Here is a 539,411-nt window from a genome sequence, read left to right as displayed (position 1 = left end):
TAAAACTAGGAAAAGAACATCTTTTTAGATAAACACAATGTTTCTGCCTTAACACAGAGTGAAAAAATTTGATATGGCTCTTGACCCCAAGACGTGATAGCAGTTAAAGAATCTTTAGATAAACTGAAGGGTCATTGGATTTGAAACACATTTCAATAGCTTTTTAGGAATTTCTTTGAGTGGAGGAGGTGTAACTGCAACCTCCTCACAGTTTTGTTTGTATAACAATCACCTGAGAGATCTGCAAAAAATGGTTCCTGGTTCTCTGGCTCTGCATGTTAAACAAGGATCCCAGGTGATTCACAGACCCCTCTTTGCTTCTGAAAAGGCCTAGAACAGCTTTCAAAACACAGTAGTGCTTAATAAATATTTAAATGAGTCCCAAAGATCTCGTTAGAGACCTCCTACATTTCTCAGACTGAGATTCCTTATCCAATCCCCAAGTTACATGTAACTTGCTAGGTTCTACTACTTAGAAAAAAGATATTTTTTCCCTGGGAGAAAGTTCATATAAATTAAATATGTAAAATTAATAGGCCTGTTCACTGAACACACTAAGTTATCACCCAAAGCCTCAAGGTTTGCAGAACTTTTCAGAGTTCAGGTTTACATAGTCAAATAAAAGCATATTTTTCATTAATTCATTTACTCAGCTGTCATTTATTGAGTATCTACTTTGTGCTTGGCCCTGCGCTGGCAGCTGCGGACAACAAAACAAACAAGGACCCTGCCCTCCTAGAACATAAATCTTTTGGTGGAAAGTGGAGGTAGACAACAATTAACTCAGCCAAGTGTGAATCAGGTAAACCAGGTGGTGGCTTGGTTAAGAGCCCAGGAGCACTTACCAGCCTGGCTGATTTTCAGTCTCAGCTCCATCACTTCCAAGCAAGAGACTCAGCCTCTGTGAGCCTCATATTCAGCTGTAAAACGGTTATAATATGGTGCCTACCTCACGGATTGCTGTGTGTGTGAAAGTACTCAGTGTAATGCTTGGCAAGTGAAGACTTGACATGTGTTAATTATTAGTATCATCCCTCACTTATACTCACCCCCTGAGACAGTCTTGTCAATTTTCTACTGACCTGTTGGGCTTTTCCACAGAGCAGTGGCCATGAAAATATGCCTGAGAGTTCCCCAACGACAGAGGGCTTAACTGACCAGCTCTTCTTGTCCAGGGTTCCTTTTAATACCTAACCCAGCGGGCTGCTGATGAGTTCAGCTCTTTGAAGGGACCATGGATCTACTCTAAAAAGCCCCGATTAGCTTCTGTTGGGGAAACAATCTCATTTTCCCTGCGCAGTTACAAGGATAGGGAGAAAAGGGTTAAAAGAAGCTAGAGAAGCTATACGGGTGAGGATGTCCACAACAATGGAGGCAGCCGGGAAAGACGCAGGAGGAAGCTGGGGGTGGGATCCTCGGTGGAATGGGCTGTGAAAATCATCAGGAAAGCAGAATCCTGGCTCTGCCCTTGCAAGAGAATGGAGCCGAGACCCGCAGAGCAGAGGGTCCCTTTGTTTGGAAGTTTGTTTTGAACTTTAAGACTCCAGAATGGAGATAAACAAGTCTCCCTCGGAAATAGTCAAATGCTCCTGGGTGTTGGAAAACCAGCTGGCAAAACCATTGGGAAACAGACTTTCCACCTTCTTCAGGGGGAAAGAGGAAAGCTGGGGGGCCAGTTTCACTCCGAGTGCTCCCCCCATAACGCTTCTCTTCTTCTCTGACTTCCTGTCGCCACACAGAGTGGTCTGGCTCCCCTCCCCACTCTCTGCCCCTTCATTGCTGTTATTGATGGACACAGCCCTAGACCCCCAGCTTTTCTTTCCCGTTGCCTTTCTCGTGTGCCCTTCCAGCTCCATCCTACACGTCTGCCCTCCACATCAGCCTGCCTCCTGTCCACTCCTGTGCTGCTCCCGTCCACTCATGGGTACGCTCTCATCCATCCTCCTCTTGAACACAAAATCCTTCTGGCCTGTGAGGGACGGGAAGGCTAGGCAGAGGTGCTTGTGATCTGAGAGTTTCTACTTGCCATCCCTAGGCTGTTTGAATATCTCATCAAGAGGGAGTACTCCCTTTATTTTTATTTGAAAAATAGTATGTAGTTTTTAACATGAGACAGATCTACATGTGGTCGTGAGGGAAGATTTTCATTGTATGTGATTAAATAAGAACATTGCAGAAACATATATATAGTATGTTCTTTTGGATAATTTATACATGTGGGTATATTTTATTATGTATGATATCATACATATATAATATAGAGAACATATAGGATATATACAATATATTGTATAAAATAGTGAAGTTACTTTTCTACAAATGGGATCCTATGTAGGTGCTACATGTATGTATACCTATAATGCATAGAGAAAGACCTGGAAGGGCACACTCCTAATTACCAGGCCCTTGGATTAAGGTAAATTTTTGGATTATGTAGGTTTAACCAAGTCAGCTGGACAAGTGTTAGATGTAAGAGATTTGGGCAGACATTAATTTGAAGGACTAAGGTTTTTAGTTCATTTTTTCATTCTTTCAACAACTTCTGATTGTTTATTCTATGCCAGGCACCATGTTGACCAGAAAGAGGGGGAGGAGTCAATACATAAGTAAACACACAGACTTATGATTACAATCTGCAAAGTAAGAGCGGAGGGGCAATCATGGACACCTGGAAACAGGTGTCTTCCTCAACGGCTGGCATTTGAGCTGAGGCTGAAGAGGAAGGAACCACCATGCTGATTTGGTGTAGGGCTGGGGGAAGGAGAGGGTGCAGAACTAAATGGCAAAAAAGAATCAGAGGTCCGTTGGGGAGGGAGGCCAGGACACAGGTGTGCCGGCTTCTTTGTGGAAGAGCTGAGTGGGAGGTACATAGTCAAGACCACATTCAGGATTAACAAACCTGGGGTGGAAATGGACTGGGAGGTCAGAGATGCTGCTTACAGTCCTGATGCAGCAGGATGTCAAAGCCTGGGGAGTGGGATACAGTGGTCTGGAGTAGAATCCCAGCTCTACTCATCACAGCTGTGTGACCTTAGGCAAGTGGCTTAACCTCTCTAGGCCACAGCTTCTCAGTGTGTGAAGAAGAGATCATAGCAGTGCCTATGTCACTGTGAGTGCTAACAGCAGGGAGACATTAACAACTTAGCACCGTGCCAGACATCTAGTAAATGCTCACACACCTGGCTTTATTCGCTTTGGAACAACCTTACTGACTTGCAAGGTGACCCTCTCTGGGCCAGAGTTTCCACATTTATACATGGAGGCTTGAACCAGATTGAGTCTCAAGGTTCCTTTCACTCTAAGCATCTGAATGTCCTGTGGCTGGAGCTGGGCAAGTCTGACCATGTTCTAGGCTGGTGCAGGGCCCTTGATCCCCCAGGGGCACCGCTGGGTTGCGCCGAGACCCAGGTCCTGAGTGGAGAGTGCTCTTCCCGCCAGGAAATGCGTGGTGCTTCCTAACTCCATGTCTGCACCTCTTTGCTTCCCGGGGGAGCCCTGAAACCTAAGGAATTGGCAGGTCGCAGGCTGGTTTTTCTAGCTGAGGCAGCTTTGTTATAGGGCCGTGCTTTTCCTCCTGTTCCTCATACTGTTTTGTGGAGAAATGTTTAGGGAAAATTAAAGGGGTTCCTGCGGTCTTTGGGAAGCTTCTGGGGGGAACAAAGGAACTGGCTTTGAGGCCAGTGGGTTGGGGGCTGCAGTGCTGGCTGTGGGGACGCTCCGGGCAGACGGTCCCACCACGGGGCTCTGCAGAGGCCTCACGCTCACATCCGACCACAACCTGAACCTCCTTCCTGCCAGCAGAAGCAAGGAGCTGGGGCGGAGCCAGCTCCGGATGGGAATCCGGGAGTCATGAGGGCTGTACTAGGGCCTGCCATTCCCTTGGCCAGCCTCCTCTGGGCTATTGCAGTGTTGGTACACCCAACCTAAAAGGGACCTCGGTGACCTTCTAAATGACTCTTCCACTTTACGGGTTAAGGGACTGACTCTTACTCGTTACTCATCCATAATTTCTCTTCCACCTGCCCTTCTCCTGGCAGAGCCCTCCTCTGCTGTGCTTCCCATGAATAAAGTCAGTCATTTCCTTAAGATCCCCTCAAGTCCCATCTGAGCCCAGAGCAGTCAGTAGGGGGGCCCACCTTATTTTATATCCCCCCTCCCCTTTGGCTCCCTGCACAGAGGGACTCCTTGGCCTTTCAGTGGGTTTGTCCATCTTGGAAACTTCACATATGCTGTTCCCTATACCTGGTTTGCTTTTCTCCTGTTTCTTTGCAAAGTTGGAATCTGCTTATCCCCAAGGTCTCACCTTAATTGCCAAGTCCCTAGAGAGGCCTTCATGACCAGCTAGCTCAGGTATCCCAGAGAGTGTCTTTACTTAATGCGTGGAGTGAAAGCCTCTCAGACAACTTGAACTTACTCATTTCTTCTTAGAGTTCAGTTACATTAATTCCCATGCCCTCTCCCCCAAAATCTGGCTCTCCTCCCTCTATTCACTTGGCTCTTTAAGACCTGAATGCTATCTCTGAATATGGTCTTCCACTAAATCCTTCAGAATCTGCTAAGGATGCATATTTCTCCTAGTTATTAAGGATTACAAATGGGTCTTCACAGCCACACAGCTGGAAAGTCCAATGCTGCCCTGTGCATGAGAACAGGACAGGGAATCAGAAGACCTGGGTTCCAGCTTTGCCCTCCCTTCCTAGCTGCATGGCCTTGGGCAACCAGTTAATCTTTGTTGTCTTAATCTACTTGGCTGTAATGAATAACAAGTCCATTAACATTATTATAAAATATATTATAATTCTCCCTTTCCTGTGTATATCTCAGGGTTGTTCCAGGAATGAAATGAGAACCTGTGTGCTTTGTAGACTAAAGTCTATGCAAAGTAGGTGGGGATTATTTCCCCCTCACTCATTATAACTTAGTTATTTACACAGAATTTTCAAAAGGTGACATCATATGCCCTGCTATCCAGGACAGCCATGGAGAAGGGCCAGCAGATCTCAGCGGCGTAAGTGCACCAGTCATCTCACCATTACAGTGTGTGCCACTGCCTGGAGGGTCACACTGCAATCCATGGGCCTTCTGCAAGCACCTCATGACCTCTGAAAGGGCATCAAACTTCCACTTGTGAGAGAACCCTACACGTACACTACCTGGGATCACAGAGTTTTAGACTGTCATTACTGTGAGAGTTTTTAGAGTTCATCAAAAACAAGTTCCTCTTTCTACAGAATCCAAAAGGCATTGGGAATTGGCAAACAGCCTGCAGCAGACTAATGGTGAGGATGGCAGTGCTGAGGCAAGGTCTCTGGGTTCTAGGTGACCGCTCGGTTGCCAGAAATTCCCACGGCTGATTCTGCTTCCATGTGGGGGTTGCATCTAAGAGCAAAGTCCTCCTTATGACACAGAGGAGCATTCACAAAGTGGGCAGAGAGGAAGTTCCATTGCAGCATTTTACTCCATATTCCATTGCACTATTTTATTTGTAATGCAAAAAAGAGTGGGAAACAGTTTAAATGACAATTCGTAGGGAGATAGACTGCGGCATATCATACTGAGAAGTGTTACACGGCGATTAGTAAAATGAGGTGGGTGTTTATATAACCTGGATAGCTATTCAAGATCTATTTTCTGGTGTGTGTGTGTGTCTGCATGTGTGCAGGGGGCGGGGTGGGGGGCAAAGACAAGTTGCAGGGCCATCACATGTAGTATGCTACAATTTATTTAAATGAACCTGTAAAAATCACACTATCTTTTCCAGGAGTACACACATATACATTTTAAGACTTAAGAAATGGTCTGGAAGGCCTCCCATTTAACTGATAGTAATAGTATTCAGCTCTAGTGGGACAGCGATGGAGAACTAACAAAATGACCAGGGTTGGAGGGGGACTCCAGAGGGCACGAGCCTTAAGGACCATGTTTTCTTTCATTTCTTTCATTTAAAAAAAGAAAAATGTATTCACAAGTCCTTGTGTGATTAAAAATTGATAACAGTTAAAAAATTAGCCCCAGGCTCTACTGAGCACTTCCTCTTGGCTGGCAGGGCCGATTCATGACCGACTAACCTTGAATGGGTCTCTGTGACTAAAGGGAAGGGAGGGTCCACTTTTCATTGCCATGCTGTCTGATCACTTGACCCCTGTGGGCTCCCTTGGCCTTTGGAGGCCTGTCCCATGCCAGGTCCTGAGAGTGAGCACAACGTGGCCAGAGTCCAGTGCGTCAGGGTCCTCCTGCAACTGACCTCCTGGTGACTCAACATGATGGACGGGTCTGCCCAGCACAGTTGACACAGAACCATGAAAACTGAGCCTGGAGACTCCAGTCTGAATCTTAGCCCTGCCTCCACCTTCCAGGGAGACGCTGGGCGAGTGCCCGCAGCCGCAGCACATGGCCTTGCCCAGGCTCTGACCGCCTCTCCTGGCATCTCCCCCTCGCTCACTCTGTTCCAGCCATGCAGGCTTCCTTTCTGTGCAGCCCGCCTCCCACACTTGCCCCAGGCATTCATGGTTGCAGTTCCTTCTGATCTGACCATCTTCTCTCCAATGTCCATGTTGATTGGCTCCTTCTCGTGGTTCAGGTCTCGTCTCTAGTGAACGTTCCTGCCTAGAGAGGCCTTCCAAGTCACCCTCCCCATAGTCCCTCTCTCACATGCACTGTTTTAAATTCCCCTGGAGAATGGGACACTGCCAGAAGTTATGTTGCTCAGTTTGTTCATGCACTTTTATCCTCTGTGTTGCCCACTGGAAGTTACAGGCAGTAGGAGCAAGCACCTGTCCTGTCCTCTTCTGCAGCCCAAGCACCAAGCAGCAAGAATGGCGTCTGGCACATAGTAGGTGCTCAGTAAAGATTATGGGAATGTGTGACCTTCGCAAGCCCAGTGAGAAGAGTGCACTTGGAGAAGAAGGACCCAAGTTTCCTTCCAGTCCCCTCCTGTCAGGAGCCAAATCCCAGAGTCAGGCAGGACTGGACGAAGGGACAAGCCCTGTGGCTCCACTTCCAAGTCGGCCATTACAAGGCTGAGGTGTGGGCCTGTGACTTAATGCCCAGATGCTCCAATCTGCTCTTCTAGAAGATGAAAGGATTGGGCTAGATGCTTCTTTTCAACTCCCAGCTTTTACTATGCTATAAAATATAAATGGTTTGTGTCCACGTGCTCAAATCAAGATACATGCTTGAATACACTTTCTTTAATATGCCCTAAATATCAGTTTAGTGTGTTTTTTTTCCATTTTCCTCTTTCTCATAAAAAATGGAATGCAGAATGTGTGGCAGGATGGTCTCTGGTGCATTGTAATACGGAGCCCTTTATGCAAAATTCATTATTGAATCAAAGGCTGCAGTTTTCTTTTCCTCATTTGTTTCTCTGCTCCCCAAACAATTTTCAGGTTTCATCTTTATTAGTGTTCTTTGGCCCTTTAGCAGAATGAAAATTCTGTATAACTAATCATGGGGGCTGTATTTTGAATATGACTAAGTGGGCACACAGAAGAATATGGAATGTTTGTTCCAAAACCCCTCGTTCCAGCACATGGAGTGGGGAGTAAGGGTGAGCTCCTGAATTTCCATGCAGCAGAAGGAGCCAGGTCAGCCTGGTCTCTGGGGTCAGATTCTGATGTCAGTACTGAGCCTCCACTTCTGGCTGGAGAGTTAACTGAGGAGGTGCCTTTGATTTGGAGGCTGGAGGCCAAACGCGTTATAAAGCCTTCTTTTGCTGAGAGCTTGCTGTGTTCCAGGCACTGGGCTAAGAGCTTTGCCTTCATTATCTCCTTTAACTTTAATTCTTTCAAGTACTCTGTGACTTGGGAATTGTTATCACCCCATTTTTTCAGATAGAGAAACTGAGGCACAGAGAGGGTAAATCAAGTAGGAGTGGAACTTAGATTTAAACCCAGGCTATCTGAGACCAGAGCCTACAGTCTTTCCCACCACCAATACTGGTACATGCGTAGTACAGGATACTATACCTATTATGCAGTACAGGCCTGGCCCTGCTAGGACAAGGTGCAGTTAATAAAAATAATCCCTAACATTCAAGTTTCTAATCAAGATTTTAAAAGTAGCAATCAATATCAGATTTAAAAAAGATCATAAGCAAGTCAGGTATTATTTATTCCTTAGATAAACACACCAGGACTTGCTATGTGTGAGGAGAATGTATATACTTTGTTGCCCCAAATAGAGAGAGTCCCTGCCCTCCTGGGGCTTATAGTCATTTGACATCAGAGGAAATGAAAGCTGAGAGATTTTGTATAATGTGCCTGTTTCCATTCAGCTTGTCTAGGGCAGAAATGACATTCAAATCTAACCACAGGACCCCTCAGCCACTAAATTTCCTGCTCAATGGGAAGTAGTAACTCTCAGGTGTCCAATTTGAACAGCTGCCTATCATCTCTTCCTTTCCTGTGATCTATGGAAACAGTTGAATAATCATTCAATAAGTTGCCAAAGATATGGATCAGCATGAGTGGACTGAATAGAGCAGGGTTTCTTGACGGTGGCACCGCTGATATTTTGGGCTGGATCATTCTTTGTGGTGGGGGCTTTCCTGTGCATTGTAGGTGGTTTAGCAGCATCTCTGGCCTCTGTCCACTGGAAGGTAGGAGCCAGCTGTGACAACTAAGAATGTCTCCGGATATTATCAAATGTCCCCCTGGAGGCAAAACTGCCTTAGGTTTAGAACCACTAGAATTGAGTAATGAAAAATAAAACACTCACCAAAAAAATCCTCCGTTGCTCCAAGCCAATGATATTTTTGCATCCATGGGACTTACATCATCAGAGGTTAGGACCCCCAGATCTCATTCAGTTAAAATAATCCTCGGAGCGACCTGGAAGCCTGGAGCTGTGGGAGGACCATAGTTTCCTCAGGTGAGATTGTTTTCCTCTGCAGCTTAAGTAACCTGCCTGTGCTGCCCTCTGCTGGTTAAGTCTGTAACTTCATTTTGGTGTGGATCAGAAGATTAAGAAAGGAGAGCTCGGCACTGAAGTCCCCCGGAGTCTACACCCGAATCCTCATCCCTGTGAAAGGAACCCCAGAGGCAGTATTTAACAAAATTTCAGCTAATCAAGATCATCTAGGAGGTATATACAGTTTTCCAGTGACTTTCTCTCCAGGGATTCTGATGCCTCTTGTGATGTCAGTGCCTAAGGAGACCTCACAGGCCCCTTTTGGAATTTTTATTTTTGGTAGGGATAGGTAATTAGGTCTATTTATTTTTACAGGAGGTACCAGGGATTGAACCCATGACCTCGTGCATGCTAAGCATACCCTCCCCCTCCCTCAGGCCCCTTTTAGAGCCCCTCCAACACGCCATACTCAGCCCTGAATTTCTCCTCCTCCTCTCTTCTCCCACCACCTTCTTCTTTTGTTTATTTACATATTTACATATTCACAACAACATATTTCATATGTGAATAACTGTTGCTAGAAACCTCAGATAACACAGAGCACTTTTAAAAGAGAGATAATGCTCTTCTCCCTTCTCCTACCAACCCCACCCCCTCACCTGGCTACAGGAGGAGGGGTGTTGTCTGCTCTGGGCTCTGCTGACCCCTCATCCAGCCCAGGGCCAGGGGCATGGGGAGGGCCCTGGATGTGCATCTGTGGAGTGAATAAACAAATCACCATCATCAGGCTGATGTGGTCTCTTTCCTGTACGTTCAAAGTCACATATATAGTGTGCTTCTGTACATAAGTGGGGCCACACTCTATCACTGTGTGCAAGTTTCTTCAGTTTTTGCATCATAATATAGCTTAGAGATCTTTCCTTGACTCTCCATCTAGACCTGCTTCATTCTTTTTCACTGATGACTAAATCCACCGTCAGTATTTGACTGTTTTCATATTGATGGGCATTGACGTCCCTTCCATTTCTTACTATTTCCAGCCATGCTGCTTGCACGGCCTGTTGGTGCCCGGGTGCGAGTGTCTCCAGGAAAGACACCTGAGGTGGCCTCGCTGGCTGGAAGGGCACCTCCTTCCTGTCCCATTCACTGGGTCAGATGCATAAAACCTGAACTTTTCTTAAAGATAAGTTGGACTCAGGAGAAATTCCTTTCCCCGGGAGTGGTGGGGAGCGTCAGACCTCGGCTTGTATCCTGACTTGGTGTGCGTGCACACACACACACACACACACACACACACACACGCACACACACACACACATGCACACCCTCCTGTCCCAGCCTGCTCACTGGGGAACCTAATCTGAAAACATGAACTGATTAGTTTAGCATGTTTTGTGGAAGCATGCTGAGCGGAGAGTCCTGAGGTCTGAGTTCTCTTATAAGAGAGGCTATAGGCTTTGCAACAAAACTGTCTGTAAGTGTTGAACACATGACTCGGTTTTCATGGGCCTCATTTTCTTTATCTTTAACATGGGCTGGGGAGTGGACCCGTTACTATAAAGACACTTTGACTGCTAACCTTTCAGGGTGAGGTGTCAGTTGCCTGCCCTTGACCTAAGGTTGGCTGTGGGAGCCAAGAAACAGGAAACTGATGTTTTGGTAAGAGCAGTCAGCAGTCCGGGTGAGGTCAGAGCTGGTGGCATGGTGACCTCTGCCCTGGTCAGCAGCCCCACCTCCTCCCCGGAGCTGCTGGGCCAGTACCTCGGCTGACCCTTGACAAGAGGAAAGTCTGGGTAACACCTCGCCCCTTGTGCAGTGACCTGTCTGCACCTCTGATGGCAGTCGGGCTACAACACAGACACTGCTGGGCCCTCCTGGCAGAGTAGTGAGGACCAGGGCCCTGCAGTCCCCTCCCGGGATCCAGCCCTGACTCTGCTTTGTCCTGTCAGCAGGTGAGTTGGGGCGAGTCACCCAGACTCTTGGTGTCCTGATCTCTAACCTGGGGACCATGTTAGTAAAGCTCTAATGGGGTGTTGTAAGGATTAAGTGAAGTTCTTTTTTCTTTTATTTTTCACTTTGTTGACCAAAATGTATTTATATTATTACATGTAATATAAAAAGAGTTTTCCTCACTAAAATATAAAATTTTAAACAAAGTGTTAGTTATAAAAACCAAAGAACTGGCATCTGGGAGTCTTGATGTGGAGGGTAGAGTAGAAAATAGTTGAGAAATAAGAGGCTGTTGGACTAGGGTTGTAGGTGAGTCTCCAGAAAGAGACCTTTCTTGCCAGGTGGGTCTTTGCTAATGCTGGACAAACGTCATTCTGAAACTTCCACAAGAGTGGGGCTCCTGGTCAGTTTCATTCCTTGCTTTGTCCCTAGTGCCTGGAAGAGTGTCCAGCACAAAGTTGGTGTTCTGTAAATATATTTGCTTTTTCTTTCTTTCTTTTGTTTTTTGGTTTTACTGTTCTTATAATTTTGTTTTTCAAAATTACTTCTGTTTTCCAGTTTTGAGATATAGGTGACCTATACTATTGTTTTCATTTTAGGTGTACAACATGATGATCTGTTATATGTATAGAACTGTGAAGTGATCACCACAATAAGTCCAGTTAACATCCATCACCTCACATAATCACAATTTTTTTCTTGTGATAGGAACTTTTAAGATCTACTCTCTCAACAACTTTCAAGTACACAATACAGCATCGTTAACTATAGGCTACATGCTGTACATTACATCCTCAGGACTTATATATATCTTATAACCAGAGGTTTGTACCTTCTGATCACCTTCACCCCCTTTGCCCACCTCCTCATTCCCTCCTCTGGCAACTACTCATCTATTCTCTGTTTCTGAGTTTGTTTTTTTAGATTTCACATGTAAGTGAGATCGTACAGTATTCGTCTCTATCTAACTTATTTCACTTAGCATAATGCCCTCAAGGTCCATCCATGTTGTTGCAAATGGCAGGATTTCCTTCTTTTTCATGGCAAGTAATATTCCATCATATCTATCTATGTCTATATATCACATTTTCTATTTATTTTTCAGTGGATACTTAAGTTGCTTACATGTCTTGGCGATTGTAAATAATGCTGCAATGAACAGATAACTTTTCAAGGAGTGATTTCATTTACTTCAGATATGTACCCAGAAGTGGGATCGCTGGATCCATCTTTCTGAGTGCTCAGACCAAAACATTAGTCACTGTTGATGCTTCTCTTTCTCCTACATCCTACACTTAATCCATCTAGAAATCTTTTAGATTTATTTGGATATATCCAGAATCAGAACACTTCTCACCATCTCCACCATCACCGAGGTCCAAGTCAAGGCCAGTAGACTCCACTCCTGCTCTTCTCTCACCCACAGCCCATTGCTACAGAACAGCCAGAGTGATTCTTTGCAAATTAAAGGTCAACATATCAATCTTCTGCTAAAAAAAATCCTGCAGTGGCTCCACATTTCAGTTAGAGTAAAATGTAATATTTTTGCGATGGCTTACCATGCTTTACAAAACCACAAGCCTCATCTCCCTCTACTCTCTCTGTCCTGGACATTCTCCTTTTGTCCCTCCGGATCCATTCTCCAGACTTTTCCCCTCTCCTTTCCTCATCAGCAGAGTGGCCACAGGAATCTTCAAACATGCTCCACTGCCTTTTGGCTTGGAGTTAGATCAGTTGGTGGCAGGCTGTGGTACTGGAAGGGGAAATGGGAGCTGAGAGAGGTTGAGGTATTTAGTCTTCTGTTTCCTTCCTTGCCAAGCCTGGTTGTGGCCATGACTCTGTTCCTTCACCAAAGACCACATCTCCTGCCAGAAGCCCTGTCCCACAGCCAGCCCCCTCGAGGTTCCAGAAATCCTGCTCTCTGCTGCCCTCTTCTGGCCTAGAAGTGCTAGAGCCATCAAGCTAGTGCTACCTCTCCAGGGCATGACCTTGCTCGTTTGTCTTAACTCTGTGCATACCTTTGCAAACAGCCTTTCTACTTAACACTCCTCAATGACCCCTTTTCAAGGTGCTCTTTGCTTCCTCCCAAACATGATTGATCCCTCACCCTGGCATACTCTGTTCAAGCAACACTTTCTACCTTGGTCTTCCTCTAGCATGCACTCCTGCCTCAGGTCTCTGCACTGGCTATTCCCATCTCCTGGCATGCTCTTCTCCTGGATGTTCACGCACCCTCCCTCACGTCCTCAAGTCTTTGGTCAGTTGTCACCTTCTCAATGACCACATCTCTCTCTGTCCTAATGAAAATTGCAGCCCTTCTACCCTGGCAGTTCCAATCTTTTTTTTTTTTTAATTAAAAAAAAAAGTACATATCCTCTTATAACTCACTACATTATTTATTCATTTATGATTTTTCACTGTCTTTATCCTCTCACTAGACTTGTAGATCTTTGAGGGCAAGGACTTCATCTGTTTTTTTCATTGATGAATCTCCACTACCTAGAATAATATCTGGGACACAGTAGGTGATAAATGCATGTTTGATGAATGAGTAAAAGTCTGAATACATCCCACTTTGTTCTTATCTCTCAATGGCACCCACCATGGTTTCCCTTGAAACGTATAACGCAAGTGCATATCTTGTAATTCCAACTAAATTGTGAGCTCTCCAAGAGGAAGAATTATTAGCGTTTATATCTGAGGTTGCAAAGAAAAGGCCCTTGGGCTGGACTTGGCCTGCAGGCAAGTTTGTTTGTACTAAAGTATCGGTCCACACAGTGTTTCAAGTATTATTTTGATTTACCTTTCCAACATTAAAAAAATGAGGATATTCACTTGAAGACATGGATTTCTGGTTTCCATGCCAAATAAGAAAGTCTGGTCATATTTTACAGCATGTTTCTCATTTTATAACAGCTGAGCGGGGTCCTCCTCCTTAGACTGGCCATGTCCCCTCCTGTGCATCAGGGCTGTACCTCTTTCTGTTGCTTCCCTGACCTCCTCTAAAGCAGGTGTCACCCAGCCAACTCCACTAACTTATGCAACTGCTTGGCCCTTGTAGACATAGAAGTTTTCAACCCCTGATGGTAAAGCATATCTCAGGGAGACAATAAATGTTTAATGATGGTGAGGTTATACTGATGATGAAGAAATATGGGTTGAATTTCTACTTTTTCTCTTCTTTTCTCTTATAACTTCTCTTCATCTACTTGTGCTCTCAGTGTTGATGTCTTCAGATACAACTGTGGATTTTTTTCTTTTTTTCAGTTACACTATTTTGCTTTTTGTATTCTCAAATTCTATTATTAGGTGCATACATATTTATGATTGTATGACTCCTGAAGAAGACGTGAAGGAGACTGAAGGAACAGAACGACACTGAGGAAACTTTCAACCAATATGTGGTTGAAGACTCAAAGGACACTATCAACCAACCTGACATAATTAACATGTATTCGACTTAACAATAGCAAAGTAAACATTCTTTTCAAGTACACATGGAACATTCACCAAAGTAAGTCACATTCTAGGCCACAAAACACACCTCTGCAAATGTATAAGGACTGAAATAACACAAAGCATGTTCTCTGACCATTACAGCATTACACTAGAAATAAAACTAGAGATACAGCCTCCAAAACTCTAAATAATTAGGAATTTAAAAATACACTCTAAATAGTAACTCATGGATCAAAGAAGGAATCACTCAGGAAATTCTAAAGTACTTTGAGTTAGACAAATGAAAACACAACATGTAAAAATTTGTGTGATACAGCTAAAGAAATGTTTTAGGAACATGTATGACATTAATTACTTTCAAAGAAGAAAAGTTTCAACAGTGATCTTAGCTGCCACCTTAAGAAATTATAAAAAAGAAAGCAAGTTAAACACAAAGGAAGCAGAAAGAAGGAAATAAAGATAAGAGCAGAAATCAACAATGTGGAAACCAGAAAAACAATAGGGAAAATCCATGAAACTATAATTTATAAATTTCTATCTGGTATGTTCAATTAAAAAAGAGAGAGAGAGAAAGTACCAGTTACCAATATCAGAAATGAAAGAGAAGATTTTATTAGAGATCCAATAGCAACTAAAAGGTTAATAAGGGAATAATATGAACAACTTTATACCAATAAATTTGAGAACTTACATGAAATCGAAAAACTGCCTGAAAGACTCAAACTCCCAAAGCTCACTCAGGAAGAAATGGGTAGTCCAAACAATGCTATACCTACTAAAAAATTAAATTTGTGGCTAAAAACTTTCCAACAAAGAAAACTCCTAGTCCACATGAGTTCAGTGGTGAATTTTACCAAACACTTCAGGGAAGAATAATACCAATTCTACAGAATTTTTTTTCCCCAAAAAATGGAAGAGGATGCAATATTTTCCAATTTGTTTTATAAATCCAGTATTAACCTGATACCAAAATTAGACAAAGACATTACATGAAAATAAATTTACAGCCCAAATATCCCTCACAAACAGAGATGCAAAAGCCCTTGGCAAAATAGTAGTAAATTAAATTGAGCAATATATAAAAAGGATAACACATAATGAAGACGAGAGTTTATCCTTGTAAGGTTAGTTCAATATTCAAAAATTAATCAATGCAATCACCATATCAACCGATAAAAAGTGATTATCTCAATAGATGCAGAAAAAAGCACTTTGGAAAAAGTCAACATTCATTCATAAAAGAATCTCCCAAGAAACTAGAAATAATAGGGAGGTTCTTCAATCTAATAAAGGTCAACTATGAAAATGTATAGCTAACATCATATTTAATGTATAAAAGACTGAATGCTTATCCCTGAGATCAGGAACAAGGCAAAGATATCCACCCTCACTACTATTCAAAGGTGTACTGAAAGAAAGAACAAAAAATAAGTAGTATTAAGATTAGAAAGGAAGAAATGAAAATTGTCTTCACTTGCAGATGACATGATTATCTATGTAGGAAATCCTAAAGACTCTACGAACAATATGTCACACCAGTACCCAAACCACAAAATACAAAGAAAAGTCTAACAACATACATGCAAGATTTATGTGCTCACGTTCATAAAACATTGATGAGAGAAACTGAACTAGACCTACACAAATGGAGAGACATGCTGCATACGTGGATTTGTCAGTGTTGTCAAGATGTCATTTCTCCCCAGATTGATCTACACGGTCAATGCAATCTCAGTCAGAGAATCAGCAGCTGGGTGTGCGCTGGTGCATGCTCCAGACACGCCTGACCACTCCAGGGAGGCTCGCGCCCAGGGCATCCTCAACACTGAAGTGGTCCTCCCAGAACATAAACTGGAACAGGATGCAGGCCTCCTTTAAAATGCTCGTGATGTTTCCACGTTGCTTTGAGAATCAAGCTCAGAATCCAAGCAGCCAGAAACACAAGCTTTGTGTTTCATGACCTGGCTCCGCCTTCGCTTAGCCTTCATCTGCTTACTCTCCCCCAAGGAGGCTCCAGGGTTGCTGAAGTTTTCTATTTTGGGACAGATTGATTTAGGAAACTCTTTCTGTCACTAAGTGGAAATCTTTCGTCCTGTAACGCTCACCCTGGATTAGACTCCCAGAGACCACAGAAGTACAATCTCTCATGAGAGCCTTTAAGCACTGAAATGTGACTGTTCCCTCTGAGTCTTTTTCTCATGTTTGCTAAATGTCCTCTGTTAACTGAGGTATTCCTTGATGATTTGCTTTGCTGAGTTATTGCCCTTTTCTCAGGAAGTTCCCGTCAATAAATGCCTATTTCAGTATCTGTCATCTAGAGCTGAATGCACAGCCCATCAGCCGGCCCAGAGCACAGCAAGGCTCGCCATCTTGTTTTCTGACACAGTAAATCTCCTCATGTGGCCTACATTGCGTTAATGTTTGGTAGCCTCATTTACGAATAAATTCATACTTGGAGCTTGAGGGTGCCTAAAACTCTGACATATTTCTTGTATGTGTTGCTTTTAGCTGTTTCCCACTCTGTACTTGTGTCATTGTATTTTAAGATTTTTACATTTATTTCATGTGCTTTTTATCTTACTGTGACATTTCCTTCGAGGTTTTTGAGATAATGGTGAATTCTGATTCTGTTTTCCTATTCACCATCTGTCCCACCTCAACAATGACTCTGACCAGCTCATGTCCAGGAGGTCCTCAACAAGTCCCTTAAACATCTCTTAATACTCTCCACTCTGCTCTCCCTGCAGTACCACAGCTTAGTTTGACCTGCCTTCATCCAGAAATAGAATGCTTATCCTAGCTGGTCCCACATATCTATTCCTGCCCCCTCTGGTCTCTTCTCCACACTGAAGCCAGGCTAATCTCTACAAAACAGAGAAATTAGTTCACAATGTCCCTCTGCTTAAAGCGCTACAAAACTCCTATTGTTCATATCCCTTACATACTCTACCAGCTTCCAACATCAGCATTCATTCATTTACTCAATATTTCTCGGTACCTACATGAGGCAGGCATGGCTCTAGGCACTGGAGACACAGCTGTGAGCAAAATAACACAAATTCTCTGCCCCCATGGAGCTTACATTCTAGCAGATGAATGCAGCTCCTCAGGGCTCCCTGCGCCCTCGCCTCAGCTCACTGGCTTTTCATTCCTTCACACTAGTCATATTCCCCCCTGGAACAGGGCTTTGGAGAGACACACTGGTCCCTCTCTCTGGAATTCTTTTTCCCTCTTGTGTTTGTAACTCTTACGTATCTTTCAGATATTAACTTAAAAATTACTTCTGTAGGGAAGTCTTCCTTGACTTCGCCACCTAGATGAAAGTCGCCTTTGATGTGCTCTTACAGGACTTCCCTTTCGCCCTGTTACAGCCGTTACTGCACAACCATTTTTCTGACACTTTGACTGACCTCTAAGTCCTCAATGGACTGTGGGTTTTTTGAGGGCAGGGGCTCTGTTTTCACTCAACAGTGTCACTCAGTGCTCAGTACAGAGTAGGCACTCATTCAACATTATTTAAAGAAATGAATTTATGCCTTCATCCAAGACTATTAAAATTTGGCCTGGAATGGAATGAGAGCCGTGACTAAGAACCTGCTCTGAAGATAGCATCCAAGAGAGCAAGGAAGTAACTTATTAGTAGTCTTTAAATCAGTCATCAATCTGTCTAACCTTATTTGGATTCAGCCCACACTTTTTCCCATCTCATTTGCAAGATCTCATGGGAGGCTTTTCCAAAGTTCAGCTCACTATGTCAACTGCTCTGCTGACTATCCAAAAGGCAAATGAGGTTTGTTTCATGCAACTAAATTTCATTCATGCACAGCCTCAACATACTTGGTCCTCCATCCTCTCACCTGTAAGATGCTGGGCTACATCAGGCGATTTCTGGGATTCCTTCTGACCAAGACTTTGGGAGCCAGGACTGGGGATTGGCTCGCTGATGCTGCTGGGGGTGAGGTGAGACGCTGCGCCCACAGCTCCAGCTTCACCCAGACAACCAAGGGAGTGTTTGCAGAGAGAGGCTGGGTGGGGAGCCCTTTCCCAGTGGCAGGCAGGTCAGTGTGGGCCAGGCCAGTCAGGGAGGGAGCAAGAACAGCAGCCTTGATTCCTGGGATGCTCTCTGCCCTCCTCCCCCACCCTGACCACCCCCACAAGAACCATACTGTGTGTCTCAATCCTAGAATGTGTGGAATGTGCCACAGCCTGATAGGCATAAGTGATCTGCAGAGAGGCAGGGAGGAGCTCTGCTCCCTAGTCAGAGGCCTGACAGTGCAAGGACTATGGGTCCTGAGGGCTGGGCTGCCCCTCCCATCCTCCCTGGGCCTCCTGCTGCAGCCAGGATATCAAAGGCTGCATTGTGCTTTGAGAAGGACCTCGAGTCCCTCATGTTTCTGGCAGGAGGTTGGAGGAGGGACATCGTTAGCAAGGCGTCCCCCCCAACACCATTCAGGCTGATGGCAGTTAGTATCTCAGCCCTGAAAGGGTGGTGCAGACAGAGGTGCCTATCTCTGCATCCCTGGGTCAGAGGGATGTAGAGCCTGTTTTTCCAAAGAAATAGCTCTTTGGTTTTGTTGATATTCTCTATTTTGCCCCAGTTTTACTGAGATAAAATGGACATACAATGCTGTATAAGTCTGTGCACAGCACAACTATTTGACTTACATATATTGTGAAATGATCATCACAGTAAGTTTAGTTAACATCTATTTATTTGTTCAATTTCTATTTGATTTCTGCTCTTACTTGTACTATTTTCTTTCTTCCTTCTCCTTACTTTTTGCTTAATTTGACTTGCTTAGGTAACTGATTTGAGACTTTCTTTTCTTCTCATATAAGCACTTAATGTTATAAAGTTCCCTTTCTAAAGCACTGCTTTTGTTGCATTCCCAAATTTTGACAGGTTGTATTTTTATTTTATTACATTCAGACTATTTTCTAGTTTCCTTCATGATTTCTCCCACATCCCCTGAGTTATTTAGGAGCGTTCTATTTAATTTGAACATATTGGGGGATTTTCCAGGTACATCTCTTTGATTAATTTCTAATTTAATTCCCCTGTCTTCAGAGAACCTATTTGTATGCTTTCAATCCTTCAAGTAATTTGGTATTTGTTTTTTTGTCCCAGAATATGTACTTTCTTGGTGAATGTTTCATATGCACTTGAAAAGACGTCTATTTTGATTGGGGGGGCATTGTTATATAAAATTCAACTAGGTCAAGTTAATTAAAAGTGTTGTTTAGGTCTTCCGTATCCTTACTGATTTTTTTTTTTCTGGTCTAATGTTCTATTAATTACTGAAAGAGAACTGCTGAAATATCCAACTAAAATGGTAGATTGTTTTCTAGTTCTTTCAGTTTTATTACTTATTTCCTCGTGTATTTTAAGCTGTGTTGTTAGCTGCACACACTTCTAATATTGTATGTCTTTTTAATGAATTAACTCCTTTATTATTAGGAAGTATCCCTATTTATCCCTGGTTATATTCCTTGCTCTGAAGCTTACTGAACTGATGGTACTACAGGTATGCCAACTTTCCTTTGATATTTAAATAGCATTTCCTTTTTCATCCTTTTACTTCTATCCTAGTTATGTCTTTATATTTATGTATCTAGGTTCCTTTCTTCAATCAGGCAATCTCCGAATTTTAAATGGGGGATGATTAGTTTTATTTATTTATTCATTCATTCATTCATTTATTCATTTATTCATTTAATGGAGGTACTGGGGATTGAACCCAGGACCTCGTGCATGCTAAGCATGTGCTCTACCACTGAGCTATACCCTCCCCCTTAAATGGAGAGGTTAGGCCATTTTCATTTAATGTAATTATTATTCGGTTGGGTTTAACTCTATCATCTTGTCATTATGTTTTCTGTTTCCATTTGCTCTTTGTTCCTTTTTTTCAACGGAATCTTCAAATTTATTCAGTTGAATTTTGTTTTTTAACAGGATTATTTTATTATTATAAGGTGTTCACATTACCTGTGAAGTGGCACAGTGTATTTGAAAATGGACTTGGATTAGTTATAGGTGTATACTGCAAACTCTAGGAAACCCACTAAAAACAAAACAGACGTATAACTAATATGCTAAGAAAGGAGAGAAAATGAAATCATATAAAATGCTCAGTTAAAACCACAAGAGGCAGAAAAAGAGTGGAAGACATAAATAGGACCAAAGAATAAAGGTAGCAAATAGAAACAGTAACAAATATGGTAGACATTAATTTAAATATATCAATAGTTGCTTTAAATTTCAATTGTCTAAATGTACCAATTAAAGACAGAATTGATTAAAAAACATGACCCAACTATACATTGTATACAACAAGCCCACTTTAAATAGAAAGACACATGTAGATTAAAAGTAAATGGATGGAGCAAAATAGACCATGATAACATTAATTAAACTATTAATTTTAGAAGTCCTTCATAATGCAATAAGGCAAGAAAAGGAAGCAAAAGGTATACAGATTGGGAAGTAAGACTTATGACATTGTTCACAGATGATATGATCATCTACATAGACAATTGAAAAGAATCAATAGAAACTCCTGGAACTAATAAGCAATTTCAGCAGGGTTGTAAGATATAAGGTTAACATACAAAAGTCAATGGCTTTTCTAAATGCCAACAATGAACAAGTGGAATTTGAAATTAAAAACACAATACCATTTATATTAGTACCTCCAATATGAAATATTTACGTATAAATTTAACAAAATATGTACCAGATCTATATGAGAAAGTCTATAAAAGTCTGATGAATAAAGTCAAAGAAGAACTAAATAAATGGAGAGAGATTCTGTGTTCATGCATAGGCAGATTCAATAGTGTCAAGATGTCAGTTCTTCTGAACTTGATCTACAGATTCAGCAGAATCCCAATCAAAATTCTAGCAAGTTATTTTAAGGATATCGACAAATTGACTCTAAAGTTTATATAGAGGCGCAAATGATTAAGAACAGCCAATACAATATTGAAGAAGAATAACAAAGTTGGAGAACTGGCACTGCCTGACTTCAAGATTCACTATAAAGCTACAGTAATCAAAACAGTTTGGTACTGGCGAAAGAAAAGACAAATATATCGATGAAACAGAATAGAGAGCCCAGGAAATAAGACTCCCATAAATACAGTCACCTGATCTTTGACAAAGGAGCAAAGGCAGTACAGTGGAGGAAAAGGAGTCTTTTCAACAAATGGAGCTGGAACCACTGAACATCTAGACCTGTGTCTATTCTAGGTATAGACTTTATAATCTTCCCATTAATTAACTCAAAATGGATCACAGTCTTAGGGGTTAAATGTGTAACTACAGAACTCTGAGAAGAGAACCTAGGAGAAGACCGACAAGACTTTGGGTATTGAGATGCCTTTTTAGATACAATACCAAAGACATGATCCATAGAAGAAATGATTAATAAGCCAGACTTCATTAAGTTAAAAACTTCTGCCTCCAGAAAAGACATTGCCAAGAGAATGAAGAGACAAGACAGAGGCTAAAAAGAAATATTTGCAAAAGACACATCTGATAAAGGATTGTTATCCCAAATATACAAATAACACTTAAAACTCAACAATAAGAAAACAAACAACCCAATTAAAAATGGTCCAAGGACCTTAATGGACACTTCACCAAAGAAGACACACAGATGGCAAATAAGCATATGAAAAGATGTTCCACATGATACGTCATCAGAGAAATGCAAATTAATACCACTGCACACCAATTCGAATGCCCCAAATCCAGAACACTGACAACACCAAATGCTAGAGGGAACCTGGAGCAACAGGAACTCTCATACATTGCTAGTGAGAATGCAAATAGTACAACCACTTTGGAAGACAGTTTGGCAGCTTCTTACAAAACTAAACATACTCTTACCATATGATCTAGCAATTACACTTCTTAGCGTTAACCCAAAGGAATCAAAAAAGTATGCTCACACAAAAACCTGCACAAGGATGTTTACAGCAGGTTTATTCATAATTGCCAAAACGTGGAAGCAACCAGGATGTCCTTCAGGAGGTGAACAAACTGTGGCATATCCAGACAATAGAGTAATTTGCTGACCCCACCTTGCTCCTTGGCTACAAATCTCCACTTGTCCCTGTTGCATTTGGAGTTGAGCCTGCAAAATCCCACTGCAGTAGACTCTTCTTGAATAAAGTCTTCCTTACCATCTTTAACAACTGTCATAAATAGTTTTTCTTTAGTATCAATTCCAAAGGCCACTGACTTCTCAATACAAACCGTAAGGGTCACTAGACTGTAAAACAACATTAATTAAAAGAGAGAGACTGTCAGAACTGATTTTAAAGAAAGTAATACCCAATTGTATGCTATTGACCAGATACATACTTTAAATTCAAAGATAAGGTAAAAGCAGTTGGATTGAAAAGATATCATGTAAGCTGTAAGTGTAATAAGGTTGGAGTGGCTGAAATTGTACACAAAAAGACATATAATCATTATTAATATGTGTACTGAAAAATAGATCTTTAAAATATACAATGAAGCAGTTGAGAGAATCAAAGGGAGAAATAGAAATTCTATAATCGCAATTGGGGATCTTAACACCCTCTCTCAACAATTAAATAACACACAATTGGAAGAACCCCCAAATTGTAAAAATAAAGATGACCTGTAAATCACACAATCATTTTACATAATTAATATTTCTGGAACACTATATCCTGTAACTATAGAATAGACATTTTTTTCCTCATGTACATGGTACATTCACTAAGATAAACCAAATTTGGGAAGATTATTACTCATGCTTAGACTCATATATCATCTGCAGATGAGCTAGACATCACAAAAAAACATATCTGTGCAAGGACATTAACTTTGTGACATTTACTTGCTTACAAATCTTCCATCACTCAGCATTTCCTACAAGGTTAATTTAAATCTCTTCAGGCTGACATACAAAACGCTGCACAGTCTGCCTGCCATTTTCACCCTCATGTCATTGACTCATTATACTCCATTTCATATCATTTTTTTGGCCACAGTTAACATGGACTCTGTATTATCTGCTAAACCGACATTGCACATTTGACTGCCAAGTTTTCATCCACTTCTTTCCCAATACTTTTATGCTCTCCTGCACATCTTCACTTAGGATTGTCTGCATCCTCTAAGGCGCAGCTCAATTATCTTTTCCTTTACTGTGTCTCCTCTGATCAGAGGCTGAAGGTTCTCTCTCCCTCTCTGCTGAGCTTCACTGAATTGAGATTCTGTCACCTGTAACACGCTGATTCAATTGACTGATTCTTGATAAAAATGACCTGGCTTTAAGGAGAAGGGACATTCAGACCATGGCTAGCTACAGTTCAAAGCAGAATTTCAGGCAAGCATGGAGCAGGCAGCCCAAGAGACAGAACAGCCAATCTGTAGAAGTTGGCATTAAGGAATTAATCTGGCTCTAAACATTACAAGAAGTAAATCCCTGAAGAGGACATAGATGGACATGGATATTTTGAAATATCCCAAATGGTCTGTAAATAAATCTAAAGCAAATGTTAACCATTCCTCTGAAATGCCATGTAAAGAATGTGGCTTCTCTGTCTCCAGGGAGATACTTTATTGGTATCTAATAAAGATAACCAATCAAAACTGGAAAAAAGTTATTGATCACCTACTAAAGGCAAGGTACTGAGACAGATGTGCAATCTCGATGGCTTCTTGAAAATAGGAACTTGTCTTGAGCAAGAGACAGTAGCAGGCCAGGGTATAAAAGTTCCAGATACTCGATGCCATAGCTTTGGGAAACAGACAGGGGAATTATCTGCTTATAGCAGGCTTAGGCAGCAGGGTTTTCCAGAGGGTAAAGAAGGATACTGGGGCACAGCACCAGTGTTGCCACGGCAGGAAATGGCTCACCCACCCTCTCCATGGAGAACGACTCATGATAGGGAAGTTATGGTTACAAAGCAAAACCAAGCAAAACAAGGGGATGCCACTTGATCTGATGAATGTTTTACATCGTCCAGAAAATACTGGCTTCATGCAGATTTATGCAGAAAGCGACCTTATGCAGAGGATAGAGGGTTAAGATAGCTCATGGTTGAAAGGAATAAGGGATTTTTCCACCTGTCATCTTGGAGATCCTTTGTTCTCCACACTAGGCGTCCCCTCCAGTGAACATTACGGACCCTCATTATTCAAAGTGTGGTCCATAGACCAGAAACCTCAGCGTGACCTGGGAGGAATGTAGAATTTCAGACTACACCTAAGAACAGCTGAAAACTGAACTCGCATTTAAGACAATTTCAGACAATTTATTTGCACATTAATGTGTACAAGAAGCACTGTGACAGTACATATCCAAGGGCCAAATCTGGACCAAAAATAGCCAGAACAGAATGAAACAGGTGTTTGCCTCTTAGAGAGCAAGCCTAGAAGGAGGGGAGTATCACTACAGATAAGCCATGTTTATAAGTGTGCTGAAAGGACTAGACATTATTATAATTTCATAGATTTCAGCCTGCTTTTTTATAAAAAAAAATCTTACTGGACACGGGATGAGGAAGAAGGTAGGGCAAACATGGATGTTGGAGTAAATCCTGACTTTTGCGTGGGCTGTGTGTAGTCCGTTTTATGGGGATTTGAGCCCAACGCAGGAGACCTTTAAGGAAGATACCAGGAAACTGCACTCAGCTTTCTAAGTCTGGAGCAATTTGGCCTGGACACATCAGTAAGCATTTGAAGAGCCCCCTAATATGTTCATAAGTGTGAAGACAATTTCAAAACAACTTACATCTCCAAACTGCTGCTCAGGAAAGCACATTCATTCTAGAAATGGTCTAGTTGCTCCCACCCCTAACCTTCTCATGGCCTTCTAATCCCACCACCAGGTGGGGCTAGTGTGCAGCCAGGGTAAGAACCCTGCTCTCAACCATCCCTTCATTTTCCTACAGGGGAAGGTGAGGACCCCAGGAGTGAAAGGGCTGAGCCTTCGGTCTGGAACCCCAGGGTCCTGACATTAGTTAAATCCACTGAGTGCTGCAACCACGGTCCTGGTGAAAGGGAGAAAGAATAGAGAGAATGGAAAATAGGGCTGGTGGGGAAGAATCTTGGAGGATGCCTCTATTTGGAGAGCAGAGGAAGGAAACAGAGCGAGAGAGACAGCAGCAGGCTGGGAGGAAGGAACCAGCCACCAGGGAGGTTGGGAGATGGTTAACACTGTTGCAGGCCTCAGAGAGGAAAGCAGGGTGGACTGAGGAAAGGCCTTTGGGACTGGCTGTTGGGAGGACATTCGGAGACAGTGCAGCTTAATGGTTTACAGAGATCCAGAGCCAGACTGCCTCAAAGGCACCCTGGGGCCACGTGAGAACATCATGTGTCCGCATTGCCTTATGAGCTCAGTGACTCTGGACACGTTAGTTTAGCTCTCTATGCCTCAGTTTTCTCATCTATAAAATGTGTATAATATTAGTACTCGCCTAATAGGATTGTCATAAGTGTAAATGACCTAATACATGTAAAGCATTCAGAATGGTGCCAGGCACAGCGCGTGTGTATGATCAATATATTTAAGTTCTTCTTATTGTTGTGGTTACTACTGGGGGTGAGTTTTGAGACACAATTTTAATTGAATGGTGGGAGTGGTGTTAGATTCTATAATGCTCTTACGGGGTTTTGCATCTTAGCTACCATTTTATGCAGAACAATCTCTTAAATTGGCAATTGCTAAAGAGTTTAGAAAGATAAGTTTAGCCCTGTGTGCAGAAGTGAGGCAGACCTAACCAGGCCTCACTGAGACCTTCTTGTGATAGAATGGATTGTCTACACTGGCACCCCAGCATCTTATACCCGACCCTGAATTTCAACAGCCTGTTACTACTAAATTAATCTGATCATCACATTTTAGCTGGCTTAGTAGTAAGAGGTACACTCACCCTGAAGAACGTCAACCCTGTCTCGCAGTGGTGACATGAGACCTTCTCCTTACTTGCACAGTGGTCCCCTGTGGGACCCCGTGCACCAGGGATTGCACGGTCAGTAGGGAAGGGGAAAGTGAGCAGGAGACAGGGAGGGATGGGAGGAGAGGAGGACTGGCTCATTGCACACCCTCAAAGCACCCTCTAGAGTACAACATCCGTGGAGTGCAGCAATCAAAGGAAAACCCTACAAACAAGCTGCTACAAGCAGCAGCCAGGGTGTGGAAGTCCTGGACATCATCCCTGTGTGCTGTGCTGGTGACCGGGCCACTAGGTGTCACTTTTAGTCTGTGTTCATTTGGTGTCAGGTTTCTGAAAATGGTCCAGCATTTGCTGAAGTCTCCATCCTCTTCCCACAGCTTCCCTCCCTGTGCTGGTGTATCTCCTCCAGCTTCCCTCCAGAAGGCGTTTCTGACCACCCAGGTGGTACATTGAGAGTAAAACTGCCCCAGAAGGGGACTTCTGATCTGCACATGGAAAGCAGCCTGTGTTAGCGAAGCAAGCAGAGTCCAGCATCAGTAACTAATTCCGCAGCAGCACTGTGTGAGGGAGAGTTCTAACTTCACTAATTTACATGCAGCTGTCCAGTTTTCCCAACACCACTTGCTGAAGCGACTGTTTTTTCTCCATTGTATGTTCTTGCCTCCTTTGTTGAAGATTAATTGACCAAAAGTCTATGGGTTTATTTCTGGGCTCTCTATTCTGTTCCATTGATTCATATGTCTGTTTCTGTACCAACACCATGCTGTTTTGATTACTGTAGCTCTGTAGTATTCTCTGAAATCTGGGAGGGTTATTTTTCCAGATTTGTTCTTTATCTTCAGTATTGCGTTGGCAATTCTGGGTCTTTTGTGATTCCATACAAATTTTAGGATTATTTGTTCTAGTTCTGTGGAAAATGTCCTGGGTAATTTGACAGGGATCACATTAAATGTGTAGATTGCTTTGGGTAGTATGGCCATTTAAACAATATTAGTTCTTCCAAACCAAGAACATGGGATATCTTTCCATTTCTTTGAATCATCTTTAATTTCCTTAATCACATACAACTTAATAACAACAACAACAAAAAATAAACAACCCAATCCAAAAATGGGCAGAAAACTTAAACAAGCAATTCTCCAATGAAGACATACAAATGGCCAATAGGCACATGAAAAATGCTAAATATCACTATTTATCAGAGAAAGGCAAATCAAAACTACAATGAGGTATTACCTCACACCAGTCAGAATGGCTATCATTAAAAAGGCTAGAAATGATGAAGGCTGGAGAGGGAATCCTTCTACACTGTTGGCAGAAGAGAATATATTCTGGTGCAGCCACTATGGAAAACAGTATGGAGATTCCTTAAAAAACAAAAATAGACTTACCATATGATCCAGCAATCCCACTCCTGGGCATATATTCCAAGTGAATTCTAATTTGAAAAGATACATGCACCCCAATGTTCACAGCAGCACTATTTACAATAACCAAGATAAGGAAACACCTAAATGTCCATCAACAATTGACTGGATAAAGATGCTGTGGTATATTTATACAATGGAATACTACTCAGCCACAAAAAAGAATAAAATAATGACATTTGCTGCAACGTGGATGCACCTGGAGACTGTCATTCTAAGTCAAGTAAGCCAGAAAGAGAAAGAAAAATACCATATGATAGCACTTATATTTGGAATCTTAAAAAAAAGACACAAATGAACTTATTTACAAAACAGAAACAGACTCACAGACATAGAAAACAAAATAATGATTACCAGGTGGGGAAGGAGGTAGGAAGGGATAAATTGGGAGTTTAAAATTTGCAGATACTAACTAACATATATAAAATAGATAAACAACAAATTTCTACTGTAGAGCACAGGGAACTGTATTAAATATCTTGTAGTAGCCTATTAAAAAAAATATGAAAATGAACATATGTATGTACATGTATGACTGAAACATTATGCTGTACACCAGAAACTGATACAACATTGTAAACTGACTATACTTCAATAAAATTTTACTTTTAAATTCTACAACAGCAGCAGGTTGAAAATGAGCCCTTAAAACACAGAAATATTTCATTGATTTTATCATTCATCATTGTTATTTCCTTCTTCCTATGTTCTGTTTTTTTATTAATTTATGTCCTTGTGTTTTGATTTAATTCTTTCATTCTATAAAACTGGACACTTAAGTGAAATGGAAATCAAACCCAGAAATGAGGATTGGGGGAAAAATCAGTATGGATAAAACCTTTAGAGAAACAGAAATCATATTTTACTTTTATTTGCCCTCTTGAGAACTTAATGAGCTTTTTCAGCCTGAAGATTCACGCTATCACTCTGGAATATTCTCAGTCATTTCCCCTGTGAATACTGACTCCCTTCCAGTCTCTCCTTTTGGAAGTTCTGCTAGATTATGTCCGACTTCTCATTCTATTCTCTGTCTTGCATGGTTAATTCTTTCGTAGTTTCTACCTTGTTTCTCCAGCTACATTCTGGGTAATTTCTGCAGATCTGTGTTCAGGTTCAGTGATTGTTTTCCTCTGCTGTGCTGACTCTTTTGTTTAACCTATCCAGTGAGTCCTGGATTGCAATGTTTTTTGTTTGTTTGTTTGTTTCTAGGAGCTGTATTTAGGTATTTATCAAATTTGTCTGCCCATAATGCTCTATTCTTTCAGTACGGTTCCTAATTTTAAAAAATCTTTTAAATTATTTTAACATACTTATTCTAAAACGTTCATTTCCAGTTCTTTTATTCCCATTCTTGCAATTCTAATTCACTGTCTAGCTGCATCTGCTGGTTTCCTCTCCAGGTAATTTCCTCAAGTGATTCATATCTAATTATGAACTACTCTGAACTAGTCTTCAACATTTGAAAAAATGGGCTTCTCATGAACCCTGCACTATCCTTATAGAGTAGTTTTTCCAATTGTGTCTGTTGCCTTTCTAGAGAATCAACATCCAAGGGCCAATTTTTGTCACTAACTTCCCTGACTGGGATTCCTGAGGAATTAGGAGTAAATTCAGATCCTACACCTTTTCAAGGAGTGGGTCTGGGGGTTTGATTTTTCCTCACAGATGCATGGCTTCTTCAGGGTGTCCTCTGAAGGCAGAAGAAAGTTTTTCCAATTCCTTTGTGATGGAAAAGCAACATTTTCAGGCTTCAAGCTTCATGCAGGGAGCACAAGTCCTGCGCTCCTGCCTTACAGAGGCCCCAGGTCATCGCTGTAAGGGGCTCAGGGGTGGGCATTAGAAGGCCAGCCCAGGTCTGAGGGCCATGTTTTCTTCCAGCCCCCTGACATTCCTTCAACCCCACTTCCCACCCCATGGTTTCATGGGGTCCCCATGGCATCTGCTCTGGCATGCACACACGACTTTGAATTCAGTGCTTGTTTTTGGCTCCCACAGATTTCCCTATCTTTAAAGCTGAATACGCATTAAAATATTAATCTTCATCACAGTTTATCCTACCTTGACCTTGAGTGATTCAGTTTATCGTCTGGTTTTCTTTATCGGATGTTTTCAAATAGGGTCCTGAGCTGTGGGAGAAAAGGAAAAGTGACAGGGTTGCTGACCCCTTCCCCACTCTACACCCTGTCCTCTACCTTGCTCTTCTTGTGCCCTGCTCTACGACAGCCCGGCAGTGTGACTCTGGCAAGCACTTCATTGCTCTGTGCCTCACTTTCTCCGTCTGTAACAAAGGAACAGTAACAGTGCTGCCTCAAAAGTCTGTTGTGAGGATTAAATGAGATAATATACACGAAGCACTCATGTCAGTGCCTGGTTCAAAATAAGCACTCAGTTAGTGATCTTTGTTATTAATTATTAAGTCCCAAGTTGTATCTCTTTAAAAAAAATGATTCTGAACTTAAAAAGTGTCTCTCTAGGTCTAGATGGGGCTTTAAAATGTATCTAGATATATTCTAGACTGGATACTTTCTAAAAAATCTTCCAGTTTGAAAATTCTTTACTTCTATGCCAACACCTTAGTAGGAAAGTTAGTTTTAGCCAAGCTTGGAACCTAGCAGGGTGGGCATAAAGATCTATTGTTTGTGATCATTTTCTTCCAGCCCCCTGACATTCCCTCAGCCCCACTTCCCATCCCTTAGCAATTCTGTGATTTTCTTAATGACTCACAACAGACTTGTTGTAACAGTGGTACAAGCTTCCTTCTGACTAGAGTCAGCCTTGCTTCATGGTTTCTCAACGTTGTGTCACCTGTCCCTAGATTTCTCCCTCAAATTGCCTAACTATAAAGAAATTTCATTTAATGGTCTCTCTCTGACCTTTACATTTAACCCCTTCTGCATTTCCCAGGAAAAGTGGGGACCATGCAGCCTCAAGGAAAAGACAGGGTGAAGGGAAGAACTGGCTTTGTTGCCTGAGAGACAGTGCTGTTGGGAGCAGCATTTTCACTCTTGCTTTGATCTAGTCAGCAGTTGTTCAGCTCAGCTCCACACTCATGAGCTGGTAACAGCTATTCTTATTTGGGAGCATGACTACATCATGAACGAATGAGATGCTGAGGCAGGGTTCAGCCGTGAGCAATGCGGGTGGATGGTCTCCCACCACATCCCAGGGTGAAGTGCAGAAAGTGGCAGGTCTGCGGCCTTAATTTGGGTGCAAGAACTCTACTTTCTTCAGCGACAAGGTGAGATGTTCTCTTTGGATCCAGGGAAGTGACAGGAAATCAGATGTGCCAGCTTCCCTGCAGGTAGCTGTGTTGATACAACATCTGCCTACTAGCTGACTGTAAGTTCCTAGTATCTTCTGAGGGTCCAAACCTCTCAAGATCAATAAGGTCTTTTTAACTGTAAATAGGGTTGTTCCAATGCTACCATGAATTTGGAGCTATGGTCACAACTGAGTTGATGACTTAGATAATAGTTGATTGGTACAACTGGTATAAAACATCCAAGGCTTCAGTGGAAGTAGGGAGAATATTAAGCCAGGTGCACCCAACCTCTTAACGCTACTGAGACTTGAGGATATGACATGATTGACAGTAGGTCAGGGGTCTCTCAGTAACAGAGGCTGTGATTATTTGAACTCACCTAGGAAGGCTGGTCAGCACCTCAGCTCATCATACAGTTTCTCAGCTCACAGCACAATCTCAGTACATTTGACACTCTAACACTTACAGAGGATTGTCAGAGCCAGTCCTGGGATGTTACAAATATCATGTCAAAGGTGAGGCAGTAGGGAAAGTGGGGGCTCTTTTTTTCCCAGTCCTTTTAAGGGCCAAAGCCTGACACTTTCTTCAGAAGGCCAGTAGCTGCCTCAATGCCAAAATAAATCAGGCTCTCCTTGGTCAAAAGCAAGGGTAAGTTTCCATCACTGTGAGTTAACTTATTTATATGATGTGAGGTAAGGATCCAGCTTCATTCTCTTGCATGTGGCCACACAGTTGTCCCAGCACCACTTGTTCAAAGAGTATTCTTTTCTCCATTGATTTGATAATCTAGTGGAAAGTCAACTGACCACAGATACACAGGTTTATTTCTAGACTCTCAATTCTATTACAGTGATTTTTCCTTAGATAGTACTGTCTTGATTTCCATTGCTTTAATAATAACTTTTGAAACTGAGAAGTGTGAATTCTCCAACTTTATCCTTCATTTTCAAGATTGTTTTGGCTATTCTGGGTCCCTAAAACGTCCACATGAATTTTAGTATCAGCTTGTCAATTTCTAACAAAAAAGAGAAAGCTGCTGGGATTTTGACAGGGACTGTATCGAATCTGCAGATTGATTGAGGCATTGCCATCTTAACACTATTAAGTCTTCCAAATCCATGAACATGAGGTTTTCCATTTACGTAGATCTTTAATTTCTTTCGACAATCTTTTGTAGTTTCCAGAGTGTAAGTTTTGCATTCCTTTTGTTAAATATATTTCTAAGCATTTTATTATTTTTGATGCTTTGGTAAATTGAATTGTTTTCTTAATTTCATCTTTGGATTGTTTGTTGCTAGTGCACAGAAAATAACTGATTTTTGTACCTTGTTCTTAATATCGTGAAAACTAGCTAAACTTGTTTACTGCTTCTAATAGTTTTTCTAAAAATTGGATTCCTTATGATTTTCCACTTACAAGATTATGACACCTGAGAACAGTTTTCCTTCTTCCTTTCTAACCTGAATGCCTTATATTTCTTTCCTTCCTTCCTTCCTTCTCTTCCTTCTCTCTCTCTGGCCCCGGTTTCCTTTAAAATCTTCAGATCTTCTGACCTCACTCATCACCTGGGGGGTGAAAGGGCAGCGCTAGCTCTGTATCCTCAGGTGCTCTCCCTCTTGCTGCCCCGTCTCCCGTCTCCCGTCTTGGCTGTAGCCACTGGCCTTGAAGGTGTGCGGACTAACAGGTGCAGGTGAGAGCAGGAGGGAGGAGCAGGCAGAGAGGATACGGGCGCCCAGATCCTCCTGCTCCTGGGACTCGACTGCCGGGCAGAAGCCAGGCTGGCAGCGCCTGCTCGCTCACACCGCCTCACACCCCGACTGTTGCAGCCCAGCAGCTCCGTAGCCCAAAGTGGGTGTGGACCATAGGGAGGCAGGGCGGGCAACGCGGCCGCTCGCTGCTGCCACCTGGTGGACGCGCCGGCGCGTACCCAGGCCCCGTCCTGCCCAGGCTTCTCCCTGGGTCCTGGGGAGTGAAGGGGAATGGCTGGGGCCTTTGTGTCCTGGGGCCAGCAAGGGGATGCCTGAGCGCTGTTTCCCCTCCCTGGGTACTGGGGTATAACGGCTAGACGATGATAGGAAAATAGACACGTCATCGGGAGGGGCTGTGAAAAAAGGATTGGCTTTGCAGGAAGACAGCGTTCGCTTCTAATCCTGCTTCTAATCAGATGGGTGTAGTCTGGTCTTGAGCACATCAGTGCCGTCTGCGACATCTTCCTCAAGTGTGGAAGGTGGCGGCTGGACAAGTGGGTGAGACATTAGGGGTTAAGAAGACTTAACTTCTGTCCCTTCCTCCCCCTTCGTACCCCTTATCACTGATTCATTTGTTACAGTTGTTTATCATCTCTGTTCCCCATGAGACTGTTAGCTTTATGAAAGAATAGATTGTGCCTGTTCACTGTACTTACTTTCCCTTCCCAACCTAGGTTAGTGAATGCCTGCCCTACAGTTGGTGCTTAATCAATACTTGTTGAATCAATCCCTCAATTCATCTTCAGTGTTTCCTCCACTCTCCATGCTCCAGGGCTCTATAAAAGAATATTGCATTATTCTTTGCCAAAGCACAAATTAGGGAAACTCCATGGTTCCCTGGTCAAGAGCCCAGCGCTGGACTCAGCCTGCCAGGTTCTGACTCCTGGCTCCATCACTTGCCAGATGTGTGACCTTTGGAAATTTACTCAGCCTCCCAGGGTCTCAGATTCTTCATCTATAGGTGGAGATAATGACAGTACTTACCTGACTGGGTGGTTGTGATGTATTAAATGAGTAAACTCATTAAAATACATAGTATAGTGCATCCATATGTCCTTCAATGTTAACTCTCAGTATCATCGTTCACTTGCACCGATCCAGCACCTCTCTCCTCGTGCCAGTCTGCTAGACCTTCCTCAGTCCATTCCTGCCTGTTTGCATTTCCCTGCCTGGGGATGTATGGTGAGCTCTGCTGCCAAGGGGATTTCCGGGTGTGGTCTTTCCTCTGGGCCAATCACAAAGTTGGTAAATAAAACTAGTCTGTATCCCTGTGTCCATCCCCTTGGGGAGAAATACTCAGACAGGGACCAGGCAAAGAGAAGCAGGCTTCTGGTTGCTTCCCTTCTTGGTCTCCAGCCCTTCTCTTGCAACTGCAGTAAGCTCTAGCCCCGCCTCTTTACTTCACAGGCTTGTGCGGCTCTGAATGAAAGTGCTTTCACAGCAGCATAAATTCATATAGGAAGGCAACATGGTCTTGAGTCCTTTCTCTCTATTCCAGGCTGAGATTAACTTCCTTCTCTGGGACCAAACATTTTCCCCAGTTGGGTGACCTTGGCTTAATGAAGCACACCCAGTGCTTCCCAGCAACTCACAATTAACAAAAAATGCTTCCGGGGATCTTTCTGATTTTCTCCTCCCAACCAGTCCATAAAACTCACAAGGCAGGGGGTACATTTTATAACTGAGGAGCCCCACCCTTGGATAGCGGCTCAGCCTCTCAGCCTCACACTGGGGCAGGGCAGCTCCAGACTTGAATGTGGGCCCCACACCTCTTTGTCTAGGGTACTTTTCACCCTGCCCAGATGGCTGTGATGAATTAGGCTGTTGAAACCTGGACCATCTAAAAACCTCAAATAACTTCAAATGAGAAAACAGTCTTCTTTCCCCTGCACAATTATAAGGACATGGAGGGGTCAACAGATATAAGATGCTATACCCATGAGGATGTCCACATCGATTGGTGGCCACTTAGCTGGGATTCTCCATGGGGCTCAGTTGAGAAAGTTGTCAGAAGACTTGTCTCTTGGGTAATTCCTGTCAAGGGAATGGAATCAAAGGATCTCTTTGTTTAGAAGTTTGTTTTGATTCCAGGAAGGGTGAGGAACAACTCCCACCCCCAAAAGGAAAATATTCCTAGACTTTGGAAAACCACCGGGACACATTTTCTCTACCTTTACCTCTGGGCCAGCTTCACCCATGGCTGTCACCTCACCTTCGTGGGCTGCCCTCACTAAGGCTCTCTGCTCCACAGAGAACTCCCATCATTCCTACTTGAGAGGTCCAGCGATAAGCCAGGTGAAACAGGCCAAGTCAGAGTTGTCACCCTCACAATGTCAGGTGATTCCAGTGCCAAGAGTGAAGCAGTGAGCAAATTAATATATGGGATAATACATATGATCCTATCAGGAATACACACACACACACACACACACACACACACACACACACACACACACCATGTGTATATAACATATGTGTACACAATCTTTCTCCCCGAAATGGGATCATCTATACAAGTGTCTGGAATGCAAAGCCAGAGGTCTGGAAGGACACTCCAAATTGCCAGTAGTTGCCTCCAGAGAGGGGACTAAACTTTGGTTGGGGGTGAGTTGGTTTGAAAGGGGACTTGCACTTTATAGCCGTATGCAGTTTGAACTTTTCCATGCATGTGTTACTACAGCAATGACGCCATTTTAAGCAGAATGCCTGGCTTTCCTGCAGGATGGTGCTTGTCTCACCCCTCCCCCTCAGCAGGGGCTCCTTCTCACCCTCCACCTTTATAAATACAACATCTGAAACTCACCTCTGCACCCTCCACCTTTCTGCTCTCTCTCTCCCTGCATCCTCCTGAATCTGCTGGACATTATTCTTAAGACCTCCTGTCACAGTCCGTCCCTGTTCTCATATCCTTTTCCACCTGCCTTGCCTCCTCATCCAGCCTGACTCTGTCACCCATTTCTGTGACTCTCTCACCAGCCCCTGAGTCTCTTGCCCCAGTGTCTCCCTGCCACGCCTGCTTTGCCAGCTGGGAACTGTCTGCTGTCCCTGCTGTGTTTCAAGGCTGCTGGAAGAAAGACATCTGCTCCCATGACTGGGCCCCTGCAAACTCCTAACAGCCAGCCCAGACCAGCACTCACTATGACCAGCACTCACTATGACCAGCAATTCTCTTATTCCTTTCTAATCAGCTTCTTACCACTCTGCCCCCATGTATCCCTTTGCCGCCCTTCTCCCTGTTTATATTGTGGCCTTACCTACGACCTACACCAGCCACCCATCTCTTTCCTTCATATTCTCCATGCTTTCATGCATCACATTCTCCTGCTGGCCCACCTCAGAAGAACGCTGTCTCCAAGACTGCTCCCCTTCCCTGCTAAGTGGAGGCCTCCAGTCACTGGAGGAATGGCTGCAGGGGAGTTGCCGACGGCTTGCTGTTCAAAGTGTGGTCCAAGGGTCAGCGCACCGGCACCACACCAAGCCCCCCCTAGAGCTCCCCGCCCTGCCTGGGCCTGGGGTGAGGATCTGCACTTCACCAGTGCCCAGGTGTATTCGTTACCTGGGGCTGTTGTAATTACAAACCTAATGGCTTAAAACCACACAAATTTCTTATCTTAAAATTCTAGATGTCAGAAGTCTGAAGTGGGTTTTACTGGGATAAATAAAATCAAGGTGTTGACAGGGCTGTATTCCTTTTGGAAGTTCTAGGGGAGAATCCATGCTTTGCTTTTTCCAGCTTTTAGAGGCTTCCCACATTCCTCGGCTCATGGTCTCTTCTTCCATCTAAAACTAGCATCATAGTATCATCTTCGGATCACTTCCTCTGACTCTGACCTCTGCTTCTAGTTCTATCTTCACAACTTCTGACTCTGACCCTCCTACCTCCCTCTTATAAAGAGCCCTATGATTACATACGGATAATCCAGTCTCCCTGTCTCAAATTCCTTATCAACAAAGTCTCTTCAGCCTGGACAGGTAACATATTCTCAGGTTCTAGGGGTTAGGTCATCTTTGGGGACCACTGTTCTTCCTACTACATCAGAGATTTTACATCCATTGTTAACGTTTGAGAAGCCCCGGCTATCCTATTTAAATGGTTTTTCTTTCCTACTTTCCCTGCATGCTCATGTGGTGTTGAAACCATTCAAGTTAAATGCATGTATGGTAAAACTGCTTTGCTTGTTTGCGTGACCCCTGCACATGTGTGGTTCTGCGTAGGTTGAAATCATTCTGATCTTTATTGTTAGACAGATGTTGATTGAGGCAGGACTTGAGGGTTGGGCACTGTGTGTATGTCTGGTTCATGGCTTCCTGGATGTCCTAAGTGGTGAAAGCTGCTGTATGTGCTGTTGCTGGCTGGAATGTTTGACAAAATCCAGCTCTGCCAATTACTAGCAATAAGACCTTGGAGAAGTCACTTGATTTCTCTCAGACAACCTTTTCATCACTTACAAAAACGTCAGGTCCAACCGCTATGTCACGGATGTGGTGTGAGGATGTAATGAGATGGAGGGATTTGTCAACGGGGAACTCCTGCACAATTGTAAGTCTTACTTGATTCTTTGTGGATCTTGAAGAATAAAAGGAACCCTTTCAGACTCTTTGCATTGAGTCCAAAGTCCCTGCATGTGCTGCCCTCTTGTGGTGACAGCTTTTAATTAACTTTGGCGTGGATCACAAGATAAGAAAGCAAAATGGGCATTCACACCCTTGCTACACCTGCCTGCCCTTCATCCCCGCGAAAGAAACCTCTCGGGGATTATTTGCCAAAGTCTGGATGCACATTAGAATCACCTGGAATGTGTCTAAAAGAAGACCTCCAATCACCCTGCTACCAGAGATAATGATACACCATGGTTGGGCAGGATCTAAGCATCTGAATTCTGGTAAATCTCTTCCAGTGAATAGAATGTGAGTGGTCTCCTGATGTAAGCTTGGGATCTATTAACAGAAGTACAGTAAGTGAAACAAAGGAGGGACAGCGCCTCGGAGCTGAAAGCAGAAGACGAAGCTGTGCGGGACAACAGGATGGAGATCTGGGTCCCCACTTTCAGAGCAGCTTGAACAGTGTTCACAGGAGCAAGACCTGAATGGTGTGGGGACTCAAAGCTACATCACCTAAGGAAGAGGGGAAAGCACTGAAGGGGAAATGGCTGACGTGCCCAAGGTCGCCCAACAAAATTTATCTACAAAACACCAGGAGAGAGAGAGAGAGAGGGAGGGAGAGAGAGATACACATTTCCTTAGATCACAAAGCCAAATATCATGATGAAAATAGTTCAGTATGAGATTTTCTTTCTTAAGTAAACACCTTGTAAAATTCCTGTCTGTTGAAAATATTAGCCAATTGAGGAGAAAGGACAGAAATGCAGCTAGGGTGCCTCGGCTGGATGCCTTTGCCTGAGGTAACAGAAAGGAATCTCTCTGATTATCTCTGAGGACAGGCAGATCTGGTTTTACTTGGAACCAAGGTTTTGTCTCTGTCACAGCTGACGGGCACATCCTGCTCATGCAGGATGCCCCTTCCTCCTCAGAGTCCTGCCGGCTCCAGATGCGAGGCGAGCACGCCTAAGACTAGTGGAACAGTGACCTGTGTGCATGCCTATGCACACACGCACTTGCACGATTTGCACAAGTGAAAAACAAGCACCCATAAACACCTTGTTATACACTCACAGCCCCTTTGTGAGGTAGAACTTTTTTGTTACCTCCACTTAATTATTATTGTTACTGTTATTTATAAAGGAAGAAATGGGCCAAAGAGCATACAGCTGGAGAATGGCAGAGCCCGGATTTGAATTCAGGTTGTCTGCCCACAAATCTAGTGCCCATGTTGACCAGTGAGGTGTAAAAACACATCAGAGTGGTGGTAAGATTTGTTTGTTACCCTTCTGGCCAGTAAGTCTGTCTTGCCAATTCCTCTGCAGAGAGAAGAGGACAAGCCCAAAGACTGGGAGGTGCTCTGGTGGGGAAGGACGTGTCCCTCAGTGTAATCCATGTAGCCAATCGTGCCATCTGCTCTTGGGTAGACTGAGCAGAGGTGTGGCACCTTCAAGAAGAGAAAAGGCTTCCTCTGCGCCCTCTGGATCCCAGCACCAGTGAGGACCCTCTAAATAGGTTGCTGGTCAGATGGAGGCACTAGATCAGGGGCAGAGGGAGTAAAGCCACGTCTGCAAGACCACAATCCCAGAATACTGTGCAGCTGTTTTCACAGCATCAGACCCAGAAGATGATCCTTGGCTTAAAGTTTTCCCCCTCTAGGGGCTGTAACCAGCTACAGGCAGCGCTGTCTGAAGGCTATCAAGAAACTGTAGGGAGTAACAGGATTTGCTATTCCTGGAATGTGCCTCCTTCCTGCTAAGATGCTGTGGACATTGTGCCTGGCAGTCTCCAACTGGTCCTTCTGTGATGCTTGGTACAAAGACCATCCCTCAAGTCAGGTCCAGAGTATGACAGCTCAAAAGTGACCCTCCACGACCACTCCTGACACACTGTTCTTATCTAGGCATCCTCCCTTCTCTTCTTCAACCTTCTCTTTGTTCCTATGTTTTTGTATTTATTATGACATCACCATGAAACATTGTGGCTGGAAAAGTTGCTATAACACAGAAGTGTGTACAAGAAAAAGACATCATGTTCCTTTCCCTTCACCCCCTCCCTCCACCTGGCTACAGGAGGCAGGGATGTTGTCTGCTCTGGGCTCTGCTGACCCCTCATCCAGCCCAGGGCCGAGGGCATGGGGAGGACCCTGGATGTGCATCTGTGGAGTGAATAAACAAATCACCATCATCAGGCTGATGTGGTCTCTTTCCTGTACGTTCAAAGTCACATATATAGTGTGCTTCTGTACATAAGTGGGGCCACACTCTATCACTGTGTGCAAGTTTCTTCAGTTTTTGCATCATAATATGGCTTGGAAATCTTTCCTTGACTCTCCATCTAGACCTGCTTCATTCTTTTTCACTGCTGACTAAATGCACTGTCAGTATTTGACTGTTTTCATATTGATGGGCATTGACGTCCCTTCCATTTCTCACTATTTCCAGCCATGCTGCTTGCACGGCCTGTTGGTGCCCGGGTGCGAGTGTCTCCAGGAAAGACACCCGAGGTGGCCTCGCTGGCTGGAAGGGCACCTCCTTCCTGTCCCATTCACTGGGTCAGATGCATAAAACCTGAACTTTTCTTAAAGATAAGTTGGACTAAGGAGAAATTCCTTTCCCCGGGAGTGGTGGGGAGTGTCAGACCTGGGCTTGTATCCTGTACTTGGTGCATGCGTGCATGCACACACACACACACCCTCCTGTCCCAGCCTGCTCACTGGGGACCCTAATCTGAAAACAGGAACTGATTAGTTTAGCATGTTTTGTGGAAGCATGCTGAGCGGAGAGTCCTGAGGTCTGAGTTCTCATATAGGCTTTGCCACAAAACTGTCTATAAGTGTTGAACACATGACTCAGTCTTTATGGGCCACAGTTTCTTTATCTTTAACACGGGCTGGGGAGTGGACCCGTTACTATAAAGACACTTTGACTGCTAACCTTTCAGGGTGAGGCGTCAGTTGCCTGCCCTTGACCTAAGGTTGGCTGTGGGAGCCAAGAAACAGGAAACTGATGTTTTGGAAAGAGAAGTCGGCAGCCCCTGGTGAGGTCAAAGCCGGCAGTGTGATGACCTCTGCCCTGGTCAGCAGCCCCACCTCCTCCCCAGAGCTGCTGGGCCAGTTCCTCGGCTGACCCTTGGCAAGAGGAAAGTGTGGGTAACTCCTCGTCCCTGGTGCAGTGACCTGTCTGCACCTCCAAGGGTGCCCAACTATACCACACAGACACGGCTGGGCCCCCCGGCAGAGTGGTGTGGACCAGGGCCCTGCAGTTCCCTCCCGGGGTTGAGCCCTGACTCTGCTGTGTCCTGTCAGCCGGGTGAGCTGGGGCGAGTCACCAGACTCTTGGTGTCCTGATCTTTAAGTAGGGGGTGAAGATTAGATGTGGAGTTTTCACATGAGCATGTAATAAGAGCTCCGTCAGCATTTCTTCTTCTTCTTCTTAATGTCTACAACTAACACCGTGCTTAAAGTAGGCAACCGGAAATGTTCACTGAATAAATAGGTCACTGATGACTGAACCAGAAACTCACAGACCTCCATCTCTGCTCTCTCCATCATCCGTCCTCGGGCTCATCTGAACCGAAGTACTGTTTCCTGAACTTGTCCCCACTGTCAATCCTAGCACCTTTGCTATGGTTTTTTTCTTCCCACCTATGTGTGCCTGTCAAAATTTCATCCTTCAAGGGCCACAGTCACACACCACCTCCTCCATGCAGCTTTCTTTGCTTTTCCCGTTGGGACATCCTCATATCTCCAGTATCTGTCTATATCCCCATGAGCCCCAAGTCTAAGTTTCCAGTAGAGGCCTTTTCCTTGAACTCTAGACTTGGGTATCCTACAGCCTGTTTCACGTCCTCCAGCGGATGGAGGATAGACTTCTCATACTCAACATGTCTACCCACCCACTCAGCCAAGCTTGCCCCCACCCCCGGATGTCTCCTCTCCAGTCACGGCTACCATGCTCCTTGCAGGCGCTCAGGCCCAAACATGGGGAACCCCCCTCACTCCTCCTTCTCTCACACCCTGTGTTTCATCCGCAGGCAGTTCTGCCTCCACCTCAAAGTAAGTCAGAATCTCGCCACATCTCACTGCCTCTGCTGCCCCCACCCTGGCCCAAGACACACTTCCTCTTACTTGGATTACTGCAGTCGCCTCCTGCTCCTACGATTCTTTCAGATCATAAATCACATCATCATTCTTCTGCCCAAACCGCTGCAGTGGCTGCCATTTCACTCAGCGTGACAGCCACGCCCCCACACTGGTCTAGCAAGCTCGGCATCCTTGGGACGCTGATCCCTCTCCCCCTGCATTGGACGGTCTTTAGTTATCCTTTGGACCCCTCTTCACCTTTCTCTCCCTTGTTCTGCTGGATGCTGGCCTTCACAGGCGTCCTCAGCTCAGCTCTCTCATCCTTTGGCTTCCAGTTGTGCTCAGTCAATGGAAGATGGGAGGTGAGAGGATGGAGCATTTATTCCTCTGGCCCCTGTGCATACATGGCCTTGGCCAGCCTGTGGCTGTGTTCCTCTATTAATGACACAGCTCCTGTCGTCAGCCCTGGCCTGCAGCCAGCTCTTGCTACGTTCTGACAGCCACTCTCTCCTCTTGTCCCTTCAGCCTTAGGGATGCTAATGGCTTTTTAGTCTTCCCAGCCCTAGGGTGCCTCACCATCCTTGCTGGTTCACTTTAACCCTGCCCACATTTTGGTGAATAGTTCTTTCTTTAAACTCCTTTAATTACTCCTTTGAGGGTGCCCTCTGCTTCCTGCCCTATTCTTACTTTGCTCAAGTTACACCCTCTCCTGCTCCTTTTCTAGCTGGGCACACTTCTGCCTCAGGGCCTTTGCACTGGCACTTCCCTTTTCCTGGCAGGGGCTCCTGCAGGATGCCCATGATCCCCCTGCCCTCTCCTCATGTCACTCATTTGTCACCTTCTCAGTGACAATTTCTCTCTCCACCCTTTTGAAAACTGCAGCCCCTCTACTCTGGCAGTTCCATTCTTTTTTTTCCATAACACTTTCTGCTATCTAACACACTGCATAAGGTACTTATATATTCTGTTTCTTGTCTTTCTTCCCTCACTAGAATGTAAGCTACACAAGGGAGAGTCTTTTGTCTGTTCTGTTCACTGCTGTATCCTTACAACTTAGATCAATGCCTGGATGTTGCAGATGCTCTGTAAATATTCGTTCATGGAATAATGTGATTGAATAAGGGACCTGTTGTTCTGATCTCTCATATGGTCTGCATTTGTTTTCTAGGTCTGCCCTCACAAGTCAGTCATGTGACTGCTCTATTTAGTGTCTTCCATTGACTCCTCTCTCACTTGGACTAAAAGCTAAAGTCTTAAATGGCCTTCAAGGTCCTACACAATCTGGCCTCCTGCTGTTTTCTCTGACCTCACATCTATATCCTGCCCTGACTCACTAGATTCCAACTATACATGCTTTTCTTTTAAAACATGCCAGGTAAGTTCCAGCCCCAGGGCCTTTGCACTTGCTGTTCTCTCTGTTTGGAAAGCTCTTTGTTCTTGCTAATTCATCTGAGCTACCCATAAGCAGAGAAGCACTGGTTTCTTGCATCCCAAGAGAAGCAATGACTTTATTGAGAATGAACCATTTATTTCAGATTTGCCAAAATGTATGTCTCAACCAACTGCCTTGGGGTGTCCTCTCTGACAGATGGCCTAGGGATCCTTCCACTGGTTGGTCTTGATCATTTACAATTTCTGACCTCTGCTGATGTGCCTGTCTAGGAATGGTGCACAGGCAAGTCAAGGAGAAATGTTAAGTCTGAGCATTTGTCATCATGTGCAAGTTAGACCTTGGTTTCTCGTCACTGATTCAAACATACCTCCCAAAGTTTTGAGTGGCTGCTTTCTAAAGAAACCCTTACCCTTTAATGTTAGGCCCAAGAAAACATCCTAATTCATACTTAAAACACTGCTTTGGTGAGGGAAAAGACATGAGATACGTTATGGAAGTGGATACTCTAAGCAGATCTATGCAGAAAAACATCCTCCATGGTGGCTTTGTGATCAGAGAGATGCTCTGCCCTGCACTCTCTTTCCTCACACCAGACCCCTCTCCCAGACCCTCCAGAAGCAGTCAGCTAGCTCTAGAAGCCTCAGTATCAGATCACCGAATCCTTCCTCATTGTAGGCATGGAGAGAGCCTGAATATCATGAAAGTGAAGTTCTTGGGCTGTGGAATCAACTAGATCTGCTCAAGCCTTAAACCTGACATTCATAAATGGTGGGGCCTTGGGCAAGTTATACATCCCTCTGCATTAGTTTCTTCACTTATAAAATAGAGATGAAAATGCTGGTATGATGAGGCTGTTACGGGATTTAAACGAAGTAATGTATGATGAGTCCCGGGGCCACAGGGAACATCCAGCCACTGGGAGTCAAGATGAGTCAGCATGGAGACTGAAGCCAGACTTCAGAGACATGGCTGAGACCCTGTCACCTGGGGCTGAGCTGATGCATGCAGCGGATGCCCCAGATCACTCCAGTGAGACAGACCCCTAGGCTGTCCTTCACATTGTCACCCCAGTGCTCCTCTCAGGATATGAACTTGATCAGGCCACCTCTCTCCTTACAGTGCTTGTGAGACTGACCTCAAGTCTAGCCTCCAAGCAGCCTGCAAGGCAGGCCACCTGGACCCTGCCTTCTCTCGACCCACAGCTCCTCACTCTTTAGATCACTCGTCACTGACCTTGGCTCCTGGCATTAGGGAAACAGTAAGTAATTAGTGATCCTTGAGCTTGGTTATTGGATCAGTCTGGCCTCTGTCTAACCTCGTTGGCATTCAATAGTATTTTCCCCATCTCTTTTAGGAGATGTCATGGGTGATTTTATGAAATTCAGCCATACTGTGTCAACTGCATACCCCTTCCCTGCTCCTTATCCAAAATGGTAAAGAGTTTGGTCTGGTGGGGCCCATTTATTGTGCATACTTGTATCCTTCACATACTTGGTCCTCCATCCTCTCACCTGTAAGATGCTGGGCTACATCAGGCGATTTCTGGGATTCCTTCTGACCAAGACTTTGGGAGCCAGGACTGGGGATTGGCTCGCTGATGCTGCTGGGGGTGAGGTGAGACGCTGCGCCCACAGCTCCAGCTTCACCCAGACAACCAAGGGAGTGTTTGCAGAGAGAGGCTGGGTGGGGAGCCCTTTCCCAGTGGCAGGCAGGTCAGTGTGGGCCAGGCCAGTCAGGGAGGGAGCAAGAACAGCAGCCTTGATTCCTGGGATGCTCTCTGCCCTCCTCCCCCACCCTGACCACCCCCACAAGAACCATACTGTGTGTCTCAATCCTAGAATGTGTGGAATGTGCCACAGCCTGATAGGCATGAAGTGATCTGCAGAGAGGCAGGGAGGAGCTCTGCTCCCTAGTCAGAGGCCTGACAGTGCAAGGACTATGGGTCCTGAGGGCTGGGCTGCCCCTCCCATCCTCCCTGGGCCTCCTGCTGCAGCCAGGATATCAAAGGCTGCATTGTGCACTGAGCGGGACTTGGTCCCTCGTGTGCCAGGGAGGAGGCGGGAGGAGGGACACCACTGGGAAGCTGTTCCCTCCCATGCTCCTCTGGCTGGTGTTCCCAGGGGCCTCGGTCCAGGGAGGATGGTACACACATGGGTGGCTGCTTCTGCATCCCGGGGGAGCCAAGTCTGTCCTGGGGCCCAGGTGAGTTTCCTGGGAGTTTCTGGCCTGTGGCTTGGCCGAGGTGGTGGGTCCAGTGAAGGCTCAGAGAACTGCTGGGTTGGGGGAACTTCTCTTCCAAAGGCAGGAGATGGTTGTGCTTTCTGGCTCCTTCTCCTCCCTCTCTCCCTTAGTGTTCGTCATTCGGGGCTTGTGAAAAGGGAGTGAGGCCTGGGGAGCATCTACTTTTCCTGAAGAAAGAGGCTTTGAGCTCGCTCTGCAAGGAGGACAGAGAGCTGCTCTTGGCTGACATTCCCAGGGCGTGACGAAGCCTTTCCTTCCTTTCTTCCCAAGATTCCCTAGGTCAGGAAGAAAGCTCAGGCAGTGAGTTCCTCTGGGACACAGGGGTGGTCTTAAATTTGGTCTCAGTCATCCAACCCTATTTTCATCAGTGTTGATGTTACTGGAGAAAAACAGGCAGTCTCCTGCCTCCTACCTCTTACAGTGTGATTTTTTTTTTCGGTGTGTCAAATTGAGGCCATTAGAGGTATTGCTCTAAGAAATTGTCATCTGAGACCAACCGTCGCAGTTTGCCTGGGGACCGAGGGCTTCCCCAGGATGTAGTCAGTGCTAAAACCGGGACAATCTCAGGCAAACTGGGGAGGTTGATCACCCTAGTGCAAGCTCCTTGCTTCTTTCCAGAGCAGGACCAAGGTCTCATGTATGGCATTCATCAGGATGAGTGGTGGCTTTGGGAGAGAAGTGTGGATTGGAGGAGGACTTGCTTGGGAGACAGAAGAGCATTACATCAAGAAATCCTTTCTAACCTTTGTTAGGATTCCACGTCTTCCTGCCATGTGTCCTTGGTGGAGGAGCCCAGGAGAACTCACAGCCAAGGCTTTGGTCTGATAGATTACTCCCCCCTGTAGTCTTAGGACCTGGCTTCGACACTGTGGAAGGTACTAGAGCTTCTAGAAGTGAACCTGAAGCAGCCATGTTTTGCTTCCTCTGCTTGAAGTCCCAGCCTAGGCACCTTGGCACCTCCAGAAGGGAGAGGCTCCCAGACTAAAACTATAAGCAAACAAACCCCCAAATAATGCCCTTGGCACAAAAGGGATGACCTTCAGCTAGGAAACATTCTGTTTCTCCAGATTTCGAAGATGTATACACTTTTCAGACCCTCCCCCTCGACCCTGTTGTCACTGCACCCCATGGGAGCAGACATTGCATGGGGGCTGGGGGAACATGAAGGATGACTGCCTGTAAGTCAGGGACCTGGGTTCTAGATCGGACTCAGTCTGCCTCCTCCTAGGCAGGTATCACTTTGTTTAGCCACCTGGCCTTTGAGGCAAGAGCATCTGGGCTTGATTGATCTTGGTTCTTTTGACTTGCCTTGAGCAATTTTATTTAACCTCTCTGTGTTTCAGTTTCCTCATCTGTAGATTTTATGGTATAATTATACCTTCCTCATAGGGCTGTGGCGATTAAGTCTACATGTGAAATACTTAAAACAACCTGGCACGTAATTAATTAAGCACAATGAATAAAACAAGCCATATTGATCACATCTTTATGACCCTAGCATATCTTACTCCCTCTGGGCCTCCCTCTGCTCACCTATAAAATGAGGGGTTTCTAAACTTGGCCAGTGTCTTGGGGAGAACTGCCTCTGCTCCCTGACCCCTACCTTCAGCCAGAACAGCTGTGCTTCTGTTTGACATCCTGTTTTCAGCCCAAGATTTCATCTAAAAGAATTCTGTAGTTCATAACCTACCAACCAACCAACCAACCAAACGGCCAACCAACTCTGAAGAAAGGATTCTCAAAGTCCTTATGACACTATCTGCCAATTATTTTGTTGTTTCACTAGACTCCTGCCATTGAATTGTTTGGCATCCTGTATTCATTTTTTCACCAAGAGTCAGCCTGATACTCATTTCTGTTGAGGTTTTTCATGCTGTCTCCCAACTGTTTTCCCTACTTGTCAGGGCGTTTCCCTAGGAAGGGTGATAGGGGTATTGTAGCTCTGAGGCCAATTGTTATAAACATCCCCTTCTAGGTTCTCCTGTTTATCCTAGAGAAATGGAACAAAGTATAAGACACATCCTGGAGTCACCTAATAATTGCGTGACTTTAGGCAAGTCTCTCATATTCTTCGAACCACAGTTTTCCAGTCTGGAAACTGGACCTAATGGTGATCCATGTGAGCCAGTATCTATCACACGGACCTTTTGTGAAGATGAAATCAGATCACTCATCTCTTGGATTTAGCACTGCCTCTAGCTTTGGACAGCCCCTCAGTAATTGTGGGCTGTTTTATTGTTAGCTAATAGGGACCACCCCACATCCCTTCTTTCTAATCCCCGACTCCACCAGAGTAGGAGTCTGTACCCGTTTCTTAGGCTACTTCTGCCATTGTGTCTGTCTCAGTGGGAGTCAACAGTGAGGACCAACAGTCCTCAGGGGTTAGGGAGGCAGGGAAGGAGAAGGCTCTTGAACCGCACTGAGCCCTGGACCACTGCCCAGCTGGTTGACCATACTGTGTCACAATGACAAACGCTGTCCCTGATGCCCCCTTGGCGTGCTGCGTTCGCATACATAGACTCTGCCTACAGCATCTGTTTCCGTGACGTTTCTCACTTGCTCACATAAATCTCCCTATTGCCCGTGGATAGGGGTGGGTTTCAGGTAACTGTCCTCATCTCTGACTTCTGGGCCCCTGGAAATTCTTGCCACTGTTAAACTACAGCTGTTCATTTAGGATCATAGAGCAAGTCATGCCAAGATTTGTTGGTCTAGAAGCTTCTAGCACTGCCCCCTTATCTTTTAACACTATCTTGAAGAAACCTGGCCGACCTACATCCTTAAACAGAGGATGTAGGAGCGATACACTTAGCTACATTGATCCCTGGTGTTTGTAACTTTCAACATTTTTGGTAAATATGAATCATCAGCATAATTATAGGAGATGGGGGTGGGTAATGAATGCTGACACCAGTAAACAATGCTTCACATTTGAACTTTTAAAAACTTGTGAGGCATTTTGAACATACTGATAATAGAGAATATTAGAATATGCAAAATTCTACTTTATGTCATATTATCTTCAGAATTTCTTTATTCCTTTCTTTTACCTTTTGGAAAAATAAAACATTACAGATACATTTAGGGTCCCCTGGTAATTTTTCCCAGTCTCATTCCCTTCTCTCCCTCTTCCAAATTAATCACATTCATGGTGGTTTTGTGCTTTGATTATATGTCTGTGTGCTTATAATCATTGCAAAGAATTTATTTTGATGATTTTTAAACTTAAAATGATGTCATTATGCAAGTTGTTTTTTCTTTGGTTCATCATTATGATCTAAGATATATTCACGTAGATGTAGCTGTAGTTCTAATTTGGCATCTGTCTCAACAAAGACAATATGGGTTTACAATATAAAAACTGCCAGTGGTAGACTTGTCTGGTCAAAGAGAAAAACTGCGGGTGGAGGAAAAACAAAACATGCAGGGAAATGTTTACTGGTTAGTTTTCTTCTTAAAGATGGGAGTGGTGGTGGATGGGAAGGATCAAAGAGAGACTGAGAGAGGAGAAATGGGGGTGAATTCTCATTTCCAGCAAGTTTCTGTGAGCGAAATATTTCCCAAGTTGGAGACCTAGACCTCAGAGTTCTGAGGTTAGGTTTCTGAAGTGGAAACAACAAGATCTGCATCCAGTGATTTGGATGGCCTCTGACTCTGTTGCTAAATTGCTGTTTGACCCCGGTAAAATCACTACTCCTCTCTGGGCCTTAGTTTCTCAACAGTAAAATTAAGAGTGGAACTCAATGACCTTTTTATTCCCTTCTAATATTCATTTTCTATAATGATTTGCTCTCCTCATTTTTAACTCTCATATTCAATATGCCAAAAGACCTTCCCTTTTCTTACTTGAAAATACAATGTCATTCACTTTATTCCCTGACTTCACATTTGTCAAGATCACAGTCCACATTCTCACACTCATACCCCTTGACTGCCATTCAGTTTTCCACCTGGCCTCCTTGCCTCTCCTCCTTGCCTCTCCCTGTGCTTCCTATGCTACCTGAGGTAGAATTTCCACTTTTGTTTTGCCACTCCCATGCTCAGGAGTGTTTCGTGGCTCCCTATTCCTTGCTATATCCATTCTAAATTCCTCCACCTTCCTTAAAATGCTCTCCCTATCCTGATTCTACTACATTTAACGATTTTAGCTCCATGATCACCTACCTCTCCAGTGTGTCCTCTGCCAGCTCATGTGCACGCAAAATTCACTCACCACTATCCTGCTGATCTCTTTATCAGTAATCCTGCTTTTCCACCACCCATATAAATCTACCAACAAAATAAAAAGGAAGCCACAGATGGGGGCATAGTATCTGTAAACCATGTATCTGATACTTGTATCAAGAACACACAAAAAATCTTATAACTCAGTAATGAGAAGGTAAACAACCCAATTAAAAAATACAGACCCTTTCATTCAGAAAATATAGGGATGGAAAATAAGCAGATGAAGGAAATCTCAACACAACTAGTTACCAGGGAAACGTAAATTGAAACAATGAGCTAAAACTGTGTGCTTACTAGAATGGCTACAACGAAAAAGAATGATACTATCAAGTGTTGGTGAGGATGTGAAGCAACTAGAACTTTCACACATTACCGATGGGAATGCAAAATGGTACAGTCACTTTGGAAAGCAGTTTGGCAGTTTTTAAATAAATTTCAGTGGTTTTTTTAATTGAATGTTAGTAACTTTCTCTGATCAATAATAACAATAAAACTGAAACTAGCTTCCAGAAAGTAATTTATTTTTATTCTATATGATAGCTTTTTCCCTCCAGTTTTATTGAGATATAACTGATATTTAGCACTGTAAAATTTTAAGGTGTATAGCATAAAGGCTTGACTTCCATACATCATGAAGTGATTATCACAATAGGTTTAGTGAACATCCAACATTTTCTACAGACACAAAGTTAAAGAAAAGGAAAAAAAATTTTCCCTTGTGATTTGGGTCCTCTCTCTTTTTTTTCTTGATGAGTCTCGCTAAAGGTTTAACATTTGTATTTATTTTTTCAAAGAACAAGCTCTTAGTTTCATCAACCTTTTCTATTGTTTGTTCCTCTTTTTCTAGTTCCTTTAGCTGTTAAGTTTAGGTTGTTTATTTGCGATTTTCCTTGTTTTTCAGGTTAGGCTTGTACTACCATAAATCTGCCTCTTAGAACTACTTTTGCTGTATCCAATAGATTTTGGATCATTGTGTTTTAGTTTTCATTTGTCTCCAGGTTTGTTTTTTTTTTTAATTTCTTCTTTGATTTTTTCAGTGATCCACTGGTTGTTTAGCAGCATATTGTTTAGCCTCTACGTGTTTGTCCTCTTTGTAGTTTTTTCCCTTGTAGTTAATTTCTAATCTTACAGTTTGGTGTTCAGAAAAGACGCTTGATACGATTTCAATTTTACTAAATTTCCTGAGACTTGTTTTGTGACCCAGCATGTGATCTACCCTACAGAATGTTCCATGTGCACTTGAAAAGAATGTGTATTCTGCTGCTTTTAGATGGAATGTTCTATATATATTATGTTCATCTTGTCTAATGTGTCACTTAAGGCTAGTGTTTCCTTATTGATTTTCTGTCTAGATGATCTGTCCATTGATATATTTGGTAGGTTCATTATGTTTCCCATCCTTGGAGTAGTGGTCTTTTGTAGGAGATGTTTTATGCATCCCAGCAGTGCACTCCCCTCTGGTCACCAGAGCTATATTTTCTGGCCAAATATTCTGGAGGTTTGCCTTTCTGATCCAGGACCCTTGGGCTGGGGAGACAAATGTGGGGCCTGGACCCCTCACTCCTGGGGGAGAACCTCCACCATTGTAATTATCCTCCCATCTGCGGGTTGCCCACCTTGGAGTGTGAGACTTGACTATATCATGTCTCTGCTTCTCCTACTTGTCTACCTGTTTTGTTGCTTCTTCTTTATATCTGTAGTTATGGAAGATTTTTCAACTAGTCTTCTGGTCTTTCTCATCAATAGTTGCTCTGTAAATAGTTGTAATTTCAGTGTGCCTGTGGGAGGAGGTGCGCTTAGGGTCTTCCTCCTCTACCATCTTGGCCATTCCCCCGTGTGATAGTTTCTTGTTGTGCTCTCTGGTTCTTTTTCAAGGCCCAGCTCAAGTCTTCGAATTCTTTCATGCTGAAATATAATTCCATGCGTAAAAGAGCTCTGTAAACTATAAATCCCTGTGCACTATTAACTGTTCTTTCTGTTACAGAGCTCACTCTGCTTTTCCAGATTTCCTTATTGTTTCCCAAGGAGCTGTCTTCTGGTTCATAGGTCCCAAGGCGTTTTGGTGCATTGGCTCTTTCTAAGAGATTCTCATACTGTAGAGAACATCAGAAACCCCTAAGGTGCTAGTTAAAAACGCATGTCTCCTGACTCTGCCCCTAGATATTCTCAGGTAGAGTTAAGTGAGGAGGGTTTCAGAAATATTTTAAAATTCATCTTTTTTTGGGGGGGGGAACCTATCATTTCTACAGAATTGTGTAAGAAATTATATGTATATAGCCTGGTAAATTTTCACAAGGTTCCTATAGCTGTTAATTCATTTTTTCTCATTGGTATACTATATTTAATCATACATATCATCATTTACTTACCTATTCTAGTGTTGATGAACATTTGAGTTGTTGCCAGGTTTGGGCTGTTATGAATTGCTACTGTTCTGAGTATTTTAGTAGATATGTTCTGGTGAACATATGTATGTATTACTTGGGATAATAGTGGGTGGAACTGCTGAATTTTATACTTGTGTATCTGTGCATATGTTTGGCTTGAGTTGATACTGTCAAACAGTTTTCCAAAGTGAAAATTATCAAACTTTATTCTCACACTTGCAGTATTCAGGAGTTCTAGTTGCTGTGTATCCTTATAAACACTTGGCTTTACCTGTTTGTTTGTTTCTTCATTTTTGCCAATCTGTGTAGTGATGTTCCATTGTGGTTTTTATTTTCATTTTCCTGATGAGCTTGAGAAAATTTTCATAAATTTATTGGCTGTTTGGATATTATCTTTGGTGAAATGCCTATTCAAGGCCTTTGCCCATTTTTCTAGTGGGTTACCTACCTATTTCCTAAATATTTTTAGCATTATTTATATACTCTGGATTTGAATTCTTTGATGAATATACATATTGTCTACAGCTCCTTCTATGCCAATATACACATTTTTTTTTGTGGGTAGTATTTTTCCATCTTGTTTAAGAAATCACTGGCTACCCCAAGTTATGCAGATACTCTTCTCTGTTTTGCTCCAAGTTTATTTGTTTGTTTTCTTTACAGATATCTTTTCTTTTAAAGCACCTAAATAATTCTAATGCAGACTATCCACAAATCACACTCTGAAAAACTTCGCAATTTTCCACTTTAAACCTCACATGTCCTTTAAGAGCTGTGCACCCCGCCCTCTCCTCCAAACCAAGGTCACCATCTTGGACTTCCTTCTTCAAGGTGGGCTAATGCCAGAGGCCCTCATGGTCCTCAGGCCACTGTCTCCTCATGTATCCTTACAACAGGGATAAACTCACAAAGCTTGCCAGGGCTGGGTGTAAATGAGTGAGCTGGCAGCTTGGGGACTATGATGGCCAGAGAACAAATGCCCCATAGAGGTGGCAGCAACCACTCAGTCCCAGATAACTGTTGCCAGATGAGCATGAGGGCCCCAGGCAATAGTTTTCCCAGTTTTCAAAGCCAAGGCAAGCATCTGGGTTATGTAAAACACCCTGATTTCTAAACTATGTAGAGCAATTCAAACTTTAAAAATTAACTCTGTGGGGAAAAAAAGAAAAAAAAATGTTCGTGGGTTTTCTGTGGCCTGTGGCCACTGGTATACCAGTTTTCAAACTTTGTCCTAGAGGAGGGAATCAGGCTGCCACTTCAAGTATGACCCTGGGACCAGAGCATCTCCTGGGAGCACATCTGAAATCCAGAAACTCAGACTTTTAACTACGAGGCACAATCTGCATTTTATCAATAATCCCAGGTGATTCATACACTCATTAAAGTCTGAAAACTTTATGTAGACGTATGGTTCTTAATAACTGGCTCAAAGAATCATTTGGGGAACTGGAGAAAAATACCTGTATGGATGTGGCAAGGCGTTCTCCTGGGCGGGGCCTACGCAGGGTCGGACGAGGGATAGACGTTCATGGCGAAAGGGGCCGCTCTTTGTTTGCGGGCCCCGGGCCTCTCCTCCCCGCCCGCTGGTGCTGTGTGGGAGGTCGCGGTGCGGAGTGCAGCCGACCTCGGTCTCCCGCCCACGCCTCAAGGTGCTGGCCGGGCGGGGGTCGCCTGACGCAGCGGGCCCTCTGGCCTGGGCGTCTCGGCGAGCCTCACGAGCGCTGCGTGCCCCCCGTCGTGCGTGCGCGCGTCTCGCCCGGCGCTCCGCGGTGCTCCCGCAGCGCTCCAGGTCGTCCCTCAGGTGCCGAGGCCGAGCGGTGGCGACGTTTTCCTGTTCCTGGCGAGCCCCTCGCGTCCCCACTGCGGTGGTGCGTCCCGTGAGCAGCTCTCTTGGGGGGTGAGACGGTAAGGGAGGCACGCCTGTCCGCCTGGTGGGGGGCAGGTGCCTCGTCGTGGTCGCCGTCACGGCTCGCCGGGCGGGACGGCCTTGGCCCCCCTCCCCTTCGCCGGGCTTGCACGCGGGCGTGTGAGAGACTGTGGAGGGCCGGGCGAAGAGAAGCGGGGGCTCTGTCAGACGTTTCAGACGAGCTCCCTTGTGAGGCAAACGGACGAGCCTGAGCGAGCGGAGGCTTTTCCCGGCGCTGACCGCGAACGCTCACGTTGGCGCCACTCTTATCCAGGCCGCAGCCCCCACCTCGCCCAGCCGGGAAGTGGCACCTATTCAGATGCCTCCGTGGGCCCGAAGGGGAGACGGTGGGTGGGGGACGACTCGCCCTCGGTGAGAAAGCCTTCCTTCTTTAGCCATCCGAGAGGGAGCTTTGAAGTACCGGACTCCCCCAGCTTCCACTCCTCCAAAGCGCGCAGTAACCACTCCTGCCGTGTAGGCAGAACCCCTCACCTTCGCTTGAGGGGTGCGCGCGCCCTGCGGTGGGGCCCAAAACCTCTCTTTAAAAAAAAGAAAAAAAAATACCTGTGACTGGGCTGCAGTACGAACGACTTAAACCAGCATTTCTGGAGATGAGGCCCAAGCACTGATATTTTCAAAAAGCAATCTGGGTGATTTGAATAGGCAGCCACGGTTGAGAAGCACTAATTTAGATTAAGCCCTCATTTATCACTGGGAACAGCGAAATCTCAAAAATAGATGAAATATCTTGATGAACGTGAATTAACTAATGTATGGGAGACTCTGATTTGTGCTTAGACTCCTATCTCATGATTCCCAAGCCAGAGCCTTTCTGCTGCAGTTACCTTTGGTTCCTGGGGGCAGAACTACAAAATGATCCTGGTCGACTACAGCTCGTTACTGCCAGCTTTCCAGCTAAGCTGCTCGCTTTCAGCACTGACCCCTAACAAGATTTACTAGATGAGGAGCTGTGAACTGATGGTCCTCTCCTTCAGCCTGTTCAAGCCAAAATCTATTTCATTCTCCCTGTTCATCACCCGCCAAAAAGTACTAACTGTTTCCACTATGAAGAAATGGAAGACCCACAGCTTGGGTCTCAAAATCCCAGTATATAGAGACAGAAGGAGGCAGACTCCTGGCAGCAATACGAGGATTTGGGTTCAGCTTTAATCAGCAGTGACTGGATGGAGTGTGATTACTTCATCCCTTATCATTTTAGGGCTGCATCAACAGAAGCACAGGTCCAGAATGCAAACCTAGTAGGTCTGCTTGACTTTGACCCATCAACATTTTACAATTGAAGAAGTTGGGTGAATTAGATGAATGACTCACAAATAGTGTTTGAGCCAAGATTCCGAACCCCTCTTTCCAGTATCAGGTAATGCTCATAATATTCTGACCCCATGGTAGAGTCCTTGAGCAGTTGCATGTTCAAAAGAACAGAGTAACGGATAGTAATGGGTTAAGAACTTGAGTTCTCTTGTTGTATTTTGAGGATACCATGAAGGAGGCCCATATTCCATACGAATAACTTGTGAAATTCCCTTGTACTCTTTTATATCTACTGCCTTGTGCTTTACGGCTTCAGTCTTCTTTTTTCAGCGCTGTGCCATCAAAATAGCCTCCTCCCTAAGCCTAGTCTGTGCCATGGTCTTCTTTCCTCTCCTTTTCACTCCAGTTTTACAGCTGCAAAGACAGGAACATTTTGGAGAGCTGGGGAGGAAAGAAGTCCCACACAGGACTGTATTTAGTGGAAAGACAGAAGGGCAGTCTGGGGACAATCATACATTTCAGGGCCATTACAACCATGCCCCAGCCATCTCCCTAAAGATTCCACTGCCCCTTGCTCTGCTCCAGTACTTCTGTTATCCACCTTGCTGTAGCCAGATCTATAATGACCTTGTAGGCTCAGCATATATCAAGCACCTTCAGTATACTAAGCCATGGGACTCAATCTGACCTATGGGGGGGAATTTTTTTTTTTTTTAATAAAGTGGGAACACCCAGGCTGCTGCAGGATTGAGATAGCATGTGTCACAGTTCTTTGATAACAGCTGAGTACTAAATAATAATAAGGCAATGTTGATAACAATTAAAATTCTTCCAGGTCACCAGCCCTGGAGAAGAAATGGCGACTTGACAAAAACTTGCAATCCTTGCTTATAACTTTCTTACACTCTCACAAATGATCTTTCATTTGATATCCTCCAGGTAAAGAAACTCCTTCCAAGGATCCAACCATATCGAGTGAGTTTATATCCTCATCTGAAAGTAAGGAAAAATGTTTCCTGCCACAGAACATGACTCCAGGTATCTAAATGCCAAAGCAAAAACTATTAAATACATTTTCCATGTAGAATATTGAAATAATCCCCTTATCAGTCCTGTCTGCAAGCTCCCTCCCTCTGATCCTTTCTAGGTGCTTCCATTAAATGCATCTTTGTAGGCATGACCTTGTCTATGATATTCACCTGCTCATAAATCTTCCAGTGCTCTGCATTGCCTATAAGATTAAGCTAAACCATCTCAAGCTGGCACTCAGAGCTCTTCACAAGCTGGCACATATTAGGAGCTCCATACATATTTGCTATATTAAATAAAGTGTATTATTGAACAGATTTTAAGGTGCTGAAGGGCAGGGGTAATTTTTTGAATAATTAAATATTCTGCATAATACCTAAAAGAGTTGCTTGTACATAATTGGTGCTCAGAAACTTTTTGGTAAATACGTACATGAATAATTGAATAAGTACATGGAGGTCATGTTTGTATTCTGTGTACTACCTAAAATAGTACCTTATACAGAGTTGGTTAAGTAAATGAATAAGTGAATGAATAAAGGGTTGAGTAAGTCGGGGAGAAATTGGCTAGCAGAAGAGTGTCTGACTCAATCTTTCAGGAGGAGAAGATTTTGAAACCTTGTACTGGAAGCTCTGAGGATAAACCTGTAAAAGGCTCAGCTGCTGTTATCCAGTACTTGGGACCATTTTTGAGGGCAAATCACATGCCAAGAGCAAGCTAAGTCATCCCTGCATCTTCTCATCTTCACACACTTACCTCTAGGAGGTGGCACCAAACTCCCCATTTCAAAGGTGGCAAACCAGAGTCTCAGAGAGGGAGGTGACCTCTGCAGTGTCACACAGTTAATACATGATGAGAAGGGGATTCGATCCCTGGTCCTTATTTTTAACCATGTTGCCTCTTTGCCCCCTGAACTTATACTTCTATCCAGCATACAAAATAGAGATTTGTGAAAAAGATTTGCATTATGAATGTTTTAAAGCATATACAGTATATAAGCAGATAGTGTATAAATGTCATGTCTTCTCAATTTCAAATTTTGTCAAACTTCTTGGTTGACAATGAGAAAAACCTGGCCCTTTATTTCTTGCTGTTGTGTCAATCTGCTTATCTGTCTGTCACCTTGGGCCATCCCTGCAAAAAGCTGAATCACCCACCATCTGTTGTTTCATGAACACAGTGGAGTCAGCATTTTGCCTTACCAGTGCACAAAGGCCAACAAACAAAGGGTACATGTAGGTGAAGCTTAACCACCTCAGCCTGAGCTTGTCCATCCTTCAGCATTTTCTGCCATGGTACTGTTTCCAGGAAGGCCGTAGAGAAGGGGAGACTCAGCTCCAGCTGCCCACTTCTTTATGTCGAAGAGTCAAAGGCAGAATCAATGAGATATATTATTATGATTAAACCACCAGTTTTCAGAAGGATCAAAGAAATGACAAAATGCACTTCACACTAAAACTAGAGTGAGCTTGATTTATTCCCCTGTCCAGTGATGCAGAGAGGGCTCTGTAGGATTCCACAGTGGGCTCCGAGGCACTTCTCTGAGTAGCAGTTCGCTTATTTAAGTCCAGGTCTTTTTAGTTTCATAACCATGGATTCAACTGCATGGCAAGGAGATTCACACCGAAGGGGCTGCCACTCATCAGGAGCTATTCCGAGACAGATTCTAGAGGGGAGTTTGGTTAAGGCTTTGGAAGGACAGGAGAGATGGGTTTGGTGAGAAGGAATTACAGAATCAGAATCAAGGTTAATTACAGTGTACAAGATGAGGGCAGCTAGCAGTAACTGCTTGAGAACTGGGGTGGGATGGGGGTTTGTGAGAGGCAACAGCCAATACATAACCTGTTTATTGAACATTTAGTATGCACCTGGCACTGAACAAAAAGCTTTATGCACATAATCTCATTTAGTAAGCCTCTTAAAACCCCTGTGGGATAGTACTGTAAAAGCCATTCTGCTAATGAGAGAAGTCAAGCTTAGAGAGGTGCTCGGGGCACAAAGTTAACAAGGGCAGAGCCAAGTCTTAAGCCCAGGTCTGCGTGACTCCTCCTCCCCGGGCTTCACCTCCTCCTAGAGATCAGTGTGCAGTGAGGCCACTACCAGACGGAGGGTTGGACCTGGATTGCCGAAGATGGAGGGCTTGCATGAGATTAGAACACAGGCCAGGGAGGAACAGAGTGGCACAAACATCCACCTGAAGAAGCTCACACCAACGTCAGGTCAGTTGGGCATATTGTATGGGAGCTGGCCTACAGCCACAGCATTTCGAGGACTTCTAGGTTAAAGATAAGCCATTTAAAGATAGGAGTCCAGGCTGCCTGTGGACTCAGGCCAGTATGACAGGGGCCGTCTCTAATGTGCTCAGGAATTTGCAAAGACCCTGGCAAGCTAGGGCTAGAAGACAGACCTCTGTGTTTATTCAGTGGACGTCTTCTCGGTTCATTGTGTTTGATAATTATTAACAGGGTCGCTACTTGTTGTCTAAAGAAGACATGGCAAAGTGCAATTATAAGATGAGCCTCCTCAGTGTGCCTTTCCTGACAAGGCTGTCTGCCCTCCAACAGCTCCATCACTGTCTCTTTACCCTATTACATTTTTTTATTCATAGCACTTTTCTCCATCTGAAATTACTGTGTTCGTGGGGTTGGTTGCTTGCCCAGGATAACAAGCTCCATGAGAATAGGACTGTGTCTTTTTTGTTTCCTGCTGTATCCCAGCACCTAAAACAGCTTCTTTTCATAGTATTGGTTGAATAAATGTGCATTTTGAAGACATTAAAGGTAGACTTTAATATGTAAACTAATTACCCATACAAACAATGAGTGCATTATCAGAAAGAAACAGGTTAGAGAAACTGTATGTGTGTATATATAATGTGTGAAGTATATAATAATTATTACATATCATAGATTTGACATATAAATACACTTCCATAATGTGAATAAATTAGTATTGTTTGGAAACTTTCACAAACCATCCAGAGGAGGAAATGTATGTCCTAGCTGGTTCTGTGTGGTACTGTTCCTACAATGCCAGGCAGCGTAGGAATAAAGCCTGTACAAACAGAAAAAAACTGACCCGCGTGCAGCAACTCCTGAGGTTCCAGAACATTCTGGACTTCAGCATTTTTTTTTTCTTTCTGGAGGTAGAGTTTAAAGGAGGTGCTCAGAGAATCATTAAGATCACTTGTAATCTCTCATTAGTGAGGACACCAATTTAGGGGTTGGGTGTGAGAAACACTGGGGCTTATCTAAGTCTTTCTTCCCTATGAGTGCATCTCATCCTGATCTTTCTCTCTTTGTTCTCTTTAAGATCTGACGCTCTCCTTCAGTGTGAAGAGCCGCTCCAGGAGGTGTGTAAATGGTCCCTTGCAGGAAGCAGCCAGGAAGAGGCTCTGGGCGCTGGAGAATGAGGACCAGGAGGTGCGTGCACTGTTTAAGGTGAGTTTTGCAGAGCGGTGCAACTCCGAGTCTTCTGTGTGTCTGTCCACTACAGGCTCCCCAGAACCTAGGACAGCACTGGAAGCAAAGTAGGCCCTCAAGAAAATACCTGACTGACTGAATGAATGAAAATGTACACATTCTCTGCTCAGCAGAAATGGCTCAACCCTTGGAATCAGAGTCAGAAAATTTTGTTTTATATCTGCCACTATTAGTTTTATGACCTTCTGCAAGTTATTTAACCACTATAGATTAGGAATCGGTAAAACACCTACCTGATAAAGTATACTTTTTAAAAAATGTGGTAAATTTGAATTTTATTTTTTATTGTGATAGAATAAACATAACAAATTTTTCCATTTTAATTATTTTAAGTGTACAGCTCAGTGATATTAAGTGCATTCACATGGTTATGCAATGATCGCCACTATCCATTCCAGAATTTTTCATCATCCCAAACTGAATCTCTGTACCCACTACACAACTCCTGCCTGTCCCCTTCCCTCAGCCACTGGTAACCACTAAGTATAATTTTTTAAGTACCAAAATTACCAGTCAAAAATTAGTAACTATAAATATTAGAATGAGAGGAGGAAAAGGCAATAATATAAATCAATTTCTCATCTTCCATAGTAGATAGATAATACCTTCAAGAGTTAAACCAAGCAGGAAGGGTATGATTAAATTATTGACAATTTAGGAGGTACTATTAGGAGAACTAAAGTCAGAAATGGTTAAAAGTTGCTGTAAGTACACATGGGGGAAGAAGAACATTGCTTTACACAATAAACTGGTATGTTCCAATTATTTTTATAGTCTACATGAGTTTGATACAAATTAAGAAGAGAAATATACCCTATAAATCTGTCATGCAGTGAAAAAAAGATAATGTCTGGTTTGTTGGGAGGAGTAAATGAGATAGTATCTGTAGAGAGCTTGGCATCGGGCTTAGATGGTGGAATGTGCTCCAGAAATAGTAGATATATTATAAACAACAGAGTGTTTTTGTTTTTCAGTCTTCAGAATTCAAGAACTTGAAGGCATTAGCTACTAACTGGCACCATAGAGTTTCTTTTAATTTGAGTAACTTTTGTCATGGGCAGGAGCTGGGTTTGGTAGAGCGAACTGAACTGCTGAGTTTTGAGCCAGGCAGGCTTGTGGGCCAAAGCTGAGCCTGGAGTCTGTTGGATCTGAGATCCAACCAGGATGTCGCAGCCTCCGTGGCACACCATGACTGTGCCCTGGCATCCTGGAGTATAAAACAGGGATAATGCCATTTTCTATTAAATCTGAGATGCTATTTAATTATATGTACATTATTTTATGTACTTCTAAGAAAGGAAACAAATGCTTCCAATTACTTATGATGCCACGCTTTCTCCTTTTTTGTTTCAGAAATGGTTAAATGTGATAAAAGTGCATTAAGTCCTATAATTACTGTGGTTATTGTGAAAGTTAAATGAGGCATTGCTCATCAAGCTTTTGGCAAAGTGCCTAGCATGTAGTAAATTCCTTGCAAGTCAGTTTTTACCTAGGACCCCTTCCCTGATTACCAGGATCTATAGATCCTCTGAGAACCCGGGGCTCCTGGGGCCTGTTGTGGGACAACCCCAGAGTTCTGACTTTGTTGAAGCAGAGGCTTTTCCTTTGGATCCTTCTGTCCTCTTCTTCTTTCCCCAGGGTCCCCTCAGAATGGAGCTCCAGGGGTCGATCTTTCATGGCAGGACCTGGCCTGGCAGGGGAGGAACGTTCAGATCATGACTTGTTATAGTCAACTCCAGAAGCTTGGACAAGTAGCAGAGAAAGATTTTAGGGGAAAACCAAGTCCAGGCAGTGATTCAGGCCTGTTTTTTTCAGATATTAGAAAAGGGGGAGTTGGTGTTGCAGGTCTTCTTGCTCTGCTTGTTAGCCTGTAAACTGGTACAGCCTTTCTGGAGGGTAGTTTGGCTCCTGCATTTTAGGATTGAAAATGTGCATTTCCCAGTTACACTTCTTGGAAGTACTAGTGTCAGAACAATCAAGAGTAGCTACAAAGATTTAGATATGGGATGTTTATCACAGTACCATTCAGGATATTAAAAAAATTTTAAATTCAAGTGTCTAGCTGTAAGAAAACATTAGGAATTATGTTAATGCAACAATGGCATATATAATGATTAAAAATGTACATTATTTAATGACATGGGAGATGGTTCACAAAACATTGTTTAGTGACAGACAATTACAGAACAGCTTTTCAGATTACATTAATATAAAAACAGCTACATGGAAACTCACATACAGGAAAAAGATTTAAGTCAATACATGCAGTTGTCAACGTTGATGATCCCTGTGGGGAGGGATTATGGATACTTTATAATTTTGTGTGCTTTGGTTTTTCTGTTTGCCAGCTTCATAAAAATAATTATTAAACATAGATTCACAAGTTGCTGTCTGTGATTCATCCTTCACCCTCTCACACATACTTTTTTTTTTAAACACGAAAGATAACATTCTCTGTACACCGTTCTACACGCTTTTTCTTGCTGCTATTGTTTCATTTAGCCGTGTATATTTGGAGCCAGTATGATTACACAAAGAGCTTCTTTATTCTTTTTTTGTGGGTGCATAATATCATAATATTCCATTGTGTGGATAAACCTTAATTTATTTTAACCAGTTTCCTATTGAACATTTAGGTTATTTCTTTCTTTCTTTCTTTTTTTTTTTTTGGTGATGTAAAAATCAATGCCAAATGGGGAGAGTGGTCAAAAGGTACAAACTTCCAATTATAAGATAAGTCAGTCCTGAAGATGTAATGGACAGCATGGTGACTATAGTTAACAGTACTATGTTGTATATTTGAAAGTTGCCAAGAGAATAGATCTTAAAAGTTCTTATCACAAGAAAAAAAATTGTAATTATGTGATATGGTGAATATTAACTAAATTTATTGTGGTGATCATTTCACAATATGTACACATGTATCATTATGTTGTACACTCAAAATTAACACAATGTTATATGTCAGTTATATCTCAATGTAAAAAAAAGTTCATACACAACAAGCTTGTTCACAAGATACTTCTGTCACCCCAGGCTGACTCACTGTTCTCTTTACTCAGGACCTCTCAGCCAGGTTGGTGGGTATCCAGTCCCAGAAGGCCCAGTTCCTCATCACCTTCAAGACCATGGAGGAAATCTGGAAGTTCTCCACCTACCTGAACTTAGGTATGACGTGGAGCAGGCAGGTAAAGGAGCACCTGCTTCTCAATTCAGCCAATTTGTAAAGCTTGACATGAAGGAATTGGTCCAGCTCTGCTAATTAAAAGTGGTAGAGCCCTAACATGGGTGGTTAACCTTTAGAATATCACAAACTGCCTGGAATGAAATCTAAAGCAAATATTGCTCTGAACGGTCACATGCAGCACTTTTCTGTGTTCAGGGACAGACTATTAGATAATCAGTCAAAAGTGGCAAGCAGTTATTGATCGTCTACCAAATTCAAAGTAGAAGTAGATATGAAATTGATGGTTAAAAAAAAAAACCAGTCTCGAGTAAGATCAAAGTAGCTGCTCAAAATAGTAAATTTCCAGATCTACGTTCCATGTTTTTACAAGAGTCAAAGAAAGAGATGAGGGAATTGTCTGCTAAAAGGGCCGCAGGATGAAGGGCTTTCTAGAAGTTAAAGAAGGATATTGGGGCACAGGTCTGGTACCAGTGTGGTGGGAAATGTTTCACCTACCCTCTCCACAGAGAGTAACTCCTGATAGGGAAGTTACAATTGCAAAGCAAAACCAAGCAAAGCAAGAGGAGGTCACTTGAGTTGGCACATGTTTTACATCTCTCATAAAATGCTGGGCTCCGTGCAGACTTACACAGGAAGCGATTTAGTGTAGGGGTGGAGGGTCAAGATGGCTCTTGGCTGGAAGGTATAAGTTCTCCTCTTGTGGCTGTGGTGACTTTCTGCTCTCCCGACCACATGTGTCCTTCTGTGACCGTGAGAGATCCTCACTATTCAAAGTGTGCTCCGTAGATCAGCCACACCAGCATCACGTGGGGCTTGTTAGAAAAGTGGAATCCTAGGCCCCACCCTGGACCTACTGAGTTGGCGTCTGTATAAGGTCCCGTGGTGACTTGTGTGCATGTCGAAGTACAAGCAGCACAACTGTGGGAGATTCACAGTCTACATCAGTGCAACAGAGAGTCAGAACAGAGACAGTTTTTGCATCTTAAGAAAGGAGCAAAATTTTAATGCAAGTAATATACATTTATAGGTGTGACAACTATCCATAATTGTTACAGTTTTGTAGTTTGCACAGTGTTTGATCTGGTTTTAACAAGTGAGATCTTACTGGGCAAGGGATGAAGGGGAGTGTCAGAGTGATGTTGAAGTAAATCCTGACTCCTTCATGGGCTGTGGAGAAACTCCCCAGCCACTGCATCATCAGGGGTCCGAGAATTTGAACCTGAGGTGAGGAGAACTTTACAGGGGGACCAGGAACTCCCAGAGTCAACATTGTAATCTTGAAAATTCCTCCATGGATGTGTTAGAAAAAATAATTTGATTTGATAATCTCATTATACTTTTATGGAGACCCACAATATGTTGAAAACAAATTTTATTTTAAAATGACTTGTAATTCCCTGCAGATCTGAGAAGAATCAATTCATTTTAGAAATTTTCTAGTTACCCCTCTTATGCTCTTCTAATTCCACTTAAGTGGAGTCAGATTAGGGAACTTCAGGAAGGTACTTGTTCACCATAATTCCCAGCTATTGGCAGAAATCATGCTGTTGAAGAATATTCTTGGCTTGACCTCGTAGGCTATGTATCTGCGTGTCTGGAGCATCTCCTCTTTGACCACAAGTACTGGCTCAACTGCCGATTGGTGGAGGATACAGAGATCCAAGTGTCAGTAGATGATAAACACCTGGAAGCAATATACCTGGGACTCCTCATCCAGGAAGGTGAGCATGGAGTAGAAGTGTGGATGGGGTTCTTATGTGAATATTTGTTATCAGAGTCCCTGAAATAATGGGGTTACAAAGGGAGGCAAAAGTCATTCAAACATGAAAATAGTTACAAATGAACCCACCTGTTATAGTATCACTTCAAACATCTTTTTCAGTTTAACATTAATATCACATGAACAGCTGTGTTGGCCAGTCTCACTGACTATCTGATGTTAGAACTACTTGGGGATTTTTAAGAAGATGCCCAGGTCAGAGCTCCATCAGGGCCAATTAATCTCCAGAGATGGGGGCCAAGCTTTGGCATTTTTTGAAAGTTGACCAGGTAATTCTAATGTGCACCCAAGACTGAGAATCACTATTCTAAACATCTGATACAATGTAATTGTAAAATAAAATTGCAAATCTTGCAAAACCTGCAGGATTTCATGAGATTGAGGAAAGCGATACTGAGGAACTGCTTGGAGCACCCACCAGTCTGTTTACAAGGAAACATCCAATCAAGGCTGTAACCAACCAGTTAATGACCAATGACATCACAGACGTTGAAAGAACCAGTTATGCGCAGATCATTTGCAAATTATTCTTTTTCCGATTGTATTGCATGAATTATATGTGAAGGAAAAGTTTTCATACTGTGTGACTATAAAATTTAGTTGGAGAAATTATATTCACCTTAATCAACTTAGTTTATTTGTTCTGGTCCTAAGATTAAGCATGAGGTTGCAGTTATAACCGAAGTTCTGTTAAATATATTTTCATAAATTTTTGTTTCATTACTTTTTCAAGGTGAAGTTGCAGTTAAACCATATTCTTAAGAATTATTCAGAAATTTTGGTATCTGTTTTAAGTGACTTCTCTCTCAGTGGCTTTTTCTCCTGGTACGTTTTCTTGGAATCACAGGGACCGTCTGTAGCACCTCCCCCTCGACTGTGTTTACTTTATCGTGAGGAAGAAAAGTGTTTGGGCTCTGGGTGGAAATGTCCATTTTGTGACACCCCCTTTTCACTTCCTACTACTCCTTGGAAAGAGCTTTTCTCATTATCTACAGGTCACTTCTTCTGCAGAGCCATGTGCTCGGTGGCTCAGCCAGCTGAGAAGGAAGGGGAGTATTTGACACTTTGCAGGAATGAGTTAATCTCGGTGAAGATAGCTGAAGGTGACCCTGAGTGGGAAGGTGTGTCCTTGGTCACGGGTCAGCGTGGCCTGGTGCCAGTGTCAGCCGTGGAACCTCTGCCTCTCCCTTTCCACCAGTGAGTAACCATTCGCATCCTGGTAGAGGGTCGTGGAGCAGACTGAGGTCTGCACAGAACAGAGAAGGCAGACTTGCAGATTTGGACACCCATGGTGCCATGGAGGCAACAAACTCTGAGAGGCTTTTTATCTTTTGTTATTTAACAGTTAAGATTTGCATAATTCAGTGAAATGGAGACAACTCAAAATTTCAGATGGAAATACACCGCCTGGTCTCCAATGCAGCGTTTCTCAGTGTGGGAACTGGGGACAATTTGTATCAGTCATCTGGGAATTTTACTGCAAGTTCACACCCCCTGGCCCTCCTCAGACTGTCTTAGGGTTGGATCCAAAAATCTTCATTTTATATCAGCTCCCCTTAAACATAAGGGGATGTTTTTCTTACTAAAGTTTAAGAATCCTTGTTGTAAGATATTGTAAACTCAAACGTACAGAGTGACAGTAAACGTGATTCCAGGCCACAGGCCCTGTGTATGGCTCTGGCAGAGAATCTGACAGTGAGAATGGAAAGGGCTCTTTTGTTATTTAACTGACAAAATAATTGCTGAGCCAGAAAACATCCTAGGCCTGCTGATGTGCCTGATACAAAGTAAGTTCTCAGTAAATGTTTTTCCACTATTATAATAAGAGTAACCAAAATAACAATAAGACTTATCATCATCACTGTCATTGTTATTTTAATGGACTATTCTGCTCACTGTTCCAACTTTTTTTTAAATCTGTGTTTGCAAACCCCATGTTTCCATTGGCAGATGGTTCCTAAAGAATTATCCAGGAATCTGTGGCCTTTCCAGAAAGAAGGATTGGACAGGCTCCTATCAGATTGGTATGGCTGAGTGGAACACAGTATTTATTATTAGGGAGATAATATTGCTCTGCCGCCTACTTTTATCTGCCGATTTGGCGTCAGTTGATGTGAATTTCTGTCTCACCTCTGCTACTGACTGGATTTGGGGAAGCCAGTTGCCATCAGTAAATGTGGGTTTCCTTGCCTATGAAATGAGAGGTCTCAGTCAAGGTTTGTAAATATAAATGCCAAAAGGGCAAGCAGAATGCACAGATGTGTGGAGGGCCTGGATGGAAGATGTTATGAAATGGTAAGGACCGTAGGGATTTAAAGATATGCAGGTTAAAAAAAAAAAAAGCCTGGGGTGGGCCAAATGTGGCCTGCAGGCTGCCTGTTTTCAATCTCTAGTCAAAACATTTCCTAATTTTGTGAAGTTAATCTTGAATTTAGGAAGATTAAGAATGCTTGGCACATAGTGGGTGCTCAGTAAATATTTGTTGAATAAATGAAATACATACATATATATGTATGTATAAATACATGCGTACATTTTAGGTAATCTCTGTATGTACATGTATGTATGTACACAGACATATACACACATACACATGTATCTGTTTTATCTTCATCCTTAGAGCTGCCTCCCCATACCTAGCACAAGTGCAATTTTAAAGTTCTAAGCTCAAATAATACTTAAAAAAAAGAGAGACAGGGAATTATGAAATCCCGATGTTAGATCTAAACCATGATTGACCATAAACAAGATGTTTAGCAATCTGAGTCAGTATGGCCTTGTAGTCAGGAACATGGGGCTGTAAAGTGTGTTCTGGGTTCAAATTCTGGCCCCACAACTTAAAACCAGCTTGACCTCAGCCAGTTCTCATGCCCTCACTATGCCACAATTTCCTTATTATAAAATGTTACCATAAAGCCAACTTCCTGTGTTGTCATGAGAAGTAAACTAAATGACATCTGTAAATCACTTAGTATGGTTTTCTCAAGTTGTAAGTGTTTAACACATGGTAGATCCTCTTTACCCACAAAGCAGTGGGGACTTCGGATTTTGAAGATATGCTCGATAGAAACTAGACCAAAATGTCAGAAAAAATAATTCAGTAGCTTTAGGATGGGAGCTAAAGTAAATACGGAAACCGAGGCACATACAAGCCACTATCTCACTATAGCTGGATCAGTGGAGAGAAGGGTTACCAGCAGTGGAGAGACAAGTTCTGGACCAAGTTTTGTCACACATGACACTCCTTGGACAAATCACGTACACTCTCTGTGCCTCTACCTTCTAATCTGTTAAAAGGGGATCTGATAGTTGCTCCAGGGAGGATCTGAGAAAATGAACATGAATGTACTTTGTAAACTGGACAGTACAGTGCTCATAAATATATCATTACTAGATCTTAACTAGGCAGCTAATTCAAACTGGGGACTGACCATAGTCAGGAGTCTTCCAGATCCCTCTGGATTACCAGCTGTCTTCTATTCGTCAATGAAAGGAATCTAACATTTATTGAGGGTTGACTGAAGGTTTGCATTTTATCTCTTTAACACTTCCTAGTATTTACAAGAGACAGGTATTCTCATTATCCCCATTTTACAGTTGGGGAGACTGAGGGTCATAGTGCCAAAGGAGCTGGAAGGAATTGGAAAGATCCTACAATGGTCCTCACTTCATCTGTGGACTTGTGCCAACCACGGCAAGTGTTTACATGATAATGGCAAGTCAGACAAAGTAGGACAATATAGTGAGCTTTCCAGTTTTCCATAAGCTAACTTTATTCCATTTTAAGGTATATCTAGTGTTTTGAGATTATCTTTCCTACATTTGTTAAATTATCTTTTCTTTCATAAAACGATGGTAAAAGTGGATGGTAGTTCCTTTTTTGAATTTCCTAGTTTGGCCAAATGAAAAGCCAATTAACCCTGTATCATTCCTGCCAAATTTTTTGTTGTGGAGAAATTTTACTGGTCCTTAAAATTCTAAAATCTGGAAACCCCTCATTTTATATTACATTGGAAGCTAGTGGAAGGCTCAGCTGTTTCTGCCTTATTTAGTTGACCTGTGCACTGTTTCCCCACAGGTAGAGGAAAATGTAAGGCCTGGAAGGAATACGAGAGAGAAGAAAAGGATGAACTGAATTTCCGCCAAGGGGAAAGCATTGAGATCATCGGCTTTGTCATTCCTGGGCTTCAGTGGTTCATTGGGAAGTCAACCCTCTCAGGAGAAGTGGGCTTTGTTCCCACCAGGAACATAGATCCTGATTCTTATTCCCCAATGTGAGTATGACAGGCCCCCTGGGATGCCCTGGAGCAGGGCCACCTTCCCACGTGGTCCTGCCCCATTCTGAGCAGATTTGCAGATGAGCTTCAGGTGGTTCAGGTACCAGGTCCCTGGTAACATGAACCCAGAGGAGCACATTCTGACAACCAAGGCCAACCTGAGGAGCGATAGGAAGGAGAAGACGAGTGATCAGGGAAGGAGTCAGGTCAGTTTGTTTCAAAGATGGTCATTGAGGCCTTCCTCTTTGCAAGGAGAGAAGTATAGGGCCTGCTCTTAGCCTTTCCCATCCAGTCAAAGGGCCCCATCAAGGAAGTGCACACACAGCTTAGTGAATGGAGAGTCCCTCCCATGCCTATGTAGGTCTGTCTGCTGAAAGCTTAATGTGTGAAGTCAGGGTTGGCCAGGATGGTGGAGTGCATCATTTGCTCTTTCTTGCCTTGAGTCTAGAAGGGCTGGTTCTGAGGGGCAGAGCCACCACGTGACCAACCAGCAGCAAGTGGCCAGCCTGCTCCACACACCCTGTCACAGAGGGGCAGGTCTGGAGCACTGCCCAGTCTCCCTGGGTGGGCTTCCTGCACTGGGATGGGAAACGATCCAGGAAGTACGAAAGGGAACGCCGAGTTAGCTGCTAACCTTGAGACACTGTAGCCTTCCACACGGGGAATATGTGGCCCAAGGAATGTCTAAGGCTCCCAACACTCAGACTGGAACTCCTTCCTTTGTGGAAAGAGCCACTGAGGAGAGTGGACCAAGGTCAGAAGCTCCCTGTAAGGCCTGTCCTTCGAAGGGTGAGGAAACAGGTCATTCTCCCTACACAGAAATGTGGGGACTCAAGTAACTCTAAACAAGGAGGGTCACTCACTGAGCTCCTGGAGAGTGTGATGAGAGTTTGTAAGGAGGAAAAAGGTGTCAAGAGAGCTTTCCTGAAAAAGGTAACATGCGAGTTCAGTTTTGAACAGCGTTAAGATATTTCAGCAGACGTAAGTGAGGAAAGGCAGTCTGAGGCAGGAAAGTGAGGGGACTTAATGACTGATGTCTTCGGAAGCAGGTCACCAGGAGGGCACTGGTATGCCAAAGTCTCAGTGGGGCCATGAGGTGGGAGACCGGGAATGCCTGTGCTACGGACCTGTCCTTCACCTGGCAGGGAATGGGGAGCCACTGAGTGTCTCTGAGCAAGGGTGACATGATGTGACTGGAACTTCTCTCTAGACAGCAACCCTGGCTTTGGGTGAGGTGGGCATGCACGTCGAGTGTCTACATTAGTTTACCAGTTGGGTGACTTTGGATATGTTAATATTTGTCCATATGATTGTTACTAGTTGAAATGAGCTAATACATGTAAAGCACTTGGATTGGTGCCTAGCACAGCATGTGTGTGTGCGTCTGGGTGTGTGTGTGATCACCATACATTAACTCTTATTATTGCTGTTACTGTTATGAGTGGTAATCTCTGAGAAGCAGTTTTAATAGAATATTGGGGACAGGTGTCAGAATTCATCAATTATATTAGAGTTCTGCACCTCATACTGTGTTTCAAAAGACAATAACCGAGTACTACTGAATTAATCTGATCATCACATTTTAGCTGGCTCAGTAGTAGAAGATACACTCACTCTGAAGAACATCATCCCCTGTATCGCAGTGGTGACATGAGACTTTCTCCTTACTTGCACAGTGGTCACCTGTGGGACCCCGTGCACCAGGGATTGCACACTCAGTAGGGAAGGGAAAAGTGAGCAGGAGACAGGGAGAGATGGGAGAAGGAGAGGAGAGGAGGACTGGCTCATTGCACACCCTCAAAGCACCCTCTAGAATATAGACATCCTGGAAATACAGCAATCAGAGGAAAACCGGACAAACAAGCTGCCACAAGCAGCAGCCAGAGTGTGGAAGTCCTGGGAATCATTCCTGTGTGCTGTGCTGGTGATTGGGCCACTGGGTGTCACTCTTAGTCTGTGTTCATTTGCTGTTAGATTTCTGAAGATGGTGCAGCATTTGCTGAAGTCTGCATCTTCTTCCCACAGCTCCTGTCCCTGTGTTAGTATGTTACTCCCTGAAGTGTTTGTATGTATGTATGTATGTATGCATTCATTCATTCAACCAAATTGGCAGTGTGTTGAGAATGAAATTTCTCAGAAGCTGTTTTCTGAGTCAGATTTAGGCTGTGCCTCTGTCACATGGGAAAAGGGATCCTGCTTATCCACTGAAGCACATTTTTGTGGGTTTCCTTTTTGATAGCCCAGATTTCAACATCAGCTACCAAAGTTTCACAGCACCAGCATCTGTAAAGCCCAGGGGTTTTTTTGTTTTTTGTTTTTTTTAATATGGAATACCCTTTCTTAAACCTGCGGCAGGCCTTCTGTTTATATAGACAGTGTTTGCATTTGGCCAAAGTGACTGGTGAATCTCACCCTTTTGGGGGTGACAGAATGCGATACCCATCCTTTTTTCTTTTTTTTTTTTTTGATGTGTTTGTGTTTGTGTGTGTGGGTATGTGTTTTAAGTGAAAAAGTCTTTAGATAATTGGAGATGCCTTTTACCCCTTTATATTTTCATCCTCTGATTCCTTTACTAGAAGCCAACACTATTTGAAGTTGATATGTATCTTTTCAGTCCTTATCCTGATACATTTAAAAAATACACATTTGTTCATAAATGAAAACACTATGGCTTTGTGTCTTAAAATTTTATTTAAATTTTTTTCTGCGCCTGGAATTTTTCTCAGTTGAAGTGTAAATTTAGGATTTATTCATGTACAAGATACAGTTCATTTTAATAAAGTGTTACTTAAAGGAAATTTATATACTTAAATTCCTAAATTTTAAAATAAGCAGGATTGAGCAATTAATACACTCAAAACCAGATAAAAGAACGTAGGAGAAAAACCAGTATTTCATAGTATTAGACATTAAAAATATTTCTTAGTTATCCCCTCTTTTATTCTTCCTATTCATCTATGTCTTCTTCATAATTCCATTTCTTGTGGCATCTGTTTTTGTTGATGAGAAGTTTACTGTGAGTTTCATAGCCATTTATTTGCAGGTAGGCAGACTTATCTCACTTTTTTTTTTAAGGTTTTCTCTTTGTTATTGGTCTTTTACAGTTGCACCATGGTATATCTAGCTCTGATATATTCTATTATTTATTTATAGCAAGTTGTCCAGTTCCTTCTCCATCATGTATACCACTGAGATACGTAGATATTTCAGTGGAGATCTGTGAGTTACAAACGTTCTCTGTTTATAGTCTTTGTCTTAAAGATAATTAAAATATTTTCTTTTTTTGCATTGAAGTACAGTTGATTTAAAATGTTTCAGGTATACAACAACATGATTCAGATACATATATGTATACATATATATACTTTTTCAAATTCTTATATAGGTCATTACAAGATGTTGAATATAGTTCCCTGTGCTATACAATAGAACCTTGTTTTTTTATCTGTTTCATGTATAGTAGTATGTATCTGTTAATCCAAAACTCCTAATTTATCCCTCCTCCACTTTCCCCTTTGGTAACCATTCATTTGTTTTCTATGTCTGAGAGTCTCTTTCTGTTTTATAAGTAAGTTCAGTTGTATCATTTTTTAAGATTCCACATATAAGTGATATATGGTATTTGTCTTTCTCTGTCTGACTTCACTTAGTGTGATAATCTCTAGGTCCATCCATATTGCTGCAAATGGCATTATTTCATTCTTTTTTTATGAATGATAATGTACTCTTGAGTGATAATTTAGTTAGGTATAGAGTAACATCTTCAAGGTGTGGAGGGGAAAATAACTATTAACACAAAATTTAAAATCCATTTTGCCAGAGTTTTCTGAATTTTATTAGTCTCCTCATAGAGCCAATTTTTCTTTTGTTGACCATATTTACTATTTCTTTTCTATTTTGTTAATTTCATACTTACCTTTATAATTTTCTTTTACTTAATTTTTATTTCATTAATTGATGTTCTTTTATCCTTTCTATTTTTTCTTTGGTAAGGGGAGGTAATTAGGTTTATTTATTTATTTATTCTTGGAGAAGGTACTGGGGACTGAACCCAGGACCTCATACATGCTGACCGTGCACCCTACCACTTGAGCTATACCCTCCTCCTTTTATCCTTTATATTTAACTCTTTCATCCCATAAGTTGAACAGTTAAGTAATAGGTAACTGAACCCAGAAAGAAGGATTAGGAGAAACAGAAAACCTGAAAAGACCTATAACCTTAGAGAAATGGAAATCATATTAAAATTGTATTATTTCTATTTATTTTGCTTAGGACTTGGTATGCTTCTTCAGTTTGAAGACTCATGTCTTTCTTCACTTCTGGAAAATTCTCAGTCATTCTTCCTTTGAATATTGCCTCTCTCTCATTCTCTTTAGTCTCTCTTCTGGAATTCCTGTTAGAAGGTATGTTGGACTTGTTCTATCCTCAATCTTGCTTAATCAGTTCCTTTATATTTTTCGTCTTTTTGCCGTGCTAGGCCACATTCTGGGTAATTTCCTCAGAATGGTCTTCAGTTTCACTAACGCTGCTGGGGCTAAACCTGCTGTTTATCTAACTCATGTCATCTCAAATGTCCTTGTCTGTATTTTCATTTCTAAAATTTGTATTTTCCTCTTTTACACATCTGCTTGTTTCTGCTCACAAAATCCCATATTTTCATTGTCACTTTTATTCATTGTTTTTATTTCATCATTTTAACCATGCTTATAAATTAAATCTTCAGATGATTGTTATTTCTAGTGTTTGTAGTATTAATTTGCCCGCTTGTGCATCTGTTGGCTCTTTTTGTCAGTAGTTCATTTTCTTGCATGGTTTGCGTTTTTGGTGACATGAGTGAATTTTCAATAAAAGGTGGTCTCCGCATGAAGCTTGGACTGAAGAAAGTATCCCAACAGAGTAGTTTTGGCAGTTGCTTTCCCTGGACACTTAGGAACTCAGTGGTCCAGGCCTGGCTGTCTGACTGTGGTACCTGCACCATGCAGTGTAAATTCAGATTCCCATACCTTCTAATGGTGTAAACGTTAAGCGTTAAATTTTTTTCCAGGGACTCAGACAGATGGAAAACATTTCTTGGCAAATTATGAGAAGTTTCCAATCCCTTCTCTACCGAAGTTGCAACCCTTCCAGACATTAGGCTATAGGGAGCTCAAAGCTATGTAGGGAGCTCCGTTCAGCTTTCCTGCTTCACATAGCTCCAGAATCGTATCTCCTGTCCCTGGGTGGCATTACCAGGTCAGCTACAGCTCTGAGGACCAATGTCCCAGCTGAGCACCCTCAACGTCTCTGTACCGTCTGTTCTCACTTGCCAGCTTGGCTTTGGTTTCTCCTTTTGTTTCTGGCTCCTAGAAATTTCCATTTCTTTCTTTCAAGTTAAAGTTATGTAATAAAATATTTATCTTGGTCACATCTTACCCACGATTTGTCTGTGTATATGGGGGAAAGTAGCCCCATGTGGAGCACTTCAACCTGCCATATTTCTAGAAGCCCAACCACACTCCTAACCCCATCTCTATGTCGGAAAGCCCTAGTGTAATTTGCCAAGTGTTTTGGACTCTGTCTAAATATCTGGGACTCAGGATGTTAGCAAATCAGCTGTGGGTCAGTGAACACAGAGGCAGAAGACCTCAGCTTCAGTCTCAATTTCACCACTTTCTAGCTGTGTAATTCTGAGCGTGCCACTGAATCTTTCTGAATCTTTATCTGCCAATATGGATACAAATACCTATAGCACAGTGTTGTTATGAGGAGTAAATGAAGTAGTAAATGAAGAAATGCTTTGTAGAATTTAAGAGTTCTCTCGAAATTTGGAATCATATTCTTTTTATCTCAAATGAGTTCAGATGAAGAATTCCATAATGTGCTCTTTTGAGAATGGAAGCTTTTATGGTGCTGGGGAGAACCTGGAGGTCAGGCCAGAGAAGTGGGGGCTCAGTAAATGTGGTGTCAAGAGCTACAATGTCAAGACACAGCTTTAGCGCCAGTTCTGCCCCTAGTTAGTGGTGTGACCTTGAGAAGTTCGCACTAGTGGCTAGTTTTCTCATCGCTGACTTTCAGACTGTCTATCTGAGCTGTGAGGACAATGGCTAAATGGCAGAACATGACATCCCATCCCAGCCCCTCCCTCAACCCTGCTTGAACTAGAGAAGCTCCCCTTATATTCTGCTCTGCCAGTCCCTGACCACCAACTTCATTTTTCTGTGCCTCGGTTTCTCCCTCTGTTTTAAAAAGGGGGATAAGAATAGTGCCTGCATCATAGGGCAACTGCAGAGATTAAATGAGTTAATAGTGTCTGATTCATAATAAGCCTCCCCTCAGAGTATGAGCTGTTATTTTTGTTTTAAAACTGGCTTTTGAGGTTAAAAAATACTTAGAACTGAAAGAGATCTTAAATGCTGATCAGATAGAGACCAGAGCGGATACTTTCTTTCCAAGGCACTTCTAGTTTTCCTATTTGGTTCTGTGACAGATCTCTAGTAAGCAAATTACTTTTAACAATTGGTTTATACAATACAGTGTGTATAAAGATCTCTACAATATGCGAGGAGGGTATAGCTCAGTGGTAGAGTGCTTGCTAAGCATGCATGTGGTCCTGGGTTCAACCCCCAGTACCTCCATTAGGAACAAATAAATACCTAATTACCTCCCCCCAATCAAACCTCCTCCTCCCAAAAAGATCTCTGTTATTTATGATCATTTCTTCCAGTCCCCTGGCCCTCCTTGTACCCCTGCCCGTGCCCTAGCCTTCTGTCCCTCTCCTAATGCTACATAACACTGTTGTTCTGTGTCATGGAATCCAGCGTCAACACCTGATGTGAAAGGTTCCTTCTGGCCATAGTCACGTTTTCTCCATTGTTCCTTTAGATTTTATCACCTATCCTGAACATTTTCTTGAAATAACCCGACAAACATCTTTTAACGGTCCTTTTCCAATCCTTATATTTAGGGCAGCCTATTTCTATTTCTCCCTTTAAAAATGGGCGCCCTGTGGTCTCAAAGAATGGGTAGGGGTGTGGGAAGGGGCTTTGCTTTTCTTGGGAGAATGTGGAGTTTTAGCAGGGTGGGTGTTTTAGGTGTTTAGCAGCGGCACAGCTCGGTTCTGCAGGGATGAGGCGCTGCCAGCGCTTGGCCCTTGGCAGTGTAAATAAATCTATTATGCAGCAGTGAGATGAGGAGATGACTTCAGCCCTGGGCACCTGAGTTAATGGCTTCTTTGTGTCCCTTCCTGCATCCCAGGGTGGAGGGAGAAGGGGCTGTGTCTGGAACCTTGCACTGATCTGTGTCCATGTCTTTTTGCCTCAATCCAGGAGCAAGAACTCTGCCTTTTTCAGTGAGGAGGAAAGATGCTCTCTGGGGGTCCTGGGAAGTGACAGGAAAGCTGAGTGTGCCGACTTCCTTCACACACTTGCTCAGACTGACATAACGTCCATCTACCGGCTGAGTGAGTGTTTGCTCCTCAAACCCCTTGAAAGCCCAAGTTCCTCAAGATGAGGGGAGTGTTCCTAACAGGAGTGGAATATCTCTGAAGTCCAATCCCATATGAATGTGGAGCTGTGCCCACTATCAGTTGATGACCTGGGTCATACTTGATTAGCAGTATTTTCACTTCAGATTTCAGACGATTCTGGGATTGTGTGGGGCTGGCGGCCTAGGATGTGTGAGATGTGATGAAATCAACTCAGTTATAGTGTGGGAGGTTGGCCATGTTGAGTCTCCCATTCTAATCATGGTAAGAAAGCTTCCTGAATTGTGGCTGAAGGTCTTCCTTTAGGGCTGAAGTAGGTCTAGCTCTACTAGCTCTAATGATAAAGGTGGGGCCATAGACCATTGCAGCTGGAAACACACTAAGGGATGATTTCTCCTCTCATTTTACAGATTAGGAGACTGAGGCCCAAGTGAATTAGTGCCTGAGCCAGGATAAGAACTGCCCTACCCTATTTTCTAGTCAAGACAATCCCTGCTTCACCACACTGCCCCAGACAAACAAAATGACATTGGACTGTTTGGTGTGTTAGCCTGGGGGAGTGAGGGTCCTCAGTGCCTCGCACAGTTTTCAGCAGTGTCTGAATGACTGACTGAACTAATGACACTCCTTTCCCTTACTTTGGGAGGGGCCTGCCGCTCTGTGTCCAGAAGTGCATTCACCCACTGACAGTGGTTTGAGGAAGAATTCTTATTTCTCCCATTCTTCAGTGGTGGTAGTAATGTGTCCACTCCTGTGTGGCCAGATTAGATGGGAACATTTCTTGGGTAGAGCCAGAGATTCTGCAGAAGGAACTCAGCTCCCAGGAGCAGAGGTGGAAGTTGGAGTCTTTCTCCATTCATAGAAACGCTTGTGAGGAGCACCGCTCCCAGGGATCAGCACCAGCCCTGGCAGCACTTTTTTGCCACAAGCAGATAACACTGTCCCACCAGACTGAGCCAGGAAGCTGAAGTGATGACCACAGCCTGGTAGGCTAGAGCCCAGGTCTGAAAAATCAAAGACTACTTGGGGTTTGCCTTGAAGGCAGGGGCGGTTGCAGACTTGGATCCAACAGTTTGCCAACTGTTGATCTGATGGTTAGAAGAGATCCAGGAGCAGGTCTCAGGCACTGCTCTTATCTACAGACCAGGAGTGCAGGGCTATGCCTTATGGCTGCACAGGCCGTTCCTGGCACCAAGGCAACCAGCAGTATTGTTAAATCCCAGCTCCCCCAAGGCCTGTGCCCTGGGGAAGAGTGCTTGTCTGTAATTTTTCCTCCCAGAGGAAGCATTTTTTTGGTAACTCATGTGCCATTTGTGCTCTCAGTGGTCCTGGCCTGGAGAAATGGCTGCAGTAAGACTGGCATGTGTCCCTCATTGTTGGCAAGGGAAAGGTGCATGAACTGCTATCCAGAGCCCAGCTCTCCAGTTCTCCTGTGTTTGGCTGTAGGACCTTTGGGGGTTGCAGATCTCAAGTATCTGCACTTACACTCACAAAAGAAGCCTCCGCCCAGAGAAGAGCAGGTGGAGGCTTTACTTGGGGAAAACCCTGCTACGCTCAAAGTTCACTGGAGAGCTCAGAGTAGGGGCACAGGTATCTGGCTGTGGCTTCTTTGCCAGGAAGAGGTAGAATCTTCTCTCTAGCAGCTAGTGTCCTATGGAGCATGAATCTGGCCTTCACCTCCACAAGCTCCACTGTGGCTGCGTTAGCCAAGGGGGTCAGCTTTGCTGCCAGACCCAAGATCTTCTTGGTTCTCACCTCATCTTATTTCATTTTTGTGATATTAGGTGGTGGCACCACAAGGCACTTTGGTCTCCGTGACTCCTCTTTCCTTCCTGACAGTGCCTTTTCAGTCTCCTTCCCTGGCTGCCATCTGCCAGTAAATGCTGAAGTTTCTCCAGCTCATTCACAAATCCCCCCTCCCCAGACCTCCCCATCCTGCTTTGCTTTTCCCTCCAAATGCTTCTCCTGGGACTTTGACCCACTCCTTATGACCTACTGTTGGTCACAAATCTATATTTGCAAGATTCAACTCTTCTTGGCCATGGATCTACTTCATTCTCTGCTAGAACTCCTGCCAGTACCGCAAACTCAAAATGTATAAACTACTTGACTCCCTCCTTCCACCTCATCCCACCAAGGTACTTCAAGGAACAGAACTTAGGAACCACAGATGCTTCTTTACTTTCTTTTCTTCATTATTCACATTTGGTTACCTGCCCAGTCAAATTTACAAAGCACTTTGTACACAAGAAATCAGTGTCTGTTGAGTGGATGGATGATGAAAGAATGGAGGAAGGAAGAAGGAGAGCTGTACACATGAAATGAGAGGCAGTGCCACGTGCCGCAAAGTGCACTGCCCTTGAGTTCTGTTCACAGCTGTCGTAAACTCACTGAGAGATTCGGACCTTCAGGTTCCATCATCTCCCCATACCCACACCTCTTGGCATAAAGCTCATGTTTCCAGGTTTTCTTCTCTGACTCTGTTCTCATTTCTACTACAGTTCCCAGCTGTAAAGTGAGTGGGTTAAACGAGACAATCTTCAGGTAACTGCAGCCCTGATGATGAAGGGGGAGAAATCCAGTTTTTTAGGGATAGCAGGTGGTCTGAAACTTAAACACAGAGTCTCCTAAGGGGCCAGTGGGCGGGATACACCTGCAGGCATAGGCATGCTGGCCCATTCTGACCTAACACAGGTCTGTCCTCCATCTCTATCCAGGTGGGTTTGAATCCATCCAGAATCTTCCAAACGATCTGAGTGGTGAGTAGAGATCATGCTAAACCTGACCTCCAGTCCTGCTGGACAGCATCCTGTCCTCTTGCCAAGACCTGGCCACTGCAGTTGCAGGTACTTAGGGTTGCTCAACTCTGCCTGTCCCTTTCAGCATCCCAGCCCGAAGTCTTCAAGGACACTCAGCCTGGCGGAGCCTGGGAGGAGCATCAGGCAGTAGGCTCCAGACAGTCCAGCAGCTCCGAGGACTCCAGCTTGGAGGAGGAGCTCCTTTCAGCTGCCTCAGACACCTACCACCTGCCAGAGCCTGATGACCTCGATGACCCAGAACTGCTCATGGACCTGAACACCTGTCAGGAGGAGGAGGAGGCTGAGAACTTCGCCCCCATATTGGCCTTTCTGGATCACAAGGGTTATGCTGACCATTTTAAGAGCCTCTATGATTTTTCCTTCTCTTTCCTCACATCTTCCTTTTACAGCTACTCTGAAGAGGATGAGCTCGTGGCCTACCTGGAGGCCTCGAGGAAGTGGGCCAAGCGGAGCCACATGACCTGGGCCCACGCCCGGCTCTGCTTCCTCCTGGGCCGTCTGAGTGTCAGGAAGGTCAAACTCTCTCAGGCCAGGGTGTACTTTGAGGAGGCCATCCACATTCTCAACGGGGCATTTGAGGACCTATCCTTGGCAGCTGCTCTGTACATCAATTTGGCGGCCATCTATTTGAGGCAGAGGCTGAGGCATAAAGGCTCGGCCCTGCTGGAAAAGGCAGGTGTCCTGTTGGCCTGCCTGCCTGATCGTGAGTCTAGTGCCAAGAGTGAGCTGGACGTGGTGGCCTATGTGCTGAGACAGGGCATCGTGTCGGGCAGTTGCCCCCTGGAGGCCAGGGCTTGCTTCCTGGCCACCCGATTGCTCCTAAGCCTTGGCCGGCATGATGAGGTCCTGCCCTTCGCCGAGCGCCTGCAGCTCCTCTCCGGACACGCCCCTGCCTCGGATGCTGCAGCCACCATCTTGAGCTTTCTCTATGACAAGAAATACCTGCCACACCTTGCAGTGGCCTCTGTCCGGCAACGTGGTACTCAGAGCACCCAAGGGATGGCCCTTCCAATTTGGCACGTCCACCTGGTCCTCCAGAATGCCTCCAAGCTCCTTGGCATCCCCTCCCCAAGCTGGGGTGAGGTTTCTGCCCTGGCCTGCCCGGCACTCAGGCAGGCGCTAGCTGCCTGTGAGGAACAGGCAGACTGGAGCACCCAGAGGGCCCTGTGTCTCATCCTGTCCAAAGTGTACCTCCAACACAGGTCTCCTGATGGTGCCATCCACTACCTGAGCCAAGCCTTGATGCTGAGCCAGCTGCTGAGTGAGCAGGAAGCTTTTGAGTCTTCTCTCTGCCTGGCATGGGCCTATCTCTTAGCCAGCCAGGCAAAGAAGGCTTTGGACGTCCTCGAGCCACTCTTATACTCCCTGAAGGAAAAAGAGAGTGTTACCCAAAAGGGAGTGGTCCATAACCTCCTGGGACTTGCACTTCAAGGTGAAGGCCGGGTGAATAAGGCAGCCAAGAGCTACCTCCGGGCCTTGAACAGAGCCCAGGAGGCGGGGGATGTGCGTAACCAAGCAGTGACTTTGGCCAATCTTGGCCACCTGACCCTTAAGTCCTGGACTCAGCAGCCGGCCAGGGACTATCTTCTGCAGGCTGTGCAACTGTATTCTAAACTCCAGGCCAGCATGGAGACAGATATGGAGTTAGTACAGGTGCTTCTCTGGTTGGCCCAAGTCCAGGTGTATGGACGCCACCTGACCAGTGGCCGCTTTTGTTATGAAATGGCATTGCTGTTTGGCTTAAGGCATCGACACCTAAAGAGTGAGTATGTCCTGTGCTGCTGAGACACTTTAAAGCTGAGTGTTAGAGCACGTTTTGCCTTTGTCTACCTCCAGTCATCTCATCCATGTCCCTGCTTTATGTTCAGGTCAGCTTCAGGTCACCAAATCCCTCTGCCATTTCTACAGCTCTGTGTCCCCAAACCCCGAGGCATGCATTACGTACCACGAGCACTGGCTGACCCTCGCTCAGCAACTCAGGGACCGGGAGATGGAGGGGAGGCTGCTGGAGTCCCTCGGGCAGCTGTATCGGAACCTAAACACTGCCAGGTGAGTCCAGGCTCAGGGCCGGTCCTGGAAACATCTTTTCTTCCTTAAATTGTTTTCCTCAGGAAGTCAAAGCCAAATGCACACGGTATGTTTATGGCATCGTGGAAAAGGACACGCGCTCTGCAGCCATCACACAGGATGCAAACCCAGTGCCACCCGTCCCTTGTTAGCTGTGGGACTTTGGGCAAGTGTTTATATTTCTCTGTGCCTCGGATTCCTCACCAGTGAATGCACATGGGACACTTGGAACAGTGCCTAACAGGCAGGAAGGGCTCAGTCATATTGGCGATGTTACAGTCACCTGTGTGTTTCCTTAACAACCCCATATGTGACCACAGCTGACAGTGCATAAATAGAGAGGTGGCAGTTATGCTGAGGACCATAGATTCCTCAGGTCTTCCTTATCTGAGGGCCATTGGTGTTAGAGAAGGACACAAAGTAAATAAGTCCATGGAAATCAGGGGTGTAAAATTTTACAGTAAATTTTGATTGGAACCTTACCTTTAAAATGAAGTTGGAAATGATGAAACTAAGTTTATTTTCACATTTTAGTTAAGAGGCCTAGGTTATAATTGCAACTATGCGCTGAGTTTTAGAATTCACATACAACAAAAGAAATGTTGGCTTTTTAGCTTAATTGTGTTGGCAGAATTGTGTAACAGCACAGTTAATCATTCTTTGTTTTGTGATTGACTTTTTGGCACCCTCTTAGAAAGACTCAATTTTGTAAAAAATATACCAGAACTTGACTGTATTACCCAGAGGCTTCTTTTCACTCTTTAATATTTAACTTTTTCTCTGGTGAACCATCCTACCATCTCTTGCTGATTTTCCCTTTTCTATCACTGGTCAAATCTGCCTGATCCTCCTTTGCTGGTGGCATGGCCTTCCGTTCTGCTCTCAGACAAGCCTTTAATTGATTCCATTAAATTCTGCATGGTTTGCAAGATACTTAGTTTCACTTTGCAACAGATTAGCATTGCAGCATTGTATTCATAATTATGAATGACTTCTAACAGAGCAGGCATAATCACTAGTGTTGAGCAGAGAGTCAATTGTGGAGAAGCTGTTTGAATGACAATTTTTGCTGTTCTAAACAACTAGTAACCTTGGGCACCTGATAAATCAGATCACAGATAATCAGATAATTAAATCTTTGTCTTTTTCTTTTTTCTGTCCTCCACTTTATCTCTCTATCCTTCACCTCTTCCATCTCTTACAAGAATCAGGTGTCTTCCAAACCTCCCGTTGCCTTTAGTCCCAAGAAGGGAGTTTTGGATCCTTGTAGCCTGTGAGCCCTGGCCCCACCCTACTTCAATTTAGGACCCCCTAGGAGTTTGGATGGTTCTGGAGCAGATCCAGAAGGCAGGCTTGAATTAACCTTAGAGATGAAATAGTCGTATTCATGGTGAGGCATTGTGGGAATGCACTTTGGGATAGTTGGCTTTTAAGGGACTGAAGCATGAGTGGCAAGTATGTGTCAGGTTTATTGCCACCCCTCCCTCTATGCAAGCTCAATCTTGGATTAATCACTGTTCCCAGTGATTAATCACCTACCCCATTGCCATCCTTTGCGCACAGCCTCCCTCTCACCTCCAATCATCAAAAACCACTGAAATCCTAAGGGGGGAAGCCAGAGAGCAAGCCCTGGATGCTGTCAACACAGAGTGCAGAAGCCTTACCAAAGGCAGTGTGAACGATCGCTGGATTTCTTTGGTAATGGGGACAGAAGAGAGCGGCGAAGGAGTGGGGCTGCAGTTGGTCCAAGAAGTGGCTGGAGGAAGTCGGAAGCCACGGAGCTGGGAGGGGAGTGGCCAAAACTGGATTAGGAACAGGAAACCTGGGCCTGCCATGAGCTAGTGACCTGTCCTTAAACAAGTCAGTTCTCCTTTTGGTTACTCCATTTATAAGGTTAAACTGAATGAGGTGCCTTCCGGTTTTAAATGTTGAGTCTAGGACCAGCCAGCTATGCTATGTTGATGCTGGCAATAGCCCTATTAGTACCAGAATTCCTGCAGCTTCCAAAGAATCTTGAATTTGAGGGGCATATTCTTAAAGTTGTGGGCCTTCTAAAGGGCCTTTTAGATCAGAGACCTAAGCTTTTGGGGCTTTGAAAGACTCTGCAGTAGCTTCAGAAGGTCTTGATATAGTGACTGTAAATTTGATGTGGGCAGATGTTGTGTCTAGCACAGAACTTGGCATAGAGGACACATACACCACGCAGTTGTGTGGTCAGCCAAGTAGTTAGTTAATTAGTTATTTTGTCCACTAGCTCACAGCCCTGAGCTGCAGCTGATTTGGCTGTCTGAGAGGAGATTAAAACAGAGAATGAGGAAGTTTGCCCTTGGTTTCTTGCTCAGGGTTCAGGTAAGGGGGAAAAGGTGCTTGCAACTTGAAGGCAGGCTTTCTGATCTTCAGTGACAGTTACAGTTCTCAGACTACTGTTACTGGAACCTCAGATGCCCTTACCAGCAGCCTGTTTAGAACCTGCCTACAGAATATTAGCTACAGAACACAGTGGGTCTATTCTTGGAGAGTTTGCACTCACAAGGAGGTAGATACCAGATAGTGAATTAAAATATTGGAGATTTCTACCCAAGTCAAAAATAAGTTTTTTTTTCTAAAGTTGTTTAAAATTCTATTATGTTTGCTTATGGTAAAAAAAAATATTAAACCAGTATTGAAGGTTATAGCTGAAAAGTAAAGATCCCCTCCCAACTTGCCTTTCCCTAAGCCTCTTCGGAAGTAACTACTTACAGATTTTTAAATATCCATCAAGAATATTCCATATGTATGAAAGATTATATATGATATATATTCTCCATATTAAATATACATTAGGTATAAATAATATGCACTTTTTAGTTAAATGGGATCTGATAAAATTTGTTATATGATACATTCTGCTGTTATTTGTTTTTTTCATTTAAAAATGTCACTATGCAATGATTCAAAATTTCATCCTACTATATGAATCCTTTTGATGTATTGGGTACTGTGATGGGTAGTGAGGAATTCAATGGTTAGATGGTCAGGAGAACAATTTTCAAAAGAACTGTCCGATAACGGAGCAGTCTACCCTATATGAGAGTGAGTGTGTCAAAATTACAAATATTCAAGCACAGGCCGGCTACTCAGGAATCTTACAGAATAATGTCCTGAAATGAGCTCTTTATAGCAGTTTATTGAGATACAATCATATAACATAAATTGAGTCTTCATAACATAAATTGAGTCTTGTAAGTATACAATTCAGTGATTTTTAGCATATTCACCGAGTTTCGTAACCATCACCACTATCTAATTTTGGAATATTTTCATAACTCCCAAAAGAAACCCTATACCCATCAGTAGTCAGTCCTCATTAATCAACCCCCACCTAGCCTGGCAACCACTATAATCTACTTTCTGTCTCTATGGATTTGCCTGTTCTGAACGTTTCATGTAAATGGAATCATACAAGATACGGCCCTTTGGGACTGGCTTCTTTGACTTAGGGTAATGTTTTCAAAGTTTATCCATGGTGTCATATGTATCGGTACTTCATTCCTTTTTCTTCTGAGTGATAGTCTACTGAAGGATGTGTCACATTTATTTATCTAGTCGTAAGTTCGTAAACACGAATTGTTTCCACTTTGTAGCTGTTATGACTAATGCTGCTGTGAACATTTGTGAACAAGTTTTTGTTTGAATATATTTTTCCGACTCTTTGAGTATGTACCTAGGAGTGGAATTTCAGGGTCATATCGTCTCTCTATATATAAACTGGGGAACTGCTAAAGTAGGTGCACAATTTTACATTCCCCTTAGCAATATTTGAGGGTTCTAATGTTTCTCACGTTCTCACCAACACTTGTTATTGTCCATCTGTTTATTTTAGCCATCAGGTATGAAGTGACATCTCATTGTGGGTTTGATTTACTTTTTCCTAATGACTAAGATGTTGAGCTCCATTTCATGTGCTTACTGGTCATTTCTGTATCTTCTTTGAAGAAATGTCTATTTAAATCATTTGTCCAGTTTTTAATCGTGTTGTCTGTCTTTTAATTGTTGAGTTGGGAGAGTTCTGTATATATTTTGGTAAAAATCTCTTATCAGATGTATGATTTGCAAATATTTTTCCCAATCCATGTTTTCTTTTCACTTCCTTGATGGCATCTTTTGAAGCTCAAATGTTTTTAATTTTGATGAAGCTCAGTTTATCTACCTAAAAAAAAAAACATTGCCTAATCCAAGGTCACAAAATTTACCCCTTTGCTTCCTTCTTAGACTTTTGTAGTTTTAGCTCTTACATTTGGGTCAGTCAGCCATTTTGAGTTAATTTTTGATTATGGTATGAGGTAGGGGTCCAGTTTCATACTTTTGTGTGAATATCCAGTTGCCCAAGTACCACTTGTTAAAAAAATTATTTTTCCCCATTGAATGTCTTTTACACCCTGTTTAAAATCAATTGACCATAAATGTAAGGGTTTATTTCTGGGTGCTAAATTCTATTCTATAGATCTATATGTCTAGACTACATATTGTGTTTATTATAGCTTCAAGGTAAGTTTTACATTGGGAGGCATGAGTCTTCCAAACTTGTTATTCTTTTTCAAGATTGTTTTGCTATTTTGGGCCTCTTGTCTTTCTATATGAAATTTTCAGTTTTTGCAAAGAAGCTAGCTGGGTTTTAATAGGGATAATGTTGAATCTGTGGATCAGTTTGGGTAGTATTGCCATCTTAACAATATCATGCCTTCCAGTTCATGAACCTGGGATGTCTTTTCATTTACATGCTTTAATCCCTTTCAACAGTGTGTTGTGGTTTTTAGAATATCACTTTTTCACTTCTTTTGCTAAATATTCTGAAGTAATTTTTGATGCTATAGTAAATGGAATTGTCTTCTTAATTTCAGTTTCAGATTATTCACTGACAGAGTTAGAAATACAGTTGACTTTTATGTGTATTCTTTTTATTTCTGTAGTTATTTCTGTTAGTGGTAATGTCCCCACTTTAGTTCCTAGTCTGTTGTCTTATTCTTTTTGGTCAGAATAACCAAAGATTTGCCTCTTAAAAATCTTTTTAAAGGAACCAACTTTTGATTTTATTGATTTTCTCTATTGTTTTTCTATCCTCTACATCATTTTCTTTCTGAATTATTATTTTTCTTTATTCTTCTGGCTTTGGGTTTACTTTGCTCTTTTTTTTTTCCCCCAAGTGTCTTAAGTTGGAATGTTAGGTTATTGATTTGAGATCTTTCTTCTTTTTTAATATACATACTTACAGCTGTAAGTTTTTCTCTGAGCACTGCTTTCACTCTGTTCGCTCCAATTTTGATATGTTGTATCTTTGTGTTCATGCATCTCAAAGTATTTTATAATAGCCCTTGTGATTTTTTTTTTGACCTCCTGGTTATATAGGAGTGTTGTTTAATTTTCACATATTTGCAAATTCCCCAAGTTTCCTTATGCTATCAGTTTCTGATTTCATTCCATTATGGTGGGAGAACATCCTTTGTATGATTTCCTTTTGAATTTGTTGAGAAGGCCTGAATTTATTGAGAAAGTCTTAACATACGGTCTTTTCTAGGGGATGTTCCCTGTACCCTTGAGACGAATGTGTATTCTGCCACTCATTGTAGTCTTATTATAAATGTCTGTTAGGTCTAGTTGATTCATAGTTAAAGTCTTCTATTTCTTTTTGTTCTTATGTCTAGTTGTTCTATCCATTATTAAAAGTGGGATGTTGAAATCTTCAGGTATGATTGTTGCATTGTCTATTTCTCCTTTCAGTTCTGTCGGCTTTTATTTCATATATTTTGAGGCTTTATTTTTAGGTGCATTATGTTTCTAATTTTTATGTCTTCCTAACAGAATAACTCTTTTATCATAAACTTATCTTCATTGTCTTTAGTGACAGGTTTGGTATTTTCATCTGATAATAGTATAGTCACTCTGTACTTTTTTTGGAGGTTTTTTTGGTGGTTTATCTTTTTTCCATGCTTTTTATCTATTTGTGTCTTTGAATCTAAAGTGTTGTCTCTTATAGACAGCATATAGTTGAATCATAATTTTTGCTGTTTTCTTTTAAAAAATCCATCCTGCCAATCTGTCTTTTGAGTGAAGTAGTCAATTTATTTATTTATTTATTTATTTATTTATTTATTTATTTATTTATATTGACATATAGTTGATTTACAGCTTTGTGTTAGTTTCTGCTGTACAGCATAGTGATTCAGTCATATATGTATATACATATACATACATATATGTATTCTTTTTCATTATAGGCTATTACAAGATATTGAATATAGTTCCCTGTGCTATCCAGTAAGACCTTGTTGTTTATCTGTTTTATATATAGTCGTTAGTATCTGCAAATCTCAAACTCCTAATTTGTCCCTCCCCCTGCTTTCCCCTTTGGTAACCATAAATTTGTTTTTTCTATATGAGTCTGTTTCTATTTTGTAAATAAGTTCATTTGTATCACTTTTTTAGATTCAGTCCATTTACATTTAATGAAACTACTGGTAAGGTAGGATTTATGTATTTTGCTGTTTTTTTTTAATGTATCGTATCTTTTGAAAATTCCTCCTCTTCCTCCTTCTTTTGTGTTAAGCAGATATTTTCTATTGTGCCACTTTAACTTCCTTGTCATTTCTTTTACTATATTTCTTTCAGCTATTTTCTTAGTGGTTACCCTGGGGGTTATAACGGATACCTTAATTTATAACAAGCTTAGGTGTTTCCTGGGCATGCACACAGTTTTGAACATGTGTGGTCTTCTAGATTCTTGGGATTATGTTGCAGCTTTTCAAAGTCTCCTATAGACATTTCATTTCCAATTTTTCCTTTTATTTATTTATTTATTTATTTATTTATTTATTTATTTAATTTGTCAGCTTCTTGTTTGCTCCAAATGTTTTCACCACCTCACGCAGCAGCAGTGTTAAACAATTGCTGCTGATCTTTTGGGACAAACACCCCAGGGAAAAGAGTGTTTTAAACTGAGCGTGCTCTGAGTTAATTTAAATAAAACAAGCTGTCAGAGTGGAGGCTTTGAGGGAACTTCCAGGCAGGTAAAATAGTGACAATTACCTGGGATTAGAATGCTGGGGAATTCCAAACTCATCGTGCCCCTTCCAGTGGTTACTAGGCTGCTTGTTTTTCCAGCTACCACAATTAAGAGACTTTTACCTTTTAAGGCTGCCACAAAGCTGGGGAGAGAAGATGCCCCTAGAGCAAGTTAAAAAGCAACAGAACTCACTATTCTTAACATGATGCAACTGTTGTTCTTCAATAACCATTCCCTGAATAGTTGCAAGTTAATTTCCAGAGTTCTGAAAAATTTGGTTGTGGCAATTTTTGCCAGTGTTCTCATAGCTTTTATGGGAGATTGATTTTTGGAGGTCCTTAATTTATTGTTCTGAAAGTGGATCCAGATTAGAGTTTTTTAATTCTAATATTCTGTAATTCTAAGATATGAGATTTTTATTTGTGTAATTGGGAGGAAATAAACATCCACTTTTCCTGCTTTCCCACTAACAAGAGTGATACTAAGAGGAAGATGGGAAGTGCCCTAGGTGTAAGAGGAAACCTCTGCAAACATAAAGTGGTTATCCCTTTGCGGGATGCTCATTTCATCAAGGAGAACATTGCTATAATGCTATATTTATTTAGCATGTATAAATCACCTACTTCTACAAAGCCCTCATGAAAAAAAAGAACAAAGACCAGCTAACAGACATAGATAAACAGGTGTTTCCATGCACCTGGAGGTGGTTACTGTAATTGAGCTGTAAGCTTCCTGGTAGCTGAGGTAAAAAGGGAAAAACCATACGAGGTTCTCACTGTCTGATTAAAGAACATAAACAAATGTATCTGTTGAAGAAAATTTTTTCCTGGCACTGATTTCTAGGAGGAACTTATTAAGTGAGTTTTGATGTAATGGACACATTTTTTTCAACTAAACTCCCCCCCATGGAATTTCCATTCTTACAAAGCTCAAAGCCGTAGCAGGAAAAGGCAGGAAATGTTCACGGGTGAGGTGGTGGACATCTGCAGGGGCAGGTTTGGAGGGAGAGGAACGAATGTTTTCAGCTGAGGGTTGGGAGATCTGTCAGGGAAAGCTTCGTGAAGGTGGTAGCATTTGAAGATGCCCTTGAGGGTTAAGAAAGATTTTGAAAAGTAAAGAAGTGTAAAAGAATAGCATTTGGGGCCAAGGGAATAGCCATAGCAATGGAAAAGTGAGGACACATTTGAAAGACATTCTGTTTAACAGACCGAGTTTGGTGTTTCTCTGAGTGTATGTATTAAAGGAGAGAGAAGAATCCAGTCTGACCCCTAGGAGGGGATGGGAGGTTGGGTAGGGGTCAGTGGTTGCAGGACGAGCACAGTCAGCATCTGTAGTGAAAATGGTGCTCATAATAGTAACAGAAGGTGTTCAGTAAGCATGCACTGATTACCAAACAATATGCAATCTCAGGATAACCATATGAGGGAGAAAGAGTTGTATAAATTGAGAGCTAAAGAAGCAAAGTAACTTGCACGAAGGCACACAGCAGAGATTTATACCCAGTCTGTGTCTAGAATAGGAGTCAGCAAACTTTTTAATGAACGTCAGATAGTAAATGTTTTAGGCTTTCTGTCCATGTGGTCTCTCTCACAAGTACTCCACTATGCAGTTGTAGCGTTAAGACAACCATAAATAATGTGTAAATGAATGTGTCTGTGTTCCCCTAAGACTTTGTTTACAAAAGCAGGTGGAAGGCTGGATTTGGCTCATGGGTCATAGTTTGCCAACCTTTTGCCTAGAGTGAGTGTTCTTAACTACTCTGTATGTATTCTGCCGGCTCAGACAATAATTTTCACTCTCCATAAGCAACAGATGTAGATGACTATATGGTGAAACCTCTCAGAATTGTATGGATGAGAACGGCCTCATTTGTTTTCTGTTGTGACCCCTGCCTGCTACAGAGGGTCTAGACTGCTTATGTTGCTGGCGATTAGGTTCTTGTCGCAGAAAGAATTCAGCGACTTGGAAGTTAAAGTAAAGTGAGGATTTATTAAGGGATAGATAGTACACTCTCGGAGAGAGAGCAGGTAGGCTTGGGTGAGCAGCTGTGCTGAGTTTCTTTGGCAAGTTGGTTACATAGGGTGTCAAAATGAATGGGTGGAATATTCATTGGGGAGGGAAGGGTTTGGGGTTGTATTCCCTGATTTCCATCCCAACTCCACTTTCCTGAGGGGAAGAGGGATTTTTGTCCTTATTTAGTCTGGATCAGAAGTATCATGGTGTCGGCATAATGGGTACTTCTAATCTGCAAGGCTAATTTTATTGTAATGAGGGCATAATGAGCATAATGTTACATTCAGACACTGGAGACTCCTGCCCTTTCCCACCTTTCTTTGCTTGCCTGCAGGACGCTTGTCAGCCCAAATGTGTGATTTCTTCTCAGTCCAGAGGTTCCTGATTTTCTCTGTCTGCCTGAGGACCCTTGCAATTTACAAAATGTATGGTTTCTTGCCATTTGGCCTGTACCCCTCCTTTTTTTCTGTCTATTCCCGCCATTTGGCGTCTCTCTTTCTCTGCTATATCTAGCTATCTGCCTGCTCTAACACTGATACCACCTGTTTTATGGCATTAGTGCAGATCCCTGACTCCTCAATTTAAGGAGGTTTTCATTACCCATACTGCCTTTCTACTCATTTGTATTCCTCCTATTTGAAAGGTTTTTCTCTAGGATTTGGTGATGGGTAATAAGGAAAGGCAAGCAGATGATGAAAACTTTGGCTCAGCCTTCAGGATTTTGCCGTGGCACACTTTGCTGTCTGTCTGTTCAATACCTTCTGAGTCTTGCTCTCTCTGTCTCCAGGGTGATAACTACAGAATCTGCTTTGATAAAGTTTTTCAGTCTCTCAGTGAGAGAGGTCTTTAGAGGGTCTTGCCTTCTGTTTCCAGGTGGCACAACACAGACTATACGATCGGCTGTCTACAGACTGAGCTCTAGAGCTGAACCAGGTGGGGTCCACGAAAACTTTGTGGCCCAATTGGATCGATTCAACAAATAACTTGCTGAGTACTTCCTATGGCCCAGACACTGCTAAAAGCTGTACAAATGAGATACAGTCCCTGAGCTCACAATGCTTGTCTTCTAGTTCAGGAAACAGACATTATGTACATAATCACCCAAGGTATCACATAAATGGTGCTCAGTGCCATAAAGGATGTACGTGTTATTTTTTGGAAAGAAAAAATGCCTTGTATGCAACGGGTCTTTACAAAACAATGATTCTTTGCATCTCAGTACAATAGGAGCCTAGAAGTCATTATTCCTGGCTTTTATTCTTATCTTGATCCTTCTAAATCCTATGGAACTGAAGGAGAAATGCTTCAACATTTGGTTTTCACTATAGCTGATACAACTAATCCGTAACATTTCTGGAATCCTAACCAAGGGAAGAATTTCCTTTGCTGACATGTTCTCATTTGGTCACAAGGCTAGGATATATATCACCACCTAGCTTTTGCAAATGAGGACAGTTTGTTCAAGGCTTGAGGTAGCTTATGTGCTTCAAAACTTTGAGATTGTTAAAGTGGAGCAAAAGCCTTCACAAAGCTGATTTCTAGGACAGATACTGAGCACTGCTTGAGGGTGTGTGTGGGACTCTGGGGTCCGATTGTCAGGGTTAGATCCTGGTTTAAGCAGGGATTATTACCTGGTCCATGTCACTTACCCTTCAAAGCCTCATTTTTCCCATTTGTAAACAGAGATAATAATAGTACTGCTCCCTTAGTGCTCCTGTGATGATTAGAGAGGATTGTGTGTGTATAGCCCCTAGCACATGCTGTTACTGTCATTGTCATTATTACAGGACAAAACAGCAGAGAGCTTAACATGACGCTTTAGAAGTGTGCAATATGAACTTGGATAAGTTTAAAAAAAACTCACTGGGTTTCTTTATTTACAAAGTGGGCTAAGAATTCTCATTGGGTTTCTATGAGGATTAAATGAGAGAATATGTACTGAAACTTTATATCTCAACACCTGGCACAGGGTCAGCCCCTGGTGAGTGGCAGTTCTTATTATGGAAACAGCACAAGACCAGTTAGTTGAAGCTGGGATCTGGCCAGAGGTCAGGCATTGATCTAGGCAAGGCAGGGATCTGGAAAACCCCAGCAGGGGTTGGTAGGAGGAAGTCTGGGAATGTAGGTGCATTGTCATCACCTGGCCATGGGCTCATGGCTGATGTCCAGGCAGGAAGGAAGAAACAAAGACTCAACCATAGAGACTAAACCCTGGGAGCAGGACAAATGAGAAAAAGAGTAGACTGAGAGTTGGAGGAGAGGCAATACCATGGCAGGGCCCAGGTGTCGCTGGCCCAGAAATGTATGAGACTTGGGTTCAAGACTGAATCGATGCTGTTCCACCCGCTGTGCTCCTTTCTTCTTTGGTTTGGGAGCTTTGTCACACTTAGAGCCTGCAGCTGGTGGCTGGAGGACTCAGGGTGCTGGGCCATTCCAGGCCAAGCCAGTGGCTCATCTGGTGGGTGAAACAGTATAGCCACTGGTAGTGAGTGGCGATAAGAAAGAACCAAGGAAGCTGGAGACCACTTCCCAATTTTAGACCATAAGGCACTTGTGTTTTACTGGAGCTGTGGATCAGGTGAAGTCTTGGTGGAGGCCTTGGTCTTTGGAAAACCCATGCACATGGAGTCCTGAGAATGCTGTGTGAGCAGCTGGGTCTTTCTAAGTCCTGCCTTTCCCCGTGGGGTTTTTCCTGGAGAGGAATACTGACATCCTCTCTGTTCAGTCGTAGTGACCTCAGAGAGAAAATGTCCAGGATCCAATGCCTGCTCTGTGAGTTTACCCCTCTGTAATACCCCAAATCTTGCTCCTTGGGGACCTGGAGAAAATGACCATAGCCCAAGGGTCTCCTAGAACAGCAAATGGTAATAAAGAGAAACAGAGCAAGAAACAGGATCGGTGTGTAAAACCTTGTGCAAGCCACTTCCCATCTCTGGGACTGGTTTTGTCTATAAGATCAGGGGAGAGTCTCAACCCAAGCTGCACAATAGAGTCACAATAGTGACTAGTAAGGACCTTGACAAAATCCTGGTCCTTTAGCCACATCCCTAGAGTGTAGGCTAGCTTGTCATGTCCACACATTGGTGACTTTGCCTGTGTCTGCATTGTAAAGGGCTTCTGGATGATTCTAACTGCTGCTGGAATTGAGACTACTATCTAGATGGTGCTCAGTGCTCCTTCTTGTTCTAGAATTCTGAACCTGTGCAGCCTGCATTACCTATGCCTCCCTTCTTCATTAATCCTTGACGTGGGGGAAGAGTTTTCTACACAATTTCCAGAAAGTTAAAGAGTACTCCATTAAACACCAAAACTTTTGCCCTTCTTTGATTTTTCTCCTTCTGCAAACTTCACAATCTTTTTGACAATTTAGTTACCACTATGGTCATTCATTTGTACATTTATTCAATAAATATACATTTGGCATCCACTGTGTTAGGTGCTTATGAAAAAAATGTTGTAGTGTAGCTGAAAGATGAATGGACTGTGGGCCAGTAATAATAGCAGTGATAACTAACATTTAAACATTTATCAAGTGCTTACTCTATGGAGGGCACTCTTCTAAGGACTCTATCTCATTTGATCCTCACAATGATCCTCTGAGCCAGGTAGAGTTATATCCCATTGTACAGATAGGGAATTGAAGCACAGAGAGGTTCTGCACTCTCTCAAGGTCACACAGCTGGTTGAGACAGACCCAGGATTCATATCAGTCCCTGGTCTCCCTGTGTGATTTGAAACAATGTTTTTCCTCCTCTGCTGAGTGACTCAGGGCCCCTTTGAACCCTCACATTCTATGAACCCATGTTTCCCCCAGGTCCCTCAGGAGGTCCCTCACCTGCATCAAGGAGAGTCTGCGTATCTTCATCGACCTGGGGGAGAAAGACAAGGCCGCTGAGGCTTGGCTTGGGGCTGGGCGACTCCACTACCTCATGCAAGAAGATGAACTGGTGGAGCTGTACTTGCAGGTAGGCCTCCGGCAGAGCTCATCTGCTGACCTGGGCAGTGGGGGGAGGCAGCTTTACCCTCCGGAGGGGTCAGCTGGAACTAGGGAGACGTGGTGTCTTTGACATTCCTTGGAGGGACAGTCAACCCTGGGCTGCTCCCTGGACACGAGATGGAAACCAGGGCAGTCTGGCAGGCTGAACACAAGCGGCAGTGAACACACTCACACTCATACAGAGACTCACACAAGAGGCAGATCCCACGTGCATGTGTGAGCTCTCAAAGAACGTGGTGGGAGGCTTGCTCATCTCTCATGTCAGTTTTATCTCTCTTTCCAAAACTCGATACACATCTCGACTTCAGAGTTTTGCTGCAGTTTGAGGCAAGGTTGTTGTATGTTGGGTGTTAACATTGTTGTTCTTTTATGATTTTTTTTGCTTGCATACCTTTAATATCTGAGATATGGCATAGTGTAGTGATTAAGGGCATGGGCTTTGCAGAAAGAAAGGCCTGGAATCAAATCACAAGGCCATCGCTTATGAACTGTGTGACCGTAAGCTTGCTACATGAGCTCTCTGGGCTCAGTTTCTTCATGGGTGGAGCTACCTCTGGGAAAGATTAGGTGTAACATTTGCACAGTAAACACATATGCATCTATAAGCATTTACTAAGTGCTTGGGACCTAGTAAATGCTTAGTAAACAGTATTTCATCATCATCATCACTGCTGTTACGTGCACAATACTGACATTGTGATGGCATATAAGAAGATTTCTTCCGTCAAAAATATGCCTGTTATCTTTTCTCCTTCTTATTTCTCATTTTCTCCCCTTTTACTTACCCTTACTCTGTTACTTACACTCACACAAATTCACTTCCACCAAGACTTAAAAATGGTTGTATAACATTGATTGAAGGCTTACTATGCACAGGAGACTTTGTTGAGCACTTCGCATGCGTGATGTAGTTTAATCCTCACTAAAATGCGGCAGCAGTTTCTGCTGAAATTCCCGTGTGACTGATGAGTCTCACTGAGGCTGAGGAGCTTGCCTGAAGTAATAGAGCTAGTGAGTGGGGAAACCTGCACACCAGCGATGTGACTTAAAGCTTTCACTCGCAGACTGTATTCTGCCTTGGGATTTTAGAGCTGGAAGAATTATCAGAATGCAGACAATTCAGTCTTGCCTTTCACTCCCTGGCAGACGAGGTCCAGAGGGAGCTTTTGGGGTTTTTCACTGCTTGGGCAGAACTGTCTCCAGGATTCCAACTCACTATCTCTGTGTAACTGCATATGCAATAAAAATAACTGAGGGGTCTTGCGCCAGGGATTCACTGATCAGAACTAGTCCCCGCCCTCCAACTCTAGGCTGCCACCTGACTTGCGCTTCTGCACTCATTTCCACCAAGGTGAGCCGTTCTCTCCCTAAGGCTATTTGAGGTCCTGTACTGCTTCCTCATCACATTTTGTTTGGGTGTGATATGAGGTAGCTTGCTTGAGTTATAAGGAGATCATAAGGGCCAGGAGAAGGGTAATGGGGTAAAGGACACTAGCACTTGTTTGCCACTAACTATTGATGTGAATTTGAAAGCTCCTTATTCTTTCTGAGCCTCAGTTTCTCCATCTGGAAAGTGTAGGTATTGAATGAGATCACTGTTTTCCAAACTTCAGTCATTTATACGTCAAGTTTATGGTTTTGCCATATTCAGATACCTCTGTGCCATTATTTTTTTTTGTAAGATATTTCTATTTATTTATTTAATTTTTTAAAATTTAATAATAGTCATTTTACAGTGCTGTGTCAAATTCCAGTGTAGTGCACAATTCTTCAGTTATACGTGAACATACGTATATTCATTGTCATATTCTTTTTCGCTGTGAGCTACCATAAGATCTTGTATATATTTCCCTGTGTTATACAGTATAATCTTCTTTATCTATTCTACATTTTGAAATCCCAGTCTGTCCCTTCCCACCCTCCACCCCTTTGGCAACCACAAGTTTGTATTCTATGTCTGTGAGTCTGTTTCTGTTTTGTATTTATGTTCTTTTTTTTTAGATTCCACATATAAGCGATCTCATATGGTATTTTTCTTTCTCTTTCTGGCTTACTTCACTTAGAATGACATTCTCTGGGAACATCCATGTTGCTGCAAATGGCGTTATGTTGTCAGTTTTTACGGCTGAATTTCTGTGCCATTATTTACTGATTTTTCTTTGACTCAACTTCACATCAACTTAGCTTTTTACACTAAACAATGCTATCTAAAATCAGAGGTTTGATTTATTATTAATCTTTTAAAAAAAACACGTTAAAATAATACTTAACTATTAAAACCAAAGAAGTTTATGTACTGCCAAAAATCATTTCTAGGGCCACCAAAGTAATCTCTCATGGCGTGATGGGGAAATGCTGAACTAGGGAATCTTGGAGGCTTCTTACCAGCCTTGAGTGTGGGAGACCATTTAGGGTTCAGGAGAGTTTAGCAGAGGGCTAAACCAGGAGATCAGGGTCTCATTCCTGCCGGTCCTGTAGACGTTCGATCATCCTTCTCTCCACCTGTGACAGCAGTCTCTGTCTCATCCAGGCAGCCATCCAGAAAGCCCTGAAGTCAGAGGAGCCCTCTCTGGCTCTCAAGCTCTACGAGGAGGCTGGTGATGTGTTCTTCAATGGGACCCGCCACAGGCATCGCGCGGTGGAGTACTACCGCGTAAGTCCCGGGTTGTAGTCCGTGGTATCCCAGACAGGCCCTGGCACAAACGTGGGCAGGGCCACGTGGACTTCGGCCTGGGGTCCCTTCCCCTCTCTTACGGTATTTCTTTGTTGTCCCTTCCACATCCAGTGCCCACATGCTCTCCCTTTCTTCAGTCTAGCAGGCTCTCAAAGAAGGAGTCGATAAACTCTGTCATTCTCAAACTTGATAAACTATCCTTCCTGGGAGAACACACCGTAATAATTACATCTTTTAGGTGCATGGTACTTCACAGTTTGTAGCACACTTCTGTGTTGGCCAGAATGTTCCTCGGTACCATTGCTGGCATGGTGGGAGATGACTGGTCCATGGAAGAACACTTTTGCTTAAGGATTTATTAAAATATATTTTAAGAATTAAAAATGTATAATACCAGCTCAGCAAACCCATGATCTCACAGATATTATTGCAAAGAATGAGGCAAGATAATAAAAGACAGTTGATCTAAGAAATAATATTTGTTAAATAAATGTCCAAATGGTAAGCAGATATTTCAAAAATCATAATAGTTGTTCATCACTGAAGTTTGGGAAACCTCGTTATTTTATTTGATCCTTAAATTTCACTTATTCAGCTATTCATTCATTTGCTTGTTCAGTTGTTTATTCAGTCATCAAACATCTATCAAGCACCCAAAATGTGCCAGGCACTGAGCTTGGGGTCAGAAGAACAAGAAACACAATCCTGACTGTTGAGGTGTCATGATCATATGTATTTTATAGATGAGAAAACCAAGACTCAGAGAGATGAAATGACCTACCCCTAATTCTATCATAATAAAAATAGTAGAAATGACTATTGGGCCCTCTCAGGCACTATGCACATACTCCGTGTGTGTACTTTGTACATTGGCACTATGGGTGCTAAGGGAGCACGTAACTGGAAGATAACTTCCCATGTGACCTTGGGGAAAGTCATCTTCTCTTTCCTGCTCTCAGTTTCAGGAGGCCTGATGACCTTTAGTTCTTCCACCTCTAAGGTCTGGGCAGAGCAGCTAAGAGCAAGGACCAGGAGAGTGGATTGAGCAAAGCCATGCGTGGAAATATCGCATCCCTCCCCCCTCATTTTAGTCACTGCCATCCCCCCTACTCCTGGCAGTAGGATATAATATAGCCTCCTAGAGTAATGTACGTACCAGTGATTCTCGGCTAGACTAAGGCTTCTTGTGACTCTGTTCTCAGGCTGGGGCTGTTCCCTTAGCAAGGAGGATGAAGGCAGTCAGAACCGAGCTTCGGATTTTCAACAAGCTGACGGAGCTGCAGATCAGCCTGGAAGGCTATGAGAAGGCTTTGGAATTTGCCACCTTGGCGGCCAGACTCAGCACCATTGCAGGTAGGTGGTCCTAACTGTCTAGTGTTTTGAATGGGAGGAGTGACGCTCCCCAAGGAGGGGCAACAAAGCCGGAACAGCATAGGTTCTGGAGCCAGACTCTGTGGGTTCAAATCCTGGATTCAACTGTTAGGGAGCCCCCAGTGAAGCAAGCTGCTTAAAGCCTATAAGCCTCACGTTTGTCATGGGCAAATCAGGATTACAAATGGTGCCCCCATCATGCAGTTGCTATGAAGACCGAATATAATCCAGGTAAAACCCTCAGCACAGTGCTTGGTACATAATAAGTCTTTGATAAGTGTTACTTGTGCACACTAATTATATTATATTTGGTATTATTCCCTCAGTACAGAGTAAATGGTATTTTAATACCATTTACTATCCTATGCACAGGCAATGCCCCATTACAAAAGCACTGTGCATTAACTTTTTAATTGGTTAATTATTAGTCAAGTGCACATTTTCCATATGGAATTGAAATGTAAATGAAGGTCAGATTACCAATGACCTAACTCATCAAGGAGCTGAAATAGCTTGCATTTACAACAAAAGCTAATGGGAAACAATATAAGTCCTTAAGACAGAAAAAAAAAAGGCAGAATAAAGAAAGATAAACTCATCTTGAATGTTGGTACTTGAGGAAAAGCAGGTTTGCTTAGAGGAGCCTTGATTAGATGTAGGGGCAAATGAAATCTTCTGTGATGATTCTGGAAGGGACTTCTGGGCAGTCTCAAGGGCACGAGATGTGGATGGAACCAGACTTTATTGTGTCTAATTGTACTTCAGAGCTCTCTCTCTTCTCTTCCTACCTTTCCCTTTACTGTAGAAAACCTTATTTGAGTGGCTGTCTGCTGATCTCAGGAAGGCCTTGGGGGCCCAGGCAGCTCTCTCCGGAGTACTCTTTATCCTTCCCTGGATGGAAGCTGAAAGGAGGCTATATCCACCTTTTTATGCACTTCCCTGTGACTGGATTCTTCCATATCAGAGAGTTTTCTCTCCCTTGGATTTTCCGGTTTTAGTTTTGGCTTTTGGCCCTTTGAAGCTTAAAAGTGATATTTTTGGATTGCATCAAGCAGCCACCTTGCAAATACTCAAGAAACAAAATTGGAAGCCTTTGTTCTCTTTAAAAGGCTACTTTGTATTAAAGGAGTTAGTTATTGAAACAACAAACCCACCAAAAACCAAAACAACACGTTCTGGATTCATTAGACACCAGGGTTCTAAAGCATGAGTTAAAAGTGAGTAGCTTATCTGAGACCAGAAGCTGGTGAAGGGTCAGAGGGTGGCGACTCCTCATGGCAGTCGCGGAGAGCTCTCTGAAGAGAGACTTTCACGTGGAGAAGACATTTGTTACATGAAGTTACTCACTGTCGGGAATTCTTAGCTACTCTATCAAGCTAGTCTTGTCACCTGTCCCATCACAGGGATTTGGAAATAATTTTTCCCCAGAATCCTGAGTTACAGGGACATCTGCAATACGGAGAAAGTTTTCTTCAGGAATCATCCAGAAAACCTCGTCAACACACGTATTCCAATTAGCCACTCTCATAGATCCCTGTGTTTTCTTTTGCAGCACGTATCACAGGTGTGCTTTTACCTTTGTGGGATTATTTGAGGGATGTCTGTGTCCTGTGCGATAATAAGCCTCATGCAGGCAGGACCTCTTCTCCTTGGTTACTGTGTCCCAAGCTTAGTCCCTGATACCCTGGAGACCTCCAGGAGATTGTACAGAGTAAATGAGTGAACCAATGCTGTAAAGTGTCAGCTGCAGGCTATCTCTCTTAGTCTTCCTTTCCTAGGAGATCAGAGGCAGGAGCTGGTGGCCTTCCACCGTCTGGCTACTGTGTACCACTCGCTGCACATGTACGAGATGGCTGAGGACTGCTACCTGAAGACTCTGTCCCTCTGTCCACCCTGGCTGCAGAGTCCCAAGGAGGCCTTATACTACGCCAAGGTGTATTATCGTCTGGGCCGACTCACCTACCACCAGCTGAAGGTAAGAGCCAGGCTCCAGGTTCATCCAAGAGCTGCTGTCCACCTATATTCTTCCCTGACCCTGAGCCTTCAGGGTAGAGTAGAGAGGGACAGATGGGGAGTGTTGTCTCTTAGGGTGGGGAGTGGCTCTTCTGGGAACACAATAGCTCTTTCCACTTAGTCCCTTTGGAGACCTTGAGGAGGCTCCTGTCTCTGCTGAGAATACAGCTCCTAGCTCCTCTCCCTCCTTTCCCTGCTGTGATTTCTGTGGCCACTTCGTCTCTCATCCAGAAATTAATGCAACATTGTAAATTGACTACACTTTAATGAAAACAAAAACGAAAACAAACAAACAAACAACAAACATGCTTAAATAAAGAAGGTGATTTATTGGCTCAAGGAACTGGGAAGTTCAGATATAAATTTAATTTCAGATAATTTAATTTCTGGCTGCTAGTACTCAAATGTCATCATGAATTTCCCCACCTCTCTCTCTATCTCTTGGCTCTGTATGTTTCTACTTCTCTTGGTATGTTGGCCTCTTCCCTTCCAGATACTGGCAGGCTCAAGCCCACATCTAAAAGGGTGAGGGACCATTTTGTCTATTAGGTCACACTTGAAAGGCCCTGGGGACAGGTCAGCTTGAGTCATTTACACACTCCTGAAGCTCTGTGCCCAAGGTGATGCTGCTTCACGATTGTCTGAGCCTGGGTAAGGTGCCACCCTTGTGCCTGGGGAGGAGGGCCACCAGGGTTAGCAATGTCACAGAACTGCAGCAGAGTGGGCGAGGGGAGTTCCCCCAAGGAACCAGGAGAAGGGAGTGGGAAAGGATGTCGGGCAGACAAAATCCAGTGTTCTCAGAGTTCCCAGCACTACCTCCCAGCCTCTCCTGGAAATGTCGGCTAATGCTGTCTCTTCTCTGCCCCCATGCCACGGGGTTAGGATGCCCACGATGCCACTGAGTACTTCTGGCTGGCCCTGGCCGCAGCGATCCTTCTGGGTGACGAGGAGCTGGAGGACACCATTAGGACCAGGCTGAACAACGTCTGCCGGAGCCCCCTGTGGCACAGCAGCCCCTCTGGGCGCTCCTCGGAGAGGGCCCGGTGGCTGAGTGGAGGGGGCCTGGCTCTCTGAGTAAGGACAGCTAAACCATCTCTGACCAGCTGCCATGGCCAGAAGCTACCTCCCTGCCCTAGGCTCTTCGACACTAATCTGGGGGATCTGATTCATCACCTGGCCCGGCCTCTCGGCTCACAGTGGGAAGAACATAGTGCAAGGGGACAGGGCTCATTCTGGGCTCCACAAGGAGTGGATGGTGGAGCAGGGATTAGGAGTCCTGGCTTTGTGGGTAGAGCCTTTCCGGTAGACTGTGGCCCTTCCACAATACAGACCGTGAAATGCATTTTCTAGACACACAGTTCTAGAGGAAATGAGAATCCTTGCCCCTTAGAAAAGCTGTCCCCTTCCCTCAGTGGAGAAATCAGGCTCTGCACTAGAGAGAAGCAAGCAGATTGCACTTTGTTCCCTTCACTGACTTTTCTCAGGGAAAGACAACCCTCCCCTTGCCAGCAGAGAAACTGGTCATTTCTTTCTTCTCTCTCTCCAGCCGGAGGAGATGCCACTCCTGCTCATAGGGACTGGCAGGCAGGGATTCAATGCTCTTAGCTCAAAAGACACAGCCTCAGAATGGCCAGTTGGAAGGCATAGGGGGTGAGGTCTGATGCGGATTCACCATCTCCATCCTGCCCTGAGGCTCTGCCCTCCCATAACCTCCCAGACACCCTGGGGAAGCTTCCCAAGGGCCAAGGCTTAAAAATTGAGCACTAAGAAAATTATGACCTAAATTACATGTAAATAGTGTATATCATTAAATATTGCTCATTTATGTTTATTCACACATGTGTCTCCTTAATAATAGGGAGAGATGAGGTAGGAGACTTGAAGGTTAAATCCCAAGGGGTATTGATTCCAGGGCTGCTCCTGCACGAAACTTCTCTATTAGTTGTCTGTCACTGCATGACACACCCAGTGGCTTGAAACATTCATTATCCCACAGCTTCTGCAGGAAGGCAGGAATCCAAGTGTGAATTAATTGGGTCCTCTGGCTCAGGGTGGCTCACAGGGCTATGATCAAGGCGTCCGCTGCACCTGTAGTCTTCTCAAGCTTAACTAGGGAAGGATCCTTCCAGACTCACATTGCTATTGGCAGGAGTAACTTCTTTTCTTGCTGTTGGCCACAGGATGCCCACAGGCCCTTCCCTTTGGGCTTCTCCATAGGACAGCTCATGATATGGCAGCCTGCTTCATCAGAGTGAGAAGGACAGGGGTGAGAGCCAGGACAGAAAGTCAGTGTCTTCTCCTAACTAATCTCAGAAGTGACATCCAACTAATTTTGCCTGTTTTATTCATTGTAAGTGAGTCGCTAGGTCTAGTCCACTCAAAAAGGGAGGGAATTACCAAGGGTGTGAATACCAGGAGGTGGGGAGTCACTGGGGGCTGTTTCAGAAGCTGCCTACCACAGTATCTGAATTCTTTGATAATGGAATCAGGAGTTCTCTGAAGCAGAATCTCTGGGCCCAGGAGCCCTAGCTTTACCCCACTCCCCAGGTGATTCTAAGGCTCACTAAAGCATGAGAAGCACTGTCCAGGGACCATGGTTCTCAGAGTATGCAAAGGGATCATCTGGGGAGCTTGCTGAGAATGAACCTTCTGGTTCTTACCCCAATAATTCAGTAGATCTAGGAGATGTCCTAGGAACATGCATCTTGAATGCACATCTCAAGTGAGCCTGATGGAGGTGGTTCACTTTTGCTCTAAAATACGGGAACATACAAGAATATCTGGCCATAGGGCTCACCACCTGACACCCAACAGCTTAGATTTTACTGTCAGGCCCTCTGCCTTACTTTTGAGCTGCTTGGGCCAACCAAATGGTTGGTGGTGGGGTGGAGTGGGAGGAGGGGGGTGAGTTGAGTCAGCATTGCATCTTCTACTCACCAAGGTTATGTACACATCAGTATATCTTATTTTCTCTTAGTAGCTTGTTGGTTGTCAAAACACCCTAGACTCTAGAGTATTATTCTCCAGGAAGGAAATGAAGTGACCTAGTTCACTACCAAGTAAGACAGATGTGGTATTGCTCTTACCACAAACCATAAAATCCCCAGGCGGGGAGGAATGTTGAAGATGAGTTTGACCTCCCATGCAGAGTCCTTTCAGCCTCATTCCAGGGAGACCAACAAGGGCACGTGCATTCCAGAATGGTTGTGCATCTTGTATTTGAAGAAGGCTTGCTTGGCCCTGGGACCCATGCCATGAACCATTCCCCATTTGTCTCAGGTTACAGACCCTCTCCCTTTTCCCCACTGACCTATTACTCTCTCTGGCCAGATGCCAATTTCTGTCCCCCTGAGTATGGTTGCTATAACTGGTATGTGCCGGTGGGCAGAGAGTACAGAGGTTCATTACTGTACTACATGTAACTATTTTAACGTTGCATTAAGGTTTTTCTTCTTTCCAGCAGCTGTGTCTCACCATTGGCTCACATTGAGCTTATGATCAGTTGAGACCTCTTCTCACATGAATCTGTTTGATTGGATCTTTCTCAATTGTTACAAATATACATACACACATAAGTACATATATATATATATGTGTGTGTGTATGTATTTAGGTGAAGGGCATAATAACTATCCATTTTAGATTTCACTGGGAAATTTGGTAAAATTTTCTGATACTGTGCACTTTGGTTTACCTATAAATCTGGTAAATTTGCCTTTAACCAGGTCAGTTATAAAAATGTTTAGCACATCTCCAAAGACAAGGATAAAACTATTTTTTTAAATGAGAAAAACATTGTTCTGTATCATTGCAGTGAATACATCCTGTATGCAAATTACTCTGCTGAAATAGTCTTTAAACGTGTCTGAAAATCCGATTTAAAAAATGTGGTAACTATATCCCCTGGAATCATGCTGATGCTGCGTTTCATGATCCACAGAGAGTGAGTGAAATGGTGTTTGGATGTGGTCTCTGTTTAAGCAGGTTTTGTTATATGTATATAGCAGCCAAAGATGAATCACTTACCCTCTTTATCCTAATCCTCCCCCACATTTAGTGGTCTGCCTGGCTCCTGGCTCCTTGCATCTAATCTAAATAAAGAACTAAGAAGGACTTACAACACTGTGGAAAACCCTGTAACATGTTTTCTCAGCTTTCAGGTATATTACTTCCTTATCCAACCGTGTTAATGCTTTGAAACCTAATATTGCTTTTATCCTTTTCTTATTTGCTCTTTCATAATTTTAAGATGTCTTTGTATTGTGTCTGTATGTGTGTGTGTGTTTGCTTGTGCTTTGTTAAGCAAAATGTAACTCATTTGACAAGTTTATCTGGGGAAGGAGGTATAAAGAGGTAGAGAGTTTCGGAAATAGAGGGAGAAACAATTCACCACGGGGTGAAGAGACCTGGATTTTAGTCTAAAATTTGACATTAAATTGCAATATGACTTTGGGCAAGTCACTTAACCTCTGTACACTTCACATGTCTGATCTCTAATATAGAAAGTGTGACTTCCTCTGGGTTCCTTTTCAGCAATGTTATTTCCATGCCGTATGAGCAGGAAGAGAGACTTGTATCTGGGAGATGAAATCATTTATTTTTATGGCCCAATTTTATTCTCTTGTTTTTACAGGTGAGTAAACTTAGAAGCAGAAAATTAAATTTTCTCCTAACCACAAAGGTAGTTGTGATAAAGATTGCAGTACCCTGGATCTCATGACTCATAGACTTAGCTGCAGAAATGTAATTCATTCAGGGTGACTTTCACAGTTGTATGCATGTGTGCATGCATGTGTATATGTGTGCATGCATGGATGTGTGCATGTATGCACGTGCCATGCACACATGCATTTATCACCATATGCGACACCTGAACAGCCACTTACCAGTTTTTTTCTAAAGGGATTTACTTCCTTTACTCATACAAAATTAATTTTATAAAGGATGACTGGTCCATGTAGAAAAAAAGACTTTTATTGCTTTCTATAAACTGAATTTCATAAATAAAAATAAATACAGTGGAAACAAAACAATGTGCTAAATTCAAGCTAGATCCTTTTGCTTATGCCAAGCGCCCAGCCTAGGCTTGATCTGGCATTATTTGAAAATAAAGAGATTAACAACTGGCAGGGAGTGTTGAAGACAGACTAATACTGTTGTTCTTGAGCAATCAGGGAAACAGAGCAAGCCGCCTGAACGACAGACCTCCTCACAATGAGAGTCAGTGCTGTTCAGTGCCAAGTCTGGGCACACTCTTCCCACTTCAGGGAAGTGGGGACTCAGTTGTATAAGAGGGAAGGGACAGATATAAATATAATCCAGGATGGGAAGCATTGTGAGGGGAGCTAATTACGGAGTGTAGTGAGAACTCAGGGGACATAACCCAGGCACAGGAGCGAGGACATTAGGTTGGGCTCCCTGGAGGAAGTGACATTTAAACTGAATCCTGAGAGAGAGAGAGATCTGCTTAATTCTAATGGCAGCCTAGGGGATTGACAGACAAGGAATGTGTCAAGAGGGCCTGGTGTTTTCTGACAACCGCAGTGAGTTGAACAAAGCTGGAGCAGAGTCAGGGAGGGAGGGAAGGGAAGTGAGAGAAAACGCTGGAGAGAGGAGCTGGAAACAGACACTGAGGGTAAGGGGGTGCCTTGAAAAGGTTATAAGCAGGAGGGAGAGGCAGGGTCAGATCTGTGCTTTGGAAAGATGAATCTGGAAGCAGCATGAAATTGGATTACAGGGCAGCAGGAGGGAAGGTGGGAGACCCATTAGGACGTGGCTATTGCAACAATACACTCCAGCTTTTATTTAAATTTCACCAGTTTTCCCAGTAAAGTCCTTTTTTTTTGAGCCAAGATCCCAGAGTACCACATTGCATTTAGCTGTCATATTTCCCTAGACATCTCTGGTCTGTGATAGTTTCTCAGTCTTTCCTTGTTTTTCATGATCTTGACTTCCTTCCCTTTTGATAGTTGCCCCCATTGAGATGTGTGGACAGGGAAAGGAAGGAAGAATAAATTCAAGGATATGAGCTCTATACTCACCAGGCAGCAGTTCCTGGTGGGTGCAAAGGAGTCAGGCATACAGGTTAGCATCTGTCTCAGTAGCTGTGTGACCTTCAGCAAGTTAATTAACTTCTCTGAGCCCAGTGTTGTCAGGATTATATCAGACAGCACATGTAAAAGTTCTGAGCACACCCAGTGCCTGGCACATAATGTGAATGCTAGATGATCTGATAGATTTGTTTACTTTCTTTGTTTCATAGATGAGAAAATGGCTGAGGCACATCTATGGGGACAAATCTTTACCCAAAGAAGAAAGAAACTTGATTCAAGACTCAAAACAAATGAGTCTGTTTTTAAAGTGAATTAATTAAATGGTTTATGTTCTAAAGAATGCCTACTATGACCCCACCCTTTATTTATTTTAAAGTTAAGATTTAATCTTAACTCTTTTTCATACTAAGTTTTATTTACCACTTTGCAATTCAGTCACATTTTGTTTCTTTCTTGGTGTAAGCCTTGAAGTTCAAAAGCGCAACGAGACTTAGCAGTTGCTGGGAATGCTGGTCCTGCATTCAAGGACACCTGGGTCTGAAGCTGGGTGAGTGACTGGGCAAGTTACTCTACACTCTTCAGCCTCAGTTTTGACTCTTCTTGGAGTTTTACTTGAGACCTCAAGTGTGGATGACTAGGTATAAGCCCTCAATTCATGGTAGCTCTCATACTGAAGCAGAACTAAGTGGAGTCTTAGGAAGCATATCTGGTTCTGGGCTCCATGTACGAAGACAGGGATGTGTGTTAGGGGTGCAGTTCTCTTGGGGCTTTTACCTCTTGGTAAGACCTCTTAGTGAGGCCTACCTCTTGGATGGGACAGCATATATTTTTTCCAGTCTGCACCCTTCTGCTCCCCCAACCCTAGTCAGTTATTTCAGAACTCAGGTGTGTTAGAGGATGGAGGCTGCTGGCAGTCCAAGCTCTGAGAACATGCAGTCAATTCACCTTCCTCTAAGGGGTATAGTCTGTCCAGAGAAGCAGGGACAGATGGCTGCTAGAGGCTGGGGAGGCTCTGCCCAGCTGTGACATGTAATGGGCCAGAGGTGGGGCCATGTGTGGCTGAGGCTCAGTCACAGGGCCACTCAGCTCAGTTTCCCAGGAGACTGTGCAAGGGAAGGACACTGTGCTTTCAAAATTATTTCAAAAGTGAGAACTCCAGCTCCCACTTCTAGTGCTGCCTTGGACTCACTGCCCAGGGCATCACAATAGCTCAAGGGGTGCATTCCCCCAGGTGAGCTTGTAGACAGGGTACAGGGAGAATGGCTGCAGTTACATGGGTAAGAAGCAAGGCTTCTGCCACTCTATGGCAGAAATCAAGAGCTCCAGCAGGGGGCAGTAAAGCCTCTCCTAAATAGCAGATAATTACCAAAGGATGTATTTAAGAGCTCTGGGTCAGCCTACAGCAGTGGCTTTCAATTTTTTTTTTTTTCTTCCTGTGACACACAATAAGGGTTACATTTTATGTTGTATCCAGTATGCATATGCACACACACACACACACACATAAACGTATACATATGTTTGACAAAATACCACGTAGTGCTTACGACATTAAACGCACTTTGAACCGTTCTATTCCATCCTATTCATTATTAAAAACATTCTATTCTAATTTATAAACATCCAGCCTATGACCTACTAAATTGATTTCCAGATTCACTAACCTGCAGTTTGAAAAGTGCTGGCCTTGGAGGGGCTCTCTGAAAAGGCACAGGAGGGCTCTGGCCTTTGTTCTTTCTTATATATCATTTGATGGACAATTTTATTGAAACCAGAGAATGTATACCTATCAAAATGAAAATAATGGTTGACATTTTTGAATGAATATTACATATGAGGCCCTGTGAAAGATCTTTCTGAGAACTCTCTCATGTAATCCAATAATGTTTCGAGGAAGATACTATTATTGTTATCTCCACTGAGGTTCAGCAAGTGGATGTGGCTTATGTCCACAGTTAGTAAGTGGCTGAAGCGAGATTTGAACTCATGTCTTCCTGATGCTGGAAGTAGACTGTGAAGCCATTACGTGATTTTGTGGGACCGTGTCAGGTGACACATCTCTGGGACAGGTACCATCACTAATGTGGTCATGAATAGAAGCAGGTTAAAACTTGTTTTAGCAGCCTGAAATATTAGGCTGAAATCAATGTGGAGGTTCTGGCAGGTCAAAAACTTAATTATTCTAGAACAGAATTGGAGAGAACTGATTTTTCTAGGAGGTCTTGAGAAAAATATGGAGGTTATCACTGACCACAGTCAGATGACAGTCTAGAAGATAGGATAAATCATCTTTCCCAAATGGAAAACGAAAGGAGGAATAGAAAGTTTATAATGGCAAAGTGGTGATAGGCCAAAGCAAACTACAAATTAGATTTTAAAGTTTCCAGGGGGAGCACAGGGTGAATTTGCAGGAGATCTATCCCTAAACTGATAGCAGAAGACTGCGGACACCTGAGGCAGCCAGGTGGATGGCGCCTTGTGGGTCTCAGTCATCATGGTACCTGTGGCTTGAATGGCAGCAGCAGAAAGGACATCACAGATGTGAGAGAATTACCTACTTTTGATATCCTGGGGAAGCTGGTGGGGATACCATCTTCCTCCAAATGTGTCTTGTGAAACAAACAGGCAGGGAGAAGCCCATGCTCATGTTGAGATGTTTGAATTCTTACGCATAAACAGTGTTAGAAACAGGTTTTTTTTTTTTTTTTGTAAACTGATTCACAATATTTAAGAATGCTTATCTATTCTCTTAACCTATTTTATTTTATTTGGAATTGCAAATTTGTACCTACTGCAAATTCTATGGAAATAATTTTTAAAATAGGCAATCTCTTCTATTTCTAACCTTTGTTTCTAACCTTTCAGATCTAGAGTATGATATTTAAACATGATGTATATGACTCTCAACTACTTTACCTTTCTGGCCTGGGCCAAATGTTATGTGTGAAGTTGACATTTTTGTTCTTGAACTTTCTTGTAAGCTGAGAACTTTGTTGTTTGTTCATCTGGGGAAATATTGGACATCTGCTTCATAGAGATGCTCATAGGAACATCCCTGACGTCTCTGTGTATTGTCCCAGACAGCAGTGACACCAGCTACATCTGCTTTCCTCCCCAGGGCGCTGCCAAGGGCCAGGCTGAAGTAACAGCTGCATGGTAACCCCAGTGACCAAACAGATACTTATTCATGAAACAAACAAAACGGACTTCTGTCTGTCCTAGACATGTAGCTTTGGGACTCTAGTGGGTGGAGGGAAGGATAGCCGAACAGAAGGATGACGTGGAGGGTATGCAATTTTGGTTGTTTAAAGTCCTAAGGGATTATGACAGTCTGACCCTCTCCCAAGTCCTGTAGCATTCTTTTCTTTCCTGTTATATAAAGTTTGTCTTTCTCTCTATTTCTTCTTGTATCCTTAGATTAGGTTCTTCCTCTTACATGTGCTTGTAGATCCCTGTATTTTTCCTTCCGGGCACTTATCACAGTTTGTAATTATACTGTCTGTGTGGCTTTAAAAAAAATTCCCGTACACCACCTAGATCGGAAGCTTCTTAAGAGTGGAGACCTTGTCTGGTCACTTACCTTCCTATTTCCTGAGTTGTTACCAATATCTGACACATGGTAGACTCTCAGTAAAGGTTTGGTGAATGGGTTAATAAAAATGAATGAATGAAACTTTGGATTCAGGTCGTGGCCCCTTCATATCATTTATGAGGGGGAGAAAGTATTAAAACCACAATCTACCTGCTTTTTGCTCATGAGTAACATAGGGGATTAGGTGATAGGGTAAGAGTATTGAGAATAATAAGCATAATTTTCATTTGTTTAGAATGAATTGCTGTAGATGCGCTGACCTCTTCCCAGCTTTCAGAGAGGAAGCAGTTATGACTAGGGATAATCATGGTCTTTAACTGAGCCCCTGCCCTCTTTACTAGGCACTGTGCTTAGTAATTCACCTGCAGTATATGACTGGATCCTCCAAATTACCCTACAAAGAAGGTGTTATTTTCCCTACTTTCCAGATGAAGGAATCAGGGCTCAGAGTAGTTAAGACACTGATAGAGATGCAAAACCAGTTCTGTCTGACCTGAAAATCAGTGCTTTTAATAACTATGTAATTCTGGTTTCACATTTCCTCTTTAGAACTTAGGATCTTGAAGGGAATGATTTGCCCTGTGAACATTTGATGGTCACCCTTTGTCTTAAGGAGGGGAATGACCAGAAAAGCTCGGAGCAAGAAACCTTATTTGTACCAGCAGTCATCTACCAAGCATCACAGGAAATCCCTTCAGGGCTGAAGGTTCTGTGGGAGAAAGGGCACTAGGGTCAGGGGACACCTTTAGGATATTTTGTGTTCTAACTGGGAAGAGATTGTTTCAGACTCACAAATCATAAATTGGGGGTGTGGTGAGATGCAGGACGGAAGACCTAGTCTCTGCCTTTGAGTATCTGTTGGTCTTTTGGGAGGGGAGTGGATACCCACGTGCGAAGCTCTAGGAGGGAAAGTCTGAGTCAGAGGGTAGCTCCTGTGGGACAGTGGAAACAAAGATGTATCCATCCATCCATCTATCCAACCAACCAATATCAAACACCTCACACTCCAGTGAGCAAGGTCGTCACAGTCCATGAATCATGAAGCCATGGGCTCCTGGGTGGACCAGGGTCCCCGGGTGAACCTCTCCATCATTCTCACCATCAGAGCTGAGATTTGAGCACTTAAACTCCAGATATTGTGCTTCAGGTGTGCTTCCATTATATCACTGGCTCCTCTTACGCAGTCTCACCCCACCCAGGAAGTAACTGTGTACTGTAATTGTTCAAATAGGACACATGAGAGAACAGGTCTAGGGAGGTTAAATGAGAGGTTAGCTTACCCAAAGTCCTGCAGGTGCAAAGTGGCAGAGTGAGGAGACCAGTCTAAGCCTAGTCCGTATTACGAGTACTGAGTCGGGATACAAATCTAAGCCTCGTCCATACCGCAGTTATTTCATAAAACTGAAGCTAGACGTTTGCTAAATGTCATGGAGCTTCAGATGGATTGATCTTATTTCACCCGAACATCCTACCCAGAATGAATTGTGGTACCATTGGAAAACTGCACTGTTTTATCAAAGGTAGGACCTCAGAGAAGTTTTTAAAGCTCTTGGTAAAGTTAGGGTGGTAACAGTATTTCTCTTGCAGGGTTCTTGTAGAGATTAAATGAGTTAATATACTTAAAGTGCTTAGACTGGTACCTGGTACATGTTGTGTAAGTGGTGGCTGTGATTGCTGTGGTTCTATTGACAGGCATTTGAGAAGAGTGTTTTATGTGAAGAAGATAATGAATTCAGCTCGGAACATGTGGCGTGCTTATATTTTGCATCCAACTGGATGTGAAACCAGTTTAATGTCCATACTGTCCACTTGACGTTATAGGCCATGAGGTCAGAGATTGGGTCACCCCTGTACCCACAGCATGAGGATAGTGCCTGACCCACACCAGGTATTCAATATTGATTTATTGGATAAATGAATGAATGAATGAATGCATGGTAGGCACTGTTTAGGGTATAAATTATACATGGATAAAATGGTGAAATAAATATGTCCCCTGAAGGACACCAGCAGATATGAAATAGAGAGGTATGAGAGTGAGTGTGGTCTTCCTGCAGAGACTCCAAATAATGTATGGCCCCCAGGGAGAAGAGGGGTCGTTCTTTTTCCAGTTCTTACATTTCAGGGCCCTGAGATGTCCTAGGCCAGGGAGTCACAGTGTCCTGGAGTTCTCTGCCAGCTAAACTATGTTGCCAGTCCCCTTTACAAGAAAGGACCTTTCTTCCTGTCCTTTGGCTTCAAACTGGGGTCAAAAGCCTTAGGCTGATGTGAAAATAAATAAAGACCCTGAGCAGACAAAGGCCATTCTGCTGCCAGCCCTCACTATAAACACTGCCCTTCCTTTCCTCTAGTCTGGAGCTTCCAGGTACTTCCCTGGGCCCATCATGACCTCACTTGGCCTAACGGCCTCGTGGTTGCAGCAGATCCTGGTGGTCTTGTGGGATGAGAAGGGGGGCTTCTGAGATAAATCAGAGGTAAGTGACAGCCGACTTTCTGAAAAAGAAAATGTGCGTGTGTGTATGCATACTAAAGGTTGTCATACATCTTGCTTTTATAAAGGATGTATGGCACACAATTTACAAATAGCAATAAAATATCAATGATTGTACTGTAAATTTCATATAACCAATTGATTCCCAGACAATACATTCAGTGATTTATGTGGAACCTTTGTATCTAGAGCCAACCATGGTTGCAGTTGGATAACAAGATTAGTTTTGACACGAATACTCATTGATATTTTCATTAACAAGTAAGACAAAAGTGAAATAACAAAGAGGTTGGAAATCACTCATTTGTCAACAGTATGAGTGGCTTTTTTTTTTTCTGAGTTCAAAAGACTGTTGCCTCATTTTTTGTGCTTATTACCATGGAACAGCTGTAGACTTAACAGACACGGTTTTAAGTATAATATGCATTATTAGCATCACTTTCTTAACTCTAGACAATCAGCAAAGCTGTAAGTGAGGTCTTGGTTTGTAGCATTTGCAAATTTCTGTCATATAAATACTCCAGCCTTGTTGATTTCAGGCTGCTAATGTGATGTCACTGAATATGGGTGGGTAGAGATGTGCACATCACCACAGAGTATTTCTCCCACACAGATTTGAAGAGCGTGAACAGCCTCAGTAGCAAAATCTACCAATCTAATTAGGAAGTGATGACTTTTAAATATTACCTCTTTTTAAGCTGATATATGTAATTATAAGTTTATATTCTTTGTGTAATTTGACTTTTAATAATGACTGTGCTTAACAACCAGCTCACCAAATTCCTGAAATTTAACACTTGGCTCTCAGGAGTGGGTTTGAGCCAGCTCTGGCATGCCACTGACCCCAGCCTTGTCAAAGAAGATAAGGTCAAGATAAGAGTGAGTGGTCACGAGGCCCAGAGGTCTGGTGCAGGAGCCAGTGCCTAGCACTAGAGATAACATGAAACAAGTAACTGCTGAGACTACAAAAATGGAAGGCAAAGAGGAGATTGACCCTTCTTGTTCAGGAAGTAAAGAAAGTTCTCCTGGAACCCTCTTGAAGGTTTGGGAAATTCTTCACTCACTTCCCTCACCCCATAACATTTACTCCCTGGTGTAGATGTTAACTTCTTTGTTGACCTTATAGGATTAAAGCTTGCCTAGAATAATATCATGTGTGCTAGTTGCTTGGCTTTCCAAGTGAGCTTTGCAAAGGCAGTGGTTATGTCAGTTTGTTTGCCTCATCAGAGCATCTCCTGCAAATGATTGCATCCTCAGTGACAAAACACGGCTGTAAGAAGTTTTGACCTCCCTGTGTTGGCACTTCCTGTTTGACCCGTGTTTAACGTGGCAGACATTTTGACCTCTGTGCTTTGGCCCTGAGGATACTTTGCTTCCATGCTTATAACTACAAGCATTTAAAGCACCAACATGGTTGAATTTTTGCCACGGAAGTATTTTTCTTAATTAAGTCTCATTAAGCCATTTTAGTGTCACGATCAGTGTTCAAATAGTGCAGTGAAATCATTTCTACTTTTTGTCATTTCTCTTCTCATTTTACCAAAATCAGTTTTAGAGATTCATGCCTTTCCATGTGAATTTTCACAAGGAAGGCTTAATTTACTGATTATGATTTATCTGTGTCAAATGTATCAAATTTTAGCTTCTGCCAGAGTGAATTTTCTATTGTGGCTTTATTTCTACTAAGTCCAATTTTCATGGTACACATTTGGTTGATGTGAACTTTGTCCGGACAGTTTGATTCTTCTGTCAGTGTTTAGTCATCAACACATTTTGCTTTGCATAGTTTTAGTTGTTGTCATTTTTATTTTGAACTGATTATTTCAATCAAAAGAGTGAGATATGAATGCCCAACCACCTTAAGCATCTATGGAGGCCAGGAGTGGGGCCAGGTGAAGGCAGACTGGGCCCGATGTGGATGAAGTGCCTTGAGCTCAGTTTTCATCCATAGCAGACAAGCAGACAGGCAGATTAGTGGTAATTACCAATGATAAAAACCCTAAGGGAAGTGGCGAAATGCCTTTCTGCGTTAAACATGAGCTGTGCGTGTAATCACCACAAAGGTGTCTCAACCCTGACAGGCCCTTGGTGCATGTTGGAAGGAACTGAGTTGATTCCATGTGGTATAGCCAAAGAGCTTGGGCTCTGGGTCAGGTGATCTGGGATCTGAACCCAGGTTTGTCGCTCCCTGCTGTGTGTACTTGGGCAAGTCCATCTCCATTGCTAGGTCTCAGTTTTACCCAATGTCAAAAGATGGGCTGGTCTCTAAAAGTCCACAGACCTTTTTGAAAATCTGAAGATATCTATGACATCTGCCTTCAGAATTACACACACCCTCATTTTGCATAGAACTTCACAGAGTTGATGGACCCTTTAATGACTACCCAAGGATGAGTTAAGAACACCCAGCCCAGGTGACCTGTCAGGACCTGTCCAGGGTTGACATGTCAGAACTTAGGCGATATATATATATCATGCACACACATACACACACACACTGTTTATGGTATAAAAATGGAGAAACCCTGAAAAGAAAGATCTGGAACCCTTAGTATGCATGACAAGTTCATTAGCATTTTCATTAATGTTATTAATGGTTAAGAGCATAGACCTGGGGGTTATGCCGCCTGGGTTAAAATCCCAATTCCATGCAAGTGTCTTGTGCAAGACACTTAACCAGTCTGGGCCTCAATTTCTGCATCTGTAAGATGGTCATATTAATGGCACCAACTTCATAAGGCTGTTCTATGTAACTGTTAGATTTTAAATTGTTACTTCTTACTCCCTCTTAAATGAACCAAGGGTCAGAGAATTTTATATCATAATAAGTGGTAACTGTTACAGTCTGTGGGCTGAGACCTCTAGTTCAGCTCTTTCACTTTACCAAGGGAGAACTAGGAAAGGGAAGAGCCTTACCCCAGGTCGCCCAACTCACCCAAGTTAGTGTTGCTCTCTGACACTACCCTTAGACTCTGGGAAGAACCTCAGCTGACATGATGTCATCGGCATGCCACTTTTCAAGGCAAGAGGAGGCCCGTCTTCTCGGACCACGTCCTGTGCGATTCTGGGCTGTGTTTGTAGAGTTCTCTGATGCCAGCTGTTACTGCTTATGCATGTAGAGTGATTCAGGGCAGGTTGGGCATCAGTGGGTATGATTTCTACAAAAGCAGTTTGCAAGAGCTTCTGATTCTACCTGGAAATTAGTCACTCCAATTCTAGTTACAAGGCTTCTATGACCCCGGCTTCTGTGACTGACTGCCCCTCTCAGAACAGGCATTTCAACCACCCAACTGCAACACCTGGGGACTGCTTAATGTCAACACCACTGCAAGAACTGGGACCTCTGGGGGAAACTCTTCTGACCTAATCACCTTACTGTCTGAGTCAAGGCAAAAACTAAGGTGGAATCCTGTCCAAAACACTTCTGAGTTCCACCAAGCCCCGGGAAATATAGGATAATCCCATGGAGACCAGGGTTAGCTTTGCTGTGGGAGGAACTGTGGATTATAGAACTGGTAGGATGGCTTGTGTTTGCACTCCTTCCTAGGAGCCCAGCAAGGGCTGCGCATTACCCGCCCGTGAGCACTTCCCTGCCCTGCTGGTTTCAGCGGCTAATAGGTGGTTTTGAGAAGAACACTGGGTCCCAGTCCTATGGAGCCCTGAGGAGGGCACTCAGCCTTGCAAGCTTTGATATCCTCGTCTCTGTGTGATAACTGTTTTGAGAATTGACTGTTAATAATTACAGATAAAACATTTTTGACACTTAATAAGCACAGTATCATTGATAAGGGTATTTACCAAGGGCTTCCATTGAGTCTTGCACTGTGTCACGTGCTTCACAGGGATGACCTCATTTAATGTTCAGAACCACGCTTTGAGGGAAGGAGGTGAGCCCTATTCTTTTTAGAGATGAGGAAACAGGCTCAGAGAGGTTCAGTGAGTTGCCCTCAACTGATGAAGAACAGGCAGGGGCTCAAACCCAGGGTCGTCTGACTCCAGACTCTGAGCACGTGTCCATTATGCTCTCTCACTGCCTCACTTTCTCTCTGCCACGTTTACTCTATGTCAGGCCTTGTAGCATCTTAAACGCACTTACAGCACGTTTATCCTCACACCCAATGTAGTGTGTGTGAAAGCTCATGGAGAGGAAAGAGTACTCTACACATGCTCATTTTTACCCCATGTGAAGTTGTCTGGCTGTCACAGTGAATGCCCCTAGTGTTTTCAAGGGCTGTGTTAAAGGTTTTTGGGGTTCAGAGGGATTGGGGTCCTGAAAGGCCTACGGAAAGTGTTGACAGTTACTCACCGAGTAACTCTTAATTTGGGTTTTAGGAAGTTAATTTTGTGTGAGACGTGGCTGGGACCTCATGTTTGAAGTCAGACAGTCTGGGCTCTGAAACTTTGTAACTTTGGGGCTTTGCAGACGCGACTTAACTTCTCTGCATCTCAGTTTTCTTATCTGGAAAAGGGGATATTCTAGAACATACCTTACAGGGTTGCTCTGAAGATTGAAATAGATAATGTATTTAAAGTAGCCCACAGCCTTGTACGTAGCAAATATTCAACAAATAATAGCTGTTGTGAGTTTTGCCCTGTGCTCTCTCTGGTGAATAACAGCAGCTGGTACTTACTGCACGCGTTGTCTCATTTCCTGCTTGAAACAACCTCCAGGGTAGGTATTACTTACATCTCCATTTTACTAATGGGAAATTGGGGCTTCAAGAATTTAAATAATTTGCCAAAGATCTTATACCTCGTGAGTCACGGGGGCGGGGTTTGAGCTCTGCTGGTCTAACCCCAGGGTCCGTGCGCTATCCTCATCTCTTTTGCTCCTGTCTTGACTTCTTCAGCAGCCTTGTTTCCAGGTAAACCTAGTCACCCGCTCAAGTCTCCTTTCAACTAATTGACAGTACAGCGTAGTGTGTGTGTGTGTGTGTGAACAAAGGCCAGCCCACCTGTGAGGAGATGCATGAACATTTACACACGAGGAAATTGAGGCCCAGAGTCACACATGTTTGCGTTTCCAAAGAGGAACTGTTGATCATCTTAGTATGAATATATTTTATTTATTTTTTGAATATACTTTAAATGACCAATGTCCTAGAGGGAAAGGGTGACTGCAGGTGTGACTATAGAAGGGAATAAGTCAGAGAAAAAGAACAGAGCAGCCCACCCCACCCCTGAGTGTTCCATCGTGAAATCTCATTTGAGGCTGTCTCAGTTTCCCAAGGATGGTTCATGTATGAGAGAATTCAGAAAAAAACTGGTTTGAAGGAGACACAGATGGAATGAGAAGAAGGGTTGTTTGGAAATGACTCGTGGAGGAAAAGCAGTCCCCGCCCCATTCAAAATGCACACACACACGTACACACACATACATACGTGTGTGCACACAAGTGCACCCCCTCTGCCAAGAACCTGTTCTTTTCTGTTGTATCACATTCTCTCCACAGTGCACATGGATTGATCCATAGGGATGGTTCCTTAATATTCTGGTTGCTACTTAGCCCATGCCAGCTGTTTCTGAGTTGCAGCTTGTTGAATATCTTAGGTCTCTTTGACTGTCTGTTGTGTCCCTGCCCAAAGTCCCCTGAATGGGTAACACCCAGCATCCATGCACTTGAAGGATGGCACAAAATCTTATAGGACAGGGAAAGTACTGGTGCAGTCTGGACAATATAGAATTATGCCAACAACTGTGCTAATATAAATAAGCACTTTGCAAATGTCAACACTGCAATCTCTTAAACTCAGATTTAAGTCCTTCCTTCAGGGTGATCCCCAAGAATACGTAGTTCTGTTGGCCAAGCTATGGTTCCTGCCCAATGACTGAATAACTAAGGTGCAATTTCTGATACGTGTGGAAATTCAGAGATGTTCCCATCTATGTTTCTGCTGCTTGAGAGGTGGTCCTAGGTTCAGATCTCAGCTCAGGGTACTTAGTATCTGTGAGGCTTTAGCAAAGCCCTTTACTGTTCAGAGTCATGGTTCTTTCAGCTGTAAAGTGGGGGTAATAAATACCTATATCACAAGATTGTAAAATTAATGAGTTAATGTGTCTAAAGCACTTAGCACAGTGCCTGTAATCTATGAGATACTACATTATGGGTATGTTTAAGCCTATAACGTAAAAAAAAAAAAAAAAAAAAGGAATCATAAAGGGAATTCAGTGACTCCAAAAGGAACCCAGAGAAATTTAAAGAAAATAAGTTACAAAACAGTGACAAGAGCAAATTCCTTCATGACCCAAGACGTTGTTTTGTATGTGTTGTATGTGGTTCTATGAGTGTGTGGTTGGGGTTGTTTTTCTTTCCCTCATGTTTGGGTTCAGCAGGACACAACTAGACTGAATAAATCAGCATCCCAAATCCAAAGAAGAAAGCAAAGTTACTACCGTTGAAAATCAGAGTTATGGGGATTATGTTTTTTGAACCGAAAGAGGGAACACATGACTTGACCTAGGATTTCTGTGCTCTTCTTTGGAGTGAGGGGCAGTCTGCCAGATGCAGATTTGACAGAATTGAAAGGTCTCCCAAATTCCTGTTTTTTAATGGAAAAATTATTTGAAATAGGGATAATGTTGAAAAACATAATTATAAGAGCTACAGACCCATAGTCACAAACGTGTATTTAGAGCCAAGTTTATAAAATTAGTTTTTAATATATTTTAAAAAACTTGAATGTTATTGTTTCACATCCAGTGAAAACCTTTTCAAATCCAATAGGAAAAAAATCCTAGCTTCAAATTTTAATTTTGAGGTATTTAAAGCAAACCCCCCAGCTATTTGTAACCCTTCACTAAGAAAGGGCAGAGTCTCACATAAATGAGCATAAATGACTTCTAAGAGCAACTAAGGGTCGTAGAAACTTGTAAAGGAATTTGAGGCAATGTTCCAGTTATTTTTCATTGCGTAACAAAGCACTCCAAAGCATTGTGACTTCAGACAACACCTTATTATCTCTCTTGATCTGTTGGGTTGACTGGATCCACCTGGGAAGTTCTCTCTTGGGGTCTGTCTTGCGGTAGCAGTCACGTGGTGGCTGGGGCTTGACCGGGCTGGGCATCCAAGATGGCTTTCTTGCAAGCTGGTGGTGGATGCTGGCCGTTGGCTGGGAGCTCAGTTGGGGCTGTGGTCACCAGGAGTGCTGAGACATGGCCTTCCCATGGGGCTTAGGCTTCTTACAGCATGGTGGCTGGGATTCCAAAAAGAGCATTCCAGAAACTGGCCTTCCAGGAGTCTAAAGTGGGAGCCACAAAACTTCTTATGACTTAGCTTTATAAGTTACACAGGGTTGCTGCTGCCTTTTGTTGGTTATGCAGATCCGACTTAGGGGGGGGGGAGGGGACTACTTGGAGGCATGAGTACTGGGATGTGTGGTTCACTGGGGGACATCTCTGAAGACAAGATACCAAAGGGGCTTTATAAGACAAGATGGTGCTCCTATCCAGGGTGGGGTTTTTGAAAATTGCTTTCATTTTCATGGAAAAAAGAGAAAGGTGCTTTGTTGCTTACTTATCACAAAATCCAGCTGGTTTTCTTCAGCCTTCCACCGTGGAGCTCCTTGCACACATGCACAGATTTTTATTATCTAGTGAGGCTTGAAGAAATCAATCTTATCTCTAAGAGATGCAAGAATGATATTAGGCAGGTCACCTCTGCCCCCAAACTGGGCAAGTGAGACTGTGCCCCTGGCCAGAGGCGGTTGCAGCAGCATCCTTAAGTCCTTCTTGTGGGCATCTGGAGGAGTGGTAGAAGTGGAGATGGACTCACCTTTAGGTGCACTTAGTATAAAAACTCAACTTGGGCTACAGAGTGATTTTTAGATAAGAAAACCCATGTTCTAAAGAACCCCCTCAGTTTTTGGATGAGGTCTAGAGTGAGGACGTGACTTGGCAAGCTTTACATATTAGTTAAGTGGTGTGGGAGTGACCAGAACTTTGTTCTTCTAAGTCTTAATCTGATGATCCTCACTGAATCATTCCACCTCCTTCATTGTAGGGTTTCCCTTTGTTTCTGTAGTGGTTCCTTGGACCTAGTTTTTTCAGTGTTTGTATGTAGTGAGGCCCTCAGAAAAGTACTGTAAGTTAGCTTGAGTGGGAAACCCAGACAAATACATGGGGTTCATATGGAATATGCCTGAGACCATGGGTGAAAAAACTATGCAGTTCTCTGGGATGGGGCTGAGAGCTGGAGGCCCAGTCTTACCTGTCTCTGAAAAGGCCGTGGGAGGGTTTCAACTTGGGTAAGTAACTCCAAATTTATACATGCATTCAGCAAATAGTTACTAGATTCCTTTTGTTAGTCCAGCACTGCTCCAGGCTCTAGAAATAGACCAGTGAGCAAAACTCGTAAAATTCCTGACCTCCAGGAACTTACACTCCAGTGAGAATATTCCTGAACATTCCCAATGGTGGAAAATGGAACCAATCTTTTTTCAGAACAAAAATGGTTGACAATTATGTATTTTTTCCTCCATACAGATAAGGTACTATGCTGAAAATTTAAATTAAATTTAGAAGCAGTTGCTTTACACATTGCTTCTAACAAGCAAGCTAATAAGAGGATTATGGAATGGACCTAAAATAAACAATTTCCAATTTTAGAATTAGGCACAATGAATTCTCATGAAAGAGATTAGTTACTGAGTTAATTCTTCATTTTCCAAAAATTATTTCATAAACAATAATTCCTTGGCATGGAACTGGGGTCTTTGAAAACTTTGCCTCTCCTCGGAATTCTTGATATGATCTCATCTTTTGCATTGTTAAATAATCTCTACCCTTTTGGGTGTAACTGATTAAACAAGTTAACACTCGATGCTGTTGAGACAACCTGTCCCTTACAGAAGCAAGACAGAGCAGGACTGGGCGATTACGGCATGGGAATGGGATTTAGGCCCCTCAAGTCAGGTTATCTGAGAAATTCTCATGCTCCCATTTGACCTGTGACACCTAGAAGTCACCCCGAGAGATGTCTTAAACAGTTGTCAGAGGTAGATACCTGTCACTTAGTTAAAGCTGTTGTGAGTATGAATTATTTGATAACATCTGTTTTTCTAGTAATCATTCAACAAACATTTACTGAGGATCTGTTATGTGCCAGACAGGACAGCTAATAGAAGTTCCTACCCTGGCAGAGCTTAACTTCCACTGGGGCCGAGAGTAAACAAATGAGTGAAGGTGGGAATTAGTAGACGAAAGTAAGATAGTGACATGTGATAGTGCATGATTGGGGGTTTTTCCATTTATGGTGGGAGCCAGCCTAGAATTTGGTTGTGTCTGATTGCTGTTCAAACCAGCTTTCAGAAGAAGATTGTGCAGGATAATGAGAGCACGGGACACACGGTTGGAAGATCTGAGTCCTCTAACTAGCTTTGCAGTGAGTAACTTTGTGTGATCTTGGCTTTTCAAGGCCTCTGTTTCTTCACAGACTGTCATTAAGAGATAGGACTTGGTGGAAGATCTTGAAGGTTCTTTTAGTTCTAACCTTTAAAAATCATGTTATCTGTGTTAACATTTAGGAATCATATGATCTGTTACTAGGTTTTAAGAATACGTGGGCTTGGTAATGTTGCCTATAGAAAGGTAAACTTCAGAGCAATGTCTGTTTTCTTATTAATGCTTAGTGTTTAACTGCTTCTGATTCCAGAGCTCTTTTCCCATACATCTTTCTCTTGATCATAAAAATCCTTTAGAGATGAAGAAACTGAAGTTTAAAGCAGCTAAGTAAGATACCCAATTTCACACGGGCAATAAACCCAGGGTCTATGGAGCAGGGCCTTAATGAGAGACAGTGATTATGACTGGATCAAAAGTGATCGACTCAAATGACAAGATTTCCTCCTTTTTTTTTTTTTAAAGACTGAATAATATTCCCTTGTGTGTTTCTACATATATAATCTCACATTTTCTTATCTATTCGTTTGGTGACAAGTGCTTTGGTTGTTTCCTTACCTTGGCAGCTGTGAATAATGCTGTAATAAACATGAAGAAAATCCTACCACTGGGGCAATAATAGTTGAACCTGGAGAGCATTATGCTATCTGAGATAAACCGGACACAGAAAGACAGATACTGCATGATGTCACTCATATATGCAACCTAAAACTGTTCCAATTCTTACACGCAGAGAGGACAGTGGTTACCAGGGACACGAAGTGTGGGAAGTGGGGAAATGTTGATCAAAGCTTCAGGTATGCAGGATGAGTAAGTTCTGGGGATCTAATGTACAGCCTGTTGACTACAGTTAACAAGGCTGTATTGTATACTTGAAACTTGCTAAGAGAGTAGATCTTAATTACCACCACCCCTCCCCCCCACACACAAAGAAAACTATGTGAGATGATTGATATGTTAATTAGCTTGATTGCAGTAAACTGTTCACAGTGTATACATGTATCAAATAATGACATTGTACCAAGTTGTACATACAGTTTTTATTCGCCAATTATACCTCAAGAGAGCTGGAAAAAAATTAAAAAATGAAAGAATAAAAAAACTCAGCCTTACTCAAAGATGTTGAACCAGTGATCTTTAACTGCCTTTCAAGCATCAGGGTTTTGCATTTGTGTCTTTTTCTCTGTGAGTCTCATGCCACAAAAATCACTATGTGATATCTGTAGATTTCTTTGCCCCTATCAAGGACATGAAGTCCCTGAAGCCTTGATGGAGATATGACTATGTAGCTAAACTTCTATAACATGACTTCCCACCTATTTTAAAATGAAGGTGACTACATTCCTGCTGGGAATGCAAAGTGAAACAGCTACTTTGGAAAATGCTTTGACAGCTCCTTATAAATTAAACATACACTTAAACCAGACTTCCACTCCTAGGTATTTATTCTAGAGACAAAAAGTCTTGTGCACATAAAAGCCTATAAAAAATGTTTATGGTGGCTTTATTCATAGTTGCCAAAACAGGAACACTGAGATGTCCTTCCACTGGTGAATGGATAAACAAACTATGGTACATACACACAGTGGAGTACTACTCAGTAACAAAAAGGGACAGATTCCTGATACCTGCAACAACTTGGATGGGTTTCAAATGTATTATGCTAATTGAAGCAAGTCAGACTCCAAAGTCTATTTACTATATGATTCCATTGATACGACATTTGGGGAAACTATAAGTTCAGAAAACAGATCTGTGGTTGCAGGTGCTGGGAGTGGGAGCAGGGCTGATTAGCAAGGGACAGGAGGGAATTGCTTGAAGTGTTGGAGTGGTTCTCTGTCTTGGTTGGGGCGGTGGTAACACAACTGAGTGCATTTTTCTAAACTCATAGAACTGTGTAACTAAAAAGGATGAATTTGACTGTATGTATATTATACTTTTATAACCCTCAAAAAAAGTAGTAATATATACTGTGTGTGTGTTGATTTTAAAATGCTTTGAGTGAATAGCTTTCTGTTAGAAAAGCACCCCATTCTTATACAGTGTCTATTTTCTGAGGACATCAGATGGGATCAGAATTAATAAACATTCCATCAGGAAGAATCTCAGTTAACCAGATCAGCTTGCCCAAGTTGGGGGGAACCAGGAAAACCAGTTTATGAATCAGTGAGTAACCATTATCACTTCAGTCTCCAGGACTCACTTTTCTTATCCTCTGTTTTGTCAACTTTTAAAATGCTACTTCTGTAATCCATTGTGCTTTTACCATCATCACTCATTTCAACCAAATATAGGTTGCAAACTGTTCGAGGTCAGGGAAGTGGGTGGAGCACAAAGCACACCAGATCACACAGGAAGCAGGTTTTCCCTTCAGAGTGTAAGTTCTCTGAGTACAGGTACCAGGAAGAAATTTACTTATGCGACCAAGCACAGTTCTTTGAGGGCAGGAACACTCACTAAACCTCTAAGCCAATGTGGACATTTACTTTTCTGGAACACATGCTGACAAATTCCTTCCCATATCCCAACCTGAAAGACCGAGCCTTGGGAGAAAATGGAACACTGCCCAGTCCAGAATGAGGCAGAGGGCTGAGTCAGGGGTTTCATGTTAGTCAAAAGGATGCACCATTTAACACATCTTCTTTCGTCTCTCCTGGCATATCTTTATCATGAATCATGAGCCCAGATGAACCCCCAGGGTTCTTCTCAGTATAGTTCTTCAGGTAGTCACTCTCAGTCCGCTGGACTTGGCATCTATATGCAGGTCCTTTTGACTGCAGGACACAGATGGTGAAGCAAACTGGCTTAAATATTTTATTTTAAATAATTAAAATAATAATAAGAAAAAAGAAATATATTGGTCCCATGTGACTTAACAACCAAGCTGGTTCCAGGAGCAGGTTGGCAGAACCTCAAAGATGTCACCATCTTGTCTCTGCTTCCCTCCGTCCCTCCTCTGTTCCCGAGTTCCAAGCAGTTTCATCATGGTGACCAGCAGCTCCACATCTTACATCCTCCTCCCCCAGGTTTGATAGTGACAGCAAAGAGAGCGTCTTATTCTACAATGCTTTGGGCCTGATGATCACTGTGGCAGGGTACAATTCCACTGTTGCGCCAGCTGGGGACGCATAGACCCAGGGATGAAGCACACAGGAAGGAGCAGCAACCCCCCAAATAAGAAAGTAGAATGTTGCTACTGGAAGGGGACCATTCAGTTTGGTGGGATGAAACCAGTGTGTCTTATATCATCTAAAATCTGATCACTCAGAGCAGTTTAGCTCCCACATACGCAGACGTAGGAAGAAGGGGGCTGCATTTGGTTTCCTAGAACATCGATCTGGGTGAACTGAGTCCCAGCATTCAGCATGCATCCGTGGAGCTGCTCCCAATCCCAGTGAATTTGTTTCTTGGTGTTCTTTGCTTACTCTCTGCCTCTTTCTGGGTCAGCTTCCACTCAGGACCTGGCCTGTCCTCTCTACCACCATGTACCTCAGGCCGTAGTCATCTTCATGGCCAGGTGACCTTCAGCAGAGATACAGTGAGAGTTTCTCAAAAGGAACTCTTACTTAAAAAGGCGATTAAAAAAAAAGGAAACCAATGAAGCAAAGTAAAACAAAATATGGTGTTTAAAATGCCTTAACAGGATGTATTTTTTACAGCGTGTGGTTTCAGATTAAGTAAAGCCTAGCCATAGAATAAATGTCAGAGCAGAAGAGGCCTTTAAGAAGTTTCCAGTTCACCCTCCTTATCTTATAGGTGGAGGCACTGAAACCCTGGGAAGGAATGTTTCCCAGATTTAACATCAGCATCAATGTCGATGTCAGCGTCAGAGCTGCTCCACGACCAACATCTTTTCCTTGTGTAGTTCAGTTTCCAGATATGATGCTTCTGCTGCTACAGCCCCGTAAAATGGTCTTTCATAAGGCCCACATATGTTGAAACGGTTCTTTTCTTTTTTTAGCAATCTCTGTGCTAGCAAAATTTTTTTTTAGCAATCTATATGAACAGATAATGCATCACCATGGTTCCCAAATAAAAAATTAACAGGTAATGGCAGAACTGCTCTCTCTCCCCTGCCCCCATTTCCCCTATCCATAGGAAATGATTTTTATTAGTTTCTTGTGTACTCTTCTAGGGATGTTTTGTGCATATATAAACAATTCCGTGACATGCTATCTCTGTTTAGACATAAATTACAGCATGCGATATTCTCTGCTTTGCATTTTGCTTTTTCCAGTCAAGTTTTTATCTTGGAAAACTTTCCATATGGGTTTATAGAGCGCATCTTCATTCATCTTTATAGCTACAAAGTTTTCCATTGCACGACTGGGATAATAGTTTATTTAGCTGGTTATTTAATGGTGTCAACTTTGATGGTTTTCAACATTTTGCTATTATAAACAGCACTGCAACAAATAACTTTATATACATTGTTTCTTGTACTTGTGATTATATATGTGAGATCAATTTCACAAAAATGAAATAGAATGCTAAGGGTATGTGTGTGTTTTTTTAATTTTTAAATTTTTTTTACTTTTTTAAATTGAGATATAGTCGTTTTACAATATTGTGTCAAATTCCAGTGTAGAGCACAATTTTTCAGTTATACATGAACATACATATATTCATTGTCAAATTTTTTTTCTCTGTGAGCTACCACAAGATCTTGTATATATTTCCCTGTGCTATACAGTATAATCTTGTTTATCTATTCTGCATATGCCTGTCAGTATCTACAAATTTTGAACTCCCAGTCTGTCCCTTCCCACCCTCCGGCCCCTTGGCAACCACAAGTCTGTATTCTACGTCTATGAGTCTGTTTCTGTTTTGTATTTATGTTCTTTTTTTGTTTTGTTTTGTTTAGATTCCACATATGAGCGATCTCATATGGTATTTTTCTTTCTCTTTCTGGCTTACTTCACTTAGAATGACATTCTCCAGGGACATCCATGTTGCTGCAAATGGCGTTATGTGTGTTTGTTGTTTCAATAGATGTTGCCAAAATACCCCCAATAGTAGTTGTGCCAGTATAGACTCCTATAATATTGAAGAGTGCTTCTTCTTCCAGGTCCTCTCCAGTGCAGCCTGATACCAAAATTTGTGCCTTTGCATGTTTGATGGTAGTGAGATGGTATCTCAACACTTTTTCAATTCAAACTATAGAACTGTAAACATTAATGACTGAATCTCCCTTCCTCATTTCTTCTGAATCTCCCTTCCAGGATAATTTCTAGGATCATTTTGATGATAGTAATTTCATTAGGTAACTTTTTTTTTTTAACTCAAAATACATCATTAGCATTATTCAAAACATACAGATCTGCCTCATTCATTCATAGGACAGTTGTTTCCTGAGCATTTATCAGGTTTTAGGCCCTGGAGATAAAGCCCTTAAAGAAGACAGAAACATTCCCTGTCTCACGGGGCTTGGGATTGGGAGACGTGAAAACGGATGAACAAATGGACTATTGTTTAAGAGAATGTTAAGTGCCCTGAACAATACCCAGGGTGAACTGGTCTAGGGGCTAAGGTGGGGGCACAGCCTGACTCCCCCAGCTCTCCCCGAGATCACTAGGAACAAATAAGATAGCAGCCCCTAAAGGAGCAGAGTGCTCTCTCAGACTTATTTTAATAGTAGTGATTTTTTTATTTATTAGCTTTGGCCTGAACTGCCCTGTTGCTTTGGTGTTATGTAGATAGAACTTTAAGATCCCCGTTAAGACGGCTCCAGAGATGCCGAGCTAGAGACAGAAAAAGCCCTTCCAGTTCCCCTAATGGGCTGGTGCTAAGGACACAAATGTCAGTCTAATTCCTGAGGACACCTGCCAGAGCTCAGTTAAGAGAAATTGATCTCCTCCCTTTCACCAAACACTAAAGAACTCATTGTCTCTGGGAGGTTTAGCAAATCCCGTTTAGATTTGGAGTCTAGCCCAGGGTGCATGACATGGATTAGGTAGTGGAAAGAGCCCTGCTCAGAGGATCAGGTACAGGGAGCTGTGTTTCTGTCCTAACCCTTGCTGCCCACGCACCTTTGGATGAGCCCTAGCAGGAGACTTAAAAGACTTCTAGGCAGGTAGCTTGATTCGAGCAGTCACTTACTGCAGTTCTGACTCTGACCTTCACCATGGGTCATGGGTCCCCCTTCAGAAACCAGCCAGATCCCCACCTTGGACTTCAGCTCTGGCATAAATCTTGCCTGTATTTAAGTCCCACCTTCTTGCAGGAGGGGACCTAGTTTAGCTCCCTCTTCTCTCCCTGTGGCCATGGTCCTGTGACCAGCTCTTAGACCTCCCAGAAGATTCTCTGGCAGTTGCCAACTACCAGGCGTGCAGTTCTATGTCCCCAAGACGTGGGGGAGGGTGGGGGGGGAGATGCCTGTCTTCTCTTCATCTTGCTGGACCTCTATCAGGCTGCTCTTTGTTTGGCTAGTCCCCGTCTCTGCCTTTTCTCAGACACTACCTTCCCAGAGTGTCTTCCCCCCTACTTTCAGCTGCCCTCAAGATGCAGGCATGTTTGGTTTCTACCTTCTTCCCCTCTGGCCTAAACCATGGCCAGAGTGACAGGTTGGACTTAAGTAGTGGCTTCCAACCAACTTTTTCTTTAGCAACGGAGCTTACTTTACACATCAACTTTTAAGTGGAACCCCCAAACAGAAAAAAATAAAACAAAAGCTTGCTCAGGCTAATTAAAACTTTCTTAAGAGAAACACATCATTGTTTGCTGAACCCAGCAAGCGCCACAGAACCCTAGAATTCTTCAAAATTTAGTTCAAACTTCTGAACTAGGTGATCTGGTCTATCCTCTTCTGTTTTCTTGACAGCCCACAAAATTCAGTGGCTTGCTAAAGTCACACAGTCAGATTGACCAAGTCCAGCCTCTAGAATGTGTTGTCCCCAAATAGAATGTGAATTCTACCCTTGAGAGTGTAGAGACCCTTGCTGCCCTGTGTTACTCCTACATCCTCAGGGTATAGTGCAATGCCTGGCACACCGTGGGTACTCCGTCAATAGTGGTGAATGAATGAATGAGTCTTTACTGAGGAGCTTTTATGTGCCGGGCTCCCAGACCTTAGCTCTCAGAATAGAGCCATGAATAAGGCTGACCAATGTGGTTCCTTCTCTTACTAAGCTTAAACAGGGACTTGAACCTGAGACCAATTATCAGTTGGGTTAATGAAATAATTACAACTGTCGGGCCCTTTAAGACAAGAGAACAGAAGCCAGGCAGGCCTAAGAGCTGCCCCCTGGAGTGAGGTGGAGAGGGGGATGGAGTTGGGTCCTGACTGCCCACCCACCCCCTGGCCCACCTGTCTCATCTTCATGCCTTGTTTTGCATCAGAGAGCTGAGCTCCATCATCTTGGCCAAGGGTGTGGCTGAAGAAGCAGTGACCTCAGCTGCTCATCTGCAGGAGCCCTGCCAAGCTCTGTTACACTTGCAGTGAGGGCTGTCTCTGCCTGGAGCCCTGGGCTGGGCAGGCACTGTCTCCACCCGTCAGCTGTATGCTCTATTCCCTAAGCCCTCCCACACTATCTATCCAAGCTGTTCTTTCTGCCTGAGGTGGCCACGTACACCTCTCATTGCTCATCAAAACCCTTTCCCCACCTCAAGGTAAAGTTGCAATACCACCTCCTTCAGGGAGCCTGCCCTGATTATCACCCCGACTTGCTTATCCAGGAGGAAGTGATTGCTTCCTCTTCTGGCCTCACATGATTCTCAGTCTCTCCCTCCCTTGTCACAACGACAGAAGCAAATTATAGATTCCCTGGTATGTTAGATCATTCATCCATTCATCCCACAACTGCTTACTGAGTTTCTACTATGGACTGGGGGTTGTAGACAAGGTGCCTACTTTCATAGAGTTTCCTTTCTGATAGGGGAATCAGGGAAAAAAAGTGAATAAACAAATGAAATATTTTCAGGTTGACAAGGGCTAAGAAAAAATGCAGTACAGTTTTGGGGTGGGGTGTGTTTACACTGGATTAGATAGGTCAGTTAGGGACCGCCTCGCTGAGGAGGTGAAATCTGAGCTGAGCTGTGAAGGGTGAGAAGCGGCCAGCTATGGAAAGAGCTGGAGCAAGGGCATTCCAGGTCGAGGGGAGAGCATATGCCAAGACCCTGAGGCAGGAAAAAGCTTGGTGTGTTTGAGAAACAGGAAGAAGCCTCTTATGGTGGCAGTGAGTGGGAGGAGCGAAGTGAGGGAGGCAGGCAGGACCCAGGTCAGGTCGGGACTTACGGGGGTTGGTAAATGTAGGGAACCGCAGGGGAGAGGTGAGAACTGACTAGTGTTCATTCATTCATTCAGTGATGACACAGGCCCCCTCTGTGACACAGAACAAGGTGCTGAGAACACAGGGACCAGGGATCCACCTGCCCACTAGGTGTGCAGGCAGAACGGAGGGACCTCCCCTGAGTAAAGTCATCCTAAGTGCAACATCTGGGTTTCTGCTTTTCTGATTCAGATACTTGGTCTGTGATCTGTCAGGTTCCTCTCATCCTTGTTATTCAGAGTGTGGTCCTTCAGTCTTTGCTGCATTAGCCAGGAGCACGTTAGAAATGCAGACTCCAGGGCCTTACGCTGTAGCCCTACAGACTGTATTATCTGTATTATCCCCTGTTGATTTGTGCTCATGTTAAAGTCTAAGAAGGACTCACTCCAATCAAGGTATGGGGTAATAGACTCTTGCTAACCAAACTGAGGGGATGGTAATGAGTCAGATGCTAGCTCAACAATTCATAGCAGAGGCTTATAACCTCTTACATCAGTGTATCTCAAAACTTGAAAGTGCATGCACATCACCTGGGACTCTTGCACATTAATGTGCAGATTCTGATTCAGTAGGTTTGGAATGGGGCCCTAGGTCCCGTGTATCTCATCAGCCTTGAGGTGAAGCTGATGCTGTTGTTCCAAGGAGCACAGAGCTTTGCATGAACAGAACGAAGGGCAGGAAAGGACTAAGCCGGGTGAGGAGGATAAGAGTGCTGTGAGCCACGCTGAAGAGGCAGACAGGGGCTAGATCATGCTGCCCCTCTCTGTAACTCCCACAGTGTTTTGGTAATAACTCTGTGAAGATCTTTCCATGTTGGAGTGTAATCTGAACATCAGGGACCGGGTATTTTCATGTCTGTGACCCCAGCACAGTGCCTGGTTCACAGTCAGGACCCACTAAATGCTGATTGAATGAGAGCCAATTTGAGATAGGATGGAGAGTCTAGGAATGGAGGCTGGGTGATGCAGCATGTCCGAGACAGTCTTTGCTGAATCACCACCCTCCATACACTCTTCTCCAACTAATTCTGGTAGCGGCTGGGCATATGCCTGAAATTTGAAAACAGTTTCAGAAAAATCCCAGCCTCCGGTTGAGATAAACATAAATCACCATCTTTCCCAGATGGAGGCCGAACTGGACAGGAAGTGCTCTGCAAATGAACATGAGTGGCTGATCAAGACCTAATCAATTTCAAAATAGAAACTGGAACTGAGTGTAAATGACATAAGAGGAAGGACAGGGGCACGGCCTACCCAGGAAATCAAATAGGCTGGCAGGACAATGAGCACTGGCAAAGAAGGAATCTGGCGCCTGAACCTGGTGACTGGAAAAAAGTCAGACCCAGCCAGGATGAGCAGGCGCCCAGGAGCGAGGGTCTGAGTCACCACTAATGAAACATCAAGCCACACTCGGCTTTTCCTGCCTGCCTAGTGAAAACCGTTTGCTCAAATCATGTTCTATTTCAGGAAACGCCAGCTGTATCGTAGGAAGTCCTGCTCTTTCCACATTAGGAACAAGAGTCACGTGTCTTTGCTTTTGAACACTCACACGGTACCAGTCCTGGAGGGCACAGGGTTATTGTGCTGCTCATGTAAGATAAATAGGTACAGTCTGCCCCGGGACGTTGGGCAGGCAAGGAAAAGCTGAACTTGAGAGTTGTCACCATAAAGCATGGATTTCAGTCCCTCTGAGGAACCTTAAAATGTTCCTGTGCCAGCTTCAAAGGAAAGAGGGAAAAGCAGCCAGATTTCACGAACTGTCACGTCCCCCCTTCCCCTCCCTCCTGTCCTGTGAGAGGTGATTTGAAACCCTGGCCTCATCTTCCCAGAGAAACAGCATGAGCAGGGATGCCAGAATGCTCCCTCCTTAACAGGCAGATGGCTTCATGTCCCTGACAGTGATGATTTCCCTGGGACCATGGCCAAGAGCTACTCTTTGGGGTGGATTGGGGGCAGGCAAACTGCAGGTGACCTTCTCGTTGAGCGAGAGAGGATTTCCCCCACCTCTATCTCCTAGGCCTGATTTAATAGTCAGCATGTGGTGAGGGCCGCTCAGTACAGGATTTGCACACTGAGAGTTTTATAGGACGAAGGATCCTTAAGGAGTGGGACTGGGTATTTTTCCCCATTCAGTTCCTTGTCACAGCAGGTTAACTGAAGACATGGAATGTTAGACGTCTCTACAAACTTGCTGGGTTTGTTGGGGATCTTGGTGGATTTTTTTTACTAGAAGAACTTGTATAACACATGGAAAATGAGTGGATAGAAGAAACAAGGAGAAAAAAGAAAAATTGGGTTTTTGCTGAGGAGAGGGATCACCATGTCTGCCACTTTGAGATGTATTTTGGTTTCTTCCCATCCAAAAGTGATGTGGATCAGGACTGGCCTTCAGTCATGGTGAAGAGCAAATATAAGAATTTATTTATTTGCTTGGTGATCTGCAGCCCACTTCAGTAGAACATATGGGTCTGGGCAGGGACACAGGAAGTCATGGTTTGGTGTCCGCTCTGCCATTCAGGTGCTGTTCACCCTTGGTCTAGTTGCCACCCATCTCTGGGCCCTAGCTCCCTCTGGAAAATGAGAGGGCTGGATCAGAACATGATTTCATTGATCCTGTGACCGATTATTACAACGTTAAAAGCAATTAAATCACATAGCAGACAACTGTGCACAACTTAATTCTCCTTTAATTCTCTTCATTAAGGGAAGGAGAACATCCCAAAGTAGTGTTAATATATCTTTAACATCTTTTAAACACTTGCCAATCTAAATTTTTTACAAAGTGGGAGCAGACTTGAGGTTCAGTCTTCCTAGGACTGCATCTATCTGTCTAAATGAGATAAATTTGATCACATTGTTTTGTTTATTTTTTTGGTTACCTTTGCTTTTTATGACAAGTGATTCTGGTTTTCCATTTTAGGCAGTGATGTAGAGTTTTCTCCTAAAATAAAAGTGTTTCTGTAGATGAGAACATTTAAAGAACTCTGGGAAGGTGGTGTTGGCATATGGCAAAAACCATGAGGTTACTACTTGAATGGCTGCGCTTGGGAAAATCCTGGTCTAGATGACCTTTCAGTGCTTTTCCAGCTCTGTGGGCCCATGGATGTGAACGTCCCCATTTCTGCGTAGCCCATACTTTGCTGGCTTCCGGTTGTCTTAAATGTAAGCTTTGTACGTGCAGCAATTGTATATGGCTTTTTGTCCTCTGAATCCAAAACATCTGATTCAGTGGGTGGCACATGGTTGGACTTCGGTAAATGATTCTGAAGGAATGATTGCATGACTCTGGTGGAAAACACCACATCATGACATCTTTTTATGTTTGGGAGCAAAAGAGAAGGAACTCCCTGCATTTCAGACCCTGTGGAGTAGAGAACAATCACAGCTAGGCTCACACACACTCACACACGAGCACACTTCATGCTTTGAATGTTAACCTAGGTTGAATTTTTGTAATATTAATGATATTACATGTATAATGAATTTCTGTGATATCACTGGTGTCAGAACATATCTAATACTATTTTTGGGTTTTTTTGTTTGTTTTTCAAATAATTTGGCTCTTGACATCTCTGAAAAAAGGCAAGGTTTAAATGATGGATGTATGAACAAGTAAATACATATACCTTTTATTTTTTGTTTTACCTGTTTTCGAATCTCATTGGCTCTCTGCTTGCAGTATTTTTAAATTGACTGGCTGTTTGGTTCAAATTATGCTTTAAAAAAGTCTTAGCGCGGGCTACAGACCTGGTGTGTTTGCTGGTTAGCGTTTGGGTGTGCCACCACGCTGCTTTGGCTGGGTGACAGTTTAAACACAGCCAAACAGCTGGTCCTGCCGGGAGAGTCAATGGTGAGAAGATTCCACAGAAACAATGCTTGGCTGGGCATCCCTGCCCTGCAGGGGCATCTGAGGTGGCCCAGGGGAGACCACTGGATTCAGGGGGGCCATCACTGACCCTCACCCACCTCTGTTTTCTCTTTCCTCCTTCCTCTGCAGCTGTAGATGGCTCTGACTCCTAGTAGTTATTGGGAACTGTTGCCTCTGGAACCGGAGTGGGTGGAACAGATAGCAGAGACTGGACTTTCTCATCAGCCCCACCTCATATTTCAGGTGAAGTTCTGCCCTGTAGGGGAGAAGGAGAGAGAGTCTGAGGCCATCTTTCGGATAGAGCCAGTCCTGCTCCCTCAGCCCAACCTCTGCCATTTGGTTTCATTTATTAGCCTCTGCTGAGGGCAAAGGAGCATCAGGGCTGAGGTAAATGGAAGCAGAATTATTGCAATGTAATGAAGAACTTACTAGTTACTGAGACAGCACAAATAGCTATTACAAAAAGAGCAAAGTGATATGCTCCATGGGGTTGTAATAAATTGAGACAATGTGAATAAAGCATGGTAGCTGAGTCCCACCCACCAGACGCACTCCATAAATTATAGTTATGATTCTCCTTTAACTCCCCACACAGTAACTGGCTCCTAGTGGGTCTCAGTAGGTGTTTATTGAATGAGCAAACGATGGAACCAGTTGCCAAGAGGGAGGAAGTTAGAGGTGTCCAAGCTGAAGATGTGTGTTACTGAGTTATGGTATTGACACTCCCATCAAATATGAAAACAGAAGTGGAAGTGAGCTCAGAGACAGTGCTTTAGATCTGCCACCCACCAGCCCAGATGATGTCCTCCAGGGCAGGTGGCTTTGACTGGCCAGACGACTGCAGGATGACTTTCCAGTACCCCCTCTTTCTGCATAACTGATGTCGAAGTTAGCATATGCCTCAAATTAAGCCAACATGCCTTCAGACACCAGCGTTTTGCAGCAGCCCTTTAATAGGGCAGTAGTTGGGGACAGTAAAGCAGGTGGGGATCCCCTTTCAGGCACATGCTTTTAGAGTTTTCGAGGTTTGGCATCGAGATCCAAGGAGCCTGCTCCTGACCGAGTGGATTTAAAGAGGAGATAAGGTCTCTGAGTCATGTCTTCTGGTAAGACTTTCTGTTTCTCTTCTTTCCTAACAGTGTGATGAAACTAAGCTGCCCAAAACCAGCACGTTACTCAGGTTGGTTGGATTTGAGGGGGACAGCATACAACACATTACTGGAATAATGAAGAGAATAAAATCTACACGAAAGTCTCTTTCTGAGCCACAGTTGTTCCCATCCCAGATATTGTCAGATTCCCAATGGCATGGGCTGTCCTTCTGGTCAGTAAAATCTTTTAAAGTTCCCCAGCCGAATGGTCTCTACATTCAAAAGGTGGCCCAGGAGCCATGATTCCCAAGGGGACATGCTCTCAGAGGTAACTGTCTGACAGGCATGCTGTCAAGGGGCTCCACCTCCACACAGAAGAGTGAGTTACCATGAGCGGTGCTAATGGTTAATGGACAACTTACTGTGTGCCAGGCAGTGTGCTCACCCCTCTACGTGGATGTCTCTGTCAGTCCTCTGAGCAGCCCCGTCATGGCAGGTGCATGATGGTGGATGCTCATTGTGGTCCCAGGCAGCACTCCTGTCGCCCAAGAGCCCTGATTTCCCTTTGGGAGTTACCTTCCCGTCTGTGTTTCTGGTCTTGATGGAATGGTAAAAATCTGCTCTCTCTCTCTCTCACCACAGTGCCTGAAGGTTTCTTCAAGTCACGCTGAGAAGGCAAGGGAAAGTCCAGTTGGAATTTCTCTCTTGCAGAACTTGGAATCAAATGAGCTTATCATTTGAGAGCAGAGGAGATCCTCAGCACTGTATTACAGCTCCAGTTCTCGAGCCAGATTGCCAGGTAACTTCTGCTCCTGCTCCGAGTTTGTCCTAAACCTTCTCTTCTCTCTCCTCTAATGAGTTGCCCACTGCCCCCCAGTAAATTTGAGTGGTCTCGAATTCAGGTCTGTCTGCCTCCAGAGCCCAGGAACTCAACCATCGTGCAATATTGGATGGAACCTCTCTGTTTCCTTCCAGGGCAGAGCTTCTAAGAGGCTCTGATTCTGGAAGCCTGAGAATGTACAAACCTAAAATGATATGATTAATTCCAGAGCTGATCAGTGTTCACACTTGCAAATCCTCCTCCCAAATTAGCTGTCGGTCTGAGCTGCCTGCCGAGTCAGCAGCAGGATGGGTGTGTAAGAGCTTTTGGACTCCAGCTCTCCCGACAGAACTCATCCCTGTACTCATGCTGGCCTCTTCCTGCAGGATCCCTGCAGTCGGCCCTGCCAGCCTGGTCCGCTTGCTTGTCCGTAGACCTGGGGTTGACGATCCTGCACAGAAATCTGCAGACCACACAAGAAAAATTTGAACTTGAGCACCAAGGGGAAGAAAGCTGGAGCTGGGACGCCTCTTTGAGAGTTTTTGCCCTATTGACAGGCCCCTGGGTGTCTCCAGGTGTGGTCTGTCCACTCAGCAGCAGTGAGCAGGGCTCAGGCAGCTTTGAGAAACACTTCTCATCCACTCGCAGAATGAAAGATGAGAAATGTTCCCCCAGATCGCCACTAAGTAGATATAAAACAGATCTTCATATTTAAGTGGCTAAAAAGGAGTACTCATTTCCTCAATGTAGCTTTCATTCAGTGAAGTAGATAATTTGAATTGTGTGAGCAGATACGTTTTTCCCATGTGAGATATGATAAAGCTATTTTAGTTTTGGACAAAAATTTAGCTCAATTTTTGCCGAGTTGCCCTTTGCTAAAAAGTACTGCTTACTTTAAGGTATCCTTTAGGCTTTTTCAGTGTAGGAGCTTGCCTTCCTCCATCTGATCTAGGTATAGTGACTAGCCGGAAGTTTTTAAACTCTTTTTATCCTTAGCAATGAAATAATCTTTTTCAATTGCAGGTTTATGCAGGATCATAATATACAAAACAGGTAAGATGGAGCTTCTCTGTTGAAGTGACCTGTGGCATTCCCCCTTATTTCTCCTACCTAGGTTCCTGAGGTGGCTCTGAAGAGCCACAGGTATTGAGGAAGCACTGAGAAACTACTGGCCCAGCACCTAATTTGAACTGAAGTGGGCATGGGGCTGAACGGGGTCTAGGTTAGAAAGTTTGCACTGTGCTTTCTTTCTGTGTCTCTGTCTGTCTCTTGTCCTCTCTGTCCTCCCCTTCCCGTCCCAGGATAAGGCTGAGGGAATCAAGAGGGTGGTTTACAGAGATGAGAAAGGGGCAGGCCAGGGTAGTTTTGAAAGCTGAGGCTCTAGGCAAACAGCAGGACAGAAGGCGGGAAGACAGAGTGCAGAGCTGGGTGAGAGGAAGCTCCCCGCAAATACTCAGGATGCTGCAGATTTATAGGAACTGGTGAGAAGGGCAAAGAAGTTAAGAATAGGTGAGAGCAGCAGCTAAAAGACAGCCAAGGACAGAACATCAGAGGCTGAGCTGTGTGCAGCCTGGGGCATTTAGGGGGTAGCCGGGCTGCCTCAGAGCAGAATCAGACACAGAGCAAGGGCCTGTGCACCAGGAGGAAACATGGCTGGTTCCTTTTGCTGTGCATCTGTCCTGCTTGCCACGCCGCTAGGGGATTTTGTCCTCTTTCTAAAGAGAGTGTACACATAACCAGGGCCTTTCAGGTAGTGTTTGAGGCAGTGGAAGCCAGAAACTGGCCAAGTTGACATATCTATGATTTTATGGTTTGCAAAATACCTTCCTATACATGACCTCATTTCTCCCCTGACGTATGCTGGGAAGGTCTGTAAGGAATGCAACACAGCACCTGAAGTCACAGAACACCACTGTTGCCACCACCATACAGAGAAAGCAGAGCACTAGTGAGGAAGGAAGAAGAATGCAGTACAGACAGGATAATTGCCTTCTTTTCTGTTCATGGCCTCCCGCGTAGTCCTGGCCAGTGGGCAGGACGGTAGCCGTTATACATTCCATTCTCAATAGGTCAGACTGGCTTTGTGCTAAGTTTCCTGGGCCATGTCACTCAGATGTGTCATGTGTACTTGGTTGTCATAGCACGTTTGCTCAAGAAGGATGATATTCTAGGCCAGAGGTTACACTGGTTGCCCCCAAGCTATGCTGGCCCCCAGATGGGTTTTGTTTGGTCTATATCAGGTTTAGAATTTTGAATTGGTTGCCAACACAGAAAAATTAGATTTAAATATCTGCATTTCTGGCTTTCTTGAAAATTGGAGGATCTGACAATACTGGTTTTTACAACTGCCTTCTTTCCATGAGCCATGTGTTCTCCACACTGCCACAGACCCCACCCAGCCATCCTACTTCTTTACATGCCCCTTGTAGCTCCATGTGCATTTGATTTTGAGACCCTTGGCCTAGGTTTTTGTCTTATGTAACTTGCCATGTAGAACAGGAGTTGGCAAACTGCAGCCAGGGAGCCAAATCTGACCCTCCAGCTCTTCGTACAAATAAAGTTTTCTTGGGACACAGCCACAGTCATTTGTTGACATACAGGTTGCTTTCACAGGACTCAGAGTGCAGCAGCTGCCAGAGAGACCATACTGTCTGCAAATTCCAAAATACTTTCTATCTGACCTGACAGACAACTTAGCTGATCCCTGATCTAGACCATGGTCAGAGGGCTGATTTTTCACTATAAAATGGCCCACCAAGTGTTTTCTAAACAAAAGTTTTTACCTCTCAGAGGAATTCTACCAGTGATCTAAACTAACTTCATTTTCTTTCTCTTCAGACTTTATTTATAACTTACCAAACTGAGAGGGGAAGTTGGTGACCAGTTGTTCCCCACGTCTGGGTTATTAGGAGGTCAAACAATGTCAGTTTTAGTGGCCAGACCATGAGGCAGTTGGCTTCCTTTCATTTTTCCCTTGCCTGCCATGTCCATGGAAAAAGAACAGGACTCCCTAGAATCACTGGCATCCTGCTTTTCTATAGACTCTAATTAGTGTTGCTGTTGCTATTATTATTTGAGAGAATGATAGCTTACACACGTGAAGTGGAAGCAGTTAACTCTTTCATAGCATTCCTGTACTTTTCCTCACATTTCCTTCTCAAGACTATCCTGTAAGGCAGGTTGATTACCCATTCAACAGCTCTTCTTCCTCTCATCTTCTTTGCTATGGAGCCCGGCTCTAGGTAGTGACTGCAAATGCCAGAATCTAACACAATCCAATTCTGGCTAATGACAGGTAAGGGGAGTCTTTTGGGAGGCTTCTAGGAAATATTTTCCTTCCTCATAAGAAAGTAGCACGTGCAAAAGAGATTCTCATATCCCTTCCTTTCTGTTTATGAGTGTGGCTTTTGTAAAGATGTGATGCTTGGAGCTGCTGCAGCCATCTTGGTATGTGAGGAGAGACATCAGTGATATTTGAAAGATGTTGGGAGGAAGAATGAGAAGGTCCTGAGTTCCTGGGGACATCCTTGAGCCTGGAACCATTGCCTCCCAGATGGTTCTTATTATGGGAGATACTTATTAAACTTTCTTGGTAAAGCCATTTTGGATCAGAGAGTCTGTTATTATACAGCCCAAAATATCTTAACTCGAATGATTAACTATCACCTCTAGTTTATATAATTTTTAAAAACTAGCAAAAATGTGTGTTGTTCTTACTATGTATTAGGTACTGTTCTGAGTTCCAAATAGTAGCTTATTTAGTCTATATAATGACAATAGAAAATAAGTATTATTATCCAACTTTTATAGAAGCAAAAAGGACATTCAATAAATGCTAAGAGTGCATGAGTTCACATACCAGGTAAGAGGCAGGGCTGGAATTTAAGGCAGTCTGGCTCTGGATGCCGTGGGCTTAGTCACTATACTGTGCTCTCTCTCTAGAAGAAAGGAAATGGTTTGCTCCGCATCATGTGACAAGTCATCTCACAGCATCAGGTGCAGCCCTTAGCCTGGGGCAGGTACTGGAACAGACTGTATATCCGTCCATCCTCACTAGACAGCGCTCCACCCTTCTCCATCTTCATCACCCTTGAGCTCGTCACAGCCTGGATCTTAGTGGGCACTCAGTCCTAGGACTGGATTCCGAGCCCCTTTGCTGCTCTTTCTTCCCCTCCCCCAGCTGCAGACATCAGACCACTGGCAGCCCTGGTGAGTGCTGGAGGAGGGTGTAGCAGAGCCGATACTTGTATCCTACTGAGGGACATGGCACGGTGGCCATGGGCACTGGCTTTGAAGTCGGGCAGAGTTATGTACAGTTATGGCTCTGAAACTTCTAGCTGTGTTACCATCGGAAGGTCCTTTCCCCTCTCTGAGCCTCAGTGTCCTTTCTGTAAAGTGGAGTAACCTATCCAATGACGTTGTTTTGAGTATTAAAATGATAGGGGTATAAAAAACTTAACAAAATACCTGGTACCAAGTAACCACCCAGTTAATGGCAGATACTATTATTAGTAAAGTTGCTTTTTAATTCTTCCTGTCACTGTGTTTGAAGCTGTTTGTGGGCTAACATGTCTGGGGAACCTGCTGTTCTGTAATGAGGTGGGCCTGAGTCTTGGGATTAAGGGAGGGGGCTCACTGTGAAAGGTGGTGATGTAGAAGTTGGGAGAACAGGATGCTAGCCCAGTGTTATGGTCTCAGGGGCTCTCTTTCTCTCTTGGGGCTTCTGCTTCCCCATCTGTCAAATGGGTGTTTTGGCTGAGATGACCCCTAAGGGCGTTTCCTAGCTTGACAAGCCACACTGCAAGACACACAGGCCTGAATTCTCTCCAGGACTCTGCACAGCTCAGGAGCAGTTACCATCCCTGAAAGCCCTGATTCAGTTTTCTCCAAAATTGGCCAAGGCTGCCCATGGTTTTTGGTCGCATCAGCCACCAGCATGACCCGTGCCCAGTGCCTGGCACGAGGTGCATTGATCAACAATTCTGAGAAGAATGAATGAATGAACTGCATTGAGTGAGTTCACTCCCTGTGATCCCAAAGGTTGGGCAGGTTTGATTTCTTGTAGTATAAATATTTAGAATATGACCATGATTATGATTTTTGGCAAGGGTGACTCACTTACTCATGGTCGTGGCCTTCAACCATTCTAAACTGTGAGCCAGCACCAGAATAAACTGCCCTCAACTGCCAGCCTCAGAACCAAGGGGAAACTGACTTTCCGTTGACCCATGAGACAAGTCTGATTTTGCAAAAAAAAAAAAAAAAAAAAAAAATACAAAGAATCCAATATTTAGCAAAAGCTGTCCAATGAGATGCTTCCTTGCATTTTCTTCTAAAACCCTAAACTGGAACAAAATGAAACCCTGAATAATCCTGGTTTATGATATTGCACAGTATGTAAGTAATAATAACGTTAGCTAACATTTGCAGGGCAATTACTTTGTGCTAAGTGCGTTATTTCTTTTAGTCCTCAAATCTATAAAGTAGGTACTATTTTGATTCTTATTTACAAGTGAGGAAGATTCGACAGCTAAGTAACTTTTGCCAAGGTCGCACAGCCATCCGAAGGCAAGGTGGACATTTGAACCCAGGTCCGCTGGATTCCTCAGCATCAATGACAGTACGTTGAATGAGCATGTGTTATGAGACCGTCACCGGGATGAGCATGTTTCATGCATATGCTTAGTTAATCCCTGTAATAGTGCTGTCTGCAGTGTACCAGCACTAGATCCATTTTAGGGATAAGGAAGCAGAGCTTTTGAGAGATTATGTAACCTGTAATCTATGTGTGGTGGAGGCCAAGCTATCCCTGTGCAATGGGAGAGCTCAGAAAACTCTCAAGGGCAACAAAGGGGGAGAGATGTTACCAAGATCACAATGTGAATTGATGGCTGAACTGGGTTAGGGTTTCATTGAAGACTTTTTCCATTCACTGCTGGAAGGGCGTTGCTGCAATAACCGTGGGAGGGGACCTTTCATGCGGTGGATCCACCGTGTCCCTTGCTCTAGAGACAGGAAAGTGAGCTTAGTAGATTAGAGCATATTCTTTGAAGTCAAACAGACCTGTGTTCCAATCACAGCTCCCAAGCGAACTTGCTGGGTGACTTTGAGAAAGACCCTTCCTCTTTCTCAGCCTCTGTTTCCTCTTCTGCAAAATAGAACAATAATTAGGCCTGCCTCCTGGGGTTGCTGGAGGAGTAAATGAGAGAATGCACGGAAAGTGTCTGGCACCATGACCGCCACACAGTTAACATGGAGTAGCTGTTGTTATTGTTACTGAAATGATCCATGAGCTGAGAGAGGTTTGAGAACCATTGTTCCACCCAGAGAAGCCCTGAAATCTGCTTCACAACGATGATTTATTGTGATGGAATGCGGCCCAGAGGCTGAAGGATGTCTGACTCAATAAGAGACACACATGCAGTTGGGGCACACACACAAACACACACGCGTGCGCACATGCACCTGCACAGCTGCATACCTGGACACACATACCCTCCTGGCACATATGTGCACACACCTGTGCATGCATGTATATGCACACATGGACACACATTATACATGGCATATGTGTGCTCACACATGCATGTGCAGACACACACACTACACCTATGGCTGTACATGCTCACACATGTTTTCATGTACCCACACATGTACACACACACACATTGCATATATACACACATTCTCCCCATCTTTGCCTAGTTAACACCTACTCCTTCAGCTCTTAACCCAAAGCTCACGGCCTGGGGCAGCCTCCCTGACCTTTTGGGTGAGGCTGGGATGCTCAGGCCATGCTCTCCTGGTGCCACGCATTTTTCCTCTTCAGTTTACATCCTAATTGTCATTGAACAATTGTGTAATAAGTTGCTCAATTCTGGATTTCCTGCTAGAATGGTAGCTCTGCAGAGGGCAGGGCAAAACCTGACTAGACTCCACTGATGGAAGTCTCCTAACATAGCCTGGCACATAGTAGGCCTTTGACAGATGTGTGCCATTGATTAAACAGAACCACCAGGGTTCCTTTTGCCCCACAAGCTGGGGAATAGCTGATTCATCATGGGTCACCTTGTGCAGATTTTTGGCCTTGGTCTGCAGTGGTTTGTGGTCTCGCCCACTCAGAGATCCAAGCCTCAGAATGCTGTGGAAACTGGTAAGGAAGAAAACTCAACTTTCAAATGCGTTTCTAGTCACCAGGAAAACAAGTGTCAGTGGTGTGGATAGAAGAACATTAAGAAGTCTGAAAGGCAGACAGCTCCTTATCACTTTTTGCTCTGCTGGGAGGTGAGAGGACACCAGCAGCTGCCACACACAATAAGGCTGATGAATCACTGTCGAGGCTGGCACAGAAATGTTTTCTTTTTCTCAGGCCAGATGATAGCAGGAGGCAGGCCCTCTTAGATATAAAGAGAGCAGAGAAGAACAGACTGATGGAAATGAGAAATGCAGTGCTGGGCGGTTAGAGTAATTTTCCTTCCTTTATTTATGAAAGGGATAGTTCTGAACACCTTCTAGGTGCCAGGCACTGTGCTAGCTGCTGGGGGTACAGGGGAGAATGAAATACATGTAGCCTCTGACCTTTGGGTGCTCAAGTCTGCTGGAGAGATGGACAAGGAAACAGGCAATCAAAATGCAGTGTGATCCATGCTCTGAGGGGGAAGTTCAGAAGATGAGCTCCTGGGGAGAACAGGGATGGGTTCTGGGGAGAAGGATTTCTGAGCTAAGACCTGGAGAGTGAGCAGCAGCTGGCCAGGCTAAAAGGCAAGAGTGGTGTGAGGGGAGAGGACTGTGTGGGCAGACCCCTAGGGGAAAGAGGGCACAGTACACCAAGAGACATGGCAGGGATTCAGTGTGGCAGGGGCTGGTAGGTCCTGGTGGGGTGACATAGTTCATCTGTGAACTCTGAAGCCTCTGCCCCCAGGGTGGTGACAGATGGATCCTGGGGTTGAAGTACTCAGGCTGAGAGAGGGCCATTCTGGGAGAAGTGGAGTCCATCAAAGGAGCTTTGTCTGAGACTGGAGGGTTGGAAGCCGGGGAGTGTGGGCAGTGGCCGGCACATCTCAGCTCCTGTAGCCCTGAGGATACGGGATACTGGGGATACGGGGGAAACTCGGTTTTTCAAACATCACAAAATGTAGTGACAAGTCCCAGTCACTAGAGGGCGATGTGAAACCATAAGGCTGGGTGGCCTCAGAGACCCTGGCCCCTTTTTGAGTTAGTGTAATGTTCAGTCACTTTGTATTCTATCCGTACCCTAGACTCATTAAATACAATTTAAAATATATAGAGACCGTTAATGAGTTGAAATGTTTGCCAGAGCCTGTTTGGTCCAAACCTGGACACTGAGGCCTGAGGGAGAATTAGGTCCCCCTGCCTTCACTGGCCCCATGGCACAGACTTGTTCCTGGCTGTGGGCAAACCCTTCTCTTTTTCAGTACTTCTATTTTCTATTGTGTAGAAGAGACAGACCATTGTAACGCCTGTCTGTCCATCAGCCAATAAATATTTACTGACTTTCTACTATGTGCTGGGTGCTGTGTTAGGTGCTAGAAACTCTGGCGTACAAAACAGGTCCCTGCCTTGCAGACTCCACTGTCTCGTTGGGAAGAGGAACACCAGGAACTCATGTGTCATTACCAGCTGTGATTAGTGTGGAGAAGGTCAGAGCCTGGAGACGGGACCTAGCAGGGGCCCCTGATTCTCTCTTGGGCTCGTTCTTGGAAGAAGGGCCATTGAGCAGAAACCTGGAGGCTGCACAGCCGCTCGCCGGCAGAGGGGTCAGAAGCCCAGACCTTCTGCCCACAAGCCCATCTGGGCTGCCAGGTGTTGCTGGACAAGCCCTTTTCTCTCTCTCTGTTTTCTGTTCTCCCGTCTTTATAATGAAAGAAGCATTTCAAGCCTGAGCCTTTGATTGGAAGGGGCTTGTCCCTTAGATATTGGGGTGCTCATGTCAGGGGTTCTCAGTCCAGGAGCCTGGAGGCCAACTCTTAGGTGAAAGGGGGCGTCTGATTGGTGGCCTCCCACTGGGCAGTGGGCCAGGGGCTGAACCTCCAAGCTTTACAAGCTCTGGGGAAGCTTTGTTCAGGCATAGGAAGACTGCCACCTGCAGTTGCAGCACAGGACCTGCCGCTGTGGCTCAGACTGCCTGCTTTTGATCGCCCGAGGAGCTGGCGACCAGTGCAGATAACTGTGCCTCAACTCTAAAGATAGTGATAAGGTAGATATGGAGGAAGGCCGCAGCTCTGCGTGTTAATGAGCCCACCAGGTGATTCTGCTGCGCATTAAGGCCTGGGAATTCATTACCCTGGATCTTTCCCTAGAAAGGATGACAGGCTTCCAGTTGACTTTGATTTGTTCTATTATGTGTATTCCAAAAAATTTGTGGCTGAACTGAAATTTTGGAATCTGAATTATATGCTCGATGGACATAGGGGATCTCACTTTAGAGTCAACCTTTTGTGATGTGAACTTTCACTCCACTAGAGTTCTTTCATGGGTGTTAATTTCTGTAAATGAGGGTCACCCCTGTTTATGCTTTACAGACTGACTAATTAAGTAAAAATACCTAGAATGTAGTTTTGTGGAAGATAGACAGTCTTAACTTCCAGAAGGTGGGGAGATGGGGAAGATTTGTGGCAGAAGGCACAAAGAATTAAATTTCAAAGCCTGGAGTTAAGCTCCTCCAGGTTAAAACATTTATTGTCAAATTTATAATCACTGCCCACCTGGGACAAGTGAGCCCTGCTTAGTGTCTCCTGAATGCAGCTAAGAACCTAATGCCTTTGAATTTGCTATTACTAAGGAGGTACAGTCCCATGGCTCCTGCCTGCTGTTGGGTCAGTGAAGGTTCTGATCCCCCTTATTCTGGGCAGAGAAGGGGCTCAGGCTGAAACATCTTGCATCCTGCAAATCTCTTGACTCTTGACAAGGAATATTTCAGTTGGAACAGTCAGAACCTTTATCTTCTTGACCTGTTGCTCCAGTCCCTTGTCCATTATTTTTTCTGGAATTTGCCGGGCAGTTGCAGCAGGTGGCGAGGCTGGCCTAGAGCAGAGCTGAGGGCCGTGGTCCTCAGAGCTATGGCCACCTTTATGTGGCTGCCTCATCTGAGAGCCTGTGAGCAGAGAGGACTAATATTGGAGGTGTGACCCAGCCAACTTTTGCCTGTCCCAGGGTGGCCAGAGATCTCTGAGGAAGAGATAGGGAGGGGATGAGGGCCAAGACAATGTAAAGGAGCAGAAAGCTGGTAGGTCTTCCCATGCTGGTGGCTGCCCTAGGTCACGCTGAACCAACAGCCCAGGCTGTTGGATGAGAGATGACAATCAGTTGTATAGAGCCCAAAGACATCCTATAATTTGCCTTGATGCAGAGGAAGGAGACGGCATCTGGAGGGGCTGAGAAGACAAAATGAAAACAGCATTAGTGGAAGCCAGGACCCACGCAAGGGAAGGGAAAAGAGGTTGTTTCAAATATGGGAGAGAGGCATTGCTTTTAGTCACAATTCTTCACATGGGTTTGTCGATGGGTACACTTCCTGCATACTCGATGTGTCTGCGAGTATTGTCCACTGTCTCTCGTTGGATCCCTCACCAGTGCAGTAAGACAGGCTGGTCATTTCCAGATCACCAATGAGGAGACCGAGGCATGGCCAGGAGAATGCTTGGGTCTCTGCACTCTTTGTCCAATGCCGTTCTGTTAGTAGTTTTCCAAATTTAGCTTTGCTCCAATGACACTTAATGCAGGGAGCAATTGTATAATAAAGATGAGGCTGACCCACCCTCTCAGATGCTCTGTCCTCGAGTTCCCACCATAGAACTCCATTTAGAAGCCACCAGATTCACTGGTGCTTAGTGGCATAGGTTTCCCAGTGCCACTGTCATTCCTTGGCAGGGGAGGGTCACTGGCTTCCTCGATGAAGACCATGTACTTTATTTTTGTTCCTTTTTTAAAAATTTATAGTTTTATTATGGAAGCATAGTCAGTTTACGATTTGATGTTAATTTCTGGTACACAGGATAGAGATTCAGTTGTATATATATTCCATTTCATGTTCTTTTTCATTATCGGCTATTACAAGGTATTGAATATAGTTCCTTGTACTCTACAGTAAGACTGCGTTCTTTAATATGGTGATGCTTGCAGGAAGGATGGAAAAGGGAAAGATAGGAAGTGGGATGACTCAGAAGGAAGTTGACAGTTTCAAAAGAGATAAGATACATGGTACAATGTCTTATCAGAGGTCACATTCAGTTGTTCTTGAGATAAGCAACAGAACCTGTGGAGGGGAGTGGAGGGTCAGCTAGGGACCTGGAGGAGGGGTGACCACAGTTCCTAGTTCAAGAACCCTGCCACTGGTGATAAGAGCTTGGGTCCTGGGGTCAGACAGATTCAAGTTCAAGTTCTTGCTCTGCCACTTTCTAGTTGTGTCCTTGGACTAGACCACACATGTAATCTCCTTGACCCTTAATATCTTCATCTGTAAAATGGGAATAATGATGGTTGTGAAGATTAGATGAAATCATGCTTAAAAAGCACTTGGCACAATGGTAACCACAAGTAAGCATCACGTGTGGTCATCACAGTTACATCAAATAATGTGAGTGGACTGAATTATTTTGAACAATGTAGACTATATTGAATCTCTTTGTAAACATGCTCTTCTCTCCTCCAGTTGACAGATTCTTCCCTTGATTTCAACTCTCCTGGGCTACCGTCTTAAGTCTCTTCTGCCTTTCTTGCCTGAATTATTTTCAGCTTTCCTTTTCAGATTCCATTCACCAAAGGAAAAATTAACCTCATTCTGCAGATAAAGAAAGTGAGTCTTGGAGATGTTCTGTTAAGTAAGGTGATCAAGCTGACACGTGTAGCATTGTGCTCAACAGTCAATACACTAGCCACTGCCTTTTAGCAGGGAAGACAGACCTCTATGAAGGACAGAGAAGCACAAGAAATGCCTCAGTAGGGACGTGCAGAGGGAACTAGCTTAGCATAGGGGATCAGGAAAGCTTCCCTGGGAGTTAGCAGTGCTGCAAGGGATCAAGATTTATCACTGGTGGAAAGTCAGAGCTGGAGGCCAGAGACCGAAAGGTAGTGTGAGGAACACTGTCAGGGATCTGGCATGTGAGAATTTTTAAAAATCTTAAAAACTATGTATTCATTATGAATTATTAATGCAAGAGACTCTCTTTTTACATTTATGACGTGATAGAGAATTTCCTTTTTAAATATATGAATACATGTAGATAAACAGTAACTGTGGGGCATATATATGGCAAAAATCATGACCCTAGAAGTCTTAAGTTCTGAAGTCTTGAAACTGATTTTGTACTGCCTTTTTTTTTTTTAATGAAAGAGAAAACTGAGACTCAGAGATACTAAATGACTTGCTTAATGTCACAAAGTGAGTTGGTGACCAAGCTTAGTCTTATGAAAATCTATTTCATTTCCCCAAATCATAAGATAACGGGAAAAGCGATAATCAAGTTTGAGTTCCAAGTGACATTTGACAAATGATTCTTAGTTCTGCTGGCAGCGTGACTTTCTGATTAGAATCTTGCTGATGTTTCCCTGTTTTTTTTTTCCCCCAAATTAATTTCTCTTTTCAGTCTTCTCTGTCTCCCAGATCCTCTGCTGTGATTAGAGGTCCTCAGCTTTAGAAGGAGGATTTGTGACTGAATCACTTTGGTCTCCTGGCCCTGGAATCATGAGGTTAAGTTCTGACTGACAGCTGACCTTACCTGGAGGTGGGGAGGGGCAGACACTGGATTTCAATTCTGGATGGGGCAGTAGCCAAACGCAGCCTCTACCTCGGTGTGTGGCTGTGAGTTTAACCCCTTCCTGCTTGGGCTGCCGACTTCATGGGGCTGTTAGGAAGAGAACATGAGACCCAGCATTCAGAGCTGAAATGGCTGCCACTGAAGGGGCAGCTAGGACCAGATTTGAGCCCGCCCTGTGAGCAGTGGCAGGGCATGTGAGCAGTGACCATCAACCATCCTGGCCGGCTGACTTCAGAGCACTACCCAGGGCTGACCCCACTCTGATGTGGAGTCCAGAAATGGCTTACAGTTACTCAATAGCCTGATTGCTCTTTCTGAGAGGGAAAACCTACTGCTTGTAAAACAATGTCACATACACAATTTCATGTTGATTTTTGCAGTCACCCTCAGAGTAGTCGTTATCATTACTGTTTTGGTAAGGAGGAAGCTAAAGCCAGGACCTGTGAGATCTGCCCCAGGGGGCCAGGCTGGTGAGTGGTGACCTTGGGTCCAGCCCACGGCACGGGATTTCTGGCTGCCAGACAGGGGCTCTTTCCTCAGCACCTCCACTGCCACCACCCATTCCGCTCCGAGCTAGGGGGATGGCAAAGGGAGGACCTGACCCTCAGTGGACTTGCCCATTCGTTTCTGTGGTTGTCATCAAGTGTTATACGGTCCTTATTTTATGGATGGGAAACAGACCTGGAGGGAGGAGGGAATGGGCAGAACTACCATGAATCTCTAATTAATTTCTAACCAAATTAGGAAAATCAGCTCTTTTCACAGAAGTGGAGATGACTGTAACAGTTGTAAACTGTATTCATTAGGAGCTAGATTTCTAGAGGAATTTGGGCAGTTTGAATTCTTTGCCTCTAATATAAACCTCCCCAGCTTTCATCTGCTCATCTGGTTATTGTCATTATTAAGTATCTCCAGGAGTCAGGCTTCTCCAAAGAAATAGAAGCAAGAGAAGCAGTAGGATGTAATATATATATGATGGGTATATCTATATCTATATCTATATCTATATCTATATCTATATCTATATCTATCTATGTTTATTTCTCTATCTATCTACTTACCTCGCTATCTATCTTAAGGAGTTACCTCATGTGATTGTGAAGGTTGCAAATCGAAAATCTGCAGGGTAGGCCAGCAAAAGAAAACCCAAGGAAGAGTTGATGTTGCAGCTTGAGTCTGAAGGCCGTCTGGAGGTAGAATTCTCTCTCCTTTGGGGGAGGACAGTTTTTTCTATTAAGTTCAAGTGATTAGTTGAGGCCCACCCACATTATGGAGGGTAATCTCCTTTAGTCAAAGTCAACTGATTTAAATGTTAATTTAATCTAAAAATGCCTTCACAGCAATATCCCAGATACATCTGACCAAATATCTGGACACTGTGGTCTAACTAAGTTGACACGTAAAATTAACCGTCATGGTATATAAGCATATAGTACATAGGATAACATAAGCTAACATTTACTGACCATTTATTATGAGCCAGGCAACATTATCTTGTTGAATAATTCCTCCTAATGTTTATAGTACAATACCTTACATATAGGTAGAAATAAACAGTGGTTTTAGAATCAGAAGGCAATGTGGAGTAGAGGTTAAGAAGGAGGGTTTTGGCACTGGGCAGACCTGAGTTCAGGTTATAATGCTGCCTGTATCTAACTTGGGAAAATTACATAATCTTTCCAATCTCTTTTTCCTCATCTGTAAAACAGAATTAAAAATAGTACTCACTTCATCAACGCAGCAGGGACTGGATACCACATTTATTGGCAAAATGAAGGTTGAAGGAACCTCCAGGGCTGTTACGAGAATTAAAGGAGGTACTTTATGTAAAGCCCCTCACACCATACCTGGCACATGATGAGAACATGGTGAGTTTAGCTGCCTTGTATGGTTAGTCTTCCTCTTGATGCCTGCATACAGAGTCATAGCTGGCAGCTGTTGGGATCCACCTAGTAGGACTTGATAAGGTGTGGCATCCGGGAAGATCTTGCTGCTAAAGGCCAGGGCAGAAGAGAACAGAGATCTCCCTCTCCTGATTCAGAGGCTGGCTTCTCTGACTTTCTTAGGGAGACCAGTTCTCCGCTGCTCCCAGAACTCCTTTCTCAGAGCTCTGGCTGTGATGGGGCTTGGCAGGGAGCGTTCTCCAGGTAATGTGGTCTGGGGCCGGGTGAGCTACTCACGTCTGTGCCAGCATACCCTGCTTCTTGTTTGCAGCCCTGCCATCAGCCCTGTCACACAAAGATTGATTTGCTGCCTCTCCATGGTAAATAGCTGCCTTTTCCTCCTGAGGGCTATGACCCCCCTGCAGACACACACTCTGTCGACTAAGCTAATCATTCACATTTATTCTAAGGCAAATTGCACTATTGGTACTTGGAGTTTAAGGACCTCAAGAATACCACAAACCAACATTGTGTTAATTAATTCATTCATCATCAACAGAATATTGTGGAGCACTCAAGAATGGAATCCCAGCTCTGATACTTACCAACTGTGATTTTTTTTTAATTGAAGTATAGTTGATTTACAATGTTGTGTTAATTTCTAGTGTGCAGTATAGTGATTTAGTTATACATATATATATATATATAAAATCCCTTTCATATTCTTTTTTCATTATAGTCTATTACAAGGTATTGAATATAATTCCCTGTGCTATGCAGTAGGACCTTGTTGTTTACCAGCTGTGTGAGCTTAGTCAAATTTCTTAATCTCTCTTTTGCCTCAGTTTCTTCATCTGTAAAATAGGGACAATATTGATGCCCACCCAAAAGGGTTATTAAGACATTTAAATGAATCAACATACGTGAAGCATGTAAATGTATGCCTGACACATAGTAAGTGCTCGATAAATAGTAGCTATTATTATTATTACTACTGCTACTTCTAACTGTATGTTGTGCTAGCAACTCTACTGGGTGTTGGAGGACAGCAATGAACACAACCCCCTGCCTCTGTGAAGTTTACATACTTGTGAGTAGGGAAGAAAAAGAATAAACAGATAAAGCAAATAAACCCCCATAGATGTGATTACAGATTGTGACAAGTGTCCTAAAGGAAACCAACAGGATGCTTTGACAGAGACACATGGTGGACTGGGGGAACGACTTACAGGGGCAGGTGATGGGAGGCATCCTGAGCTGCTAACATTTAGGCTGAACTCTGACAGGTGAGAAGGAGAGGGAAGAAAGGAACAGGGGGAGTAAGGAACAGCAGCTATGAAATCCCTGAGGCAGAAAGAATTTGGCATGTTTCTGAGGATGGGAAAGTTCAGAATGACCAGAGTGGAAGGAAGGAGAAAAGACCAGGAATGCTGACAGAGCAGTCACTCTGATGCAGGAAAACGGATGTGGGGCGTGAGAAGGGCAGAGTCCCACGTCTCGGTTGAGCCCCTGGGACGTGCCCCACCAAGTGTGGGTCCTTGGCTTCGTGCAGGAAAGAATTCAAGTGCGAGCCACTGTTGAGTAAAGGTAGATTTATTTAGAGAGATACAAACTGCATAGAGTGTAAGGCAAGAGAAAGGCAAGGAAAGAGGTGTGGGGATTGGGTGCTCGGGTTAAAGTAAAAGTAGGTACACACTCCATAGAGTGTGGGCCATCTCTAAAGGGGAGAGAGCAAAAAAGGCCACTAGGTGTGGTGGTGCCACTTTTTATGGGCTCAGTAGCTTCACACACCTGCAGGTAAGACCATTTCAACTGCCCTGGGGAAGGGGCTGAAATTCCTAGGAATTGGGCCACTGCCCATTCTTTAGCCTTTTGCGGTTAGCCTTGGGGCTGTCATGGCACCTGTGGGCATGTTACTTGATCATGCTGTTACAATGAGCATATAATGAAGCTCAAGGTCCGCTAGAAGTCAAACCTCTTAATCCTCAAGGCCAACTAGGAGGTGAACCTTCCATCATTTTGGTTGCTGTCATTCCTTGAGTGGCTGTGCCCTCCCCCCTCCCCTCCTGTCTCAACTTTATGACACATACTCCTTCATGTATGTCTAGGCATCCAGTCCCCACACCCTCTCAAGGAGGAGGAGGCAGCACCATCACAGCCTGGATCGGGGCTTTCTCATGACCATCCACACTTTCATCTTGGCTTTTGCAGCTTGCATTAAGCACAAACTCATAGCTTGGCATTTCAGGTGCTTCAAAATACAGTTCCAACATAACTTCTCAGTTTTATTTCTTTTTTTTTTCATTTTGCTGTTCACCTTAAAATTAATTTTTACTTGTATAAGTAATCCGTAAGCATATTCTCTTTGTGAAGATTTAAAATATAGAGGCAAATTTCAAGTTCTTTTTTTAAACTACCATCTCCCCTTCCCCATCTGCAGCTCAGGTGCCTCACCGGAGGTAAGACTGCCCTCAATTTGCTGTGAATCCTTTCAGACGTTTCTATAATCTATAGATTTATGGATATGTCTAAAGAGTATATCAAACTGTAGAAAATATATAGAACTGTTCTGTGTTTTTTAATAAATAGAACATTGTATTGAATTGTTTTCATTGAACGATTGACTAATTCCTCCACAATCCATTGGCCAGAAGCATCACGAGGCTCTGCCCAACTCAAGGCGGTGTATGTGGAGGTGGCGGCGGGAGACACCGAGATTGTAATCTTCCCTTGTGTCTGAGAAGAGGAGGACTGAGATGGTGAGTACTGGAAGCTTCTACCACTGATGTGACTTTTAAATGTCCTTTAAAATTCCTCAAAGGAAAAGTGGAGTCATTAAAAAAAAAATTGAAGAATGGTATGTAAGGCATATACTTAAGGCAAAAATAGGGGAGGCGGTATGAGAATGGACTTTCCAGCCTGAAAGCTCTGTCTTGCTGTGCTTCTTTGGGATTGTCAGATGTAGTGACAAAGGCTGTCGGCATCGTCTGCAGAGATCTTCAAGCCCACTGCTGCTGGCTGGGGTCCCCACCCTAGTTTACCAGGTTGTCCAGCCTGGAAGGATGCTGGCCTCATGATCCTTCTCCTCTCTGCTCAGAAACCTCAGCTACGCAACCCTCTCCCTGCAGTCCTCCTCCAGGCGTCCATCATAAGACTCACCACAGCCCCACCCCAAATGCCCGGAAACTGGCCCCAGGTAATGGCCTCTGGCTAGTCACCAGCATCCTCCACACACACTGACTCCTTCTCACCTAAACCTCCTATGGCTCCTGAAAATATGATATGGGACCATGCTTTGAAGAGGACTGTGTATTGTTTTGGCAAGTTTCTGTTTAAAGAAGTTTTGAAATGCAGCCAGATTGTGGAGCAGCTGCAGAGGCCGAGGAGAGAGAAGAAGCAGAGAGTTGGGTGGGTGGTAGGGGGTAAGGGGAGTGGGAAGGTGGTAGAATCCCTGACTCTCACTCTCAGTTCTTCATATTTCTTCTCATTCCTCATACTTTAAAATAAAATAAATGGTCACTCTGGCCTGATGTCTGTCAAGTGGCACAAACAGGGCAGCTTTGCCGAGACCAAAGGTGTGAGGACCCAAACATCATTTTCAGTCCCCTGCACCCAATAAATGATATCTCTTAGTATGATTTGTAATGAAACATCACACTTGGTTTTCATAAGCTTCCTTGTGAGAAGAGCCTATCAGATACTCTCATAGCCGTTTTACAGATGTGGAAACTGAAGCTGAGAGAGTTAAAATGACTAGAGGTCATTTAGCAAGTCCATGATGGTTACAAGGGTCAGGAACAAGGTCTGTGGACTTCCCATCCTAGGTTCTTTAAGCTGACACCCTACCACTCTGTTTATCTTCTAGTCAGTGATCTAAGAAAGATGCTTGTCTGATTTTTGTTTGTTTGTTTGCTTGTTTTAGCAAAAGGAAAATACCCTTTAACCCTTTTAGAAAGTCCTGTGGTCTTCACACTCGAAATACTCAGCCCCCAGGCTGAGAACCACTGCTCTAGGTACTCACAGCACTCTCCTACCGCTTACTGACTACATTTTCTGTGGACAGACCTGTCTCCACCAGGTCTAAGTTTGTCTGTAGGGTTGTCTGTTGTTCACCTTTGGACCTAGAGTGCCCAATAAGGTCCTGGTACACAGCAGACGTTCAACAGACGTCAGTCCTCTCATCCCCTCTAGAGAGCCGTGTTGTTGTCCACAGACGTTCATTGAGCACTTCTGTGCAGGTGTGACAGGGCACTCACAGAGCAGTGGCCTGCCTTCATCACTGCAGCCACCACAGTGCCAGGAATAGTGTCTTATACATTAGCATTTTCTGGGAAATACTGTTTTTTGTTTTGTTGTGTTTTATTATTTTAACCAGGCCCTATCTTCTCTTGCCAAAATTGCTTCAAGGCAGGATCTGGATGCCATGGAGGACTTGAGCCAGTATTGCCAGGCACAGGGACAAGCAAGGCCTTGAAGAGTGTTTGAAATAATTTCTTAAGGGAGGAAACTGATAAGGTAAATGCCTGTTGGATTTACTTTTATCTATGCCAAGGAGGAATTACTCAGGGCTCTATAAAGATAAAGGAATCCTAGATGATTAGATCTGGAAGGAGTTTCAGGGTGACAGGTTGGGATGGGTGTGGAGTTTGCACAGGGTGCCAGTGATCACACACTTCCCAGCAAAGAGGAAGGATAAGGACACTGGGAGAAAGTGTGACATTGTCCCTCCCCTCATGTCCAGTTCTGTGGGGGTGGAAACTTGTCTCACGAAATGCTCAGGAAGGACCAGAGAGGCTGCAAGATGCCAACCCGCTCACCCCAGATTGGCATGGACATCTGAAAAGAAATGCTTTTCGGTCCGCTGGCTGAGCCACAGATCCCGCGCAGAGGCAAGATGTGACGCGCAGAAGCGCATCAGGGGCTTCAAACCAGCCAAACGGGAAAAGGAAAGGCCCCTTCAATTGTTTGAGGGAGAAGAGGAAGACCAAAGGCAACATTATCTTTCATCAGCCACTCCCTGCAGGGGAATGAGCTTCCCGAAGAGTACAGCCTCCTCCTAGCAGGGCAGGGAGGAGCCGCCTCTTTCTTCACGAGAAAAGCCCAGTTCTGATCAGATATCAAATCACTGACAACTGGGACTACCTTGGGGTCCAATCAAAGCCAGTCACTGGGTTAGCATTGATTATCTGCTCTGTCCTGTGTGTGCTTGCGGTGTGTGTGGAGCAGGTGGGTACGGTGAGATTTAGGCTGTGAAAGTTCACCGGGTTTGTAAAGAGTCCTGGCTTCTGAGCTCTGGGCTGGGGACTCAGACAGGGTTGTGAGCCAGTTCTTGTCCCCAGGGGGGCCAGAGGCCAGGAGGAGAGCCAGATATGCAGTGTTAACGACATCAGCAGTAGCCGCTGCATTATTGGACCGTTGTTATCTCATTTATCTCATTTATTCCTCGTAACAGCACTAAGAGATGTTATTCCTCACAGCAACACCAAATCACACCCACGAGGAAACAGGCTCAGAGAGCTTAGTTACCTGCTCAAAGTCACCAAGGCAAACAGATGGTAGAAGAAAGACTCAAACACAAGTCTGTGTGACTCATACTCTAAGCCACAGGTTCTTAACTCAGGGTGATTTTGGTCCTCTCTCCCACTCCTCAGGGGACACTGGCAATGTCTTGGAGGCATTTTTGGTTGTCACAACGTGGGAGATGTCTACTGGTTTCTGGAGGGTGGAGGCCACAGATGCTGTCAAATATCCTGTGATGCTCAGGTCAGCTCCACGCCCACCCCAGGAAGGACATACTGGGCCCAAAAGGTTAATGGTTCTGAGGTTGAGAACTGCTGCTCTAGGCCATCTCTGTTCACTGCATTAAAACAGGTCTCCACACTGCCCTGCGGCACCCCCTCCCCCAATACGTTTAGTTCAGTTCCTCAATGTTTCATTTATGGTACTTATCTCCATTATTTGTCAAATGAGTAAATGAGCAAATAAACCCACAGAGAAATTAAACACTGTGCAAGGTCACAAGAACAAATTGGCAAATATAGTGTTAAATCCTAGGTCTGTCTGAATCCTGATCATGTGCTCCTAACCCACATGCACAGGACTAAGACAATTTCAGTGTCGTGGGACCGAGGATTGTCTTCTAGGGGTTCCAAGTCCCGCAGAGAAGAGGGGAAAAGTCAGTGGGTGTTAGAGTCCAGTGCCAAATTCAGCCTGGGAGAGAAATGAGGGGCGGAAGAGGAAGATGAGAAGGAACTCAGGGCTCAGCCAAGAGCCCTGGCACTTGCAGACTGAGAGAAGACTCAGTGGAGAGTTTCCTAGATACTAAATAAAATGGCTTAAAAATGACCAGAATCAATCTTTCTCCCCATTTAGCAAAGATGGGCAATACAAAACTTATTTTCTGCCAGTCCTCAGGGACTCTGGGACTCTTATCCTTCCCCCAGATAATGTCTGGTGGCACCACAAATGCATGTTCAAGTCCTGGAGGCTCCGTGAAGTCAGGTTCTGGGCTGGCTCCATCTGGCGAATGCAGCCCTGGCAGCACTGTTCTCCTGCCCCAGCTTGTGTCTCCTCTGCAGCCCGCCTGCCTCCCAGCCAGAGCCTTTCAGGAGCCAATGTGGGAGCAAACTCGCATGACTCATGGCTGGCGAAGCTGTCAGGGTGAGGGGAGGCAGGGGCACAGAGGTCAAGGGCAGGGAACAAGGGGAAGGCAGGAGGAAGTGGGGCAGTGGATGGGCAGGAGGGAGTCACTGAGGGACAGATCAGGGAAGAAGGAAGCCAGAGAGGGAGGGGAGGTGGGGAGGTGGGAAGGAAGGAAATACGGGGAATAGTCACAAAAGCAAAGATTTCGAGTGTTGACAGTTGCCTCAAATTGTGTGAAGTTCTTACGATGCATGACCACCTTTAATCCCGAAAACAAGTCTATGGGGTAGAGATTCTTTTCATCATGTCCTTTTTATGGATAAAACCCCCAAAACCCCCTAGTCAGACACCTTAACCAATCGAAGGACACACAGGGAGTTGGCGGTGGATTCAGATGGGGAGAAAGGAAGGGGCTGGTGTGGTGGACGGGTGGAGGAGAGGACACTGGGAAGGACAGAGCCAGGGAGGGGGTAGGTTTGGAGGCATAAACTCAAGCGTTCTGTGGTGTGTGAAGGGCAGACAGCAGAATCCTGGAAGCTAGACTCTGGCTCAGTGGCTTCACCAAGAGCTGTCTTTAACCAGCCTACTCACCTTGTATCTTAGGATCAACCTGAGAAGGCTCTGCTTGAATGGGCTTCCCTGACAGATTATATTAGAGATTCCTTGGTGACACGTGAGCCCAGGACAATTGCAACACCATTGTTAGATATTGATTCTTCCTTAGTAACACAAAATAAACAGGAGTCACGAAAATAATCCAATTTTGTTATGCTTGGGGGCAAGGGAAACAAAGAAAGGAAGTTATATTAAAATAAATACGAGTAATTTCTATGTACTTTAATTTCTATGGGTCACTTGGGCATCTGTTATCTTGTGTGATATTCCCGTTTTGTGGTAGGCGTCAGGCGTGTTTTGCCAAAGAAGAAATGGGTCTGGAGAGAGGAACTTCAATTAGTGAGAATCCAGTATCCAAATTTGGATCTTCTCCAAATCTTTAGCTCCTTCCTAAATACAAATCTTGGGCACCATATTGAAAGTCATACTCAGTGCCCCTTAAATGCAGTTAATTTTTTTCAAACTAATTTCCCAGAATGAGAAGTTCTGTGAAACAAGAGCCTGGCCAGTTTCTCATGAAGAGAAGATTAATGCTAGGATCTATTTAAAATCACATTGCTTATGTCAAATGACCTTTCAATAATTGTTTATAAAAGAGCTTATTTAAAATATAAAAAGCTGTTTCCCCCAAAAGTTGTATGTGTCCTCCTAGAAACAAATTAATAGGAGCAAATAGTAGTGTTCTTGGAAATCCCTTGGATAAATAATTTGGCACACACTGTTCCCTTTAGCCCCACCTCACCTGGGGCTACACCTTTGTTCCTCTCTTGAATCAGCTCTGCTGAAGTCCTATCTTATTCTCTGCTCGCTGGTTGCTTTTCTGTCCCTCTACTCCACCTCCCATATCCTCAGCTCCTGTGGATCTTTCTTTCCACATAATTCCTTGGCCACTCCTATCCATACCCCTTAGAAAGCGAACCCCACAGGGCTGGGAACTGATTTTTCTTCACTGTCATTGTGTCCTCAGCATGCTGCCTGGGTCATAGTAGTTGCACAATAAATATTTGTTGGATGAATGACTGCATGGGTCACCAGCTACTAAACACACCCTGGCTGGCATTGTTCATGTGAGTTCTCTCTTTCTTTGTCTCTTCTATTTATATTCCTAATACTAACCCTGGTGCATTGAATAGGAGCTCTGTAAATGTTTGTCAAATGAATCAAGGAATGAAAGAAATATTGTTTTATAAAACATGCTTTCAACAGAAACAGAATTTATCCTCTTGTGAAGAAATATCACATCTCCTCCTGTGTTCTGAAGAGAGTGGAGGTGGGGTGCTGGGGGTAATTCACAATCTCCTTACATGGGTTTTTTTTTTTTTTTTAACTGTAGTTGATTTACAATGTTGTGTTAGTTTCTGGTGTACAGCACAGTGATTCAGTTATACATGCATATATATTTTTCATATTCTTTTTTCATTATAGGTTATTACAAGATATTGAATATGGTTCCCTGTGCATGGGCACGTTTTTATGATGCATCTGCATGATTGCAGATTCCTGTGCCAAGACTTTTGTTTGTATTAACTCATTAAATTCTTATAGCCAACCCTCTGAGGTAGGAATAGTTATTATTCCCATTTAACAGCTGAGGAAGCTGAGGAACAAAGAGCCACATCGGCAGGTCTCTCTGAAGCCTTATGGGTGCGCGTGGGGACATCTAGGCTGCCCCGGGGATGCAGGAAAGGCACAAGACCGTGTGAAGGTAAGGCAGGCTGTCAGTCAAGAGCCTGCCCTCCCTCTCCTATATCCAGAGCTGTTATTCTGTTAAATGTTTTACATACTGAGTTTCTGCAAAATATTTTTTTGTCTCGCTAGAAGAAAAGGCAAGCAAACAAGCAAAAAGGTATTTTAGTTTTACAGCTAGGAAGACTAAGACTTCAGGGACGTTAAATCCGTTGGCAATTGTCATCGGTGGCTAAGCCAGTTCTGAAAACCTCAGCCCCAAAGAGCCAGGAATCTATTTCCTGTGTCATGTTTCTCGGGTGCCCAGGTGTCTCCATAGTGGCACTTGAGTTTGGTATATTCACTGACCATGACTTTTTGTCCAGAACTTTCGTTTTCAGATGTACGTCCTGAGCAATACTGAGTAAAATAAGGTCAGTTACAAGGTAAATTTAGAAATATTTGTCTCAGGGAGTTGTTAGAGGAAAACAGGAAGGACACAGCAAAGCTGGACAAGGCAGGAAGTGGAAAGAGTGCTCAGGGCATTTGGAAAAGACCAGGGCGTGTGTGTGGAGGTGTGCGTGGGTGAGTGAGAGCAGGTTTCTGACCCTGGAATAAGAAGTAACAACATGCCATAACAGTAACATTTTTTTTTTTTTGAATGCCTAACATGTGACGTGTTCACAAAGCAAAATGCTTCACGTGCATCACTTGTAGCAGTGAGGTCAGTCAGTCAGTCATTCAGCTCTCCTCGTCTCCTTGAAGAGGAAGGGAAGCTTATAGAGCTGGTCAGCGCAGAGAGGAACTCAACCAAGGACTGTCTGGCGTCAGAGTGCATGCTCTGAACCCCTCAGCTACACTGTCAACGTGTCCAGAGTCAGAGGACTCAGGCGTTTTTGTACCCAGGGGCATCTCTTAGGACTGGGTCTGGCGCAGAGTTAGGGCCCCTGACCCCGATTCAGGGACACGATGAAAAGCTTGAATTCGATCTACCTTTAGGGCAAGCTGGGCCAGTTTAGGAAGATTCATCCGCCTGGTACTCGGATGCCTGAGATTCTGTGACTTGGTACTTGGTTTCCTGGGGATTCTGTGACCAAGCCTTCCATTCCCCAGTTACAGATAAAATACAGAGATTCTTGGTGGCTGCGTTTTAGTAAGCCAGCAGGTTGGAAACTATGGCCAAAAGCAACCCTTGCATTTGTTATATAGCCTTTTAAGATTTTCAAAGTATTTCCCCTCTGTGTTTTTTCAAGATCATTAGAACAGATGGTACAACCCCCATTTGACAGAATAGATCAGAACATAGGAAACATATACTGAGAGTGACATCCATCTCAGAAGTGGTTGACTAAGAACGCAATCTTTTGTCTTTTTTCGCGTCATTTCCTCTTTGCCAGGCACTAGAACAGTGAAGGTCCTAGTAGGGGTTAGGGGTCTGAAGGGTAGGAGAGAAGCTCTGCAGAGGGGCCCAGTGTGGAAAGAAAAACCCACAAGTGACTTTTCAGAGGGTGCAGCACTGGCTGGCCCTGCTTCTCGTCGGCTGGGTGGGGCCCAGGGTTGCTGTGCCAGGAGGTATTTTTGTCTTGGTGTTTCAGCCCAGGCAGCTCCACTTGGAATGATTTATGGTGATTTCTTGGGTTTACTTTGTAAACACGGCCCATACCACGGGAGGGAGTTACATTCCCAGGGTCCTCCTTCATGGGTGGTGTTGCTCTAAAATTGTTTTGCCTCGAGCTGATGCTATGCTGTAAGTGTTCTCAAGTTGTTCAACCTAGAACGTTGGGATGGTGAGAGTTCTCGGAGGTTACCCAGCCCACCTGCCTCATTTTCTAGTTGGTGAAACTGAGACCTCCATATGGGGAGGGGTTTGCCAGAGGCATACAGCCAGCGATAGCCAATGGCTAGTCTAGAATGCCTGCATACCCTCAAATGTTTCTTCCATCACTACTCTAGCTCCAAGGGGAGAACCCTGAGCACAGTGGATACAGGCTGTGGTTTCATGGAGCTCAGATAAATCAGGTGAGACTGACTAAACAGATCTTTAAAAACTGCTTTGTGCTATCACTTCACACCAGTCAGAATGGCTATTATCAAAAAGATAAGCGATAACAAATGCTGGCAAGTTTGTGGAGTAAATGGAAACTGGTGCACTATTGGTAGGAGAGTAAATTTGTGCAGCCACCATGGAAAACGGTATGGACGTTCCTCAAAAAATTAAAAATAGAACTATCATATGACCTAGCAATTTTAATTCTGGGTAATTATCTGAATAAAATGCTAACTCGAAAAGACATATGCAGCCAGTGTTTATTGCAGCATTATTTACAGTAGACAAGATGTGGAAGCAACCTAAACATTCATTGATAGATGAATTGCTAAAGAAGATATGGTGTATATATACAACGGAATATTACTCAGCCATAAAGAAGAACAAACTCTTGCTATTTCCGACAATGTGGAAAGACCTTGAGGGTATTATGCAAAGTAAAATAAATCACAGGTAGACAAATACTGTATGACTTCACTTTTATGTGGAATTTAAAAAACAAAGCAAACGAACAAACATAGCAAAACCAAAACAGACTTAAAGATACAAACTTGTGGTTGCCAGAGGGGAGGGAGGTAGGGGGATGGGTGAAATAGGTGGTGAAGGGGATTAAGAGGTATAAACTTCTGGTTATAAATAAGTCACAGGGATGTCATGCACAGCATAGGGAATATAGTCAGTAATATCATAATAACTTTGTGTGGTGACAGGTGGCAACTAGACTTATTGTGGTAATCATTTTATTATGTGTAAAAATATTGAATCACTATGTTGTATACCTAGAACTAACATAGTATTTTAAGTCAATTATACTACAAGTCACAAAACCCAGATAATTTAAAGTGTGCAGGGAAGGAGTAGAGCTGCTTTGAGGGCTTATAACAAGGTGTCTGCCTTGAGGGCATGAGGTTTAGAAGGAAGAGGAAGAGTTGGTGGTCTCTGGAGCAGGAGAAGAGAACTCATTCTGCACAGCGGGACCAGCATGCACCCAAGGCAGGCAGAAGCATGAGTTTGAGACTCTGAAAATTGACAGGTGCAAGAGCCAGGGGGCACAGGGCAAGGCTGGGTAGGGGGGGCAAGGGAATCTGACAGGCCTCATGGAAATTTAGTTTGTATTCTAAACACAGTGATGAGCCATGAGCGTTTCGAGCAGAACAGGAAAGTGATGAGGTTTGGCTTGGCTTTTAAGTCAGATCCTTCCAGCTGATTTGAAGGGAATGGACTGTGGAGCACTGCTCTCTTGATATAGAGACTGGCTCCTTACCCTGTGCAAAGTGGCCTCAGCGTCCCCCAGTAGTGTATGCACCTCTGGGATAGTGGATTCCAGCTGTGGTTTCTTTTAGCACAGGTGTTAAACACAAAGCTGAGGACAGGACATGTGCCCTGTAAAATCCTTGTGCCCAGAATTGGGGCATAAGCTAGACAATGGTGTCTTTGCTGATGTTTGAGGGACACAGTGGAAGCTGGCAGGGCCTGGAGGAAATGCCTAGGGTGGAGGAGGTGATGCCAAGGGATCAGGGTGCAACCTGGTGGACTTTGATGGCTAGCCTGGCCTGGGTCTCTTGACTTGAATAGGGACAAAGCTGTGTCTTCAAGTTCCTGTAAACACAGGGAACTCCAGAACTATGAAAACTCAGACTCACAACAGCCTCTGTGTGCCAAGCAGGGACATCAGAATCTGGAATTTTCCACCCCTGATTTCCAGTTTAGAAAACCTAGATGTGGCTGCTCTAGAGAGGGCTCCTCTCAAACAGGTCTCAATGCTTCCTTTTACAGGGAGTTTTATAGTTCAAAAAGCTATCTTACATCCTCTTTCTTTTTCCTGTCTGTCTGTCATTCTGTCTGTTTCCCTGACTGTCTGTCTCTCTTTCATTTTTTCCCTTAGGAAGCAGTGTGATGCAGTTAGAAGCAATGGCCTTTAAAGATGGGCAAGTCTGGGTTTGAATCATGGCTTTTCCACTTGATAGGTGAGACACTTTGGGCACGTTTCCTAACCTCTTGGATTCTCAGTTTCCTCATCTGTAAAATGGGTATATTAATATTTTAATCATGGAGCTGCAAAGTTTGAATCAGGTAATATGCACAATACACATAAGAACTTGGCACATAGTGGGTGCAGAATAAGCTGCTATTGCTCATTCATTTGTTCAGTGTTTATCTGGTAGCTACTGTGGGCCAGGCCTTGGGCTCAGCACTGTGTCATAATGCTGATCCCCAAAATGCCCCTTTCAAGTCTTGGGCAGGGATTAGTGTCCCCATATTCCCAACTCCAGCATGTGGTGAAAATGGCTCCCCCCAGGGAGGATCTGGAAAGTGATCCCAGGTCTAGACGTGGCTCTAAATGCTGCCTAAGTGATGCTGTCAAGGACCCAGGCCCTCGCTTTTTGCCGTATTTTTCTCTTGGAGTTTCCTTGTTCAGTTGCATTGAAATGAAAAATGACATTGTGCCTACTTCGGTGTGGCAGGTCCTGGGCTAGGTCCTACAAAGGACCACCAAGTTGAGTAAGTTGTGGGCCTTGGTCAGTCTGATAGTGCCCAGAGGATGGCAACTGAGGCAGTCATGGGACAAGTCCTGCCCCAGCAGGAATGTCCTCAGGGGCCAATCTCTTTAGCGTGCTGGTAAAAGACTCAGTGTGCCTCCTAATTTCTGAAGCCTATCATAAGAAGGAGGAATTACATGTTATTTTTGGGGTCCTCTGGAGGCAGAACCAGGGCCCAGGGTAGAAACACCATAAAGCGTATTTTGTCTCATTAAAGGAATGGAGCTTTTTAACATCTTCAGGTGTCCTGCAGTAGAAAAGGTTCTCTGGTAATCGGAGCAAGCTCCATCTCTGGGAATGCTCAGGCAAGGCTGGATAAACACCCACCAGGGTGTTGTAAAGGGAATGCCTGATTTGGGTGGGAGCTTTGATGGGATGACCTCTAGGCTTCCTAGTAGTAGCTCCATGATGCATGGATTCTAAGTTTCCATTGTCCACTCACACCACCTTCCCCTGGATGCCTGCCAGCTTCCTCCCTCTGGGGCTCACCCTGCAGCTTACCTCACTCCTTCCTGAACCCAGCTCTGGAACCTTGCCATGGCAACTTACCAACCCAGGTCCAAAGTGTCAGGCCACTGGGGCACGAGTGAAATAGATTTCAGTCTGTGTTCTGGACGGACAATTTAGTTTTGTTATCGAATTGGCCCCTTTTAAGTCTTCCCCTTTTGGGTATTTGAGTTTTCTTTTCTAGATTTATATTTCACACACATTTCATATAAAAAGATACACCAGCATCTGTTACTGTACTTTGAAGCTTGATTATTTTGGAAAATCTACAATCATAATAGCTCTAGAGTCAAGTTGCTAAATTCAAATCCTAGCTCCACTATTTATTATCAGTGTTGTCCTGGCCAAGCCTTTTAATCTCTCTGAGCAATTAATGTCTTAGTATCTATAAAACAAGGTAATAATAATAATATCTACCTCACAGGGATGCTGTTAGACTAAATAGATACTAACATCCAAAGAACTTGGAACAATGCTGGCACATTGTTTTCAATAAATGCTAATGGTAAGTAATAATCATTAAATAGTTATTTTGTTCACCACCCTTCATTTGCTTTTTTGGTGTTAATTTTAGAACTATTTCTTGCACATTTTTTTAAATTTAAGTTTTTAATTCATTTTGAACTGATTTTTGTATATGATGTAAGAGAGGAGTCTGGTTTCATTCTTTGGTATTTGACTGTCCAATTTTCCCAGTATCATTTTTTTTTAATTTTTAAAATTTAAAAAAATTTTTTGCGGGGGAGGTAATTAAGTTTATTTATTTATTTTTTAGCAGAAGTACTGGGGATTGAACCCAGGACCTCCTGCATGCTAGACATGAACTCTACCACTGACCTATACCCTCCCCTCCTTTGCACATTTTAGAAATCAGAGTAATACTGACCTTAAAATGGTTCTAGAAGTTACCAAATTCAGCCCTTCTTTTTGCTGCTAAGGAAATTGAGCCTCAGGGGGTGAAGCTACTTACTCATCTAGTGGCAGAGCCAGGAAGAGGGTACAGGGGTCTTTGCTCTTGTCTGATGCCTTTCTATACATCACAGTTCCCTAATGAGGATTAATTAATTAAGGGTGACCATATTTTTCTGCTAGTTTGCTTAAAAAAAAAAATCACAAGCATGTAATTAAATAAATAAATACTGAAACCTTGCCAATAAGATTTGTTGTTTAAAGAATTGGAAGCAGGAAAATGGGATTTATACACTACTTTCTGTCTCTGTGTTTTGGAGGACTTTGGATGTTGGCTCCCAGAGGTCCAGTAGCCCTGCCTCCCTCCCCTACCCAGCCGTCCATGCCTCTTGGGGAGCAAGGATCAGCCCCAAGATAACCTCATGCCTCTTCTCAACAGCCCTCCTACTTTACTTCTTAGAATACCAGTTCCAGAGCCAGTGCTCTCAGCTTGTGTGGTTTAAATTATTGACGGATGTGCTGCCAAACTTTTTTCAAAGTGTGTAAAATTTATTTTTGCTTCAGCTGTGCATCACACTACGGCAAGGATGCCTGTAGGGGAGAACTCTGAGCTAAGTGGATGGTGTGATGTCCTGCAGCGTGGGGTCACTGGCTGTGAAGAGGTGTGCTGTGATGCTGAGGCATTCCAAGAAAGGCTTTACTAGAATAGCTGGCGACTTTGTTCTGTGAATTTATCAGAAAGCATGATCAGGGCAGAGCCAAGTTCAAGTCAGCTTTCACCTCAGGACTGAGGGGCCCTGAATGAACACGGAGTTCTGACTGCCCTGTGGAGAGACCTTGCTGAACAACCCCGGACCCGTCCGTGCACATTGCCCACGTTACTGGTTTCAAGTGTGCTGCCCCAAATTCCAGAATTTGAAAGTGTACTGTGAGCAAAAATGTCTGAGAGCCATTGTCCTCAGCATGATATGGAACAAAGTGTTCCCTGGTGATGTAATTTTGTGCAATACTAGGTTGAACAGAGTTCAGTCACTGCAGGATTTCTCAGCGACTTTAATGTATTAACGTATGTGGTGACTTCTCCCAGAGCAGCTGTAGAATGCAGCATTTATGCATCTCTTTTGGTCACAGAACTATGTTTGTCTTTCCAAAAACATATGTGGGGACTAGAGTTATGAGGAAGTACTGTGGCAGATACTGTTCCAGAAGGATTTCACCTTCTCTTTGTTAGAGTGAAGTGTGAAGACTGTTACACGGGTTGTTAATTCAAAGGCTCGCTGTCACTGGGTGCTAGATGACTGTCAGCTGATTTCCTCTTGCCTAAATGTCACCTGGCATAGACCTTGACTCAGTCCAGCTCAGCAGGGCCATCCTGCCCCACGCCCCCAGGTAGGGGTGCGGGCTCCTCAGCACACCCTACGTTAGACGCTTTGACTGGAGTGGAGCAGGAACTGTGTGTGTGCGTGTTGCTCATTCTCTGAGCCAGCCTCCAGGTTTGCGAGGGAGAGGATGGGTCCCAGCGTGGAGACCTCAGGCTTCTAGCACCTCTCACCACCTAAAGAAAACAACTAAAATTCTTCACCCAGGATCCTAAACCCTCTTGGTCCAGCTGCAGGACGCCCATTTATCGCCTGCCCCTCTCTACTTCCTTCTGAGATTTGGAGACTCGCCTCTCCTGCCCTGTTCTCACTTCTCTCCTTCTCTTTTCCACATTTCCTTCTCTCCTTCCACATTCCAAGTATCATTTACTGAGGATGATTTTAGCAGTAATGAAATCATTAACACTATCAATACTGATGAGTTGCTGGTTATAGTTTCCGACAGAAAAATCAGGACACATGGTCTGATAGTCCCCAGTTGACCCAGGGTGTGAGGAAAGACTTTGGCTATGAGAACCTTGAGGCACTTCTAGTATACTCTAGAGAGCTTAGACATTCTCTCTCCCTTAACAACCAAAAAAGTTCTATTCCACCAGGGACAAATACCCGGAAGCCACATTGTTAGCAGCGTAGCCACAGGCCACCCACCCTCTGCCCTTCCTCACCTTCACATCCCCAGGGACACTGCGCAAACAAAGAGTTGTGTCTGGAAAGAGCTGAGGGTGGGCTGACACAGAGAAGCCTGGAAACCTGGAATGGGGGGTCCAGGAACGGGATGAGGGGGGTGGCTTTACCTGCTGGAAGTGGGAGGTCATGAGGAGGAACTCCTTCCCATCCCTTCTGAGGAGTCAGAAATCAGGTCCTCTGATGTCCTCCCGCCTCCAGACTGAGCTCACCCCCTCCCCACTCCACCTGCCCGATCAGGAAATCACCTCCCATTCACCTTATTGAGGAGGAGGCCACCCATCATTTTCTCAGAACTCTTAGGATTGTCAACCACCATCTCCCTCCCTCCGTCCCTCCTTCCTTCCCAATAAATATTTTCTTCACTGGATTGACCTTACTCTTCCCTCCTCCTTCCCTGGACCTTCTTTCAGGGGATCTGCAGCACCCCCACTTTCTTCTCTTCTCTGGCCCCTTGTCCATTGGACATACAGGCAGAGAAGAGAGGCTGCTGCTGACTGCACTTCTGACCTCACTCGTTTTTGACTCTCCTCTGCCACCACTCTGGCACTGAACCTGCTTTTTTATGGCTAACCAGTGACTTCCTGGGAGCTCTTTTCCTTTTTTTAATCCTATTTAACTCCCTCAGGGAATTAAAATTTGGTAAAACATTTTATTATAAGAAATACCAAAAAAAATCCCCACATCTGTTATTGTAAACAATCCAAACACTGAAGAAGTATGTAGAGTAGAAGTGAAACCCAGCACCTCTCCCCGACCCCCATCCCCACGCTATGCCATTCCCCAGAGGTAACCACTATAGACAGTTTGGTAAAATTCCTCTATACTGTTGCTTATGAGTTTATAAAGTTGGGATCATTTTAACATACCGTTCTGTAATTGGCATTTTCGTGTAATGCTATGCTGCACATGTCTTTTCATGTAAGTATATATGGATACATATCACTAAAAATGTCCAGTATTCTATTAAATGGCTATATCATAATTCATTTAGTCAATCCCCCTCCTCTCCCTCCCTTCCTTCTTTCCCTCCTTCCCTTTTTCTTTTCTTCCTTCCTTCTCTCTCTTCTCTTCCCTTTCCTTCCTTCCTTCTCTCTCTTCTCTTCCCTTTTCTTTCTTTCTTTCTTTCTTTCTTTCTTTCTTTCTTTCTTTCTTTCTTTCTTTCTTTCTTTCTTTCTTTCTTTCCCTTTCCTTCTTCCTCCCTCCCTTCCTTTTTCTTCCTCCCTTCCTTCCTTTTTCTTTCTTTCTTTCCTTTTCTTTTGTTTTCTTTCGATGAATACTGAGGTTGTTTCCATTTATTTATTTACTTATGTACTTGTGTCTTCATTCATGCATGATCCCATTACAAACACTACTGTGATGAACCCCTTGTACCTATGTCTTTGCACACTTGTGCTCAGAGTACTGGTCACTGGTAATCACTCTCTTTTTTTGACACTTCTTACACCTCCAAGTTCTATCTTGGTTCTCTTCTTCCCTAGCGAACCACTCTTTTCCCTGAGCACGCAGTGTACATTTACATCTTCTTGCCTTTGTCCAAAGTTTCTCCTCCTGAAATGACCACTTCCTACTCATTCTTCTTACCCCAGTCTTGTGTAGAATCGCCTTGAGTCCCTAGACTAGTCCTTCCTAATGGCTTCCATTTAGCAGCACTTACCATGTGCTGGAGCAGACGTTTTGTCCTCCCACCCCACAACCGTGGGGTGAGGCATTTAAAGGTGATTAAAAACTGAAGCTCAGAAAGTTAAGGAATTGTTCAGGTCATTCAGCTCATTAAATGGAGGAGCCAGTATTCAATCTCAGGCCTCTCTTACTGGACAATTCATGGACTTACATAAGCACCAAATTACATTACATCTTCTGCTCTGCTACTCAGAGGACCTCACATGTTCAAGGACTATGGCAACTACCAAGTTCAATGGTGGGAACTCTCAGGTTGCTCACAAGTTTGTTGAGACTGGGAACTCCCTGAGGGTAGACCCCATGTCTCTTCTTTCTGCATTTCCCATATTGAGTACAGAACCTGTTTTATCATAGGTGCTGATACAGTTTTGAAAGGGTGAAACCTGTATTTGCTGAATGAGGAGTTCCAGGACACCCTGAACTAGGTCAAGAGCCACACACTTCAGCACTCAGTAACACATGCTGAACTTGAAGTTTATTTCCTGCTAATTCATGAAAATAAAATACTCTACTCCCAGAGCCCTAATTAACTAAATTACAAGAAGCTCTTTAGATTGGCAGCTGGGAGAACATAATGATATAAGAAACAGTCTCTGAAGTGTGATGGCCTATGTTCTGATCCCAGCTCTGCCATGTATTAGGCAAACTATTCAATTTCTATAATCCTCAGTTACCCAACTAGTAAAATGGAGCTAATGAAAGTTTCTTAGAGCTAATCAGGTTATCATGAGGATTAAATGAGAATGTTGATAGGAAACACTCGGCATAGCGACTGGCATACAGAAGGCACTCAATAAATGTTAGTTGCCCTCTTGTCAGGAGGACCCATATTAGCTCCTCTTAGTCTTTGCTCAAAGTGAAATAGGTCAACCACTCTTTTCTCTTAATGCCTTCAAAGCTTTGACTAGGATGATTTTTTTTAAACTTTCAATTTCCACACACAAAATATTCTCTTTCTGGCTCTTACTTGTAAAACAAATGTTTATTAAGTGCCTGCTGTTTACTATAGTCCTTTCTGGTTGGTCCTTCAGCTGTTGGGGAAAGTCTACAGCAGAGGGGATAAGCATTGTCCAGGTTAGCAGCCTAGTGGAGGGTAAAGTTCTCTTGCTTTGCACTGTTGAGAACGTTACTTGATTCTCTGAAAAACACACTTCTCTTCTTCTTTTTGAACTTCAAGGATTTGTTTTAAAATATCTTCTCATGCAAGTCTGAAGATTTTGTACCTTGATGCACAAAGGAATGGTTAGGTTGTTTTTAGAGTCTGCTTCATAGAGGTGCCTCTGCTGTCTTTGTCGTTTGAGACAAAAAGTTTTCCTGTGTCAGCAGGTCCTGAAGGTGACTTTAGGTACCGACATCTGTTTTGTGACTCTGCGCATGCTTTCTAATCATGTCCAGGTATTTATTTTTCAGACGGGTTGTTGTTGTTTTGTTTGGGCTGAACCAAATCTTTCCAAGGACTGTATTTGGGAAGGACCCTACCCCTGGCTATCAAAACCAAAACAAATGAAAAAGAAAATCCCCAACCCCCGACTCAAATCCCAACAAAAGCAAATGATTCAGTACAAGCAAGCTTTCCAGACCTGATACATGGATTATTCAATTCCAGAACTACATGTTCCCAGAGCACCATGGATGCCTACTATTTTAATTAAGGCACCTCAAAAGGAGGAAATTCCATAGTGCTGCCATTAACTCTGAAACTTGGATTTTCTTTCTTTGCATCTAACATGGATATCTCTTATTGCAAACAAAGGGGTCCCTTTTCCCGGTGACATCTGCTCAGGAAATCCAGCTTCAGGAATGCAAGGAGATGGGGGAAGGGAAAGGCTCACTTCTCTTTTTTGGTGAGTGTGTGAAGTAGGCGTGGCTTCACGTTTTGCAAGCACCTGGCTGCTTGCACTGAGATACTTGTGCTGTGAGGGGACAGGCCTCCTGGGCTACCAAGTACTCCTGGAAGCTCCCAGTGGCTGGGTGCTTTTTCTCACTCCCAGGGGTCTACTAGATGCTTCTTCTTGCTCCTTGCTTCCTTGGAGCTCTGGCTGCTTTGTCAGATGCTGTTATCTGAACTGCTCTGGTGACTGCGCTGCAGTCAAAGAAGACCGAGGGATGAAGAGGCCAAAACTTTCACCTTGAGCCCAAACTGTGACTTTGAACAAGCCTCTTCTCTCTCTGAGCCTCAGTTCCTTTAGCCAAGAGGGAAGGCATGTCATTCACGTGTTCCTGAGCTCTGATATTCTGGGGTTCCTGAGTCCCTTCCCCAGCCAGGCCAGTGACCTACTTGTGAAGGACAGTGAGAATGAAGCCATTGTTTGGAATTCATGGGTGGGGTCGGTGGGGCACCTCTTAATAAACTTGACTGAGGATTGGAGCAACCTGTTTCCCTAAGCCTCTGGTGAGGTCTGAATGAGGCCTGTCCCTCCTTTGGCATCACTGCAGAGGCATTTGGAATGCACTTATCAGAGCACGTCAGGCTCATAAGCCTGTCACTTCCCCTCTAAAACACTGAAAATGATAAAAAGTGCACAAGATGTGGAGCCCAGATGATCCTCTGATCAAATCAGTATTTCAACTCTGTTCTCTTTGGGGCTCCTGTCTGAGGGAACACCTCCTCTGCCAATTTGAAAGACTTTTTAATACAGTTTTCCCCCTGAGTGATTTTGTCCTTGACAGGGACTGTGGGAGGGCCCATGGGGATTTCAAAAGCTTAGTGCTGAACGAATTCCAAGCCCTAATGATTCTGAGAGCCCGTGTATTTAGGGAGGCAGTGGCAGGGAGTCTGGGGCTGGAAGTCAAGAGACTTGGGCTCCAGTACTGGCTTTGCCACAACCTGGCTGTGCAATCATTAGCTAACTGCTCCATCTCTCTGGGCCTCTGTGTTCTCATCGACTAGCATCTCCCTATGGTCCCGTCCTGCCCTGGCACACCACGACGCTAAACCTGAAAGGCAGAAACATCCCATCCTGGGTGTAGAACGAAGCCGGATCTACTAGCTGTTTCTGCTAGTACACCTTTTCCTTCGTGTGGAGACATCTCTGGTCGGGAGGTGCTATTCCCTTCCCAAGCTCCTCCCCTTTGACGGTCTTTGGAATGTATCCAAGGAAACGGGAGAGAGCTGTGGATGTTTGAGGCTTAGAAGGGGCTTCAAGGAGAATCACCCAGCTATTTCAAGAACATCTCCTACCCTTCTTGCCTAGGGGGGAGGTACTTGGCAAGTTTAGGCATCAACATTTCGTAGAGGTTAAGAGCACTGGTTTCAGAGTTAGCCAGATCTTTTTTCATATCCCAGCCTTGCCAGTCATTTCAGTTCATTATTCAGCAAATATTTATCAAATGCCTATTTTGTGCCAGGCACTGCGCTAGGCTATTTTGCATACATTAACATTTAATCCTCACGGCCCTATGAAGCAGGTACTAATTTTATCCACACTTCAGACAAGGAAACTGAAACTCAAAGAAGCAATGTGACTTACTCAAGGTCACACATCTAGTCAGTGGCAAACCTGGGGCTTGAATCCAGGTCTAGGAGCTCCAGAGCCATGGCTCTCAGCCACAACCCTCTGCCATTTCCCAAATCTTATTTTATTTAATCCTCATTTAAATCCTCACTTGCTTTATTACAAAACTTCCACCTCAGTGCTCCAGAAAAGCCCCTGTGAGTTTGCCAGTCCACATCATGGATTAACGAGCAGTTCCACTTCTGAAGGAGGATGGAGTAGACAGACACTGGGTGACAGAGAAAGAGAATTTTATCCCTTTTGAGACTTTTTTTGTGTCTAGTTTGGGGTCCAAGAGGAAGAGAGAGAAGCAGATCCACTGGTCCAGGCTTGGATGAGAGTATTTCCTTACTTAGACAGAGGACAGAGGCTGCCAGAGAACAAGTCAGGGAGCTCCTGGGGCACTGCCTGCCTCTGGCAAGGCAGAAGGACCACGGTGCCCATGATGGCTCTCTCAGCGGTCTCCTAACGTTGACGCCTCTCTGTCGTGGAAACAGGAGGTGACGAGGGGGCACATCAACATCCCTCCAGTCTAACAGCAGATAATCAGCTGTTGGAAAATCCCCTGCTTGGGGTGGTACCAAGGAAGTAGCTGTAGTCGAGGAAATGAAGAAGGCAAGTGTCCAGAGGATGCTGAAAGCAAATGCCATCGAGAGAAAGGCCTGAGGAGCTAGTTAGAGACCTGGGCTCCATTCCCAGCCACCGGCTTCTGTGTGAACTTGGCCGAGTCACTTGCCCTCTCTAGGACTATATTTTATGAAAGAGGGTAGGGTAATGATCTCTAAGGTGCCTTCCAACTAGACTGAACAACCGTCCCATTTTACCCAGCACTGTCCTGGTTTTACTACTTAACTTTTCCTGTCCAGGAATTCCTGCTTCAAACTGAAAACTCTTATTCCTGATTGTGCTAGTAACTTCCTTCTGGGGTCTCAATCCCTTTCCTCTCTGTGCTATAGAAGCCTCTTCTCTGGATCAGAAAATCCCTGGGCTGATTCCTTCTGCTAAAGGGGTGTGAGCAGAGGTGATACTCAAAGCATGTAACATTCTCTGCAGCCAGGGCATAACCCATCAGAAAGGGCCCTAAACCCCAGGCTGCTCCTTGCCTGCAGGCATGGGCAACCCACCCTGAAAGCTGGCTTCCATCTCCAGGTCTCTGATAATCCCACCTATTTCTGTATTCACACCACTGACTTCAGGACCAGTAGATCTGAAGGGTTACCCGGTTTCTCTCTCTCTCTCTCTTTTTTTCAATTTGTAACATATACTTTGATAAGTGAATTTAAGAAGATAAGTGCACATTAAACAAAATTGCATGATGATACAGTTATGGTTAGCTTTATTGATGTATTTTCATACAATAAAATTAGAATACACAATTTGATTAGTTTTGACAAGTGTGTACAATCACATAACCATATCATTTATAAAGCATTTCCATCATCCAAAGATTTTTTCATGTTTTCCTCTAAAAGTTTTATAGTTTAGTTCTCATATTTAAGTTTATAACCTTCCAAGTTAATATTTTTACATAGTATGAGGTCATGATTATGGTTCATTGTTTTGCATATGGATAGCCAATTATTTAAGCATCATTTGTTGAAAAGACAATCTTTTTTCCCATTGAATGACTTTGGCACTTCTGTTGAAAATCAGTTTGCCATTTATGTGTGGGTTTACTTTTTGCATTATATTCCATTCTATCCAGCTTCTCTTTTGATCCCTGTCTTCAGACCGACATTACGGACTCCCCAGTTCACCCAGTCAGATCAGCCTCAGCCCAGCTTCTTACAGCCTTTAAATCTGAGACTACTCGGTGTTGCTGACTAAATCCAGAATATAGTTTCTACCCTGATGGTATGCCAGTTGTTTTTTCATGCAGAGAGGAGCCCCTAAAGTATTTGGGGTTGAGGAAGTTTCATGTTTCAAATAATGGTCGCCATACATGTATCAAGGGCAGAAGAAAGAAAACTCCTGTGACCTCTGGCTTGTTGAGCCCATGCCATTGACCTTCCTGCCTGTTTTGGTCATTCCTTCGGTGTCTCCCTCATCTGTTTATGTTGCATTTTGAGTGCGGTCACTTGCGTCAGGCACTGTGCTAAAGGCTGGTGAAGCTGAAGTTGGACATAGCCCCCGCGGGGAGGCTGCCATGTGGTAGGGCAGCCCATGTGAGCAGCTGGTCTGGGACCTGACTTGAGAGCTCTAACACATTGGGGCCCCGTGGCAGCATAGCCAAGAGTGAGAGAGTGATTCATTCTGCCCTGGGGTGACACCTGGGCCAGGCCTAGAAGGTGGGGAGGAGCTCTAGGTGGGAGGAAGGAGGCACGCCAGGCACGGAAAGGGGTGCGCACAAAGGCGTGGGCTCTCTCCCCGCTCTGACCTACCCCCTTTGTCACCCACTGTGGGTGGCACTGTGGGCTGCAGGAAGTCAGGGATTGCTGGGCCAGAGGCCAAGGTGAGCAGAGTCAGCCCTCCGGAGACTGCCAGGCCCAGGGAGCCTTCTTCCTATTTCTCAGAGCAAACGGAGGCCCCAGACACAAGCTTCTTCCCTTTCCCTTCTCATTCTTCAGAATACCTGTTTCCACCCTGCCTTCACCCCCCAGGCCCCTCTCCAGCCCATCACCAGTCATTGTGGATCTCTTCCTGGCCATCTGGCTGACACTCCCTCCTTTCCAGTTCCATAGCTGCCACCACATTCAAATCCCAGTCATCTCCCACCTGGTCCGTTGTGACAATCTCCACATCAGTCCCGAGATTCAGGCCTCTTCATTCCTCACTGTCCTGAGTGTGCTGCCAGATAGATCTTTCCAAAACACTGTTTAGTTGACCTCATGCATCTGTTTTGAAATCTTTGTGAGCACACTTCCCCAGACCTCACTGTCCACCCTGTACATACAAGGCTACGATCATATCCATAACCCTGTTGTCTTTGGCTCCTGCCTCTCTGCTGACATGGGATTTCAGTCTCTTCCAAATTGTACCCCAAGCAGTTCTAGGAAGCCCCAGGGCAGTGCTCTGAGCATCCAGGCCAGTCTGTGCATGTTTGCTAACAGTCTGTGACCCAGCCAGACATACACCAAGAAGGTGTTCAGAGACTCACACAGTGGTATGACATGCTATGTGATTTTTTTTGTTTTACAAAACTAACAAGCCACCACCCCAACAAAAAAGCACCTGATCCTTCAGCGCAGATGATTTGACAAGTGCTGCCCTAGGGCTGTCTCATACACAAATGAGCCCAGCCCCTCCGTGCATTCCCACATCTGTTCTTTGTTACCCACTGGCAGCCCTGGAGTTGCTTTTTCAGGAAATCAGTCCTTACTGCTTCTCCTCCTGGGGCACAGCTATCCAAAGTCTTCATGAGAGAAGCAGCTTGCTAAAAAACAAAAAAACAAAAACAAAAACAAAAACAAACCCCAAACCCCCAAATAGCAGCAGTTGAAAACATCTGTTCTTTTAACTTTATATTTGGGATTCCTAATTTCAAATCACTATTTGCCTTCTTTCTCTAAAGCATTTTTTTTCCTGTTTAGCTTGATAATTTAAAAAAAGCCTTAAAATCAACTTTATTGAAATATACGTTCCATACAATAATGTGCATGTACTTTCAGTGCACAGTTTGATGAATTTTGACCAATGAATACCCTTGAGAGATCACCCCCCCAGTTAAGACAGAAAACAGTTCATCACCCTAGAAAGTTTCCCTGTGTTCCTTTGCAGCCAATCCCCACTTGCCCTGCAGTGAGAGACGATAACTGACCTGCTTTCTGTTGTTTCTTCTTTAGATTGGCTTGGCTTCTTCTAGAATATCACATAAATGGGATCATCGACAATGTACTCTTTGATGTCTGGCTGCTCTGACTCACCATAATGGTTTTGAGACTCATCTATGTTTTCTGTATCGAAGTTCAATGCTTTTACTTGCTGAGAAGCATTCCATTGTATGTAGCACAATTTGTTTATCTACTCTTGCACATTCATGTGCAAGTCTTTGTTTGGACAATTGTTTTCATTTGCCTTGGGCAAATACCTAGTAGTGGGATTGCTGGGTCATCTGAGGAAGATTATGTTTAACTTTGTGAGAAACCAACATTAATCCACAGGCCAAGTCTCTTTTGATGAGAATCACACCAGCTCCAGCTGCTCTGGAAGATGTCAATTGTGCCCTGCCCCAGGGACTCACCAAATCAAATGTCATATGGAGTTCTCTTTCTTAGCGTCATGACACTAATGCCGTTAGGATCTGTTGTGGTTTGTATTTCAAATACTAACCTGTGATTAAAAAAAAAATTTAAGTATTGATGTTTGTGAAAGATTTGCCTTAAGAAATATGTGGATATATAGAATCTATGTATATGATGTATATGTAGAATATAAGTAGGGTTCATGGTTACCTTTATAATACATATATTTTCATTCACTTGCATTTCAATAGGGTTATTTTATCCAATGGTACAACTTGTAGTAAGTGGCTGCATTAGTTAGCATCCAGCTTGAGTTATGTATAACAAAGACCACAAAAATAGTAGCTAATTAAACAAGACAGAAGTCCACTTTTTGGTCCCATAAAACACTGAGGGGACAGCTTATGGCTGGTATGGAACCTCCAGAGTCATTTTGGACTCAGGCTTCTTCTAGATCTCTGCTCACCATCCCTAGGGGTGACCCTGTCCTCAAGATCCCAGATGGAAATCCAACCATTGTATCTGTGGTCCAGACAGCAGGGGGAAGAGGGAGAAGGAAGGACACACTCCCTCCCTCAGGGACATATTCTGGGACTTGACTTTGCTGCTTCTGCTTACATCCCATTGGCCGGAATTTAGTCACATGGCCAAGTCTCACTACAAGGGATGCTTGGAAATATAGTAATGCTCCTACCTAAAACTGTATGGCTGTATTACTGAGAAAGAAGGGGAGAGTGAATATTGAGGCTTAAGAAGTGATTTCTGTCATACAGGCCATTCATGAAATATTATTAATAGTTACTCTCAAACTATTGTAGTTTCTTGTGCTCTGCAACATTTTGGTGGGCAGTGAAAGTGTGGGCATATTAGTAGAGTGCTTTGTGCCTGAGAACAATGTCATAGGTGGTGTTGGAAAACAGGTTGAGAACTAATCTCAGCTCCTTACCCTGATATTCAAGTGGTCACAGCCTACTTTTCTAAACTTTTCACCCTCTGTTTCTTTATGGGTGGACGGCTCTATTTCAGCCAAAGTGGACTTTAAACAAATCTTAACTTTCTTCCTTCTCTGTCATGGGTCATGTTGCTCCCTGCACTTAGAAACTTCTTTGGGTTCCTTGAATGTCCCAGGCTCACTCCCCACCTTAGGGTTCTTGCTATATCCTCTCTCTGGGGTGTATTTTCTCTAGACAGCTTTTTATACAGCCCTCTCCTTTCTGTCATTCAGATCTAATTTCAAATAGTAAATGCTCAGAAAGTCCTTCTCTGATCATGTCTTCTTTTTTATTTATTGAGGTATAGTCAGTTTATAATCGTGTGTCAGTTTCTGGTGTACAGCAGAATGCTTCAGTCATACATGTATATACATGTATTTGTTTTCATATTCCTTTTCACCATAAGCTACTACAAGATATTGAATATATTTCCCTGTGCTATACAGTATAAACTTGTTTATCTATTTTATATATACCAGTCAGTATCTGCAAATCTCAAACTCCCAGTTTACACCCCCCCCCCCCGCTGGCAACTACATGTCTGTATTCTCTGTCTGTGAGTCTGTTTCTGTTTTATATATAAGTTCATTTGTCTTTTTTTTTTTTTCAGATGCCACATATAAGTGATATCCTATGGTATTTTTATTTCTCTTTCTAGCTTACTTCACTTAGAAGGACAATCTCCAGGGCCATCCATGTTGCTGCAAATGGCATTATTTTATCATTTTTTATGGCCGAGTAGTATTCCATTGTATAAATATACCACAACTTCTTTATCCAGTCATCTATCGATGGACATTTAGGTTGTTTCCATATCTTGGCTACTGTAAATAGTGCTGCTATGAACATTGGGGTGCATGTAACTTTTTGAATTAAGGTTCCCTCTGTATATATGCCCAGGAGTGGGATTGCTGGGTCATATGGTAAGTCTATGTTTAGTCTTTTGAGGAATCTCCATACTGTTTTCCACAATGGCTGCACCAAACTGCATTCCCACCAACAGTGTAGGAGGGTTCCCTTTTCTCCACAGCCTCTCCAGCATTTATCATTTGTGATCACATCTTCTAATACTGCCTCTTCTTCACCCCATCCCATCACCCTGCTATTTTTTTCCTTCATAGCATTTTCTTCACTATCTGAAATGACTTCATTCTTTTATTTGTTTTTACCTTTCCTGCATCTTCTCCAATGGAATGTTCTAGGAAATCCAAAGGCTTTTCAGCTCATCCCTGCTGCATCCCTAGCTCAGTGAATCAGCTTAGAGGCTCAATACAACATTGTCTAAATTAACAAGTGACTGGACACCTTTTTCTCTCTCTTTAAACCTACTTGTGCTCGAAGGCCAAGCCCACATCCTTAACTTGCACCATAAAGTGTGTTTTGATCCTTTCCCCCCATTTGCATCATGCATGACTTCTTGTCTTTCAAGTGGAAACTTTAATGTCACACCCTTCAAAAAACCACCACTGCTGACCCAGCTCAAGCAGTTGTTCCCATTGCTTTATTAGAGAGAGAACCCCACTCTTTTCCTTCAGCTCACTCCTCTGACTTGTCATTCTACATTTACTTACTTGTGCACTTATTTTTTTATCTCTTCCCACTGGAAGTTAAGCTCTTGGAGTGGAAGGTTGTGTCTGCCTTGCTCACCAGTGTATCCCTAGGGCCCAACATGGTGTCTGGCATATATACTAGGTGCTTCAGAAACTTGTGAATTAAGAGAGGGTATCCAACGTGGTCTGTCTGTATCGCTTCCCTGGAGCATAACTATCCTTTCCCGTTACCTTCAACTGGTCTTTATATCTTGCAAAATCCTGCATGTAGGCAAATATTTTGTAAGCTCCTTGGAAACAGGAACTGGTTCCCTATTTATACCTCTTCACTCCAGCACCCTGGGTTTCCTTAGACTGGTTTTTCTGACTATCTATGCCACAAAAATTAAAAAGTATTACGAGGAAACTGAGTTCTGTAGCAAAAAGTTTGGTTAGGACTAGGTTAAACTTAAAAGCTTTTTTTAAGTCGCAGAACTTTACAAGGATTTTTAATATGCTAGGGCATACTATAAACCTCTAAGAGGAGAGAAAAACTAGTCAGCATTGTCCAAATTTATTCAGACATTGAACCCTCTGTGTTCTTCATTCAAAGACTCATTTTAGGTGCCCTAAGTGTTTCATGGTACACACTTCCTTTTTCTCTACTTCTTCTTGTTTCTCTCTTCTGCCTCCTTACTTCCTAATTTTTCTCCAGTCAGCCTCCCTTCTTGTTAAAACTCCTTTATAAGTAGCCTTGATTCTGAACTCTCATATGTGGTGTGCAGAGCCCAGGTGTAATTGTTCAGCCCCACAAAGACCAATATATCTCTGGGTCTTATTTTCCACTCAGAGGATTTAGAAAATGAGGTGGTAAGGCATCTTTCCTGATGTTTCAGGAAATCTCAGACCATCTATGGGTCCATTTCCTGTTTGGAAGGTGAAATTGGTGATTGATCCAGAGCAGTGAGCAGGGCATGAACCAGCACTTCAGCCTCAGGGTGGAGTAACAGGATCTCAGACAACTCTGGGAGCCTTCCTCAGCATTGGCCTCATGACATTTTTTAAAAATTGAAGTTAGTTTACAATGTGTCAATTTCTGGTGTACAGAATAATGTTTCAGTTATACATATACATACACGTATTCGTTTTCATATTCTTCTTCATTATAGGTTACTACAAGATACTGAATGTAGTTCCCTGTGCTATACAATATAAACTTGCTGTTTATTTATTTTATATACAGCAGTTAGTATCTGCAAATCTTAAACTCCCAATTTATCCCTTCTTACCCCCTTCCTCCTCTGGTAACCGTAAGTTTATTTACTATGTCTGTGAGTCTGTTTATGTTTTGTAGATAAGTTCATTAGTGTCTTCTTTTCTTTTTTTTAGATTCCACATATGAGTGATATTATGGCATTTTTCTTTCTCTTTCTGGCTTACTTCACTTAGAATGACAATCTCCATGTCCATCCATGTTGCTGCAAATGGCATTATTTTATTCTTTTTTTGTGGCTGATAGTACTCCATTGTGCAAACATACCACAGCTTCTTCATCCAGTCATCTGTCGATGGACATTTAGGTTGTTTCCATGTCTTGGCTATTGTATATGATGCTGCTATGAACATTGGGGTGCATGTATCTTTTCCAATTAGAGTTCCCTCCAGATATATGCCCAGGAGTGGGATTACTAGATCATATAGTAAGTCTGTTTTTAGTTTTTTGAGGAATCTCCATACTGTTTTCCATAATGGCTGCACCAAACTACCTTCCCACAGTAGTACAGGGAGTTCCCTTTTCTCCACAGCCTCTCCAGCATTTATTGTTTGTGGACTTTTGAATGATGGCCATTCTCACTGGTGTAAAATGATACCTCATTGTAGCTGTGATTTGCATTTCTCTGATAATTAGCAATATTGAGCATTTTTTCATGTGCCTATTGGCCATTTGTATGTCTTCACTGGAGAATTGCTTGTTTAGGTCTTCTGCCCATTTTTCAATTGGGTTTTTTTTTGTTGTTGTTGTTATTGTTGTTATTAAGTTGTATGAGCTGTTTATATATTCTGGAAATTAAGCCTTTGTCAGTCGCATCTTTTGAAAATATTTTCTCCCATTCCATAGGTTGTCATTTTGTTTTGCTTATGGTTTCCTTTGCTGCAAAAAGCTTACAAGTTTAATTAGGTCCCCTTTGTTTATTTTTGCTTTTATTTCCATTGCCTGGGTAGACTGCCCTAGGAGAACATTGCTAAGTTTTATGTCAGAGGATGTTTGCCTATATTTTCTTCTAGGAGGTGTATAGTGTCTTGTCTTATGTTTAGGTCTTTAGGCCATTTTAAGTTTATTTTTGTGTATGGTGTGGGGAGTGTTCTTCATTGATTTACACGAGGCTGTCCAGTTTTCCCAACACCACTTGCTGAAGAGACTTGTCTTTTCTCCATTGTATATTCTTGACTCCTTTGTCGAAGACTAATTGACCATAAGTGTGTGGGTTTATTTCTGGGCTCTCTGTTTGGTTCCATTGATCCGTATGTCTGTTTTTGTGCCAATTCCATGCTATTTTGATTACTGTAGCTCTGAAGTATTGGGCCTCATGACATTTTAATAGAAGCGAGCATCTGATGTGATTACTGAGATGTGTCTGTTCTGACTGATGAGAAACGTTTCCTGGCTTGAAGTGTTGACTGCACTGGCAGTAGCAAGATAAGCAAAACAGTAACAATAACAACAACAAACCACAAAACAAATAATAGATCACCCACATCGACCAGGGAAAGCCCCACACAAATTTGGGAAAACTTATTCTATATAATAGAATTCCACAATAGTAGAGTCAAGAAGGACGTAGGGAAAGCTTTGTACACGTGGCAAAACTGAGATCAAATTGAAGAAGTCAGGCTGTGGCTGAACAGGGATGAGCAGCTGGAACTCCTGATTCTGGTTCCAGGAGAACTGGTACCCTTTTAATTACCCCAGTGGCTCAGTAAAGGATATTTTTAGTACATTGTTCTTATTAAATAAAGTTTTATATTCTCTGATGCTGTCTTACTAGCTTGGGAGCCAAATGTTTTATAAGAAACATGAATTAAATTGTCTGCTCTATGTACCCCTTAATTGATTCCATGAGACTATTTTGGGGCACAACTCAGTGGAGAAAGAGCAGAGAAAAAAAACTGTAAAGCAAGATGAGAAGGAAGCATTTCTGTTCATGTTCCTTTGGGCTTTGTTTTGGAGGTAGTCAGGGACCACCTTCAGCCTTGTCTTAGAACCTGAGAATGTTAGAGCCAGAAGGCAACTGGAGAGCCCTCTCATTTCATAGATGAGGAAACTGATGCCCAGAGGGGGACAGAGCTGCCCTCGGGGTCACGTTATAGGTTAGTTATTTACAGAGGCAGGTGTGGAACTTGGCCTCATATCTCCCCGTGAGATGCACTTCCATCCACCACACCACACAGCCTGTTTTAAGTTACAGGGCTGAAGGCAAACCGTTTATTCTAAATTTGTCTTAGCCACTATGAGACCCAGCACAGAAGAAATGGAATCCCAGGGGAATAAGGAAATGCTATGCTTGGAGTCAGTGGCTGTGCATTTAAGATTCTGGCCTCTCTTTGGGAAGGACAGGACCCACAGGCCCAGAGAACTGAAGTCTTATTAATCTGGAACTTTGCTGCAGGAATGTATCCCCAGGCCTTACCCCAAGTCTCCTTTCACACAGGCTTCCTATTGCTAAAGAATGAAGTTTTCATTGTCTCAGAATGTTCCTCCACGTTACCAGTAAGTCTTATCACTGGCTGCAGACAGTGGACTCGCAGAGAGAGGCTGGCAGCCAGCAGCTGAATCTGCTGGTGCTGCCAACACAGACCCATGGTACAGGGCTCTGGGCCTCGCCCATCCTTGCTTAGGGGCCTTCTCCTGAGAGCAGAAAGACAGAATAAAAGCTGTGAGGACTGCTCTAGAGCTAGCCCAATGTACTCCTTTTCCAGACAGAGAAACTGGCCCAAGAAGGGAAGGTGGCTTTCTTGCCACCGGTAATTCCAGAGTTAATAACAGATTTGGGAGTTGTTCCAGGTCTCTGGGCTCCTAGTTCTGTGCTCAAAGACAAAAATGAATGCATGCCTCCGATGTGATAGGTGTTGTGCTAAGTGCCCTGCTATTCATTCCTGCTTATTAAACCCCTTAGAACACGCCAGGCACCTGCAGTCTCCATGCCTGCAATGAACAGCACAAGCAATGGTCCCCCCAACACAAAGCTATAGGCAGACAAGTAAGTGGACGGTCACAGTCCAGGGTGGCACTTGTGGTGGTGGGGGATGTATAAGGTGCTGTTGAACACATAGGCATTTCATATAGATTAGGAAGTGGGGGATCACTAAAATTCTCTCCCGCCCTAAAAAGGATGAAAACCAAGACTAGATGCTAAATAAGAATTACAGGAGCCAAGAGCGGGTGATTAAAGTATTCTGGATGAGAAGATCACACATGCAAGGCCTTGGTGGCAAGAGCCTGGTACAGAGAAGATCTGGAGAAAACTTGGTTTAGCTGAGATGTGGAGTACACATGGTGCGGGGAGAGGAGGCTGGAGAGGCAAGTAGCCGTGTGAACGGTGGGTCTGGACACTTGAAGGCAAGCAGTATTAATAGGTGGCATCTCAGAAAAAGAAAAATGAGCTGCCTCATAAAGTGCGAGCCTTCCCAGCCTCACAGGGACTCCAGGCAAGAGTACATGACCACTTCTAGAGATGGTATAGAGAGGATTTTGAAGTTGGGTATAAAAGACCGATATGAACTTAACTGCAGGGCTACTGATGTCAGCCCTTGAGCCCCTCATCTCCCCCAGTGGCTCCTGACTCATGTCCATGAAATCTCAAGGTTTTTTGGACACTCATTTGAGAGCAACTGCTCATGCCAACTTCAGGCCTCATGACCAGGGCTCCAAAGTCACATTTGGACAGCAGAGGAGGAAGGTGGGATTTGGAGCTTCTTATGAATCTTGGTCAGTTTTTCTTTTTCTCTTTCCACTCCTTGGTTCCTCTTACCTCCCAACCAAGAGTGGGCATCCCTGCCAAAGCGTAGATGTTGCGGGAATGTGGTCACAGGTCGGTGAGAGTCCTTTCTGCTCTTGGGTCTTTCAATTCTAGAACATACTTGATTTGTTTCACAGATTTCAACTCTCTGGTGAAATTCTCCATCTGGTCATCTATTTTCTTGAACATGTTAATCACAGCTACTTGTAAGTGTATGTGTATGTCTGATAACTGCAGTATCTGCATTACCTATGGACTGGACTCTGGTGTCTTTTTTCCCTCTTGGTCCTGTTTCTTGTTATGCAAGATATATCCAGTGCGTAAGACATTACAGATTCACCTGTTATTCTGGCAGATGGTTAGATGAATTTGATTCAGGTAGGGCCTTGAGTCAAGGCTTTAGCCCTTGTTAGGTTTGCTCTACCTCTACCGTCCCTACATCCCTAGGACATGGCCCTCCAGGGGTCTAAGTGGGACTTGAGGTCTTTATCAGGCCCCGTTTGCCTTGTCTGCTTCTGGATGACAGTTTTTGTTTCCCTAACACCTCGAGAATGTTAAATCTGCTGAGCTTTTCAAACACCTGCTTGGCTTTTTAGCCTCTTGCTCTGATACCCTAAGATGCAGTAAATGCCCAAAGGGAAAAAACAAAAGGGGGCTCATCTCTTTCTTTCTAGGATCTTGATCCTGCAAGTCCTGGTTACTCTTTAATGCTTTGAAACAGAATTTTTTTTTTTAAATCTTGTGTTTTATACAACTTTCTAGCTGTTCTCATGGAAGCTAGACATAAGCACAGCAGTGAACCTTAGTTAAATCCTGAAGTCCAGGGTGCAGCTACTCCAACTGGAAGGTTACAGTGCTTCTCAGGCAGCCTTCAGAGTAGCTTAAGCACTGGGCTTTGCCGGCTGTGGGCTCTGATTCCAGGGTACCCCAGCTTCACTGCATCACCCTTCCTCAGACTCACCTAGTACCTAGATATTTGGATGCCAATCTATAAAATAGATAAAACCAGAAACTGCTGTAGTTGGAGGGGGTACAGGCAAGAGGAAGGGACAAAAAGACGTGGCTCTTTTGGCCCCTCCCTCATGCTACCCCTGGTAGGGGAGGGGTGTTTCAGGGAACAAAATTTCTAAACCACAGGTCTATTGTCACCACCGCCCCTCAACATGTATAGAATGAGTACGTATATTTTGACATATTCAAACAGTAACACACAGCAATGCAAAAAACACACTATGTGAGACAATATGGATGAGTTTCACAGATAGACCGCTGAGTCCAAAAGCTAGCTATAAAAGACATTTAAGGCTTATTTTTTTATTTGTAGGGATTTCAGAAATTGGTCAAGCTGATTTGTGGTGATGGAGGACATGAAATTAGCTAGCTTTGGGAACAGCTCTCATTTCAAAAACTTAGGAAAACAAAGGTCTGAATGAAGGAAATGACTTGATATCTGATTCATAGTGAAGTGGGATTCAAGGTTCCATCTCCTTTTGCAAATATCCAATATTTTACAAACATTTATTGAAACCTTACAACATTCCAGGCACTCTTTTCAACACTAAGCACATGGCAGTAAGCAAGACAGACAAGTTCCCAGTCTCATGTTGTCTGCACTCTAGTTGGGAGGTTCTGACCCTAAGCAAATGAATGAATGAATGAATGAATGAATGACATACCAGACAGTGGTAAGTGATGTGTAGAGAATTAAAATAGGATGACATAATTTTGAGCCTTGCCACCTTCAAACTGTATGATTTAGGGCAACTAAGTTAACCACTCTGTGCCTCCATTTCCTCAAATGTATAAATGTGTCAGCAATAATAATTCGAGGTTAGATTATGTGAACTAATTCATGTGAAGTGCTTATCACGGTGCCTGATGTAGTCAAGCTTCAATAATGCTAGCTGCTGTTACTATAATAATTTTCTTTGTCATCATCATCAACTTCATCATCCTTGCCAAGGGCTCTTTCTGCTCTGATGATCTGTGTTCATTCTATGCTTTGTGGCAATCACAGCCTGGGCTCAGCGGGAGGCAGAACACTTCCTAATTCTATTTCTAGCAGCAGGATGGGGTATCCTGCTAGTCGAGTCCCCTGGCCTGCCCCCAGCCTGGGCGCCAAAAATAAAACAACCCAAGATGAATGCCTGGGAAACAGCCACTACACCCCTAGCCAGACCCCATTCCTTGAGAAGAGGGAAGGAAAAGAGAATACTGTGTCTCAGCTAAGCTCTTAAGTACACTACGAACCTGACACTCCTCAGGCATCCAGGTCAGGTTCTGAACCCAGTGGGGTCCTCCATAGATGGCAGTAGACAGATATCAAGCTTCAGTTTCATTTTTAATTCCGTCACAGGGTGACCTTGGCCAAGTCGTTGTTTCATCATCACAGGGATTCACTGACCTCCTCTGTCCCTGCTAAGAATTTCCGGGGTGGAGTGGGGTGGTGGCATATACCAAGAGGCAGTGGGGGATGGGAAAACTGGCTAACAAGGTGCACGATGCAAATGTTAGGTGGGAAGGTGAGCTTTGTTTGTTTTTACCCTTGAGGGACTGGGACCTACAGGAGAGTGGCAAAGTACGAAGTGAGTACACTAGGATGTGGAGAGCAAAACCCGGACCTGTGTCCCCAGGGCTGCTAGAGGGAGTGAGAGCCTTCGCTGGCTGCTCTAGTGTTGTTTTTCTGCCTGCCTTGGAAGATCGTTCACCCTCCCTGCCTTCTCTCAGTTGCTGGCTTCAAATAAACAACTCAGTGTGGTCGTGCCATCAGAAGACAAGGCATGCTGGTTCACTGTGCTTTTCACTTGAGACTCACTTAGGACTTTGGGCATCTTTCCATGATGAGGGTGGTGGTGGGGAGTGGTGGTGAAGAATCATGCTGTTTATAAGAGCCGTTTCCCGTTGGTAATGTGAGGCACACAGCATCCTTCAGAAATACGGGCTCCTGTGTACACCATGTTTCATTTGTCTCTGCCTGGGAGGGCCATTACAGGCTTTGGACTAGACATTAAAACAATGTGTCATGTATCTCTAGGGAGAGACAATACTTTTGTACAGACTGCTAATAAACGACAAGAGTCTGTATTTGAATCCAGAACTACCCTCAGCTCCACCTTGCTTATTCAAGGAGCTCCTACGCAGCTAAGGACTCCATCTTGGCTGTGCCACTTGTAGCTCTGTGATCTTGGGTGAGTTTTTTCACTTTCATTTCCTCATTTGTAAATCAGGGCTAATAGTGCCTACCTCATAGAGTTGTTATGCGTGTTAAATGAGATAATGTGCAAAAATGTTTAACACAGCGCCTGGCACAAAGCAAGTACTCACTTCCTGCTAACTGGCACCGCTGCCACTACTAGTAATTGGTAAACAAGAATAGGAAAAATGGGGAAATGGGAAATGAGTTCAGGCATGTAACCCAGCCAGATATTTGTCACCAAACTATAAAATACACACCCTGCCACTTGCTGGCAGATCACATCAGCTTCCTTGTTCCAGTGCTCGAACATGGAGCCCGTGGTCCCTAACACAGTGTCTCCAAACGTTTTTGATCATGCCCTCTATCAGTAAAATAACTTTAAGTACTCTTCCATAATACATGTATATTTACTTATTTATAAATTGCATGTACCAATATACTATCAAGTATACTATAAAACACATAAAAAATTTAAAAACTGAGATAAAAATAAATATCAAGAGTAGGTCTAACATAGCCTCCCTGTTTTGAGACTTCTGTGCTGGTCTGTGGGTGGGGCTGTGGGCTTGAGGGAGCCCTTTATCTGTCAAGCTCCCTGTTGCAAGGGTCAAAGAAAATAGCCTTCTTCATAAAGCAGTTATAGGATTTTAGTTATGCTTATCCTAATAGTTGCTTACTTCATGTGTGCACATAAGCAATAACAGTGATAAGAGAGTCTCTTGACAGTTATAATTCAATGATAACAATGGAGCTATAGTTTGAAGAGTCATCAAAACCCCCCTGAGAAATGCCATACCACATTCCAGATTCCATTGCAAGAACTGGGGATGAAGATGAGTAAGACACAATCCCAGCCACTCAGCATCTGGACTTTTAATAGGGAAGACACACACAGTGAGTAAACACAGCACCCTGTAACGTATACACTGGAAGAAAGTACAAAACCAGAACAAGACAAGGATTTGGGGCTGTCAGGGAAGGCTTCCCAGAAGAAGTGCTGCCTGGTTATGGTTTTAAAAGATAAGTGAGTCTTTAACAGATAGACAGAGAAGGAAGGGTGTTTGGGCTAAAGACACAGAGATGTGAAACAGCCTCCACATTCAGCATCCTACACGCTGTCTGAGATGTTTGACGTGGCCACTGTTACTAGACTGCAAAGGAGGACAGGAGGCCAGAGATGATACTGGACAGGTGGTGAGGTGCCAGGTCACGGGCCTTGTGCTCCTTGATGAAGCTTGGTTTGAAACCCAAGACGGGAGGATTCATTAAAGGTTATGGGCAAGGGAGTGCCATGGTTGGATTTGCATGTTAGAAGGATCCTTCTGAAGGCCCTGTGGTTAGTTGTAAGGCATGAATCTGGGAGACTCCTGGGACTCCAGGAGAGAGGGGAAGGGAGCCTGAAGTGACTCTACAGGAGGAACAGTGGGGCTGATAGAGATGTGAAGAAATTGGAACTTAGGAATCCAGACTTGGAATCTGCATGGCCCTTTTGTCTCCTTCAGTCTGTCATTCTACAGGAGATTAAGTGAAGCCTCTCATTCTTGCAAGGCAGTGAAATCTGGCTAGAAACCTTCCAAGCATCAGGTCTGGAGACTCCAATGCTTTAGACTTTTCCCCAGCAAGACTCTTCTAAGTTTGCTGAAACAATTCCTAAAAGGCAATGTCCAATCCTGGCAGATATCCTAGCTGATCAGACCACCTAGCTGATCAGGTCACTGCAGCTCCTCCAGACCCCAGCTGTAGCACAGAGATCTTTAGAGGCATCAGGGGGCTGCTCCACTGGATTGGTCTTGCTTTGCTGTAGTCAGAGAAGGCTTGACCCTGAGCTCCCCAATGCCAAGAACTGGCATTGCTTAAGAAGTGAAGGTTCAATGTCCTGTTACTGTTCTATAGAGTTACAGGTTCAATTTCCAACATAAAGAGAGAGATTACTTCTCCAAAGCCAAACAAACAAAAAGCCCTAAAACTAAGTCTTGTTGGTTCTGATGGCCTGTTCGGGTCCTATCCAACCCTGGAACCACTTAAATGGGAGATGAGCTTAGGCTTAGGTAAATACATCCAACCTGGAGAAGGAGGTAGAGGGAATCAGCCCTGCTCAAAGCAAATGGATTGAGGATCAAAGCAGGTTGATTCCTCAGAGGGAAATTGGGAGAAAAAAATTATTTGGACAGTGAAAAGATGCTGGAAAGCAAATTCAGCAGTTGTCCACTACACTTGTCGACCCAGTTCTAAGGTCAGAAGCCTTGGAGTTATTCTTGAGTGTTTTCTCTTCCTCATGCTTTACATCCATCAGTTTTGGCTGCCTGTCAATTCTACATCCTAATTAGCTTCCCCATATATTCACTCCTGTCACCATTCCAGTCCAAGTGAACATTAACTCATCCTATGACTCCTGCAACAGTTTTCTTACATCCCTTTCCTTTCCTCTAAACTCAAAAAATAACAGCAACAATAACACCTAACACTTGTTGAGGGTTTATTAAATACCTAACACTGTGCAAAGCACTTTACTTCCACTCTTGTTCAGTTCTCAGATCAACTCTATGAAATAAATTACTGTGACAGTCCCCACTAAACAGAAAACTTTAATTAGAAAAAAAATTCTTAAAACTCAAAGTTCTTGAGCAGTTTCCTATTTCCGTACATTCCTGGTAATCTAATGGTGTGTAAGAAACTTCTCCAAACTTTACAGACTTGAAAACAGTAGCAATCATTTGTTTACTTCAGGAATCTACAATCTGAGCAGGACTCAGCAAGAGAGGCTCATTTCTCTTTTCTTTGCAGCATCAGCTGAAGTGGCTTGACGAGTGGATGGAGAATCCACTTTCAAGATGGCTCACACATATAGCTGTCAGGTTAGTGCTGGTTGTTGTCCATAAGCTCAGCCAGGGCCGGGGGTCAGGTCTCTCAGTTCCTGTCCATATGGCCTCTCCATGTGGCCTCTCCACAGTCTGCCTGGGCTTCCTTACAACATGGTGGCTGGGTTCCAAACGTGTCCCCAAAGACAGTACAAGTTGCCATTTCTTAAGATCTGAGCCCAGATTCTGGCACAGCATCACAGAGCCCAGATTCAAGATGAGTACTTAGAGCTCCTCTCAGAGGGAAGAGTACCAAAGAATTATGGAGTCAAGTTTTAAGTTGCTACCTCCTAACTATAAATATCCAGAAAATAAACTAAAGGGCTTTTCATGATTTGGTACTTGTTAACCAATCCATCATCTCATTTCATGGTAATATTTCTCTGTGTCAAAAAAAATATTTCTCTGTGAACAGGGGCCTTCTTTCAGTTCCTCCAATGTACAAGGTGCTCTTTTACCTCAGGGCTATTGCACCTGCTGTTTGCACCTACCTGGAATGCCTTTCCTGTTTTTACCCAATTTCATAGCTTCAGACCTCAGCTTAAATGGCCTCTGTCAATACAGTTCTAAATCAAGTCCTTTTGCTTTACGTTCTCGTACAATCCCTGACTCACAGTAGGTACATCATAAGTATATTTTGGGAAAAAAAAATGATTGAATGAATGAGAAAATTCTCTGCCCCTTCAGTCTGAAACACTTTTCCCATCTCCATGTCTTCCCAGGATATCCTCTAGCCCCTCCCAGCGTCCAGTTTCTGTGTGGATGGACTCCATATCTTGAAGCATTTCAGCTTCTCTTACAATTCCATCTCCTCCAGGAAGGTGATAATTTTCCACTCAGAATAAACACGCAGCTTTCTGGACTCCCTGGATCCATTGCTTGTATGAGTGGAAAGTCTTGAGGGCTTGTTTTCATGGAACCTTTGTGTACTGGTCCCAGAGTTCCAATCAGTATTGTCACTATTTATTTTGAAGCTCCTGGAAGGCAGGCACGATCTCTTTGTGACTCACTCTTCTCCATATTCTTAGAAAACAGGAAACAGATGGCTGGAGGACCAGCAGAATAAGGTTGAATTTTAGTAGGCAAGGGTACAGACGGAGTGAAGACTAGGTGTGCTGAGTGTTCTCCCTGCCTTCTGGTGGGGAGGATTCGCGCTCATCATGCCACGGTTTAAGATCAATTTCTAGTCAGGGAAGGAGACAGTTCTTATAATGGGAAACAACTGGACAGCAAGCCAGTGTTCTGGTTTACCACCATCAGGGGCTGTCACTTAGCCTTCCTGGGAATTGTCGCCTTACCTGTAAAGCAAAGGCACTTATACAAGAGGGTGAGTAGGGGTAATTCTGTCAGTGGTGAGCTGGACAATTAAACAGTTATTGAGAACCACTTATAGGAAGATGTGGTACAGTGGCGTGGTTATAATCTTGACTCTGGGGTAAGATAGTACATGAGCTTAGATGCTGGTTTTATCATTTGTCAGCTATGTGACTTTGGGCAAGTGACATCCTTTTTGAACCTTAGTGTCCTCATCTCTTACTGTGATTGCTTTTGTGATGTGATTATTGTGATGACTCACATCCACATCTGCATATATTGTGAAGATATAGTATATACAGTGTTTATCACAGTACCTGGTACATATGTTCAATAAATAAAAGCTGTTTTAAAAAAATTATTGTAAATAATTACGCTTCTCCAGGGAATAATTTGTATATCAGTTTGGCTGGTATGCAGGGGAAACATGGAGAGGAACACAGGGAGATCGTTTAAAATAAGGTAGGCTGGTATCACATGTGGTGGTTCTTAAATACACAGGTGAGGTTTTGTATTTTATTTCTCTGGCAATGACAAGTCACAGAAGAAGGTCAGGCTCTCAAAAAGATAATGTCAATGTAGAATATAAAAGATATTATAGCACAGGGAACTATATTTGATATCTTGTAGTAGCTCGTGGTGAAAAAGAATATGAAAATAAATATATGTATATTCATGTATGACTGAAGCATTGTGCTGTACACCAGAAATTGCCACAACACAGTCAACTGACTTTACATCAATTTAAAAAATAATAAAAGTTAAAAAAAGATATTGAAGAGAAGACACATGGGAAATGGAGAGACATCATTCATTTACTCGTTAATTCATTGATTCTGTCAATCATCTAACAATTACTGAGCCCCTATCTGCCAGGCACTAGTTGGTGAGGATACAGAGAAAGATCGGTAATTAATTAAGTAATACATGAAATGTAATGAGTGCTAGAATAGAGAAGTACCTGACTCAGAATTTTGGAGTGATACAAACATTATTCCAGAAGGAAGTGATATTTAAACAGAGACCTGAAGTATAAAGGAGGGAAAAAGCATTGTAGGCAGAAGTAGCAAGTGAAAAGGATGCAGAGGTCAGAAAGAGCAGCGTGAGCAGGTGACTTGAAAGACATTGGGTCTTGAAGACAAAGGTAAGGAGAATCAGAACTAGGGGGATGACCATGGGGGTAGAGAAGAGGGGATAAATGAATGTGTGGTTGTGAAGATAAATGCTATAGAATTTGATGACAAAGCGGGTATATGGGACACATAAGGGGAGTGAAGGGTGAACCTAATGTGACAACCCTTCCCATGTTAGGGAATCCTTACTTTAGTTTGCCTTTTACTTTTCAGGAGTGTGTGCTGGAATTTTGCTGTGTCAGTTTAGTTTAGTTGGGAACTACATATTCTTCCTTTTATGGTCCCAGGCCAGAGTTGTGCACAAGAGGAACTTGTACAACATTTGGAGGGCAGGAGTGAAGCAGCAGCCATTGTTACTCTCTGAAGGTCATTGTGGTAACAGGTGCAGAGATACCTAGTGTGTTTCAGCTCCTCCAGCTCTTCCTCTTGACAACCAGTAGCTCCAGGCTCACCACCTCATCTTGGTTCCTGCCAGAGGCAGTAGCCACTGAGAGGTAATTGTCCCTCAGAGCTTTTCATGCATCTCCCCTTTGTGAGCCTACTTTGGTGGCTGGACATGCTTGACTTTTCAGATTTACTATGACTCCTTTTCTAAGCCTTCAAATATGCTTTTTAAAACTTTCACTTCCCCAGCAACTCCCACAGTTGTCTAAGGTCTAATTTTTCTAGTAAATCTTTTATTTTATAACACTCACAATGAATCTCCCCCCAGCTGAACCCTGACTGATACAAGCCTCTTAAAGTTCTAAGTAGCTTAGATTTCACTTATCCTTGAGTATTTCTGGGGTACTCAGGCAGCCAAGGATGGACTGATATTGATGTTTCTTCCCTTTAAGGAGAGACATAGATAGTAATCTCATATAGTCTGCAACCAAAGACTGTTATCTTCTCCTTTAACTCAGTAGACCAAGGCATAGAAAACAATAAGCCAAATGACTAAGCAGTAACATAAGAACAGAGGAGACAAGAAAGAATGTTCCAAGAAGAGTGAACAGGTTGTGCAAAGGTCCAGAGGCCACAATCCCTCCTTGTCTACCTTTGGATTGTTGTGGAAATTAAATGAGATAATGAGTATGGAAACACTCAGTAGATTGCATAAAGGTGTGCAGATATCGCATCAAATTGGGAGGACCATTTCTAAGAAAGATTTTTTTGCTTTTTACTTTTCAGTAGTCCTCTGGGATCTTTAGTTCACTGATGTATTCCTGCCATCAGACAGCTAGATATTCAAAGAACATAGTTAAGTGGTTAGTGCCAGCAGGGCCTAAAGCATTTGGCTCAGGGAAACCCATTGTCTGCTCCTGAGCCACTGGGAAACAGGAACCGAGAGTGTCTGAAGACCAGTTTGTTCTCCTTTCATGCCAGGGCTTTTCTGGAATGGAAGTACACTGGCAACCTCAGAATTACTTCACGTTTCCTGCCCTAGACTCTGTCAATTTATTTTTCTCCCCTGTCCCTGGGACAAGTCAGGAAGAAACACCCCTAAAGAATCTTTCCTCTGATACTTCCTTGTGTGTCTGTGGACAAGTTCCTTCAACTCCCTGCATCTGCAAAATGGGGATAATGACTTACAAGTTGCTGTGAGGATTAAATTATTGATATGTGTCAAGTGTTTAAAATAACACACAACACATGAGTGATCAACAAGTGTTAACTGATATTATTATACTAAAAATAATTTCTTTATTGCTGTAGAATCAAAAGGTCAATTGTAGCCTCTTTGGTGTCCAAATCAAATACTGTGATATTCTCCATAATCTTTACTTTTGGTGTTTTCCTTTTAGAGAAATCCAGTGATTTGGAAGTTCAGTGGTTCCTGAACTAGTAGTAACATTGCTTATCAGTTCTAGTCCCATGCGAAGAGAAATTGGTCTAATTCATCTGTTCACATCATGATAACTATGAACGGATACCCAGTATTTAGCATGGGTTCTGCACCAGCTGCCCCACCACCTTTCTCTTTGCCTCTATAGCCCTGTGTCTCCATGTGCCATCTCCATTTCTTCTCCTCCTACTCATCTGCTGACCAGCTACCAGAGAGTCTGGCTTCTGCCCCCAGCTTGCCACTGAAACTGGCTTCCCAAAGGTGACCGACAACTTCCTGGTTTCTAAATGCAGTTCACATTTCTTTGTCTGCAGACTACTTCTGCCTTCAGGAGTTATACTCTTTGCAGGATTCCAGGACACTATACTATTCCTCTGTACGCATTGTCCTTGCTACTTTTCTGGCTGCTGCTCATTCTCCAGTCATTTTTGTTCTTTTCAGTCTTATTCTTTGGCTCAACCCTTCCCTGTTGGTGTTCTTCAGATTCTGTACGGCCTTCTTATCCTCTCACTACATTCACTCCCAAGGCTCAATCATCAGATACACAGAACTCTAGCCCAGCTCCTTCTCCTTAGCTTGACTCTGCCTTCTCACTGGGCATTGCTACCAAATGCTACAGAGGTGCTTCAACACAGCTTGTCCTCAAGTGAGCTCATTACCTCCTCCCACAAAATGACATCCCCACCCCCGACTCCTGTGTCCCCTCTGTTAGTAAATGGCACCTCATTTGGCAGATTACTTGATCTACCTGTACGTGAGCCTCATCCTAGCTTCCCATTTCCGCCCCTCTCTCACCTCCCCATGTTCTATTAATGTCTAACAGCTTTCCTTGCAGCATATTTCTGGGACTGTTAGAGTGGGCAGATAGCTAGATATGAGCAGAGAAAGGGAACATAGACCAAGTGGCAGGAATTGGGTAGAAAGAAGGGGCACAAGCCAAATGCAGGAAACCATACATCATGTAAGCACCAGGGGTCCCTGGGCAGAGAAAGAAAAGCAGGAACCTTTGGGCTGATAAGGAGTCACACCTTTTGGGGTGATGAGTGGCCTGGAGACCAACAAAGAAAGGTGAGAAAAGGCAGGAATTTCCAGTGTTCGAATGTAACCTTTTGCTCATTATGCCCTCATTTCAATAAAATTAGCCTTGCAGATCAGAAGTACCCATCATGCACCAACGTTGTGACACTTCTGATCCAGACTAAATAAGAACAAAAATCCCTTCTCCTTTTGGGAAGGTGGAGTTGGGATGATAATCAGGGAATATGACCCCAAACCCTTCCCTCCCCAGTGAATATTCTGCCCATTCATTTTTGCACCCTATGTAGCTAACTTGCCAAAGAAACTCAGGGCAGCCACTCACCTGAGCCTGCCCGCTCTCCCCTTGAGTGTACTATCCATCCTTTAATAAATTCTCACTTTACTTTTTTTAACCACTATATCTTGTCTCTGAATTCTTTCTGGGATGGGACAAGAACCTGGAACACCGGTTGCATCCACTGGCAGCAGGACCAGATATCTTTTTTCCTTACTTCTTCCATTCTGGTTCTCACATCATCATTTCTCTGCTGTTTGACTGCTGTAGCCTTCTAATTGGCCTCTGGGCTTGCTTTCTTTCTTTCTTTCTTTCTTTCTTTCTTTCTTTCTTTCTTTCTTTCTTTCTTTCTTTCTTTCTTTCTTTCCTTCCTTTCTTTCTACCCACTCCCCCTCCTCCTTTCCTTTCCTTTCCTTTCCTTTCCTTTCCTTTCCTTTCCTTTCCTTTCCTTTCCTTTCCCTTCCCCTCCCCTCCCCTCCCCTCCCCTCCCCTCCCCTCCCCTCCCCTTCCCTTCCCTTCCCTTTCCCAGAAGCAAAGGAAAGCTTTATTCTTTGATCAAAGAACGGAGAGGTGCGAGCTCCCGCTCTAGAGCACATGCCCGCCCAAAAAGGCTGTGGGCGGGGCTGCGCTGTAGGGTTCGTGCAGTTCTCGCGAGTCTGGCACAGCCGCGGTGCTCTGGGGCTGGACGGCAGTGCCCCGTGCAGCGTCTTGGCGCACGGCCAGCCACCGCCATCTTGAATTGCGGTGTCGGGCGCGGGGTTTCTACACACAGCCCGCCGCCCAGCGATGTGTCCGGGAGCAGACATTTCGCACCGGGTCTGAGGTGCCGGGCAGCGAAGCCTCTGCACGGCACTCCATGAGCAAGTGAAACTAGACTAAGCACATGGAAGAAAAGGTTAGACTTTATTTTATTACCCATGTTCTATTCTTGTTTTCTGGGAGTTGTTCGTGGGCTTTGCCGGTCGGCCTTTCGTTCTTGACGCGTTCAAATTATTCTCCACTGAGCCGCCAGAATTATATTCTGTAGATGGAAAACTGACCCTGATGCTTTTCTGCTTCAAACACTTTCAGTAGTTTTAAGGGTCAATTTAAATATGGTAACTGAGCTTTCAGGGCCCTGTGGCATCAGTTCCCTGGTTACCCTTCTGGCCTTATTTCTGCCTCCCCTACCCTCCCACCCCGTCCCCTGTCCCCGGCCCTGTCGGTAAAGCACATGCAGTTCTCCTGAGCTTTCAGTTCTCGGGAAGTGTTCCCACATCCTTGTCGGGAGCCTCTTAAAAAACTGCAGCCCATTTTTTAGGTCTTGGGCAGAGACTGCTTCTTCCACAAAATTTTGCCTTATACTCAGGTCTGGGCTAGGTCCTCTCCCCGGTCGGCCTCAGCGGGGCTCTTCTGACATCTCTGTGCCCTTCCTTGAGATTTGTTTAGAGTTTGGGCTTTGGAGTCAGGCCACTGGGATCTGAATTCCAGCTCTGCCACCTAACTTCTTTTACCTCAGTGAGCCTCATGTTTTTCATCTGTAAAATGGGTCTAATAACACAAACTATGTTATAGAATTGCGTGTTTATTGAAATAAGGATTAAATGGCATTTAATTCATTACTTGTACAATTAATTGTTTAAAATCTATATTTTTAATTTGAATTTAAGCTGTGTAAGGGCATGGACTGTGTCCACCACTGAATGCCCAGCCTGTGTTACAGTGCAGGTAGCAGCTCAACAAAAAGACATTGAATAAATTATTAAAGGTAACTTGATATTTTGATTATTTTTAAAAAATGTTAACATTCTTAGTAGTCCATTGCATAAATGTTCCAGAAATGATTTAACTCTTCACTTATTTTTAGATGTTTAAGCTATTTCAATTCTTCATTATTTTAAATAATATTGTGACAAATATTCTTGTGCATAATTTTATGTTTATATCTTAGATTTTTAAAGTTCCTTTTCTAAAAGAGGAGTCTTCTTGTAAGTCTTTTGAAAATGTTCCAGAACTCTATTCTATTTCCATTTTTATTGCCTAAAAAACATTCACACTTAATGTTTTGTGACTTTTTCTCTCTCTCTGATGGCTTTGGGGTAAATAATATCCAAATCCCAGGGCTCAGCCTTACTCAACCTTACTGCTCTCCATGCTTGGAGTAGATGTTCTAGCTCCTACACTGGAAGCTACCAACATTTAAACCTTATTAAATGTATCAGGTTACAGAGAGGGGAGTAAAAGCAGATTATTATTTTTTTATTCTTCTTCCTCTTCCTCCCCTTCTCCTTTCTCTTCACCTCCCTCCTCCTCCTTCCACTGCCTTCCTCCTTCTCCTCCTCCATGTCCTTATCTTCCTTCTTCTCACACTCAGCTTTTTGAAGACAAAAAGATAAAACTCTGAAAAAAACAGTAAAAATGTAATTGCTTTCTATTGTGGGTAATTAAGGGAGAAAGATAGTGAAAAGACAGGAAGCAGAGAAAGAGGAGAGAGTGAGAGAAAGAAGGAAAGCTAGAAAAAGAAAGAGAAAAAGAGAAGGGAAGGAGAAGAGACCAGAAACAACACTTTAGGATAGAAAGAATAATTAGAGAATGAGAGAGGAGAAAACAGAAGAAAAAATTACCGATGTAGCAAAATGCACATTTGGGGCCATTTTTATACATTCCTTTGCTTCAAATTTTATTTTACGATCTTTCAGGGGTTTGAAGAAGCTATTTTGATTCCCTAAGATAAGTTTTTATTTTTGCTTTTCTCCAGGGTAAATTTACCTAATTATTTCTTTTGTTCCTCTGGGGACAGTTTTCATATTCCTCAATAATCCAGCTACCCTTTTTGGGTAGTATTCAGTTTGTCAGCTTCCCTGTTAAAGTGTGGTGCTCATAGTTGGACAGGGCATTCCTGAGTGTTCCTGGTGTAGCATGATGAAGAGAGAGCACAACAGGACTGTCACTTCCTGTGCTTGGCACGTAGACTTCAATTTACTCTTTTGCTGTCTCTCAAATATTTATATATAGCAGTGATTCTGAAACTTTTTGGTTTTAAATCATCCTATTCTCTTAAAAAAGTGACTGAACAAATGGAGTTTGTTTATATAGATTATATATACTGATATTTACCATGTAAGAAATTAAAACATGTAAGTTTTTAAAATATTGATTTGTTACTTCATTTAAAATAACAGAAATAACAAAAATAAGCCCAATACATGTTAACATACATAAAACATCTTTATGAAAAATTTTCAAAGACAAAAAATAACATTAAGAAAAATGGCATTGTTTTATTTCTTTGCATGTCTTTTTTATATAGATTTTTATTGAAGTATAGTCAGGCACGTTTTTTATTACATAGATTTTTATTGAACTATAGTCAGGCTACAATGTTGTAACAATTTCTGGTGTACAGCACAATGCTTTGGTCACACATGAACATACATATATTCATTTTCATATTCTTTTTCACTATAAGTTACTACAAGATATTGACTATAGTTCCTTATGCTATACAGTATAAACTTGTTGTTTATCTATTTTATATATGTTAGAATCTGCAAATCTCGATCTCCCAATTTATCCCTTTCCCCCCTGGTAACCATAAGTTTATTTTCTCTGTCTGTGAATCTGTTTCTGTTTTGTAAATAAGTTTGTTTGTGTCTTTTTTTTTTTCAGATTCCACATATAAGTGATATCATATGGTATTTTTCTTTTTCTTTCTGGCTTACTTCACTTAGAATGGCAATCTCTAGGTCCATCCATGTTGCTGCAAATGGCATTATTTGATTCTTTTTTATGGCTGAGTAGTATTCCATTGTATAAATATACCACATCTTTTTTAATCCAGTCATCTGCTGATGGGCATTTAGGTTGTTTCCATGTCTTGGCTATTGTAAATAGTGCTGCTATGAACATTGGGGTGCATCTATCTTTTTGAATTAAGGTTCCCTCTGGATATATGCCCAGGAATGGGATTGTTGGATCATCTTGTAAGTTTATTTTCAGTCTTTTGAGGAATCTCCATACTGTTTTCCATAATGGCTGCACCAAACTACATTCCCACCAACAGTGTAAGAGGATTCCCTTTTCTCCACAGCCTCTCCAGCATTTATTGTTTGTGGACTTTTGAATGATGATCATTCTGACTGGTGTGAGGTGATACCTCATTATAGTTTTGATTTGCATTTCTTTGATAATTAACGATATTGAGTATTTTTTCTAGTGCCTATTGGTCATTTGTATGTCTTCATTGGAGAATTGCTTGTTTAGGTCTTCTGCCCATTTTTGGATTGGGTTGTTTATTTTTTTGTTATTAACTTGTATGAGCTGTTTGTATAGTCTGGAAATTAAGCCTTTGTCAGTCACATTATTTGTAAATATTTTCTCCCATTCCGAAGGTTGTTTTTTGCGTGTCTTTTTAACATCTGGCTCAATAGAAGACAATTTGATTCTCGTATCTGATTCTGCATTTAATCTGTTGGAAATGTGCTGCTTTGTTAAAGTGTATACATAAAGTCTGGCCTCACTCAGAGGCATAGTTGGAAAATGGAGGGATAGTTTAATGGTCTTTTTTAGGTAATTGTGGGTATTTTTCTTTGATATTACACCAAAATTGACAAGTAGTAGTTTCTGAAATGGTAGTTGCACTGTGGACTAGGGAAGCATATAAATGAACTTTTCATATTTTATTACATGTGATCCATTGGTTTAATTTATACTTTAAATGGATATTTTACCCATGCATGATTTTGTAAGATCATACACTGGTCTTTGGGAAAATATTAGTTCACTGAGTTATGCTTACCTTCCAAATGGTAACACACTTCGTTCTATAATACATATACTTAAAAAATCACATCTTTAATTACCATCAACCTCATTCCAAAAAGCTTTAAGTATTGGGAAGCTGACAAGCTTATGGTAGCAGATATAACTTCTAGACTTTACTTAAAAGCTTGAATTGTATCACTGGCAACAAACATCGGTAGTGATTTTCCTTGAAGCGACAGGCTCACTTCATTTCAGAGAAAATGTCTGCCAAATGTCTACATCTGAAATACAAAGTTTGTTAGGCAGTCAGTCCTTCTTTCAAGTAAAAAAGTTTTTTCATGACAGAAGTGGCTAATTCACATTGCAAATGAAACATCTGCAGGAGTGTTTTTCCTGGAGACGACTATTGTATCGTAGTGTCCAGCAGAAGTACTTTATGCCTGTCTTGATATTGTCACACAGAATATTAATAAGAGGTATACTGAAGTGTCAAGAATTAATAAAATTAACAACATTTATTGCTTAATTAAACACAGTGTTAAGTGAAAGCGGATTTTTTTTTCCTTTCATATGTAGCAATAAAGAAGACAGTGGTAAATTGTGCAGTTGGGAGTCACTATTTTGATTCATGGTATGGAGCCAGCAGTTTTACCTGCCATTGCTTTTACACCGTTGATGGTAAATATCACCACAGTGAAAAAGGCAAGGAAGTATTATCTTGAAATTAGTATTGGCTTTGTGGATCCCTTGAAAGGATCTTGGGGACCCTGCAAGTTCTATGGACCACACCTTGTGAATTGACTGTTTCAGGATGCCTAGTACAGTAGTTTCATTAGTTATGCTGAGTCTTACACTGATCTTATCAGTGATAGCTGGGCTGTCACCAACAGGTTGGGGGGTCTTTAAAGAGAGAACACTAACAGCAACAGGAACTAACATGTCTTAGGTGTTGGGTCAGATGCTTTTTTATATATTACCTCATAGCAACCCTTGAGGTAGGTTCTGTTTTATCTCCATTTTCAGATGAGGAGAACGAAGATCAGAGAGGTGGATTAATTTGCTGAAGATCACACAGCTGGTAATCAGGAGAGCCAGTATGAAGCTCCCGGCAGTCTGACTCCAGAGCCCATGCTCAAACTGCTTTTTTAGGCTAACAGGATGGGCACAGTGAGGGAACAGCACATCAGAGGGGCAGGAGATCAGAGCAATGACTGAGAGTCTTGGACCCAAGGGTGTAAGCAGCAATTCAAAGATTTCCTCCAAATCTGTTTTCCCACCTGAGTCTCACAAAAGCCCTCTGAGTCAGCTAGTCAGAGTTCTAATTTCCATTTCATAGGGAAGGAAGTTGATGCTACTTAGCAGAGAGGGAGCTCTCCAAGCCCCAGAGTCATATACTGGGAGAGTTTTACCTTCTCACCTTCTTGGTAGCTTTTTCCCCTTTGGGTTGCCCCACTGTCAAATGCTGTGATGGGGAACTTGGCAAAGCAAGCAGTGGTGTGACTGATTCTAGAGAGGGAGAAAGTAAGGGTAAGCACATTAGCCCTGGTACCTTAGAGGAAAGGTGACCCGAGGTCTAGCCAGCAGTGAGAGCCCTTCTCACCCCTGTGTCTGTGACTTACACTCAAGGTGGTTCCCATTCTGGGGATGCAATTCCCCATCAAACTGGAAACAATTTATCTGCCAGCAAAAAGGGAGATGTGGAGGGGCTATATGTGAAGAGAGAGCAGGTCAGAAAAGTTCCTTGAAGCCTTCGAGACCGCTGACAAGGAAATTTGAAGGAACAGAGAAAAAGGTGCCTAAATGCAGCCCAGATCTCTCTCTACAGAGGGAGAAACTGAGTCCTGCAGTGGGGAGGAAATTTGCCAAAATCACACTGCCCAAAAAGTAAAAATGCTGTGCTTGCCCCCAGGCCCCTGAGGTTTGCTTCACGGCACTCTCCAAAAAGAGACAATATCTGATAAATAGAGCGAGCCTGCCTGGTTTCTGCTGTCTGAGAGCAGATGGAGGCACACATGGCAGCCAAGGTTGCTTTGTAAAGGAAGTCCACGCTCTGGGACACCTGCCCCTTCTGTGAAATTCTTGTGAACATAAAATGAAAACCAGGATAGAATTCCGTTGGTTTCTCAGGACCCTTCCCTGGGGTTTGTGATGGTGTTTCTTCTGCATGCCACTCTGGGTAGTGTTTCAATTCCAAGCAGGTTTCATACTCCGTTCGCTCTGAGATCCCTTCCCTTCCAATGCGTCGGTTTTGCCTGCGTCGATTTTGCCTTTGTTCTTTTGTTTATATTCCCTAGACAATCAAGTTCCTGAAAGTTACAGGCCTTCTGGATGCGGAAGAGGGGAAATTTCAGGTCAGTTCCTGAATGTCCGAGCCTTCAAAGCCTCATGCAAAGCCATCAAACAGCCTCCACAATCAAGGGGGAGAGCCTTCCCAAGTCAGGGCTTTCTCCAGGTGGAATGCCCGTTCTCAAGTCTGCATCCTCCTGTGGGCTCCCTGCCCCGAGGCAGTGACCCCACTCCCCTCTGCATAGGTCTCCATGTAGCAACACCTTTGCAGGAATAAGGGGAATGATTGCTGTTCCCCCAATTCCTTTCCTTGTTAGCAGGCTGAGTTCTGAATTTTAACAGTTAGAAATTAATTCTTTAACGTCAGGGTTTGTTTGCCAGGACAAAAGAGAGTGTTATATTGTAGGATGACTTCCCCTCCCACTCTTTCTTCCTCTCTTCTTCCTCCTCCTTTTCTGTCTCCAAATATTTATTGAGAATTTGCAATGTTCAAGGCCCTGTTTTAAGAGCTGGAGATTCAGCAGTGAAAGACACAAACACACAGGCTCTGTCCCAGTGGAGGTGAAGCTGGTGGCCCTTTGAGGGAGTCAGTCTGTACATAATGTGATGTCAGGCTGTGTGTGAAACACTGTATTAGGCTAAGGGCCTTGAGAGTGACAGAAATGACAGATTAGGGTAGGCTTAGCTTCAGGAACAGGGTTAAGAGGAGAGACTGAGGAGGGTTTTGTTTTTTTTTAATCTATGATTTTTTTTTAACTTTTTTTATTGAGTTATAGTCATTTTACAATGTTGTGTCAAAGTCTGCTGTAGAGTGAGGAGGGTGTATTTAAGTAGAGACCTGAGTGAAGTGAGAATGTGCCCTGAAGCCACCTGGGGGAACACAACTCTACTTGCCAGAGTGATACCCACGAAATGGGGCAGGGTCTACTTTCACCCGCAGATCAAACAGGACCCGCTTAATCCTGTTTTGAGGTGATACCCTCCTCCACATTGTTGAAGCCAATTCTTATCGTCCCTATTGGATCTTCTTATCCCAGCAAATCTGAATGTTATTTCAGCCTAAAGTTACCTTTTGGGATAAACTTCCCTTTAAAAACAGCGATTCTAGAATCTGAAGTTACTTGACTAAACAAATCTTTGTTTCTTCTGCTGTCCTTGATCCTCACAAGATTCCAGTGTTTTAGAATGGAAAGTGCCCTGTGAGGGCAGAGGGCCCAACCCCCTCATTTTAGAAATGGAGAAAGTTGGGCCCAGGCAGCGGAAGGGCCTTGCTTATGGCTGGTCACAGGGTTAGGTACAAAATGGCAGAGTAGGGACACGTGCCCAGGTGTCCTGCTGATGCAGTGCTATTTCCCCTTCCACCCCCAACACACCACATACACCCTCTAATCCACATCTATTTTCTGTACTTGCAGAATAGCAATAATAGCTCATGTTTCCCCAGAACTTGGGTTTCCTCTTGCAGTGTTGTTCTGTTCTCTGAGGATGTTTTCTGTGGAGAGAAACTCTCTGTAGGTTTCTTATCTTTCCTCCTATTAAACTAAATATTATCTTTTGCTCTACACCAGGCTCTGTGCTAAATGCTTTACACCCAGGATTTCGTTTAACCCTCACAAGCCCTTTGGGAGGTGTTATTATAATCATTCTCATTGAAAGACTGGGAAGCTCAAGTTCAGAGAGGTTGAGTAACTTACCCAAGGTCACGCAGCTAGAGAACAGTGGAGCTAGAATGAGAACTCAAGCAGTGTGACTCCAGTGCCTGTACTCTCACCCACTGGGCTAGCCTGCTCTTCATGTATAGCACCTGGCACCAGCAAGCAAGGACAGAAAGCTCCTATTGGAGCATCTGTCCCTTCAGACTCATAGAGCCTCTGTTTCTTTGGCCATTTTGGTTACTTTCCTTACCTCTATTATCATAGCAGGTGGTCCAGGCAAGGAGCCTACTGCCCCTCAATCTTTCTCTGGGAGGCTCCTGATACATAGGTTGGCATGCTTAGCATCACCTGATCTTGTTACACTAACTATAGGCGACACAAGACAGAATGGCAGCTTGACCGAAAGACATACCAAGTGTGTATGCTTTGTCCCATAGGAGCACCGTGCCTTGGCTGGGGACAGGCTGAACTGATTAGACCTTAATTCTTAGTAGTAAGATAGGGGTCAGGCAGAGAACACTGCTCTTACTCAGAGAAGGCAGTGACAGATACCCACTGCTTATGGAGAGAGGAGATAATACAGTCATTAGGAGTGAAAACAGTCCAATGGCTGAACAATATTCTTGATTCCATGCTGTTTGGCTCTGTGGCTCAGATGGTCTCTTATCTTCCTTACTTCTCTTTAAATTCTTAAAATAAACTCCTAGTAAATGAGTAACATGGGTGATCTCTGTCCACCCTCCCTGGAAGAGACAAATAGCTATCCTTGGTCTGTGTCCTTTCAGTTACAGCAGTCAGTTTGGCTAATCACCCTCAGCACCAAGCGTCCACGTTGGCCAGGACTTCCACAGTCTGTTTTACTGGTCCCTTGCTGGACCTGAGATCATTTCCCAGAGGGAGGCCTAGGGACCATCTGGGTAGATTCCTGAGGCTCATCTCAGGCCTGCTGAATCAGAATTTCTGAGGGTGGTGCCTGAGGGATTTATGTACCCAAATTCTTCAGCTACTTTTATTCCCAAGTGATTTTTATGGATCCTAAAGTTTGAAAACAGTGGCCACGGAGAGCTGCTTTTGGGACAGATATGCATCCTGGGTTCTACCAAATGTGATGAGCATGCATTCCATTGAGTAACACGCTCATGTTCTGTTGGGGGATTGGAGGCAGGTGGCATTGGACCACAGCAGCCAACACTTGCTGATATGTTCTAGGAACTGATTACCCCTGAAATTGCAAAATGTCATCCGTGAGCTTAATCTACGCATTGCAGAAGTATTGTGTTTAAAAGATTTTGAATTGTTTGCCAGCCTTAATGACCAGAAGATTTCACACACACACAAAATACTGACTTCCAACTTTTGAAAATTTGGAAGCCCTAGGGGCACTGAACCTTCATTCTGTTTGGCAACACTCGACTATTGCTGGATAGTGGACGCCACCTTTAGGTGGGACTTGAGTGCCCCTGTTTACTCCCATTTCCCTCTAGTCTCTTCAAATTTGTCAGTGGTTCAAGAGAAGTGGAAGTGAGTACATTTTCTTGGTGTGAAGAATATTCCTTCATGTTTAATAGGTCGGTTTTGTGACTGTATTGAAAACAGCACAATTCAAGAAGGGGGTTTCATTTTACTCATGCCTGATGTACACCTGATCTTAAAGGCATTTAGTTGGGGCTCTGGACACTGACTCCCAGATCTCTCCCAACTGGGAGCTCAGAGTCCACCATAAACCCAGAATCCAACTGTGGGGTTGCAGCATCCTCCTTGTACAGATGGAGAGACAATAGCCCCGAAAAGGGAAGAGCCCTTCTAGAGGTCACTCAGGAAGGGAGCATGGCCAGGGTGCCTGCCCACTCCTCACTCCTGTGCATTATCCAGCCTCCACATTCTTCACCTAGAGCCAGAACTATTTCCTCCAAATTTTCCTTACTCTTGGCCAAATCATTTTTTTCTCCCTGGATGTTTATTGTATTCTAAGTACAGTGCTAACTATCATGTTTTACAAACATGTCTGGTTTAATTATCATCCCTGTTTGATAAATGAGAAAACTAAGGTTTACAGAGTTACTTGTCAGTGGAACAGAAGGGATCTGAACCCAGGTCTGGGTACAATCTGAGCTAGTAACTGATACAGTCAGGACTGACATCTAAGTCTGGCTACAAGGTTTGGGGGCATAACCGTGGCTTCATTTGCTGCTCTTCTGCACCTCCTGGAACCACCTGAGACCTACCAAGTGTTCATTTGCATTGTTTGGTCTGTAATCACCCTACAGAACTCATCGTCATATGTAAATGTGGGTGTGTAGAGGGGCTACATCCATTCTGTGCCACACTTAGTGTGCCTGTGTGGTTTTGTGATCATGCAACCTTCAAACACAGTGAGCAGCAGCCGCAGCCTAGACCCTCAGGGGAAGTGACCTCCATGAACAAGGACTCTGAGTCCACAGACAGGAAGGGACTTCTCAGGTGTCACACCATGAGTGCTAACTTTCCAAAGACTAGAGCCAAAACTCTCCAGGGCCCAAACTAACACACAGGGCCCAGACCTTTTCCTGCACCATTCTTTCTTCAAAACACAATGCTAGCTCCCTTATATTCCAATTTAATTACTGAAGTGCGGTGAAATGCTTGTGTTATCTTAATCTCACTTTCTGAAACATAGTGGCAGTGATCTTGTGTTTTTATCTCACTTTGTGAAAGATGAAATAGTGACCTCTGATCACTCAGAACCCTAACATCACAGAAAGGGGAGACTTGATCTGTGACTTTCACACCATGCTCCAAAGAACCCTCCACATCTCCTGTAGGCATTTCTGAGATTTTGAAAATAACAGTATCTTTGCCACCAAAAAAAAAAAAAGATTCAAACTGACTAATGAACATGTTAATCACCCATTTAGAAATATATTTTGTATATTGGGGTTTAGTGTAAGATGTCATTTTAAAGAAAGAGTTCTGCTGCTAAAAATGATTGCAAATCTCTTTTTCTAAAATATGATGGGTCATAGAGGTACAGGATACATCTTCTCGGAGGTAGAAAGTAAACATGAATCAATGTCAAGTACCCCAGCAAAGTGGAGGAAACCTAATCCTCACCTTGGGCTAACCAAGCACCTTGCTGAAAGTTGATCCAGCCTTCCCAGCATCCCCACCTCAGTCTGCTGGGACAATGGCAGTGTTTCCTCTGTCCCCGCTGGGCATGCATTGACCTGCCCCGTCTTTGCAACGCAGGCCCCAGAATGCCTAGATCTCCCTTGGCATGAGGGTCTGAGCTTACTGGAGGGTCTTAATATATAGGCTGGCCTGTTAGGATTCTCCACTCTGGGTTCTAGAACCCAGAGACTTGGTTGCAGATTCTGGCCCTGGGAACCTGGGGTCATGGGTTGTCAGGGAGAAGGGATCTGTGAAGGTTTCTGGAAACAGAGCTACAGCTGATATTTCCTTCTCTGTTAGTACGGAGGATTAGAAAGGTCTGTTCACACAGGAACAAACTTGAGAAAAGCAAACAGATGAAGCAGATTTACGCTCAGGCCTGTTCTCCCCATGCTTCCCCAGCATGCGCACACACACACACACACAGACACACATACACAGACTCACACACAAGCACTCGCATACTCAGACTCAGATTCAGACTTGGTTCGGCTCAGCTGTAGTTCTAGTTCAGCTGTGGTTCTTAGTAAAGTGGTTTAACTAGTTAGGCCAGATACCCTGCTTTTTTCCTCTCCAGCCAGCCTTGCCACCTCTCCTGCTTGTCTTTTTCGTAGCAGGTAAATAACCATGGGCTTCTCCCCTGGCCTCCCTGGCAGCTCACCCAGCCCTGGACCCCTCCCACTGCTCATCTCCTCAATAGTGTCAACACCAGACTCTGTATCATCAGATAACTCAGATCTCAGAACTGAGGGGCTGGGGGATCAGCTTCTCCTCTGAAAGCCCTTCTTTTTACATGCTGGTGAGTTTGAGGCCCAATATCTCAGGAGGAGGAAGTGGCAGCTCCATCTTCAAAGGAGCACCCAGAATTCTGCATGAAGCTGTAAGCCTGTCAAATCAGATTTCACAAGTGGCTGTACCAGCCCCACAGACACTTTTTTTTTTTTTGGTTTATATACTGTGGGATGTCACAATATTTTGTGATACAAATTTAGAGTCAACATTTTTAAAATGGGAAATTTCAGCCCTCAAAAGTCTAGATTTCTGGCTTCTTCTGAAAAATTGCAAGTCTGATGACCTAGACCCCCATCCCCCTGGGGCAGTAATCTCTGAAGGTGGATAGTCACCCTTACTTTTAGAGGGAGAACTGGCTTAATCTCATTCTCTTCCCAGTTGGGCCCTTATGTGCACTTGTATTTGCAACCTCTATCTTAAGTAAAAATAACAAGACGATATTGATAATTGTTTATGTACATGGAGTACATTCTACCACTAGCAGGCACCATCTAAGAACTTCATGTGTATGTTATTTAATTCTCAGTAAAGCACTGGAAGGTCCATTTATTATTATTCCCATTTTATAAATTAAAAATAGAGCTGAGTTAAGAGATCTGCCTAAGGTCATACACATAAGAAGAAGCAGAGCCGGGATTAGAAGTCAGATTGATCTAACTCTGTGAACTACGCTGATTCCAAGGCCTAGGCAGACTTTGCCCATGGGGATGGCTTTCAGGGAGTTAACTCAAACTTTCTCCAGCCCTTATCTACATGAGGAGTTTCAAGCTCTGCTCTCAACAAACAGCCAGTGAGACTGCCACTTGTATGTCCACAAGCATTCACCAAATGGAGAATCAGACTAACAGGCAAGAGCAGCCGTTGCATTCTTCTGCTCTCCAGACTCCAACCCCTTCTGTTCCTCCTTCTGACTTCTCTCTCTGCTCAGGCTGCAATGGCATTCTCCCCTTTCAATGTGCCATGAAGGCACTTGCGCTTCATCTCTGACTCTCCCCTTTCCTGCTCATTGTTTTAAATCAACAACCAATGATACACTGAACCCCTTTCATGTGTTTTCTGTGTTTCTGGCTTCAGATCTTTGTGTTTCCTTTTCCACCTCAAATCCACTCTGCAAGGCATTGCCATGTGAATCTGCTTAAAGCGTTGATCAGATCACATCACTCCCTGCCTTAAGGACCATCACTGGCCTCCACTGCCTGATGGAGGCAGGATCCCCTCCTTTAGCATGGCCGCCGGGATGCTCTGTGATATTGGGGAAGCTTCTCCAGGCATAGCTTCCTCTTTACCTTTCCATTCCTCCAGCCAAGGAAGCAATTCCCAATTTCTCAAGGGTCCCAGTGCTTGTCCCGTCTAAATATTTGTCCCTTGTGTTTGGAATGCTCCACTGCTCAGCCTTCCTTGTGGGACTTCTCTCCATTTTTTAAGACCTAGCTCAAAAGCCACCTCCAGGAAGCCTTCCCTAAACAAAATATTCTCCCACACCATCCTCATCCCTGTACCCCAGCCAGAGAGGCAAACTCTCACCATTTGACAACCATTTATGGAACATTTATTATGTGCCAGGCACTGCGGATACTCATTCATGCATTCTTCCAACTTTCGGCAAATACTCACCGAGTGTTTACTATGTGGCTGGCACTATCCTGATAGTAGATGTAACACTGCCGGGACTCAATACCAGTGCAGTGAAGAAACTGTAAAGCAGCTGAGTCTGATTCATGGAGAGGGGAGTGATAATAAACATACGAGGGATGAACAGGATCCACCAGGAACCGTGGCACCACCAGGAACCATGGCATTGAGGGACGCCTGCTCCAGAGATATGCAGGCCTAGCTGGACCGGCCCAGGAATAAAAGTTCAGTCTCTGGCAATTCTGTGGCTCTTCCTGCATCCTGACTCCTTTGATGTTGATTGACACTGAAGCTTTTGGGCTTCCTTGTTCAGCTCTCTCCAAAGGAGATGCACCAATGAGAGGGATCTGCTTCTGGGGGCTGCAGATGCAGGAGCCTCCCATGGCTGGATCCTGGAGGCTCTGTCCTGATGCCAAGTGCCCCACAGTTAGAGGAGGAACTGCAGAGCAGGGCCACCCTATATCATGAGGCAATGCAGCCAATCAGAACAAAGCCTGCCAAGAAGGGCAAGGGGGTCGATCTTTCCTTCTGTGTGCCCTTCTGAAATCTGTGAGCAGGATTGCAAGCTTCAGCTGAGAGTAGCTCAGATGGGCTGATCATGCTGGACATGATGGACACCCTAGGCAAACTGGCTGCCTCTTCCCTGCTCCACTCACTCAAGTCCCTCCCCGTGGAATGTGCACCCCACTTTCCTCTCTGAGGATGATGCTGACAGTGCTGATAAGGACCACGAGGAGTATTAATTGAAGCTCTGTGCTAAGTGTTCTATGTGGCTTTTCTCATTTCATGCTCTTGTATAGTCCTTACCCCTATTTTTTAAGTAAGGACTCTCAGGCTTAAAGAGGTTAAGAAATTTGCACAAGGGGCACATGGTAGTGTCAGAATTCAAAACTAACTGGACACCAGACTCCAGAACCCCTGTGTTTAACCACATCATAGCATCTTCCTGTGCTGTTGAAATTATACCCCACCCCAAGGCTTCATTCAAATATCACCTCTACTATGAAGTTCCTTGATTACCTTTTCCATCCCTGTATGTGGGACATATAACTGCCCTGAGCAGTAGTGGTCATTCATTTGTTCAACACTTACTGTGTGTCCACTGGCTGCTCTTTGATGAATAACTCTGCCCCTCCTCTTGGAAGCGCCTGTCCAGTTACTATAGGGCAGGATCGAGGCTACTATGTGATATATTTGGTCTGCTTACTTCCTCACTTTCAGGGCCTGAGAAGGTCATGGGTCTTTTTCTATAGCCAGACCATCAAAGCCATTTAACAATTCAGGTCAGCCATATGGAAGTTTGGCAAGCTGCAAAGCAAACAGGTGGAGAAATAGCAGGGAGTTCCTCTAGGCAAAGCAATGCTGGAGGGAGAGTGTTTATAATTCTTGCCCCTCTCCCTGCAGCAGTCCCACAGAATTGAACTTCTGAGTCCTCTGGAGAGAAAGGAATTATCTGCTGAAGCTGTGTGTGGCATGATTCTGGTTTTGTGGGTTTTTACCAAGTGTTTATGAAATCACTTTAAGCAAAGTCCTACTCCTTTCTTCAGGGTGTCATTCCAGCATCTCTAAGCCCAGGGCTTAGAAGGAGCCAGGATTAGGCTGTGTCCTATCGAATTCCCAGGCTCAGACCCAGAGAAGGCCCCCTACTCCCCACCCCGCACCAAGTAACTGAATGGTGTTTCTTCAGTCAGTTAGAAGACCTTTAAGAAGGAGGATGGGAGAAAACTTGCCCAAGAGAGTCCCAGGCAGGCTATTTAGAAACTGCCGTCAATTTTGCCCGGTCCCTTCTCAAGAACTGACAGGAGGTTCTTAGTGTTCCAACTGGAGACAATGGTTCTGAGATTTTTTATGCAACAGGCGGAACTTTGAGAATCACACCAAATTAACGAAAGCTCTCCCCACAAAATCCCCCCTCTCCCACACACAACATTTCAGCGTATTCAAGGGCTTCCTGCAGTCCATCCATGAACCCCAAATTTGATGTCCCCAAAGTGTTGTACACAAGGAAGATGATTTCAGGTGGTACATGGACAAATATTAAGTTTTCATTCCTGAGTAATTATTTTAATATATATTGAAATCATAATTAACATACCACATCTGCGATATTGTATGTGTCCTAGGATGAGGGAAAAATTACGACTAGAATTGAAGTCAGTTCTAAGAGAGCATTAAGTAAATGATCACCATTCCAGGGAACCTGTGTGTGGAGAAACGGCTGGGAAGCACCGTAACACACATGACCTGTGTCATGGATGCGCTGCCCTGGTTTGTGAATCCCCAACCTGATTCAACGATCTCATCGTGTAAATGTGGCAGCTGAGGCCCAGGGAGTTAAGTGACCTACCTCAGAGCTCTCAACAGTCAGAAGCAGATTGGAGGAAAGTCCCCAGAGCAGCACATGCCCAGGCCAGTGTTTTTTTCTATGGCACCATTAATTTTCTTGCTTTTCTACCCTTGCAGTTTTAACCTTAGAGGGCAAAAGAAGGTGTCTACCTGGGTTCACTTCTGGGAGCAGGGAGAACCTGCAGTAACCTCAAACAGCCAGTTAGATCGCTGTCATTTGCAAGGGCTTTTATAAGTATTTTCCTTAGATTCTTCTCACTGCTTATACTTATAAATGAAAAAGTGTTTCAAGATGTTTGTCATTCCTCCCACATTGTTCCAGGTTTGCTGTGTAGAGTCTCAGGAAATGATTTGATGTTCTTCCCTAGGGGTTATTCTGTTTAGCTGGAGTCAAAATAGAGAATTGACTTTGTTGTGAGGCTTCTTTCAGTTTGCATTGACCTCTTGCTTGCTGGTCTGGTTACCGGTTGAAAGCTAATGGTATGTAATATAGAGACTTTCTTTATATCCTTTGCCTGGGTCAGCCCCGCTGGGGAGCATTGTTCTGGGTTCTAAATGTATGCCTCTAAGAGGGACACAGACCTAGGGGACTGTGGCCAGAGGGAAGGTGACCGGACAGGCAGGAGACTGCTGCCTGAATCAGACAAGGGACAACGGAAGGAACTGGCATTGGGGTTCCACTTGCAGGCAGAAGACATGAGGGGCCATTACAAGGTCACTGTCTGCAGATCTTTGAAGGGCTTTTGTGGAACCGGGTAGGTGAGGGTGGGGCAGGACAGGTCAGGCACACAGTGCTCTGGGTCTGCTGCTCTCTGGTCAGCAGAGTTCGTGGGTGGAACACAGTGGACAGGTGGGCAGGGGTACACAGCAGCTCCAGGTAATTGTTCTCATGCAGGCATTCAGGCTAAAAATCTAAATTTCATATGAAATCTGATTTTTAAACAGTGGCAATACATTTCAAAAATATCTGAAAACATTGTTTAGCCAAACAAAACACACCTGTGAATCAGGTCCCAGCTGCAGACTACCATTTTGGAACTTCTGTGTTCATAAGTTATTTTGGTGTTCTTGGTTCATGATCCAGTACTTGAGCCCAGACATGACTCCCCTTTTTTTGGGTGGCATGGTCCGTGAGTAGTGTTCAGGGTACACATGGACTTAGAACAGCATCCTCACCACTCTTTAGGGAAAAGTGGAAAGCTCCAAGGGTTGAGGGACTCCTTCTGGGGTAAAGGGAGGGTCAGGCAATTCCAGGGAACCTGGAGGAGGTGGCATTGTACCAGGAAATATTGATACAGGGATGGAATATCCGAGTTCTCATACCACCCGTGTGATCCCCTAGTTGTATGTCTTGGAATAAGTAATTTCTCTGGGTCTGTTTCTTCCTCTATAAAATGAGAGATGGGATTGGATGGGGTTCTGTGATTTTATGACAGTCACTTCTCCTCACCCCTACAGGACTTCCACGTTCCTGTATCCTGTGTCCCTTTCTGTAGTAGGTTTCTGCCAACCCTAGGAAATCCCTCTGCAGAGCCAGCCTGGGTCAAGTTGCCCCTTCCTGCCACCTTAAGGATCTCTCTGCTTGTAACATCTTCCTTCTACTCTACCCACTAACTCCTACTCATCTGCTCCTTGGACAAGCTTCTGACCCCAGGCCAGGTCTGTTCCTCAACTGTATATCGCTTTCCATCAGAGTACTTCCTATAGTTGCCCTACTCATTTATTTGTATGATTAGCAGATTAATATCTCCTTAGGTAGATTATCTTGATGGTCTCTTCCAACCCTGGTAATCAGTGATTCTGGGATAACAAACCAACAAGGGGCAAAGCACAGAGCAAGGGTTCTCAGGCTTTATTTCTGCCCCATGCCCTGAGAGATTACAATAAACCCAGCATGAATTGGGCTCACCAGACAGAAATACTCATGTGGAGGTGAAGAGCCCACACCTGGTCTTGACATTTTTCCTGCTGCCTGTTAGCTGTGTGACTTTTTAGACAGGCCACACTGAGCCTCAGTTTGCTCTTCTGTAATGTGGGAAAAAATAGCTGACCCATGGGGTTCTTGTGAGAAATAAGTGAGTTAAATCACTTAGCTCCCGTCAGGCACAAAGCAAGCGTGCAACACACGGAAACCATGAGAATATTTTCAAATTGCAGGTCAGAGCATAGATCCTTAGCTGGAGTTTTGAAATTTTCTCTCTTCACCTATCAGCACCTCTCCCTCCACCAAAGGACTAAGAGAGACAGGAAGAGAAATCAACGATTCTTAACCAGGGAACAGTTTTCCTCCAGGGGACATTTTGCAATGTCTGGGAATATTTCTGGTTGTTACGATATGGGGCGGGGAGATGCTACTGGCAACTAGTGGGTACAGGCCAGGAATGCTGCTAAACATCCTGCAATGTACAGGGCAGCTTCCACAACAGAGTTATCTGGTATAAAATACCAAAAGTGGGCTAAACTGTAACCCAGGGACACAGACTACAATAAAATAAAACAATTTCATGAGGTTTTATGTCCATATAATATGTATATAACATACACATACACATATACACACTTTATGTCTCTATATGCTATCTATGGACCATATACTCTGTGTATGTGTATCTATAGTCTTGTATGTCCTAAAGACCATGTGCATGCAGTCAACTGACAGCTCACACATAGACAAAGCCAGGGCACAGACTCCCAGCCACAGGCCAGACTGACTCACACTCTGGAGGCTGACTTACTGGAATGGGAAAGTTAACGTCTGATCTACACACAACTTTTCAGGAAAGTAAAGCTTCAGGGAGGCTGGGATGTCCCTGGTTTCCCATACAGCGCCATCATAGAGCGTGACATACATTGGTGCCCACACCCTCTTCCTGCTTATGCTTTCTGATACTGAGCAATTCTTATCCCTCAGAAACTCTTTAGGAAAGTGAGAGGCCAAGAGGTTGCAGGCAGCTGGGGAAATGACGGGGCTGGCCATTGTGCTGTTGCCACCAACTGGTGGGGCCACCTTGTTGATTCACTTTCCCTTTGGGTTTAATTCCCTAATAAGTGAGATGAGAGTGTGGGGTGAAACGACCTTCCTTCTGTTCAGACAGTGCTGACTCTTATTAGGCAAGGTTGGAATTCTCTTGTGGAGGGCCTATTTCCCAGCCACTGTGGGAGGCAGCAAATCACAGAAGTTGGGAACCTCAGCTTGGGAATTAGAGAATCAGACAAACTTGGGTTGGAAATCCTAGTTTTTTTCTCTTCTGCATAAACCTTGAAAAGTTTCTTAAATGCATAGTAATACTACTTACCTCAACAGGCTGATGCAAGATGAAGTAAGATGTTGTTTGATTACTCTCTGACACAGAGTAAGCACTTGATAAATAGAAGCTGCTATTATTATAATTATCAGTGTTATTATAAGGTATTGAGGGGGGTGGTGGTATAACTAAGAAATGGTCTTTATTACAGTCTACCAAGAAAACCCGATGAGTGATACAGACAATGATGAAGTGCCAAGTAGAAGCATGGCCACTGAGACGTGAGATAGGGTTTGTATTTAGGATGAAGAAGTTCATCCCAGCTGGAGAGGTCAGAGGAGGCTTTGCTTTGTGGAAAAGGCAGGGCAGAGAATAGGAGTGTTTCAAGAACATGCTAGGAAATTTCCTCACCTAAGATATTTTCTAGATTCTAAGCACCCACATCTTTACTCTCCTAAGCAGCAATCACATGGGACAAGCAAGTTCTTTTCTGTGTTCCACATTCAGCCTAGGTGTCTGTGGAACTGACAGATTCCACAAATACTTTTCATTCTGCCTGGTCCCTCTGTCGAAAGGACCCGGAAAGGAAGGGTACACACACACACACACACACACCCCTACACACCTGTGTCCCTAAAGAGTGTTTGGTGGCAGGACACAAGTGTGCAAAAGGGAAAAAAAGAACAGAAAAGAGCAGGAAAATTCATGTTGCCTCCTCTAACCAAGGACTTGGGTGGGGAGTTTAAAGAGTAAATATCTTCCACTTAACTCTCTGGCTGCTCTGTGAGGCTCACATCACACAAGCTGTGCACACCCAGCCATACCCAGGGCTCTCAGGAAGCAAAGTGGCTTCCACAGGAACAGAGGGGCAGCGAGAAGTGAGGGTGAGAACAAGGCAGCGAGGCAGGTCCTAAACAGGGGAACAAAGCCACACACTTGAGGTCTCAGCCCAGCCCCCTCCTTTGAATGGAAAAGCCATCAGCAGAAACATGGATGTACCTTGAAGGTGTTATGCTAAGTGAAATAAATCAGGTGGAGAAAGACCACTATCAATTTCACTCACATGTGGAATCTAAAAATAAAAAAAAATACATTAAATAAGTGAACAAACCAAACCAAACAGGAACAAGCACACAGACACATGGAACAGAGTCGTGGCTACCAGAGGAGAAGAGGGTGGGGGAGAACAAAATGGGTAGAGGGGGTCCCCTGTATGGTGACGAAAGGAAATAACTTTTGGTGGTGAGCACACTGTAGTGTTTATAGAAGTCGAAATATAGTATTGTACACACAGGTATATAATAAAGTTTTATTTTAAAAAAATCAGCTAGGGGGTAGGGCAATAATTGTGTACTTGGGGTCCAGATCTGGGCTGCAGTCCCACCTTACCAGTTGTGTTATCCCCTACTTCACAGGTTGTAATGGGATTAAACAGTAAACCACAGGTAAAGGGACTATTGTAAAAAGCACAGTGCCCCTTATGAAACAAAGATACATTATTTTTGTTGTTACTTTCAGAGATGAGGAAACTGAGGCACAAAGAGGAAGGTCTTTGTCCAGGCTCAGAGTAGTAAATGAGTCGCAGAGCTGAGAGGAAGGTTCTGTCTCCTCGGGCCAGATAGGCAGGTTGCAGGCAGGCTGGGGCCACCCGAACAGCCAAGGCCCTCTTCTCCAGCCATAGGAGCCAGGGCTGGGGCGGATAAACACGGCCAAAGGCATATCCGGTGCACGTTTCAGCAGCCTCAGCCTTGGCCACCGCCAAAGCACACAGGTTTGCTGTGGGAAGTCCTGGGGAGCTGAGAGAAAGAGCTTGGGAGAACATGTGGGAAATTGAGCCCATCAAGAGAAATGAAAAACACCTTAGCTGATGTGAAGGGAAGAGGATGCAGAGACAGAGTCCATAGCTCCAGTGTCTCCGTCATCGGTGGCAGAAAGGTGAAAGCGACTTTCCACAGGGCCACCCCCAGTCCAGAGCGCAGGCTGCTCGAGCCAAATGCCTTTGGACTTCTCGGACACCATTTGTGTATAGACAGTGGCAATGACGAAATCACTGCAATGCAGATGTGCAGAATTTCCACAGCGTGGCTTCCAGGTTGGTTTGTGGAAACCAACTTGTGTGTGCTTTGGGGGTAGGGGGGATGGGAGGCTATATTTCCTGACCTCTTGAGTCAAGAGACAGATGCATGGTGGCTTCCATGCCAACTGGTTGTAGTTTGCTGAACAAAGCAATTGCCTTACTTTTGAGTCTCTGATTCTCCAACAAGGCATTTAAACGGAAAGAGTTATAGGGTCCTCTCTAGGCCAAAAAATGTGAGGCATTTGGGAGAAGAAGGGAAGAGCACAAACATTAAGTATCACTAGTTGCTGGAGTAAAATATCCTTTAGCCTTTAAGGTTTCCCTTTGAGGATTGTGTTGTTGTTCCTAGTTTGGTTATAAAGAATATGAGGCCTGGAGAAGTTTCAGACTCGTCCAAGATCACAGCCGATAGTCCCAAAGTTGGAATTCAAAGTCATGACAATTGCCCTTCAAAGACCACCGTAAAATAGTGGGAGTAATATTCTTGCCCCCTGAAAATGATGCTGTCATTGAACATACATTCCTTGTTTCCCTCATGGGCCTGTCCCAGGTCCTGGCTCTGGATATTTTAGGGGAAAGATCCTTGGCTTTGGAGATGGGACACAAAAGAGTGTGCTGGCTTATACTGTCTCAAAAGAGTTGATTGCATGTATCTCTTTCTCAATTCCACATTCAGTGACGTCATGTTGGTAGCTTGCAATTGGCCATAGGAGGAGTATTTCCCCCATGGAAACAAGCACACGTGAATCAAGGGCTCCCAGCTTACCAAGAGCCAGCTCACTCACACACTGGCGGAGGCTGTCTCATCTCCATCATCAGCTGAGAGAATAAGCATTTAGAAACGTATAGAGTAATCTTGGTGTTGTCATGACATCCAAGGACGTAAGAAGTGAACTTGTCTTGCTGAGCTGGTCTAGACTCGTTAGATGTTGGTGAGTACCAGAACTATCTGGCGTGCAAAGAGAGAGGAGGATAGGGCTTCCTGTGTTTTTTTACCAAGATCCCCCATGATTCTGACATCCGTCACAGTTTGAAAACTGCTGTTCTAAAGTGCAAGCTGGGAAAAGGAACCTTGATCTTCCTCATGAGGATGATTCTTAGAAGCAGAAACAGACAAAATCAGATCTTGAAGAAGAAGGCACCACAGAAGCACCCCGAAGCCCCATCTCCTTGGCTATACGATGTGGCTAATTCTGCCCTTGCCCGTTGGTTATGGAGAAGGTGATTCTGCAGTAATGCTTTCATAAGTGGGGAAACTGTATAACACGTGGCATTGTGATGACAAAAATAGGAGATGAGTTCTCCTTTGGCTTTACTTTCCTTGGAGTGCTGGGGAACACCCTTCTTTCACCTTCTGCTCCCACATCCTATTTTTGAATCTGGCATATTTTGGCCTAGGGATTAAATGACCAATGGGGCCAGCAAACCTGCATGACTGCCCTGCCTCCAGCATTTCCCGGCACCTCTACTCCTTGTAGCAGCTGATCTGCCTCCTCCCAGTGCCGACCGCTGGCCTCCAGCCCGGGCTGAAGACGCTCAGCAGCCCCATTCCTTTCCCAGAGTTGCTTCTCAAAATTGGACAGTTTTTATGTAGCAGCTACCTCACCTCAGGAGGCTACTTGATTTTAATTTTTAATATATCCCTTTCTCCCTGTGTTTTGGAGTAAGGCCAGCCTGACCACGCCAGTGTCCTCCCCTTATGGGTACAGTTGAATTCCCCAAGCCTGTGGGGCAGGGTCAGTGTTTTAGTGTGCACTTGCCATGATCTTGCCAGCTGGTGTTCCTTCTCTGGGTCTCCGCTTCCTCCTCTGATGTTTGCAGAAGAAAGCTGTTGGCATTTTGTGTGGGACGAGTCTTCTTTTTTTTTTTTTTTTCATTGGAGGTATTGGGGATTGAACCCAAGACCTTGTGCATGCTAAGCATGCACTCTACCACTGAGCTATACCCTCCCCACTGTGTGGGAGGGCTCTTTATTGTCCTGGAAATTGAAGAAAGTTTAGCTTTCCTGGCCCCCAGCCACTAAATGCTAGGAGTGTCTGCTTTGTCACGGTGACAATTTTAAGCATTCCCACACATTTTCAAATGGCCCCATGGGGCTGGTTCCACTCAGGGACTGCCATGTTCTGAAGAGCCTCAGTTTCCTCATCTGGTAAATGAACCAGAGAGATTCCCCAGAACCAGAGGGGCCTCACTCAGGAGCGGCTACAAGAACTGCCTGGGGCTGGAAGGAGAGGCTGTGTCTCTGCCCTGCTCTGACCAAAGCTCTGCTTGGATTTGTGTCATTTATAGCAGTTCCACAAAATGACTTGTTGAGAGAAAACCTCCTGTGGCTAAAAAAAAAAAAAAAGTGTGAAAAACCACTTAACTGGATCAGAGGTTGCTAAATGATAGCTCAAGGGTCCAATGCGCTCTGCATACATGTTTTGTTTGGCATGGGATTTTAAGATATTTGGAACTAACACTGAAAAAAATCTGGATTTTAGGCTTCTCGAAAAAAAATGAAAACAAGCAAAAAAGAGAACAGGAAGGTTTGGCAACACTAAGTCCAGATTTTTACAAGGCAACAGTGGGCTACAGCTGAGCGCCCTGCCCACCGAAGTGGGGCCTGCCCTGTCCCTTATTCCCTTTACTTGTCTGGCTTCAGCGATGTCTTGGTGTGCCATGTTTAGATCAGATCAGTGGTTCTCAACCCAGAATACTTGCAGGAGCTTTTAAAATTCCAGTACTAGAGCCCTAAGCCAGACTAATTGAATAACTGTCTTTGGGCGTGGGGCCTAGCTATGAGTACTTGAAAAAAGTCTCCCCAGGTGACTTTATTGTCTAGGCAGTCATGAGGACCAGCAGACTCTAAAGAATCTCTAGTCTGGAACCAGTCCCAAGAAGTGCAAATTCATTGTGGGGGTGGTGGGTTCCTGCTCCCTACCTCCCTACCCCATAGGCTTCCTAGCCTCCTTCTCTTCCTCTGGCAACTCTTGTTTTCCGCCAGACTTATCCCCATCAATCTTCTTGCCCAGTTAGTGAGTTCTCACTTGGCAGCACATCCACCTGGCCTCCCCTTGGGTTCAGTGCTTTCTGGTTGGATCCAATCAATGTTCTGTTCTTAGCCAGCCCCAGGGAAACTCTGCGAGGCCCATACTCACTAGTTCCTGTCAGCCTCTGCCAGAGAAGCAAGTCTAGGCTCCTTCCTAACGGTCCTTTAGGACTGACACCTACAGGACATTCCTCTCTGGGCCTTTGTTTGCATAAATACCAAAAAGCAACCTGTAAAGCAGTGTTCTCAGCCTCAGCATTGACGATATTTTGGGCCAGATAAATCTTTGTTATGGGGGTTGTCTTGTGCAAGGGTGTTCAGTAACATCCTGGTCTCTACCCACCAGATGCCTGAAGGATCTCAATCCCCTCCCCTCCCCACCCTCCCTCCCCAGATCATAACAACCAAGAGTCTCCAGACATTGCCAGATTTCACTTAGGGACAAAAATCACACCTACTGAATATCACTGCTGTAAAGTAATTCAAAGTATCACTTTCTCTTAAGGCATAGATGATATTTGCTAATATTCCTGTTCTTATGCCACCCACATACCTGTGCTCTCTCCACACTGTGTCCCTTACAACCCCCATTTCCCTTTGCAGTAAATAGATCTCTCTAGTCCCACCCACTTCTGATGTTCCTTTGCCACATGGATTCACTCAGTTGCTCAAAATCTTAGAAGTTTTCTTTAAGTCCTTTGATTCTTAGTTTCTATATCCAAGCCATCAGCAAGTCTTACAAGATCTATGTTTTGACATATTCCAAATCCATTATTTCCACTTCTTTCCATCTCCATTGTTACTAATTTTGTCTATCATTTTTGGGGGGGATCTGGATTATTTCAATGGCCTCATTCTGTCTTCTACAATCCATCTTCCTTCCTGTAGTCAGAGAGGTCTTTAAGAAATATAAACTGGATCAAGTTGCTTACCTGCTTAAGAGCCTTCAAAGGCTTCCCATTCTCAGAATAAAATCCAAACTCCTTACTAGGGTCCATGAGGCCAATTTGGTCCCAGCCAACTCCTTCCGCCACTCCTCACACTACTTTTCCCTTATATTCCGGCCAGATTGACTCACTTTCCACTCTTTAAATCTACCAAATTCTTTCCTGCCTCAGGGCCTTTGCACAGGCTATTCCCTCTGCTTATAAAGTTTTTTCACTCAAGTTTCCACCATTGGTTTCTTCTCAAGTTTCAGATTTCCCTTTAAGGGCCACTTTTGCAAACAGTCACTCCCCCATCCCAAGTTATTCAATATCCATTAAATAAAGAAATACATCCATTACATTTTCATTACCTTTTGAGCAATTATGACAAACTGTAATTATCTTACTTATTTTTTAGTTTTCTTGTTATCATGCATCTTGCCCTACTAGCACATGTGAGGGCAGGTACTTCATCTGTCTTATTGATTACTGTACCCCAGGATCTTGGCTTGGCATATGGCACAGACAAAATACAATTCTGTTGAAGGAACCAGTGAATGGGCACCCATAACCTTCAGGTCCCAGACCCCTCAATGCACCCATAGTGGATGATGATGACTGACGCTATTCCAGCTCTGATATTTTAAGATGCCACAGACTCTGCACCCAGTAAAATGTCAATTCACAGTGGGCCACTGGGAATTCCATGAGTCACTCAGGAGATTATTACTCTCTTAGTGCCTCTGTGACCATAATAGGCCTTCTTCAGTGGAGGGATACTGATTTCTTAAATGTCAGTGCCAGGAAGGAACTTACAGACAATGAAAGCACAGTGTCTTTATTGGATAAGTAAGGAATAAACTCTTTAACTTTACCATCCACTGACCACTGTCCCTTACCACTGAGGTACATTAAAAGTTACAGAACATAGGACCATTCTTGCCAAGAGGATCAAACCACTTTGTGCCATTGGTAAAAATACTACTGCCATTCTCATGAGGCTGATTTGACTGTCCTGGTGCTTAGTCAAACGTTCTGGCCATGGCCTTTACTTTCTGTGCATAGAAAGGAAGGGATTGTACCTTATGATTTTCACCGGAAGCCTTGAGGATGGCAGAAAAGCTGACCTCAAAGAGTTTGTGATAATGCTTTCTTACACCTGATATCGAAGGGAAATTGAGTTATTTAGAAAACTTTACACCCTCCCAACTTAAAATAGATATGACTTAGGGCTCAGCTTTCGTTGTCCATCAGCAGAGTTAGAGGAGGCAGTCCATGAAATTGAGTTGTCGAAGATGATTAGGAAGAAGAGAATAAAGATTAAATGAAAGGAAGAAGGCACAAAGATAAATGGAAAAGGAAAAAGAAAAACTTGAAAGTATAAGCTGCTATCTGAGACTAATTTGAAACCCCAAGGTCCAAGGAAGAGAGAACTGGTAAAAGGAGAAGTGAGCCTTCTCCTGGGTTCCGTGTCTTTCTCTGCTAAGAATTTGGCAAGTGACAACATGCAAACCCCATCCCCTCTCTGGTCCTCTATCAAATGAAAACGGTGGAATGGTCTTGAAGTAATTTCTAGAGTCCTCATTATTTGTCACTTTTTGATTCAAAACCACAGACAAACCCCTAAATAGAATCAAGAGTAGGTGCTGACATCCTTTCAGTTACTTGCCAGTTTATTCAAAATCAATCAGGAGTTTCGAGGGCTGATGGACCAAGTGACAGAATGAAATCACAAGCGATAAAATACAGAGCTTGCTCCCTTTACTTAGGTAGCTAGGCGTTATAAAGTTCCCAGCAACACCTGAATACCACCTCACTTTCTTTTCCCCCAGAGCCTAAAGTCCAAAACACTTTGATTTAAAATACCAATAATAAAAGCCCTTACATTTGTGTATATGCCTTTTGAAGCTTATAAAGTGCTGTCCCAGGTTTTATTTCATGTAAGTCTCATAAACAAATGTGAGAGGGATTATTTTTCTCAAATTGCCGATGAGGAAACTAAGACTCTAAGAAAGTGATTTGCCCAAGGTCACTTGGGGTGCCTGTCATCCCCTGTTTGCTTTCTGCTCCTTTCCACATGCTTTCCCTGCTCCGTTCTGTGACACAGGGACCTCCACGCTGCAGGCTCCCCACCTTGTTGCTTCAAGGCAAGTTTGGCTAATGGGAGCCTGTGGTAGAAGATTGGAGGAGAGGAGGGGAGAAATGGATGTTTCTCCTCTCTTTCTGCCTCCAGTAGCATCTCTGGGAAGTGACTTCACGTGCTCTGTGCCTCCAGCTCCTGCCAAATAAGTGCCCTGGATTCTAGGATCTTGTAACACCTTCTCCTGTGTCCCAGGAGCAGCAGCATCTTCCTGCTGTTGCTAATCTCTGGTGCCTCACCATCTCCTGTTTGGCTTTGCAGCTCTTCTGTTACCTGTGCATCCAATTCCTTATATTAAGTTTCTCATGTTGAAAGACCTAGAGTGGTTTCCATTTCCTGGTTGGACCCAGCCTGAGTCCCCTGGCTGGGGAATCCACTACTATAAGGACCTATAAGCATGGCAGAAGTAGCCTGAGATAGGATTTCAAACTTGTGTGTGTGTGTGTGTGTGTGTGTGTGTGCGTTTGCGTGTGTGTGCGTGTGCATGTGTGCACTTCAGTATTAAATGGTGAGAGCCTTTTTACCCAGGAACTGAGCTTCTGCAGCTTTGGATCTTGAGGTTCTAGCACAGTGCCTGGCATGCAGTGGACTCCAGTAAATGTTTGCTGACCTAATATACTTATTTGGTAAAACAAACCCAGCCAGAGTGGCTGTTTAGTTTATCTCTATATCTCTACGTATCTGTTTAGACATAAGAAATACAGGTCTTTCTAGTCTATGAAATGTACCAGTGAGCCATTCAGCCACACTCTACAACGCCACACAGGGAACTGCATCATTAACCATTCCTATAGGATCTTTCTGACTTTGAACCATAGTAGTGTTAGATAGGAAGATAGTAATCAGTTGAGGGTTGGGAAAATGTACAATTGATCACAAAGGATCCACCACAAAGGAAAGTGGAGGAAAAATGGATGAAAGACGGGAAAATAAGAAAAGAATTTTTAATTATGTTAGCTTTCATATGCTTATATAGGCAGAGTTTAACTGAGTGTAACACTGGACTGGGATTGGGAGATCTGGATGCTGGTGTCAGGTCTGCCACTAACCAACTGTGTGGCCTTGGACAAGTCATTTCTCTCTGGCCCTTGGTTTTCTTCTTGGTAAAATAAAGAAGTAAGATTAAATGATGTCTTGCTAAAATATCCAGTAGCTCATCAGTGATCAGAGAATCAAGCCCAATTATATCATCATATAAAATAAGACCTCACCTGGTCTGACTCTGGCTCACCTTTCTAGCCTCACCTCACTCATCAGCCCTCTCTGCTACCTGCTCAGCCAGCTCCTTACAGACCTTGACCTTCAATCCTGATTCCTCTGTTTATAGTTCTCTTCTCTGCTCTCTCTACCTCACTACATGGCTTAGCTTAAATTTCCCTCTTTTTGCAGGGATCTCATATTCTCCCTCCTGCTGGGATGCAAAAAATAAGATTCCTTGCTGAGAAGAGTTAGTGTGGGGTGCTGGTTAAGACAGTGGGCTTTGGAGCCAGGATGAGTGTGTTTAAGCTCTGGGTCTGCAGTTAAGTAGCTGTGTGACATGGGGAAAGTTACTTACTGACTATGCCTCAGTTGTTTTTTTTTTTCGCCTGCAGAGTGTTGATCGTAATAGTACCCATATGAAACTTCTTATGTGGAAAGACCTAGAGTGAGTCCCATTTTCCTGGTTGGGCACAAACTAAATTACCTGTCTGGGAAGTAATAACTGGTGTGGGAGCCATAAACAAGGCAGAAATGGGTTAAGACAGTTTATCAGACAAATAAGCGTGTGCATTTCCTTGTTAAGCAGCCAGAGTCTTTCCTCTGTGACCTAAGCTTACATAGTTTTGAATCTCTAGGCTCTAGCATAGTGATTGACATCTCAGGCACTAATGAAGTTTGGCTGAATTTAATCCTAACAATAATTAAATTAGGTAATACATTCTGTGCCCAGAAGTACACAAGGCGCATGGTGATGCAGCTGTTATGAACATTAACCATTATCTGTGTTCCACAAGGCTTTTACTTTCCTGTGTTATGGCAGTTATTACATTGTCTTATTCCATTTTTTGTATGTCCATCCCTTTCGCTAAACTGTGTGCCAGTCAAGGGTGAGGGGACTGTGATTGACTGAATTGTGTACCCCCAAAATTCATATGCTGAAGTCTAAGCCCCACTGCCTCAGAACGTGGCTATGTTTGAGGATAACGCCTTTAAAGAAGTAATTAAGTTAAAATGAGGCCATTAGGGTGGTTCCTAATCCAATCTGACTGGTGTCCTTGTAAGAAGAGGAGACTAGGGCACACAGAGGACACCATGGATGTGGGTATACAGAGGCAAGGCCATGTGGTGGGAGGAAGGTGGCCTCAGAGGAAGCCAACTCTGCTGGCACCTTGATCATGGACTTCCAGCCTCCAATACTGTGAGAAAATACCTGTCGTGTAAGGCACCTGGTCTGTGGAAAACTAATACAGGGCCCTAGGAAACTTATACAGAGACTGTGTTTTATTCATTCATTCAGCAAATATTGATGAGCATCTGTTATGTGCCAAACGCTGACCTGTGCAATACGGTACAGAGTGCTGAGAAAACAAAGAAAGACCAAGAGCTTCTGCTCTCAGGAAGCCTCTAGTCTAGTGGGAGAGATGGACAATCACACGAGTAGTGTGGTAAGGGTGAGGAAGGAGAGGTCAGTGTGTTCTGAGGATGGGGTTGGGGATGACAAGAGAGGGATGTTCAGTTGAATGTATTGTTTTATCCTTGGTACAGTTACTGCAGTACTGTGCTCACAGCCAGTACTCTGTAAATCTTGGTTGGCTTTTATTGAAGGCTCTGATCTCTCAATTCTCTTTGTGAAATAACACAATTTTTTAGCACTGAAGGAAAGAGAGCCCGCGGGCAGCTGCTACTAAATGGGACTGTTTATAGGGCCCCACAAAGCTGGGGCAGTGGAAAGACTGATGGATGAGAAGGAAGAGGAAGTGGTTCTCATCTCAACCCTGCCACAAGCTAGTGGTGTGGTGACCTGCTACAACGCCCTTCCGTTGCCTAGACCTCTGTGTCCTCATCTTCAGAAATGAAGAGGCTGGAGTGGTTCATGTCTAGGATCCCCTCCAGCTCTGTGAAATCTTTTCTGAAATCTAGTTCTCAAAAGACTAATACTAATGCTGAAAAGAGGAAGGAAGGGACAGAGGGAGGCGGGGAGCATGGAGGGAGAGGTGGAAAGAAGCTCCACCGTTATTTGCTATGGGACCCCGGGCAAGAGGTTGGCCCCCACTCCCCGAGTCTCTGTTTCCTTTTTCTTAAAGTGAAGAGGTTGGTTATCTTCAATATCCCTTTCAGTTCATGAAGATTTATTAAGTCTGAGTATTTGGAAACTCTTGAATCTTCTGTCCCTGAGTGTTAATTAATTTCAACAAGGAAACACCCATGGGTTAAGAGTCTGCATTGGATCTAACTGTGACGGCCTGTTTCCCCATTACTCCCTTCAGCTGTGAACACTTACATTGGTTAATCTTTCAAACAGGAAGCTTTAGAAACACAAGTCTTTAAGCACAAATCTTAGTAACTAGATCATCAACTAAGTCAATCCCCACTTTTGAAAGAGGTCACAGAAAACCCACAAAACTAAGGGCTGGTCTGTTGATATTGCCTGGAACGAAAGTAATGTCTTTTACCCAGCTATTCACAGAGAAGAACAGTTACTACAAGTATCTTAAAAGCCAAGTTCTATCAAAATGGTTTGGACAGAGAGTAGATCAATTAGAAAAAAGTTAAACTATCATTGTCCAACAATAGGGAAAAGCTTAAATTAATTTTGATACATTCATATGAAATTTTATGCAGCAGTGAAAATAGTATTTTAAAATTATTTTATAACATGTGGAAATACAGTATAAAGATAAGTTTAAAAAAGCAGGAGATAAACCATAACTTAGAATAATCTTATTTTATTTTTTTGAGTAAAGGTAGATTTATTTAGAAAGATGCATACTATAGAGTGTAGGCTGTTTCAGAAAGCAAGAGGTCGGCCATGAGGTGTAGGGGTTGGGTACTCAAGTAAAAGTAGATACACACTCCATAGGGAGAGTGCGGGCCATCTCTGAAGATGACTGTCTATCATATACATAGAAAAAAAGACCTGAAAAAAAGAAAACTCCAAAATATTAACAGAAGTATAATACCCACAAGAGGAAAAGTATGAGTAATTTTTATTTGCTTGTTTATACTATTCTGCATTTTCAAATTTCCTTCAATATATGTTCATTTGTTTGTTTAGTAATTAAGCAAATATTTCTCATAATCAACCATGAGCCAGCTGTGTGGTGGACACTAAAGTAGAGGCAAATCTCAGCTCCCCTGCAGGAAGTAGACACAGATCATAAAGAAAAATAAGCACATGAGCAACATGATGTGGATGGTGGTCCAAGCTATGATTGCTTCCCATCAGGGGGATGGGAAGGAGAGTGATAGGGTCATGCATCAGCCTTGCACGTTTGGTCAGGGAGGGCAGCCCTGAGGAGGTGTCTTTAGAGTTGTGACTGAATGACACACAAAAAGCCTGCAGATCTGGGAGAGCATTCCCATCAGAAAGGTTGCTGGGACCTGACCACACCAGGCACATAGGCCAGGGAAGTTCAGCTTTGACTGCAGCTGCAGTGGGGGCCACAGAGAGCTTTCCCTGGAGGCGTGACAAGGTCACACGCCCCTCAGAAAGATAACTCTGGCTGCAGAGTGGAGATAGGCTCCTGGTGACAGAGGCAGAGTAGAAGCTGGCAAACCTATTCTAAGACATGTCTTCTTACAATTTGCCAATTCTGTGACATCAGTTTCCACTACTGCAAAATGAGGCAATAGGGCAAGGTCAGCGATTTCTAAGAGCACTGACAGTACTTAAAAAATAAAAACGTTATTATTTTCATATACCTGTTAACCTCTGGTAAAAGTATGTAAGCTTCTCAAACACAGGATCCAAGTCTTACTCCTCCATTTATTCCCGGCATGCTGCCCTGCACCTCACAGGACGGAATAAAGGGATATGCTCTGGGCTGGTATCAGCTGGTGCACATCATTAGTTCCCAACGTGAGTTTCCACCGTGCTTCCTTGTCAACTCACCTGCTGAAGCCTTTATCCTGAAGGTAGTAGGGAGCCACTGAAGGCTTTTCAGCAAAAGCTGACTCCTGTGTATTAGAAAGTTCACTCAGACAGTGATGAAGAGGGTGTGGAGGGGGCCACAAACAGAAGCAGAGACACAGAGAGACACACTGTTTCCTGGAGAATCACCCTGGGTTGTGATATTAGGTAGAGACCTGCCAGTGAGAAAGGGACACCTCATCTGCACAAAACCACCTCCACGGAGGGCCCTCACACACGAGGGGACCAGAAAGTGCGGGACTCCGCCTATTTATAGTTGGGGGAAATGAGGCACAAAGAGACAAAGTGACTCATGTGCCAAAGATTTCTGACTTCAGGGCCTCCACTCAGCTAATGTGAAAACCAGGCTGCACTTAGCTTGTCATCCAGGGAGGGGGAGGGATCTTGCCTGGGCCAGAATGGAAGGGAGCGTCAGGGGTGGGGCGGGGTGGGGAAGGGGGAAGACAAGGATCCTGCACAGAAACTGTGACAAATGCTCAAATACCTTCATTTTGACACTCCCATAATCCAGGAAGGGCTAAAATTGGCTGTAGAGCTTGTGTTATGAAACCAGAGCAGGTTAAACAAAAGAAAAAAGCAAAACTTAAGTCAGACAGAAGATAATCCTTGTGGAGAGCATGCAAATCCAAGCAAAAATAGATCAGAGACATTTTCCCAAGAGACACAGAGCTTGGAGATCCTGGAACCAAGCCCTCACATGAAAGATAGGGAGGCAAAGGTGGGAAAGGGAGGTTAGTGTCACTCCCTGGAGATGGAGAGACAGGCTTTGCTGGCAGAGTCAGGTCTGGGACTCGAACCCAGTTCTCCCCATTCTGAGCTCAGAGCTCATCTCACTCCTTCACAACTGATTCTGGGTCTAACTCTTTATTTGCCAAACCTACTAATAAGCAGTTAAAGTGATTTCAAAGCACCTGTATATACTTTGTGTTGCCGTGTGCACACACATGTGCTCACACACACACACACACACACACACAGTTTTAGTACAGTGGCAAGGTCATTAAATACTATGGATCGATTAAATATCTGCATCACGACCCCATGTCAGAAGCACAGCTTATGGAACCTAGAAGCTATCCCAGTCCAACCTCTTTATTTTACAAACAGGGACTGGACTCCAGAATGGGTGAAGTTGCAGTCACTTAAACCAAGAACCAGGGCAAGTGCAATGCTCTTTTTAGCCCTGGCCCCAGCACTGCAGGCAGGAAAAGTGTGATCTTCAGTAGAGATGCATTACTTTATATTCTTAAGCATGGATTCTGAAAAGGAAGACGTTAGAGATCTAGACAGTTTCCAGTATATTACTTTGGCTGGTGCCTGAAATCCTGGTACACTGATTAGTGAGTTTCTCGAGAAGTCTTTTAACTTTTTTTGTAAGTTTTTACCATGATGATAACAATCACAGCCATCCATTAAATAAACACTTACTGAATGTCCACTGTGTACCAGACACTCTGCTGGGTCATTCATGTACTTTTAATCTCTTTTAATTTTCAGCAAACTATGATACAGGTACCGTCATTCCTGTTTCTGTTTTTTGTTTTCACAGAGGGGAATGCAGCTTAGAGAGGTTTAAACATTTTGTCCAGTTCATAGACTCAGGAAGGAGTAGACCTGAGATTTGACTCTCTGTTGTCTTTTATTATGCCAGGCAACTTAGCCATGTGGTGGTCTACTGCACCGCGGACACTGCATGGGACAGTCTCACAGTTCTGGAGGGGTATGGGGCTGGAGGGGTATGGGGCTGGGTTGCTCCAGAGCCCATCCTCTTCTTAGCAGCCCAGATGGGCTGCTAAGCTCATCTGTGAGCTCTATGCTACAACTCAGGTTTATAAGCCCCTCCCAGAGGTTCATGGTGGGTTTCCTGACAGCCAATTCCCAAGGTACCTAGGCTTGGGTATGAAGAGACCCAGATTAGAACAAAGACCGTTAACTTCTAAGGACTAATCTTGAAGGATCTGGCTCACAGGCATGAAAAGAACACAGTAAGAGTGAATCCAAGAGGGATGGCCTCAGGTTGCAGAAAGGATATAGAACATGGGACAAAGTTTTAAGGAAAGTTTGCTGTTCTTTGTTTTATGCGAATATATCTATCGTAGCAGACTCAGAGCGTTTCCTACACAGAATATGAATTTTCTCTAAAGTCCCTGATGGCATTTTTATTTACTCCTTAATGTTTCCAGGAACAGGGAGCTCATTACCTTTCAGACTCTTGTACTTGTTAGAAAGTTCTGATCTTCAAATTGGGTCAAACATCTGCCTCCTAGATGTGTCCATGCATTGGATCCAGATCTGCCCTTTGGTTTACAAAGATTAAATCTGCTTCCTCCCTACTCAGCAGGACTCTGGGTATTTAAAGACAACTTTCATTTTTTATATCAGTGTTCCCCAAAGTGTGCTGAGCAGAGTGGTAAGTTTGCACGGTGTTAATAGGTGTCCTCTTTAAAACAAATATATCAAAACAAACAGACAAAAGCCCATAAATAGCATTCTGTGAGCATGCTAGGTTAAACCAGGTCAACCAGATATGTTTCCTGCAAGGCTGCTCAAAATGTTTACTACGCTATTGCAGAATATGAATCCCAAAGTGGAAATACTGGGCATGCAGTGTTTCCCAAACATTCGACCTCCCAAACTTTTGACCTCAAAACCTTTTTTTTCTCTCAGTGTACCTTTTACTGTTTTTCATATATACTATTAGAAACACTGTTGGGAAAATGCTTCCCTACCCAAATCCAGGTTCTTACTACTGTCTCCAAGCTAAAAAGCCAGGCTCCTTCAAATATTCATTTTGAGACAGAGTTTTGGGTTTCCTCACTATCTTCCCTCTGGTTCTCTAATAGGACTGTCAGATTAAAATACAGGATGCCCAGTTAAATTTGGATTTCAGATAAACAGTGATTTTTTTTTTTTGGTGTAAGCATATTCTGTGCAATATTTGGGACATACTTACATGAAAAAGAAATTGTTGCTTATCTGAAATTCAAATTTAACTGGATGTCCTGTATTTTTATTTGCTAAATCTGGCAAGCCCAAAAGGTGTCCCAAATGCCCTCCTTCCCTTGAAAACTATGGGCCTCAGAACTGGGCACAGTATTCCAGAGAAGGACCACGTTAGAGACAATTGGTAATCTTGGGAGCTACAACCAATGCTGATTTTCCCCGAGACATTTTTAAAGAGATGATAGTAATATTTTTATAGATGATTTGAGACTAGTCTGAGATTGACAGATATCAGCTATCTTCCTGAACATACTGGCAAAATCTAGAAGCCAATTTTATGTACTCATAGCAGTTCACAGAATAATATGCCTACATATTGACTTTATTCTGTAAAATCCAGTTAGGAAAGTGATGGATTTTCATGGTAACTGTCCTCTTTAATTTACATAAAATGTATTATTTTCTGACATCCTTGCTCCTTTTCTGATAATTTGCAGATTTTTTCTTTTGTGTTGTTTTGTTATATAAAATATTGGCCATGAATTTTAGTTACATAAATGACTTCTCATGATAAGAAGGGACATATTGTTATGTATTTATATTCTAGCATTTACTAAACTAAATAAAAAGGTTGATGACAGGAAACAAAAAAACTTTTCATAGGTATATTTAAGTTTCTCTGGTGTGAGTATTAGGGAACTTGATCCAGATACCACTTACAATTCCCTTTTCATTGTCTTTTCCATTAGACCATAAGAAACAAACAAATAAACAAAAACAGTGGCCAACCATGTCTACTTCAGTCATGGCTGCATCCCAGGTTCTGGCATATGTAAGTGTTCAAACATCTTTTGAGTGAATGAATGAACAAATTAGTCACATATTGCTTAGAAAGGTAAGAAAACCAAATAAGCTGATACTCCGAGGAGAAGAGATGGCCAATGGGAGCTTTTCTTGTGGTTGGGATTTGTCATCCACCACAAGCTTTCCCAGATCCATTAAATACCGTTCACTGGTCCTGAAGGCAGTTCCTTTGGAAGATGTGTGTATAAAACAAGAACATATAATTGCTCTGACTAAAATAATTTCAACCAAACACAAGCCATTTTCAAGAAGTTGAAATACTTCCTGGAGCCTGCAGTTTTTATCAAGGTGTGGAACTTGGCCCTTAAAAGCAGGCTGGGCTATGGCCCAATGGGTGTGGGATTGGGGCAGCAAATCACACTGGGTCTTCCCACAGGAGCATCCTGATCCAAGAGGAATTAGGCTGTGTGAACAAGGACAGCCTCAGTGGAGCTCTGAGCTGCCAGCAGGGCAGGTATGGGAAGCAGGACACGTGATCCCATAGCTCTGACTTGCTGAAAGTGCATCTGGTGACTGAGCTGAGGAACCTGGAGGCTTGGAGCTCCTGCTCTAAGCCTTAGTTGGTAGTTCCAGTGCTGCCCACTCCCAGCTCAAGCCTGGGGCTTGTCAGTATTGAAAGCATCTTGGGGATTGTCCCTGGAGCTGGCAGTCACTTATCGGTAGCTTGGCAGCTGTGGCTTCAGTGCTGGGGTGTTTCTAAGATAAAATGCAGCAGAAAACAGAGAAGTACAGTGAGAAGAGATCCAGGTCCTAGGAGGTTAGCAGAGTGGAAGAACTTGTGTTGTCTTCTGTGTATGAGTATGAAGATCTAAGCTCAAGTACCACGTATTAGGGCCCTGCCTTTAGGCAAGTATTTAACATCAGTCTTTCTGTGAAAAGGGAACACCCATGCTGACCTCAGAGTGGTGAGGATTAGATAAGATGGCAGATGTAAAACCTTTAGTAAACTGCCAAGTGCTGGGTCATTATGAAAGATTGTTATAACAGTAGCCCCAGGAGCACAGTGCTGTGGTCTTTAGCCCTTGTTGCATCTGGTAGTTGGGGGCCAGGATAGCATAAAAAAGCATCCAGCTGAAAGAAAAGAGGGTGTTCCTTACACAGGCTGGTGCAAAATAAAAAGAGCTTCAAATTACATTACACAATTCCTTTTAATTATGGAGGAAAACATTTGGCAAGCACACATTTGAAAACATAAAGTCTCAGTGGGTAGGAGTCTCTAGAATTAAAAAAAAAAAATCATTTGGGAACGTCCGTAAGGCCCAAAGATGTAAGGCTCTCAGTAGACTAATTCTCCATGAATGTTTCTGTTGATCTCCCTGGAGTCTGTCACTGGCTCTGATTAAAGCCCTTGCTGGCTTTGCTGGTAAACAGGAGCAAAAGGTACACACATGTAATTCTAGTTCAGGGGAGAGAAAATAATGCAGGGTGTTGTGGCTGATTAATTACTTGCTACTTCCTCTGCTATGAGATGGTACACCCACTGAAGGGAAATTAATAATGTGTAAATACGTGTGTACATGTGTTTTCTGTACCGGAGCAGTAAGGGACACAGTCAGACATCTTGCCTTGAAAAGGCTTCCCTGCCAGGCTTTCTCTTTTTCTTCCCCTAGCGTCTCATTTCATGCAGTGGTTACTTGCAGAGTGCACTACTTCAAGTCCCACCACAGTCCCCATCAGGACCCGCAGACTTCTGATTGTCCGTCTTTACGTTTACATCTCAGTATTGCTGACTCTAGGCAAAGACTACTCCAGGCTTGGAACTGGGCAGAGTCTTTGCTTACAATTCTGGGAGGGCACAAGGCAATCTTTATGCAACCTGCAACCCATCCTTTCCATCCTCTCCTTGCCTGGGCCAAGAATAGCCAATGATCGTGTTCTGGAAGAAACCCCACCTTGTCACTGAGTGCTCTCAGCCAAGAGAAGAGAGAGCAGAGCTGGAGGCACAGGAATGAGGCCAAGCCACAGAACCAAAGCTCCAAAGTCAGAGGGTCAGGGTTTGATACACCACTTCCCTTGTCCCTACACCACTGACTGGCTTAGTTAGGCCTGATGGTACCCAACAAGGAGGGTGTTTCCCTGCCTTCTAATGCCTGCTGGATTTATGTACACCACATATATATAAATACATAGGGGTATATTCACAGAGGCAGAGTTTGCAAGTGAATACCTGTATGTAAATATGCATTTCTAGGAAAACATAAGAACCTATATGTGTGCACTTACCTATGTAAGAATGCTTTTGTATGGGTAGGCATATCTTCAGAGATAATCCCTCAAAATACAAATCTTATGTCTGCTGTAAACATATCAATGGCTCTTAAATGCTTTTAGGATAAAGATCCAAATCCTGATGTAGCTTAAAAGGCCCTTCCTGTGTGGCCCCTGCTAAGCTCTCTCTCTCTCTCCCTCTGCACACCTTCTCTACACTGACCTTTGCTTAGTCCTTCTTAAGCACAAGGTTTCCTCTCACCACAGGACATTTGTCCGTACTTTTCTCCTTGAGTGGTATGTTCTTCCCTCCTCTCCTTTTCTACAAATTACCTAGCCATCCTTCATCTCTCAGCTGAAACCTTCTTTGGAGGAACTTTTACTGACCTCTAAGAATTACTTTTTTTTTTTTTCTTTCACTCACTGATCTTCAGCACCTAACAGTTCCTGGCAGTAAATAAGAGCTCAACAGCCATGTATTGAATCAAGTGTGTATATACTTAACTAGGAAGAAGGGCCAGATAGGAAGGAACCTGTGTGTACTTAGGTAGCATGGGACCATGACTACATGACATGGCTTGTTTGCTCAGTTGGAGCATACAAAAGTGTGCTTAGGACTCTCTGTGTTTTTATCTAAGGGAAAATGTTTATGTTAAATACATCTGTTCCCTATACATGTGTACATATTCATATGGGAGTATACAAAAAGAACACAGATGTGTCCACACATCTACGTGAAATGCATGTGTATATATTTGTGTTGATATGGGTGTAGGCATCAATGTGAAAGTCTGTGTGTGTTTATTTAGGTGTGTGCATCTATGGAGGAGTATGTATATGTATGAATCACTCTTCTCTGCAGCTGGGCGGGTCCCTGTCAGATTTCTAAGTAGGAGGGTTTATGTAAATTAGGCAAATTGATTCAGATAGACATTAGTATGATTTGACATAATCATAGCAGAGTGTCCAGGAGGATGGAGCATTGGACAAAGAATCCATCCCTGCAACAAAAATCTCTTTTTCTTCCTGTGTTGCTATTTCCTGGTCTATAGGCAGAGGGTCTGGGACTAGGAGACAATGATGCTGTTAAGGGGTATAACTGTGTGGATTCCATGTTGTCACAAAATATATTTTCAATCAAATGCCTAACTGCTCAAGGCATTTTATTCTTACCTTCACTTTCATAGTAAATTTTATCATTTATAAATTATTTTCATCTACATTGTTTTATTTGATTACATGGAGAAATTAGGATTCTGTTTATCTGACAGAACAATTATTTTTGTGAATGCAGGCAGCTGTACAGGATCATTTTTTCCATGCCTACATTTTGTGCTCTTGAGCCTGAAGAGAGGAGGGGAAGACAGTGTGATGTCTAGGTCCCCAAACTGCAATCCTAAGAGCACCTTCATCACAGTCCTCTGAGGAAGTTGTGACAAAATGCAGACTGCTGGCCCCCAACCCAGTCCTGAAGACTCTCAGGGTTGGAGGTCAGGAATGTGCATTTTTCAGATGTTCCCCCAAATCATTTTTGGGCTCTATAAATTTTGGGACCCACCACAATAACATAAATCAATGTCAAGAAACTCATACCTAAATTGACACCACTAACTCATCCACAATTTTATGAAACGAGATTTCTAAGGCTGCCCACCTCAGGTCCTTGAGGTTGACCCTTGGTTCTCTTAGGTTGAAGATGCTAGATGAGCACTTGGATTTATAGAAAGACACTATGGGAAGTGAAGCAAGAAGGGAAGTCTGAATATTTGTGAGCAGAGCAGACTTATTGTTGCAATATGTATTTTGAGAACTGTGGGTCCCTCTCAAACAAAACAAAACAATAAAAACCTAACAGGTTGTCAGGATTGATTGTAATATTTAGAAATACTTACTAGAATTTTTACAAAGAGAAACACTAAGCAGTGGAATAGAGACAGAACGGTCTAATAACAAAGGAAGCTCCCCAATGGCAGTTGTGGCTTCTGGGCACAAGGCCCGAGGTTGCAAAGCCAATATAGAGCAGTCAAAAAGGAAGCAGGAATGACCTAGGACTCCAGTGCTGCAGTATCATGGGTGTTGCTGTTGTGATTTCAAAACCTGTTTTCTCTTCCTGGAGAAATGAATACATTCAGAAACTACAGTTTCTCCCCTCTTTGCACTAGAAAAATAATAATAAAACAAGCCAGGGGAAGTGGTTATCTCTTGGCTCTTGTATTACCTTGCCACTGACCTTGCCTGTTGGAACCTGGGGTTTTTTAGTACACTAAGGAGGTATGTGCTCACTCAGTGCCGGTCCCATCCTGATATTCTCTGATGTGACACACACCTGGGCAGAGAAATGGGAAGAGCATTTCCAGACATCAGGGGCTTCCTGACCTGAAAGTGGCAAACCCATGTGCTGTTAGCAGGCAGCTTCCTCTGTCTCCTCCCAGGCCCTGGCCGGTGAAGCTCACTCAAACTGTGCCTGAGTCATGGTGAAAGAGTGTGCTGCCAGCCCTCAGCACAATCTGGTTTCCTAGTTTATGCTTAGCCACGGCCTACCTAGGGGACATGGGCTTGCCCCTTAGCTCCAAGGCTCAGAAACTGATCGGACCGCTCTGAAAAGAATCCATGAAGAACAAAACAAAATGCACCCATTACAAATTTCCTCTCATTATTGTCTCCTTCCTTCTCTTTCACTTGATCCCTAACAGGGGGAAAGATGGACTCTCCTGGTGGAAAAGCACATGGGCCCTGGTTCAGAATAGCTGGGTTTCACTTCAGTTTGTTGTGTAATCTTTAGCAACTCAGTTAACCCCTTTGAGTCTCAGTGTCCTGATTTATAAAATGGGGACTAATATAAGTGTGCTGACTTTGTAGGGTTGCTATGAGTACAAAATAAGATCATGCATGAGAATTGCCAAGTACAAGGCCTGGTTCATGGTAAGCACACTGTAGTTATTAGCCTGCATGATCACAAGAGGTGCTCTATGGAATAGAAACCTGCTGTTGCACTTTTCAAATAGAGAGTATTGGTCACTGTATAACTTGAATAGACTTATTTTAACACAAGTCAACAGGCTGAGTCAAAGGCACTTAACAATGCAGAAGGAACCCTGCCCTGGAGGTTCAGTGGTTAGTTTCCCATGCTCTGAAAGCAGGGAAGAGCCCAGGTGCAGAGAGCATGCTTTTGAAGAGACAAGTACAGTATAGAAACATCTTTTTCATCCACTACAAGGGGAGAGGGAGCCTTCTGTTTAATTTACAAAATTTATCTCTGTAACCTTATTTTTTCAAAATGTGGTCTGTGGGGAAAACCCATGAGAACACACTAAAATGCAGATTCGTGGGCCCCAGCTCAGATCTCCCAATCCATATGCTCTGGAAATGATGATTCTCCTGCAGTCTGAAAACTGCTGGATACTCTATGGCCAGGCCAGTAGACCAGTAGCAATTATGATATCTGGATCATAATAATATATTCAAGGAGGCATTTGTTAAAGTGTTATCAGTGGGTCCAAAATTCTATGAATAATCTAATTCCATTTTTATTTAAAAATACACAAATTCTACCCTTTTGTATAGCCATGCTTAGAACAAAGACTGAAAGCATATACATCAGATTTAACAACGGCTATCTCTAGGTGGTAACGTTACACGTGATTTATCTCATTTTGTGCTTTCATATATTTTTAAATGTTTTACAATAAGTTCTATTACGTTTTTAACAAGAAAAAAAATGTGCTTTTAAAATAAAAGCCATGAAGCCAGATGTGCAGCACTGAAGACTTCCTGAAATCTTACAGAACTTTGGACAAAGAAGGAGACATAGGACTTATGTAAACCAAACCATGTCTGCTAAGAAATGATGAAACAGGTCTAGAGAAGGGAAGTGACCTGCCTGAGGTTGCCCAGTGGTTAATGGTGGGCTACACAATCCTCAGGTTTCCAGGATCTTGGGCCAGAGAGCTCTGGAGTGCTCCCCATGCTGGCTAGGGACCTGCCTCCCTTCCTTCCTGTCCTGTGCGGGTGACAGAAAGACCACAGGAAGTGCAATGATTCTGAGGGTGGAGAAGGATGTAATAGCCTTTGCAGAGAGGACTTTGCAGCTCTCATTATTCTCTCTCTGGGAGTTAGTAGGTCACTTGCAAAAGGCATGGGAAGAGCAGCTGATGAAAAGGTCTAATAGTTTGGAAAACTGCTTAACCTTATTGCTCTATTTCTGGATTTCCCTCCATGGCCAAAGACTGTTGAGATCCTGATTTCCCCGGGAGGTTTCCTGGTTAGGAATGCAGTGAAGCCTCTGAAATCCAGAGGAATTGGGGAGAAGGCCAGCTGGAATTAGGGAATGGTCTGAATACTTTTTAAGAACATTCAGGTCTGTTGTTTTCAAGGACATAGAATCACAGATTTGGAAGGAGCTTAGTCCAGCCTCTACTCTGTGTAGGAACCCCTTGTGCCTCATGGTGCACAGACCTTTATTTGGACTTCTCTTGAATGCTTCCAATGACAGGAGACTCACTACTCTGATATAGAACCTATTTCACTCTTAGAAAAAGTCTTCCTTCACCTGAGCTGGAATCTACTGCTTGCCTTATGATATTCATATAAAATAGATATGCTCCTTTTGCCTAGATGGTCGTTAAATATTTGAAAGCAGTTATCATGTACAACATTCTCTTTTGCAACCTGACCACCCCCAGGACATTGGACCATGATTTATATGACAAATGTCATCAATTCTAATTAGAAACATAAACTGCTGTCTCTAATTAGCCTCTTAACTAACAGCTATATAAATTCAGAGCTAAGCAGAGCTTAGAGACCACCTGCACTGGCCTCATTATTCTACAGAGGAGCAAACTGAGGTCCGCTGAGGAAAACAGGAAAACTGCCTTCCTCGGCTTGAAACAGAGACAGGGAGAGAAAGAGCTGAGACCTGAAATCTAGTTGCATGAATCCCAATTCGGGCCTCTATTCGCCTCACCGTGTGTCTTATTCACGAGACACAAGAATGTCTCAAGTTCTTGAAAGTGGTTGGGAAGTTTGTTCTCTTAGGTATTTCAAAAATTCCTTCTTCAAATTATATTTGCACTGTCTGTGAAGTAGGGATTAGCATAGGGCTGAATTTGGCAGAGATTATGCTGTCAATGGAAAGCATCCTTCAAAGTATATTAACCCTTGTTGCTCTCTTCTGTCAGAAGAGAGTCATCTCTGTTGCCCTAGAATGCTAGCTCAAAATGGACAGCACATTAATAGGGCCACCTAGGCCTGCCAAATTTTCCATAAGATCCAGCTACCTGCTCAATGTAGGTGAACTTCCCAACTTTGGAACCGAAGATGAATTTGCCAGGACATGAGGCATGTTGTATTTCTGCTTTACCATGTGCTTGTTTTAAAGTTTCATGTCCTCTTTTCAATTTGGTATGATTCTGTGATGAAAAGACAAAGCAAAGACTCAGAGAAGCAGACCAGGCACTTCAGTGATTGGTTTCCTGTCCCAGTCCCCAGCAAACCCTGCAGTCACATGCTTCCAAGGGAACATTCCTCCCTGCCCCAACCCACAGCAATCTCCCTCCTCTCTCAACAAGGTATTGCATTTCCAGTTCTTACACTTATTCTGGCATGGATTATAAACTGCCTTATGCTGCTTTCTGGTTTTCATGTGTGCAGGGATCACACGGGCCTGGGTTCCAGTCTTGATTCTGCAGCTAGCTGGTTGTGTGGCCATGGAAAGTGACTTAACCTTTCTGAAACTCAGTTCCCTCGTTTGTTAAATGAGGACAATTTTGCTACCTACTTCATAAGACTGTCAAGGTCACATCATGCTTAAAATGTGCCTAACACAGACCCTAACATTTAGTAAGATTTCATAGAAGGTATCTGTGTAGTATTATTAATATTATGCTCCAGAATTCAGAGACTGAAACTTATATTTTTCTTCTGCTGCACACATTAGTTGTAAATACCCCTGGACTGATTCTGGTCTAGGTATATATATTATTTTTTTTGGCAGTGGGTACATCAGAAACATTCTAAGCATTGTGTCATGATAGTTCCTATTTCCCAGGTCCCTTTTTCCCGGGTTCCTTCTCCCAATAACGATCTCAGTGGTGAGGCCCACCCTGTCCTGCCACTTTGCACACCTGTCAGCTTGCATCTCAGGATAAAGTTCTCATTTGACAGATTCCGAGAACTTGCTGTCCAGGCAAAGACAACTTTATGATGATGAATCCAACACAAACCTTATGTAACCAACCTGTCGGTAAATAGAGGGACAGAAAGACACTGACAAATATGTCCTGCCCCCAAAAGAAACAAAGCAGAACAAAAGAATATAGAAAGCAAGGAACTGAGATAGGCCTAAAATGCTCTTGCTTGTCAGAACTCTTAAAACTAATCGAAGATCTAAAAGTATTCCTAATCAGACACGAATTAAGCTAAACTCCCTTTTAGCTGGGAGTTTATGAATTAACATTCATAGCTGAGTTTTTAACTGAAATTATATTAGATTTTCCTCTAACTAAAAGAGTATATATGCAACATTGTTTATTAATATTTACTGTCCATGGGACTTACAAATGATAAAAGTTTCCAACTTATAAAAAAAAAAAAAAGACTGTGGGAAATTTCTACCCAGAGTGGCTTGAAATTCCTGGCAGGTCATACACAGTTAAGGAATCTCCAAATTTCCCTAAATGCTGAGGATATCCTAGTGAACTCTTACTGAGAAAAAGGAATAATTCTTTCCCCTCTCCCTATTACAGATTATTTGTTTATTGCCTGCGTTTTGTATTAAGGACCTGGAAGAAATAAAAATGTCTGCTGAAATGAATTTGTTAATGCGACAGCCCCAGGGAAAAGCTTCCCCAGTTGAGCCTGAGGGTATAATTCAATGACAATGCAGTGGAGAGAATACACCAGTTACTGGTACCCAGCCGGGTTCCCTGACTTTAGCCCCATCTCTGACATCCTTGGCTTCTTACCTTGGGCAGGTCATCCCCCCTCTCAGGCTTTCGGTCTCTGTGGATGTCAAGTGCTTTGTTTATTTTCTCTTCCAAGTCCAAGATCCCACGAGGCTATGAGGAGTGTGAAGATTAGCTGGAGAAGCTGCCTGCATTTCTGAGTGTTGGGCCCAGAGCAGGAGAAGAATGTGATAATAGGTATGAAAGCCCTTGGAGGAAAAGCAAAAGTGCTGAATGGCACATGCTCTCCAGTTCGCCATGGCACATTCTAGAAACACGGGCACCTAACTCTCTCCCGAGAGCTCAGGGCTCGCTCAGACACCCCATTGCTGAGCTGACAGGAAGCGGAGGAGACTAATGCTTTTCTGGTTGGGGACCTTGGCTGGGACAGAAGGAAAGAAAGAAGTGGAGTCAGCTTCATGAGCGAGTGAAATGGCAATGAACCCTGAAGGCTGATCCTCTCCAGGCTGGCGTTGCCAAGGAGGACGATCCACTCTGTCAAACCTGGGCCAAGCTCTGGCTCAGACACACAAGCAAAAATAGAAAGGGGGTGGGGGAAGAAATGTGTTTACTTTTGTGATTTTCCCTTGCTTGCTTCTTAACAGGATTATAATCTCTCCACAAACAGGCGGTAATGGCTTACAGACCTCGCCTTCATTGATAAACCCTCCCAAACAGTTCATGTCTCACAGTGTCTGGGCAGCTGGAGAGTAAGCTTGGAAGGCAGTGTGACAGAGTGGAAAGAGCACTGGCTCAGGGTCTGTCACTAACTGGGTAAACTGTAAAAAATCCCTTACACTCTGCAAAATATGGCGGTTATATAAAGCAGAATCTAAAAATTTATTTAGATTTTTGAAGTTTATAACTGTGGTTCTCAATCAGGGACAATTTCATCCCTCCAGGGATGAGGATTTGGCAATGTCTGGAGATAGTTTTAGTTGTCACATCCCAGGAGGTGCTACTGGCATCTAATGTGTTGTGGCCAGGGATGCTGATGAACATCTGACAATGTACAGGACAGTCCTCCACAATGGAGAATTATCTGGTTGAAAATGTTAATAGCGTGAGATTGAGAAATCTTGATTTATACTGAAGTGACTAGAGTCAAAGGGAAAGGGGAAAAAGGGACAGCAGTACGGAAGGAGGAAACCCTGTTTCTAGGTCAGGAGGTGTTCACCAGTTAAATGTTTTTCATCTTTTACCCCTATAACACACGACCTTTCCATTTCCCTTGGAACTACGGGACTACATTTGAGTAGCTTTTTCACAAGAATTTCCTTATCTTTAAAATGCCAAGCCCTGATGCAGTACAAAGATTTCTACTATAAGACATGGCAAAGATAAAAATATAAGCAGCTATGAAATAAGCAAAATTGGAAGGCGGGTGGTGGGGGCACATGGAGGGATACAACAGATGCCCGTAATTCCATTTTTATGAGTCACTGTTACTGATGTAACAGAATAATGCCTGTAGGAAGAGCGAGATGAGCTATGCTGGGGGCAGGCAAAACTGATGTTGGGGCACCAGCATTAGGAGAGATGTAGGTTTGTAGTGGCAGATTCAAAGGCAAAGGAAAGGGTTAAGCAATCAGGGTATGTCATTCCTGTGTCATTCCACATTAAGTCACTGGGCAGTTATTACAAATAGTTACCTGCGGTTTCCAGTTGGGGAGGCAACCACACTCCAGTCAAGGGGTTTTGGAGAAACAGGTGCAATGAAGGCATGGTCAAACAATTTATTTACTGTAAACTTTAGACTTTGCTCAGAAAAACAACCAAAGCTGCCCCTCAAATCCCTGCCTACAATACCCCGTTTGAGCAAATAAGAGGGGTGGGGGTAGTCCATGTTCACAGCTGAAAGGTCCGAGGGACTCAAGATCCTCCAGTCCAAGGGTGCAGGAAGGAAGGTCTCCTTCAGATACAAATTACCAGCAGCAATATGTTACCCCTAATACTTGACCAGTGAGGTAGATACGCAGAAAAATCATCAAAACATAGCAGCCCCAGGTCCTCTGGGACCGAAGCCCTTCAGACATAAACTTACAAGTTCCATGCAAAGAGGAACTGACCTGTACAAGAAACAATCACTCAAATACGTTTTCTCTTTTTTTACAGCTTAAAAAAATAAAAAATAAAAATGCAGAAGGATGTCCTTCCTCCTGCACATCTCTATACAAGTTTATCCTAAATTTATTACACTCAAGTTAAATAGTCTGTTTAGTGTTTTGTTGAGGGGGAGAAGGGGTCTTAAAAAGTAGAAAAACCGCATTACAGCAGCGAGTCATTTGTACTACAATTCCTCCCTTGTGAATCAGTGCTATCATTGGGCACAGTACCTTGCCGGTTCACAAAGTCTTCCGTGCCTGGGGGGTCCTCACACAGCAGTTCGCTGTCTTTCTCCTCCCCCAGGTGATATCCACTCTGTTCCCCTGTGTAGTCAGTTCTGCCGTCGCTGTTGCTGGAGCAGCCATTCCCATAGGCCTTCAACGAAGACCTGCGTAGGCACAGAAGCTCCTGGAAGGCAATCCTGAAGTCCGGGCTCCGGCAGTAGATAAGAGGATTGAAAGCAGAGTTGACATAGCCCACCCAGTTTAGAAGGATGTAAACTTCTTTAGGGATGAGGTTATCCTGGATCACGTGCACAATGTTGACAATGAAGAAGGGCAGCCAGCACAGGGTGAAAGTGCCCATGATAATGCCTAAAGTCTTGAGGGCTTTGTGTTCCTTCAAGCAGAACTTGGAGGCTCTGCGGTGTCCTGACCCGCTCCGCCCATCCTGCTCCACTTGGCTGAGATTTTGGGCATGGAAGCGGCCCTCAGATTTGTCGATCTTCTGCAGCTGCCTTTTGGCCACCTGGAAGACCCTGGAGTAGACGAAGACCATGACCACCAGGGGCAAGTAGAAGGACACGATGGAGGAGGTAATGGCATAGGCTTGGTTCGTGAAGAAGTCACAGCAGGTCTCCTTGGCATAGCAGTTGATGGCTTCCTGGTGGGTGGCCCGGTACCAGTGCATCTGAATGGGCAAGAAGGAGGTAAGGCCAGACACGATCCATACCATCAAAATGACCACTCGGGCCTTATTCTTGGTCAGCAGGCACTGGTACTTGAAGGGTGACGTGATGGCAAGGTAGCGATCTACGGCGATCACGCATAGGGTCTCAATGCTGGCCGTGACGCACAACACGTCAATGGAAGTCCAAAACTCGCACCAGAAGTTGCCAAAATTCCACATTTTCATGAGTATGTGGCTGGCCCCAAAGGGCACTACCGCCAGGCCCATGACCAGGTCAGCACAGGCCAGGGAGGTGATGAAGTAGTTGGTGACCGTCTGCAGACGCTCGAACTTGGCGATGGCTGTGATGACTAGCACGTTTCCAAACACGATGGCCAGGACGATGAGCGACATGACGATGCCCATGCCCACCACCCACGCCTCGTCCCGTTCTTCCGTGACGTCCTGGTCCGGGGCGTGGCTTCCATTGGGCGCCAGCAAGAAGACACTGCGGTTCCCGGGCTGCCCCATGGCGCGCAGGCTGGCAGGTGAGCGCACCGGCCGCGCCTTAGCGGGCGGACCTCCAGCGGGGCGCTGCGAGCAGCGAGCAGGCGCCTGGAAGCCTCATGCAGCGGCCGTGGATGGATGTGGTGGGGGCGTGTGGTGCACTCAGCTCCGGGGTGCTCTGGTCTCGCGGTGTCCGTCGGTCCCAGCCTGCGCTCTGGAGGAGCTGCCTCGGAGTGCGCGCTGCCCGTTATGTGCACAGGACTTTAGGGGACCTGCCCTCTCCGTGACGTGCTGGAACTTTCGGCCAATAGCGCGCGGGCAGCCCCAAGGGGGCGAGGCCCCCTCCCCTCTCCCGCCTCTTTCCTCCCCTCTCCCGCCCCATCCCGGGGCTGGTCCGGGCGGGGCCCAGCTTCTCCCGGGAGCGGGCGGGCCACCACTCCCTCTCGGCTACCTGAACTGGCCCGAGGGCTGAAGCGGGGGCTGGCGGGCTTACCAGCAGACTGGCAGCTGCTGGCTCTTCTGTGACTGCTACCTGTCTGCCCTGGGTGCCCGTGCGGCCTGAGATCTCAGGGCACAGGGCAGTACGCGGGTATATCCTCTCATTCAGAAATAGAGTGCCCCCCGAGACACGCATGGACAGGCACACTGCACCTCGACATGCACAGACCTATACCGAACCACAGCCACCGACATTCAGACACACCCATCCAGCGCACCGACAAGCACACGCGCTCACACACAGAAGACGACTGGCACAGTCACCCCTGTCCAACACAGAGGAGGCAAAGAACAAACCCAGGAGCACCCAGAAGCACAAAGGCATGGGCACATACACAGAAAGAAGTAAACAACACACAAACGCCCACTTGGAGACAAGGAGGGCTCCACAGCCCTCCTTGTCTCCAAACCCCTCATTCCTGCACCCTGGACCTCCACCCACTCCCCCTCTCCCCCAATACATAGATTCAGGGCAGATTCCCTTTCAAACATTTGGCAAAACCACAGGAGGTGACTTCAACAGTTGCCGATTTCCTCAGAACGCTGGCTATCAAGTGCTTTTGGTGCCCTCCTTGGGAATTTGCAGGCATTGAGACATAATTTTACCCGTGAGATTTCATTCGGAGCTGGGGTATACATGTATGTGGTTGGGGAACAGAAAGAAAGTTGTATGCTTTAATTTTAATTGTAGAATTTTAGTGAGTATGGCATCATCACTCCTTCAGTGTCTGTTAAAATGAAAATGCATTGAAAATGGAATAATTTTCCTTTCAAGCTATACTTCAGTAATCCTTTTGCAACTAAAAAAATGATCTGCTGCATAGTGTTGATTTTTTAGGTTAAGCCGTATGAAATTGCCACTGTTCTATAGTTTCTGACTTTGAAAAATGGCAATTTCATATGCCTCAGAATGTGTTAGCATTAAGACTGTTTTGAAACCACAGAAAGCAAAAGATAATTTCTCTTAAAAAGAAAGTCAGACCAAGCCTTCAAACTAGGGTTTTTCTCCATGAAACACTACCCTTTGTATCTGGCCTATGACTTTACTGTTAAAAATAATTTAATTTTCAGGGTTTGATTTCACATATACTAGCAGTGTCTTTGGAAAACTGAAAGTATTTCACGAGTGTAACCAAACATATTTTCTAGATTACATAATAACATAACAATGGCTAACATTTATGGAACATTCTGCTGTGTGCTTTTTATGCATTATTCCATTTAATCCTTCCCACAATCCCATGTTGTGTGTATTTGTTTGGTGAGGGGAGGAAACTATTTTTAGCTTAATTCACAAATGAGGCTCAAAGAGGAAACTAGCTTGCCCAGAGGCACAGGGCCAGGCAGTGCCAGAGGCAGGAGTTGAACCTAATTCTGCCTGACTCTAAAACCCATTTTTTAATCCTTTCAAAGTATTGCATCACCACTGCAGAAAAGAATGGGGGATAGGGAAGAAGGACTACAATTGAAATAGGAACACCAAGTTCCAAATCCCCCTCTTAGAACTTTCTAGCTCACTTTTCTCAGGCAAATAAAAAATATGGAGCCTAATTTCATCCATGTCAAAATGGGGACTAGTCACTTCCATCAGGCTGAGGTAAAATCAAATGATATAGTAATAAGTGAGATAGTGTTTTTGCATATATAAATGTCATACAAATATAGGTATAAATGAAATTTGTATAAATTACTTAATGGTCTAGAATATGTTTTTAGTCTTCTTTAATAGAACACTAAAATATTTTAGAACAAAAGTTATTTGGGCATTACAAAAATAACAAAAGTTACTCTAGAACTCATAAATAAAATTTAACCTACATGCCCTCTTTAACTTCCTTCACTAGCAGAAATTGTTTTTGCATGACAGATGGCCTTAAAAAACAAATGTTTCCCGTAACAGCCACAAATATTAATTAAGAATCTATTATGTTCACATAGTTTTCAAAATATACTCACCCATATTTGTGTTTTCTAAAATTGACTCGGGTATGATGCATTTTAGGAAGAGGCAGTGTGTGTTATGCAACATTTCTTTAAATATGTATCTACCTTGAACTGTGGAACCGAGCCATGTAAAGCCTCCTTCCTGTTTGTGAAACTATGGAATAAACAAACATATTGTTTAACCTTCTCATAACAAAAAAAGAACAAAGAAAGCCCTTCCAGGAGAAACACTAATTGATCATTTAGATAGACACATAAGTCACTTAAAAATTTAACTTTGAATATTTTGGGTGACACCTTCTAAAAAACCCACAATCACTAAATCTAGTGGGGAAGACTGCTTTTGTCCACAAAGTTCCAGGCCTTTGCGTACGAGCTTTGCCAAAGGACAGTGCCTCTCTCTCAGTCTCTCCCCTACCTCTCTTCTGTATTGCTGAGCTGATAGGATTCAAGATGCTGTCTTCACACCAAGGGTCTTTTCCTGATCTCCTTTTAGAATTATAGGATTAAAGACAGTTAGAATGGGGAAGATTTTAATAGCTTCTTTACTTTATTCCCCTGACTTCTCCAGTTTGCAAATGAGGAAGCCAAAGTGCAGGAATAAGAAGTGTTGAAGGTGGCAGGAAAGGTTGGGAGGCCAGGTCTGTTCCTGGCCTCACATGTTTTCATTGCCCAACACTGTGGCTTCATTTCCCAGCAGAGGAATGTGATGAGCACTGCTTACTGTGCTTGTGGCCTTAGAGAGTTAATGCTTTAGTTGAGCTGGAAAGTTCTTAGTAGGCTAAATGCATCTTTATCTGATGTAAGAAAAAGCAGGCTCTTTTATGGTGATTGATAGTGTCTAATTACCTATTTTGTCAATCCCTTAAGACAACTGATTTGTCATTTCCGACCTGCTGAACAGAATAAAAAAAAAAAAACGCGTTTTGATTTACCAAACAAATATTTGACTAGGAGTAAGGCTCCAGGAGCCAGAGAATGCCCTCATGCCAATATCTGGACACCTTAGGAAAAAATCTTATTCTAGTTTTGGCCTGGCTTCCATCTTTAAAAAAAAAAATTCTTTTTATTGCGGTATAATTAACATATAACATTATATTGGTTTCAAGTGTACAACATAATGATTCAATATTTGTATACATTGTGAGATGATCACCTCAATAAGTTTAGCTACCGTCTGTCACCATGCATAGTTAACTTTTAGGGTTTATTCACTTGGCAACTTTCAAGTATGCTCCACAGTATTATTGACTATAGTCACCATGCTGTACATTACATCCCCATGACTTATTTATTTTATAACTGGAAGTTTGTACTTCTTGACCCCTTCACCTGTTCACCCACTCCCCACTGCCTCTCCACTTTGGCAAACACCATTCTGTTCCTTCTGTCTATGATTTTTGTTTTGTTTGTTCATTTGTATTGTTTTTTAGATTTCACATGTTAGTGAAATCATAGTCTTTCTCTATCTGACTTCTTTCACTTGGCATAATTCCGTTAAGGCCCATTCATGTTGTCACAAATGGCAAGATTTCATTCTTTTTTATGGTGGCATGGTATTCCATTTATATATACAGATATATGAATATGGATATATGCAACACCTTCTTTATCCATTCATTCATTGCTGTACACTTAGGTTGCTTCCTTATCTTGGCTATTGTAAATAATGCTGCAGTGAATATGGGGGTGCACGTATCTTTTTGAATTAGTGTTTTTATTTTCTTCAAATAAATATCCAGACGTGGAATAGCTGAATCATATGGTAGTTGTATTTTTAATTTTTGAGGAACTGAACCTCTGTAGTGTTTTCCATAGTGGCTGCACCAATTTACATTCCCTCCAAGAGTGCATGAGGATTCCCTTTTCTCCACATCCTCTCCAACACTTGTTATTTCTTGTCTTTTTGATAATAGTCATTCTGATAGATGTAAGATGATATCTCATTGTGGTTTTGATTTGTATTTCTCTTATGATTAGTAATGTTGAGCATCTTTTCATGTGTCTGTTGGCCATCTGTAAGTCTTTGGAGAAATGTCTATTTTGATCCTCTGATCATTTTTAAAATTGGATTGTTTGGTTATTACACGAATTCTTTATATATTTTTGGGTATATATACATATAAGGGGTTACCCTTATCAGATATATGATTTGCAAAAATTTTCTCCCATTCAGTAGGTTGTCTTTTCATCTTGTTGATGGTTTCCTTTGCTGTGCGGAATCTTTTTACTTTGATGTAGTCCCACTTGTTTACTTTTGTTTTTGTTGATTTTGCTTTTGGAGTCAGATCCAAAAGTTTATTGCCAAGGTCAATGTCAAGTAGCTTGCCACCTATGTTTTCTTCTAGGAGTTTTATGCAAAGTGGGTACAGAGGGAATGTACCTCAACATAATCAAGGCCATATATGACAAGCTCACAGAAAACATCATACTCCATGGGGAAAAGCTGAGAGGTTTTCCTCTAAGATTAGGAACATGACAAGGATGTTCACTCCCCTTACTTTTATTCAACATAATATTGGAAGTCCTTGCCAGAGCAATTAGGCAAGAAAGAGAAATAAAAGGTATCCAAATCAGAAGGGAATAAGTAAAACTGTCACTATTTGTGGATAACATGATTTTTTATAGAAAACCTTAAATATACCATTAAAAAACTGTTAGAATAAATGAACTCAGTAAAGTGGCAGAGTACAAAATAATATATAAAAATTGGTTGCATTTCTATACACTTAACAGCAAACTATCAGAACGAGAAATTAAGAAGACAATCCTGTTCACAATTGTATCAAAAAGAATAAGATACCTTTGATTAAATTTAACCGAGGAGGTGAAAGACTTGTACACTGAAAACTACGTCACTGGTGAAAGAAATTCAGGAAGACACAAATAAATGGAAAAATATTCTGTGCTCTTGATTTGGAAGAATTCATGTTATTAAAATGTCCATATTAGAATATGAAAATGAATATATGTATATTCATGTATGACTGAAGAATTGTGCTGTACACCAGAAATTGACACAATATTGTAAACTGACTATACCTCAATAAACAAAAATCCATATTGCCCAAAGCAATCTACAGATTCAGTGAAATCCCTATCAAAACTCCAACAGCATTTTTCTTTTTTACAGAAATGAAACAAACAATCCTAAAATTTGCTTGAAACTGCAAAAGACCCCAAATAGCCAAAGCAGTCTTGAGAGAGAAGAACAAATCTGGAGTCATCATGCTCCTTGATTTCAAACTATATTACAAAGCCATACCAATCAAGCTATGTTACAAAACAGACACAGATCAATGGAACAGGATAGAGAACCCAGAAATAAACCTGTGCATATATGGTTAATTGATTTACAACAAAGGAGGCAAGAATATTCACTTGGGGAAAGAACAGTCTCTTCAATAAATGCATTGGGAAAACTGGGCAACCCATGCAACAGAATGAAACTTAGACCACTGTCTTAGACCACACACAAAAAAATTAACTCAAAATGTATTAAAGACTTCAAAGTTTTCTAGAAGGAAACATAGGCAGTAAGCTACTTGACATAGTCTTAAAGAGTTCTTCCATCTTTACGATCCTCTAAAGAAACATCTATAGATTTTTTTTCTGAATGATAGTCTCACATGTCTGTCTTAAATATTATCTCTATGCAGCAGCATCTCATTAAGTTTACGTTAAATGAAATTAAATGCATGCAGAGCTTAGCATGCTGCCTTGGAAAAGGGATAGCTATTATTGAAACCTTATTTTTAAGTCAAAATGTATATATGGAATGCATATGTCTTATCCATCATAATGTGAAAGGACACTTTGAACATAATGAGCCTTTTTTTTGCATTGGACAATTAAGATGATTTTATTCAGGCTATTTCAGTAAGGAGAATATTCATTAACAAAGAACATCTCAAAGAAAAGGAAAGAAAGATTTTATAGAAGCAGGTAAACAAGGGAGTCATCCATGAGTCCCATGGGAGTCATGAGGACTGGAGGCGATTGTATTTTTCTTTCCCATTCTTTTTAAAATTGAAACATAGTCAGTTTACAGTGTGTCAATTTCTGGTGTGCAGCGTAATGTTTCAGTCATAGAAGTAATTTGTTTTTAATTTGAATTTCTGTGAAAAAGAATTTTAAAAGGAACAAAACTTGTTTCCTTAGAAAGAAGAATGGAATTCTTGAAATGACCATTATCATTGAGTTATATAGCTGGATGGGATGTTAGTGGGTTTTGAATGAAGCACGTCACAGTCTAGTCAGCTCGTTACACAGTGAATCCACGAGAACTCTTTGACAGCCATCTGTAATGTAGGCAAGCTCACCAGTTCCTTTCAGCAGTGTTTATGTCTCCAACCATCCAGATATTTAACTGAAATCCACCTTCTTATAGCTTCTATCCATGGATCTTCAGTCTGCCCCCTTGAGGCCACTCAAAACAAGTCTCCTCTATTCCCCAAGCTTGTCCTTAAGCCTTTGGGAGAATCCCTTTGAGCTCTCCTGAGCTTTCTCCTCTTTGGGTTAAATATTTCTGTTCCCTTGGATCTAGAGTCTTCTTTACTATCATGGCAGGTCTCTTTCTAGTCATACTTGGGTTTGACAATGTCTAAACTTAGCATTAATACCTAGAATGATCCTAGAACAAGTCATCAAACAATCAATTTACTATCACCTTGGCAACCATAAAGTAAGCAGAGCAACCAGCAAAGCTTTCAGGATGGCTGATTATACCAGATGAATTTAATTTCCTGCTATGCCAGCATTTTATGAGAGACATACTAATAAATTCTCTGCACTTCAGGGGGACTGAACAAAGAGAGATAGCATTAAATTAAAGTAAGAGGAACTTCAGTTGGTCATATGAAGGACTCCTTAGCCTAAGGACAATCAGTCATCCAAAGGCGCTAACTCTAGCAGCTTTCATCAGTAAAGCTTTTGGAAGAGAATTAAACCCTACAGCAAAATATTTGAGTGGCTGTTCTTCCCAATTCTCCCAAGGATGGTACACAGCTATTACCCTCCTAAGAATATGAGAGAAAAATGAAGTCATTACATGCAGTGTTATAGATGTCTTAGGGAACAGGGCTTAATTTCCTTGCTGAATCTGAGTGGGATTGCTTGGCGCCTCCTTCAGATGTGGGTATGAACAGTGTGTAGTGGTGAATGCCGGTCATCATCAGTTTGGTGCAAGAGGAGAGAACGTGGATGGGGGATAAGGAGACTAGGTTCTGGTCCCAGAACATGTATAATGTTATACATAACCTTAAAGAAATCACATTCTTTCTTAGAGCCTCAATCTTCATCTGTGAAATGGGAGGTAGGGTTAGGTGACATCAAAGAGCCCTCTTATTCTAAACTGAAGGAAGCACACTTAGGGCCATTGAGGAGGTGGGGTCCAGCTCTGAAGAGTTACTGAATTGGCAAGCCAAAACTGTCAATATCCTATAGAATACCTTTTTTTTTTTTTTTTGCATACTTCACTATTGTGATTCCCGCCATTCTGAGTAGCAGGTGTGCTATTATTTACTAAATACTTGTTTTTGACACTGACATACTTCTAAAACTCAAATACATTTATTTTTAAAGAAAATTTTGTGTTACTGCCATTACTGCACGTGGAAAACTGATGTCATTGCCTGTAAATAGAAGATAACCATGAAAACAAAACGATGTTAATGAATTCTAGCTAGATTTTGTTGCCCACCAAAGTTCTGAGCCTGAGGCCTGCTTTCATTTTTATTGAAAAGGAGTATTAGCAAGTGCCAGGGAGATATTAATGGTATTCTAGCACTAAATGGGACTTTCCCCATTTGTTTTAAAACATCGAAAGAAAATTGAAAAGGATGCAAATAACGCCAAAGTCGTACACTTATTTAATGTAGTGTTACTGAAGTGCTTAAAATAATTTTTTATCACACCCAAAGGTATCTCAGCCCCAGACTTGCACTAATGGGATGCACTGCTTTGGAGCCAAATGAATCTAGTTCCAATCCTGATTCTTCCCTTAACCAGCTGAGTCTGCAGGTGTTCTACTTGAGACCTCTGGGCCTCAGAATGTTTGTATGTAAAATGAAGATAAAACTCCTTGGGTGATTGTTAAGGGGACAGAAAGGATGTATGAAAAACTGGATTTAGAAAGGGGAGGAGAGAACTGAGAGACAAGACAGCAGAAGTCAAGACAAATCAGCATAACTTGGATTGGCTGGGGGTTGGGGTATGAGTCAAAGGAGTGGGGTCTATTGCCGAGCAGGAATGACAAGAGCAGTGGCCTGTCTGTAGAACAGGAAGGAGTGATGAATTCTGATATAGCCATATCGAGTTTGGGGTTTTGGTTAGACAGCAAAATGTAAGTTAAAATACCATAATGATTAGAAGATAAATAGATTTGGGGTGATGTGTCTTTTGGTGGTTGTTGTTACAGTGGAAGCATTCCTTGAATAGCAGTACTTTTGGAGGGTTCTTTTGATGGCTAAATTAAATAATGCATTTCAGGAACTAAGCACAATGTTCCAAGAGTGTGTTTATCATTGTCATCCTATCACCATCGTCATTATCATCACCCTAGATTTTCTAGCACAGCTTCAATTTCACAACTTTATAATTGTTTCTCTAAGGGCAGTCCTTTAAATGAATAAATGTATTTATCTGACATGGGAAAAAAATCCTACGTATACATCAGACTACCAATGGTGGTAGCCTTGGGGGTGGATTGTTGGAAGAAGTCTTAGGTTGGGTTTCCTAGCAGCTGCCTCTGAGATGAGGGTTTGTGTGCAAGTGATCGAGGAATGAAGGGCTCCCAAGAGAAACCAGCAGGGAGTGGGAGAAGCAAAAACAGTATGTGGTTTTAGACAAAAACCCAGGCACGACCTGATTCTGTGAGGCGCTCTGCAGTATCTTCGGGGCCAACTGCTTCGTATGAAGTCCTTCTACCTCCAGTTCTTAGCTGTAAAACCCTCAGCAAGTTGCTTAATCTCCCTGTCTCGACTTTCTCACTTGTAAATTGGGGCTGTTGATAATATCTCATAACCTCTTGGTGGGTGTTAAGAAGGACAAATGAGTTAATACCTGCAACGTGGTTAAAACTGGCCTGACACATAGTAAGTGCTGCATTAATTAGTGATGTTAGAACTAGAGATTCGTGGAGAGGTCTGTTAGCCATGGCACTCAGGAAACCTCCCATGGACAAGAGATGGTGTATGCAACCTTGTGGGCTAAAGACCCCCTAACTGCAAGTTGCCCGGCACTGGAGCCCCATGTCTGTGGGCCCTTTAGGAAAGAAGAGGTGAAACAATTGTGGGGATCAAGCAGTGCTGGAGGAAAGGAAGGCAAAAAGCAGGGTTGATGGGGAAATCACGGGAGAAGATGGATGTGGCTGGGGAAGACAGGCAAATGCCTTCAGGTGACTCAGAAAGGAGCAGGGCTGGCCTCTCTCCCAAGCTATGTCTTCTACTGGTGCCAGAGGGAAAGACCTCACTGGCTCAGGGAGAGGAGGTTCAGATGACAGGCCGAGGCTAATCACTGTTGGGGAGTGAAACGTGTGCTGGCTCAGAGGAGGAGAGTCCATCCTGGCCCTCACACCTAATGTGTGACTGCTCCTCCCTGAGCCTGAGTTTCCTCATCTGTAAAGTGGGAAGGATGAATCAGGTGGTTGTTAAGGGGTCTGAAAGACAGAGGGCCTAGTTTTTACTTATTATTTGTGTATGTGTGGCACCTTGCATACTTACTTTCTTCTTTTATTCTCATTTCTGCACAACACAGAGAGTTGGGCATAGTTATTCCCATTTCACAGATGAGAAAACAGAGGTTTAAAGACAGTAAGCAGTCTGCTCCAGGTTAGGTAAAAGGAGGAGCAGAATGGCTTCAAACCCAGCTCTGTCTGATCCAAAGCCCAGCTCTGAACCACTTACTCAGAACTCAGACTCAACGAAAAGGACAGCACGTTCAGGCTGCTGAGGTGGAAACGCGCTGTTTGTCAAGGTCTTGCAACTAAGTTTTACCAGACTGCTGGAGGCTGCAGTCAAGAGGCAGCACTTTCCAATCAGTAATGGGGAAAAGGCCAAATGAGCAAGATTTTGGACCAGCATCCTGGTCACGATTTCTAAAAACAGAAAGGATGTTAGAGGTTGGCAGTTGTTGGCCATGAGCCTCTGGGCTTCATCCAGGTCCCTTCTTCCACTCATAGCAGCCTCCTATTCCACCTTCTTCCCTTCTTTCCTCATCTACAGGGCCCCCACCCCCGACACACACACACACACACACACACACACACACACACACACGCCCCCCCCACACACATGCCCACACACATACACACACACATTTACTTAGATATCCTTAAAGTATGGGGCTGAGGGGTATAAAGAAATGAACAAGGCAGTGTCCTTGCATTTAAGAAACTCACAGGCTAGCAGTGGTGGTTAGTAATGAAATAAATACCATGATAGAGCTAGGAACCTAATTTTACAGACAATAGAGGACTAATTCAGTACCCTATCTCCCCACTTAAACTCTGGGGAGGAGGCACGGGGAAGACTTCCAAAAGAGCAGGTAAATACCAGGTAATAAGTAGTCTGTAGCCAAGAGACTAATAGGATTTTTTAAAACTAAATAAATTGTCACAAGCTGTTTGGAGAGAATTGGTAGCATTTATTAAAATGTAAAATGAATATATCCTTTCACCTAGCAATTGTCCTGCTAGAAATTTGTTCCTTAAATATCAGATAAGTGAAGTAAGCCAGAAAGAGAAAGAAAAATACCATATGAGATCGCTCCTATGTGGAATCTAAAAAAAAAAAAAAAAAAAAAAAAAAAGTACAAAACAGAAACAGACTATTAGACATAGAATACAAACTTGTGGTTGCCAAGGGGGAGGGGGGTGGAAAGGGACAGACTAGGAGTTTGAAATTTGTAGATACTGACAGGCATATGCAGAATAGATAAACAAGATAATACTGTATAGCACAGGGAAATATAGACAAGATCTTGTGGCCGCTCACAGTGAAAAAAAATGTGACATGGAATATATGTATGTTCACGTATAACTGAAAAATTGTGCTCTACATTGGAATTTGACACAACATTGTAAAATGACTATAACTCGATAAAAAAAAGTTTAAAAAAAAGTGAAAAAAAAGAAAATAAATAAATAAAAAGAATGAAGTAGGTTGAAACTTGCAGACTCAGGAAGTTGTCCATGCTTTATCATTAAGGTGTAAAAGCAAATTGTATACCAGATTGTATGAAATGATTCCATTTTTGCTATGTTACAAAACATGTACGGGAGTATTGGGGCACCTTAGTTACTACTTCCAGGTCCTGCTTAAAGCCCTAGGGGGACACAGTTAGCTGCCTCCAAGATTTACTATAACATAGCAAAGAAGGATCATTATGGTATGACAGGGGGTGTGATTAAAGCCTATAAAAGAGGTATAAGAAATCTGTGTTCAACAAAGGGCTGGTCTTGTTAGTTATGTGGGAGGAGATAAAGAGAAATCTTAAAAACTTTTTTTCCGTTGGTGTCCACAGAGCTGTGCTTGAAGGATGGGCGTGATGTGGGTAGTCAGGCACGGAAGGAGGGGGTACCATGGAGGAGACGTGGCGTTTGCACTTGGAACTGGGACACCTTGAATTGAGTTTGAAGGATAACAGCTATTCCAGGAGAGCTACAACATCTGATCTATGAGGAGGGAACAGTAAGATGTGAGTTATACTATGTATTTTGAAAGCCCCTGAATGCTAGGACAAGCAGTTGAGGTTTAAGAGAAATCATGGAAGGAGGCAAGTAGGCAATTTTAGCCATAGAGAGCTAAAATTGGGGGGGGGGGGGGGAGGTAGTCATTGGTGGGATAAATGAGGCTGTTTTACAGAGATGTGCCCAGCAGCCCTGTGCCAAAGTAGCGGATAAGGAAAGAAACCGATTTGGCAAGGGGAATGACATGGCTCTGCTCCTGTGGACCTTGCTGGATGCCAGGTCTTTGGTTCCACATTTATAAAGCAGATTTTACTCCTCTCCTGTCTCCCGCCAAACTGGTGGTGAGATCAAATGCACTAATGTGTGTGCAGTTCTGGGGCTGGCTGCTGGCAAAGGGCTGCATTCCTATAGGGGATTGTGATTATTGCTCTGAGAACATACAGGATAGGAAGCAGAGAATTCAGGTTGACACAGGGAGAAGGATGTTTGGCATGCTGTGGGAGCATATGGTGTGGTCATCTGGGCAATGAGTGAGAAAAGGAAGTGAGTGGATCAATATATGAAATTCAGAAACAACAACGAGAAACCTTCTTTTATCGACCACACTGGCAAAATTGAAGGCTTTACAAAAACTCAGGGTTGGAACCAGACTGGGGTAGACAGTTATTGTCCCATTTAAATTGAAAATGCACATACCTTTTGACTCAGCAATTGCACTGCTAGGAATCTAGGAATTTCTCTTGGAGATATATACATACAGATATGCAAAGGATATATGTATAGGATATTCTTTGCAGTATTGTTTGGCATACTTTAAAAAAAAACCCTAAATTGGAAATAATCTTAAGTGTTTGTAAAAGAAGAATGGCTGAATAAATTGATATATTGACATAATGGATTATTGTGCAAACATAGATATTTGTAGCAGCAGTATTCGTACCTGCCAAACTTGAAAGCAACCAAGATGTCCTTCAGTAGTTGAATGGATAAATAAACTGTGGTACATTTGGACAAAGGAATATTATTCAGCACTAAATATTATTCAGCACTAAAAAGAAATGAGCGATTAAGCCATGAAAAGACATAGAAGAAACATCATGCATATTACTAAGTGAAAGAAGCCAGTCTGAAAAGGTTACATAACATGTGACTCAAAGTCTATGGCATTTTGGAAAAGGCAAAATTATGGAAACAGTAAGATCAGTGGTTGCCAGGGGTTAAGGGTGAGAGAAGAATGAAAAGGCAGAGCACAGAGGATTTTTAGAGCAGTGAAGCTATTCCATGTGATCTGACAAAGGTGGATACATGTCATTCTACGTTTGTCAGCATCTTTAGAATGTACCCCAGGAGTGAACCCTAAACTATGAATTTTGGGTGATGATGATTTGTCAATGTAGGTTCATCAACTGTTAACAAATGTACCACCTTGGTGGGGGGAGGCTGTGCATGTGTGGGGCAGGGGCATATAGGAAATCTCTGTGCCTTCTTCTCAATTTTGCTGTGAACCTAAAACTGCTCTAAAAAATAAAATCTCTTATTTAAAAAAGAGAGGTAGCTCTGTAACTGCTGATCTGAAACAATATCCAAAATATATCATGAAGTAAGAAAGTTAATTGTACAACAGGATAACACGTCCCCATTTTTGTAAACAAACCATTGTATGTGGCATCTACATAACAACACAAATACACATCAATAGGGAGATGTGTAAATAGCTTAAACAAATTAGTGTAGCTGAACAGTGGATTTTATGCTGCAGTTCAAAAGAATACATGGATAGATACATGTAATAGATAAAGCTCTCCAAGATATTAAGTGAAAAGCATTAAACCAGAGCAGTATGTGTATCACCTTTTTGTATACATAACATATGTTACTATTTTCACAAACATATTTTGGAAAGACACTCAGAATCAATTAACTGTTTAATATAAGGGACCAAGGATTGGGAGATGAGGAAGGCAGGACAGTGTACTTTTACTTTCATTTTTTACTCATCTGTTCTGTTTGAATTTTTACTTTGAGTACTACTAAAAGTGCAACTTAATTAAAAAAATAAGTAATGCCCATAGAATTCTAGAATACACTGTCATGGCCACAAGAGTCTTTTCTTTTAACTACCTTTTTTTTGGGGGGGTGAAGAAATTGAGGTGCAATTCAAGTAAAAGTTAGTGAACTCTACAATAAATTTGTGACTATAGAGACGGAGGGTGGGGAGGGGGAGGTGCAATAGAGAACAGCAAAGAAGTAAAAGTAGAAATTATTAGAATTCTTAGCAACTTCTTTGGAGAAGGAAGAGGAAAGAGTTGAGAAGGAACCAGGAAATGAAGATGACAAAAACTTGAACAAATGAGGAAGCTCTAAGAGAGAAGACTGAGCTATCTAAAGCCGTTTCTGGGGTCTGTTTCCTGTTTGGAGTGTATGTGAGTGTGCATCTCTGCTGATGTAGCCCTGTTTGACAGCCCTGTGAATTAAAAGGGCTATGAATCGTTCCGCCTCAGAATTGGAGTGCCCTCAAGAACTGCCTCGCTCGGTAGAGCCCCTGCTTTAGCAGAGGGGCCTCAAAGGGATGTGGGGGGAGGTCCTGCGTCCCCACAACAGTGCTGCTCCCCCTGTAGTTGCATTCTGTGTCCTGCCTTTGCATGAGATTAGATTTGTGCTAATCTTCCACTGCTAAAAACATATCCGCTAAAAAATATTCCAACCCTCTCACGGTACCAGTGGGGAAACTGAGATCCACAGTGAGGAAGGATGTTGAGAAATACAAGGACAGTTGGAGGAATGGCTGAGAAGCCAGGGCTCTGACTCTCAATCTCTTTTACAGCTTTTTATTCTTGTGTTTTAGTTGAGACTAAACAGAAGAGGAAAAGGCCTGCAGGCAAGCTTAAACTTCAGTGGCTTAAGTTGAAAGGGAATGTTCCTAGGAAAAATTATTAGACTCCCAAAGACCAAAAAGGAGAAGAAAAAAAATCAGAGTGCCAGAATGACAGAGGAGGCTAGACAGAGGAGGAAAGTTAAACCTGAAAATTTTTAAGGATGAATTGGACCATAAAGGGGAAACTTACAGAATCAAATGTCAGGGATTTAAAAAAAAATATTAACTGGTGCAACCAGTGAATATGTTTTGATTATACACTATGGGCCAGACACTTTTTAAAATGCTGTTGATACAGTGATGAATAAATCAGCTGCAATTCCTGTCCTCAATGGGTTTCCCATCTAGCTTACAGTCTGGCAGTTTGCACACAGCAAGGGCATGCATTCATTTAGACAGGCTCTCATTTGATAACACTCTTGTGACGTACCAGTTACCTGCAAAGAGCAGCAAAGCCTGCTGTTCCCTGTCTGGCATAAAAAAGATGTTGGCCTCAGCCTTTGTTAATTCCCCTATCAAGAATGAAACTAGCCCTCAGGAGTGGCTGTTGAGAGGGAGAGACCTAAGGCATTGCTTACTGTTTATGGTTACCGGGAAGTGGAGGAAAGGGTAGGTAAACAGAGCAGCCAGGGGAGCAAAGTGGAGTGTTGCTAAGAGGAAAGGGAAGAACAGAGGCTCCTGCCTGGCCATGGAGCTGACATGCTGATGTGCAAAGTGGGTGAAGGAGCCAGTTGGTAAACACCAGCTCAGAGGATGCAATACAGACGCTCAGACCTTCAGAATCCTAAAGCCACCCAGCTCTCATTGCATAGAGGAGTAGCCTGACGACCACAAACAGGAAGGGGCTTATCTGATGTCACAGAGCTAGTTGGAGGCCGCGCTGGGAGCAGAACCCAGGACTTTTCTTATTGCTTCATCCTGCCGTAGTAAAAGAATATCACAGTGCTTAAATGCAGGATGTTTTGGAGTCAGATAAACCTGAATCTGCATCCTAGTTCTGCCACTTGCTGCTGGCTTTGTGATCTTGCACAACTTTCTTTCTTAGCTTCGATCCCTTCATTTGTCCTATTCTGCTGTGGTGACATCTCCAATGGCCATCATTGATTCCTTCCCTCCTGTATACACATGCCATTGCGCCATCAAAAGATGGCTTTTATTCTTTCACCTCCTTGAATGTGGTCTGACTTGTGACTGCTGTGAACAATGAATACAACAGAAGTGACACTGGCATTTTGGGCGCTAGTTTTTATGAGGACTGGCAACTTCCGCATAAGACTTCAATTACTTGCCCTGGGGGAAGACCTCTGCCATATATACTACCAAGAGACCTCATGAGAAGAGGCAGCTCAAACTAGCCATGAGGTGGAGAAGCCACTTGGAGAGAGATGCCCGGAGCCTTCCAGCCACTCTAGCCCAGCCCTACCCACCATCTGGCTGTAAACCCATGACAAGCCCCAAGCAGAACCCACCCAGCTGAGCCTCTTTCACAGTCAAGAGACATAATAATAAAATGATTGTTGTTTAAGCCACTAAGTTTTGGGGGTGTTTGTTACACAGCAATGGTAAAGGGAGCATGTACTTTCTGAGGCTAGCATGTAGATTCATGAGACAATTATTTAGAACAAGGCCTGGGACATGTGAACCTGAATAAGTGATAGCTTTTTATTTTAATGAACTAAAAACAACAAAGCCCAAACACCCCCATCAGTCTTTTACGGGAAGTGTGTCTGTGGCACCCCTAGTGGATGCATCTGCAGACCGCACAGAACATACGTCATCCTTCCTCCATCCCACAGCCCTGCAGGTCTTTGAAGACCTTGCAGCATGCCCCACCACAGTGGCCTTCTCAGTCCTTCCCATGAGTCGGGTATTTGCATGTGTTGTTCCTGATGCCTAAAAGCCTTTCCTTCCCCTTGTTTATATCATTAGTGCTTACTCATCTGTTAGCTCTCAGATGAATCATCATTTCCTATGGAAATGCAGGTCCCAGCCCTCTGGGACACACTCTCAGGACATATACCACTCTCCTTCCCAGCACTTATTTCAGTTTTGCACCTTTGCATTTGTTTGTGAGGCTATTCAATCATTATCTTTCCAGAAAACTCCCTCACGGTAGGAACAACATTGATTTTTATTTGCTTTTGCTTACTGCTATACCCCCAAACCCAGCACCAGCTGGAACCCCTACCCCAACACACACAGGTAGATGCTCAATAAATACGTTTCGCCAGGAAGCCAAACAACTTCTGTTTCCCTTGTGCCTTTTCTTCTTCAGACTAAGCATTCAAGGTATAGGACTTGCTTCTGACTTTGTTCCTCCTTTCTTCCCTTGGACTCTGGTCCAGACCGTTCAGCCCTCAGGCCCTTCCCTTCACCACCTTCTCGGCTGTGCCTTCAAGCCCTGTAATCGCGGCTTTAGTGTTTTTGCTATTTTGGGAGGAGGCATCTCTAATACTGAGTGGTTCCTCCTCTACAGTTGTCTATTATCAAACAAGGCACTTCCTTCCTTAAACTTAGAGAGTGAGTCCACAGGGTTCTAGGCAAAGCTGCAACACTGGCACCCCTCTTGGGCTCCTGGCCCCTCTGTGCATCAGTTCTCCTAACACTGCACCCCCTCCTCTTCTCTCCAGCTTCCCTCTCCACTGCCCCAGTTAAAGTACCAATCATCCCTCACCTGGAATATTATCTTTCCGCTATCTCTACTTTCTCCCCACTCCAATCTCTCCTGCACATCAGCTGCCTCAGGAATTTCTCAGAAATTTTCTGTTGTTACTTCCCTGTCTAAGACCTTCAGTGAATCCTCCCCTACCCTCTTTGGCTTTAGCAGAGGTTGAAAATGGCAGCCATAGGCCACATTTGACAGATGTCTTTGGTTTGGCTTAGAGAGTTAAAACATTAATTAAGCACTAACATTTAAAAGTTGGGGACTTTCACATATCTCTATGCTCAACTTCTCTTAGAAATATCAGTGATCCAGCCACACTGGAAATATGCAAGGATGCGTTGGAGCTAACTAGCTCCTGGGGCACATGGTCTTGAGTTTGCCACGGTCCCTACTCCTCCCTAACGTACTCTTCTTTCAGGCCAGCGGTCAGCTGCCATTTATCATTGCACTTGCAATGGTGCGTCTCAGGTGTTTCACTTGTTATCCGGCCTTCCTGGTTTCTGTAGGCCCTTGTATTGCCATCTAGACCTGGCTTATGAGTTCTTGATTTCTGAGTCTGTTAAGAAGTAGAAAAGAAGAAAAAGAATAAAGAACATTTTCACCAGTCAGACCCTTAGTAGTCCAGTAGCATTTGTAATTCACAGAGGAATTTTAATTTTGAGTATGTGGAGGTAAAATTATAGTTATTTTAAAATTTTCTTCTCTGTGCTTTCCTGTGTTCCCAGATTTTCTACACTAAACATGCATTCTTTTTGCAAAGCTAGAATTAAGTGAGGGATAATTTACAGAATTTTAGCTGTCTATAAAATCTGCAGTACTTAGCTCTTTTTTGTAAAGTTACTCCCATTATTGGCTGTAGATCACTTCTTATCACATAATACTACTGATAATTCATAAATTAAACTAAATTTAAATCACCTTTTATTTCTTATAGTTTTGGGGGGGAGTTGTTTTATTGAAGTAAAAAGCATACATGTAAGTACAAAAATCTTAAGCAGACTTAGTACATTTTTATAAATGCGTTTTAATGCTTAATGAGTTTTTATAAAATGACAACACTCTTGTAAACAGCACCCAGAGTGAGCAGGCACTTCCTCACCTATTAGCTCATTTGATCTTTATGGTCTTGAAAGGCAGGCAGAATTGCAGGCGAGGGAAGTAAGGCTTACAGGAGCCAAAAATAAACACCTTGCTTTAGGTCTCCTGCCTGTCATGTGCTTGTGCTGAGACTTGAACTGAGTGTTCTCCACCATAATTGAACTCCCAACAAGACCACAAGAGACAGAGAGTAAGGCCCAGTCAAGGGGACTGGAGGAAATACTGCTGCTGTGGGCACACAGCAGATTCAGCTCTGTGTGCACACAGGTTATGGCTCTTCACTTGCCTCCTTCCACTTGCTCCTCCCTCCCCTAACCCACTGAATTTCAGTTATTTGTTCATTTAACTGAATGTGAAACATTCTCTTTAATGGCTATTTTGGGATCAGTTTGTCTAAGAGAATCACCATAATGAAGAGATGCAGCCCTGGCTTCCTTCCTCTGCCTTCTTTGGAGCATATAAACAGTAGCTGCAGAATGAAAAAAAGGAAGTGCCTTATTTATTTGATAGCTAAAGCCTGAGATAGGATCTTTTAGAATGACAACATCATTCAGAAATCCCTAGCAACCCGCTGGTGTTTCTGCTGTCAAATCCCTGTTCATACTTGGCAAGGCCCTAAGGAATAGCTAGTTCCTTCCCCCTGCCGTGGATGGGAAACCTGAAGCTCTGAGGAGGGAAGCTGCTCGCCCAAGGATGTAGTCAATCTATGACACAGCCAGGGTTGGAAACCCATTGGCAGGAATCTTTCTTAACTATATAAAATCTATACACCTTTGTATCTCGGCTTGTGCTGGTTATGTGCCCTTTGCCTCTCAGCTCCTATCCCTGCTCTGTGATGCTGGGGCCAGGAGTCTGCAAACTATGTTGCCTGGACTTCCTTGCTGAGTATCTTGATGTTTCTCTCTGACAGCACAGGGCAGTCATGGCTCTACCTCCAGCAACTTTCAGCGCACCCTGTATCACCTGTGGCATTCTCCAATTCAGAGGTCCAAGTACAGCCATGTAGTTTCTTCCTGTCTGAGATTTAAGCTTCAGCCATGCCCGACACCCTCCTCTAACTCTCAGTTTCTGGTAATCTTTTCATTTCTCTTCTTTTCCCTCAGTCTTAATGGTGGGAGCTACTTCCTGCAGTTACTCATATCTGGATTTTCTCGGCATTCCCTTTTTGCCTTCCCTTCCTTCTAACAACTGTGCAATCAAGTCCTTGTATAAATACATTACATTTGAAATAACTAGCATGGTTTCTGATCTTCAAACTAAACTACAACTGATGTGCTGCTAAAAGTTTTCACTTTCTGATTTTTTACAACTTTCTTCCTCTAACCATCCATAGAAATTCTGATGCCCAGAATATGGGGAGAGACATTAGCATTCATTAATTCAACAAATATTAACTTAAGATTGACTTTGGTTCCGAGACATGAGATTAAGGGATCCTTGTTGAAAAGGTATTTGAAGTCTTGAGGGGAGACAAGCAGTAAACAGGCAAGAATAGTGTAAGGTAATAAGGGCTGTGGGAGGTGTAAGCGCAGGGGATACGAAGAATATGAGAAAGGCCCTTAATCTAATTGATGGGCTTGTAAAATGTTTGGGAGGAATTCTCCAAGAAAGTTTCTAACTGAAACTTGAGGGATGAGTAAGAGTTTGCCAAACAAATTGGTGACTGTGGTGGTTTGCTATAAGAGATATTGTGGGCAGAAATGATAAGAACATGTCAGGGCCTGTTATAGGTTGAGTTTTGTCTCCCCAAAATTTGTAAGTTGAAGTTCCAACTCCCAGTACCTCACAGAGTGACCTTATTTGGAAATAGGACTGTTGCAGATGTAATTAAACTGAAATGAGGTCATACTGGAGTAAGGTGGATACTGACAGTAAGACTGGTGTCCTTATAAAAAGGGATACATTTGGAGACGGACACACACAGGAAAAATGACATGTGAAGATCAAGGAAGAAATTAAGGTGATGTATTTGTACTAAAGCTAAAGCATGCCAAAGATTGCCAGAAAACCACCAGAAGCTAGGAGGGAAGTCTGGAACGGATTCCCCTGCAGCCCTCAGTGGGAACCAGCCTTGCCAGTGAGAGGACTTTGATCTTGGACTTCTATCTTTCAGAACTGGGAGGCAATACATTTCTGTTGCTCAAGCTACTGAGTCCAGAGTCCTTTGTTTGGCAACCCTTGCCTAATATAGAACTAATATCGGGTACTATAAGTCTTGTTAGTAATATAGTATACTTAATGAACACTCATGCAACAGGCTCTGTTCTAAGTGAGGAATTAACTCATTTAATCTTTATGAAAACTCTAAGAGGTAGGTACTATTATTATCTCATTCTGACAAATAAGGCAATTGAGTACAAAGAGTTTAAATGACTTGGCCAAGGTTACACAGTTAAGAGGTGATACTATGAGGCTGGGCTTTGAGTCCATGCTGAGAATGAACATCTAACCATGGAAGTTAGGTTTCTTTTTTTTTCACCTAGAGAGCAAAGACTATCATTAGACAGTTTTAAAGTCGAGTTTTTTGAGGTGTAGTTTGCATACAGTAAAATTTACTCTCTTTAGATGTGTAGTTCTGTGGGTTTTGACAAATGCATACAATTGTGTAACCACCACCATTATGAGATGTGTAGCCACCACTGTTGGGGGGACGTTTCGGTTTCAGGGGAACAATGACATGATAGAAGTTTCCTTTCAGAAATACCACCTTGGCTACAATATGGAGAATGAATTGGAAGGGGGCAAGCATGGGGGCGGAGATGAAAGATGGTGGTGGCCTGGACTTTAGCAATGGTGGTGGACACAGAGAGAAGCGAGGAGATGGCAAATCTCTGTAAGAGGAAGAATCTGTGGACCTCAGAAACCATGTCTTGGATCAGATACAATCTGAATGACCCCAGATCATCTGAGATCTTTCAGTAAAGAGATTTTTAAACCTCATTAGCTGACACACCAGCAATAATGTCTCCTAACCTCTTGCTGCTCTTTTCCTGTAACCTACTCTGTCCAGGAGTCACTCAGTCAGGCTTAGAACAATTAGTAATTTCAATTGAACCTGAGCAAATTATATAATTTGAGGCTACTAGAGTATACTAAAATTACATCATGAAATTGGATTCATGATGAAAGGTTTACTGTCAAAGTGAGGGACGGGCTTAAACGCAGCTTCCGTATGCATCTGATTTAAATTTGAGGCATTTTTCAATAGTTATTGAATAGCCCAATAGCTGTCGCCCCTCTTGAGGCATTAACACCTTTAGTCCCAATTCCACATAGCCTGTGTGTACTCATTTCTTACTTCTTCCTTCTCATCATCCTGTTCTTTGCTCAGATCTCCCCTCCTTAGGGTGCCTTCACTGACCACCCCATATAGAATAGCCATCATCCTGCACCTGTCACTTTCAATCTCTTACCTTACTTTATTTTCTTCATGGGCTTTTCTCTTTCTTGAACTTTTAACCTGTTTATACTGTATGTCTCACCCCCGCAACATGCCTAAAATACAAGCTCCATGAGTATAGGAACTTTGTCTATGTTGATTATCATTATATTCTCAGTGTCTGGAATGGTCCTGGTGCAGAATGGGCACTCAGTAAATATTTGTGGAATGAATGAATAAAGGTATGATTCACTAAGGAAAAACCTCAACACCCAGTCACTTGGATTTGCAGATGAGGAAATTAAGGCCTAGGAAGGTGCAGAAATCTGCTTAAGGTTCCAAGTAGTTTGGCGGCTGGGCCCAGATGGCCCCTAAGTTCCCTGGTTCCCAGCCCAGACCTCTTTCCACTGTTTTATGGCTTCTCAAGCCTGTCCATCCCAGCACACAGAGAGGTTAAGAACATGGACCTCAAAAACCATCAGACCTTGGTTTAAATCTAAACTACCACTTGGGCAGGTGTTTCTTCTTTACTTTTCTGGACCTGTCAGATAAGTCAGGGATAAAATAAAACCTACCCAGTAGCATTGCTTAGGGCCTTAAATGGGATAATTCAGTCAAAGAACTTTATGCAGGGGGCCTAGCACAAAATAAATTCTCCCTAAGTATTAGATATTGCTATTCCTTCATGAGAACCACCAGCAGGCATATCTTTCCTACATTCTGGTGGACTAGAATAATTTATCATTTAAATTTTAATCTGTTGATGACAGCAAAGTACTAGGAAATATGTTAACATATGATGGAAAAAAGGGAAAAAGTGTTCTCCTGAAAGAGGGGGAGACATGCATATGGAAAGAACTAGTCTCTTCCTTGTTAAATCCAGTTTTCCTCATCTGTAGAGTGGAGGGCTTCTCCATAATCTCTGTGATGCTGTCTGTGTCTGGCATCCTGTGATTCATCCCCTGAAAATAGAATGAGGTTAAAATGGCTCATGCTTAGTATGGGTGAGAAGGTGAAGGAAGGTAACCTAGCATGTGAACCTCTCCTTTTCCCCTCTAGGAGTAGTGGATTGCTTTGAAATTCCTTTCTTTCCTAATAAGTAGTCACTGCATGCCTACTGTGTCCTGAGCCCTGTGATGAGTATGGAAATGGCTTTGTCTATGAGAATCTGAATGGAGGGCTTTCCCCAGCTTCTTTCAGGGACAAGAATGCTCTCTTGACCACCGTATTAGTTTCCTCAGGATGCCATAAACTGGGCAGCTTAAAATAACAAAAATTTATTATCTCAGAGTTCTGGAGGCTAGAAGTTCAAAATCAAAAGTGTCAGCAGGGTTGATTCCTTCCTCAGACTTTGAGGAAGAATATGTCCCTCTCTCTTCTCACCTAGGTGGTTTTCTGGCAATCTTTGGCATTCCTTGACTTGAAGATACCTCACCTCGATCTCCGCCTTCACCTGCAAATGGTGTGTGTGTCCACCCATGTGTCCAAATTTCCCTTTTTATAATAACTGGTGGTCATATTGCTTTGGGTCCTTCCTAACGACCTTACCTTAACTTCCTCATGGGCGAAGACCCCGCTGCCAAATAAGGTCACATTCACAGGTACTGGTGAGTCAGGACTTCAGCTTCTTTTGTGGCAGACACAACTCAAACTGTAACAAACACCCTCCTAGCCTTAAATAGCAACCCTCCAGAGGGGCCAAAATATGTTCTCTTGGCTTTGACTTCCTGTGGGATTAGACTCAGCTCCTGAATACCATGAGCCCATGAGTAAAGCCCGAGATTCCATTTGTGTTTCTGGCAGTCACCTCCTATCATGGGCTCATGTTAAGCTTGTGGTCAATTAAAAGGCCCAGATTTCTTTCCTATTAGTTGACAAACCAGTTCATCACACCCAGTGCTTAAACAGCTGACTTTGCACAGATTCCTGAACGATTAATTCTTGAATGGCTCGAGTTGGTATCATGAGAACTTGAGTTATTGACAACTTTGAGTCCATAAAATTTCTTTAGTTGTCATTTCTCCGTGGCCCCAGAACCCAGCTAGAGGGCTGTTCTGTTTAAGTGATCAGTCCCATTAGCCATAGGCCTGTAGCTCCTTGTGAGCAATCTGTCCCAGCACTGGAGGCTTATTTTTAGGTGTCCTCAGGCCCAGGCACTGGAGGTCCTCTGACAGGGCTGGAATGAAGGTGAGGTAAGTGAGGCACTTGCTTTGGGCACAAATTAATGCAATGTATCCACGATGAGCAAGATATCCAAATTTTAAATAAGGCTAGGCTCCAGCAGAGGTAAAATTAGGCTGAGGTCAGCAAGGTGAATCATGCAAATACAAGGTTGGATTTTTTTTCATTATGGATATTTTGTATTAATTTTGATTTTTAAAAATACTGCATGAAAATATTATCTCAGTGTCCCCTTAAAATCTGCACTTGAGGTGAGTGCCTCACTCAACCCACCCTGGTCCTGGCTTTTGATCCTGGTGTGGATTCTGATGGGGCCAAGCTGAGTCTGGGATCAGCCTCATAACTGAGTGTCAGGACACCTGGGTCTCACCCAAGTTCTACTGCTAATTACCTGGGTATCATTGAGTAAGTTACTTCCCCTTGATGGGCCTCAGTTTCTTCAGATGAAAAATTATGTGGCTAGACTGTGATTTTATGGTACAAACTAATCACAAGATTCTGTGATGTTAACTGGAGCTGGCTGGGCAGGTCAGGGGACTCCCCACTCTGATCCCATCTCTGCTATTCACTGACTGTGAGACCCTGGGCAAGTCACTTCCCGGTTAGACACAGACAGACTTTCTTCTCTCCGCTTGCTTGGATGCAATTGAAATGACCTGCAAGGCTCTTTTGAACTCTGTATTTCTCTGATCCCCTTTTCTGCTTAAATGTACACAAGACTATCCAAGCACCACAAAGTACTGGCAGCGAGGCGCTAGTTATAAGCAATCACATTTTGTCAAAGGGACTTACTCAAGAGCAAAGTTAGTTATTTGGCAAGAAGTTAGGAAGGCTTCTCTACCGGGAAAGAGAATTTAATGTCAAACAGGCACTATCTAACAATTGTTTAATTTTGAAACACCCTCATTAGAAACTTGAGCTAGTGTATTTTGCAGTTGAAGAGGAAAGTACAGATCAGGGTACTGTATTTTTCATTGACATTTTGGCATTTCATCCAGTGATGTGGGGAGGGCCCTCGTGGAAGCCGGGTGTGAGAGCTGTGTACCCTTGAGAAAGGCTCCCACTGCTTTGGAATTCTTTTTCTCCTGTGGAATAGGGACAATGAGACCTGCTCATGGGGCTGCTGCAGAAATCAAAGTCTAAGTAGATGTGAAAGTGCAGTTTAAGCTAAAGGGTTCACATGGGTTATGAAATCTCACTCAAAATTACTGGAGGGCAATTTGAAAATGCATATCAAATATGTTTAAAATGACTCAGCGATTCAACCTCCAGGTATTATGTCTGGGGAACTGATTAAGAATATGGACAAATACATAGTTGCTGTATATTTATTGCATCATTCTTATAATGAAAACAAACTAGCAAAAATAAGCTTACTGGTGGAATAACAGAGGCTTGGTTGAGCGTATTTCAATAGCTCCATTTGACAGAATATTATGCAGATGTTGAGATGACTTCCTGAAGGCATATTTATTGACATGGGTGCTCAGAACATACTGCTGAGTGAAAATTACAAAGTAGTATATATAATGTAAGCCTATTTTTATAAAAATACACCTGGGTTATCTTTGGGTGGTGGTATGATAAACTTTTTTTGGTTTTGTCTGCATTTTATGATTTTTCTACAATGAACTTATGTGACATAACAGTTTTTAAAAACTATCATAAAAACAAGTAGAGATACATCCAAGTATAATTGCTCTTTTGAAAGTAATATTGATCTCATGTTAAAAACAAGTTAACAAAGATCAGAGGTTGCTATGTTTTTTTTATTTTTGGGAAATGATATGGTGTGTAATCCTGATCTGGAAGATTATTTTCGTTTTGCCCAGAGTTTCCTAGCCCATATTCTTTTGCTGAGTCCTCTGCACATACTCATTTATTGATTCATTTACTCACTCTTGCATTCGTCTTGCCAACATTTATTGATCACTTACTATGTCCTGGATAATGGGCTAAATACTACAATTAGTGCTGCAGTATGGGTGCATAATGATTGCTTCACCTCCTCTTCCAATTCCTTCTCAATTTCCCCAACACGAACTTCAACTATGTCCAGAGCTCCTAGCCTTGGATTCATTATTCATTCCCCCCCACATCCAGTTTGTCATAGTTGCTGCTGCTGACCACCTCTGGCTCCCCCGCACCCTCTGCCCATGAATACCACTCACTCCAGGTTCCTAATTTTATTCCTTCCTCTTCACTTTCACAACCACACCTTGGTACAAGTCTTGACACTTCCTTCTCCAGGTCATCTCATCTAGCAACCTCTAAGCTTTTTGTGATCATACACTTATCCCTGTCCACAACATTAAAAAAAATTTTTTTTTTATTGAAGTATAGTTGGTTTGCAATGTTCTGTTAATTTCTGGTGTGCAGCATAGTATCCACAACATTTTTGAACATCCAAGCCCAGTGTATATATTTATAAATCATAATATACGTGCCACTCTCAATCCATGTATTAAGTATTAGAGTATTAATTTATTTATGTTTTTTTTGAAACAACATAAATATAAACAGACATAATATTTTCTTCCCACACTCCTGTGGATCATCTTGCAAACTTCCTTGAACATTTGGAGACCTCTGTTCTATGCTACAGTTCTAAACAGGACAGCAAAAGTGACCTTTTCATGTTTTTACTTGTTACAAACTTGATCAAACTCTGATAAGTTTACATTGGCCTCACATCAACCCCAAATGCCTGGTCCCTTATTTCAACATCTATTACTCATTACATCTCTGTTTTCATCTCAAAATAGGTCGTAGCTGGTATCAAGCTGAAGTTGTTACACTGAGGTTTCCCAATGTGTGTTTTATGTGAAAAGTCCTGCAGTTGAATAACGTTGGGGGATCCCTGTCAGAGTCCACATGCACCCTCAAGGTTCTGCGAAAGCCCCAGTAAAGCGGGAAGAGGGAAGCAGAGCATTTCCCAGGCCGACTTGACCCTGTATTGTGTGACTTTTATTCACACACATTGAAACTAGTGGTAGCATAAGATTCCTTGGGAAATGCTAATTTGCACAGCTTAGTGACTTCTGCCTACGTCACCACATATGTATTTGCCATCACCAAGAATGGCCTCCTCCTTCCTATGAACCAAGCTGCCCTCCTTTCACTGGGATCCTCATTCATCCCTTAGTGAAATCATCCCGGATGAACTGTGACAAGCCACGAAACTCCAGCTCTTTCAGCAGTCACCCAGTCTCTCATGAATAGCTCTGTGTAACAACCAGCTGCACAGTAGTCTTTTAAAAGCATAGGTCATACGTGTGATTCCTCTGCTCAGAGATGTCTGATGTTTCCTAAAACTTGCAGAAGAAAATACGTACTCCCCAGAGTCTAATGATCTGCCCTACCTGCTTCTCTGACCTAATTTCCACCCCCTTTTTACATCTTCCCAGTTACACCGGCCTTCCCTCAAAGATGGCACACTCACTCTTGTTTTGGGGCCTTTGCACTTGCTCTCCCCTTCGTGGGATGCTGTTAGTCCAGAACCCCAGGCGGTTCACTCCCTTTCTTTGCTCAGGATTCTCTCACAGATCACCTTCCCAGTGAGGTCACCCTCGACCTCTGGACCTCAAGCCCCATTTCCTTCATGGACTATTTTCTTACCCCCTGCTCTGCTGCTTTTTCTCCATAGTCTTACCAGTACTTCCTATACGGCATACAATCATTATTTAATTTATTTATTGTCTTCTTCTCCCATCAGAAGGTGAGACCCAAACGGGAAGGGAATTCACTTGCCTTCTTCATCACTCTATCCCCAGAGCCTGGAAGAATGGATGCCACATAGTAGGAATTCAGGAAATACCTGTGGAATAAGTGAATAAATAAAAATGGTTAGTTGAGGTTCAAATTCTGGTTGTTTGCATGATTTCATTGAGTAACACGGCCTCTATTCATGTTTCTCTCCCACAGGGTTAATTGTTTTAATAAATAGGGCCGCTTGATTATTTTTATTATTACACTCATCTCAGTAACCCGACACTAAACTGTAACTTTGAGAAGACAGGAACAGTATTTTATTTATCATTCCATAGCCCGTTGGCACAAGCAAAGGACACATAAAGGGCACTGGAGGCTAGCTACCTTCTAGTTCTGATTGGCAGAACTCATTAAAACTTTGAGATACATTGCTTTCTTTAGAGTATTTCAGTTTGATAGTAATGAAAACTTTATCATGCTTTTTATTATTTTTCAAGGAAAAATGCAATTTTACCCTTCATCATACTAACTTTGTTTCTTATGAAGAATCTATGCAGTCTCAGTGGCTTCTGAATGTAGTTGTAGGTGCTATTTGTTGTTTGTACTGAGCTTTAGGCATGTTCTGGTTTGCAGGCAGTGGGACAGCGACACTGAGGCTGAGAAAACCTTGGGCTACACACTTACCTGACTTCTTAAAGTTACCTACAGTCACTTTAAGGAGTCTGTAGGTCTTGAGTAAGTTTTTTGGGGAAAAAAAGGAGATGGGAGGCCTTAATAAATGTTGAGCTGAATTCACTGGTAAACAGAAGTGTGTCCAGCTCTCATATTCATTTCTGGTGTGACAATGGGAAAATCACTTAACCTCTTCTGCAAAGTGGGTATAATGAAAGTACTTACTGCTTGTAGCTATTATGAAGATTAAATGAACAATGTGTGTAAGATGTTTGGCACAGCAGAAGATACTATTTGTTCATTTAATTGTTTTTTTTTTTCCAGCACTGACTTCATTGCCTAGCACATAATAAGGATGGAGAAAATGTTAGCTGATATAATTCTTTAATCAGATACCTCCTTTTTCCTAAACTTGTGACTGATTCTTTATCAATCAACCAGTACATATTTTCAGAGTTTTTTTTTTTTCTTTCTGTTTTTGGAACTCTATAAGGCACTGTAAGAGGATGTGTAGACATATGAGATATAGACTTGAGATGCTTGTAAGTCAGGGAGAAAACATAAATGCATAATAATGTTGAAAACTAGGAAGACTATGAGACTTGAAAATGGACTGTACATGGTAAGAGACACCTGAATAAGTCATGCTTTGAGGGATAGATACAGGGAGAGGAAAGGGCTCTCCAAGGATGGAGAACACAGAGAGGACAGGGGCAAGGTCAGACAGGGAGGGTGATGAAGGAAGGGAGATCCACAGCAAGGCAGACAGTCAGACATGCAAGGAAGATGTAAAGCCAGGGAGGCGGTAGAGAAGAATCATGGGTCTTGGTGACTATGAGCGAGTCAAGTAGAGGCACAGGAGAAAGACGACTCTCAGGTTTTCAGCCTGGGCTACCTGTAGGGGTGGTGTTGTCTGTTACCGAGATGGGGGTCCAAGAGGAGGAGTGAAGAGGGGGTCAATGGTGCTGTGAAGGGGAAGAGTGGCTCTGGGACTAGGTTCCTGCGGAAGATTGGAAAAGTGAAGAAATGGAGGATGTAGCTTAAGGAAAAAAAAGAGAGAGAGAGAGAGAGATCTTTCCCTAGAGATGTGAGGAGAGATGGAAGGAGGGTAATACAAATGATTGAGTCAGATGTGCCTAGTACAGTGCTAACATATAACGTGCCCTGTGCCAGTTATCTCCTTTAATCCTCATGGTGGTTCTATGAGGCAGTTTCTTTGAGGCTTACATAATGGTCAGATAATAAAAGTTGCTTGTCCAGGGTCACACAGCCCCTAAGAGCAGAGACTAGGTTTAAATTCAGAAAGTTAGACACTGGAAACTTCTCCCCAGACCTTATGCTACTCGGTTGTCCAAGGACAAGGAGGGCTGTGACTCATGCAGGAGGGAGGCTGGGGTTAAAGCAAAAGTAAGCCATAGGCTGAGAGAAAAACTAGGAAGTGGGGCTGGAGAGAAAGGAGAGGGTAGTGTCCTGTGGGGTGACTTGAGGACTGAAGGAAAGAAAAGTTCAGAAAAAGCACTATGGAAAAATATGTTAGGGAGAAAAATGAGAAAGAAATAAGAGGCCTGACTCAGAGCAGCAAGAGGATCTGTTCACAGTGGGCAGAGAAATTCTTTGAAGTGAAGCCTGGATCAACACGGGGAGGCTTTTGTCCGCATCACCAGGGCAGCTCCGTAGAGTTCAGGGAAGGAGTTGTCAGTCTTCCTCCTCTAGGCTGAACACCACTCTTTCCTGAGTGGGTAATTCTGAGGTCTGATGTCTGCTTAGGGTGCAGTAAAGCTGTGGCTCTCTATCAAAGCAGGGTCCTCAGTGGGTCTGAGAGGCAGAGCAGACCGAGGTTCAAACTCAGCTCCTCCACTTACCAGCTGTGGAGCCAGAAATCCTCGTGTCTCAGTTCCCATAACTACCCAGTGCCCACTTCAGAAGAGTGGTGTTAGCATTAAGTAAAGTTTCTAATGTCGGCTGCTGCAACTTCCCTAACATATGTATTATAGTCTGACAACCATAAATGGCTACACCAGATAAAGGAAAAGGTTCAAAACATGGCTATTGGTTTAAAAAGAATTATGTTCCAAAAGACTGTATACAAGCTACAGAGTTTTAGGCATTATGTAGATAACAGATGTTACCATAGATAACAGACTACTTGCTATGAGCCAAGTAATGATTTTACACTAGGCTCTTTGGGTTAGTTTTGGCTTGTCCTTTGGCCATTCTGTCATTCTCTTATTCACTTTTCACTGAATGACACTTAGCAGTTTATACAAAGTGTTTCATTATCTCATTTCATTTTTAAAGCAAATCTTTCAAGTAGATGCTCTTATTACTCCCATATTATAGATGAAGAAGACTGAGGCTTACATACAGGATGTGATTTCCTCAAGGCCACATAGATTGTTTATCTCCAAAATCTGTCTTTTTTCAAATGTGACAAATATTCTGCTACCCATTCCCCTACAGAACTATTGTGTTGATAAAATAAGAGATGATTATGCCATAACCACGTGAAAAGTACTATAGTAGGGTAAGGGGTTTGGGAAACAAGGATGGAGGGCAGAGGAAACCAGGATGACTTGACTTGGAATCCTGGCTCTGCCCACTTGGGCATCTCTTTTGAAAAGTTGACCTCTTCTAAACTCCATTTCCAGTTGCTTGTCATCTCTGTCCCTTAGCTTCTGAAAACATAAAATAACCATTTTTACTCATGGGGTTGTGATGAGGATTAAAAAGGATAGTACATCTGAGTGTTGACGCTAGCCTGAAACATTAATTATGAATTACTTCCTCTTTTATTTCATGCAATCTCTCAGCTGATCCACAAACTACCTGTTTATCTTTAACGCAAGGAGGACCCTTCTCTCGCCATCTTGTCATAGAATAGTAAAATTCCCTAAAGTCTTTTGTTTTAGTGGTCAGAAAGTGAAGACTGAGTCACAAAGTCTGTTTCCAAGGTGAGTCACTTTGTAGCTAGCATTCTGCCTCGTAAGAGTCAGCTGGGGAAGAAGGGAGACCCATTGGCCGGGTAGGGGCTAGGGATGGGACTTCTGCTTTCCGTGGAGAGTAGATCTATAAAGGCCAAGTGGTGTTTCACTGCATTAATCATTTCCCTTTAGCACTGCTTCCATTGTTTTCATGTTCCTAGCTCCTTTCTTTTTACTCCTCAAAGAACCTGCTCTTAGAAACATCAGCTATCTTTGCTGTGTGACCTCAGCTTCATGTCTTCCACTCTCTGGGCCTCATTCTCATTTGTTAAGTGGTGGGATTGTGTCTTATATCCCTCAGGTTCATTCTTCTTTCGCATTCAGACCCTCTGGGGTGGAGGATGGAGATTCAGGTGTGTTCTTCCTGTGCCAAGGAGAAAGCATGATACAATCATCACGCCCATCTTTTCCTGGATCCTGACACATCATCCTGTAATTTCTGACTGGCTCCCAGGACACCTCATGCCAGCTAGTTGTTTTCCATCCTGCCTACAGCTCTGCCATCCTGCTGGCATGGGGAAAATAGTGCTGGTGCTAGAGAGATCTAGAATTTTCAAGGGGACCAAATACCCCAAGGGCCACTTACTTGCTTCTCTAAGGCTCCAAGTGACAGCTTAGGAACCAGAGGGATGGCTTCAAACTCAAACAAAACCATTGGTCAAGAGTCACTTCCCATTTATGGGTGGTTGTTGTGGTTACCAAAGAGACAGACATATATGGAATTGTATTTTCCCCCCTCTCTCTCAAGTTTTTAATAGTGAGGTGGGGCCATTCTGGTATTAGCTTAGAGCAATGAGTCACTGAGTACAAGGCATGTTTCTATTTGTCTTAGCATTTTATTATTATCATTGAAGTGTTTGACGCCTAGCTCCACCACTTTTTCTCCTCTGGATGGCCTCCGTGTTCTCATATGCGTCATGGAATGATGAGCAATGGCTACGTAGATGTTCAGTAATGGAAGACGTACCTGTTGAAGTTATGCCAGCATTCTGCATTGATGATCGGTTTGCAGGTTTATAATAGTTGAAAAGACTGGAGAATTTTCGGAAAGGGGCAGATGGAGAGAACACTGAATCGGGAATCAGGAGTTTAAGCTCAGTTATTAACCATGATATAAATTTGGGTCAGTGATTTCACTACTTTAAGAGATCAGATTGATTAGGATAGATAAAGAAAATAAAGTTCATCTAGTTTGCCAGAATCAGCTAATTGGTAGTTGCTGTCTGATGTGGGATGCTGAGAATTATGGGGTCTGATTTGGGCTCCGGGGAAGAAGATCCTTTGGGAAAGTGACAGTACTGGGTCTCTGTATGCAGAGCACTGGGTCCCCCACTGGCTCCAGGGGTAAGAGTGTCAGGGGAGCGGGGTGTCTGCCATTCAGGCTCTAGATGGTCTCTAACGTCCCATTTAGCTCCAAACATTTCATAATTAGATATTAAAGAAAATAAACCTGTCCCAGATCTGTCATCACTTCAGTTTTCTCACCAAGGTCTTGATCACCAAGGCATCTAATTGTCAAATATAGCTACATTACTGGAAAAGTGAATGTCTCTGGGACTTCTGTTACTTTCACAACACACATTAGATATGAGTAGAAGTTCCAAATAAGAACTATAAGAACTTCAAGTCACCATAAAAGAGATGTCCCCTAAAATTCTCAAGGAGACTGAACATGGGATGGGTGAACATTGTGTGCAGTTTTGAAAAAAAAAGTGTGTTCACAATACTTACTTTCATATTATAAACTGAAAAAGAAAAACCCTCCCCACCTCCCCTCCTCCCCCAACCCTTTCATATCTTGGCTCATGTTTGGAGCTTGTATTTAGAAGGGGTAAGAAATATTGCCAGTCATAAAGTTGAGGCAGCTTTTTGAGAAGAGTAAAATGATGTTTGGATGCAGAGAGGGGGAGCTGGCTTGACAGAAAGTGATGTAGGAGTCTTTGATAAACATAAGCTCTAATAAACCAACTGAATTTTTGGACTGCAAAAAAGCTGAGCTAATCTTTGGCTAAATTAATGGAAGTACAATGAGTGTACAGTTTCTCCATACTTTAACACATCCACATATGGGCAATTGCACTCTGAGCATCACGTGATCAGGATGGTGAGATGTTTGGAACGATGTGTGATGATGATGATGCACAATTGGAGAGTCCGGGAGAAGAAAGCTGGGGAGCCACCAGTTTATTAGTTCACTCTGGGTGTCTCCCATCTCAGCTGTCACTGCACAGCCCCATTTCCTCCTTCTACAGTTGGGATTCCTCCATAGTGATGTAGGCTGGGTTTTCTGGAAAAGCGGACTCTAAGGTGGAGATTTGTTTGGAGTGTTTTTCGAAACAACATTTGTGGAGGAGTGAAGGAGGTGGGATTGGGTGGAGGGACATGTTGGGATACTCTGCTCTCATAACAGAGGCATCAGTCCACTTACCCTGTGGGGGGATCTGAAGCCGGGAGAGCTCTTCAGGGTTGTCCTGGATTCAGACACACGAGCCAGAGCTTTACATTTCACAGTCACTGCATGTGGGCTTGGCTACACCTGGAGAGGGCATAAGCATGTTCAGGGCAGTTCCCTTTGCTCAGAGGAAAGACTCAGTTGTGAGCCTCCAGTAGGCAACGCTCATGATACTTGAAGCAGTAAATGCAATTTATCAGTCCTGAATATGGTGGCATATCTGTTGGCCCATCACAGCATCCACTACAATGAGGTCAAAGACATGGCCATCAGTGGCCCTAGATTTATATTTTCCTAGCCCCATGGCTTCAGAGAGAAGATTCTCAATTCTGGCTTTAGTTTTAAAAAAAATCTTGGAGAAGTACTCTGACTGGATTGGCTTGGATCAACAACTCTGGCCAGAAGTTGAGGAATTGTGATTGATCTTGAATCTGGTTGACCATTATGGCAAAGTGGATGGGACTGGTTAGCAAAAGAAAGAATGACAGCTCTACTGTCGGGGGCAGCCAGCTTTTGTCACCTTACCTGTCCTGGGAATGAGGGCGCTCACTGGTTCTGTGTAGCATGAGAAGGTGAAAAGAGAGTGAGTTCAGCTCCGTGGGAAGTTAATTCTCTTTTAGTAATTAAAAATACTTTCTGTGGGGAAGAAGCTCCCACAACTGGAAACATTTCAGCAAAGGCCATATGTCTTTCTTTCCAGTACTCTGTAGAGAGATTTTCTGTATTTGGATTGCAGCAGAATTACATGAAGAGCTTTAAAGTGATTCTGATTGCTGGGCTCTGTTATTAGAAATTCTGATTCAATAGGTCTGGGATGAGGAGTCCATTCTAGGACTCTGTATGTTGTAAAATCTTCCCATTGGATTCTCATATGCCTACCAGGTTTGGAAACCACAGCACATGAAGCAGATATTAGTAAAACTGCTCTGGTTGAATTATTTGTGTGTTTGAAGCACCAGAGGGAAGTGTGGGTGGCAGGTAGAGACAAAGGAACTGAGTTTGCCTGTCCACTTTCTCACCCCTTTCTCCCAAAGGTGATCCTCAAGCCATCTCTGTGGGACAGAATTTAAAATCCACTAAACTGAATTTTTAGACTGTCTTCCAACTTTACAAACTCATTGATATTCAAGGTAAAGCAGTAAGTTTGTTCATTTTTACTCCCTGTTTCAGATATGTGCAGGCATTTCTGGACTGAGACTTGAAAAGAAGTTTATTAGAACTGTCTTACTTATAAATGCTTCCTCAGCCTTGCATAAGGCATAGCTAATTGTGGGCCCAAGAGTTAAGAAAGCAAAGCAAGTTACCTTTGCAAACTCTAGACTCATGACTGGTCTCTTCTGATTTAGCAGAGGAGATCATTTAGGAGTAGCCACACATATTCTTTCTTCTTAAAAAAACGTATGTGCTTACATAACACGACAAGGGGATGAAAAAAAACAAAGCATCTTTGAAGTTATTAGCCCCTTGTCTTTGATTTCTTCCTATAATTGTCAGTGTGCAAAAGGAGATTTTATTCAGTCCTAATCCTTAGGATTATGCAGTCTCTTTATTTTTTCACTTGGCATTATCTTTATACACATCTTTATGGCCCTTATAGTCCTTTTCATGGCTACATAGTATTTCATTGCTTTAATGTGCCACAGTAGATTTCATTTTACTCTAATTTGGGGCATTTGGGTAGTTTTCATTTTCTCAGGATGCATGTATCACGTTGCTATGTACCATCTAGTACCTGACCTCACCTGTAACTGCTCTACCTCCAGAATTCCTAACTCTGACTCTCCTTTCCCTGACTACTACAAGTTCTCTCTCAGTTCCCTCAGTCCTCTCACCTGTGATCCAGTGACCTGCCAGTCTGTCTCATCTACCTACTTGCTTTTTTCATTACAACTGAGGAGCTTCTGGTTACTATTGCTATGTAAGGTTTTCAGCTTTAGTATGTTAGGATTGCTCAAGAAATGTCTGCCATTGTGATAATGACTGTGATGATGATCGTAATTATTGAATTCAGGGCCAGGGTCTTACTCATCATTACCCAATTCACTTCCCAAGAGTGTCTGAGTCACAGACGTCATTCCATAGTTATTTGCTCAATGAGTAGATGATTTTAATATTAATTTTTTTAATCAAATGTTCTTTTGCATGTTAAATAACAATCCATTTTACCTTTTTTTAATATTAAAATATCATAATTCCTGAAGGATAGAAAACATATCTTATTTTTCCTTTTATTTCCAGTACCCGTCTGATTTCTGTCAAAGGTTGATAGAGAATTTTGTCAGAAGTCTTTCTGATAGTTTTTGCTTTCCTTTACTTTCCTTGCATTAGTATTTTTCTTTGAATTTTTCCAGTTTTTCTATGATAGGATAAAATGTGTTTAATCACAGAAAATAATTATCTTACCATATGGATGAATCCTATATGCATAGATTCAATTTAGAATAGTTTCATAATAAAATGAATTGCTTATAACAATTTTCTTGTTATTTAAGAACATGGAGTTTTTTAAATGAAAATTTGAATGAAAAATTACCGGTAATACTAACTATCTTTTCCCTTGGTTTCTTGGTAAGTTTAGACCTCTTATTTCTTTTTTGGTCACTTTTGGTCATTTCTGGTTTTATAAAGGCTCACCCATGTTACTGAAAATTCAAATATATTAGCATGACATTGTGGATAATACTAAAAATAACTTCGTAAGGCACTTTTTCCAAAGTCATAATACATGCATACAGTTTAAAAATTCAAGCTATAGTTTACAATGAAAAATAACAGTCCTCTGCCCTAGTCATTTAAATCTTAGCTCCAATTCCTAGAGCCAACCACTTTCAACTCTTATAACTGCAGCCTCTGTTATCTATCTTAGTATTTCTGAATGGCCAGAAACTTCTTACCCTGCCATTGGTCTTTCTAGTATTCTGCCTGTGTTTTGGTTCTGTCCTTTTCTCACACTCAGAAATCCTGGGACCCCAGTTCCTAGATGGATGGTTCCACAGCCACTACTCCCTCCTTCCAAGATTTTGCTGGTCTCCCATGGTGGAGACATGTATTCTCCCCTCTTCTCCTCTTTTTGCCCTTGTTGACTTATTACTTTGAAGGAATATCTTGTACTGTCTATTTAGTGGGCTTCAGGAGGGTGGAGACATAAATCATATTCACAACCTACCATGCTTAACTAATAGTCTCTAATAACTTTTTAAAAAATCCAATTAATTAATAAATTAATTAATCATAATAGATAGACTTGTCTCAGTGCTCAAAATTCAAAAGGAATAAAAAAATTTTAGATTGAAAACACTCCTGTTACCATGGTCCCTGGCCAACCAGATCTCTGCAACCAATGTCAATGGTTTCTTGGACAGCTTTCAAGAGATACATCATGCATGTATGTGCAAATATATACTTATGTTACTTAGACCCTCTGTACAGAGTTTGCACACTTCTTTGTTCCCCTCACTTAGCAATGTATCTTGGAGAATATTTTTTGTCTTTATATAGAAAGCTTTCTCATTTTTTAGTGACTGCATAATATACCATGATTTATTTAAGCAGTTCCCTGTTAATGTTCACTCATATATTTTCTACTGTTTTGCTCTCATGACCAGTGCTGTAGTAATTAACCTTGTTCTTTGTCATTTTGCAAGTCTGTTAATTGATTTGTAGGATAAATTCCCAGAAGTGTAATTGCTGGGTCAAAAGTAGCCCCATTTGTCATTTTGTTTGGGTCTGTCAACTTGTTCTCCAGATAAGCTGTCCAGCTCACATTGTTCATCTTGGCAAAGTTTAAATGTGTATTTTCTCTCCTTATGGGTGATGTTAATCATCTTTTCATATAATCAAGAGTTACTAGAATTTCCTTTTCTCTGAATATTGCACCTATTCTTTGCCCCCTTTTCTAACAGGTGTTGGTCTTAATTTTATCATTTTCAGAGGCTCTTTATATGTTAAGGAAACAACATGTGGTTTATCTTATGAGTTGCATTTTTTCCAATGTGTCATTTATCTTTTAATTTTTCTCATAGTTTACTTTGCCATGTAGACTTTTTATTTCTATATAGTCAAATTTATCAAACATCAAACAACAGAGCATTATTTACAGGCCTTGAAATTCAATAGAAATTGTCCCTTGGGTTTCAGACTTGCTTGGGACCAGATACCACTTCATTTCTCCCCATTTCCCCCATATAGGAATGAGAATTTCTCTCCTATGTCTGTCCCTGCATTTTGGGAGCAGATAACTTATTTTCTATTTTCAAAGGGACACAGATAGAGAGAAATTTTGTCCCAAGATGGATGAAATCCATAGTATCATCCATGCTTGATTTAAATAAGTTAGATTATGAGATTTGGGACTTTTCTGAGTTGATGATATTTGGGACTTTTTTGAGTTGATGATATTTGGATGAGATTTGAGACTTAAGGTTGATGCTGGAGTGGATGAAGACTTTAGGAGATATTGGGGTGGAGTGAATGTATTTTGCATGTAGGACGGATGTGAATTTTGAAGGGTGAGGGTGAACTGTTGTGGGTTGAATGGTGTCCCCTACCAAATTCATGTCCATCTGGGACCTTAGAATATGACCTTATTTGGAATAAAGATCTTTTCAGATGTAATTAAGATAATGATTGAGATGAGATCATGCTGGATTAAGGTAAACCCAAGTCCAATGAGAGTTTCCTTATAAGAGACAGAAAAGGAGACACAGAAACACAGAGAAGATGGAAAGGCAGTGTTTGGAGTGATGCATCTCAAGCCAAAGAACGCTAAAGATTGCTGGCAATCACCAGGAGCTAGGAAGGAAGCATGAAACAAAACCCTGCAACACTTTGATTTTTTAGACTTCTGGCCTCCTAAACTGGGAGAGAATAACATTCTATTACTTTCATCCTCCCAATTTGTGGTAATCTGTTATGGCAGCCCAAGGAAATGAATAAACACTGATCTAGAGTCTAGGGAGAGGTAGAGAGCTGGCAATGTATGGGGACACTGCGGGATGGTGGTTGAAGTCATAGAAGTTTATCAGCTCACTCATTCAACAATTATTTCCCCCCTAGACATTTGAACTCCTCTTTGGTGCATATCTTGTAAATACTGGGATGAATCAATATATTTATTACAATATGCTCACATCCTAGGATGACTAGGTTAAGAAAGAAGGACGAAGAGATGAGATGGTGAATTCTAGGAAATATCATATGTAGGGCAAGCCTGAGGGAAGAGTTGTGGAAGGAAACAGAGGAGCAGTTGGAGACACAGGGGAAAGATGAAGGGACTTCTTCACGGAGGTCAAGAGGGGCATGGCCAGTAGTGGAAACTGCAGAGGCGGCCAAAAGGATCAAAACTGACATTTCAGTTGGGTAGCCTTTTGGATTAGACAACTGAGGTCATAGATGACTTATAAGAATGGTGAGAGTGTTGCAAATCAGAGTTAATGTGTTAAAGTGCTGATTTTCAGAATCTCAGAGCTAATATCTTTCTCACAGGTTATTGTCTTTTATTATCTTAATTCATCCCCCAAAACACATGAGCCAGTACTGCACCAGGTCAGGGGGACAATGAGGAACAAGGGGGCGCAATCTCTGTTCTCTTGGAGCTTAAAGTGAATTAAAAGAAACAGACAAATACTAGCTACTAAAATTATGGGAATTATTCTTTTATTTCCCTGGCAATAAGTGTCATGCAGGCAAGTGCATTTGGAACAGGGGAAAGGCCAATCTTACCTAGCTTTCTGGGGAAACTGAATGAAGTAGCTCGTCACAAAAACATGTGGTACATCTTATGATTAATGTGAACCAGCTGACACTATAAGAAGTTTAGTATTTTTGCTTTGAAGCTGAGGAAATTTAGGCCCAGAAGCATTCAATGACTTGCAGTGTGTTGTTAGAAAAGCCAGTGTTATAATCTATATCTTAATTTTGGTTAGTTTTCTTCTCTGAACTATACTAACTCCCATAACACACACACACACAGACACGCAAGTATCTATATTTATATCTATACATATACGATGTATGGCTTACGTTATTAAAAAGGTACATTTTACAAAATATGAGTCAATTTAGATTTTTGATTGCATGCATAACATGGGGAAAGCATTGTATGTAATCCTAGCTCCTTGCCCATATCATCATAGGCCACTCAGATTCTTTCTGGAAGTGGATGAGTCATACGTCATTAATCATGGAGTGGCTGTTTCACCTGTGGTCTGGAGCGTCCCAGCTCCCAAGCCTTTAGGAAATAGTTCCTTGATGCTGTTACCTTTGTTGCAGACAGCTGCATCACAGTCTTCCCTGCAGGGCCAGGGAGGATGTTCATAGTGAGAAAGTTTTACCCACTTGCAGAGCCCTCACCCCTGGTGACTCTCACGGCTCAACTGCCAGATGTCAGTTATGAGTCTCTCCGCGGGTCCCCCAGGGGCTCCTCATGCTCAGTGAAGAAGTCTGCTCTCAGTAGCGTTTGCAGCCCCTCCTCTGAGTTGGGGCCACTCAGGAAATCCTCTCTTCACTGTAATGCTCTCCTGGAAACTGTTGAAAAGCAGATTGTCAAACAGCAGGTTTAATTTCCCCAATAATGTTATCACTGGTTCTTTGTTGGTAACCAAGGATTCCACATCAAACCAGTCAAGGGTAGGACCAACAGTAGATCTGAAAAGCAAAGCTACAGCTATCAAATACCACTAATATTTGAGGTTAATACATCATGCCTACTCCCAAATCAAAAAAAGTCATAAATACACTGTGCCCATTAATTATTGCAGGGGACATCATATGTTATAAACAATATACGCAGGACGTGAAATTTAACCTACGTCATTAGGCTGACAGTACTTTGCTTACTGTGGAAAGGGAGTAAGCAAAGAATTTTGGGACTAGGTGTGTCAAGTGTGAGTCTTGTCTTTATTACTTGTAGCCAGATAACTTGGGAAAGTGTATAATCTCTTCTGAGTCTTCTTTTCTTCCTCTGTAAAATGGGAATAATTTCTGCCTGAAGGATATATTATGAAGATTAAAGAAAGTAGAGAATGTAAAACATTCTTTGTGCTGAATGTGTTATTAGCACATTGCCCAAGTATTGTTGACACTCAGCAAATACTAATTTGCCTATCTCTGCCCTTAACTTTTCAAATGTAGAAAGTCTGGAAGATGGTTTTAATGACTCAGATCTCTGACAAAAACTACTTTGATGATTTTGAATGTTTTGTGGGGAAAGTGTTTAAAAAAATACTAAGCCAGTTGTTTTTTATTTCAATTAACGCCCAGAAGTTTCTAGAATTTTTACAGCTCATGGTTAAACAATACATAATCCGATAGGAAAGCACTGTTCATTTGCAAATACAAAAACCAAAGAACTTATTTTACTGAAAGGGAAAGAATATTTCTTGAATCTTACATGTAAAGAGCCAAGCCAGGAAAATCTCAGCATAGATTTTATATCGACCATGGATTAAAAAGGATGAGGATATGATATAAGAGCAACTCCTGCCGTGCCAGTGTGGGGGTAGGGTGGCATATCAAAACCTGGGGTGAGGGTGGGAGGCATGTGGAAACACCCCAAAAGGCTTGGGAGACACCCTGGAGCAGGGAGTAGATGCCAAGAAGTGGCACGGGAAGGATGTAAGCTTCATTTTTGGCAAGGTGCATGGCACTTTTGTCCATATGGCAGGAGAGCAGTAGAGAAGCAATGCCAAAGGGAGATGCCTGAGTGAGTGGGATGGGCGTGAGGGGAACACTGATCACTTCAGCTTGGTGACAGTTTCCTGGAGCCCCAGAGAGAAAGCCCCCCAGCTTTGATATTCCTCACTCCCTACCCCAATGATGCCATGTTTGCTCCCCATTCCCCTGATTTCGTTGCAGGACAGAGAGGGAGTGGAGAACTCTGAGTGAGGGGAAGAGTCCTGATAGGGAATTTCAATTATGCATTGCTTCAGCTTATTCCTTGGGCGTAAAAAAAAGTCCTAAGTTTAAAACAAAATTAAATACATTTCTGCAAATATTTTTTGGAGGGGAGGATGATTCAGAAAGAAGTTTAAATGCTGTTAGAAAAATAAAGAAATATCCATTCCTGCCCATTTGATTTCTTGAGTATAATTTTTATACCTGCTCCAAACACAGGACTTCACTCCTTCTAAGCTGCTCAGCAGGAAGAGGATGTCGAACCCTTCATTACTATAGCACATTGCATCTCTTAGTGTGAATGTCTGCTTATTGGCCTGCCTCCCCTGCTAATATGAAGGAACCTGAGGTCAGAACTCTAGGCTGTTAACTTTCCTCAGTTTGGATAAGACTTAGCACCTGGCAGGTGCTCAATAAATATTTGTAGAATCATTTAATGTCACTGGGTTTATTGCTGACATATGAGATGTGCCTTTTCAAAAATAACTGGTAGGAGTCTTTTGCATGACTAAACTGTACGTAAATGCATCTATAAACCAATACATTAAAACTGAACCACAGGTCCATATTATGAAGGCTGAACTGAATGGAGCAAAGTGACCATCTTGTGTAAGCAGTGAAGTTCCTAGAAATCATAGCACTTTTTACAAAACAAGATTGCGTATTGCTGTGTTGAACTTAAAATTAAAAAAAATTCGAGCTGTGCTGAGTCAGATGTCATCTTACACTTGATTCTAGTATAGACCAGAGCTGTAGGAAACAAGTATAAAATGGTTAATTACTAAAATACAGAAAGTTCTGTTAAGTGTGAGGGCTTTGCAAAATACAGTACAGTAGGTGGAATATGGGTAATTTTGAAGGCACACAGATGAACATTTTAAGGATTTTGTGTGTGTGTGTTTTATTGAGTATTAGAAAAAACTATGACCAGCACAAAAGCTCCATGATTGTCACAAACCTTATTGCTTTGGATGAGGCTAAGGTAGATGTCTGAGTATAAGAGGTGAAGTGACTTGAAGAACAATGTGCAGTAAATACTAGTACAGATGATAAGTTATGGCAAAAACCACGAAGGTAGTACTGAAATTGCAGAGGTTTGAGATGCCCAACATTAACTCAATTTTTATTTAAAAAAAATTCAGTTATTTCCCAGTTTGTTTATTTCAAGGTGGATTAGACAGAGGCAATGGATTGACTGCTTTGGAGTTTCCTGGTTCTCATCAGGGGGTAAAGTTGCAGAAAGTCTGGGGGCTATAATCCTCATCTCTTGCATGCAGAGGTTGGACTGAGCCAACAGTTTCCAAACTATATTCCTTAAAAGTAGAGTTCCATACTTTCTGATTTGCCTGGAGCAGTCTCAGTTTACATCTGTTGTCACAGCACAATTATTAGTAGAGGCTCCTTTCATGGGCAAAAGTGTTCCAGTTTGGCAGTATATCACATGGCCCCTTTACTTGGAGCCAACTCAAAGCACTCCAATCAGTGGCTGCAGGGCTGGGCATCAGGGAACATTTCACATGGAGCAGTTGTATTTTTATATGGTAGAGTTTTGCATAAGATCTCATCTGTAGAAAGAAAAAGGGGAGGATTATAAAGATAACAAGCAAACAAAAATTAAAACCACTTCACAAGGTGAGCTTCAAGTTCCTTTCTCACTCCAGCTCAGACAGCTTGACACTCAATGTATTCAGTCCCTGTTGGGTTCAGTCTTGCAATTCATGAGTGAATGAGGGCGCAGTGATTTACACCAATACTTGCAAAGTCTCAGGAAACAGTGAGCTAACTTTCCACCTCACCGTCAAGGAGGAGAAATAGCAGAGCATTGTTATGCTGGCTGTTCTCTCCTAACCCCTCTTCTTTTGATTCTAGGTGTCGTCAGCACCACTAGACTTGAAGACATCTGCAGAATTTCAAGGTTCTTCCTCCACAGTCAAAACTCAGGTAACACGGCTTTGTGAGATTGAGACAATCTTATTCTTGCGACTTCTTTGACGTTTCCCGTTTCCTTTAAACATCATTATAGAGAACTATTTCCTAGGCCAGAAGGGATAAAAATAGGGTCACGATAACAACCACAAGACCGTATGTCTCTGACTCTGCCCTTCTGTCCTCTCTGTGGAAACACCAGTTCCTCTCAGTTCTTTCCAGATAGCTTTAGGAATCTCTAAGAAGTATCTCCTATGTAATCCAAAGACTGGCTCTCCGGGTGGCCACGTGGGGTCTGCCATTTTTCTTGCTGGACTGGGTCTGGTTGCTACTATCCCTGCTAGAGGCAGTTATGCTACCAAGAGGGCTGGGGTGGAAAGAGAATCTGCATATTCAGTAATGGGTTCTACTCACACAGAGTCATCATGCACAGGTGCAGAACTCGGGCTCTGGCTTTAGGTTGCCTGGAATCAGATCCTAGGTTTGCCACTTGGTAGTTATTCAACCTCTCAGATGTCAGTTTCCTTGGGGAAAATAAAGAAAATCTGCTTGATTGGACTGTTTAAATGAGAAGATCGTGTAGAGTTTAGTATTTTGCCTTCATTAAATGTTAGTGATTTCTCTTATTACTACTGTTGTTTTGAATCACTCCCTCCATGCTTCTCTGGACACTTCTCAGGAGACTTTTTAATGTCCCATGTAAATAACCTCCTGGCAGACTTGCCCCACAGTTCCTTCCCTTGAAGAAAACACAGCTTAGGCTCAACCTGTGTGTCTGCAAAGGACTGATTAAATTCCAATCATTTAGAATTCGAGCTAAGTATTTTAAAATATATTTCATTATATGTATTACATAAGTTAGCTTATTTTTTATATTATTGTACAAATTATACATGCACATGGTATAAATATTTAGCAATATAAAAACATTTTCAGTGAAACAATAAATCTTCCCCTTCCCTAGATCCTCAGTCTCATGGCCGTGAATCCTTCAGCAGTTTCTTTCATGTTCTCCTAGAAAATTTTTATGTACACATGCTGATGTCCATATGTAATTGGAACAGGTCTGAGTTTGCTCCATGATTTTGGTGTAATAAATGTCTCAACCCTGTACCTGAGGGTTCTAGTAAATGGAATCTATCATGCTTGAGGGATCTGCCTTCCTTAGGGTGGTGTGAGACTCTTGGGAGCTTAAAGCGTATGGAAAGTGGGGAAGGCTGGGTCCTAATAACAGTGCAGGTACCCACCATTGTGACTTCTGCTGTGGCTACTCCATGCTGCTGGCTGTCACTGGTCCTCCAGATGGGCTCGGAAGTAGCTCTCATACCCTTTCTCTGCACTGAGCCAGGCTCAGCTACAGAGACCCTCCCTTCTTTTCTCAATAACACATAGCTTAGGGTCCATGATCCACAGACATTTAGCAGTCAGTATTCCAGAAAGCTCTCTGTAAAAAAAAAAAAAAAAATTCCTGAAATGCCACAACACTACTTAATCTCAGAGAAGCTATCTCTCAGTTGGAGCTTTCCTTCTCTTTAACACAACGCCTGAGCTTCCATCCCTTCTGGGAACACCCAGAAGAATCCCCTACATGTACAGAAAGGGCTGGGTGGAATTTGTCGTCCCCTAATCCATCAACTTTTGACTTTGGCTGTAAAACCAAGAGCTATTGATAATCTTCTAGAACAAGAGTGCCCTAAAATCCTGTCAGTGAGAGGAAAGATGTGCTAGGAACAAAGAATACAAACATAAAGAGACACAGCTCTTCCCTTCAAGTAGTTTACTGTCTAGAGTGCAAGAAAGACAAGGGAAAGGCTTCAGACAGTGTGCTAAGCATTAGCATAAAAGAATGTGCAGGTACAATGAAATACAGCGGAGATCTCTAAGTTGGATTTGGGAGGCATCCTGGAAGCTTCAGGAAATAAGGGATATATAGGTTCAAAAGTGTTAGAACATCATTTAAAAAATAAGGCATTTTTGTGCAGCATGAAGTGTTCAGCATCAGAGTTAGACAAACTTGGGCTGGAATTCTGGCTCTACCATATGTTGGTTGTATGACACTGGGCAGGTGACATATATTCTTTTAAAGTTTTATTTCATCATTTATCAAATAGTGATGAAAACAGTGCTGACCTCATAGTGTTATTGTGAAAATCTAATAATGTAAAGCACATACTATTTTTGGCCTTGTGTCTGGAACGTATTTACTCTTTAATAGCTATTTATTATAACTTTCATTGTTACTGCTGTTTCACACACTAGTCAGTATATGGATCTCATCAGATTTTATAAATATTTGGCCCTCTGTATTTTCAGAAATATTATAGAAAGGCTTCATTCTTTTATCAGAGGAGATCTGGGGATAGAGTTCACGGATGCCCTTGGAGGTTTGAGGAATCTGTGAGAAGGTGCCAGAGAGGAGGCTGTGTGGGATTCTGGGTGAATGCCAGTCAATCAGGATTTTAGTCTGGAAACCTCCCTGTAATTTGGAAATGAAGCAGGAAGCCAAGGTGGGAAGAGGTGGGGCTGTTTTGGGATTTCAGCATCCCTAACGACGCACATCTCTTCCCGGCTTGAGTGCACGGCAGCGTCAACAATGAGGCAGGCGCCCACCCCACCTCCTCTGCACTATCTTCTCCATCTCCAGAAAAACATAAACAGAATGGAAGGAAGGAAAAGACACAATGGCCAAAATCTTAGGGAACACTTTCCTTACAGAGTTCCTGGTAGCAAGCAAGCATTTTTGGTTTGGGGTACAGTTCTTTGGACATTGAAAATATCATAGGATCATTGGAGGAAAGGTTTATGGAGGCCCGACAAGTCCATTTCATTTATTCATTTTATAGATGAGGAAACTGAGGCCCAGACAAGTTCACAGAGGTAATGAAAACAAAATTGATGAGAACTGGAATCAATTATCTGAAGGGGTTTCTAGAGGGAAACAGCAAAAGTCTGAGGATCAATGGGTGGTAATGTCAGGAGGCAGGTTTTATTCAAGAAAGAAGGTTAGTAACTTTCAAAACTGCTCTGAGATAAAAAGGGATGCCTTCAGAGGCCAGGTCACCAGAAAATAGGAGTGTTTCAAAAATTGGAGGGTGGAAATGGTAAAGAGAGAAGAGGAGTAGTGGCCTGATGATCCTGTAGGAACCCTCCCAGCTCGGAGCTTCTAAGGAACTTCAAAGCAGCCAGAGAAAGTTAGAATGCCTATTACTCGGTATCTTAATAATTCACATTTCAATAAATGTAGTACACTGCAGATAACTTACCTGTGTTTGTGATTAACCCATGTTCTAGAGCTGAGAAGATGGCAGAGAAGGGCATTTGGAGTTCATACGCCATCACTACTTACTGTTTGTGTGCTTTCAGGAAAATAGCAGGCGAAGTCTGTGTTCTCGTCTGGAGAACAGGCTATTGTGTTTACTGAGTAAGATAATGTATGTGAAAGTGCTAAATTGCTGATATGATTAATACTATTTAAAGACGGAAAATAGCAGTGAAATGTAGGATCACGTGGGTAAGACCTCTGTGTGCTGAAACTATTTTCAAAAACAATGATTTCCTTTCCCAGCTAATTCAGGACATAGCTACAGTCTCAAATGATTCTTGTCTTTTATGTGTGTACAAACCAGAGATAATTCCCAGGCTTTCCAGGTGAGACGTTTCCTTCAGCTGGGAGGGAGCTAGGTGTGCAGATCTCCTTATAGGCGAGGGACTCGTAATCAGCTCGAGGATGGCCAAGGTTTGCTGTGGCAGAAACTCTGTTAAAGTCTTCATATTTAAGTTGGAATTTAGATTATCTGGTGCAACATGCTAGAGTAAAAATCCTAGTTTTTATCACTTATCAGTTAGGATAATCTTGGTCAAATTATTTCAACTCTTTGAAAGTATATATCTTCATCTGTAAAACAAAAAGGTTCTAAAATAGTGCCTGAAACATAGTAAAGGTTTAATAACCATAAGTGGTTGTAATTGTTATTATTGTTGATGTTTATTTGATTGTTAGAAGTTGGTGCTCAGAAAGGAGACAGGACTTGTCCAGGACCACATGTTGTGATGTACACTATGAATAGAATCCAGTTTTTTTCCCTTGCAGGTTAGTTCTCTTTTCATTACAGCCCCTTTGCTATCCAGCTAGCAATCTGTGTTCATGGATTCAGCTTGTAGAAGCCATTAAGCTGCTGATAAAATTCTGCACCCCTAGTCCAACTTCCACCAGCTTCCACTTATACACCCACAATCTCAAATCCTGCTTATACTTGTCAGTTCAGCTTAAGTCCAGCCACCTCCATGAAAAACCTTCCAGTATGTTGTCCAGAGAAATACTGACAACCCCCTACTTGGAAACAGTGATCTTAAAAATAAGTCCACATCCTTTTGCAAGACTTGCCACTTCCCCTCTCTGGACTTTTATTTCCCCATTTGTAAAATGAGAAGGAAGTAAAAGAGTCAATAAACAATTGATTGCTGACTAGGGGCTGGGCAGTGTGCTGGGTGACAGAACAAAAGATGACTTAGACAAGCTCCCAGCCTCTAAAGATTTTACAGCTTACAAGAGAGGCAGGGGAGGAAATGTGAAATTATATAGACAGTTGTAAAAACTCTGCTCCCAAAGAAATAGAGATTTGAATGAATAGGTGGGAAAAAAATAATTGTACAAGGAGTATGGGGAACTAGAAAAAATAGTATCTGATTTAGGTCTTCTTAACAGGGAGGAAAGGAAAAAAGGAGAGTAAACAGCATGTCCAAAGGCTGAGGTACCAAGGAATGGAATGAACAGTTAATTATGGCAAAAAGTTTTGTGTGCTGGAGGAAATTTAGGGAGGGGATTGAGGGCAGTGGAGGAAGTAGAGGAAGATGAAATTCAAACTGGTCTCTCTCTCCCTCATGAGACTATTGGCAATGTTTTCATTGCCTCTTCGTCACTGTTTCCTCCTTTTTCTGCAGCAAATAGGATGTGAGCAAAAACATTTGGCAAAAAAAAAAAAAAGAAAGAAAGAAAGAAAGATTTATATGCCATGAGAATCATATGCCATGCTATGGAATCTGGACTTTCTCTTGTACCAAATAGGGGTCCTGAAAAGTTGTTAAACAGAAATAACATAATTAAATTGGATCTGTGGAAAAGATAGCCCTGGAAGTGGAGTCAAGGGTATGGAAGAAAAGATTGAGACTGGAAATAGGGAGTTCTCAGGAGGCTATTTCACTCATTTGGGAGAAAAAGCATAAGGCTGTGCAGTCAGTGGGAGGAGATCTTAAGGGAAGAACTGCTGGGACCTGAGAGCTTTTTGATTGTGGAGAGTGAAGCAGGAAGGAAGCATCAGGAGTTGCTGAGATTTCTCTCATGGGAAGGTGGTGAATGGTATTCTGTTTGGCCTTTTGGGTAAAAGGTACGAGTGGGTCACCTAGGAAAACATAGGCAGCCGTTACCTAAATTCCTCCCAGGTCTCTCATTGCAACCTGTTCTACCTTGTTACAACTTTGCACTGCCATCTTTGTAGTAAGTGTTAATAATACATCTTGCCCAAACTACTGCAGCAGTCTCCCAACTGTTCCATCCACATCCACTCCATTCTCCATGCAGTGACCAGAATACTTCTTTCTGAGACAATTGATCATTTTCCCTGCCCTTAAAGCACTTCATTTATGGCTTCTCATTACAATGTATCATTCACAATGTCCTAGATAGGATCAGTCAGTTATGGCTTCTCATTATAATGTATCATTCACAATGTCCTAGATACAATCAAAATTACTAACATTCAAAGAGCAAGAAACCGTTGACTCATACTTGAGAGAAAAGGCAATCAGAGAAGAGTGACTTTGAGATAACCTAAATGTTGGGGTTAGCAGACAGAAATTTTAAAGCAGCTATTATAACCATGCTTAGAGATATAAAGTAAAATAATTGTTATAACAAATAAGCAAATTCAAAAAAGAAAAATATCTATTTAAAAACTGGAAATTTTAGAGCAGAAAAATACAGTTTATGAAATAAAACATTTACTGGGTTGACTGAACAGCCGATGAGACATGACAGGTGGGAGAGTCAGTGAACTTGAAGATCGAGCAATAGCAATAATCCAACCTGAAGAAAAGGGAAAAGACTAAAAGTAATTTAATACAACCTCTGCGACTTTGGGGACCATACACAAAATATGAAAAATATGTGAGTGGAATCCGAGAAGGAAAGGGTTGAGAGAACAGAAAAGAAAAAAATCTTTGGAGAAACCGATCCACAGACAAATTTACAGATTGGAGAAGAAAAGTAATCCCACGTAGAATAAATACAAATCAGACCATATCTAGGTGCATCATAGTCAAACTGCTGAAAACAAAAGATAAAACCTTGAAATCAGCCTGAGAAAAATGGCACATTCTATGAGGGAATAACACGACAAATCATCTCTGACTTTTCACTGGTGATGATAGATTCCAGAAGAGAGTGCAGCTACATCCTGAAAGTCCTGAGAACAAGGGAGAGAGAGAGGAAGCGAACGGGAGAAACAGACAAACTTCTCAACTTGGAATTCTACATCAGTTAAAAAACATCATTCAAGAATTAAGTTGAAATAAAGATGTTTTCAGATAAAAAGAGAGGTACAGAATTTATTACCAGCAGACCTACATTTTAAGGAAAACCAAAAGATGTGTTTCAGGCTGAAGGGAAAATCATACTTACTGGCTCTTCCGGTAAGAAAAGAAGAATGCCAGAAATGATAAACATGTAGGTAAATATTTTTTTAAAATAATCATTTTTCTTCATCGCTTCCTTAAAAGACATGTGACTCTTTAAAGCAAACATTGTAAATTTGAATTGTGGGGTTTATAACATTTATGTATGTAAAAGCTATGACAGCTGTAGCATAAAGGACCAGTGTTAGGGGGTAAATAAACTTGTATGGTTGCAAGTTTCTTTCAGTTCATATAAAGTAGCACAGTATTAACTCCAAGCAGGCTGAAATGTTAAAAATATATGTTGCAACCCCCTAGAGCTACCACTTGAATAATAAAAATAAAATAACGATAATACCACAAATAGCTACAAATCCAATAGATAAATTTAAAAAATATTAAATTACTCCTAAGAAAAACAGGAAAGGAAGAACAGAAGAACAAAAAAAATGAATGGAACAAATAGAGAATAGATAGTGAAATGGTAGGCCTAAATCTCCATCAGCATATCAGTTCTGTAAAGACAGAGACCATGTTCATTTTTGCTCAGGATTTAACAGAATGAGTAGGTGAGGGAGTGAGTAAATTCATATCTGCTCTAAGCAACAGCTCCTCTAGTCCTGGGGGTTTTCTTGATGACTTCTTGTGATAAATAGGACATATTATACATTTGTTGATGTTCTGCTTGGCAGAAAGTTTTCAACATTTTGGGTTCGTAATTCTTCTTGAAACTCCTCAAAATGTGTGGAAAGACATGGACTAAAAGTTGAATTGGATAATCCTTTATGTTGAAATCACACGAATCCACTTGTCGAGAAAATGAGCCCCACTTCTCTACATGGAAGCCTGGCTGTGGACAGAGTGTTGCCTAAGGAGGTCCCCCAGGATTCGGTGGGGTACTTTGGCTTTTGCTGTGAGACATGACTATTGAAAAACTAATAACAAATACTTTGATTATATGATTGATTTTGATTTCGAGGGGATTCCAACTGTAGGGAAAGGCAGAAAGTCTCCAACCAAGTTCAAACGTTTCATGGCCTGAGGAGGAGAGGCAAGGAATCCTTCTGAGGACCAAAATATTCTAAATTTTTCTGAAGTGACATTTAAATATTAACACTTGGAGACTTTTTTTTTAGTACCCAAAGAGCCTCATCTTTTGAAGACAACTCCTATTTGATGAGTTTCCAACCAGTATACAGTTTTCCCATCAAAAGTAGGAGGTGGACTAAATTTTTACTAACATCTTTAGCAACTGTTTATTGAATATTGATTGTGACCACACAAGATTTTTACTTTTTTCCTCAGCTGAAGGAAAATGATGCCTAATGGGAGAATGTACTTTAATAGAAGCTGGATGTCATAGATAGAGGAACAGATCAGAAAGGAGGGGGTCCTCATTCACCAGTTATTTATATGATGTCTGCTTTCTCAAAGGAATTTTGCAACTCATTAGGAACTTGAGGTCAAAAAACCTCGCTTTAACTCCAGTTCTGCCACTTATCAGCAGGATACCCTAAAACAAACAACATAGCTTCTCTGAGCCTCTGTTTCCTCATCTGTAAAGTGGAGAAGCAATGATGCCTTTTCTACAGACCTCAGATGAAATGAGAAAATAGATGTGAAGCAGTGAAGCATTGTGTGAGCATGAGAGTAATCACAACCAAGAAGAAGAATGTAAAGAAAAAATTACATTTTAAATTTGTTTGCCTTTTTACTTTTGCGGGACTTGAGGCAATCCTAAATAGCGTGCATGTTTCACTTTGATGTCTTCCGTAACGCTTTCATTAGTAATAGTACCATATTAAGTAGCAAACCAGTCAGTAAAACACTCAAACATGTAAAGAACTAAGTATACAATAAAGGTAGTATTTTTAATCAGCAGAAAAAGAAGGACTATTCAATTAACAGTTTGGGAAGTGAAGTTCAATTCTTATCTTAACCATATAAATTCCGCGAGAATACAAAATTTAAATATAAAAATATCATAAGAGTACTAAAAGAAAATATCAATATATATTTTAAAACTCTTGCTTGGGGTGAGGAAATTCTTTCAAAGAAAGACATAAAACCTAGCAGCTATAAAAAGCATGATACATCTACCATGTAAAAATTGCTATTCAGAAAAATTAATTGTAATCCATAAGAAAGAAGAGATGCTATATTTTATGTTAAAGAACTATAATAAGTTTGGAAAATAACTATGAAATTGGATAAATGATATGAACAGAGACTTCACAGAAAATAAATAAAATGGCTTCTAAATTTATGAATATGTTCAGCCTCATTCATAATTAAAGGAATGTGAATAAAAATATGGAAATACCATTTTTCCACCCAGAAAGTTGGCAGATATTGAAAAGAATAGCAATTGGGCAGAGATTCACCTTCATATGCTGCATGTGAGGGCACAATCTAGAGTAACTTCTTTGAACAACAATTTGACAAAATCTGCCAAACTTTTAAATGCCCATCTTTTGGACAGCAAAGATGTACATATACGATGGCTTATTATAATACTTTGTTGCTTTGTTTTTTGTAGTAGCGTGAAACTAAAAAAGAAAGAAAGAAAGAAAACCAACCAACCAAACAAACAAAAAAACTTGGTAGAGAACTATTAAAATTTTTATCACTAATTATTAGAGAAATGCAAATCAAAACTACAATGAGGTTATCACGTCACACTAGTCACAATGGCCATTAAAAAGTCTACAAGTAATAAATGCTAGAGAAGGTGCAGAGAAAAGGAACCCTCCTACACTGTTGGTGGGAATGTAAATTGGTGCAGCCACTGTGAAAAACAGTATGGAGTTTCCTTAAAAAACTAAAAATAAGGTTGCCATATGATCCAGAAATATCACTCCTGGGCATATATCTGGAGAAAACTCTAATTCAAAAAGATGCACCTTAATGTTCATACCAGCACTATTTACAACAGCCAAGACATGGAAGCAACCTAAATGTCCATTGACAGATGACTGGGTAAAGAAGATGTGGTATATTTATACAATGGAATACTACTCAGCCATAAAAAGAATGAAATAATTCCATTTGCAGCAACATGGATAGACCTAGAGATTATCATATTAAGTGAAGTAAGTCAGAAAAAGAAAGACAAATAGCATATGATATCTATATGTGGAATCTAAAAATGATACAAACGAACTTATTTACAAAACAGAAACAGACTCACAGACATAGAAAACAAACCTATCATTACTAAAGAGGGCAGTGATGTAGAGGTATAAGTTAGGAGTTTGAGATTAGTAGATACAAACTAATATATATAAAATAGATTAAACAGCAAGGTCCTACTGCATAGCAGAAGGAACTATATTCAGTATCCTATAATAAACCATAATGGAAAAGAATATGAAAAAGTAAGTATATAAAACTGAATCACTTTGCTGTGTACCAGAAACTAACACATAACATTGTAAATAAATTATATTTTGATAATTTTTTTTAAAATTTATGGAACATCTGTACAGCGGAAAAGCATGAAACCATAAGGGAAGAATGAAGCAGAGCTTTATTGTAACTTTAAGGTATGTTGTTAAGTGATTAGAGCAAAATCCTAAACTGCAGGTACAGTATGTACCTTTTGGGTAAAGAAAAAATTTTCTGCATATTTATATTCGTAGTCCGAAAGGAATCAAAAGGTAACTGCTCCAACAAATGCTCTTCAAATGGATTAATTTACTTGCTTTAATCTATGACTTAATAGGCTCTGGTTGCCTATGAGGATGCCATACTTTTCAAGGCTTAAATCTTCTCTCAGAATTCCTCCTCAGTGTTTTTAATGTGCTCAGAAGAAACATTCATTTGCACACACACACACACACATATACACACATACATGTGTATATGCTTCCCTTTGAATAATAAGTAAGCATTAGGAAAAATACCTTTTAATGAACTTTCACAGGTAACAATGACCAATCAATGGAACTTCTAGAAATCAAGACTTTTCCAGCCGCAAATGACATAAGCTAAAACTATTCTGTGCAAAAGACAGCATGTGTGATGTCTTGCTTTATGTACAGCCAATCTGAGGGGCTCAGATAATGTCATCAAAACACAGCTTTTCTCTTCTTCTTTCAACTCTCTTTTTTCCCATAGGTTGATTTCATTCTTTCCAAATATAGCAGGTGGGCAACTTTCATCTGTGGGGCAATAAGGCAGTAAGCAAATTTGGGTTCACATTTTTTTCTGCTTCTTGAACCTAGAAAGTAAACTCTCTATTCCAAAGCAGAGGATCCCAGGGAAGGACTTAGATTGGCCCAGCTGAGGCTGCATGCACTCCTGTGAAACCATCACTGTGGTCAACAGAAAGGACACTCTGTGTGACAGGGCCTGGCCTACCTGCCAACCCCTGTGCTGATACTGAAGGAGATGCAAAGACTACTGTGACTAGTGGGACCTCTGGGATCACATAATTCAAATCATGTAGTTTCTTACAGTGGGTCCATTCAGGGTTGACCCGTTGAGCATATCTTAGCACTGCTGACCAGGGTGCAGCCCATTCCTTTTAGATTTAGCATGATCAGTGCTGACTTACAATTCCTTCTTTTTTTTGAAGGCCGAGGATAAAAAGCGGAAATTGCTATGAGTTGGTAGGCAGAGAGGAGGCATTATCTTTTTTCCCTCTTAACAGCTTCTTTCTTACATTAGCTGACAATAAAAAACATGGAGTTTCTATTGGTCCAAAGCAAGTAGGTGGAGTTTTCAATAGAGATGCCTGTTTCACACTGAGTTCTTTAACAGAGGGGTCCTATTTGGCAGGCTTGTTGTTGTGTTCCAAGCACACAGTACACAGATTGGGATGTAGCTGTTGCTCAAAAAATATTTGTTGAGGCAAAGAAGGAAGGAAGGAAGGAAAGAAGCAAAGATAAGGGAGAGAGGGAGAGAGGGAAGGAGAGAAGAAGGGAGTTGATCTAACAGCATTTTGGGTTAGGTTCTTAAGATACCAGATGTAAGTATGTCCAAGGAAAACTCTTTAACTTTAAGGTGAAAGTTTTGAAGATTCACGGAGAGTCTTATCAAGCAGCAAAACTAGAAAGAATAAAATTATTTGTTAGCAAAGATTGATAGCATTTAAGACCAGAAAGAAAGAAAAAGTATGTATGCCTCATATATTCATTTTATTTAATATTTTGTTTCTGAAGAACATTTGTTACCTTTTTAATGGTTATAACGTTTTAGCCAATACACACACGCACCCACTCTATAAAAACATTATTCTCATTCTTGGTTACCTGCACTTTCAGGAACTCTCTCCATCTGGACAATGAAACTGAAGGCAATGCTTCACCACTTGCCTTACTCATGGATAAAATATCCATGAGAAATCCTGAGACTCTGTGGGGCAGAGCTGTCAGTGGGAACATTAGATAACATTAGCAGACAGCACACAACTTGAAGACTATCAAGTACGGGAAATACAGACCAATTCCAGTGGGTGTTAGGCTACTAGTAGGAATGGAACTGTGATTGCTGTGGCCTGGAGCCATTGGCTGGGTTTTCATAGAGGACTTGGCAGTTAAAACAGGACTCAGAGTAGTTGGGAAGAATTTATAGAGAAAAATAGCAATGGAGAGGCAGAGTCAGGAGCACCAGCATAGACAGAATAAAGAAAGGCACAAGAAGTGCTTGAGACCAAGTAAGAGAATTCAAATGACAGTCGTACAGACTATGAGTTAGGAAAACAAAGCAGCTATGATGGGCCAGGGTCAGGACTGGAATGTTAGGGAACAATGTTCGGGCTTACATTTGATAGCCATGTGGAAGCTACTGGAAGTTCTTGAGTCTAGGACTGACATGAAGAAAATGTAAGGAAGATAAGCTGTGTGTTGAGTAGATTAAGAAGTGGAGAGACCAGAGGCAGGAAGAACTGTGGAAAGGGCATTCATTGTAGGGCTCAGCCTCAGGGAGGGAACCAGCAGGAGGCAGGTAGTTCGGGGAGAGACACTACCATGATGGTTTTCAAGCTTGAGACACTGACCAAGTCTTTTAAAGGAAAAAGAGATTTCTTGTGGTTCCCAGTGTTGACGTTTCTCTTAGTAGAATGTTATCTACATATAAACAAACATAAAAGTAGGAGTAAATTGCTCATTTTATAGCTTGTATTCAATTAAAATAGCAAAAACAAAGTAGTAAATTAACTGCAAATAAAATTACAAAATAACTACAAATTAAGTGGACACATTTAATCAAGTGTGAGGGATAATCCTGTTTGACTGAAGGGAATTCTCTGCTCATACCTGCTCCGGAAAAGTCCTTTAGAATCTGACTTGTTTGCACTCACTTGAGCCTCAGATCTCCCATCACAGGTTTTTTCTTTGCATTGCTGCAGAATTTTGTTCCATGAAATTCTGTGATATCATGGGGCTCTCACTTGCTGTGAATACATCATTTACTCATTAAGACTGCCTCTATTTTTTTTAATTAGCCATGACATCTAAGTAGTATTACTTCAGTCCAATTTGCTTATAAACACGACAAATACAGGCACTGAAATCTCATGAGATAATAATGCAGGTGACCCAAGTATTAAGTGTTTAAATGATCATAAAAGTCGGATGAAAAATTATAACATTATTATAGGATTCCCAAGAATTTGTGGATCTCTGAGACTCCATTGAGAAGCACTGGTGCTGTAGAAAGGTTTACTGAGCCTACAGCCTCTTTCAAAGGGAGCTGCCTTTTCTGAACCTCTGCTGCTTAAGTGACCACGTCCTGTGCCTTATCACCTATTGGCCTTTCCTCACCCCCACCCTCTGGCCACTGTGGGTTGGGTCAGGAAGGGAGGGTGCACTTGAGCCAAGGACACGCAAGCCACTGGCTGGTGAATAGCTAGAAATTTTTAGACGGTAAAAAGAGAGTTGGTCATATTCCCTCCCTCGTCCCTCCCCAGCCTTTGCAGAGAAGTTGCCGACTGACAACACGTGAATGTAGAAAGGTGATGCTGACGGGGGCCTAGAGACCTGTGTTGCTCACAAGCAAAGTGAAGTGATGGGGAAATAGATACCATGCACATTTTGAATCACTCTCCAGTTACAGGTATCAATAAATCTAGCACAAGTTAGGTTAAGTGAAAAAAGAAAATATCGTTGCTTCAAGACAGGAACAGTCAATCATTCCACTTTGGCCAGGTTTCTCTCCTTCCAGTGGTTCTACTTTCCTCTATGATTACATGATGGTAAGAAGAAAAGCGGGCACGTCTCCCCACCAACCAACAAGAGTCTTAAATCTGGTAAACTCTAACCAAGTCTATAGGCTCATCCCTGAGGAAATGTGTGGGACCCAAAAGGTCTGATACTGTGATTCACATGCCCAGTCCTGAGAGTGATAAATGGTGTTTTCAGATCCTTCCAAAACACTTGGACTGAGAACAGGGGAGGATGTTTCCCAGAGGAAAACTGGGGGAAGGGGGAAGGGACGTTTGGCAGCAACATCACTTATTCACTATACAGCCTTTCTCTGAGCCCCAGTTTCTTTGTAAAACGATTATAGTAATCCTGTGCTGCCCACCACTCAAGACTGCTGTGAAAATGAAATGAGGCAGGGGGTGTAAACACGATTCTAAATTACAGTCTCACAGTGAAAAAGAAATGTGACAATGAATATATATATGCTCGTGTATAACTGAAAAATTGTGCTCTACTCTGGAATTTGACACAACATTGTAAAATGACTATAACTCAATTAAAATTAAATAAATAAATAAATAAATAAATAAATAAATAAATAAATAAATAAATAAAATTACAGAATACATACAACATGAAGTAATGTTGTTTCAAGGGCTTGTTATTCCCCCTTGTTGAGTACACAAGAGCATAATCAAGCTGCATGGGCACTTTCCACCCTACTGACTGCAGCTTCAAGTTTCCTGGGATCATTTCCTCTTGCAGGATTCAAGGGTTTTCCCCTCACTTTATTTTGGCCAGCACATGTGGTTTGCAAACTGCAAGCATTTCTATTTTAATGGCAGCTGTTAGAACTTTATGGAGTCATTAATTTTAAGTCTAGAGGCTTTCCCATTGTCAAAAGTCTTCCAATGCGCAGCTTAGAAGGATGTACAACTTGCAGTTTTACTGGAATCTGGACTGGAAGAGCATGGTCAGAGATCAAAGGAGGAGGGGCACCGTAAGAAAGCTACAACTTCTGTGTGTTAAAGGGTTCATTGATTTTGAAATGTATGTGATTCAAACAGCCAAACAACACTGCATTCTTTGCGTTTCTTCTCTGGGTGCACAGTCTGACGTAGGAGTTGTTAGGGTAAATTGGTGCTGAGATAAGCAACCCCTCGGGAGGGATGGTCGATGGTGAAAGGGGCAGCAGATTTGGCTCTGGCATTCCCCTTGGCTGGGGGTCCCATGTGCAGGCTCCAGCTGTGCACTCCCAGCTAGAAAATCCAGCAACCTGCGGATCCTAGTTTGTTTGAATTTGGGGGAATAGGAAGAGCAGAAGAGTTAACATCTGTTGTTTTAGTCAGCATTGTGGGGGCACCTCCTTTGAGCAGAGATTCTTAATGAAGGGCCCTAATAAGAATTAATGGAAGATGTATTTTGAAATTTGGGTGCATAATACTCAACCCAAGAAATTCCTATTTAGGATGTCTGAGTTAAGAGCTAGACATGTGCATCCTGAAAATGCTTTCTGGGATATGCTGATGCTCCGACCCGATGTTGTCAGTTATTTCTCTGACCAGCCTGTTGGGCTCACTGGAGTTTCTCTTTCCCTTCTTCATTGAGTTCAGTGGGTTCCTTGATATGTGGCCAGAAATAGCCTTGGGAGAAACCCCTGCTCCCCACTTAGGGCTTTGCTACACAGTCATTCCTCTCTCCTCTGAATTCCTTTGGTGCTTTGTCTTGTTCACACAACACTTATCACCATGTTCTGTATTGGAGTTATTTATGAACATGTCTTATCTCCTAACACACAAGCCCCAAAAAGGCTGAGACTCTGTGACACCCAGAGGTCACTCACTGGGGCCCTTGGATTGCATTCTGTCTGTAGATATATTTTCCTTGGCCCTCAGAGTATTTAAAACTTTTTTGATTTACTTGCCAACTTTTAAAATGATGGAGATATTCTTCCCACTCCTGACTTTCCCCCTAAATATAATGATCATTGTGCAATAATTTTTCTGTTGAAATATCTGAAGTCTTATCAACATAGGCCCAACATTCCTGCATTGCTACTATTACCTGGAACTGAAGAATGGTTTCCCCTTTCATTCTTTTTTTTTTTATATTTCCTGTAAAAATTTTTTATTGAAGTATAATCAGTTTACAGTATTGTGTCAATCTCTGGTGTACAGCATAATGTTTTAGTTGCACATATACATACGTAAATTCATTTTCATATTCTTTTTCATTATGGGTTACTACAAGATACTGAATACAGTTCCCTGTGCTATACTGTATAAACTTGTTATTTATCTATTTTATATATAGTAGTTTGTATCTGCAAATCTCAAACTTCCGATTTATCCCTTCTTACCTGCTTCCACATCTGATAGCCATAAATTTGTTTTCTGTGTCTGAGTCTGTTTCTGTTTTGTAAATAGGTTCATTTGTCTTTTTTTTTAGATTCCATATGTAAGTGCTATCATATGGTATTTTTCTTTCTCTTTCTGGCTTACTTCACTTAGAATGACATTCTCCAGGTCCATCCATGTTGCTGCAAATGGCATTATTTTATTGTTTTTTATTGAGTAGTATTCCATTGTGTGTATGTATATACCACATCTTATTTATCCAGTCATCTGTCGATGGACATTTAGGTTGCGCACATTTTTGGACTGGGTTGTTTGGGGGGTTTTTTTGTTACTAAGTTGTAGGAAGTGTTTGTGTATTCTGGAAATTAAGCCCTGTCACAATTTCCCCTTTTAAGTGGGGATTGTACTCTCTAGTTCACCACAGTCCCCACCACTCCCTATTGTCTTATGCTGGGCTGCTTCTTTCATTAACATTTCTCTCCTGGCACCTGTTTGGCATTTGAATTTGTAAACCATTAAGCACTTTTGATTTCTTCATAGTATCTGACTTTTTATAGGTGCTTCATAAATATTTGTCAAATGGCAAAACAAAAAGCTAAACTGCTCTAGGGGACGGGTGCTTAAGTGGGCTTCTTTCTTTAAGCTGCCAGATATGAATTTGTAAGAAGAACAAAAGAGTCTGTTAGATTTTGTATTATGGCTTTCCCAAGTCAAGAATTATGAGCTGGTTCCTCATTTTCAGGAGCTTTATCTAAATCTCTTTACTTACCAGCTGCCAAGTAGCTAGGCGATCCTCCTCAAGCTGGAGGAAATTGATACTAAACAAGGGAATTTGAATGAGCAGGTCATTCTTACCTGGTCTCTCCCTGAATTTTTGTGTGGTAGCCTGCTATCTGTCAGGGCTTTCAGAATTGGCTTCATGTAACTCGCCACTGGAAAGCCCCTTGGGTGGAGCAGTTTTTGTCGAGGAATATCCCTTTTATGGGATATTATGGCTGCCAGGATCATCATCACGTTTTTGTAGAACATATAAGTGGAATAGCGCTTTCAGTGCTGATTTCCAAAATGCAACCTCATCTCCTTAACTCTCTAGTTAAAATTCCTCGTGTCCACCCTTCCCACATCCTATGTAGGATGTGAGCCACTTGAGAAAATTTCAGGAGTTATATGAGATATTTTACAGTTTCATTGGTCTTATGTTCATTTTTCTGGTTACCTATTCTTAGTGGCAAATGACACTGCCCTTCTATATATAATATATGTGACAATATTATTAAACTTTCCTTTAAAATATTTTATGTAAAAATTACATTATTGAAAGAAAAATAAGGAAATAATAGTTCTGGTGGAATGAGACTTGCAGAAATGGTGAGTTTGACACTGGCTTGGGAAAGATTGGATTTTAAGATAAAGTCTGAGACCTGCCACCCATGGGACACTGCCCATCTCTTTGGCCTCAGTTCCCACAAATTTCTTTCTTCCTTTCCCAATGTACATCCTAGTACAACAAGAGCTTTTTTCTGTTCCTCAAATATACTGGGAGGTGTCCCTACTTTTCATAAATGGTTTCACAATGGCTAGGTCTTCTACCTTGATAGCGTTCAGTATTCTGTCTGCTAAAAGCATCCCCTGTGCCCCCGCTCCCACCTCACCGTTTTCTCATATGACTGGTTCTTCTTTGTTGCAGCTGCAGTGCAACCTCCTCTGAGATGCCTCACTGGCCTACCCTATGTAATATAGTTCTTCCCACAAGCTGTAACTTTTTAAAAACCTATTTCCTCTCTTGATTATTAAGCATGTCTCCCATTGCATCATGAGTTCCTGGAAGGCAGAACCCTTGTGTCCTGTTCACTGCTACATCCCCAATGGTCAGCAGGAGTGCCAGGTACACATAGATAGATGCTCAATAGATATTTGATGAATGAGTGAATGTTCTTCCTGCCTTTGTACCTTGGTGAATTCCTACTCATCCTTCAAGGTCCATCCCGGCCATGAACTATTTATGTGAGGACTCCCTGCACCCTCCTCAACAAAGAGTTGTCCCTCTCTTCTCTAAGTCCACACAGCATCGTCTACATATCACCATTATAGTATCAGGTACATTGTATTATAACTGGAGTAAAGGTCTGTTTACCCCAAAAGACTGTGAACTTCTTAGATACAAAACTACCCCCCGACCCCTGCCCCAGCCCCACCATCTAGTATTCATCCTCATTTTCTAACCATGGATGCTACTTATACCCAGGGAAACCATCTCCTTCTAATGACTTTGTATCCAGAGCTGACTGGGGTGGGAAGTGAGCAGAGATAGCAAAGACAGTAAGTAAACAGTTATTGGCATTTGTGGGACATTCAGGCTAAGTATGCATGGCTTTTAGACATGCCCATACAACTAGATTAATGAAAGTTGTTTCTTTTAGAGATTTGTTTGGTTTAACGCAAATCCTCCCACTCAGAAGTCTCCAACACAATGCTTCCACCTGCAGAAAAACTCAACCTTGCCATCTAGTGGTAGAAATCTTGAACTGCAGGCATGCATTTATTCCTTTTTTTTTTTTTTTTTTCCTATTCAGCAGCTATTTACTGACCGCCTACGATGTGTCAATAATTGACACAGACAGATCTCTGTCCGCATTGAGTTATTCATGTATTGATCACTTTCTCTGGGTGAATCATGTTGTTTGGAACTCTGGTGTCTACAGGTTTAGATAAACAGACCCATGGGAGGCCAGGTTTGTTTGGACAAAGGTCAAACACTGGCATCACTGGGCTCATGCAAGTTGTTTTTTTGGCCTAATCGGTAACTATAAAAAATATAAACAAGTTTGGGAGGCTTAAACACACACACACACACACACACACACACACACACACACACACACACACACTACAGGGACCTCTGGCTTCTCTGGAAAATCATAAGATCTGGCAATAGTGCCCTGCATTCTTGTGTTTCAGCAATTGGCTGGAACTGAGGAGCAGCTTGTCCTTCTAGTCGGGGTGACTCTGCCAGCCCCACATCGGCTCTCCTGTCCACTTGCTCATTTGCGTGTGATCTCTTTTCAGATGTATCCAGACACTTGGGTGGATTTTGGTTCTCCTCTTTTCTTCTTAAGGAAGGACTTTTCCAAATGTCTCCAGTCCTTCCAAGAAGGCCCCTATTCCCAGTAGAGGATTATAACTGCAGTTGTTAAGGGGGTAATATGCTCCTTGATGATCCCTGGATTCAGGGCCATTTATTTCTCTGGGTTTCTGTCCTAAAGGAAAACCTCTTTGCTCACATGCCTCCACCTCCACTAGGTTATTTCCCTTTCCCACCTTACTTGGTAAGATCGAGGATTTTTACAGAGATGTTGAGTATTTCTCCTTCTTGTTTGTTCAGCAAATACTTAATGGACACTTCCTAAGAGCCAGGACCTCTGCTTTGTGTGGGAGATGTAGCTGAGGATGCAACACCCACACTCTTAGCAGAGCTGACTGTGTGACCATCATGAAAGGTCCACAATGCCATGGAAACGTGGGAAAAGAACGCTGGACCTAATATGGGGGTGGAAATGGGGTCAGAGGGCATCTCTGGAGAAAGTAACGTTGACCTTCAACCCTCAGGATCAACAGTAGTTAGCCAATGCGGGAGAAACCTGCACAAATGACCAGATTCAAGAAAATGGATGGAGGTAGAGAGAGAAATTCAGCAGTGCCTGTGGGCTCTGTGGAGAAGCAGACCTCATTTTGCAGGTGGTGGGGAGTAAGGGGAGCCCACGAGCAGGGGAATGAATGCTCACATCTACGTTTTCAGATCACTCCACCAGCAAATCCATTTTAAGAGGTCTGGCTGAGAGCTAGGACAGCTGGTTCCTTTGGACCCCTCTTAGTTCAGTTTTACACGGGGCAGTGTTGTGATGAAGGGCTCCGGGGGAGGCACCCTGGGCATCCTGACAGCACAGCGCTGATGCTGTTGTCCTGCCCCTGGCGCTGCTCTTGTTTTGCCCTTTGAATTCTTGTTTTTCTGTTTCCACTTTCCCGCAAGTTCTCTCTGTTTTCTCTGTAGTTCCTCGTCATTTTCCATGTAATTCAGGCATTTTCCTGGAGCTGCTATGGGTTTGTGGTTGCCTGGAGAACCACAGCAACAAGGTCCTGAGCTCCTTACCCACCCCAGGGAGCCCTTATATCGAAAAGTTAGCTTCAAATCCTAGTTGGAAGTAGTCAATATGAAGCAAAAAGTCAACAAACATTTCCCTGGAGTCTTGGCACCAGAAGGTCTTTTTCTTTTTCCTTTTGCTCAATTCCCAGCCAGTTAGCAGCCTGAACTTCTACCTACTTATCCGGTCCCTGTGGTAGCTCCCAGCTGTGCTGTAGTGGTGCCTGTCAAGGTGAGATGTGACACACTGACTTGAGCCGCTGTAGTTGCGGGCTGTGTGGTCTCAAGAAACTTAATCTGCCATCTTGGGCCCAAGTTTCCTTTTCTGTAGAGTGAGAAGGGTGGTCCCTGTTCTGCCTGCTTCACACGGTTATTTTAAGAGGACAGAATGACTCCACAGATTCATTCAATCATTTACAAAACATTTATTGATTACTCAGCCATATGCCAGCCCCTGTGGGATGAAAGCTCTTGTTAAACTGTAACATGCTACACAAGCATGACAGTCTCAGATGCAAAAAGCTCATTACCAGCTGGGTCACACTGACTGCATTTGTTTTGCTTCCCTCATCTGTCTTGCCTCCAGGTAGGAGCAACCTCTGCTACCTGAGTACTGTCCACCCATAAGCATTCAAGGCAAAGCTTTGGTAAAGATACTTAACACAAAGAAGATATCAACTAGCAATAGAAAGATCTGTGGTGACAAAGCCTGTGTGTGTTTGGAGACTTAAGTCCTGCAGCAGAGGCTGTAAGAGGATGGTCAGTGCAATTTTTCCTATTGCTCCAGCACTGATAATCAGGACTCGAACAATGAACAAAGAGGAGTTGTCCCTCATTCTAAAAAGAGTTTTCAACAGTTGGGGCCAGGACACTCCTCTCCCACAAGTCCTCAGGGCTTCCTAAAAGTCAAAACTGGCCTTGGCACCATAAGCCTCTCAGCTTCCTCCATCCTTCTCTCCAGGCTACTTAGTCAGAAGTCTAGAGGAGGAGCAGAGGAAAGAAGAATCACCAGAGGGGTCATCCTTGTTGGCAGTGAGGTGCTCCGGGGAAGGTGTGTAAGGGTTAGGATCCCAATGGGAAGCAGATGGGAAACTCGCATTAGAACAATCTAGGGAAGGTTTACCTACCAAGGGGAGCCACAAAGGATCGTGTGGCCACGCAGGGGGAGTAGCCCCAGGGCTCTTACCGTGTCTGGCACAAAAGGATGCAGAGAAGGAACTGAAAACAGAACCCAGAAGGAGAGAGCCATCTTCATGCCAATTAGAAATATTTTTCAGGGGTTGGCCAAGATAATGGTGGACCCCAGTATAGGAGAGCAGGAATGTTAGAGAGAAATGTGAAAATATGAGAGCTATTTGGAAGGCAGACTTCATGAGGCTTGCAGATGGAATGGATTGTGAAGGAAGATGGAAAATGGAAAGGGAGGAACATTCAGCTTATAGGTTTCAAGTTTGGGTAACTGGGTGAGTGGTGGTGCCATTAATTTTGAGTGGGAACACAGGGTGCAGCTGGGGAGGGTTGGAGGATCCCTGTTCAGTTTGGGACCTGCCAGGTCAAGATGACTGTAAGAAATCTAGGTGGGGGTATCCAGTATTCAGTTGGATATGGCATCTGAGGTTCAGAAAAAAGACCCTGGCTAGAGATACAGGATCATACTATAGGGGAGCAATTTTATCTGTTAAAGGCTGCCATGTAACATGTACACAAGGCTTTGAAATCTGATGTCTACTGGGTGAAGAAACCAGTTGTTGGCATTTGGGAAAACTGTCTTTGCTGCCACTTGGAATTATGGCCACACCTGGAAAAGATTATACTGTGATGCTGGTCCATTACTGTCCACAAAGTAGCTGTTTTGCTGCAGAGGAAATTGAGGTCCAGAGAGGTAAAGTGTTGTAGTAAGTGTTATTATTCTTGCAAGTGACCAAAATCTCAGTTAAAAGCAGCTTAAGGAAACACAGAGATTTATTGGTTCAGATCTGGGGGTGCTATTTGGCTTCAGGCACAGTTTGATCCAGAGGCTCAGGAAATGTCATTGAGTCACAGTGTCTGTTCTTTTCTATTAGTTCTGCTTTGCTTCATACATTTGTTGGCCTTACTCAGACTGGCTCAGATTCGTAACAGCAAAATGGCTTCAGCAACTCAAAGCCTCACATGCTTAGAACTTTAAATCTAGTGAACAGATACCTAACTTTTCTCTTCTAGAAGCACGCTATTACAGATCTCAAGTTTTCTCACTGGCCCTAATCAGATCCTCCCCTTAGCCCTGATCTGTCACTGTGGGCAGAGAGATAGGGTGTGCCAAGTGCACTGATGCAGTAAGAGCTTACTCAAGAGCTAGGGGACAGTCAGTCCCACCTAAACGTTAGGATTTCGTAGTAGAAGAGGGGTGTATCCACACATGAAAAACAGGGTGCTGTCATCTAAGAAAAGATGCTGGAGAGGGGAAAAAATAATATCCACTAGGTACCCCAGCTTGCCAGCATCAGAGCTAGGGCTCAGGTACTCAGTCCATCTTACTTTCTTCCAAAACCTACTATCACCTGACAGCTTTGTTTCCACCAATGTTCCTAGAGACTTAAAGTGGTCAGAGGCTAGGAATGGGTTAATAAGAAAAATAGCAGTGATTTAAAAAAAAAATTTAGAGAGATCACAAGTTCTTCAGGATCTTCCTCTGGTCAAGGGTCACAAATTGGCCAAAGTTGTACTAGAGAGTAACAAGAAGAAAGGCACTTCCCCAGGCGGGCAGGCAGGAAAGCAAGCTGGCTGCAAATGCTGCTGCTGACTGCTGCTCCAACCGACACTACCTTGGCTGGAAGAAACCAGGCCGTAAGCTGCCAAGGAACTTTCAAGACCTGTGAAGAGCCGGTCCTAACCACAGTGGTTTCTAAAAGTGTCTCCTGTTCATTATTCACTGTCAAGGTTTTCCACATGACTTTGTCAACTCTTTCTTCTCTGCCTTCTCCAGCTGCACAAAGTTTTGCTGGTTCTGGTTATTTTTAGCTTAGTATGGCCCTCGGGGATTATCAAATCCAACTCCCCTGTTTTGCAGAAGAGAGAAACGAGGCTTCGTGTTTCAAAGTGAGTTAACTAAGGTCACACACTTCCTATCAGAACTGATCACCCTATCCGGGTCTCCAGGCTTCGAGCTCACAGATTCTACAGCACTTGTTTGCTTCCAACCACCTCTTCATGGTCTCAGCAGGACCCCCAACTGGGCTCTGCCTTGTTAAAGAGACAGGTGTTCTCCCATTAGTGACAGAGTTGGTATTTTTTACCTTAGAAATGGGGTGGGTTCCCAAAGAAGATTTGCAAGTTGGTTTTTGAGAACTCAGGAACAATTTCTCTAGAAGGATGGTTTTGTGTTTTATAGGTTCTCAGTCTCACATGGCCCACTGGACCTGAGATACCACAGACCATGTGAAAATTAGTAGCACACAATTGTTATTTCCTGTCTCTACTCTTAAGAGCTGGGTGCTTCACTTGGGCACTCTTTATAAGATGGCTGTAGGGACCTCTGAAGGATGCTTATTATTTGACAATTTGTTTGCAGTCATTCTGGGGCCTGCTTAATCACTTTCATCTTTTCTAAGGCCAGCTTCAAGGATTTGGGATCTGTGTAGTTGTCTGCACAGGGACTCACGCTCCTGTGTTTAGTTTATTGCTGTGTTGTGGCCATCCTGAAATTCTTAATAATTTTGTCTTTGAACTTGTGTTTTACAGGTAAAGTCCAGTAGGACAATGGAGCATGCATGTGAGCAGAGGAGATACACATATGTGTCCACTCTGTTCCTCACAGACCCATTTGCATATAGCATTCACAGTGTCCCATGAGCACAGAATGCAACTGCACCCAGGATGCATGGAGTTTCGGCGAGACTCAAAGTGAGTACCAGGCAAGTGTGTTACATGTACCACTGAGAGGCCATGCTTCTGTTCAAGTCAGAACTTGCTTTGAAAACAGAAAGACAATAGCATTCTAAGAAACATGAATGACCAAAGATTCCCATCATATCCTTTTTTATTCATGTTACTTCTGTGTATTAGACAGCACATAGGCTGAAAATTATGACATAGGAAAAAGAAAGCATGTTCCTTTCCTATAATTCCTATCCTTTCATTCCTTCCTTCCTTCCTTGTAAGGTGGAGGTAGGCAGTGTTGGTAGGATGTGCATGTATTGAGAAGTGGAATAAAAACAGTTGAGTTAGGGGTGTTTCTTTTGCAGCATTTCCACTACTCTAGTAAGAAGGAAATACATATGTACGTGTGCACTACAAAATGCATATTCAACATATGAATTTGGGGGGACACGATTCAGCCCATCACAAGGGCTTTCACACTATTTCTTTTTATAATAGCCCTAAGGAAGCAGCCAGTATAGATATTTTGTAAATCCGTTCATTCATTAATTCACCAAATACTTACTGAGGACTTACTAATTGCCGAGCGCCAGCTACCTGCTAAACATATAATGATCAAGAAGACAGGCAAGTCCCTGGTCTGGTGGAAATTAGGCTCTAGTGGGATTCAGGCAACAAACAATTAAGCAAGTACAATTACAATTACAGATGGTAATAAGTATAAGACGATGCACACAGGGCTGTGATAGAAAATAAAGTGGGTGGGAATTTTGATAGGGTTATCAGGGAGGGCCTCTCTGAGGAGGTGACAGTTAAGCAGGTTTAAACACTGGGAAGGATTCCTTAATGCAAATGAGCTCAGAAGAGGTAAGAACTCAACAGAGGAAACAACAAGTGTAAAGGCTCAGAGGTGGGACATAGCTGAATATATTCCAGGTGTTGACAAAGTGCCAGTGTGCTGGAGCAGAGGGCATGATGTGTGGTGCAGTGAGATGGCAGGAGTCGGGTGAGGCAGGGGTCTGCCAGCCTTAGTTCAGGAGTTTGGGATGGATTCTGAGTACAGCGAGAAGTCATGGAAGGGTTGTCGGCAGGACAGTGGCTTGATCTGCTTTGCAGTGTGGAGGATGGCTTGGTAGTGGGCAGGAGTGGGAGGTGGAGGAACTGAGTCCTGGAGGTGTTCAGTGACTGCTGGTCACAGCACTTCTAAGTGGCAGGGCTGGGCAGGTACAGACACAAAGCTGGGACGTGCATTACTTTCCCATAAATGTGGAGGAGGGTGCCCTCTGCTGTTCTAAGAACTCTTTAACCCTCGTTTGAAGGCAGGTCTTCTAGGAAGTAAAGAAAGGAACCTCCTGACTCTTGAGTATGATATTCTCCAATCACATTTACAGAATAGACATATCAACGTTTGAAGTGAAAAGAAGGATCAAGTGGGGAAGTCCCCAGCTAGGAGGCTCAACTTTCTCAGCTGGAAATGGAATGAAACTGGCCCTTTTATTTTTAAGAGTAATTAATCACTTTACTGTTTTTTTTTTTTAATTGTACATGCTCATTACAAAAATATTCAAGCACTACACAAACGTAAAAAAGCAGATGATTACTCTAGATCTTACCACTCAGAAGTGATAAGCATTAGCATTTAATGAAAATTGTTTTAGACATGTGCATGTGTATAGATTTGCAATTTGGATAAAAATGTCCCCAATAAAGATCCCTCTTCAGTCAAAACAAATTACTAAAGCAATTTGAAAGGCACACTCACTTTTTAAGTTACATATTACTCTTCCTTCCACCTCAGTATTTCAGATTTTGCATATAATATTTTCACTGTTAAGGCTTATGATATGTATATTCTTTTATGCTTCCTTCATGTCCAACATGTGATTAGCTTTAGTTGTGAAATTAAGAAAGCTTGGTGTTTATCTTAGTCCATAGTCCTTATCTTGGTGTTTATCTTTTGATTCCCCCAAAACTCTGCTACTACTAGACTATTGTTGACCAGAAGCCTTACAGATAACATAAATAGGTGATTAACACCTATTTTGTATATATATTATATACTTTATATACTATATTCTTAAAGTAAGCTAGCAAAAAGAAAATTTTATTTAAAACTTGTAAGAAAGAGAAAATACACTACAGTACAGTACTGTGTTTACTGGTACTATAAGATTTCATCTGTTTACAAGAATTGTCTATCAGTACTTACAGTAACATTGTCTTATTGATAAAGAACACTGTGTATGTTATGTGTATGACTAACACTAGGCATCAAAAATGAAAAGATAATGTGAAAAAGAAATTCATATTTATTTACAGGTATAACAAGTCATGTATTGATCATAAAGAAGCAACAATATAATTGTTTAATGGTAACCTAGCTTATACACTAATGAATGGTTATAAAATTTTTTTGGCATACAGTATTTGAGTCTTATTTATAATACAATATTGGAAACATTGTTACTTTTAAAAAATATATAAAACTTCTTACCTGGGATGATAGGCTGATTTGTAGTTTCTCTAACTACGAGAGAGGGGCAAACTGTACAGTAATGTTACTCTTTGAAAGCAAAGTTATGGAACAGTAAGAAATTATCAATAACAGTAACACATTATCAATTTTATTTTATGCCTTATGCCTGTGTAAGGATAAACGAGTATCTAAATATATTTTATGTATTCATGACATACCTAACCTTTTCTTAATTTTTTTTTGATATTTCTAGACTACATGGTTTGTCTGTGAGTTTTGTTTTCAAACTGCTGCAAATCTCAGAAATATTTTTCCAATCTATTTATTGGAAAAAATCCATGTGTAAATGAACCCCATGGTTCAAACCTGTATTGTTCAAGGGTCAACTGATTTGTCAAATAGTTTTGTTTTTGTTTTAAAATAAGTTCATGGATATTACATTTCTTGAACTCCTTCATGTAAGAAAATAATGTCTTTTATTTCCATACTTGGCAACACCCAGACTTGATCTAATATTCTTGGGTCACACTGTTTCTCTCAGAAGTTTGTGGTCATTGCTCCATTGTCTCTGGGCATTGGAGTTGAAATGGAGGAGGCTTGAAACCCACCCAACTTCTTCCCTTCATGTGGCTGACTTTGTCACCCTGAATGTCTAAAGGATTTTTTTTTCTTTAACCTTAACCTTTAATAGTTTAACCAGAAAATATCTCCATATTGATCATTCTGTAACAAACCTTCTTGACCAAGGCTATGCCCTTCTTACCTATGAATACCGTCCTTTCTTTCAGGAAATACTTCCAGGTTGTATCTTTGAATTCATTATCCTCATACTGGGAGACTTTTCCTCTCTTTCTCTTTCATCGTTACTTTAATCACATTGTCTTTTCACTCTGTGCTTTCTGTGATTATCCCCAGCCGCCTCTCCATGATGTTTTCAGCCCCACATTTCTCTCCTTTGCTGTTTATAGCTTATTAGGTCTGTAACAACGTTGTTTTGTTTCTCAATTTTTTTCTTAACTCTACAATCTCTTTCATTTTAGTCAATTGTTTTATGATTTTTCTTTGAGATCTTGTGTTTTGAATTCATATCTTTATGAATTGTTCTCTATAATGAACCTTTAATGGGGATGAACATTCCTCCTTTGGGTTTTATTTTCTTTTTGAGGGTAAAATATATGTGTGTGTGTGTGTGTATATATATATATTATATATATATAATATATATATATATATATAATTTGTTTGGTTTGTCTCTGTCTTGCCTGACATTTTTGTTGCAATAGGTTTGCATAATTTCTCTACTACCTCTTTTAATTTTGTTCACATTTAACAAGGAGCAGCTTTGTTTATAGTTTCTCTGATATATGTAGTTAGATGTTATACTCCTGAGCACCCTTGCACTTTACCTGGGACCAGTTTGTCTTCTTTCCTTCACAGTATGGTTTAAGAACTGGATGCAGCTTTCTGTTGATTTTTTCAACTAGAGAACATCATTTGAACCCCAGTGTAGTGTTGTCTAACTGTTTTGGGGAGATGGGTGTGGTCTGAGGAGCTGCCCTCAGTCACGTCAGAATCTCCATCTTTTCACAGCTGCTAAACCTAAGTGATTGTGGTCCAAGTACTTCTCCTTTCCTCTCTGGTTGCTGCTGTTGAATTAAATGCCTTTAAAAGATAGCCATTTTATCAAATGTGGGAAGAAGTTTCCATGATCCTGTTTAACTCTGCTCTCTTTACATGGAAGTTGGGTGTTGAAGCAATAGCCAGGTACCATTTTGGAAGGACTGAATTATGAAATGGGGACAGAATACATGAATTTTAAAGTCCTGTTAGTTCCATATTCTATGACATGACTAATATAACAGCAGAGGTCGCCCAACCATTAAAAATTGTCACCAAGTTCAAAAACAACTTAGTAATAAAAGGCGTTGCAGTTTTTAGACCCCAAGAGGGTAGGACACAACTTGAAGTAGTTCCATAATACAATGAGTAGTTGCTATTGTCTGAATTACAGTGGCGTTCATTTAGCCTTTTGCAAAAAGTGTGAAAAGGAAAAACTGTGAGGAGCAAGTAAGATGTATTCCATGTTTCTGTCTCTGGGCGTCTATTCCATCCCCATTTATGAGCTCACTTCTGCCAGTCTCCCCTATTCGTCTGTGTTTGCAAACTATTAAAACCACACCTTGATCCCCAGTCAAATGAGCTGTTTTCCAGCTAGTGTACAGAGAGGTGAAATGACTTGGTCAGAGTTACAGTCATCCAGTTTGTAAATGGTGACGACCTGAATGGAGCCCCAAACCTCCAGAGCTCGGGGGCCTTCTGCAGGTCTTTCCAGCAGAGCAAGATCTGAAGATCTTTCCAGGATTGCAGCCTCAAGACAGCCAATGCCAGCAAGAAAATAAATCGAAGTCCCCCCTTCGGCCCTAGTTGTCAGCAGCTCCCTATGGCATTCTGCATCATTACTTCCAACTGAGTCTTCTGTGGCCCAAGGATAAGCCCCTTTACAACAAAGATGATGGAAACCTGCCTTTGCTGGCAGCAGTGTTCCGTTTGTTTCTTAGACTGGGTCTTGCTGTTGAAAGTACCGTTTACCAGCATGATCTTTCAGCCTGTTGCTCACCAAACTCCTCTTTGTATCACTTGTAATGCTTCACTGGGGGAATTTAAGGCTTGTTCTTCCTTCTTGGGCCGCATTCTTAGCCTCAGTTCTTTAGTGAGATACTTAATCATATACACGTAAGACAAATGCCCACTCTTCATTGTACGCAGGGAAGCTCTGAACCCATGAAATCACTCAAACCCTGCCAAAGACTTCAGGCTGGGATAAAACATACTCTGTCATGACAAAAATTGGGAATATCTTTAATAGGACTGTGTCCTTACAGAGAAGAGGCATTTTATTTTTTTTTCCACATAGATTCAATTTGAACTATCCCAGAAAAATCTTTTTTTTTCCTTGGATAATATGTTGGCTTAAATATTATTATTAGCTAATCATCACAAAACCAGATACCTCCCAACAGACAGCAGGCAGGTCAGATCTTTCCTTCAGGATGAGGTGTAAGTATGAGCTATAGCTGTGTGAGGTACAGTTCATTGTGGGTTCAAGTGTTAAATGCCCCCCCCTCCCCAAATTTTAAGACTGAATAAACATGCATTATACTTTCTGTCATTGAAGGTGCCTCATTTGGACCCCAGTATGGGGGAAAGGGTATGTTCTTACTGCGATTCACTGTGATGAAGAAATGAATTGAGCCTATGATTAGGGGAGGGGATTGCTTTGCTTCTTCCTTTCTCTGGGGCAGAAGGGAATAAACGCTTGGACTCAAGGGGCAAAAGAGAAAAATAAACAAAGCTGTATTGGTGGAGGCAAGCCACCCCGTGAACTATAGCTCTGTGTACCGGGGAGGGAAAACAGTCTCAGACCTAGGGATCCTAGGAGCTGGGCTGTCTAACATCCAGTTTAAAATGTTTCTTTTCCTTGGATTATTCTTAAGATTTCAATAGTGTTTTATCAGATATCACAGCTGGCGGGCGCTGGGCTACGGAGAATTAGGACAGGGACTGTGCACTCCTGTTGTGAGCTGTACTGAGACAGGGGCCATGACCTTGAGGCTCTGCCCTTTGAGAAAGCCTTGTAGTGAGAGCCTGCAAAACAGCTGTGAGACGGTGAGAGGTGACTGGCAGAGGGACCCAGGGCAGTGGTCCAGAGTGAGAGATGGTAAATGATGATCAAGGTGGATTTGTCAGAATGTGGAAGTATTCCCTGAGGACTCACAGGAATAATAAGAAAGATAGGTCCCCAAATGGATATTTTATAATAAAACATAAAGGATAGGAGTCAGGCAAAATTAGTTGGATATTAAGCAGAAGGGGCTCCCTTAAACACTAGAGAAACACTGGAGGACCTTTCTGTTTGCTTGTCCACAGCTTTACGTCTCCTGAAATAAACTCAAATGGAGATGGTAGGGCTCACTTTTATTGAGAAGTTCAAAGAAGAAAATGTATATTATCTTATGATCAGTCTCTGGCTGGAGCATACCTAAAGGAAAAACAGAGTAGAGTTCATTGCTAAGCAAACATACAGTTTAGTCCTAGAGGGGACCTGCAAGATGTTTACATTGTAAAGAACAAGATCATTAAAACTAGGAGAATGGCTGCAGAGAATGGAGCCATGTAAGCAGCACAAGGAGCAGCCTATTTAATTACATTATGGTTCTGAAAGGTGATGGGAAAATACTATGTCTTAAATAGGAGTGAATTTGGGGTTACAAACACAAGAGTTACAGTCTATGGAATAAAATGCAGATCTCAGTAAAGATGTGGCTGGGTGTGACAACGTGTCCTATGTTTAAAGTTACTCCCTCTAAGAAAGATTGAAAAGACTGATGAATAATAAGTGATACTGGGAATAACTGGAGAACAATTTGGGAAAAAATTTGTCTTAGAACCATGCCTTATACCATGATATACTGGAAAATTGTTTTAAAATCACCTAGAATCTATTCCTCCTTCCTATAATAACACATTTTAACTTTGGGAGAATAACCTCTCCTCTCATGTGTGCAGTATGGGTGGGACTATAAATCAAGGCTCTTTGCTTTTTTTCTGGTCGAGGGGTGGCTGTCACCCGAGTCAGGACAGTCAGAGTCTGTCTCAAGAAAGTGTGAATGGAGCAAAGAGGGAAAATAAATTGCGTATCTACTATATGCCAGGCAGAGGTCCCTGCCCCCATGGAGCTTACATTCCAATGGATGAGGAAGGGAAGAGGACAGTATGTGCTCCTTCCTCTTGCTGCCATGTTCCTTTTATGTCTGAGGAACGGTTTCTCCTGCCACGATCCCCAGGGCTGCCTGGTTATTTCCTCTCCAGGACAAACTCATCAGCTTTTACTTCAATTCTGTAAACGCTCCCCAATCTTCCCAATAAATTCCCTTTTGGCTTAAATTATTCTGAATTAATCCTTTGCCTGTGAATAAAGATGCTAAATAAATTCCATATGGCTTAAAGAAGTGATATTCAAGCTTCCAGGTGCAGAAAAGTCACCTAGAGGGTGGTTAAAAAAACACACACTTCTATGATCCTTCTAGAGCAATTTTGATTAATTATGCTTGTCACGGGTATTGGGAGTCAGGCATTAAAACAAACAAACAAAACAGGTAATCTGATGCAGGTAATTCTCAAACCCCTCTTTGAGAACCATTAGATTTGAGTCAGTTAATGTTTTTAAAGATAGGAAGACAAGCAGAAAATAAAATATTTATGAGACCCATACAGAAATGACAACTTTCTTTCTATGGCTATGAAGTAGCAGAAGCAACCACAAAGGAAAACATATGGATAGAATTATGTGAATAAACATTAAAATATCTATAAGTAGGAAATTAAAGAATAAGAAGCAAGGCAGAAAATGTTTTTTATCAAATATGACAGACAACAACCTAATATCTATAATAATCTGTGATGATCTTTCAAAATTTTAATAATAATAGATAAAAGGAATGTTTTTTACATGAAGGAAAGCAAATAGTAAAGGAACACATAAGAGAATGTTAACTTTCTAAACTAATCTAGAAAATGAAGCTAAAGCAACATTAAGTCATCATTTTACATCTACTAAATTAATGGTGACAGAAGATTCAAAGAAATGCCAGTAATGCGCTGGCTAGGTTAGGCTGCAGCGTCATTCTCATGCTCTGCAGGTGGCACTTTAATTGGGATTGAGGAAGGTCTTGAAAAGCTATACTCTCAGAAATGACCAAGCTGTTCTTCACTATTCATGAGGTCCATGGAACCTAGAAAACAAGATTTCTGCTTTTAGAATTTATTACTATAAAGGAACAAGTCCCAGCTCCTCCCAAATTCCAGGAGCTCCTTCAGTCCTTCTGACCTAAGTCCAGTTGTCCTTTATAGACGTAAGGTCCCACGTCCCAATACTTCCCTATGCTAGGGCTGCTAGATTTAGCAAAACAAATAATAATAATAAAATATAGAATACCATTTAAATTTTGTGTGGGATATATATATATATATATCAAAAAAAGTTCATTGTTTATCTGAAATTCAAATTTAACTGGGCACCCTGTATTTTATCTGACAGCCTTACCCTAAGCATGCATATACGAGCCTTTCTCTTCTAGGAAGCTTGAAAGCGGACCCCACCCCACCCCCCCAATGAACAGTCCATGAAAACCTCCAGCTCCAGGCATTAGTGTTACCTTAGATCCTTGATTTCTTAGAACCATAGAACAAAGGCATGACATTTTAAATCTGCTAGCCTTTAAATCTACTAACTCAACCAGGGACCTTGAAGTCAGAAGCTAGGGTCACTTTAAACTGGGTTTCTTGACCTTTGGTCCTCAGGTTGGATCCTATAGCCGGCAATGACTCTAGGAGTTGGCGGGTTCCTGATTAGCCAAATATCAGCCCAGAGGAAGATGCAGTCAACTTCTCCAAACTTTAGTTTCCTTGTGTATAAGGAATGAAAATAGTACTACCTCCCCTGCGTAAAAATAAGAATACATATTTTCATTGTTTTGTGTCTGTAGAAATTGAAAAATCAGATAGATAAACAGGGGAAAAAATCAAAGTGGTTGCCTAGGAGGGATGAGAGTGGGAATGGGGTAGATGGAGACAGAGAGAGGGGTACTTCTCAGGTATAGCTTTGGGTACCATTTCAGTTAGGAACCCCGTGTGTGAATTATGCACTTATATAACCTCCCTTGCAGTGCTGTTGTAAGGATAAAATGTGGTCATGCAGGTACATCACCTGCCACACTCAGGGATACTTGTAAAACGGCGCTGGCATTGTTTCCACTGCAGCACCTTGAACCTTCCTTGGGCACCTGATGGCCCATACACTAAGAAATGACAAGAGTCATCAAATGTGTTCTCAGGGAGCTGGTCTAATATTTATTGACCCTGAAGTTTATGGTGCTCTTGTTCCCATGACTTCTGCATTATTTCCTTCCTGTTTTCCTCCACCCACATCAAGCCCAATTTGGGGCTTCGTGATTTCATTCTGGCTCACTACTGTGCACCCATTTTCCTTCCACTAGTTAAATGCTACCTCTTCTTGGACAGTGGGGCCAGTAACTTGTTATGTCTCAGATCAAGAAACTCTAAGAATAGCAGGTGTCAAGAACCACGCCAAGGAAAAGAGTTGGCTCTGAGTGGATGTGGTGATGCGGGAAAGCAATGAAGTGAGGAGATGTAGGAGGCATTTGATTAATACCAGTAATTTAGAGATTCATTTGCCATTATTGGCTTCCAGAAGTCTTTCCGGCTGACTTCATCCAGTTTCTGGGAGTGTCTCTCTGGGTCAGGATTTATGTGTGATGAGATTCACTTTCCAGCAATGAAGACAAGAAAGGAAGAACCGTAGAAAAACATGTATTCCAGATTTATGAGAGATGGCTGGGAAGGGAAAGAGATAACCAGAGAAAGGGACAGAGGGGCTTTAGGGCAGTACATGAGGAAATTTCTTGGTGTAAGTAGCACAACCTCAGCATTCAAAATGGGGAGGGACGTCTTCACTGTGCCCTTGCCATTTGCCCAAAGCCTTTCTGGACCTGTAAAATGAGGAGACCAGAAGGCCCTGCACGTCCTTTGCCAATTGTTAGTTCAAATTAGTCTAGTTTATTGGCTGTAAATTTCTCTTAATGAGAGTTACTCCTAGGAGTTAAATGAAATCATGAGCCAGTGATTGGGACTCTAGATTCAGAAAGCTGGGGTTATAATCCCAGCTCTGCCACTTGCTGTCTGTGTGACGTGAGGGCAAGGTATTCAACCAGTTTTGTATTCTGATTTCTTTATCTAAGAAATAGGAATAAAGAGAATTGGGCACAAACATTTGTTGTAAGGACGAATAAGATAATCCTTGTAACACACATAGAGCAGTACTTGGTGCATAATAAATGTTCAGTAAATGTTTCATGGAGTAGTGATGATAATGTTAGTAGTTAAGGGTAATGCATATGAAGACTAGTATGAGGTCTGACATATCGTAAGCCTTCAATATGTGCTAACTGTTATTACTCTGGTTCTGCTGCCTTCAGGACCTGCTCACACCTGTGTCTGCCCCCCAATCCCTGCTCCAGTTCTAGCTCTTCCCTGTATAGGCTGTATACAGTGAGTATAGGCTGAGAGTAGGCTGGTGCCCTGTGGTAAGGGGAGTGATGTGAATGAGCAGTTCTTGTCGATCCTGGCCAAGATTTTCAAGTCCTCAGAGCTCTGCTTGTGCCTGGTTTCCTGAACTTATTAGTGTCCCTGCCACATCTGGAGCCTGGCAGTGAATTCCAGGTTTTCCAGTAACCTGATTCCGCCTTCATTTGGGTTGTTTTATCCTACTGGAGTCCTGTCTCAAACCCATCTGGAGATGTGAGGCTACCATTCACGTGATGCAGAATATTCCCTGGGCATAGACTCTTGCTGCAATGCCGACCTCTCTGGATGGTGGTTACCTGAGCCTGCTGAGGCTGGGCTGAGTTAGCTACGAGCCTGCTGCCTACCTGTGGGGGACAAGCTCTTCACCAAGCCTAGGACATTCCTCTCTGTTGGCTGTTTTCATTTTATGTTTCCTGTCTTCCTGTTTCTAGTTCAAATTGTTCATGGTGTTCTCAATTATGAGCTTCTATTATCCCTTGTTGAACTCCAGAAGCATATTTTAATTTCGAAAATAAGTATCTGTCTTGTAGAAAAGGAGCATATGTCAAAAATACACCAGGAAAGATCTTGAGCCAGAATTTCCTTTGAAGCTCAATAATGTAGAGGTATCTACAGACATAGACTTAACTTTTTCATTCACTCAATTTTTCTTTTAAAAACATTCTTGATGAGTATGTGCTGGCATCTAGCACAATCTTGGTGCTTCTATCACTTTTTTTTCTTTTTTTTACCTTTCTTGGAAAAAAATATGGCAAGTTCAACTATCATAATGGAAAACCTTAGGATGTGGCATTTTTGAAACATGTTGAAAACTAGTGCAAGTTATATTCATGATACTGGTGTGTTATGCCTTATCAAGAAGTGTTGCTCGCTAATTTCATTCTCCAAATGACATTTTAGGTTTCATTGAATTTGATCCATTAAATTAGGATCTGAACTTGAAACCATTGGAAGTTTTGACTTTTGAATGAGGAATCTAACAAAATCAATCAAAATTTGATTTTGAACTCTGAAATCACTCTATCTTTGGTTTGTGCATGAATGCATTTTTTAATTGCTCAAAGCTTTCATTGTTAGATATGGAAAAACTGGTTAAAATGAAAACTGGGTTATTTAGACTGGAGCTATTATCCCTGTTTAGATATATATTTGAATATTGTCAGTGTGAAAACTGAAGCATGCATGTTGCACAGTACCTTGAGTGATTCAGATGAACACCTCTTTTCTCTTCTCTTAATGAACAATCCGTCTGGTGAGGGGAGAAGCTAGGAATGAGACAGTTACATTAATTCATACAATTTGCATTACCTACTAATGCTTTTCAATATGTAATGGAGATACAGAAATGAACAAAATAAAATATCTACATTTACAGAGCTTAAATCCTTACTTAATAGGATCTTACTGAATAGAATTTTGAATGAAAGAATTCAGAGGAAGAGAATTTTTTTTCCACCTGGGAATTGGTGTTTGAGAAGGATTTTAACATATGGTGTGGAAAGGTTCAAGACTTAAGGAAGAGTGAACAAAGGCACAATGGTGTAGATATACAAGATGTGCCCAGAAACTGTGGCTACAGTAAAAATGTTACTGCGGTAGTAGGTTAAAGTATGGACAGATTACGATGGAAGCACACTTCTGATTTTCCTTTCTATGATGCTAAATCAAATATTTTAAACAAATCACTGAACACTGGCAACACCTACATAAAAGTTTTTAAGGAATTCAAGGATCAAGTTTTGGAAACATTGGCTGAAACATCTGATTCACTGAAAATTTTGCAGGTAGAGAGGAAAGTGGAAATGTTAATAAAAAGAAAAAACCTGGCTGGCTGATTTTCCATTTGATGGGATTAACTCACCCTGGGTTAAAATGACCTTGGCAAACACAAAGGTACTGATTAAATAAATCCCCACTCCAAACTGGCATGACCAAAATTTTTACCTAGCCATGTGCAGTGGGAGTTCCACCAGTCAGGAAAAGTAATATGTGTTATCGACATGGGGCATTGCTTCATGATGAAAGAGTAACTTCAGACAGAAGGTAACTGGATCAGTATAGAATTAAAATGAAAGAGAGCCAAAATTTTTGAGCACCAAGGTGAAACATTTTGATGAATTGTCATCTCTCTGGGAAAAATTCTACCTCACTCTTTGATGAATCCAAATCTCTCCAGGGGGCAATGCTAGAGTCACACAGACCATTCATAATCAGAATTTCTCATTTTCCTAGACCCATTTTCTACATGTCAGGGATTATATTGCTTGAGTTATATTTTAATCTCCCCCATTATATGAGAGGCACTCTAGTCTAATCAGCAACACATTCTTAGAGCTTATTACTTCTGCAGACGGTAATCTCAATCTGCTTCACATGGCTTCTCTTGGAGGGTGACTCATTAAAAAAGAAAATTTCATTTCTGATTTTCTTAGTGTAAAAATCATACCCATTTGATAATAAATGTAAACAAAAAGAAAAAAATGGAAATCTATAATTCCATACATGAAAAGAAACCATATTGCATATACTATTTGATAACTTGCTTTTGCTACAACAATTTAAAAAGATCTTTCTATGTAATTAAACATCCAGGTATGAGATTTTTTAAAGTTGAAGTGTACAATGTGTCAATTTATGATGTACACCATAACGTCCAAGTCATACATATATATACATATATTCGTTTTCATATTCTTTTTCATTAAAGTTTTACAAGATATTGAATATAGTTCCCTGTGCTATACAGAAGAAATTTGAGTTTTTTTCTATTTTCATATATAGTGGTTAACATTTGCAAATCTCAAATTCCCAAATTTACCCCTTCCCACCACCTTTCCCTGGTAACCATAAGATTATTTACTATGTCTGCAAGTCTGTTTCTGTTTTGTAGATGAGTTTGTTAGTGTCCTCTTTTTTCTTTTAGATTCCACATATGAGTGATACCATATGGTATTTTTCTTTCTCTTTCTGGCTTACTTCACTTAGAATGACAGTCTCCAGGTCCATCCATATTGCTGCACATGGAATTATTTTGAGACTTTTAAAAATAGCACTATAGTATTTTATTGAATGCATATTCCCTGGTTTACTTAACAAATCCCATGTTGCTGGATATTTAGGTTAAATATTTAGGATTTTTAGGTTAAAAGGTTTTGCTGCACTGAACATTCTTGTAGTTTACTTTTATTTTTGTTAACTTTTCCACTCAGCCATGTGTATTTACATGAGAAGTTTCTACGTGTCAAATCACTTGGTCAACCTACACACACACCTTAAAGCTTTTGCTAACTAATGGTCAAACCGATCCCTTGAAATGTTGTGTAATGTATTTTCTGAGCTGCAATTTGGGGGGATGTTTGTTCTGGGAGATGAAATGTGTTCTTTCTGATTTTGTCTCCAAATTATAGGGTTTTCAAATTTGAAACTTATGAATTAATTTATAGATGGTGATCATATGGGAAGAATAGTGGATTTCCAATACAATTCCTGTCCATGTTAGTTACATTTGTTAATAAAATAAATAAATTAGGTAAGAAAGTTGTAGATACAGTAGTACCAAATTCAGAGTCTTTAATACAATGGAAAGGATTGAATATCAACTTAGATGACCTGGCTTGAATTCTGGCTCTATAATCTTAAGTAAGTGCAATCACTGTTAACTTCTGTTTGCTCATTTGTAAAATGAGGATCTAATCTGGTAGGTGAAGTAGACTATGTGTTCTGGGTGTGGTTGACTCCATTCCCACTTAGGAGGTAGGCTTTGATTCATTTAAGCCAAAAAGTGTAATCCTATCTCCCTTACCTGGTAAGTGGTTGTGGATGAGCAATTCAGTTTATGCCCATCAGCATATAGCATTTGCAGTAGATTGCATTATGTTCAAAATATATCAGACTCATCCCATCTAGATTTTCTTACTGAAAGATCTTACTCCCATCTCACCAACAACATGCTTAGGCAAAGACTTTCTTTGCCTCATAAAATGTGTGTGGAACTTCTCAAGTGGAAGTTTTAAGGACCAGCCTGTGGTTCTGCCACCACTCTTCCCTCTGCTACAGGATTAATATGTCCTAGAAATTGGCTGCTCCTTCAGTCTTAGTCCCAGAATGGAGAAGACAAGGATGAAGTCTCAGCTGTTCCACAATTGCCACCATGCAAATTGAATGAGAAACAACCCTCTATTGCTTTGCAAGCCACTGAGGTTTTAGGGTTATCTGTTACCAGAGCACAACTTAGCCTAGGCTGACTCACGTACCATTTCTTGGGCCAGAATGAACATTTTTCAAGAGTGGGTGCCTAACCTAATTTTTTCCACTCAGGATGAAATTTAGGGCATTTGTTTTACATCTGGGAAAAGGCGGCTCTCTCTTTCTCCAAATGCTGTGCTATATAGTGGTGTCACCAGGAACTGCTGTAGGATTTTGCTACTATAATAGTTGGAGGAAAGAGCAGACAGAGGGAAAAACACCAAAGAGAACCGCAGAGAAAGGGAGCCAGTGCCCTAATCTTAAATCAGTGCCTAAAGCTAATCTACCTTTGAAGTCTTCAGTTAAATGAACTAGAAACAATACATTTACTTTACAGTTTAAGACACTTTCAGTTGAGTTTTCCTCTATTTGCAGCTGAAACATCACGGCTGATTCAAATGTCTTCTTTAATATGATTCAGAAGAACACAATTTGGGAAACATGAAAACAGGACGATACCATGAGATAATTTCATCATCAAATAGTGTGTGTGTTAATGGTGGTTTCAGAGGCCAAAAGGGAAACTCATTTGGAAGATTTCCAGGAGATGAGGATTTCTGAGACTAGGGGGCAATACAGTTATTCCCCTGTAAGGTGGAAGCAGAAAACTGGATGGAGGATGTGGTGAAGAAGTGATGGTCCCTGATTTCACACATGCTGATTTCTGTTTCTCTGTACCCTCCTGTTCTTAAGAGTCCTGGTGTTGCTTCTCACTGTCTTAGCTGACCTACCAGACTTCAAACATTTCCTGCTTAACTAGATGTCCATTCCCAGCCCACTGCTCTGTCATAGTCCTTACTTTTAGCAGAGGGGCCTCTTCCTGGGTTCATCGCTTGACTGGTAGGGAGCTTAATTAATTAACATTTGTAAGATGTTTCAGCTCTTTAGCGGATTAGGGATAATTAGGTAAGCAGAGCTAAGAGCTTTTTATTACCTTCCTCTCTGCTGGTCTCTTTTCTTGCTTCTTCTGGAGAAACTGGCATTGATGTTGACTTGAATGAACTTGAACTTGTTATGCTGTTTCATTTCACTTTTCATTAAATAGATTCAGAAGTCTCCCAGGTCCCTCAAGGGAAGCACTTTGCAAGGATCAGACATTTCTCCTATAGACCAGGCAAATTCATTGTTGATAAATAATGCAGGCTTATAATCGCCATAAAGGGCAAAGTGTTTGAGAGCCACAGGTGGAATCCGCTGGATTCTTACAGCTTTCTTTGACAAGAAATTCCCCTCCACTAGCCAGCTTGGGCATCACAGTTATCCTGGGGCCCCCATCTAGTAATTTCCTCTCCACTAATGCACCATACTCTGAAGACTAGAGAATTTTAAAATGTTCTTTTTTTTTCACATCTTGAATGAATATTTTTTCTTTGCTCTTCTTATTTTACCATACAGAAGATGAATCAGTTAGGAGCTGTATTTAATAAAAACAGAAACCTGAGATAACACTGGTTCACAAGATGGAGATTTATTTTTCTCTTTTATGTAGGCATTCTGGAGGCTGACTTTCTGTAGTTATTACAATGATTCTATGATACAACCTGTACCTCTGGCTTCTTCTATCTTTTTGTTCTGTTGTTAGTATGTGACTTCCAACTTCAAGGTGCAAGATGGCCACTGCAGCTCCAGACATCAAGTCTATATCCACGGCAGAAAAAATGAGGAATGGAAAAAATGCAAAAGAATCTCCTACCTAATTTAGCAACCCTCCTGAAAGCCTTATCCAGTACTTAGTTACCTGGCTACCCCTTTCTTAAGGTGATACTGAAAAAAGTAGTTTTGCATCAGTGCACATTGATGCCCCCAACAAAATCAAGTTTCTATTATTAAGAAAGAAGTGGTGATGAGTAATTATTAGCTTCTATCCCACAGCATTTTCTGAAATTTCTTAAGTAATACTACTTAATTCAATAATAATTACTAGTATTTGTACAGTGTGTTAGGTTGTCAAAATCAAACCTTTAATGGTCATGGCCTCTTAAGGTCCTGGGGTTTTTTAATAACACAGAGACCATTTTATCTGGAAGAACATTAGGAAATTTTTACTTGCCACATGATACCTAGCCATGAACCATCTCAAACGGAAGCAGAGGAAGAAACCTTCTCAATGATTTTAATAAGTTCAAACATTATACTGACTTCCCCAGGCACCTTCTGGTAGTTTTACCTGCAATTACTCTAGAGCAAAAGGGACAGAATATGAGGTTCTGGTGCTTCCTGTGCAGGGGCTCTGTCCAATCTCTTGCTCTTCCTGTTGGATTCATGTCCTCTCCAATATCTTCAAGCAGTGTGTTTTTGGGGTGAGGTGCTTAATGTATTAGGCATCAGTCTGAATGCATCCCAGCTAGGGGTGCAGGAGGTCACTTTAGAATTCTAGTCTTGGGGCAACAAGAACAAAACAAAAGATACTCAATGGGCAACTACCTGGCAATTGACTATTTCCAAACTGTTCTGCCTTAAGATGATAATGACAGGTACTTGTTGAAGGGGTTGGGTGATGGGGGACAGTGCAGGGAAGAGACAAATAGAAAAAGACTGGACAATCCTCTGAGTCTGATGTAAGGGAAATACCCAGCAGAGTAGCAAGTTGGCAGGTGCTTACTCAATGGTAGTTCCCTGTGCCCTTTGTGGTTCTGGGACTAGGAAGGTTGGAAACTGCCAGGGAGATTATCTCACAAAGGCATTTCATCTCCACTCATTTTCGTGCTATCATCCAGAAATGATGAGAGACATTGGCAAAAATGCTGAGGCCTTTGCATACCAAGGGTTAGAAGACATTTCCTCCACCATCTTTTTGGGACCATTTTGTATTTGTGGATTAGACCTCATCCAGAAGCTATTTCTGTCAGCAAAATGCAGCTTCCTTCTCTCCCACCACCCACTTCTTGCCCTGTCCTGCCTCCGTCAGCTGTTGTTTTCAGAGAGCAGGAAGCAGAACTAATATGCCCTTTGATTCACTTCTGCTGTCTGCTAACAAGGTTGTGGTTCAAGTATGTGAAGATGTCATTTCTCCTGTGAGGTATCTTTGCCCTTGTCTTCTGCTGATGGCTATCTTAGAGCAACCATCAGTATGCAAAGTTCAGAAGCAGTGTCATTGTTTGGGGAGAGCATATGGAACCTGAATTTCATTTCTCCCCTGGGACATACGCTGTTAATTAAAGGCAGATTCTAAAGATTGCAGTTGGCGTATGCATTGTCACAGTGGAGAGAACAGAAAAATCCACTGACTGTATTTCAGCTTCATGTCAATCATTCTATATTTGAATGAAGGTAGTAAGCTCTTTGTTATATATCACATTTAACAGAGGTGATCAATACACTGCTTAAAATCCTTCAGTGCATTCCCAACTCTTTGGAGAAACTCTGAACTCCTAGCATAGCCTTTAAGATCTACTGGGATCCGGTCTCTGGCCATCTACCTTTCCAGCCTCACATTTTACCACCTTCCAATATGTACTTTATAATTTACCCAAATCTAGAAAATAATAATAATAAAAGCTCACTTTTTGAGGCCAGCATCTATGCTAAATACTTAACATAAACCCCATGTAGCTCCAAGTAGGAATTCCTGGAATTGGGATTGCTGACTAAATTAAGATCTCTGGGGCATACTTCTCATAAATGCTTGTATACATTGTTCATTGGTGATTGGTGTTCTAGTCTTTTCAAATATCCTGAGACCATCATGTGTCTTTAATCACAGTTTCTACTGATGTCCCTTAATTTGATTTCTGGTTGATGCTCCTGGGCTGCAGGGATGTTCTTCATACTGCCCCAGATCTGCAGTCAACCCAGTTGCTAGCTCATCTGCATCCTCTGAGCTGCAGCCATTTCCTTGAAGCCTCCTGGAGCTGCTGTGACACTTGCATTTCAACATGTTGATGGATGCTTGTCCTTTGGTACCCTTAGCAGGGCCCAGCACTGTTACCTGCCAAATCTTAGTCAGCTGTTATGGGTCAACATTGCTTGCCAGAATGCAAAATAAATAGCATAGAGGAAATTAACAGTAAACTATACACCTCCATCAGTATCCTTGAAGCTTGTTCTTGAGCTCTCATTGGTAGAGAAGAAATATGTGTGTATAGAATGTATTGTAATGATTCAATATATATAACACACTGTAATGATTTATATGAATATGCAGTATATTTTAATAAAATGCATTGAGGACAACTTTATAATAAAGCAGCATTTCTAGCTGTACATTAGATTCTTCATTTAGTTCTCAAAAAAAAAAAACCCTGTGATTTTAAGTAAATTGGATTAAATACTGTTATTATTACAGATGTGGAAACTGAGGCTTAGAACAACTTAAGTGATGTATTTAAGGTGGCATACAGCAGAACAGCTCAGCCAGTATCCCAGCAGGAGCTCACTAATAGCTCTCAGCTTGAAATCAGCCATAGATAATTTGAGGGAGTAGAAGAAGGTACCGTATATTTTATTATAATTTTAAGGCATTTGAATTCACTAATAATTAATTTCATACACAAACACCTCAACACAGATCTGGATTTCTGTTGAAAAATCAAAAGTTATAGGAGCAAGAGGTCATACCTAGCACTGATCACTGGAGCCATGGGAGGGTTGCAGCATGCTCTCCTGAGTTTACCACAGTCTGCACTACTCTGTCTTGTCTTTCCCAAGACGTGACCAACTCCAAGACGTGACCAACTCCACTCACTCATATTACCTCTGGCTCCTATGGCCATTTTGAGTTTAGGGCCACTGAGCAACACACACACACACACACACACACACACACACACACACACACACACACACACACACACACACACACACACACACACACACACACACACACACACACACACACCTCTTTCTCTGTAGTTTCTCCAAAGAACTATAGTTTGCTATTTCCTTCCTTTACAGTTGCTCAACCAATTACTATTACTTTTACTCAACCAATAAAATCCACTTCCTTTTCTGCCTCTCTGTCATTCCCTCTTCCCAGCACTTCCCACTCCTGCTAACAGGTGCCTCTATGAGCACTCTGGGCAAACCTCTCTTTGAGTCCTACTGCAGTGTACTGTAATTGTCCTTTAAATGTGTTGTTCACACAAGCCTACTGACAGCTGAGAGTAAGTCTTCCCCTCTAAATCTCAAGGCTCAGCTTATTCTTGCTCTGTAAGGATCTGAATGAGTGAATGGATGGATGGATGGATGGGTGAATGCATGATTTGTTGACTTGAACTCAGGTGGAAACCACTTTCTACTCTCCTTTCCAGAGCAAGGAAAGTGAATATGAAAAGCGGACTGTAGTGACCTGCCCTTGTTTTTTGACCAGAGCATACATAGCATGTGCTTGAACTGCTTGTTGGTCTGCTCAGCAATTGCTTCTAAACCAAAAATAAACAGGAGGAAAGAATACAATGTTTTTTTTCCTTTCCAGAGGAAATCAGAACAGTCAATAGTATTAAACCACAGATAAAGGTGAATGGTCATTTAGTTTTTAAGAATTAAAAAGAACAAGTCTCTAAGATATTAGTCATTGACTACATTTGAGTGCTGAATTTAGCCTGAACTTGTAGTGAAGACAATTCTAGTCCACTTAAGAAAAACACTTATTCAAAAAGACATTATACTAGCCAGAAAGTTTTTTAAAAAAAGTCTCTTTATCTGATCATGTTACTGAAATATTTTGGTTGACACTTATTTTAACTAGGGATTTTGCCATCCACAAATGGCAATATTTTACTTATAGTTTCCCAACAGCTAGATATCTTTTCTTCCTTTGTAACTATTGCAATTGCACAATTCCCCAATCCAACATTAACTATGAAGTTAAATGCCAACCTTTTTCTGGTTCTTTTTTGAAAAAATTATCAAAATGATATGCTCATATGGCTTAAAATAATGAGGTGGAAGATTCATAAGAAACAGCTGTCCCTTGTCCCACCTCCCCAGTTTCTCTCTCTAGTAGCAATCATTTCAAAGTATTTTTAGCTATCTCTTACTTTAACTTAATATTCCTAAATGCTATGCTTTTACTGTTTTCCTTTCTTTATTAATTTTAGATATTACATACTTGACTCCTGGTTACAGAAGATAGTGATTCAACTCTTTAATACCATCTCTGCTTCTACTTTATCATCCTCATCCTCTCCATATCTATAGTAAACACTATCTTATAAATAAAATTCACATCCAGCCTTCATTACTTTTGTATGAAATAGCCCCCCAAAGTCCCCCTGTTTCTGCCCTTGCCTCCCTACTTTCTAGTCTTAACACAGCAACCAGAGGGCTCCTTCTAAAATACAAGGAAGATCTTGTCACTTCTCTGCGCACAACCTTGTAGCGGTTCCTCAGTTTACTTGGATAAAGGCCCAAGTCCTTACAATGCCCTTCAAGGCCCTGCATGATCTGGCTCTCATCACCTTCTGGTCTAGTCTCTTACTGCCCTCTGCTTTGCCCACATATTTCCAGCCATGTTGGTCTCATTATTTGTCAAGCATTTCAGACACACTTTTTTTACCTTAGAGTCTCCCCAAGGTCTGTTGCATCAGTATGTAACACTCTTCTCCTAAATATTTGTGTGGCCAACACACTTACCCTCCTCTCAACCTGCCCCCTCCTGCCTCCTCTCAGCGTTTTTAGGTTCCTTTCATTCTGGTAGGCCTTTTAATTATTCCATAGCATTTATCACCTTCTAATCTACTGAATTTACTTACTTATGTCTCAGTTTGTTGTCTGTATCCCTACATCTGCTGGACTGTAAGCTCCATAAAAGCCAGAATTTTTGTTTTGTTTATTAATGTGTGCCACACACCTAGAAGAGTGCCTAGCACATAGAAGCTGCTCAAAAAATAGGATGAGTGAATGAATCAATATTATAGTTAAAATAATGATACACTGCAGGGCAAGGTGTAGTATCATGGGAAGGTCATCACCTTTCTTGCAGTTTTCTTTTTCTCCAAGTTTATAACTACACTTTTCTTCCCTTATCCCATATTCATTCATTCCAACGTTCATTCAAAATGATCTGTAAGATCAGAGTTTTGCTTTTAAGGAGAATGATGTTTCTCTAATAAGTATAATTTTGGCTTTAGTAAAAGATTTTTTTTATCATGTTAAGAGAGCATCCTTATACTATTTTTAAAACAGCTTTATTAAGATATAATTCACAGATCGCACAATTCACCCCTTTAAGGTGTACAATGTGAAGAATTATGTCCATTCAAAATTTATATGTTCAAGTCCCAACTTGCAAGACCTCAGAATGTAACGAGATTTGGAGATAAGGTCTTTAAAGAGATGATAGTTTAAAATGAGAACGTTAGGGTGGGGTCCTAGTTCAACACAGCTGGTGTATTGAGAGACACCAGAAGTGCACATGCACAGAGGGATGACCATGTGAAGACAAAGAAACAAGAGAGTGACCATCTGCAAGCCAAGGAGAGCAGTCTCAGCGGAGACCAATCCTGCCAATACCTTGTTTGTGAACTCCTAGCCTCCAGACCATGAGATAATAAATTTCGGTTGTTAAATTTATCTAGTCTGTGATATTTTATTATGGCAGCCCTAGCAAACTGATACAGATTTTTAAAGAGTATTTACAAATATGTGTATCTATCACCACAGTTAATTTTAGAGTTTCGTAACCCCGAAAGGATCGCTATTCCCTTTAGCTATCATCACCTTCTGCCCTCTCCATCCACCCTAGACTTGGGCAACCACTAATCTACTGGGTATCTCTAGAGATTTGCCAATTCCAGAGATTTCATACGGAAGATATCATATAATAAGTGGTGTCTTGTGATTGACTTGTTTTACTCAGCATGTTTTTAAGATTCCTCCATGTTGTAACATGTTTAAGGACTTCATCCTTTTTTATGGCCTAATACGATTCTTTGTATGCGTATTACCACTTCCTGGTTTCCCAGGCACCAGGTGATGGAGATTTGAGTTGTTTCCACCTTTTGTCTATTACAAATAACACTGCTATAAACTTTTGTGTACGAGCTTTTGTGTGGGCATATGTTTTCACTCTCTTGGGTATATACCTAGAGCGGAATTGCTGGGTCATAAAGTAACTCTATGATTAATTTTTTGAGGAACTGTCACACTGCTTTCCCAAGTGGCTGCACCATTTTACATTCCCACCAGCAGTATATGAGGGTTCCAGTTTGCCACATCCTCACCAACTCTTGCTATTATCTGACTCTTTGATTATAGCCATTTTATTAGGGGTAAAGAAGAAGCTCATTATGGTTTTGATTTGCGTTTCTCTGACTGCTAAAAGACAATTGTCTTTTCACGTGCTTATTGGCCATTTGTTTATCTTCCTTGGAGAAATATCTATTCAAGCCCTTTATCCATTTTTAAAACTGGATTATTTTCTTAGATTTGAAAGACTTCTTTATATATTCTAGATACAAATTCATAATCAGGCAAATGATTTGTAGGTATTTTTTCCATTTCTATGGGTTGTCTTTTCACTTTCTTGATAGTGTCTTTTACAACACAAAAGCTTTTAATTTCGAGGAAGTCCAGCTTATCTATATTTTCTCTTGATGCTTGTGATTTTGATGTCATATTTAAGAATCCATTTCCAAGTCTGAGTTCATAAAGATTTACCCCTATGTTTTCTTCTAAGAGTTTTATAGTTAGCTCTTAGATTTAGGCCTTTAATACATTTTGAGTTAATTTTTCTATGTCATATGAGGTAAGGGTCCAGCTTCATTCTTTTTGTGTGTGGCTTTTCAGTTATCCCAGAACAATTTGTTAAAAAAAAGACTAGCCTTTCCTGAATTGAGTGGTCTTGGCACCCTTGCCTAAAATCAATTGACCACAGACACATGAGTTATTTCTGGCTTTCATTTCTATTCCATTGACCTATGTTGTCTATCCTTATGCTACAGCTATACTGTCTTAATAATCATTGTTTTGCAGAAGTTTTTAAATTGGAAAGTGTGAGTCCTTCTACCTTGTTCTTCTTTTTCAATATGGTTGTGAATATTCTGGGTCCATTGCAATTGCATATGAATTTTAGAATCAGCTTGTCAATTTCCACAAACAAGTCAGGTGGGATTCTCATAGGGATTATGTTGCACCTGTAGCTAAATTTGAGGCATACTGCCATCTTAAAACATTAAGTCTTCTGATAATGAACTTGGGATATTTGCCATTCATTTAAACACTTCAATATTTTTTCAACGTTGTTTTATAGGTTTTCTAAGTGTACATGCCTTTCGTTAAATTTATTTCTAAGTATTTTATCCTTTTTGGTGCTATTGTAGCTGGAATCGTTTTCTTAATTTAATTTTTAGATTGTTCATTGGAAGTGTACAGAAATACTGTTGACTGTGTTCATTCCTTCATTTTTTTTCCTCTCTGTTCTTTGGATTGTATAATCTCTCTAGGTCTCTCTTCATGTATGCTGATTCTTTCTTCTGTTAGTTCAAATCAACTGTTGAACACCTCTAGTGAATTTTTCATTTCCACTATTGTACTTTCAACACCAGGTTTTCCATTGGTACTTTTTTAAATAACGTCAATCTCCTTACCAGTGTACTCTAGTCAATGCAACATTGTTATCATACTTTACTTATTTAGTTATGGTTTTCTTTAGTTCCTTGTACGTATTTTGATGGCTACTTGGAATGCCTTGTCTGTTAAATCTGACACTTGATTGTCTCACAGGCAGTTTATTCTGTCTGCTTTCTTCTTCAGCATATGTGTCACACTTCTCTATTTCTCTGCATGCTTTTGCAGTTTTGTTGGAAACTGGATATTGTAGATAATATATTGCAGCAACACAGTACTGTCTTCTCACTTGTTGCTTTTCATTGCTATTTGCTTAGCAGCTGGTTAGATTATTTAAGTGAAGTCTATTTCCCTACCTCATAGTGTTGAGCCTCTAACGTTGCTTCTTAGGGGGTGCAGCCTTATGTATACTTACTGTCATCTTGGGCTGGCTGAGGTTTTGGCAGGGTTCTCTTTGACTATCTTTTTCCCTGTCCACACCCAACTGGTAAACTCCATAAACTGTAGGTTTGATTACTCAAGCTTTTAAAAATGCTCTGGAGTATAAATTGTTCCACAGATGAAACCATCCAAATTTAGCCCCCTTTGAAGGAACAGTACCCTAGGTCAATGTTTATGATTTGTTCTGGCCCCAAATATCTCCTCCCAGCTGTCCCCCTCTCTGTGCTCTTGGACAACTAGCCAGCTTACAGTTCAGCCTATAAATCCAATGAATCTATCAGTCTCCTCCCAGTTGCCTTTAACCACAACTTTCACTGTTCTTGAGAGTGTCCTTAAGCTCAAACTTTTCTACATTCTGTTCCAAGTGAAGTCAGTTTCTTTGGGAAGAGATTAGGATCTGTCTACTTTATGACCTGCTTCTTCCCTCAGGCAAAATATCTGAGAGCATTCCAGAGCTGAAGGTGGGGATAATAAACATTTCTCTCTGAGTGATACCACCACTTCAGGAGCTGAGCTCTTGGTGGAGGAGGGGAAAGTAGCTTTGGTCTTCTCAGCTTGCCTCTCCGACCTGCAACCACCATCTTACAAGTTAGGGCAGGGGCTGTTGGGGCTCCAGTCTTCTCGGTGGCAGCATACCCAAGGTAGAGCCTTCATACCACAAGTGGAGGGTGAGTGGAGGAAGAGACCCGGCTACCTCTCAGTGGCATTTGCCTGAAACAGCCTCACTAACATATAACTGGGGGCAGGATAAAACAGGACTTTTCCCGTCTGTACCAGTATGAAGCAAGGTTTTCATTGCACCAATTTCAGTGGGAGGAGAAGGGAGAATGTCTCAGTTGAAAAACCAGACTTATTGTCATTACCAAATTATAATGGATTTTCTTGAGTAAATTTTATTTGCTGTGTTTCCTTGGGACCATTTCCAGGGACTTTGAATGGTTGTTTTTGTTTTTATATAATTTTCACTGGTTTCATTGGAGAGCAAGTCTGTAGCGCTGGTCATGTTGTCATGCTGCCCTTTACTATTTTTAAACCATCCAAAAATCAGGAATTCTGTCAAATGACTTATTGCTTCTATTGATATGATTTTATTGTGAAGAAGCATTTGAAATGAAAATATTAAATAGAATTTATTTTCCTTTTGTTGTATTCTTCTAGCATGCCTGTATTCTGCTGGCACCCTCTAGCATGTAATCATTTATCACTTTATCCAATTTGCTTTTTTATTGAAAAATGTATGTTTATAAGGGGAAAACTCACCACTGGTATGTATGTATGTGTGTGCATGTACCCTAATCACAATTAGGAGTAAAACCAATTTTTCCTTTTATATTAGTTTAGGTAGTTTGCTATTAATTTCTTTTTCAAGGGAAAGAAATGGGTAGTATATCCAGTTACGTGTGTGTGGTGTGTGTGAACAGTTTTTTAACATACTTAGTTACTAGATACTCTAATTTCCTCTTCCTTATTTTGACTATCTTGATGCTTTACATTTCTAGGATGAAAACATGGAAAAGTGTAAATAGTATAGGCATTATAGATCTGAATGTGAACTCCAGCTGCATTTCTTGGTGGCTGGCTGATCTTGGACATTTAGCTTCATTTCCCAAAGCTTCAGTTCTTGTCCATAAAAGAAGGACAGATATTTATCTCATGGGGTTATCACATGGATAAAAGGAAGGCATGAGCATGAAACGCTCAGTGCTGTGACAGGTAACTAGTCAGTATAGTCAGGACCCAGTAAATGATAATTCCCTTGCTTTTGAGAAAATAATTTATTTTACATAGAATTTAAAATAATTAGTATTTAACTGTGCAAAGTGTTTCCTGGTATTTTTTCCTATTATCTCAGATGCTCTATTTCCTGCCTCATTTCTAATTTTGTTAGTTTTCTAATTAGATTTGCTGTTTCTTGGCCATTTGTTAGTTTTTTCCAACAAGTATTATTTGGTTATACCAATCACTTCTTTACATTTTCTTATTATTCAACTAATTTGTTGTTCATTTTATAACATTTACAGTTTCCTATCCTCTCTTTCTTTTTCACTCATTTTCCCATCTTATATAATAAGGTGAGAACTTTTAATTTTCCTTTCTGTTTTAAAGAATGAAGACAATTCAAGTTATAAGCTCTCCTCTAAACACTATTTTGACCATTTCGCATAGATTTTGATTCATAATTCTTATTCTTTTTATATTCTGCTGCTGGTTTCTGAGCACATGATTAGAGACAGCCTTTCAGGGATGGACTAGAAATAAGGACTAGTTAAAGGAGCTATCACAATATCACAACTGTGGGCTGAAAGGCTAGCGCCAACTACCTAGACTGAGAATACTGTTGGGTGTCAGAATATCTGGGGCTTAGTAAAACAATCAACCAACGCCAGCTGAATGCCCCTATTATGCGCTGAACACTGTTCTCCTCATAGCAGTTTTGCAAATTAACTCCCATAGCAGTGTTGTGACACTTAACCTCATTTCTTTTCTGGAATTGAAGTCACTGGAGTAGTCAAATGACTTGCCCAAGAGACCAGAGAAAGTACAATCCATTTCTTAGGAATCCTGGTTAGACCTTCTCTCCACTGCGGTGTCCTGTCATCTCATCTCTCATGGGCTTATTCTTAAGCCAGGTTTTTATTCTCCCAACTGTCAGTGGTGAGCATTGTTATCTTTTAATTAACTTGTGGGGATACAAATGGTTGGTGTTTACTTTACAGTGTTACTTAAGATCAGTCACCCTAACAGAAGACTAGGATGTCAATGAGAACAGTTTTAAAATATAGGAGAAGGCATACAGGAAGAGAGCTTACTGATCTATTTCACAAGACTCTGTAAGACCAAGCTAAGTAAGAACAAGATGCGGAACGTTAATAGTAGCTGCGGTTAATTTAATAACTACTGTGTGCCAAGCACTGTGCTATAAGAATATTACATGGGTTATTACAATTAATTCTTATCACAGTCATGAGAGGTGAGTATTATTTTTATTCTTCCTTATTTATAGATTGGAATATTGCCACTCCAAAGTGTTAAGCACCTCATCCCAAGTGGCAGAACCAGGAAGTGGCACAGCTGGCAATTAAATTCAGGTTATCTGACTTCAAACCCTGAGACTTTATCTCTTTTGCTTAATTGCCTCTCCTGGAAGCTGTAAGAAGGCAGAATATTAATTAGCATAAAGGAAAATACTAAGAATGTGCTACTTCAGGAGGTGATGGACTTTTTTGTTGCTGGAAGGATCCAAGCAGAGGCTTCTGATCCTCTGTCCACAAAAATAAGAGGGAATCTGTGACCTGAGGGTCCCAGTTCACTGACCCTGAGAAAGACTCGTAATTTGTTAGAAACAAGGTAGTATGTGGTAGAGAAATTAGTCTTGTGAGGTAGTGAGACTCCTATCAATGGATCAGGTGGGGTAAATGGAATATCTTTTTTGCAGATAGAGTCTAAATTTGGATGGATAGTGTAACTCAATGACATTTTAATTTTTTCCAACAACCATTCAAGCAATTTTTCAAATCAAGTATCTTAAATATTAATTTTGATTTTGCCAGAAAGAGAAGTTAGAACAGAAGTTTTCAGGTTTTTGAGTATGTGGCTCACATTCAAATACTAGAATTTTAGAGCTCCTTTCAGGGGATGAAGAAATTCAAAAGAGCTCTAAACAAGTTAGTAATAATTGCGGTGTAAATACCAACCCCATGTACTGGTGCCTCAGAGAGTCTGTAGAAGCATCCATATTTGTGCACTGCATAACTTCATCACCCATCAGCACTGGGGAGCCCCTAGGGGAGAGTCCTTTACTGCTCTCTTCAGCTTATCCTGTACATACATAGCCATATGCCAGCAGACACGCATTCTTTCTTAGATGCCAGCTGGATATGCAGCTGTGCCAATTATTCAAAACAAGTTCTACCAACTCTACATTATTTCAGTCAATTATTCAATTCAGTGTTATATCTGACAAACTTTGCCGTAATCATGTGAGTTAACAGTTAAAGCAAAATTAAGTTTACATCTTGAATAGCTGTAGGACTACACTTGTGATGAGACCATAGTATAATTGTTACATGATGACCACTATAGAAACGGCTGTATTTTGACTATAATGCTGCCTAGGGTGCAAGCTGGTGGCTAAACTAATAGACTTTTATTGATCTAGCTTCAAGATGGGGAAATAGAAGGATGCAGAGCTCACCTTTTCCTAAGAATACATCAAAAATACATCCAGATGTGGGACAATTCTCACAGCTTACCGAACTTTTGAAAGACGATATTATACAATTGGAACTACAGGGAGAACCTTCATAAAACTGAGAAGGAGGGAAAAAAAAGGAAATTGGTGTGAGACCTGCCTCCTGGGGAGGGAGTGGTGAAGGAGGGAAAGCACCCTCACCCTGGAAAGCCCCCTCTCCAGTGGGGAGGTCAGCCGAGACAGAAAGGGAGTTTCAGAGGCTAGGAAGAGAAAACAGCAGCCACTTGACAGAACAGAGAGAAACCAGCATAGAAGGTTCCTGTGATCCCCAGCCTGAGACACAAGCTGGCAGGTGTGGGCCAGGACTGGGTGCTGGAGCTTGGGCTTCAGAGGATGGACCCTGGGAGAGGACTGGGACTGAATGCACAGAGGCCACCTCAGGGGGCTGTAGTGTGGTGTGGGCTGAGGCTGGGAGTGTATGCAGAACAGCCTGGGTTTACCATAGAAATCTCCACTGCTGGTGCACATGAAAGGAGGGGCATGGCACAGCCAGCCATAGCAGCCTTCTCTGCTAGCCCAGAAGGCGTTGGTTGGCACCATTGTTGGCACCTACTCTTGTGAGTGGAGGGCTGGGGGTCCAGATGTAGCAGTCTTCTCCGTTTGCTCTGCAGGGGCACAATCACTGATGCACAGCCCCCAAGTGAAGGCGGGGCTGAAACCTGAACCAATTCCCAGGGGTCATGCAACTTTGTAGGTGGGACTGAGATTTGAGTCAAGTCCCAGGCGGCTGTGGAGGATTTGCTCTGCTGGTTCCTTTGTGGACCTTGGAACTTTGTATGCATCTGGGACATCCATGCGTAGTACTGTTGTGCAGCGCAGATAGTTCTGGTGTTAACACTGAGCATGTGTATGCAAAGACAGGACTAGGGTCTGAATTGACCTTGTGGACGATGGTGGATCCATATCCATGACTATAAACACTATGGCAGGCCCTTGCATCTGACATTAGAGGATCTGCACTGATGGATTTGTGGGTGTGGAGCCTGGAGGACAGTAGGGTGGGTTGCCGGCATTCCCGTGGCTGAGGCTGGGATAAGGGCAGTGTCAACAAAGTGTAATTTGTGAGCCTGCACCATGAGTGACAGATGACACCACAGCAGTTGCTTCCCGGTGGACATCTCTTGTGGAGGAATACTCAACAGCTGCTCTTGCACATACCTCAGCTCAGAAATGAATCTGGGGGCCTCTATTCCAACAACAGGGTAGCAGACCTGGCCCCTGACAAAGCTCTGATAGCCACAGAACGAAGAGGAGGCCCAGCTCAACATCCAGTGCAAGCTCTGGTTCCCATAACATCAATCACACACCCAATCAAGGGGTAAACAGCCAGTACACACACAGGAAAGATGTGGCAGCCATCCATACTAAAAACAGCCCTCACAACAAATATATTAGATGCACATAGTCTATACTGGGATGCTCCCACATAACAATAGCCCTTCAAGACAACTGTAGATAACTGTCACTCCTAAATTCATAGAGTCACAGAAATATAAGTAAAATGAAGAAGCTGAGGAACCACACCCGACTGAAAGAACAAGAGATGTCCCCTGGAAGAAAAAACAATGAAATAGACCTTTACAATCTACGAGAACCTGAGTTCAAAAAGGAGGTGATAAAAGCACTAAAGATAAAAGGAGAGTCTATGAACAGAAATGCAGAATACTATAAAAAAGAAATAGAAACTATAAAGAGGAGCCAATTAAAATCAGAAGAAAACTCAATTGTTGAAATAAAAGCCATATTAAAGGCAGTCAATAGCAGACTAAATAATGCCAAAAATAAATAAGTGTTTTAGAAGATGGAAAAATGGAAATCACCTAATCAGAACAGCAGACAGAAAAACAAATGAAAAAAAAAAAAAAAAGAAGAAAGCAAAGCAATCTAAGGGACTTGTGGGATAATATAAAGCATGCCAATCTACATGTAATAACAGTCTCAGAAGGAGAAGAAAGAGAAAAGGGGATTGAAAAGGTATTTGAAGAAATCATGACTGAAAACTTCCCCACCTAAAGAAGGAAACAGATATCCAAGTACAGGAAGCACAATGGGTCCCAAACAAGAACCCAAATAGACTGTCACCAAAACATAATTAAGATGGCCAAAGTGAAAAATAAAAGATTCTGAAGGCAACAAGAGAAAAAACAAAGATTTAGTTACCAGGGAACTCCCATAAGGCTATCAGCTGATTTCTCTACAGAAACGTTGCTGGCCAGAAGGGAATGGCAAGATATATTCAAAATCCTTAAATATAAAAACCTGCAACCTAGGATACTCTACACAGCAAGACTATCATTTATATTAGAAGGAGAGATAAAGAATTTTTCACACAAGCAAAAACTAAAAGAATACAGCAATACTAAACCTAGCCTACAGGAACTAACAAAAGGTCTTCTCTAAATAGAAAAGAAGCAGGAATCTAAAAAAACCCAAAAAACCACAGTTGGAAATGTGATAACTACAATGAACAGCAAAAGAGTAAACACGAGGATGTAAAAGAGGACATGAAAATCATAGAATATGGAAGAGGAGAGCAAGAAAATGGACATTTTTGGGGCATTCTTTTTAGGATGTGTTTGAGCCTACATGACTACCAGTCTAAAGCAAATAGATATAATCATGGCTTAACATAGTTGAAAACAGTATAAGCACAAATCAAAAATGTACAATAGAGTCACAAAAACCAAAAAAAAAAAAAAGAGAGAGAAGAGAGAACACAAGCATGATACAAAAGAAAGTCATCAAACCACCAAAGGAAAAACAAAAACAAAAAGAAAAAGGAAAAACAAACAAAAAAAAGAAAAAGAAAAGAATAAGAAGAAATACAGAATCAGCTGGAAAACAAGGTTTAAAATGTCAGTAAACACACATCTATCAATAATTACTGTAAATGTCAATGGACTAAATGCTCTAGTCAAAAGACACAGCGTGGCAGACTGGATAATAAAACAAGAGCCTACAATATGCTGCCTACAAGAGACCCACTTTACAAGGAAGGACACACATAGATTGAAAGTGAGGGGATGGAAAAAGATATTTCATGCAGATGGAAATGACAAGAAAGTGGGAGTAGCAATACTCATATCAGACAAAATAGACTTTAAAACAAGGGCCATAAAGATAAAGAAGGACACTATACAATGATAAAAGGAGCAATACAAGAAGAGGATATTACACTTGTTAACATATATGCATCCAATATAGGAGCCCCTAAATACATTTAAAAAAATACTAGCAGATATAAAGGGAGAAATTGATGAGAATACAGTAGTAGTAGGAGTCTTTAACACCCCATTAACATCATTGGACAGATCTTCTAGACAGAAAATCAATAAGGCAACAGAGATACTAAATGACACAGTAGAACAGTTAGACTTAATTGGTAATTTCAAGAGATTACATCCCCCAAACCCCAGAATATATGGCAAAATTGGGCAACCTAGAAGAAATAGACATGTTTCTAGAAACATACAGACCACCAAAACTGAATCAAGAAGAAACAGATAATTTGAACAGATTGATCACTAGAGGTGAAACAGAATCAGAAAACAACAACAACAACAACAACAAACAAACAAACAAAAAAACCAACCTCCCTGCAAACAAAAGTCCAGGACCAGGTTCCTTCATGGGGGAATTCTACCAAACATACTAAGATAACTCATACCAATCCTTCTCAAACTCTTTCAAAAGATTGAAGAGAAGAGAATACTCCCAAACTCATTTTATGAAGCCACCATCACCCTGATACCAAAAGTAGACAAAGACACTACCTAAAAAGAAAATTACAGGCTAATGATGTTGATGAACATAGATGCAAAAATCCTCAACAAAATATGAGCAAACAATCCAACGACACATAAAAAAGATTGTACAAGCATTATGATCATCCCATGATCATATGGATTCATCCCAGGAGCACAAGGATGGTTCAACATATGCAAATCAATCAATGTAATACATCACAATGACAAAAGAAAGGACCAAAAATCACATGATCATCTCAATAGATGCAGAAAAAACATTTGATAAAATTCAACATCCATGCATGATAAAAACTCTCACCAAAGTGAGTATAGACAGAACATATCTCAACATAATAAAAGTTATTTATGACCAACCTACAGCCAGCATAATACTCAATGGGAAAAGTTGAAAGCCTTCCCACTAAAATCTGGAGCAAGGCAAGGAGCCCACTCTCACCACTTCAATTCAACCCAGTATTGGAAGTCCTAGCCATAGAAATCAGATAAGAAAAAGAAATAAAAGTTATCGAAATTGGAAGAGGAAGAGGTAAAATTGTCACTATATGCAGATGACATGATACTATATATAGAAAACCCTAAAGGTTCTACACAAATGCTACTAGAGCTGATAAAATAATTTAGCAAGGTTAAGACACAAGATTAACATACAGAAATCAGTTGCATTTCTTTACACTAACAATGAAATACCAGAAAATGAAAGTAAAGAAACAATCCCTTTTAAAATTGCATTCAAAAAATAAACAAATAAAATACTTAGGAATAAATCTGACAAAGGAGGTGAAAGACTTATACATGGAGAATACAAAACATTGATTAAGGAAATTAAAGATGACTTAAAGAAATGGAAAGATATCCCATGCTCTTGGACTGGAAAAACTAATATTGTTAAAATGGTCATAATACCCAAAACAATCTGTAGATTTAATGAGATCTCTATCAAATGTCTCTACCCAGGACATTTTCCACAGGACTAGAACAAATAATCCTAAAATTTATATGGAATCACAAAAGACCCAGAACTGCCAAAGCAATACTGAAGAAAAAGAATGAAGCTAGAAGAATAACCCTCCCAGACTTCAGACAATACTACAGAGCTACAGTAATCAAAACAGCATGATATTGGCACAGAAACAGACATATGGATCAATGGGTCAGAACAGAGAGTCCAGAAATAAACCCGCAGTCTTACAGTCAATTAATTTTCAACAAAGGAGGCAAGAGTATACAATGGAGAAAAGACAGTATCTTCAGCAAGTGGTGTTGGGAAAACTGGACAGCCCCATGTAAATCAGTGAAGTTAGAACTCTCCCACACACCATACACAAAAATAAACTCAAAATGGCTTAAAGACTTAAACATAAGACAGGACCCTATAAACCTCCTAGGAGAAAACATAGGCAACACATTCTCTGACATAAATCTTAGCAATGTTCTTCTAAGGCAGTCTACCTAGGCAATAGAAATAAAAGCAAAAATAAACAAGTGGGACCTAATTAAACTTACAAACTTTTGCACAGAAAAGGGAACTGTGAATAAAACAAAAAGACAACCTATGGAAAGGGAGAAAATATTTGCAAAAGATGACACTGACAAGGGCTTAATCTCCAGAATAGATAAACAGCTCATACAACTTAATAAGAAAAAAAACAAACAACCCAATCCAAAAATGGGCAGAAGACCTAAAGAAGCAATTCTCCAATGAAGATACACAAATAGCCAATAGGCACATGAAAAAATGCTCAATATCACTAATCAGAGAAATGCAAATCAAAACCACAGTGAGATATCCCCTCACACCAGTCAGAATGGCCATCATTAAAAAGTCCATGAACGATAAATGCTGGAGAGGGTGTGGAGAAAAGGGAACCCTCCTACACTGTTGGTGAGAATGTAGTTTGGTGCAGCCATTATGGAAAAAAGTATGGAGATTCCTCAAAAAAACTAAAAATAGACTTACCATATGATCCAGCAATCCCACTCCTGGGCATATATCCAGAGGGAACTCTAATTCAAAAAGATATATGCATCCCATTCTTCATAGCAGCCCTATTTACAATAGCCAAGACATGGAAACAACCTAAATGTCCATAGATAGATGACTGTATGTGTCCATAGACACATACATATATATATATAGTGGAATACTACTCAGCCATAAAAAGAATAAAGTAATGCCATTTGCAGCAGCATGAATGGACCTGGATATTGTCATACTAAGTGAAATAAGCCAGAAAGAGAAAGAAAAAATACTACATATCACTTATATGTGGAATCTAAAAAAAATGAGAAAAATGAAGTTATTTATTTACAAAACAGAAACAGACTCACAGACACAGAAAACAAACTTGTGGTTACCAGGGGAAAAGAAGGGAGCGGAGGGATAAATGGAGAGTTTGGGACTTGCAGATACTAACTATTATATATAAAATAGATAAACATCAAGAGGACCTTGTATGTAGCACATGTATAGCACAGTTAAGTATATTCAATATCTTGTAATAGCCTATAATGAAAAAGAATATGAAAAGGAAAAAAATATGTATACCTGAATTACTATGCTGTACACCAGAAATTAACACAACATTGTAAACCAACTATACTTCAATAAAAAAAAAATTTTAAAGACGCCTTTTATTATTACTGTCCACAAACTAGACATTTAAAGTAAATCCTGAACAAACCCTAATTTGTGAGGAAGATCTGCCTCCTGTTTTATCCTGGGCAGGAATAACCCCTATGAGTAGTCATCAGACTGCATGGGGAGGTCTGGCTGTGACTCGGTGGCCACTCTGTTGAAGGTGAACAAACTCCATGAGCCCCTATTTCTGAGCCCCACCCTCTTCTGTTGACTTACTGCTATGCAATCTAGGCAAGTCAGTAAATTTGTGTAAGCCTCGATTTCTTTACCCATAAAATGGTGATATTAATAATATTTTCTCTGTAAGAGTGTGCTGTGGAGGTAAAATGAAATAAAGACTTGAAAGATCTTTATAAACTATAAAGTGCTATGAAGGAAAATGAGTTAGTATTATTTTAAAAGTGATGTTCTGGGAGAGCCTGGACTGTAGCCGAAAACAGGCTGACTCAGAAGCACGTTTGTAGGGGAGCTGGAAGCCTGCTGGGGCATTGCTAAGGAAACCAACAGAGAAATATTCGTCACTGAGCCCCATCCTTATCTGCCCACTGCAGAGTATCTACCAAGAGCACAAACAGTGCAAGGGACCGGTCATGGATAATTTGGGAAAAAAACCACATCAGATTCCATTTAAGGAGGGAGAGAAAGTGGGAGCAGACTCCAAAGAAGGAAAATGTTTCTCTTGGTTACGAGGAGAGCACTTCCTGAACATTTCTAGTCGACATGTATAATGCCATCTGGAAGGCAGAGGGAGAAAGCTGGCTCTTTAGGTTTCCTTTCAGAAGGGGAAACCTCTGTCCCTGGCATCATTTGGGTATTTATAAGGAGATGAAGCAACCTAAATCCTGGGAGTTCCTCTAGAATCAGCTAATGGGTTCCACTGTCAGCTTCTTTGTTGAGTTTCACAAGTTTGGGTAAAAATGAGCCTGATAACCCTGGGGATGAAGAATGCAGAAAGTTTCCGACGTGTCCCTTTATAGCTCTGCCACGTCTCTCACACGATCCCTTTATTTGTCATGAATACTTCTCCTACTATAGTCTTGATTTCCACGATGAATTATTTCTCCTATTCCCTTTATACCTGAAATGGAGGATACCAAGTAGACATCATAAACTCAGCTTCCCTTAATGGAACTCCTTATTGCCCATTCTCACCCTTAAGAGTGATTTTCCCCCAGCATTCGAATCCTAGCCACTGTTAGACCGTGTAAGTTACAAACCTTGAGGTTATTTTGACCCTTGTCATTTCTCTTATCTAGTCTAATTGCAAAAAAACTGTACTGATTTTATCTTCCTGGATCTACCCAGTCCACTGGGACTTTCCAGGTCCGGGCCTTCATCAAGTCTTGCCTGGACTGTGGATGTGGGCCTCATCTCTCGCTTTGGTCACTTTAATACCTCTTGCTGAAGCAGCTCAATCTTCCTTTCCGAAATGCAGACTAATCGATGACATCCCCTTACTTAAAAGTTTTTAATGACTCCCTTTAACCTACAGAAGTGCACATTCTTCTTTGTACTGTTTGAGTGAGTTCCTTTTAGGGGCAATACTGGGAGCTGTTATGTCTGAACAAGAAACTGTAGTGTCAAGTGGGGCTTAATGCAGTGTGGTCTTTTTTTTTTTTTAAACATTTTTTTATTGAGTTATAGTCATTTTACAATGTTGTGTCAAATTCCAGTGTAGAGCACAATTTTTCAGTTATACATGAGCATATGTATATTCATTGTCACATTTTTTTTCGCTGTGAGCTACCATAAGATCTTGTATGTATTTCCCTGTGCTATACAGTATAATCTTGTTCGTCTATTTTACATTTTGAAATCCCAGTCTATCCCTTCTCACCCCCCCCCCCCCGCCCCCTTGGCATCCACAAGTTTGTATTCTATGTCTGAGTCTGTTTCTGTTTTGTATTTATGTTTTGTTTTTTTTTTAGATTCCACATACGAGCGATCTCATATGGTATTTTTCTTTCTCTTTCTGGCTAACTTCACTTAGAATGACATTCTCCAGGAACATCCATGTAAAGCTCTTGGCATGATCAAAATTTCTCCACAAGAAATTGTAGTAGGGAATACAGAGAAGACTGTATATGTAACCAAAATTGTTTTTAAAATTGTGTCTTTCTGAAAATTCCATTGGTCATTAGTAGTTATTTAGGTCCCTGAATTACTTTTGGCTTGGATAACCAGGACTAACAGAGATGCAATGTGATAAATGAGGGGTGTGTTAAATAAACAGACTAGAAAGTCTTTTCCATTACAGGTTTGTAAGCATGAACATTGTACTTGGGAGCATCATTATGGAAAGTAGGTGGGGTTTGTTGAAGAAAGCCATTTATGACCTGTTTATAACACTAGGTCACGCTCAATTTTATATATATTATTTAGTCGCTTTAATATTCTTGTTTTAATCACTGTCTATTATTTATGGCTTAAAAAGATTTATAAAACAAAATATCTAGTCCTTTTAGAAAGAGAAATCTTTTTCTGAGGTCCCTTTTTCTAACCATTCTTCCATTTAGGGACTGGCTTAGAAACTAGACTGTAAGTTCTTCTGGGTGACAGACAGTTCAGATAGATATATGGAGAAAAGAAATTGGGACCACAATAGCTTGTTTGTGTTAAGACTAGTTAAAAGCAGACATAAAATATACTCACATATACTTAAAATATTCAAATGTATACACATGGAAGGATGAACAGCAGTTACTTCTGCAACTGGGTGGAACATTTTTACTTTGTGTTTCGTACCTCTACATAAGGAATTTGCTTAACCATGAGCATGTAGTACTTCTATTAAAAAATAATTAGATATATTTATATGTATTGCTATGAAAACGATATAAAGTATATTGTAAATTGAAAAAAAAGTGGTAAATGTTGTATATTGCATAATTCCATTCTTATTAGCAAATATTTATTTCTTCCATAAGCAAATGTCTATATATACATAAGTGTATATTTTGCTGGAGTCTATAAATAATATATATAAGTTTGACAAGGATATATATAAATTTGACAAGAAATGTCAATTTGTTTTCTTTGAATAAAATAAAATCTGACTCTGAGTCCCCAGCTTGACAGGAGGACAAAAATTTAATCCTCATAATTTGGGGGAAGTTTTCATCTCTTCCTAGAGTCACATACAAATTATCTGGTCCCATTCTCCCCTGGTGGCCACTAATACCTATTTTGTCCACATTTGCATGGGTCCTTGATTGGGCAATAAGTTGCTTTACATGATAAGCTTCGAGGGGAATCTTTGCTGAGAGAAGACTTTCTCTCTGAGGGGTCCCTCTCAGGTCCTAGTCTCTCCTTGGGGGTGGCTCTGGGAATTGGAGCCCAGATTCCTGTTGCTTTTGGAATTCAAAGGCCTATATCCTCTTGTCTTGTTATCCTAGCTCCAGTACTTCTTCTAGCACAAATCACTCCACAAATTCAAGGCCCAAAAGCAGATTTTATTTGTAGTCATCTTTTTCTGGCTCTAAGTCAAAGAGGCACAAAAACCCTGGAATTCTTGGAATTCTTGTTCTTGGAATTCTATGTGGGTACTTGTATGTGAGGATTTGTGCACATACATTTGTTTTAATATACATGCATGACATGTGTATGTTCATGGGGGTTTATGGAAAGTAAAAACAGTGAGAATAAAACACAATTTAATATCTTAGTAAATCATTTTGCCACACTCATTTTGTGGATAAGGAAACTGAGATTCAGAGAGATGAAACAACTCTTGTAAGGTTAAGCACTGGTAAGTGGCAGTGATAATTTTAAATCCTGATCTCCCCAGCCTCAAAGCTCATTCTAATTTCCTTAGACTTAACTATAATCTAATTACAATTTTATAGTAAATACAATGAGTGGAAATTTCAGGCAAACCTTCTCAGATTTCCAGCTTTTTAGCTATTTGGAAACTTGTAGGGAAAATGCCAAGTTGCCTGATTTTTTTTTCCTTTTTTAGAGAAACAACTTTAGGACCTAGGAACACAGTAATATAAAAACCATAAAGTGCTAGGATTAGAGGAAACTTTAGGGACCATCTAGGCTGTGGTTTTTTATTTTATTTTTTTTCTCCTAAGAAGCACTGTGCTAGGTTATTTGGTTTTAAACAACAGAAACCCACTCTGCCTAATGTATGCCAATGAGGTATTTATTGAGAGAATCTGGGGTAAGTCACAGATTCCAAGGAAAGCTGACATACCAGATTTCAGAAACAGCAGGTCTGGGCCTCTGAGGAGCAAAACTCTGAAGCTGTCCTTCCAGTCTTTTCTTGGTGATTAATGTGCTCCAGTTTTGTTCTTTTCTTGAATTCCATGTTTTAAACTTACTTTCCCAGACCATCTGATCACCCTAATATGGGCCATGGGAAGTCCAGAGAGGTTTGGGGTCCTTGACTGACACGCCCATGAGACCATGCAAAGTCAGGGGTGGGGGTAGCTGTCTTTGCCCCAAGTTGCCCAGTAAGTCTGGGCAGAACAGAAATCACAACCTAGACCTGCCAACTCCAGTCCTGGGCAGCCCCTACTTTTAGTAGCATGATCATTGTGCATTTCATCCTAAGCAAGTTGAAATTAGAAGCTACATAACATAGCTTACTAGGGGTATTTTTAGGTGCTAAGCACTTTTTTCAAGGGTTTAAAAAAACAGCCATGAAACAACCATATCCAAACAGTCAAGAAGAAAAATTGCAAACATTGTGGGAAGTGATTATCATCCATCAGCTGAGATCAGACATCCTGCAAAACTGTGTTGCGTGTAGTTGATCTGCTGCCTGATTAGAACTGAATGAAACCTGGAAGGCTTTAGCCGTCGGTTCTCAAACTTGGCTTTGTGTCAGAGTCAACTGTGGATTCCGATAAGTACTGGGTTTGAAGCTATTTGACCTGGGCTGGAGCCCAGCTTTGTGTCTACCCAGCTGTGTGACCATGTGAAGGTTGCTTAAGCTCTCCGAGCCTCAGTTTCCTCATCTTAAAACGCTGACAATTTTACTTTCAAATCATAAGGTTGTTGGGGAATTAACCAAAATCCTTCGTGGACAGTGTTTGTTATCATGACCTGGCACCAAATAAATGCTCAAAAATGTTAACAGTACAGTCCGCTGGATTCTTCTTTCTTTAGCGTGACTTTTTAGGCTTTGCAAAACCCTTTCACTCACACACCTCATCAATCTTCAGCAGTTCAATAAGATCTTCTATAAAAGCCAGAATCCCATAAGACCATAAAACAGATTATTTCATGAAAGTAGAATTTCAGAAGTAAATTGGAATTGATCTACTCTTAGAAATGAAAAGTATTTGGTCCAGAAGGTTCACTGTTATATTTAAATCAAACAGTGTTTGAAAAAGCAGCAGAAAATCCTGACAAAAGCCGAGTAAGTTTCTCTTCCCTTTGAGGGTAATGATTCCTTTCTCGTGGGAAAACAGTAGTAACTAGGGGACCCACTGTCTGTTTGCTCATCTTTGTGAATGAAGAGGCTGCAAAGCCAGGCGCCAAGGACCAGAGCAAAGAAATGGTTAGTTGCCTTCTTTTTTCCTTTCTGTTAACTAGAAGCCTCTTCCTTGTAGTAATCAGGGCAAGAAGGATGGACAGGCAGGTGGTGGGCAAGAAAGGCTATGGCTGGCACAAAATACCCATGGACCAGCAATTCCCTGCCAGCACTTGGGGAAACCTGAGAGTTGACATCAAATTTCCTGCAATCTTAGGAAGGATTTGTTTCCAAGAAAACAGTCTATAATGAGTAAGAATGCAGTGTTCTGATCAAATTTGCATGCAGATTGAATAGTGAATCACGCCAAGGCTTGTGAGGAAGGTAACAGTTTGTGAGCAGGTGTTCGTTTCACCCATGTCTTTTAGCAGCTTGGTAAAACTAAATTTGCATATAATAGTCATGTCTTTTCTCATCTTCAGTAGTTACTAACAATGACTTTGGCTTACCATTTTTCTTCCCCCTTCAAGGACACATACCTCTGAAGAGAAGCAAGATAAAATTGCAAATTCTGTTAAAATGTCCTTTCAATTGCTATCTCAGGTTATACTATGAGTTTTTAGGTTTTGGAAAAGTGATCTTGTGAGCTGAAGCCATTGCCACAGAATTAATAGGGGCAGTCTTAGGTAAGGCCTGGATAGAGTCCTGTGTGGTCCTAGGTAGATAGTTATATGAAACACCAAAGGGGAAATATTACCAGTAGATATTCTGCAAACTAGAAAAGCATGGGAATTGACAAGAATGGGTCTTAGGAAACCTAGATTTTAAGATTTTTAGCCTCTTGTTCTGGGTATCTTATGTTAGGTTTCTGTGTAACCCAATTCCTGCCCCCTTGCAAACTGGTGGCACAAAACACGACTATATATTATGCCTTGGATTTTGGGAGTCAGGAGTCAAGGGAAGCTTGCCTCTGCTTCACAATGTCTAGGACCTGAGCTGGAAACGCCACAGGCTTGAAGTGACTCGACAGCTGGAGTCATCTCAAGGCTTGCTCACATGTATGTCTGCAGGTTAATGCTAGCTGTCCATTGGGACCTCAGGGGGGCTGTTGGCAAGAACATCTCACATGGTCTTTCGATGAGGTCTCCCTGCTTCCTCACAGCATGACAGTTTGGTTCTAAGAGGATCAGGTGGAAGCTACACCCCTTATTATGACTTAGCCTAGGAAGTCATGTGACGTCACTTATAGCCACAGTCTCACCCAGATTCAAGGGGGAGGAAAGACAGATCCCATCTTTCCATGGAGCAGTATCTACTTCATATTGAAAGAGGAGTGTGTGGGATGGGATATTTGCTGTGACTATCTTTGGAAAATATAAGCAGCCATGCATTTCTATACCATCAGTCAGTTTCCAGAGTTTAAGACACTTCCATTATTTCTGATGACATATATGATAAAGTTCAGTATCCTAAGATAGCCCCACATCTGACTCCAGCCTTTCTCTGACCTCACCTCCTATACTCTCTCCCTGCTCTTTGAGCTCCTGTCACACCAGCCTCCTTGCTGTTCTTCACCACATCAAGCTCTTTCTCACTTGGGAACCTACAGGTATGCTGTTCTCTGCCTGGTACACTCTTCCCCTCTTTATAATGTTCCTCCCCAAGGGAGGGACTGAAGCAGGATTATTTTCTGTTTTGGACTTTCTGACCCTGTTTCTGCAAACTCTCAGATTCACATGGTACCAAGCATGCATGCTGTTCATTGTTCACACCCTTTACCTTGGAACCACTGACCCTGACAGAGGGGTGGGGAGAATGTTAACACTCCAAAAAATGCAACCTCCTTTTTAAACTTCCTGTGCGTGAGCAGCAGGATGAGGGAAGTGAGCATCTCAAGCCCTGGCAGGCTCAGTCTCACCAGATGCTAGCTGGCTGCTTCTGACATGGGAGATGACAAGTCCCACAGGTTTTTGTCTTTTTTTTTTTTTCCATATGGGGCACTTCAGGTGGAACTCACATGCCCCAACCTGTGCAAGTAACTGCCTCATCCTAGCAGGGGCAAAGTAGCTTATGATATGGGAGTGATGGTTTCAACTCAGGCCTCAGTTATCTCTTAGGGACACCTGGGGCCAGAGAGCAGGCCAATTACTTTTACATACATTGAAGGTACTTTTCCTGGAACCAGTATAATTCCACTGCTTTAAACATTTAAATCCTTCCCTCAAGCAGCAACGTCAATACTGACAATTTTATCTTCTCAGAAGAAGCACTTTCTTATAATCCAGGAAAAAAAATAGTTATGGCAAACTTTTTCTGGAAAGGGCCAGATAGTAAATATTTCAGTTTCTGCAGTCACTGTCTCAGTTACGCAGTTCTGCTGCCTGTAGCATGAAACGAGCCATGGACAGTATGTAAAGGAAGGGCTGTGGCCACATTGCAGTGAAACTTTATTTATGGGCGCTGAAATTTATATTTCATATGATCTTCGTATGTTATGAACTATTATTATTCTTTTGATTTTTTTCCCCCAACCGTTTAAAAAGTAAAAACCAAACATATCTCATGAGCTGTACAAAAACAGGCAGTAGGGCTAGATGAGGCTCACCGGCCCTAGCAATTTAACTAATTAACTTGGAATACTCCAGTTAATAGTTTAAATCATCAGGTCAAATGATTTACCAGGGACAACCTGGCTTGGTGAGTGTGCCTTTTCATTATCTATAGCAAGGTATCCCTCTTCTTTGCTTTGTTAACTATGTTACACGTTCTTTCTGTCTCAATCTGGCGGTTCTATTTTTAATTTTTTAAAGAACCTCCATACTGCCTCCCAGAATGTCTGTGCCAATTTATGTTCCCACCAATAGTGCAGAAGAGTTCCCTTTTCTCTGCGCCCTCACCAACACTTGTTACCTCATTGTTTCATTGTTGTTGTTGTTGTTGTTCATAGCCATCCTCACAGGTGTAAAGTGATGTCTCACTGAGGTTTTGATTTACATTTCCCTGGTGACTAGTGATGCTGAGCACGTTTTCACATATCTGTTGGTCATCTTTATGTCTTCTTTGGAGAAATGTCTATTCAGGTCCTTTATGTTTAAATCATGTCCTTTGTTTATTTGCTATTGAGTTGCTTGAGTTCTTTATAAATTTTGGATATTAGCCCCCTATTAGATATATGGTTTGCAAATATTTCTCCTGTTCCATAGGCTGCCTTTTCATTTTGTTGATTGTTTCCTTTGCTGTGCAGAAACTTTTTAGTTTGATGTGGTCCTATTTGTATAATTTTGCTTTTGTTGCCTGCACTTTTGGTGTCAAATCCAAAAACTATTGCCAAGACTGATGTCAAGTTGCTTAGTACCTGTTTTCTTCTAGGAGTTTTATGGTTTCAGGTCTTACTTTGAGGTTTTTAATTGATTTTTGAGTTGATTTTTGTGTATGGTGTGAGATAGTGGTCCAGTTTCATTCTTTTGCATGTGGCTATTTTTAAGCCTTACAACAGAAGGAAACCCTTCCATTTGCAACAACATGGATGGACTTGGAGGACATTATACGAAGTGAAATAAGCCCAACATAGAAAGACACATACTGTATAATCTCTCTTACATGTAGAATCTAAAATAATTAAATAAATTCAAACTCAAAGAAGCAGAGAGTAGAATGTAGACTGCCAGGAGTTGGAGGGGGGAGAAACGGGGAGGTGATGGTCAAAGGGTACAAAGTTTCAATTATGCAAGATAAGTTCTGGAGATCCGCTATTCAGTAAAGTGCCTGTAGCTAGCATTACTGTATTGTATACTTTAAATTTGCTAAGAGGATAGGTATTTATGTTAAATGTTCTTCCCACACACACAAAATAATACAAAGAACAGGAGAAAATTTTGAGCAATGACAGATATGTCTATGGTTGTAGTGGTGATGGTTTCAAGGGTATATATTTACCACTAAATGCATTGACTTGTATATATTAAATATGTACAGCTTTTGGCCTCAGTCATATCTTTAAAAAGTGGTTAAAAAAACTCAATGTGAATTTCATTTCTTAGAAAAGCCTTTCAAGAGCCTTAATTGTAATTAAATTATGTTTTCTCATAGAACCCTGTACTTCTTGGCACTTATAATTTACAGTTATGTCTTTATTTGTGAGATCAGCTGATTGCCATCCACCTCTCTTGCAAAACTATAAGCATCAGAAGAGAAACCAGGCCCGTTTTGCCACACATTACATGCATCCTAAGCTCTAGCAAAGTGCCTGACACATAGCAGGGACTCCATAAATGTTTGATGAGTTAATGAAATCTGGTTTCCTTTTGTCTGTTTCTGCTTCTGCTTTGAAGTGAAGCAGAACCTCGAAAATCTAATGCTTGAAAAATTAGACTAACTGTGGAGGCAATAGGAGAATTTCTCAGATCTCAAAATGGAGGCAGTTAGAATCGAATTTGAGAAGAGTATGAGTTGCAACAGATCATCACTTCTCATATTTTGAAAACTTGACCTCTGTTAATTAGGTCATTGTTGCTCCTTGTTCATCCTATTTTGTACTACTTACTGCAGTTGGAATTACACATTTATTTGTGTGATCATTTTATTACCATTTGTCTTCCCCCTGTGAGTGGAAGGACTGTGGACATTTTGTCTAAAAATTGTCAAAATAGGGAGACTTTTAAGGCAAACATAGAACTAGGAAACTGAATTAGATAAGATAGATGAGCTGGAAAATGAATCCATTCGGCACATTTATTTGTAACACAGTTTTTGGTCAACTTTATTTTTCAGCTCTTAATTTTGTCTGGTTCTTATTATTGTCAAGTTAGTTTAACTCTGTCTGATGCTCTGATGGGTTTAAAATATGTTTAACATACTGTTTTAGGGTAATGCCAGAGAAAGGCTGAGAATTTATTCATTCACTCAGTAAATACTGAAAAAATGCAAGATTACAAAAATATGGTCCTTGCCTTAAAGAAGCGCAATGTAGAATATACATACCATGTCCCTTTCCCATCCCTACCCCATCCTTGGCTTGCTCTTGATTCTATAAATTGGCATTTAGTTTAGATCAAATCTGGATTAATCCAAGGAGCTGGTGACCAACAAAGTTTGCACTAGTTTCTGGGTCCTCTCTCTGTGCCCAAGACATTAGCATGAGTGAGGGGGACTGTCAGTGTCTTGAATTCTGCACAGTCTGAGGATCCCCTTTTTCTGTCCCTGTGCGAATGAGACCCCAGCCATAGGATTTGACTGCAACTCTGTGAGGAATCAATTTCCTGCCAGTGAGGGAAGCCTGAAGGGCACTGGATTGCTAATTAGAAACGTTGGTTCCAACCAGGCTCATCTGCAAACTCACTTCATAACTTTAGGCAAATTACTTTTCTCCCTTTGGTCCTTAATTTTCTATAAGAACAAGAAAATGAAAAAAATTAGGTAAATGACTTCTAAGATCTTATTCAGGGCTCACATTCTCACTTTCTGCTTATCATGATACACATATAGTGAGAAACCACAACCAACTCCAAGATGAATGGTTCTTAGTTTACTGACTGCTCTATTTTGTTAAATATAATTTTTTAATGTCTCTGAAAAAACCAAGTTGAACCCCTTTATCAAGTCTCTGGCTGAAAACAGTTGAAGATTAACAGGCTCTATGGTATGAAGTAACAATTGAAATTCTTTCGGGAAAGGGAGGACTTCACCCTGATTTTGAGGATCCTTTTGAGGGACTTCCCTTTGGAGGAGCCCCAATCTGAAAACAGGCAGAAGGAGAGGGGTTTTTTTTGTTCAGAACAGTTAACATTTACTGAGATCTGTTACATGCCAGGCACAGTCCTAATTGCTTTGCATGCATTACCCACGTTTAATCCTCTCTACAACAGTATGCCATTCAAACAGAAAATTGAAAGAGTTCTAACAGGCCAGCAAGGAGCAGGATTCCTAGCATCAAGATGAAAGTGTTAAAGAAGCAATTAAGAATGCATTTTTATGAGTTCATGGCTCTGCAGTGAAATATCAGTGTTATTTTATTCACCAAAGACTTTCTTTCCTGGTCCAAAGCCACTAGCTATCCCATGTCACTTCAGCTTAAATCCCATGCTTAATTGTAAAAGATAATGGAGAGGAAGGAGTTGGCCTTACTAAAGAGAAAAAGGCCTGAACAAGTAGATGGAGGGGGAATGTGTGTTTGCTCCAGATTTATTAGCCCGGGGGATGGTTCATAAGTGAAAGAGTAGTTTGGAAGATTGAATTGAGGGAAATGAGCACGAGGATTGTATTCTATGATAAAATCACTGTGTTTGTTTGCAGGGGACTCAGAAGCCAGATTATAAGTGGCTGGAAGTGACAGATAAAAGCAAATACAAGAAGTGCTAGTAGGCAAAAGGGGAAGAGATAAGATGTGGGGTTATCTTGGAAAAAGGTGGAGGTTGCTTCAGGATGAGGAAGGTCCAAGGATGTGTGCAGGAAGGGAGCCAGTGGTGGAGGGAGGGAGGGAGAAGGGAGAGAAGGCGAGAGAGGGAGCACCCAACCCTCCCTTTAGCTGTTCTGCTTAGGTGTCTCACAGTTTCCTCAAAATTAATATTTTCCACCTTCTGGGAAAAAAAGTTCAAACCCATTTTATTCTAAACACTGACTTTATCATAGAATAAAATGAAGTTGAATAAGAACCATTTCCCCTCCCCATTTTTTCCCATCTCATTAAAAAGCATAACCCATACCTGAAACCTGGGAATCATCCTTGATTCTTCCTTCCCTGACCCCCTACATTTATAAAACAAGATATTTTGAGTCCATACCATGTAGCAGACTCTGTTCCACATTCTGGGGATTTCATGGAAGCTTTCCTCATGCCAGTACAGGGAGTCAGACAATGAACAAAATAAAAACCAAAATGACACAACATGTTAGAAGGTGGAAAGTGCCAAGAAGAACATTAAGGCAGGAAGAGTTGTAAGGATTGCTGGGGTGTGGGGGCATGCAATTTAAAACAACATGGTCATGGAGGGCTCTGTTGAGATTCATTAGAGCCAAGGTAGAAAGAGTTGAGGTAAACCATGAGAATACCCAGACATCCTGGGGAAAATCATTTCAGGCAAAGGGAACAAAAGAACTGAGAGCATGGCTTTAATGTTCAAGGACAGCAAGGGCGTGAGTGTGGTTGGAATGGAACAAATGAGTGGGAGAGGATGGCAGAACAGTGAGGGGGGTGCAGATTCTGCAGGACCCTTGGCTTATATGCTAAGCCATAAGAAGAGCCATCAAAGGGTTCGAGCAGAGAAATGACACAAGAAGTCCTTTCAAAATATTCCTCAAGCACATCCGTATCTTCCTATCTCTACCACCACCATCCTCATCTAAACCACCAGCATCTCTTGTTGAACCTCTTGAAAATCTCATGCCTGGCTTTCACATTTTGTTGCTCACCCTGTCAAAACTGCAGCTCTATGCAGCAACCATGTGATCTTTGGAGTGTATACTGGATTATATAACACACTGCTGCTCATAATGCTTCAGTGACTGAATTCCTCTCCATCACACGTAGTCAGTTTCCTTCTTTTGTACCCTCCTCTGGGCCTCATGAACCCTCTCTCCCTTCCTCAACCGACTCTCTCTGCCTGGCAGTCCTGCCCCAGGTCTTGAGAGACAGCCATCCCCACTCTCCCTCAACTAGTCTCCTTGCTAGTTCCTGCATGTCCCCCATGCAGTTGGTAAGTCTGTTTGTTTGCTTGCTTTTTAAGTTGTCTGTTTCTCCTGCTGGACTGTGAAGTCTGTGAGGGAAGAACTCCTCTGGCTCTCTTAGTCATGGTTGTGTCCCCAGAACCTACCATGGTGTCTGGCATGTTGTTGGCCACTTGTGAAAAAAATGAGTGAATAAATGACTGAGAGAGGGTCATAGATACAGACCCTGCAGTTACATATATATTTCTGTCATAGTCAGTTTGGGCTGCTATAACGGAATTTCATAGACTGGGGGGCTTAAACAAGAGATGTTTATTTCTCACAGTTCTGGAGGCTGGGAAGTCCAAGATCAGGGTGCCTGCAGTTCTGGTCTCTGGTGAGAGTCCCCTTACTAGTTTGCAGACTGCCATCTTCTCATTCATCCTCACATGGCTGAGAGAAAAATCATTTCTCTCCTGTCGGTTCTTATGAGGACACAAATCCCTTTCATAATGGCTCTACCCTCATGACCTAATTACATCCCAAAGGCCTCACCATCGTGGGTTAGGATTTCAACAGATGAATTCTGGGGGGAAATAAACATTCAGTCCATAACAATATACAAATAAACTGTATGATTAGGATAAAGGAAGTAAGCTTTGTAAGTTAGAAAAAGCCATCATTTCATAAGCTGTCTTAAACATTCTCTTAAAAGAAAGGGCAGCAGGTATAAAGTGAATACTTAAAGAAGTGACATTCTTTTAAAATGATATTTTTAGTATGTTCATTTCTCTTCTAATTGTTACTGCATTTATTTTGGTTCCCATGGGAACCTAGAGAGGGACTTTCCCTATTTTTCCCACCCCTATGGGCTTCAGCAAAGGAAAATGGACCATACAGGATTGATTCTTCAAGAGCTGCTTCATAATCTGCTGTTCATAGGGGATTGAGGACAACAAGTACTTACTGAGACTTGCTCAGTGCCAGATGCTGTGCCTGGCATTGTAGAAAAGGTGAACAAGATATAGTGCTTACCAGGGAGGTCAGGGGACCTACGCGAGTCATCTCAATACACGGTGATAATGCGATGGGCTGTGCACAAGGTGTTACGTCGTTAAGGAAAGAAGTCAAGAGCACTTCTGGAGAGTCAGTGCCTAAACTGTGTTTGAAAATTGTCCTGGAGTTAGCTGGAAAAGGGAGAGGGGGAAGAGTGGGAGGAAATCTCTCATCAGTTGTCAACTATTTTCCTATTTCAATTTAAAAACATTAAGAAGAGTTGAAACACACAAGGGAAAAAAATGAGAGGAATTAAACCTCTGAAAATTAAAAAAAATACATTCTACCCATTGCTTATGTCCTGTGCAAAGGATGGATGTGAGTCTAGGTAAAGAAAATTGTGAACTATATGAGAAAAGGAAATAACTAAATGTTTGTCATGTTAGGTGTTCCCACATCAAAGGAGTTAAGTAGCCACCTTTGAGATATAGTCAATAATTTCATGTCAGAGACTACCTTAGAGTCTGTGTGGGGTGGGGAGGGGTGTATCAATCTGAAGGGGCATAAACCTGACTAGGTGACTGTCTGCAACTAGTAGGAAGATAATTACCAAGCACCTGATAATGCTGTTGGGTAGCAGGTGGTAGAAGGGGTACCCTGGTTGGTCAAGGACTGGGATTCCAGCAAAACATACCAGCTATCTACAGCCATTTAAAAATAAACCAAATCCTTTCTAAGTATGTCTCAACAACTGAAGTGGACACATAATCCCTACGGACTTTCAAATTCTCTCTTTTCCTCCTTTCTCCCCACCACCTATCAAACTGCAGACTCTCCCTTCCAGTGTCTCTGCCCTCTTTCTCCCCAAATCCTCGTGTCCCTTCTGTTACCCTCACCCACATCATTTCCTTCAGATCCTGCATCCTAGAATCCCAAGAATGATAGGGAGGATCTCCCTTCCTGGGTGGGGAAGGACATCCAAAAGCTAATTATTTTTGTTTTCTCAAATGCTCATTAATAAAATCTGCAGAACTCAATTCCACTACAGACGTAAAATCCCAATATGTGAGAAGCAGAAGGAGATGGGGGATCTTAGTACAATGCTCTCCTTTTACAGGTGAGAAATCTGAGGTACATAGAGGGGAGGCCACAGTAGTTTCTCAGGACCAGGAACTATCTGATAAGTGAGGCCATACATTTATATTTTAATAGCTAAACTCCCTTGAATGAGGCTCAGAACTTAATTTCCTTCTATTGAATTCCCATCCCCAGAAGATAATGTTGTGTCACAGGGGTATCACAATGCTACTAAAGCTTCTTCTCATGAAGCCAGAATACATTTTTCTCTTCTATTTTATGTTTGAATGTGGTAATAACATTCTTTAAAATTGCCTTCCTTGTTGGCATTTTTATTGATTCTTTCTCCTCAACTACCCCAAATAATTAAATGCATAACATGGAGCAAAATGTATAGAATCATACAATGCTTATTCTTGGTTATAATCTGCCAAACTAAAAACTAATAGTGAGGTGCCTGGCACTAAGCCTAGAGGCTTGCAAGCCTCGTTCAAGCCTTACAACACTCCTGTGAATGAGGGGCTGCCCTGTTTCCCTTTCAGTAAGGCAAGGTTTGGGGAGATTAGGTTCCAGGTCAGATAGCAGAGCCAGGCTCAAGCCTAGGTATGGTAGAATTAACATATGGGAGCTTAATCTAGCTCTTCATTTCACTCATTAAAAGACAAAATAAATTAATTCAAAAGTGTAATCATTTTGCATTCCATAGTCTAGGTGTCATAGGTGGATACAATGAGAAGCCATTTCCACTGTGTGTAGAGCCCTGAAAAGGGTTTAATTTCAGTGAACTCTTTTCTATGGGCTGTGGGAAGGCTCATTAGACAGCTCCTTTGGGGTAGATCAACCAAAGTACCACTGGTGACAGTTTCTATATCTTATCAATTCCTGCTCTGCCATTCTATCTGCTTATTCCTCCCTGTCTTCTGGTGTGTGTCTCCTTGAAATCTTTTTAGATTCCTAGGTCAACAGCTAAGTCAGTCCTTCCTGAGCAGGTCACATGACTCGTGTGCACGCACGTGTGTGCATACACACACACAATGATTCTCTTTGCTTCACAGTTCATTGTCAATATTTTTCTGGTTCAAGTACTAACATAAAACTATTTTTACATTCCTATGATGATTATTACACTCTGCTTGTCCATTAACTTTTAATTATTGTTAAAAATAAATAGGATTTAGTCACTATTTATTTAACATTTATTTTTTTTAACATTTTTTCTCGACTTATAATCATTTTACAATGTTGTGTCAAATTCCAGTGTAGAGCACAATTTTTCAGTTATACATGAACACATATATATTCATTGTCACATTTTTTTTCTCTGTGAGCTACCATAAGATCTTGTATATACTTCCCTGTGCTATTCAGTATAATCTTGTCTATCTATTCTACATTTTGAAATCCCAGTCTATCCCTTCCCACCCCCCACCCATTTGGCAACCACAAGTTTGTATTCTATGTCTATGAGTCTGTTTCTGTTTTGTTTGTTTGTTTGTTTTTGTTTTTGTTTTTTTTTATTTTAGATTTCGCATATGAGCGATCTCATATGGTATTTTTCTTTCTCTTTCTGGGTTACTTCACTTAGAATGACATTCTCCAGGAGCAACCATGTTGCTGCAAATGGCATTATGTTGTTGGTTTTTATGGCTGAATAGTATTCCATTGTATGAATATACCACATCTTCTTTATCCAGTCATCTGTTGATGGACATTTAGGCTGTTTCCATGTCTTGGCTATTGTAAAATAGTGCTGCTATGAACATTGGGGTGCAGGTGTCATTTTGGAGTAGGGTTCCTTCTGGTATATGCCCAGGAGCAGGATTCCTGGGTCAAATGGTAACCGGACAGCTTCACCGGGGAATTCTACCAAACATACAAAGAAGAACTCATATCAGTCCTTCTCAAACTCTTCCAGAAGATTGAAAAGGAGGGAATACTCCCAAACTCAATTCTATGAAGCCACCATCACCCTGATACCAAAACCAGGCAAAGACACTACCAAAAAAGAGAATTATAGGCCAATATCACTGATGAACATAGATGCAAAAATCCTCACCAAAATACTAGCAAATAGAATCCAACAGCACATAAAAAAGATTATACATAACAACCAAGTGGGGTTCATCCCAGGGACACAAGGGTGGTTCAACATATGCAAATCAATCAATGTAATACATCACATCAACAAGAGAAAGGACAAAAACCACATGATCATCTTAATAGATGCAGGAAAAACATTTGATAAAATTCAACACCCATTTATGATAAAAACTCTCACCAAAGTGGGTGTAGAGGGAATGTATCTCAACAAATAAAAGCTATATAGGACAAACCTACAGCCAGCATAGTACTCAATGGTGAAAAACTCAAAATTCAACATAGTCTTGGAAGTCCTAGCCACAGCAATCAGGCAAGAGAGAGAAATAAAAGGGATCCAAACTGGAAAAGAAGAGGTAAAAGTGTCACTATACGCCGATGACATGTTACTATATATAGAAAACCCTAAAAGGTTAACTGGGCTTTAATCAGAAATGCAAGCATAATGTAATTTTCCTTCCTCTCTCACCTGCCTATGGAGAAATCCAAATAGTGATAGCAACCGTTATTCAAGGTAATGAATTTCCCTGTAACTTTTTGTGGACCTAATAATGCCTTAACCTAATGGATGACCTTCTAGGAAGGATTTCAGTCTTGGTGGTGATAGTCACCCATGCTTGTGGCATTAACAATGTGGATAGCTTCTTCATATCTATTTCTAGTCTAGTCTCTCATCCACGGTCTCAATGCTTAACCTTCAAGTAACTTGGAGGCATTGCTTTCTAGATGTCTTTCAGCCAAAGCAAATTGAATACGTTTAAAACTGAACTAACTCATTGTTATACCAGAACTGTGCTGTTCAATATGGTGGTCAACAGCCACATGTGGCTATTGGGCACATGAAATGCAACTAATCCAAACTGAGATGTACTCAAGGTGTAACCCACATTCAACTTCAAAGACTGAGTATAAGAAAAAGAATGCAAAATATCTCATTAACGGTTTTTACATTGATTACCTGCTGAAATTATATTTCACATACATACAATTAAATAAAACATTATTAAAACAAATTTCACTGGTTTCTTTTTACTTTTTAAAATATCACTATTAGAAAATTTAAAATGTAGGTTATATATTTCTTTTGGACAGTGATATGCTAAAATATCAAAACTGGGAGGGACTATGTAATCTTACCCTCATTTTATGATTGAAGAGTGATAACAATAACTTATTATTGAGTAAATTTGGCATGCCTGATAATGTACCTTAGCACTTACATGTATTATCTCATTTAATTTTTATTGTAATCCTGTGAGGTAGGTACCATGGTTATGCCCATTTTAGAGATGAGGTCTACAGCAGGGAATCACTTGTCCAGTGTTACGTAGCTTGTAACTTGGATGCTGTCTGTATAGCTTCAATTCCTGTGAATGACGGAATACACAAGTACTTTTCAAGCCATAGGTATGTCTCCATAGGTCTTTCTCACTGAATCCATCTTTCTCTGGTGGCCACTATCTTATGGTCTAATGCCTCAACTCTCTTTGCCTCCAGTTCTGATCTCATTTTCCCTTTGAAAAGAGCATATGCCCAATTTAAGGAAAAAATCTTTTTTTTTTTTTTTGAGCAGGGACCTGTACAGTTACTGCAAAATTGAGTTTCTTAACTACTAAGGGAAAACGAAAGTGGCAAGATGTTAAGCGCTGTGATGGAAAGTGAGTTTCCGTTTTGCCTAAAGCTGCATCCTGCCTGTCACAGCAATGCACGTGCATGTGGCTATGCACACATACACACTCATACACGTGTTCACACACATCACAGATCACTCTTCTGAGACTTTGTAGATATTTACAGTGCACTTGCATCTTAGACTTGGTCTCCAAAATTAATTGAAAGGTGAAAATAACATATGGGCAAAATTACAGTGTCAATAAGTTTCTTTATAAAGGACAACGTTGGAAACCAGCCTGCTATCTCGGAATAAACCCAATTCAGCTGACTTCTTCTCCATCTTAGAATGGATTGCTGCTTCTTTAGTTGAGTGTCAGGTGATGTTGGTTGGTTGTATTTAGGGGACATGTTATATGAAAAATGTATCACTTTAGACACTAAAATCACAAAGCACAGTGAAAACGTTTGCCAGGAAAACTGAGAGCAAATAAGGGAAACGAAATTCGCTCGTCCCATCTTGTGCTAACTCTACGACATGCAGTCGGGAATGGAGGGCAGAATTGCCTTGATGTATTTAAACTGTTGTTTTTCTCTATTTTTTGACAAGCATATAAAATTGAATTTGGCAAGTAAAATGAAGTTGCGTATTATCTCCCATCCCTTCTGGTAGATAATATTGGCTTCTTATGGGTCCATGATGCATGAAGATCCTGAAGGAGGAGGATTTTATGAGAGCGGAGTGTGAAGTATGTCACTCTGGTGGGCCTGAAGAATTCATGATTTCATTCACTATTCTTACAAGAGTGGCTGAGTAGCCTTTATATCCGATGCTGTACCAGGTGCTGAGGAGTCAGAGATGAATCAAGAGACCATCCTTGTCTTTAGCTGCTCAGAAAATTTAAAGGGTTTCGTCATTTAAAAAAAACAAATGCCCAGGAGCCTTATGGGTGTTGTTCCTGAGGGGTCAGATGAGTAGTTTACCTTTTATCTCAGTGTTACTACTGTCATTATCATTATTGTTAGAAAAAGGAGGAGCCAGAAACTAAAAGGAAAAGGAACATGGAAAAAGGTCCTAGTACCAGACTTGCTCAACTGCAGAAGGCAGTGTGTAGAGTGGAAGGATGCTGAGTTTTGGAGAAGCCATGATACAAACTTTGTGAGAACTTGCATGGAAAAGAGTTAGACTAGAATGGCAAATTGTTGCCTTTTAAAGCATTTGTGTTTTAAACTGCATGGGACAAGTGCAGACAAGAGAACTAATCTATTAATGAACTAGTGTCAATCTTACATTAGAATCCTGTTCTTCAGGTAATTTTACTGTGTAACTTACCAAAAGTTTTAAAATGTTGATCTTGTCTAATTACCTCATTTTCTAGACTATACAATGAAGCTTGGAGAAGGGCCATCAAATTTTCAGTTCATTTGCCAGGTAAATATTTACTTTTTTTTTCTTTTTGCTTAAGATTTTCCCCCTAAGATCATGATAATTTTGCTTTGTCTTTAAAAGCCAATTGGTTAATTCATTTCAAAGGCGCCTCTTTGACTTTGTGTTCTTAATCGGGACTTTATTATATTTACTGGTGCCAACAGGAGAGAATATCTATATCAACTTTGTACTTTCTTTCATTTTCTCTCCTCCAGGTACTTTATGACCCAGGCTGCCTTCTGGATCAGAAAGATACTGGAAGCTGTAAAACACACAAAGCCAGGCTTTGTTATCACCTCAGTGTGCGGAAGGACACCAGCCCTGAGTGTGTGCTACCTCATGCCCCTGTCACATGCTCCTACGTCTTCCCTACTCCACTTCCCCGGGTCCATCCCTGGATAGAAGATGGAAGAAGCCAGAGTAAAACCTGGCTGCCTGGGCTGGCTGCCCTTACATGGAGGTGAGTTGCTCTGTTTCTATGTTCATGTCTGTTTAGAGTGTGTGGAACGCACTCTCTGTTTTGACAGCTTTGTCTCAGGCCACACCTGCTACTCTGAGCTCTGAGAGTGTGGTCCTCGGCATGACTGTGAGGACAGCCCAGTTTGCCTTTGGAGTCAGGCTGCTCCATTCCCATCGCTCTGAGCCCAGATGTGGTTACATTCAGCAACTCTAGTCTCCCTCAACACAGCAGATGCCAGCTGGTGTTCCCAATTAGCTATGTTATCAATGCTTAGGACTCTTTTCAATTAAGAAATATTTTTAACACATTTAAAAGAAAGCATATTGCTTTTTTTTTCTGATCATCAAATAAGACTTACTCAATATAGAAAATTTGACAAATACTGAAAAGTGTAAGTGAAAAAAGCAAGCATGAACTATGATTCTGCTACCAAGAGACAACAACTTTAGTATTTTGTGAACTTCTTCATATATTTTTAATCCTGTACCACAGGCATTTCTATAAGTGGGATGTTATTAAATGTTATGTTAGGCTTTCTACTCTTTTTCTCTTAATAATATCTTGTGACTATTTTCCCATATCATTTAATAATAGTCTGTGAGGCCATGTTTGATTATGTTTGTGTGTGTATACACATGTACACAATGCTTTCTAGTGATTTCCTCCATCATTTAAAAGTCCCCTTAGACAGAGAACTATTTCAGATTCCTGTATAAAACTAATCTTAAAAAAAAAATATGGTGAAAAACAAACACTAATCTTTATGTGTAGCCCTAGAGCTCCCACAGATCACGTATTTGGTGTTTCACTCCTTTTACTCTGTGGCTTCTTTGTGACTAATTGTATTATCTTCATCTTTTTTTATATCAAAGTTTAAAAAAGTCAAATAATGAAGTACTTGTAGGTAGAGTGATAGTCATCTGTCTATTTTCCCAACCAACCAAGAATCAGCTGTCTCCAGAGAAGAGAACTTTTTGTTTGAGTTCATCTATCAGGACTGTTTAATTTTCAAATTACAAAAATACCAGCTATATTGGTCAGGAATAGGTTTACTGAATATAATAGAAAATACAAATTAATAGTAGCTTGAACACTTTATCATTTATTTTCTCAGGTTAAAAAAAACCTGAAGATATGCAGTCAGTCTTTGCTAGTAAGCTCCACATTCAGTAGGGATCTGGGCTGTGCAAGTATCCTGCTCCCTCATGGCTTCCATTTCCAAAGTTTCAAAATGCTTGCTTCTAAAGCAGCTCTGCTCACACAGCAGGAAGGAGTAAGGAGCAAAAGAAATACGGCATGCTGGATCCGTATCAAGCACCTTGAAGGAGTCTTCCTGGAAAGTCCATATGGCACATCTTTAAAGTTCATTGGCCGGAGCTCAGTCATTTATTTGGGATCAGTACACCACTGAATAAAATTGGAGTTTTATTACTCATAAAAGTAGATGAAGAATATTGTGTAGGTAATCAGAAAACATATATTGCTTTATATAAGTAAATGATTTAAGGGTTATTTATGGCTTCAGGTACAGTTTGATCCAGCTGATAATAACATCCTCCAGACTTTTGTTCCATTTCTCAGAGATTCTCTAGCTCATCTTACTTATGCATTGTTTTTGCCCCTAGACTGTCTCTCCCCAGAATGACAGAGATGGGTGGAGCATTTCATGATATGTATCCTTACACCTTACTGTCCAGAGCAGGATACTTCTCTACTTCTTTACTTGTGGTTGTTTGTTGACCTCCCAATATCACATCCTCAGTTCCTTCTGTGGTCACTTCTGCAACTTTAAATAGCATAATAAAACCATTGCTTATTCCGTTAACCACAGGGATGGACATCTCTTGACTCCTATGTTGTATGATAAGGACATTAAGGTTCCTTCACCCATTCATCACACCTTTCCACTTTTACCTCTCCAACTTTGCCAGTACCTTCATTTATATAATGTTGAGATTGAGAAATAGACATTCTGACCATCCTAGTTAAGTCTTCTTAAATGCCTCAGAAAAAATTCTGGGCTGGGGCGGAAAAAGATAATTAAAGCAAGCACAGTGAATGAAATGAATAGTGTATGTAGAGAGTGAAAGAAGAGGAAGGGCTTTGACATTTAAGTGTTAGCCGGAAAAGGAGCTGGCAAGAGACTGAGATTTTCAAACCTCAAAGAAAGAGAATCAATGAACTGGGGGAGTAGCAGAGGTGATGTTGAACTTCGCACCTGGAACAGGGGCTCTTGCTTTAGCATTCCTAGCAGGTGGCGCCCAGCCTGTGCTTTGGTACCTACGGTGCTAGACGGCTCCAAATGTTACGACAGTCTTACACCAGGCTGAATTGTTTCTCTGTAATATCCTAGCCCGTTTTGCCTTCTCATGCATTAAAAGTCCAGTTCGATTTTATTATTTCTCTCTGCATAATAGCTCTTGAAATAGTATGATAGTTAAGTGACCAATACATATACTGTCATCAACCATTAATGTTGCTTATACACTGCTGTTATTGTTAAGATTTTTTACCTCATTGTTGCACTCAGCAAAGGCTTTGAAGGCAGACAGCCTGAATTCTAATCTTGGCCCTCTCCCTTTCTAGCCATGTCACGTCATCTCAATACCAAGTTCCTTTACCTTTCTTAGCAAAATGACTAGCAAATTGTATGCGTTCAATAAATGTTGTGTAGTCATAAAATAAAAACAGCAATAATAAATGCCATACGCTCCATTTGCTACCTATGCTTACCTTATTAACTTTTACAATGTGTTGAAATTATCTGTGTCCAACTTTATCTCCTCTGTTGGCTCTGAGTGCTTTGAAAAGAGGGATACATCCTCTTATCTTATTTAGCATATCCCCCATGGTTGAGTACAGGGTCTGCCACAGAGAAACTAGTAAAACATCTGTGGGACAGATATTTGCCAACCCCCTATTTACCCAGGTTGCCCTTCTTTCAACATGAAATGATAGCTCGAATCATCCACTAACCACCCTACTGTAAGTGCCTCCTTATCATCTGTGGGAGACCCCACAGGAATTCCACACATGTGCTCAGCATCCGAAGATGTCAGCCATACTCACTTTGTCCCACTCTGCTCTGACCACCTCTGTTGCCCACTGTGCTGCTGGTGATGGCACCACCAGTATCTGTGCCAAGGAGTCTGGCTCTGAATGATCTGCCTCTCCAGGGGCAAGGACAGGCTTCCTCCTTGAGTCTGAGCCTTGCTTCATTACTTGGGCCCTTGAACACAGAGTCTTGTCATATGCTCAGCCTCTCACAAATCCTTCCTGAAAGCACCTATTGGTTTTTGCTTCTAATCCTTTCTCTCTACAACTCAAACCAGTCCATGGAATCTGGTAAGGTGGGAGGCTGCTCTCTATCCCCCACTTTTCTCTTCTACTCACTGTAGCTCTGCTCTCATTAGAACTCTATCTTCTAGAAGCAGGGGGAAAATCTTCCAAGTTTGTGAATGGGGTAAACTGATATAGTGCAGGGGACAATGGGCAGTGTGGAGAAGGAAGAGATTTGTTCACACTAGCCAAAGGTAGTCAAAAATGTCCCATTAAATATAGTATTTAAAATTTATATCCAAATACTCTTGTCCATGTTAAAATTCAGTTTGCCATTTCTTGAATGTGTAGTGTTTACACAATTCTATAACTTAGTTAAAACTCACAGAACTGCATACCAAAAAATACAGCAAATTTTTACTACATCTAAATTTTAAATTAAATTATAAAGTTTCAGTTGTGCCAGAGTTTTGCCTGGCAGATCACACTCATGATGTTTTTCTTGTGACTTGGCTGTTCTTGGAAGATTTTATTTTCTAATTTTCCTTCCCAATAGGCTAAATATTCATTTGTTTGATTTTTATTGATAATAAAACATGGATTAGATAATGGTCTTTTCAAGCATAAATAGATTAAACCCAACAATATGAGGAAGTCTAGAGGACAAAGAACAGCTAAGCACAAAAAAGGGCCAGGAACCTCTTATCTGGACAGTGATAACTCTGCTTGGCCGCCCTTTATTTGCCTCTATTCTCTGCTAATTCAGGCAACCGGCTTTTCATGTTCAAAGCAGGTTCACACAGACTAAGAGCACCCTATCTTTAAATTTATGTGATCTCATACTCTCTTGCTCAATCCTGTTAATTCCCATTGGAACTGACTGACTTCTGGGCAGATCTTTCCTGATTAGAGGCAACCTAAAGCTTCTCACCTCCTTCTCTAGGTCCTCATCCACTTTTCAGTTGCAGACATAATGTCACAGCATCTGAACCACCTGTTCCTTTTCACAGCCCCTCCTGCACACAAGTCTCTTATCTTATCACAGAAGTCAGTGATCATCCTTCCATCCACATGGTTGTGGGTTTCTTTGGCCTCCAAGGGCCCTTGGTTCCTGGGCAACTCTGACCGCCCTGGAAAGCACAGGGGATCAAATGGAAATCCAGTTGTCCTCTTCGTATTTCTATCCATCCAGCTCTTACCAGGGAGTATCCACCCTAGGCCAGGCTCCCTCTGAAGTGCAGAATGTCTTACCTCTAGCAGCTTACATTTTACTAGAGAGAAAGAAAGTTTAAAAAAAAAATCTATGAATTAGTTAGAGTGAGATAAGGACTGAAAGTGACATAAACAGAGTCTAGGACAAAAAAATAATGGGATGAGGGATATGTGCTCAGGGGAAACCTCTCTGTAAAAGAGATACTTAGCTTGAAGCAGAGGAGAAGACTTTAGGTTTATGAAACAGTAAATGCAAAGGTCCTGAGGCCAGAAAGGGCTCTGCAGGACCAGAAACTAGCATGGCAAGAGCACAGTGGGAGAACAGAGAGTGTGAGCTGGGGCAGAAGACAAAGGACAAGAGCTTTATGGAGGCCGAGTTAAGGAGTCTGAGCTACAAGCCTCCTTCAACAGGTCTGATTTGGGTTTGGAGGAGTGGGAGATAATCATACACTCCAGGATGTGTAGCAAAGTGAGAATAAACACAGCCCTCTGTGGGAGATTTGATTCTTACAAGCAGCACATTGTAAATGTTTCTCCATTTGCAACTTCATTTAGAGGAGGTTTTGTTAGCAGTTGCTTCCTAACAGAATAATTGTCTAAGGTAAACAAAAGACTCCTGTGAGTGCCTCATGTGCCCATTGGATGCCACAGTGTCTTTTTCTAGGGTCTTATTTATTCTGTAGTGTTTATTAAAATGAAGCCAGTTACCCTGGCTTCATTATAGGAAAGGTATTCACAGCTTGGTTTCCATTCTTTTGCAGCTGTGTTAAAACTTTGTCCAACTGTTTAAATTTTTAGCAGCTCTTAAGTGGATGGAAGGTATGCAGGCTTCCAGTTTGTGAGTTCAAGAGAAGCATTGATTTATTTTAGCAATTTGGATTTGGAATTTGATTTCTATCTTCTTTGTTCCTTTCTCTTTGTTCTCTGCCTACTTTCTCTCTCTCTCTCCCCCTCGCTCTCTCTCTCTCACACACACACATGACTGCATCATGCAGCTAAGGCACCCAAAGTAAAATTAGCTTAAAACAAGCCTTGAGACTTTTAAGATAACCCCCCATGGTATGGTGCTGATAAGAGCTTTAAGCCCATGGCAGACTGCTATGCAGTAAATACATAACAGGATATTTGTACCAGTTGAGCAAAGTGTGGACAACCAGAAAAGAAAAATAGTACTTGTATCTGCAGACTAGAAGAAATTAGCAATAGAAACCCTTAACATGTTTCAAGTTTGTAAATGAAATAACAGAATCAAAGCTTTCTCAGTCTCCTCTGAGTGGTGTTTCTGCGCTGGTAGCTCCACTGAGCTATTTGTACCAGAGGCTTCCTGGCAGAGAAACTGCGCCTGGAAGGAAGACCAGCCTGATAGCTGGCACATCTCAGAGGCCCATAGTGGCCATTTATTATTTTCATGCTGTTAGCTTCCATATTTGCTTTCCTAACAGAACCCCAAATTTGCTGGGGAAGTCAAAGCTCCCCAGTTGTGTGCAGTCTTGGTGGAGGGACCTGATCCTTTGTTCCTCACTCTCTGATTCAGGACAGGGTAAGGAGGAGAAACAAAGCTAACTTCGTCCTGTGTGGCATGTTGTCCCATGAGAACCTGGTTGGGCGACCCAAGGATGGAGAACTGGTGGAAGCCATTCACCATGTCAGGAGGGGTGGCTAACAGTCCTGATGGAGTTCTCTGTGAACTTTCTGCTTTTTGGCTGTCTGGAGCTCTCCTGGTACCTGCTTCTCCAAGCCTGGCTTCCAGCATCTCAGTGATTCTATGAGTCCCTAAATAGCGTTCCAATAATTTCTTTTGCTTAAGTTAGCTAGAGTCCTTTGCTGTTGCTTGCTGTCAAAAGCCTTAATTGAGATGGTACAATAAATGTTCCTAGAATCAATGAATTAATGGAATGAAGATAAGCCCAGATTATTATTTTTTTATTGATTTATAATCATTTTACAATGTTGTGTCAAATTCCAGTGTAGAGCACAGTTTTTCAGTTATACACAAGCATATATATATTCATTGTCACATTTTTTTCTCTGTGAGCTACCATAAGATCTTGTGTATATTTCCCTGTGCTATACAGTATAATCTTGTTTATCTATTCTACAATTTTGAAATCCTGTCTATCCCTTCCCACCCTCTGCCCACTTGACAACCACAAGTTTGTATTCTATGTCTATGAGTCTGTTTCTGTTTTGTATTTATGCTTTGTTTGTTTGTTTTTGTTTTTGTTTTTAGATTCCACATATGAGCGATCTCATATGGTATTTTTCTTTCTCTTTTTGGCTTACTTCACTTAGAATGACATTCTCCAGGAGCATCCATGTTGCTGCAAATGGCATTATGTTGTCAGTTTTTATGGCTGAGTAGTATTCCATTGTATAAATATACCACTTCTTCTTTATCCAGTCATCTGTTGATGAACATTTAGGCTGTCTCCATGTCTTGGCTATTGTAAATAGTGCTGCTATGAACATTGGGGTGCAGGTGTCATTTTGGAGTAGGGTTCCTTCTGGATATATGCCCAGGAGCGGGATGACTGAGTCATATGGTAAGTCTATTCCTAGTCTTTTGAGGAATCTCCATACTGTTTTCCACAGTGGCTGCACCAAACTACATTCCCACCAGCAGTGTAGGAGAGTTCCCTTTTCTCCACAGCCTATCCAGCATTTGTCATTTGAAGATAAGCCCAGATTATATTTCAAGCCTTTTGTGACTTTTCCCTTCTTTTGCCACCATCAGAGAATTGAATCTCATCTGTAAATGTGTTTTCTTGGAATGTGGAAAAATATCGAGGTTTTATACAATTTTCCTTTTGGAGGCAAAGCTATTTAAAAAAATAATAATTGAACCTAAAGTTTAAATATAGGCTTATTATATGGCAGTTAGAAAATAAACATACACATAAAGAATATAAAAATATTCATAAATGTCTTTCTATATAATAAGTATCAACTGACAATCATGTTTGATAGCTTAATTGTATCTTATGGTAGAGATAGTATATTTAGTTAATCCCCCATTACATTTGGGCTATTTTCAGTTATTCACTGTTATAAAAGATCCTGCAGTGAACATTCTCTTAGGTAAATCTTTGTGTACCTAGGCTTATTATACTTATGATGCATTTTAAGTAGTAGAATTATTGGGCCAAAGAGTTAGCATGTTTATAGTCATTTTACTAATAATAGTAGCCCTTTTAAATAAAGCTGATTAAAAAAAGAACTTTTACTGTGGGAATGTTCTCCAGCAAAAGCAAAACAAAAACAAACAAACAAAAGCCAAAGAAAGGAAAAGTCTATGTTTTGAGCGATGCCTCAAAGCAGCCACATTTAAAACCACATTTCACTAACTGAGATGCTTCAATTGACCAGCCCAGCTAAATAGAGACAGATGGTGCAAGAAAACATTGTTAATAGCCCTATCTGTTCAACACAACCAGACATTGCACTTGCTTGCTTGATCCATTCATTCAAAAACCAGTTACTGAATCCCCACTGTGTGCCTTGCATGGATCTAGGAGCTGGGATGTAGAGAGGGAGGTAAGACCTGGTCTCCACTTTGGAGGCACTCACCAGCGGCCAAGTCGACCTGTAAATAACTCACAGTCACACAGTGTGGTGGTTAGTGCTGCAGTAGAGAGAGGGAAACAGCCTTGTGGGAACAGAGAGCCTCGAGCAGTTTCAACCTGTGCATATAAAGTCTGTTCTTCTCTCTTGTTCCCTTCTCTCCCATTAGAAAGCACCATTTGAAATGGAATATACTTTGAAAAATACCAAGTTTTACAGAAGCAAAGAAGTAAGAGATCAGGAGCAGCTCCATGGAACCCATGAGCATTGAAGAGAGGTAGGACAGGCCACACCTGGAGGACGGCACTCTGGAGAGGACTTTGCAAGCACTGGTACAGACAAAAAAAGAAAAGCAGGGGTTCAGAGAGCAAATTGCTTGAAGCATAAGGTTTGGGTGTAGCAAAATGGCTTAAAGTAGGGGCTACCTTAGATTGCTATTAATAACAAGATACGGCATTTGTGTATACCTCCATCAGTAAAAGAGAAGTACTGCATTAGGTACCTATTCCTGCTACAACAAATTACTTAGTGGCTTAAAACAACACAAATATATCATCATACAGGTCTCTAGAGCAGAGGTCTGTCATGAGTCTCATTGCACTAAAATAAAGATGTCTGTAGGGCTACCTTCCTGTCTGGAGATTCTAGGGGAGAATCTGTTTCCTTGACCTCCCCAGCTTCTGCATTCCTTGGCTCAGAACCCCTTCTTCTTCCTGCAAGGCCAGCAGTAGCTGGTCAAGTCCTTTTTACACTGCATCACTTTTGACCTCCTCTTGCGCCTCTCACCTCTCCTTTCAAGGACCTTTCTAAAGGACCACCTGTACAATCCAGGATAATCTCTCATCTCAGTATCCTTAACTTAATCACATTTGATTCAGTTGAATGGGAATAGGGAGGAAACAACAGATACCTGTGGAAGAGTGGGAAGAGCCTCCCTGGGAAATGGGAAGAGGTAAGTGGGTGCTGAGGAGAAGGGGAAGAGAGGTAGAGACCTCAGAGATGATTCAGGCTTTGTGCTCCCACGAGCGTGAGGGAAATGGTGTCACTCATCAAGAGTATTTGGTTTAGGAAAGTGGTGTAGTGGTAAATTTAAGTTTGGGTCTTATCTTTAGAGAAATAACTGACCATTTTTACACTTTCAAATTTTGAATGGGGCATATAACATGAATAAATATTCAAGACATATACATGCCAGGGAGAGAAATAATGGGTAAGAATGGCTGAGAGTGAGAAGTGTTGAGACAGAGACAGGACACAAAGAAGGTAAAGAGATACCTAGGGTGGGGAGAAACTGAGATGGGAAAGGGAAAAGGTAGAAAAAGTGTACAAGCAGGATGGGGAAGAAATACAGACATTTGGGGTTGGCAAAAGAAGGGGGAAGTGAGAGGCAGGAATATCAACAGAGAGAATCTGAGGAAGGGACCAGCTTAGAAGTTTCTGGAATGAATAGGTTGGTCAGTTTAAATTTCCAGTTCACTTGGGTTGTGCTCACAATTGTAAGTTAATAATTTTTAAGATTGCCTGGAAAGATTTGTTTGCTTTTGGAGGTTAATTACTGTCACAGTGCCTCTGTTTTGTCAAGTTCCCACGCAGACTCAGTGGTCCTGGAATGGGGGAGTTATCTGGCCAGTAGGCCATTTGGTGCCTCACCTGTCTCACCAAAGGAAGAGTTTTCTTTCCCCTTCCTTTCTTGAAGTTGCTTAACTCTTGAATTGTTCTGTCCCTGGAATCTGAGGCCTTGGAAAGATGTGTTGGGGAAAAAGGTTTTCCATTCTGTCTCAGTTCCCCACAGATACTACAACTCACTAGTGACACATAGGCAGAAGCTCTGGAGAGACTCAACAGGACTGCAAGTTTATGGTCCCTATTTCTCAGTGAGGCTGGGCTCTGGCCTCACCACATGCTCAAGGTCACAAGTGGACAGAGCTAGGGGAATAGGCTTCCTCCAGAGCAGGGAAGCAAAACAATTATTGACAGGGTCACTTATGAAGACTTCAGTCAATTGAAACATTGGCTCTGGAAAACTTGGGAGTCTTCTGTTTAAGGGCCAACAGAGCTTACTCTGAACCCTGCTCCCAAAGGAGCCCTGCCCTGGCAGAGTCCGAGGCATGAGAAGGAAGCAGGCTGTACAGGGGTAGGATTTCCATTGGCGCGGACACCACAAGCGCTTTCAGTTTTCAAGTTTATTATCTCTCAGCAGAGGAGATGGGTACTCAGAGAGGTTAGCCCACTTGCCCAAGGTCACCCAGGAGCCAGCAGTGAGCCCAGGACTCGTTCCCTCGGATGGGCAGGGTTCCCCAGGAAGGCGTCCGCTGGCCCACCCCGAGGGGTGAGGTCCCTCCGGCCCTCGGCGCCCACTCCCCTGCGCGCCCGGCCGCGGTCCGCCGACCCTGGCGTCCGGCGGCTGCGGAGCTCCCGGAGCCCCGCTCGGCCGGCCGCGAGGAGGACGATGCTCGGCGCGCACGCCCAGGTGAGCCGGCGCTGGGGTCCCTCCGCCCGCAGCCCTGGGCCCGCGCCTCGCGCCCGCCGGCCTCCCAGCGCGGGGGCTGGAGCCGGCACCCGAGGGGGCGGCGGGGAGGGCGCAGGCAGCGGCTGGGAGCGCAGCGGCGGCGACGGCAGAAGCTCGGCTCCGCGGCGAGTGGTGGCCGCTCCGGTCCGCCAGGGCGCCTCGCTCCCTCGCCTCGGGCGGCGGGTAGGTGCGGCGAGGGCGTGGGGGTCACGGCCCTGCGAGCCCACGTGTGCGCGGGAACGCGGCGGGGGCGGGGAGGCGCGGCGGGGACGGCTGGGGGCTCCGGGCTCCGCGGACCCGGCTTTACCTCAGGGATGGGCTGCGCGGCGGCTCAGGCTGTAGGTGGGCTGGCGGGTTGTGTCGGACATGCCTCCGGCGTGGGACCGCTAGGGTTGCGGCTAGTGCCCGGCGCCGGTGTACGTAAGTACTTGTGAGACCGCCGGTGTGTTCGCTGGCTCTGTGAGGTAGGGTGTGTGTGTGAGAGAGAGAGTGTGTGTGTGAGAGAGAGAGGCGTAACACGGGTTTTGCATCCATAACCGTGTGTGACCGGGTACATGTGTGGACCCTGTGGATGGTCTTGGATGTGTAGCAGAAAGAGTGTGCTGTGTGTGTGTGTGTGGCGAGATGTACATGTCCTGAGTGTGTAGCCGGCTGTGTGTGTAAGTGACCGCGAGTGTGTGGGCGCACTCTGCGCTGCATGAAGCGTTCGCGCGGAGGCTGCCAGTGCTAGCCAGCTTCCTGCAGTCGTCGTTCACAGAATCCCAGTCCCAGTTTCACATGCATTTCCCCTCAGCTTGCGACCCAGTGTGTGGCACTGTGCTGTAGTTGCCTTTGGAAGAAGCGGCTGGTGATACAGGGAAGTGGTGGCTGGCAGAGGTGAAGTCATGGCGAGAGCTCGTCTTCCTAGAGTTCAGTGTTGTGAAAACGTTGGCTTGATTTCCCTTGGTCCGTTAAAATGAACAAAAAATGTTTCTTAGGGTACAGGTTAGGCAGGAACCAAAAGGTGGCTTTTGATGGAAGGACACTGGGGCAAGTTTGCTCTCCTTGCTGGAGGGAGTCCCTGGATCAAAAAGCTGTGGTAACCCTGGGGGCTGGGATGGGGGTGTTTGCCTAGTCCTCTCTGTGAACTTCAGTGTCAGTGCTGAGGGAGGAGAGGTTGCTGCGCGCTGCTGGTGAACCCAGGTGATGAAAGGAAAGGACACTAGTGATGGATGCAGTGCCCTAGAAACAAGGAAAAAGTCAGGACAGGGGATGAGACTCATGGCGTTCTGAGGAGCAGCTCTCACGTAAAAAATGATGCGTGTAGAGGGGAGGGTATATATAGCCCAGTGGTAGACCACAAGCTTAGCATGCACAAGGTCCTGGATTCAATCCCCAGTACCTCCATTAAATAAGCCTAATTATCTCCCCCTACTCCCCCAAAAAAGTTAAGATAAAAAAATTTTTTTTAAATGATGAGTGTGGAAAAAAATAGTAAAGAGGATTTGTATCATTTTCTAGTCTTTTTTTATCTTATGTTTATTTTTCCCACGTGACTCGTATTTATTATAATTATTATTATATAGTTGATTGGCACATCATTTGAACTCCAGGAGAACTGTGGCATATCAACCTAGCAAGGAGCTTCGGAGAGTGTTGAGCCCATGATGAGCAGAGGTCCCAGGGCCCAGAAGACAGTGGTGCTCTTGAGTTTTCTGGATTTCACTCCTGAAGCACTGGTCTTTGGAGGGGCCACAGTGGCTTCATAACCACCAAATTGAATGTTTTCTTCAACTTGAGTTCTTGCAGACCTCCCTGACACTGTTCATCCCCTCATCTCTTCCCCCATCTTCACATGCTAAAGAACAACATCTGAAACCCAAAGTAAGTGACCAGCTACCCTAGACCACTTCCTGACTTTCCCATCTCTTGTTGAACCACCATCAACTCCCAAATCACCCTGGCTTGGAACTGAAGTTGCCTCTTTATTTCTCCTCTTCCTTTATCAGTAGCAGCAATAGCTTAATCAATAGGCAGGTCTTATCTGGCTTTCCTCAATACCTCTTGAACCTAATTTGTTTGTTTTTTATTCCCACTGCCACCACCTTATCAGGTGAGACCCATATTCAGGGATTTCCAGAGATAGAAACAGATCTGTAGACTGTGATCATTGAAAAAAGTCAAAGCAAATACACATAGGAATTCCTTGATATTATCACTGACTAATAAGTTTTTTCTTTGAACAATCTGGGCCTTGTGATGGTTGTAGCATTATCTGACCTAGATCAAGTCTCTCGGCCTTTCTTGGCCTTTCTAAATCTCAGGTTCTTCATGTGTGAAATGGGATGGTAGACTTCAACTAGAATCTAGTTGTTAGATCATTTCTAAGACTTTTTCCAGCTCTAGAATTCTCTTATCATTGATGTTCTTTTAACAAGAAACATTTCCCCCATTGCCTTATGGTTACCTTCCAGTATCTAACTATCTTAAAAAAAATTTAGTTTGTCTTCAGGGAAAGAAACTAGGCAAAGGGGAGAGAATGAAAATGCTCTATTGACTTAGGTTTGTGGTTGAGGGTCAGCTGCACACATTAAGTCTTAGGGTTGAAAAGGTCTTAGAAGTCACCCAATTTCATCTCTCATCAAGTGCCAGAATCTCCCATATCATTGCCTTTTTGAAAATTGAAAAAAAAAAGTACGAAGTCTTATTAAGATAACTTCACACACAAAGTTGTAATTCACGGTTTCTCAAACCTCTGTACTATGATGTTTTGGGCTAGATAATTTTTAGTTGGGAGGGACTATCCTGTGCATAATAGGATGTTTAGCAGCATCTCTGGCACCCATTCGGTGCCATTAGCAACCACCTACTGGGACAATCGAAAGTATCTCTAGACATTACCAGTGTCTCCTTGGGGGATGAAGTGCCCCAGCCTCACCAAACCCTGTTGAGAACCACTCTTGTAATACAAGCACAAGTTTTGGGGCCTTGTACAGAAAGACCTTACAACAAAGTGTTTTAATAGACAGATGAACTGCTGTGTTGCCAAGTGCTTTTCCACCCTCTTCCAACTTAGCCACCCTCACACATTTACCTTTATGCCTCCTGGTTTCTTACTGCCTTGTTGCTATGTCTGGAAATGCTCAAGATGCTGCTGAAGGCTGAGAAGTGTTTTAGAGACAATGTAATAATAATCCTAATAGCTCACATTAATCTAGCCCTTGTTATGTGCCAGGTACAGTTCTAAATGCTTTACATAGATGATCTCATTTAATCTTCATTAAGAGTCCTATGAGAAAGATACTTTTATTTTGAGGTAACTCAAACTTAGGTGGAATAACAAGCCCGAGTTCTCTCAGCTGTGAAATGGTAGAGCTGGGGTTGGGTTGTGTGCTCCAGGGTCTGTGTTCTGAACGCCCGCAGTCAACTGGCTTCTGTGAATGGGATCTTTATGTCACAGTGGGAAATGATCTTAAACATCATCTAGTTCAATTGTAGAATCAAGTCTACTTCTAGGAAGGCTAGAGACTACGAGGTTGGTAGTTGTGTTCAGCTGAAATAATGTGATTTCTTCCCTTTTTTGTCTTCCCATTCTTTGTATTCCAGTTATTCAGAAATAGCTCCAAGGCATACACAGAGTGAAAGGGATAGTGGCAGGGTTGGATAAATTGGGGGGAGAGGAGCTCAGGGAAAAAGAAGGATGGCAGAAAGGAGCAAAACAATTAAGTCCTCACCACATCTAAACTTTAGATACCACTTCTGTCACCAAAATTGCTTTGGCATATTTTATCAACACCCTACTTCCATATTCTTTTTGGCCTGCCCTTTCATTCTTCCATTCTGCATGCTGTTTTTATACTTTGAGGCAGTAGAAAGTTGTATGTAGTTGGATAGGGGACAATATAGTGTGATGTAAATAGCCACCAAACAGGCTTATTGGTAGAGCTAACTTTAAATATAGCCAGAGTAAGAATGACTACTGCACCAATTACTGTTAAGCTCAAAGATCCAAGGCAAGCCCTAAGAAAGTTGACTATTTCCTCTAAGACCCTATATCAACACCCAGATTGCTGGTCCCTGTTCCCAGAATTTCTGTTTCAGTGCTTTTGGGTTGAGGTCTGAGAATTAGCATTTCTAACAGATTCCTGGGTGGTGCTGATGCTGCTGGTCCAGGGACAACAATAGTGAACCACATGATTAAGACCTAATAACCAAATAAAGCTCACAATCCACCCCCTTGAGATTTTTTAAAATAAAGAGATATCTTATTTTTAAGATAACTCAACATTTGGATTTAGGAGAATCAATGGATAGAGCAAGATTGAAAGAACGATAATTGCTAGGGACTAATTGACATCTCTCACTAAGCATCTAAGCTTTGCCTCTCATTTTGAATTTCAGAAAAACCTTTGCTTTTTGTCAGTTATAGTATTTCTAGGTTGGAAATAATTCTGATCTTAGATCTTTTCTTGTTCCGTACTTCCACCCTCCCCTACTGCTACCTCAATTTGGATAATAAAATTCCTCATTATTCACAGGATAATCCAAATAAAAGATAATTTAATATCTTGTCTACTGCCAGATAAATTCTGACTAGTCCATCCAGCTTTTGTTTCCTGTGGCTTTGTACTTTTTTTCCCTTTCAAATCAACATTAGCACAATGAAGAAACCCAACAGAAACTCAAGTCAGAACATTGATGTAACTGATTAAATTTTAAAAAATCTCAATCAGAAAAGTTTCTTTTAAAACCAAATTTCAAATTCTGCAAACTCCTTTCTTCTTGATTACCAGCACCTATTTCATTTTGCATGGCCACCCATCCTTCACCTAGGCAAGGTGACTCTTAAGTACTTGCTCAGAATGATTTAGTGATTCTGAAACTCATATTCAATTCAAGTAATGTTTATTGAATATGTACTACGTATTGTGGAGTTATATACACCTAGTCTTTTTTGATTTTTATATCAAACCCCTGAAAGAAGAGTTGTTGTTCTTGTTTACAGATGAGGAAGCCAAAGTCTGCAAATTTAAAGAACAACCTTGTGTTTTCAGAAGGCTAATTGTATTAGTAAATATATATCTTTGTGTATACATAATAAAAGCCAGCACTTTCTTGCTTAAGCAAAAAGTGGAATTTATTGGAAGGATAATGGGGCTTCTCGTCAGTTCAAGGAACTAGACCCCAGGAAGGTTGGAAACCAGGTCATCTTCAGATAATTCAGCTCTGGGAGTTCACAGTCTTTTCCCCATTGCTGTATCATTAATGTGACATATTCTTATTAGTGTGTCTTTCCATTCAAATTCTTGAGAGACAGAATCGGATTGGCCCAAGGTCATAGCAGAGGTATAAATGCCAAGGTCTCACTCTTGTATTGTGGTGGGTATTCCCAGCACAAGTGATCTAGTGATGCTTTAATGAGTATCTCCTGCTGTCACATAACTAGTGTAGCAGAGACAGGATTTGAATGCAGGGTTGACTCGAAATCTGGTGCATTTCTCCTACCAAAGGAATAGTTGAGAGAGAAACACATTAACTTGACATGTAATGATGGCCACTCGCCTTTATTTTCAGGGTACTCCCATGTTGGGCATCCCCTGCATAGGGTCCTGCTGCTTCTGTTTGTGCATACCTCCTGGTTTCTGATACTTCTGTGGCTGCATTCTGGCTCCTCTCTGTCCATCTGATTTCTATGCCATGTGGCCTGGCTTCTCTTTCTGCTCATGCATGTCATGTCTCTGGCTCACCTGGCACAGCTCTGACTCACAGATTATAAGAGCTCTGAAGGCATTTATCATCTTGTCCCATCTTCTAACTGCACAGTAAATAATCATTACAAAAGTATGCCAATACCATGGGCATTGCTGAGAGCTCTATGTCTCATCCTACTTTTCTGACAACACTGTTGTTGCATTTTAAAATTTCCCAATATTTTATTGTTAAAAATGTTTAAGAGAAAAGTTCAAAGAATTATATAGTGAACATCCATATACTTAACACATAGATTCTACAATGAACATTTTACTAATTTTCCTTATCATATTTCTGTCTGTCCACTCTTCTATCCATTCATCAATCCATTTGGGGGATGATTTCAAAGTAAGCAGCTGTTTCTAATTCTCATTTTTATAATTGGGAAATTGAAACCAAGACAGGTGACATGACTTGCCCAAGATCACTCATGAGGAGGTGGTGGATTGAACACTGGCAATCTGACCACTTTTTTTTAACCACCAAACAGCATTGTATCTACTAGCAGGGGAGAGGGAAAGACTCTCTCAAGGTCACCTAGTGACAAGACAGTGACCAGCACCCAGGTCAGCTGATTCTCAAGCTCCCAAAATTTCCATTACATTGAGCATGATAGTTAGTCTACTTTCCAAGTAGAAGCAGCATTTCTCCTGCTCCACAAATATTTGCAGGTTTGGTGCTTTACAACCTACCCCAGATGTCTGGAAAGTATGATTTTTGATATAGATGATTTTACAAAACTAATTTACTCTTTCTTCCTTCTCAGAATTTTAGAAGTAGTTTGTAGAAATGACAGCCTGGGAAATTACCATTTTAGATAACTTTTTACAATATTCAGAGAACTTTCACATATGTTATCTTATTTGAACTTCATGAGTGATAGCAGATCTGCAAGACAGGTGGGCTGGATATCTTAACCACATTGAACAGCTGGAGACCTGGGGCTTATGGAAGCAAAATGAGGAACTCAAGAGTCATGTGGTGCTAAGAGCGAAGTTGGGATATGATAAAAAAAAATTATCATCTTTCAAGTGTCAGTAGACATTCTGTAGGTTTCAAAGAGCTATGTAAATAACTAATAAAATTAAGCTTGAAAAGTTGAGATAAGGGACTACTGAGATCTGGATCCTTAATGGGATAACTTAGTGGTTGAAAGGTCTGGGCTGTGGTGTGCCCTTGGACAATACCTCCTTTCTATGCTTACTTTCTTCATCTGTGAAATGGGGATAATTGCAGTTCTCCTTCATAACATGATGTGAAGATGAAATTAGGTAATGCATGTGAAGGTTTAGTACTTGTATGTGTTCAGCAAATACCAGTTATAGAAATGTGTCCTGACCACTCCCCTGCTTCCTCCCCAGTAGTCTTCTCTTCTGTGTTAAATGGGCCCCTCTAAAATCTATGGATATGATTGTATCTTTTCCCCAAGGGGTTTGTTTAGGAGCTGTTGGAAGGAAATTGTGGGCAGCAGTCTTTGGGGAGATAACATCTTCCTAGTCTAGTAAAGATGCAGATTCTGCTCAAGAATTTCCATCTAAGCCCTAAATAGCTCATATCCTTTGAGATTGCCCTGGCATGCTTAATTGTATATGATAATCAGCACATGATATCTGAAGTAGAGAGTTTTGTATATACTGTTTTCTACTCCAGGGGGTTCAAAAGAAATAGAAAAGAGTGAAGGCAGAAGAGGTAAATACTGTGGCAGAGACCTTTCTTTTGGCATGCACAGCAAATAATGTAATCTTTGTCTCTTGGCTGATGAAGCATTTAAACAGATATGGGAAAACTATTAAAGAGGATTTCAGAAGGGCATGCTCACCTGGTGGATTGTGATCCAGCCTTGATATGTTTCCCAAACTACTGTCTATGAGTCATCTGTGCCAGAATCACTGGGACATTTGTTAAAATGCAGACTCCTGGACCTACTGATTCAAAAATGCTTTGAGTGAGGCACTTGAATCTGCAGTTTTGCAAGTGATTTTTAGGTATTCTGATGTTTGAGAACTACTGATATCAGCAGCATAATTCTGCAAGATCCTAAACACTATAATTTGGTGACTTAATTTAGATGAAATGCAAATTTTAGTTTGACCTGCTCCCAATTCCAGGTCTCTGAAGTCAGTGGTGATAAAACCTTTTGGGCATTATCAGGCTCAACTTTCGAGGGCTTGTTCTATAGAGAAGAGAAATAATTTCTGTAAACACATCCTAAAGTAGGAAAGATCAGCCCCCAGATGCATACCTGCCTTTGTGGAGAAGCAGAGTGGGAAACATCCAGACTCCAATGACTGGGGCACTGCGAAGCTGGAGACCACCTAGTTATAATAGCTGGCTAACATTACTTTGTGAACTTTCTGGGCACCTGCTTTAAAAGTATTTATTTTCATTTGGTTTTTGCAATAATCTTGTGACATTGGTATTATGCTCATCCGGGTCACACAGAAGAGGCCACTGAGGCTAAGAAAAGTAAGTAATTTGTCCAAGGGCATACGGGCAATTGATAGAATGAGGACGGATTGCAAGGCTAATCCTTGAATCAGGGGCTGGCAAACTATTTGACTGACTGCCTATTTCTGTATGGCCTGCAAGTGAAGAATGATTTTTACATTTTGTAATCGTTGAAAAAATCAAAAGAAGAATACTATATTGTGACAAGTGAAAAACATATGAAATTCAAATTCCATAAATAATTTTATTGGAAAACAGTCATCTTCATTCATTTGTGTATTGTCTATGGCTGTTTTCACACTATAGCAGCAGAGTTGAGTAGTTGTGATAATGATGTTATACTTGAAAAGCCTAAGATATTTGTTAAATGGCCCTTTATAGAAAAAAAAAAACAAAAAAAAACCTCTGCTAATCTCTGCTTTAAATCACTGTCAGCATTTCATGAACTTCTTTCACCTTTGTGATTCTTGCCACCTTCCTGTGCCACCTGGAGCATTATCTGCATAGCACTTTTCTTTAGATCTATCGGTTTTCCCTAAATGAATTTATTTTACAAAGAAACAGTGTAAGTGTAAACGAGTACCAATTGCAAGAAATAGAAGATAACTGTAAAAATAAGTGCAATTTATCACACAAAACCATGTATGAGATTTCAGCTAAATAGTTGGAGCAGATAATACCACTGCTTCTCCCATTTTCCTGCAGATCCTCTCACTGTTTCTGTATAAACCACAGACTTCCAGTGATGAATCTCTATAATTTTTGGAGGGCTGCCCTCAGTCTGCTGAAATTGACTTTTATTACAAGCATGATGGACTGGAGGTGCCTGGGAATCCATGTCCCCCTGTGGACAACCCAAATGATGGGTGTGAGAGTGTCAGAACCCCAGTTCCCTCCCTACTTGTCCAGGGTAATTCTGAGGCATGTGTTTTACACTATTGCCCAGAGCTTCCCTGTGGGATTAAGCTTCGATGGCTTAATAACACATTCCTCATTCCCTTTCCTATATCATTACTCCCCTGCCAGGGTGCCTGCACCTGCCAGATCAACTATGTGCATCTATTTAATCTTCACCTCAAGATCTGCTTCTTGGCGGGACCCCAGAAAGACAACAGTGTTTCTCACAAAAGACTGTGAGCCTTGAACCTGTTTATTATAAAAGAGAGATTACCAGATATCAGGAAGGACTCGAAGATAAACTAACACGTGAGTCCTTTTCTTCGATGTAAATAAGTGATTAAAATAGAAAATGAAAAGAGAACACATTTTTTACCATATGATTCGATGGTACTTAATGCTGTATCCACCTACTTCCTAATATCATGTGCTTTCTCCAGGAGGCATGAGAACCACACTTGGGAAATCTATGTTTAACTTTAAGGAGTGGTCCCCAGAGCAGCAGCATAGCAGTACCTGGGACCTTGTTAGAAATGCAAAACGTCCACTCTAAACCTACTGAATCAGAAACTTGGAGGTGGGGCCCAGCCATTGTGTTTTAATAAGGCTTCAGGTGATTCTCGTGCATGCTTAAACTTGAGAACCTCTGCTCTACAATAAACAGCCTCTATTTAGTTCTGTTCTCATTGCATTCCTGGATTTCATCAGAATTCAGAATCATCCAAGACTTGCTCCTTCCCCTCAAACGTGACTGACTTATGGTTTTCTGGCTCCTGTTCGAGCCTCCCACTGAGGTGGGTGGACCTTGTTGCTTGCCAAGGCACACAGGTCAGTAATTGGACAGCTCTGATGTTGGATGGTCTGTCTCACAGTGAGGCTCAGTTCTCTTGAGACTCCCACTACCTCCACTTTGTCGACACAAAGACAAGGCTAATTCCTTTCCTAATGGTCAAGTATAAACTTTCATATCATGTCATGCCATTCACTCAGCAGTGCCCTATGCACTGTACCTCTTTCCTCACAGAACATATGGCCGTATCGAGAGTGAGACATTTGTCAGGTGATCAGAAAAGTAAATATATAAATAAATGCCTTCTGAATCATCTTCTTTTCTTCATGAATAGTCCAGATCCATATTTAATTGGATCTGGTTTCTTGTAGCTGCACTCTCCTCACCACATTGTTTGGCGGCGGCGGCGGGGGATTGCTTCCTTAAAAAACATCTGATTTCTAGAAATACTCTAGATATACTCCACTCAGTTCTACGTGGAATAGAAATTCATGTTCCCCCTTTACTTATAATCCATTTCCCCCCCAAAGGCAGAGTGGGTGTGCCTCTATTGAAAACATCAGTTTTTTAATAAAGGAGCTAAAGTTCCCAGCTGAGAAATGTTTATTTACCTAGGAAAAATATTTTCTTAGTTATTTTGAAAAAAGTTAAAAGCCATCTTGCACTCTAATTGTATATATCAGTATGGTGGTCCTTTAAGTGTAACTGAATTGGCGTCTGTATGGCTTTTCATTTATGGAAAGGAAACAGCTAGAGGCTTTTTATTTAGGACTAAAACTTTCTAGGTGACAGCACAAATGGCATATTGACCTCCAGCCTTAGAAAAAGACAGTTTCAATGAAGTTCCAGCCCTTGAAATACAGATTCTTTTTTTTTTATGGTTTATACACATTTTCACTTGTGCACTACCTTCATTTAGGTGTCTGGATAAACAAATAATGTGATTTTTTTCAGGAGTAATTTATAGAAAGAAATTCTTTTACAGAGTATAATCAACTGATCGAGGTTAAAAAAAAATTGCTGAGACAGGATCCTACAAATTCCAAATATCTTCCAGAAAGCAAAGTCCTAGTAAACAGCCAAGGAGAGCAATTTTTTTTCTTCCATTTAGTGAGAATTTGCACAGTTGCAAGTTTTCAGATGATCTAAGAGTTTTCTTTTTCCCCCTCAGTAAAGGTTACTGGGAAATCATGATGACCATGGGATGTAGAAGGCTATTTTGGGGAATGCTTGTGTGTTTGATCCACGTGAGATTGGGTGTTGTAGTACATCTGGCTGGTAATGGGTTAGGGCAGTGATGATGATGAGGTGATGAGACTAACAAGCATGTGACAGCTAACTCTTTGCAAATATCTGGCCTTAGTAAATCACACATTCCATTGTTCTTTTAATTCCACCTGCTCAGAAATGTCTGTGATCATGCTTGATAGATGGAGCCTGTTTGTGACAGTATATATGGATGGAGCTTGCATCCTTTTTTAAAATTGGAAAACCATTCAAAACACTTGGTCTTTGAGAAACAGAAGTAACATGAACTGTCACAGTCCTATACTTTTAGCTTTGGAAGAAACCCTATCAGTCATCAAAATCACATCTCTCATTTAGACATCCTTAAATAGTTACCCACATGCTGCCTACATACCTCCAATGACAAGCAACTCACCTCTTCAAAAGTTTAACTTCAGAGAAGTTCTAATTACTTGAAATTTCTCCTTTTGCTCACCCTGCCCAACACCCTGTAGCCCAGTGGATTCTTCAGATGGAACAGTTGAGACCCAGATTGTAAACAGACTTTCTTAATAATGGGAACAGTGAGTTGGTAGCCAGACTGAGGGACTGTTGGCCCAGTGTTCCTTCCATTATGCCAAGCTCCCACCCTCAATTTGGCAATAAAGATAAATAATGTTTTACTTATTCTTGACACTTGTCCAAAGCAAAGATATTGGAGTATGCCCTTTGATGTAGAAATTTAACCCATGTAGGCGTTCTTGATAAAGAAACGTGGTCAATCCATGCACAGTTATGCATGAATATCCACCCATGCAGCCAAAACCGAAGAAAAAAACCCAAAGTGCAGCAACGGGAGCTGAGGTTATGACAAAGCTCCAGGTTGGCAAATGTTGGCAATGTACCAAACTACATTGATATTTCACTCCGATAGGTGGGGATTATTTACAGCTGAGCCCTGTGCTCATACTCTTCATAATAGGGATGCAACTACACACCTTCTGTTAACCATTAACTGCTGTTCACAGCAATCTCTCAGAGTATTCTAAGTTAAAGAACAAGGGTAAAGATGGGGTGTACTTACCTTCGGGGTTTGCCCTTTAGTTATTTAAAATTTGTAAGCTAGAAAACTGAGGGTTGGAACCAGCATTGGGTGACATAAAGAATTTGATCTCTTCCTTCTCCTTCTCCTTGTGTTTTAATGAAAGATCAGTCTCAGTGTATCTAACACAGGAAAGAAGCTCCAAGGAATCTGATGGAGTATGTTGCTATAGCTTTACTTTCGTGACAGATAAAGTGTTTTGAATAATTAGTGGCTTGAACTTGTCCTAGCCCTGAGAGAATACAGAGACCTTCATTTGTACCTCACATGGTAGAAGGGTTTGTTTGACTCCTTCTTTCACCCCTTCCCAGGACTTGCTGTGCTTTTTTTCTGGTTATGACAACTTAGGACTGAAGGAGACAAGGATACAGCAAGACTGTTATTAAAACACACATATACACACGCGTGCACACTTACCACATGCACACAAGGTTTAACTGAACTTTAAGTTAGCAGAATGTTTTGAAGTGACATAGCTTTTGTCTGAGCATAGGAGATGTTCTCAGTTGATTGTGTTTTTAATTAACTAGGTAGTGTTTTGTTAAGGAGTTAGAAATATAAGTATGCAAGATAAAGGCGTGATTCCTTGCACACCCTTGTCACTCTGAGCCATGCTCCCAGCAAGTGATGTCCCTATAATCATGGCTCTGATTAGATATCCCTGGTGAGCATAGCAGGCAATAGTGGACTATATTCAGTGTATCAATTCAGGGTAGATACTAGTCACCAGCTTTTTTTTTTTTGTTACTGTTCCTTTCTCTCTGACTAAAAAGCATGTTCTCACTGGCTTGTTGAATGGCAGTCATTTTAAATTTGTTCATTGACTTTCCATGACAAAAATATAATGATGTACATTGCTGTGAATATATAGTTTTTCCCTTGTTGTAACATTTTCAAATGCAGTGTCAATGAGATGAACCTTTAGCTAGCTTTTAATTGATTTTTATAGTTCCAGCTTTCCTTTCTTCTAATCTGTGTACAGATGCAATATTGATTTTCTTGTATGTAAATCAGAATTCTTTGGATTTCAGATAATGGCTGGATCCCAACTCAAAATGGCTTACAGAGGAATAAAAAGAATTTGTTGGCTCATGTATTTGGGAAGTTCAAGATAAAAGCATCTTAAGATACTGCTAGATCTTAAGCCCTATGTTTTTTTCATCAGGACACGGCATTCTTTATGTTGCAACTCTGTTTTCCTTTGAGTGTTAGCTTCATTCTCAGACAAGTTCTCCCCACAAAGTGGCATTGATGGTCATCAGCAACTTTGAATTGAAAGTCTGTAAGTTTAGCAACACCAGGGGAAAGACTTTCTGTAGCAAAAAATCTCAGGACTGTCATTAGTAGTCTAGCTGGAAAGTTAATGAATCCTTGTGGCCAGAGAATGGTCCATTCTGATTGCCCAGTCCTGATCATGTGCTCATCACTGGGCTTGAGGCCGGGGAGGGGTTCCACAAAGGAAAAGCAAGGCACTGATCTCAGAAAAAGAGGAAATAAATGGTCAGCATAAAATTCAAGCAAATGTTCACTTTCATGAGGACATTGCCTTGTTAACAGTGGATGCAAGTGTGATAAGATGACAAGAACTATGCAAAATAAATCCTGAGTTTTGAAATTCACAGCCCTGGCTTCCCAGTGTGGTCAAGTGCTGGCTGTGTGACTTTGGCAAGTCAGTTAACCTCTCTGACCCTTAGTCTTTTCATCTAACAATAGAGATAAAGACTCAGAAATTGGAGGAGGAGGAAAAGGACAGTATTTGGCACTTGTTAACTCTTAGTAAAGAGTAACTAAATAAGATGAACTTTTATTTTTATATTTTTAGAAATTATAATATTGTATTCTGGTGTGGTCCATATATTACCTCCCAGAGGGAAAATTACAAACTTTCAAACCTCAGTTTCCTCATTTGCAAAACTAACTAATTACTTAGTTGACTCAGCAAATATCTATGATGAGAATACAATGTCAGGTATTTTTCTAGGCACTGAGGACATAATAGTGATCAAGATACAATTATGCCCTCTTGAAACATATTTTAATGGGGGAGACAGATAAAATAAAGAAGCAATGGAATATATATAATGTGTGTATTAGGAAGAAAAAAATAGAATGGATACAGAGGACAGAAACTTTCAGAAAATGAGGTCTGATATTTTACTTAGGTAGTCAACGAAGTGACTTTTGAGCTGTGTCATTAAGGAAGTGAGGTAGAGTTCCAGGGAGAGGAAACATGTGAAAAGGGCCTGAGGTGAGTGCCTGCTTTGATGGTCAAGGAAAGCAGCAAAACCAGTGAGCAAGAAGGCAGCGCAGGGGTGGGGCATGGCTACAGCTGAGATTGGAGAGGAGCTGTGGCCGGATCATGTAGGGTCTGGTTGCCTATGATAAGTTTGGATTTTATTCTAAGTATAGAAAGTCACTAGAATTTTATACAGGCAAGAAATGATCTGATTTACATTAAAAAAAAATATTCTGGCTACTGTGGGGAAAAGAGATGATCGTGGAGCCTGCAGGAGTCGAGTTAGGAGAGTTTGGTGGTATTCCAGTGAAAGGAGATGGTGGCTTGGACCAGGTGCTGGATTTGGAGGTAATGAAAAAAAGTTAGGATTGAGAGAGAGTGAGTTTGCTGATCATTTGGTTGGAGGATGTGAGAAAAAGATAGTGTTTGGTTTGAGTAACTGGGTAAATGGAGAAGCCATTTACTGAGATGGAGACCAGTAAGGGAGGAGCAGGTTTCTGTGTTGGAGTGGGAAGTAAAGAATTCAGTATGAAATGCTTTTTAATCATCCAAGTTGAGATGTGACATGAATCTGGGAAAGGTCTAGGCTAAAGCTATGACTTTGGGAATCTTCAGTGAAGAGGCTGTATTTTAAGCCATGGAAATGGATGTTTTCTGTTTGTTATTTTTTGCTCTTGCTAGAAACATGGCTTATTTATATGTTCTGCATTAGGACGCTAGCTAGCGAAAAGAGGTAACTGTATTGTTATGATTAAAATAGTACATTGCCTAAAATGGTCAACCGTCTTGTTTCCTATGAGGATTTTCAGGTTATTTTTTTTCTTAAACCCCTTTTGAGGGTGGGTAATCATATCCCTTTGAGAATCTAGTAAACTCTTGAGAATCATCTGCCTAGGGAAAAAAAAAAACATGTGCACATGCATCATCTCACTTTGAGAATGATGTTAGGTAGAGGATGACAAAGGGTGGAACCCCATCACTTCAGTAGTTAGGGCTTTGTACTTATGTATTTCAAACAGAAGATTATTCCAGACTCAAAATGTAAAAAAGATAGAGCTGCTTTGCTTGAGGTCTGGGAAGGGGATTGAGTCCTGTAGACAGAGCCTTCCTCTCACCTGCCACAGACTCTGAAATGCCCATGGCAGCCCATTTTAATCTTAGAGGCTTTAAAGTATAAAACTGAAAAACACAGGTCTGCATCCTTTCCAGCTCTGGTGGCCTGCCAGTCTCTTCCTGGCTGCCAGACATATATGTGTGGTTCACACTGACCAAGGAATCCAAGGGTCCAGGCTGAGTTTCCTGGTTCTGTTATGTAGATAAATAGATTTACAGTTTCTCCTTGGTAAGATTTGATTAGAAAACCAGCAGATGGAATTATAGAATCTCAGAGCTGGAAGTGAACCCAGAGATCATCTCTTCCCATCCTTTCTGATTATTGAGAAGTGGATAGTGAGGCTCAGGAAGAGAAGGGGACTTGCTTAGGGTAACCTCAAAAGAAACAGACTGAACTCTTCCCCTGTATTCTCTGATTCACCATGTTGTGGGACAGTGTAGTGAAAAACATAGGAATTCTGAAAGATGAAGCTGCACAGCCAGTTAAGAGTGCTGCCTTGGCGTAGATCAGCGAGTGCTCGTCCATTAAAGAGTGTAAGATCTTCTGAAGGTCTATGCCAGAGGAACTTTCATTAGTTTGAAACTTAACTCCTCTTCAGTTTGGAGTTCTTAGCCTGAGATTCATGGAGGGGCCTCCAGGAATTGTGGGCTCCCCAGAAAGTGTATATGCATGTGCACGCACATCTATTGTATTTTTCTGGAAAGACGGTTCTCAAGAGTTCAGTAGATTCTCAAAGAAATATATGATTACCTACCCTCAAAAAGAGTTTAAAAACAACAAAAACAACCTGAAAATCCTCATAGGAAAAAAGATGGTGGACCATTTTAGGCAGTGTACTGTTTTAACCCCAACAATATAGTTACCTATTTTCAATAGCTAGTGTCCTAATGCAGAGCATATAAATAAGCTATGTTTCTGGGAAGAGTAAAAAATAACAAATAGATTAAATGTGGAGTAAAAAGAAATACCTGTATGTTTTAATCTCCAGGAGATTAGTCAAATGTAAAGAAACTTTTTGCAACACTCAGCTGTGCCATACCTCAGCATACCCATAGCTTTTTGCTGTGGTATTGCTTATTAAATACTTTCCCAACACCCTATAAAAGTCCTAATAAGTAGGAAGCAATGATTATTTGGCATTTTTTCCTTTAACAGGGACTTTTATTTTCCTACATTGCCTTCTTGTCTAACCTCTTTCTTATTCCCCCGTTATAGGACCCTGTGGGCACTGAGATCCAGTTCACCCATGCCTATTTCCTGTAATGGACGAACTTGATGCTAATGTGAGGTATGTTACATTTCTGTATATATGTAGTGCTATCAATTATGGTCATTTGAACTACAAGGCCTGTGAAAAGTCTGTTGTAGTAGAGTTACAAAGCTAGTAGATAGGGATTTTCTTCAGCATTTCGTGTATAATCATGAGTGTTTAATCGTGATTATAATGCTTTAAAATTTCTGTTTAAATGATAAGTATAATACAGTTATAATTGTCTCCAGATGCCCATACTAACAGTCTGCATTACGGGAGATGCTGTTAAATGCAAATAGATTTTCATCTCTGTAATAGGAAGAAAGAAGATGTATTTAAATAGGGTAAAAATAGTGTAAGAATATTTATCTGTACCTCTAAATTTCAGATACACATTTGAATAGCTTTTTATAACAGGTTCTAGTTTGCCACTTTTCTTATCAACCAGGTCATTGTGACATGATGGTTGTATGGTATAGTTACATAGAGCTAAGTGGCATTTGTGTTGCTTTGTTTTCCTGTAATTTCCTGCAACCCTTGGAGATCAAATAACAGGATGGCTCCTAGGGAAGCTTTTTCTTTAGAGGCTTGCTGCATATTATTTGGCACAACCAAATTATATGAAGAAAATTCTATTCAGTAAGACTTACATGTTATGAGTTGGCCTTTGATGCTGAGGATTACCTATAGATATCAATAGCTGGAAAACCTCAAAAAATACGTTCTTGGTGTAGTCACAAGAGCAGTTTTGGTTTTTTTTTCCACTTGAGACCTGTAGGAAAGCACATTTCAGGAATAGATCAGGGACACTGTGCCTCTGTGTTTGATGTAGGAGAACACTCTGACAAACAGAGCTGTCGCATTTCTTGACAGAAACTCTAGTGTAATGTGGCTGGAGTTGCAAAGATGTACTTTCACTGCAGCCTACGGATTCCTTAAGGGTAGAATGTGTCTCATGAATAATCCCTGGCACATGGTGGGTATGCAGTAAAGAGTTATTGATCAGCCAGTCATTGTGCTACATGTATCTCAAATCAGTGATGCTTTAGTACACCTAGGTATACACAGAGACGCTATATTCAGCACTAAAATATTCAAAATAGAAGCACTGTGAACTTTTTAATTTACCCAACGCATTGACTTGGTGCAGAGCCTTAGGACTTGTTAACACAGAGTTTTAGCCTGTTGCCACATGCTTAATTTCCCTCTGAAGGTTTGTGACATTATTTGCACAGAGAAAGCATAGTGAAATCTAGAAAAATCTCCATTTTATTTTTTGTTAATTGAAAGTGAGCAGTGTCAACGGTGGTAAGTTTATGAAATTGTTTTAAGATTCAGACACTGAATCAAACTGGGTCAGTTGGTAAAAAATGCACTTCTTTTTGGATAATTCAGATAGTATGATCCCTAACGTTGATAGCTTTTCAACATTTATTTATAGCAGCATTGGATTTGAATAGCAGAATACAATTCAATTAAATGAACATTAGCTGATCTCCTGGGTGCTGTGGAACCATAGTGTAGGATACATGATAATATCACTCCCCAGAATCTTGTCTCTGGACCATCCTCTCTTTTAGATTTCTAACCTGATCCCATCAACATATGTTCATCCTCACCCACTCCTCTCTACCCACAATATTAGTAATATGCAAATGCCACAGACTTTCCACCTGTTTCCTTCTCAGCCCAGCCTCTGGGTGTCCATAATAAAGGACATTTATTTACCAAATTGTGATGCATGGATCACTAATAATACGTAGTGATTTTAGGTGGTATATGAGTGTCTGTTTTATTTTTAAGTAAATATTTATTTTAGGATAACCTTTTGGTGGTGAGTAATACTATTTTGCCACTGATAGTAGTGAAATAAAGTTTCTTTTTAAAATACATTTACTTAAAGTTTTATTTAAAGAAAAATATTATACAGTAGGGTAAATTATATTTATCATGTTGTACTTATTTATCTTATAACTGGAATTTTGTATCTTTTAACTGCCTTCATCCTTGCTAAGAGAGTAAATCCTAAGAGCTCTTTGCACAAGGGAAAAAAAATACATATTCTTCTATTTCTTTAATTTTAAATCTATATGAGATGATGGATGTTCACTGAACTTAATGTGGTAATCTTTTCATGACGTGTGTAAGTCAGATCATTATGCTGTATACCTTAAACTTACACAGTGCTATATTTCAATTATATGTCAATATCACTAGAAGGAAAAAAGAAAATATTACATAATTTTAAAATATTCATTAATAATGTGAAAAAACACAAGGGTACTATACAAGTGACTAGGGTCCAGAAATGCATGTTCTAGGTATAACTAGATAATGTAAAATTTTTTTTTAACATTTTTAAATGAACATTTAAAAAAATTCTATTTTTTATTGAAGTATAGTTGATTTACAATGTTAGTTTCAGTACAGCAAAGTGACTCAGTTATTTTTTATATATATATATAAATATATACATACACTATATAAATCTATTCTTTTTCAGGTTCTTTTGCATTATAGGTTTTTACAAGATAATGAATATTATTCCCTGTGCTATAGGGTAGGCCTTATTGGTTATTTATTTTATATACATTAATCTCAAACTCCTAATTTATCCCTCCCTCCCTTTCCCCTTTGATAATCATAAATTAGTTTCCTATGTCTGTGAGTCTGTTTCTGGTGTATAAATAAGTTCATTTGTATCATTTTTCTTAAGATTCCACATATGAGTGATATTGTATGATATTTGCCTTTCTCTGTCTGACTTACTTTACTTAGTATGATAATCTCTAGGTCCATCTATGTTGCTGCAGTGGCATAATTTCATTCCTTTTTATGGCTGAGTAATAATCTATTGTGTGTATATATATATATGTATGTGTATGTGTGTGTGTGTATATATATATATACACACATATATATATGTATATATATATACACACACATATATATATATGTATATATGTATATATATATATACACACACACCACATCTTAATCCATTCATCTGTCGATGACCATTTAGGTGGCTTCCATGTCTTGACTATTGTAGATAGTGCTGCTATGAACATTGGGGTGCATGCATCTTTTCCAATTAGAGTTCCCTCTGGATATATGCTGGGAATGGGATTGCTGGATTCTATGGTAATTCTATTTTTAGTTTTTGAAGGAACCTCCATACTGTTTTCCACAGTGGCTGCATCAGTGTGCATTCCCACCAGCAGGGTAGAGGGTCCCCTTTTCTCCATATCCTCTCCAGCATTTATTATTTGTAGGCTTTTGAATGATGGCCATTCTGACTGGTGTGAGGTGATACCTCATTGTTGTTTTGATCTACATTTCTCTAATAATTAACGATACTGAGCATCTTTTCATGTGCCTGTTGACCATCTGTATGTCTTCTTTGGAGAAATGTCTATTTAGATCTTCTGTCCATTTTTTGATTTTTTTTTTTTAATATTTAGCTGTATGAACAGAGGTCTTTTGCCTCCCTAGGTAGGTTTATTCTTAGGTATTTTATTCTTTTTGATGCGATGATAAATGGGATTGTTTCCTTAATTTCTTTCGGATATTTTGTTGTTAGTGTATAGAAATGCAACAGACTTGTATATATTTACTTTGTATCCTGCAATTTTACTACTTTTCTTTTAACCTTCCTACTAGTTTGTGTGTGGATGATTTCCTACCTTTACTGTATCTTTGTCTTTATCAGTGAGCTTTTCCATTTTGTAATTTTCTTGTTTCTAGTTGTGGCCTTTTCTGCTTAGGGAAGTTCCTTTAGCATTTATTATAAAGCTGATTTGGTGGTGCTGAATACGTCTAGCTTTTGCTTGTCTGTAAAGCTTTTGACTTTTCCATCAAATCTGAACAAGAGTCTTGCTGAATAGAGAGTATCCTTGGCTGCAGGTTTTCCCCTTTTATCACTTTAAATATATAGTGCCATTCCTTTCTGGCCAGCAGAGTTTCTGCTGAAAAATCAGCTGATAGTCTTATGGGAGTTTAAAAGAGGTTATTTTTATGTTGCTTTAGAAGTGTAAATGAGATTAATACTCAGCTTTATTGCTTGACTGATACAGTGGTGATTATTCAGTTAGCTTTAGATTAGATGAGGAGCGCAGTGACTGTGAACTAGTACTTACCCTGTGATGGAAACCTCTGTGCTTCATGGGGTCACAGGGGACCTCAAGGCGAAGGATGATATTTACGTTTCTAAAACAGTGGTTTCTTGCAGTGTGTGAAATTTGCTGGTTGTGGCACTAAACCAGCAATCCTCTACGTGATGTTACACTATACAGCTTCCAAAGTGCATATACCACAGTGATTTCAACTGGCAGCATCACAGTTTGGGAAATTCAATTTTATGGATTCAAGTCTTGGCTTTCCCACTTACTAGCTATATGACTCTAAACTAATTATTTAATCTCTTGGAACCTTAATTTTGGCATCTGAAAATGGGTTTTTTTTAATAAGGATTATAAGTAATGTAGTAATACTGTTAACATAGTATCTCAGACATATATGTAATGAACAAATAAGTAAATGCTGTCTTTAGTGATCACAATAATTATGAGATAGATTTTTATGACCCCTAGGACTGCTAATTAATTTCTGCACCCCATCAGTTTCTTGCTTGCTTAAATTCAGTGTCCATTTGATTGGCTGACATTATTAATCAGTGTTAAATTTTTTGACCATCTGTCCCTGAGTGTGCCCATTCTGTGTTGAGGAAACTGAGGCTCCCAGAGGTGATCGAAGACCTTCAGTGTGGGAGCTGATAAGTGGCATAATTGGGATGAGACCACTGTTACTCTCTAATCTGTTCAGCACTGTTTACTCTGCAGCTTCCATGAACATGGATCCACTCCTGTTTGGTAATTGGAGGATCTAGGATTCCGTTCTGTGTCTTTTTGACTCAGTCTTGTGCTCTATTCAGTAAAGCCAGCTCTCCTTTATATACAATGCATCCCGTGATTGATGATCCTTGTTTAGAGGAAAACACCTCTGACTTGTTTCTTTCTGCTTCTGAGTCTATCAATGTCCAGTTGGGAGAATAGAGGCTGCTTAATATATTTCAAGCAAAGGGAGGTTTAATGCAGAGAACTGGTCACAGAGCTTCCTGAAAGGGCAGGAAGAAAGGGATGTTAACCAGAGGTCATGAAGCTTCATGGATCTGCTGCAAGCCCATCATTTTTGTTGCTTAAGAATCATTCACTGCTGCCCTTACTGCTAACGGCACCTCTAGATACTGGAGAAAAACGATTCTTGTCCCCTCTCACAATCCAGTTTCCCATTCTGAGCATCCTCTTTGGAAAACATAAGAAGCTAATGGGCAAGGAAGTGTGGAAAATGTAGTTTTCAGGCTTCCACCCTCTCCGACTGAGATGAGTGCCATCATCCAAAGCCACGTTTCTAGTAAGAAGTGAAGACAGTGTTTTCACCCAAGTTTGCTTGATGTCAGAGTCTGTTAAGTTTCACAGTTTACTTGTGCAAAGATTTCTGTGTTGTAGAGTGTCTGTTACTCTACATTTTAAGACTTGGGTTCCCAAACTAAAGGCCTGGCAGGTAATATTTGTTTGGCCTGTCTAGGTTTTCAAAAATTGACTTAAGTGCCTATGGGCAGGAAGAGCATTCTCCAGTTTATTAGAGTGATAATGATTCCTATTGTCTGCAAAGAAAGCATTACATTACCTTTCACAGCCATAGTGTCCAGCTAGTCAGGGATTTCGATCTGCCTACCACAGCCTTGGAGGCTTTTTATTTTATCACTTAAATTTTGAAAATAGTGATAAGAATCATCTCCAATTTTATAGGCCATATTATGACATTTAGTACCTGCTCTTTTCTCCCTGGAGATTTGTTTTATTACCATTTAGCAAATAGGATTTTGTTGAATTAAAGAACTTTTTTTCAGTTAAGCAATTGAACAGGTTTCTAAATAAATACCTGTTAAGTGATTACCATTTTATCAGTCAGGTAATGATGTTCAGGCAATGTTCTTATTTGCATTTCTAAAGAACTGTAAGAATAATCTTTTTTTCCATTCTCTTCTGCCCACTCACTTGCTCCTTAACTTACAATGGCTTTCTTAATCTCAGTGCTTGCAAAAGGTTTTATACAAAGTACTCAGCCTTGAATGTTCAATACTATCATGCCTTGTGCATCACAGATATAGATGCATATTTTCTGTAAGGCCTCACTATCAACAATGTAACTGACATTTTTAGCCTCACCTTATCTCAAATGTCACCATTGTTCATTATGTATAATTATTGCAATCCAAACCCTTGAAAGTTGAATACAAGAAAAAGTCCATGTGTAGATAATACAGCACTACAAAGTCACTTTTTAGATCTGAAAGAAAGGCAACTTCTCAGCATTTGAAAAATAATGGTAAAAGTAAATGAAGAAAACTAGATATAGAAGGCCTAGAAATACAATTGTTCTACACAGATGAAGGAAAAGTCATGTCAGATATTTTGGGAGGATGACTCTGTCTGAGTGCAGGCTGAATTACGGTGGATGCCAGGAGTCAGGGGCTCAGAGAGGCTGGACACTGTTATACTTGTCCAGGGGACGGTGGATGAGGACTGGAACTAGGATTGCAGGAGCAGGGATAAGAGGAAGAAGACACAGACTCTAGAGGAAGTTAGGAGATAGAATTCATGGTAGAAGGTGACTAACTACATGGAAAAGAGGAGGAGGACATTTTGAAGGTAACTGTGGAGGAGTAGGGTGCCTAGAGAAATAGGGCATTGTTTGGAGCTGGTGGAGACAGAAAATTGTGAGACATTCTGGTGATAAACATCTAATAGAAAGTTAGCTAAACTGATGTGGAGCTCAGTGGGGAGATGTTTGGGGGAAGATTCTGATCCCATCTACTGCATGATGGAGTGAATGGATTAGAAATTGACCCCAAAAGCTCTAACGATCTGCTAGACAAGGGGAAAATGAACATAGCTCCCCAAATATCAACACCAAAGAGACTGCTTTTATATGAAGCTTCTTCCTTCTTGTTCAGGGATTATTTCATTCTCTAACTTGCAAGTAATAGGGAAGCTTTGCACAATTAGGATGTGTGTAAGCTACAACTATGACCCTACTGAATTTCTAAACTCAGAAAGCTTATGGGAGCAAGCAACCTGCTGTATACACCCTTAGATAATCTGGAAATACTAAATCATTTCCTTTGTACTTTCATTTCTAATCAGTGTGATAGTGGGAATTGAGTCTAGTATTTTTCATGGTAAATAAATTATTTATGACTCATGAGGGTTATGATATAAGAAATGCATGATATTTGGAAAATAAATAGTGCATTGATTTAGTATGAGTTTTAGACAGGCTATAATAATTAAGGGTTTCAACCATTGTTGTGCTTTAGTAGTGGGCAGGGCAAAATCCCCTCCCTAAAAGGAGATGTTTTGGTGGCTTGTCTTGGGATTGAGCTTAATTTTGTCATTGCATCACTGACAGAGATTTGAAAACAAATTGAGTTGCCCCCAGAGAATTCTAAGAATCAGGAAAATTGTGCCTGATTTCTGTTTGTAATTATAAACATGTTATTTTCTATGATTGTGTTACTGATGGGCTCGCATTACCGGGTTTGACACTTCTAATTGATGGTAAGAAGTAGCAGCCAGCCAGTCTTCTAGCATGTTGAGAGATTTTATAGGCCTCCCAGGTCAGTTCTCTGGGCAATCAGCCTGAGGTCAGGGTTATGACTTTCTACACTAGTGAAAGAGGGATTGGCTGTGGGTAAAGATCAGCTTTGGAATTCGGAAAGCATTTGTGGGAACAAAAACAGAAGAGAAAAAGGTTCAACCCACTTCAGGAAAAAACTTTACTTCTAAGAACCTCACTTTAATTGTTTGCAGGAACATTGGGGCTGCTAATTAAAAGCAGTGAGGTTGAAAGGTATTTAAAATATCTCATCTAGTCAAAAAACCCTAAGTGGTTAGTCATATTTTTTAAAAATTTGTAATTCATATTTGATTAATTGTGACATGCTTCTATCCAATTATGCTGAACTGATGAGGTTTTACTCTGTGAAAAAGAAAAATAACTAGTAACCTTTTTATACCAGCTTAATTTTAGCACTGTTTTATTTAGAATTATGTAACCTTGACTCTGCAACCCTCTTCTTCCCTCCCTGTCATTTCTGTCGTTGTCATTAGACCTCACCATTGCTATTCTGAGCGATTGTCATCATCATCAAACTCCTTTCTTGACTATGGCTGTCCTACCTCCAATCCATTTGGCAGATGACTGGTCATCTTTCTATAGCTTATGTCTGATCATGCCCATCCCCTGTCTTTTGTCAACTTCCTACTCAAACTTCAAATTCAGACTTAATCTACCACAGAACCTCAAGCCTTCCAGACCTCCCCTCGAGCACCTGGACCTCTGTGTACAAACTGCTGTTATTCATTGATTGGACTTAATGTGGCTGATATTTAGCACACTATCTGGCATATTATAGTGTTGGAGGAATTTAACTAAAATTGGGAAAGCCTTTATATTTCACTTGATAACTCATTAGGCATAATCTCATCATCACTGAAAGACGATCACAGACAGGTTTGTGTCCAATAGATGTTAACAGCTACCACCTCTAATTCTCCTCCATCCCCTCATACCCTGAATTTCATTTACAGTTACGGAGTTAGAGGCTATGGATTTGGAGAGGAGATAGGAAGAAGGGAAGAACACCAGTTCTCTATTTGAAGTTGAAAAGATGTCTCCTGTGGGGGGTGCTATTTACCGATTTCATGGCATGAGAACTCTAGTGGCAATGTAGTTGCCCCCTTTATTTTGCATCCTTTACCTGGAATAGGACTCTTTTGCAGTGATGCCACCTCCAACACCATTGTGCTATGTCTAGCTAATAGGTGTTGAGCACTCAATAGTGTAGGTGCTATGCTAAACCCTATATAAGTATTGTCTCATTTATTCCATGTAACAATTCTATGAAAGAGGTGCTCTCATCATCTGCATTTTATAGGTAGTCACATTGACACATAGGAAGGTTAATTAACTTTCCCAAGTTCTTACAGCTAATACCTGCTGGAGCCAAGGATCTAAACCCAGAAGGTCTGACTCCTGAGCTCGGTCTCCTGATTCCTGTACGGCAGCTCCCTCGGTACCTCTGTACCACGGTAGTGCATCACTGATGCCAGTGTTATTACACCAAGTCCTAAGACCACCGTTACTCATTTACTTCTACAAGTTCTACTACTCCAACTATTACTCTTAATTCTATTATTTCTACTGTTTCTACCACAACTATGAGTTCCTAATAGTTCCTTTGTTCCAAATGCTATGCTAAGTGCTTTATCGACAGTGCCTTGTGCCACGGGGGCACAATACAGACGGCCAACTCTGAGAAAGAGAGCCTTTTTCATCTCAGAGAGAGGAGCCCATGTGCCCTGTGATCAGGGCCCTCCAAGGATATTAAGACCCTTTCAACAGGCTTTCTGTTTCTTTTTGATGGCCTCATTCTCCTCATCTCTAATAAGAAATCTGCTGGCTGTGTTACTTTTGTCCTCTTTTTTCCATCCTCAGATGAGACTGAGATCAGCTGAGGACCTAGAATGTTAGCATAATTATAGTCCTTCAGAGACCTTAAGAGAGTTGAAGCCTCTCCCACGTATCAGAATTCCCACTGCAGCGTCCTAGAGCGTAGACACCTGCTTCTGCTTGAAAATTCCAGTCCTCTTTTTAAGTATGTCCAGATGACTGGTTAAATTGGACTTAGCAATCAATTCAATCCAGATTATTAGGTATTTCAGTGAAGAAAAGCAATTGTGGTGAGATGGTGTCAAATTATGCAATATTTTAATAGTTAAGTCTGGCAACAGGTTTTATTTTATAGCTGTTAAGTTTGTCCTCTGTCCCTTTACTCTTTCATTTTCTGTGCTGCTGTTCAATATCCTGGTTCCTCATTTGTCCAGTTGCTGTCCCCATCTCTTCCCCCAGAGTAGGCGGGTTCAGCCACTGACTCCGTGCTGGGCTGGTTGGCTTTCCTTGCGACAGCTTCAGATGGCCAGTTCTTTCCTACCTAATTGAAAGCCACTGGAGAGCAAGAGCCCATTTCCATCTCAGTGCCTGGGTTTCCCAAGCAGATAACTCTGGTTTAAGAATGACTGATGCCTCTTCTGCTCTGTCACCTTTTCCCGGTCCCTCTGTCTTTTCCTCTCCTCCTCTTCCTCTCCTACATTGTGTCATTGGCATGTCATCTTGCATCCCACTTGCCTTGTCTCCCCTGGTTCCTTTTCCCTCTTGCCTTTCCACTCTGCCCAGCTCTTCTACTCTCATTCACAACCCACGGGGTTCCACTTCTTCTTTTTTCTCAACATTTTTATCTCCCTTAACTGCTACTTAGTTCATTTACAGACATTTCCCTTTTGTTTTACTCATGGATTTTTAGGAGTAATTGCATACATATTTGTGAATTGACAGGTGTTCACTGACTGTCTACAATGTCTATGGTGGTTTGTAGTTGAAAGGAAGTAAGAGATAACAGTTCTGGCTAGTGATAAGACCTCATATTAATAGTTTATTTACATGGTATTTCAAAGCTCACAATGTGTTTTTACATCCATTGTTATCTAATTCTCACAACATCCAGCAAAATAAGGCAAGTGTTATTAAGCAAACTTAGATAAAGGAAATGAAAATTTGAGAGATTATTAAAGATTCTTTTGTGCTTAAATTCACACCACTGGCATATGACAGAACCAAGATTAGAATCCAGATGTTTTGATTTTTAGTCCATTGTGGTTTTTTTTTGTTGTTGTTTTTTTTTTTACTGTACTTGGGACAGTATGTGAACACAGGAGTATCAAAAGTATTATCAGCATGGTAACAGTGATGTTATAAAATACCAAAATGTAAGTAGAGAGGCATGATGTAAAACCTAGGGGCTTGTCCTAGGCTGGGATATTTGGAAAGGCTAACTTAAGTTTGGTGAGAAGTGGCTGAGCTTTAAAGATAAATTTATCCATAAGGATAGGGTTTGGTTATGGGGAAACATAATAGGTACATGAAGGAAAGATTAGTCCATAAAGTGATGATAAAAGAAGCAGCTGGCATCAGCAAATCCAGCAAATGGTAATAATTCATATGACAGCAATGGGCATTGAAATTTGATCATTTTAAACCTTATAGATTGTTGTCTTTAGGGAAGTTTCACAAAATGTACCAGGGATCCATCTACAATTCCTAGAGCAGGAAGAATGGTCAGGTAGACCTGCCTCTAATGCTGAGGTGACTGGGATTTGGGGGAATTATTACAAGAGACAGTCAGAAACATAGGGATGCATTTGGATACCAGTCAAAGCTGGAATGCAAATTGGCAGCTGGATCTCAGGATCCATACAGAAGCCAAGAGCCCAGAGCTGGGATATAATCCAAATGAGCAGTAAGGATGACTTGATGTTGAGTATTGTCAGGAACTCAACATGAAGTATTGAAGTGACCTTTGAATTCCCTTGATTATGGATGGACTGGATCCAAGTTCTAATAATGATAATGTGCCCTGCAGACTACTTATTGAAAAGGACAAAATAAAAGGAAAATTCAGAGTGAGCTTACATCAATAGGAGAGACTTCATGAGAAGCTGCCCTTGAAATATAGGAAAACTATGGATTATCCATGTAGTGGGTAAATATTTGAAGAGTGCCATTAGCAGGATTCTTCCAGTTTCAAGCAAATCTGAAGTAGCTTAAGCAACAATGAAAATTTATTAGCTCACCAAACTGAAAAGTTCAAGAGTGCAACCTGCTGGACAAAGGCCTCAAACAAGATCTTTGCAATTGTTCTCTGTTTTTACTCTACCATCCTCTTAAGCAGGGCCTTTCTATGTAACAGTTCCTAGAAGTTTCAGGCTTACATCTTTTCAGCTTCTAATGCAGATAAAACATAGGTCTTCCTTCCTGACAGTTCCAACAAAGGCTCAAAATCAAGTCCATTGGACCAGTTGGCACCCCTGTAACCATCTTTCAGCCATTGTGGTTTGCATTATATTTCTATTGAAATTTCCAGGAGACTTAAATGTGATAATTAGCCAGCCTAGATTCTGTGCTGTCTTTGAAGATGAGATGGGGGAGAAGAGGCTCAGTCCAAACCACATGGACTGGAGTAAGAGTGAGATGCTTCCCCCAGGGAAATGGAATTCTTTTATCAAATGAAGAGAGGTTGAGTGCTTAACAGCCTGAAAGTACAGATGTTTGATACTGGGGCCAAAATTCTTACTTACAGGAGACTAACTTCATCAGTCAGAGTTCTTTTAAATTTAGTTGTGAAGGAAATGTTTTGTTCACTTAAGAGTGTACCATTATGCAAAATCATGTATAATTGTATTATTATGTAAAATTATGTCACCATGGATTGACTAAACAGAGCTTGGATGAGGACTTTGATGCAATTAACAGATACTGAGAAATGCGTATGGCAGGTGGTAGATTTCAGCGGCAGTGACGAGGCTGTAAGGATCAGGTGGCTCTTAGGATTCAGAGAGAGCAAAAGTCCAGAGAAGACAGCTGAGAGAGTAAGATCCAACTGTGCTGGTTGGTAAATCACACTAGAGGCTTTCATTCCAAGGCATAAGCTTGATGTTCATGCTCTGTTATGTATGAACAGCCCTGGAACTCTTGATAATTGCTAGAATCACCTCTCAGTGAACTGGTTCCTTGTTAGGAAATGAAGACATGAAGTTCCAACACTCTTGAATTTCAAAGAATCTCTTCTTATTAACAAGCACTAATGACTCTCCCTCATTCAAACAAATGATTGCAGTTGACAGTAGAATGTAAATCTCGCTGTAACTAGTGATTCTGCTAATATTCCTTCCCTACTTGTTGGTATTATTCTGACACATACAGATATGGTTGTATACATATATGGTAAGTGGGAATACCTGTGAGGAGGTGGTGGTGACTGTTCTTCTAAGTGTATATTCCCAAGTGGGTGTGAGTTGTGTGGATACAGCAGCTGTTGAGTCTCAATGTAGTTTTCTTTCATTTAGTCTGAAACCAGGCTCTACTTGAGATAAGAAGGACAGTGAGAGCTAAGTCAGTCTTCAATATCATAACTGGAGAGAGAGGAAGGGACTTTATACAGCAGCTCCGTCCAGCTGGAATAGAATGTGGACCACAAATTTTGTGATTTAAAATTTTCTACTGTGTTAAAAAATAAGTAAAAAAGAGAAAAGTGAAGTTAATTTTAATAATTTATTTTATTTAAGCCAGCATTTCTAAAATATTCTTTCTACATACAATCAATATTTAACATTATTAGTGGGATCATTCACATTTTGTTTTCATACTTAGTCTTCAAAATCTAATGTGTATTTTTCATTTTCAGCACATCTGAATTCGGACCGCGCCACATTTCAAATGTTCAGTAACTGTGTGTGGCTAGTTGCTACCATAATGGACAGTGTAGGCCTAGAACACATGTTCCAGGGTCAACAAATAAATGAGCCATGACTCTCCATTCTTACCCCACCCCTCACCCCAATTGGAAACACTACCAATCTATCGCCTTTTCTTCCCATGTCCTGGTTCTATGATTTCATGTACTGTTTTTGAGGCAGCTGCTACCAGCTGATCAGTTACTGGGCAAGTGACTTAAAACCATCTTGCCAGTGCAGATAGTTCAGCTTCTGGCTTTTCCTCCATATTTTTCTCGCTGGGTTCTGCTGCACAAGTCCTGTCCCTGCCTTACCTTGTCCTGAGGAAATGTCTTAAGTCTTTCCCTCTGTTTTCCCCCAAGGTACCAGCAAGTTTAGTTCCCCACACTCAATTTTTCTGTTGTCTGTTCTTGTACCTGGCTATTTATAATGGATATTTTTAGCATGAAATACCTCAGAGCTTAAAAATGTTTTAATATTACCAACTGCCTCATTTCTGAATAAACAGGCTACATTTTCCAAGCTCCTTCTTCAGAACTGATATGTTTCATGTTTTTCTGTTTTCTTTTGTGACTCTGTCAAGTTACAGCTCATTTCCTGCTTTGGCCTTTTTTTGATCTTCCTCCTACAGTTTCCACAATCTTGGCTGGACCCAGGCAACCTACACAAAGTAGAGCAGAGACTCCCTCCTTTGTGAACTTTTACTTGTATTTCTAATCTTGCATTGCGTCCATGGCCAGGCTGTGTGGGCTCCTGCTGGCTTCGTTAGTGCTTTTCTTGGGCTTCACTGCAGATCCCTACTGATAGCCCCATGTTGTCTGTATGTAAAACTTGATCTGAGGCAGGAATCTGAACAAAAACAATTTTGCTTTGAATTGAGGTCAGTGCCTTAGGTTTCCATTGCATCATTAACTTAAATGATTATCTAGTTTTCAAAAATATTTGCTTTCTTGGTCAAGAGATATTTAACTTAGTAAAAATCTTTATTTTCTTTGAGCTGGCAGTGTGTGTAAGTGTATTTGTTTTGCAGGCATCATTAATTGTAGTTCGTTAGAATAATATATATTAAAATCTTAGTGCTTGATAGAGCAGGACAGTGAGACCCAGTGAAGGACCCAGTTGCCCTAAGTCCACCTACAATGAGTTATAGGCAAAACTGGATCAACTACATTTAAGTATAACCTTCACAGAGTATATTCCAGATGCTCACTCCTAAATCAAACAAAATGAAAGCACCAATATTTGCTACCATCTTTGGTGTATTTCTGTGGTCACCAAAGCTTAGATGATAGTGACTGGTAACTTAAATTAACCGTAGTCCTTAGACTTGAACTTTCAGTGTTCACATTTATTTCTTGAATGAGGATTTTAATGATTAACCAGATTTGGGGTTGATATGAGGAAACACTGATAGCTTGAACAACTTGGTAGGAGGCTGCATCTGTCAAGGTTCCTCAGGAAAGAGAAGGTTAGTATGAATGGGGTGAAGGAGTGTACAGGATTAAAAGAACAAGGTATGGTGGAACTCACACAGCAGTGAGCTATTTCCACCCCCGTGTCTGAGGAGCAAAGGGAGACAATTATTACCAGAACCCAAAGAGGATCTGTAGCTGGTTACAGAAATTCACCCAAGAGGAACTGTGGTCTTCAGTACAGGGACACAGCTACTGCCAGCTGGTGCCCAGCAAGGAGGGAGATGGAGATATTCTCTGACCTCTCCTATTGATGCCTCCCATTGATTAAACCCAATCAGCAGCCAGAGGGAAAGGGAGCTGATTGCTATGATCCCTACACAGAGTCCAGGTGGAGAATGGTGATGAGTGGATCTGAAGGATCCAACGGAGCACACCGGCTAATGGTAGTGAATAGTTGCTGTTCCTGACTGCCAAATATCTGTTCCCCCTTTCCCTGGCAACAGCACTCTGATTTTGCTTTAGGGAACGACCCCTTCCCTGATGCAGGTTCTTGTGTTTTGGGTGAGATAGACTTTGTTCTCAGGCCCCAGCGCGGGCATGTTCTCTAGGCCTGGCCCCACTCAGCATACTTGGCCCCTGGCCACAATGGTTGGTTCTGGTGAGTATAATCAGAGTGACTCTCAGGACTAAATCAGAAGAATGGTCTTTCCCCTGGGGTTACTGAGAAGGTAGAAAACTAGAGGTGTTGCCCAGCCATCTGGTCACCTTTAGGGGACAGCCTTCCCAAGAATGAAACCATTGCAGAAGAGAGAATTGCTGGAAAGTAGAGGGAGTTAAAGCCATGTCCCATTGACCTTATTTGAGTCTGTGGATCCCACTATGCATTCAGCTAGCCCCTGCTGATGAAACCTTCAACCATACAGCTATACATTTGCTTTTGCTTAAGCCACTTTGAGTTCTGATTTCTGACACTTAAAACTGAGAGAGTCCTAAATAATTCATTACTGTGATAAGCCAAGGAAGAGACTTGAGCTAGGTTTATACTAGTAGAAATGGAAAGGAAATAATGTTGTAAGACTGGGGAATTAATAAAGCTAGCTATGGTTAGGTGCAGGAGATGAATAGGAAGATGCAATTCGATTAGTAACAGTGGGGGGTGGGTAGCTCAAATGGTAGAGTGCATACTTAGCATGCATGAAGTCCTGGGTTCAATCCCCAGTACCTCTATTAAAATAAATACATAAATGGAAAACCTAATTACCCCTCCAAAAATAAAAATAAATAAATTTTTTAAATAATTAGTCATTAAAAAAAGATTAGTAAAAGTATCTGTAACTGGTTATTTATTTTGTTCTTTATCCCAAATTTCATGAAAGTGATTAAATAATTATGACATAGTATAGAAGCCATTAAATACTGTGTTGGCCGTTATTGAGTTCATAAGACATGTTATAACTTCGTGTATACAGGTGATGCAGTTTTGTAAGAAAAAAGTCTTGTCTATTTATGCACAGAAAGTCATCTAGAGTGATATGCACTAAGATATTTACGTTGTCTCTTGTGAACAGGATAATAGACGTTGATACTCATTTGTCTGTCTGTATTTTTCTGCTTTTTTGTTAATGATTATGAATTGCTTTGTAATAAGAACAAAATAAAACAGACTTAATTATAATCAACAATGTTATATTTTTCACAGCACCTGAAAAGGGAGGTAAATGCTGATCACAGAGGATGGGAGTTGCTTGCAAGGAGGTAGAAAATACCATTGTAATTAATCAACTAGGTGAGATTAACTGATGGGGAGAGGGGGAAGACAAGGAGAGATCAGGCTGGAGGCTGTTGAAATAGCCCATGCTATCGGCAGTGCAGCCCTGAACTTGGCAAATAGAAATAGGAGCCATTTTTACCTACTTTCCTTTCTTGAGCTAATGATCATTATAACATACTGTGCCAACTTTCCATCGGGGAGAATTTTCAACACATCCTGGAAAAATAAACCACCAGAAAGGCTTAACATAAGTGTACCTTCTCCCTTCTCAGGCAAATCCAGGAGCATGTGCGTCAAGAAGTACTAACCCCTGCAGTTATCAAGACAGTTCACTCACTGGCTCTTTCTATTTCTCCTTCGGGCAGATGCTCAGAATCCATTCATTGAGCTCAGATATGGCCCTTGTTGCCTAGCAACATGAGTGAAATTGCTGTGTGTGCTTCTTAATCACTATAAAGTCTTGTCCTTTATTTTATATCAAAAAATAGAAAGGAGAGAGGGAAAGAAAGACTATGGAAAACTAAGTGAAAAAGGAAATACCCAGACTATATCTTCTAGTTGCAAATTAAATCAGAGAATGTGAGTAGGTTTAGGCAAGGGGACATTTTTCACAAAATATTTTTGGTTTCACCTGAGGGATTGATTGACAAATGAAAGCCTTGAGTCAGCATTTTATCTGAGTAGTTGACAGGAGAAAATGTCCCAGAAGTTAATAATTTCTTTAGGCATTTCCATCTGCAAGACCATGAGGGCTGGAAAAAAAAAAGCCCCCTCTCATTCCTTTTCTGAGATAGTTGTGATGGGCAATGCTTTTTCCTTTGTTTGTTTGTTTAAAAGGACAGCATCATATTAGGTTGTTCTGAAATCCCTCTAATTTCCCTTATACTCCTTCTGGAACTTATAAAATTGGTACAAATTGGCATTTTTAGGTTCTACAGCTTCTAGGATAGTGAATTCCATTAATTTACTTTTCCTTGGAGTCAAATCTCACTCACGGGTTTTTAAGGTCAGTGCCTAAGGCGTATGGTCACATAGTGAAAAAAAAATCACCTCTAAAAATTCCTTAAACTATATTATTAAAGTACAGTATACAAAAATGGAGACCAATATGCTCTCTTTTGAGAAATCGACATCACCATTTTTATAGTGTTGGAACAGATCACTCTTTTTTCTCTTGTGAACTATATGAAGTAGTTGTCTTATATTTTGGGGAGGTATGTTGTTTGAGAATTCAAAATACATTATCTTTGATCACCAGAATTATAAGCAGAGTAGCAGGCTTTGTACTCAGTGAGGGACAGTGGGAGCTGAGTTGGCTGAATGAACAACTGATACCCACTAGTCTTCTCATGCTTATCTGGGACATGTAGTTGGTCATTCAGTGGTGCAGTGAGCAGAATTCCTGCAATATTCAGTCAGTTCCTGTTTCCCTCAGAGGAAGTTAATTGAGTTTACAGTGCAGCTTCATTATAAATAGCACTTTATTTTTATGTCTAATAGCTTACCAATTTTCAGGCAACAAGGGGAATCCCTACTTCTGTTTTTCAAGCAGTGAATAAATAATTATTCATTCTTATTCCCTATCGTCAGCACAGAATCAAAGTACTGCATACTTGAAAGAGATCTTGAGTGATATGAACCAGTCCCCTACCTGACATAAGAATCTCTTCTTTTTAACATTCCTAATGGAATATACTGTCTTGATTAGCCACCTAGGAGTTGATGATTGAAGATCAGGCAAGCTCAAGAACTAAGAAAATATTAAGTCCTACTGTTTCTGTCTCCCCAGGCACTATCGTCTTTTCCCTGGGTAATTGCAATGGCCTCCTCGTTGGTCACCCTGAGGGTCTGATGGAAAGGTTCTCCTCTCTTGTCTCCTTTTGGTCCATTCTGCATACTACATCTGGAGAGACGTTTCTGAAGTATGGATCTTGTTATGCCACTTACTTGCTTAAAAGCCCTTGGCAGTTTCCTGGTGTTCTCAGATTAAAATCCAAACATGGCTTTTAAGGATTTCTGCAGTTTGGCCCCTGGTCTGTCCCTCTCACATCATACCACTCTCCCCTTTACTGCTTGCATTTCAGTCCTGGTGTGATACTTCCATTTCCCCATATTTTGCATTCCCTGAATACTGAGGTTCTTCCCCATCTCTTCACTTGGTGCATTACATCACATCCTCCAGGTCTCAGCTTCGATGTTACTTTCTCTAAGAAGTTTTTGTGGACCACCCAAGCCTGATTAGATGCTGGTCCAAGATGTCCCTGTGATATTTCATTATAGCTCTTATGATTTTATGTAATAATTGCCCATTTATTTATTTCCCCTGCAAGGTCTTAAGATACATGAAAGCAGACACTGTATTGTTTTACCCAGATTCTAAGCACAGTATATGCTCAGTAAATATTAGTTGAGTAATATTTAATATTACTAGTACAAAAGGTAAACCAGCTTTATACTTTGGGCTCCAACCTTAGTTACTTCTTGATAAGATAGATCTTCATCCAGGCAAGACTATATATAGACTATATTTTTGGATGGCCTGCAGATCTTGGGGTATGGTCCAGACCACCTAAGTTTCCAGTTGTAGGTAGACTATACAGAGTAAATGTCTAGGCTTCTGGACCATTCCTAAACTTAGCTGTCACCCTCCAGTATTCTGACTGGAATCCACTAGAGATGAGGGACTTGGCAGTATAAAACTTTTGCCAAGTTAACTTTGAAAGTCTAAAGAAATAGCTTCCATGGTTTCTCCATTTCCACACTGACTCACCTAAAAACTAGTCACTGAGTAAAGTGGGGCTTAATCCATGGGATTTAAATTATGTTTTAGATTCTAAGTATTCAAACAGAGTAGGAAGGAAATAAAAGAGAATCTTCTCATGGCAGCTGCTACACAGGTCTTCTTATTCTTATTAATGGACCAACTTGGATCATGTGTGCAATGATGAACCAATCACTGTTGCCAGAGAGATTTGGTTCTCTGGTTGGCTGGGCCTGGGTCACATGCTTTGTCTCTGCAGGCGAGTGGTACCTCTACCCCCAGGTCACTTGGACTTTGAGTGGAGGTGGAGAGATCTGTCAAAGATGATTTTGGGCACTGTTAGGAAAAGAATGGGGAAAGGATGCTGGGGAGAGAGGTATAAAAATAAGAAAGACTCATCAAAAATGACTGCTTTATTTCCTTCAACTATCTTTAGTCAGTTCATGGGGTGTACAGCATTCATTATTGTTGACTGTGGTGGAGAATTGGACAGGCCAGGTCAGTACTGGAACTTCAAAACTATCTCATGTTATCTAGTCCAGTCTGTGCCCACTGCTTTTTCCAGTGTTTGTATGGTGCTCTGAGAACATGGAAAAGAAGTAAATATCATGTGCCTACGTGCTGTGCTAACAACATAGATGTTTTATCTCAGTTTAAAAGTGAGGAATTGGATGCCTGAAAGATGAAGCAAGTCTCTGAAGACAAAGAGGAAGGAATAGAATTAGACTCCAGTCCAGGTCACGCTGATTCCAAAGCCAGTGCTTTCCCCACGATACTTTCTTACTTCCCCTGTGATGAGTAAGGTTTGAGACAGGATCGGCTTTCTTCTTCAGAAATGGTTTACTGTAGCATTGCTTAAGTGAGAGGGATATAGAAACATTATCAGGCTTTATATCCACAAAGTATCCATATCTTTCAAGCAAATGGTACAAACCCTCAATATGGTATTATTTTTTATACAGGGCTTATTTATAGAAGTGACAACTGAGTTATAGACCTCTTTTATATGTATGTAAAAAGATAGATTCCCACCACCAAATATTTTATATGGAATTAAACCATAGCATCACACACACAAATTTTAATCAGACTTGCAATACCTCAAAAGCTAATTTTTGATCATTACATACAGGCTTACGTATGTATGTCACTCTCCTTTAGAGTGGTAACTGTGGAGTATGAGGATCAGGAGCTGTCAGGTACTTGTTTTCCCAGTAGCAGAGAAAGACTCAAATATATGGAGAAAAGCAGAGACCCAAGAAAACACATAGCAGAGTGTCCTGGCCACATTAGGTTCCCTGGGTCCAGTGAGCCCTGATACCCAGCTGAGCCAACACCCTTTATTGTGTATATGTGAGGTATTTTAGTGAGTTTCTATATTGCCTGAGCTATAAAATAGAATGGGTATAGTGATATCTTATTTTACATAAAGGTTTACAGTTTACAAAATGCTTTCCTTTCATCATCTCATTTAATACACTAGGTAGCCAGCCATCTTCTCCATCTTCCTACCCAGCTAGCCCCGGGGAAGCAGTAGAAGAAATGTTCTTCAAACAGCCACGCCTGTGACTTCACTGTTTTTACAACAGTTGCAGCTATATGAGGGATAAACTATTCTATATTTGTAACCTTCTATATTATGTAAATAGTATTATCATCTTGTTAAGATGTCAGTTTTGATAAAGGTGTTTTTGGAGTCCTTTTAAATGAAAATTGGATTATAAAGTCAAAGGAAAACATCAAGGGAAGTAGCAAATGACTTGCCTAAGAGAAAACAGATTGAGGAAGAGACTGATGAGAAAAGCAAATGCCATTCATTATTTTTAAGTAAAAATTTTATTGAAATATAAAATGCACCTAGAAATGTGCCTAGATAAGGATACACCTTGATAATTTTTCTCCAGATGAGAAGATTTACATAACCAACACCCAGATCAAGAAATATGTTCCCTATACCAGAATGCCCTGTCAGTACCCCTCCCCATCAAAGGTAACTATTATCCCACCATCTGACATCATAGCTTAGTTTCGAATTTCGTATGAATGGAATCATAGATTCTGTATTCTTTCACTCATCATTATATCTTTGAGACTTATTCATTTTGTTGCTTGTGGACGTTGTTAGTCCATTCTCAAGACTGAAGTATTCCGTTGTATGAGTGTACTACAGTTTATTTATTCATTTTACTGTTGGGCCTTTGAGTTGTTTACAATTTTAGGCTATTATGATTAGTGGTCTAGAGTTGTTTTTTTTTTTCAATGGATATGTGTACCCTTCTCTACTGTGCATGAGGAGTGAGGTTGCTTGGGTCACAGGATATGAGTATGTTCAGCCTTAGAAGAAACTATCTATTTTCTACCAAAAGTATGTGAGAGTGCTGATTGCTCCATATCGTTGCCAATGCTGGTGTTCATAATGAAATTTTTGTTTGAGTCTTTTGCCCATTTTACCATTGAATTGACTGCCTTTTTCTAATTGATTGTTAGGGGCTCTTTCTACATTCTGGATTAAAGTCCGTAGTTTTTTTGTTTTTTTCCTGATATATGTATTGTAAATATCTTCTGCCATTCTCTTAAAGGTTTCTTTCAATGAACAGAAGTTTTTAAACATGCAACCAATTTATCAATAACATTTTTAATGGTTGGTATTTTTTAACTGTTCTGTTCAGGAAGTCTTTGGTTACCTCAAATCAAGAGGATATACCCTGAAGATTTCTCTTAGAAATTTTATTACTGTATCATTTATATTTACATTTACAGTCCATTGAGATTGAGGTTTTATATGGTATGTGATAAAAATTAAGGTGAATGTTTTTCAATGTAATTATTTAACTGACCCAGCATAGTATTCATTAAAAAAAACATTTTTCCCCCATTGTCCTTAGTATCCTAAGTCAGTGATGATTATGTGAAGATCTGTTTCTGGACCCTATTCTGTTCTTTTGGTTTCTTAGTCTATTCTTATACCAACACCACACTGTCTTAATTATTGTAGTTCAAGATATTTGATGTATGACCATAGGTCTATAAACTGCATCATTTAAAATTTCATTTACTAATTATTTTGTTGCTGTTACATATAAATAACATTTATTTTTAAATTGACCTTAAATCCAGCAAATTTGCTGAATTCTTTGATTAATTCTGACAGTTGTTTTCAGATTACTTTGGATTTTCTATGTATATAACCAGATTTCTTGGCAAATAATGACAGTTTTGCATCTTTCATTCCAGTCTTTGTTCTTTATTTTCTTGCCTTACTACACTGGCTAGGACCTCTAGCGTACTGTTGAATAGAAATGGTGAAACTGGATATCCTTGCCTTCTTCTTGATCTTATGGAAAAGCTTTTACTATTTCCCTATTAAGTATGATGTTTGGTATACAATATCTTTATAAATCTTCTTTTAGATTAAGAAAATTTCCCTCTATCCCTAGTTTGCTAACATTTTTTTCTTTATTTAAAAAATTTTTGAATGCATGTCAGATTTTCTCAAATGCTTTTTCTGAGATGATAAGGAATATTCTTCTTTATTTTATTAATGGGAAAATTGGATTGATTTATGTTGCATGTTAAACTAACCTCACATTACTAAAATAACCCTCATTTGTTCCTTTAGATATTGTTGCATTCAATTGTTAATGTTTAGAATTTTTGAATCTTTATTGAAGAGATAAGTTGGCCTATAATTGTCCTTCTTGTAATGTTCTTTCAGATTTTGGTACCAAGGGCATTCTGGCCTTTATTTTCTAAAAGTTTTTGTGTAAGATCAGTGGTGTTCATTTATTGAATGTTTGGAAGAATTTGCCTGTGAAGTTATCTGGCCCTGGAGATTTTGTGGAAAGATTTTTCGCTATAGAGTCCATTTTCTTTAACAGACACGGGGCTATTCAGATTTTTAAAAGTTCTTATTGACTCAATTTGGTAAATTATGATTTTCCAGGAATTTGTCCATTTCATCCAGAATTTAAATCTATTAACTTTAAATTGTTGGTATTATCCTTTTATCTTTGTGATGTTTATAGAATCTGATATGTTCCATATTTTTTTTCTGATCCTAGTAACTTGTGCCTTATCCCTCTCTCTAAAAAAATTAATAATATCTGTCTTGGGTTGGTTGTATTAGTCTTTTCAAAGAAGGAAGTTTGGGTTTGTTAATATTCTGCATTGTCTAAATTTAATTAATTTCTACTTTAGTTTTTTCTGTTTTCTTCATTCTACTTTCTTTGGGATTCTACTTTCCTTAACTTGCTCTTGTTTTTCTCACTTCTCAGGTGAATGTTTAAATCATTTAAGAAGTTTTATTTTCTATTATATTCTCAATAAATGCTTTTAAAAAAATAATATATGCATTTAAGGTTATAATACCACTAAGCACTGCTTTATTTTCACCCAAGAAGTATTAATACATCATATTTTAATTTTTATTCAGTTTAAAATACTTTCAGTTCCCATTTTGATTCTTTCTATGACCCATGGTTTATTTGATTTTATTTATTTAGGGGTGTACTGCTTGATTTCCAAGTATTTAAACGTTTCCTAATTATTTTGTTACTGATTTCTAGCTTATAGTCAGTGAATTACTCTGAATGATTTAATTTTCAAACAAGTTCTTGAGATGTGCTTCTGATCAGAATATGATCAGGTTTGATAAATTTCCATGTGTACTTGGGAAAAAATATTCTGTTATTGTTGGGTACAGTGTTCTTTGTGTCAATTAGACCACATCTATTAATCCAGATCCTCTATCCTTATTGATTTTTTTGGTCTGTTTTTTTCTGTCAGTTCACGGGAGAAGTATGTTAATGTATCCCACTCTGACTATGGCTATGTCTCTTTTGCCTTTTGTCCTTTTTTTTGGTTATATGTTTATATATATATATATATATATATATATATATATATATATATATATATATATATATATATATATACACACATATATATATACACACATACAGTTGACCCTTGAACAATGTGGGGGTTAGGGATGCTGACCCTCCTTGAAGTAGAAAATCTATATATTATTTATCAGTCAGTCCTCAGTACACACGGTTCCTCCATATCCCCAGTCCCACATCTGCAGATTGAACCAAATTTGGATGGTGTTGTACTGTAGTATTTACTGCTGAAAAAAATTCACATATAAATGAACCCATGTAGTTTAAACCCTTTTGTTCAAGGGTCAACTGTGTTTATATTTATATTTATTTTTTATGTTTATGTTTTATTTGTGTCCTTTTATTTAAACTATATTATAGCAGCTTGTATTTTTAAAATCCAGTCTGTCTTTGCTTTTTTATTGATGTATTAAACTATTTACACTCCAATATATTTGGGTTTGTGTCTAATATTTTGTATTTTCTAATTGTCTTACCTATTTTATGTTTAATTTCTTTGCTTTCCTGCTTTATTTTGGACTAATAATTTATTTTTTTATTATTGCATTATCTTTATTAGCTTGTTAAATGTATATCCTTTTAGTTATTACTCTAGAGATAAAAGTATGCATTCATGCATTATTAGAGTTTAATATAAATTTGTACTTTTACTGCTTTTCAGAAAATCCTAAGTTCTTAAATACTTTGTCTTCATTTATCTTCTTCCCTTCTTTTATGTTTTGCATATCAAATCTACACGTATTTTAAACATAACAAGACATTATGTATTATTTGTACAGTAAAAATTAGTTTAGATTTATGCATATATTTACCCTTCTCATTGTTCCTTATTTCTATCTGTATTCCCATGTTTTTCTCTGGGATCATTTTCCTTTATAAGAAGAACTCTCTTTAAGATTGCCTTTAGTGCACGACTGATGATGACAGATTATCTTAGTTTAATTTGCCTGAAAGTGTTTTTAGTTTTCTTTCACTTTTTAAGGATATTTTCACTGGATACAGAATTTCCAGGTTGACACTTTAGTTTTCTTTCAGCACTACAAAAATATCATTTCATTGTCTTTTTCGTTTCTGTATTTCCCGTTGAGAAGTCTGGTATAAATTTTGTTCCTTCTTTGAAGGAATGTGTCTGTTATCTTCTCTGGCTACTTTAAAAATTTTCTATTTGTGTTTGAGTTTCAAGCAGTTAAAATTTTTTTTAAATTTTGTTCCTAAATGTGCTTTTACTTTATAGTTATGTTGATTGGGTTCATATATTTCTTGAATCTGGAGTTTGATGTATTTCAGGAGTTTTAGAAATTTCTTCAAATAATTCCTATGCCTCCTTTTTTCCCTTCACCTTTGCTTGAATTTTGATTGCATTTACATTAGACCTTTTCATTGTGTCCTATCTAACATGCTATTTTTTTCCATTCTATTTTTATCTCCAAGAATCAGTCAGCATTTTCCTATTTACTTATCTTCTTGTTTTTAATGCTCTCTACATCCACATCCAATCTGCTATTAAACTTACCTAGTACATTCTTAATTTCGATTATTGTATTTTAATGTTCTAGAATTTCCATCTGAGTATTTTAAATAGTTAAATTTTTTTCTTAGAAATTCTGTCTATCCTGCCATCCATTTTCTTGGACATATTAATTAGAATTATTTTAAAGTCTGTGTTATAAGTTCAATGTCTGGATCACCCACCAGTGATTCTACCAATGGTTCATTCTACCATTCAACATGAATTTTGTTACCAGACGGAAAGTTATAGGCAAGCCCAAGGACGTTAGCCACAGTGCTAAAGAGTAGGTTTAGCTTAAGCACAAGGAGACTTGGTCAGAATCTATTAAGCAAATGTTTATTTAGTACCTGCTATATGCCAGGGCACTTTTTAAAATGCTAATTATGTGGCTTGAATATTTCACTGACCACTAACCTTCAGTAATATCACTTATTCTGATCTCAACTCCTGGCCTTCTGAGCATCAATTTCCTGTTCCATTTCTTCATCCCCCGCCCCAAGCCCCACCCTAATCTATCCTTTCCTTATTTTTTTTCTTATTCCTTCTGACTGTCCTGTTCCACCTACACTTTTCCTGATTCTGTTGTTTCCTCTTAATTTCAGAATCTTTGCTCTTGAGTTCACTGGACTCAAGCTTAATGGATACTTAAGTAATCTCAGATGAACCTTTCTCTGCCTCCAACAGCATTTAGTTAAGAGCTTTGAGTAAGAACTGGACTTTGAACAGTGTACAGTGAGACCCATTCTAGGGCTGAAGTTAGGGAGTGACTGAATTTGAGGTTTGCTTCAGAAAGATGAGTTAGGATTGTGTGTTAATGAGTTAGAGGTAATTAATTGTACCATTTCAGTGAAAAAAAAAAAAAAAGCAAAAGAACTTCCTGGGACACATTCAAAGACTAGTAGCAGGCCATTATCATCTTGCCCTAAGGCTTTTACAAGCCTATATCCAGCTTGACATTGGGGCCTTCAGTTATATTGCTTGGTCTCTATGGGTGCAGAGAGGGAGTGTGGTGTTCCTTCTTGCTGTTCTTTGATTCTGCAAACTCCTGCTTTCTCCGTGTCGTAGTTCTTCAAGCCTCTCTTCCTCCTTAGTTGGCTTTCACACAGGTTGTGCTTGTCACTTTAAATAGGTGTCAAAGAGCTACAGTCCATACATTTTTGGTTATTAGACTTTTCATTAGCACTTGCTTAATTACTATGTCCTCAGCTGCTGCTTTGGGTTGGACTTGAAACACAAATGCCACATGCTGATTTCCAGTCACAGACTTTGATCGGAAGTCTGTGGGCTGCTGATTGGTGTCTGAAGCAACTGATCTTCTGTATTATGTTTTTGACTAACTTGGAAAGATAAAAAACATGATGTTGCAATGATTATTAGTCATGGCACTAAATAAGTGTATCTCTACTCTAACTCATGCAGCCCCCAGTTTTATGGATTTCATCCCTATAAATGGATTGTATCATTTTTAGAATTTGTATCACTTAAATTGGAATTGTATCCTCTGTGTTTCTGGAGAAGGAGAGAAGGATTACATGTGCCTAAGGCTACAGTATCCTATACTTTAAATTAAACCAGAAGAGATTGACATGGATCGGTTTGCATGTTAGATTTCAAAGACTTTTTTTTTTTTGACAGTTTCCTGGCTAGCAACAAATTTGAAAAACCATGGACCAGATTATCTCTAAGGCTGCCTTTTGCCCTAATATTCTATGATTCCATTACTTTTCCCACTGACTTGCCTTTATTATAATACAAGGTAACTTTTTTTATATACACACACAACACAGAATTACAGAATTTTGAACAGAAAAAGACCTTTTTAATCTTGACATTTTACTCTTATAATTTCTAATCATATCATCTGGGCATCTAGTTCCCCTTTAAGAGCTCACTTGCCTTAAGACAACTATTTATCAGTTTATAGGTAGTCTGTAATTATGTTTACCATTGACAGTATGTTTATAGCACATAAAATATATTATTAGGAATATATATTATGCTGTTACTGGAGTATGAACAAATGAAAGTAATTCCACTAGTGTTTAAAAAGTAGAGTGTTGTTGCTGACTACAACAGTGTAATAGGCCTTCAATACTAAGCATAATGAAGATGAACAATTTCATCATCAGGAAAGATATGATAATAATCCATGTTGAGAAGCTTGCACCTGGACTTTATGGATCAGCTCATTGATTTTTTTGTTGTTGTTTAGTATATTCAAAATATATTTAAATAGGTTTAAAAATTTAGTGGCATTCGTCATTTGGAGGCATTGAGGGGAAATTGGTAAGAGTGAAAAGCTTAAAAGAGAGATCAAAATATCAATGGCCTTGAATTTCATCTTAGGTTTTGGGTTTTATTTTGAATGCAATAGAGGGGCCCTAAAGATTTTTAAGCAGAAAAGTGGCATAATTAGATTTTAATTTTAGAAAGATCAGTCTGGCTGCAGTATAGATTATGATTTAGAGGAGGTCAGATCTTGTGGCTGAGGGAGTAACTAGGAGACATATTTCAAATGTGAGATTAAAAAAAATTAATTAGCTGCATTAGAGGTGGAGGAAAGATGCATTCCAGAAAAAATAGAGAGACAGAAGTTATAGGACTCCGTTTTTGGATGAGGAAGTAAAGAAATGTGAGGCATTAGGGTGATTCTGTATTCCTTTCTTAGACAGTTTACAGGAATAAAATCAGAAGGAAGAGTATATTTGGGAGCAAATGATAAGAAGTCCCATTTTGTAATATAGATATAGGATTCAAATTTCTACTACTTTAGTAGTCTGAGAGCTATCAAACCAAGAAAATATTATAAAATTGGACCTGGAAGACCTCTCACAGAAAAGGCCCCACCAAAGATGAATTCAGTCCGACACTGCAAAATATGTGAGAGAAAAAATTGTTTTCAGTGAGTGTCAGCAGACCCTTAGTCAACAGGATTTTAACTTAGAGAACTTGAGATAGTAGACCAATTTGATAGAAACTACAAAATAATTGTTTACAGTGAATAAAGCCATGAAAGAAAGAGTCAAAACCATGAGAGAGTCATAAGACACTATAATAAATAAATAAGCCAATGTAACCAGATAGAACTTCCAAAAAGAAAAATACAGTAACTGAAATTTAAAGCCTTCAAAATAAGATTAAATGTGAGATAAACTACAGCCAGAGAAGGAATTAATGAACTGAAAGACACAACTGAGACCATTAGCACAGGAGCAGCACAGAGAGACTATCTGAAAGTTTAAAAGACATGGAAAACAGAGGGAAAATTAAATATATTAATACAAATTGATACACAATAGGGACACAAAGAAGTAAATGGATGAATGGAGGAGAGGCAATATTTAAAGAAATTATGGCTGGAATATTTCCAGAATTGATAAAGGAGATGAATATTAATGTGTAGGCATCACAATGAGTCCTAACGGGAATAAATGAAAAGTAAATCCATTTATAAGCACATTCTGGTGAAGCTGCACAACACTGAAGACACATAGGAGAAGGAGACTAAAAATTACCAGAGGAAAGAATAAGTTTATCTGTAGAGCAGCAGCAAACTTTCAGCAACAATAGAGGCCAGGAGACAAGGGACTATTGTCTTCAAAGAGCTGAGAGGAAATAATTATTAATTTAGTCATCTGTATGGAGTAAAAACATCTTTCAATATTAATTTTGAAACAAAAATACCTCAGACAAGACTGAGAGCAAGTATATATCAGTCTGTCATGTAAGTATTAAGGGTGGAATTTAGGAAGAAATAAATTGAACCAGAAAGTAAAAATACAATGCAAAAATCAATATTAAGCAATGAATTTGATGAACATATGGAAAATGCTAAGCAAGTGTTTGTTCTGCTGTTCAATTAAAATAAAATAAAATAAAATAAAATAAAATAAAATAAAATAAAATAAAATAAAATAAAATAAAAATAGTACTAATGATTTGCTGAGATTAAAAATAAGGTGGAACTAAAATCGTGAGGAAAATAGTATTTTAGTTTGGAGGGGTATTACAAAGACCTAGTATGGTATTAGAGTAGGAAAGTTATCTTTAATGAGACACAAAAATTATAACCCAGTAATAAAAAGTTGCTATTTTTAAAAATTGAAGTATAGTTGCTGTACTGTATTATATAAGTTACAGGTATATAATATAGTGATTCATAACTTTTAAAGGTTATATTCCATTTGTAGTTATTATAAAATATTGGCTATGTTCCCCAGATTGTACAATATATCTTTGTAGCTTATTTTATACCTAATAGTTTGTACCTCTTAAACCCCTACCCCTATATTGTCTCTCCCTCCTTCCCTCTCCCCACTGATAACCATTAGTTTGTCCTCTACATCGGTGAGTCTGCTTTTTGTTATATTCACTAGTTTATTGTATTTTTTAGATTCCACATATAGGTGTTACCATACAGTATTTGTCTTTCACTGTCTGACTTACTCACTTAGCATAATGTCCTCCAAGTCGATCCATGTTGCTGTAAATGGCAAAATTTTATTTTTTGTGGCTGAGTAGTATTCCATTGTGTGTGTGTGTGTGTGTGTGTGTGTGTGTGTGTGTGTATACATACCTTCTTCATCCATTTATCTGCTGATGGACACTTAGGTTGCTTCCATAAAAAGTTTGTTGTGTTTGACTACATTAAAATTAAAGCTTCTATATGGGAAATATACCAAAACAAAGTTTAAAAAATAAGCTCAACTAGAGAAATTATTTGTAAACCATGTAACCAACAAAGTATTAGTACCCAGAATATAAACAGAGTCCCTACCAAACAATAAGAGAAAAAACAAACAACCCAACCAGAAAATGAGAAACAAGGCATTTTTTTTTTAAGAAGAAAACCGAATAAGCAGTAAATAAATGGAAGGCTGCATGATCTCACAAGAAAGCAGGGAAATGCTTAACTATCACACATGAGATACCATTTGATACCTATCATATTTTTGAAAATCAGTAAATCAGAGATACCAAGTGTTAACAGAATGAAGAGAAACAGGAACTTTTATTCATGGGAGGATGAAAAAATATAGTTATTTGGAAGATCCATTTGGCAAAATTGTCGCCTATGTATTTTGGGAAATATTGGTATGACTATTTTGGAGAGCAGTAGAAGAAAGGAGCACACACGCAGTAACTCAGCAATTCCCCTTCTAGGCTTCCTCCCTAGAGAAACTGTTGAATTGTGCACAAGGATATTTACAGCAGTTTGCTTATGACAGTAAGATGATGGAAACAAATCATCTGTCCCTCAAAGGAGAATGAATAGATAGATTGTGGTTTATTTATATGCTTGGGTACCAATTAAGATTTATTAATTCAGTCTGTATGAATGCAGCAGATAAGTCTCCAAAGCATGATGCTGAATAAAAGCAGATACAATCAGCATGACCCCATTATTCATATAGACATAAAAATACATAAAATGTACAAAAACACACAAAACATTTTTTTCTATCTATGCATGTATATAATAAAAAGACTAAAGCATACCAGTGAATGATATACAGTGACTTTTAGTGTACTGGTAATTTCTGGGGAGAGAGGGTGGAAGGAACGGAGGCTTTAGCCATTCCTGGTTTTCCCCATCATCGAAGTCCATCACTGTCCTAGAGTTTAACCTGCAGTCATCTGTACTAGAACCCTGCCGTCACACTTGCACCGGGACCTGAGCTTTTCTCCAGTAAAAGACTGGGTGCTCAGGCCTGAGTGTTAGGTCATTTCGTCTTTGTTTTCTTAACTCAGTATATTATTTTCTTTACTTTTTGCAATTTAAAATTGTTAAAAAAAATTTAAAGAAGCTGTTAATAATGCCAATGATTGATTATGATGGTTAGATAAGACAGATGCTGAGAGACGTCTGTTGGTCTTACAGTCACAGAGCTGACTGCTGGTTTAGCAAGAAGACCCAGAGCTGGTTGGTGGCAGAAGAGCCAGCTTTGATTCTTAGGAGTCTTTTTTTTTTTTTTTTTTTTTTTTTCAAATCTCTTGCATCTGATCACACTGCTTCCTTTTGTGGTTAAAATTACTTCAAAGGTCCCTAAATCTGGTTAGAAGGGTTAGAAGGGTTAGAAGGGTAGCAGGAAGAGGGTGATAGTGAAGAGGGTGAGGTAGGAAAAGCCCAGGGTGGTCATCCCCCCTCAGAGGCTGGTGTGACTGGCAGAGGAAGTGTAGGGGTCCGGGGGAGCTGCCGGTACAACTGGCTAGGCACCTTCTATGTACAGCTTTGATATCTGCGGAGAAGTTTTGAGTCTGAGTTGCTGACTCTCACTTCTTGGTAGCACCTGCCCTAAAGCCCGGGTGGCAGGAGGCACAAGAAAGGAGAAGAGAATTCTGCAGCCCGAGTTTCCCTCTGTTCCAGACTGCCTTGTTTCTTCAGAGATTTCGTTAAAGGAACATCATTCTCTCCCACAGTTTGGATCCCCACACAACCTGCATGGGAAGAGTAAACAGTAATTAGTTATATAAAGTGACAGAAAAGATACAGAGACAAATTAGTGAAGGAGGATGAAGGCACAAGTGTATCATTATGCGGGAGGAGGAAGCGTCCTACCTTTCAGAGTGCTGCTGGGAGGAAAAACCTGAAAAAGGTGGGCTCAGCCCAGGCAGAATCTTGATGATGTTCTGAAAACCTGCCCCCCCATCACCCAGATTCCTCCCACCCCCAGGACCGCAAAGCATCCCTGCCCTCTACCAGACCGGTTTGGTGTGATGTAATAAGCAAATCTGAGTTCCTCTCTCCGATCTGCCACTACCTTGCTCTGTGATTTAAACTAGCCACCTGCCTTTCTAAGCTTTACTTTCTCGATTCTCAAATGAAAGAAGTAGAACCAGACCACTTCTACATTTTTTCTACCTCTGATATCCTATGCAACTATAAACATCTTTAAGATATTGCTCTCCATGCCGCAAAATTAGCCTTGGATCCGTCACTCATGGTCAAGTGTAACCTACTGCTAACAGCTGGACAAATTACATTTTAGCCCTAATACCAAGATGGCAAACTCAGATGTCTTCAGGGACCAGGGAGGTAATATAAATTTCTGAAGCAGGCAGGTGTGACATAATAGGGGGCAGTGTGGGTGTTGGGGAACCGGAGAGTGTCTGCTTACCCAAAGGCATTCACGTGCAAATGTTTCATAATCACCGTGCTGAACAAAAAAAATCTTCTGGGGCTGGATTTGGGCCAAGAGCTACCAGTATGCAGCCCCTGATAAAAGAAAGGGAAAACCTGTGATGGAATTTCAGGCGTTGATCACAAGAGGTTTAGGAGGGTTGGGAGCAGCAGGGAGTGAAGAGATGAGAGAGGTAAGGGAATATTATAGTCAATCATCATCTGCTATCTCATCCAGCATTTATCTAACTTTTTAAACAGGTAGCCTGTTAGAGCTTTCACCCCCAACCTCACCCCCTATACACATTGGTTGAATTCAGTCAGTTGGGTCTTGATGCGAGTCCTGGGCTTCACTTTACTCCTGTTTCATACAAAGGGGTTGAAGTATCATTGTTCTGAGGTCTCTTCCATATCTTACATTCTGCAAAGCTAAATATGAAATGGCTTCAGGATTCATTCATTCAACATAAATTGCCAAGCATAGCTCACAATTATTCATCAAATGAAGATTGCCTTAAGAGCCCAGAATTCTAGAGCTGAAATTCAGTGTTCGTTTGACAGATGTTTATTGGGTACCAGTTCTGGGTTCTAGGCATTGTTCTGGCTTCTGGAATGCAGTTGTGGGCAAGGCAGACAAGAGTTCTGTTCTTACACAGACTAGCAACAACCGTGTGAGAAAAAAAATGGTAAGATAATTTCAGCAAAAAAGTGACATTCAAATTGAGACCTAAATAATGAAAGAATGCCATCCAAATAAAACTAGGGAGGAAGAGCAACCAGAGGGGACAGACAGTGTAAAAGTCCTAAAACAGGAACAGATTTGCCACGTTTGAGGAAATACCATACTTAGTGGTGCCCAGAGAGAAAGAGAGAGGGTGGCAGGAAATGAAGGGACTCTAGGGAAAATGTTTTCTCTCTGTCATCGTGGTAGACGGCAAAGCATGCCTTGTGGTGGTAGACAGACATTTAAATTCAGGAGTATCTGGATATTGACAAAACACACAAGAGGAGTCAGCAGGCTGGAGTTCAGCTCCAACATCTTCCACTGACTGCTGTGTGATCTAGGGCAGTCTGTAAGTCACTTCACCTCTTTGGGCTGCAGTTTCCTCATCTGTAATATGAAATGACCCTAGCAAACACACTTTAAGGAATGCCCTCACTAGAATATAAGCACTGCGAGAACAGGAATCTTATTTCACTTATTTGCTGATACATCCGCAATGACTATGACAGTGCTGCACATACATTTGGCACTCAATAAATGCTTGGTTAAACCTTGAGCAAGCTTTCTAGCTTTAGCATTCTAGGATTCTGAGGCAATCTTTGATGAATATTTATTTATTCGTCTTGTGTAGATAATTTATGCTTTCCACAGCCAATCTAGATGTAAAGTTGTGAGGGTAGTATGTGTTGTTTGCTGAGCAATTAGATCGACTCTGCATATATCCCCTGGTGATACACTGGATAATAATAAAAATGGTCTCAAAAAAAAATTCCTGGATTTAACCAGGCTACCACATACTGAGGGCTTGCAATGTGTCAGGCACCATTATAAGTACTTCATGTGCATTATTTTATTTAACCTTAAAATAATCCTCTGAGTGGGGAAATCTGACATTCAGAGAAGTTAGGTAACTTTCTCAGTGTCAGGCAGATATCCAGGACCCAAACCCAGGTCTGTTTCAGAAAAGTGCCTTTAGCCACTGTAACATATTGCTTTCTGAATTGTTGTTTCTCATCTTGAATAAAAATACAAGTAATTGAGGGCTGGTAAAGGAGGTCACGGATATCAAAGATCCATGCTCCTTCTGGCTTTCTATTTTGTTGTCCCTTGCATATGGCTGCTATAGCCCCAGACATCACATTCAAGTTTAGGAGGAAGGGAGGGGAAGAAAGAGGAAGGGATGGTGCCAGCAGGTGTTCATCTTTCTCCTCAGGAAAGCAAAACTTTCCTTAACCCTCTAGCCAACTTCTGCTTATTGGCTAAAATTGTGTCTTGTCACCCCTGGCAGCAGGGGAGATTGGAAAAGAGAGCAGCTTGACGGAGCTGGGCATAGTGGTGCTCCCAAGCAAAGCTGAGGCTCTGCCACCCAGGAAGAAGGAGAGCATGACCACTGGGAAGCTAGTTGTCAGTGCCTTCGTTTCATGTGTAGAACAGCCTGGCCACTGAATCGTCATGGAGAATCTCCGCTTGCTCACTAGTGCTTTTAAGACCTAGTAAGCTGTTTTCCCTTGAAAATAATTTATTTGGGATTTTAAATACAAACCCACACAGAATGAAAGAAGCTCATCACTAAGCAGAGCTTTGGAAGGTGAGGTATAAACCAGATGCCGGGAGGGGTCATGTCATTGGAAAGGGTACAGCCCTTGGTGAGTGGGCTTCTGCTGCACATCTGAGTCCTGGTTCTGCCTCTGCCTCATGATTTTAAGAAAATCCTTTCCTCAGTTTTCCCATCAGTAAAATGAACAGTTTGAATCAGATGAAATCTAAAGCTTCTTTGAGTACCACCCTTCGCTGACCTTATTTATGTCTATTACGGATTGGCATTTGAAAAGAATGAAGGGTGTTAGTTTAATAGGCACAAAATGTTTTACATACTGTTGTAAGATGTGAGATAGCTTTTGAATACCACTTGTCTCTACTGGAAGTTAAGTAAAAGGGGGTGAAAAGCTTTAAAATAAATAACAGGTAAAATTAGATAAAGGAAGTTGTATAACCAGGAAACAAAGATCAAATGTAAATGCCAAAAGGGCTGCTTTTTGCACTTGCCAATGCAAATTCCACCATCATGTTGGTGTTATGAACTGGAAGCTTCTGGATTCTGATGTGGTCCGTCCCAAGACTAGAGTATCAACAGCAGCTCTCCCTAGGGTATTAAAGAAGAGGCCAAAAAAAAAAAAAATGACCTAGCATCTTCCCTGGGAACAGCAGCCTCTCAGAAGCACCTTGCAAAGTGCTCACTGTCTCCGTGGTCTTTGCCTGGCTTGTGTGAGGAGTGGGTGTATGGTAGGTACTATTGTAGACTTTTGGGGTTCTCTTTTCTAATATAAAAATGATGGTGATGATGATGATTGTGGCAGTAGTGGTGGTGGTGGCGGCAGCTTTTTGAGTGCTCGTAGTATGTGCCAGAGCCCTTGATAACTGCTTTATAGGTATTATCTGTCATCCTCAATTTCTTCATCTATGAAATGTGGTGATAGTAGTCTGCTTCATTCTTTCATAGAATGAATAGCTATTAGGGATCTAGTCAGCAGCAGCCACCCAAGAAGATTCTGTACTAGGCTCCTTTCAAAAGGGCTGCTTTGAAGATGAAATGAAATGATTTGAAAACAGAGAGCCTCATCCTGAGCAGAGTCAGTACTTGGAAGCTTTTGTCATTGCTTCTTTATATCCAACTAACTTCTTCTGTGTAATGAGCACCCTTGTCCCCACTGTATGCTCGAAGCTCACAGGGTCAAAGTGACTCGTTGTGAGCGTCAGACTCGGAGATGCCCCCCAAGTTTTCCTGCTCCCTGGAGCACATGCTCCTTCTCCTATGTACCCAGTGGAACGATTATCCAGGTACTGCTGTGAAGGGATTTTGCAGATGAAATTAAGGTCCCAAGTCAGCTGATCTTAAAATAGGGAGTTTATTCAGGTTGGCCTGACACAATCACATGAGCCCTTTAAATCTAGGTCTAGAGGTAAAAGTCAGGGGAGTCAGAGAGGGAGTTGGTGTGAGGGAAAAGCCCTGCTGGCTTTGAAGATGGAGAAGGCACCATGGCACGGATGTGGGAAATCCCTAGGTGCTGAGAGCAGCCCCAGCGGACAGCAGCGAGGAAGGAGGGCCTCAATCCTTCGACTGTAAGGATCTGAATTCTGCCAGCAACCATGTGAGCTCAAATGAGGACTCCGAGCTCCGATGAAACCCTGATCTGCCTGCATCTTGATTTCAGCCTGTGAGATCCTGAACAGGGAACTCAGTCACACTGTGCTCAGACTTTTGACCTACAGAACTACGAGCTAAAAATGAATGTTGTTTTAGGCCTTTGAGTGTGAGATAATTTGTTACTGAGCTGTAGAAAATGAATGTGCTTACCTTGGGGCACATGACTAGACTGTGGCAGAGCTAGGATTTGAATTCAGGCCTGGCTAACTCTAAAGCTTTTGCTCTGAATCTCTCTTACACTGGGGAGTTATGCAAACTCCAAATTTCATATTAGGCAAGAAATAGACCTAGATATTTTAAATTACTAAGTGCAAGTTTAAAATGCAAGCAAATGATGTGATGGATTTGGAGTAAATGCTGAGAACTATGAGGAAAATAAATTGCCTGAAAGTTACATATTCTATGCATAACTCAACCTGAAATGTTATTAAAGTGAGTGTGAGAAAGGAAAGTTGGCCATGCCCCCAGGCTTAATTTAAAGAAAGAATGGTGGCGTACAAATATGTAAGTGTATTTCTCTAGTTGCCAGGTTAACTTGGCAGGATCTGACAGCTATGAGTGAACTGAAGAAATTCTCCTGTAAGAAAAGAATGCCCGGAATTTGGACAAATAGAACGTGGTGTGCAGGAACCCGAAGACTGGACATTGCCAGGGGTTCTGCAGTGTTTTGAAGGGCAACTATTTCCCAAAGGTTAGCACAATTAGCAGAGGTGGGCAAAGGAACAGCATGATTCTTCAATGGAGTGGCTATGAATTTGTCTTGATGTAAGGCTGCCATCAGAAGAACCTTCCACATTAAGGCATAGACTGTGGCTATAAATAATAATAATAATAATAATAATAATAATAATAATAATAAGGCTCCCCATGTGCCAGACACTACTCTAAGTGCTTTGTATGAATTTCATCATCTAATCCTCAAGCAATCCTAAGAAGCTGGTACTTGTGATTACCTCTGTTTTAAAGATAAAAAGCCTAAAACAGAGAAAACTTGAATATCTTGCCCTCGGTAAATAGTAAGCGTTAAGTGGAACTCAGACATGTCTCCAAAGGCTATTTTCTTAGTTGTTATACCCTTTTCCCTGGGAGAAAATGCTAAAGTTCTAGGAAAATGTATTTTTGTTAACAAGGGAACTATATTTATATGGTCAATAAATAATGTCAAATGAAAGTACATATTACACTTGCATAAAAAAAAGGAAAGACACAGTTTTTTCCCCTAGAGTATTACAGTTTATTATGATACAGGTCAGACTAACAAAGTTACACGTAGTATACTGGAACAAATTCTTGTGTACCATCATCCAGTTTATGCAACAAGGCATGACAAAGACAGTTGAGTCCTCTATGTTTGCATCCCCTTACTTCCCCCAACAGAGGCAGTTGCCCCCAGAATTTAGAGTCTGTTGTTCCCTTGCATTTCTTTATACTTTTTAGTGCATAAGCATGTATTCCAAAAAATATTATTACTATAGTAACAAAATATTCATGTTTCATGTTTTTAACTTTACATAAATAATGTACTGTATGTATTACTCAGCAACTTATTTTTTAAAACTCAGCATCATATGTGCAAAATCTTTTAATATTGCTATGTTTATCTAGTTTAGTTGAATTTATTTTTTACTCCTGCATACTAGGCTACTTTATGACTAATTTACTTTTTGGTTCTGCTGTTGGTGAACATCTAGATAAATTCCAAAGTTTTGCAATTACAGAAAATTATTCCATAAATAGCCTTGTCACCTTGGGTACATGTGTGTATTTCTGTACGTTCTATGCCTAAGAGTGGTTTGTAGGGTGTTTACATCTTGACTTTACTAGGCAATGCCAAAGTCCTCTCCATTATGGTTGCACTCCTACCAGCAGTTCATAAGAAGCTCCATTGTTCCAGGTCTCTGTCAACACATGGCCAGTCAGATGTTAATTATTGCTAATCCAATTTTGTCAACTGAAGAATGTGTTCATGTTTTACCCATGTAATTAAAAAGACAGGAGAGGGGGAAGAGAGAGACAGAAAGAGAGACGTGGGGCGGGGGAAGAGAAAAAGGGAGAGAGAGAAGAAAAAAATCAGGCATAAGGCACAGGAAAAGAAAGGAATCCCATTGCTGAACTAGGGTGCAATTTTGATGTTTGAATAGGGCCAAACTGAAACCACAGGCAGGCTGAGTTGAGACTTAGACCTCTAATTGACCGGGGCTGCTTACCTCTCCTTTTATTAAAGACAATACTAGCTCCAGAATTGGAGGTTGAGAGGAGCCTGTAGTGGCTCCAAGCTGGTGAGAAGAAACAAGTAGAGGCAGTTAGACAGAGAGGGGATGCACTCAGAAGCTCTCATCTTGACTGGACCAGTGAGCCACAGTTCCATCAGCCAGTCAGCTGTTTTGTCTACAGATGATTTGGCTCATTTAACAGGGTGCTTGGTGGTTAACTCTCATGCGGACATAGTCATTAGTTATCCTGTAATGCTGCCTTCCTCTTGGGACATAATAATCAGCTCCACTATGAGGACATTTTTTAAGAGCATAAACCAGAGGAAATTACTTTATGTCACTTGGCAATTTATGAAAAGTAAAATGAATTCTGTGGTGGGTGGAAATTTGACTTAATGTAGAATGTCAAAGATAAACAATTTCCCTGAGAACATAAGAAGTGCCTTATATTATAGGATTCATGGTCCCTCAAGTCCACCCTTCCATCACCAGCTCTGGCAATGGGAAGGTGTTGTAGGGTGATGAGATGATTCTCCCTTATGTCAACTTTGACAGATCAGTGGTCTGTTTTTGGCACACACCCGTTTAGGTACTTCCTAGTACACAACACATATAGACCTTTTTAGAAAAGAGTGTGAATGAAATTAATCTTTTTGAATCTGAATTTCATTGTCAGAAAATATCCATTATGATAATAACCCTAACCTCTCTGAATTATGTGCTGTATAGGTAGGCATAGCCAGGGAAGCTTTTACTAACTAAAGACTGAATTCAGATGTTAACTTTAAAAATTTATCATGTGTGTGAATGTGTGTGTGTGTGTGTGTGTGTGTGTATGACAGCCTTTAATACATTTTTTCCCCTTTTCTCACATATTTTATCCATCACTGTTTAGTCTGACTGGTTGCTAATGGGCTTGGGTGAACAGCAGATCGTTTTCTCACCTAACCATTTACTGTCCTGTCTGTAGCTGAATAGGGAAGTTCCTATCCAGGTTCCAGTTTTTAATGTAGAAATATTGGTAGCACTACAAATCTTGCTATAGGGGTTTTTCCCCATGGAAATCCTTTTCCTTGCTTTCTTTTTGATTTTTCTGACCATCATCTCTCTTTAGGGAGAGAGGTAATATGATTGGCTCTCTTGTGGAAAAGAAAAGCAACCATACAGCGATAATAGTCAGCCTATGTTTTGTTCTATTTCTGTTGAGTAAAATTCACCTCAATGTTTAGCCATTTAGCTGGTTTGAGAACTAGTTACTTGTCTCTAAAGATCTGGCTGAACTTAGTACAGGGTTCCACAGTGCCTAATTCTGTTTATTTCAGTGCAGGAAGGGACCTATGTAGGAACTTAGAATTGTGGGCTTCCTTATTGTCCCTCTAGCCTATTAGATAAAGGAATAGCCATTATGGTGTCATTGACTTACAGCCCTCTAACCTTTTCTTGCATCCTTCTGGTGTTGGGGAGCTCACTACATTGTGAAGCTTTACAGGGCAGCTCTGGTGATGAGGGCAGGAATGAAAAGCACCAGACTTAAATGCCAGAACATCTTAGCTGGACCCACGAGGTACACCACTGCTCACTGTGCTGCTCGTGGTGCTGTTATGCTGCTCACTGTTCTTTTTGCCTTCTGGGCACATTGTAGGTTAGAATGTCCTACCTCCCTTATGGTTGTGTGGGGCCATGTGTCTGGTTCTGGCCAATGAGTTGTTGAGTGGAAGTGGAATGAATCACTTCCAGGCCAGAGCATTTCATTACCAGTTTGTGATACACTCGCATATTCTCCCGTTCCCTGAGTTCTCTTTCCCTCTAGCATGGCAACTGGCAACAGTTAAGGGGGTGGCCACCCCATCAGCGTGGGTCCCTAAGTGAATGTGGTGAGCAGAGCTTCCCTGACCACCCACAGTGGACGTGTACATTAGCAAAAACTAAACCTTTGTCCTTTTAACCTACAGAAGATTGGGGGTTGTTTGTTATCAAGGTAAAGTCTAACACATTCTGACTGACATGATGACTGAGGGTCCATTCTCAGAAACTTTCACATTATAGCATTTCAAGTGTACAAGTGGACTGAACTTGTAATATGAGAAAAAGAAGTATTTGTCATTTTTTCTTTAGTTGAGTTGAATTCTGCCTTCTAGTATTTTCCCTCACTGGATCCAGTCAGTCACACTCCTAAGAGCCGCATGACGGTATTTCAGAGACTGGAGTTAGCTACCCCAGCACCTCTCATTTCCTCAATTTTTGTTCTACTTGTGATGCAGGGGATAATTCAAAGTCTTCTTTTATTCTGGTTAACTCTGTCTAGGTATTTTTTAGTATATCTGGATAACCATTGTCCAGAACAATTCTCAGGATATCCTTAGATCTAGCAACTTTAGTATTCATATCTTTAAGCTTCCATAACCTGCCTGCGGTGTGTCATGTTCTAAGATAAGAAGGGTGAGGGATAGTGAAAAAGTGTTAGGATTAATGGGTTGAATATCCTGAGAGAGTCAAAGAATTGCTGGAGTCAGACTGCTAAAGGAATGAGTTCTAATGATAGGAAATGATGGAGAGTGAAATATTTGACGTAGAGATTCTTGGGAGTTACAGTTAATGGTAATGACAAGTTCAAGGTTTGAACAGTGAAGTGAGTAACTGAAGAAGTATGGAGAACAGCTTATTTGAGGAGAGCAGTCTGAGTAATTTGTAGTTCTCAAAGGAGTTATCAGATAATTTTTAAGAGGTAAGCATTTATATTTATCTGTATTTCAGATTATCTATTTTTACTTTTAGATTGTCTTCATAAATAATGCCACTGATTATTAAATTTTCTCTAATATGTTGGAACATGTATCCTAGTACATCATCGATTCCAGAGTCAGAGAGACCTTGGTGCAAATCTTGAATTTACTATTTGCTAGTTATGTGACTTTGGGCACATCAGTTCAGATCTTTGACCCTCAGTTTCCTTGTCTGGAAATTGGACAAAATAGTAACACCCATCTCCACAGGCTTGTTGTGACAATAGAATATGTTAATGCATGAAAAACAGCATTCTTCTTGGCCAATGGTGACACTCAGATAATGATAATAACTAGCCTTTATTCCATTGTTATTAAAGCAGAGAAACCAAAGAGGCCTGAAGGATCGGAAAGCTGCCACAATCAACCCTAAGGGAATACCCTGATTATATTACATTACATTGCATAACCTTACATATTGCAGCCTAACATTCATTTTCAAGCTAACCACAAAATTAATTTTTCTATCTCAGCAGTTTCTGGCACATGGAAGCATCTCTACTCCTCCAATTATTGAGAAAGAATAACACACACACCAGAATTCTACAAACTTGATTTGCAAATATTGTCAAATTAGATATTCATAAGATAATGAAATACGGCTTTCTCGGAAGATGTGTATTACAGCTGTTAAAAATCCTTCAGGGCTGTGAATGAGAAAAGCTTGAAGCTAGAGCAGATCTTTCTAATTTTCCTGATAGACAAGTAGTATGCTGCCTCTGCCTCTGCTCTTTTATTCCCAACCTTTGACACTCACTGATCTTCTTTCACTGCCTATTTCCAGGATTGATAAATTAGGAACTCTTCAGTGCATTCATTTTACACAAGGCACCTGAAATTCAAAAGAAAAAAGAAAGAAAACAGCCAAGCTCTTGAAAGTCATTACATTTTGCTAGACCAGTGATTTTTGAAAATATCAAATCAGCCACAAGCCTGCCCTTTTTTAAACAAATATTTTGTAATACCCCCTGACTCTACTGAAATGAAATAAAAGGTTTTTAAATTACTAACGCCAAAGACCATCTCCCCCAAAATTCACAGACATGTCCAAATGCAAATCTAATCATGTCACCATTAATGCCAACCTTCTTTAAGGAATTTGTGACTCTCCACCGGACTCATGATGAAGACCTAAATACTGAGCCCAGCCTCCGGTCCCCTCCTGATCTGACCCTTGTCGGCCCCATCTGATGGTGACTCCCCTGGCTCCCTGCACTCCAGTTATGTTGGTCTTCTTTCAGCTGCTGGAATAAACCACATTGTTCTCACCGCTGCATTTCTGGCCCTGGCCCCCGACATTTCCTGCCTTATTTCAGTCAACTCCTGTTCCTCCTTTGAATTGCAGCTCAGTGGTCGCTCTCTCAGGAAAGTGTTTTCTGATCCCGAAACAAGGTTAGCACTACCAAGTATACCTTTTCTCATAGCCTCCACAGCAGCTGTAATTTTATATATATGCATTACTGGATTCATGTCTGTCTGCTCTGGTAGCCTCTGAGCTTTCTGAGGGAAGGAATCACGCCTGCTCTCTCTTCTCGGTGACTGAAATAGTGTAGACCCTCACATATTCTGTTGAATGCGCACAGCAGTGACTGAGTAGACAAAGGGATGGTTGAATGAACAAATGAACAAACATATGCCTATAGCTAAGCTGACATTCCTGGGCCAAGCCTCGTGAGTTTGTTTGTTTTCTAGTCACAGCAGAACTCACACCCGACTGCTTGGAGAAATTAATGCTGTCATTCTGTGTGACTTATTTGGCAAGAACAATATGTTAACCTTCTAGAGTGAAGTGAGAAGGGCTGTGGTTGAGAAGTGCGAGAGAAGACGGGATTCACAGGAGAGGGGTAGTACTTCTTTATTCTTCAGTTGAACAAGTAATACATAAATCTATTCTGGTCATTTCAAATTTCAGTAACACCCCAATTGAAAAAAGTCTCCCGTTACCATCTATTCCCCGGCCTCAGACACTTATGATCAACAACTGGTTGTGCATTGTAGTGGCCGTAACCTCTGAATTTCCTTGTATGTAGATACCTATATGCATACACAGCTCTCCTCTCCCTGTTTTTATATTCCTTCAGACTCTTAGGGTATCATGTTATGTGTGTTAGTCTATGATTTTTTTCATTTAACCATGTGCCTGGGAGATATTACTATTTTATTAATATTTAATTTTATTATATATATATAAAAGGATATATAGACACGTATCATTTTCACTTTAAACATAAAATACCTCACAAATAATCAAAGCTTCTGAGAAAAATGAAAGAATAGTTGCGTGTCCCTGACCCAGATTAAGATATAAAATATTGCAAATACAGTCAAAATCTCCTCCTGATAAAATAGCTACCCCTTCTTGCCCCCAGCCCACACTCACTCCCCTGGTTCCATTGTTCATCGACCCAGTGCATGCCTTTATACCTTTTATTACATGTATATGGATCTCTTCTCATTCTTTTTAACATCTGCATAATATTTAAGGGTATCCAAGTGCTATGGTTTAATTACTCATTCCCAGATTGGTGGACATTTATACTATTTCGAAGTGTCCATTCTTACAAACAGTATAGCAACATACATTCTTTTACACCTAAGCAAGTGCTTCAAGCATTTCACTAGAATAGGTATGTGGAAAATGTGCATTCACAATGTTTAAAGATACTGCCAGTTGGCATCCACAAAGTTTTGCCAATGTATCTTTCCACAGCTAGTCCTGAGTGCCCTTTCAGCATATCTTTATCAGCTCAAAAGATGGTTAACTTAGTGGGTCTCCAATCTGATGGGTGAAAATGATCTCTCATTGTTTTAAATTACATTTTCCTGACTACTTGTAGTGTATGTATCTTTAGGCAAGCTCACAGACCATCTGTAAAAATGGTCTTTACAATATATAATTTATACCACATGTTCCATGATGACAGGGACCATTTCTGTCTCATTCTCCACTGTAGCTCCAAGGCCAGGCACATTAGATACAGCAAATATTGATTGGTTAGTTAGTTGATTGACTTATAGATTAATTGACTACCAGACCCTTATTTATACTTTAAAAAATTCACTGAGTGGAAATACTCAGAGAAAAAGATGTAACACTTAAGGAAAAACAAAAAATGGAACTAAGGTGGTTAAGAACCCTAAACTTTGAAAAGGAATGTTTCAACTGAGTTTTTATAAAGGTGGTAGACCTGGAAAGGACAGACTTATCACAGTCTCTGTTGGATATAAACTATGTAAAGCCTTGTGGTAAAGATAGAGCGTTTGACTTGTAACTAGATGATTAAAGGATCTAAAAGCAGTACTTTGGTCAAAATAAAAAAAAACTGTATGTTATTCATTATTGACTGAATTGTCCCCGGCTTATATGTTGAAACCCTAACCCCCAGGGTGATGATATTTGGAGGGTGAGACCTTTGGGAAATAATGATAATTAGATTAGACAAGACCCTCATGGTGGGATTAGTGCCCTTATATGAAGAGATACCAGCGAACTTGCTCTCTCTCCTTGGTGTAAGGACACAGAGAGAAGGCAGCCTTCTGCGGGTGAAGAAGAGAACTTTCACCAGGAGCCAATCTACCAGCACCTGGATTTTAGACTCTCAGCCTCCAGAACTGTGAAAGGATACATTTTTGTTGTCTAAGCCATCCAGCTTACGGTATTTTGTTATGGCAGTCTGAGTAGACTAAGGCAGATGATATAACATGATTTCCAAGATAATCTGATGGCATCATTTATTCCTTAACTTATTTAAACAAATATTTGTTGAGTACCTACTATGTGCCAAGAAAACAAAGTCTCTGCTTTCATGGTGCTTACAGTCTATTGGAGGGTGAGGGGGTGGGGAAAGGGTGGGGAGAGGCCTTCAGTAGACACTAAAAAACAAGGAAACATTCAATATGTTCGATAAATACCATTAAGAAAAATAAAGAAGCAGAAGGAATTTTACAAAATTCAGGTGTAAGAGATGCTACATTTCTTTTCATCTCTAAATTAGTTAAATCTTTAATAAACTCTTCAAGATGGGTTTCAAGGGGAAATGTAATCCCAGACATTGGACATCTACTTTCTGGAACAAGCTAGACCTTTTGTTTTTCATTCCACTCTGACCACCACAGCCGGGGTAGTTGTCCACTTCCACCTGGTCCCTGGAAGAAAGGAGGTTCTGCTGCTGCTGTATCAAGCTTGACACTGGGGCCTTCGATTACAGTGCTTGGTCTCTATGGGTGCAGAGAGGGAGTGTAGTGTTCCTTCTTGCTGTTCTTAGAATCTGCAAACTCCTGCTTTCTCCTTGTCGTAGTTCTTCAAGCTTCCCTCCCTCCTTAGTTGGCTGCTTCTGCCTTTAGGTCAGGTATCTATGCTCTGCTGCCAGAAACTGCCGCCTTCAGCCCTGCAACTTGACAAATCTATGACCAACACTGCTGATAACTCAAAACATAAATCTTAGTTATCTCTCTGGGAGGGAGGAGGAAGATAACCAGTTGTTCCTTCCATTGTGTGTGTGTGTGTGTGTGTGTGTGTGTGTGTGTGTGTGGTTTTAAGAGAAAGGTTACATGTTAATCTTTCAGCAGTTATTTTTCTGAACCCTTATGTAAAAACACATTTCGATATACAATAGAACTTGTGCTTTACTCTTTCATATCTGCTTTTAGCACTGAACAATATTTATGAGAACTTTCCCCTGTTGTTAAATATTCTTTTCAAACCTAGGTTTTAATGGCTGTGTAAATATTAAATACATATGAAATTGTTGATATAATTGATATCCAAATTTAGACTTTTAGTTTGTTTCCAGTTTTCCTAATTATAAGCAATGTGGTTGTGAGTCATAATGTACATAAATCTTTAAGAGCAGCTCTAATAATTTACTTTTTTAGGATAAATTCTTAGAAGTAGAATTACTGGAGCATGAATTCTTTTAAGGTTCTTTTTAAGTTTGTCATTAGCGTAGTCTGGACATGCATTTATGAACTGTAATACAATACAGTTCTTAGGTTTGCCAGCAGTCATTTTTAAATGATCTTGCTTTATGTGATGCTGTCCTAGGCTCTAGGGGTGCTTAGTAGCATCCAGGTGGAGAATCTGAACTTCAATCAGCCAATCTTTTGGTGACCCCACAGTTATTCTCTGTCTGCCTTCCTCTGTTCCCATCACTTCTCAGCCTGCTTTCATGGATTGTGTGCATGGGGCTGTGAATGAGTGTGCTCGTGTTGACGGTGAACTTGAATGTAGAGCTTTTCTCTTCAAAACCGTTATGCTCCATCAAGAACATAGATATTCCCCTCTTCTCTTATGCTTGTGGCAGTTCAGTATGCTCCCAAATTCTTACCCCATACGTTCTTACCCCATACATACCCCAAACTCCACCTCCATTCGTATGAACTTTCAGCACATTTTCCCCCTTTCTCTGATCTATCACTTTGCTTTTCTACTGGTTATATCTGGAAAAAGTCCAGTGTATTCTTACTCATTATCTCTCATCTCTGGACTCTATTTTTACTTGTTATTTCAACAGCCCCCAGCCGAATTACAACATGCTGTCATAGTGATCAGTCATCGGCCAGACTTTCTTGCTGTACTATGAGCTGGAGGACCAGGACAAACGTGAATGCCATTTGTACATATTTGAAATAAACATTGAAGGTGAACACTAATAGCCAGTAGCATTTACTGAGCATATAGCACGTGCCAGGTGGTATCCCAGGTGTTTTACATGGGTTTTCTTAATCCCTTCAACAACTTCGGTGCTCGGAAGGTGACTAGAAAATAGACTTAGAAGTATTGTTAGCCTGAAGAGTGCAACCAGGAAAAGGCCTGTGATAGTCTCTAGAGAAACTAGCTAACTATTCGGTAGTCTTCATATGATGTTAATGATTGTAAGTTGTAACTCAGAGAGATGATTGGTGGCCCTAATACACCTGACTCAAGGACTAGTTTAGACCTAGGATTAAATAGGACTATTAAGTGGAAGAAAGGAAAAAAAAAAGAACACCTTTATATTATTGCTTGAGTTTAAATTTTTTTTCAAGCAAGTGCTACCTTGTGTACCTTTTTACTTGCTTAGTATATATTTGTTATACTAGGCACTGTGGATACCAAAATGAATAAGACAGTGTGGTTGGGGTGACACACATTTAAAATAATAATTAAAATATCGTATGGTAAGAGCTATGATATGTAATTACAGGGTGTTATAAGCATGTAGGAGGAAGAAGTTCTTAGAATCAGGGATGGAATGGCTTCCCAGAGAATAAGATGTTTAATTGTGCACCAAAGATATGCAAAAGTCTGCCAGGTAAAGTAGAGGAAGGGTGGGTGAGGGCTTAGCAAGTGTGTCCCATCTGCCTGAGTGGAGACTCTGCTTTGTAGAGCTGATTATGGAGCAGAGTCACAAATAAAGCTGGAGGGCTAAGTAGGGACTGAGTGAGTTAAACCAAGTCAAATTTAGTATTTTACCAAGATCACAGTAGGACTACATCAAGGATTTTGGACAGGCTAAGGGAGATGAGCTAATTCCTTCTTGAAAAAAGCAAAACAAAACATTTGACTTCAGTGCTGATAATGCTTGGGAAGAGGGAGAGTCAAGGAAGATGGCCAATGAGAAGTGACTCCATTCTTTTGTTCGTTCATTCATTCATTCCACAAATACATTTTGAGTACTTGCTTGTGCCAGGCACTGTTTTAGGTGCTAGAAATACATCTGTAAACATAACAGACCAAGTTCTTACGTTCAGTAAGATTTACAGTCAAGCCATTCTCGTGCGTAAGAGGGCAAACTAGGTAACAGCTGTGAAAATCAAAACTTCAAGACACAGGAATAGAGAGTGAGAGGAGAGATTCTATTTTAAGTAGACAGAGGAAAGCCCTCTCTTCAGAGGTATATCTGAGCAGAGACCTGAGTGAAGGGAGAGGATGAGCAGTTCTGTTCCCTTGGGATAAAGAAATCCAGATGGAGGCAGTGTCAAACTAGACACTCTGAGGTGGGAGCCTGACTGGCTCCTTTTGGGAATGATGAGGAAGCCTTCATGGCTGGAGCAGCAGGGGAAAAGGAGAAAGTGGTGAGAGGTAAGATCATAAAAGCAGCCAAGAACCAGCTTTGTAGAGCCATGTAGGCCATGTAAGGATCCTGGGTATTTACTCTGAGTGTGAGGACAAGGCATCTCAAGGGTGGTGAGTAGGGCAGTGACATGTTCCACCCTAAACATTTTACAAAGCTCAGTCTATCTCCTGGGTGAAGAGTGGATTGTATATAGAAAACAGTGGAAGCAGGAACACCACTGGGGGAGCCTTTGCCATCCCACCCAGGTGAGGCATGGTGCAAGAGCTGGGAAAGGGTCAGAATCAGAAAACATTTCTCATATAGAACTAAGAGGATTTGTTGATGTAGGTGAGATATGAAAGAAAGAGACTTGTTAAGAATTACTCCAAGGTTTTTGGCCTGAGCAGCTGGGAAAAAAAAAAATAGACTTGCTGCTTATTGAGATGGGAAGCAAGTTTGAGTGAGGAGAATCAAGAGTTCAGCTTTGGACGTGTTAAGTTTCAGGTGTCTAATAGATTGATAACTGTAGACAGGTAGGCAGAAGTGGCTGTAGTGGTCTAGGTGAAGCTAACAGGAAAGCTTTCATTAGATTATGGACAGCAGACTGGGAAGAAGAGAAGAGATTTAAGAGATACTCAAAGTAGATAATGACTTAGGTAAAGGAGAAAAATAAATGGAGGAAGATGCCTGGCTTCAGGCTTGGTCAGCTGGGATGATACTGTTTTCTACATAGTGAGAAAACCCAGAGGAATGAATCACTCTCAGTTAAACAGGCTTCTTTTAGCATGCTCTTAGAAGTCTCAGTGTCTCTATGCCATATTCTTCTTTAGATCAAACATATCTCTGGTTCCAAAAGAGCAGGGATCATCAAACTTGTTTCTAAAGGGTCAAAGAGTAAATACTTTCAGCTTTTGTAGGCCATTCAGTCGCTGCTGTAATTTCTCAGCCTTGTCTTCTTGGTGGTAAGCAGCCATAGAAAATATATAAGCAGTTGAGTTTGCCTGTGTTCCAGTGAACTTTTATTTACAAAATAGACAGTGCGTTGGTTTTGGCCCATTTGCCATTGTTTGGCTGCCTTTGCAGTAGAATAACACTAAGCCATTTCTTCTTTCATCTGAGCATAAAAGTTTTATATTGTCAGTAGCAGAAGTGAGAAAAGAAATCATACTACTTAGCATACAGTGAGCTAGGAGCCTGGCAAAATATGCAGAGCTGGATCCATTAGCAATTGGTCCCAGGGAAAAAGGCCAACTAGAGCAAAGGGATGGGGAGCAGGTTGGGGAGCAGGTTGTTATCTGAGTATGGGAAATTCTCCTTATCCTTCTGGTAAATGATTGACCACGGTGGGGAGGCCCAGTGTGGTCCACATTTCCCCCTGGGCTGGATTTCTCATAACCACAAAATAATTTCAAGGAAGTGATCAGCCAAACACTGAAAACATGCCATGGGTTTTATTCCAAAGGAAGACCTATTTTGTGCCTGATGAGTATTTCTATACCCTGAACAATTGTGGACAAAGAGATAGTTGCAGAGAAACCCAGAGACCCTACAGTGAATTTACACATAAAGAAAAAATATATGGTAAAGAAAAAAAAAATCTATCACTGGAACTCTTTATTCAGTTCGAGTTTTGGAAGAATGTGTTTTCTTGAAGTGAGACTTAACATCGAAGGTATAATTTACTGGCACTGTCATCTAGTATTTTATTTTCGAGAAGAATGGAAGCTCTGGTAGTTAACACACTGTGCAGCAGTGAGAATCTTGTCACATCAGTTCCGGCTTGGCTTTACATCCAGACATGGCCTTGGAGAGCAGTGTCTTTGATCCTGATACCCTTTGTATTCCTTGCAGCTTTGAACTCCATTATATGCCATACAGACGGATCCTGTTTAGTCTTTGAAGTTTTTCTCATGCCCAATATGTGTGATCTTTGAGGCCCTGGAAAAGTCTATTAAGAGCTTGCCACAAGAATTTTCCTCCACGTGTTTGTATTTGAAGAATACCTAGCCTAAATCCCTTATGCACCAACCCCCATCCTCACCCTCCCACCTTCTATAGGGTCTTCAAAAACAATCAAAAAGAGTTCTTTTAGTATTGCATAGGAACTCCTTTTAGCGTAATTTCCATCTGCATGAATTTTTTCCCTGCCATTTTCTATAGCCAGAATATTTTTATAAGACATACTACGCTATCATCATCAACATTTTAGATACTAAATTTCTAGACAAAAAGTAAAACTTTAGCATGTCTTTTTCTTTTAAGGAAAGTTTTCAATTCCAAATGAGCAGGTTTAACATTTAGTGGGCAAGCACTGGGCTTGCAATCATAATGTGCAGGTTTAAAATCCAGGTCTACCATTTGATAGTTGTAGGATCCTAAGTCTCCTAACCATGCTGAGCATCAGTCTTTTCTGAAAAAAAGGGCGTCATGTGATTAGATGACATGGTGATTGTGAAAATGAAGTGAGCCAACGTAAAAAACCTCCTTGGTGTGTTATTTGCCATATAGTAGGAGCTCGATAAATCAGTGTCAAAATCTCCCCACTTCTAAACAGGAAGTTCTAAACCGAGGAGCAAAAGAAAATAATTTGCAATGGGGAAATGAAGGTTAGGGTAAAGGGCATCTTTTACAATGCTTTAGGTAAACTCATTACAACGCTCTAGGTAAACTCCTCTTCAAAGAATGGTTCCCAGAACAGCAGCATCAGCGTCACATAGGAACTTGTTAGAAATGCAGATTTGGGGGCCTCATTCCAGATGTCTGAATTAGAAACTGTGTTGGTGGATCCAGCAATCTGCATCTTAACCAAGCCTTCCAGATAATTGTGATGCTCCCTGGTGATTCTGTAGCACCACTGTTCTGATACTGTTATTATGGAACCATTTTATATGAATTATCTTATTTAGTCTTTCTGTTTTTGTTTTTTTTTTTTAATGTTTTTAAGAAAAAAAGAAAACTGTTTTTAAAAAAGTTAACTGGGATAACTGAAAAGTTACCATTAAGAATCCAAGTAACATAAACCAAATAATTAAGAATATTTTTTCACCTGGAAAGACTTCTACCTAATTTGAAAATCCAGGTTCCAGGTAAGTGTAACATCTAGAGCATAGATAGAATGTGGAAACAGAGACCACACCAAAGAGAACAAAGGCTATTTATTCAGAGCTTGCTGTAGCAAGGGAGTTGGCCATCATCATTTGCATTTAGCAAAGGCTCAAATTCAGGAGGGAGTGTAGAAAAGCTTGTAGTGAAAAAAACAGGGCTTTAGCGGTGCTTTAATCAGAGGTTGTTGGCATAGAGAAGCAGGAGGTACACTAGCAGGAAGTGGGGGACATCTAATGTAATTGCTTTGGGGAACATATTTGGCTTTCTGTGGTTAGTCTTCAGTTGGAAGCAGGTAGGAGGGGAAAAATATGGATGCTAGGTCATTGGACAAGTCCTGACCTTTCTTGGCTGGTTGCTGCAGAGATTGTCAGAGTTTTATTGTTATGTAGGATCTGGCTATTGTTTGTCTGTCAGTCTCTCAGGAAACCTAGAAAAAAGTACATATATTTAAAGGAATGATATAACCTTTATAAAGGTTACAGGTACATTATTTTTCAAGTTTTTTGGTTATTGGGGAAAACAATTAACATACTCATGGACTCTGCTATTTCTATTTTAATTAAAAAGGCATTTAAAAATTAATTTACAGAAGAAATATTGCCAACCCACATATTAGCTGAGTTTAACTCTCCTATATGTATTCCAACTGTCATGCACTTTGTTCATGGCAACTAATAAAGGTAATGAAGACAGTACCTGTATGACATAATTAGTGGTAAAAAAAAAATGTATTCTGTCAAAGCAAAAATTCCGCTGGACCGAGTTAACAGGTAAAAGTGACTTTTTTCAAAGCTATTGCAGTAGAGGCGAGAGACCACGATATAGTCTGAATTCAGTTTCTCTGAAACAGTGGTCAAGAGAGGCTTTCAGAAATGGAGTGGTGGTAGGGATCCTAGATCATCAGTGTTTGCTAATTGGCCTTACCCAAAGGAAACAGGAGGTAGTTTTACAACTTGGAGCATCGTGCCCACAGAAGTTAGGAAACTAGGCTTCTGTCCTCCCACAGAGGATTACATTTCAAAGGGATGGCTACCAGATCCTTCAGGAAGATAATCTTAGTTTGAAAAACTGGCAGGGGGCTTTTTAAAAGATTTTCATTCCAAGGGGCCAGGTAAAGATTTTACAATGAGAAGTTTTCCGAAGTAAAATGGTCTAATAAAAGGGAGGCCAGAGCCTAGACTCAGGAAGAAGTCTGTCTAAACTTTAGTCTAGCTGAGTGGAAAGTTAAGACCACCTTGGGCAACACCCAGTCTTTTATAATTAAACAGCAGGAAACACCAGTGAGCTTACATTTAAGTTTAATAAAATTCATATTAGGAAAAAAAAATCCAGTTTTAGGCAGGCTCTCTCTTTTAAGTCAGAGTGCCTTTGCACTCTTTGTGCTGAGTGCTGATTGGTAAGAAAAAGAACACTGTTTTCTCTCATTTACATGCAATTATTTCACAAAAGACTGTGCGGTGGTGGGCAGGATGGGTGAAAGAAGCACTTGTATAGGGAGTATTTTGAACTACTTGGGATCCTTTGTGGATGTGCTGTGTGTATTTTCAAGAAGGATGTTTCCTATGTGGTGGGCACTCATAATGGGTGGGAGAGGAGACACATTCTGCAGAGATCATTGGACCAGTGATGGAACTCTCTTGTCAAACATAATTTGTTTTTGCAAAGTTCAATAAGCTTTTGCACAGCAAAGAAAGCCATTAAAAAAAAAACAACCACCAGAAAGACAACCTATGGAATGGAAGAAAATCTTTGCAAACGATGCAGTCAATAAGGGCTTAATTTCTAAAATATACAAACAGCTCATACAACTCAATAACAACAACAACAACAGAAACAACCCAATCAAAAAATGGGCAGAAGACTAAATAGACATTTCTCCAAAGAAGACATACAGATGGTCAATAAGCACGTGAAAAGATGCTCAGCATTGCTAATTATTAGAGAAACGCAAATCAAAACTGCAATGAGGTATTACTTCACACTGGTCAGAATGACCATCATTAAAATGTGTACAGTGAAGAAAAATTGTGTTAATTGAAGCGTAAGAGGTTGGAGTGCTTTATATAGATTAATCTTGCTAAGGTCTATCTAACTGATCTGTGTTGGCATTCTTCCTGCCTGAGTTTTAAAATTTTACTAAGATGTCTGTAAGTGAAGAAATCATTTGTTGTAGTTGGAATTGAACTTAAGAACATATTTGAATATCCATAAAACCACATATTGAAGTGACCTAAGAACACTTAGTTTAAGGAAATTGGGTCAAGCTAAAAATAACTTTTTTGTTGGACTTTACTTTTATTTTGTCATTTTACAGCCACTTAAAAATCTGAAATACCTTTTAAAACAAAGTAACAAAGTCTTAAATTACTATTTTAGATAATAAAATCATTCACCTACCTAAAGAAAGAAAAATCTACAAATAACAAATGCTGGAGAGGGTGTGAAGAAAAGGGAACCCTCTTACACCATTGGTGGGAATGTAAATTGGTAGGGCCACTGTGGAAAACAGTATAGAGGTTCCTTAAAAAACTAAAACTAGAATTACTGTATGACCCAGAAATCCCACTGCTGGGCATATATCTGGAGAAAAGTCTAGCTCTAAAAGATACGTGCATCCCAGTGTTCATAGCAGCACTGTTTACAATAGTCAAGACATGGAAACAACCTAAATATCCATTGATAGATGACTGGAGAAAGAAGATGTGATATATAAATGATATATATGTGATATATATATATATAAAATGGGTCACTACTCAGCCATAAAAAAGAATGAAATAATGCCATTTGCAGCAATGGATGGACCTAGAGATTATCATACTAAGTGAAGTAAGTCAGACACAGACAAATATCATATGATACCATTATGTGTGGAATCTCAAATATGATACAAATGAACTTATTTATAAAACAGAAACACTCAGACATAGAAAACAAATTTATGATTACCAAAGGGGAAAGTCAGGTAGGAGGGATAAAATAGGAGTTGGGATTAGCAGATACAAACTACTATATCTAAAATAGATAAACATCTCCATAATATATAAGCAGCTAATATGACTTAATAAGAAAAAAATAAACAACCCAATCCAAAAATGGGCAGAAGACCTAAACAAGCAATTCTCCAAGGAAGACGTACAAATGATCAATAGGCACATGAAAAAAATGCTTAATATCACTAATTATCAGAGAAATGCAAATCAAAACTACAATGAGGTATCACCTCACACCAGTCAGAATGGCCATCATTCAAAAATCCACAAATGACAAATACTGGAGAGGCTGTGGAGAAAAAGAAACCCTTCTACACTGCTGGTGGGAATGCAGTTTGGTGCAGCCACTGTGGAAAACAGTATGGAGATTCCTCAAAAGACTAGGAATAGACTTACCATATGACCCAGTCATCCCGCTCCTGGTCATATATCCAGAAGGAACCCTACTCCAAAATGACACCTGCACCCCAATGTTCATAGCAGCACTATTTACAATAGCCAAGACATGGAGACAGCCTAAATGTTCATCAACAGATGACTGGATAAAGAAGAAGTGGTATATTTATACAATGGAATACTACTCAGCCATAAAAACTGACAACATAATGCCATTTGCAGCAACATGGATGCTCCTGGAGAATGTCATTCTAAGTGAAGTAAGCCAGAAAGAGAAAGACAAATACCATATGAGATCGCTTATATGTGGAATCTAAAAACAAACAAACAAACAAAGCATAAATACAAAACAGAAATAGACTCATAGAAGGGATAGACTGGGATTTCAAAATTGTAGAATAGATAAACAAGATTATACTGTATAGCACAGGGAAATATATACAAGATCTTATGGTATCTCACAGAGAAAAAAATGTGACAATGAATATATATCTGTTCATGTATAACTGAAAAATTGTGCTCTACACTGGAATTTGACACAACATTGTAAAATGATTATAAATCAATAAAAAAATGTTGAAAAGAAAAGAAAAGAAACTATGGCTATCAAAGGAGAAAGGGTGGAGGAGGGATAAATTAGGAGTTTGGGATTAACAGATACATATGACTATACATAAAAGAGATAAACAACAAGGATCTACTATATAGCACAGGGAACTGTATTCAATTTCTTGTAATAATGTAACGGAAAAGAATCTGAAAAAAATGTATGCATTTGTATAACTGAATCGCTTTGTTGTACACCTGAAACTAACATTATAAATCAACTACACTTCAATAAAAAATGAAATTAAAAATATATGTATACTGGTAAAAAATTAATTAATTAATTAATTAATTAATTAATTAAATAAAATAAAATAGATAAACAACAAGGTTCTACTGTATAGCATAGGGAACTGTATTCAGTATCTTGTAATAACGTGTAATGGAAAAGAATATGTTTTATATATATTATATATATTTAAATATATATACATTTAAATTACTTTGCTGTACACCAGAAACTAACACAACATTGTAAATTAACTATTCTTCAACAGAAAAATAAATTTAAAAAGAGGAAAAAAAGAAAAAAAAAGTGAAGAACTACTACAGTTGCCCTACCTCCTTGTTTCTTTTTGTTCCCAGAAATGGCCCTGCAGTATTCCCAGGGAACTATCAAGGAACACTTTTTTTTCTCTCGTGACATTTTCTTTGCACTTGGCTTTCACAACAACACACTCATCTGGTGTTCCTCCAACAGTCCATAGGGATGTCTCCTTTGCTTTCTTTCTCAGTTTCCTCTGCTGGTTCCTCCTTCTCTACTGTGTATCTCAGCTTTGGAGCTCATCAAGACTCTGGCCCTTTTCTTAGGTGATTGCATCCTTCCATAGAAATGCTGGAAATCCCATGTGTATATATCCTGCCCAGGCATCCTTTCTGAGCTCCAGACATGAGTATCCAAGTGCCTAACTGGCATCTTCCCTTGAATGTTTATACATATCTCAACACTTAACATGTTTTCCCGTCTCATTAAATAGTACCATCTTTTACTCAGATAAGCAAATCAGAATTATAACTTTTATTTCTGCTCCTTTCTATCCACCATGGAATATATTGTTCTTACCTATACCTTTATTCCACCCACTTCTCTCCATCTTCATCGCCACCACCCTACTCCAAGCCATTTTCCCCCCTTACTTGGACCCTGGCAAAGGCCCCTGACAAGTTTACTTACTTTCTCTCACATTTACATCCCCAATGTCACTTTTCTGCTTTAATCACTTCAGTGTATTCTCATTTATTGTCTAATAAAACATGAATTTCTCAGCAGCACATCCAAAGCCCTCGGAATCTGACCCCTGACTACTTTTTTGGAGCTCATCTCTGAGTCTTTATTATTCCTTGCTTGTTCTCCCCAATAGTGAACATGCAAAGTCGTTCCTGTCTCAGGGCCTTTGCATCTGCTATTCTCCTGATGCCTCTAACTCATGGATCATTCACATTTGTCAGCTAAGACCAGTGTTCCCTAATTGCCTAAAGTTTCCCTCTAACCCAGTTCTCTATCACCATCATGCTAAGTGCCCTTTCTCCAAGTGTGATTCGAGAACCATCAGCAAGAGCTTCACTTATGCTCTTCATGAGACTGTGGGCTCATGAGCAGAGCAGAACCCCAGACTCCACCTCAGATCAAAATAACCAGGATGTGCATTTTAACAATATCCCCACTAGATGCATATGAACATTAAGATTTGAGAGTATGACTTCGAAATACTGATCATGAACTATGTTTCTTTATTTTTTTAATTGTGTGATTGCTTATTGTGTGTTTCCATCAGTGGTGTGAGACCTCCATGAAGGTGTCCACCTTCTTTACTGTTGTATCCTAGTACTAAGAGTGGCTCTTGGCATATGGTTGGCAATAAATACATATTTGATAAATGAGAGATTTACTCTAAACTTTCTTAGCTGATCCAGGATGAAACTAAGGCTCAGAAAAGGTGATTGACTTTTTTGATATTACATAGCTGTTGTTAATAAAGCCAGGGCAAAAAAGAGAGAGAGAGAGAAAACTATTCTTGACTCCTAAGAAAATGTATTGTGTGTGAGGCCTTGAAACCAATTGTTCGGGATGGTATAGTAAAGCATAACCTCAGCTTCCTCATTGTCCCTATATGGACTTCTGATATTGGTAACAATGATTACTTATTCATATTGCACTTTGTCATTTACAAACCATTTTCACATCCACTAACCTATGTGGAAATTTACCCAGAATTATTGTAATAGGTATTCTTTTATTGAGAACAGAGAAAATGTTAAACAGAGCCAGTTTGTGGAGTTTCTTTATTAATTGAAAGTAAAATTTCATAAGAATAACTGTCAAAGAACTGATTTAGTGAAGGAGACAGCTCTCTGGCCAGGTCAGAACTGCCTGGTAGTGGCTGATCGTATTCTTGGAGGGTGTCAGAGGTAACCCAGGAATCTCATATGGAGTGAGCAGAAGTGGTTCCTAATTTTTTTTAATTATCATGACTGGATTTACATTTACCTCAATGGACAGTTCTGCCTGATTAAAAATGCTACTTCTATGGCTGTATTTTGCTTATCACTCACAATTTAAAGTTTAGCTACGTCTAGCTCCTAATTGGCAAGCCACAGATGAAGCATAACTTGAACTTGGGGTCCTCTGACCCTAACATTCCCACTTAATTTGAAATATATGTTCTGTGGAGCCAGAGATGTTCAACATAGATTCTGAATCTGTTCTTTTCTTCTACAAAAGGAAAGGCAGTGCGGGGGAGGTGGTTCTAATGGCGAGGGTGTGGTTCTGAGGATATGTTCAGATCACTGTCCATAGATAATAAAGGGGCCTAAAATCAGCCAGTCTCACTAGTCTCCAATACAAGAGCCCTATACAGCATCCTGATATATGGTCATCCATGTATTCTTTTTTACTGTGATAAAATATACGTAACATAAACTTTACCATCAATACATAAAATAACCATCTTACATGTATAATTCAGCGACAGTAAGTACATTCATAATGGTGTGCAACCATCACTATTATCCATTTTCAGAATTTTCATCACCCCAAACAGAAACTCTGTACTCATTAAATAATTCCTCATTCCCTCTCCCCTACCCACCCCAGCCCCTGGTAACCACTATTCTGATTGTTTCTCTATGAGTTCACCTGCTCTAGGCTCTTCTATATAAGCAGAATTATACAATATTTGTATTTTCCTGTCTGGTTTATTTCATTTAGCATAATGTTTTCAGGGTTTATCCATGTTGTAGCATAGAGCAGAACCTATTTCTTTTTATGACTGAATAAAATTCCGTAGAAAGCATACATTACTTTCTCCTTACCCTTTCATCTGTTAGTGGACACTTGAGTTGTTTCCACCTTTTGACTATTGTGAATAATGCTGCTATGAACATTGGACTGCACATATCTGTCACATATCTGTCCATGCTTTTGATTCTTTAGGGTGTATACCTAGGACTGCTGGATCATATAGTCATTCTATATTTAGCTTTTTGAGAAACCACCAAACTGCTTTCCATAGTAGCTGCACCACTTTACATTTCTACCAGCAATGTACAAAGGTTCCAATTTCTTCTCCACATTCTCACCAGTACTTGTTATTTTTGGGGTTTTTTTTTCCTTTTTCTTTTTTTCTTGAGTTATAGTCAGTTTACAATGTTGTGTCAATTTCTGGTGTACAGCACAATTTTTCAGTCATACATGAACATACATACACTCATCCTTATATTCTTTTTCACTGTGATCTACTACAAGATCTTGAATATATTTCCCTGGGCCATACATTATAAACTTGTTTATCTATTTTATATATACCTGTCAGTATCTGCAAATCTCGAACTCCCAGTTTATCCCTTCCCACCGGTTTTGTTTTGTTTTGTTTTTATAATAAGTATCCTAATGGGTGTGAAGGAGTATCTAACTGACAGCTAGGTATTCTTAAATACTCCCTGAACCAGGAAACTCAAAATGACACTGGGGAGCTATTGTAGATCATCCTTAGTTATTAGAAAGTTCTTATCCATTACAAATCTTGCCTCCCTCTAGCAGTGATTCTCAATCTTGGTTGCACATCAGAATCACTTGGGAACTTTAAAAAATGCCAATATTCAGACTGCAACCCAAATTAATTAATTCAGCATCTTTGAGGATGGGGCCCTAGCAGCAGCATTTTCTAAGGCTCTTCAGGTGATTTCAGTATACAGCCAAAGTTGAGAACCACTGTTTATGGTCTGCTCACTGGCCCCTCTTAGCTACACAACCTGCAGGACATAAAGTATGGCAACCCTATCCCTGAGCCTTCTCTGACAACCTCCATTCAAAAGCCACTCCTTCAGTCTCCGCTGACAGTCCTGTCTTCCTCTCCTTCCTAGATTTCTTGCCATAGTTCTTATTACTAGCTCACTTTACATATTTTCTTGCTTATCATTTATTGCTCTCTGTTTTGCTTATTTTTGCTTCCCTACAAACACAACATTGCCTAATGCAAGGAGGGTAGGTACTCAGAAAGTATTGTTGAGTGGATGAACACATAAATCTCTTATTTCAAAGGACAGTTCTTCAGATAGTTAAAAACAGCTTTTATGTCTCATCCTTGGGTCTTCTCTTCTACATGTAAAACTTCTCTGTACCTTCAACCTGTCTTCAAAGAAATTGAAGAATAAACCTCACCATTATGAATACAATGTCTTTCACTCAATTGGCAAGTAATTGTGCACTTCCTGTATACTACATCTACCTTTACACTATACATACTATAGATTAGACACTGTGCCAGGCACTGGGAATTGTGGTGAAAAATTAACCAAAGTCAACCTGTGAGGGTAGGGCACAGACAATAATAATAGGAGTCAGTTCAGACAACGGTAAATGTTGTATAGAAAACAAAGGAGGTTTGTTGGCTGTGGCATATTAAATGGGGGTTAACTTTCACCTGAGATCTGAATGTGGAGGAGAAGCTTTCCAGAAGAAGGCACAAGTGTAGAGGCCTTGAGAGGGGAATGAATTTCAGACAGGCTCTCAGTCAGTCTCCAAGGAGGATAAGGAGAAAACCACTATCACCTCCTTTATCAGACACTTCCCCTCGATTAACATGACCTAAAGTCAGAATAGTTCAGGTAGCCAGAACACTCTTTTGAAGTCTTTTTCCTCATTGGGTTAAATGTTACCTGTGCAATATTTGTACTGGACAGTAGTTGGAATTTAGGTGTGGAAGGGTGATTTAGAGGAACATACCTCAGATTTCTTTTAATTTGAACCCCAGCCAGAGGACTTCAATCAAGCAATAAAAATACTTGGGAGCATAGTGGAAATTTCTGGCTCCTTATTCCAGTTGTCACCTTGTCCTCCATTCCAGGCCTAATGGAAAAAGTTCCGGACAAGGCCAGGGCCAGGACTTGGGCTGCTGACATTTGAGACCTGCAGCCATCTTGGTTTTCAGTCAAAAGAGCTCAATGAAAGCAGATCTTTCTTGATTCTTGGGACCTGTGTTCCCAGTGGTGGCCTGCAGAACCAGCAGCCTCTCCCAGACTAGATAACCAGCCCTCTCTGACAACTCAGTTGCCCCTCTCTGGGCCTTAGTTTCTCCATATTGAAATGTGCATTTGGGTCTAAGAGTTTTAAGATCCTTTGAAAATTTATCTAAAAAGAACATTTTACTACTCTATTAAAACCCAGAACTTCCTGTAGCTTCTTGATAGCATGGAGATATTATGCTTTTGTTGATAAGGAACACCTGTTTCCAAGTTAGTAAAAGAAAATGCTGAGTTGCCACTAGGGGGGCAGGGTTTATAGAATCAGATCAGATACTGAAATTGGCAAGAACACAAATTTGAACTGTTTTATTAGGCACCAAAAGAAATGTGGTTCAGGGTAGTGGAAGGAGTCCCTGAGCCTATTGACTGACTGCTTTCTCTCTGGTGGACTTGGCTGAATCTGAGATCAGTTTGTCCAAGTCAGTCATATAAGAGCAACCTTTAAGCCATGACCTGTTCCTGGGACAGGTCACCTGCCCACAGCAGTTTCTGCATGGGCTGGGATGGGGAACTGAAAACAGGGTGGCCTTTGTATTCATACAGATCCTAGTTCAAGTTACCATCATTCACTCATCCAACACCATCTTTCCTTCATCTGATAAATGTGAATGACGCATTGAAATCGAATTTGTCAGTGGATAAAGCAGATAAGTTCCCTGCCTCATGGAGCTTACAACCTAGTTGAGTAGATGCATCAAATAGGAATCAACCAAATACATTTCTGAGCACAAGCTGAGGTAAGTGCTCTGAAGGAAAGCCTCAGGTTCTCTGATGCAGAATCACTGTACAATCTCAGGGTAGTTGACTCCCCTCTCTGAGCCTCTTCCTTCTCATCATGTAGGAGTTAACTAGGATAACACATAAAGCGACAGGCACAGACATTGGCATATGTTCACACAGTAAATGTGCTGCAGCTGCTAATGGTGAAGTGACCTTTCTAAAGATGAATTAGGAAAAGATTAATTTTCTTTCCGGTGTCTCAGAGTTTCCTTCAATTCTTTGTGTTTGTGTGTGTGTGTGTGTATGTGTCTTCCAGTTCCAAGGAGGGTTTTGGGTCTGTGGAGAAGGTTGTGCTGCTCACATTTCTCTCAGCGGTTATCTTGATGGCTATCCTGGGGAACCTGCTAGTGATGGTGGCTGTGTGCAGGGACAGGCAGCTCAGGTGAGTCACATGAGGCAACCTCGTGAGGAATCCTGCATGGAGTTCTGGGCTCTCTCTGGAGAGCTGGGGTCTGAATTAATAATTTCCATTGTAATTTGTAATTATGAAAGGAAAAAAAATTACATGGAAATGATGTTTGGAAAATGGAACAGGGGAAAAAATCATGCATAATCCCATAGTTCTGTTCTGACGTAACCAGTATAAACATGTAAGTACATTTCGATCCTGTCTTTTTTCCAATGTTCAACTTTGTTTTTCTGTAATAGTTGTGATCACTATATATAAAGTTGTTGAGAGAACATCTAATCTAACCTCCCCACTTCGTTGGTTCAGAGAGAGAGTAGCTGGCTAGTGGCTGATCTAGGATTTATACCTGGGTCTTTTGCTCTTTCCACTTCATCCTTCTCAGCCCTGGCTGTAATTAGAACCTCTTGAAGACCTTTTAAAATTACTAATATGTGGCATAAGTATGTTCCATGTAATATTTGGGATATACTTATACTAGAAAATTATTCATTGTTTATCTGAAATTCAAATTTAACTGGGCATCCTATATTTTATCTGGCAACCTTGAGGGTGGGTAGGTGGGTTAATCACCCAGAGTCTCTGAACTAACTGACCTGGGGTGAGATTTGGTACCATACTTAGAAAAATTTACTGGATGATTCTAGTGTGCAGCCTAGATTAAGAGCCACCAGACCATAAAAGGGGACAAAAGATGCAGTCCTACCTCATCTGCTGCCTTCCACACATGTGTTAATCAAGACAGTGTAAAAACAAAATTCTGACAAGTGTTGAAAATGTGAGACACATGATAGTGTGAGTGGGAAACTGGAATTTGACACCATTTGTGTGTGTATAGGGGGGTACCTTGGGAGGGTTCCTGAGAAGGACCAAACCAAGGCTAAAGAGCTGATGGGGTGTAGCTAAGCCATCGGTGGGGAGAGAGAGCATCCTGGAAAGACTCTTAAGAGGGACTTCGTGCACAGGGGGCTCAAGTCAGGTCAATGTAGCCATAAGGGAGGGAAAGGGAGGGCAAGAAAGGGCTTCTGGTGTAAGGGAGTCTGGAGAAGTCCAAAGTGGCCAGACCATGCATGTGATGGAAGGGGAAATAATCTCACAGAATGTTTCACACCTCACTTTTCTTTCATCCCTCCCTTCTTTCTTTGCTTCCCTTTTCCCCTCTTTTCTCTTCTGCTTCTTTCCCCCTAATCTTATCCCTTGTCCCTCTCCCTGCCTCCTCCCTTACACTTTTTCACCCGCAGGAAAATAAAAACCAATTACTTCATCGTGTCTCTTGCCTTTGCGGATTTGCTGGTGTCAGTGCTGGTGATGCCGTTTGGTGCCATTGAGCTGGTTCAAGACATCTGGATCTATGGGGAGATGTTTTGCCTTGTCCGGACATCTCTTGACGTCCTACTCACAACAGCATCAATTTTTCACCTGTGCTGCATTTCTCTGGATAGGTAAGGCCAAAGCCGTGTGCGTAGTGGATTTCCATACAGGAGACAACAACCTGGTGGCTTTTGGGCTGTGTCTTTGTTTCTTCCCTAATTCATTAGAGGAATGAATGTCAGAGAGGTAAATCTGGCTACTCACTATTCATTCAGTCTGCAGCTTTTGTACACTGCCCACTTTTAGTCAGGCACTCTCTATGGCCCGGCAGACACAGAGGTGAGTAAGGCCTGGAACCCGCTTGCAATCTACATAGTGTCAGGTACCGGCAATCACATTTCCCATAGATAGAGCTCTCAATTATATACTGATGGCATGAACAAATCTGAGGGTGCTGAGAGGCAAGAATTAATCTATCTGCCCAGCTGGCAGCAGGGTGGCTCAGAATGATAGTGTTCTGTTTGAACACGACCTTCTGAAAATGTGCCTGCATCATAATTTTATATGCATCTTTAGGTATGTGCCTGTGACTCTGGAGGCTCTTTTCCAGAAAATTATAAAATCCTCAGTAATTGTTTGCTTTTTGGACCCATGGCTAACATTTTATTACTATTGCATAACTGTGGTTTTTTTTTCTTCACATTTGACTTCAGGAGCCCTAATAATTTCCAGCTTTGCCTCATTTGTTGGAGGTATATGTTTATCATTTGTATCAGCACTTTTCATTTTCCAGTTCCTGCTCAGTTGTATTAATTAATAAAGGCAGAATTCAGTTTAAAACTCAAATGATTACTCGAACATATGCTACTATCACTTAGTCTTATCTTTTGGGGGTAGTTCCCAAAAGAAAGCATGGTGTGAAAATCATATGTTATCAGAATTGCTGGGGAAAATCTCTTACTGTCTCTTGAGTAGTTCAGCAAACCCCATTTTTCTCCCTAGTCGTGGGATAGGTGACTGTTCCTTTAATAGAGAAATAGGGAGACTAGTTGACTTATAATTAGAGATTGTGGTGTGTTTAAAATATATGCCTTTATACACTGAAATCAGAGTTTTCCCAGGTAATTACTCACACTGGAAAAATCCTTAGGGACTGAAAGCAGGTGAGGGAACAGCACACTCAACACCTATTTTTATGGGACAGGTGCTTATTGATTGGAATGGCAGGTGTAATGGTCCGCGCTGTTTGCATTGAGCGTGTTCTCTCTTTCTTGCTCTGCCATGAACGTACAGATGAATGAGTAAGTTAAATGCATGAATAATGAGACTCCACTCAACAACTAGAGATAATGGCATTGGTAAAACTGAGCTATTGGTTGACAGCCAGAACCACAGTGTCACAGTTTGAAATTTGTGTTTATTTAGCTTATTTACAACAATCTGACTTCATGGCCTGAGAGATTTTTTAAGACAGTATATTCTGTAAAAAAGTTCACGTTAGAAAAAACAAAATGTGAGGAAGTATAAAATATATGGAAATCCTGCAGGGTAGCCTGCACGTGATCATTGCCAAAATAAGTGATGAGACTGTAAGTGTTATAGGAACTTGGAGAAGGCAAAGCTGGGGAGATCAGGGCAACTGGAGGTAACCCTGAGGTTTGGCCCAAAGCCAGGGGAAGATGAGAACTGGGTGGGGAATGAAGAATCGGGGGAGTGTGCAATCATCTTCCTGATGTGGACAGTTTACTTGGGGCAGCCTTGAGAAAAGAATTGAAGGTTTCCTAGGACAGTTTGGCTTCAGAATTCCAGACTGACTGTCAAGTTCTTCTGAAATTGTGAAATTTTCCCTGAGTAGGCCTGAGTTGTCATGAAGCAGAATGGGCTTGTCTCTAAGAGCCATCTGCTTTAGAACTGAGGTCTGGGTTCAAATCTCAGCTCAGCCAATTTTTAGCTCTGAGAATGGCAATAAGTTACTAAGCCTTTCTGAGTCTCAGTTTTTTCACCTCTAAAAATGGGGGCAATCACACCTATTTAATAGGATCACATTTAGGTTTAAGTTAGATGATCCGTTTAAGGCATAACATTGGCCCAGTTTGGCACAGCCCTCAATGTTAGTGAGTGTTAATTTCAATTTCTTGTAACTGTTTGCACAACCAATGATCTTTCTTACCAAACTTGGACTTCTTTCTCAGTGAATAGCTTCTCCAAGCAGCTGCCACATCCAGAAACTAGGTAGTTATTCTTAATGCAGTCTTTCCTTATTCCCAACATTTACATAATGACCAGTCCTATTGATTTTCCTTCCTAAACAGATCCTAAACTATTTCTCCCCATGTCTACCATCCTAGTCCAAACTAATATCCTCTCTTGCGTGTCATGGCAACAACCTCCTAATTTTCCCCACATCTGTTTTATCTCCCTCTAATCCTCTTGATACTTATAAGATCTCACAGCCATCTTATAACACTGCAACTCTGATCTCATTGTTCCTTTGCTTAAAACTCTTCAATGGCTTTTCATTGCACTGAGGACAAGACCAAACTCCTTGGCCTGTAGGGTTTTGTTCCCTCTGTTTCCAGTCTGTGTCCCCAGCCTCACTGCATGACCTTCAGCAGCCTCACTCTCTAGGCTGCACTACCTTGACCTTCTTTCTTTTTTTCCAGTGTTCTGTGTTCATCCACCACAGGGCCTTGGCTCATACCTCTGCCTAGAAAGCTTCTTTGCTCCGTCTTCTCTTGCATGTCCTTTCACATTTTAGCTCAATCCTTTCTTCCTTGCAGAAGTCCTCTCTACTCAATCAAACCTGTCATTCTCCTGTGAGAACTTAGGGAAATTGTGATTAAAACCACAGTTAATTTCTCTTTAATTTTTTCTTAAATGTCTCTATCTTCCCCAGTGGGAAAAAACACAAGGATATGAGTAAGAACAAGACCCCCACCCTCATGGAATTTACCTTTTAATTGGGAGATTGACAATTAACCAGTAATTACATAAACACTGATTTAGGTATCTTGTAAACACCATTGAACAAATGGAGTCTTGAGCACATCTGCTTTTTGAGCAGTGCTGCCAATAATTACATTTCCTTCTCTGATAGTGAACATCAGAACTCCAACATCATAAGTTAAATACAGTCAAGTGGTTTGTTTTCTTCTGGGAGCTTGGAAAGCTTGCCAGTTATCTCCATCATTCCCTGTCCCAAGAGTGATATTCTCCTTGAGGTGGAAGTTCCACTCTGATGTTACAGGACATTTTAGCCTGAAAGAGTATGATTGTATTTATCATCTAGCTTCTGTTTTGCTGTGTTCCTCCCAGCATGACAGTTGGGTAGGGCTGGGCTGGGCTGAAGTACAGAGTGAGTGTCTCAGGGAGGTGTGATGTTACCGCTTGCCATGTGGCTCCTGGCAAGATGTTGTGTCCTCCTCTCTAAAGCTGCTCTGAGTCTTTTGGGTGACTGACATAGGGTAGTGTCTCTCAAGCAAGAATAGTCATAACTTGGTTCCTAATTCCACCTAGATGGCAGACCCCTGGAGCAAAGTAAAATGCAAGGTTCCATTAATATTATAAGATGCATTTCTTCAATGAGCATTCTTCTTCCACTGTGCTTCCTGGTGCCTTGAAAATTGAATCCTATTAATGAAAGTTTATTGACTCATTAGAAATAATTTCCAAAACATAATTAAAATACATGCATCATATAGTATGGGTCAGGGAAGCTCAAAGACTGCATTAAAGCTTTACATATAATTGATAATTTTAAATCTAAGGTTCTGGTAAATGAAAACTAACCAAGTATAATAGAGTACTGGTTTAAAGTGGAATATAGTGCAGCTGTTGAAAACCACGAGGAATAGATATGTGTATTGTCCCAGAAGGATCACTGGTATATTATGTGAGGAAAAAGGCAAATTTCAGACATTAATGTTTAGAGTAATTCTACTTTTGTAACATAAATATATAGATGTTTGTATCTGAGTGTCCATGAATGAGTGAGTGTGAGAGATAGTAAGTATGAATGAAATTGTGCCAAATTGTTAACAATGGTTATATGGGGGCAGTGGGAGCTGTACTGGCTAGGCTGGACGGTCATTTAGATTTTAGTTGGGGCCCTCTGTTATTACTAATTTCTGAAATATACATTTTAAACTTTAGCTTTCTCTTTGCTAGAAGTTAGCACTCCTCAAATGTGAGAGTATCCGCAGTAGCCTCTTAGCTGAGAGCGTTCCTGGGACAGCACATTCCTCAAGTCACTGAGAACGTGAGGACTTTGGTGGTAGGTGTTCCCTCTGAGGTCGGAGCAAGGTGGGGAGCGTGGAAGTCTTTCTGACCAGCATGTTCTTTCTGCTTTCTCATGAAATGCCCTAGATTCTCCCGCAAAGGGAGCCCTCGTATCTCCTGTGGGCAGATTCTTTCTCCTGAGGACCCTCACGTTTATCTTCTCTTCACTCCCTGCCAGTTCATGATCTTGTGTTTGATCTACAAGATCTTTTCTAATCATCACAGTTTAAAAAAAATCATAACAATAATACCTGAGCATTATTTTTAAAATGCCATCATTTCACAAGTAGAACATAAAAATGTCCCCCATTCTTCCTTTCCTTATACCCTAGGGTTAACAACTTTAAATAGTGGCCCCCTGTAAATTCGATTCATTTTGTATGCAATAAGCAGACTTGTTATGTGAGTATATTTTTAGTTTACTCAAATAGATTTATGTTTTAAATAAGGCTTTGAGGAGAGCTTTCTCTTTACATATCCTAAGGAGTTTCCTGAGTGCAGTGTTCTTATCAACTTGCTTATCGTGTCATATATTAGTAAGATCTTTTTCAGCAGCGTGTGACAGAAAATAAATTGATTGGTTCATAGCTGAAAAGTCAGGGCTCAGACATGGCTCTTCAGGGTTTGAATACTGTCATGTAGTCTAGCCCTCTCCCTTTGTATATGTCTTCATCTCCTCTTTGTCTCTTTCTTTCCTTCTCTTTTTCTCTGTATCTCCCTCTCTATCTCGATTTCTCTATGTATGTTTCTATCTTTATATCTCTCCCTCTTTGCCCCTGTGCTGTTTTCTTGTTGGCTCCATTCTCAGTCTGGTTTCAGAAAAACAGCCATTGACAACATGAGTCTTAAACCACCCTTAACTCATGAGTGCAAGGAAGAGAAGCCTAAATGCTGTTTCTCATGGAAGAACTTCGGTTGGCTTTGCTTGAGTCAGATACTCTCCTCTTGACCAATCATCGTGGTGTGAGGATGACGCATCTGGTTGCTGGGCAGAGGTGAGGCACTGTTGCTGGTTTTACCAGAAGCATATGTCACAGGAGAATGGCATTTCCCTCTGGAGAGAGGGATGCTAGGCAGACAAAAATAGCAGATACCAACTTCTCTTACGCTAAGCAAAGGGGGCTTCCAGGTATCTTTACGGAGCCTCCACAACAAGACAGGTGTGTCATTCCCAAGTCTTCTTTATGCTAAGCCAGGTCTCTCTAGATCCCTCCACAGGCTTCATATTCCATGCTTTTCAGACTTTTAGTCATTCTGATGCTCCTTCTCTGATCACGCTGTACTTCGACGTACATGCTCAAATGCAGTTCCCTTTTAAAAAATCTATGTCACTTCACTGAGTATACCATTCTCTATAGCATTGCAAAGTTTTCTCTTTGATGTGTCCAACTGAATTGTCACTCTTCCTCTTGGCAGCCCAGGAACTTGATGTGTTTTATCTGCAAAATTCCTCCAACAGTTTCTCAGTCACAGATTTTCTTTTGAAACAGATTTGCTTGTAAAACATACAATTCTGACTCAAAGATTGCATATTTCATCCTGTGCTGGAGATAAGTGTGCCTGCATTTCTTAATGATCTCCCTGGAGCATAACTCAATTTTATAAAGTGTAAATGAAAAATGTCTGTCACTGTGAACTCGTGTCACACAATTACATTTGTTTTCCCAATAGGATTGAAATACATTTCTGCAAGGAATGCATGTTATAAGTTATCCCTTCTTACATACTCTTTGGGGGCAAGGCCATTACCTAATGGTGATATTTGTTAAGTTGAATTTCATGCTAGGGGATATGAAATCTTATTTTTATAGTCATTTCATCCAGTATTTATTGAGTGCTTACTAATTGCTGGGAGCAGAGCACTGGAAGAACAGTGGTGAATAATCAGAAAAGCCCTGAATCACAGGGATTTTAGTCTAGTGGAGAATACACATAGTAAATAGGTAATTACAGAAAAATTATATAGTAAAATAGAGTAAGGAAAAGTCAAGGAATTTGTTGGAGCACATGACTGCCAATGCAGGGAGAGCTCTCAGAAGTGATACTGAAGCTGGGATTTGTGGATGATGCAGATGCCAGTAAGTGAAGGGGGAGAGAGTGAGGTACGGAGAGCAACAGTTCCAGAAAATAACATATGCAAAGCTCCAGAGATTTTTCGGTAATAGAGGCTCAATTCTTAGGTTGTTTTTCAGGGCTTTCCCCAGCATTATCCTCAGTCTGTGTCTTTCCTATCTCAACTCCCACCCATGAGTGTCTGTTATCATTTCCTGAGTGTGCTGTGTTTCCTCGTAACTCCATGTTGTACCTGTGTCTTGAGTTCCTTTTCTTCTCCTGGTGAACATCCAATCCTTCTTCACTACTCAGATGTGTCAGCTTGTCCACCAACTGACTGGGTTTCATTCCCAAAGATGTATTGTTTCTTTCTCTGAGCTCGCTTATAATGTTAAATATAAGCATTGCAGTGATCACTCATTTTATTGGTTTACTGGTTTCTTTGTCTCACACTAGACTACCAGCTCCCTGAGAGTCAGTCTTCCTCTCATCTGTTCCTGTGTTCTTACAAGTCCACAGTGGCCATTCCAGGCACATTTAGCTGAGCCTAGAATGCTCTGAGATGTGACTTGTGGTTGTTTGATATGACTTTGGTGTTAGTTTTTCTACCCTTTTAGATGTCCCAATATAGCAAGTGGTTAAGAATGAGGCCTATGGTGCTAGGCTGCCTGGATCCAATCCCAGCTTGACCAGTTATCAATTGTGTGATCTTGAGAAAATGTCTTATTTTATTTTATTGAGTTATAGTCAGTTTATAATGTTGTGTCAATTTCCAGTGTAGAGCACAATTTTTCAGTTATACATGAACATACATATGTTCATTGTCACATTCTTTTTGGCTGTGAGATACCATAAGATCTTGTATTTATTTCACTGTGCTATACAGTATAATCTTGTTTATCTATTCTACATATGCCTGTCAGTATCTACAAATTTTGTACTCCCAGTCTGTCCCTTCCCACCCCACTCCCCACTGGTAATAAGAAGTTTGTATTCTAGATCTTGAGGAAATTTCTTAAACCTTCTGGATTTTACCTTCTCATCAGTAAAATTGTGTCCATACTAATATATTCCATCTGGAGTTAGGGAAGACTAAATTACTGAGTGTATACAAAGAATATAACTTAGTAAGCATTCAGTAAATGTTAGCCACAAGTATTATTCCAATATTGCTTTCCTTTCTAAATACAAATTCCTGGTGGCTATTGTGGGCGCCTTCCCAGACACTGATAGTTGTCTTTTTCCTCCTATTGCATAGCTGAGTGTCCTTCAAGATTACACCCTCAGCCTTCAAAGCCCTGGGTATCTTGCCTCTCTTTTGTGGAGAGCTCACTCATCCTGTGGCTTCACCTGCACCTCTGCCCTTGTCCTTCCTGCAATGTTGTCCTGTGCTGGGTCCTCCGGGCTCTGTTGAACAGGTAGCTGCCTGTTCAACATCTTGCCTTAAGCATCTTTCTCTCTTCTCAACCCAAAGTGGAAATTTCCATCATAAACTAATATCTTCTTCCTTTTGTACATCACAGTGCATTTACTAGTCACTTTTTAGTCATTTAAGTGTAATTCTTTGAGGGAAACTTTTACTTATCAACCATGACCAGCCAGATGCCAAATCATAGCTATATTTCTATAGATAACTTTAAAATCCATCTTTCTCCTCCTTGTTCTTTTTTTTTTCCATCCCATTTCTGGATTATTTGAAGTAGCTTCTTAATTAATATTCCTATGTATTATCTTATGTCAGCTTCATCTTTAAATATGTCTTTTTCTGTGTGATCTCAGCTCAGAAAGCTTATAGGGCCTGCATATGCATGCTTATACGGCATGGACTTTGACAGCTGTGAGTTTTAAGTCCCAGTTCTACCATATCCTGGCCATGTGATGCTGGGCAATTAGAATAAATTCTCTGTGCCTTAGTTTCCTCATATTTAAAATATGGATGATGAGAGCTGTCTTTCAGAGTTGCTGTAGGAATTATATCGAATTATATTTAGCATAGAATACACTTCCTGACACAGAGTGTACTCTCAAACAATGGATGGCATGTAAAGCAGAAATAGTCATTGTAGCAGAAAAGTAAGTGGACAATTGTAATACAGTTAGAGAAATACTATGTTGCAGATATATACAGAGTGCCGGGGAGGGAAAAATAAAAACAGGCCTCAGATGGTGAGCCAAACCCTATCTCTGACAGAAAAGAGTCTCCTCCTGTGCTTTTTGGGGCCAGAAAGAACCTTCCAAGGGATGTTACCCTTGGGCTGAATCTGAAAGGGTCAGTGGGACAGTTATCCAGTATCTGCTAGCAGACTGATCAATTCATATGTGTCATAAAGTATACCTTGGTAAGGTAACCTTTGTGTGTGTCCTGTTAACTCTGCTCAAATGTTTCCAGCTGACATTTTTGGCAGATGATCTTTTTTCCTTTCGTCTGTAATCACTCCGAAAGACACCTACCTAGACAGCTGATATCCCCCTCCCTGCAAGTTTTCTTACTGTGAAGGTCTAGAAGTGTGTTTAACAGAGAAGAACATAGTATAATTAAATCTGCAGGTTGCACGTGGGATTATGATTCTTGCAAAGGCTTGATCTGATGTCCTGCAGATCTCTGACTGGAAGGTGTCTCTCCCTGTCCCCACACCCCTACAGGTTTTCCTTCCTGGAACCCACAGTTTTGTATCCGCTCTTGGCTGCGTTCTCAGCCACATTCCTGTCCCTGGCTCCTGGTGAATGTCCCCGCCGGGGTCTCTTTATTGATCCTCCAGGTGACTAGCAGCTTGTCAAGCCTCTTGGGACCAGAGGGAAAGGCCTTCAGGTTTTTCATGAAGCTACTGCTGCTTTACTCCCTTCTCCACTTCTCCAAAGTGGGACTGAAGGAACTAAAATATAACAAAACCAGTTACTAAGAGCAGAAAAATAAGTCTCTTGCTCTAGAGTTCTGCCACAAAACATGGATCACTTCCTGGAGGGAAGACTACAGCCCAGCGAACCCCACAGTTACCCCAGACTATGTGTTACCTGTTTACCCCTGTTGTGATTGTCTGTTGCCATAATACATGTACCCCAAAACTTAGTGGCTTAAATAATAATGTATTATTAGATCTCACAGTTCTGTGCATCAGGCACTTGGGCTTGTCTGAAGTTATTTGGTGGTATTTAGCTGGAGACTGGACAGGCCTGGAGGGCCCAACACAGTGTATCACACACATGGCATCTTGGTGAGGTCATCTGGAAGGCTGGGCTCAGCTGGGCTGCTCTCTCTGTCCATGGGGGTCCCTATTTGTGATCTCATATTGATACCTATTAGATTTTTTATGTGACAGCTCCTGGTTCTGAGAAACCAAGAGTCCTCTTAAAAACTGGGCCTGGGCCTGGGCCTGGCATCCAGCACTTTTAATGTGCTCTGTTAGTCAAAGTGATCCCAGGGCAGCCCATTTGTGAGCAAATGGGGCAGACTCCTCACCTCTGGTTGGGAGAAGTGTCAAAGAATTTGTGGCCACCTTTATTCCATTACAACTACAACCTCTTACCAAAACTTGGATGTAACCTATACCCTGTTTACACACTAGACAACGGAAACACAGAAAGACTCAGAGTGATTTGTCCAAAGTCATAAGAAACATCCATGAAAGAGCTGGGACTAGAACTTGCTGATTTGATAGCTAAAGGCAGAATGTCCCTTGTCAATCCTAAGTTTACTGATTCAGTGGAGTTCTTCATCCCCTTATCTTGAAGATGAATACCTTGTGCTTTTTACATTAGGCGTTGTGGAAAATAACCATGGTGAAAGGTTTCTGTTTTCTGATTCCATTCCAACACTGAGGTCTTAGCAGCCAGCTGCTGCATCATCCTTCTCTCCTATGGTTGACGTTTCTTTCTTTCATTGATCTTGATTAGAGATTTGGTCTCAGTGATCACTCAGGATGCTGTCTTTAGCCATCTCAGATAAGAGGGCTGGACCTGGAATGGGTCCATCAGAGGAGGCTACACATAATCAGCTCCACTGATTGCAGCCAATATGGTCTCATTGTTTCCATTCACCTTTAGAGACCAACTCACGTATCTTTTTGTTTCTTAGAATCAACTGCCGGGAGAGATGTGGAACGCGGTGTCTTCTATTTTATTTGTCAAATAATTTAGGGGCCCTGATTCCAAAGTATATTTGAATTTGTTTACAGTAGCGTTTATGAAACAAATATATGTGTACATGTAAGATCAGAGGGGCTGGGAGTAAAGATAGTAGCTGCTGTTTGTTAAGCTTTATGTGCCAGGAACTTTCTAAGTTTTAAACATATTATTCCATCAATTTTCACAGCCAATCAAAGAGGGGAACATAATGTTCCCCACTTGACAGACGAGGAAACTGGATCTTGGAGAGGTTAAGTAACTGATCCTGACAGACTGATAAACAGACTAATAAATGCTAAAGGCAGGGAGAGTTGGCACCTGGATGCAAAGACTGCTAAGATCCCTGGCTCTGAGATTTTAGGGTCCCAGGTTGTTCTCCTTGCTCTTTCTGCCTTCCCTGTGGTTGGAAAGGCAGGAAGTGAGGAAGAGTTTTCTTAATTGCAGGAGAAGCAGGGAAGTGATTAGCATGGAACTTAAAATATACTGCTGCCTTCTAAGAGTTGTCAAAGTAAATTGTGTCCCCAGAGACATTTAAAAGCAATTTGATCACATATTTACATGTGGCTGCGGATGGGGAAGCTGGTGGCTGGTCTACCAAAGGGGATTTTAATGTAGTTTTGTGAGCAATACTTTGAAGTGTTTTGCATAAGAAATTACTTTGTAAATACCCTTGCTACATCTCAGATAATCTTGGCCATCTGGAACCTCACTTGTCATTTGAACATTCACTTAACCACTTTGTAAAGGTTTTCTAGTTACAGAAGAATGGGAATTGTCCAATGGAAGTCTAGAGAATAGATCTTATAGATTGCTCTAGTCCCGAGATGAAACACAATTGCTTTCTCTGATAAATACTATGCACTTAGCCTGTGAACTGACTACACTTTCTCTTGAATTTGTTGTAATTCAGTTCTTTTTAGTAGAGCATGTGGCAGTGTTGAGTGTGGTGGACATTTTTCAGTTCAAAAAAAACTGTTGTTGACTCCTCCTAGCATAGCATTCAAAACCTGGAAGACAGTGGTTCTCAGAATGTAGCCCCCGAACCACCAGCAACAGTATCACTTGGGAACATATCAGAAATGCAAATTCTTGGACTGCAGTCAAGATCTACCTGCAACGGGTGTTTGAACAAGCTCTGCAGGTGATTCTGAAGCACACTGTGGTTGGAGAATCAGTGCTCTGAGACCTGCCCCCATCCAGTTAACTTGTACTCTTTTTATATTTATATGGCTATGTGGATATATGGATATATATGTGTGTGTGTGTGTGTGTGTGTGTGTGTGTGTGTGTGTGTGTGTGTGTGTGTGTGTGTGTGTATCTCCATATAATTTCCTGTCTCTGGGCCTTTTTCTGCACTCTTCATAGTCCCTGGATTACACTTTCGCCTCCGCCATTATTACCCAGTCTCTAAAATTCAACTTCAAATATACTTTTTGTAGAAAGCCTGTCCCCATCCCCCTGCTAGAGCTGACCTTTCACATCCCCATAACTTGGTCCCACACTTTAATTGGTTGTGATGAAAGGTTTGCTATTCATTCAGCTCTTTTGTGAGCATGCTCTATATCTAGTACATACTAGGCATTAGGGATACAACTGTGAACAGGCCAACATCTCTGAAACTTATAAATCAGTTAGAGATAGACTTTTCTCACCTCCTGTCCTAGCTCCTTGGTCACTCATTGTGCAGGGGTCTTGTACTGTACTGCTGGGTGTCCCCCAGCTTGTATTAAGTTAGGGTGGGCAGAGTGGAAGGTGGTGTACTAATCTTCTCTGGTCTGTGTAGAATGCATCAGAATATTGTGCTCTCCTTGTGGCTCCCACTTCTAGGAGGGATGGACACTACAGCACATGCAGAGGGCATGGGGCCCCCGCTGTTGGTGAAAATCACCTCCTCTGAACCGGTTTCTCAATTGTGTCCCTACTGTCATTGTAGACCACATGATTCTTTGTTGGGTGAGTTGGGGTGGGTGCTGTCTTGTGCCTTGTAAGATATTTAGCAGCATCCCTGACCTCTACCAACTGGATGCCAGTAGCATCACCCTTTCCAGTTATGACAACAAAATACGTCTCCAGAGGCTGCCAAATAGCCTTTGGCAAACAAAATCAACCCTGGCTGAATACAACTGGGCATATTTTTACCTGCAGAAAGTAAGACTTCAGAGGAGTGCAAATATTCTCTCCAGAAGTCTGTGCGACCACTATGCAGAAGAAGAATTAGAGACAGAAGTTTTAAATTGAGCCAGAAGGTAAAACTGAAAGTTACAGAAAATCAACTTTGGAGGAAACTTTTTAACTTCAGGATGGCCTTAAGTTTAGAATGCACTGTGTAAGACTTGGCGAATTCCCAGTCCTTAGTGCATTCATGCAGGTTTGGATGTACCTCATTTTAGAGGGGATTTGAGGATTTGAAGATTTTGAGGATCCTTCAAGTTCTGAGATTCAGTGTTTTTATGTTTTGATTGTTTCTAAAGTGGCTTGTAAAGCATTAGAATAATCCTTTGGGAATTTCAGGGAGGTGGCAGAGTGAAGTGATAGTAATGAGATTAACATCCTGGCCCTTGAGTCAGGCTGCCTGGGCTGGATCCCAGCTTGTTTCTTACCACTTGTGGGATGTTGGACAAATCCTGACATTTCTCTGTTTGTTTCCTCATCTGTGAAATGGGTGCATTTAGAATTCCTGTTTCAAAAGTATTTGTGAGGACTAAATGAGATAATACAAGTAGAGCTCTTAATAAATAAATGGAGAGTTGCTCTTTATTAACTTAAGCAGCACATTTTGCCTAAACTCCAAAGAACTTGCAGATTTAACTAACTACTTTTGTCTATTAGTGTCTTATGTGTGTTTTGGGGATGGTTCATAATGCAACAAATATATTTGTTATTAGCATGGATAATATAATCCAAATATAGATATTAAAAAGCAACTATGGTAGGTAAAAATGAAATTATCCCATTTCTGTCTGATCCTCGATCTATAGACAAAAGCTAGAACTTTAAGGAAGCTCCATTAGTTAACATTGAGACTCAATATTTATTAATCTTTTTACTCAGTGATATTTACTTTCACATACTTTAGATTCTTGAATGCAGCCTTCAAGAGAATGTCTACTTTTTTTTTTTTTTTTTAGATTCTTTGCTAGAAAGCAAAGATTAGAAAGATATGAGGAAAGAAATTAGAAGGACATTAGGTGGCTTATTTATGGCAGCTGTTTCAGAGGTGCCAAGGCCTTGGACCCATAAAGTCAAGTGAATGCTCTAATTTGAGCTCCAGATAAAAACCTTATATTCTCGACACCATGCTGCTTGAAAATCATATTATGTTTATTATAAGACATGGCACCAGACTGAAGATGTAGAGGAGAATATTTAAGTAAAAACACATATGGAGACACAAGTTGGTATTTTTCTTATTCATCTTTCCCTATCATTCACAATTCAATCATTCTAATAAATAAAGAGTATAAAATTATTTTTTCCCCTATTGCTAATTGTTAAAGTAGAAAATAAAGGATTTTTTCCCAGGCTTGCCCAACCACCCTATATTATGCAAGAGTAACTTTCTAAGCTGTCTGTGCAGGAAACCATGGCTGTGTCCCACCTTAGCCACCTGGGGAATGAGCTGTTCATGCAACTTTATTCCAGGCATTCATTGTCCAGGACACAAACTTTGTACGTAAATGTGTACGGGATTGGTAGAATGTGTATCCATCCCCCTTAAAGTTGAACTTTAGAAGGAAACCTGTCACCACTATTTATTTCTCTGTAGAAGCAGCTTCTGGTAGCCTAGGGTAATGCAAATTAAAGTACAGAACATTTAGGCAGCAGAAATTGGGGAGATCTTATTTCCCACAGGATGTTCATCTTGCCATGGGAATCAGACAATCACCCTGGCCAAGCTAGACTGAGAAAGAAAGGCTTTTATAACAATATTAAGAACATGAGTATAACCATATATTCAAAGTCCTCTTCTGTAGATTCTATGGTCTTCCCAATATAATCGTCTAAATATCTACATCCACTTATGGAAATCGGAGAAAGTCTTCATCTTTCTTCCTCAGACGTACCTTTCGTCCTGCAAGATGTTTAATTTGGCTTTGTCTTTTTGAACTTTTGGATTTATATGAGACTGGAGATCCAACCAAAATTCCTAAAGGCTTGTCTTTACCCAATGTCTTGGCACCATTTCCAAACCTCAAAAACTATAAATTGTACAAATTATTCAGCAAAAATAGGGCAGCGTCTGTTGTTCACTTATCCTTTGATTGACTTCTTTGGGTTGGTAAATGAAAGGATGCTATGGTTTGAGCTATGATCTGGAGGTATATTGAATAAAAACAAAGATATTCTTACTTAGAACTAAGCCTCTATGAAAGACCTGGCATTCAAAACCATTTTTACTGAGGCAAGATTCTTTGGTTGCAAGTAATCAAGACCGCCTTTAGCCAACTCTGTTAGCTTTTGTGAAAGCTGTATTAACAAAGCACCACAAACTATGTGGCTTAGAACAACAGGATATTTATTATCTCACATTTGTGGAGGCTAGAAGTCTGAAATCAAGGTGTCAGCAGGGCCCTGCTCCCTCTGAACCTGTATGAAAAGGATTCTTCCTTGCCTCTTCCTGGCACCAGGTGGTTTTTCTGGCAATCTTTGGTGTTCCTTGGGTTGTAGAAACCCCATTTCAACCTTCCATCTTCATATGGCCATCTTCTCTTTGAGCATATCTGTCTATGTCTAAATTTATTTTTATAAGGACATCAGTCATATTGGATTACGGCCCACTGAATAGCCTCATTTTAATTTTATTCCCTCTCCAAAGATCCTGTTTCCGAATAAGGTCATATTCCAAGGCACTGACGGTTTGGGCTTTAACATGTCTTTTGGGGAAGGGAACGCAGTTCAGCCCCTAACATCAACTTCAGCAAAAAAGGAATACAATGGGAATACAATATGAGATGGCTTATTTAATCAGAGGAAGAGCTGTAGAATGAGGACCCAAAGCAGCAAGACCATGGCTGCCCAAAGATTCAAGGAGCAGGAGCCACGCTCAGCCCCACTAAGAAGCTACTGTGAGGACAGAGGGGCCTCTGCCAACTTTCTCGTGTTTGCATCATTCTGCATGACATTTAGAGTCCCAGGAGAGTCTGATTGGGTCACTCCCTGGCTGGAAAAGTCAGGGTCCCATGATTTACTTTCCCAACCACACAGATGGCAACAGAGAAGAGATTATTCCCAAGGATTTGGGATGCTCTGACCAAGAGAAAGGAGGAGGAGGATGCTAAATGTACAAAATCTAATCTATGTCCTCTAGCAGGAAGTGAGGAAAGGATATTTTCATATACTCCAGATTCGTCATCTCTGTTAATAAACATGATAATTATTAATGTAGCCATTCAGAAAAATGTGCCACTGTGATACAATTTGCCTTTCTTACAAGTCAGGGGTGTGGAAGGAATTCCAGCTATTCATGATTATATCCATTACTGACTTATATTTAGTTAGATTTGGCTACCATGTCAGTTTTACAGATAGAGAAAATGAGTTCCTAAGTAAGTTCCTCTCCCATTCTTTGGTCTGTTGTCCTTTACACTCTGGACATCCCACGTCTTGCTGGCCGCAGGAAGCTCTCCGGCACAGTGTGGCCAGCTGCTCCTTGATGCCTTGCGGGGAAAGGTATTGTTCTCCCCTCCCTGCTCCTGAGGCACTCTCTTCTTATGCTCCAACACGGAGCTCTCCTCATCCTACCCTCTCTCCCAACTCATCCTACCTCCACTGCTTCAAAGAATATAATCGTTGTATGTGTTATGCTCTGAATTAAGAAAAGAAGAGGTGGGAAAAATTAGCAAAATGAACTGCATAAAATGAGGAATGTAAGGGAGTGGCTCATCATTAAATAGTATAAAATCTTAAAGACTAGACTTAGCCTGCAGGCTCTTTTTGCACTTTTGCTTTGACTCTTCCAAAGACAGAAGCTGATAGACCTACCGTGGTATTTTGCCTTTTGTCAAATGCCAGGAACTTCCTGGGCATGGAAGCAGTGGTCTCCAAGACTGAAATAACATACAAGAAGCAGTCTGGGAGTTAGAGACAAGATCATTGAGTAGGGCAAGTTGCACCTCTGTGTAGAGGTAAGAAGAAAGCTAGTACCGTAGGCAAAATCTGGGTTGAAGAAAGGGTCCCATGAGGAAGATCAGACCCTGATAAAGGGGAATGAGGTTGGTGGTCTCTGCCAGTAAGTAGAAAATGATAGACCAGTAAACACTCAGAATTTTACATTCTTGGCATCAGAGAAACAAATGTTTCAGCCCATAAGTAACAGATGTCAATTCTGTTCATGGCTCATAAGCCAAACCAATTACTTGCCCCCACTCAACCACAAGGAGGTCAGGAAGTGCATGTGCCCAAAAGGGAGAACTGCACACACTTAGCAAACAGCAGGAATGACTTCCACTTGTCAAAATGCAAACTCCAGGTCCCCCCCCCCCAGTAGACTCTAATTCAGGGGATCCTTGCTATTTAAGTAAGTCCCCTCAGGTGAGTGATGCAGGGGAGAAGGGTAGAATCTCTGGACCACAATTTAAGGGACACTGACTGAGAGCATCACCTCAGTATAGGTAGGTGACCAAGAGGATGGGGACAAGTCTGAGATACTGTTCTTAGAGCTCAGATGTAGGGCCAAACCTGGGTCACCTCCAGTTGTTGTTCAAGAGGACTACAGCTGTCTGGACACTGAGGCCCAGAGGGCTGGACAGGAGCTTCTAAAATGCCCAGGCATGAGGATAGTGTTGAATCTATGCCTGAAACAGAGCAGACCCTCAGGTGTATGTCGAGCTCCTCAGGTACTGGGTGGGCAAGAGGGATATGGGGCCAACACCTGGCAATGGTCTCATATGTGTGATCTAAAGTTTAAATTTACAGTAACGGAAACTCATCGGCCAACATAACGTTTTATTGTACAATTGTTTTTTCTTTCCTCTGTTCGTTGCCCACTTCTCTCTCCTTTTTCCTCCCCGTCCTCTGCTACCCACTCACCTCTCTTTCCCCCCACTGTTTTCTCTTTTCTTCTTTCCTTATTTTTATTCTCTATTTCCCATCTAATTTTCCTCTTTCCCCAATATTTCCTCTTCTTTTCTCCCTTCTCCTCCCTACTTCTTCTCCCCTCTTCTCTCTCATCATTTGTGTTCCCCTCCTTCTCCCTCATCTCGTCCTCTCCCGTGGCACCCACCCGCTCTCTTCTCTCTCCAGGTATTATGCCATCTGCTGCCAACCCTTGGTCTATAGGAACAAGATGACCCCTCTGCGCATCGCGTTAATGCTGGGAGGCTGCTGGGTCATCCCCATGTTTATCTCTTTTCTCCCTATCATGCAAGGCTGGAATAACATTGGCATACTTGATTTGGTGAGTACCTATAAAAAGCCCACTGGTTTACAGTCTTACTATGTTTGTTTGCTTGAGATTCTAATAAACAAACAATGTCAGATTGAGTGATTATTCTAAGAAAGGTTCTGATAGTGGTCTGAGTAACAGGCAATAACAACAACAAAAAAAGGCAGGCTAACATTTTTAAAAGCTTACTGTATGTCAGAAAATACACTAAGTACATACATTCCTGACAACATCTCTTTGGGGAAATTATAATAATTTCCCCTCGTTTCACAGATGAGAAAACTCAGGCTTAAAAAAGGTGCAGTGACATGCCCAATGTCATACAGCTAGTGAATAACAGAACAGGCATTCAGAGTTTAGCAGGCAAGCCTCCAGAGCCTGAGGTATGTGATGTGCCCCAAGAGGCCTTCATCCCGTTTCATGCTGTGACTCTGTAAGGCTTACAGTGACCTACGGAAAACCTATCATGGGGGTAGGGGCTTCCAGAGAATGAAGGGAGCCCTGGGCGAGGAGTTGAGAGAGCTGGACCCGGAGCCCAGCTCCTTCACTGACCCACTCACTAAAGGGTCTGTGATGGGAAGAGCCATTGGTCCTCATTGGGGAACAGTGTCTTCCAGAGGGGCAAGAGAGCAGCACGTAGCTCAGTGCCAGGCATCTGCCAGCCCCTGTCCAGATGCTCTTTTAAGAGTCGTCCAGCTCTGACATACTGTATTTGTAATACCAGATTTGTAACAAAGATCGAAAGCTATGGTCTGGATCCACTAGGAGGGATATATATTCCCTAAAGAAGTTGTCAGGCAGTCATTTTAAAATGGATCCCAGGACGGTGTCAAGGTAGGAAGGGGAATGGGAAGGAGAGATTGAGAGTGAGCTCCGGCCCAGGAGGACCAGTCAGAGTAGGAGCTGCCCCTTCTTCTCTCCACCCCATTCCTAGCCCCTAATCTTGCCTTATTCTTTGTCCAGGGAAGGATATCCAAACCAAGACTGGGCCAGGATTTGCATGTGGTATGTCAGAACAAGAGTGCCTTGGGCTTCTGAAGGAAATGCTGGGGACAGAGGAGTGGAGAAGTGAAAGGGGATCCGTACAAGGGAGACTGTATGGATATTTTCTTAACTACTATCCCTCTTCTTTCAGACTTTCAGTTTTAACATTCTTGGGGGAAATGAAATTCAAATTTCCAGCAGAATAATAATAATAATGGCCAACGATTGTTGAATACTTACTATGTGCTGAACCCCATGTTAGTATAATCATTAATCTCCCTCAGGCCTCACAACAGTGCTATGATGTAAATCCTGTCATTGTCCTCAGGAAACTGAGGATCAGAGAGGTTACGTTATTAGCTAAAGTAGGGAGCTAACTGGTAGGGAGTGGTGGTGACTGTATCTAAGCCCAGGCTTACTGGACTCCAGAGTCTGTGGTTTTATGTGTGTGCTAAACGTAATCCCTAACGGAGAAGACCTCTGGGAGTATAAGCTTCTGTGCATCAGAACTTGTAACAAGGGCCCAGCACTCTTACCCTCTGATGTAGAGTGTTCAAGGGAAATAACTAATAAATTATTTTCCTTTGTGAGAGTGAGATGGAAGCATCTCCTGTTTATTTCATATAACTGAGGAATGGGGCTTCTGCTTTCTATTAACATGCCTAGTATTTGCTCCATGGTATTGTAATTGCATTTCATATCTTTTCACTCATTTGCACGTGGCATCTGCCTAGAGAGAAGCTAGCATAACCTACGTGTTCACAATACATATACAGTCGATCCTCATTATTCACAGGAATTAGGTTCTATAAAGTTGCCACAAACACTGAATTGGCAAATCATGAATCTTTGCTCCTAGACAAGATACAGGCTTAGGTTCTCATCACTCTCTGGTTGTCAGCCAATCAATGTGTAATTTATGTTGCTTGTAAGAGAGGCCCATGAAATAGAAGGTGACAGAAAGGTTGAAAATAAAATAACGGAAAAAATATAATATCCAAACACTAATGGAAAGAAAGTTGGTGTAGCTGTACTGCTATCAGTGATAAAATAAATTTATGGCAAGTAATATTGAGATAGAAAGAGATTTTATAATGATGAAATTGTCAGTTCACTAAGAAGGTATACTGTTACCTTACAGTATACTGTAAGACAAGATAGTAAATGCACGCACAGTGAATGAAATGGTGTATTGTCTATCATACATGTTATTTATTTATATCTCTATTCATATGCATATTCACAGTGGTTGCAGGCTGACCTCAGGAAGGGAAGTGTCGTTGGGTTACACAGCCCTCTTCAGCCAAAGACTGTTCCTAGAGAAGGCTGATAACTAAAGAGTCATCAGCGGGCAGAGTTTATAGTTGAAAGAGAACTATTTCAGTTTTTAAGAGGGATCTAGTGTATCACAGTATCCAATACAAGTGAGGTTTAGTTCAAGAATGTAGTATAATCGAGGTAATTCTCTGTGTTAATAGAAGAAAGAAGGGAAAACTCACACGATCATCTCACTACTGCCAAAAATACATTGACAAAATTCAATATCCAGTCATACTTTTAAAAAACTCTCATCAAACTAAGAACAGAGGGGTACATTCTTATATGAGAAGAAGGCATATTCTTCTCAAATAGAGGGCATTGACAAAAAACTTACAGCAAGTATCATACTTAATAGTAAAATGTTGAAAGTTCTCCTAAAACTGGGCCTATAACACTGGGGTCCACTATTACCAGTTTCATTCAATATTATACTGGAGGTCTTATCAAGTTCAATATGCAAGGAAAATGTTATTAAGATTGGAAAGCAAGAAATGAAATTGGCATGATTTGCAGATAACATGGATGTTCATGGAAAAAATTTATAATAGTCTAGAGATGAAATATTAGTTAGTGACTAATCTAACAGAATTGCTGGATACATAGCCAATATACAAAGAAAAATTTTCACTAAGTTCTATATACAACAGACAATTAGAAATAAGAATTTTAACATGGTAACATTTGCAATAGGATAAAAAAAATACTTAGAAATAAATCTAGCATAAGATGTTCAAGGCATTTACACAAAAATATAAAATATTACTGAAATAAATTTTAAAAGACTTAAGTAAAGGGAAAGAACTACCATGTTGTGAATTGGAAGACTTAACATTGCAAAGATACCAGTTTTCTTCAATCATTCTAACTCCAGTGAGAATCCCAGAAGATTTTTATGGAAATTGATAAGCTAGTTCTAAACTTTATATGGAAAATATGAAATATAAGAATAGCCAAAAGCATTTTCCTTTTCTGCCATCATGGTTTTGTGTGGCATAGGCTTATGAGAAGAAAAAGAAAAGCTTTGCTGATAAACCTTCTTCTTTCTTCCCTTTCCCTTCACCTTTGTCTTTTATTCATCCCTCCCTTTCCTTCTCTTTTCCTCTTCCCTCTTTTAACTTCTTTTTTTTTTTTTTATCATTTTCTCTTTCTTACAATTTTTCTCATTCCCTTCCTGCTGCTGCTGCTTCTTCACTTTTTCCTTCCCTATCTCCCTCCCTTCCTCATTCCCCCTCTCTCTGCAACTCTCAGATAGACAAAAGGAAGTTCAGCCACAACTCTAACTCCACGTACTGTGTCTTCATGGTCAACAAGCCCTACGCCATCACCTGCTCTGTGGTGGCCTTCTACATCCCGTTTCTCCTCATGGTGCTGGCCTACTGTCGCATCTATGTCACAGCCAAGGAGCATGCCCACCAGATCCAGATGTTACAGCGGGCAGGAGCCCCCTCAGAGGGCAGGCCCCAGCCGGCAGACCAGCACAGCACTCATCGCATGAGGACAGAGACCAAAGCAGCCAAGACGCTGTGCATCATCATGGGCTGCTTCTGCCTCTGCTGGGCTCCATTCTTTGTCACCAATATTGTGGATCCGTTCGTAGACTACACTGTCCCTGGGCAGGTGTGGACCGCATTCCTCTGGCTTGGCTACATCAATTCTGGGTTGAACCCCTTTCTCTACGCCTTTTTGAACAAGTCTTTTAGACGTGCCTTCCTCATCATCCTCTGCTGTGATGACGAGCGCTACCGCAGACCTTCCATCCTGGGCCAGACTGTCCCCTGCTCAACCACAACCATCAATGGATCCACACATGTGTTAAGGTGAGTGCTTCGGGGCTTGTTAGATTTTGTTCATTTGCATGACTGAGAAGAGGTAACTTTCCAGGTTTTTGTTTCCAGATGGGTTGTTCTTGAAAACGTGTGCAGTATTTTCAAAGATTAAAGAAAATTCTGCTATCTGGTAATAGAGTAGTGGGCAAGGGCTCAGCAGGCTCTGGGGGAGAATGGCCTCCATTCAAATTCAGCCCCCACAGTTCTTTGATCTTGGGCAAGTCATTTAACCATTCTGAACCTCAATTTCATTAAAAAATAAGAATCATAATCATGATTTCTACTTCATAGGGCATTTGTGTGCATCAGATTAGCTAAAGTGTGCAGAGCACATAGTTCAGAGTCTGACACCTAGAAAGAAGTTAGTAAATGTTACCCGCTCTTATTTATAGGTAGTATTTTAGGGTGCTGGTTGAAAGTGTGGTAAAATAGTCTTTATTTTCACTCTCAGTGACACTAATAATCATTTGTATAATTTTTCTTGGTTCTTTTTACTCTCTTCAGCTGTAAAAAAAAATGATAATAATAATATCCATCTTATAGAACTTTTATGACAGTTAAGCATAATGTATTACTATAGGGACTGACACATAGTAAGTGCTCATAATAATGTTTGAATATTAGTAGGAGTAGTAGAAATAGCATATAACCTGATACCCTAAGATGGCCATAAAATAACATGATAAACTAATTAAAACAAATACAGTGATAAACATGCAATAGTAATGCCCTTTGATAAATGGTATAATGGAAGTATACACAATGCAGAGTAGGGATGTGAGTAAGAAAGAAGCTGATTTGGCTACGGGAATCAGGGGAAACTTAACAGAACAGCATTTTATAAGAATTTGAGACTTAGAGGAGATATCCAGAAGGCATTCCAGGCAGAGAGAACAGCATGAGAAAGGAAATGGAGTGTGAAAGAGTTGTGGAAGGGTCAAGAGGTTTACCCAAGGTCACAGAGGTCGATGGAGGTGGGGGTAACTTTGGAGTTGAATTTCAACAGCTAGGTATGATGCCTCTTTTCGAGCCCTGAAAATTTTCTTGCTACCCTGGCTTAGTGTTGTTCTCAGCTGTAAAAAGCCATGTATGATAAATAAATTCATCCTGTAGCAAAGATGAATTATCATTGATGTTTTTTCCTTTGTCCTGAGAGGCACCGAAATTTCCAAAGAACAGTTCCTTCTTTGAGACAAGCATTTAATTTTTCCGATGATGACGGTATTCACCTGTTCCAGCAACTGAAAATTGGGGCCTTTTCATTTGTAGGTATGAGAAAAGGGGAAGAAAAAATAGGAATTGTCATGAAATATATAAGTGCTTTGTCTCAGAGGCTGCTCAGAAGCATGAATTCAGTTTTCTGCTGTCATTGTGGGCTGTCTTGTAGCTAAAGCCTAGTATGATGTCGAGATTCTAGCTGGTAGAAGGACCTCAGAGGATACTCCTGTAGGCTGGTATTCTTTCTTAATTATTATGCCTTAATGAGTGTCACAGAAAGGATCCAACGGTTAAGTAAAATGTGTGTACAAGAACTTCTGTGTGGGTGCCAGGTAGTTTTTAGCTATTTAAGCTCAGCAGTAGCCTGAGTACAGGCTGTCAACTACTCACAACCAGAGTATGCTCCAGCAGTGCACTTACTAAGTCAGTTGTTTAGAACTGGGTGCCTTTTCCCATAAAAATAGTCATAGAAAGAGTTCAGGGTTTCTAGGTCAGCCTATGAGATCTATTTTACTAATACTGTACTATTTTATCCCTGTTGCTTTTGGAAACCTGCAACATGAATTGTTAAGCAGAGGCAGCAGTTTAGAGATGGCTTATGCGACTCTCCATACTTTATTCCTTACATTTACTTTTTCCTGGGATCATGAAAAGTGCAAGAAGTTGGTCTGAGGTATTGTTCTGTGGGCCAAAAAATCGTGTAAGAGTGGGAGTAGCCTATAGAGAAAAGAGGAAACTGTTTAAACCCTGTATCCAGTAGAGCGTTAGCCTTGCGAGGGCAGGAATCCTGTGTTTTTTTCATTGCTGTGTAACAAATATCCACTATGTTGTCCAATGTATCATAGGAACTTAAACTCATGATGAATAAATTAATACATCATAAAATTAATCCTTTAGATCAAATTGTTTTAATCTAAAACAATCTAAGAAAAATTTGTCTTTCTTAAAAATCCCACAAATAGGACATCAGCAAATTCAGATGAAATAATTAAATATAAAACCAAAACAATGAAAAGTAAAATCAGCTTTTATCCTTCTAGCCCTACCCTTGAGAAACAACAATTAGTACTTATCTGGTGATCTTTTCTGTGCACTTACAAACATTCATAAAAACATTAAAATTCGTAGTTTTTCTCCCTTTATTTTACTTAAACAGGGCCATTCTCTATGTACTTTCTGCGCCTTGCTTTTTATCCCTAACATGCGTTTTAGAGATCATCCCACCTTAGAACATATAGATCTAACTCATTCTTTTTAACTGTTCCATAATCTTCTGTACTAAAAATACATATTAAAATGTATTTAATTATTTCCCATTTGTGGGTATGTAGGTGTCTCCAATCTTTTGCTATTACATACTGCACTATTTTTAATACCCTGGAACACATTTCATTGTGCATATGCCAGTATTTCTTTCAAATAGCTACCCAAAGTGAATTGCTCTGTTGACATGTATGTGCATTTAAAAATGTTATGTTAACCATAAAATTGACCTCCCAGAGCTCCATAACGATTTGCATTCTCATCAGCAGGGTGTGAGAGTGTCTGCTACTTCTTCCCCTCACCAACACTGGATATTATGCATCTTCTATTAATATGCTAATTTAAAATATACTCTTTCATTTAATTTGCATTTTCCAGATGAATTGATAGATTGAACCGCTTTTAAATTAGTTATTGACTTCACCTTCATATGTTTGGTGCTTATCTGACAACTTTGTTTTATTTTTCTGATTAATTTCTAGTTGTTCTTTATTTTATTCTGAATATTAATCCTTTGTTATATAATTTGCAAATACATTTCCCCATCTTCTGCTTGGTTTTGAACTTTGGTTAACTTTTGCCTTATAGAAGTTTCAAACTTTGAGAACACTTTTCTTATTTGACCTCTTAAAATCGACCCACCTTCCTTCTTGAAGTATTTCCCACATTAATTTTCCTAGACACCATACTTGTCTGGTTTTCCTCCTAATTCGCTAGAGCTCTTTCTTAGTATCCTTTACAGGTTCTTTCTCCTCTATCTGGCCTCTGAATGTTGGAGTTTTTGGGACTTTGTTCCTGATACTCTTGTCAAACTACATTTTCACTTTGTGTGTCTTAATCATCAGTAGCTTTAAATACAATCATCATGGTATCAACTCTCTTTAATTGGTATCTCCAGGTCATAGCTGTCCTCTGAGCTCCAGGCCACCAGATCTAACTTGCTTCTTTGACAACTCCATTTAGTGCCTCTTTGGAATGTCAGATTTAGTGCATCCAAAACAGAGTTCCATATCCTGCACCCCAACCACAAACTTCCTAAGTCTTCCCTATCTCCATAAGTAGAACCGTCACCTATACTATGTTCCTAAAACCAGACACTTTTTGTGGCTCTGAGGGAAAACTAACATTAGAAGGCAGACTTAAAGATTTTTAAAAAGGAAAACCAATCAGCTGATATTGAAAATAATGGAGTTAAATCAAAATAATGTAAAATTCAGCCGTAGGGGCAAAACGTAAATCACAGTCCAGCTCAATCTTGTCCAGCCCACTTAGAGTCAGGGTTAGGGTACCACTTCTCATGTTTATTTTGACTCTTTGGATACATTTGGTAAGAAATTTATCAGTCTGTCAACTTTTCCATCCTGCTCATTTTCTCTGTCTTGTCTACAAACTGTGAAGATCAGTAACTTGTTCAAATTTAGTCATTTTAAATTTCTTTTCTACAAAGGAACTAAGGTTAAATCAGATGGGACTATTCTTAGTAATTTCATGTTGACTCCTATCCTTGGGTATTCACTGACTATTCAAAGAAATAATCAGTTTAATAGAAGCTCACCTTAGGATTGATATTAAACTCTTCCTTCTATAGAAAACACTCTTTTCACATTTTCTTACTTGGGTCATCTGTTCTTTTCTACTTCCTCTGAATGGCAATGGCCTGTTTACAGTACTATTTTTCATGGCATTTTGCTGCTTTAGACTACAGAATTCCTCATTTAATTCCTATAAGGCCAATTATTCCTTGGTAGAAATGATGACTTTCTCTTCTCTATGTACCAAATAGTCCCTCACGTAGTGTCTGCAAAATAGTGGCTTATCACATGATCAGCACATTTTTGCTGGTGAAATATCTTCATGATTATCTTCAGGTTTATGAAGGATTCAAATGCTCAAAATGAAAATTATCTACTTTTAAAAATAATCTTCCCTGAGACTCTAAAAAGTATAGTCTACAACCCAAGAATCACACTGGGGAGAGCCAGATCATGGCAGCACACTGAGACTGTGGGATTTTTTTCTCTTACAGTGTTCTTGAGAAAATGAAATTGTACTTTTCCACATTGAATTAAAAATGAGCCAGTCTTGCTTCAGTGGTTTAGAATAGTATATTTACAGTGCTTGGCCCTATCCTCATAGCCCTTTGATTTACAGAATATTTTATTATTAAACAAGCAAATGGGTAGCCAATGAAATAAAATATGCTTTTGCAAGACATTTTTAGAGGACTTTGATCACTCAGATTGTATGAACTGATGTACATAGTGGCAGAGATGCCTGCAATTGTGTTTAGTTGTTTTCTGTTGGATAGTTAGTTGTCTTTTGGGGGAATGTCCAGTCCACAATCGAAATAGAAGTGAAGGTACCATTTGATTGGTTGATGAAATAGTTTGTCCAGATATTACATTACATAGCCTTTAAAAAATAGTTTCCAAATATGAATCATTGTCATATAAATTTTTCTTGGGGCAACTTTAACTTGTATGCACACATATATAAGAAAGAGGCATAATGTCAGCATGTGCAATGGATTCGAACAGCTTCATCCTGTGTGTGAACTGATTCTCAGTGAATATGGAGCCAGCTTCTCTCTCCTTGTCACAGCCTGATTCTGTAGCTGTGTTGTCCACATCTGCCAATATCTCTTAGTCTTACAGAAGTCACTTTCACCACTCTAGGAAACTCACATCAAACATAACGGCAGAAAAGGGAAGGAATAATCTAATGAGAAAACATTGGCTACATTTCTACTCAAATCAGGAATAAGACAAGGATGCCTTGTCACCTCTACTGTTCAGCATTGTATGTACAAAATCCAAATGACAAAAAGAAGAAACATGAGGTATAAAAATTAGTAGGGGAAAAAAGAGCATTTAGGGCATTCAGGTTACCTAAGTGTCCATCAATAGATGCATGGATAAAGAAGATATGGTGTGTATACACACACACACACACAAACACACACACACACACACACACACACACAAAATAGAATATTACTCAGCCACAAAAAATAATGAAATAAAGCTATTTTCAGCAGCATGGATGGACCCAGAGATTATCATACTAAGTGAAGTAAGTCATACAGAGAAAGACAAATATCATACGATAATGCTTATGTGCAGAATCTAAAAAAATGATACAAAGGAACTTATTTACAAAACAGAAATAGATTCACAGACATAGAAAATAAATTTATAGTTACCAAAGGGGAAAGGGTTGGGGGAGGGATAAATTAGGAGTTTGATATTAACATATACACTACTGTATATAAAACAGATAACCAACAAGGACCTAATGTATAGCGCAGGGAACTAGACTCAATATCTTGTAATAACCTATAATGGAAAATAATCTGAAAAAGAATATATATATACACACACACACATATATATACACATACATTCTTATATATGTTTTATATATATATATCAACTATACTTCAAGTTTTAAAAATGTTTTTAAAATGTTCAAAAATTAAAAAACAAGAGCAAACCTGTCACTATTTATAATGGATCTTGAAAATTTACTAAAATTTACTAATGTCTTGAAAACTAAGACATTTCACAGAGATGTCCAGATATTAGATAAGACTTGACTTTCAGTGACTCCTACATACTAGAAATAACAAATTAGAAAAAACACTACTGCCCACAGAAGCAGTAACTAAAATTACTTTTTTTAAAAGTAAGAGAAAAGTATAAAACCTTTGTGAAAGAATACTTTAAACTTTACTGAAGGAGAAGAATAGAAATATTGCTAAGAGTCCATGCTGGATAGCAGAAGAGATTCTGTGAAATCCATATTTTTCTTTGAAGTTACAGAAATTCATTAGAAGTCCAGGTTTGCATGTGCTGGAACTTGATGTATTAGGTTCTCTTTTTTCTTAGTTGACGTATAGTTGATTTACAACATAGTGTTAGTTTCAGCTGTACAGCAGAGTGACTCAGTTATATGTGTGTGCATATGTGTGTGTGTTCTTTTTCAGATTCTTTCCCATTATAGGATGATATATTAGGTTCTGAGTTTGATTCACAGTAATCATGGACTGAGCACCTAATGTGCCAGGCACTGTGTATGAGCTGGTAAATATAAAGGTAAATTAGAGGTGATGTTCCACTGAGCTCAGAGCCTGACGAAAGAGGTACATAAACAACTAATCTCAGTACAGTGGACATGGCGGGGGTCATGCACAAGGTTTAACAGGAGGGATTGCTGCCTAGCCAGCAGTTTTCCTGTCATCACTGATGATGGTCATTTAATCTCTGCTTGAACTTCTGCAGTGAGAGAAGCTGATTTACTGCTTACTCAATAAGCCTGCTCAATGGTTGGGTATCTCCAGAGTTGAAAAGGTCTTTCTTACATTGAGTTGAAGTCTCAATCCCTACGACTTCTATCCACTGGCTCTAGTTCTGCCTGGAGCAAAAGAAAACTAGGTCATTTCCTTTTTGTTGAAATGACCCTTTCTATACATTTTAGTTATGTGTCCCATCTGAGGCTTTTCTTTACAGTCTAAATATCCCAGTTTCTTCCTTTACTCTACATGCAATGTTGTTGAAAGTTTGAGAACATGATTATGTCTCCTTATTTGAAGCCTTTAGTTTTAGTTTTCTTGATTATTTTTCCTTCACAGCATGGTGGTTCAGCAGACCACCTGTGTTAGAATCACTTGGAAGTTTAGTGAAAACACACTCTCCTAGATCCCATTCACTGAATCAGGGCTGGTTTAGGAAATGACGTTTTTGGCAAGATGATTCTAATGGATATTAAACTTCGAGAATCACAGTCTTGGACGTTCATGGATTGAAACAGTCCAGTGTATGTTGTCATTGATTGTGCTTTGGAGTTATTACACATTTTATAATTCTTAGTCTTTTAGAGTCTCTTAAAAGATAACAGTTTTATCTGATATTAACTAGTAAAATATGGGAGAACTTTCCTTTGGAAGCTTGCCTCAGCTCAGTCATTCTTCAAGCCAAGTGATGATCCCTACTTGGGAGGCATACTGTGAACACATAGACTGTGACCATACATAGTCACATGGGTGACAGGTGATAGGAGAAAGTCATATGGGCTTGATTTGGGGGTTCTTTGGGGCTCTGATTCTGGAGTTCTTTGTTCATTGGAGGAACGCCAAGGATTTTGCCAGTGTTGTTAACTGCTCTGTCCTCAGAGCCTAGTGAAGTGCCTGGAACATTGTGAGACTTGACAAGGGAATGAAGGAGTGAATGCTTCTGTTCCTTCTCTTCTGGCCCAACCTCTCTTCTGTTTAGCTGTCTCTATGCTGAGTAGCCCAGATGATCCAAGGCAGGGTAGGGACTTGGGGTGCTGACGATCGTTTTAGAACAGAGATTTTCTCTGCTTGAAATCTACCAAGGATTCCAGTTTTGGCTTCCTGGGTAAATAATTCCTATCCTGCCTATGTCACTACCTCACTGTGAAAATCAAACAAGATAATGGATGTGAAATTACTTTGCTAACTGCAAAGCTCTGTCCTCATGGGAGAGATAATTATGTTATAAAAGCAGACTATTTATAAGTTAGGTAACACAAGCAGAGATTGCCTGCAAAATTTAGCTTTGAAAATGGGTTTCTCTGCTCATGCCAGTCTATGATATCTTCCCTGCTTTTCCAAGTTTAGATCTTGCTCAAACCTAGGTCACTCACCTGATTCCTGAGAAGGCTGAGAAATTCTGCAGGCACTTCCCTAAGAACTTCCTACCTATCTGACTGGGCTCTTGGTTATCATCCTCTGTTATCCACCCACAATCGCCTTGATAAACAGGTTTTCCATTGACCTGGAGGTCTGTAGACTGTGGTGTCCTATTGAGGAACCACTAGCCACATTCCCAGAGCTCAGTAGCTATATATTGTAAGTGGCTACCTGATTAGACAATGCAAATGTAGAATATTTGATTCATCATAAAAAGTTCTAATGGACAAAACAGCTCTAAAGCAATTTGAGTCCCTCTCTGGAAGAAGGCAATATGTATTTTCTATCAGACTTACTAACTCTTATTATCCACCAAGACTCAATAATAAGTAAGCTGATTCTAGTGGAAGGGCTATGTACGTCTTTGGCATTTCCATGCACAAGATTAGTATATTCAGATTTATAGGTGGAATCAATAAAGGAGAAATTTATGAGGGTAGAGAAAAAGTGAAAGTGAGAAACAGGCAAAGAGAATGAGGTTCCCCCCCCCCAAAAAAAAAACAGTAGAAGCAAAAAATTTCCTTTCAGGTCATTATTGCCTCTTGTTTTAATCAGAACTTATAACTGTATTTATTTTTTTGTTTACTTCTCTGTTGTCTGTCTCCCATGTCAGACTGTCAGTCCCTGAGGGCAGATAACAATCGTTCTATCCTCATGAATTTCCCCAGGGTGTAGTACTTTGCTCAGTAAATGTTATTTGTTGAATGAATGAATGGATGCCCTTATCAGACCCTACCCAGACCCTGTCGTTCCTGTGGACTGTATTTACTCAAATAAATGTTCACCACTTTAAAAAAAAATTGTCAATTCCATAACTGGAATAGTTAGTTGTTTTTCCACTGTGAAGCCACTTGCCAACTTTTAATTTCAACCCACCAGAATTCGCCGTTTAAATAAAGGTTTTCACACAGTGGATTGGAAGATTAACCATGAATGAGAAAATAATTTAGGTTTGATTTACTTTGGATCCTCAAAGTTTTCTGCTAATGTTGTAAAGTTGTTTGACATTTAAAAGCCATTTTTTGGCCTTTACCTTGAACTTTGGAGGCTACAATTGGATTCATCATTTACCTCATTGTTTTGAGCCAAAGTAGACTTAATCTGGATGAATCAAAGATGGATGGTGGTGACCTTGCCTTCTCTTCCCCAGCCTCCTCTGGGGCTGGCTACATAATTTGCAGCCCTGACACATAATGAAAAAGTGGGGCCCCTGGTTCAAAGGCCAGGAACAATTTTCCTTAAAAGATATTAAAATGTAAATCCTTTTTTGTTCATCTGTAGTCTTTCAACTTGTTATATGTATTCTGTTTGCAATTTACCTTTTCTCTACTGGAAAAACAAAATACAATTTTAAATTACTAGCAGAAAATTTACCATTCATCTTTATATTGTGCAATGACAGTTTTAAATGCAAAAATAAGAGCATTTAACTTGTATGTGGAATCACTAAAATTACACAAATTATACAAATCCTATTTTGTAGTTCAGATGTCCTTATGTGTTTTATTTTCACCAGACAGTGCACAAAACTAATGCAACTGTTTTTATTTCACTTCTTGATACACACACATTCTAACACTCTCCCTTCGGTTTACTGAGGAGTAAAGAAGGACAGAAGGAAAAAGAACCATGATTTGGTCTACCTTATCTTTTCTTTCTGTGTCAGTATTTTCAATGTAAGTGCTTGGGTAATACAGGGAAGGACACAAGTGAGAAAAGACATGATAGGATATCTTGACAGTTCCTTTTATTTTAAGACATTACTGCCTTCTTTCTGCATCTGGCAAGTTCTAGTTCAGTTGGAAAACATGGACTCTTAGGGCCATCAGCAATCCCTCTTGCTCAGCCATAGACGTGTAGATAGGAACATGAATGTAGAATTGTAGTGGACCCATGATCTGTGGGAATCCAGCAAGATTCAGCAAATACAAGGTAAGCATGTTACAGAAGCTGCTGACAGACGATAGAAGAAAGGAAAATGCTTCACATACACTATGTGTTTACATTGTATTTGCTTTGAGTCTTGTTAAACTCTTTACGTATTGAGATTCTGATGTTACCCCAGAATTCTGTGTTTCCAGAACATCACTAATGTCATGGGCAGCAAAGAACTATGGTGAACACACATACTGTGCATACTGCCTCTGCTCACATGCCTGCTCCATTGTCCCTCAGGCTTCACAAGTTCAAAGATGAAGTTATCAAGGATTTCGAGATGAGAGCAAGCAGAACTTCACACCAAAGTCTAGATTCCCTTGTGATGACTGCTCTGGTCACACAATCACGAAGCTGTCCCCAGTCCTGCCCTGATCCCAGCATTGAGCAGCTCTCACAAAATAGTGTTCTTGTTGAGATCACACCAGGAAAGCAGTGAGAATAACATCAGAAGAGCTCCACTTGCCTCATCAAATACTCAGGGTTAGAAAAGCTGGTGCTGTTTGCAGAATGTACTTGCAGAAGTTTAGTAATCAGGTGGCATAGGCTGCCTTCTAGGATGCCCACTTCTGGGCCAAAGTACTGAAGCATAAACATTATCCCTTCTACGGAGACGTGTTGTCAAGGAAAAGTTCCCGCCTTTGGCTCGGAGGAAGGTGAACTTTGGTGTGTAACCAGAGGGGCATTGCACCCAGTGCAGCCTAATGGCTGCAGGGGCTCCAGTCAGGCACACGTGGGCGTCCATCTTGTCCAAGATCTGTCGTTTACCACCAATATAATCTTTAACAATGACCAAACATCTCTAGGGCTCTGTTTCCTCACCTGTATAGTGTGGATAGTATTAGAACCCATCTTCTAAGGCTTCTGTTAAGGTTAAACACGATAACATGTGTGCAGAGCTGAGCCCAGTTCCTGTCACACAGAAAGTGCTTCATGAACAGAAGCTGCTGTGTTGTTATTATACTTGTGGATAGAACATTGTTCATATCTTGGTTAAAGCAAATGACGTCTCCAGTTATTTTCTCAGCTTCCTGATAAAGCATTTCTTAAGAAATGAGTCAGCAGAAAGTTCTATGTTCTAAACACTGCTCCTTAAACAAGGAATGTCCCTCTGCTAGAAGAAAAGCCAGAAATGAATGAAATTAAATTAATCACACTGTTTATAAATAATTGTTTCAGCAGTATGAGACAAGATTTGTTTCCTGGGTACATCATGCCCTGTGCTGAACAGTTGGGTCTGTTATTTTGAATATGCCTTCTGGCTTTTAAATTACCTGCAGGCATTTTTCTGACCCTACATAAAATGTTAACCGTGTTAAACAAGTTGGGCACATTCTGTGTGTATTTCTCTCCCCCTTTGCTCTGCGGGTGCTCTTATTCTTAGAGTGTTCAGGGTCTGGGTACCAGCCCCCTGAGATTGGTCCCCACTGTGCATACCACCCTGCAGGACAAACCACAAACCACACCCAGCTCCAGAGGTGCTCAAGGTGGTTTATCAGAGGTCAAGGATGGAGGCAGTGTGATGCCTTGACCCTGGTTACACAGTGGAGTCATCTGGGAGCTCCCAGGTTCCATGTGTAGAGATTCTATTTTAATTGGTATAGTTGGGGACCAGAAATGTGTATGTTTTAGGAGCTCTACTGTACAGCAGGACTGAGAACCACTGGTGCACTAGAAAGAGCAGGAAGCCTGTCTTCTAATCCCTTAGGGATCATTATCATTTTTCTCAGCACCAATAGAACAAGAAAGTTAAAGTTGATGGTGCTTCAAGTTTAGGCTAGCTCCATGTCTTAAACTACAGAGAGGGTGGATTTACAGTGATAGGTCTCAACTGGGGACAGTTTTGTTTACCAGGGCATATTTGGCAATGTCTGGAGGCATTTTAGGTTTTCACAGCTGGTGGATGCTACTGGCATCCAGCGGATAGAGGCCAGAGATGCTACTAAACATCTTAGAATGCATGGGACACCCATCCTCTCCCTCTCAAAGGATTGTCTGGTTCCAAATTTCAAAACAGTGCAGAGATTGAGAAACTCTGCTTTAAACTAATCCTCTGAGCTTTGCAACAAAGCACCTCCTTACCACTGCAGGAGAGGTCTTTGAACAATGCCAGGAATTATATGTGCTTTTATCTGCGCACTTCAGTGCAGCTCCTGCATCCTTTGGCTCCTCTTAATCCACATCTACTCCCAAGACAAGACAAGGGGGTGGGAAAAAACCCACAGAAGGCAATTGTTTCTGAGAGGAAGTGCCCTGAATGTCCGTGGTTCGAGTGCCGGCGGTAACCTTGCAGATAAGCCCTTTCCATGAGGCAGACTCTCTGAGCTTGTTCCTTTACAGCGTGTACTTGGCAGGGATGCAGCCATCCCAATTTAGTCAGAGCAGCTGTTCAGGAAGGAATTGCCTCCAAAGCACACTAAGAGACCCACCAGAAAACCATACCCCTGTGTAAATGTGTGCTTAGTCCACAGAGTAATGATGCCCAACCCTGACCCATAGAAGTAGTAAAAGTTTCATCTTATTCTGGGTGTCAGCAAACTAGAGTGTCTCCAGGAGAATATAAACATCATGGCTTTCTTTGCAGAATTCATGACATATGAAGAACATAAAGAATGGGGGATGCTGAGGTTAGGACCTGAAGAAAATTCAGATCATAAGCCTTGCTTTTAATATAACTGAGGACTGTTATGGGAAAGAAGGATCCAGTTTATTCTGCAAGGTCCCGAGAGAGGTGGGTACAAAGTATTGAAGTTTTAAGAATATTTATTTTAGCAGAAAATGGAACGGACCCTTTTACTAAGATATTCCTAATAAAGTAGAAAGAGAAAATTGGATGATCACCAGTCACTTAGAAGTGTTGATTGACCATGGGTCCCTAGAAGCATTGACTGATTTTTAGTCAGCATGGCCAAGAAAGAGGTGGGAGGTTGAAGGAGACGTTCTCAGGCACTTCCTTTGTGATTGTGTGAAATATAGAACCACAGAAGTCCTCCCACAGTTCAGTTAAATACAAAAGAGAAAAACCTACTTCAGCTGGTGTAGCATTTTGTTTGGTTGAAGGTGGAGACCTTCTGGAAAGGTTACCAGTGGGAAGAGATGTACCAGAGGTGATATTGTCAATTGCAGGGGGGCCATCCTCTTTCCCTTTATGATTCTTCTAGTAATCTGTCCAGTGGGAAATTTAGACACACTTAAGGAAGAAATCCATTCCTAGGCTCTGTAAGTGCTCCGTGGTAAACAGCTGATTTGATACATGAGATTATGTTTGAGAAAAATATTGTCATATCTATGCATCAGGATAAGTTTATATTGTTTGAGGCTTTAATATGAAAAGAATTACTGTTTAAAGATTTGTAGGGAGAAGGAGACCTATCCTATGAAGAAATGTGCCTTCAATCTGTTTTTCATGTTCTTCCTTTTTCACGTGGGCACCGTTAGGACCAGGACTTTAGGCTCTGGAAGTAACAAAGCAGCACCCCAACCTAGGGGAAATGAGAGCACTGCTGAATCAGTGCAGGGTTATGGCTGAAAGCATAGAACTTGGCATTTGATGGACCTTGGTCTGAATTCAGGTCCTGCCACTTTGAAGCTGTGTGATCCTGGGCAAGTTACTTGACCTCTCAGTGCCTTGATTTCTTCCTGTGCAAAAGTGGGAGTAAAGGTGGTTCTTGCCTCATGAGACTGTTCTGAGGCTGGTGTGATACACTGTACATATAGTGCCTGGAATAAGTTACTGGTAAATTGTGTTCTCCCTGTCATAATCATCCTCTTAGTAGGCGAAAGGGCAGAACACAGGTCGGGAAGACAAGGCTCCTGTTTCTGGAACACTGGTTCATTGTCAGAACAGGTCTGAGGGGAAGTGGTTTGGTGTCAAAGTCACCATAATATCCTCCTCATAAGGGATGGGATAGGTCCTGAGCTGTAAGTTCAGAAGGAGAGGGAAAATTACTTCAACTGCAGGGATTGGGGAATTGTGGAGAAGGAAACGAGGGAGAAAGTTCTAGCTGCTGTCCTACAAGAAGTGTGTGAAGTCATCTCTCACCTTTGAGCAAGGAAACCCAATGGATGGCTTCTAGTTATAGAAACAAACATGAGTGTGCTCTGGTTTATATTCGACCAGAGAGCCAAGAATTTGCTTTTCACTAAGTGATTTCTGAATTGTCTTTTCTCATTCACATGGCTATTTTAGGTTATTTTTAGCAGGATTCTTTGAAACATTTCACAGCTAGAATTGTTCTCGGGGAACTTTTTATTCTCTAAGAAATGAGTAAATCTATATTTTGATAAACCTGACAAACAAATATATTTGGTGCCTGCTCATATTCCTTTTATTCTTTTCAGACTTTTATTTCCCTTGCTGGCTGGTATAATGTAATTTTTATCCTGTTTGTGAATTGGCATTGCCTGCTGTGAGTTTCTGACTTTAGGGAAAGGAGTGTGTGTGTGTGTGTATGATTGTCATGTATAATAAGGAATTGCCTACAAATAATTTGGTTTCCTTGTCCAGACATCACCATCTTCATTATCATCATTCTTAGCATCTACCATTTCCTGAGCACTGGCTTTATATGCTCAGCACTGAGCTAAGTGCATTCATTACCTATGTCATCTTATTGAATCCTTAATATAATCATGGGAGCAAGTATTATCCCCATTTTCCTGATGGGGAAATTGAGACTCAGAGAGATTAAATAACTTGGCTAATGTCCTATAACTGTTGAGTGGTAGGGCCAAGATTCTAACACATGTTCATCTGATTTCAGAGCCCTGGTTGTTAACCACTAAGCTATGCTCCTTGCCATTAACCATGAAGCTGTGCTCCTTGCTAATTAGTTGGAAACTCTTGAAATAATGCAGAACTTTTGATTTGTAGACATGGGAAGGGCTTCAGAAGTGATTTGTTCAAATACCCCAACCAACTTATCTGGTAGTTAGTTGTCTGTCTCTACTCCCACTGCAGTGTAGCTTATTATCCAAGGCAAGACACTGGCAGGGTTTCACATTATAATGTTTTCCTTTGGGACTATGTGTATAACATAACCATAGAGAGAGAAGCTATTTCATATGTATTGTTCAAGAGGATGGAAAAGCCATTCAGGCATGTGGGATTTTAAACTGTAAATGCCAGCTGGATTGAGCTATGATAGAATAACCTTGAGCAATATAGTGTGACTTGCAATGGGCAAATAGTGAAGGGTATGTCTTCTTGCCTGACCCAATCTGGTTTTCCAACTCATTTCCCTCAACTTCCCTCCAACCTAACTCCCTATGCAATAAGCATGCTAAATTGATCATTTTTCCTTAAATAAATAGTTAATTCTCTAGTCTCTGGATTACTTCTGCTGCCTCAAATACTCTTTCTCACTTTCTTGCCTGGCACAAGCCTGCTTATTCCTTGAGGCACCACATAAGGTTCCAATATGGGCTCTTTAAACTCTCCTGATCCCTGCTCCCTCAGCCTCCAAGCTAATCACTTCCTCTTCTGGGCTCTCATACCACCTGCTTCTCTTTTTCTTGGAGGCTCAGCTCATCCTGTGGGATCTTAAGTACTTTTATGCACCCAACACACCCTCTGCTCATCTGGGCAGCTTCTCAAGAGCAGGACATTTTCCTACCTGCAGTGTCTTAAGAGTCAAGGATGCCTGTTTGTGAATGTGCACATTTAGTGATGCTGGTGCAGTGAGACTGAATTGGATTGCCTGGTTTGGATTGTGGCTCCACCTCTCCCTACATGTTTGACGTAGGCAAGTTACTAGTCCTCATTCCACTCAACTAGAGCCTGTAAATATTAAAACTTTTGTGATAGGATTGTGGTGAAAATTATAGGAGATAATCCATGATTAGCTTAGCACAGTTAGTGGCACATATTAAATACTCAGTAAATATTGTCTGTTTTATTACGGATCCATACTTTTAAGGTGTTTTCCCCTACGTATTTTTAGATTCTGTCATATCGAAATAGTTCAGCAGAAAAAGCAGGCAGTCTGAGCCTCCAAAGATTCAAAGTTCCAATCTTTCATTTGTCATTTAGGAACTGTGGTAGACAATGGAAAAAAGTCTCACAAGGAAACTGGTTTGACTTTAGTTACATGTATGTGTAACTATGAGAAACAGAGGTGCATTGGGATTAAAATAAGCCATACCTACTGATTTGATCTTGCACTTTGGCATGTTGAAACATGGGTATATCTGAGGCTGGTGATGGAATTAAAGGGCCCCTGGGAATACAGTTTGTTCAGCCTACAAGATTAGGCATCCCAAACTACAAATTCAACTCTTTAAGGTCCTTTCTGTAAGTAGCACAAAATAATAGAATGAGTGCTGGCCTAAGATCCCAGAGTTTCCACCCTGAGGATGTGGTACTTTATGTCCCTTCCAAGACACTATGCTCCCTGCAGTTCAGTTTTCTCATCTACCTAATAGAGGTTTTTGTAATTTGTCTACTATTTTCACAATTTTCACCCATGTCAGCATTCTACCCATGCTATTATTTATTTACTATTTGTCTTTAAATACATTTTTAATCTGAATAAATCTATTTGTAGAGGAAACTCTATATCAAGACCTTAAATGCAAACCCATATAAAGAAGATGATTTTTAAAATAAATCAATGAAAAGAAAAGAAGACAAATTGTTATTACTTGCATGAATTATTATCAAACTTTAACTTGATCCCATTGCTTGCCAAGTGCTCTGAGTCAAAAGCCTGCTCTCTATTCTTTTAAGAATTAGAGACTTAAAGCCAGAGTGGGGCCAAACTGAGTCTTTCTCTTTAAAATAAGCAGAATGACTAAAAGAAGTATTGAATCTCCTCACCGTGATTAAAATGACTTAATACTGTATTCCATTGTTTGGCATATCACCAATGGAACATATTCCATGTTTGGGAAATACTGCATCTTCCAGAGTCAATATGTTCTGGTTGATAGTGATCTAAAGACAAGTGAAGAAATTGGCCTAGGTCATCACCTTTTGAATCTTTGAACTTACTGATAACGTTAATACAAGTATGTGCTCGCTATTTAGAAACAGTTCAGTTAGTTTTTATCAGCTAATTGTACCCAAGCAATCTGGCTTTTTTTTTTTTTCCCATCACATGGAAAGCACCTTAAAAATTATTGCTTTGTGCATCTCTGTACATTTTTTGCCACCTCCTTTTCATGGTTCATCACCAAGTCTTTTCTCATTTCTTCATCATCAGTGTCATGGAAGCCAACAAATACTCCAGGTCCACTTTGCTAAAAGGGATTGTTTGCACGTATTTCAATGCTTTTACTCCTATCACTTGTGCATAATCACTGAATGCCTCACACTGCTAGCTCTGGCCCTTCCCACTCACTTGGACTTTCTCTTCACTGCTCCCTATGTCTCTAGTGCTAAGCTCTGCCTCAGGTGTGAGTAGAATATACGTCTTCAGGGACTCATAATCCTGTGTGCGTAAGAATCATGTAGGAGCACTTTTTTAAAATGCAGATTTCTACTTTACTTGCCCTACCCCTGCCCTCTCATCTCTCACTGTTGAAAGTGTGGTGTGGTGTGGATCTCGTGAATCTGTATTTGCTGCGGGTACCTAAGGTAATTCTGATGCACAATCTCTGAACAATTTTGTGAAAGATGACTTAGCTAGTGATCCTTTGTCTCTTTTCCTCCTCTTCCTTCTCCTCTTCCTCTTCCTCCTTCTTCTGGAATGAAAGTAATTGTAAGTCTATTTCATCAACCATTTATACTAAACTTCACTATAAAACTCTACCCATCACAGAAATGATTTCCATGTTTCCCGGTGGATAGAATTCCTGATTTGGGAGGCAGAATGCCTGATTCATAGCACTGTATCCGCTGTTACCTGTCAGTCAATCCATGCCCCTACATTGCATCTACATTGACAGAGTATTATTTGAAATAATGCTCTGTATCCTACTTCCTTATAGATTTCCATTGAAGATTAAATGTGGGAAATGTTACAGAAATGCTCCATAAATTGTAGAGGATTTTACTAAAACTATTAAAACAAGAAACAGCATTCAAAAAAACTCATCTGTTAAAAATATCAGAGATTCTTTTTCAATGATGTTTTGCATCAGGGATTTTAAGTGGCTCTGCCAATATTTCTGATCAAGCATATGTTTAAGGAGAGACAGTTGTGATCTCACTGCATTTTAAGTTGTGTCATCTCAGCCCCTCGCTATCCTATCCTATCCAGATACACTTAACAGCTTTGCCATGTAATTTCACAGATTCAGAAATTGAGGTCTTTCAAATTCTTTAATACAAATCCAAAAATGATTCTCCCTGTGTTTCCAGCGAAACCTTTTCCCTCCACACAGAATGTAAAGTATCAGATACTAACAATAGAATATTAAAAGCCAAATTTGAAGCAATTACCCACAGCTTTGGAGAACAGTCCCACACACAGCTGGTGCCCAGTCAGAAGGTCTGTGTTTGTCACCCACCATTACTGCTACTCATAGAACCAGAATGTCAGAGCTGCAAAAGATCTTATAGATAATCCTCCTCGTTTAACAAACGGGGAAAGTGAGGCACAGGAAGGGGACTAAGTCACTGAAGCACGTATGGATGGAGGCTAAAAGAGCATTAGAACCCAGGTCTCTGTCTTCTGGTGTACTGTTCACATCGCTGAGTTAGTAGGGCCGCCTTGTGGTTGAAAGTGGAAGGGGCTCAGTGAGTGTTATAACTGTGTGCACTGAGTGTGGTTTTTTGCACTGGAACGAGGTCTCTTAGGGTGCAACATATCGCACTATGACTTTGTATCTTGAATGAAGACCTAAAAGGCAGTTGACATCAAACTGTTAACAACAATTAGTTTAGTACAATAGTGTCAAGTGAGGCTGACCCAGGCCTTCTGGGGCGCAGGAACACCCTGTCATTATTCTCAAGCCCCCACTGAGAGGAAGCTGATTGTGAGTCCTCCATGGAGTGAGAAGCTGGTCCGTTTTCCATTCTTCACAACTCCTCTCCTTGGCAAGGGTGCTAAATAATCCTACCTTGAATGCTGAAGTTGTTACGCTTTAGAATGATCTAAATTGACTAAAGTGATACCAAACCAGTAAAATGAAATTTAACTAAGACAAGTGTAGTGCCCTGTATTTTGGCTCAAAATAAAATAAAACAAAACAAATGCACCAATGTAATAAAGAACGAGAGGAGCTGACATCTGTTTGTTTCAAAAAGATAGAAGTTGGCAGCCCGCTTACATAACATATAAGCCTATATCGTATTACCACTGTCAGAAATGAACTTAATGTTGACCACATTCATAGAAGTAAATTGATGATGAAAAGAGCATGATATAAATGAGGCTCACTATATACACTTGGGCTCTTTTCTGGTACTGTATTTCGAGAGAGATAATCACAATAAGAATTGTGTTGAAGACAGTGCCCATTGTGGCAATAATCTAGAAAACATAATATGTAATGAACTAGTAAAGACAACAGGAATGTGTAACCTGGAGAAGAGAAAACTTGGAGGACATAATTAGTGGAGGGAAGAATTTTGAGTGGGCCTGGAGGGCATAGCAGTTCCACTGGGTAGAAGCTGTAGGAAGGCTGATTTGGGCTGCACATTAAGAAGCTCTTTCTGATAACTAAAGTTGCTCAAAAATAATATAGCCTGGCTGGTCAGCGGAGATTCCTAAGCCGGGGCTAAACAACCACCCATCTGCATGGCATGAGGGGCTTTCCTGCAGTGGGTGGGCTCTTTCATCAGACCACATGTGACATTTCATTCCAACTCTGAGGTTCTATGATCTTCTCCCCTCTCTAGGGATGCAGTGGAGTGTGGTGGCCAGTGGGAGAGTCAGTACCACCCCCCAGCAACTTCTCCTTTGGTGGCTGCTCATCCCAGAGACACTTAGGCCCCTGGGGCAGTGACCCGGAAGACAGCCATCCCTCTGGGAGAGGCCAGGTCTAAGCTGCTGCTTGTGTGTGACTGCATCTGGTATTCTCTTCATCCAGCATCTCGTCTGTTGGTGCAGTCCCTTCACGTCCATTGGGCTTTTCCTCCAGGATTCCAGCAAGTGGCACTTGAGGGAGTCAGGGGACAGGACAGCCCCCTTGTTCCCTGGGGGCTCTCCTCCAGGGATCCTCCTTGAAGGGATCTTTTCATTTCCCGGCGCTCCCTCTTCCTGGCATCTTGCCCTTGCTGCACGCTCTCTGTTCCCTCTGATAAGTCCCCTTACTGTGCCTGCTTTGTCTCGCTCGTGTTCCAAACATGATCAGTCACCGTGTCCTATCTCAGTCATAGATGTCTCCGAATATTCCTTCTTTGCTGTGCCTGCTCACAGACACTGTCAGAACACATCCTCCCTGTGCCTGTCTTGGTCAAAAAGCACACATCTCTTGCTTGTTCACGTCTGTCACAGCCATGTTCAAACGACTCTCTGGCTCATCTCTGTCCTGCTCTGTGCCAGATACTAATGCACTTTCCTCCAGGAGTCTGGGTCCAAATGTGCATCCTCCTGGTCAGCCCCTGTGTCAGTCACAGAGTTCCACTTGCTCTTGCTTGTGTCCATGTCAGTGCTTTCAGGACATGCTCCATTTATTCACCATGGAAGAAACCGGGCAAAGATCCTTCAGGAGAAAACAGCTTCTGCGGCAACCCTGGAGGGAAGCCAAAGACAGACAGCTCCCCTGCTAGTCCTGGGGCCTCAGGACCTTCTGCTCTGAGACACTCGTCTTCCTAGAACAGACCTTGTCCTAAGGAGCCTTGGGCAGGGCCAGTGGCATCATAGCATTTACTAAAAGACTTTGGAATCTTTCCCATGAGTTTGTGGCAAAGCCCATGGTACCAATTTATAACCTTGAATCTGGCCATGTTGGTCCCAGAGGAGAGGCCTGTTGGAGGCTCACACCACCAAGACTTGTCTCTCACTGCAGTTTCCCCAGTGGAGGAGGCAGGACCAAGCAGTGCTGTGGATTAGAAGACATTGCTTCACTTGAAGTCAGAGGACATGAATTCCAGCCCTGGCTCCGCTCCTAACACGCTATGAGATCGGGACCCATGCCCTTCCATTCCTTGACCTCACTTTCTGCATCTGTCAACTGCAGTTTGGACCAGGAGATCACTCAGATTCTCTCCGTTTCTATGACAACAGGATGCTGCTACAGCCGTCAGCTACCTCAAAAAGGCATGGCCTGCCTGCCTTTTGACTTTGTTCCAAAGGAACTAGCTGTCTCATTTGGGCCTTGTAGACCCTTGACCTTGCCAGCTTTGCCCTTCAGGTTTACCTGAAGGTCCTTCATTCAAAGCTGAGTTCATGGCTCTTGCCACCTGCCCCAGAGTGAAGGTCCTAGGGCGGTAAATGCTGCCACATCCCAGAGCTGTATGAGGTTTCAGCTTTGGTCTTGGTTGTGATTTGATAGAATCTCAGGACTTTATCATACTGTCCTCGTTCCTGCTGCTGAAGAAGTCTGTTTTCATTTCCATTGATGTTACCTTTAGTTCTGGAATTGCACCAGACTGGAAAGAGACTTTGGAATGAGGAAGAGAAGATTGCCTCAAAACCATCCAAATGCAATCAATCAATCAATCAATCAATAAAATAAAAATTCTGTGTTCTGCAAAGGCTTACAATTTTTCTGGGAAGAAAGTCCATGCCTTAGGGAAGGGAAAAAGCCTCTAACAAGAAAAGTGACTTGAAATTCTTGAATGCCATTTAGAAATACTGTGCCACGTTGAAATGCTCCTGGTGTAGGCTGGGGATCTCACCGATCAGTGGAGCAGATTCATCTGGGGACCTATTCTCATCATATGTGAAGAAAGTTTATTTAAGTCCTGACTTTCACAGTGACTCTGCCTGGACCAATCGTCTTTGCTTTTCCAGGTCATTATTCCTCTGCCAATTCTAGATTGGGACTTAGGAGGCAACCGCCTTTTTGAGGATGGTTCTTCTCTAATACAAAAGAAAGAGCAGCAAGGTTTTGAGTCCCAAGGCCCTGAACCTGGCAGTGAGACCCACACTGTCTGTCTGGTTGCTACACACCGTCTACCGCCTCCATGAACACGTAGTAAGGACGGGTGCAGCAGAGAAGCAGCACAGGCACTGAATCAGCTGCTGACTTACTGTGTGATGCTGGACCTCTCTGGTCTCGGAAACAATCTCTCCTGACTTCTTTGGAATCTGTCAACAAAGTTATTGTGGAGATAAATAAGATAATTTTTGTGACCCATTACGTAAATCATAAAATGCTATTCTATTTGTTTATTATGACTTTGAATGACTTTGGATGCTCCTGGGCTCTCAAGGACTAAAAATTTCTTAATGAAGGAGTGAACCGATTTAGTGAGTGAACTTTCTATGTTAAAAAAACCAGTACCAAGACAGCATCTTTTGGGGGTCAGTTCTTCCAAATTCACTCCCTCGACGTTTGGTCACTCTCGGTTACCCAATACACACCATCACTGCAATTTATACATCACAGAAACTCTCATTTGAAGAGATTTTGTTGTTCTCAAAGTAAAGGAATGGGTGGAGAGAGATGGGAACTAAAAACAAATTTTTCATGTAACTTCAGTGTCACATAGAATAAATTCAGATGCCTTTTTGCCATGAAAACATTTATTGGAGAAAAAAGACAGGTCGTTGAAATTATCCCCACCCCATAAATTCTCTCTCTCTTTCTTCATATTTATATATATGTAAATACTGTGAAAAGAACCCTCAAACATGGACCAGACTATAAATTACCAGCTGATAAGACTGTTATATAGTCTACTAAGATGCTGAATGAGATAATTTTAAGATTGTTTTCTAATCAGTCTGTGTAAATGATTATTAATTATGGTTTAATGTTATTTAGCTAGCACCTTAATTTTGTTTACGTTTTTAGTAAAGCAGAATTACAAGTGGGGCCACTCATACAGTTTCTAGGGCAGAGTTCCCTTAGGAAATCAATGTATAAAATACATGTCTGCCTGTTATAGAGAATGTGGAGCTTAATTATATAACTTCAATGGACTATAAATTTTAATGATGTAGTATTTTTGCTTTTATGAAATTGTTAGTTATGCCTATGATTTGTCTGGAGCTAAAGCTTTGAAGTACTAGGAACCCTGATTCTAACTCGTTTCTGTGGAGAACACCTTTGGCTTTATAATGATCCACTTTTTGATGCCATTCCCAAGAATGTGTTCTGGGAAAAACAGGAGCCTACATGGATTTGGTTTTTTTCATTGATAAATTCTCTCTATTTATTGATAAACGTTGATAAGTTACACATGTTTATATTTGTACAGTCTGTACATGTTTATATAAAACATATATGGAGGGAAATCTTAAGTCTTAAAACTATTGACAGAATTTTGAATACACAATAAAATGCCAAAGTCAATTACGTACCTCAGTTCTGAAGAGCTTCTTGGTAACCTCTGTAGCCCAACCCATTCATCCCGTGGAAGCGTTGGGCATTTGAAGCTGGAGAATTTTCTGTCTCTGTATCAAGTTCTCTCCTCAAGGTTAAGACAGAAGTCCAGGGCCCCTTGATAATGTGATTCTCCCTGTCTGTCTGTCTGTCTGTCTGTCTGCCTGCCATATTGCTCGGCCTCAAGTGCTAGGACTGACCTCTTTTACACGGTCATCCCACAAGCAGAGGATGGAGAAGGATCCAGCCCAGTCACACTCAGGGCACATACCATAGGAGCAATTCAAGGCAGCGTGACAGCTGTACTGTATGACCAGAGGTCTTGGATTGAGGTGATTAAGAATGAGCCTCCTTTTTTGATGTCATGAACCACTCAGGATTCTGGAGTACAGCTCTCTTCCCCTGGAGCTCCTGGGTTATTAGGCCTAGAGTATGTGTCAATGAAATCCAGGCCCCAGCTCTTCTGAGTATGGGCCAATGGAAAGACCCCCATCAGCAGTCAGGGGCACAGTACTCACCCCAAGTCTTCTGTTTAATCCTTGGAGCCACCATCATCTCACATATAAAATACAGGGGGTAGACAAGAATTAGGTTTTTAAATTAGAATCCTTTCTTCGTACACAAATTTACCTGGAACTCCATGGCAATAGGTCAGAGTAGGTCGGAGAACAGGTAGATCTGGGTCTTTCTGCTCATTATAATCCATCTCTGGAAAGAGCCTTCTTGAGAGTCAAAAACCCTAAGCAGCTGGACCAGGAACTCTCCACTAAAAGTCTGTGTTGGTGCTTGGTTTTCCCTCCTCCTCAATTTTTCTAAAGCATTCATAAGACCCCTGTGAGCTAGTTCTCGTGATGACTTTCCTCAGAATCACAGCTGTCCGCTTATTTACAAAACCTCTTCCTGCACACAGAAAACACCCCATCTCCTGAAGCTCCCACCTAGAATGACAACCTAAGCCTTCACACCCTATGACGTACCTGCTGTGTCAAGGCGGAGAGCTAGACGTCAGAAGTTAACTTAGGCAACTAACCTAGACTTGGACAACTGTCTCCTTTCTTGTTTCCTTCCAAATTGTGTTTATTCACTTTGGAGCAGCCATTCTCTGGACCAGTGCAAGGGGGAAGAGCTAACATAGATTCAGTACTCACTATGTACTAGGTGATTTCTATGTGTTACATAGTTTAATGCTGTCAGTAGCACTACCGTGTTTACAGAAACAGATTTTTTTAAACACCTACTATGTGCCAGGGTCTGTTGCCAGAGGTCCATTCATAAACAATACTGATAAAGTCCCTGCTCCTTTATTGGGAACCAGAAAACAAACAAGGAGACCTGCACACATGAATTAGACAAGTTTAGATACACACAAGTGCTATAAAGAACAACAACAACAACAAAAATAAGGGTGAGGCAGGGGTGTGTACATTACCTGGGGTAGTCAAACAAAGCTTCAAGGAGGTCAGTCCCCTGTGACCTGGGGCAAGATTGCTGAAGAGGAGTCAGTCATGTGTTGATCTAGGGGAAATACGATGTCAGACAAAGGGCACAGCAAATGCAAAGAATCTAAGGCAAAGGAGCTTGGCATGTGTGCCTGGTGTTCAGCAAAGTGGGAGGTGATGTGATGAGAGAAGTAAGTGAGGACCAACAATAATTGCAGCAGCTTTAGAGACCATTCATCAGCCACTTACCTATGGGTCAGTCTTGGTGGAGAGCATTTTACACGAAACCTTACAAGGTAAGTCTCGTTCTTCCATCACATAGATGAAGAAACTGAGCAGCATATCAGAGAAGTTAACCTAGAATTTCCCCAAGAATAAAGAGATTACCTGGAGCTGGAAATGGGGAAATGGAACCCAGACCCTACCAAGTCAAGCCTTTCTCCCCTACATCACTTGCTGGGGTGACTGATCCATCTGAGGGCCTGTTCTCTTCAGCAGCAAGAACCATCCTTGATACAGATGAATTCTCTCCTTGTATGTCTCTTTCCTTTTGCTTCCCTTCTTTCTCCATGGAGTATTGGCCATCTGTAAACAAATGAAGATGCATTATACAGTGGTTCTTCATTGATTTTGCATAAGCTAATTCCAGATATCTAATTGGAAGTAAAAACCAATTTTTGACCAGCCAGAAAGTGGTTTCCTATAAAGCTATTCATTTCATGAGAAGTAAGAGGAAATTCAATCTGGTTATATAATTGGTAGATTTTTCTCATGCATTTCCTTATCTCCATCCTTCCTGACATCATCCCTCTACAAGTGATGCTATCTTTATCTGGACCAGGGTGTTAGGCTCTAGAACACAGCTTGGAGCATACCATTTCCCTGATCACAACCTCCAAAGGACTCCTATTGCCAACCAGATTCTGGGCCGTTTATAGTTTTTCTAAGTCTGCTATTTGCAGTTTGGCCTCCAATTATTCCTCTTTATCCCTGCAAAGCAAACGATCTGCTCCGTGTTCCCCTTGCTTTCTCTCTGCATTTTTACCCTCAGTTTATTGATCCTTCTATTCTTTCCATTGAGCACACATCTTCCAGCATCTCTTACATGGTCTGTCTCAAATGCCACCTTCTACTTGAAGCCTTTTCCAGCTTCCAAGACAGCATGCAGTTTTTGATCTGTTCCAATCCCGAAGGCACTTTATTTGTTCTTCTCCTGTGGCATTTTCTTGTGCTTTTCAGTGTGGTTCATTAATGCCTATTCTGAACTTCCCTTCTGGATTTTGAGCTCCTTGAGGACAGGAGCCAATTCTTACTGAGCATCTCCCCCCACCCCCTTGTGCCCAACACAGGTTTTCATGCACTGAAGCTGTCCGATAAATTCACTGAATTTATGTGGAATAATGTGGAGTTCTTCATTGCTTACATCTGCATCTGCTCTGCACCATCCTGCTTAGCTCTTTCAGCCCCCAAATCTCACTGCCGCTCTGCCATTTAACACTCCACCCACTGCAAAAGCTGCAGCCTTCTGATAAGAGGAAAATCCTTCTGTGACGGTTTTGAATAAAATCAAGATGTTTATCATATTTCTTGAAAGTAGCAAAGGATTAGAGTTTTAAAATACCATTATTTCCCTGATTTATGGCAAACCTCCCCCCCCCCTTTTTTTTTTTGGTTCATGACTGTCTGTTGAAAAAGAATTTAAGCTTAAAGTTTTATATGTATAGAATGTGGTGATAAATCAGACTGAAGTGTGAGTTATTTGACATTGTCTAACCCTGGAAAACACTGGCTACCATTTCACCAGTAGTGGCATTTGTTGAGACGGCACAGAGCACGGAGTGAATGACGGATGGTCTGGGGCATGGATGTGGACTGGATACAGTGGGAGCTGCTCAGGCTAGAGTGTGATGAAACATGCTCACGAGATGTCAGGAAGTGTTGTTTCCCTCAGCATCCTAACTGACTTGCAGTAAGACCGCGCACGTCCCTGCCCATCTCTCGCTTAAGTTTTGCATCTATAAATCAAGAAACTTCCTGTCATTAAGAGCTTGGGCTTTGTCATTAGACAGACATGGGTTTAGAATCAGGTTTTTCCAGTTACTAATTGTGTGTGACTTTGGCCAAGTTCATGACTCTCTGAGCCTCAGTTTCTTCTTAGCACGGGGATGATGATTGCACATCCCCAAGAATGTTGTGAGCCTTCAGCAGGTTAGAGCTCAAAAACGGTGGAGCATAGTTCCTGGTGTACAGTTAGCGCTCCCTGAAGTGTAGCTGTTACTATTATTACTCTGGATTCCATGACAATGAAAGTTTCGAAGCCGCATGTAGAGACACTTGGGAAGGTTGTTGAGAAACCAAGGGTGGGGAAGTGGTGTAGGTGGCAGGCCCTGGTTATTTCTACGTCAGTCGTCTGATCCATAGAAGGGCTGGCTATGAGCACTATTCCGGAGATGCTGGAGATGATGAGGGATTTGGTTACAGAGTCAGAGAAGATTTACATGCTGCATGAGGGTGGGAAATGGAGTTCAGTTGTCACTCGGGGTCTTGTTATGGAATGCATAAAATGTCTCTTTATTTTCTCCGGTTTGTGAGTTTACTAAGCAATAGTCTCACTTCTTCTGAAATGGTAAAGGGACACAAATTTTTTGAGCACCTAAGATATGTCAATACCCCTTTAACACTTTACATATCTTATAACATTTAATTCTCAAAAAAAGCAGTGGCTGTGTTGAATCCTAGCCTCCCAACTTGCCAACTGTGTTTCCTTGGGCAAGTTAATTAACTTCACTGAGCCTCAGTTTCTTCATGAGTAAAACCGAGATGTTAATGCTACCTAACTTATGAGTTTGTATGATTTAAATACAATTGTGTATATGATAGCAGTTAGAACACCACCAGACAGAGCATTCATATTTTGTTATTATTTTATTGTTGTATTATATATAATAACCCCCATTTTATGGATAAGTAAAATGAGGCTTAAAGTTTCTAAGTTTCTGAACTAAGGTTATACAAATAATAATGAGCAAAGCCAGAACACAAGCCTAGATTTGCGTATCCTGAGAGTTCATATTCAGTTTTTCTGCCTGTGCAGAAGGTAAGAGAATTAATACCATCAAATTTTGAAAAGACACTCCCTCCAGTGTTAGAAGACACTTTATATTATGTGTGAGTACCCTGGGAGCCTGGATGGACAGTCATTTAAATCAGTCTGGAGCCTTGGATGAAATGTCAGACATTATGTGTGTTCTTAAAAAACTTGGTTGAGATCAGATAATTTAATTTCAATTGAGTCTTTCTCAGTATTGAATGCCATTAAGGGGTTACGTCACTTCATTCCAGCCTTGGTCCCCCTAAATAAGCCTGGTAATCATTAGTGTATGGTCTTCTTGTCAACAGGGTCCAAATGGGGGCCCATATGCCACTGCTTAATGATGAAATTCTTGGCTAGAACATGGACCACCCCACCACCACCCCACATTCTTTCTCTAAAGCCTTATAGCAATCTCTCTATCATCCTCAGGAACTGGCCATGGAGGAGACTGTGAGTCATCCATTACTAAGGCTTTGTGAAAGAGAAGTTGAGCCAGGGTTTCATAATTTCAAGTGAAAAGCCCCTGGCTGGCTGAGCCAAGGCACCATTGCTGGTGGACCTCTTGTCCCAGCCCGCCAGAGAGTGGGCAGTTGGTCAAGGGGATGTGAGTCAATGGAAGGAACCAGGAAAGAGTGTTCTTATCAGGGTCACCCTTTTTACTGCTGTCTCCTCTCCTCCACACAGAGCCTTCCGGAAACATTGAGCTTATAAAAGCAAAAGGCCAAAGTCATTTCAGAATTCTGTCTCATCTAATAGTAGCCCTCTCGGTGGAGAGCAGTCTCTCTTTATTTTCTAATTTCCTGGCATTTATTTGCTATTTAAACCTTCCTTTGCAACTGATGGTTTCATATGGATAGCCTGTATAATGGGGAAAAAAAAAAACAAAAACATGGATTCTGATTCCACCTTCAGTCCTGGTCTCACCAGCTGGGGGACTTCTGGCGAGCCGCTTGCTCTCTGGGTCTTAAATTTCTCATAAAAGAAATGCCCTAGCTCACCTCACAGATACCACCTTTTATTTTATTCCCTTGACAAAGACTTTTGTGCTGAGAGAGGAGAGATATATCAATTTTTTCATTGACCTTTTTTTTTTTAAACATTTTTTATTGATTTATAATCATTTTACAATGTTGTGTCAAATTCCAGTGTTCAGCACAATTTTTCAGTCATTCATGGACATATACACACTCATTGTCACATTTTTTTCTCTGTGAGTTATCATAACATTTTGTGTATATTTCCCTGTGCTATACAGTGTAATCTTGTTTTTCTATTCTACAGTTTTGAAATCCCAGGCTATCCCTTGATGGCTTCCACGTGAATAGGTCAGGAAAAGACAGAGTCACAAAAACTAGAAAGTCAGGCAAGGAGTGGTAAGCCCTTGAGGTCAGTTAAGACACACTATTCTAAAATGTATAGGGGTGGGCAACATATGCACAGTATTATTATTATTATTATTATTATTATTATTATTATTATTATTATTATTATTATTATTATTATTATTATTATTATTATTATTCCAGTATTCCAGGTGGGAAGTCATCTCTGATTTTTTTTACCTTGTATGCCTGTTACATTTAGTCTCCAAATTCTCTTAACTTTGAAAAGGCTTAAATCTACTCTTTTCTCTCCAGTTTCACTGCCACCTCTTAGAGCTTGTTCTCCGTCACCTTATGCTAGTTAACTACCTTTATCTTCTGATTCTTTTCCCTTGACATCTGTATCGCTTAATCTATTTTTAAAATCACACATACACACGAAACAACTAACAAAAAGAAGAACTAAGTAACAACCCCCAACATGTTCTATATGCTGAAAATTTTCCACGTTCAACAGCCCTACTCGAAAACAAAGTGGGTCCCAGTTGCTCATCGATGTGTTGTTCGTGCCCATGACACAACACCCAACTCAGAGAGAAACGGGTTAAAATGAGCCAAGTCCCGCTTCCTTTTCCAGCTGTCAGGTTCATGTGTGATTTCTCCCTGCTCTGTATGCAGCAACCCCTCAGCTTTTTTCTACCACTTGCCAGTTAAAGCTTAGGCATAGTTCATGAACTGACTTGTCTGTGGAGCCCACCCTGGTCTAGGCCCGCAGGACCTAATTCCCTGGGGTAACAACCATGCTCTCCGAGGAAGGATGCTCTCAGGCTCACACACAAAAGAGAAGCATCCAAACTTTTCCAGTGTAAAGCCATCACCAACAGCAAACAGTACAAGGTAAAAACACCCCCTAACTGACAAAGGCCATGGGCCTATATGGACGGTATACTTGAGATAGTATCTCAAGAGATAACAGAATGAGGCAATCTTATTAATCATCCCAGGAATGTAAGGGATAATTTTTATCAACGTCATCATTATCCTGATCTTCATTCAGACAGACTTTTATTAGACCCTCTAAGTGTACCAGGAGTTGTGCCAAGCGCTATTAAGGAGGGGGGAAAAAACAGCCTCTGGCTTATTATAGCAGTCTCTCTGGGCCTGATCCTGGGCTGAAGATAAAAATGGAAGAGACTCTGTTGCTGCATTTTGTGGCTGCTTTTACCCTGTTGGTTTCCCTGTGTGCGGGTCACTGCAGCCAGCCTAGAATAGTGATTAACCTTCTGGGTGGATTGCAGACCCAGACACCTGAGCTGCTCTAGGACCCTAAGTAGGTATCCTGAGAGTATAAGAAAGCATTATACTGACAGGGGCATCTGGAAAACCTAATACTGATCACGACACACCAGCAAGTTTTCCCTTTCCCTCATCAGGTGTAAACCATACTGCAGCAATTTTACTGTAGTTCTAACATTTAGGGTACAATAAAACTCTTTGTCTGATAAAATAGATAGCCTTTCCCCTAGAAATCTGGACAGAATTTTGAATACATTTCTAAGAAGTGTATTTATTCCTTGAAGTAAAAACCCAAGGTTAAAATAAAAATCCACGCATTATTGCAAGACTGTATTGGTGGATGTGACAGTATTAACTTGATGAAGTCGCAGAGCTGTCCGTATTGTCCTGCCTCTGGTTAGTGATGTATTTATTTCAAAGTCATAAATAGAGTCTCCAAGTGCCATTGCTATCAACAGAGCAATTCATTGTAAAGATCATATTTTTTTTTTCACATAACATCTTTCCTCCAAATAGCTCTGTGGAAATTATCTCACAAATTGTTACAGACTCCCTAAGCAGAGGTACCTGGAGTAGGAAAATGTGAGGTGAGGAGCCAGGAATTTTTTGACAGCAGGATTATTCATTTACAGACTCAAACACAATGTCTAGAGAGTTTGAGCAAGTGGCTGAGATCTTAGTGAATCATTGAATCTAATCAGAAATCAGAATTATTTCACTGAAGAGTGATCTATAGCATACCTACTATGTGTCAGGCACTGTACTAGGCATTAAGTCTGCTAAATATCAGACTATTATTTTGTCCCCAAGTCTGTTCCAATGGGAAAAATGCCTATTCTGTTTAGAAATTAACTAGGATGAGTACAGCGTACCTTCCTTGGCAGTAATATTTTACATTTTAACAGCATATGTGAAAGCAATAGAGTAAGGGTTGACACAGTTTCTGGAAGCAGAAAAAAAAAACAAAACTGGATTCAGATCTTGATTTCCATTACTAAAGTGCTTGAGCATTAACTTCCTTACATGTAAAACATGAAATCATCTCTAGAGCAAGGGTCATCAAACTACAGTGGGCCAAGACCAAGCTGTCAGCCTATTTCTGTGTAACCTTTGAGCTAAGAATGATTTTTACATTTGTAAAGGGGTATAAAAGTAAGCAAAATCTACAACAACAAAAAACTAAACAGAGCCCCACCCCCAAGAAAAGAAGTAGAAGCAATAGAAATGGTATGTGCCCCTGCCAACCTGAAATCCTTACATCTAGCCTTTTATAGAAAAAGTTTATCAACTCCCATTGTAGAATCAGAATGCCTGTGTTTGAGTCGTTGTGGCCTCTTATCACCAGCATGATCTTGAGCAAATTACTCAAGTGCTGTATCCAGTTTTTCTTGTATGTCGAGTATAGATGGTAATAGTATCTATTTCAAATGATGCAAGGATTACTTATGTTAATATGCATAAAATTCTGACACTGGAGGCTGGTATATGGTAAACACTTAAGAAACATTAGTATTGTTATTAATATCATTTTTACCATCATCACCAGTTTTTCAAAAGATGTTTGTGAGTATTAAGTGAGCTGGTGTCTATTTAACACCTACTATGGTGCCCTTCTCACAGTAGGCACTCAATAAATGTCAGCTAACCTTGTTATCATCATCACCATCACTATCATCATTACAGTTTTCAAATCTCTTTCACATGCATTATCTCCTTAAAAAGCTCCCAACAGCCCAGTGTTTGGTGTTAACACTCTCCCTCTAATAAATGAGAAACAGAAGCTCAAAGAAGGGAAGGGCTAGACATTGAGTCAGGACGAGGCAGAATATGGACTAGCATTAGATTTTCCGTTCTGGACCAGTGCATCCTCTTTCCACACCATGTTGCCTCTGCATCGAAACATCTGAGGACCTGTTGTTTGTTACTTTTCTCCAAACGATACACTTTGAGTCCTGGGAGCCTGACAGGGCAGGCAAACACGACTGTGTTCTTCCCTGGCAGGGCTCTGCAGACAGGAAGCTGGGATAATTGGATTCCAGCCATTAGATCTTTGGACTGAATTTGTAACCAGCCAACTCCTGATGACCAAGCCTAATGGAAAAAGCCCTGACCACACAAACACCACACCCTGGTAGGATGTCATCGTTAATAGTGCGGAGAGTGCGATTTATCAACAGCGGTCAGCAGCAGCCTTCTAATAGTTCCTCTCCCTGGCAGAGATGGCTTCAGAAATGTGCCAGATCTTACTTAACCTGCCGCCAAGGACAAGCTGAGGCACCTGGAGTAAGAAAGTATGAGGCGAGGAGCCAGGACTTTTTTGACAGCAGAGCTGGTGTGGTCAGATCAGAACTGTGTTTTATTTGATTTTGGCCAAAGGCTAAATTTAGCACACTTGAACAAAGTGTGCGTTCAGAGTGATGTTTAAAGCAAGTTGTTAAGATTGTAGTGGTACAGTATTAGATTGAGTTGATGACTATAAAAGTAGGTAACATTTGAAAGTTAGCTCACAAAAAGAGTCCTTATAGTTTCAGCCAGGTTTAGCTTAGTTCAACTTTAGCTCAGATTTTTTTTTTTTTTTGAAGGCAGTAGACTCAGATAAACGCTGTTGTTGGGCAGTATGTAAAGTTGTGTATCCTGATATTGTTGCAGCAAAGATAATGAAAATTACCCTTAAGAAGCTTCAGCATTGCCTCTGATGTATAGGGCAGAATTAACGGAAGTATACTTGGTAGGTAAGGATTTGCCGTGCTCGGGGAAGCTAATGATTTGCCTTTGGTTACGACATTAAGCTTTGCTTAGAAACAGCTCTGAGACTGGGCCAGCAACTGTTGTCCATTAGACATAGAGCCATCAGTCTGAGGAAGAGGATGATGTGACCTCCCTGCCCAGAAAGGACACCCCTGTGGGCCCCTGCACTGGGCCAGATATAGGCCTCTCTTCTGAGCCTATGGCAAATGATTTTAAGGTATTAATTCAATACTTGTAGATAAGACCCTTTTAGGTGGGAGTAATGAGGTAGAGTTAATGGGAAAGCCAGGGTTCTTATCCAAAGCAGGTTGCAGGAGCTGTCCAGGTATTGGAAACACTCCGAGCCATTATCTAGGATCCCAGCCCTCTGCCTGGCCTCTTTTCTCTATCTGCCACCAAGCCTTGTCTTCTTGGCTTTGAGTTTTCCTAACACCTGCTGCCAGGCAGTTGGCTAAACCAACCCCTGCTTGTCACATCCCCTTCCAAACAACAGCCAAGGCAGCCTGCACTGTGCTTTTTCCTGGGCTTGTGACATACCTCAGCTCTGTTCCAAGCTGCCAGGCCAAGGCTCTGCCTGGACTGAACATGTTTGAATTTAAGAAGGGTGCAACTAATCAGTTAGCAGCCCTCTACATTATCTGGGCAGGGGAAGTGAAGTGTGCCTTCTTTTCCATTCAGACTTGCACAGTACTAACCTCATGGGTTTGTGGAGAGTAAAAAGTAAAATAATAGATATCAAAGGCTTTGTAAGATCATGGTCTGCAGTACAAATGTACGGAACAATCTCTGTACAAAAACATACATTCAGCTGGGTGAGGTTTTGCATGATCACTCCAGCCAGCAAAAATGCAAACAGCCAGAGGTCACAGGAAAACTATTTAGCAGGGTCGACATGGAAAGGGGACAGGCAATAGGTCTTTAAAACAAATTACAAACATTCTGAAAATCTAAATTTTAATTTTATATTAATATTTAAAATTTTATCTTTACATTTCTTCAATGTGTAGCTTTAATCACTTCGCCCATTTTAAAGTGTAGCGCAGTGCAAAAAAAATGTTTGTAAGAATTATATCCTCTTCTGAGATTTTCACAAGGAAAGGTTTTTTTTCCTTTTTGCCAGAATCGCTCCCTCCTTTCAGACATGTCTATGACTTACCTACACGTTGTACTCTCAAAAGTTCTCTCATTAAACTCGTTAAGGGTTATATCCAAGAAAAACAATATTGTTACTTGCATTTAAAAGAAAAGCTATAAATATGTAAGGGTAGTTCCATTTTTAGTTAAATAATTACTAAGGTCTAATAAAACAATATATATACATATAGCAAGTGTTAGTTATTTGTAATAATGTATATTACCCTATGTGTAATCCCAGCCCCACACAAATACTGGAAACTACTGAACCGTGGAAAACCCAGAGGCAAGGAGTGTTCTCACCTGGTGCACTAGAATGCACCATGGTTCCTAGTGTTTAAGTGGCCTGGTCCTAATTGTCTGATTTCCAGGAAAGCATGCCATGAGAACAGATATCCAGATATTTAAATCTTCAACTGATTATTTATAGCCAACTAAAGGTTTCTGAGTTTCTTGCTGAAAATTTCATGCCAGCAGATGAGTTATTGAAACTGGAACTTTCCATAAGAGTAGACACAGTGTTTGAGTGGTGCCCCTTACAGAGCCTTGTTTGTGAAGGGTTCTAAGACATATCATCAGGCTAATGAAGGACTAGAGAGAACCAGTTGAAAGAAGAAAGAATCGAGGGTCCAATCATCGTTTCATCACGTAATTAACTTAATGTTTGACTAGCATAGAACTGGCTGAGACTTCATGAGCACCATGCCAGGCAGGATGAGCACCCTGAACATGCCTCACCGTAACTCGCGGAGGGAGGTACTGTCACAGATGAGGAAAACGAGGCACAGGGAGGTGCAAGGTTGTGAGACTAGTAAGTCACAGAGCTGAGATAAGAATTCTGGACGCTTGACTCTCAACCGCCATTGCTTAGCTAATAGTCAATAAAATAATAGCTGTTAGATGACTAGGTCATGGTTCCTCCCCTACAGGATGCTTGTAATTTGGCCTGGAAACATGCTATTTAAATGTACGTACAGTTGCATTTAACAAGCCACAGCAAGGGCTGTCATGAGGCAGTTTATAATGTCAAATAAATTATAGAAGCAGAAAGTGCTATGTTTGTTTAAAAAAGGGAAAAGGGATACATAGAGATGGCCAAAGATGATTGTTAAGAAGGAAGTGGCCATACCCAACTGCATTCTTAAAGATTCCTCAGCGTAGACGTATCATAGGAGATTAGCTGAAGAAGATGGAAGAAGCACAAAGAGGGTATGCTCTGTGCTTTTTAATATTTACGTTGAATGAGTTTAACCAAATTGCCCTTAAAAATTCCAGGATCCTGGCTAATTCCAGGATCCTGGCTTTCTGCCTGGCCTTTTGTCACCTGAAGTGGAACTTGATGTCTTGATACAGAAAGAAGTGGTCAGAGTTGCAAGAGCCTTTAAGAACCTGGGGCCCTGAAGGTGTGGAGGGGATATTTGAATAGGGTTTCCTAATACAGGGGGCGGGGTATCTCTGGGAAACACGAGGGAGACATGCATGGCTCTTCCTTCTTGAAAGGGGACCCAGAGCTCAAGAAGAAAAGAGCTTCTTTGCTTTCCTGGTCCAGAGTCTAAGGGAAGGGTGGGGAATACGATGCTCCAGATTTTAGAAGCGAGCTCGGAGAACCACAATGCTCAGAGTTTAGAGGTGTGTGCTTCTGAGCCAGAGGGCTCTGGGGTTGAGTCAGTTTTCCCTCCTATTAACTAGATTATCTTGGTCACGTTGCATCTAAGCTTCAGGTTCCACATTAGAAAATGAGGGTTAATAGTACCTACCTCAAGGTTGACATGAGTATTATATGGAATATGATACAGGGGGACATTTTAGGTGGGATGACTCATGCCAGGAATACAGGATGGGGCCTGGCTAATGATGACGAAGAGGAAAGGGAAGGAAGGAGGGTGGCTTTCTGCACACATCTTGGTCACAATACCGCAGAAGGCAACTCAGGACACTTGGCTTCTGTTCTGTCTTAGCTGCTAATGACCAGGTGCCCTTGGACAGATAACTTTCCTCTCTGTGCCTATTTTCTTACTTAGTAAGTAAAGGTAGTAAACGGCACTGTGAACCTCCCAGGTGTTTGTGAAACTCAAATGAGATTCTAGCTGTGAGAGTGCTTTTTAGACATACAGTGTGGCATAACTGTTGTACAGTGATTATGCTCCCCTCCTGACCCTCCCCTAAAGGCACTTTGAGCCTGCTACAATGCTCACTTTGGCCGAGATCACCTGTCCACTAACCTCTGCGTTTTCTTTCTTTTTTTCTTTCCCAACTTCTGCTTGGCTCTCCCTCATCTGTGGCTGTTTTCTGTTTCAACTAAAAGTGGCTGTTCCTCTGTCTCCAGCTTCTTCCTGCTCTTCTGCAATAGACCAGTTCCTGTCTAACTCTGAACGTGCTCTGTAAGTCTGTCACTGTTGGTGTTACACGTCTGCCTGTGTCTGTCCACTCCCTTCTTCCTACAAAGTGCCCTTGGTTTCTGCTTATTCTTCCATCCTCACTGGACCAGGTTGAGTCCACTGGACACATCACATATCAGTTGTTGGCAGAGGCCTGCCACACCCAGAGTTTCTTCTGAACCTTGATTGCTATTGACCTGAAGCCCAAAGATTCATATGGTTTGAGAACTTTATTTTCTATTCCTTAACTTAAAATTTTGATTTGGGCTTCTTCCGTGTTCTGGGAGCACAGACTTCCCATGTCCTCTGGGAGATGAGCACTTGGAGGCGAATTCAGCCAGTGTAACTGTGGTCCCCAGAGTTCCCTCATCTGGGTTATCCCAGGACTCAGTTCATCCTGTGTGTCTTTGGCTAGAAGTGATGAACTCCATCTTTCTCAAACAAATAATTGTGACTAAACTGATTTTTTTCAGTCTTTATTTTTTTAAAACCCCTTTTATTTTGAAAGACTTTCATATCTATAGAAGAATAGTGCAGGGATGGTACAGAATGTTCCTATATACGTTTCACACAGCTTCCCCTAATGCTGACATTTTATGTAACTGTGGAACATTTATCAAAAGACAGGAAATTAGCATTTAGCCAATATTATTAAGTGAACTATAGACTCGATTTGGATTACCCTAGTAACAAATCAGATTTTGAGTAACTTTGTTCAAAGTCGTTATTTTGAATTTCTATTATTAAGTTATTTTACACTACAGTAATGGCCTTGGGGATGTTTGAAATATTTTCCTCTGCCTTACATGGCCCCAGCTGGTTTTGCTGTGTTGATTTTTGTTGCCTTTTTTACGTTTCTATTCTCTTTGCACATGTCAGCTGTCATCAGTTTATCTAGCATTAGCGTTACCTATCTCCCTTCTCATCCTATTTTCTAGTCTCTGCTCTGCTGTATGTGGAAGAACCAAGCACTCTAGAGTTGTATGCAAACTATGTTTAAATATTCTCTGAGTGAAAAACCAGGGAAGACTGCAAGGAAAGTTTGTACCTTTGGAGCAACTACTCTGATTACTCAGAGGCCTTTAAAAAAAAAAAAAAAAAAGCAAAAAACACCTCTCTGCAGGTTTGTGGATAGTTAAGGTCACTGGATCTGGATACCTGACCTTTGGATAACTGAAGTGTTGCTAGTAAAAGAGTCACAGAGACATATACATACACATGCTCTCTGGTAGCTCATTTTCTCTTGATGCCTTAGGTTTCCTGAATTAATGGCCGAAGGCAGAAAGTCCTATGTCCACAGCCTGTACTGTTGTCTCCTTCTCTCTCCTTTCTTTGACTTTCTTTGACTCCTTGAGACCTCTTGTTCTAGTCGGCTCAGACTGCTGTAACACAATACCATAGACTGGGTGGCTTACACAAAGAGATTTATTTCTCACAGGTTTATAGGCTGGGAAATCCAAGATTGAGGTGGCAGCAAATTTGGTTCCCCGTGAGAACCTGCCTCCCATTTGCATACAGATGCCTTGTCACTGTCCTTACATGGCAGAGAAGAAGAGGGTGTGTGTGTTGGAGGACGAGGGGACTCAGTTCTTTCTTTCTCTTCTTATAAGGGCACTTACCCGTCATGGATGCTTCACCCTCATGACCGCATCTAAACCTAACTACCTCCCAAAGGCCCCATCTGCAAATACCATCATATTGGGGCTTTAGCATATGAATTTGGGGGAGGGATAAAAACATTCAGTTTATAACAACTTGCTATCCTATACCAGCTGAAGAATATTCCTTTTTCATCGTCAGACTTCCAGCTTCTTTGCCAGGGAGTTTCTGTGGGAGTGACCCCAGCCCATGACGTGACTTTTGTGCCATGATGGCTTTCTCAGTCTCCTTCCCATGAAGAGACTGAAAACCAGAAATACCTATAGCAGGGCTTTTTCCAAAAGAGGGAAGTGTAGGTGGGGGATGCACCTCTTCCCACCCCATCCCCCAGAAGATACGGCATTGAACATAAAGAATGGAAAGCGGCATCACAAATGCAGAAATAATCTGAGTAGTGCAACACTCGGGGCCACCGTGAAGATCAATGCCAACATTCTTTGTAATCAACATAAATGCTAGGCAATGTGGGAGAGGATTGTCTCATTCTGTAATCCATTCAGTAAATATTTCTATAGATACTGTGACATTCTGCACTCTATGTGTGGTGTTGTGAGCTATATAGCAAGTACTAAAAAGAAAAAGTACTAACAGTAAAAAGGGCCTGGGATTCTAGCATGCCTGGGTTTGAATCCTGGCTTTGCCCTTGTTAGCTGAGTGACCTCTGGCAAATCTTAACCTCTCTGAGTTTCAGTTTCCTCACCTGTGAAATGGAGATATATAAAATAACAGCTCAGACATCACAGACTCATTGTTAGCATTAAATGCAATCATATTTTAAAAGTACTTAGTGCAGGGTCTGGTACAGAGGGCTAAAAAATGTTTACTTCTTATAATAATAAGATATAGACTCTGCCTTCCAGGGGTGTCAGGAGGCCAGACATATGTTCAGACATCTAACATTTGTGATAATTTGTGTTCCTATAGACAGTAAATGCTGATGGATGGTATTGAAGGCTTCTGGAAGGAGGTGGCATTGAACTGGGTCTTAAAGGGTGCATGGGATTTGGATGTGGCAGAATGCAGGAAGTCATTGTGAACATGGAAGTCAGGGATTGTGGGCATTATGTCATCTTTGAACACTTTGACCTATAAGCACTAGAATGCTAACTAAAATTAACTTTAAAAATAAGGTCATTTGTCCATTACAAGACAGGAAGCCCAGAGTTTAGTAGTTTTAGGATTGGTTAATTCAGTGATTCCACAACATTGTGAAGGACCCAGATGCTTTCCATCTGCTCTTTTCAGCCTGCTAGTTTTCATCCTGGATAATGCTCTTGTGGTCACAAACTAGCTGCAATAGCTCCAAGCTTTGCATCTCACTCACATAACCATAACCAAAGGCTGGAAGATAAGGCAGACTCTTCTCATACTTGTCTTTTGTTGAGGAGAAAAACATTTTCCAGCAGATGCCCCTAGCAGACCTTCAAGCTCTGTCAGTCAGAAGATCACAGGCCAAACCCTTAGTTGTAATACTTCTGGTGTTTCTGCCTCTACTAAGAGTCAGGCCCTGCTGCAAAGAAAGAAGAGAGTGCAGGCACATGCTTTGAAGTATATAATTCACAGTGTCTAACCATAGGCTATAAGTCCATTCATGCTTCCTAAAGAAAGGCAAAAGGAGATTTATTGGAAAGATACAAAAATAGCGCATGGATCCCCAGAGGAGGAAGTTACCAGCCTTCAAGGTGACAAATAAGGAAGAGGGGTGCTCCCAGGGATTAGCTTTCTCTTCTCTTGTCTGTTATTCATTGTGTGTCAACTTTATTTTTTCTCTTTCTGGACCATTGTCTCTGCTTCTATGAACACATGGGTCAAACCTGGCTCCCCCAGTCATGCATTAAGACCTTGGTAGTACCTCCAGCTCCCCAGACACATATTTCCTGGAGATAGAAGCAGAGTGCTCTGCCTTTGGACTTTGCCATGGCCAGGAGATAGAGCCCCCTGCAGGGGTGGGGACCATCCCTTAGATTATGGGAGACAGAGCTGGAGAGCGCTGCCACGGATATGTCCCACAGTGAAGAGGCACATTTAGGAGATTGTTGAGCCCATGATGGCATGGGGTGGGGTGACCAAGAAAGGAACACACTTAAAGGAAACATTCCCTATTTTGGAATAGTTATAAATACCTGTGTAAAAACAAATATCTAGGTCATAGGGGTGGATTTTGATCCTGTCTCAGCTGATAAAGAGAGGACCTGAGGCCAGGATGCCTTCACCCTTAACAGGGATCTGTTTTCCAGTGACAAAAATAAGCTAGCCCAGAGTGGAACAACCAAAGAACCGAGGGAGACTAGGAACCCTGCTCTATGAGGAATACTGAAGGACTGGAGGTGTTTTTCCTGGAGAAGAAAAGTCTCAGGAGGGCTGGGGACTCCCTCATTCATGGCATCAGCATCCACTTAGGTCTCCAGGCTAAACTCGGACTCACTTGGATGCCCTTCTCAGTTGGTCCCCACACGGAATCAGTGTCCTGCCCATCACTGTCTGCAAGGTCCTTCTCTCTCCTCGTACCCACTGCTACCACTTTTACTTATGGGCTTTTCCTTCCAGAGGAACAAGCCTCCACGCTGGTCTCAGTGTCCCAGTCATCCCACTTATTCCCCACGGGACAGCCAATGTTCACTTCTCTCTCCACTACCTAAAGATTCAGCCCATCCTCTTTAGCCTGGCTTTTAAGACCTTCAGTAATGCTGCCTCCACCTCCTTGAAGCCTCATCTCCCAGCACCCTCAGCCCCACCATGTAGGATGTACCCACAGAGTATTCATCATTCCTTGAACAAAGTGTGTCACTCCGTGCTCTTTCCTGCCTCTGCACCTTTCCTCGCCCATGCTGTGCCTTGAATGCACTCGTTGCCCCCGTGCCCAGTGCATCAGCAGGTCCTGTTGGCTCTGCCTTCAAGATATATCCTGAATCTGACTAGTTCTCAACACCTCCACTGCTACCACCCCTACATCTGAGTCACCAGCATCTCTGGACACCTTGAAAATTACCCGTGACAGGAAAAATAATGGCCAAAGAGGCCTACATCCTACTCCCCCAAATCTACAAATGTTTTACCTTAGACAGCAAAAGGGACTTTGTAGATGTGATTAAGCTACACATATTGACATGAGGAGATTATCCTGGATTATCTGGGTGGGCCCACTGCAATCACAGACACCCTTGTAATAAAGAGGTGGGAGGGTCAGAGTCAGAGAAGACCATGTGATGATGGAAGCAGAGGTCAGAGCCATGAGGACAGGAACCAGAGAATGTGGGTGGTCTCTAGAAGCTGGAAAAGGCAAGGAATGGACTCTCCCCTTGAGCCTCCAGAAAGAATGCAGCTCTGCCCAGCACCTTAGTTTTAGGCCATTAAGGCCCATTTTGGACTTCTGCCTTCCAGAACTGTGAGATAATAAATTTGCATTCTTTTAAGCTAAAAGTTTGTGGTAGTTTGTTACAGAAGCATTAGGAAGCTAAGATAGCTCCTGATCTGCCTCTGGGCTCCCACTGCATCCTCACCTCTGCCCATTTCTACACACCACGGGGAGAAGGTGATTCCAAAACATGAAGTCCTCTGCTCACAACCTTGGCCAGCTTCCCGCTGCCCTTAGGATGAGCATTCGGCCCTTAGCGCGGTGAGCCTCTGCATCTTCACTGTCGTCTGAGGCTGTTGCTCGCCTGTTCTACCCTCGCAGGGCCCACCTGCCCCCAGGACAGTGGTCCTTCATGTTTGCTGGCCTTTTTGGCAACATCTTCCTCCTCTTTGCCTGTTTAACCCCTACCCATCTTTCAGTTCTCATCTCTGTCACTTCCTCCATCACACTACTCTGACACACTGACCTTGTCCACATCTCCTGTGGCACATTCTTATAGCACCACCAAATACCTCTCATTCCTGACACTTCTCTTGGCTGTGATTTTTGCATCTAACTGGGTCTCCTGCACTCCATTGTGAACTCCACAAGGAGAGGGACTGTAGATTCTCCTCACCACCCTGTTATCTCCAGGGCATGACACAGTGGTAGAAACTCAAAGTATGTTTTAAAATAAGTAAGTGTCTGAATGAATAAATGCCTAGGATCTGAAAATCTCATTTCTCCCTGAATATCAAAGAAACACCCCATGTGAGATCTTTGTTTCCTGGTGATGGGGCTCTGGCTTTCATAAAACTCTGCCTTAGGGCTGAATCTCTAAACCTATGCACCTTGCATTTTAGTAATTAAAACATCTTCTTTCAAACACCCCCATGTGAGCACTGCCGTGCGGGGGAGGGCCAGGGTGATGTGTAATAAAGTCTAATCATTTCCTTATAATCCTAAACTGGGCAGGCAAAGGGGGCTATTATAACGCAACTAATTACTGCATCTAGGCTGCTCTAAGTGCGATGCTAATTGCTCAGTGAATGAATTGTTGACTCAGGTAATTACCAGACCAAATGGGGCTTCCATCATGTTTGAGTAACTTAATGCAAAGCAGAAAAGCAACCAATCTTGAAGGGGGTTGCCTCCTGCCTTGCTGTTGCTTGAAAAACAGCGATTGGGTTTTTTCGACTGGACTTGGAACTGCCCAGGTACACCCACACATCCGGAGTCTGCTCTCCACCAGCGCAGCTGTAAGATTGCAAGTGAGATCTTACACCAAACAGAGCCAGGAGGGTTTTGCCACTCTGACCACCTCCCCCCCCCCCCCCCCCCCCCGGTCTCTGGGGCTGTTTCTTTATCTGTAAAGCCATCTTGAAGGTTTCTTTCAATCCTATGGTCAATGGCTAAGTGAACAAACATTTGATCAGTTATTAAAGAACGGATTTGTGCACTGAGTCAGCAATCAAGTGCTGGGTTCACGTCTTACCTCTATTGTCAAATGGCAACAGTTCTAATAAACATTTATGGAGTGCTTACTAGCCGGCTGGCAGGATTCTAATAAGCATTTTATGTATGTTATCTCACTGAATGCCCACAACCACCCAGAACGTTTGGAATAATTCACAGAGCTAGTCAGTGCCAGAGGCAGGATTTAACCCAGGCATTCTGGCTCAAAAGCCGATGTTCTTAACCATTCCATACACAGCTACTTCTCTGACCCTGGGAAAGTCACATTTTTTGCACCTTGGTTTTCTTCTGGGTGAAAATTCCTGCACCCACTACATGTCTAGCCCTTTGCTAAGCTCTTTATAGATGTTAATTTTATCATCACATCACGACAAAGCTGTGAGGTAGGTGGCACTAATCTACTTGGTTAGGTCACGCAACTAGTAAATGGTGGCGTCAGGATCTGAATGCTGTTCTGTTTGCCAGTATTGAGTGCTTTCATGCACCCTTGTTAGAGAAACGCTGCAAAAAGTCAGCCACTTTAACTGCAACATCAGGTAGGCCTGAATGCAATTCGAGCCCTGAATTCACAAGGCAGTTTGAGTTCATAAGGGGGCTGCTAAATCATCCCAAATCTGCTCAGATTGTTTACTATCAAAGTGAAATTACCAAATTAAAAGTGTATCTCATGAGATTTGGGGAAAACCTCTGTAGGCCAGACTCAATGTGAGACACGCTGTCCTCTACCAGAGCCCTGCCAAGGAAATCTCAGACTAGTTCCTACTTTCTGGTTGCACCACCCACCAAGGTGAGAGGGCCACCAAAGTTGTAGCTGAAAACATGCCCGTCTGCTTACCCCCATCTCTAATGAGAGCTGCTGCCTTTCCACTGCACTCTGGATAAAGGGAGCCTCCACTTTTTATTCCCAAACAGCTCACCCATTGGCACATGAGGAGTACTCAGGAGAGACGTGTTAAAGGCTGCTGGAGAGGTGTGCCTGACTTCATAGTAGTGTATCTTCTTATGTGATCAGAAATGTAAAAAATGTCCATCAGCCAGGACACCCTCTTCATGTGGACTTGGTATGAGAGAAGGTGCCACTGATTGCCCGTGAAAGTGGCCATGAGCAGGGCAAAGGTACAGGAGTCTGTCTGGAGGTTCAAAGTGTGGGCATCCTGGACACTGTGACCTTACATAAGTTGCTTGACTTCTCTGAGCTTCAGTTTTCTTGTCTGTAAGGTAATTCTCAGCATAGTAGCTCCCACTTTGGGTTGTGAAAGTAAATGATGTAAGTGAAATCATGTATGTCATTACTAAAAGGCGTGCCTGGCAAATATCCTCATTCCTCAATAAAATGAGCTGTGTATGATTTCTTACTATTAGTAGTAATAAAGTTTCTCCTGCACAAGCATCCACTTCAGAGATATCCCTGCACTTGAGATACTGGAGTACATCCCTATTTCACAGTTCTGAGTTCTGTTTTGAAGACTTGTATTTAAGTCATTAAGCAGTGTGGCTCCTCCCGTGGGTGGGAGTCGGGCTGTGGTCCTGCCAGGCTCTGCCACTCACTCACCGTGATGCTCAGTGCTCAGGCAGCTGCTCTGAGCCTCACTTTCCTCCTCCATTTGATATTGGTCTTATCACTTGCTTTTCCTGGCCTGCAGAGCTACTTATAAGTAACGTCAAGGATGGAGAAATCAATTAGTGCTGCTTTAGTATGCAAGCTTGCCGAAAGAGGGCTTGTGATTCTGATAAGGGAGAAGGCAAGCTCTGGGATCCCTCTCATCTTGGGTTCTTTCAGGTTTTACCTAGAAAGGAAATAAAGGAGGAAAATATTTTTAAACAGTAAACTACTGTGCATATATTATTACCGTCATTATCATGTACTCATAACTAAATGAGGTATTGAGGAAAAGAAGAAAACAGAATAATTTTAGTTGCAGTGTTTGGAGATTCTGGTCTGTGCAGACCCTGTGCTAGTGTTTTCCATACGTGATGTTACTTGGTCCACACACCAATACTGTGAGGTCACTCTCAGTTACGCTGGAGGAAAGTGAGGCATAGAGAGATTAAATTACTTGTGAAATACCACAGAGCTGGTGAATGGTTTGGGGACTAGGTCTGTCTCACTCAGGTCGTGGTTTAGGTCACTGTTGTTGCATCACACAGCCTCAAGTTGGTGAGACAAGGCAGGGGAAATGCAGAGAACAGCTGTGAAGTCTAAACCTGGTGGGACGAAGTGAAACAGCAAACTGCTCTTTCACCTGGATTGTGGCTGCAGCTTCCTAACCGTTCTCCCTGTGCACACCCCCACCTCCATTCCACCTGCTCTCAGTAGGGCAACCAGAGAGAGCCTGCTAAGAGGTCACTCAGATCACGGCAGGGCACTGCTCAGGCCCCTCCGTGGTCCCCTCACGTGTAGTCAAAGTCAGAGCCTTACAGGGATCTGCACACCTTGCCCCCTTCAACCCTCCACTCTGGCCCCGGCTACCTCACTCGACTCAGCTCTCAACTCCTTCCACCCCTCGCTCACTCTTTCTGCCTTGGCCCCCAGCATCCGTGCTTTCCTTCAGACATTCCAGACAGGATCTATCCTCAGGACCTTTGCACTTCTTCTCTCTACCTAGAACATTCTTCTCCCAGATACGCACATGGCTCCCTTCTTCGTTACATCTCATAGGACTCAGTCAGGAGGCAGAAACTACACCAGCTATTTCAATAATATTTTAATCTGAAAGATTTTTAAATAGGCACATCATCGTTAACTTCTGAAAAGGAATAGAAGAACACTCTAAGGTATCATGGAGGTAGCAACCGCAGGGAGCACCTGCTGCCTCTAGGGCCGTGTGAAAACAGCTGGGACGCTGACCTCCCTGAAGCCTTTACTCACATGTCTCAGCAGGACCTTCCCCGGCCCCCTCATGAAGGCTGTGTGATCCGACCCTTCCTATACCACTTCCCACTTTCTTCTCCTCAGCACTCACCAGCAGGTGCTTGTGGCTCTTCAAGTCCTATCCCCTCTGCTCAGCTCCATCTCAGCAGCACGTTCGGTGGACAGTTCTGTGAGAAGGCAGACTCATGCCCTTTGCTTGGTCTGTGTTCCTCAGCTGACACCTGCTTCTAGCCAGCCAGGAGGACTTTTTGTCCTAGATCAGGGTTTCTCAGTCTTGGCACCGTAGACATTTTGGGCCAGATAATTCTTTGATGTGGGAGTCTGTGCTGTGCATTAAACGATGTTTAGCAGCATCCCTCATCTCTACCCACTAGATGCCAGCAGCATAGCCCTACTATAACAACCAAAATACCTCCGAATTGTCTGTTGAGACCCACTGTTCTAAATTTATATGTGGTCCAGAGGCTGTGTGCAAACCCCTTAAGCACATGGGTGTTGGCATCAGATAGATTGGGTTTGACTTACTGTATCTTCATGTATTACCTGTTCTCCTTTGAGCAAGTCACTGAAGCTATGTGTCATTTTACACAAATGAAAAATGAACGTAAGACTACCTCATGGGGCTGTTGTGCAGACTAAATAAGGTAATGCGTGGAGAGGGTTTAGTCCAGTACCTGGTATACACCAACCAGTCAACATAGGTAAGCAATAAATTATTATGATTTGAAGAAAGCATTCTCATAATTCTTGAAAAACCACCAAGTTGGTTGTCAACATATGATACCAAGTAACTGGTATGTGTTTGTTTATTTGTTTTACTGAATGGGCTTGATGCTGGCCTCAGGATGAGAGGTAATAGTGCTCCTAAACTCTGCAGAAATGTCATGAGAATAACTGCCAGATGCTGGAAACTGAGATACTGCCAAGAGCCACTTGCAAGTGATATTGATTTAAATGCAATTAACGTATTGAGCGCAACTGTGGGATACTACAGAAAAATAATAAACACTTGTCAAGTAAATTTCACTCTGATGCTTAAGGGTCGACTCGCTTTAGATTCATCTAATTGATTTACTGTTCCAAATGTCATCAAAGGGAATCCAACTAACAAATGTAGCTACGCTGTCTTTCAGGCTCTGAGTGGTTTACTGATCTCAGTTAGCACACTGATATTGCTGAACCCAGAACCATCCCTGGCAGGGAGCTTAACATATTCAGATACAGCTTGAGGTGGTACATAGGGTCCGTTTTGATGAGTAGCACAAGAGCCCCAGGCTTTGTTGCAGGGAAAGAAGTGTGTGTTCCAGTCCTAGGTCTGCCCCTTACTATTTCTTTACCCCTGGTCCTGTCCTTTCCTTCAGGCTTTCAGTTCCTCACCTTTAAAATGAGCAGTTCAGGTGCCATTCTTTGGGCTGTCCTGTTGATAAAGTACCACCCATGCCCAGCGCCACCTTGCCGTGCTCCCAGAAGCTTGCAGCCCAAAAGAAGTCGGGAGTGGTGGGATTGGTCTCTTTGGTGCATTTGAAGGATGCCTGTCAAATTCTCAAGCTTTCTTTCTTTCCTCCCTAGATACACAGTTCTGCACAGTGGACATCACCAGGAACTCGAGAAACTGCCCATACAGAATGACCCAGAATCCCTGGAATCATGCTTCTGATTGAGGACGTGGCTGACAACTAAGCCATTCATTCCCATTCATGTCTGCATGAACAGGACACCCCGGCATGTCTCCTGACCCTCATCACCGCCAGAGAGGCACGAGGCAGTGGGGCCGAGAACCCAGGGAAGGTACCTGGACGACAGGGTTGGACAGGACCCAAGGCCAGAGCATGCAGAATCTCAGAGTTGAGAAGGGACTTCAGACACCATCAGATCCAGGCTACCACTCAATGCAGGAGCAGCTTCCTCCATCGCATCCCTGGAAGCTAGTCAGTCTCTGCATGTACACCTCCAGAGACAGGGTGCACCATCTCCCAGTGCAGTTCCTTCTGATGTGGAGAAGCTTTAGTTGTAAGGAAGCTCTTTCCTTTGTTGGAACACAAACTTCTCTCTGCTCCATTTTCTATCTGGGGCCAAGCAGTTGGCCCATTCTTCCACTGAGAATTCTTAAATATTGGAAGACAGTGATCTGCCACTCACCTACCTACCCTTCTAAGTCTTCTCTCTGAGCTCAACAGCTCCAGTTTCCTCTCCATTCTGGCCATCTTTTCTGGACATGCATTGGTGGGTGAATTAATCAAGGCTCTTTCAATGAAGTTAGGTTGCTATCAGTGCCAAGATATCTGTCCAGAAACACTGAATTATAAGTGAAGCATCAACAGTTTTTGATTCATAGACATGAACATTTTTCTTTTCTTTTTCTCCTGGGGATGACCTTTAGAAAGTCTGGGTCTGCTTAGGTCTTGATTTTGGATCCATTGCCAAAAGGCATCTTTATAGCCGGTCTGGGGGGTGTGTGTCTATGTATGTGTGTGTGTGTGTGTGTGTGTGTGTGTGTGTGTGTCTGTGTCTGTGTATGTGTGTGTGTGTATGTGTCTCTGTGTGTGTCTGTGTGTGTTTGTGTGTGTGTGTGTGTGTGTGTGTGTGTTTAAAGATGGCATTTTCTCATTGGCATCCTGGCTGTGAGGTCATTTGAAATAAGTCTTGATTAACTCCCCTTCCATGACAGTGGGACAAGGACCTACACCTTTACTGAGAATGGTCCTACCACTCAGATTTTGGGAGGTAAACTCAGTTGCTCCTATAAGACACTTTTTAGAGGCTTTAAAGGCCCCGTGCTGAAGCAGTGCCTGGTCTTAAGCAGGGAAGTTTGCTCCTTTGGGCAAACACATACCCACAGACCAACTTACTTTACTGGGAAACTTCATTGGCCTCCTTCCTGTGAAGCTCCTGGGCTACCATTTTCCTATATTTTTTCCAATATCTCACTTCCTCCAAGCTCCTAAGGAGATGCTCCCCAGATGTCAAAGCTACCACCAAATGACTTTATGTTGGGGTGAGTTATCTCCTCCGGTTGAGACTCTGAGGCTTTTCAGTTGCCTTTCTTTTTGCTGCTGATAAAAACCCTAACTGAGAGAGCTGGTTGCTGGTCATTATAGGGAAGCTTAGAGAACAGGCACCCTGGGGAGTGGTTGGTGCGTATGTAACATGCACTACAAGATAAAGATGCCCCAGGAGTATCTAACCTCATCAGTTTTCCTTGTCCTTCTACTTGGTCTCTTGGCCCTGTCTTCACTCCTGTATGATCTCAGAAGCCACAGTTGCCTCCAAATCACCCGTTTCATCCATGAGGGCAGAACCCAATATCCTTCCCTCTTCTCTCTGTTCCCAAATGTGGTGAGAGGGATGGTCAGACTCCACATAGGACTAGGGGGCCAACACCCTGGTTTTAGCACCAAAAATCACACATCCCAGGAGACCCCTCAGTCCTAAGACAAACTAGGCTAGTGGGTCACCTCATTGAAGTGATCTGGGTACACAGTTCTGCACAGTGGACATCACCAGGAACTCGAGAAACTGCCCATACAGAATGACCCAGAATCCCTGGAATCAAGCTTCTGATTGAGGACGTGGCTGACATCTAAGCCATTCATTCCCATTCATGTCTGCGTGAACAGGACACCCTGGCATCTCTCCTGAACCTCATCATGACGAGAGAGGCGCGAGGCAGTGGGGCCTTGTGTTGAGGGTTAATACACCTCCTCAGAGTTGTATTTCCTTTTTTCCACTTTTTTACAGAAAAGGCAGAGTTGAATGAATTCGAGGGTACAGAGTTCTCCACCTGCTGTCTGAATGTGGTCTCTGTTCTCCTCAAAGCACAGAGAACTACTTTGGGAAGGTCTAAGACAGAGATCATAGAATGACCTCACAGTAAGAAGGGTATGTTCATTGCTTTGCAGCAACTAGTAAACTTTGTTAAATGCCCCCCCAAACCCAATAAGACCTACTGTTTAATACATATGTGCATCCACACATACATAAATACAGTAAGATTCTTCCCTGTCAAATGTTTCTCTTCCCAGGAGCTCACAAGCATATCTGCTTATACAAAATTTTATTTCTCAGTGGCAGTCTTCCTTATTAAATGACTATTTGAACTCAACAGGGATCCAGAGATTACAACATAGATGGGAAAATGAGATCTTACCATGTCACAGATCTATATCTTCTGGACTCTCTGGTCATGCTTCTGTGGGCCAGCCCGGGATCGGTATCTGTAGCAGTCACACACACCCTGGATTCAGGGAAAGCAGTTGCAGGAATAGGAGCCCTTTCCATTGTCAAGAAGGAGGTCCCCTTTGCAGAGAGGGCCTCACAAGCAAACTTTGCTGTCTCTTTGGACCAGGGCAGAGATAATGTGGGTGATGCCCACATTGGAGGTTCACAAGACAGAACCAGACTTGTTCTATCTGAACAGCTGATAGCCTGGTATTGCTTAAATCTCTGGCTTCCAGGAATCCAGGTAACGTAACCTATGTGTGGAAGACTCGCAAGGAGGAGACTTAGAGCTCGTCAGGGAAGGACAACCTGTATCTTGTCGTCTTCTCTGGGAAGGCCATCCTCTTCTGGGAAACCTGCAGTGTCAAGAAGGGATGCTTCTGGGGAGGAGGAGCACGTGGCCCCAGCCGTGTCTGCCAGATTGGCCTTGACAATCTCTGGGGTGATGGATGCTGCAATAAGACTGCCCCATGCCTGGGATAATGGGGGTTCACCTGAGCTGCTTCACAACTTGACGCTCCAGCCCACAGGGCTGTCCAGGTAGAAGCCCTGAAACTTCCCGACCAGCTCACCATGAGCAGGTAGAAAGCAAAAGAGATAAAAACCAACTTCAGCTGACGCCCAAGTATGTGTTTGTAGAAAAACTCGTTCTTTCTGAGATTTCATCGTCTCGTCTGACCAACATTTCCACGTCATGCTGCTAATTTGCTCTGTCCCGAAGCAAATTGCTGTCTAGCTGGGTAATGCGGGGTGGGCATGGGAGTGGGGATGAGGGAGGGGACAGGGAGGGGCTATAACTAAATTGCCTTTGATATTGTCTTCAAGTAAGAACAAAAGTAACGTCTTCTTGGTGCTGTGCTGTCTCCACGTTTTTCTCTTTGATGTTATATCTCTCTTTGGTGGGAGATCAATATTGCTTTTCTCTTTTTCTCTATTACTCTGTTTTGCTCTGGTCAAAGTCCTTACTGTAATAGCTAGCCTGGAGGGGGAAGAAAGACTAATGCATTTACCTCTTCTAGCCATAATTTGCAATCTCTTTTCCATCCAACCTAGAAAACTGAGGCTGAATATTTGGTTTGAATTTAAACAAATCAGGGACGGATTTGAAGGCCTGAGTTTGGGACAACGTGTCGCTTTGGGGCTTAACCAGGACTTGACTCCCTTTTCTCATCTACAAAATGAAGAAAATCTCTGAGCTGGTAGGATCGTTGAGTGTTCCAACATGCGTCACCCAAGGATTTATACCAAATATGTGTCCTGCCTGTACTGTAATTTACTTTTTTAATTTAAGTCAATTTAAGTTTTCATTTACATAAATTTATTTTAGAAAGAAATATTATGTCAGTACACCAAATGGAAAATCAGTATTACTCACCATAAGTAGGAAGCAGCCATAGAGAGAAATTAATGAAAACAGAACAAGGTTATTAAATTCTAACTGGGAGCCAGTGCACAGAGCCTGCCCTCTGCTTCTGCATTTAAAAGGTAGACGTGAGTGTTGGAGAGCTGTTAGGGCACCTGCCTCCCACAAGGGGCTCTTTAAGCTAGGGCGGGTTGAAAGAGAATTTACCAGAGATGAACTTCCAACCTTGACGAGTTGATGGGATTTAATGAAAAGCTGCATTCCACACATTTTGGCAACAGAGAGAGAAGAAAAGTGAAACTGCTTATATTTCTAACTACTATATTTATATTATATTCAGTTTAGACTAGGTCTCTCCTTTCTCTTTCCTTTTTTTTTCAGCTCACCCCAGAACATGTCTTAGTAATAAAATAATAATAATAATAATAATAATAATAATAATAATAATAATAATAATAATAATAATAATATGTAGCAATAATAAGAAAAGCTAATATTTAATGAGCTCCTTTCTGCTAGGCACTGTGGTAAATACTTTACATGGATTATCTTGTTTAATCCGCATAAAGTCCTTAGGAGATAAGTACTAGAATTTCCCCTGCTTCCCAAATGAGCTGTCTCCGCTGAGGTATCTGGAGACTAGCCCAAGGAAACAGACCCGGCAAGTGTGGATTTGGAAGGGAAATGCTAGCAGTCTGACTCTAAAGCCCAAGGTCTTCAGTGTGTGCAACTCTCTTCCTTATTGGGATTAATTTACTCCACATTCCTGTGTTTGACCCAGTTCGAGAAGAGAGTAGTGAACAAGCCAAGGCTGGCCCCTGTCCTCATGCTGCCTGAGATATTCCCTTCCAGTCAGCCTGGGACCCGGGGAGGAACTTGGGACATGCCTACTCCAGACTGAAACTCTGCCACTCACGTGCTCTGCCTTCTTCTGCTCCCTTCCACTCTCTGAGCTTCAATTTCCATCTTTACACAATGCGGGGGTTCAGGTAGATGATTGATCAGGAAGAAAGGCCCTTCCACACTGATCTTTCATTGACTGCCCAAAATTCAGTGCCCTGAATAATCAGCAAAAGACCCTGAGAATCAGGTGTGTGAGCCAAAGAAAGGATTAGTCCTTTATGTCCCGTACTGTCCCTGGGGCTGCCCACACCAGGAGTGGCCTCAGTGGAAGGGAGTTTGATTTCTCCACATTGTTAGTTGAAACTTGGAACAGTATGGGGATGTACGTACATCCCATCAGCTCAGCACTGCAGGCACTGCATAGTTTCTCTGCACTTTCACAGCAAGATCTCTGAGCCTCTCACAGCAGCTTGTAGGGAGAGCTTATTGACTTCATTTTATAGAAAAAGAAACAGACTTTGACAGGGAAGATGATTTGCCCAAGAACACAGAGCTTATATGGGGTGGGGTAGAAGTCAGGACTGAAAACACTTCAAGTCACTCCATCCTAACAGAGTGCTTTCTTCTTCTTGTTAACATATTTCTATTTTATTTTTTGAGTTTAATCTTTTTTTTTTATTGAGTTATAGTTAGTTTACAATGTTGTGTCAATTTCCAGTATAGGGCACAATTTTTCAGTTATACTTGAACATACATATATTCATTGTCACATTCTTTTTCACTGTGAGCTACCGCAAGATCTTGTATATATTTCCCTCAGCTATACAGTATAATCTTGTTTATCTATTCTACATATGCCTGTCAGTATCTACAAATTTCGAACTCCCAGTCTGCCCTTTCCCACCCCTCTCCCCTCTGGCAACCACAAGTTTGTATTCTATGTCTATGAGTCTGTTTCTGTTTTGTATTTATGTCCTTTTTTTTTTTTTTTTTGATTCTACATATGAGCGATTTCATATGGTATTTGTCTTTCTCTTTCTGGCTTACTTCACTTAGAATGATATTCTCCAGGGACATTCATGGTGCTGCAAATGGCGTTATGTTGTCATTTTTTATGGCTGAATAGTATTTCTAAACGTGCAGATTGTATTTTTAGATATAAATGATGGGTTACAGAAACAATATATTTATGCACACCATCCCCATTATAAAAATTTCTAATAATACAGATAACAGTAAAATATCCCTTGACACCACCGTAACCCCACTCCCCTCCCAAAAAGTTACTTCCTTTTACCAGCTGGCTTATATAATTCAAGAATATGTTCTGTGTATTTACATGTGTCCAAATGTACATGTAAAAATACATGGTTTTGGTTTGTTCTTATATATAAATAAGATGATGCAGTATATAGTAACTGCAGCTTGCCTTTTCTGTGGTACGGCTTCAACATTTCACATCAACATGTGATTCCTCTGCATTCTTATTAGTTGCTGTGTGTGTATTTCATACCATAGACATTGTATAGTTAACAATGTTGGGTTTTTGTGTGTGTGTTGTAACTGCGTCCCACGTCTGAGTGGGACACTTGAGGCCTGCATCAGAAATCAACAGCCTCCGATTTTCTGGGATTGTACTAACATATGAAGATCAGCTGGAGTTGTTTCATGTTTCAGCGGCAGCAGCAACTCTGACAGGGCAGCTTCCTGAGGGGAAGGCCCACTCTTGAGATGGGCCTCACCTGGCTTCCACCCTACTTTTGAGGGACTGAGCCACTTTGCTCAGTTGCATGGGCTTTAGAGTCAGGCTGGCGGCACCCTGCTTCCACCACTCTCTGGATATGTGTTTGTAAGCCAGGTGTTTAACCTATTAAATTCTTATTTCCCTAACAGTAAAGTAGGGGGCATAATGATCACACATACTTTAAAAGTGTAGGTATGAGGATGTATACGGAAAGACTTGGTAAACGCTTTTAAAAATGCTGTCACGGTATCCTTATTTCCTCTTAATGGCCTCACCCATTCTCTCTCTGCTTCTCACCACCCTGGGATCTGGTCTAAGGAACTGAAGAAAGATTAGTTAAGAAAGAAAGAAAGGAAGAAAAGAAGGAAAGAAGGAAGGAAAGAGAAAGGAAGGAAGGAAGAAAAGGAAGGAAGGAAGGAAAAAGAAAAGGAAGGAAAAAGAAAAGGAAAGAAAAGAAGGAAAGAGAAAGCAAGCCAGCCAGCCAGCCAGCCCTTTCATAATAAAGGGAATTACCGTGGAAGCAATCTACCTCCATTTGCATCAGTGTCCAGTTTACTGAGGGCTCTCACTGGATCTTCACAACTGCCCTGAGGGGTGGGTATGTTAGTCATTGTTGCCATTTACAAATGAGGAAACTGAGGCTCCAGAGTAGGTGTTATGACCGTCTCCTGGTCACCCAGCAGTCATCTGAGGGAGTCAGAATGAGAGTCCGGGACTTCCGATTCCAAATAGTAAGTTCCTGGAAGCACTGTGGTGCCAGCTATTACTCACACCCAGCAGTGTTACAAGAGAGACAAGATTTTCTAAAATTGACATTAATTCAGTAAATCATCCATGAAAACATTTAAGGCCTTTTAATATGCCAGACACTGCACCACAAGCTGGTTACACAGAATTGAATGGACCAATAGGACAACTCAGTTCTCTCTGGCAAGTGTGGGCAAACAACAACCTAGGGCCAAATCCTCCAGTCTGTAAACTAAGAGTGGTTTTTACTTTTTTAAGTGGTTGGAAAACAAATCAAGATATTTTGTGATATGTGAAAACTATGTGAAATTCAAATTTGTGTCCAAAAATAAAAGCTTTATTGTAACACAGCCATGCCCCTTCCTTAATGTTTCCTCCGTGGCTGCTTTCACACTACAACAGCAGAACTGAGTGGCTGTCACAGCTGAGCCTAAATGTTTGCTATTTGGCCCTGTACAGAAAAAGTGTGCTGACAGCTGCTGTTGTGCGACTCAGCCATTCATTACACACACATTTACTATATGCCTACTCTAGGCATCTCCCAAGTTTTGTTTTTTTTTAAAGTTGTTCCAGTCTAGGTATCTTTAGAATGATCTTCGTGCTTCCCGCTGTACTTGTTCTAAGAGTGGGTTTTGAGACAGTGAGACAGATAAACCAACAAGTTAGAGAGCAGCAACCTCTAGTGGCCTTAAATCTAAGCATTATTTAGATAATTTGATTATGGTTACAGTGAACAACCAGGTTTAGATGACGTCTTAGCTGAGGGTTGGGGGTTCTGTATTACTTTGAAATATCTAGAATGTCCTATAATTTGTTTCCCACCTTTTATTGATCACAGTCCTAACCTGGAGAGCGGAACACACTCTTAGTTAAAAGAGAAGTGAGCTGAGTTAAAAACAATAGAGATGACTGAATGCAGCATGGAACATTCTTCCTAATGTAAATAGAATTTTTAAAGTCTTAGAAAAGAAAACTTCGAAGAAAAGGCATTATTATTCACACTGTTAGCGATGGGGAAACTTGCTGGCACCTTGCATCTCTGTGGACATTAATGATGGAGGTAAGAGGCAGCTGGTGGGAATCAGGCACCGGGATTCTTGTCCCTCCCAGCCTTAACAGTGTCTGTGAGTGAGCTGTTTCCCTCTGGGTTTCACTTAAGCCTCTGAAAATGAAGGGGTTGGACCCTTACACCTCAAACAGACCATAACTACATATTCTATTTGGAGAGAGTTTCTATAGACCTTCAGTTGTTTGTGCAG

The 539,411-nt window shown here is 41.7% G+C and overlaps 3 protein-coding genes and 1 long non-coding RNA gene across 5 annotated transcripts; 2 read left to right on the top strand and 2 right to left on the bottom strand.

Annotated features, from left to right (window-relative positions):
* The first annotated feature begins 44,795 nt into the window (after positions 1 to 44,795).
* On the top strand, positions 44,796 to 101,795 carry SH3TC2 (SH3 domain and tetratricopeptide repeats 2). The gene is made up of 17 exons (XM_064484427.1): positions 44,796 to 44,914; positions 55,685 to 55,783; positions 59,087 to 59,214; positions 62,319 to 62,424; positions 64,021 to 64,164; positions 65,219 to 65,420; positions 66,174 to 66,247; positions 68,302 to 68,497; positions 75,808 to 75,941; positions 78,683 to 78,724; positions 78,849 to 80,546; positions 80,653 to 80,833; positions 93,718 to 93,868; positions 96,431 to 96,553; positions 97,777 to 97,927; positions 99,724 to 99,920; positions 100,841 to 101,795. Exons 1-17 carry the CDS (start codon positions 44,863 to 44,865, stop codon positions 101,030 to 101,032), a joined length of 3,870 nt encoding a protein of 1,289 aa, XP_064340497.1. The 5' UTR covers positions 44,796 to 44,862; the 3' UTR covers positions 101,033 to 101,795.
* A 61,320-nt stretch (positions 101,796 to 163,115) lies between these two features.
* HTR4 (5-hydroxytryptamine receptor 4) lies at positions 163,116 to 534,259 on the top strand. Of its 2 annotated transcripts, none has more exons than XM_010989466.3 (14): positions 163,116 to 163,131; positions 280,508 to 280,603; positions 289,236 to 289,307; positions 313,325 to 313,486; positions 369,175 to 369,227; positions 369,440 to 369,684; positions 377,906 to 378,013; positions 397,005 to 397,077; positions 459,553 to 459,678; positions 460,944 to 461,144; positions 478,708 to 478,861; positions 479,813 to 479,854; positions 482,402 to 482,970; positions 530,807 to 534,259. In XM_010989466.3, the coding sequence occupies exons 8-14, from the start codon at positions 397,052 to 397,054 to the stop codon at positions 530,892 to 530,894; spliced, it is 1,206 nt and encodes a 401-aa protein (XP_010987768.1). In that variant the 5' UTR covers positions 163,116 to 163,131; positions 280,508 to 280,603; positions 289,236 to 289,307; positions 313,325 to 313,486; positions 369,175 to 369,227; positions 369,440 to 369,684; positions 377,906 to 378,013; positions 397,005 to 397,051; the 3' UTR covers positions 530,895 to 534,259. The 2 variants fall into 2 exon arrangements, with proteins under 2 accessions (XP_010987768.1, XP_010987767.2); XM_010989465.3 differs by lacking the exon at positions 530,807 to 534,259 and adding an exon at positions 502,890 to 506,462.
* ADRB2 (adrenoceptor beta 2) lies at positions 243,551 to 245,587 on the bottom strand. Its single transcript, XM_010989469.3, has one exon. The coding sequence runs from the start codon at positions 245,351 to 245,353 to the stop codon at positions 244,097 to 244,099; it is 1,257 nt and encodes a 418-aa protein (XP_010987771.1). The 5' UTR covers positions 245,354 to 245,587; the 3' UTR covers positions 243,551 to 244,096.
* On the bottom strand, positions 321,513 to 380,858 carry LOC135321019 (uncharacterized). The gene is made up of 3 exons (XR_010380394.1): positions 380,553 to 380,858; positions 325,298 to 325,366; positions 321,513 to 321,730 (listed from the first exon to the last, which is right to left on the bottom strand). It is a non-coding gene; the product is annotated as an uncharacterized LOC135321019 (long non-coding RNA).
* Positions 534,260 to 539,411: the final 5,152 nt, after the last annotated feature.

Source organism: Camelus dromedarius, chromosome 3 (assembly GCF_036321535.1).
Source record: "Camelus dromedarius isolate mCamDro1 chromosome 3, mCamDro1.pat, whole genome shotgun sequence".
In the NCBI taxonomy this organism is placed as follows: Eukaryota; Metazoa; Chordata; class Mammalia; order Artiodactyla; family Camelidae; genus Camelus; species Camelus dromedarius.
This window is presented reverse-complemented; position numbering and strand designations above follow the sequence as displayed.

Coding starts and splice junctions, on each gene's coding strand:
- SH3TC2 (XM_064484427.1), top strand. CDS start 44,863: ATGGGTGGCTGCTTCTGCATCCCGGGGGAGCCAAGTCTGTCCTGGGGC. Junction 62,425..64,020: donor CTCCACCTACCTGAACTTAG/GTATGACGTGGA, acceptor TTGACCTCGTAG/GCTATGTATCTGCGTGTCTG. Junction 78,725..78,848: donor TCTTCCAAACGATCTGAGTG/GTGAGTAGAGAT, acceptor TGTCCCTTTCAG/CATCCCAGCCCGAAGTCTTC.
- ADRB2 (XM_010989469.3), bottom strand. CDS start 245,353: ATGGGGCAGCCCGGGAACCGCAGTGTCTTCTTGCTGGCGCCCAATGGA.
- HTR4 (XM_010989465.3), top strand. CDS start 397,052: ATGGACGAACTTGATGCTAATGTGAG. Junction 459,679..460,943: donor TGCAGGGACAGGCAGCTCAG/GTGAGTCACATG, acceptor TTTCACCCGCAG/GAAAATAAAAACCAATTACT. Junction 479,855..482,401: donor TGGGCCAGGATTTGCATGTG/GTATGTCAGAAC, acceptor TGCAACTCTCAG/ATAGACAAAAGGAAGTTCAG.